Here is a 508,807-nt window from a genome sequence, read left to right as displayed (position 1 = left end):
TGCTTAGGGTCACAAGGAGCTGCAGTGGAAATTGAGCCCAGTTCCCCAACTTCTCAGCCCACTGCACTAACCATAAGGCTACTCCTCCACTCTAGGGTTAGTGTTAATAAGTTGAGGCTTTAGTCAACTGGGACTAGACTGTGCTCTGTATTTTTTTGCTATCCGGAGAGCGCCAGAGTGGTCCCTGAAGTTATGCTGATAGCAGTGATACTCAGTCAGATAACTGGGTAACGATCTGGATGAACTTAGGAAAGGAAAAATCTGTCCTAATTTTTTTAGTTTAGCTACCTGGAAAGCAGGCTGAATATCAATACTATCTGAATAAAGCCAGCCCTTACTGCCCTATTGGGATATTCAATGCCAGCCAGTATCTGGGTATCAACATCGAATATCTGGATTGATTTCAGCTGCATCAGCTGGCATTACACTAACATTCCTGGCTGAACATTTCCACAAATTGTGAACACACCTAAGGAAGATCAAACCCTTCCTTTCGTGCCTTAAACAGACTGCCAATGGATTTAATAACGTAGATCAGTAATGGTTTAGAACTTCACCGTGAATGATTGACAAGTGATTCAGTATCATATTAACATGCCACTGCATAATTTATAAGCCATTATAACATGTTTATCCCCCTGAGCCCCGGTATGACGACATCAGAGCATTGAAGCAATCTCCAGTGTTTTAATAACACCTCCTGTAAATCGTTTCAGATTTTCCTAGATGTTTATCAGCATTCTTATTCTGTATTAATTCTTTCATATTTTGCTTATGCCCGGTCAGTTTTGTGAGCTTGTTTGAAGGGTACAGTTGGAGTAAATAAGGATTAAAAAGTAGAGAAAGTCAGCTGCACATAGACTAAAAACAGGTTCCAATTTATTCTGGGATTTTCCTAAGCACAAAATAGAAGAAATGCAACAATTAATTATCTGCATGTAGGGCAGAACAGAGATTTTGTAAACTGAAAAACTCGAATTAGAAAACAGAGGGGGTCAATCAATATTGAGCTGGTGGTGGTGGCTGTTTTTATAAACACTGACCAACACTGCCTAATTTAGATCTGGATACCAGTGCCTGGCCACATCTGGGATCTGACACTAAATATCCAAGTCAATGACGATACCCAGAAGTTATCCTAGTGGGTAGAGCACTGGGTTGATAACCAGGGAATCCTGGTTCAAATCCTGCTGCTTCTCCTTGTGATCTTGGGTAAGTCGCTTAACCCTCCATTGCCTCAGGTGCAAAAATTAGACTATAAGCTCACCAACAAAAGGGAAATACCCAGTCTACCTGGATGTAACTCACATTGAACTACTATTGAAAAAAGTGTGAGCTGAATCCAAGTAAATAAAATTTCTGAAATTGAACTTGTCCTGTCATCTCCTCTCTCTTAAGTACATAAGTATTGCCACACTGGGGCAGACCAAAGGTCCGTCAAGCCCAGCATCCTGTTTCCAACAGTGGCCAATCCAGGTTACAAATACCTGGCAAGATCCTGAAAATGTTCATTACATTTTATGCTGCTTATCCCAGAAATAAGCAGTGGATTTTCCGCAAGTCAATTTAATAATGGTCTTTGGACTTTTCCTTTAGGAAGCCGTCCAGACCTTTTTTAAAACTCTACTAAGCTAACCACCTTTACCACATTCTCTGGCAACGAATGCCACTTAATCCGTACAGGTTTCACCTACTATCTTCTGGCAGGAGAAGGCATCAGACAACATCTATTTTAAGCCTACGCTGGGAACTGGCTGCATGAGGGTGAGGCAAACTCCTGGAGGGATGGAACTTTTATAGAATTCATGGGTAAACATGTTAAGTCTCCAAACCAATTTGAAGTCAAATCTCACTACAGAAGTAATTCATACTTAACTGGCACTGAAAATTAATTCAAAAGCAACCATCCATAAAAACGTGAAATACTAAAACGAGGGGATGTATCAAAGCTAACACCTCAAATGATCAACAAATAAAATGAAACAGGCCTATAAATTACAGCATCTCCTATAAAACCAAATAACCATCATGAAAAAAGAAGACAAACTAATTTTCATCTTAGCACAAAATTAAGAAATAACAGACCTAAAGGCAGTAAAATTCATCGATGAGCCAAGACTAGCTGCAATATTTATTTATTTTGTTACATTTGTACCCCGCGCTTTCCCACTCATGGCAGGCTCAATGCGGCTTACATGGGGCAATGGAAGGTTAAGTGACTTGCCCAGAGTCACAAGGAGCTGCCTGTGCCTGAAGTGGGAATCAAACTCAGTTCCTCAGTTCCCCAGGACCAAAGTCCACCACCCTAACCACTAAGCCACTCCTTAGAGAAGGCTCAGATCTTGAGTAATTTTCTATAATGTAAATATTTTCTTCTAATCATTGCACTAAAGGGGGTAATTCTATTACACACACGCCAACATTTGATGTGCTGATTACGCATGTAAATCATTACAATAATTCAATATATGCAAGTATTTGTGCACATATGCTTGAAAATTCCAAAATGTTGCTTAAGTGCCATTCTGTAACTGCACATATTCTATACAGGGTGCATTTTACAGGTAGATGTACCCATGGATGGGATTCACGTCTATGTACAGCCACTGTGATATTATGAAGAGTTTTGCAATTTCCTATCATTTCTATAAAAGATGACGTGATGTTGTATACTTCATCTCAAGACTGAGGATGAGACCACCAGGATACTGCCTGTTTCCAGACAGTGGTGTGATTGGTTTAAATAACATGAGTTAATTATCAACCTTAAAGAAACAGAGGCTTTGATAGTCTCACTGGTGCATCTCATGCATGAGGTAATGTCTGTTGTACCGAATGATATTATAAGCCCTTTAAGTTCTGAGGTGAAGTACCTAGGAGAGGTTTTAGATACCCACTTATCTTTGAAGTGTCATGTAAGGTCGTTCAAAAGACAGTTTATATAAACAGTCTCAGTGTCCTTAAAACCTGCATTTTATATCATGTGAGGACCTCTGAACAGTGTACCAGTCTTTCATATTCCCTTGTCTTGACTATGCAAATGTTTCTGTGGGGCTTTTGCTGGCCACATTAAAAATGCTACAGTTTGTACAAAGCTCTGCAGCCTGGATTTCATTAGGTACATCACATTTTTATCATGTAACACCTGGACTTGCATAGTAACATGGAGGGGCATAATCGAACGGGGCCGGCCATCTATAAGGGTGGCCATCTATAAGGCCAGCACTGTAAAGCGGCATACCCGACCGTATTATCGAAACAAGATGGCTGGCCATCTTTTGTTTCAATAAAACGGTCAGGGCCGGCCAAATTTCAACATTTGGGCCGGCCTTAGAGATCGCCGGCCTTAGAGATCGCCGGCGTTAGAGATCGCCGCCATTGGTTTTCGCTGATAATGGAAACTAATGGCGGCCATCTCAAACCCGGCCAAATCCAAGCCATTTGGTTGTGGGAGGAGCCAGCATTTGCAGTGCACTGGTCCCCCTCACATGCCAGGACACCAACCGGGCACCCTAGGGTGCACTGCAGTGGACTTCACAAATTGATCCCTGGTGCATAGCTCCCTTACCTTGGATGCTGAGCCCCCCAACCCTCACTCCCCACAACTGTACACCACTACCATAGCCCTTAGAGATGAAGGGGGGCACCTAGATGTGGGTACAGTGGGTTTCGAGTGGGTTTTGGAGGGCTCACATTTACCACCACAAGTGTAACAGGTAGGGGGGGATGGGACTGGGTCCGCCTGCCTGAAGTGCACTGCAGTACCCACTAAAACTGCTCCAGGGACCTGCATACTGCTGTCATGGAGCTGGGTATGACATTTGAGGCTGGCATAGAGGCTGGCAAAAAAATGTTTTTAATTTTTTTTTTGGGTGGGAGGGGGTTGGTGACCACTGGGGGAGTCAGGGGAGGTGATCCCCGATTCCTTCTGGTGGTCATCTGGTCAGTCCAGGCACCTTTTCAAGGCTTGGTCATGAACAAAAAAGGACCAAGTAAAATCGGCCAAATGCTCATCAGAGCGGGCCGTCTTTTTTCCATTATCGACCAAAGCCGGCCATCTCTTAACCACACCCCCATCCCACCTTCGGTACACTGCCGACACGCCCCCTTGAACTTTGGCTGGCCCTACGACGGAAAGCAGTTGAAGCTGGCCAAAATTGGCTTTCGATTATACCGATCTGGCCGGCCGTAGAAGGCCGGCCATCTCCCGATTTGTGTCGGAAGATGGCCGACCTTCTCCTTTGAAAATAAGCAGGATGGTAACATAGTAGATGACAGCAGATAAAAACCTGCATGGTCCATCCAGTCTGCCCAACAAGATAAACTCAGTGTATATGCTACTTTATATGTATACCAGACCTTGATTTGTCCTTGCCATTTTCATGGCATAGACTGTAGAAGTCTGCCTGGCGTTGACTTTGCTTCCCGATTACTGGTGTTGCCATCTAATCACCGCTAAGCTTGTTCGGTTCCACGCCTCCTATATAGGATTCCTTTGTGTTTATCCCATGCATTTTTGAATTCCATTACCGTTTTCATCCCCACTGCCTCCAGTGAGAGGGCACCTTTAGTGTTTATCATTCGCCAATCATTAGCGTGTGCTAAAAACGCTACCAAGCCTTTGTAAAAGACCCCCTGAATGAATGCTAATGAATATACATCCCTAATACTTTTACTGTACACAGGGCTAATGGCTCTTGGAAACTGCCCTCTGCATATTAGATACAGTATAAGTGTGAATGATTTATCACAATTAATTTAGATATTATAGGTCAGCAGTTTGGATGCTGCAATCTACATGTGTATTTTCCCCACATATATGTAGTTTACATATATGTAGTGAGCTTTTATAAAATACTCAGAAAATTGTATACATCTGGACTTGCATAGAAAATATACATCCAAAAATAGAGCTTAATAAAGTGCAATGATAAGTATGTTGTCTTTCAGGGATCCTTTTACTAAGGTGAGCCGAAAAATGGCCTGCGCTGGTGTAGATGTATTGGACACACGCAGGTCCATTTTTCAGTGCGCTTGCAAAAAAGGACTTTTTTTTTGCTGAAAATGGACGTGCAGCCAAATAAAAATTGGAGCACATCCATTTTGGGCCTGAGACCTCACTGCCACCCACTGACCTAGCAGTAAGCTCTTACACGTTAACCGGATGGTAATGGTCTACGTGTGTACAATGCCGATTACCGACCAGTTAGCGCCACACGCTGGAAATGTTCCGGCGCACTTAGTGGACACACATAAAAAATGAAATTACTGCAGTAGCTGGATGGTAGTTCGAAATCGACACTCATAGGATGCGCGTACTCGTCTACGCAGCTTAATAAGAGGGTAACAAGTTCAAGACTCATCTCTGCCACTGGCTACCTTTTGTATGGTCTTCGTCAAGCTAGATTTCTGTCCCTTGGCTGTTTAACAAGTTGCCTCTCCTAGTCAGTCTCCAATGCTATTTTATTTTTAATGGTGAATGTATGTGTTCTTCCTTCTCCCTGTCTTCAGCTCTGTGCCATAGTCCCAAGGGTTTCCAAATTGTGTTGTTAAGTGCGCGCGCGCTAATTCAAGTTGATGAATTATTCAATGGATTCCTTTCCATTAGGTCATATTCCCCATAATTTCAGTCATTACTCTATCTGACGTTAATAGTGCTTTTAATAGCAACTGGATATGGTTAAGAGAAATAAGCAGCTCATCTAGGAATCTAGCAGAGACGACACATTTTGTTTTAATGAATTATCTTGATTGGTAGATTAATATGCTGGTGCAAATCTCCTTTGTTTCAAGTCGGCTCTAGTTAGGCAGCTGTTTTCTTGGTAGTTTGTAAACCTTTCGTTTATAAAAGTATGCACAAGCACAAATATAATCCCCCTATTTCTTGTAGATTTAGTATAGAACTTTCTATGAAATTCTGGGAAATTCAAACTTACTAATTAAATATTCAGCTTCTCTAAGAAGTTTGAAAACAACAAAATCAGTTTGTGGGTGTTTGTAGGAGAATATCTTAATTAATCAAATGGGAACCTCAAATCTCCACATAGGGAAATACATATGTATTAAAGCACTAACCCTATGGTATATGGAGTCAATTACTATCATAGGTTCCAATCAGGAGAAAAAGGGAAAAAAAAACATTAACCGTAAAAACTCATCCTAGATGAGAAAACCGGATAAATGTGAAAAACCCTTTTTCCCCTGCACAATACCCCAATTGTAAACACCATACACCAAACTGAAAATCAAAAATTAATACTTAGAACTATGCCCTAACTCCCTCATCCACCAAAACTGATCAACCTCCATGTATAACCCCCCGGGGGTCCCTCAACACATAGAAAAGCCCACCGGGTACTTAGCTAGAAACTTGCATCTGTGGGGACTTAAAAAATCTTCCCAACGATTGTCGATCTGATGTTGTTGTTGTAGATTTAGTATGCTATATTTCGCGATTGAATAGAGGAAAAGACTTCAGATGCTCGGCTGTCACTAAGGGGCCCTTTTACTAAGGTGCACTGAAAAATGGCCTGCGGTAGCATAGGCGCGGGTTTTGGGCACGCGCAGAATCATTTTTCAGCCCACCTGCAAAAAAATGCCTTTTTTAAAATTTTTGCCGAAAATGGACGTGCTGCAAAATGAAAATTGCTGCGCGTCCATTTTGGGTCAGAGACCTTACCGCCAGTCATTGACCTAGTGGTAAGGTCTCACGTGGTAACCGGGTGGTAATGACCTACACGCATCGAATGACACTTGGCACACGTAGCTGACGTGCGCCAGAAAATAAACTTATCTTAACCTGCACTATCCTTCATGCAGGAATCTGAAATACAAGACGCTCTACGCTTCTTCCATCTTGTTCATCAGCCCACAAACCTGGAATGCTTTGCCGAGACTCTTGAAAGAGTCATCGGATCATCAAACATAAAAAAAAAACTGTTTAAAACGTATTTGTTTACTAAAGCCTACCCCGAAGTCAACAATGCTGTTTAACCCCCTTTATTTTCCCGTATTGGCAGTTTACCTGCTCTTTACCCTCTGTCAGCTTCTCCTTGGTTGCTCCTGTTTTCCCATCCGTATTCTCTTATTTTAGCTCCTCTGTACTTCTTTGCATCCTATTACTGGAACAATTTTCTCCTGTTGTATTGTGTAATTTTCTTGTAACTTTGTTAGCCACATTGAGCCCGCATAAGCTGGGAAAATGTGGGAAATACAAGTGGACCAAATAAATAATAAATAAAAATGAAACTACCACAAGAGCCACACGGTAGCAGGGCGGTAACTAAAAATTGACATGCGCTGGGCGCGCATAGGTGCCTACGAGCCTTAGTAAAAGGGCCCCTGAGTTTTTGATTTCAGTGTGAATGCCAGGCGACCTTCCTCATCAGTCTAAAAACCTCCCGTTGTACAATTGCTTAGGCTTTGACTTCTTTATATATTTTTTATTAGTTTTTTTTTCTTTTTTACTTAATGTAGTAGCACAAAGTAGTAGTATAGCGCTTATTTACTTATTTATTACCGCATTTATATCCCACAATTTCCCACCCATGGGTAGGCCCAATGTGGCTTACAACAGTCTACATAAACACACAGCAGGTCAGAGGTCAACAATTAATGTCCTAGAAGTATAATGGGGAAAGGGGAAAAGCGAGGTAGAGAAAAAGAGAAAGAGCAGCGGGGATTAATATGACACCGGAGTAAAGACAGTTCAGAAGGTAGAGATGCCTGGCGGGAGTGATGCATACGCTTTGCCAAATAGAGAGGTCTTGAGGCGCTTTTTGAAGGTAGGGTGATCTAAGTTTCACCAGTTTAGGCAGATCATTCCAGAGATGAGCGCTAGAGTAGGAGAAAGTTGATGCGTAGGTGCTTTTGTATTTAAGTCCATTATATACTGGGTAATGGAGGTTTAAGTACGATCGTGCGGATCTGTGAGAGTTCCTTGGTGGCAAGTTGATTAAGGTGTCCATGTATGCTGGGGCTTCACCATAGATGAGTGTAAATTTTAAAAGTGATACAGCATATCTTCTTGGGCGAGATATTGTGCAGCTCAGTAAAAGGGACCCCACAGGTACATGCTCAACCGTGAAGAATAAGGAACGCCAAAAAATTAATAAAAAATATATATAAAGAAGTCAAAGCCTAAGTGATAGTAGATCGGGAGGTTTTTAGACTGATGAGGAAGCTCGCCCGGCATTCACATTCAAATGAAAAGCTCAGTGACAGCCGAGCATCTGAAGTTGTTTCCTCCATTCAGTCGCGAAATATGGCATACTAAATCTACGATGAATAGGGGGATTATATTTCTGCTTGTGCATACTTTTATACTTGAAGAGATTCCATTTGCAAGATGTAACAATTTAGTTGAGTTAATTATACATTGAAACCTTTCATTTAGCAACTTTGTACTTAGATTAGAAGCAATCAAAGAAATTACGTGGTGTAGTTATGGGTGGAATTCTTTCACAAGATGACTGTGTGATCAATATAAAAGACACGATGCAGAGGAGGTGGGGGGGGGGGGCAATGGTGGATTGAACAGACCCATATGAGAGTGCTGTGAGAAAACTGGAGAATATTTTCTCTTGTAATGGCTATATTATGAGCCCGGTAGAGACAGAGAAAGTTTCTGCATTAAATAATGTATAAAATGTTTGTATGTTTGGGAAGCTTGCCAGGTGCCCTTGGCCTGGATTGGCTGCTCTCGTGGACAGGATGCTGGGCTCGATGGACCCTTGGTCTTTTCCTAGTGTGGCATTACTTATGTACTTATGGACTTTGGTTTAGAACATAAACATTGCCACACTTCAACAGACCAAAGGTCCATCAAGCCCAGTTTCCAACAGTGGCCAATCCAGGTCACAAATACCTGGCAAAATCCCAAAAGAATAAAATAAATTTTATGCTGCTTATCCCAGGTATAAGCAGTGGATTTTTCCAAGCCCATCTTAATTATGGTTTATGGACTTTTTCTTTTTTAGGAACTTGTGAAAACCTTTTTTAAATGCTACTATGCTAACTGCTTTTACCACATTCTCTGGCACCAAATTCCAGAGTTTAATCACACGTTGAGTGAAGAAATATTTTCTCTAATTCTGGGGTGGACTGACCATTCGGGCAACTGGGCAGTGCCCGAGGGCCCAGAGGCTCTAGGGGGCCCAGAGGCTCTGACCGGATGCCTGCCGCAGCACTACAGCCCTCCCCGGTCCTACCTTGAAAGGTGCAGTGCTGGTGATCTAGTGGCCTCTGCAAGGGGGGATCATGTTCTTTCCTGCCCGCTGTGCTGCCACTATTCCCCCTGCCCGGCACAGCCGTATTTTAAAAATGGCAGCCGAGACTCCCTGTGGAAGTCTCGCGAGACTGCCGAGACCCGCGAGACTACTGCAGGAAGTCTCGGCTGCCATTTTGAAAACACGATAGAATAGTGGCAGCACAGCAGGCAGAAAAGAACATGCTCCCCCCCCCTCCCGCAGAGCCCACTAGACCACCTGGGTCCTTCAGGTAGGGACCAGGGCAGCGGGGGTGGCAGCTGTGGCGGCAGGGAGGCTCTCAGTCGGCCCCTGTTCCAATTTGTTTTAAATTTACAACTTACAACTTAGTAGCTTCATTTTATGCCCCCTAGTCCTTGTCCGCCCGATATTTAAAATCATTTAAACAGCCAGGATCAGCTCCTGGCCGGTGAAAAGGCACTTAGCTGATTATCCGGCAATATTGCTGGTTAGCACCTAGTGGATAACAGGTTATATCGTGTGATATAACTGGTTATCCAGTGTATTGCTGGCTAAGTTCATCATGTACAATGTATTACTTCCTCCCGTTTCTTAGCCCTCACAGGAAGTAGGGAAGCATAGGAAAATAATAATAAGAAAGAGAACTTAGACTCCATTAGGCGCAGCCAATAATTACCTTTATTAGCATCTCACAGAGCCAAAACTACAAAATAGTTCTCTCCCTGGAGCAGGTTGCCAATCAGCAGTTCACATCCTGAAAGACAAGGTCTGCTCAGCTAATACTGCCCCGGACATCACATATATACTGTTACAAGTTACATTTTCCCAGAAATCATGTGATTTCAGTATAAACCAGAACCATTAGGTAGCCTTATACCATCTATGGATTGGTCATGTATTCTATCAGTCTCTCCTGATATGTTTGCACGTGAACAGTCGGTGGCCATTGATTAATTACTTATGAGTTCTGTGTTAGTTCTGCATGCACAGCCAGAACAATACCCTTGTGTCATCTCTCTGTCTATCTTCCTTAGCCCTCACACTGTGTCCTCAGCCTGTCAGCAACTGCCAAGGTTACATCCACCTTATATGAAAAACATACTCAGCTGCAAACTAAATGTTATGAAGTGTCAGTTCTCAGCTCCCGAGAAAGCAATGATTGTTACACAAGATGCTGAGTTAGTAGGCTAACATGTGAGAACCAAACTGAGCAAAGTACAGGCCTTAGGCCCAGCCCTTAGGAACAGTTCAAGCATAGAAAGGCATATACAGTACTTACCTGAACCTTCACTATCCAAGCTGCATTGGACTCAGATACAAATCAACCTATGCATCCAATTTTTCTTACTTAAGTATGCAAATGTGGAATGCATTACCAAAGAGTGTGAAAACGATGCTCGACCCTGAAAAATTCAGGCGATCTTTAAAGACCTATCTGTTTTGCAAGGCCTACCCTACTGATTCTACTTAAATGCCTCAACGCTACTATGCATCTATACATACATTGTAATGGACATTTTTATTTCTTATTTCCTTGTCCCTTATTGTACCTTACCTGACCATTTTTCTAATTGTATTTGTTTAATACCTACCATATTTGCGTTCACCATTACGGTATTTTGTAAGCCACATTGAGCCTGCTAATATGTGGGGAAATGCGGGATACAAATGTTACAAATAAATATATAAGTTTGGCGGCCAAAATACCCAGCAGCCTGGTGGTAGTTCCCACCCCAATGCCTGCCATTTCTAGTACTAGAAAAATCTTTGCTATTTTTGTAGCACTGGTGTTTACCTGGCGGTAATCGGGCAGTGCCACGTGCTGCTTGATGATTGTCGGGTTAGCACGGGAGCCCTTACCGCTACCTCAATGGGTGGCGGTGAGTGCTCTCCCCTGAAATGGCAAGCCTGTGGTAAAAGGGAGCCTCAGCGCACGTCAAAAACACATGCTGACGCTAGCACAGGCCTCCTGTTACTGCAGCTTAGTAAAAAGGGATCCCACAGGTAGATGCTCAGCCATGAAGAATAAGGAGCATCAAAGAACACAGTTTAAAAACAGCACAAGCTTTTAATCAGGGAGCTATTGAGGGGCATAATCGAACGACGCCGGCCATCTCCGTGGCCAGCCATCTCTAGGCCCAGCTCCATAAATGGGCGGAGCCAACCGTATTTTCGAAAAAGATGGCCGGCTATCTTTTCTTTCGATAATACGGTTGGGGCCGGCTAAATCTCAACATTTAGGTCAAGTGTTGAGCTCGCTGGGTTTAGAGATGGCCGGCTTTGGTTTTCGGCCATAATGGAAACTGGGCCCGGCCATCTCAAACCCGGTGAAATGCAAGGTATTTGGTTGTGGGAGGAGCCAGCATTTGTAGTGCACTGGTCCCCCTCACATGGCAGACCAACAACTGGGCACCCTAGAGGGCACTTCTAAAAATTAAAAAAATAAATATAAATTGCTCCCAGGTGCATAGTTCCCTTCTCTTGGGTGCTGAGCCCCCCAAATCCCCCCAAAACCCACTCTCCACAACAATAGACCACTACCATAGCCCTTATGGGTGAAGGGGGGCACCTACATGTGGGCACAGTGGGTTTTGGGGGGGGGGGGGTTGGAGGGCTTCCTTTTACCACCAAAAGTGTAACAGGTAGGGGGGGATGGGCCTGGGTCCACCTGCCTGAAGTGCAGTGCACCCACAAAAAACTGCTCCAAAGAAAGAATATTAGATTGTAAGCTCTTTGAGCAGGGACTCTATTAGATTATAAGCTCTTTGAGCAGGGACTGTCTTTCTTCTATGTTTGTGCAGCGCTGCGTATGCCTTGTAGCGCTATAGAAATGCTAAATAGTAGTAGTAGTAATATTGTCAAGAATTATCCCTACATTTTTTTTAGTTCTGATTCTAGTTTATTTGTGATTTCATCAACTATTATGTCTTTGAAAGAGAGGGTTAAAAGAACTAATCAATAGCAAAAATTTGTTTTTTTTCCTCTGCTCAATTTCAATTAAATGTTGTTGCCCAGGTTTCAATGACATTTAGCCCCTGTTTGATTTCCAGCAAGATACCTTCTAAATCTCCGTTAAAGGAGAGACAGATAATGACAAGATCAGCATGTATAATGGGATAAAAGTCCATAACTGACAATTTAATTCCTAGTAGTGCCATTAAAATATTACATAAAATAGGTGAAATTGGTGATCACTGTGGTACTCCACAATTGGGTGTCCAAGAGGGAGAGATAACTTCAATCATTTTTACGACCGACTAGTCCTTTTTAAAAAAAATTTTCTATTTATGAGTTTCATATATTCAGATTACATAAATGCATTGAAATATAGATATCATTGAATTAAGTGAAATAATGTTACCCCTTTAAACAAGGTGAGGAAATTAAACTCCTAAATTTGTCCACATTACTAAGACAAGATACAAGGAAATAATATTTAAGAAATTAAAGCAAAAAACAATCAGAGATGGGGGGGGGGGGGGGGGGGGGGGGGGGGGGGGGGGGGGGGGGGGGGGGGGGGCACATAGCAGCTACTAACGATTATCAGCATTGTTAACCTGTTGGAGCATTCACAGCAAGACCACCAACCACTTCTTTAGCTAATATAAATTCCTGCATTTTCTTCGGATCAAAAAATACATAGTTAATCGAAATTTAAGGATACTAAACATCTACAGGCAAATTTTAATAGGAAAGTTCCACCCAGGGCGAGAATTCTTGGTTTTAATCCCATGAATTCCCATCTTCTTTTTTGTGTATCTTTATTAAAATCAGGAAATATTTGTATCTTGGTTCCTAAATATTGTGCAGTCATATATCTGAAGTATAATCGGAATATATTATTTCTGCTCCTTTTACTAAGGTGTGCTGAAAAGTGGCCTGCGCTGGTGTAGACGCATGTATCGGATGTATGCTGGTTCATTTTTCAGCGCACCTGCAAAAAAGGTCCTCTTTTTTTTTTGTCCGAAAATGGACGTGTGGCACAATGAAAATTGGCACGTGTCCATTTGGGGCCTGAAACCTTAATGCCAGCCACTGACTTAGCGGTAAGGTCCCTCGCGTTAACCGGACGGTAATCATCAGCACGTGTACAATGCAGATTACTGCCTGGTTAATGCCCCATGTCAGAAAATAAAATATATTTTTCGGCATGCATAGTGGATGCACATAAAAAATGAAATTATTGCCCAGGCCACGCAGTAGCCGGGTGGTACTTCCAAATTGTCACACATTGGGAGCACGTAGGTGCCTAAGCGGCTTGGTGAAAGGACCCCCCCCCCCCCCCGGTTCTTAAATGACCTGGTGGCTGGAGTGGGCTTCTTTGATGGCAACTCCTGCTGGGCAGGCTTCTACAGTCTGTGTCCTGAACAAGGCAAAGATTGATCAGAATAAAGTATGTTGAGTCTTTTGAGCTACACAACAAATTTGGACTATTTATACATCATCTACAGACCATATTCTTGTGTCATCTTCGCTGTGTCCAATGTGATTTTGAGTGTATGAAGACTTGTGTCCTTCTATGCTTACCTCGATCTATTTTATATCACATTCATAGTAACATAGTAGATGACGGCAGAAAAAGACCTGCATGGTCCATCCAGTCCGCCCAACAAGATAAACTCATATATGCTACTTTTTGTGTATACCTTACCTTGATTTGTATCTGCCATTTTCAGGGCACAGACCGTATAAGTCTGCCCAGCACTATCCCCACCTCCCAACCACCAGCCCCGCCTCCCACCACCGGCTCAGGCACAGACCGTATAAGTCTGCCCAGCACTATCTCTGCCTCCCACTACCGGCTCTGCCACCCAATCTCGGCTAAGCTTCTGAGGATCCCTTCCTTCTGAACAGGATGCCTTTATGTTTATCCCACGCATGTTTGAATTCCGTTACGGTTTTCATCTCCACCACCTCCCGCGGGAGGGCATTCCAAGCATCCATCATTCTCTCCGTGAAAAAATACTTCCTGACATTTTTCTTGAGTCTGCCCCCCTTCAATCTCATTTCATGTCCTCTAGTTCTACCACCTTCCCATCTCCGGAAAAGGTTCGTTTGCGGATTAATACCTTTCAAATATTTGAACATCTGTATCATATCACCCCTGTTTCTCCTGTCCTCCAGGGTATACATGTTCAGGTCAGCAAATCTCTCCTCATACGTCTTGTAACGCAAATCCCATACCATTCTTGTAGCTTTTCTTTGCACCGCTTCAATTCTTTTTACATCCTTAGCAAGATACGGCCTCCAAAACTGAACACAATACTCCAGGTGGGGCCTCACCAACAACTTACACGGGCATTAAAACCTCTTTTCTTCTGCTGGTCACACCTCTCTCTATACAGCCTAGCAACCTTCTAGCTACAGCCACCGCCTTGTCACACTGTTTCGTCGCCTTCAGATCCTCATTCATATCATATACTATGATTGCGTGGGCTCCGTATCTTAATGGGGGAGGGGAAGACACATAAGGTTGAAAAGAATGAGTAAAATGTTTGTTAGCAATATTGATAGATTAATCATGTATTGATAATGTTTGTAACCATAGGCGGTCGGTGGCCCAACTGTTTGGGGAGGCTAAAGGGGGTGGGGTTATGGGGTGGAGCCAGGGGCGGAGCTTATATCCATAATTGTCTGACAACACACAGGAAAAAAATAAGTAAAAATAAAATAGTCACAATTAATACCTTTTATTAAATATAGATATTAGATATGTACCATATGTCAAAGAATAAAGTGGTTGATCAAAGCATATACAAACCACAATCGCTCAACTGCAAAACACTATGTACAAATTTGTGCAAAAACACACTCAGAACCTTACTGTACCATAACACTGGGCAGACCCTAATACACCAATTTACCACCCACACGGAAAATGCAGACCGTCAACAATATGAAACAAGGGATCATAATATCACAATTCTCATGTAGAGCCACAAAACACCCTTTTAGGGTGGAAAGTGTTCACAATGAGCTCCTTTTATGAACGACTATATGTAGATCCTTCAAGAGGTAGTGTGTCATGATTTAGGCTCTAAAACCCTTTCTGATGTTTTGGTGCCACCTCAGTAAGGCCAATACACAATCTCTCCACTGCAAAACACTATACACAAACAGTATCTCAATGTGCTCTTCAGGAATTTTTTCTCCAGCTTCTGAGAGCAGGGAGCTGGCAATACTTACAGTTCAAATACTCTGGGATCTCTGGGAGTCCTCTAATTCCTATATTGCAGCGCCTGGACCTATTTTCTAGGTCTTCAATTTTCAGGGACAGATCAGTATTTATAGTCATCAAGTCTTCAATGCGTTTATCCAGAGTACTGAGAGTCTCCGAATACTCCTCCAGGATGTGCTCTGACTCTTCAATTCTTTTACCTAGCTCACTAATGTCTCTCCGCAAGTCAGACCCCAGAGTCACCAAATCTTCATGTACCGCCTTGATATCAGCTTTAATCTCCAGCAGCCATTCTCTGCGCTCTCCTGCCAGTGAGGCCTCTCCCGGTATTGGCCTTCCCACATGTGCTGCTGTAATAGATTCATCCAAGCGGTGCGCATCCGCCATCTTACCCTGATCTTCCGTCGGGACTGCAGTTCTACCGAGTAGGAAAAGCGAGTGAAATTGATGCTTTTTGCTTTGGACGCCGTCGGGATAGAGGCTGCAAAAACTGAACGACCCTTCACCACACTAGAGTGGATTTTTCAGGCTAAATGGCCGTGTTTTTCCTCGAGTCGTGGGCGGCACCAGCATTGAAAGCAGCAGCAGGCTCATCTCGGTTCCAGCCTTCCCTCGCATGGTTCCGCCCTCGTGGAAACAGGAAATACATCAGAAGAGGGCGGAGCCATGCGAGGGAAGGCTGGAGCCGAGATGAGCCTGCTGCTGCTTTCAATGCCGGTGCGCGCCCGCAACTCGAGGAAAAATACAATATTTAAAGGTAGGGTGGGGGCAGGAACGAAACGAGGGCTATCGGGGAGCTAAGGGTAGACGGGAGAGATGATGGACGACCTGGCTTGGGAGCGGGGAAGCCTGCAGTTCACGGGGTGGAGGCAGCAGGGGAAAAACGTCACGGTTGGGCTGGGGAGGCTTAGCCTCCCCAAGCCTCTTATACGGGGCGCCTATGTTTGTAACTATGTTGCAGCTTTAGTAACAAGAGATTTTTTTGTTTTGTTTTGCTGGTATATTACTGTTCTATATATACTGTTGCACAAAAACTAATCAAACAAAAAGTGGAAATTTCCAAGGGAGGTATCCCAAGGAAACCGGCTGATGCAGAGAAACCCTTAAAAGCTTCCAAAAGTCAAGGCCTACAGCCGAAACGCAACCTGTGTTGGGTCACGTATTGTCAACGCATCCTGCATTTTATATTGGAGAATAAATCTTGACTTTTTGAAAGTTTTTTATGTTTTGAGAGTTTCTTTGCATCAGTTGGTCTCCTTGGGACCCCTCCTTTGGAGTCTTCCACATTTTGTTTGATTGGTTGTGTTTTGTGGGAGTGCCGTCCCCCCTTATTTTTTTTGGGGGGGGGGGGGCTTTACAGAAATCTAACCTATTTAGATACTCATGATAAGGGGACCTTGGCTATTTTTGCTTGCATGTTTGGAAGTTGTTCAATTCATCTACTATCGCTTTGTATGAAGGAGTATTTTCTGATCCAGCTCCTGAGCTTAACCCTTTGAAAACATCTACCATGATCTCTTGTTTTAGATTTGAATTGATTTGCATAGTGTTTTTTTTTCATTATTGCTTGGAAATGTTCAATTGTTTCAAGGCAACCAGCATAAGTGTATAAGTCTTGCCATACTGGGACAGACCAAAGGTCCATCAAGCCCAGCATCCTGTTTCCAACAGTGGCCAATCCAGGTCACAAGTACCTGGCAAGATCCTAAAAAAGTACAATACTTTTTATGCTGCTTATCCTAGAAATAAGCAATGGATTTTCCCCAAGTTCATTTTAATAATGGGCTATGGAATTTTTCCTTTAGGAAGCCATCCAAACCTTTTTTAAACCCCGCTAAGCTAATTGCTTTTATTACATTCTCTGGCAACGAATTCCAGAGTTTAATTACACATTGAGTGAAGGAAAATGTTCTCAGATTTCTTTTAAATTTACTGCTTTGTAGTTTCATTGCGTGCCTCCTAGTCCTAGCAATATATCAATACAAAATAAATAAATAAATGTTCTCAGGGCATCAGACTTTAGTGTTGCAAAAGTTTCTTCTAATGCCAACTTAGTAAAAAAATGGTTACTGCCACAGAGATATATTAAAATGCTTACTTCATCAGTCATTCTACTCACAAAAGCTCAGCCTAGAACTCATAGTGGTAATGAAAATAATTTAACATGCATCTATAATTAATTTGTTACACTTTCCTGCTTCTGGCAGTCAACGAGGCTGGAACAGTTCATAAAAATGATCTCAAGGCAGAGGAATGAAATGAAAATACTTTAAAAGTTAAATGCTTTTGGATATACCCAATCATGTAAACATTTAATGACCTTTTGGGGACTTATGTACTAATGCTAAGCATGTATGTTAAAGAAATTTAACCCACAAACAAAAATAGCCAATGTCTCATTATCATGAGTATTTTGTATGCATGTGTGTATGTGTGTGTGTGTTTGTTTGGGACAATTATACTTCTGTTATCACAAGTGTTGTTTCCATATCTGTGTTTAAGAGGATGGAGGGGCTGCTGGGTGACTTCAACTTGAATGGCGGGGGTGGGGAAGATAACATCTCTTAGGTTTGGGGCAGGGGTGTAGCCAGACTTTGGCGGGAGGGGGGTCCAGAGCCCGAGGTGAGGGAGCACATTTTAGCCTCCCCCCCGCGCCACCGACCCCCCCCCCCACCGCCACCACCACGAACAACTTTGACCCCCCCCTGCTGATGACTCTCTCGACTCCCCGTCCCGCCACCAACCCTCCCCCGCCATCGCCTATCTTTGCTGGCGGGGGACCCCAACCCCCACCAGCCGAGGTCCTCTTCTTCCGGCGCAAGGCTTCATTCTGTTTCTGTGAGTCTGACATGCAGGATGTCAGACTCACAGAAACAGAATGAAGCCTTGCGCCGGAAGAAGAGGACCTCAGCTGGCGGGGGTTGGGGTCCCCCGCCAGCAAAGGTAGCGGATGGCGACAGCAGTGGGGGAGGGTTGGTGGCGGGACGGGGGGGTCGAGAGGGTCATTGGCAGGGGGGTCCAGGGCCAAATCTACCAGGGCCCAGGCCCCCGGGGCCCCACATAGCTACGCCACTGGTATGGGAATACATTTTGAGGCACAATTTACGTTTATGATGTTGGGATTCTGAAATATCTGTTATCAGGAGTGTTGTTTCACTATGGGCCTCTTTTAATAAGCTGCATTATCGGTTCTTGTGCTGCAATGCCGACAGAGCCCTTTCAAAGTGAATGGGCTTTGTTGGCATTACTGCATCAGGAGCCGCTAGCACAGCTTTAAAAAAAAGATGTCCAATGTGTGTGTGTGTGTGGTGGGGGGGGGGGGGGGGGGGAAACTGGGTCTCCTGCTTGACTTCTACTTGGGCGCGGGGGTGGGGGGGGATACCCGCAGTGGGTAAAAAGCTGTGTTTGTTTCCCGAAAAGAAATGACTATGCGGTAAGTGAGCCACTTACCACATGACCATTTTGGGGAGGAGCATTTACTGCCACCCATTGAGTTGGCGGTAAGAGCTCCTGCGCAAACTCAGTGGTAACTGGGCAGTGCGTGGCACTACCTGATTACTGCTGGGTAAGCACCGGCGCTGGAAATGACACATGCTGGGGGGGGGGGGGGGGGGGTGAGAACTACCACTGGGCTCCTGCGGTAGCCCAGTGGCACTTCCAGATTGGCACGTAAAAGGGCCTTCAATTCTCTTATGCCAATTGGCTCGAAGTGAAGCGACTGCTTATCCAAAGGACTTTATTATCAATTCTGTGCATGCAAAACTCTTAGATGTAGCGTACAGGTGAATAGTGTGTGTGCGCTGTGGACATATATTTTGTAGGCACCAGTTAAAATTTCATTCTTTAACTGTTCAGCAACATTTTAGGTAGCTCATGCACCTCAAAGAATGTGGAAAACAAAAGTCCCTATCATAAGACAATTAAATTAACCATAGCTGCTCTAGAGAAATCATCAATGCTTACTATCATTCAGCCAAGAGCAACTGGCCAAATAGGAAGCCCTGCAACATCTAGGAGTGTCAAGGTGGAAAATACAGAGAACAGGGAAAGCTGCCTTCAAGAGCATTTGTAAGTCTCTGACTTTGTTGTTTTGTGCGGCCTTTAATGCTTTAGGGGGTCCTTTTACTAAGGTGCGCTGAAAAATGACCTGTGGTAGTGTAGATGCATGCTTTGGGCGAACGCAGAATCATTTTTCAGCGCACCTACAAAAAAAATGCCTTTTTAAAATTTTTGCCAAAAATAGATGCACGGCAAAATGAAAATTGCCGCGCGCCCATTTTGGCTCTGAGACCTTACTGCAAGCCATTGACCTAGTGGTAAGGTTTCACACAGTAACTGGGCGGTAATGGTCTACGCGCATCAAATGCCACTTCACGCGCAAAGCTGCCGCACATCAGAAAATAAAAAATATTTTTTGGATGCGCGCCAAAATTGAAATTACCACCAAGCTGTCTGACAAGCAGGGATTACTGCCAAACTGTCTGACAGTCAGATTCTGCATGCCCTCTACAAGGCATAAAACTGGGAAAAGATGGCACCTTTATAAGTTTAAAACAACAATAAAGTGGAAGAGATAAAGCATGGGACTACATCTTTACAAATAAATATGTGAATCCTACTTTTCTATGAATTAGAAACGTTTTCAAGTTTACCATCGATGGAGGACCAATCAGAATCACTGCTAATTTCAAACAACTGTCATATAGATGTTCCTAAGTTCGAAATGTGGCATTAGCAAAAAGAATAAATAAATGGGTAAACCAGCAAGAACAAAGGTGGTCCAAGGAAGGAGGAACAATCAGTGGTCACTAATACATTTATTGAAGAAAGACCCGACTTGGCAAGTTTCGGCACCTGCATGCATCAGGGGTCTAAAAATACATTTAAAAACAGACCTCACAGACTTACCAATAAGAAACAAAGTCAGATCATCAAGATCCTACCTAAACCTGCACTACCCAAATTGCAAAGGACCGAAATACAAAAGAACTTACGCAGCCGGCTTCTCCTACATAAGTGCACAACTGTGGAATGGGCTCCCAAAAGCTGTGACAACAATCCACGACCACTTGAACTTCAGGAAATCACTAAAACCCTACCTCTTCAAAAAGGCCTACCCCAACAACCCCACGTAACCCTCTTCACCTACCAACACAGCATGACTATGATCGAACAGGACATCATGCAATCTTCATCCATTCCGACCCTCCACTTATACTTCATACAATCACTATACAACTTTGTATTTGTTATCCACCGACTGGGCAAACGCCTCTGACAGTACTATGTAAGCCACATTGAGCCTGCAAATAGGTGGGAAAATGTGGGGTACAAATGCAACAAATAAATAAATAAATTTACAAACATAAATATAAAAAAATCCTAATAAACTGGATTAGCATAAAATTACAGAAAATTACCATCAGATTCTTCAATGCAGAATAAACAGCCATTGGGAGAATCGGGGGACGTGGTTTGCAGTTACACACATAATTATAGAATATTAGTAAAAAAGGCCTGTTTCTGACACAAATGAAACGGGCGCTAGCAAGGTTTTCCTCGGAGTGTGTATGTTTGAGAGAGTGTATGTGAGAGTGACTGTGTGTGAGAGAGAGAGTGAATGTTCGAGTGTGTCTGTGAGAGAGAGAGTGTGTGTGTGAGAATGAGAGTGTGTGCAAGTGCGTATGTGAGACAGTGTGAGAGAAAGAGTGTGTTTCACACAGATACAGTGTGTGCGAGAGAGTGTGTGTGAGACACAGACTCTCTGTGAGACTGAGTGTGTGAGAGAGAGAGTGTGTGTGTGTGACAGAGATACCTCCCCCCCTCTCTGGTGTCAGGCCCCCCCCCTCTCTCTCTGGTGTATGAGTGTTACTGTGCAGGACACTGAGCTCTGGCTGTGCTTTAAGGAACTGACCAATCCTATTTAATAGAATGCACCTCCAACATTCTGAAGCTGAGAAATGTTTTAATTTCCCCCTCTTGGACCTCTTTCTGACTCCAGATCACACGGGGGACTAAAGATACCTATTTTACCTAACAGGTTCTGTATGGTTTCTCCAACCTCCATTGTCACCCAATCACAAGGAGGTCTGCTCTGGGTTTGCATTAGGGGCTGTAATCGAATTCTAATTCCCATAACTACTGCTTTCTGTCTTCCTGGATCTAGGTATACTCTGGGCCATTTATGTTCCCAGATAATGCCTAATAAAAATCTGTCTAAGTTTCTCCAGAGACTGAGTGTATGTAATCTGCCTTGTAAACTAAATGTAAGGTAAAGAGAAGATAGAATAAAGACAGAGATAGATTTGAATAAATAGATACATTTTATTTCTTACCCAAAGACAAGTCTTCAAGTTGGTACAAGTACAGACATCAGACTTTAATCAGGTACATTCAGCAGAGAGATTCTGAGTACAACCGGACAGAGCTTCGCCCTCTGAGAAGACTCCCCTCTAAGGCACAATTTTCCCTCTTTTATACACAACCTCCCCATAGAAATCAATGGTGGGAAACCTAGCTCTCAATTTCTGAGATGATACGTTCCCACGCGGGCTTATCAGTATGTTTGGGAACAAGTTCTTTTTTCACATCTCATTTCTGAGACACCTGTTCCCTGTTGCAATAGTTTTCACATACTTTTCACACCATCTTAAGAACTCTGTAATAGGCTCCATTTTGTTCATCTTAAGAACTATGTAATAGGCTCCATTTTGTTCATCTGAGCCATCCCTTTTGTTTTTGTTTTCCCCAGTACAGGAGCTGAATTTGAATTAAAAATTGTACCAATTTGTGGCAGGACTCATTATTCAGAACCGCTTTTTACTGATTCTCAAATATTAAATCATGTACTTGTTATTTGGCCTAGTCAGTACTTCTTTAGTTATTTTAGCTGTTAAAGGTATGTAAATTGACCCATCACTATTCCAGTGGATGGATCCCAAGCGGGGACACATATTAACTTACAGGAAAAGCAAGTCCTTGCGCAGCCAGTCATAGATTTTTAAACCTGGCTGGTATTTTTACAGCCTGGGTCCTAAAATCTGGCCTTCCCACCCTTCCGGTGGGCATCCAGTGAGGGTCTCTTGCTGTACTATAATTATACATTCCCCACTTGTCACCCCCTCTGAGGAGGGGTGACACAAAGCTCGTCAAGCTTGTCATCATCCATTCCAGAAGGTGGCAAGCTTTCAAACGAGAGGGGGAGTTTTGCTCTTATGGATTGCTAGCAGATATTATGCCAGACAGAAAACTTCATTCTTAGGTGGTATATTTCTGGGCATATGGAATTCCCTTTATATTACCCAACCCCTTGGGCCTTAATCTTGATGTTACCCCTCTTGAGGCGTACTCAAACCTGTAGTGATAGAGGTTTTATGAATGGGACAAAACCATGAGTTCATCTACAAACTCTCATGAAGTATAGGTCATACTAATACTTTCAGGTCTTTCTATGACTTCTATTGTATCTGTTGCATAGTACATAGGGAGATAATCTAATGTATGTATCTCAGTGGTCTTGGGAAGGAATAGTGGTTTTGATTAAGCATTGTTATGGGCTCAAGAAATATATGGTTAGTACTCTGATTGCAGGCTGTTTTAGGTTGTAGGAATTCAGAATCCTTAAACAAGTATGAGGTTGTCTTATACAGCAAAAAGGGTCAATCCTAGGAAAATTTATATTAACAAAGGTCATGCATGGATTTTGACATATGCATAATGACCTTGAAGTATGGGAAGCAATTTATATACTCATTACCCCACTTGGAGCTTAGTCAAACCTACAAAAAGACATGCAACGTAAGTAAGCCTACACCAGAGTTAAACAATTGCATAACTGGTTGATACTCGTATCTGAGCAATATCAACTTCCATTCAAATTACATAAACAGAAATAACAGGGAAATTCTTAGAAAAACAATTAGAACAATAAAGAACAATAAAGAAAATAATAGAAAAATAAAAATAAAACCTTTTCAATATCTAGACAGGATTACTGCTAAAATAAAACAAAATATGAATCTATAATGTCCATAAACAGCAACAGTAGTTCTCAAATTAAGTATCAGTTCTAAAGTCTCTTTCATCGATCATGGTTGAGGCGGTGGAAGCGCTGAAGAATCTGGACGGAGATCTAACAGGGCTGGGTTTTCAGGCTGGCTTGCTGAAGGAAGTGGCTGGTCTTGAGATGGTTGGGAGATCTAACATCATTTGGGCCTGGATAGATCTTGAAGACGTACTTGTGGTGTACAAATTGGGATCTTTCCATGTCTTTATTCTAGGCATGCAGCATCATAAACAGTTCATCAAGAGTCAGAGGTTGTCAAAGGAATATGCAACATGACTGTATGCCTGAATGATACATTGCTATATCTTAGTGGGCACAGTCAGGGTGAATTGAATAGACATGAAAGTCAATGTAAACATTGGGGTTCAATAATGAAAAGCCAATTTACATAAATAGCAATAGTATATATGAAATTGTATCTACAAAAAAACAATTAGAATTTAGAGATGATGGTAAATGTTCAATTATTGATGTATGGAGGGCAATGCGTTGCAATTTATCGCCAATAGATATAGAATCTTCACCTACGATGACTACCATTCACCAAGGGTTGAGCCCTCAGCTGCAGGAGGCCAGTAGGACTTACGAGCTAGATGATTCAGAAGGAAAGGTAGAGGCCAAAGCTTCTTGCAACTCCAGTAAGTGGAGAGCCTGTCTCTTTCGCTCGTGGACCAATTGATGCATCTGTTGAAACTCACGCTCAACAATGTCTCGTATCTCACGCCGGGTAATGTTGGGGTCTGTGCATCTGTCTTTTAATTTAGCGATTCTTTGCTGCAACATAGCCTTCAGATCAGATACATTATTGGGTAGTTCTTCTTTGCTAGCAGTCGTCTCCTCGGTGAGGGACGTCAACGGAATTCCTGTATCCATCTGAGGAAAGGCAAAACTTAAACAGACCAGTAGTGCAATTTATGTGGTTAAGTTATTGAAAGAAGTCAGAATGCTAGGGGCCAGGAAAGAGGCTTGGTAAGAAACAAAGCATCGAAAATGAAAAATTATAAAAAATCCCCCCCAAAAAAAATAAAATATATAAAAATAAAAATAAAACAAAATATTATACATCTGAATTGCAGCAAGGCGTATTCAGACGGCAATGCAAGAAAAAGGTTCCTCGAAAAAGACAAATGGAAGAAAAACATTAAAAAGTGCAGCCACTTGATTGACCTTCACATAGAGTTTAAGTAACCCTTTTCAGTCAGTCAAAGAAGTAGAGAGAAGCATATCGCTTTAAGACAAAGCCACCATGTGGTAAGAGTTAGTTGAAGCAAGGTGTTAGTTAAATACACAAAGCATAAATTCCGGGACCGCTGCACACGAATAATGTACACCAGTTCTTCTCACAATCACTCACAGTGAAAGACAGAGAGATAAAAAGAGTAATAGTTGCCATATTGTGAGAACCTGTTTTGAATAGAAAGGAATCAGAAAGTGGAGTGTATAATTTTCCCAATTTATGTTTGAAAGCTTCACCAATTCTTAGTCCAAGAATAGTACAAAATCTATGATCAGCGCAAAATGCTTCCCCAAATGGCCAGTTCAGGGGAATATTTTTCGCATTCATTCCATATAACGGATAATGGTTATTAAATATTTCTTCTTTCTTAGACAAGGAAATAATGAAAAGCTTTCAGATGTCACACATATCATAGAGAAATTTCAAAAATGAAGGCTTTATATTCATGAAAAAACTAAAGAAGTGAATGTCACATTAATTTAAACAGCATAACAGTTAAAGCAGAAAACATTTTAAAAATGTGCAATACACATTTAAAAGGGATCCCGTATAGAGTAAAATGGCATAAATAAGTCAGTTAAGGTTTATATAAAAAAACATAAAATGAACATCCTCTGGGGATCGCTTATCCCTGCAGTTGATAAGAACTCCCCAGGGAAGGTATGCAAAAAAAAACAAATAAAGAACTTGCTGACTCAGTTAGGTCATTTGTATGGTACCATAAACATACACTTGCAATTAAACCTAAAAAAATATAAGATAAAGACATGTCACCTGTAATAGAAACAGAAACATACAGAGAAATGGTTTCTGGATACTAAATGAGGAGCTGAGTAGTATGAGTGACTGAGAGCAACAAAATCAAATCGGGTTTGGGGTAACGCCTAGTCATTATGGGGTGGGTAATATTGATCCCTAAATCTGTGGTCACTGCGGACGGTGTTGATCCGGGTTCCATAAAGGGAATGACTGCCGTTCAGGGGGATTTTGACGGACCTGCGATTTTCTAAATCTATATGGCTGTGTCTGAAGACATTCAGCAGCATAATGACCATATTGTTGGCAGCGATAACAGAGCACATCAGGATAGCGATCAGGGCTAGGCCGGGAACGGTAGTCTCGTTGTCGCCTAGTATCCTCAAGAGGGCCCCTTGGGGGACCTCGTTGGGGTAGAGAGCGACGACCCCGTTCTTCTGGGTAATCAATTCTACGGTCTGGGCGGTAGTAGGTGGGTCAAATCTGATAGGAGCGGGATGTACCGCAGGCAGCGAAGGTATCGCTGTCTGTGATCCTTGAGATGGGGGGGTCTGTGTCTGAGATCCCTGAGAAATCTGTAGCTGAGGTTTATCACAATATCCCGGGGGTATCGGGGTATATCCCACTGCACATGGTAGGAGCTTGGTAGTACCTGCAGCGGTAGCAGCATCATAGGGTGGAGGGGCCGTAGGTGTTATTGCCTCTTGGCAAGGGGTTTGATCGCAATCAGACCTTGCTAGGGCTCTGTCATGCTGGTTTTGTGCAATAAGTATGAATTTATTAATAGCAGCTAAATGCTTATCCCTAGATTTTCCTGTTTTGTTGGATTCATTGTAGCAGATCAAGGCTTGGAGTTTACCTTGATCAAATGAACCCTTTGTTGGCCATTCTAGTCCTGGGTCTTTAGCGGACCAAACGGTGTGCCAGGTCTGACATAAACGGGAGAGTTCCTTTTTTTCAGCAGGAAAAAAGTTGAGAACTCTTTCCAGGGGGCTGGTGGAGGGCTGAGTGGACATAATGGAATTTAGAAATAAGGGGAAAGCAGTCCACCTAGGTGGAGGTGTAAAATGGCAAATTAAATCTCAAATTGGATCCTAGTATAGTATAAAAACGTGCAAAGAAAAATCATTCAAAGGACAGCATGCGTCATGCGTATAGAAAACACCTTTATACTCACGCGTCTTCAAGAGCGTCCCAGTAACAAAATCTAGAATATAAATTACCAATTGGCGGAAAGCCCTATGCTTTTGCCATAGGTTAAGTAAACAGACAATTGAAAGTCACAAAGATGAAAAGTGTAAGAAAAATAGAGTAGAAGGTGATTAGTGTCAGCTATTATATATTTATACTACTCTATCCCAAATTAATGAAAACTACTCCCCAGAGTGTGCTTCTAAAAACAAGAGTAATCTCAAACTATCTTGTCTGCTAACAACTGTACTGGCTATCAGCCATGAGTATATACCCATGATAGAGCCCCCAAGAAGGGACATTGCAAACACTCCCAAAAAAAAAGAACTCAAAAGACCAGCGAACAAGGTCTCGTAAGTAGAAGAGCAGCGGTCCAACGGTGTTCCGCTGTTTAGGGAATCACACACGACTAACCACCCCAATGGACCTTTAAAGTTTTGGCGGTATCACACACAATAGCGGCATCCACTCAGCACCCAAGCATGTAAAAATTTCATGGCTAGGCAGCATCCACATAACCTAACTGTCCTAAAAATAATTTCGTTGCCCTAGTCAACCTGTATACAATCGCAACGGAAGTCGTTAGACGTCTCTTTATTAACTCCGCGGTCATCTATACAAGTAACTCATAAGTGGGCAATAATGCCAAATCCGCAGGCCACTCCGAAAATGGAATGGAAGTCTGCTCAAAATCTAATAACTGAGATACCGTCATCCATTGAAGGAGCACCTTCGATGGATGTGAGTCCCAGACATCGGTATCAAAATTAATTGCATAACACTAGTAGAGAAAAATAAATAAAGAAAAATTAAGAAATAAAGGGAAAAAGGAAAAGAAGAAATAGGAAATATAGCATGTTCCTAGAAAGGACCTCAGAAATCTAATCCAGAAGTAGAAAGCAAAAAAAATTATTTTTTCCTCTAAAAAAACATGTAAGCTCTTCTGGTAAGGCACCTAAACTTTACAGTGTATATTAAGGTTGCTACATAGCAAACTATATAAGGAAAGCTTGAAGGCGGTAGAGCGGAACAGCTGATAGAAAGCTGGGGCAGGCAGTACGGAATCAATCATGCAAGACGAACAAAGCTGAAAATGACTGAGAAATACTTGACCTTATGGAGCAGTTTTGTATACATAGCTTTAGAAGTATAAACATGAGCAGCGGACCAGCACTGCCATTATGAGAGTAAAAGTTATAAAGATTTGAGCAGAAATATTTTTACAAGAAAGAGTTTGTAAGTAGCACGCTCTGGAAATCACGCTATACCCGTGTGTTATAGAACACAAACACAATATGATAGCAGCACTTAAAAAGAGCAAAAACACTTGCTTCATAACAAAACATGCAACAACTTTTCTAAAAGACTATTAAGACATCTATCTACCGGGCAAAAGAAAGGTAATACCATTTAAAGTGCAAAGAGGGAAAAAAACATGGAATATAAATCATGGGGGGGGGGCCGGTACACGGGAATCAGCACTGTGTAAGGAAAAGACTGCTTCTGGAAAGTACAGCTTTAAATATGTAGAGAGTTTGAACCAGAACATTGTTATAAATCATGGATATATACGGGGTTACAGAAAATTGTTATAAGGATTAATGTTGATATAGGTGTTATAAGAAGGAAAGAAAAAAATAAAAACCAGAAGGGTAGACGGTTTACTGCTTACTGCAACCATCGGGCATAACGGCTATTGAAAATAGGACTATACAGCACACTGTAACTTTAATTTGCTCATATTAAAAGTTTATGCTGGTATAAATAATCAGGATAGGATTTTATCTAATCAAACATATTAAAGTTCTTAGAAACTATTATGTAAGAAACGGCAATCCCAAAATTCATTACTAACAGCATATCGCTTAATTCTGTTAAGTAAGGGTTAATTTTCTAGTTACTGGTCCAAGGCTTCCTAGAAGATTACAACTGAATTTATGTGCTAAGAAGTATTTTGGTTTGGCATTCTCGGGAGCCTCCCTCGGTTATAGAAGCAGAACAATGCAACATAGCCCAATGTAAAACCCATTTTTAGAAGGAAAATGCTTAAAAAAACAAACATAATAGCCATATATAAATCTGTACCTTATTCAAAGGGTTAGAAAGCAAAAGTGTATGGGTAAACGGAAACTGTGATATAATGCTAAAAATATAAGCGAGGAAGTCTAGGGAAGAAGAGGGAGAAAAAAAAAGGGATAATTTGAGACAGCGGCATTTCTCTTAAAAGAGGTCTGGCAACCATCAAAATCAAAAAAAAAAGGAATTCATTACCCGCATTTCAAAAAAAGGAGAGGTTACAGATATAGAAGAGTGAAAGATCCCAGCCATAAAAGCGGAGAACTGTAAAACAGCCGTAGAGAGGGAAGCTACATACGTAGTTAGAGAGCTGCACACCATAATCAGTGCCTGTAGCTAACAGTAAAAGCAAGTTATAAAAAGCCAAGCAGAGTGAGGAGATATGCAAAGAAATAAGTTGCTAGAAACACAATTAGAGAGCGTAGGAATGGGGGGGGGTTAAGTATCTCACGGAGAGTAAAACTAAGATGCAGTGCCTTAAGTTTGAAAGTGAAAGCAGACATACATCCCCGTACAGTCTTATATGCTCAGAAGTGCACGTACACGGACTTGGCAACATGAGGCATGAAAAGAGATAAGTAATTTTACAGCTCATAATTGGAAATAAAATAACGTGAAAAAATTAGACATTTATGAAATGTACACACGGCGTTGGTAGGATGAAGTGCATGGGAGAGCTTTTTTTTTTCTCTTCTTCCGCCGCTAGCAGGCAGGGAGTTAGTTCAACAAAAAAAATAGCTATATATCAAACATGACTGTTACTAGCAGCGTTCCGGAACAAAAAGAAAAACCCCACGCTATCTGGGGCTTAGAAAGGGAAAAGAATAACTTTATAGGCAATCAAAAATAAATAAGTGATAGCAATATTTTTCTAAGGTGATAAATTACCCCAATTGGTATCGCGCGGGACACATCTTTTATAAGTCTTACACGGACCACGGACATATGGTATAGGAGTCAGTCGGTAGAGCATCAGAGAAGAGGGCAGGGAAAAAAGGGGAGAAGAACCAAATTTTATGGAGAGATTCAGATAAAATAAAAAGAAAATGGCTGAGCAGCTGTGAAAAAGAGCAATCAGTTGAACTACGCAGCAAATAATAGAGAACAGGAAATGCACTGTAGAGTGGGAAAAAAAAACCAAGCCAGATTTAGACAACGGCATACAGAGATAAAGACTAAGAAAAGCAGAGACAGTATAGTACACTCAAAAATCTAATTTAGACGGAGTGCAGAGACACACACACACGGAGGCAAAAGGGAAAAAAACGGACACTTCTACTGACTACTACGCAGTTATTATTACAAGAAAGCAGTAAATCATCAGATAAGGAAGCATTATTCAGAGGACTGAAAGAACTGAATAAGGTCATTCTGGGAAGTGTAGTGGATACGGATGGCAAAGAACAGAAGGAATATATACAAATCTTGCACTTATTAAATCAAAGTCATGGGAGGCAGAGAAGTTTAGAGATAAGGGGAAAATAGCGGTTGGACGACGGCGAGCAGCTATTAAGCTGAGCGAAGTGATTGGGAAGTGAACAGGAGAAGGGATTGGGAAGGAAAACAAAGTCGACAGAAAAAGAAAGAACAGAATAAATGGTGAGAACAGGGGGACAGGGATTTGAAAAGGAGGGATTAAGACAGAACACAAGATGGGATGGGAAACAGAGAATGCCCAATCTCTAAGGATTGTTAAGCGAGAATGCTAGCATAAAGACCAATCCAAAGATTTTGAACATTGAAATAAAACTTACAGCAAACCCCAAATCGCAGTCGCCTGGATTCGGTGTTATGCCCCATTCACACAACAAGCACAGTCTTGCGTACATCACGCAAATCAAAGAGATGGACAGGAGAGGAGAAAGAAAAGAGGGCGAGAAAGAACAGAATATAGAAAAACAGAAATGAAAATTTGAACTCAAAGAATCAGCATAGAAAAGGGCAGAGAAGCAGGTGTGTTAGTTCAGCGCAGGGCATGAAGAAAATCAGGGAAGAAAGTAAAAAGACAGAAGAATAGAAGAGTATTTAAAGTAGGGGTGAGAACGGACAGAACATTGGTGCCCAATACCCCTGAAGTGGGCAGTGTCCGTGATAGGGGAAAAATGAAGGAATAACAGCAGGGAGATTGGGGAAGGAAAGAAGAGAAAAAATGAGAAAAAAGTGAGAGAAAGATAACATAGAACATTTGAACGCACAATACAAGTATCCCCTCTTGCGTTCATAAAAAAAAGAAGAGAAAGAAGGATAGAGTGAACGGTCAGCATACGGCTGGTCACCACTGTTTTAATTTCCCCCTCTTGGACCTCTTTCTGACTCCAGATCACACGGGGGACTAAAGATACCTATTTTACCTAACAGGTTCTGTATGGTTTCTCCAACCTCCATTGTCACCCAATCACAAGGAGGTCTGCTCTGGGTTTGCATTAGGGGCTGTAATCGAATTCTAATTCCCATAACTACTGCTTTCTGTCTTCCTGGATCTAGGTATACTCTGGGCCATTTATGTTCCCAGATAATGCCTAATAAAAATCTGTCTAAGTTTCTCCAGAGACTGAGTGTATGTAATCTGCCTTGTAAACTAAATGTAAGGTAAAGAGAAGATAGAATAAAGACAGAGATAGATTTGAATAAATAGATACATTTTATTTCTTACCCAAAGACAAGTCTTCAAGTTGGTACAAGTACAGACATCAGACTTTAATCAGGTACATTCAGCAGAGAGATTCTGAGTACAACCGGACAGAGCTTCGCCCTCTGAGAAGACTCCCCTCTAAGGCACAATTTTCCCTCTTTTATACACAACCTCCCCATAGAAATCAATGGTGGGAAACCTAGCTCTCAATTTCTGAGATGATACGTTCCCACGCGGGCTTATCAGTATGTTTTGGGAACAAGTTCTTTTTTCACATCTCATTTCTGAGACACCTGTTCCCTGTTGCAATAGTTTTCACATACTTTTCACACCATCTTAAGAACTCTGTAATAGGCTCCATTTTGTTCATCTTAAGAACTATGTAATAGGCTCCATTTTGTTCATCTGAGCCATCCCTTTTGTTTTTGTTTTCCCCAGTACAGGAGCTGAATTTGAATTAAAAATTGTACCAATTTGTGGCAGGACTCATTATTCAGAACCGCTTTTTACTGATTCTCAAATATTAAATCATGTACTTGTTATTTGGCCTAGTCAGTACTTCTTTAGTTATTTTAGCTGTTAAAGGTATGTAAATTGACCCATCACTATTCCAGTGGATGGATCCCAAGCGGGGACACATATTAACTTACAGGAAAAGCAAGTCCTTGCGCAGCCAGTCATAGATTTTTAAACCTGGCTGGTATTTTTACAGCCTGGGTCCTAAAATCTGGCCTTCCCACCCTTCCGGTGGGCATCCAGTGAGGGTCTCTTGCTGTACTATAATTATACAGAAACCTCGTGTGGTTGGTCACTTCTGCTTGTGACGAACCCGGAAGTACGTGATGTCAATTCAGGAGATGGATACAGAGAGCAGGAATGCCTCAGCCATGCAGTCAGCTTCAGAATGTTGGAGGTGCATTTTATTATATAGGATGGGTTCTCCATGTGTGAATTTAGGCATGGGAATTTGCACCATGTTTTCATTGGTGCAAATGGTGGTACCTAAATTTTATGCATGACTCCTCTGCACGTAATTTTCTACCTGTGACAATCTTCAAAGGGAAAGCATGTATGTACTTTCTCTTTAAAAATTAGGTACAAAGTCTATGAGTGGCTTTGCACTTATATGAACAGTGTGAAAATTAGCCCTTGAGAGTCAAGATTTCTGTCTGGTCTAATGGAATGAGTGGCACCTCTGTCAGTAAGGAGGGCTCAGGCTCAGTTTTGGGTCAGTTGCTGTTTAGAGCAAATTCAATTACTATTCAAATGTCACATTCATTGACCTGAAAATTCAAATGCTAACCAGGCTCACTTACAGCCATTAAGCTATGACACAGAAATAAATGTCGGATTCTAATTTACCAGATCAACTCTTCCATTGTAAAAGTTAAAACCTAGGCGGTATGATCAGACCTCTGTTTTCTGTATAAACCCCCAAAAGGACATCCAGATTCATTTTTTTTAGTAAGGAGCCTATTAATTAAAGTACCCTAAGCACTTAAAGGGGAATTCTACAATCTAGACGCTTGCATTTTCATGCCCCTTGGGTTTCAGGGTTCTTTTGTTTGATATACCGCTAAGGGTATAGGCCATCACAACAGTTTACAGCATCAATAACAGGAGAGCCATAGCAGGAAAGGAATATTAGCATTTATGTTTGTTTGCATGCACATACCCTTAAAAGTGCCAGCAGGGCACTTATTCAACAGGGGCACAGCCAGACCTCAACGTTTGGGGGGTTCGGAGCCCAAATTGGGGGAGAGGGGGCGCAGTTTAGCTTGCCTCCCTGCTGCAACCCCACGTACCTTGGCCGGTGGGGGTCCCCAACCCTCCTCTGCTGAAGCCTTTCTCCAGCGCTATTCTCTGCACATTGCCTGCCCTGCTTCCCCTCACGTCGCGTATATGGGTGGCGGTAAGGGCTCCCCACCAAATAGCCATGCAGAAAGAGTTCTCTTGCCGCATGGCCATGTGTGTCTGGGGTCTTTTTAGCTGCTGCGGTAAAAAGGGCCCTGCCGTGCGGGAAAAAAACAGCCCCCGCCTCTAGCGCAGGGCTCTTTTCCCTGCAGCTTGGAAAAAGGAGCCCTTAATATTTTCAGCCGGTGTTTAATTTGCTCGTTAATGAACTATTCTGAGATGTCGCTCAGGCAGTTCTCTTAGAGCAGTAGCCAAATCTTTGGTGTTTCTTTTAATTCTATCTTTGTTCTATTGTAATTACGCAGTTATGTATGTTGTATGTGTGTATATGCTCTTTCCTGCCATAATTTGTTCTTTTCCATTCTTATTTTATTTTGAATTATTAATGTTGTACACCGCTTTGATCTTTTATTAGCTAAAGCGGTATATCAAATCTTGAAATAAACATAAACAACATGCTTTCCCTGTTGTTTAAAAATGACAGCCTTTGCCTATAGAAATACTGACTAATTAATGACCCGGTTGACATGGGAAGTTTATTAATGCAAAAAGCCCTGTCCATAATAATAATCATGGTCAGATATTGGAGGTGTTTTGATTTGCACAAGCGCTTTCACATGACTTGTCACTTGAGAATAACCGAAGGTAATTTTGGAAAAGTCATAAAAATAAATTTTCCTCTGGTGCTGTATTCTTTTCTGTAGCATGTTCATGTGCTGGATCATAACACTTCATGCGAGCAAGTAATAACTTTTGACAGGGTGTTTGGTTTCTGGTTGCCTCACCTCGGATGCATAAATCAAATCATTTTAAGCACCTGAGCAGCCTGTCTGCAGCAGGACAGTATTTCTTGTGGGATCATTTCAATGTGGCACAAAGGCGTTTACATTGTCAAAAACAAACAATATCAATATGTTGAAAAATGATTTTCTTCAGTTTTGCAAATTTCAACAGTTAATGAGCACTGAGCAAAGCAGAGGCAATGATATCACAAAAATGTACTGAATTTATTTACATCAAGACATCTCGCTACTCCTTGGGAATCTGCCAGATATTTGCGACCTGGACGGGCCCCTGTTGGAAACAGGATTCTTTGGTCTGACCCAATATGGCAGTTCTTATGTTCTTATATACACATTGTGACAAAGCTAGCACTCGGGGCCCCACAGAGAAGCAGCTAATCCCTGAACTACGGTTCCCAGAAACCCTTGCAAGCAGGAGAGAGGAGGGTAGCCCCAAAAGGGTGGAATGGATTTCCAACCCCAGCAGGGGGAGCAGTGGCTCAGTGCTAGGGGAGCCAGTTACTCCCTTCCCCTCTAGAGGGAGAAGGTGAGGTGAAGCTCAGTCCCTTAGCTGCATCCCTGGTATATAATTCCCTCCAGCTGTGAGAGGGAGAGATTTCTGGGTGGCTCCCAGCCACCAGGAGGGAGAGGAAACAGAGTGAGAGAGAAGCTGCCATGGAGTAGGTGGATGACAGGAAGCGCCTGCCACTGGAGCTTCCCTGGGGGAGAAGAGTAAGCTGCTATGGAGTGTGAGAATGTAAATGTAGCCCTGTCCAGCACAGGAAGGCAGTGTGAGAGGCCACAGAGGTATGGTGCTGTGAGGTAGGAGGAAAGCTGCCAGCCCTGTTTGCTACAGGGTCCTCCTGGGTGCTGTGAAGAGGACTGGGGCATTAAGTAGTGGTTTCCTTTGAAGTGACTGTTTGTGAAAGGGTTGAATTATTGGGATGCATAGAACAGCAGGCTGAACTTTGACGGAGCCCTTCTGAGGGAGAGGGGAAGGTAGTGCAAAGGAAGTGGGCCTGAACTGTTAAGGAACTGAATGTTGGCTGGAGTTTGGAACCTGGCCTGTTTGTGAACTGCATTTCAATTTTGAGAGTGGAACTGAATTGAGAATAAAGCACTTTGGTCTTAAGTCCATATGGTTCTTTGCTGGAAACCTGTGAGCCTAACAGGGCTGCTGGCCCCAACCCAGTGTGGAGGAAGCGGGACCCCTTTACAACATGCAACAGTGGACCTCCATGTGCCTAGTCTGTCCATTTCTCAAGCTTTAAGGAAGTTTAATAATTTAGGGGTCCTTTTTCTAAGGTACGCTGAAAAATGGCCTGCGCTGATGTAGATGTATGTGTTGTATTTGCACACCTGCAAAAAAGGCCTTTTTTTTGCCAAAATTGGACGTGCGGCAAAATAAATATTGGGGCGTGTCCATTTTGGGCCTGAGATTTTACTGCCACCCATTGACTTAGCAGTAAAGTCTCGTGTGTTAACCGGGCGGTAATCATCAGCATACGTACACTGCCGATTACTGCCCGGTTAGCACCGCGCATCGGAAATTTTCTGGCACACGCAGTGGATGCGTGTAAAAAAATGAAATTACCGCGCCGGGCAGTAGTTCCAAATTAGCGTGTGTTGAGCACACGTAGGCACCTACACGGTTTAGTAAAAGGGCCCCTTAATTCTTGCTATTCAGTGATGTACACAATATTGCAGAGATACAATACAAGACAGAGGTATTTGAAGAGTGAGAAGCCACAGTTCTTATCTAGAAAACACACAGCGGGTGGAACTAATCTCACCATAGCCAATATTATTATTATTATTTGTTACATTTGTATCCCACATTTTCCCACACATTTGCAGGCTCAATGTGGCTTACATAGTACCGTGAAGGCATTCGCCAAGTCCGGTACGGATAAATACAAAATGTTGTAGTGGGATAGGGAAGATAAGATTCAATCAAGTTAGGTTTGAGGTAAAGGGGTTTGCCAATGTTCAATACGATCTTTGATACTGAAGTGTTGCAGGGCTGAGTTATTAAACTTACAGAGACAGTTAGTGCCACTGAAGATCCTACTACTACTACTACTACTTAACATTTCTAGAGCGCTACTAGGGTTACGCAGCACTGTACAAAATAAACAAAGAAGGACGGTCCCTGCTCAAAGGAGCTTACAATCTAAAGAACGAAATGTCAAGTTGGGCAGTCTAGATTTCCTGGGTAGAGGTGTAGAGGTTAGGTGCCGAAGGCAACATTGAAGAGGTGGGCTTTAAGCAGAGATTTGAAGATGGGCAGGGAGGGGGCCTGACGTATGGGCTCAGGGAGTTTGTTCCACGCGTGGGGTGAGGCGAGGCAGAAAGGGTGGAGCCTGGAGTTGGCAGTGGTGGAGAAGGGTACTGAAAGGAGGGATTTGTCTTGAGAGCGGAGGTTACGGGTAGAAACGTAAGGGGAGATGAGGGTTGAGAGGTAAGGAGGGGCTGCAGATCGAGTACATTTGTAGGTTAGTAGCAAAAGCTTGAATTGAATGTGGTACCTGATCGGAAGCCAGTGAAGTGACTTGAGGAGAAGGGTGATATGAGTGTATCGGTTCAGGCGGAAGATAAGACGTGCAGCAGAGTTCTGAATGGACTGAAGGGGGGATAGGTGGCTAAGTGGGAGACCAGTGAGGAGTAGGTTGCAGTAGTCAAGGCGAGAGGTAACGAGAGAGTGGATGAGAGTTCGGGTGGTGTGCTCGGAGAGGAAAGGGCGGATTTTGCTAATGTTATAGAGGAAGAAGCGACAGGTCTTGGCTATCTGCTGGATGTGCGCAGAGAAGGAGAGGGAGGAGTCGAAGATGACACTGAGGTTGCAGGTAGATGAGACGGGGATGATGAGGGTGTTATCAACTGAGATAGAGAGTGGAGGTAGAGGAGAAGTGGGTTTGGGTGGGAAGACAAGAAGTTTGGTCTTGGCCATGTTCAGTTTCAGGTGGCGGTTGGACATCCAGGCAGCAATGTCGGATAAGCAGGCTGATACTTTGGCCTGGGTTTCCGCAGTGATGTCAGGTGTGGAGAGATAAAGCTGGGTGTCGTCAGCATAAAGATGATACTGGAAGCCATGAGACGAGATCAGGGAGCCCAGGGAAGAGGTGTAGATAGAGAAAAGAAGGGGTCCAAGGACAGAACCCTGAGGGACTCCAACAGAGAGCGGGATAGGGGTGGAGGAAGAGCCATGAGAGTGTACTCTGAAGGTACGATGGGAGAGATAATAGGAGAACCAGGAGAGGACAGAGCCCTGGAAACCAAAAGAGGACAGTGTGTCAAGAAGTAAGTTGTGATTGACAGTGTCAAAAGCGGCGGATAGGTCGAGGAGAATGAGGATGGAGTAATGACCTTTGGATTTGGCGAGGAACAGGTCATTACAGACTTTGGATAATGCCGTTTCTGTCGAGTGAAGTGGGCGAAAGCCAGATTGAAGCGGATCGAGGATGGTATGAGAGGCGAGAAAATCAATGCAACGGCTGTGAACGGCGTGTTCAAGTATTTTGGAGAGGAAGGGTAGGAGGGAGATGGGGCGGTAGTTGGAGGGACAGGTAGGGTCAAGTGAAGGTTTTTTGAGGATCCCTGCAAACCGGCCATCCCTGGGCCGGCAGTGGGGCATGAGCAGAGCACGAATATTTTCAGCTGCTAGCTGACTAAGTAACTGCATAAAGGGGCCCTTTTACTAAGCTGTAGTAAAAAAAATGGCCTGCGCTAGTTTGGATGCATGAAATTGGTGCCTGCTGGACCATTTTTTACCGTGGCAGGTAAAAAGGCCGTTTTTAAAATGGGGCAGTAAATGGCCGTGCACTAATATTACAATGTAGTAAATTTAAAACGAATCGGAGAAAATATTTTTCTTCACTCAACGTGTAATTAAACTCTGGAATTCGTTGCCAGAGAATGTGGTAAAGGCGGTTAGCTTAGCGGAGTTTTAAAAAGGTTTGGACAGCTTCCTAAAGAAAAAGTCCATAGACCATTATTAAAATGGACTTGGGGAGAATCCACTATTTCTGGGATTAGCAGTATAGAATGTTTTTTCACTTTTTTGGGGATCTTGCCAGGTATTTGTGACCTGGTTTGGCTACTGTTGGAAACAGGATGCTGGGCTTGATGGACCTTTGGTCAGTCCCAGTGTGGCAACAATTATGTACTTATGTGCTTGGGATTCTGAATGGAATCTTGCTACTCTTTGGGGTTCCACATGGAATGTTGCTACACTTTGATATTCTGCATGGAATCTTGTTATTCTTTAGAATTCTAGAATCTTGCTACTCGTTGGGGTTCTACATGGAATGTTGCTACTATTGGGTACTTGTGACCTGAATTGGCCACTGCTGGAAACAGGATGCGGGGCTTGATGGACCTTTGGTCTTTTCCAGTATGGCAATACTTATGTACTTCTGTATAAAAGTAGAACACAGCTGTTTACTGCCTGAGCCCTTACCACCACCTATTTACTTCGCGGTAAGGGCTCACGTGCTACTTGTGTGGTAATCAGGCAGCATTTGGCAACTTGGCCGAGCTGCCGATTACCGCCGGGAATTCCCCCCCCCCCCCCCCCCCATGGTAGAAAATTATTTTCTACTGAGGGAAACAGTGCATGCAAACTTCGGAATTACCACTGGGTGCCTGTGCTACCCCATGCGGTAGCCCTACTGCAGCTAAGCAAAAGGGCCCCAAAGATAGGACAGCACAAAAGCTACCCTAACTTTATGCCATGAAATTAACAGGGCGCCAGTCTGATTATCAGCTGGTTCCCGGTTAACTTCTGGGTGACTGCTGAGACCAAGGTATACAATGTTGGGAGCTGCGCATGCCTCAGTGTTCAATATCTGCATTCAGATCGGCCCGTGGCTGTGAGTGGCTCAGATGTGTGTGTATAAGTTGCATAGTTGAAAAGGGGACATGGCCATGGGCGAGGTGTGGGCATTTCGAAAATATATGCACATTGTTATAGAATACACCCACTCTCTGCCGGATAATGTATAGCGTGCCTAGTGTTCCGTGCTGAAATCTAAGCGTATTCCGTGACAACGCACGTAACTTAATTGGCTTAACAAACTAATCAGCATTGACAACAGCACCTAACAAGCAATAATGAGCACTAATTGGCAATAATTAGAATTTATGCGCTCAATTCGCTAAGCATTTTCTGTGATGAACCCACCTAAAGTCTAATGCGCACTGTTCAAAAGGGATGTGGTTATGTGTGGGAAATGGGCGTTTTATGGGCATTACAAATTTATATACTTATACAACGGCACTATCACCTCCTTTTTCCTGCTGGTCATACCTCTCTTTATGCACCCAAGCATCCTTCTGGATGCATAAAAAGAGGCATGACCAACAGGAAAAAGGAGGTGATAGTGCAGTTGTATAAGTCTCTGGTGAGGCCTCATTTGGAGTACTGTGTGCAGTTCTGGAGACCGCACCTACGGAAAGATAAAAACAGGATGGAGTCGGTCCAGAGGGCGGCTACAAAATTAGTAAGCGGTCTTGAACGCAAAAATTATAGGGACAGGCTTATGAACCTCAACATGTATAAGCTGGAAGAGAGGAGGGAGAGAGGAGACATGATAGAAACGTTTAAATATCTCAAGGGCATTTATGTACAGGAAGAGAGCCTTTTTCAAATGAAGAAGGAGAGCTCTGGAATGAGGGGGCATATGACAAAGTTAAGAGGGAATAGGCTTAGGAATAACCTAAGGAAGTATTATTTCACAGAAAGGGTGGTGGAGGCGTGGAATGGCCTCCCGGTGGAGGTGGCGGAGTCGAGGACTGTTCCAGAATTTAAAAAGGCATGGGATAAGTATGTGGGATCGCTTAGGAACAGGAAGAATTAGGGGTTACAGAGGATGGGCAGACTGGATGGGTCATGTGGCCTTTATCTGCCGTCATGTTTCTATGTTTCTACTAATTGGCAATAATTAGAATTTATGCACACAATTCGCTAAGCATTTTCTGTGATGAACTGCACCTAAAGTCTAATGCGCACAGTTCAAAGGGGGTTTGGTTATGGGTGGGGAAATGAGTGTTTTATGGGCATTACAAATTTACATATCTAGTTACAGAATATGGCTCATTGCAGGGATTTACGCCATATTTTCATTGGTGTAAATGGAAGCGCGTAGTTTTAGGCGCTGGGATATCAACTAACTATATTCTATATACCATGCCTAAATCTAGGCGCCGCTTATAGAATACGCTTAGCTGGAAATGTTTACTGTGCAGATTTTTTAGGCATCTCATATGGAACCTGACCCTCGGCGCCTAATTTAGGCTTCGGGATTTACACCGAGTAAAACGTAGTATTATTATTATTTATTATTTACTGTATTTGTATCCCACATTTTCCCACCTATTTGCAGGCTCAATGTGGCTTACATAGTACCGTGAAGGCAATCGCCAGTTGCGGTATGACAAATACATAGTGATAATGTGGTAAAGATCATGTGTGACAGACACATTAGGGAATCGAAAGGAGGAAGAGTTAATTTATGTCCTGTTCGAGTATGAGGTTCGTTGTGTTGCAGGGTTCAGGTATTTAAGTTGGATCTTTAGGGTATGCCTTTCTGAACAAGTTGGTTTTTCATGACTTCCGGAAGTTAGATAGGTCTTGCGTTGTTTTCACGACGTTTGGTAGTGCGTTCCATAGTTGCGTGCTTATATAGGAGAAGCTGGATGCATGGCGTAAATGGCCACGACTAAATTCGGTTGTGTGGAGAGGCACTCAGTGTATTCTGTATACCACGCAGAAATTTAAGCCTATTCTATACAATTTAGGCATAATTTAGAGAATACGCCTAGGCATATTTTTTCCACGCAGAATTTTCAGGCGCTATCAAACATATAAACGGCGAGTGACCGTACTCACTGCAAATGCGCAGTAGAGACTTCCCTCTCTGTCCCGCCCCCGCGTCAATACATGATGACGGGGGGGGGGGGGAGGGGGGGCGGGACAGAGAGGGAAACTGCGCCGCCGACGTTGCTACCGCTCCCCCCCACTCGGAGTCGCCGCCGCCACCCCTCCACCCGGCCCGGGCCCTCTCTTCCCTTCTGAACTTACAGATCCATTCGCCGAACGCAGCAACGCACATCAGCTGAGCTGCAGTGAGCCCTTCCTTCTTTGCCTGTGGCCCCGCCCTCCTGTGACATAACGTCAGCGAGGGCGGGACACACACAGGCAGAGAAAGAAGGGGCAGCTCAGCTGATGTGCGTTGCTGCGTTCGGCGAATGGATCTGTAAGTTCAGAAGTGAAGAGAGGGCCCGGACCAGGTGGAGGGGTGGCGGCGACGACTTCGAGGGGGGGGAGTGGTGGCGACTTCGCGGGGGGGGGGGGGGGGGGGGAAGGGAGCGGTGGTGACCGCGGGGGGAGGAAAACCTCTATACCAGCCCGTTTTTACGGGCTCAACGGCTAGTATATATAGAATCTAGCCCCATAAAGGCATATATAACATTTCCAGTAGATACTTTCATCACAGATTATATTACCATCTTCCAATCTTATATTTTAGATGCTTAATTTAGGAAATGTGCAACATGTATAGTTATATGTCTGTTAAGCATGCCCAGGGCGATCCACTTTATTTTATGGGGCATTAACCAAAGGAAAGTCTCTAGCGAGTGTTTCCTCTTTTACTGTGTGATTGACTTTTTCACGTGGGAATAAGTAACTTGTACCAGGATTCAGATAGCAAATAACTACAAAACAGCTGAAAATGAGTTCTTTCAAGTACAACAGCGATTTAATGGTTGGTTGCAGTCAGTGGGGCTGTTTAAAAGTGAGAAAATAAGATGTTTTATTACATCCTCATGTAATGTTCCAGATTAACCACTAGAGATCAGTCTTGCTCTGCATTCGCAGCTGTACTAAACGGGGAAATGTTTCTCTACCATAGGGCCTGACCCTGGCATGCCAGTTTCTCTCATAATTAGTGGACTTGTAGCTAGCCTTTCTTCCAGGGCATTAATGTTGGCTTTCTTTAACTAATTGCATAGCAATAAATGTGGGAGGCTGAATCACTGCTCTTTCAGAATCAAAATTGTATTTGTGCACTTGAATTCAGCCTCTTTTATAAGTGATTGTTATTCATATTACTTGTCCAACAGTCATGTATGTACAAAAAACACAGTGCAAACAATGAATATGGAAATAGTTCTGTTCAACTGGCTATGGTAAATACAGTACTAGCAATTTAATGTAAATTGCATAGTTTTCAGAATTTTTTTTTTTTTTTTTTTTTTTTAAAGAAAGCAGTATGTTTGCCATGATAGTCCACTTAGAACTCTGCGGAATGTCAGACCTTCAGTCTTTGTGGACATCAGTCCATTTTGGGATTCAGGATATCCCTACGGGAATATGCATGAAGTGGATTTGCATACAGTTGAAGTAATGTGCTTGCACATCTGTCTCAAACATATTTGTTACTAAATTCACATAGTGAGATCAATACCTTTCACTCCAGGCACTTAAGTATATTAATATTAAATCCGTGACTGCATATGTTTACTGTAAACTTATTATGCAAACATATTTGTTAAGGATATGCTGGAAACGTGAACAGCCCTAGACATGAGTGAGAGTGTATTTCGTACGTGGGTCATTATTTTACCAACATATCCACATGTAAATAGCGTATGTGTATATTACAGGCTCGTGTAAATACCAGTTTAGAAAAAAATTGTTTTTTTACGTATGGAGATCCTACACCATGCAGAGATTTCAAGAGCCTTGGTTGGTCTGGAGTAAAATCTACAAATGCATTCCTCATTTTACAAAGGCAAAATTTCTACATTAGGTTATTTTGGTTCAACCAGTTTTGTAAACTCAGCCTATTGTATTGCTAGTGACTCTACCCTAGATCCATTTTTTAGGGATGCAATGCTGCATCACATGTTTCTTCTAATTTATTTATTTAGATTTTGCTCACACCTTTTTCAGTAGTAGCTCAAGGTGAGTTACATTCAGGTACACTGGATATTTCTCTGTCCCAGGCTAAGTTGTTATAATAGTTCAGTCTATCCTTTTTAAAATGCTAAGGGATAAAATTTACAGTAACTGGCAATTTAACTTCTTGGACTAAACCTCCCAACAAATCTCACATCTTACCTTCCCACATTTCTTTCCTGCCTACCCTCCAGCCAGCATATCACACCCCCCACCTAACCCTGACATCCCAACCTCAACCATGCTCAAAACTACCCTTTGTCCCCCACTGAATAAAACTGCACTTCTCTCTCCTTTAAGTCAGAGATGGACTCAGAGACAGCCCAGCTACACATACAGACTCAGAGACATGCATGGTGGGGTTGGGAAGAATTCCATGAGCCATGCTCTACATGCTTTCCCCATTTGTTGTAAGATTAAAGCTCTATCCACATTGATCAGTGAGTGAAATGTCTCTCGGTCAGCTTGTCACTTAACCTCCAGTAAAGTATTGATCTACTTTCATTAGGAAAGAAGCACTCTACCAGATGCTCAGATTTCTAAATGGCTCCAGACCACAATCCCTTTTACACGGTTATTCAGTCTTCACCTTATTTTAAATATTTTTTTTCATAACAAAGTCAAAATATTTAGCAAAATCACTTGTTTAAAGTCTGGTTTTATGGTCAATAATAAAGAAAGTTAATGTACTGATATCGGCTTATAAAAGTGGATGTTTCAATACATCAAAAGTCATTATCAGATTGATTGAAACCTATACTTGCCTCACCCGTAACTTGCATCTTGGCTTCGCTTACTAGACACTTTCAATTTAGTGACTTTGATTCTCAGGTTGTCAATTTTTGAGTAATGAAAGTTGAGGGTTATGGCTATACATTGTACTCAAAGGGCTAGATTCAATAAACAGAGCTCAAAGTGAGATGCTGAAATGATCCACATTAAAGGGCCTTTTAACTAAGTTGCGGTAAGCCCATTGTGGTCTCCCCGCATGGCAATCTGGAACTACTGCTGGCCCAATGTAGGCACTGGGGGTAGTTCCACCCCTAGCACATGGCATTTCCGACGCTAGCGGAATATTTGAAAAATATTTCTGCAGGGGGTTAACCAGTGCTGCCCGGTTACACTTACTTTGCGGTTGCTGTGTATGCAACAGAGACAAACTCACATCTCAGTTAGACACTGCTGACATCAGACGCCAAACCTCAAGCACTTTAAATGGCTGATGCTGAACTCGTTGCTAATTATTTAAAAAGCAGAAAAACATACTCAATTGACATACTAAATACACAGCAACCACAAAGTAAGTGTTTGTTTGATTTATGTAAGTACATAAGTATTGCCATACTGGGACATAGCAAAGGTCCATCAAGCCCAGCATCCTGTTTTCAACAGTGGCCAATCCAGGTCACAAATACCTGGCAAGATCCCAAAAAAGTACAAAACATTTTATATTGCTTATCCCAGAAATAGTGGAATTTCCCCAAGTCCATTTAATAATGGTCTATGGACTTTTCCTTTAGGAAGCCGTCCAAACCTTTTAAAAACTCTGCTAAGCTAACCGCCTTTACCACATTCTCTGGCAACGAATTCCAGAGTTTAATTACATGCTGAATGAAGAAAGGTTTTCTCCAATTAGTTTTAAATTTACTACATTGTAGCTTCATCGCATTCTCCCTAGTCCTAGTATTTTTGGAAAGTGTGAACAGATGCTTCACATCTACCCATTCCACTCCACTCATTATTTTATAGACCTCTATCATATCTCCCCTCAGCCGCCTTTTCTCCAAGCTGAAGAGCCCTAGCCGCTTTAGCTTTTCTGCATAGGGAAGTCGTCCCATCCCCTTTATCATTTTCATCGCCCTTCTCTGTACCTTTTCTAGTGAAAACATTTTTTTGTTTGATTTTTGGTTAAAGTAACATCAATATGTTTTACATTGTAGATTGGTTGTCTGTTTACTGGAAGACCCCGATAAAGCCATTTTTTGGCAAAATGGGTTCCGTTGGTTAGAACGGCAGTATTTATCATATCACTTTGAACTTTACAACCACAGGCGCTTTCAATGACAGATGCTGTATATTGAATTGAGGATAATTTCAGAGTCATCTTAAGAAGACATGTTTTTTAAAATAAATTCAGACATTTTCTTTGCAATTTTCTGAGAGATCTTTTTCTGTGTCCGTATTTGGGAGTAGTCTCTTATGTTCCTGTTTTCAGTGGTAAAGCTTTATAGAATTGTGCCTAGCGCTGATTTTCTTCGGCACTGAAATTTAAGCACCATTTACTGAATCCACCACTACGTGTGGGGCATTTTCCCAGTATTTCTGGAAGGGCACTTAACACAGAGAAAAATTGATACAAATGACACAGCACAAGTACAATGTGCAAAAGCACTCGTATAGATTGATCTAGGAAAAGCACTCAAATTAATTTTTCTATGTTTTATAAGAACATACGGATTGCCATACTGGAACAGACCGAAGGGCCATCAAGCCCAGTATCCTGATTCCAATAGTGGCTAATCCAGGTCACAAGTACCTGATAAAATCCCAGAACAGTAAAACAGATTTTCTTCTGCTTATCCTAGAAATAAGCAGTGGATTTTCCCAAATCTGTCTTAGTAATGGCTTATGGACTTTCCTTTTAGGAAAGTATCCAAACCCCTTTTAAACCCTGCTAAACTAACTGCTTTTACCACATTCTCCGGCAATGAATTCTATAGAATGTCTGGGGTAATTCTATAAGGAGCCACCTTGGTTTAGGTCCAAATTATCCTTCCCTAAATTTAAAGGCTCATTTCTTTTGAAGAAGCTTTTGGTCTTTTAAATGAATTGGGGTCCTTCTGATGTCAGTGGATCTGCATTACCTCAATAGTTAGGAATATGAGTTAGGAGGCTAGGGTTCTGGTATGGTTATTGTGTGATCATTTAATCTGCCCTAAATGAAAATGACATTCTTTTCCAAATTTGTTGAATGAGTTTAATGTACACCACCTTGGCCTGGTTTCAGATTTGGCGGGATATCAAATATGTAATAAACATAAACGTAAGTGTGGTATTCTAGCTACTTACTCATGTAAATGACCTCTAGAGCATACCAAGTAGTGAAAAACTATGTGCTTCTGTTTGATGGCAGAACGGATATTTGGTTTGTGTCTGTTATAATTATAATTATTTTTGAGATTATGCTTTTAGACTATTTGTAATGTATCCGTTTTAATCAATGTTTTGAGTTAATATAATTCATTGTATACCATTTTAGGGACTCCTGAGGCAGGCCTGAACGACCGAAACACGACTCGTGTCGTCCAGTTTTTAAGAATAAACTCTTGCTGTGAACTTTTTTCTGAGTCCAGTAGAAGTTTGTTTGGCGTCATCCATCTTGTCACCCTCGCTGTGTTCTTTCCTCTGTTTGATGGCATGCATATTGTCAGTGGGCATGTACAGGGATGGAGTGCCCCCTCTGACTCAACTTCCTGTTTGGTGGGAAGGAATCAGAGAGAGTGCTCCGAAGTAGGTAGCAATCAGCCTAGGAGGATTGCAGACGTGGAAGGGAAGGATGGATCGATGCTGGCCAGGATCGTACTGCCGACAGGATCTGGGAGGGGATGCTAAATTGTGAGTCTCATTTGTGGGAGACATTTGTTTCACCTTACCTATAAATTTCTTGAAATGTTGCCTATTTGTGCAAAAAATGTTAATCAAATGTCCCTGGTCTTCAGATTTGTTTTTATATCTTTTTTTTTTTTTTGCCATTATATCATTTATCATAACAAGACCACAATACTCCTTGAAATGATGTATTAGCTTTTCAGAAGCCATGGGACTTCAGTTGGCTTAGATTTGCTCATTTCTTCCAATTCAACCTCTTTTTTTTTTTGAACAGCAGAAAAGTAATTTCTGTAATGTATTCATAAGCTAAATGAAGGAACTGAACTTTGGATGTCGCTGAGCTCTGTGTTAAACTGGGAACACGTGTGCGAATCAGTTGTCATGTCCTTTGCGTAAGCACTAACACCTTCTCAACCTGGGGCCAGATCAGCTGGACAAGGGCGAACAGGGATTACATATGGAAATACAATCATTTACAGAAGCTTTTCGTTGGAGCACCTCGTTTCTTTTATTCCTGCTGCTTTTTCTGATTAGAACTCCTTGCCAAGAAATTGTTAATAAACTGGACAGAATCTTGACTTAGCACAATTTGCTATCAGAAGGTTGTGCACAAGGGAGGGAGGGGGGAATTCTATATTTGGCGCCTTAAAAATCGGCACTGTAAAACCACGCAGTTAGCGTGATTCTATAAATGAAAGTTAGATGTAGTTTATAGAATACGCTGACGTGGTGTTTCTAAAGCTAAAATTTAGGCGCACCCTTTTAGGCCACTTAAAACCAGGCCTAAATACCTGCGCCTAAGTTAGGTGCAGATCGGGCGTATTCTATAATAGTGCACATAGTTTTTTGAAACGCTCACAACCCACCCATTCCACACCCATGGCCACGCCACCTTTTTGACTATGCGCATTAGAGTTTACACGCACCTCGTTATAGAATACTTCTAGAAAGTTATGCGCATAAATTCTAATTAAAGCCAATTAGTGCTGCTAATTGGTTAAGTACCAATTATCGGCGCTGATTGGCCTGTTAATCAATTGTGTGCAGCCAAATTAGAACACACAACTTAAGGAGCCATATATAGAATTTGGGGGGGAAAGTACATTTCAAGAAGATATTTCAGGTGCCATATATCTGCCCAGTTCTCAGCAGCCAGCTCCACTTCCCAGTAAGACTTATGATATGGGTACAAAGAGGGATTAATAGGAAAAGTGGCACTCAGATAGAAGTAACTCAACAAGACATATGTAGCACTGACAGTGGTGGTAAATATCAGGGGCGTAGCCAGACCTTGCGGCGGGAGGGGGCCAGAGCCCGAGGTGGGGGCATATTTTGGTCTACTGCCCCCTTGCTGCCTCTCTCCCCCCTCCGCTGTTCCCAACCCCCACCAGCTGAAGCCTTCATCCAGAGCTGGTCTTGGTGTCACCGCACTGCCTGCCCTGCTTGCTCTTCCCCTCATGTCCTACACACTCCTTTTAGGGGTCCCAGAAGAAATTTTGGGGGACCCAGGCCCCCGTGGTCCCACGTAGCTACGCCACTGGTAAGTATTCAGGTACAAAGAGGATGGAATGACTCTCATATAAAGAAAGGCTTAAGAAGTTAGGGCTCTTGAGTTTGGAGAAGAGACAACTGAGGAGAGATATTATAGAGGCCTAAAAATCCTGGTTGAGTTGAACGGTAAATGTGAATCGATTGTTTACTCTTTCTAAAAGTACACAGACCAAAGAACATGACATGAATTACATGGTAATACTTTCAAAACAAATAGTAGAAAATATTTTTTCACTCAACAAATAGTTAAGCTCTGGAACTTGTTGCCAGAGGATATGGTAACAGTAGTTAGCTTAGCTGGGTTTAAAAAAAGGTTTGGACAAGTTCCTGGAGGTAAAGTGCATAATCTGCTATTAAGACAAACATGATAAAAAACATTACTTATCCCTGACGTTAATAGCATGGAATGTTGTTACTCTTTGGGATTCTGCCAGGTACTTTTGACCTGCATTGACCACTGTTGGAAGCAGGATACTGGGTTAGGTGGTCCGTCGGTCTGACCTAGTATGGCTATACTTACGTTCTTGCCCCAAAGAGCTTACAGACTAAAAACTGGTTACCTGACATAGTGGGAGATAGTGACTTGCTCAAGATTGCAAGGCAAGAAATGGGGATCACAATGGCAGAAAGGGGATCCGAACCCTGGTTTCCATGGTTTTATAAGCCCATTGCTCTAACCTACTGGTCCACTTCCTCTCCCTGATCGTTTTCTATAGCACTGCAGTTGTGATGACTTACTAACAGAATACTTGTCACCCTTCTTAGACTTAAACAGCGTCAGTAAGATCTTTATTATTACAGTGCATGGAAGAGGGTGCAAAATGAAGGAAAACTCGTTTACAACACCTATAGTATCAACATACCTGGGATCTTTCACTTACTAAGTCAGAAAATATGCTGAAGAGGTTATCAGGAATTTGCAGCTACAGAAATAAGAAATTGGAATTCTATATAATCTAAAACATGTTTTTTCTCAGTTGAATCATGTTTCCATTTTTTTCTTCTGTAACCACATTCGGAAAGACTTTCAAGTAGATATTTTCAGTTTTCAAGAACAAACCTTTACCTACCTTCTACTAAAGAGCCAATCAGATTTGGGTTACTAAGTTATTCTGAGCCTAATATTCAGACTGTGGCACTCAGCAGTTTGTAAGCCGATAACAGCGGCGAGCTGAATTAATCCTGGATATTCAATGCCAGTCCATGTCCAGGCATCGGCTAGTCTTAAACCCTGAAAAAACAACAGCAGGCTGGCTTACAGGCCAAGCAACTCCTCCAAAAACACCTCATATGCCTTTTGATGTCCCTGTTTTTCATGTTTCAAAAAAAAAAGGGGGGAAACCAAATATACCCTTTATTGTTCCTCAAAAATAATAACCTACCAAAAGAGAACAAAGCGTAAGAAAAGAAAAGAGGAAAAAGGAAACAGAGGCATTATATATAACAATGGCAAGGCTACACGTCTCCTATAGCGCTCAGCTATTTCAAACCCTTGAGCCTACTGCGTATCATCAATCACTTGCCTGTTTTTCCTGTTGACAAGTTAATTAATTTATTATTTATTGGGATTTATTAACCGCCTTTATGAAGAGATTCACCTAAGGCGGTGTACAGCAGGTACAGTTTAACATAAAACTTACAATTTTGCTAACAGCATAACAATAGTAAAATAACCAAGAATAAATATAAATACAATAAATGAGGTAAATTTGAAAACAGTAAATTGAAACCTAATAATAGAACTACCATGAAACAGTATCAAAAATATACACATTTATCAGCACTGGAATTCAAATACTGGAGATATCATACAATGTTAGCATAATACTAATGATACACATAATCATGCATTAAAACATTCAACTAACATAGATATGATTCTAAAGATTTTCTACAATACGGCTTACCATATAGCTGAGGGGCCAAGAGCAGATACATGATGGTAAAACAATGACGCTGGAGAATTCACGGAGCCATCGTGTGGATTGCCGTGTTATATGATTGCAGTCATATGAGTTACAACACATATGTATCCAGATCTCAACATAATTTGCCCCTGAGGCAGCCCACGTATGGGTAAAGCATGACCTGTGTTGGGCATTGTTTGTTGAGCAAATTCATCTTCATATAGGTTTCTTCATCTGTTCTGCTTTTTGTGTCGCCATCTTGGATCTTGCAGATAGGCTGCCCTGTTGTTTTCTTAAATGTACACCTGCTACATTTACCCCCCGGATTCTATATATGGCGCCTAGAGTTATGCTCGCAAATTGGCACGTGCAGCCAATTTGCTTGTGTAAATTAACTGAGTAACGAGTCAATCAGTGCCAATAATTGGATGTTAACAAGCAATTAGCAGCACTAATTGGCACTAATTAAAATTTGCGTGCACTACTTGCTAAGCGTACTCTATAAAGTAGTCCACGTAAATTCTACCATGTGGATCTCAAAAGGGGGTGTGGCTATGGGAGGAGCATAGGTGGGTCATGGGCGTTCCTAAAATTTACGCGCAGTGTTATAGAATAACCTGTTCCGCACCTAAAGTTAGGCGTGGACATGTACACCAGCTTTTCATTGGTGTAAATAGCTGCACCTAAATTTTAGCTGTGTGGACGGTGCTATTCATATTCTATATAAACTGCGCCTTTCTTTTAGGTGCGGTTTATAAAATATGCGTAGGCGCTTTTTCCATCGGTGCTGTTTTTTTGGGAACCAATTATAGGGGTCCTTTTACTAAGCTGCATTAGGGCCTTTGCATGCCCAACATGCGCCAATTGTGAGTTACCACCTGGATACTGCGTGTGCCGGGCGGTAATTTCAATTTTTGGCATGCATCCCCCACGCGCGTCAGAAAATAATTTTTATTTTCTGGTTCGCGGTGCTACTGGGCAGTAAAAGGCATTTGACACATGTAAACCCTTACTGCCCGGTTAGTGCGTGAGACCTTACCGCTAAGTCAATGGCTGGCGGTAAGGTCTCAGACCCAAAATGGACACGCGTCAATTTTTATTTTGCCACACGTCCATTTTCGTTCACAATTTTTTAAAAAAAGGCATTTTTACAGGTGCGCTGAAAAATGGATCTGTGTGCGTCCATAACATGCGCTCACACTACCGCAGCCCATTTTTCAGTGCACCTTAATAAAAGGACCCCATAGAATTTAGCCCTTAGCAACTAAATGGCAGAAAAGATGTCTCTCTTGACCTAGAGCGTTGGTTAGTGCATTGTGCTGCTGGTTGGCGTTTCATCCTCCAACTAGCTAGCTCTCTGATCTCATAAGTACATAAGTAATGCCACACTGGGAAAAGACCAAGGGTCCATCGAGCCCAGCATCCTGTCCACGACAGCAGCCAATCCAGGACAAAGGCACCTGGCAAGCTTCCCAAACGTACAAACATTCTATACATGTTATTCCTGGAATTGTGGATTTTTCCCAAGTCCATTTAGTAGTGGTTTATGGACTCGTCCTTTAGGAAACCGTCTAACCCCTTTTTAAACTCTGCCAAGCTAACCGCCTTCACCACGTTCTCCGGCAACGAATTCCAGAGTTTAATTATGCGTTGGGTGAAGAAAAAATTTCGCCGATTTGTTTTAAATTTACTACACTGTAGTTTCATCGCATGCCCCCTAGTCCTCTACAGCCCCATTAATACCTACCCTGCTCCAAATTGCCCCTTTCTACTAAACACCCTCTCAGCCCTCCACCCCATCTCTCTTTGCCACAGCCAGTGTGTATGTGTATTTGGGTGTGTCTAACTATCGTTGTTTGTCTGTATATCTGTATCTGGTTGTGTCTGCTTTAAGCCTTTGTGTATGTACAGTGCAGAACCGCAACTGGGTGCAGCTGATGGTGAGTACTGGACTCAATTGTAGGTGTGTACTGGTTGTTACTGGTGGTGAATGCAAGCTTGGGTAGAAGCAAGTTGTTGCTCCTTTGGGTACTGGCTCACAGGACAGATAGGCAACAGAGGAGAACGAGAGCCGCTATGCAGATAGAAGAGTTATGCTTGCAGAGGTTCAGTTTTGATAAGGAGACAATAGTATACTTGTGCAACCAGCTGGAGGAAGACCTGGGGACAAGCCCTGCCAGTGTACCTGAAGGTCACCATCAGAGGCATTGCCTCAAGCCCATCCATTTCCAGCAGCTGCAAACCCTTGGTGTAGTTGGAAGGGATCCCCAAGCCCTGCCAGCTGCAAACTGTACCTTTGAGCATATGTGTTCCCCAGACACCTACTCTCCCCTGCATCTTAAGGTACTGATGTTTCATCCCCTACTCCCTCTCCCCCTTCCAGGGCTATTCATTGCATGTTTGTCCTGCAAGTTTGTGTCCTTTTTCTCACTCCCACATTAACCCTATTTTTACCTGAATTGTGGGTTAAGAAGTTTTTGAAAATTACTCTATAATGCACTAGAATTTAAGAGTCTCCCACTATTGAATTTTATTGCTAAAGGATTTCCCAGAAATAGAAATTGTCTTTATCAGCACGTAAATCTTGCCAATCCTTAATTCCTCCACTGGTAGTGAGAGCCTGAATACACAGACTGTATGAAAACAGTGAGATCAGACAGAGCCATCAGAAGGGTCATTATTCAAACTGTTAAAAAACCATTACTTGTCTAGTCTTAATGTTTGCACTACAGCGTTCAGTTCTATATGTCAATTGGGTCAGATGGCATATATTCATCAAAGGGTTTCCTATGGCCTTGCTGAAAATGCAAAATCCGAACGCTGATTGATTCACTCTTCAATTGGCTCAGTGTCATCTGCATGAGCTGAACAGCTGACCAGCAGTGTTAATTCAAATGCTTGGCAAACCACTCTGCAATTTCCTTCACATCTGTTCTATCCATCCAGTTCCAGAGATTTCTTTTAAAACCTCACACAATTTAAAATCTCAACAAGCTGTTCTGTTGCTGGAGGTGAGGTCAGTTCAGGTTGCACCACTAGGGAACGCTAGTGAGAAGAAGTGTGTTTTTAGGGACGATTTGAACTTAGGGTAGGAAAGTTCACCACGTAAGGAAAGTGGCAAGGTGTGGCAAACGGTAGGGAAAGGTAAAAGAACGTGGCCTGTTAGGTGGAAGCAAATTGAGCACGGAAAACAGAGAGAATGGACAAATGATGTTCAGTAGCAGAGTGTAGCGTTCTAGGAGAAATAACCGAAGCTAAGTATGTTTGTATGTAGGGCCTTGTCTGTAGGGGTCAGTATTTTCTGTGTGATTCTAAAGGGGATTGGGAACCAATGATATTTTAGAAATGGGGGTATGATATGGTCAAATTGGGTTGCATGAGCTAGGAGTCTGAGCGATGTATTGTGGGTATTGCAAGTCATATCATATAACTGGACAATACTCCCTCCCAATCAATACAATAAAATTATTACATTAGTGCAATCGATTTAAAAATAGGCCACATAACAACAATATAGGTTCATAACAAATATCATAAAATAAAAACAATCAATAACAGCAATGAACATTTCTTTTTCAAGAACCAGAGTATGGGGCCCTTTTACTAAGCTGCGTAAGTGTCTACGCGTGCCCAGCGTATGCCAAAATGGAGTTACCGCATGGCTACTGCATGGCCCTTGTGGTAATTGCATTTTTGGCACGTGTCTGCTTTGCGCGCTTGAAAAATATTTTTTATTTTCTGGTGTGCGTCAGCTACGCACGCCAAGTGGCATTTGGCGAGCGTAGGTCATTACCGCCTGGTTACCACGTGAGACTTTATCGCTAGGTCAATGGCTGGCGGTAAGGTCTCAGACCCAAAATGGACACGTGGCAATTTTCATTTTGCTGCATGTCCATTTTCAGCAAAAATTTTTAAAAGGGCTTTTTACAGATGCACTGAAAAGTGGATTGGCGCATGCCCAAAACCCGTGCATACACTACCGCAAGCCATTTTTCAGCGCACCTTAGTAAAAGGACCCATACGATTTTTATTTTCACAATTTGACAGGACAAGTAAAAGTCCTTCTGTGCCTCTTGGACTTGATCGAGAAAAGTTCAGAAACAATTATTCTGAATAGAGCATTTTAGGAACATGTTACTACAATTGTATGCATTCAAGACTTGCCAACTTTGTTTTCAACATCAGTTCATGTAGCTATGCTGAAACTCATAGCATTCTTCACATTTTGACTCGGTGTAGGCGGGTGTTCCCTTTGATTCATTTTCATGTTATCATTTTATTTATTTTGATATACAAATTTAAGGAAGAAAAAGTCTATTAGGATCTGATGCAAACAGATAAAGCTTATGGCTTATTCAAGCATTATTTGGGTTCAGTCACCAAGGGCCCCTTTTACTAAGTGGTGGTAAAAGGGGCCCAGCGGTGGAATTGGCGTGTGGGTTTGCCATGCGCTGAGACCTCCTTCTGCTGCCACCATGGAAAAAGGAAATTTGCAACTGGGACAGGAAATGGCCGTGTGGTAAGTGAAACATTTGCCATGCGGCAATTTCCTGGTGGAGCCCTTATCACCGCCTATTTAAGAGGCAGTAGGGACTCTAGCGGTAGCCCAGTGGTAACCAGGCAACACCCCTGCCACTCACGCTAAAAAAATATTTGCGAGAAGGAAATGATGCATGGTGGGGGCCAGAAGCCTGGGAACCCGGTGGTAGAGCTGGATCGCCTTGGTAGCCCTACTGCAACATAGTAAAAGGGTCCCCAAATTAGATGCGCTAATGCCGACACAGCCCATTCACCTACTGGACGCACGTATAAAATGAAATTACAGCCCGGGCCACATGGTAGCCAGGCGGTAGTTTCAAACTGTCGCGTGTTGGGTGTGTGTAGGCGCCCACATGGCTTAGTAAAAGGGCCCCCCAATGTCCTTATTATAAAATTGTAAATGTCATACTATTAATGCTGTAAACCGCACAGAACTCTGAACAGGGGATATTAGCAGTATAGAAGTCCTAAATTGAATTGAATTGAATTTAGCGTGCGCTAAATGCGAAAGGCAACTACAGTGAAACCTCGTTTTTTGTCGATAATCCGTCCGAAAACAATTGGCAAAATCCAAAACCGACGAAAACTGAGGCAATTAACGAGGACGCCCAAAATCGGGAGAAGGACATCCATCTTCCGATACAAATTGGGAGATGGACGTCCTTCTTTTTCGACGAAATCTGAGACAAATTTCTAGTCGAAAAAAATCAACGAAATCCAAAACCGATGAAAACCGACGTCAACGAAAAACGAGGTTTCACTGTATATATCCCTATGGGTGTCTCTAGCGTTTAGCATGTGCTAATTTCAGTGCATGCTAAAAATGCTAGCATGCCTTAGTAAATAGGGTCCTTAGTGTGTCAGTGCATACAAATACATCTCATGCATATTAATTGCAGAGGTACTGATAACCCAACCAAATGCGATACATTTGGAAACCACTGGGCTAGATAATAATTATAAATGAATCTACAAAATGCTGAGATCTGAAAGAGAAACCTAGATGATCCTGGCATCTAAAACATCATCTTTAGATTTACTTATACAGCAGCACAATAAAGATATCATAAACTTGAATGTGTCCGGTTTTCTCCAGGACCAATATGACTCCTAGAACACTGAATTATTATACAACTATTCAGTCTAATCCTCCCCACTCTTTCAGCACTTTGAAAATATATTCTGAGTTTGGCAGCATGGATGGGTTATATCAGCTTCTAGCAATCAGCTTCCCATTTGCTGTTTTCATTTGTGAAATTAAGTTCTGCTGTGCTGGCATACATTCAGAGTTACATATTGTAAATAAAAAGAGCTGATGGTGCCCAGGCATAAACCTACTCACACCAGCCTAATTTATCGATTCAAATATTTCTACTCTGGTGCTTGTTGAAAATAAAACGCCTGCCAAAATGAATACATCTTGGGCAGTGTATCATTTGGCTCTACATAAAGCTAATTTACAGCTCTTCCCAGCCCAGGAGTCTCCCTGGTTTAATGTACCAAGAAATATCATGTTATGGAGTAAATTTATTTAAAAACATATTTCAGTATAAATATACTTTTGCAATACAATTTAGATTTATATATGGCCTTCCGTCAAAAGAGAACTCAGAACAGTGCACAACTGAATAATCAATATACAATAAAATAGTAACATACCAAAATATTATATAATAGTAACAAAACTTCATACTCTCTGACCCCAATATCATCTTTCACAAAGATCAGAGGCAGAGATAAACAACCACTATCAATTCCCACCCCAAACAATACAATAGAAATTACTCTCTACCACTCCAGATTATTGCTGAAGGAGTTCCCAAAGGGGATCACCCCTTTGGCATGCCCTTTGATGGCATCTCACTGGTGGCTGCTCACCACCTGCAGCAGGCATCTATTTTTTGACATGCTTCTGATTATGTCAACAGGAGAGGGAAGAGCTATAGAAGCTGGAGCAAGAACCATGAATGCTTTCCAGCAGCAGAGGGGAAAAGGCGGCAGCTAAGCACTGGAGACAGAACTGCAGCAGCTGGAATAAGAGTCAAGAAGACCCTCAAGAAGCAGAGAGGGCTGAGATAGACTCCCCCCTCCAGATGCTAGAGATGTACATGGGCAACAAATGTTTGGCTTGTTTTCAGAAAATTTGGTTTGGTTCCTCAATATTTGTTTATTTTGTTCAGTTCACTTCCACATTCGTGCAATGATCCTTACGCAGGGAAGGCCATGTAATGTTCCTAGGAGGTGATGAATCTTATGTTTGGTGTGGAGGGGTAAAGAGAGGAAGGAGACTGCTCAAGTTAAAGGGGGAGTAGGAGAGAGAGAGAGAGAGAGAGAGAGAGAGAGAGAGAGAGAGAGAGAGAGAGAGAGAACTGCTTCTGGGATCTGTGAGGAGGTGGAAGTGGGGTAGAAGGAAGGGGCAGTGCTTCTGAGGTATAGGAGAGAGCAGAAAGCTGAAGGTTCACACTGGCCATAAATCGATGCACACTCGGAGGTTTCTAGGTTTTGTGCTGGGCTGGAGGCAGGATCTGCGAGTGCAAACTTATTCAGCCTCATGTCTACTCAGAACCTTCCCCATGTACACTCAGAACCAGACCCTGCAGTTTTCCAGAGATATGATATGGGGGAGGCTAACTTGAGGAGATCTAGGGAAGGGAGTGTGCAAAAGGTGAATGAGGGCCCTCAAATACATGTTTGCTCAGAGTACAATATACTGTTAACTTGACCTTGTTCGTTTTGGAGGCTCATCTCAAGACGGTGAGTTTAACAGCTCAAAACTAGAAGTACATAAGAAGGATTTTGATAAGGCAAATTCTAAGAAGCTGCACAATGTCGTGAATGACATACGCTGGCCATCAAGACTGCTAGCCTTCATTGGCCAAACATCCCTAGCTTCTAAAAATATTATTGAGCATCAGTTAACAAGACTGAATTAATAGCATACATAATTATCTACATAAAATTTCCATGTCATGCAATTATGCATTCAAATTGCTTTCTGACTATTTACCTTTCACTACAAAGCAGCCTTTCCCCAAAGCAAGCCCAGCCCTTTCAAGTGCATCTAATTAATTAATTTCCAGACAATGATGATCGAGACAAGCAGAAAAGCTTTTGTTCATATCTCTGATATCTTGGAGCTTGATGGGCTGCTTAGAGAAGGGAAACCAATGGAAGAGCTGCATATGAAAAGTGCAATTTTGTACCACTCTCCCCACTAAAACAGGAAAGATTACTAACCAATAGTATATTCAACTCTAAATACAAGTGTGAGCTTGTATATGCAGGTTTCATAAATATTTTCATCGTATAAGGCAGTGAGCTAAGAATTTGCAAAACTAGTCTGGATACTGCCGCATGCCAGTGTGATCACAGGATCAAAGCCAAATCACAGCTCACTTGAGATATAACCAATACATAAAAAGCAATGCAGCACCAGACAATAATCTATGCAACAGTTCCTTGAATTCAGAAAAACTCTACAATGGAAAGGAAAGAGAGGATTACAGGTCTAAATGGTTTTAGATGCATTTGCTCAACGAATAGCCCAGAGTCCTTGCTGAAAAGCATTGGAAATGCACAGAAAGCAGGAAATTGTATAAACGTTGTTAAATGAGGGGTGGGGTTCAGTAAGGGGCACAAGAGCAGTTGGCTGCTTCTTATGCTCTGTGACACCTTCCCCATACCCTCTTTCTGGATGCCATTACATAGTAACATAGTAAATGACAGCAGATAAAGACCTATACGGTCTATCCAGTCTGCCCAACAAGATACTTTATATGTATACCCGAGTTTGATTTGTCCTTGCCTTTCTCAGGGCAAAGACTGTAGAAGTCTGCCCAGCACTGTTTTTGTACTAAGTTTTTATTTATTTATTTATTGCACTTATATCCCACATTTTCCCACCTATTTGCAGGCTCAATGTGGCTTACAGAGTTTTATGACATTGTCATTCCAGGATATCAGATACAATTAGTTCTGAAGCTAACGTTGAAGCCCCTTAAAATTTACACTCCAGCCCATCCCTATCTATTCAGTCACGATCAGGGCATAGACCTTAGAAGTCTGCCAAGCTCCTGTTTTGTTTCCCGATTACTGGCATCGCCACCCAATCTCTGCTAAGATTCCGTGGAACCATTCCTTCTAAACAGGATTCCTTTGTGTTTATCCCATGCATGTTTGAATTCCATTACCGTTTTCATCTCCACCACCTCCCGCGGGAGGGCATTCCATATATCCACCACCCCTTTCCGTGAAAAAATACTTCCTGACATTAGTCTTCCGGACATTTTGCTTAAAGATTTTTCAGTTATGTCTGAATTGTCAGCAGGACATGTCTATTTGGTACACCTGGCATATCTCCAAGAAGCTGCAGGAGTGTCTGATGCAACTAAGCTGAGAGTTAATGGCAGTAAGATCAATGGCAAGCAGCTTCTGTCTGACTTCCAGATCTTTAAGGTCATTGTGACTGAGCTGGACCTAAATTGGATGAGGTGAACCTGCATCTGGAAGAGCTGGGGGGGGGGGGGTGGCTGATTTGGAGGAGTTGGGAATCAGGTGCCTACTAATTCTCTTGTAGCTCTCAATAAGAAAGTTGCTCAGCTGCAAGAAAAACCCTTGATTTGGAGGATCACTCCCAGCGGAGTAATGTGTGGATGAACAGTGTGCTTGAGCAGGAGAAGAGAGCAGACGTGATTGCTTTCAGAAATCAGTTCCTCAGGGACTCCATGAGGATGTATGATAAAGTGTAAGATTTCAACCTGCAGCATGCACCTAGAATGTTCTGTGGTCCCGGAGCAGGTAAAAGTCACTTTTCAGTCCATTCCAGTGAAGCTTTTGCATATTCAAGTTAATGAGTTGGTGCTACGGAAGGCTTGTCAGTTGTGGCAGCTGAAATACAAAAAGCAGAGGATTTTTATCTACCCGGACTAGAGTTAGGAGACATCAAAGATGCTACTGCAGGAGAAAGACTTGTTTCCATTTGAACTATGTGGCCAGGCTGCAGGTATAGATTCAAGGAGCTTGGCAGGAGTTCTGGACCCCAGAGGATGTTAAGGAGTTTTTAATGTGTTGAAGAAGGAAGCGTGTGGATTGCCAACGAGGTCAAGGTGGAGGTGCTTGCAGGTGGGAAACCACGAAGATGCCTGCACAACCCTTTGATTTGTAGACACTCCCTTTTACTGGTTGTGACACCATCAGTTAAAGGGATTCAAATTTCTCTCCCAACGTATATCATTATTCTGGGTATGTACTTTGATTCTCTTTTCTCTCTTGACACTCAATTATCAGCAGTCTAAAACCCTAATATTTTGCTCTGAAGCAAATATGCTTCAATCCTAAGGCTCTATCCTCCTTGGTCTTTGCTCTTCTTTTGGTCAACTGGACTACTGTAATTCTAACTACTGTGAATCTAAACTATCATTTATAGTTAATCCAAAACACCACTGCAAAATTGCTCTTTGGAGCAAGCAACTATGAACATGTTATACCATTATTTGTTGCTCTTCATTAGCTCCCGATCATGTTCTGTATCCAGTATAAAATCTTTTGCTGGTCCATAGAGCACAGAGGAGAACAGAGAGGCCCTAGGAAAAGACAAGCTGCCCTGCAGTATAGGCCTCCCCTGCTTATGTGTAGGCTACCAGAACCTGGCTCAGGTAGGCTAAGGTTTGGCTGGAGCTAGACCTGTGTTGTGTAACCCTGTAAGTAGCTGTGGATACTGTGAACCTGAGACTTGTCAGCTACAGGCCTGTGTGATCTTTGCCTCTGAAACTAAAGCGAGCTTATTCTTTACTGTACCTGTGAGGTAACAGGGTTCAGTATTTGTTTAATAAAAGGAGTTTTGTTTTCATTTTTCCTTGTCTGGCGGTATTTTATGAAGGCATCCCGCTCAGCTGTGCTCTCGCTACCACAATGCCATTACTGTAATCATCTACGCACATAATTGGTGTGTAAATGTTAACACTCACTTCAAACAGTGTACTGAGGGCGGGGCAGTGGCGGGTGCATGCTGCAGGGGGTGCAGGCAGCAGCCGTGCGGCTGTTGGTTCTGCCAGTTCCCTGCTCCCTGTGATGTTACTTCCTATTCTGGAGCAGAGGGAGCTGGTGGAGCCAACAGCTTCAAAGTTGCTCCCAGCACCCCAGGAGGTAAGAGCAATGCACCGGGGGGGGGGGGGGGGGTGTTTTGAGGTGATGCGCTGGGGGGGGATATTGCACCTGGGGGGATGCCACACCCAGGGGGGACCAGGGCCGCCGAGAGGGGGGGCAGGGGGGACAAAATTCCCCCGGCCTGGGCCTCCAAGGGGGGCCCGGTGCCGCAGTCCCCTCCACCCTCCGTCCACCACCGGGCCGGGTCCCCCTGAATTCAAATCATAGCACCTCACCTCGACCTTGCTCCGTGTGAAAGAAGTGCAGCAGTGGCAGTCTGCAGATCACCTCCCTTCGGGCCTTCCCTCCCTGTGTCCCGCCCTCGTCTGACGTAACTTGTGCGAGGGCGGGACACAGGGAGGGAAGGGCCGAAGGGAGGTGATCTGCAGACTGCCGCTGCTGTGCTTCTTTCACACGGAGTGAGGTCGAGGTGAGGCGCTATGATTTGAATTCAGGGGGGCCTGGCCTGGCGGTGGACAGAGGGGGGCGGCAACAACGACGACCTTGGGGGGGAGAGGCCGGGCCCTGGTGGGGACGAAGACGCTGCACCTGGGGTGACGACAACGCTGCATTTTGAGGGGGGAGGTACATAGCAGAGATCTACCCCTGGTGGCAGCCGACCAGGGAACACCACTACCCACTTTTATACGTTTATGTATGCATATGGCACTTAAATATGAGCACCCAGTTATAGAACTGACCTTTAAATGTTTTGTTAGGTGACTGTCCTGTATTTGTTACTCTTACTGAGAAAAAGTGAAAGCATATTTAGGGATACTCACATTCCCTGGACAGATCACAAAGTTAGATCATTCTCCCCATTCGGGTGATTAATGAATTTAATTTACTTGACTTGTGTATGCAGAAATCTGCAGGGGCTCAGGCTGCTTAGATCCTTTTAATTAGACTAATAATGCCAAATTTGCATGTGTTAACTAGGGTACACCATTAATTAAGTTTAGTAGGCAGTTTTAGTAAATAGTGGCATTTTGACATTTTTCCCTTTTCCCAGGAGAGCCATTAAGTTGACAAACGGAGCATGACATTATATAAAACTGCAAACAAACATCCTTTAATCCATGTTATACAAAGAAATGGTGAGTAGCTTGACAGACAAATAATTTTGCAACTGTAAGCCAGTAGCCATTTCTGTGTGGGGGGGTTTGGGAGTGAGAGGGTGAGGGTGAGGGCAGTGTACACCTGCAGCATAAATCAGTCAGTTTTGAAAGCATATGACCCTTTAGCCAGTTACAACGGGGCCCTATTACTAAGACACGCCCACAACTGGCCTGCGCTGATGTAGGCGTGTGTTTTTGGACACGCGCTGGTCCATTTCCTGAGTGCGCTTGGAAAAAAGGGATTTTTTTTAATGTGCCAGAAAATGGACGTGTGGCAAAATGAAAACCAGTGTGTGTCCATTTTCAGCCCGAGACCTTAACGCCACCCATTGACTTAGCGGCAGCGGCGTACCAAGGGCGGGGCGTTGGGGGCAGTCCGCCCCGGGTGCACGCCACTGGACGGGTGCAGAAAGCAACTATTTACTACTACTATTTAGCATTTCTATAGCGCTACAAGGCATACGCAGCGCTGCACAAACATAGAAGAAAGACAGTCCCTGCTCAAAGAGCTTACAATCTAATAGAGCAGCCGCGCACCTGTTGGTTCCACTGGTTCCCTGCTCCCTCTGCCCCGGAACAGGTTACTTCCTGTTCCGGGGAAGAGGGAGCAGGGAGCCAGCGGAGCCGAGAGCCGCGTGGCTGCTCCCAGCAGCCAAGAATGCACCCGGAGGGGGGGGGGGGGCTTGATGCGCTGGGGGGTGTCATTGAGCCAGGAGGGGAGGTCGTGCTGCACCCGGGGGGGGGGGGGGGTGCGCATCAGCGATCCGCCCCGGGTGGCAGCCGACCTAGGATCGTCACTGTTTAGCGGTAAGGTCTTATGCGATAACCGTGCGCCGGGTAAGTGCCCTGCGATACAAAATATAAAATATTTTCTACTGCGTGTTTTGGGCGTGCACCAAAAATGGAATTGCCACCCGGGGCATGATGGAGCCAGGCGGTAGAGCCCATTTGATGTGCGTTGGATGCACGGAGGCACCTATGCGCCGTAATAAAAAGGCCCCAATTTGCTTTATAAACTTCCCTCTACCAAATGACTAAATTGGACTGCCTAATTCAGAAGATGTATAAGTTTAGCTGGTAAAAAAAAAATTGGGCAGCTCCAGAGTCGTTGATAGGGCTTATGACTTGGCCAGTTAATACTGAGATTTGGCTAAGCTTGGAAACTGATGCCCTGTCACACAAATAGCATCCCTAGGTTTCACTGGCTTGGTTTAGAAAGAAGGTTTTGGCTGAAAAACCTAGCTTCATCTGAAAACTTCCTGAAAGACAACCACTGAAAATGAATTGGTTAGCTTTCCCACTTAGTGGCTCTTTGAAAACTGAACAATCCAGATCTCATATGATACCACAAAGCAGGGCATAACATGTACAGTGGGGGAAATAAGTATTTGATCCCTTGCTGATTTTGTAAGTTTGCCCACTGACAAAGACATGAGCAGCCCATAATTGAAGGGTAGGTTATTGGTAACAGTGAGAGATAGCACATCACAAATTAAATCCGGAAAATCACATTGTGGAAAGTATATGAATTTATTTGCATTCTGCAGAGGGAAATAAGTATTTGATCCCCCACCAACCAGTAAGAGATCTGGCCCCTACAGACCAGGTAGATGCTCCAAATCAACTCGTTACCTGCATGACAGACAGCTGTCGGCAATGGTCACCTGTATGAAAGACACCTGTCCACAGACTCAGTGAATCAGTCAGACTCTAACCTCTACAAAATGGCCAAGAGCAAGGAGCTGTCTAAGGATGTCAGGGACAAGATCATACACCTGCACAAGGCTGGAATGGGCTACAAAACCATCAGTAAGACGCTGGGCGAGAAGGAGACAGCTGTTGGTGCCATAGTAAGAAAATGGAAGAAGTACAAAATGACTGTCAATCGACAAAGATCTGGGGCTCCACGCAAAATCTCACCTCGTGGGGTATCCTTGATCATGAGGAAGGTTAGAAATCAGCCTACAACTACAAGGGGGGAACTTGTCAATGATCTCAAGGCAGCTGGGACCACTGTCACCACGAAAACCATTGGTAACACATTACGACATAACGGATTGCAATCCTGCAGTGCCCGCAAGGTCCCCCTGCTCCGGAAGGCACATGTGACGGCCCGTCTGAAGTTTGCCAGTGAACACCTGGATGATGCCGAGAGTGATTGGGAGAAGGTGCTGTGGTCAGATGAGACAAAAATTGAGCTCTTTGGCATGAACTCAACTCGCCGTGTTTGGAGGAAGAGAAATGCTGCCTATGACCCAAAGAACACCGTCCCCACTGTCAAGCATGGAGGTGGAAATGTTATGTTTTGGGGGTGTTTCTCTGCTAAGGGCACAGGACTACTTCACCGCATCAATGGGAGAATGGATGGGGCCATGTACCGTACAATTCTGAGTGACAACCTCCTTCCCTCCGCCAGGGCCTTAAAAATGGGTCGTGGCTGGGTCTTCCAGCACGACAATGACCCAAAACATACAGCCAAGGCAACAAAGGAGTGGCTCAGGAAGAAGCACATTAGGGTCATGGAGTGGCCTAGCCAGTCACCAGACCTTAATCCCATTGAAAACTTATGGAGGGAGCTGAAGCTGCGAGTTGCCAAGCGACAGCCCAGAACTCTTAATGATTTAGAGATGATCTGCAAAGAGGAGTGGACCAAAATTCCTCCTGACATGTGTGCAAACCTCATCATCAACTACAGAAGACGCCTGACCGCTGTGCTTGCCTACAAGGGTTTTGCCACCAAGTATTAGGTCTTGTTTGCCAGAGGGATTAAATACTTATTTCCCTCTGCAGAATGCAAATAAATTCATATACTTTCCACAATGTGATTTTCTGGATTTAATTTGTGATGTGCTATCTCTCACTGTTACCAATAACCTACCCTTCAATTATGGGCTGCTCATGTCTTTGTCAGTGGGCAAACTTACAAAATCAGCAAGGGATCAAATACTTATTTCCACCACTGTAGGTTACACTCTCCCCAGTGGATTGTCTGCTCCTACAGAAATGCGTATCAGATGTGTAGAGCGCAGGAAGAATTGTGTATACTCACATTTGCTGAAAAGGTTTTTGTTCAAAATTGGTAAGGTCCCTGTCTATTAAACTTAAAAGCAGTTTAACCAGAGCACTGGTTTTTCATTGACATGATAAAAGGCGCATACCTCTTGAAAGCTAGTTGCAAAGAACTTGATTTTAAACGATCTTACCAGATACCATACTGGGTCAGACCAAAGGCCCAGCTAGCCCAGTATCCTGTTTCCAACAGTCTCCAGTCCAGGTCGCAAGTACCTGGCAGGATCCCAGAAAGTAGCAAGATTCCACGCTACCTACCCCAAGGGATAAGCAGTGACTTTCCCCAGATTTGCCTTAGTAACAGTTTATGGACTTTGCCTCCAAGAATTTGTCCAAATTGGTTTAAACACAAATACACTTGGGGAGTTTAATAGATTGTAGTTCAGAGATTATTTATATATTTATTTATTGCATTTGTATCCCACATTTTCCCACCGTATGGCAGGTTCAATGTGGCTTACATATTGCTAAAAAGGCGGTTACAAAATTTAGATTTGTAGAAGCCTAGTACATAATACAGAAGTACAATAAACGCTTAGGTTGATATATTAGCATATTGTGAGAGAGGTTAATATTATTGTTTTCCATTTCTGAACTTTTCGTATTTGAATCTTTATGTAATAAAAATTTATTGGGCAAAATACAGATGCACTTACAGCTTTTACCACATCCTCTGGCAAAAAGTTTCAAAATCTATAAAATGACGCTTAGTTCAAACGTCCAAAAGGTGCCAATATTGCTGTTCTCACCCCTCTTGACCTTCGCCTACATGGCTTCCCTTTCTCTATCGAGTTCTTTTTAAGGTTTATTTTTATTTTTTATTATTTTTTTATTTTTGTTACATTTGTACCCCGCGCTTTCCCACTCATGGCAGGCTCAATGCGGCTTACATGGGGCAATGGAGGGTTAAGTGACTTGCCCAGAGTCACAAGGAGCTGCCTGTGCCTGAAGTGGGAATTGAACTCAGATTCTTTGTCTGACTCATAAATCCTATCATATAGGTGTCCTACTTTACCTTGCTTCCCTGACTCTCCCTTATACCCCTACAAGGTAATTAAGATCCCTAGATTCACATTGTCTTGTTCTGCCCTGACCTAGACTGACTCGCTGCGAATCAACCTAACAATCCACTTACTTTTTCTTGGTCCCAGGGGTCTGGAATGACCTCCCATTGGAGTTTGTAGGGAACAATCATTCTCAGAGGGGCCCTTTTACTAAGCTGCATAAGCGTCTATGCGGTGCCCAACGCGCGCCAAAATGGAGTTACCGCCTGGCTACCACATGGCTATTCCGGTAATTTTATTTTTGGCGCGCGTCCGACATGCACGTCTGAAAACTAATTTTTATTTTCGGATGCACGTATCTGACGCGCACCAAGTGTCATTTGACGCGGGCAGGTCATTATCGTCTGGTTACTGTGTGAAACTTTACCGCTAGGTCAATGGCGCCAAATATAGAATCTAGTCCTACTCTAGCTGAGATAATATTTAACCATTTCTCTGACCTCATGTGCAACTTTCTTTAAATCAATCACCTTACTTTCTAACTCTTCCTACTTTCTTACCCTTCTATAGGTTACATCTTTGCTTGACCCTTCGCTATCTCCTATAATGCTCTATTACTTATTGTGTTGACATTGTAAGTAGTATACCATGCCATACTTTGTATTGTTTTTGAATATCTTTACTGCTATAATTGTCTATTGCTCATGCTTGATCTATTCTTACTGTACACCGCCTTGAGTGAATTCCTTCAAAAAGGCGGTAAATAAATCCTAATAATAATAAAAGGGCATAGGGATACAATTATTCTCCCTCGGAGATGGCCTTCTTGGAACAGATCTGGGGTGAATGTGCAGGGCAATTTGGGGAAATTTGCCCTGCCACTGTCCATGCTGTAACTTAACTTTCCATTGCTGTCAACAATTCATCTTTCAAGAACATTGAGAACAGGGTTAAAAGGGAAACAATTGTGGGGGAGGGGGGAACACTGTTTGCAGTAAGCTTGTTTAATTACATCAGAGAAACATGTTTTATATTGATTGCCACTGAAGTCAATTTTGTTTCAATTCCAGCAGTCCAGATAAAATCATATTTGTCTTCTGTTGCAATAATTGAAGCACGCTGAAGCACTGCTAAATGGGATATTTTAGTCCACAGAGATAATTTCTTGTAAAAATGATGATGTTTCTGTATGTCTTCGTAAAACAAAGCTATAATAAAGAATTTATTGTGTACAGTTCTAGAGACTGCACCTTCAAAAAGATATAAACAGGATGGCGTTAGTCCAGAGGGCAGCTATTAAAATGGTCAGTGGTCTTTGTCATAAAGCGTATGGGGCAGGGGCGTAGCTACGTGGGGCCATGGGGGCCTGGGCCCCCATAGATTTGGTCCTGGACCCCCCTGCCGACGACCCTCTCGACACCCCCTCCTGCCGCCAACCCTCCCCCACCGTCGCCTACCATTGCTGGCGGGGCACCCCAACCCCCGCCAGCCGAGGTCCTCTTCTTCCTTTGTTCTGTTTCTGAGTCTGATGTCAGACTCAGAAACAGAATGAAGGAAGAAGAGGAACTCGGCTGGCGGGGGTTGGGGTGCCCCGCCAGCAATGGTAGGTGATGGTGGGGGAGGGTTGGCGGCGGGAGGGGGTGTCGAGAGGGTCGTCGGCAGGGGGGGTCAAGGTGGTGGTGGTGGCGGCGGTGGGGGGGGGGGGGTCGACAGCACCGGGGGGGGGGGGGCTAAAATGTGCCCCTCACCTCGGGCTCTGGAACCCCCTCCCGCCGAAGTCTGGTATGGGGACAGACTTAAAGATCTCAATATGTATGCTTTGGAAGAAAGGCGGTAGAGGACAGATTTGATACAGACATTAAGGACGAGATTCTATATTTGGCACCTAAAAAAATCAGCACTGAAATCAGTGCTGACTAAGCATATTCTATAATCAGCACCTAGGTTTAGGCACAGATTATAGAATATTCTTAGTTGATATTTCAGCGCCGATATCTGTGCACATCCATTTACACCAACGAAAACCTAGTGTAAATCTCAGCGCGTAAGTTTAGGTGCACTGGGCCATATTCTATAACTAGGTGCCTAAATTTTGGAACACTCATGAAACGCCCATTTCCCTGCTCCTTTTTGCCTCCACACATTAGTTCAGTACACATTATTATAGAATACTCTTAGTGAGCTGTACACCTAAATTCTAATCAGTGCCAATTAGTGCTCATTATTGCTTGTTAAGTGCTGTTATCAGCGCTCATGAGCTTGTTAAGCCAATTCAGTTACATGCAGTGTTATGGGATCTGCGCCAATTTCAGTGCCAAAATCTAAGCGCACTATCAGGCTCATTTTCAAAAGAGAAGGGCGTCCATCTTTAGACATAAAACAAAAGATGGACGTCCTTCTCACAGAGACGTCCAAATCGGTATAATCGAAACCCGATTTTGGACGTCTCCAACTGCGGTCTGTCGCAAAGACTTCCAAATTTCAAGGGGGCATTTCAGAGGAGTAGCGAAGGCAGGACTTGGGTGTGCCTAATACTTGGACGTCTTTGACACATCATCAAAAAAAGCAAAGACGTCCCTGTCGAACACTTGGACGTTTTCACCCGGACGTGTTTTTCTTATGAATAAGGCACAAAAAGGTGCTCAAAATGACCAGATGACCACCGGAGGGAATCGGGGATGACCTCTCGTTACTTCCCTAGTGGTCACTAACCCCCTCCCGCCGTCAAAAAAATTTAAAAAAATATTTCGTGCCAGCCTCAGATGTCATACTCAGGTCCATGACAGCGCATGAAGGTTCTAGGAGCAGTTTTAGTGGATACTGCAGTGCACTTCAGACAGGCGGACCCAGGCCCATACCCCCCTACCTATTACATTTGTGGAGGGAATAGTGAGCTCTCCAAACTCCACCACAAACCCACTGTACCCATATATAGGTGCCCCCCTTCACCCCTAAGGGCTATGGTAGTGGTGTACAGTTGTGGGTAGTGGGTTTTGGGGGGCTCAACATACAAGGTAAGGGAGCTATGTTCCTGGGAGCAATTTAAGAAGTCCCCTGCTGTGCCCCCTAGGTTGCCCGGTTGGTGTCCTGGCATGTCAGGGGGACCAGTGCAGTACAAATGCTGGCTCTTCCCATGTCCAAATGGCTTGCATTTGGCCGTTTTGACATGGGTGTCTTTGGTTTCGAAAATCGCTGAAAGTCAGAAACATCCAGATCCAAGGACATCCAAATCTAGGGACGTCCAAATTTAAGGATTTGGAAGTCTCTGACAGTATTTTCGAAATGAAAGATGGATGTCCATCTTTTTTCGAAAATATGGGTTTCCCTGCCCCTGGATTTCGATGTTTTACAAAAACTTCCAAATCGCAACTTGGACGTTTCTTTCGAAAATGCCCCTCCACATAGAATCCGGGGGTAAGTACCTGCAAATGCACAGGAGGCGAGTCTCTTTCAATTGAAAGGAAGATCTGTAACAAGGGGTCATAGGATAAAGGTGAAAGGGGTGGGGATATACTCAGAAGTAATGTGAGGAAATACTTCTTCACAGAAAGGGTGGAATTTGTGGAACGGCCTCATGGTGGAAGTGGTGGAGACGAAAACAGTATCTGAATTCAAGAGAGCTTGGGACAAGTTCATAGGATCTCTAAGGGAATGAGAGGGAGAGTAGATGGCATGGATGGGCAGACTGGGTAGGACATATGGTTTTTATCTGCTACATTTTTCTCTGTTTCTATGTTTAAATCAGGGCATAGATCTTAATGAAATTGCACTCAGATTAATAACTCTTTAATAAGATTCAGTACTCAAGATGAAGAACAGAGATTCAAACGCCATGAAAAGTCAATAGCTATTTCTCATTTCTATTACAACAACAATTCCAGTCAGTCTGCTGCCGGTCCCCTATTTTTCTTTCCAACTGGTAGTTTCTAAACACTTTTGCCACTGGATCGTAACTTTGCCTCCTGATTTTGTGCTTATATATGTTAAGTGTCAGTGTTTTATTTTAGTTAGAGATTTTGATGGTGCTTAAAATAGGTGGTTTTCAATGTTGTACATTTACCAGTCAATATTCAGAGGGGTCCTTTTACAAAGCTGAGGTAAAAGTGAGTTGCGGTAGTGTAGGTGCGTCTTGTAGGCGCGCACTCTGGGCCATTTTTTACCACGGCTGGGAAAAAGGCTGTGTTTTAATGGGCCAGGAAATGGGCCTGCATTAATATTAAAACTATTTATTTATTTATTTGTTGCATTTGTATCCCACATTTTCCCACCTATTTGCAGGCTCAATGTGGCTTACAATGTACCGTCATGGCAATCGCCATTCCAGAGTAAAAAGATACAATTGGTATTACATAAAGAACATGGATGACATAATAGAATTAAGCAATCAGGTATAGAGAGATCACATTCGGAATATCAGGTAAGCGGCGATGCGTTACAGTTCCTATGATGGTTCATTGTGGTATGCCTTGTTGAAGAGGTAAGTCTTCAGTGATTTCCGCAAGTTGATTAGGTCGCACATTGTTTTCACGTCAAATGGCAAAGCATTCCACAGCTGCATGCTCGTGTAGGAAAAGCTGGACGCATGTGTTAATCTGTATTTTAGACCTTTACAACTGGGGAAGTGAAGATTCAGGAATGTGCGTGCTGATCTTTTAGCGTTCCTGGGTGGCAGGTCAATGAGGTCTGACATGTAGGCCTGGGCCTCTCCGTGAATGATTTTATTTACATCTTGAGCCCTTACCGCCACCCACTGACCTAGCAGTAAGGGCTCCCTGCTATTTTCTACCTCGTGGCACTAACCGAGCGGTTATCGCCAATGTACACACACTGATGATTACTGCCCGGTTAACATATGAGACCTTACCACTAAGTCAATGGATTGCGGTAGGGCCGAATCTCCATGCGCCAAGCCAGTGTTACCCCTACTGTCTTTTTGTAAAAGGGCCCCAAAATACAGTGCTGACTATGGTATCAAGTTGGATATCTTCTGGCAGCCGGCAAATGCTGGAAACTGGATTAGGCTGAGCGCTCAATCCAGGTATACATCGACCCGTGACAGCACTTTAAATACTGCTGACCACTGCTGAATAGTGACTGCTAAATTATCATCAGCAGCTTAAGACTCATTGCCAATTCCGAGTCCCAAAAATTGGAAACTGCAGGGATTCGGGTAGGGTAATCCCCTTATATCTTAAATTACACTGCAGATCCTTAGGCCTATTCTTGCATTTAGTAAGAGCTTGGGCACTGAATTTAGAAGGAACTCTTTTCTCTTTATTCACTTATTTATTTATTTGTTTGGGTTTTGGTCACACCTTTTTCAGTAGTAGCTCAAAGTGAGTTATATTCAGGTACACTGGGTATTTATGTATTTATTGGGATTTATTAACCGCCTTTATGAAGAGATTCACCCAAGGCGGTATACAGCAGGTGCAGTCTAACATAGTAAATTCTAAATAAACTTGAAATTTGATAAAGGACCATTAGCGGTGACTTGTTTCACATGGGCTATAATTACTCTTGGCCCATCACTGACCTTGATTCATCATTGATTAACTGTTAATGCAAGTTAAAACTCACAATGAATGATTTGTGCAACTTAGGGGTCTTTACCAAGCCACCAAGTTCTGGAACACCCTACTGACACCAATGTTCAACATCAACTGCTACGTTCAATTCCGTAAAGCCTTAAAATCTGTTCTATTCAAGAAATACGTCTTACCAAACTCCTTGTAAATCTGGTTCCCCAACATGACTTTTTCAATACGTATTAGACTGACTTATCTACCTGCTAACCCGCTCTGTAATCTGCTATGAAACTTGTCTTCCCAATGCAATCTTGTTGAATTTTTTTTACTCTGTAATCCATTCCGAACCTCTAGAGGTTTGAGCGGAATATAAGTGGTTTCCCCATGTCTGTCTCAATAGCAGACTATGGGCTTTTCCTCCAGGAACTTGTCCAAACCTTTTTTAAATCCAAATACACTAACCACTGTTACTACATCTTCCGGGAACAAATTCTAGAGATTAACTATTCGCTGAGTGAAAAAAAATATTTTCTCCTATTAGTTTTAACAGTATTTCCATGTAACTTCATTGAGGGTATCCTAGTCTTTGTATATTTTGAAAGAGTAAAAAATCAATTCACTTCCACTCATTCAACACCACTCAGGATTTTGGGGATTTCAATCATATCTCCCTTCAACCATCTCTTTTCCAAGCTGAAAAGGCCTAACCTGTTTAGTCTTTCCTCATATGAGAGTAGTTCCATCCCCTTCATCATTTTGGTCACTCTTCTTTGAAACTTTTCTAATTTCACTATATATTTTTTGTGTTTAAATTGCTAAAAATATAGTGTGTATAATTTATATATATGTTTGGTTGCGCACTATGAGGAACCCCTGAGGGTCAGGGAAGAAGGGATCCGAGAAAGGAGCAAGATGGGTAGGTTTTATACCCGGGATTCCAACTACAAGTCCCAGGATCCTATGGGCTGGGAAGCCACGCCCCCACAGAGGCATAAATTTCCCAAGAGCCGGAGAAGGGAGGAGGACTACAGTTCCCAAGAGCCCCTGCAAAGCCCTGGGGGTAAGCAAAGGGAGCAGCAAGGGAACTACAAGTCCCAGGATCCCGAGGGAGAGGAGGGGGATTGACTGAGAAGGAATAATCAGGAGGGAGAGGACCAGCTGGGGACCATAAAGGGAGAGGAGCCCATGGAATGGGAGGTGGATAAAGAGGTCGCAGAGGAGATCCAAGCCCAAGATGACTGGGGAAGTGAGCCCATGGAGATTGCTGCTCTAGCTCAGGTACAAGGGAAGAAGTTGAAAGGCTTCATAACAAACCTTCTTCAAGGCTGGGGAAAGCTTGGAGGAAAAGTTAAGCAGCTGTTCCACTCAAGGGGGAGAGGTGCTGTAAAGCAGTGAATGATTTCAGTTGTGGCCAGAAATCAGATCCAGCTGGAGAAACAGGTAGTGACTTGAACTGTGACCAGGAACCTGGCCATGTTGGGGAAGCAGTGAGTGATTTAAACTGTGTCCAGAAGTCATGCCATGTTGGAGAAGCAGTGAGTGATTTAAAATTGTGTCCAGGAATCAGGCCATGCTGGGGAAGCAGTGAATGATTTAAACTGTATCCAGAAACTGTGGCCGGTGGGGGGAAGGAACAAGGGGTGATATGTGCTGTAACCAAGGATTGTGTCTGGAAGAAGAAATGTCTTGGCCTTGCTGATGGAATAAAGCGGTTTTAAGCGTATTTTTGGAGTCTGCTTCTGGGAGTGCTGTGTTCAGGGAAGGTCCCTTCCAGGGTCAGCCGAGTTCATACCTGCAGGAAGGTCTGAAGGTGGTGGCCTGCTGACAGCACCCATGGTCTACCAAGACTCTGCCAATGTGCACTCCCATGTCTTCAAACTACGCGACATTGCATTTAAGCACCTGTTTATAGAATAGCGCATTGCCAGAATACTGGAAGTTACACACATAAACACGTAAATCACTCTGGTGTTTATTAACAAAAGGTGGTATAGCAAATGATATAATAAAAATAATAATAAGCAACATAAATAGGGGAATTCTAATTCCACACTCAAATTCAGTGCGGCAATATGTTCCAATGGATGCAAAGCACCGAAACGGGGCTGAAATGGCAGATCAGCATGGAAATACAATTAGGGATTTAAATTAATTATGAACATCCGTGAGAAATTGCTTGAACAGAGAGGCTTTAAGGTATTTCCGGAATATCAAATAATTAGATTCCCATTTGATGAATTTTGGGAGGGAATTCCACCATTTGGTACAAAGGTAAGGGAATCCTGACACGTAGATTGACTTGTAGATCATATTTTTGCAGCTAGGATAGTGGAGAGTTAGATGATCTCTTGAACTAGGAAGAGAGTTGCAAAGGGGGAGATCAATTAAAGGTTGCATATACTCAGGGTTTTAAGCCATACAGAGTTTTGAAAACAAATGTACATAGTTTGAATATATGTTAAAATCCACATTGAACACCCTAAAGACAATACAATATATACTACTACTACTACTTATCATTTCTATAGCGCTACAAGGCATACGCAGCGCTGTACACCATACACAAAAAGACAGTCCCTGCTCAAAGAGCTTACAATCTAGATAAGACAGGAAAACAGACAGAACAATAAGGGTAAGGGAATAAAGAGGTGAGGATAAAAGGACAGGGCAAGTGAGTAGTGTTTAGGGGTCAAAAGCAGTGGTAAAGAGGTGGGCTTTAAGTTTGGACTTGAAAACGGCCAAAGACGGGGCTAGACGTACAGGCTCGGGAAGTCTATTCCAGGCGTGAGGTGCAGCAAGATAAAAGGAACGGAGTCTGGAATTAGCAGTAGAGGAGAAGGGGACAGATAAGAGAGATTTATCAACAGAATGGAGTACCCGAGGGGGGGGGGGGGGCGTAGGGAGAGACGAGAGTGGAGAGGTACTGGGGAGCGGCAGAGTGAATACACTTATAGGTCAATAAGAGAAGGTTGAATTGAATGCGGAAACGGATAGGGAGCCAGTGAAGTGACTTAAGGAGAGGGCTAATGTGAGCATAGTGACTTTGGCGGAAGATGAGTCGCGTAGCAGAGTTTTGGACTGATTGAAGAGATGGCTAAGAGGGAGGAGGGTGAGAAGCAGGTTACAATAATCAAGACGAGAGGTGATAAGAGTGTGGATAAGGGTTCTGGTAGAGTGCTCAGAGAGGAAGGGACGGATTTTGCTGATGTTATATAGCAACACATCATGAAAATAAATACATTATTAACACACCAGAACCTATTAAGTATTAATGAGTGTTACTTTGAAACTGCTTGTGATGCTGTTATGCCATGGCCCCTCTAGATCAGCTCTCTGGGATAGAAACTCAACATTAATCTCTCTTTTCATATATTAGCAGGACACTGGTACACTATTTATTGTACTTGATTTGCTTACAAGTTTAAGGGACCCTTTTAGTAAGCCGCATAAGCGCCTATTCGCACACAACGCACCAATTCCGAGTTACCGCCTGGCTACCGTATGGCCCAGGCGATAATTTCATTTTTGACACACTTCCACCACATGCGCCAGGCATTTGACGCGTGTAGACCATTACCGCCTGGTTAACGCATGGGACCTTACCGCTAAGTTGATGGCCGGCAGTATGGTCTCAGGCTCAAAATGGACGCGCGTCTATTTTCATTTTGCTGCAGTCCATTTTCAGTCAAAATTTTAAAAAAAAAGGCATTTTTACAGGTGCGCTGAAAAATGGATTTGTGTGCGTCCGAAACACACGCTTACACTACCGCAGGCCATTTTTCAGCGCACCCTAGTAAAACGACCCCTAAGAGAGTTACTCACTCTAGGCATCCTGTTAACAACTTTTCACGGTTAACGTGTAGCCATTTGCACAATTTACTACTACTACTACTACTTATAATTTCTAAAGCACTACTAGACGTACATGAAGAGACAGTCCCTGCTCGACAGAGCTTACAATCTAATTAAGACAGACAAACAGAACAAATAAGGGATAAGGAGAAAGAGTAGCAAGATTCCGTGCAGAATCCTAAAGAGTAGCAAGGTTCCGGAATCCCATAGTAGCAAGATTCTGTGCAGAATCCCAAAGAGTAGCAAGATTCTGGAATCCCAAGACTACTACTACTACTTATCATTTCTATAGCGCTACTAGATGTACACTTGAACATGAAGAGACAGACCCTGCTCAACAGAGCTTACAATCTAATTAGGACAGACAAACAGGACAAACAAAAGATAAGGGAATATTAAAGTGAGGATGATAAAATAAGGGTTCTGAACAAGTGAATAAGGGCTAGGAGTTAAAAGCAGCATCAAAAAGGTGGGCTATTAGGTTAGATTTGAATACGGCCAGAGATGGAGCTTGACGTATTGGCTCAGAAAGTCTATTCCAGGCATATGGTACAGCAAGATAAAAGGAATGGAGTCTGGAGTTAGCAGTGGAGGAGAAGGGTGCAGATAAGAGAGATTTACCCAGTGAACGGAGCTCCCGGGGAGGAATGTAGGGAGAGATGAGAGTGGAGAGGTACTGAGGAGCTGCAGAGTGAATGCACTTATAGGCCAATAAGAGGAGTTTGAACTGAATGCGGAAACAGATAGGAAGCCAGTGAAGTGGCTTGAGGAGAGGGCTAATATGAGCATAACAACACTGGCGGAATATTAGTCGTGCAGCAGAATTTTGAACAGATTGAAGAGGAGAGAGATGGCTAAGTGGGAGACCTGTGAGAAGCAAGTTGCAATAGTCTAATACTGCACAATTTAATCCACTGTATACCTCTTAAACAGGCTATAAGTTTTCTCTATTTCATCCTGTCTGACTTTCACTGCAACATTACAAAATCAATCTTTAGCCTTAAAAAATATCAGTTCTATCTACAAAAGGATCTGTAAAGTTGTCCCAGTAGCTAAGGCCCTCTATGTTCTTGAGTCAGGAGTGATCTTTTAAAATCTTGTCTTGTTTCAGATACTTCTCTTTTTCTTCTCTGTTAAATCTAACCTTTCCTGAAAGTTCTAATGATCAATCAGTGAGTAACCAAGCAACAATCCATATTACGGAATGACATATTAGATAAGTTTCTCATAATATCATTTTCCCCTCTAGTACATTTAAATTAGTGGAGCTTCATTTGCTGGGCAGTTTGATCATCCGAGCTGTCAGTGCATGAACGAATATATATCTACATTGATGTTATTTTTATATCCACTGGGCATTAATACTTTATTTTTAATTAATCCAGATTGCAGGCTCATTTTGAGGCAACTAAGTTATTAATGAGAAATGCACTGCATGGTTTGGCAGGAAATTCTGATAGAAGGTGCCTTCTGGCATTTTCAAACCCCTCCTCCAACCCCCATCCTAAGAATAAGACAGAAAATTGGAAAACTCTGCCACCCACGTTAGGTCAATAACTCTGCAAAGTTCTATAAATTCTTGTTTAGATAAGGAAAACAATCAGAGAATGGAAGACATTTCTCTGACTTTATTCATGGCACTCAAGAGGTTAATTTACTTTTAATACAATCAAAATGGATGTTTTAGGGGCGCTTTTACTAATCCGCGTAGGTGTGTACGTGCGTCCTACGTGCATCAATTTTGAACTACAGGCTGGCTACCATGTGGCCCGGGCGGTAATTTCACTTTTTAAGTGCATCTGCTACATGTGCTGGAAACTGGCACGTGGTGCTAACCGGGAGATAATCGGCATTGTACACACACTGACGATTACCACCCGGTTAACACGTGAGACTTTACTGCTAAGTCAATGGATGGCAGTAAGGTCTAAGGCCCAAAATGGATGTGCGCCAATTTTCGGCCAAAAAAAAGAGGTCTTTTTTGCAAGCACGCTGAAAAATGGACCAGCGCACGTCCAATACACGCATCTACACCAGAGCAGGCCATTTTTCGGCGCACCTTAGTAAAAGGACCCCTTAGGTTTTAATTGTATCCTCGGTGGTTAAGGGATACCGACAGGCCGGACTTACAAACTTAAACAGCTTCAGCATATTTTGAATGTAATGTGATTGACTCTTTTTACATCACTTTATTGGGACAGATACTGAGCTGGTGCAGTGACTGGCTTAAATTACATTCTGGTCACATCACCTGATATTCATCCCACGGCAGTATGTGGCATCTGAGCCATTCACAGCCACAGGCTGAACTGACCCCAGATAGTCAATGCTGGGGCATGCATAGCTCTTGGAATTGAATATCCGGCAATAATGCCATCAGCAGTCAGCAAAATGCTGGTCGCAATCAGCAAAATGCTGGTCACCGCCGGCTGAACATCGGGCCTTGCATATATATTCTAAAAGTGTACCCAAAATACACTTATTTACTAGGTAACATTTAAGGAGCAGTTTTTCTAACAATTACTGCATATGTTTGTGTCCATTTACAAGTGTAAATTTACCTCTCCCCCCCCCCCTTAATTTTTAAACTTGGCAGTCTTAAAATGATGGCTGTGGCATTTAAACTTTTACCCAGAATGGTACTCGGATGCAGGCACTGAAATCTGGGGATAAGCTTCCGACAGTTATCTGGTGTAACAGGTAGGGGGGGGGATGGGCCTGGGTCCGCCTGTCTGAAGTGCACTGCAGTACCCACTAAAAACTGCTCCAGGGACCTGCATAGTGCTGTGATGGAGCTGGGTATGGCATTTGAGGCTGGCATAGAGGCTGGAAAAAATGTGTTTTAAATTTTTTTGGGGGTGGGAGGGGGTTGGTGACCACTGGGGGTGTAAGGGGAGGTCATCCCCGATTCCCTCCGGTGGTCATCTGGTCAGTTCAGGCACCTTTTCGAGGCTTGGTTGGGAACAAAAAGGGACCAAGTAAAGTTGGCCAAATACTTGTCAGGGCCGCCCTTCTTTTTTCCATTATCGGCCGAGGATGGCCATCTCTTAACCACGCCCCATCCCACCTTGGGTACACTGCCGACACGCCCCATTGAACTTTGGCCATCCCTGCAATGGAAAGCAGTTGAAGCCGGCCAAAATCGGCTTTCGATTATACCGATTTGGCCGGCCTTAGGAGAAGGCCGGCCATCTCCCAATTTGTGTCAGAAGATGGCCGCCCTTCTCCTTCGAAAATAAGATGGATAATTTCCATCCCCAACCCCTTCACATCAACTAATGCACCTGATAGGCTGAAGTTCAATTTTCAGATAACACTTATTAAAAATAAATGTATTTTTTAGCAGCCAGGGGTGTAAAAGTAATCTACTTAGCAAAACTGAAGGCAGTGCAAAATTTTAATTGGTTAACATATTTTAATTCCTGTTATGGGGGAAAAAAAACTTCCACAAGTACCGAAGCTTTTGAATGATGCCTTGAAAAAAGCTAAGATTGTCCCGCCTACCCAATTATTTCCTGTAGAAAAATAATCTTTTAAAATGTGCATCCTCATTAAATAGTCATGCAAATCTATCTATGTGATGTAATTAACTCTGAAACAGAAATAACATGAATTTAGCGTTTCAACAGTTCTCCAGAGCTGTCTGCTGATACCTTTTCAGCACCTTCTTTGGATGTTCTGGAAGCTCTAATTAGTTAGAAGTTTCAGAGTGGGTGCGATAGACAGAAAAGGTGACCTTTCACACCTCGTGAGTGGTTTTCCTGGGGTCATTTTTTTCCTCTTTAAACGTTTCCACTGAAAGTGAGGTGCATTGAATGGAGTCTTTGAAATATTTTAATGAAAAGATTATGCTATTAACCGTGCCCACGCGTTAAGCAGAGTATCTCATAATCACTCCAACCAAGCTTAAATCAAAGAAGCAGAGAATGATCTGTCCATTATATACTAGTGAGTTAATCTGATACTGTGAAAGAGTATAGCCTCTCCTTTATTGGGGGGGGGGGGGGGGGGGGGGGTCATTTTCTATGTGTGATGCATATTTTACACACAGAAAATGGCTCTTATTAAATTTCACATGGGAATACATGTGAGCAGCAGCTTATCTAAAATTAATACTTTCTCATGTGTCCCCGTTTATATGTATAAACATTATGGGTTGGTTGTACACTGTGTTTAAAAATATCTCTCTCTATATAAAAGGCAACCCCAACGTTCTAATGAAGCCTCCAAGGAAGTTGAGGCGCCCGAGATATCCGGTGTGCCCTGGAGTGTCTGCACCGCCCTCGTGTCAAAACGTCATGACGTCGAGGGCGGAGCAATGACACTCGGGGCAGAGCAATGACACTCGAGGGCCGAAACGGAAACGCCACAGACACGGCCACGGAGGCGCAGCAAAAAAAAACAAAACAAAAAAACCCTCCCCACACACAGCGAACCCCGAACAACGACCGACGGTCACACGGAGGCAGGCAAGTTGCTCGGACGGACGGAGGGAGGGGCCCCTTGCTAGCGCCCGTTTCATTGCGCTCAGAAATGGGCATTTTTCCCTAGTATATACAGTATATACAAAGCTTGTTTTTTGCACTCTGTCAAACTTGACCAATTTCAATAAAATTTGGGTTAAATCAGTGGCGTAGCCAAGGGTGGGCTGGGGTGGGCCCAGGCCCACCCACTTTAGGTTCAGGCCCACCTAGTAGCAGCACACCTATAATGTGGCTGGCAGGGACCCCAAGCCCCACTAGCCAAAAACTCCCAACAACTTTTTGATGCCGGTGAAAATCTGCTATTTAAAAGGTATACGGGGGAGAGGGGATGTTTGAAAGACCATATGGCATGCAGGCGAGAGAGGGAGAAACCAAATCACTTTTAGGACAAGGCGGAGTGCTGCCCACCCACCTTGGGTCCAGGCCCACCTAAACTTGGGTGTCTGGCTACGCCCCTGGGTTAAATCATCCTGAATAAATTTTTAATAAGCCTACACCTCACCTAAACGACATCACATCACTAGCTAGTAATTGAACCGTCATGATATTTTCTTCACTGTGAACCAGATCAGGCCCTGCCGTTTCCTGACTGGAGATCAGTTGAGCCCATTTCATACAATTTCTTCAAAACAGATTCTACACTTACCTTCTTCTTATCTAAGTTTTCTGGACACTCTTGCACCAGTCTATGAGAACCATAACTTTTCTCCAGATACAAATTTTTTAATAAGGATCAGATCCTTCTGACTGAAAACCATGGTAACTCTTTATGTTTAAGGCAAAATGGAGTCTGTGCATATCATGACGATAATCACTAGGTGGTGGCAACATCATTTAGGTGAGGTGCCCGGTGTGAGAGCAGGCTTATTGCAAATTTATTCAGGATGATAGATCTCAAATTTTGATTGAAATTGGCCATTCTGACAGAGTTAACGCAGAAATCAAGCTTTGCGTAGTTTTTTTGAAACACAGTGTAAAAACGTGCATCTCCATTTCAGTGCATCAGTGTCACATGGTGAAAGCCTAGCCTATAACAGCACCTGAGTGTCCCAATTCTGTTACAGAATATTAGCCTTAGCTGGTATCAGTACACCTTACATTTAGGCACCTTTAGTTAAACCAGCCATAGACCTGGTCTACATGCAGCAAAGGTACGCCTAAGTTACCGTATTCTAAACGTTTTGTGTATAAGTTTTAGCTACACCCATGCCTCCTCCCATGCTCCACCCCTGTGAAAGCTCCCTTGCAATTATGCAGTATCTCCTGAATTCTATAAAAGCCACTAAAAATTGTGCATGCAAATTTGGGCGCATGCCCTAGTTGCATGCACAATTTTAATTGAATAATAAGATCATGACTGCTGATAACTGGCTTCTTATCAAGCAACTATTGATACTAATTTGATACAATTAAAATATACGTATGTAAATTTAGGCGTGTAAATTTACATGTGCGTTCAAAAAGTGGGAGCAGAAATGAAAGGGTCGTTGGCAGAACAGGGACATTTTTAAAATGTATGCAGGTAATTATGGAATAATGGGGACAAGCACCTAATTTAGGGGCAAAGATATGTACCATGTTTCAGTTGGTGCAAATGGCCACGCCTAAAGTTAGGCGCGATTTCCGGGCATAAACACTATTTTATAAACAGCGCCTAACTTTAAGCAGGGATTTTAGAATAGCACTTTTTTTCAGCACTGATTTTTTTGGGCGTCATATATAGAATTCACCCCTATGCCACTTTTAAGCGCTCTTACAGATTAGTGCTTAGGTGCTTTGCAGTCGCTTACACATATGTGAACACTTACCTGCACAAGTGATAGTATTCTGTGCTAGGGATGGACAGTCAGAAATGTCATTTCACATCAATTCCCATGTCATTTCCAGGAATGTTCACTTTGATCCAGTGATGACAAAATGATCAAACAAAAATGAATAAAGTCAATGATTGTGCATTGTTTTCAAAGAGTGCACACTAGTTGCAAAGATGGCACACTATTTTGGAAAGAGTGTGCATGCTGTTCCCAATAGTGCATGCATGCGCTATTCACACAAGTGTAATTGTTCGTGCATGTGCAAATGGCTTGAATGGCTAAACTAATGTGAAAGGAGTGCACTCTCTCACAAGAGTGTGCACTATTAGGAAGAAAAAAAATACAAACCCCCTGATTCTGTAAAGGTGGTGAAAATTGCACATGCAAATTTAAGCACAATGCTGATTTGCATGTATCTTAATAAGATAATGAGCAAATTAGTGCCAATAATTGGCTTTTTAACAAGCAATTATTGGCACTAATTAGATTTAATTGGGTATGACACACAAAGTTAGGCGCATGAGCTGCATCTAAAATTTATGTGTGGCCTGAAAAGGGGGCATGGCAAGGGGACGGTCATGGGCATTTCAAGGCGGAACAGGGGCATGGTTTTGAGTTGTGTGTAATTACAGAATAAGGGTGCTCTTTGTGTAAATTTAGGGATGGGCATTAACACCATGTTTTTGTTGGTGTTAATGATGACGTCTAAATTATGCACAACCATAACGCTAAGCATTATTCTGCAAAGTTTGCTGAATTTTAGGCATGGCTTATAAAATAACGTTTAAGCATTTTTTTTCAGCACCAATGTTTTTGGCGCCATGTATAGAATCTTCTTCCAAATGTAGTTTTTTTTCTCTAATTTTTGTTCATTGCGAATAATAACAACAACCAAGTCTAGGAGTCATTTTAAGAATTTACCCTCAAAGTGGTGGGTGGATGGATGAATCATATCAAAGGGATTCTAAGTTCATAACACATTGTTTTCTATTCCACTACCAGATTTTATTTTATTCATGTATCTGCTACTACAGTTTTATACTGGGAGGGCTTCTTCAGTTAAATAACAGAAAACATCCTTTTTTTAAAATCAGCCTTCAAGAGCATTCTTCCCTCTTCAGGGATCTCCTTCACTTCCTCCTTGACTGACAGACAATTTTCTGTAAACTCTTATCTATGTTCCTGGTGCTGCAGATACATATCAGGGGAAATCAATGGCAGTCATGTCCAAGCAACTTTATTCATACGATGAAAATCCTGGTGAGGGTCTGTTACAAATATTAGAATCTAAATTTATCCAATGCAGTAGGCATATGATTTCATAATAGAAATGTTGTACATGACAGAAAGGATATATTAAATACATTTGAGCGGTATCGGAATTGAAGGAAGCATGGGACAAGCATCGAGGATCTCAGAGGAGGAGAAGAAAGGTTGTAAAGTCTGGGCTGTTGGGTTGCAAAGGCAGGGTAGAGAGGCTGTATGGCCTTGTTCTGTCTTCATTTTTCTGTTTCTAAATTTCTATGCTCTTCTGTTGGGTTGCAAAGGCAGGGTAGAGAGGCTGTATGGCCTTGTTCTGTCTTCATTTCTCTGTTTCTAAATTTCTATGCTCTTATGTTGGGCTGGAAAGGCAGGGTGGAGAGGCTGTATGGCCTTGTTCTGTCTTCATTTCTCTGTTTCTTTTATTTGAATTTCTATGCTCTTCTGTACTTTACTACAATTGTCTTCACTAATCGCCACATGGTAAAATCCCTCGTTATGCCATGCTAATTGCAAATCTTAATGCACTCTTGGTAAGGGGATCACTTAGAGCTAGATTCTATATGGTCCTAAAAAAATCTGTGCCAAAATAAATAACACTCTATTCTATAAACTGCGCTTAAGGTTTATAGAATTGTGCTTATGCCCAGGAATCATGCCTAACTTAGGTGCAGCTATTTGCAGCAACTGAAATGTAGTGCAAATCCTCACATCTAAATTAGACACAGATCCCCCTTATTCTATAACTATTACTACTACTACTAATTTCTATAGCGCTACTTGATGTACGCAGCGCTGTACACATTATAGGCAGGTGCTTTCTCTGGCCCTAGAGGGCTCACCCATAACCCTCCCATATCTGTTCCTCTTTCTGGACTTGCCTATAAATTTATATGCAGATCTGGCACCTAAATTGATTTGCGTAACTGCTAATTAAATCCAATTAGCGCTAATAATTGCTTTTTAGGATGCCAATTATCAGTGCTAATTGGCTTATTATTCAGTTAAGTTGCACAAGCAAATTGGGCATGTGCCCAAATTTGCATGCACAACTCAAAGTGCCATATATCGAATCTGGGGGTTAGTGTATAATACAGAAGTTTTCTGCGTGGTAACTGCATGGGATGTGCAGGCTTTATACCTTTTATGTTTGACGTTTCCAAGTATTTTGAGAGTCCACCTCCAGTGCTCAGCCATTGCACATACTCCCCTGGATTCTATATAGTGCGCTTAGATTTAGGTGCCGAAATCAGTGCGGATTCTATAACAGCGCTCTCAACTGAATTGGCTTAATAAGCAATAATGAGCACTAATTGGCACTGATGAGAATTGAGGCACACAACTCACTAAGCGTATTCTGTAACGATGAACGCCAACCTTCTAACATGCGAGGGGAAAAGGGGGCGTGGTTATGGGCAAGAAAATGGGCGTTTCATGGGCGTTCCAAAACTCAGGCACCTAGTTATAGAATATGGCCCAGAGCACCTAAATCTATGCCCTGAGATTTACACCAGGTTTTTGTTGGCATAAATGGATGTGCGCAGATATCGGTGCTGGAATATCAACTAATCATATTCTATAATCGGCATCTAAATCTAGGTGCCGATTATAGAATATGATTAGTTGGCACTGATTTCAGCACCGATTTTTTTTAGGTGCGATATATAGAATCACCTCCACTGCGCATTAATTTTGGCAGATTACTGTAAATGTAAACATTTATTGCACTTCAGTAAACAGACTCCTTAATCAACAATAGGATAATGATAATATCATGCTTGCTATGAAAACTGCAAATGACTTCCAGCACTGCCTAAGTATATATTTAAATCTAATTACAGCTATGACAAATCTGACGTGCATCATATCAGCAAGAGGATGCTTCAGTGGTTATTTTAAGCTCACATTTCTGAAGTATAATTGTGATGTGGAAGTGCCAAATCATCCTACTATCACCAATATCGCTTCATAACTAGAGCCGGTTTCCTTTTTCAAGCTGAGAATAAATTCTTTTAAAATTCTTTTACCGAGCAGCTAACTAATTTTGCATGTAGAAGGAACTATTTTCCTCAATTAGCTGTAATTTGAGACCTTAACTCTTTTAATATGTGTTATTGGGAGCTAATGAATTTGTTTCTAACAAACCCATAACTTGATGCAGTTTTTCAAAAGCATGTGGAAGATGTGAACCCATTCTTTGTGATATGAATATTGGATCAATTGTTTTTTTTCTGCATTTGATAAAAAATGAGAACCTTGTCTTTAATTAATATAGTTAATCCAGTGAAAAAAGTGGCTTATGCTCCATATCATTTTTTAAAAGCTTGTTTTATAACATAACATGGCTGAACCCAAGCCTGCACACTCTAGGGATAGTATTTTTTTTTGTACCCTGCGCTTTCCCACTCATGGCAGGCTCAATGTGGCTTAGGTATTTATTTGTACCTGGGGCAATGAAGGGTTAAGTGACTTGCCCAGAGTCACAAGGAGCTACCTGTGCCTGCAGTGGGAATTGAACCCGGTTCCCCAGGACCAAAGTCCACCACTCTAACAACTAGGCCACTCCTCCACTCCACTATTCAAGTGAAGGGGGGGAAGGAACATGTTTTTTAGGGTAGAAAGCAAGTGGAAGAAGTTACCTGAGAGTCAGGTGCAAGTGAAGGTGGTGGGTGGCTTTAGATTGTTAGAGTGAGGCCAGGGGCATAGCCAGACCTCGGCGGGAGGGGGGGCCAGAGCCCGAGGTGGGGAGCACTGTTTAGCCGCCTCCCCCTCCCCGCCGCCGCAACCACAAACTGCCCCCTCCGCCGCCACCACCCGCCCCTGCCCCGCCACCGCATCAGGTACCTTGTTTGCTGGCGGGGGTCCCCAATCCCCACCAGCCGAAGAGTCTTCTTCAGCGCTGGTCAACTCCAGCGCCTTCGTGGTGTGATCATCTGTTTCTGAATCCTTACGTCCTACACCGTGCACGTAGCCCCATGCAGGATGTAAGGCATCAGAAACAGATGATCACACAACGAAGGCGCCGGAGTCGACCGGAGCTGAAGAAGACTCTTTGGCTGGCAGGGATTGGGGACCCCCGCCAGCAAACAAGGTACCTGATGTGGCGGCGGCGAGGGCGGTGGCGGTGGGTCAATGTAGAAGGGGCCAGGGCGTAATCTGTGGGGCCCATGCCCTCGTGGCCCCACGTAGCTACGCCCCTGAGTGAGGCAAGGTGGATGAGTTGGAATGGCAGGAAGGGGGATATACCACAGGAAGTATTTTTTCAAGGAGAGAGTAGTGGATGCTTGGAATGCCCTCCCGCAGGAGGTGGTGGAAATGAAAATGGTAACAGAATTCAAGCACACGTGGGATAAACATAAAGGAATCCTGTTCAGAAGGAATGGATCCTAAGGAGCTTAGCCGAGATTGGGTGGCAGAGCCGGTGGTGGGAGGCGGGGATAGTGTTGGGCAGACTTATACGGTCTGTGCCAGAGCTGGTGGTGGGAGGCGGGACTGGTGGTTGGGAGGCGGGGATAGTGCTGGGCAGACTTATACGGTCTGTGCACTGAAAAGGACAGGTACAAATCAAGGTAAGGTATACACAAAAAGTAGCACATATGAGTTTATCTTGTTGGGCAGACTGGATGGACCGTGCAGGTCTTTTTCTGCCGTCATCTACTATGTTACTATGTTAAAGACTTCTTGATGTCCTTCTTGAATCTACCTCACTTTTTTTGTTTGCTACTCATGGCTACGTGAGGATTTTTTCCTCCTTTTTTTCTTTTGCTTGTTCCATATTTTATAACAACATGCGTAGATTTTGGAATGCCCATGAAATGTCCATTTCCATGCCCCCTAACCACACCCCTTTTTGCCTGCATGTGTTAGAATTTAGGCGCAGTACATTACGGAATATGCTAAGCAATGCACGTGTGTAAATTCTAATTTTTGTCAATTAACGCTCGTTATTGCTTGTTGTTAACAGCTTGTTAAAACAATTAATCTAAGCACGTAGTTATAGAATACACCTAGATTTACACGCAGAACCGCACGTAACTCTAGTTGCACTATATAGGATCCGGGGGTATATATTTTAAAAATGGGAGTAGTTTGGGGTGGAGCAAGGGTGGGTTAAAAAGTTATGCATTCAGCAAAGAAATTCCGCTGCTGAATGTGTAAAGGAGCATCTTGTATAGGTTGTTAGGAAGGAAAACAGGCATCTAAAGATGGGTGAATAGAGCGATTCATAAAATATATATACTGCTATCAAATAAGCACTTAAGGCCCGATATTCAAAGGATTTATGCTCCTAAACATAAACAGGGGCAATTCTATAAATGGCACTTAAAATTGCATGCGTAAATTTGAGCACATGCCTAATTTGCGCATGAAATTTAATTAAGTAACAAGCCTATGAGTGCCAATATTGGATGCTAACAATCCCTGGGATTGGTAGCATGGAATCTTGCTACTCTTTGGGAATCCAGAATCTTGCTATTCTTTGGGGTTCTGTAAGGAATCTTGCTACTATTTGGGATTCTGGAATGTTGTTTCTCATTGGGGTTCTGACAGGCACTTGTGACCTGAATTGGCCACTGTTGGAAGCAGGATACTGGGCTAGATGGACCATTGGTCTGACCCAGTATGGCTATTCTTATGTTCTTAATCAATTATTGGAGCTAATTGGCAACAATTTCGATTCACACATGCATCTTGCTAAGCACTATTCTATAAAGATGTGCACGTAAATCCTTTAGCGTGAAACTGAAAAGGGATGTGGCTATGGGAGGGGCATGGATGGGCCAGGGTCACACACTATTACAGAATTTGGGGGATCCATGCCTAATTTAGATGCGGGGATTTATGCCAAGATTCAGTTAGCGTACATCCTTGTCCCTAAAAGTTGGGTACGAACCCTGGCACTATGCTCAATGCTATAATCTTGGAGCAGTCCTCAGAAATTCAGACTTCTTGCAAAGGGAGGTGGCTTTGATTTGCAGAGGACAATTTCTCATGCAAACCCCAGGTCCAAAATGAGATTTAGCCAGGGGTTATGGTTTACCAAGCTATAAATGTAATGCCATTCTAAAATATGGAATATGTATATACCGTACAAGACCACCCACTCAAACTATGCCCAGCTTGCATGTCCTTTAAACCTCCATGTGTTGCTCCACTCATGTGTAAGTAGTCCCTTCTCTAAAATTTCTATGTATGTGCCGGGCCCACGACAAGCTCAATATGAACACATGCAAAGGATTTTCAGTCATTTTACTGCTGCAGTAAAAATGGCCTCAGCATGTGGGAAAGACCCCGCACACTGAGTCTACCTTTTGTTGCAGTTTGGTGAAAGGGTCCCATAGAATACTTTCAGTAGTATGCATTGCATGGTGCACTTACATGCACACATTATCGACCTATCATAAGCGGGCATGCTTAAATTTGGTCGCACCAATGCAGCTTTGCACTATAATGGCTTAGTTGTCCCTAGATATCAATACAGGATAATGCTAGTGAACACCATTTTGCCACCTACATCTTGGCACCAACATGCTTATTTTCGAAGGAGAAGGGCGGCCATCTTCTGACACAAATCGGGAGATGGTCGGCCTTCTCCTAAGGCCGGCCAAATCGGTATAATTGAAAGCCAATTTTGGCTGGCTTCAACTGCTTTCCATGGCAGGGCCGGCCAAAGTTCAAGGGGGCATGTCGGCAGTGTACCGAAGGTGGGACGGGGGCGTGGTTAAGAGATGGGCGCCCTCGGCTGATAATGGAAAAAAGAAGGGCGTCCCTGATGAGCATTTGGCCGACTTTACTTGGTCCCTTTTTGTTCACAATGAAGCCTTGAAAAGGTGCCCAAACTGACCAAATGACCACTGGAGGGAATCAGGGATCACCTCCCCTTACTCCCCCAGTGGTCACCAACCCCCTCCCACCCCACCCCCCCCAAAAAAATTAAAAAACATTTTTTGCCAGCCTCTATGCCAACCTCAAATGTCATACCCAGCTCCATCACAGCACTATGCAGATCCCTGGAGCAGTTTTTAGTGGGTACTGCAGTGCATTCAGGCAGGTGGACCCAGGCCCATGCCCCCTACCTGTTACACTTGTGGTGGTAAATGGGAGCCCTCCAAAACCCATCACAAACCCACTGTACCCACATCTAGGTGTCCCCCTTCATCCCTAAGGGCTATGGTAGTGTTGTACAGTTGTGAGTAGTGGGTTTGGGGGGGGGGGTTGGGGGGCTCAGCACCCAAGGTAAGGAAGCTATGCACCTGGGATCATTTTGTGAAGTCCACTGCAGTGCCCCCTAGGGTGCCCGGTTGGTGTCCTGGCTTGTGAGGGGGACCAGTGCACTACAAATGCTGGCTCCTCCCATGACCAAATGGCTTGGATTTGGCAGGGTTTGAGATGGTCGCCATTAGTTTCCATTATCGCTGAAAACCAATGGCAGCCATCTCTAACGCCGGCGATCTCTAAGGGCGGCCCAAATGTTGAGATTTGGGCGTCCCCCGACTGTATTATCGAAACGAAAGATGGCCGGTAATACAGTCGGGTACGCCGCTTAACGAGGCCGTCATTAGAGATGGCCGCCCTTATAGATGGCCGGCCCTGTTCGATTATGCCCCTCCAAGTTATAGAATTACCCCCTATCTATATTAGAAACTTTTTGACAAATCTGTAAGCACTCGAATTATATTTTAATTTAAATATAAGTGTGTATGTCTACATCCAGGAGGTATCGGTCAAGTGTATCTGCAGCAGTTTTAAGACAAAATTTTAAAAAGAGCTAGCAACAGTAGCAAGGCAAATATTTAATTGCTAGTATGCTCACCAGCGGGATTACATTATCAAGTGCAAATGTCGACAAAATAAAAAAAACGCAAAGGAACAAAGAATTGCCTGCTTGACCTGTAAACTTCCCCTTAATCACTTCTTTGATAAAGCTTTCCCCCAAGGTATTCTGCTGCATCCCGAAACATCTTCTTTGGCACGAAATCTCTCTCCTTGTGGAATAGAACAGAGTGATGTGTTACTCCAGCCTCCACAAATGTATGTTCTTTTAAATTATTGCTCCCCAGTTTTTGCCTGATCTGCCTTTTCTACTATCCTTTTCAGCTCCATAATTCTATTGTGTGCATTTTAGATGAGGATGTTAAATCTAGCAGGATCTGCGCCTGTTCAAGAGCTGTGTTCATATAAACAAAGCAGAGATGTAACATTTATCTTGCCCGGTACAAAATTCAGTATTAGGAAAAATGCGTTAGTTCAAGAAAAATGGGAAACATGCCATGGCAAGTTTAGCTTGTACCAACATCAAAGAAAGTTTGCAGGATATGTACTGACTGCATCCTGCCTGCTATCTGCATTTTATTGCCTTAACTCTATCAGCATGACTGTGATGTATCACTGATTCTATATATCTAACTTTGCCTGCTCATCTTAGCAGTTAAATGGTTAAAATACCAGGGAGTAAAATGGCAAATTTTGCAAATGTATAATACATTGACTCAGAATGATGTGGTCATCATTTTCTTCTGTGTTAAAAATATTCTGGTCAATATTTAAAATGACTTAACTGGGCAGGAGAGCCTCTTGCCCAGTTCAGCTGATTGTGCCTGCCTAACTGCTGATTCCAGTTATGCATCACTGTTCCCTCTAACCTGAGAAGTCCTCCACCTATAGTCCTGCCAGTGGAGGGTGCTGTTTCACTATCACATTTTCAATAGAGAGGGACAGGCAAGCTCTGCAGGACTCCACAGAACCTACCTGTGATTGAAAACACAATATTGAAGCACCACCCCCTACTGGCAGCAATCCAGTTGGAGGAATCCCTCTCAGCTTAGAGGGAACAGTGCACTGATACACATGACTAACCCTACACTGTCTGGCTAGTGTCAGGGTGGTCTGTAGGCAAAGCTTGAGCAAAGCCTGGGTGGAGCCAGTACTTAACTTGTTAACAGCGATATTCGTTCACTAACCAGTTATGTAAGTGGCTAAAGTTAAACAGAGATGAAGAGTGAGAAGTAGATCAGGCTGACCAGGAACAAACATGGAGACTTGTAAATATGATCAAATTTTTATTAGTGAAGACTCGACACAGACCTGTGTTTCAATGGTTAGCCTGTTTCAGGAGTCTAAATTAAAAACAATAAATGTACGTTGTAACACTATATATATATATATATATATATATATATATATATATATATATACACACACACACATATATATACTCAAAAATAAAGAATGAAATGAAATATAAAACATAAATATATAATCAAATAAAATGACTGTAAACATAATAGAAATCTTATATAATGCTTAAACGGAATAAAAAAGGATCATATACAAATAAAAAAAGACTGACCTTCATGTTATATGTATAAAACACCAACAGTGGTTGATAAAAGTAGATGAGAAAATCTGGTCTAGAAAAACAGATATATATATACACTCAGAAATATAAAAAACATTAAATATAAATCAACCATGTAAATATACATTTTTAATAAGGTGCTCTATAAAATAATGTAACACCGGTTTATGATATGGAATGTACGGAAATCAATTTGGATATATTATTGTGAATGAATGCAAGTGTAGCCGCTAAGTTTGTCTGCCGTCTGGCAAAGAAGAGTTCAAATCAGATTACACTGACAGATAAAATGATGCATAAAGTCTAGAAGTGAGACAAGATAATGCTAAGATAGACAAGGAGATGTGGAAAGCTGTTTGTTGGTAGCGAACAGCTAAAACATGAAGAAAAACAAGGAGAGCTTTAAGTAGCATATCTAAAGACAATGTAAATCAGGGAGTGTATGAAAAAAGGACACTTATGCCTATTAGAAACAATAATGGGCTCATTTTCAAAAGAGCGCCCATCTTTCGACACAAATCAGAAGATGGACGTCCTTCTCCAAGGGTCGTCCAAATTGGTATAATCGAAAGCCGATTTTGGACGTCCCCAACTGCACTCCGTCGCAGGGATGGCCAAAGTTCATGGGGGCGTGTCGGAGGTGTAGCGAAGGCAGGACTTGGGCATGCCTAACACTTGGACGTCCTTGACCAATAATAAAAAAAAACAAAACAAGAACGTCCCTGACGAGCACTTGGACGTTTTCACCTGGACCTGTTTTTCTTACAACTAAGGCACAAAAAGGTGCCTGAAATGACCAGATGACCACCAGAGAGAATCAGGGATGACCTCCCGTTACTCCTCCAGTGGTCACTAACCCCCTCCCACCCTCAAAAAACATCTTTCAAAATATGTCGTGCCAGCCTCTATGCCAGCCTCAGATGTCATACTCAAGTCCATGACAGCAGTATGCAGGTCCCAGGAGCAGGTTTAGTGGGTGCAGTGCACTTCAGACAGGCAGACCCAGCCCCATCCCCCCTCTACCTGTTACGTTTGTGGAGGAAACAGCGAGCCCTCCAAAACCCATCAGAAACCCACTTTATCCACATCTAGGTGCCCCCTTCACCCGTAAGGGCTATGGTAGTGGTGTACAGTTGTGGGTGGTGGGTTTTGGGGGAGGTTTGGGGGGCTCAGCACACAAGGTAAGGGAGCTATGTACCTGGGATCAATTTATGAAGTCCACTGCAGTGCCCCCTTGGGTTCCTGGTTGGTGTCCTGACATGTCAGGGGGACCAGTGCACTACAAATGCTGGCTCCTCCCACGACGAAATGGCTTGCATTTGGTCGTTTCTGAGATGGACGTCCTCGTTTTTGATTATCGCCGAAAATCAGAAATGTCCATGTCTAGGGATGACCAAATTTGGATGTCCCTGACAGTATTTTCAAAATCAAAGATGGACGTCCATCTTGTTTTGAAACACGGGTTTCCCTGCCCTTGAATCAGGATGTTTTGCGAGGATGTCCAAATCAAAACTTGGACGTCCCTTTCGAAAATGCCCCTCTAAGTGTATATACTGGCTCTAGTATGGTTATTAGTGGTGTAGTATGAGTTGACAGATCGGGTAAACATAATGAAATTATATGAGTAAGCTAAAATGAAAAAATGAAGGACAGAATGATAGGGTAAAGTGAAGCTTAGTACGATGCTGGACAGAATAGTGGCTAAAGTTAGGACAGCATAAAGGCCATTGAGCTAACCGGAGACCAGTCTGAATATTCACCACTGCCATATTCTGCTCTCCATCTCCACCGATGTATTTCCAATTGGGGGAGGGTTGAATTCAATTTCACGAACATGGCACCTACTTTTCGAGTAGCTCCAGAACAGGTAGGGTGGCAGCAGCAACATGGGAGGGGAAGGGAAAGGGCAGAAGATGCTGGCCACAGGACTGGAGGAAGGAACAGAAAAAAAGGACTCTCCTACCACGCCATCACCCACAAATTCTGCCTCCCTAGGCATATGCCTATTCTGCCTAGTGTCAGGGCTAGACCTGGCAGAAACCATTCAAAATTCTCTCCATTCTCAAAATGTTAGAGCTCTCAGTTTTCCTTGTATGTAACTGGCATCCTGGCTGGAGCTGATTAAGAGTTATGTTGTTCAATGCTTGTCTAGTCAGAGAAAATCGTCCCCTCATTGTGAAGATCTTTCTTTGACTAAACTTATGACTTACTAAAGCCCAGCCACATTCACTGATGCAAAAGCTTGAAAAGTCTTTGGAGAACGAGAAGTGTACTGGAACTCTGTTGATTCTATTTCCTTTAGAACATGATAAGGCGTGAATTATTAGAATTTGATTTAAGAATCTCTCTAAATCATGTAGAGGAAGTGTCTGGAATGACTTAAGCTAGGAGGAAGGTTTTCTTAGCATTTATGAAAGAAAATAGCCATGTTTGTTTTGAGATATCCTGCTAGGTCTCGTAGGAACCACGGCAGCTTGCTGATTTCATTTCTGAAAGGCTGTTTTCTGACCCAGTTGAAAAAGATTAGTTTTCTCTCAATAGATGAGACTCCCTCCCCCCCTCCCAATTTTACTTTAATACAATAATGCTATCATAGATAGTGAGTCCTTCATGGACAGGAAAATAGCTACTGTTCCTAAATGTAACTCACTTTGAGCTACAACTGAATCCAAAATCCCTTCTCTATTTATTTGTTATACTTTATGCTTTTACTGGATGATATTCAGCTGGTGGCAGACCGTTTTTTTTGTCCTCCACCAGCACTAAAACCGGAAATCCAGTCCTGGGTCATGTGTGGGTTTCAGCATTGAATTTCTGTTTTTTTGTTTAAAGCAGGCTAGTGCATGACCAGTTAAGCTAATATTCAGACTTAATCGGCCATGGGTTAGTGCATTAATGGGTCCTTTTACACCCCTGGCACATATCACATCTAGTGCTACAAAACTAATGTTTAATTTTGTAGTGCCGGTGTGTACCCAGTGGTAATTGGGCAGTGCTGCATGCTGCTCGGTTACCGTCGGGTTAGCTTGGGAGCCCTTACGCCACCTCAATGGGTGACGGTAAGTGCTCTCTATTGAATTGGCCACGTGGCAAGTGCTTCACTTGCCGTGTGGCCATTTCCTAATTAAAAACAAAGCCCTGCCTTTTACCCGCTGTGGTAAAAGGGGGCCTCGGTGCGTGGCAATAACACACGCCGACGCCAGGGCAACTCCCCTTTTACTGCAGCTTCGTAAAGGGAGCCCAAAGGTAGGATATCGGTTTATGCGGTCCTATTTATGTGCTAAACCTGGCTGGTTAGATCTGAATTTTGCGACCTAACTGTACTGCACTCCAGGAACGCCCCTGGAATCCCCCCGACATAGCCGGCTTTTAATTCAGCACTAACCGGCCATTTTCAACAATGAGGGTCAGTTAAGTGATAGAGGTATATAAAATATTGAGTGGAGTGGAACAGGTGGATGTGAAGCATCTGTTCACGCTTTCCAAAAATACTAGGACTAGAGGGCATGCGTTGAAACTACAGTGTAGTAAATTTAAAACAAGTAGGAGAAACTTTTTCTTCACCCAACGCATAATTAAACTCTGGAATTCGTTGCCGGAGAACGTAGTGAAGGCAGTTAGCTTGGCAGAGTTTAAAAAGGGGTTGGACGGTTTCCTAAAGGAGAAGTTCATAGACCGCTACTAAATGGACTTGGGAAAAATCCACAATTTCGGGAATAACTTGTATAAAGTGTTTGTACGTTTGGGTAGTTTGCCAGGTGCCCTTGACCTGGATTGGCCGTTGTACAGGATGCTGGGCTCGATGGACCTTTGGTCTTTTCCCAGTATGACATTACTTATGTACTTATGCACTTATGTAAGTGTCACTGAAAAATGACAGGATAGCCATCAGCCAGTTATTTCTCTGGAGTAGCCCCCACACTCTGGAATGCACTGCCTGAAAGGCTCCGCTTAACACAAGACAATCTCTATTTTAGGAAGCAGGTGAAAGCTTGGCTCTTCATTTCGGGCCTTTAATGGAAGAAGTAACTAACTTGTTAGTCTCAGTCGCACAGACAAGGAGTGACACGGGCTGCACATTCTGCAGCAGGACATGTTTGTCCACTCCTACCCTAGCTGAGATAATATTTAACAATCTCGCTGACCTCATATGCACCTTTCTTTAAATTAGTCACCTTACTTTCTAACTCCTCTCTTACCTATCTAGGGGGCCTTTTACTAAGCTGTGTAAGCGTCTATGCGCACCCAACATGCGCCAATTTAGAGTTACTGCCCAGCTACCGCATGGCTTTTGTGGTAATTTCATTTTTGACACGTGTCCGATACGCATGCCCAAAAAATAATTGTTATTTTCTGGCGCGCGTAGCAGATGCGCGTCAAGTGGCATTTGGCGCACATAGGTCATTACCACCCGGTTAACACATGAGACCTTACCACTAAGTCAATGGCTGGCGGTAAGGTCCCAGACCCAAAATGGACACACACCAATTTTTATTTTGCCGCATGTCCATTTTCAGCAAAAATTTTAAAAAGGCATTTTTTTGCAGGTGCGCTGGAAAAATGGATCTTCGCATGCCCAAAACCCGCGCCTACACTAGCGCAGCCCATTTTTCAGTGCACCTTAGTAAAAAGACCCCTATATGTTCCATCTTTGCTTATACCCTTCACTGTCAATTAAAACGTTCTATTACGTATTGTGTTGACACTGTAAGTATTATAATAAGCCATACTTTGTATTGTTATTTGAATATTTTTACTGCTGTAATTGTCTATTGCTCATGTTTGATTTATTCTTACTGTACACCACCTTGAGTGAATTTCTTCAAAAAGGCAGTAAATAAATAAATAATAAATAAATATACTTTAGTAAGTAATGTATGAAAAGTTAGTTCTGCCATTTATTCGGACACCATCTGCATAACTTTTCACCCTGTCCCTTACTACTTATACGGATACATTTTGGCCCTATACTCCCTATTTGGACAGTTTATCCATTTACCAATGGCAAATGTTAAAAGCAAATCACTTACGTAGTTAGTACCCAATGCCAAGTGAATAAGTGCTTTTAAGTATTGATCTGACTGAGTTTTAAAGGCAGAGGATGAAGAGGTGAAAGACTGGGATGACGAAGAGTGAGATTAAAGGTGGATGGTTTCAGATTGGGAGATGGGCGGAAGCTGGTGAAGTAAAACAGAGAAAATAGAGCCAGACAGTTGAGTAAAGGTAGAAAGAGGAGAGGAGGCAAAAATGTAAATGAAGGAATAGTTTGCAGTTTTGATAGCATAACATTAGTAAACAGGGGCGTAGCCAGACTTCAGCGGGAGGGGGGTTCAGAGCCTGAGGTGAGGGGGCACATTTTAGCCCCCCTTCCCGGTGCCACCAACCCCCCCCCCACCACCATTGCCAACACCCACCCCCCCCGCCATTGCTGACTTTGGCCCCCCCCTGCCGCCGACCCTCTCGACCCCCCCCTCCCGCCGCCAACCCGCCGTTGCCTACCTTTGCTGGCGGGGGACCCCAACCCCCGCCAGCCGAGGTCCTCTTCTTCTCGCAAAAGGCTTCCTTCTGTTTCTGACATCCTGCGGGGGGTCCAGGGCCAAATCTACAGGGGCCCAGGCCCCCCTGGCCCCACGTAGCTACGCCACTGTTAGTAAAATGACCAAATATGAGCACAAATACAATCAATGAGGTAAACTTGGAAATGGTAAACTGAATCCGTGTAATAGGACTCCGGATCCCCCCTGTTCTTTTCACATTTACTAATTCCCTACACCTCATCTAGGGACCTTAGTTCCACTCAGACTAATTTATTATTATTTTTATTAGCATTTGTATAGCGCTACCAGACGCACGCAGCGCTGAACACCTGACACAAAGACAGTCCCTGCTCAAAAGAGCTTACAATCTAAGTAATACAGACAAACAAGACAGTTACGGGTGAGGGAAGTAATGGGTGAGAAGGGAGGAAGGGACAAGGGGAGGGCAATTGTGGCTAGGAGCTAAATGCAGCAGTGAAAAGGTGGGTTTTCAGCATAGATTTGAAAACAGGTAGAGATGGAGCTAGACGTATAGGTCCAGGAAGTCTATTCCAGGCATAAGGTGCCGCGAGAGAAAAGGAGCGAAGCCTGGAGTTAGCAGTGAAGGAGAAGGAGGACGACAAGAGAGATTTGTCAAGAGAGCGGAGTTCACGGGGAGGAATGTAGGGGGAGATGAAAGTGGAGAGGTAATGGGGGTGGGGGCGCAGAGTGGATGCATTTAAAGGTCAATACAAGAAGTTTAAACTGAATGCGGAAGCGGACAGGGAGCCAGTGAAGTGACTTGAGGAGTGGGCTAGTATGGGTATAACGATTCTGGCGGAAAACAAGTCGTGCCGCAGAATTTTGGACAGATTGGAGAGGAGAGAGATGGCTGAGCAGAAGACCAGAGAGAAGTAAATTGCAATAGTCCAAGCGAGAGGTGACAAGGGTGTGGATAAGGGTTCTGGCAGCGTATTCAGAAAGGAAGGGGCGAACTTTGCTAATATTGTAGATAAAGAAGCGACAGGTTTTGGCAATCTGTTGAATATGGGCAGAGAAGCAGAGAGAGGAATCAAAGATGACTCCAAGGTTACGAGCCGAGGAGACAGGGAGGATGTGAGAGCTATTAACAGAGAGAGAGAATCAGAGCACAATATGTAGTGTCTGAAACCCATCATTATGGAACGGCCCTCCTTCCTTCATTTACAAGCCCTTTTACTAAAGGGTTGGCGCATGCCACATGCCAATCCGGAACTACCTCAGCAGCCCGGCAGTAATTCTGCCTCCAGTGTGCATCATTTCACAAAGAAAATCACTCCCATATGGAGAGGCTAGCAGTCTATAGCTGGATGTATTTGCATATTAAATTTGTTTTTAACACTATCTATATTGCAACCTTGAAGGCCTATGATTCCCCAGTGAATGCTTAACGAACTTGTGCTTAAGTACATAAGTACATAAGTATTGCCACACTGGGACAGACCAAAGGTCCATCAAGCCCAGCATCCTGTTTCTAACAGTGGCCAATCCTGGTCACGAATATCTGGCGAGATCCCGAAAAAGTTAAATACATTTTATGCTGCTTATCCCAGAAACAAGCAGTACATTAGTACATAAGTAATGCCACACTGGGAAAAGACCAAGGGTCCATTGAGCCCAGCATCCTGTCCACGACAGTGGCCAATCCAGGCCAAGGGCACCTGGCGAGCTTCCCAAACGTACAAACAGTCTAGATTTTCCCAAGTCATAGTGGTCTATGGACTTTTCCTTTAGGAAGCTGTCCAGACCTTTTTAAAACCCCGCTAAGCTAACTGTCTTTACCACATTTTCTGGCAATGAATTACACGTTGAGTGAAGAAAAGGTTTCTCCGATTCATTTTAAATTTATTACTTTGTAGCTTCATCGCATGCCCCCTAGCCCTAGTATTTTTGGAAAGCATATACAAACGATTCATGTCTACCCGTTCTACTCCACGCATTATTTTATAGACCTCTATCACATCTCCCCTCAGCTGTCTTTTCTCCAAACTGAAGAGCCCTAGCTGCTTCAGCGTTTCCTCATAGGGAAGTCGTCCCATCCCCTTTATCATTTTCGTCACCCTTCTCTGTACCTTTTCTAATTCCACTGTATCTTTTTTGAGATACGGCGACCAGATTTGAACACAATATTCAAGGTGCGGTCGTACCATGGACCGATACAAAGGCATTATAATGTCCTCACTTTTGTTTTCCATTCCTTGTGGATGCGCATTTTTGACTTTAGATAATTTTATTTACTGTGGGTATGGATTTTGCAATGCTAATCAAAGGCTGTGATTTGGCCATATATTAACACCCTCAGCAAAGGTGCACTTAATAATTAAGCCTTCCTAAAAGATGTGTTGTTATTGTCATTAGTCGTATTTGAATTATTGAATAAAAGATATGAATCTCCAACTACAGATAATTATTTGCTGGAACTACGCTTTTTACACATCTATATATATAAAACTCATCCTCAACGTTCTATTGTCTGCTGATGTCACTGAAGCCAAGGTTCGTATGTTCGAAGCTCTGAAGCCACGAAAATCACAGTCTCTAGGCCTCGCCCTCGCGTCAAACATTATGAAGTTGAGGGCAGAGCAGATTCTCACCTCCAAACTTCTACTCAGGCCACAAACTCCGGATTTCCACACTGTAGCTCTGCTCCGCCCTCGCGTCAAAACGCGATGACACGAAAACCGCCACCCACACAGAGCTACAACGGAAACAACAGCGGTGCACGCCACGAACCAGGTAAAACCGTGACCAGCCATGCAGCCATGAAACCCTTGCTAGCACCTGTTTCATTGCTCTCAGAAATGGGCCTTTGTTTACTAGTATACTAATAGTGGACTTAAACTAATGGCTACCTTGTGTCCTTTTTTCTGGACACGTAGCATGATAATGTCAGATTTCTGAACTCACATTTTTGGCTGTTCTATTGCTATCGAGCAGGTGGTGAGTGAAAAGTTATTCAAGGATGGTGTTATGTACCCTTCATGAATTATGCAGCTTAAACAAACTTACATGATCTGAAGCCACTCGAGTGGAAGCCTTTTAGCTAGAAGCAGGTCACTGGAGAACTCGGCTACAGATCTCCGGTGATGGTTTTAAAATAGCTCCGGGTAGAATGCCTGCTTCAAGCCTTTTGCTGATTCTCTGGCACATGTTTCACTCCATTTGCTTATTGTAGCTGCAATGGAGCCTTTAAATCCCAGTACGACCCCTGTATTACAGCTTCTTCAATAGTTAAGAAGTCCATGGCCCCCTCAGGTTAAGACTTCATTTCCTGGTGCAATAAAAAAATAATGACTCCAAGGTCATAGGCTGACCTCCAAAGGAATGACAATGGTTGCTCAGTGGTAGAAATCTAAATTGTATTTATTTATTTATGTGTATCCCACATTTTCCCACCTATTTGCAGGCTCAATGTAGCTTACATAGTACTGTAATGGCGATCGCCAATTCCGGTATGATAAATACAGAGTGGTATTGCGTTAAAGTTCATGAGTAACAGAGTAAATTAGGTAGTTAAGGAGAAAGAGTTAAGTTTTGTCCAGTTCTGGTATAAGTTTTGTTGTGTTGCAGGGTTCAGGTGTTTAGGTTGGATCATTTTGGTATGCCTTTTTGAACAAGTTGGTTTGTAATGATTTCCGGAAGTTTGTTAGGTCGTGCATTGTTTTCATGATATTTGGTAGTGCATTCCATATTTGCGTGCTTATGTAGGAGAAGCTGAATGCATATGTTGATTTATATTTTAGTCCTTTGCAGCTTGGGTAGTGGAGATTTAGTTATGTGCGTGCTGACCTTTTTATGCTTCTATGAGGTCTGCCATGTAGACCGGGGCCTCGCCGTGACTAATTTTATGAACCAGGGTGCAGATTTTGAATGCAATTCGTTCTTTGATTGGGAGCCAATGTAGTTTTTCTCGTAATATGAATAAATAGATTCCTCTTCCTGAAAAAGTTTCTTCTTGTTTTGGATAACTATTAAGAGAAAGCTTATGTGCTATAGCTGTAATTTTTTGAAGTTCATGGACTTCAATTGGATTGCAGTTGGTATGATTATGGGTCCTTGTATTGACGTGCATTTTACAGCAGAAATGAATGTGTGGTAATGGCAAACCTGTGTGGTAATCGCTGGGGGCAATGCCCAGTGTGGTCTCTGCACTAATCACACTGAAACCTTCTTTACCGTGTTAAGACTGCAATTAGGGGCCGTGTAAGCGTCTACGTGCACCCAACACGCGCCAAAAAGGAGTTACTGCCCGACTACCGCATGGCTCTTGCGGTAATTTCATTTTTGGCGTGCGTCCGGTACGCGCATCTGAAAATTATTTTTTATTTTTGGGCATGCGTAACGCAGACACGCGCCAAGTGGCATTTGGTGTGCATAGGTCATTACCGCCCAGTTACCGCATGAGTCTTTACCAGTAGGTCAATGGCTGGCGGTAAGGTCTCAGAGCCAAAATGGGCACGTGACAATTTTCATTTTGCTGCATGTCCATTTTTGGCACAAATAAAAAAAAAAGGACTTTTCTACAGGCGCATTAAAAAATGGATTGGCGCGCACCCAAAACCCACGCCTACCGCAAGCCATTTTTCAGCTCGCCATTGTAAAAGGACCCCTTAGTTAGGTCACACTTTACTCTTTCTCTTGAGAAGGCGGTAGTGCACCCATGCTAACTGTACAAGTGACAGGTCATGCATGTTAACTGCCGTGTGCGGTCCATGCCCACTCTCTGCCCATATCCTGCCCAGTTCCCATCCCTTATACAGCTTGCAGTTAATGCGTGAATTAGCCATGTGCTGGTCATGCCACTGCAGTAACCATTAGCATACATTAATTCACATATTAACTTCTTTTTTTAAAGATTATTCTATTTTTATTAGGAACTTAATCATATACAACAATACAGAACACAAAATTCCGAAACTGACGTCTTCAAACTAATGTCATACATATACACATTGTGATGAGGTGGGAGAATCCAGGCCCTGTAAGCTAAGTTGTGGGGCCAAACTACATGTCCCAGAAGGTATTAGGAAGGGGAGGCAGGAAGGTGTACTCAAAAACCTGCCAGGGACTACAAATTGGGGCGGAGGAAGGGAAGAGTGGAAGGAGCAGCCGCTATGGCGATCAACGTCCAGAAGGGGGAGCAGGGAGGAGAAGACTCAATATCTGTGGGTCAGAAATCAATACAAGATACCTTCCACCTGCAAGGGGGTGGGGTGCACTAACCAGCAGGCTGTGAGGGAGCCAGAGTTAATGGAGTTTTTGGAGGAAGGAGAGAGTACAGGATTGTCAGGTTTGGAGGAGCAGTTGGATATGGACTGTGATTGGTGGAGGGTTGCAGAGGTTTGAGGGCAGTGGGTGGTCACAGGAGTCATGTAGCTGTGTAGGGGGAAGTGTACTGCCATCCTGCAACCACTCAAAAGAAAAGACTGGGATTTATAGGGGGGTTGATTTTCTTTTTGAAACTGCCTAGGATATTGTTACTTTATTTATTTTTTGTCTATTAGATTGTAAGCTCTTTGAGCAGGGACTGTCTTTCTTCTATGTTTGTGCAGCGCTGCGTACGCCTTGTAGCGCTATAGAAACGTTAAATAGTAGTAGTGTTGCAGGAATTGAGATAGGAATTTGTGATACTTCAGGAGTCAGACAGCACACACCAGTATGAGAGAAAAATCTTCTTTATTTGCCAGCAAACAAAGCAAGACATCAGTTCTAGCTCTCTTCTCTTTCTCTCAGCTCTTTTTGTCTTTGTCTCAGCTGCTTCTCTTCTTATGCTGTCTTCTCCTTCTTCTGTCTGTTCCTTCTGTCCTTCTCTTTCTTCTGAGCTCCTTCTGACGTAAACTGCTTCTGCTCCTACTTAAATACTGTTCTAAGCCCCCTCCTAGCCTGGCCCCCCCCTTACTCTCCAATTGGTTAAGGAATAGATTGGTCACTTTGCCTCAACCAATCATTACTTTTGAAATATCAGTTACATAGGTTTGGTATTCCTCAAACTGACCTCTAACCTGGGGCCCCTCAAGCCAGACAATATGGCACTAGAACTCTTATATTCTCATCATGATTGATTTCTCATCTATAGCTTAAATTGCTTACTGGACTCTGGCATTCATTAAAGGGGTCAAAGGCTAATCTTACTTAATAGCATACGGCTATGGTCTGTTATTTCTTTCAGGAGGCCAGTCCTACACTTAGCTATAATTAATCAAGGAGAAGAGAGCTGACTAGCCCTGACCTCGTTCACCTATCAGCTTATACATTGAACCAGCCAGAACTATGGCTAAGTCAAACCACATGTTTGACCTCTTCACTGCAGTCCTTGCTTAGAAAATACAGCAGAGAGTAACATTAGATTTAAAAAGGTATTCTACATTTAACTACACAGAATCAGTATTTCTTATAAGACATATTCTAAATATCAAAAACTTGTAAATACTAATCTATTGCCTCTCTCTCTCTAAATAGTATTTTCTTCTAAGCATTTTAAACTACAATATATCTGGCTCATGCCAGAGCTTACAAAGGCTACTCAGCATGCCTAATAATATACAGCTGTTGAGCTAGCTTTCATCATTCACCAGGGTGAAAGAAATTCCTGTCTCTGACCTTTCTAACCTAGCCTGGCAAACGTAAATAACCTAAACCAGATGACATTCCTTCACTTTAGTTGCCAGGTAAAAAGCTAGAATTCAAACTTCAAGCTTTTAATATCATTTCTTATATATATAATTATGCCATGGCTGCCTCATTAGTAAATATTGTCTAAGTGAATGGAGCTGTGATAGGGAGGGCAGTGGCGTTCCTAGGGTGGCTGACACCCGGGGTAGATCGCCGATGCGCCCCCCCCCGGGTGCAGCGCGACCCCCCCCCCCACCCTGGCGAAAGGCCACCTCCCCCGGTGAAAAAACACCTCCCCCCTGGCGAAAGGACACCCCCCCAGATGCATTTTTACCTGCTGGGGGGGGGGGGGTGCCGCGCGCCTGTCTGCTTCGCTCATTCCATGCTCCCTCTGCCCCGGAACAGGAAGTAACCTGTTCTGGGGCAGAGGGAGCATGGAATGAGCGGAGCAGACAGGTGCACGGCACCCCCCCCCTCAGCAGCGTGCACCCGGGGCGGACCGCCCCCACCGCTCCCCCTTGGTACGCCACTGAGGGAGGGAGAAGAGAAGAATAAACAGACTTGAACTAAAAACTGTGTTGCCTGGTAAGACTGGATGCATGGACTACTGGAGGGAGGATTGGGATTGCTGAAAATCGTGGAGTTTTGGGAAACTCAAAAAGGACGATTACTGGCGAGCCGGCCACCACCCCAGAGGGATTACGACCAGGTTATTACAACATAACTAACAATACAACTCTTCTACCATATGGACGTAAGTTCACTTTTTAGCATGTATAAACTCCCCTCCCCCTGCCCTCCATCCCCTCCCCTCTAGCAGCATTCAGACATAACACAGTTTAGATAAAGGGTCCCCATATTTATTTCACTTACTGCTCATGTAGTACATACCACGAGGGACGGGAGCAAGGTTATGAACTGGATAGAATCATATGCCGAATTTCTTTTATGGATAGACACATTTCACTTTACCAACTTTCACTAAAGGATTTTCATTTGAACAGTCAACACATTGCTGGATTGAAGAAGTTACTACTACTACTACTTAACATTTCTAGAGCGCTACTAGGGTTACGCAGCGCTGTACAAGAAGTTACAGCTTAAAGGAGGCCCTGTTTACTAAGCAGGGCTAAGAGCGCATTAGCATTTTTAGCGTGCGCTAATGATTAGGACGCTCTAAATGCTAAGTCGCTCATACGACCATATGGGCGACTCTAGCGTTTAGCACATGCTGATTTTAACACAGTAAACAGAGCCCTTAGATTCAAATCACTGTGACAGATATGTACTATGCTTAAACACCTTTGAAGTGCCTTTGAAGACTGTGATTGGTTCATTGATACGAATGGGGCCCTTTTACTAAGCTGTGTAAGCATCTATGCGCACCCCAAAATGGAGTTACCGCATGGCTCCTGCAGTAATTTCATTTTTGGCGCAGGTCCGATATGCCCATCTGAAAAATGTTTTTTATTTTCGGATGTGCGTATTGGGCCAAGTGGCATTTGACGCGCGTAGGTGAATACTGCCCAGTTACCGCATGAGTCTTTACCGTTAGATCAATGGCTGGCAGTAAGGACTCAGGCCCAAAATAGATGTGTGGCAATTTTCATTTTACCGCATGTTCATTTTCGGCAAAAATAAAAAAAAAAGGCGTTTTTTTACAGGTGTGCTGAAAAATTATTCTGTGTGCGCTATTTTTCAGCACGCCTTAGTGAAAGGACCCCAATATTAACATTGAAAGTGCAGTGATGGAAACTGAAGATGCTTTGTTTATGAGTCATTGGTGCCCTTGCACAAAGCCATGGTAACACGTGTCCCGTACTAGTTTTCGTGTGTGTGAAATTGTCAAGCGCTGGGATATCCCATGGTGGGATAAAGGACTTTTCTTAAATGGGGCAGTAAATGGTTGTGTGTTAATCTTAAAACTAGCATGCAGCTATTTATTTATTTTGTTACATTTGTAGCCCACATTTCCCCACCTATTTGCAGGCTCAATGTGGCTTACATAATACCGGAGAGGCGTTTGCAGACTCTGATGTGAACAAATACAATGGGATGTTGTGGTTTGATAAAGTTCAAGTAGCATTGCCATATTAAGGAATTGTGCAACGGTAGAGTTGAGTTATGTTCATACGTTCTTTCGTTTTGTTGTGATGCAGAGATCAGCTGTTTAAGTTGGATCGGTAGGGTATGCTTTTTTAAACAGGTTGGTTTTCAGTGATTTCCAGTTTATGAGCCCTTTCTGCCACCTATTTAGAAGGTGGTAAGGGCTCATGTGTTACTTGTGCGGTAATCAAGCAGCGCATGTGGCAATGTGGCTGCGCTGCCAATTATTTATTTATTTATTTGCTACATTTGTACCTCACATTTTCCCACCTATTTGCAGGCTCAATGTGGCTTACATTATATTGCAAAAGATATAGTTATGAACAGAGTAAGAGGTTTGTTCTAAATTAACATATTACTATGTAAGAATTAAGGAAGATATGTCTGTGGAATAATTTACATAACACATAATGAAAGAAAAAATATGATAATATGGCTAATATAATCAGTTTAGAAGGCCCCCCCAGGATGCACGTATTGGGCGTGTGCCAAGTGGCATTTGACGGTCAGAGGTCATTACTGCCCGGTTACCACGTGAGACTTTATCTCTAGGTCAATGGCTGGCGGTAAGGTCCCAGACCCAAAATGGAAGTGCGGCAATTTTAATTTTGCCACATGTCACACTTACAGATAATAGACTAGTAATTCCATCTCCCTAAAAGGCCAGATGGGAGTCTACCAGAACTTCAGCTTTCTTTTTTCTAGCTCCTTCACTTTGGAACTGCCTTCCAAAAACTATTAGATTAGAAGAGTCCTATATTCACTTCCGTAAATTCCTGAAAACATATTTGTTTCAGAATATGTTCGACAATAATCTGGGATGAAAGGGAAAAACAGACAGAATGAATATGTATTAACTAGTAGTATGTATAATTGGACATATGTCCAAACAGCCTCATGAAATCTGCTCCCCAGAAATTCATAATAGACCTAACAAACCATATAAACTACATGCTACAAAATGGACTCTTCCCAAAAGAAAAAGGAAAAATCCTGCTCACCCCTATTCCTAAAGATACAAAGAAAAACACGAGCGAAATAACCAACTACAGGCCAATAGCATCTATACCACTAATAACCAAGATAACTGAAGGTATGGTAACTAAACAACTCACAAACTACCTAGATAAACACTCAATACTGCATGACGCCCAATCAGGATTCCGATCGAATCATAGCACAGAAACAGTATTAATCACCCTTATGACCAAATTCAAACAAATCATCGCAACTGGCAACAACATACTCCTCCTACAATTTGACATGTCAAGCGCCTTCGACATGGTAGACCATGGAATCCTGCTACACATACTTGAACATTTTGGCATAGGAGGAAATGTCCTGAACTGGTTCAAGGGGTTCCTAACCCTACGTTCGTATCAAGTCACATCTAATTCAACCACGTCCAAGGCATGGACATCTGTATGTGGAGTCCCACAAGGATCACCTCTTTCACCAACCATTTTCAACCTAATGATGATCCCTTTAGCAAAACTCTTATCAAAACATAACCTCAACCCGTATATATACGCCGATGATGTAACAATATACATCCCATTCAAACAAGACACCAAAGAAATCTCCAACGAAATCAATCAAAGTCTACACGTCATGAACACATGGGCAGACGCATTCCGCCTGAAATTAAACACAGAAAAAACCCGATGCCTGATAATCACCTCCCAATACAACACAAATGAATTCAGCGCTATAAACACACCAACCCTAAACCTCCCAGTCTCAGAAACGCTAAAAATCCTTGGAGTCACTATCGACTGACACCTAACACTCGAAACCCACGCAAACAATACAACCAAGAAGATGTTCTACGGCATGTGGAAATTGAAAAGGATAAGACCATTCTTTCCAAGATTCGTCTTCCGCAGCCTAGTGCAATCCCTCGTCCTCAGCCACCTGGATTACTGCAACTCACTATACGCGGGCTGCAAAGAGCAAATAATGAGGAAACTTCAAACAGCCCAGAACACAGCAGCCAGGCTCATCCTCGGAAAACCAAGATACGAAAAGGGCGAAACCACTACGAGAGAAATTACATTGGCTTCCACTTAAGGAACACGTTACTTTTAAAGTTTGCACACTAGTCCATAAGATCATCTACGGCGAAGCCCCAGCGTACATGTCTGATTTAATAGACCTACCACCCAGAAACGCTAAAAGGTCATCCCGAACATACCTCAACCTCCACTTCCCCACTTGCAAGGGCCTGAAATACAAGACGCTACACGCGTCAACCTTTTCCCACATGAGCACGCAGGCCTGGAATACACTACCGCGCAACCTAAGAATGATTAACGAACAAGCTTCCTTCCGAAAACTACTGAAGACTTACCTGTTTGAACAAACTTACGGAAAGAACCAAAACACATAGAGTCCATACTCACTGTTCATCAATGCAACATACATCCACTTCAGATCCCTCATCCCGTAATCAATTGTCCCACTGTCACCTCCCAATGTTTCTATGTTGATGTCCCATTGTTATATTCCTAATGATAATCGAATGTCTCGCACAACTCTGCACAATGTATTCCACATCCAAGTTGTTACAAATGTATTTCTACTATTCATATCTTATTGTAAACCACACTGAGCCCGCAAAGAGGTGGGAAAATGTGGGATACAAATGCAATAAATAAATAAATAAATAAATAATTATATTTTTGGAATGGATGGTTGTCTATTGTCTATATACCTTTTAATATGGATGTTTTTTGTTTTGCTGTGCTTTTCTATCAAAATAATGGATTTCCTGTATGTTTTTAATATAAATTTTCTTTTTTAAGATATAAACTGTTCTGTTTTGTGAATGCAATAAGAAATGGTATAGTAAATAAACAATAAAAAGGCATTTATTTTGCGGGTGTGCTGAAAAATGATTCTGCACGCGCCCAAAACCAGGGGCGTAGCTACGGGTGGGCCTCAGCTTAGGCCACCCAGTTTTCCCTGCTCCTCCAATCAGTGCACAGCCAGCCTTGGAGTTCTGCCATAGCCCCGCAGCCGACAGGAAAGAGCAGCTCTCCAAAATGCATTCTTCCAGCATTGTGGCACCAGGTATCGCCCCCCCCCCCCCCCCCCCCAGCCTTCCAATCCGCCGATAGAGTCAGCGAGAAAGCAATACACACGCTGCTTTTAGACCTGCCTTTCTTTCTCTTTCAACTTTCTGTTCCCGTGTAGGTGGGAAGTTGTAGGAGAGAGAAGGCCTCCAGGCAGGGACAGGTCTAAAGCAGAGTTTGTACTGCTTTCTCGATGAAGCTGCCGGCGACTCGAGGGATTGGAAGACTAGGGGGAGGCGATTATACTAGGCAGCACGGGACTGGAGGGAGAGAAAGAACTGGAAGACTCCAGTGCTGTGGCAGGGGCGGGTTGCTGGAAGGAGAGCGAGAGAGATGTGGGTGAGACCAGCCGGCAAAGGGTTAAAAAAATGAAACCACCGGGGGGGGGGGGGGGGGGGGGGAGAGTAAGAGAGAGATGGAAAAGGAGCAGAAGATGGTTGGGACTAGGGGGTGTGAGGGAAGAGAGAGGGAGCAGAAGATTAATGGAACTATGTGGAGGAGAGAGAGGTAGCTGAAGATGGATGAGACTAAAAGGTGTAGGTGGGGGGAGGGAGAAGAAGCAGAAGATGGATGTGGCTAGGGGTGTGGGGGAAAGGGGAACAGAGCAGAAAATGAGTGGGACTTGGTGATTGAATGGGAAAGGAAGACGACAAGAGGACAGAGAAGAAATGGAAAAGAATTTAGAAGACACATGGAAAGTGGAAGAAAGTGGGATCAGCCCAATCAGAAAAATAAAGTGCTCAGACAACAAAGGTAGAAAAGAAAAAAAAAATTGACTTAATATTTTTTTTAAAGATTGAGATGTGCCTGCTTTGTGAAATGTACATTTTGTAAAAAAAAATGTTTAGTTTTGCAGAGTACAGGAGAAAACAAATTTTCTATTATTGCCCTGCTTTTAGAGACTGGCTTTCTTGAGTGGAGAGAAGGGGGGGGGGGTGGGGGGGTCTCCATTTCAGTTTTTTTCTGAATGGTGTTTTTTTTTTGTTTGTTTTTTTGTGTGTGAGTGTAATGTTGGTGGTGGGCTCTTCACTGCCTAGAAGAAAAAAGGTATATTTCATCTTTTTTCCCTAGGCAGTGAAGAGCCCACCCCCACCAATAATGTTGGGTTTTGGAGTGGGGATGGTCTCTGCAGTGCCCAGGTTTAAAATAAAAAAAAACATATTTAATGTAGGCAGGTTCCCAGGTGGGGGTGGCCTCTGCAGAGCCCAGGACATTAAAAAAAAAAAAGGTTTTATATTTAATGCTGGTGTGCGGGGGGTGGGGGGAGATGCCAGACTATAGGGGGGGGGGCTGATGCATAGCTATGGGATGGATGATGGGGAAGGGAAGGGCTGATGCTGGGCTATGGGTGGGGTGGGGGGGGGGGGGTAGAGATGAGAAGGTCTGATGCCGGGCTACAGGGTTGGATGGAGGGGTAGGGAAGCAAAGTTTGAAAGATATCATTTCTGAAATTATACTGTAGGATCCTGTCATGTGTGTTGAGATGTTTGCCATTATAGTAGACTTGCGCCTGGTCAAGTTTAAGATGTGGGATAGTGTAAACTATATTTTAAAATATTGGTTTTTCCATATGTTGATGCTGGGCATACTACTTAGAAATCCATCATCAGGTGCATTCTAATCCATTATTTTGTAGCAAGAAACACTACTCATACCTATATACACAGTGCCCACCCATATTAGCTCTGGGCCCACCCAAAATGTTAGGTCTGACTACGCCACTGCCCAAAACACGTGTCTACACTACCGCAGGCCATTTTTCTGTGCACCTTAGTAAAAGGACCCTTCAGAGCTGGTATTTTTCCTTGCAGAGGGCCCAGGGCCCAGTGGATAATAGAAAATTATTTTCTACTGTGAGAAACTGCACTCGCCAACTTCAGAATTACCGCCGGGCGCCAGAGCTACCCCGGTGGTAGGGTCGATTTGGTGCATGCTACCCATGTGGTATCCCTACTGCAGCTTAGTGAAAAGGCCCCATTCTGAGCATATTAAAAAAAATTTTATGTTATTTTTTAAGTATTGAGATTTGATATATTTTCGATTAATGATTTTATTTTTGTTTTTTGAATTTTGATTTACAGTTTTTTTTCTTTTTTGATATAACCCTAATCAATGACATAAGTACATACTACGTGTGCCATTGGACTTCCTGATTGACAGTGTTCAGTGTGCTCTGTTCACATTCTAAAGTTTTTTTTTTTTCATTTTTTCGTATTTTTCTAACATTTTCTCTGATGCTTTTGTAATCTAATTTCATTATACTATGTTCTGTCATTTATTTCCTTTGCAGCTGAACTGTAGCCAGTGCATGAGCAGGTCTGAAGGCACCAGTTAGAAGGGAGTTTAAAAAATATAAATGATAAACAACTATGGCATGACTGAGAAGCCTCACAATAACAAAAAGAGAGAGAGAAAGAGAAGATAATGGAATTTAGGAATGCATAAAAAGTGATAATGACGTGTTTTATCAACTAGATTTAAGTGCAGAATAAATGTGAACTCAAGATCAGAGAATACACTTAGGTCGTGAATGCCAGGGGGAATGAAATAGCTGAATAATTGATTGGAATAGAAAATGATGGTGTAGAAGCAAAAAAAAAAAAAGGAAAGAAATGGGAAATGAAAGCATCAGTAAAAACTACTGAGATATCCAAGATCAAATGGACAAGAAATAATAAAAGATTTGATCAAGTATGGCTAGAAAATAAGTAGCAAAGGCTTAATCGTTCTGTGTAAAAGCCACTACATAAAATATCTATTATATATAGAAAATGGGAGGACCATTAGAAAAATGTTTTTGGCCATCACAGCTATAATGACATTATAAAATTAGTCCTTATCTTCAAACATTGTAGTTGTGGAGTCCAGCTGGCAACCCTGTAAACCCAACTTTGTGCTGGGTTTTGTCAAATCCCTGCATTAGAGGCCCAGGGAAAACGTCTCACAATGCTGGGGGTCCATTTACAAAGGCGCGCTGAAAAATGTACTGCGATAGTGTAGGCGCATGTTATGGACGCGCGCAGATTCATTTTTCAGTGCACCTTTAAAAAAAGGCCTTTTTTAAAATTTTTGCCGAAAATGGACATGCGGCAAAATAAAAATTGGCATGCGTCCATTTTGGGTCTGAGACTTTACCGTCAGCCATTGACTTAGTGGTAAGGTCTCTCATGTTAACCATGCGGTAATTGCCCACGCGCATCAAGTCGAAGTTACTGCTTGAGTTTTGCCACGCGCCAGAAACAAAAATATATTTTATGGCACGCATAGCAGACGCACATCAAAAATGAAATAACTGCACGGGCCACGCAGTAGCTGGGCGGTAACTCCAAATTGACGCGCATTGGGTGTGCATAGGTGCCTATGCAGCTTAATAAAAAGGCCCGAAGTGTTAAGCTACAATAGATTCTTCAAGAAACATGTTTTCCCAATGCTTCTGAGTAGCAGAGAGGTGAGAAGAATAAAGAAAGGAAGAAAAAGTCCCAGAAAACTCAGGAAAGGACCTCCATGTTGCCCCAGCATTGGGTTTTCCCAGTTGATATGGTGTTGATATGGTGTTGAGTGCAGTTCATAGTAACATAGTAAATGATGGCAGATAATAACCTGTACGGTCCATCCAGTCTGCCCAACAAGATAAACTCATTTACATGGTATGTGATACTTTATTTGTACACCCAAGTTTGATTTCTTTGCCTTTCTCAGGGCACAGTCTGTAGAAGTCTGCCCAGCACTGTTTTTGTACTAAGTTCTGAAGTTAACGTAGAAGCATTTCTGAGCTTAATTTTAGACTCGAGCACTTATGCCAGCTCAAAGGCGCATAAATGATAATATTCCATAAAACTGCAACTAATTCCTTGGCCCTTCCCTAACCCACTTTGAAGCGATTATTCTGAAGCAGATCAAGGGGAAACATGTATAGGGATTTTTTTTTTTTGTGAAAGCACTGTGCATAGCTTCCTGGGGACAGTTTTGTACCTGTCTTAGAGCTACCGGTGTTACATGAGCAGGAGACGCCATGTTTTAAGGTACCGTGATTTGCCATTCGTTACTTGGCCCCCTGAAGAAGCATATAATATAATATATAGCGAAACGGAGAGCCCCGTAGGGCAGAGCAAAAGCTAAGTAACATTAAGTTAAAACTGTTCTTTGGAAAATATCACGTTTGAAACAGTACAGTTAAGCAAGTTATTTTTATTACAATATATAAAAAAAGTGGAGTTTTTTAAGACCAAGGATTATAATGGAGTCCTAAGAAAGCAGACGATTATATGTATTGAATAAGAATAACGTCATGCAAGGACTGATGAAGTCTTTTTCTCCATTTTGAATAGAGTTCAGCTCATTTTTTGACAATTAGAGCAAAAAAGAACAGGAATACAAAGTACCCTTTTCCCTGCAGCTGCCTGAATTTGGAAAAAAGGTAGCATTCCCCATGGACTGCTTTGCTATTGTCTCATTAGGGTTAGTGCTGGCAGGAACTCTGCTGGACAGCCCATGATGCGGGTGCAAAATATACATGTTGAATCAGTGAGAAGCAGGCATGTGGATAGTGGATTTGAAAATGAAATCCCTGTGTATGATTTTCCAGGCCTTCCCTGGCCACGCCCCTTTTCCCAGTGGGAGAAAAAGACTCAGGGGCCCTTTTACTAAGCCACGTAAGCGTCTATGCGTGCCCAACATGCGCCAAAATGGAGTTACCACCCAGCTACTGCGTGGCTCTTGCGGTAATTTCATTTTTGGGATCCGAAAAATAATTTTTCTTTTCAGATGCGCGTATTGGGCATGTGCCAAGTGGCATTTGATGCACATAGCTCATTACTGCCCGGTTACCACGTGAGACTTTATGGCTAGGTCAATGGCTGCTGGTAAGGTCTCAGATCCAAAATGGAAGCCCGGCAATTTTAATTTTGCCACACGTCCATTTTCGGCAAAATTTTAAAAAAGGCATTTTTTGCATGTGTGCTGAAAAATGATTTTGCACGTGCCCGAAACATGTGTCTACACTACCGCAGGCCATTTTTCTGCGCACCTTAGTAAAAGGACCTCTCGGAGCAGGTATTTTTCCTTGCCCAGGGCAGATTTTGGAGGAACATTTTCCACAGGTAAATCCCTGTTTACAAGCAGAAATCACTTTAAAAAATTCTCTCTGTGGAGGGTAATTTCCTAACAAGGTACCTATGTGAAAGTTCCAAAAATAAGACTATTTTATACCTATTTTATAAAGGCAAAACTCCATTGATCAGAAACTCAAAAATGTCCAATCGATATTCCAAAACGTCTTTAAAAAAATGTTTGGACCATCATAGTAGAAACATAGAGTAGACTTAACAAGTTTCATCAGTCTATGATTTGCTAAAACTTATTTAAATATATTTCTCTGTTCAAAAATGCTTCAACAAGGAATATTTTACTACAAAACAATTCAAAACTTATTTAACTGCAGTTTTATACTCAAATGTACTCCAACAGACAGTATTTAGCTACAGAGAAGTTTCTTTCTGTTGTGAAGATGGTATAAATTCAAATAGCAGATTGCTGACGTAGTTGTGTTTCGAGCAATCGTTGTGCATCAGGGCCTCAAGCTCTGCAAAACTCAAGAATACATTGGGATCAATTCAAGAAAGGGTGGCAGCGATCCGGGGGGGGGGGGGGGGAGGGGATGGCGCCCCTGCCCCAGGCCCGGTTCAGTTGCCCCAGGCCCGGTTCAGTTTCTCTGCAGCCCTGGCAGAGAGTTCTGCCCTTAAAAATGGGCTTGTACGTTCTTGGGTACACAGTAGAAATATTTATTTGGAGGGTAGATGCATAGAGGCAGTGAGGTCCAGTGGGAGATGCAATGATACCTTTAGGACTAGGGTTTATATTTGCTATTATGATTATTGTGCTTGTAGGGAACATGAAAGGTAAACACTGCATTATATCTTTCATTGGGTTCATCTGAGGATTGGTGCACAAGAAATGTGCTGGACCTTTAAGATCTAGCTGAGGACTGAAAATGAAAAGTAAATTATACATCTCTAATTGCTAGTAGAATCCCCTTCAAGGACAGCTTGTTAATTAAAGCCAGCATCTCTTTGTCTTGGTAGATACTACAGCAACCTGGTTTTTCTGTGAGTCACATGTCACAGAGGAGCGTCTTGAAAAGGAGAACCGTGCATGAAAGGGACGCGGAATTCAAACTTTTATGAGCTCTGTATGGATCGCCGTCCTGAGTATAAAGGCAGTCTTGCTCTGGCACGCTGAGGAGCGAGGCTAATTAAGAATCAGCCCTTTTTTTTAAGCAGGCAGGCAGTTCTGTTTATGGAATTTGTCATACCCCTCAAGGCTGCTCTCTTTGAAATTATACAAATGTACAGTGCAATTTATGAAGAGCTCAGTAGCAGTTGCTTAGGTAAATTAATTACAGACTTTTGAGGTGACCTGGGAGCAATCAGTGGGTGTGCTCCACAACACTGGATACTCTAAAACGAACATATATAACTCAGGTAGGACCTGTGGGCCTGATTTTCAGAGGGCTAAGCACCTCATTAGAGCAATATCTAATCCCTGGGGCATCCCCAGTCAGTTAAGTTTTCAGGATATCTATAATGATATGCATGCGATAGATCTGTTTGCACTGCCTCCATGATATGCAAATCTATGCTATGCATATTCATTGCGGACATCCAGAAAACTTGACTGGCCGGGTGAGTTCTGCGTAGAAAACCACTGCATTTAGGTGCTTATATTTATACAGAAAGTGCACCTAAATGTTTTCCGAGGGATAAGCAATACCTTGGAAGGATCACTCAAATGTTTTTATAAGGTACTTGTTAAGGAGCATCATAGAAAAGAACTAGCAAAGCAGTGAATAAAATTGCTATTGGAATTGCTCAGACTCATGAGCACAGGCCCCGCATCTCACACAGAGCTCAGAAAAGAGAACAGGCCACCATGCAGCCCGTAAATGCAGACTGATTTAGTCCTTAAACTCACTCATAGCCTTGCCCAGGGCTGGCCCAAGGCTATCTGACACCCCAGGTAAACCTTCAGCCATGTACCCCTCCATCAGGGGGCGGCTCAAGGCCCTCCCATGCCTAGCATCTCCCTTTCTCTTCCTCCTTCCTCCCCCCCCCCCCCCCCATGGAGTCCATCTCATCCCTACCTCCCCTTCCCAAGGTGTCCAGTATCTCTCTTATTCCCTAACTGCATTCCCTAAGGTGACCAGCATCTCTCCCCTTTCCCTCCCCTGAGGTGTTCAAGGGGCTTCTCCCCTAGTACCCTTGAGGTGTTCAGCAGCTTCCCTCATTTTCTTACCCACTTCCGGGCAACACCTGCTGTGCGACCGCACCTGGAGTATTGTGTTCAGTACTGGTCTCCGTATCTCAAAAAAGATATAGTAGAATTGGAAAAGGTACAGCGAAGGGCGACGAAAATGATAGTGGGGATGGGACGACTTTCCTATGAAGAGAGGCTGAGAAGGCTAGGGCTTTTCAGCTTGGAGAAGAGACGGCTGAGGGGAGATATGATAGAAGTGTATAAAATAATGAGTGGAATGGATCGGGTGGATGTGAAGCGACTGTTCACGCTATCCAAAAATACTAGGACTAGAGGGCATGAGTTGAAGCTACAGTGTGGTAAATTTAAAACGAATCGGAGAAAATTTTTCTTCACCCAACGTGTAATTAGACTCTGGAATTCGTTGCCGGAGAACGTGGTACGGGCGGTTAGCTTGACGGAGTTTAAAAAGGGGTTAGATAGATTCCTAAAGGACAAGTCCATAGACCGCTATTAAATGGACTTGGAAAAATTCCGCATTTTTAGGTATAACTTGTCTGGAATGTTTTTACGTTTGGGGAGCGTGCCAGGTGCCCTTGACCTGGATTGGCCACTGTCGGTGACAGGATGCTGGGCTAGATGGACCTTTGGTCTTTCCCAGTATGGCACTACTTATGTACTTATGTACTTATGTACAGAAGATTCATTGTCACCAGCTCTAGGTTTTGAGCATCTGCACGTGCTTAAGGCTTGCAAAGTCCTGTCCCCTCTAAAACAGAAAGTTCAAAGGTGGCTGGACCTGGCAGGTCCCATACCAACTGCAATGAGTCTATAGTAGAAACCGTGACTGCTGAGTCAGTGTCCTCCCTGTCCCCCTCCAATTTTGCCATCTTCTCTAGACACCTAGTCTGTTTAGTGGCCCTGCAGTCTTGGCTGTGCTCAAGGTCACCCCCTGCAGTTTCCTTGAGCAGCTTTAGAGAGAAAAACTGATGATGAGGGTAGGGGGACTAATGATAGGGGGGAGTTGCCCCCTTACTTCCTCAGTGTTTTCATCCCCTCCAAATCCAAACTGGCAAGGGATACCAGTCGCTGTGATAGACTCAGCTTAATAATCAATTATGTTTCTAAGATTGGAATGACAACTGGTTATGTGTCGGCACAGAACAGATTAGGTGTTGGCTTTGAACCTGTTAGTATCATATATATTTATTTTTGCAAAAAGGATGTTTATTCTGTATGCACCAAGGCCATAAATGCAGAACAAATAGAGAGGGTAATACAGCATACATAGAAAGTATACAAACAAAAAAAGAAACACTGGGCCTTCAAGACTGGGACAACAGGAATTCTTTATTGACAGGTGACCCAACACGGGCCGTGTTTCGGCATTATACAACGCCTGCCTCAGGGGTCAAAGTTTGGTCCTGCAATATGCAAGTTGTATAGGTCCAATGCCTCAACAGATGGAAGGGTGTCTGTTGAAAATGATCGCCGCAATGCGAAGATTAGCTATTTTTGCAAACGAGAAGGCTTTCACAGGAGTCTAATTGTTGTTTAATACCAAAACACGGCCCATGTTGGGTCACCTGTCAATAAAGAATTCCTGTTGTCCCAGTCTTGAAGGCCCAGTGTTGCTTTTTTTGTTTGTTTCCAAGGCTATAAATGTCCATTTCTCCTGTAATTTAGAACATCAGCAGCTTCCGTTCTAAACTGCTGCTGAATCTTGAGACGCACTGGCCCGCATGTCTCAATTACTACCTTTATTGAGTCTACTGTGCAATATGTAATACCAAAATAAAGGGTCCAACCCTTTCCTGGCTGTTAAATCTTTTCTTTAAACACAGAGAAGAACTGTTTCATGGACCAAAAAAAAAGAATATTTCCAGATGTATCGCGTGAAACACAGAAGCGTAGGCGACAATTTATGTTATTGAAACCTGATGTGACCCAGTTAAGAGCTACTTTTTTCCCCTGAAATATCCTTGTAAATGCATTGTACGATATCAGGCTTCTAAATATATATTTTTTGATCCAGCCCACCTTACTGCTTTTCTTGCGTCTAAACATATTGTTGTATTTCCTTTAGCTGATAGAGAGGGGACATAAATTGACTAGTTTAATTATGTAGGTTTCTGATTGGTCTTTTTTTTCTTCCTGTTTTGTTTTAATGCCTCCTGAAAGTTAAATCTTGAATTCTAATATTAGTGGGCTTGAGTAATGATTTCCTATTTTTGTATATGTGTGTGTATATGTATTTATGTAGTGTAAGCCCACTGGGGTGCTCTCAGGTGTGCAGCAGCCCTCTAGTGGCTCCTGCCTGGCCTCACCAGCCTTTTGCTTCAGGGAACAACCTTGAAACAAGACTTCTCTAGGACTCTGGTGACTCGGGCCTCTCTGTTTGGGCCTCCCCTTTCCCTCAGGGTGACCTCTCCATTAACCTCCAGTCCTGGACCTACGTCCCCGCTGTATCTCCTGGTAACCGACCCCCTTACCAGTTCTTCTGGTGGGGCCCCCTGGTCACCCTTCTCTGGAAGATAGCACGGATTCCTCTGCTTTCAGAAATATGCAAATTAGCTGAGTAAATGTAAATTTAGTTTATTGGAACTATGCTTCAGTCTTGTGGGAACCTTGCTTTCCAACTATTATTCGTTCTCTGCAAATTCACTCCCTGAGCCCATTTACTGTGGGACACCTGGGTCTCAGGGTATAACAGCCACCACCCCTGGATAGGACCTTCTTTACTCTCATTAATCTTATGGTCCTATCCTCCACCCCACAGCTGTTTGTTCATTTTCAACACTTCACAGTTCCAACATTAGTACTGGGGACCCACAGTCCTGGACACACAGTCCTTCCCCTTGAACACCCAGTTCTTTCCCAGTATTGAGGACACACAGTCCAACCCTAATACTTCAGGGACTTCTTGCCTGTACTTGGGACACACACAGTCCTTCCCTTGAACACACAGTTCTTTACAAGTACTTGGGCCACACCGTCTACCCTTCTTTGAACACACAGTTCCCGCATTAATACTTTAGGGACTTCTTACCCCAGGATTTTCAGCCTGCTTATCTCCATCTAGGACATCTCCTAGGTTATCCTTCAGGTCTCCATCTCCTCTCCTTTGGGCAAAACCTCCCTCCTCTACTGAGAGGAAGCTATTTATGAGGAGTCCAATAAACCTCCCCACCTCTTGAGACCTCGCCCCTCTGGTTCCAGAAAGATCTGGGTCTAGAAGTCTCTTCTCACTCCCCCAGCTAGCTCTCTGGAGCTCCCTTTACTGGCCCATGCAAGTCAACACTCGGCTAGATCCCTGGAGCTCCCCCTAGGGACCAGAATGGGCATTTTCCTGGTTTTCCGTGGGAGAGCGCCCTCTGGCGGCCTCCTCAAGTAAGGGCAGACACTGTGTTTATCACAATATACATATATAATTTCTTTAAAAGATTTTTGGGAAACGTTTATGATTACTTTACTGTATAAGTGATCTGCTTGGTTAATGATGTAAAATCTAATAAGTAAAGAAAAAAAAAGAAAAAAAGGGGATCCAACCCTTGACTGTGTTATAAGCAATGTAATATTATTTCAAGCCACATGATATGGGGTCTACAATATATATATGTACATTTTAAATCATTGAGGGGGGGTCTGTTTTTCTTTTTCTTTTTATTTCAGAACATTTTAGAAAATACTTATCACATGAGTGGACTCGTATAAATATGTTAACCTTATACAGATCCTATATCTATTTTGCTGGCATTTTCTAATTTTGTTTTTAATTCTACACTTCTCCAGAGCCCTGAGGACAAGAACAGATGCTTTGAGACCTCAACAATAACTATTAATACACAAGAAACCATGCCAGAGACATATGACTGATGCGTTTGTGAGTCCCTGACAATGAGGATTAATAACACTGTCCATTGTAATGCTACTTTTGACAGTTCACAGCCAGAGTCACAAATATAATATGACTAGAATCCCTCAGCTTTTGTCAGTAATACAACGTAGCCCATTTCTTGAGACTATGCTATGCGAAATCAAATAGGGAAAAATAAAGTTATGTTTCTATAACTCTTCATTTACAGCCTTGTAACCTGCTTATGTCCAAACTCAATTTTTGTTTCAATTAATTACAGCATCTGTTTATACCCCAGAAAAGCCTTAAGCACTGAACCCAGCCTCAGTAATCATTTTCAAAAACTACTCATTAATAGCCCTTCTGCTTTCACTTTTCAGAGATGGGCTTTATTTCTTTCTTTGGATTAAGCTCACACCTTTTTTCAATAGTAGCTCAAACACTAGTTATTTCTCTGTCCCTGGAAGGCTTGCAATCAAAAAGGGCAATTCTATAAGGTGTGGCTAAAGTTAGATTCTAATAACCTGCATTTTATAGAGTACAGTACAAGTCCAAAAATATGGATTGCTCTGAGATCGGGTTAGTCCGGATTTTTGGATTTTCTGGAATCTCAAGCAGTACTTTTAAAATTCAAATGTAAAGAAGAATAAAGAGCTGAACAGGCAAAGTTTGTTGGTTTATTCCCCTTCCACCGTCTCTCTGTGTCTCCCCTCCCCATCTCTCTTCCTCTTCCAATGTCCCCCCTCCCCATGCAGTGTCACTTTTCCCCTTCCAGTATCTCTCCTCCCCATGTAGCAGCACCCTTCTAGCATCTCCAGTTTCCAAAGAAGGTCCTTCATGGCTATGCCTGCTCCCTTCCTTTCCTCACCCCCTCCCCTACCTCCCCACATGATCTGGAGTCTTTCTCCTCACACATGGCCCTGCCCATGGCTCTGTCTCACTTTCACCTACTCTGAAGTTTACTCACAGGCTGCCTCCGGCATGCACCGGCCTTTCCCCTCTGATCCGTCCCACCCCTTCTGATGCAACATCCTGTTGTTGGAAGGGCCTTCCACACTTCCTTCCGAAAGGTGCCCCTCTGCCCTTCACACATCCTTCTAGGGTTATGCCTTCTTCCCCAACACCCTTGCTGTCGCTGCTGCTTCCTCAAACCAAGAGCAGCGGTGGTGGCAAAACATCCAGCGTCTGCCCCCTCTGTCTTCCATCCAGCACCTGCACCTGCCCCTTCTCTCTTCCCACTTCCATTCAGCACCTGACCCCTATGCCCTCCTCACTGTTTCTCCTCTCCCTTCCAGCATTTGTCCTCCCCACTTCCTTCTAGCTTTGCCCCTCTGCCCTCTTCACTTCCTTCCAGCATGTGCCTCTCTGCCCTCCACACTTCCTTCCAGGGTCTGACTCCTTCCCCAACATCCCTGCTGCTGCCTCCTCAAGCCAGCAGCAGCTGTGGCAGCAAAACAAAGTAGAAACATCGCAGGGATGCAGTGAGCGCTAATTGGCAATAATTAGAATTTATGCATACAACTCCCTAAGTGTATCTGGTAATATACTGCGCCTAAATTTGAATGCACATACGCAAGAAGGGGCGTGGTTATGGGTGGGGAAATGGGCATTTTGTGGGCATTCCAAAATTTACACACATTGCTATAGAATATGGCCCTCTGTGTCTAAATCTACACGTCAGGATTTACGCCACATTTTCTGTGGTGTAAATGGAGGCACATAGTTGTAGGTGTTAGAATATCAACTAAGCGTATTCTCTTTATCCCACCTAAATATAGGCACCGCTTATAGAATACGCTTAGGCGGAAATGTTTTCCGTGCTGATTTTCTAAGCACCATATATAGAATTTCACCCAAAAGGTGTAATTTTTAACAGGAGGTGCGCCCCTGGGCCCCCTGCCCTCACATCCCTGGTACATTAAAATCACCTACTCTGCTCCACTCTTTGCCTGGGCAGTGGCAGCAGCACTCATAGGCTGCCTACGGCCTGCACCGGGGCTTCCTCTGTGAACTGTCCCACCCTTCACAAAACAGGAAGTTGCATCAGAAGGGGCAGGCCGGTTCACAGAGAAAGTCAGAGTGCAGGCTGCAGGCAGCCTATGAATGCCACTGCCCAGGCAAAAACTGGAGGAAGATGATTTTAAGGCATGGGGGGGAGGTGTGGTCTGAATTCGACTTGAATAAGTGTTGCCACTGGTGCCCACTTACAGAATTTCTTCAATAAAAGTGCATAATTAAAACAGGCTAATCTAAGCACATTAATCTATTCTAACATTGCTGAATTACTTTGAAAATTACTCTCACCATTAGCACAAGTTATACCAAACCCAAAGATAAAAGTCTTTAAAATGCAAATAACAGAGACCTGAATGAAATTAACCTGACAGATTTGGCCTGCAGTTCTATGCAAAGACAGGGAGTTCTCTTCACCTGTGCTGCAAATCTCAGTCTTGGGCTAGTTGGTGGTGAATTTGAAAAGGGCAGGGGCCGAGGATGTTAACTGAAATGAACAATCTGTTCTCTTCCACTTGGCATTTTTCCCACCATTAAAGTCTTTTGTGGCAAATAAAATATTCTATGACATTATTTTCCAATTTCTGCTCTCCCTCCTGTGAGGCTCTTGGGTAGTATATTTTCCAGAAGTACAGAAATATTTTTCTGCTTGCCATCTGCCTCAATGGCTGGACATATTTGACATCAACACTGGGCTTAAATATCTATGCCTCAAGGATGGCAAGCCGACACTGATTGGAGCACCAGTCTGAGCTGCAGCCTTTACTTAATTTTCTCTTTAATGTGATTAAAATTAGGTTTAGCTAAGTGCAAATGGGTACATTTTCAGTAGAACACCTAATTAGCAATCTACTTCAATACTTTTCAGCTCAGGCACCTTTGGAATGCCTCTTTTTTTTTTTTTTTTTTAATCTTACCCAAAGTATCCATGTTGTTAAAGCACACACATAGTTTCAGGTCAGGGACATAGCTATTGGTGAGACACAGGCCAATCCAGTCAAAGCCAAGCAGATGCTGTTTTTTTTTTTTTTTTTTAAAGATATCTTAGGTACCAAAGAAGGGGATGAGATTTGATCTACTGCTTTTCTGTGGTTACAATCAAAGTGGTTTACATACAGTGGTATACATATTATATACAGGTACTTATTTTGTACCTGGGGTAATGGAGGATTAAATGACTTGCCCAGAGTCAAGAGGAGCTGCACTGGGAATTGAACCTGGATCCCTTGGTCCTCAAGCCTGCGCCAACCATAAGGCTACTCCTCCACTCCAGGTGTAAACACAGCCAGCCAGGTCTGCTACTGCTTTCTCAGAGTTGAGGCCACCCCTTGTAAAGAGCTTGCAGTTTCTTCTCCACTTACCGCCATGTCATCATACACTACTACTACTACTATTTAGCATTTCTATAGCGCTACAAGGCATACGCAGCGCTGCACAAACATAGAAGAAAGACAGTCCCATATTGAAAGTGTGTGTGTGTGTGTGGGGGGGGGGGGGGGGTACAAAAGAAATATTTTTGATGCATTGCCCATTCCAGCATCTTTCCTTCTCCCCCACTCCAGGTCCGGCATCTCTACTTCTCCCATTCTCCTCCCCCCGCGGGGTCCAGCATCTCTCCTTCTCTCTTTCCCATACCAGGTTCAATATCTCCCCCTCAGTCCTCCAAACTTACATGTCTTTTGCCAGCAGCAATGAAGCCAGGCTGCCTCCAGCTAGCCTAGGAATCTTCCCTGTGCCACAACCCACCTCCTCTGATGCAAAAGAATTGTAAAATGATATGTTATAGAAACACCCAGGTGGACATACATAGTACATGTAGATATTAGCCACATGTCTAAGATTCCATGGTTACATAGGAACATAGTAACATAGAAGATGACAGCAGATAAGGACTTGTATGGTCCATCCAGTCTGGCCAACAAGATAAACTCGTATGTGCTACTTTATATGTATACCTGACCTTGATTTGTCCTTGCCATTTTCAATGAACAGACAGTAGAAGTCTGCCCAGCATTAGCTTTGCTTCACAATTACCTGTGTTGCTACCCAATCTCCGCTAAGCTTCTGTGGATCCATTCCTTCTGAACAGGATTCCTTTGTGTCTATTCCACACATTTTTTAATTCCGTTACCGTTTTCATTTCCACCACTTCCCGTGGAAGGGCATTCCAAGTACCTACCACTCTCTCCGTGAAAAAATACTTCCTGACATTTTTCCTGAGTCTGCCCCCTTCAACCTCAATTCATGTCCTCCAGTTCTACCGCCTTCCCATCTCCGGAAAAGGTTTGTTTGCAGATTAATACCTCTCAAATATTTGAACATCTGTATCATGTCACCCCTGTTTCTCCTTTTCTCAAGGGTATACATGTTCGGGTTAAAGATCACTTAGGGGACCTTTTACTAAGCCATGTAAGCATCTACGTTGCGCCCAATGTGCGCCAAAATGGAGTTACTACTTTGTTACCATGTGGCTCTTGAGGTAATTTAAGTTTTGGCGCTTGTCCGATATGCGCAGCTGAAAAATAAATTTTATTTTCGGATGCACGTGTTGGACACATGCCAAGTGGCAGTTGACATGTGTAGGTCATTACTGCCCAGTTACCACGTGAGACTTTACCACTAGGTCAATGGTTGGCGGTAAAAGTCACAGACCCAAAATGGGTGCGCGGCAATTTTGGTTTTGCTGCATGTCTTTTTTCGGCAAAATTTTTTTAAAAGGCCTTATTTACAGGCGTGCTAAAAAATGGATCAGCACGCGTCCAAAACCCACGCCTACACTACCGCAGGCCATTTTCAGCGCACCTTAGTAAAAGGACCCCTTAGTAAAGACTTTCTTAATAGATGTAGGCTAACCACTGACTAAATGCGTCACTAGATAATGACATGAAATTTTTCCTCTCTGTCTCTAATTAAGCGTCTGTTCACGCTTTCCAAAAATACTAGGACTAGGGGGTATGCGATGAAGCTACAATGTAGTAAATTTAAAACGAATCGGAGAAAATTTTTCTTCACTCAACATGTAATTAAACTCTGGAATTCGTTGCCAGAGAATGTGGTAAAAGCAGTTAGCTTAGAGGAGTTTGAAAAAGGTTTGGACGGCTTCCTAAAGGAAAAGTCCATAGACCGTTATTAAATGGACTTGGGGAAAATCCACTATTTCTGGGATAAGCAGTATAAAATGTTTTGTACATTTTTGGGATCTTGCCGGGTATTTGTGACCTGGATTGGCCACTGTTGGAAACAGGATGCTGGGCTCGATGGACCTTTGGTCTTTCCCAGTATGGCAATACTTATGTACTTATGTCTATTCATTCTTAAGAGAAGAAGATATCTGTTAAAATAATTGATTGTCACTGCTACTGTCATAACTGCAGTAACAGAAATGCACTAAGGGCATGTGTAATTTGCAGCATTGGAGCCGACTCTGTGGGTGCTGTGGGTGCTTGAGCACCCCCAATATTGAGAAAATTCCTTGTATGTGTCCAGGGAGGGGTTATTTACATTGGGCTTAGCACCCCCAATAATTTTGAAAAGTTGGCTCCTATGATTTGCAGTGTTCTGTAAGTTTCGTGTATACATGGGCAGCCAAGCTCATGCCCGTCCCATGCTCCGCCCATTTACATGCTAAGCCTTTTGCTTTGCTATCATTTATGGCCTCAAGTGATCCATAAATGTAGGTGCCTGTTTATAGAATTGACAGACCTTTCTCAAACACGAAAAGAGCATTTCATTTCCTTTTACTTTAAAAGCTTAACTGGAACCAAAGTAAGCACTGTATCCCCAAGCTCAGCTCCAGTTTCACGGGTACATTTCCAAAGGTCACTGATTGACTACATTATGCTACCATTTCTCGGTGCACTTGAGGAGATTCACGTTAATTGCCTCTGACTGTAAGTGACATTATGGTAGTGGGCCAGGTCAGTGCCTGCGACCAGAGACCCCTGAACAGCTGTCAAACATGTAACCTGGCAGACGGTCATAAAATGTCAAGAGGGATTTTTGACTAGAACTGATAGCGAATATAGACCTAATGCTGAAAAACCAATTTTTCCTTCCAAGGATACTCAAAGCTGTAAAACTGTTGCTGTGGAAAATTGCAGTACCTGCGTAAAGAGATTTAGACATTACAAAAAAAAAAAAAAGCATGATGTAAGTGGTTGAGGATTTCCACATTAAATTGACAGCAATGGTAACACTAGTAACGATAATGTAATTTATAAGTTATTATAAATGTTTGAAAATATAAATCCTGAACTGTCAAGAAGATCTGTGCAACGTCAGGTTATACTATTCCCCAGCAGGGGCGTAGCCAGACCTCGGCGGGAGGGGGGTCCAGAGCCTGAGATGGAGGGGCACAGTTTAGGCCACCTCCCCCAGCTGCTGACCCCCTCCTGCCGCCGACCCTCCCCTGCCACCACCACCGACCCTCCCCCGTTGCTGCCGCCACCGCCAGGTACCTTTGCTGGCGGGGATCCCCAACCCCTGCCAGCTGAAGTTCTCTTCAGCGCCGGTCGACTCTGGCACCTTCACTGTTGATCTGTTTCTGACTCCTGACATCCAGCGTGCATGTCCTGTATGTAGCCCCATGCAGGACATGCATGCAGGATGTCAGGAGTCAGAAACAGATCATCAGCGAAGGCGCCTGAGCTGACTGGCACTAAAGACTGGCTGGCGGGGGTTGGGGACCCCCACCAGCAAAGGTACCTGGTGGTGGCGACGAGGGAGGGGCAGTGGCGGCAGCGACAGGGGAGGGTCGGCAGCGGGAGGGGGTCCAAAGTAGAGGGGGCCAGGGCTTAATCTGTGGGGCCCCGTGGCCCCACCTAGCTACACCCTTGTTCCCCAGATTAGCTTCCTGCTTCAAAAACACCCTGTATAGGTCCTTGTACGAAGGTGTGAGAAAAAGGGCCTTGCGCTAGCGGTGGGAGCCGTTTTTCCTACAGGCCAGGGCCCTTTTTTCCGCAGCCGGTAAAAGCCCCACCCCCCAAAAAAAATAGCCACACGGTGAGATAACTCTAACCACGTGGCCGTGCAGTGGGGATCCCTTACTGCCACCCATTGAGATGGTGATAAGAGCTCTTGTGCTAACCCCCGGTGGTAACTGGGCTGCACACGGCGATGCTTGATTACCACCAGGTTTTCACCGCACAAGCCATTTCAGGGGTTTTTCTTTTTACCCCAGAAATGGCACATGCTCAGGGTGGGCCTACTGCCAGTGGCCGCCTTCAGCTGCTGGTAGTCCCAAAAGAGCGAGTTGTAAGACCGCGTTGGGCTTACCGCCATGATGTAAAAGGGCCCCCTCAACCGACAACCAGAGAAGCCCAGTTCAAGTTCCCCGGCAGCTCCTGGGTAAGTCACTTAACCCTCCATTGCCTCAGGTACAAACCGACCCTCCCCTTTTACAAAGTCATACGGCAAAGCCAATACAGCCCATTCGCTTTGAATGGGCTGTACGGCATTACCGCTCCGGCAGCCACTAGCACGGTTTTGTAAAAAAAAAAGGGGGGTTGAGATTGTGGGCCTTCCATGGACATAAAAATATCTGAGGACCGATACAAAACGCAACCATGGGGTTACCACGAGTTGAACACTGGTTGTACACGTTCAACGATGCAGAGTGGAAATGAGTACAGGTGTTAGCTCGTGCAAGAAGGCATAGCAGCGGTTGTATTAAAATGTATGCTAACAAGTTAATTAACATTTATTTCTGTCAATTGATCCTGATGCCTAATCTTCCCCCTCCCATTCTCCCCAATATGCTTAATTATTGAATTCTTTATATATTTACAATTCTTTCCTTATTGATATGTGTAGGTTGAAGTATTTTGTTTCATATTTTGTAATGACTTCTACCTAGTGGTTAGTGCAGTGGACTTTGATCCTGGGGAACTGAGTTCGATTCCCACTGCAGCTCCTTGTGACTCTGGGCAAGTCACTTAACCCTCCATTGCCCCTGGTACAAAATAAGTACCTGAATATATATAAACCACTTTGAATGTAGTTGCAAAAACCTCAGAAAGGTGGTATATCAAGTCCAAGTTCCCTTTCCCTATATGAGATTCTACATGGAACGTTGCTACTATTGGAGATTCTAGATGGAATGTTGCTACTATTTGAGATTCTACATGGAATGTTGCTATTCCACTAGCAACATTCCATGTAGAAGCATACCCTTGCAGATCAGCAACGCGGCCGCGCAGGCTTCTGTTTCTGTGAGTCTGACGTCCTGCCACATGTCCATTTTTGGCAAAAAGTTTTAAAAGGCTTTTACAGGCACGCTGAGAAATGGATCTGCATGTGCCCAAAACCAGCACCGGCAGGTTATTTTTCAGTGTACCTTAGTAAAAGGACTCCCTTACTGCATTCTGCGATATTAGGCTCATGGTAGAATCTACAAGCTCAGACGTCTGAGTGCAGCTCTAGTGTGCCTTTTTTTCATTGGCCCCCTAATGTATCTGCATTAACTCACCTTGAGCTACTACTGAAAAGGTGTGAACTAAACTGGAATAAACCAATACAAAGAAATGGGGAGGAGATCATAAGGGTATGCACCTAGTCCATTAGGGTGCCTAAAACTTTAAAGTGTACACAAAGCACTTGTATGCATGTAATATCTACTAATTAATGCATACATAATTGATTCACACTTCTAAAAATGTTCTAGCATGTGAAAGAACAAAATAGCTGATACAAATACCCCAAACCTGGGAAAAATTAATTTAAAATTAGCAGTAACTAAACATTGTTTTGACTGTGCAAACCCCTACTAAAACAAATAGAAAACAGGTGCAGAAAGCTTGCTAAAATTTCTCCCTAGAGAGGGTACTTTTTAAAACATGCTGCCTGCTAAAAGTGCTGTTTATGAAATGCTACCTCAAGTGGTCGAAAACCAAGGCTTTTTTTGAGGGGGTACTTGGGGGTACTGAGTACCGGCACCTTGTCCGTTGTCTGCTAAAATTGACCCATGGTCCCCAAGTTTTAATAAAAGAGCTCAGGCTCTACACATCAATTCTGCCTTGTCATAGATTCTGTGACTGGTTGCAGGGGGCCTGGCTATTGTGGGGTGGGTCCCTCAGTGATCACCCCACCCCTGAAGGGTGGCCAGGTATTTGAGTACCAGTAACGTTTTTGCTAGAAAAAAACACACTGTCGAAAACACAACTTAATCTAAGGCTTCAATCACTTTTACCAACCTTAGGGTTGGTGTAAATGCTCACACCAGATATTAGCAGGAATACATGTAAAATACATTCTGGCTTCTTCGAATCTACAAGGATACTTGAGCACTTTGCCCAAGCTCCACCCATGCACATGGCCAACTTGTGCATTTTCACACTGGTTGAAATAATACATCATTGCCAAACATATCGTCCCACATGTGTACATTAATGACTAACATAATCCCCAGTTAAGAATGCATTTTACGCCTAAAAATACCCGCTCCCTTATAAAATTACCTTCTGATTGCATAGGTTTGCTGTGAAATGACCCTGATACAATTATCTGCACACAATTACAACTGCTATTTGCTACAGGAAATTTAAGCACAAAAATGTATATGTATACTCTTTAATACATACAGTATGTACACAAATAAAAGAAAATATGCCCAGACTCTAGCCTTCAACTGTAAGATAATCAATGTAGCTGCATCATTAATAAACTGATTGATTAAAAGAAAGATTGTGAGTAGGCTTTGGTATGGGGGGATTAGGTTATAGTAGATAAAGATTTGGTAGCTGGCAAGAGTTAGTCATCTCAACCCCCCCCCCCCCCCACCTCCCACAAGCACATGAGGCTAAGTCACGCTAACAGGAATAAATATTGATAACTGTAAACAGATGGATCAGGTATCACGATATCCCTGACATGTCATGATACAAGTAGTCATATCATATACCTCTAGGCTTTTCAGATCACAGCAGTTTACTCATATCTTCAGGTCTTCATATCTTCAGCGGTTTATTCATATTTTCAGGTCACAGTGGTTTACTCATATGACTACTCTGACATGTCAGGGTAAAATGAGTTTAGCTTGTTGGGCAGACAGGATGGACCTTTCAGGTCTTTATTTGACGTCATTTACTATGTTACTATAAGTCAGGGGTATCATGATATGACTACTCATGTCATGACATGCCAGGGGTATCATGATATGACTACTTATTTCGTGACATGTCAGGAACGTGCAGGACATCAGGACTCACAGAAACAGAATCCAGATCAGCGAACGCGCCGTACTCGGAGACTGGCGCTGAAGGGGACTTGGGCCAGCAAAGGTACCTGGCAGTGGTGGGGGAGGGTTTGTGGCCACGGGAGGGGGGGTCGAAAGGGACGGGGGAGGGATGGTGGCGGGGGGAGGGGGGTCGAATGGGACAGGGGAGGGGTGGCGGTGGCACCGGGGGGGGGGTCAAAAGTGGCGGTGGCACCAGGGGGGGTCAAAAGTGGTGGTGGGGGGTCAGCAGTGCCGGGGGGGCTAAAATGTGCCCCTTTACCTCGGGCTCTGGACCCCCCTCCTGCCGAAGTCTGGCTATGCCCCTGGATGGCTTACCATCTAAGTTTGTGCCTGAGGTAATGGATGTTATAGAGACCCTTTTACTAAAAGGTTACAACTACCGCCAGCCCAACACGGGTGCCGGCAGTAGTTCCCCCCCCCCCCCCCCCGTGCCTGCCATCTCCTCAATGGGTGGCAGTAAGCGCTCTCCCCCGAAATGGCTACATGGCAAGTGCGGCTGTTTCATTTTTGCTTATGTTCACCCGCTGCGTTAAAAGGAGCTTTGGCGTGTAGCAAAAACAGCCACTGCCGCTAGTGCAGGGCCCTTTTTTCCGCAGCTTAGTTAAGGGGCCCCAAACTCACAAGGTGAAAAGAGGGAGAAATTGTTGTCTAACCAAAACTATGCAGGAATTGTGAAATGGTGGCACATTGCATTGCTTTTCATTTTCTTTACTATTTTTTGTTGTAGTGATTTACCTTTTATTTTGTTTCCACATTATAGCACACAGTAAAACCATTTAACTGCACTAAAATGCAGCAACAAAATGAAATTTTGTTTTTTATTTTTGTGGTCATCTTGCAAGGGAAACACCACTAATGAAAAAGAAATGCCGCTGTGATTTTTCTGCACATCCCTAATGGGATGATTTGGTTTTAGGTCTTAGAATACCACTAAAGTGATCACAAAGGTATGAATAAAGCAGTTCACATATACCCACCTCCTGCAGCTTCCCCACAAGTCCTGGTTTCAATGGCTAGTTTGAATTTCCTATAAAAGTATGTAGCAAAGAAGATATGATGGTCTTGTGAGATTTCCATACAGACCTGTGTCTCTGTTGTATTAATGGGTTATGTTATCTTCATCACAAAAGTAATTATATGTAGTGTGACATGTTTCTAACATCTAAGTGCACTCTAAGTCAAAATAAATCTTCTGCTGAAGACTCGTAGGGTAGACTCCTCGTCTCTGAGGAATAGTTTTGTGCAATACTGACATTTATAGAGAAGAGGTTTATAGAAATGCACTCAGCCTTCACATTCAACAGGGCTGAGAGGGGTCTGGAAACCATCCAGCTGAAGATGATTAATGTAAGCAATGTACAGTAATGTTCCTCCGCACATTTTCCCAGGAAGCCCATCTTGGATTTACTTCTGGACTTATATGTTGGATGGGACCTTGCCATCTCTTTGTAAGGAAAAAAAAGCACCTTGATAACGATATAAAGTTTGCGGGTTTTTTCACAGTATATATAGCTATGATTTCCTGTATGATGCCATAAATTGTAAGAACTTATTTATGTTTGCATGCAAGATGAATTAACGCACACTAGGACAAATAACAGTCAACATCAGTCAGCTCTGTACCTTTCACCCTATGGCATCTTGACTTACTACTACTACTACTTATCATTTCTAAAACGCTACTAGACATGCAGCGCTGTACACTTGAACATGAAGAGACAGTCCCTGCTTGACAGAGCTTACAATCTAGCGGTAGTACCATGAGACTACCTCTAGGGGTCACTGGTGCCATTTTAAAACCAGCACCAGCAGGGGGAGGAGTGACTAGAGATCGATCTTGCCCCAACCCAAACTGATACCAGAGATTTTGAAAGGTAGGACCAAAGGGGGCCTATGGGAGGTGGAGGGGGGTGGGTCTTGGGGAAAAGGAGATCTTTGGGCAAAGGGGATCATAGATTGGGGAGACAATGAGAGGGGAGGTTTAGACTGAGGAGTAATCAGGAAGGAGTTGAGATTGGGGGTATCTGAGGGGGCTGTGATTGGGAGGGTCATTGGAAGTTAGACTGGCCCCTTTAAGAAGTGGCTCAGCAGCATCAGGGCCATCAGAGCGTCTAAACTGTTGCACCTTAATAGCTACCTTCCTTAGGGGCCCTTATACTAAGCCACGTAAGCATCCACACACGCCCAACGTGTGCCAAAATGGAGTTGCTGCATGGCTACTGCGTGGCCCTTGCGGTAATTTCATTTTTGGCATGCGTCTGCTATGCGTGTCCAAAAAATATTTTTTATTTTCTGGCAGGCGTCAGCTACACGCACCAAGTGGCATTTGGTGCGCTTAGCTCATTATTGCCCCGTGTGCGTCTTTACCGCTAGGTCAATGGCTGGTGGTAAGGTCTCAGACCCAAAACGGATGCGCGGCAATTTTCATTTTGCCGCACGTCCATTTTCGCCAAACATTTTGAAAAAGGCATTTTTTGCAGGTGTGCTGATAAATGATTCTGCGTGCGCCCAAAGCACGTGTCTACACTACCGCAGGCCATTTTTCAGTGCACCTTAGTAAAAGGACCCCCTAATGTCCAGTTGGTACATAGACTCATAAATAATATAATCAGAGGTACCAGAACGAAACATTAAATATAAATTAATATTCACACTTGATTGTTTTCATTCTACTGTCTTTTGCCACTGCATAATCTCGTAAAATGTTTCCATAATTCCAGATATAAAGTATTGTGATACCATTGTACGGTTTCATCACAGGGAATCCTTAGTTGATTCAATTCTTTGGCCACAGTAATCAAGTCAGAAAACACAATTAGTTGGATTTATTGCTGAGCTCAATCCTTAGTAGATTGCTTATTGATGAATTTTTACAAGTAATCAGAAATTCTCTGCCTCGTAGTCATCAATAAACTCTTAAGACTATAAACCTTTGGCATATCCTAGATGTAGATAAAGGTATTATGGAACCAGAAAGACAGACACAAATATACACAGACAGCCTTACTCACTGAAGTTGCACTGGAACAGTTTATTCTGTCCAGTGACAGTGTTGAAAAGACATGTAATTATAAAGGCAGCTTTTCACCTTGAAAAGATGATCCATATTTATACAGCAGCCTCTGAAAATGCTCATGTGCAAAGCTTCAACTCCTTTTTCTAATCCTGTAATCTGTTTCCATTGGATTTCTGTTTGCACCATTCAATAAGGATATTCGGAAGGGTAGGAAAAGTTATAACATCATTGTTGAGGAAACTAAATAGAGGTGAGTGAATGAAAGTAAATCTGAAGATGGTCAGAGTGACTGTAAAGTATCTCATAGTATGTATATCTGTCTAGATAAATGAAGGACATTCAATATGGTTTGAAGTTGGTCCTGGAGTACTCCCTTGCCAGTTCAGTTTTCAGGATATCCACAATGAATATGCATGAAAGAGATTTGAATACAATGGAGGTAATCTATGCAAATCAATATCATGCATATTCATTGTGGAAATCTTGAAAACCTGATTGGCAAGAGGGGTATTCCAGGATTGACTTGAGGAACAATTTGATTCAGAATGCTGCACGAGATGCTATTGCGATCTACAGAGAAAGGTTTGGGCCAACCGTGCTGTTGGACCGACATTTAAATCCCATTTCACAAAGACCGGCACTTCTGCTGGAGGATGGTAATGAGCATTTTCATTTGTTGAAACAATAGATACCAGACAGACCTTTCTGTTTAACTTTGCGTGAAGACTCCTGATGCAGGCCTAAAGCGAATGCTACATACCTGTAGAGGGTATTCTCCGAGGACAGCAGGCTGATTGTTCTCACTGATGGGTGACGTCCACGGCAGCCCCTCCAATCGGAAACTTCTCTAGCAAAGTCCTTTGCTAGTCCTCGCGCGCCCGCGCGCACCGCGCATGCGCGGCTGTCTTCCCGCCCGAAACCGGCTCGAGCCGGCCAGTCCAGTATGTAGCAAGACAATACACTTCAAGGGAAGACACAACTCCAAAGGGGAGGCGGGCGGGTTTGTGAGAACAATCAGCCTGCTGTCCTCGGAGAATACCCTCTACAGGTATGTAGCATTCGCTTTCTCCGAGGACAAGCAGGCTGCTTGTTCTCACTGATGGGGTATCCCTAGCCCCCAGGCTCACTCAAAACAACAACCATGGTCAATTGGGCCTCGCAACGGCGAGGACATAACTGAGATTGACCTAAAAAATTTACCAACTAACTGAGAGTGCAGCCTGGAACAGAACAAACAGGGCCCTCGGGGGGTGGAGTTGGATCCTAAAGCCCAAACAGGTTCTGAAGAACTGACTGCCCAAACCGACTGTCGCGTCGGGTATCCTGCTGCAGGCAGTAATGAGATGTGAATGTGTGGACAGATGACCACGTCGCAGCTTTGCAAATTTCTTCAATAGAGGCTGACTTCAAGTGGGCTACCGACGCAGCCATGGCTCTAACATTATGAGCCGTGACATGACCCTCAAGAGCCAGCCCCGCCTGGGCGTAAGTGAAGGAAATGCAATCTGCTAGCCAATTGGATATGGTGCGTTTCCCTACAGCCACTCCCCTCCTATTGGGATCAAAAGAAACAAACAATTGGGCGGACTGTCTGTGGGGCTGTGTCCGCTCCAGATAGAAGGCCAATGCTCTCTTGCAGTCCAATGTGTGCAGCTGACGTTCAGCAGGGCAGGAATGAGGACGGGGAAAGAATGTTGGCAAGACAATTGACTGGTTCAGATGGAACTCCGACACGACCTTTGGCAAGAACTTAGGGTGAGTGCGGAGGACTACTCTGTTATGATGAAATTTGGTGTAAGGGGCCTGGGCTACCAGGGCCTGAAGCTCACTGACTCTACGAGCTGAAGTAACTGCCACCAAGAAAATGACCTTCCAGGTCAAGTACTTCAGATGGCAGGAGTTCAGTGGCTCAAAAGGAGGTTTCATCAGCTGGGTGAGAACGACATTGAGATCCCATGACACTGTAGGAGGCTTGACAGGGGGCTTTGACAAAAGCAAACCTCTCATGAAGCGAACAACTAAAGGCTGTCCCGAGATCGGCTTACCTTCCACATGGTAATGGTATGCACTGATTGCGCTAAGGTGAACTCTTACAGAGTTGGTCTTGAGACCAGACTCAGACAAGTGCAGAAGGTATTCAAGCAGGGTCTGTGTAGGACAAGAACGAGGAGCTAGGGCCTTGCTGTCACACCAGACGGCAAACCTCCTCCATAGAAAGAAGTAACTCCTCTTAGTGGAATCTTTCCTGGAAGCAAGCAAGACGCGGGAGACACCCTCTGACAGACCCAAAGAGGCAAAGTCTACGCTCTCAACATCCAGGCCGTGAGAGCCAGGGACCGGAGGCTGGGATGCAGAAGAGCCCCTTCGTCCTGCGTGATGAGGGTTGGAAAACACTCCAATCTCCACGGTTCTTCTGAGGATAACTCCAGAAGAAGAGGGAACCAGATCTGACGCGGCCAAAAAGAAGCAATCAGAATCATGGTGCCTCGGTCTTGCTTGAGTTTCAACAAAGTCTTCCCCACCAGAGGAATGGGAGGATAAGCATACAGCAGGCCCTCCCCCCAGTCCAGGAGGAAGGCATCCGATGCCAGTCTGCCGTGGGCCTGAAGCCTGGAACAGAACTGAGGGACTTTGTGGTTCGCTCGAGATGCGAAGAGATCCACCAAGGGGGTGCCCCACACTTGGAAGATCTGTCGCACCACTCGGGAATTGAGCGACCACTCGTGAGGTTGCATAATCCTGCTCAGTCTGTCAGCCAGACTGTTGTTTACGCCTGCCAGATATGTGGCTTGGAGCACCATGCCGAGACGGCGAGCCCAGAGCCACATGCTGACGGCTTCCTGACACAGGGGGCGAGATCCGGTGCCCCCCTGCTTGTTGACATAGTACATGGCAACCTGGTTGTCTGTCTGAATTTGGATAATTTGGTGGGACAGCCGATCTCTGAAAGCCTTCAGAGCGTTCCAGATCGCTCGCAACTCCAGGAGATTGATCTGTAGACCGCGTTCCTGGAGGGACCAGCTTCCTTGGGTGTGAAGCCCATCGACATGAGCTCCCCATCCCAGGAGAGACGCATCCGTGGTCAGCACTTTTTGTGGCTGAGGAATTTGGAAGGGACGTCCCAGAGTCAGATTGGACCAAATCGTCCACCAATACAGGGATTTGAGAAAACTCGTGGACAGGTGGATTACGTCTTCTAGATCCCCAGCAGCCTGAAACCACTGGGAAGCTAGGGTCCATTGAGCAGATCTCATGTGAAGGCGGGCCATGGGAGTCACATGAACTGTGGAGGCCATGTGGCCCAGCAATCTCAACATCTGCCGAGCTGTGATCTGCTGGGACGCTCGCACCCGCGAGACGAGGGACAACAAGTTGTTGGCTCTCGCTTCTGGGAGATAGGCGCGAGCCGTCCGAGAATCCAGCAGAGCTCCTATGAATTCGAGTCTCTGTGATGGGAGAAGATGGGACTTTGGGTAATTTATCACAAACCCCAGTAGCTCCAAGAGGCGAATAGTCATCTGCATGGACTGCAGGGCTCCTGCCTCGGACGTGTTCTTCACCAGCCAATCGTCGAGATATGGGAACACGTGTACCCCCAGCCTGCGAAGTGCCGCTGCTACTACAGCCAGGCACTTTGTGAACACCCTGGGCGCAGAGGCGAGCCCAAAGGGTAGCACACAGTACTGGAAGTGACGTGTGCCCAGCTGAAATCGCAGATACTGTCTGTGAGCTGGCAGTATCGGGATGTGTGTGTAGGCATCCTTCAAGTCCAGAGAGCATAGCCAATCGTTTTCCTGAATCATGGGAAGTAGGGTGCCCAGGGAAAGCATCCTGAACTTTTCTTTGACCAGATATTTGTTCAGGGCCCTTAGGTCTAGGATGGGACGCATCCCCCCTGTTTTCTTTTCCACAAGGAAGTACCTGGAATAGAATCCCAGCCCTTCTTGCCCGGATGGCACGGGCTCGACCGCATTGGCGCTGAGAAGGGCGGAGAGTTCCTCTGCAAGTACCTGCTTGTGCTGGAAGCTGTAAGATTGAGCTCCCGGTGGACAATTTGAAGGTTTTGAAGCCAAATTGAGGGTGTATCCTTGCCGGACTATTTGCAGAACCCACTGATCGGAGGTTATGAGAGGCCACCTTTGGTGAAAAGCTTTCAACCTCCCCCCGAACGGCAGGTCGCCCGGCACTGATACTTGGATGTCGGCTATGCTCTGCTGGAGCCAGTCAAAAGCTCGCCCCTTGCTTTTGCTGGGGAGCCGCGGGGCCTTGCTGAGGCGCACGCTGCTGACGAGAGCGAGCGCGCTGGGGCTTAGCCTGGGCCGCAGGCTGTCGAGAAGGGGGATTGTACCTACGCTTGCCAGAAGAGTAGGGAACAGTCCTCCTTCCCCCCAAAAATCTTCTACCTGTAGAGGTAGAGGCTGAAGGCTGCCGGCGGGAGAACTTGTCGAATGCGGTGTCCCGCTGGTGGAGATGCTCTACCACCTGCTCGACCTTCTCTCCAAAAATATTGTCCGCACGGCAAGGCGAGTCCGCAATCCGCTGCTGGAGTCTATTCTCCAGGTCGGAGGCACGCAGCCATGAGAGCCTGCGCATCACCACACCTTGAGCAGCGGCCCTGGACGCAACATCAAAGGTGTCATACACCCCTCTGGCCAGGAATTTTCTGCACGCCTTCAGCTGCCTGACCACCTCCTGAAAAGGCTTGGCTTGCTCAGGGGGAAGAGCATCAACCAAGCCCGCCAACTGCCGCACATTGTTCCGCATGTGTATGCTCGTGTAGAGCTGGTAAGACTGGATTTTGGCCACGAGCATAGAAGAATGGTAGGCCTTCCTCCCAAAGGAGTCTAAGGTTCTAGAGTCTTTGCCCGGGGGCGCCGAAGCATGCTCCCTAGAACTCTTAGCCTTCTTTAGGGCCAAATCCACAACTCCAGAGTCATGAGGCAACTGGGTGTGCATCAGCTCTGGGTCCCCATGGATCCGGTACTGGGACTCGATCTTCTTGGGAATGTGGGGATTACTTAGTGGCTTGGTCCAGTTCGCAAGCAATGTCTTTTTTAGGACATGGTGCAAGGGAACAGTGGACGCTTCCTTAGGTGGAGAAGGATAGTCCAGGAGCTCAAACATTTCAGCCCTGGGCTCGTCCTCCACAACCACCGGGAAGGGGATGGCCGTAGACATCTCCCGGACAAAGGAAGCAAAAGACTCTCAGGAGGAGAAAGCTGTCTTTCAGGAGAGGGAGTGGGATCAGAAGGAAGACCCTCAGACTCCTCGTCAGAGAAATATCTGGGGTCTTCCTCTTCCTCCCACGAGGCCTCACCCTCGGTGTCAGACACAAGTTCACGAACCTGTGTCTGCAACCTCGCCCGGCTCGACTCGGTGGAGCCACGTCCACGATGGGAGCGTCGAGAGGTAGACTCCCTCGCCCGCATCGGCGAAGCTCCCTCCGCCGACGTAGTCGGGGAGCCTTCCTGGGAGGTGGCCGCAGTCGGCACCGCATGCGGTACCGACGTCGGGGACCTCACCCCGGGCGATGGGCCAGCCGGCGCCACGCTCGACGGTACCGGAGGCGCAAGCACCGCCGGTACCGGAGGGGTAGGGCGCAACAGCTCTCCCAGAATCTCTGGGAGAACGGCCCGGAGGCTCTCGTTCAGAGCGGCTGCAGAGAAAGGCAAAGAGGTCGATGCAGGCGTCGACGTCAGAACCTGTTCCGGGCGAGGAGGCTGTTCCGGGCTGTCCAGAGTGGAGCGCATCGACACCTCCTGAACAGAGGGTGAGCGGTCCTCTCGGTGCCGATGCCTGCTGGGTGCCAACTCCCTCGGCGACCCAGAGCTCTCGGTGCCGACGAGGGGAGGCGACCGGTGTCGATGCTTCTTCGACTTCTTCCGAAGCATGTCACCGGAGCTCCCCGGCACCGACGAGGAGGACGTAGAATCCAGCCGTCGCTTCCTCGGGGCCGAGGCCGAAGGAGGTCGGTCTCGGGGGGGCTGTACCGCAGGAGCCCTCAGGGTAGGAGGAGACCCACCCGAAGGCTCACCGCCACCAGCAGGGGAATGGACAGCCCTCACCTGCACTCCTGACGATGCACCACCGTCCGACGACATCAGCAGACGAGGTCCCGGTACCACCGACGTCGATGCAGTCGCCCGATACCTTGGCGCCGATGCAGAGGCCCGATGCCTCGATGCACTCGATGCAGTGGCGGCCGAGGAAGATGGTCTGGACGCTGACGACGTCGATGCACTCGAAGATCCCGGTGCCGATGCCGACGAAGAGCCCGAGAACAACACGTTCCACTGGGCTAATCTCGCTACCTGAGTCCGCCTTTGAAGCAGGGAACACAGACTACAGTTCTGAGGGCGGTGCTCGGCCCCCAGACACTGAAGACACGACGAGTGTCGATCAGTGAGCGAGATTATCCGGGCGCACTGGGTGCACTTCTTGAAGCCGCTTGAAGGCTTCGATGTCATGGGCGGAAAAATCACGCCGGCGAAGTCAAAATCTGAAATGACGGAAAAAGAGCACCAAAAATTTTTAAGGGAGAAAATCTCGACCGAGGCCGAAAAGAGGCCTACCCCGACGACGAAAGAAAACTTATCGGGGCAAAAAGCTGGAAGTACGGGAAGGGGTTGACACGAAACCCGGGGGGGGGGGGGGGGTTCCGGAGCACTTCCCGACACTTTTAAGACTTTTCCGAAGAAAAAAAACACGTCAAAAATAAATTTGGACGCGCGAGGTTGACTTTCCGGGGCTCGACACGGCGAAACACGACCGTACCGAGTGCGGACAAAAGAAGACTGGCCGGCTCGAGCCGGTTTCGGGCGGGAAGACGGCCGCGCATGCGCGGTGCGCGGGCGCGCGAGGACTAGCAAAGGACTTTGCTAGAGAAGTTTCCGATTGGAGGGGCTGCCGTGGACGTCACCCATCAGTGAGAACAAGCAGCCTGCTTGTCCTCGGAGAATAGGCTGAATCACAGCCCGTGTCGAGTCTTGGATGTTAATAAAAGTTTGAATTTTTTACATCATCTGATTTGTTTGTCACCTTGCCTGTGTTTGTGTTTGCTTGATTTCCTGTGGGTTTTTTCTTGTTCTGTGCCTACGTTGGCAAGGGGGTACTCCAGAACTAACTTGGGAAACACTGTTATACACAGGGCCGTGCCTAGGGTCTCTGGTGCCCCCCTGCAGACTATCAGTTGGCGCCCCCCCCCCCCCGTGAAAATGATCACGCCCCCCCCCCCCCATGAAAATGATCGCTCACCACTTGCCACACTGAAAGGAATTGTCAGCAATATTCTTAGAAACAAATTGCTATACATTGCAAAATAAGATAGCAGATGTAAATTCTCAAAGTGGACATATTCCAAACGCTAAAATGAAAATAAAATGATTTTTTTCTACCTTTGTTGTCTGGTGACTTTCTTTTTCCGATCATGCTGGTCCAGTATCTGATTCTGCTGCTATCTGTCCTCTTAACTCCATTTCCAGGGCTTCGTTTCCATTTATTTCTTTACTTTTCTCCTTTCTTCTTCATTTCTTGCTCTATATCCATTTCCAGCAATTTCTCCTCTCTCCCTGGGTCCTGCCCTCCCATCCATGTCCATTCTTGTCCCTCTCTGCCCTTTCCTCCTCCATCCATAGCCAGCAATCCTCTCTCCCCTCCCCTTCCAGCAATTTGTCCTCTTCCTGGGCCTTGCCCTCCCATCGATGCCTCTCTGCCCTTCCCTCCGCGCCCTGGGGCCTTTAAATCTTTTACTTCCGGTCGCAGCAGCGTCAGTGAAAGCGGAGCACTGCCGACGTCTCCCTTCCCTTCGCGCTCTTGGTTCCCTCAGTGTCCGCCTTCTTCTGACATCAGAAGAAGGCAGGACACTGAGGGAACCAACGAGTGCAAGGGAAGGGAGACATCGGCAGCGCTTTCACTGACGCTGCTGCGACCGAGGTAAAAGATTTAAAGGCCTTGGCGGCACGGGGCGAGGGTAAGCACCACGGCGGCGCCCTCCAGAGGTGGGCACCCCCCTGCGGTGCTTACCCCGCTTACCGCATCGGCACGGCCCTGGTTATACATGTACAAAAGTGCTTGTTAATATTCTCGGGGCTTCATGGTTTATGTGCTCTTTACACAACAATCACAACAAGGGCGACGGAAAGAAGAGGGGACAGCAGAGTATCTAAAAACTTGCATTTTATTAAGCATTCAGGACTCAACACAAGCCCTGTTTCAGCCCACAAGAGGCCTTCTTCAGGAGTCACTTGAAATGGTTGTGTATTGATGATACTAGATAGATGCAGGTATATTCAACAGTTAATCCTTATATTCTGTCTGTGGAAACACCTCAAAAAACGCTTGGACTCTAATTCTAATTAGAGTCCAAGTGTTTTTTTGAGGTTTCCTTTTTAGCAGTTTGTACTCATTAGAGTCCAAGCATTTCTTGAGGTGCTTCCACAGACCGAATATAAGGATTAACCCTTGAATATACCTGCACCTATCTAGTATCATCAATATACTTCCATGTCAAGTGACTCCTGAAGAAGGCCTCTTGTGGGCCGAAACACGGCTCATGTCGAGTCCTGGATGCTTAATAAAGTGCAAGTTTTTAGATCACCTGCTGTCCCTTCTTCTTTCCGTCGCCCTTGTTGTGATTGTTGTGTCTGCACGGCTACAAAGGTTCCTGTTTTTCAGTTGTGCCTTATGTGCTCTTTACCCTTGCAAAACCAAAGCAGGTTGTATAGTCAACTTTACGAGGTTGAAGTTCTGGATTTAACAAAACTTATTTGCACAGAGTTTTCCTGGCAGCTCCTTTGCAAAAAGACCTTAGGAGCCTAGGGAGGCCATTTTAGAATAGTTGCGAACATCTATACGAGTAAATGTTGATTTTTACAATGCTATTGTGTACACATGTACACTGTATAATACATGACCGATCCAAGCCACATTGTCAAATGCAGCGAGTAAGGGTGCTGTGTAGGTCATGGGGAGGGGAAGACATCTTGACTGGTAAGTTGAATATTGCCAGCAATACATAAGGATGATATGCAGTTATAATCAAGACTCCTTCATGTTTGGCTGCCTATATGGTTGGCATGGTGGAGACTTGACAACCAATGTTTAAGCATGGGTGGCTGGGGTCTGGTGGGTGCAGCTCTGGCCACCTTGTTGAGAAGACTGGATGGACTGTGCGGGTCTTTATCTGGCATCATTTACTGTGTTATTGTGTTACATGTAGATGGTTTGTGACCCATAGATTCTAAGAGGAGGTGTTCTGGGCGTGATTTGGAAGGTCCAAAAATATATATATTAGGGATGAGCAAATGTTTGAAATGAATGCCTTTCATGATCAAGAGCATCCACTATATGCATTTAGGGCCTTATTCCATAAAATTTATGCTCCTAAATTATGAGCATAATCTATTTTGGAATTTTAGGAGTGTAAATTTAGGAGATGCAGTTAGAGTGGTTTGTCTGAGGATGGATGAACTGCAATGGATTAATTTCAAATTCTGAAATGCAGCCAATTTAGGATTGGCTAACCCCAGAAAAGTGATTTTAAGTGTTAGAGGTTTGCAAAAGCTCCTGAAATGTCATATTTATTGGTGTTTTTTAAACTAAAAAATCCCTATTTTGTATCTATAATACATCCCTGTCATGTGTCTCCTGTACAAATAGCCTAGTGGTTAGTGCAGTGGACTTTGATCCTGGGGAACTGAGTTCAGTTCCCACTGCAGCTCCTTGTGACTCTGGACAAGTCACTTAACCCTCCATTGCCCCTGGTACAAAATAAGTACCTGAATATATGTAAACCGCTTTGAATGTAGTTGCAAAAACCTCAGAAAGGCGGTATATCAAGTCCCATTTCCCTTCCCCAACTATAGAATACAGATATCAGTGCAGATGAACTTAAGGAATTAAGATTTATAATCATTTGCCTAACTGATAATTATTGTTGCATTACCTTTAACATTAAGGGGTCCTTTTACTAAGCCGTGTAAGCGCCTACATGTGCCCAACACTTGCCAGTTCTGAGTTACCACCTGGCTACTGCATGGTCCTTGTGGTAATTTCATTTTTGGAGCGTGTCCGGTACACGCGTCCGAAAAATCTTTTTTTTTAATTATTTGACGCGCATGGGTCATTACCTCCTGATTACCATGTGAGACTTTACTGCTAGGTCAATGGCTGATGGTAATGTCTCAGACCCAAAATGGACGCGTGGCAATTTTCATTTTGCCGCACATCCATTTTCGTCAAAAATTTTTAAAAGGCATTTTTTACAGATGCGCTAAAAATCATTCTGTGTGCGCCCAAAACACGCATCTACACTACTGCAGACTATTTTTAGCACACCTTAGTAAAAGGACCCTTAAGATTGAACTTTTGCCTTTCTAAAAGTTCCTTCTATAATTTATTTTTTATAGCAATATGCATTATATAAATTAAAAAATAAAAATACATATATTTTTCAGAGCTTTAATATTCCTCTGTTCTTTTGTAAGTTTTGCATTGAATATAACAGTTGCTAGAAAGTCTTCAAGTATGTTCTCATATGATTTAAGTAGTGTGGAGTTTTCAAATAGTTATTTTTTTTTTTATTTTTCTGCATTCTAACAATAAGATGGAATCTTCCAGGGCAACAACACTGGTAGAGAGACCTTCCTTAGCTTAGAGGAAGTGTGAGTTAAAATCCAAGCCAAAGGAGAAAGAATTAACAAATAAGATATAAAATTCTTAACATTACCCAATGACCAACATGTTAGAAATCAAAGTGATCACTCTCTTAACACCGTAAAATCCACAAATTCCTAGGATGTGTCCTGAGAATGTCACCCTGAGCTTCAGTCCCAAACTATCAATTTAAACATTGTCACCAAAGATACCACAAACTCAGCATTCTCTGTCTCCTGGATCACCTCGAGGACCTCTGTTGACACAGCAATTCTTCACTGCCAGTTGGTGTTGGTCTGAGTCACCTAGGGAGATAGCTCAGTCCTCACCGTTCAGGGTCAAACACTAGGAGATTTCTTTTTGATATTTGTGCAGTAGCATGGGTACAGGAGTAAAAACTCTGCCTGAAGGTTGTGCCCTGACCTGCCAAAAAGAGTGTAGCTCTTGAACATTATTCACAGATATATTAATCTAGTTCAATAAAAAGGTCTCAACTACAACTTGCTTTTACTCTTCTTATTATTATTAAAGTTTAATTTTCAACATCAACGTAACCATGACCCAAGAGATGAAGCAATCATACAAATAATACATGTAGAAAAATCTCAAACCCTGGAAATAAAGTTAAATGTTATTTTCTCCACTATTCACCGTCCTCCTTTGCGAAAAATGGCCATGTATCCCTACCCTCTGTTTTCTGACCAATGACCAATTCCTAATCCTAATAAACAGAACATTGCCTCCTATCCTATGATTCTTTAATTTTCTCAGGAGTCTGCCATGAGGAACTTTGTCAGAAGCTTTCTGAAAATCAAGATACATTGTATTTGCTTCTCAACCAGTCTTGGCGAACGCCACCGGTACTATGTAAGCCACATTGAGCCTGCAAATAGGTGGGAAAATGTGGGGTACAAATGCAACAAATAAATAAATAAAATAAATATTAAAGACTACCTACCCTTCAGAAAATAGCTGAAAACCCATCTATTCAAGGAAGCTTATCCCAATGCCACGACCTAACCCTAAGAAGCCACCTATTCATCACCTGTTCCTGTGACAACGGCAATGACTCAGACCATGCCTCCTCCAATCTTCTCTATGCTTATCCTTACCCTATCCCTGATTATTTATTTATTGCATTTGTATCCCATGTTTTCCCACCTCTTTGCAGGCTCAATGTGGCTTACAATACATCATGGATAGTGGAATGAGAAGAGAATAGATATTTAGTATTACAGAAGGATTTGGGGTAGAATGGTAATGGAATATATCATAGTGATAGAAGGCATTATTATCTCAATCTAGCCTAATACTAACACCTCCTCCTACCTCCTCCACCCCCTCTCCCTTATAATATTACCTATCCACACATCCCCATTACTCTGCTAAGCTTAGCCTGTTTTTCTCTGCATTATACTTAGTAATTCTACTACTATGTAAGCCGCATTGAACCTGCTATGAGTGGGGAAAGTGTGGGGTACAAATGTAACAAACAAACAAACAAACAAACAAGCAAATAAATAAATAAATAAAACTGGTGGTAACCCTTTGACAGAAATGTTTGTGAAGGAAGGAAGGAAGGAAGGAAGGAAGGGAGGGAGATGCAAGACTATAGGAGCCTCTGGAGTCCAGCCTGCTCCCCCTATGCCATCACTTGCAAGAGTGTAGAGCTGCTGGGTGGGCCTGAGCCCAAATTGAGTGAACCGCTGACATGAATCTTTATTTATTTATTACATTTGTATCCCACATTTTCCCGCATAGCAGTAGGCTCAATGTGGCTTACAGGTTCCGGAGAGGAGAGTACCAACTCCGGAAATATATACAGAGTGGAAAGGTGCAAGGAAGCTGATAAGGTTCCGGAAAAGAGAATACAACTCTGGGACGAATATATAGTAGGCTATAGAGAGAAGTAATCCCAATGAGGCTGATAAGTCTCCGGGGATAGGACTACAGCTTCTAGTGAGCAATACAGAGTAGGATAAGGGTAGAAATACACTTAATTACAACTGGAGTGGTAAAATTTGAACAGTTTGAAGTAATAGGATTATGTGGAAGGGGTACTGTTCATTTCTTAGATCGAAAGATGTGATGCATTGTTCATGAATTAGTTCGGGTCTGCTGGGTAGGCTTTCCGGAAGAGGTGAGTCTTGAGGTCTTTTCGAAATTTTAGATAGGTGTTCGCAGTTCTAATGTTTCTAGGTAAAGCGTTCCACAGCTGGGTGCAAATGTAGGAAAAGCTGGATGCATATGTTGATTTGTATTTATAGAACACTACGTAACAAGATGCATGTGGAAATCCAAATTGGTGCTAATTAATGTCAAAATTTTATCACCCAATTATTGGTACTAATTGGCTCGATAGCCAATTTATTTGTGTGCACATCTCAGGACTGGCCACAATTGTGCATGCCAAACTTTGTGAGCCATTTATGCGCAAATTTACAGATTAGTGCTTAGGTGGAATTTTGGTATGTGCACACATATGCCCATATATGCCATTATTCTAAACATCTGTATGCATAGAATTACTGCGAAACTGCAAAATAGTCAGAAGGTGTTTATCGCTATTGGAAATGGATCTATAATGCAAGGAGATATTTTCCTGTCTTGTGTTTTGACATAACTGATATTGAATAGATCCATGGTTAAAATTTTAGGTGCTCCAGTAACCAGATTGATGAACATTTAGCATGTGCACAATCCCTCTAATTCTATAAAAGTTGCCAAAAAATGCAGGCGCAAATTTGGGTGTGCACCCAATTTGCATACGCAATTTAATTAAATAAGCTAATTAACACTGATAATTGTTTTTTAACAAGCAATTATTGACATTAATTAGATTTAATTGGTATTTACACGTGTAAATTTATGTGCGGAAATGGGAGGGTCATGGGTGGAAAGGGGCATTCCTAATATTTACACACATTGTTATAGAATAAGAGGGGATATGCGGCAAATGTAGGTGTGTATATTTGCGCCATGTTTCAGTTGGCCAAATGGCCCTGCCTAAAGTTAGGTGTGATTCCTGGGTATAAACGCTATTCTATAAACCACGTCTAACTTTAAGAGTAGCTTATAGAATTGTACTTTTTTTGGCATTGATTTTTTTCGGTGCCATATAACTAATTCGCCCCAGTGAGTACATAAGTACATAAGTATTGCCATACTGGGAAAGACCAAAGGTCCATCGAGCCCTGCATCCTGTTTCCAACAGTGGCCAATCCAGGTCACAAATACCTGGCAAGGTCCCAAAAATGTACAAACCATTTTATACTGCTTATCCCAGAAATAGTGGATTTTCCCCAAGCCCATTTAATAACGGTCTATGGACTTTTCCTTTAGGAAGCCGTCCAAACCTTTTTAAAACTCTGCTAAGCTAACCGCCTTTACCACATTCTCTGGCAACGAATTCCAGAGTTTTGCATTTGCACCAGATCTAAAGATTCATGCAAAAAAAAAAAAAAGCAGTAGTATCCAACATCGTGCAGGGAATAAAACGGTGCTAAGAATGTATAAAAATTTTATAATGTCTTTAGTTAGCATAATTTTCAAACAGAGTTTTCATTCGATGTCTATTTTTTTATATAAGGCAGAAATTTGAAAAACGAATGTGCAGCTTAAAAAATGTACATCAGAACTGCTGAGTTTAGGCCAGTCCATCAGTCTAGCTCAGGGCAGGTGAGTTTAGCGCTGCAGTCTGGTACTATTCATCATCACATTTTAGATTTTTGTTTTATAATGCAAGAGGAAGAAGAAGTGAAAAAAGAAAAACTTGCCAAGACCCTTACTTGAATCACATCAAATAAAGACTGACAGATACCGTTAGCACAATATCAACTCTTTTAACATTCCTAAGCTAGGTGAAAATTTAACGATGCATAATTCATAAACAAGGTTAGAGTAGAGATTAGCATATGTGCCTCCCAATATTCAGAAAAAATGGCATTTTAACCTTTGACTGTTTAAATCTACATAGACATGTACACCACTGAATGGAATTTTTTTTTTAAGTCGTGGAAATCCAACTCTGTGAAATTGAAGGTCTTAATGGACAATCCATTAGCATTTCTATCCTCCAAATCTTTACTTAAAGTCCAGTAAGATGCAACATGACTGCCTCAACTGAGAATAAACTAGATTGAAAATAAAAGACATGAATAAATAATAAATTATTGAAAACAAATGAAAACCAAGTGTAAACAGTCCTTTAGAAGCTGGCTTTGATGTTTTAGCAGGCTTGAAAAAGGAGCAGATATGGATCTGAGCAAGCTGAGCTGTTGTTTACAATCTGAACGCTTCTGACATGAGGGCAGTACTTGGCATAGGCATGAGGAGCTTAGCAATAAGCACCAGTGAAATGTAAGTAAACAAACAAACAAACAAACAAACAAACAAACAAAAAAATCAGGTAGCAGTTTAAGATGATGCAGTAGAATAAGAATTGCTTTTCCTATATCTTGTAAATTATGACCATAACAATACCTGTCTGAGTGTGCTTGCTCCAGTGTTTCATGCCACAGTTAAAGTTTCATATTCACCAGGAAAGGAGGAAACTGTTTTTAGCTATGCGTACAGAAGTAACATCTTTAGGGGCCTCCTTCTACCTTAATTACCCATGTAAATGCGTTATTAAGTATATGAGCTTAAAATACATCTTTTACCAGCCTGAACAGCTGAAAGCATTTATAAATATGAAGAAAATTGGTCAACCGCCGATCTAGATGAGATATATGAATCATTAGGATAGGTAGCATGCTAAGCATATTACCACTTTATATATATTTTTTTTCTTCTTCCTTTTTATTAGTAGTCTTCCTAATTTTAGACTAGCCCCCTGTTATGGTGGTCTAAAGAAGAGTAAAAAAAAATTTCCTTGATTTTTTTCCCATATGGAGAGCCTATCTCTATATAAATGTTACATGTCTGTATTTCCTGTTCAAATCTAACAGATTGTTTAATTTGATTTAAAACGAATAAATAAATTTATAAAAAAAAAAGTTTCATATTCACAGCTGAGGTTTATGATGATAATGCTTTCAAATAACATTAGCAAAAAAATACCATAAAAGAAATGTAACCCCCTTCTCACATTCAACAAGGAAGTATATCTAGCAACTGCTAGGCGAGGGTGAAAGAAAAGCATTCATCCAGCACACATATTCTTTTGATATTGAAATAAGAAAACCATAATACCAGACTGTGAGTGGGCTGGTTTTCCAGGTTACCTAGCTTTGCAAATTAATCTGGATTATTCTTCTCATGTGCATCACTTTGCATTTGTTCACATTAAATTTCATCTGCCGTTTGGATACCCAGTCTTCCGATTGCCTAAGGTCTTCCTGCAATTTTTCACAGTCCGCTTGTGTTTTGACAACTTTGAATAGTTTTGTGTCATATGCAAATTTAGTTCACCTCACTTGCCATTCCGATTTCCAGATCATTTATAAATATGTTAAATAGCACCGGTCCCAGTACAGATCCCTGTGGCACTCCACTATTCACCTTCCTCCATTGAGAGAAATGGCCATTTAACCCTACCCTTTATGTCCAATAACCAATTCCTAATCCACAACAGAACATTGCCTCCTATCCTATGACTCTTTAATTTTCTCAGGAGTCTCTCATGAAGAACTTTGTCAAAAGCTTTCTGAAAGTCTAGATACACTACATCGACCGGCTCACCTTTATCCACATATGTTGATGTGTTGAGTGGTGTTTAGATGGCGACTCCAGCTGTGAGGACAGATTTCTATAGTCTGTGTCCTGTATAGGGCAAGACAGATTAGGATGGGCTGGAGAGGGCTCCGACAGCAACTCCAGTAGTTGGAACGTAAGGACAGTGCTGGGCAGACATTTACAATCTGTCCTGAAAATGGCAAAGGAAAACCAGGATCAAGTATTTTTAAACCACATTTACTGTTGGGTTCATAAATTGATAATGAGTATGACTGTTGGGTAGGCTGGATGGACCATTCATATCTTTATCTGCCATCATCTACTTTGTTACTCAAGTTACTATGGGTGCCTTTTACTAAGCCGTGTAGGAGCCTGCGTGCCAAATTGTAGTTACTGCTCGGTTACCATGTGGCCCTTGCGGCAATTTCAATTTTGTCGCCCGTCCACTACACGCATCTGAAAAATATTTTTTATTTTCTGGTGGGTGTAGCAGACGCACACCAAGTGGCATCTGACACATGTAGGTCATGACTGCCAAAATTCTTTACCACTAGCTCTATGGCTGGCAGTAAGGTCTCAGACCCAAAATGGACGCGCGGCAATTTTGATTTTGCCGCATGTCCATTTTTGGGAAAACAAAAGGAGGCCTTTTTTTACAGGTGCGCTGAAAAATGATTCTGCGCTGCACCCAAAACCGCGCCTACACTACCGCAAGCCATTTTTCAGCACTTTTTTTAAAAGAAGGACCCCCTATATTATATGGGAAATGTCCATTTACCATGCCGTTAATGAATGAAAAGAAGCAGAAAAACATATTTGTGTTCTTTTATTTGCTGATAATAGGGTGCAGTCTTTTGAGGAGGACGAGGAGGTGTTCAATAGGGGTCCAGGGAGATCCAGTGGTGGGAGAAGGAAATAATGCTTTTTGTTCAATCTGTCACGGGGCAGGAGGGGGCCATATCATTATTTTTTTTTCATTTTCTGCATTTTTGGGGTTCTTTTACTAAGTCTTGCTAAAATGTGGCTGGCGCTGCTATCAGTGTGTGGGTTTCCCGCGTGCTGCAGCCACTGTTAGCATGGCAACGCTGAGCACAGGCAAGACAGGAAAGAACCTGAGACTGTTTCCAAAGCAGCCCCGCTACCAAGACCCTGAAGCAGTGAGACGAAACGCTGGCCATCATCGGCTTGGGGTGAGGGAGAGAAGGAACGAACTTTAGTTGAAGAACTTCCTAGGGCTGGCAGCTAGCGGTTTGAAAGATAAGTGGTCTTTCAATACCATATTTATTATCATGTAGACCAGTTCAGCATTATTGCTAATTTATGAGTGATTTTGAATATAATGCATCACCCCCTTGTTTAATATGACTGCAATCGCGTGAGTGACAGTAAACATCATGTATCACTCCTGGAAGGTTTTTTTTGGCCAATGATGAACAGAGGATCTATTATAGACCCGTTTAAGGTCCAATAGATGGTTATAATCTAGGAGCTTTGTGAGGCCTTTTTCCTTCCTGCATCAATCATAGGAACGGTACTACATTTTTGAGATTTTAATCATTTTCATTTGGTGGAAATTAATACACGCTAATCTCCCCATTAGTGTGTGGCCACTACCACCAGGAGCCCTTCCTGCCACCTATTTAGGAGGTGGTAAGGGCTCCCATGCTACTCCTGCATTAATTGGGTAGTGCGTGATAATGTGCCCGTGCTATCCAATTACTGCGGGTATGCCTCCTATCCATCCCCAGACACACCTCCCATGGCAAAACAATAACAAAATATATTTTTTACCATGGGAGTAGCTCAAGCTGATGGCCAAAGTACCACGAGATGCCTCAGCGCGTCCCGTAGTAGTCCTCTTTTACTGCGCAGTAGGCCCATGATAAGCCTAACAAAAAGGACCCCTTTGTTTGTTGCATTTTGATTAAATGGTGCTGGTACTCAAGGGTGGGGGTGATCACTGAGGAACCCACCCACAATAGCCAGGCCTCCTGCAACCAGTCACAGAATCTATGACAAGGCTGAGGGAAAAGTCCATTGAACATTATTAAAATTTTTGGGTTTTTTTTGCCAGGTTCTTGAAGCCTGGATTGGCCACTGTCGGAGACAGGATGCTGGGCTTGATGGACCCTTGGTCTTTTCCCAGTATGGCGGTGCTTATGTACTTATGTACTACTATAAGGCAGAATTGTTGTGTAGAGCCTGAGCACTTTCATTAAAGCTTGAGGTCCATGGGTCAATTTTAGCAGACAATGGAAAAGGTGCCAGTACTCAGTACCCCCAAGTACCCCCTCAAAAAAAGCCCTGATTAAATGAAACAAATCAGGAAGAAAAGGGGGAAAATCCATGAAAACAAAAGACAATTGTCATTGCACACCCCTATTGAACCTGTGTCTTCTAGACCACAAAGTTTCTCTTCGGAAAGTACCAGTGTACTTGAACTGTGCAAGAGATCACGGGAACCCCCCCTCCCCTCTGATGAGAGAAGAGTCTTAGGGGTCCTTTTACTAAGGCGCGCTGAAAATGGCCTGCGCTAGTGTAGGCACGTATCTTGGACACACACAGGTCCATTTTCCAGTGCACCTGTAAAAAAAAAAAAGCCTTTTTTTTTGGGGGGGGGGGGGGGGGGGTTGAAAATGGACGTGCGTCAAAATAAAAATTGGCACGTGTCCATTTTGGGCCTGAGACCTTACCGCCACCCATTGACTTAGCAGTAAGGTCTCACATGCTAAACGGGCAGTAATCGTCAGTACACTGCTGATTGCTGCGCGGTAGATAATAAAAAATATTTTCCGACGCACGTGTCGGATGTGCGTAAAAAAATGGAATTACTGCCCGGGGCACGCAGTAGTCGGGTTGTAGTTCCAAACTGATGCACGTTGGATGCGCGTAGGTGCAGTGGCGTACCAAGGGGGGGCAGTGGGGGCGGTCTGCACTGGGTGCACGCCACTGGGGGGGTGCCGCGCGCCTGTCGGCTCCGCTTGTTCCGTGCTCCCTCTGCCCCGGAACAGGGGGTGTCCTTTTGCCAGGGGGAGGGTCGTGCTGCACACGGGGGGGGGGGGGGTGCATCGGCGATCCGCCCCGGGTGTCAGCCACCCTAGGAATGCCACTGCGTAGGTGCCTGCGTGCCTTTGTTATTCAGGGATTTTCTAATCTGAATGCAAAGAACTGTAGAAATCCCTTTATATACAGGGAATCTGTATATTGCATCACTCATCTTTCCAGTAAGTTCTGGTTTCTTTTTTCAGTTTGATTTATTTGGAACTGGCACAGTAATGGATTACTAACTGCCATTATGAACTATCAACCTTACACTTTGAGTAAAAGACTGCCTTGCATGACCTGGATTTGAAACAGAGACAGATTGCTTACCATTAGCTGTCAGAAGCAAAGTGTGAGAAACAGCACTGGCTACCCATCCTCCCAAAGAACGGACACATTAGTGAAACTATAATGGATAGATTTTGACATTTTCTCTTTCATTGTATTGCTATCCATACCAGAGAAAATCTGTGTGTAATGATGGAAGGGGAAGGCACCATCACCTCCAAACACAGCACAGTGTGGTTGGCCGGCGTTACGGAGTGGCAACAGGGCAATTGCCCTGGACTCCCATACCATAGGGGGCCCCAAACATGCCTCAAGCTAAAGGAGACAATAGGCTGAAGACCACCTTTTGGGACCCCTCTCCAGTTTCTGTCCTGGGCCCCTGAATGTCTAACACCAGCCCTGGGTTGGACCAGGGGTTCTCAATCCAGTCCTCAGACACACCCAGCCAATCAGGTTTTCAGGAAACCCACAATGAATATAACATAAGATAGATTTGCATACAATGGAAGTAGTGCATTCAAATTTATTCCATGCATATTTATTGTGGGTATCCTGAAAACCCAACCGGCTTGAGTGTCCCAAAGACTGCATTGAGAACCATGGGTTACACCCAGTTCTTCTTCCTGGCAAGGCAGAATTATCAGCTCCTGGACAAAGACCAGCCTTGATTCCAAAGGTCTTACCAGACCAGCTTCTCCACACCCTCCCTTACTTGCATCTGTTCTACACCAGATCTTTCCGGCAGTTGTGATTACAGCGTTTTGATGCGTTCGATTTATATTTATTCATTACATTTGTATCCCACAGTTTCCCACCTATTTGCAGGCTCAATGTGGCTTACATAGTACTGTAAAGGCATTCGCCAATCTGGTGTGAACAAATACAAAGTGATGTTGTGTTTAAATAAGGTTCCTGTGTGACAGACGCATTAGGGGATCATAGGGAGGAAGAGTTCATTTATGTCCACTACGATCTTCGGTTTCGAAGAGAGGAAGAGTTATTTTATGTCTATTACGAGCTTTGGTTTTGTTGTGTTGCATGGTTCAGGCATTTATGTTGGGTCGGTAGGGTATGCCTTTTTGAACAGGATTGTTTTTAGTGATTTCCGGAAGTTTAGGTGGTCGTACGTTGTATGTGTCCTCTTAGTGACTGTAAATCTTTCTGTTTATATTGTGTGCAAAAGACCTTATAGAGCCTTAGTAATAACAAGTGATACGTATGCAAATTAATGTCAACACATAATCTAACTACAGTATATGAAGGTAATCCAATTTCAATTATTTTTAATCATCTAAACAGTCAGCAGAAAGAATACAAGCCTTTGTTAATGTGAAACATGTAAACAAATATCCTGTGATTATAAATCATAATTTGCAAATAAGCAAGTTGTTTTGTAAAAATAGGAAGAAAGGCTAAAGATTCCAAAGAAATAATTGCATTCAAATATGTACCTTAATGTGTGTCAGAGAATGACACGGGGACCCACAGTAACCGCGGGGATGGGGACAAGAGCCTGCAGGGACAGATCCCACAGGGACGGGCTGGGGACGGGCACAGATCCTACTGGGACAGGGCGGGGATGGGGTCAGAGCCTATGAGGATGGGGACAAACTTTGTCCCCGTGTCAATGTCTACTTTGAAGCCTGTTAATGAGCTAGACTGTTATTTATTTGATTGACACAGACGACAATATTTTAATTTTTTGAAAAAACAAGCAAACATGCAGGCCACAGGTAGCAAAATTTGCAGGGGGGAGGCGGGGAGGGGGGTCATCAATGGCGGGGGGGGGGGGCTAAAATGTGCCCCCTCACCTCGGGCTCTGGACCCCCCTCCCACCGAAGTCTGGCTACGCCCCTGGCACTAACACTAGAGAAACCCATATATTCCTATGGGTATCTCTAGCATTAGCACGTGCTAATTTTTAGTGCACACTAAAAACATGAGCTTGCTTTTAGCGCAGCTTAGTAAACAGGGCCCTCAATAAATAAATAAAACATCTCATTGTATTCTATTGATTTTTGGAAAAAAAACCTGCAATTTTTTGAAATATTTCATGACATGTCATGTATTTCTAAGACAGGCCCTAATGCTCTTCCATGCTTTAGAAGTCCTAGACTGATGCAAACTGCAGTAATTACGCTCACGTGGCACAAATGTAGGACTGAAGGCAGTAGGAACTGACAGTACGTGTCAAGGGCTATGAATCTGGGTTGCTCACAAATTTCTACCGCTGTCAGCAAATTGTAGCTTGTTAGTTCTCGATCATTTTCATATTCTGCAGCCCTGAATATTTCACTCAGTTGATCCTTTTCATGCTTTTCTACAAAAAAAAAAAAAGGCCAGCACAATATTTTCAATGAGAAAAGAAAGAAGGAAGGAAGGAAGGGGCAAAGGTGGCGGTTGTGCCACTGACAGCAACAAAGTCTCCCCTCATCAACTATCTGAGGTCACTACAGCTCCTGCTAACTGGAGGACAGTGGAAGTGGGGAAAGAAGCATTAAAAAATTCATAGGCAGTAGGCGATGGCCTTATAACACTTTATTCCTAGTCTTTCTTGCTACAAATTAACCGGATATAGGGTGCTGGAGGGATCTCTTGGGAGCTGCTTGTTAAAATATTTTTAATAAAAAGAACAGTGTCTCAATTACATTAGGCCTGGTTGGTGAGAGTTCCTTGATAATGAAATGATAACACATCACTGGGTAGTACATGGGGGTGGGCGAGGAGAATCCTTTATGAGTAGGGGCTTTGGTTGGGGGGGGTGAACAGATGTGCTTGAGGTGTCAGGGGCTTGGATGGGGGGGAGGGCTCAGAATCTGCACTGTAGCCCCTTTCGACTCCGGTCCAGGATCATCAGACCACAGCTTTGACTCCCAATGCTCCTAGCTTTTGGCTGCGGTTTATACAGTGATTTTCTGCCAATTATGCAACTTGTGGTATATCATTGCAAGTTGTGTTATGATTTTTACATAGTAATGAGCTGGATAAAGGTCAGGTTGTTCCGGCAATATCTTTGGACCTGGCATCAGCATTTGATGTGCTGGATCATCGCTTATTGTTGGGAAGGTTAGCTACCTTGGGTATAGGAGGCCAAGTTTTGTGTTGGTTTACCTAATTTTTGACTGAGTGTACTTATTTTGTTCAAGATGCAAGTGAGGGTTCCTCTTTGTGGAGTTGCACAGAGATCATCCCTGTCCCATATATTATTTAATTTGCTTGTGGTACTTTTAATTTGAAAGATACAACTCTATCCAGTTAATGTATATGTGTACGCCAATGACATCTTGGTGGTAGGATATTTATTTATTTATTTAAAAGATTTCTAGACCACCTACAAACTAGGTGGTTTCCAATTAAAAACATACACATTTAAAAATAAAAATTAACATAAAAAAACTATTAAATTAACAAAGCTCTTCATAAGATCACATGACTACTACAACTACTTCAATATTTATTTATTTAAAAGATTTCTAGACCACCTATAAACTAGGTGATTTTCCTACAACTCTCCAGATCTTACTTCTATGAATGAGTGAGGGTCTGCTTATGATTGATGAATGGCTTAGAGAGAACAAATTGATTCTTAATATAGAGAAAAGTAGAGTCAGTTGGTTAAATGTCATTTGCCTAGTCCGACAGTTATGCTGCAGTTTTTGGAAGGTCAACTTGTTTTATGCGAATCATTTCCCTACTTGGGGGTGGTATTGGATGCTAGGTTACACTTTGAGCAGCAGGTCTCCTGGGTGGTTAGATCAGGGTTTGGGGTATTGAGGATGTTGTGTGCAGTAAAACCGTATTTTAATAAAGCTACATTACATGTCTTTTTACATTCTTTAGTTATTCCAAAACCAAGCAATGGAAATGTGGTCTATCTTGCGATGCCGCATTATTTGTGGAAGAGTAACATAGTAACATATAGTAACATAGTAGATGACGGCAGAAAAAGACCTGCACGGTCCATCCAGTCTGCCCAACAAGATAACTCATATTTGCTGCTTTTTGTGTATACCCTACTTTGATTTGTACCTGTGCTCTTCAGGGCACAGACCGTATAAGTCTGCCCCGCACTATCCCCGCCTCCCAACCACCAGCCCCACCTCCCAACCACCGGCTCTGGCACAGGCACAGACCGTATAAGTCTGCCCAGCACTATCCTCACCTCCTCAGCCCTGCCTCCCAACCCCGGCTCTGGCACAGACCGTACAAGTCTGTCCAGCACTATCCCCGCCTCCCAACCACCAGCCCCAAGAGGTTGGGACTTTACAGAATGCAGGAATAAGATTATTGGGGGATGTTGGAAGGAGAGAGCATTTTACCCCATCAGTTGCCAGTAGAATACAGGGCTCTTATAAGATTTTTGACTATAGTGCATAAGACATTGTATCCGAGGACTCGTTATTTGGTTTCTTTATTACGTCTGTCAAGAAACTTGAGTTTGGCTAATGCTTCTCTGTTGGCCCTCCCTGATAATGCCCAGGCTCGCCTGACTATCGCTAGGGAATCTGCATTTTTCTAGCAGGCTCCTGTTTTATGGAACCAACTCCCTTTGGAGATGTGGGTGGAGGTGTCTTACCAGTTTAAGGTTAAATTAAAAATGTTTTTAGAGGCATTGGGTCCTGGTGGTTGATATAAAAGTAGCATTGGGAAGTCTGCAGGAGTTAGTATGAAAGTATGCCTGGTCTCAGGGATGTTATATAAGTGGGTGGCCTTTGTGAATGTTCTTTCTATCACGAAAGGAGTTCTTTTCTTTTAATTTTAATTTGATTTGTTTTGTAAACCACTGTGAATAGTTTGAGAAGGGTGGTCCATCAAGTGTATTAAACTATTACTATTTAATCCACAGTGACTTAAATATCACTGCAGTAAAATACGTTAAGCTGCATTAGGGCCCTTTAAGTCACGTTAAGGGGCAAATGTGACTTTAAAGCCCTAATGCAGCAGGATTACTTCCCCTCTAAATATTAACCCCCCTCCCCCCCCGAACATTATGCAGCATTCAAAGCAAACAGAGGAGGGATAAACACAAATTGAAAGTTGGGACGCCAAATCAATCTGCTCATTTTACAATCGATGAATAGCTTATAAGCTTTTAAGCCATTTTATATCCTGACTTTTCTGTCATCTTTCTCTTATATTTCATGTTTCAGCCCAAAGGAATAAAGCAGTCAGTGTTACTGCTGATCATTCCTTCTTGACTGGTAAATTATCTAATTTTCCGGCTGCTCCAGTTCCTTTAATAAGCATTCCACCTTTAACAAAACTGAATTTAGATCTAGGATATCTCAGCATCTCTGGAGAAGGCAGGGATATATATTTCCCTGACAGTTTATTTTATCCAGTGGGAACAGCGCACACATTAATATTGCACTGAATATGTACTGACGTGCCTGGAGAGATGCCATATGGGTTTTTCAACCGAATATCTCTAGATACTTGAACTGGAATAATAAATATGGCTTTTTCTATGGAGGGAAACATTCCTAAGAAGTCTATGGCTAAGATCTAGTGTAGGCTAATGTCATACTGTAGTTCTGTTTATGATCCCACTTAAAGCCCCTTTTTAGAGAGAATGCAGAAATAGGAATTGAGATATCAGGTTAGAATGTCAATTTCTGCTGAATATTTTAGAAAAGGATCTGCCAATATAGAGCCTTTTGTAAAATGCATGCAGGATTGCATGTATATGCACTGGCTATGTGCAGCAGGACCATTTGTTTCATAAGAATCAATGTCTAAAATATCAGTGGTACCAACATGCAACCTACACATGTATGTTGGTATTTTAGAACATATAAATAAACCGGGTCTCCCTGGTTTGTTTATTTATTCTAGCAAGTTGTTGTTCCCACCTCCCTCTATTATTCATTTAGTGGGTATTTTAGAACATACCAGAAAAAAGGCCCATTTCTCAAAGAAATGAAACGGGTGCTAGCAAGGTTTTCCTCAGAGTGTGTATGTTTGAGAGAGTGTGTGTGAGAGTGACTCTGTGAGAGAGAGAGTGAATGTGTGAGTGTGTGTGACAGAGAGAGAGTGAGACTGGGCGCGAGTGCGTCTGTGAGAAGAGAGAGTGTGTGTGTGAGATTGAGAGTGTGTGCAAGGGGCCCCCCTCCCTCCGTGTTCCAGGGTCGCCGTCCCCCCTCCCTCCCTTCCTCCGAGTTTCAGGGTCCCCCTCCCTCCCTCCGAGTTCCAGGATCTCCCTCCCTCCCAGTTCCAGGGTCATCGTCCCTCCCTTCCTCCCTTCCAGTTCCAGGCCCCCTCCCTCCGATTTGTTAAAGTCATCTTCACTTACGAAGTCAGGGTTACGGTGGCGGCCAGCAGCGGTAAAACGCGTGCAGGCTCGGCCTCCCTCTTTCTCAGCTGTGGTCCCACCCTTGCTGAAACAGGAAATGAGGGCGGGACCACAGCTGAGAGTGAAGGGCCAAGCCTGCACGTGTTTTACCGCTGCTGGGCGCCGCCATAACCCTGACTTGGTAAGTGAATATGACTTTTAAGAATCGGAGGGAGGGGGTCTGGAACTGGAATGGAGTGAGGGATGACAACACCCTCATGTGTGTGATGTGCCCTTCCCTCTCACTGTTCCGCCCTCGACATCATCACATTTTGACGCGAGGGCGGGACAGTGAAAGCCAATGAAACGCTGAATGACAGATTTACGAACCCTACACTGTCACAGTGGCATGGAGTCAGCTTCAGAACGTTGGAGGTGCTTTTTATTATAGTAGATGTGTATGAGCTGGTATCACTGTTCCCTCTAACCTGAATGGGAATGAGGGTGGTGCTTCAATATTGTGTTTTCCATTATTAGGGACAGACAGGATTGGTCTCTGGAGTCCTGCAGAGCTTGTCTGTCCTTCACTATTGAAAATGTGATAATGAAACAGCACCACCTACTAGCAGTACGGTAGGTGGAGGACTGCCAGATGGAGGGAATGGCAGCCGGCATATACACATGTACGTCTGCAGTTTTATAAATCTATATGTCTGTTTCACCAAGCTGTTACAGAGTCTGATATCATTTGCCAATATCACTGTTAAGGGGGGACAAAAAATACAGGGGTAATAAGGGGCAACATCCCCTAGTCAGTTCAGTAGAGCGCTACCTAAAATGAGCAACTTTAGAAAACATTCCCAGGAGCTGCTGTAAATCCCAGTGTTGACCTCAGTGGTCATAGGTGTGTATTCCTCTTCTAAAATAGTGAATGCACATGTATATTTTAGCCCCGCCCCCAGTCCCACCCAAAACACACACCCTTGCTATATGCATGCATTTGCAATTTGGACATGTATATCCCGACTTTCTAAAATTGTATGTGAGATACATAGCTAAATGCCAGTGAATGCACATCCAAATCTCAAATAGAGCTTCTAAAATAGTCATCTTAATGTTAAAGAACAAATCTAGAACATTGTTTACAAACTATTATCTAGAAAGACATATAGAAGCGGGCTTAGTTTTCTTCGTCTTTAGAAGAGTTACATATTTTAGTTGTTCACATATGTATGTATTCAGCTCACAGCAATTTTCAAAAGCTGGTTACATTTTTCCTATCTGAGAGCATCAGGCCACTGGTTCTCCTGAGGGTAGCAATGTAAAGGGGCCACATCTTTAAAAATATATATATATACCCCCATTCTGAAAGTATCCCTACCCCACATCCCATCCCTAAAGTATCCCTCACCCCTGCACCTTTCATAAGTACCCCTCCACTCCTTGCACCCCTCCATACTCTACCAATGAGTGATATACCTACACTCTCTCTTTTTTCCAGCAGCTACTAGCCTCTTCAGCTTTCTAATCAGAGTCTTGCAGGAATGCAGAAATCACTTTTCAGAACTAACCCCCCTCGAGGAGAATTTTATAACAGATCATCCTGGTAGGGAAGGCACATATCTCACATCTGAGAAGTGCTTAATGGCTAGAGCAGCAGGCTAAGTACCAGGAAAACCGGTGTTCAGATCCCACCTTTCCCACTAATGCTCCATTTGATCTTGGACAAGTATTTCACCCAGGGGTGTGCTGGTAAATTTTTAACAACAGGCTCTTTCTCCGGACGTAGTCAGCTCTGCAGTTGGAAGGGCCAGTGGCTTGGGGGGGGGGGGGGGGGGGAGCAACACTTGCCTCTCTCTCCTCCCTCCCTTCGTACGGGCACGCTAGGCATACCTTTGCTGGCAGCCAATAAATGGACTGCCACCACTCCCAACATCTTGCTCTGAGCAGCACACTGGAACTTCTCTCACATGCTCGAGAAGTCCCAGCCTGCTGCCCAGAGCTGGAAACAAGGAGCGGGGAGCAGCAGTAGTCTATTTAGTTGGCTGGCAGGGCTCAGCATCCCCACCAGCAAAGTAAAAGAGAATTCAGCAGGGGGCCCAAGCCCACATTTTGGGAGCCAGTTGTTAAAGTAGCCATGGAGGGCCCTACTTTAACAACCGGCTCCCAAAATTCTTAAAAACTTAACAACCGGCTCTTGCGAGCCTGTGAGAGCCTGCTCCAGCACACCATTGATTTCACCCTCCATTGTCTTTAGGTAAAACTTAGGCTGTAAGACTCCTTCAGCAGGGAAATAGATTGTGTGTACTTGATTGCAAGTCACTTTAAACTCAGATTTGGAAAAGCCAAGTAGTTCAATTCCAAAAACTCCCACACAAAGTTACACCTGCTCTGAAGCAGGAATGAATTTGTGTGTGACGCGCTGTTAGCACTCAGCACATATGTATGCTTTCATAAAACAGGAAAAGTAGGGTAAAGGAATGGGGGCCCTTCCAAAAACACGAGGGAGTCAAACGGTTTGCTTAACACAATGTTGCTGCACACTGATTTGGATCGATTACCTACTGCACTTCAGTTCTTTTTAACATAGCGTTTTTCTTTGACATTGCTCCAAAACATGGTGCCATGTCAGGTCTATCTGTTGGTATAAACACTGTGTGTGATGAACCGTTTGACTCCCTCGTGTTTTGGGAAGGGCCCATTCCTTTACCCTACTTTTCCTGTGTGCTGATACGTCTGTAGGGTCCTGTGTTCCTCCACTTCTGATGGCAGACTCTCTTGCTTTTATAAAACAGACACATAAGGGCATAGGAGCTGACTCTGTGGGTGCTTGAGCACCCCAATATTGAGAAAATTCCTTGTATATGTCCAGGGAAGGGATATTTCCACTGGGTTTAGCATGTACATACTGCAAAAAAGCAAATGAAATGCAAAACAAAAGCACCAAGGGCCATTTAAACATGAGAAAGTCAAGAGTCCTTTATTTTAAGACCTCACACAGGCTGTGTTTTGGTGTTCAACACTTGTGTTGGGGGGGGGGGGGGCAATAGAAATCAATCTATTTAAAATAGTGAGCCGAAAGCTCATGTAACCAGCAAACGAAGAGCTGAATGGAGTCACACACTGCAAAACTGCATAGTTGCATTTCAGCATCATTCAAGACCAATTTCTATTGACCCCTGACTCAAGCATTGAAAACACGGCCCGTGTTAGGTCTTCAAATAAAGGAATTTTGACTTTCCCAAGCTTGCACAGCCCTTGGTGCTTTTTTTTTTTTTGCATTTGTATTGTTCTGCGTACTTTGCCCTCTCTTCTGTTGCCATACTGCAAAAAAAGGAAATGCTAGTTTTCCTGGTCCATATTTTTATGTGTTTAAAGGGCAGGGAAATTTTATAAGCACTGACTTGAGCATGTGCAACACAGTTCTACACACTGAACTTGCTTACAATTACCCCCCAAAACAGTCGTGAATAGGACTCAAACAATGATCAACTGAGCATCAATCTTATGACAAGAAATATACATTTAACTTCAAAAATACATTTTCCCCTTGAGGGGTTTCAATCAACTCAGAATCAATTATCTTAGATATGTTAGAAATTATCCAAGAACTGATGAGATAGTAAATCGTTAAGAAATCATTAAGAACTCGGAACCATAACCTGATCGTGTGAACTTCATATTGGCATTAAGATCTGCATTAGAAATGTAGGCCGAGCTGTGGTAACATTACCAAGACAACTGAAGTACCAGCAGCAAAAGGAGAAGGAGGTGATTTGTTAGTTGATGTTACATTGATTATGCCAATTGCACTGATACTCTTGCGAAAAACTGTTCTTTTCTTTGCCAACATCTGTTCAAGCATCTAGTCTTAAAATAGAAGAAAATCTCTGTAGTTTGACAACTCCTGTAATTTTTGGTTCGTTGCCTTTCTAAAGAGTCTCATGGTGCTCTGATGGAGGATCACCTTGGATTGCTCATCTGCAAAGATACTGTTAGAACTGGTCTTTCAGGGTACAAGCTACAGGTTCTAAACCAGGACCGATGGCACCTCCCACTCTCTAGCAGAGAGAAGGAAGTGATTTGCCCAAATACAAGATGGATCCAGACTGGGGACTTGGTAACAGATTATATGGGAAGGGAAGAGGGGCAGCTTTCAAAGCCACTTAACCAAGTAAAATGGTTCATGTAGAAATTGCCCTTTCATGCACGGCTAAAAATAATAAAGACGTGCTTTCGTCTGAAAGGATTTTGTCTCAATGAAATGCTCCATTTCATTTCATTTGTTTTGACAATTGAATAAAGTAAACATGAACAATTTTTTTTAATTTTCATTTTATTTCATTCCAAATTTCAGCCAGGTTTCCATGCCCCACCGCATCTCTCTATCAAACTAATAAAACCTTGCAACACCAAAATTATCATAGAAACTGTCACTGGGATTGTATAACCTCCCTCCCCTTTACTCCCTATGACCTTCCAGATCTTCCCTTCCACACTGCATTTTATCATCTTATGGGATCCAAAGGGGCAGAAGTTATCCTCAGTCATCCTTATTCCTCTGTTGCTGTATTTCAGAATGGAGTCAGCTAACCTGAGGTCAACACTATTTTGGATTATGGTTCTTACTTCGAAATAGTATTAGGGCCCTGTTTACTAAACCGCACTGTAGGTGCGCTAATGCTTTTAGTGCACGCTAAAAATTAGCACGTGCTAACACCAGACACACCCATAGGAATATATGGGTGTCTAGCACGCACTAAAAATGCTAGCATGCCTTAGTAAACAGGGACCTTAAGGGCCCTGTTTACAAAGCTGTGTAAGTGCCTACATGCGCCAAAATGGAGTTGCTGCCTGGCTACCGCGTGGCTCTTGTGGTAATTTCATTTTTGCCATGCATCCGATACGCGCAGCCAAAAAAATAATATTCAGATGTGCGTATTGGGCACGCGCCAAGTGGCATTTGGCACAAGTAGGTCATTACCGCTTGGTTACCGCGTAAGACTTTACCACTAGGTCAGTGGCTGGTGGTAAGATCGCAGACCCAAAATGGAGGTGTGGCAATTTTGATTTTACCTCATGTCCATTTTTAGCAAAAATTTTAAAAAGGCCTTTTTTTTTTACAGGCACACTGAAAAGGGACTGGGTACGCCCCAAACCCGCGCCTACACTACCACAAGCCATTTTTCAACGCACCTTAGTAAAAGGACCCCTTAATGTTTAATGCATTTGCTGAATTGCCTTTCACTAACCACACAGCAAAGTAATGTACCAACCAGTTAAAAATAATAAAATAATAAAATATATAAAATGATCATCTTTACACAGCTGTACAAATAAAATCATCATTCTATAGGCATCAGCCTATATAGGATACTTATAAAAAGATAAAAATACCTGTAAGAGTAGCGAAGGGTGACACAAATGATAGGGGGGATGGGACGACTTCCCTATGAAGAAAGACTAAGGAGGCTAGGGCTTTTCAGCTTGGAGAAGAGAAGGCTGAGGGGAGACATGATAGAGGTATATAAAATAATGAGTGGAGTGGAACAGATGGATGTGAAGCGTCTGTTCACGCTTTCCAAAAATACTAGGACTAGGGGGCATGCGATGAAACTACAGTGTAGTAAATTTAAAACAAATACGAGAAAATCTTTCTTCACCCAACGCATAATTAAACTCTGGAATTCGTTGCCGGAGAACGTGGTGAAGACAGTTAGCTTGTCAGAATTTAAAAAGGGGTTGGACGGTTTCCTGAAGGACAAGTCCATAGACTGCTACTAAATGGACTTGGGGAAAAATCCACAATTTCGGGAATAACTTGTATAAAATGTTTGTACGTTTGGGTAGCTTGCCAGGTGCTCTTGACCTGGATTGGCCGCTGTCGGGGACAGGATGCTGGGCTCGATGGACCCCTTGGTCTTTTCCCAGTGTGGCATTACTTATGTAAACAATAAATTACACACAAAACTTCAATTTACCACCAGACTAAGGGGACCTTTTACTAAGCTGCGGTAAGCACTCAGCGTACTTAACGCAGGTTAAAAACCACTACCTCGGGGCAGGTGCTTGGGGGTGCCCATCACTGCATGCTACTTGGTTAGTGCATAAGCCCTTACAGGCCTAGAAAATAATTACAATTAAGGTCTCAAGCGCTAATGGCCATGTACTAATGGGAAAATTAGCACGTGGTCATTATTGCAAAAATGGAACATGCAGCCATTTTACAGCCACGCTAAACGTGGCCTCAGTGTGTGGGAAGCCCGTAGGCTAGTCATAGCACAGGCCACATTTTAGTGCAGCTTAGTAAAAGAGCCCCTAAATACCAACCTGGTATGTATCTGAAAACTGGCCTGATCCAGGTACATTCACCAATTAATCCAGATTAAATGCCTGCGTTGAGACAAGTTTTTAGCCGGCTTTTGAACCTTTTATGAGAGCTCGCCATCCAAAGATCAAGTAGGAAAGCAATTCACAAGGATGATACCGGATGAACAAACAATGTGTGTCTAGTTATATCTAGCCTAACTCACACAGTGCTGGACTGAGGCTAACCACAGGGGAAGGATTGCTCTGTTGAAGATTCATGTATCCTCCAGTAGATTGCTGATGAAAACATTCTGCAGCAACATGTAATTTGTTCTCTTAAAGGTGCAGTGGATTGCAGAGTCCAGGTATCTTTGGCTGGCTAAGCCATAATACCATACATTCCAGGTATCTAGGGTTACCATATTTTGTCCCCCAAAAAGGAGGACACATGCCCCACCCCCACAACATACCCCACCCGCCCCTTTCACGCCCCGCCCCCTTTCACACCCTCACTCCACCCCGTCACATTTTCCCCTCCCCCCTGTCACACACCCTGTCACCCCCCTCCCCTTACCATACTACTGCCCTGGTGGTCTAGTGACCTCTTTGGGGCAGGAAGGAGCCCCCTCTTTCCTGCCCGGAGCGCTGCCCTGCATGCATCCTTCCTGTTCCTGATCTTGGCGCCGATTCAAAATGACTGCCGAGAGTTGAAGTCTCGCGAGGTCACTTCAACTCTCGGTGGCCATTTTGAATCGGCGCCGAGATCAGGAACAGGAAGGATGCATGCAGGGCAGCGCTCCGGGCAGGAAAGAGGGGGCTCTTTCCTGCCCCGAAGGCAGAAGAGGTCACTAGACCACCAGGGCAGTAGTAAGTAAGGGGAGGGGAGGCTATCAATCTGCCTGTTTGTCTGGATTTCTGAACAAACGGGCAGGCTGGCGGGTGGGCCGTCCTATAGGGTGGATTGGCAACCCTAGAGGTATCTTTAGCTGGCTAAGCCACTGTACCACAGGATCCAGGTATCTTTTGCTCACTAAGCCACAGTAGCACAGGCTCCTGGTATCTTTGGCTAGCTAAGCCACTGCATCAATAATACAAAAAGCATGAGTGTAAGCACTAGTATAGTGATAGGGATTGCTTAGGCTACTGTGTTTTACAGTGCCCACTTCTTAATTGACTAAGTCAACACCAGTACTATTTAAGTACAAACAGGAGTTGAGGCAAAAGGAAGCCTCTGAGGAAAGGAGAATCCCGGAAGTGAACGATTCAGAAGACAGCCTCAAGAGAAGAGACAAAGAGGGCAAGGGTTTACCAGAAAAGAGCACTGGCAGATACATCTGAGTCTCCTATCCACAAACCACTAGACATTTGAACGTAGTAGGATTCAGGAAGTCCCAGAGTTCAAGGAGGCAGAACCGGCAGCCTTCATCTGATAACAAGTTTGCAAGGGTAGAATCGGAGAGTACCGGAGTCTTCAGCTTAGGGGGATAGTACCAGTAAAAGGAGGAATATTCCTACACCCAAGGATAGATGGAGAAGAAAAGGGTGAACTGCACTTTTTCTATTTTTCTATTCTGTATGTTGATTCATAGACAATGCTTTTATTCATTTAAACCACACTGGGAGAATCTAGTGAACATATTGAACTAGTAATAAACAATGTCAAACCTGAAAGCTTGTACATTTTAAAGGAACTTCCAAAAAGGGGCCCATTTACGAAAGGGCGATTGGTACTGTTCCCTCTAAACTAAGCGGGAGTCCTCCACCTAGTCCTGCCAGTGGGTGGTGCTGTTTCACTATCACATGTTCAATAATGAGGGACAGGCAAGCTGTGCAGGACTCCAAGGAACCTGCCTGTCCCTAGTGATTGAAAACACAATATTGAAGCACTGCCCCCTACTGGCAGCAGGGCAGTTGGAGGACTCTCGCTCAGCTTAGAGGGGACAGTGGCGGTAGGGTCAGTGCTGGCTTGGCAAGCTGTGAATTGGCCCTACTGCAGGGCTCACTCAGGAACCCTGCGGCAGTTCCAGCTTTCTCGCACACCATTTCCAGCGCTAGAAAATACACGTGCCTGGCAGTAATCAGGTAGCACCACGCACTGCCCGATTTACCACCAGGCTACTGCTAGAGTCCTCACCGGAGGTGCTAAGGGCTGCAGCAGTAAATGGTCATTTCCTGCCTCCTGCGGAAAAAGCCACTTTTACCAGCGGCGGTAGAAGATGGCCTCGATCCATGACAATACCATACGCCGATGCCATCGCAGGCCACATTTTACCACAGTTTGGTAAAAGGGCCCCTTAGTATGGTGGTGGTGGTCAGATGTAAGTAACTAGAGATCTGAGACCCCGCAGAGAGCAACATTTCAATCCCTGAAGTCTCCATTTCAATAATTCAATATACCACTGTGTATTCTAAAGACAGCTTATGCAACACCGGTTTTGTACATTTAAAGAAATCTATGCATACAGTAATTGGAAATGTTGGGCAACAGCCTGCAAAGTTCCAACAATCACTACAATTTAGGTATAATTATGAGTCATTCATTAAGTAATAGTATACTCATGCTATTTAAATGATACACTAATTATAGTGGCAGGTATTGCAGATAATTCTAAGTAGATAATAACATATGAAACATGTAAAATGTCATTCTAAGTAATATTAATATTTACATATAATTATTTACAAATGCTTCATTATGTATAGCTGGGAGCTCCGGGCTGTTTATAATTCTCTTGCACCAGGCTTTTAAATCATTATATGCATGGCCTTTCTAGGGAAAATGAAGTTAGAATGAAAGAGCCTAAGCAACCAGTGAGAAAGGTGCCTTTCTACTATTCCTACAGGGACACCTAATTTATTTAAGAGAAGCTTTGTTTACCTTTCCATTGCTGTAATTTTTTTTTGCTTCGCCCTTTCATAACGACTAATAATTATCTAATATATAGTTTGTAAGCTGCAGTCCATTTTCAGAGCAGAGAGGGCACTTAGACACGGATTGATTCCAATTGGATTCACCATCCGCTCTATGGGGAAATGGCTATCATATGACTTTTAATCTTGTATGAAACAAAAAAAAATTAAACTGTCAATATGAGGCTGAGCCACCATGACGGGCTCTCTGATAGAAGTGGAGCTTGTGAACTGCGTCTAATGATATGCACGCCAAGAATAGATTTTTCCTTATAATGCATGAAATTAGAGTACAGGACAAAATGTTCTTTTCAAATTCATGACATGCACAACTAATAATAATAATAAAAAAGACAGGATGAGATTCCTAGCTACTTATGTGCATGAAAAAGCTTCAATATAGGATATACTTTACAGAAATTAGTTTTTAATCTAAGTGACCAGATAAGATTTTGACCCTGAACTGTTTTCACGTTGACCTATGAGAATTCATGCTGAAAGAAGACTTTGATGCCTCTATGCCAGACAAACCTCACTTTTTTCATTAATTTTTGAATGTCTTATGTCGTCAAGAGAAGCAGAAAATCATTCCTTTTGAAACCTTACCTTTTACGTGAATTTGGTTTTTATGAAAAGGAATAATAATGCATAGAAACCTTAGCAGGAATGCATTCTTTTTAAATTTAGGAATTCAAGAAGTTAGGTGCATTGATTCGGCAGCGATTACCCTCTTCTGACCTGTAGAAAAGAGGATTCTACCACTGTAGCATTTTGTGAATATATTATAAACGGGGAGCTTGCTGTCAAAACACAGGTCTATTACAGAGAGCAATCGTTCTTCAGTTTTAATAAAACACAAGTCAACAGGTCCTTAAAGAATATCAGCACAACTCCTCTTTATACCCAGTATTTTCCTCCACAAACCTTCTGGTCAGGGTGCTGCGGCAGCTAAGAAAGCAAATAGAAAGACATTATAACATCCTCATTTTTGTTTTCCGTTCCTAGTAATACCTAACATTCTATCGCTCCATGGTGCAACCGCACCTTGAATATTGTGTTCAATTCTGGTCGCCGCATCTCAAAAAAGATATAGTGGAATTAGAAAAGGTGCAGAGAAGGGCGACGAAAATGATAAAGGGGATGGGATGACTTCCCTATGAGGAAAGGCAAAAGTGGCTAGGGCTCTTCAGCTTGGAGAAAAGGCAGCTGAGGGGAGATATGATAGAGGTCTATAAAATAATGAGTGGAGTTGAACGGGTAGGTGTGAAGCGTCTGTTTACACTTTCCAAAAATACTAGGACTAGGGGGCATGCGATGAAGCTAAAATGTAGTAAATTTAAAACAAATAGGAGAAACTTTTTCTTCACCCAACGCATAATTAAACTCTGGAATTCGTTGCCGGAGAACGTGGTGAAGACGGTTAGCTTGGCAGAGTTTAAAAAGGGGTTGGACAGTCCTAAAGGACAAGTCCTTAGACCGCTACTAAATGGACTTGGGAAAAATCCACAATTTCGGGAATAACATATATAGAATGTTTGTACGTTTGGGAAGCTTGCCAGGTGCCCTTGACCTGGATTGGCCACTGTTGGCGACAGGATGCTGGGCTCGATGGACCTTTGGTCTTTCCCAGTATGGCATTACTTATGTACTTATGTAGGTTATAAGTTTCTGCATGTATTAGGACTGGATCACCCTGTTGGGCAAATCTGGAGCTAGTTTGCAACCCTACGGTGACGTCATTAATAGTAAGCTGGCACCCCATTTTCTTTATCAAATAATGGTAGTTTTACAGCGCAAACATTTCTGATTGCATGAAAGTTGCTTGGTGGTCACGCTAATAAGTCTATAACTTCACCATGTTTAAAGATCATCTCATTCCACTCAGCAGTTAAACATAGATAGTAACAACAAATAAAGCTGTAAAATTTCACGCTGAAATTCCACGCAGATACTGAGAAAACGGCAAAAGAAAACTCAAGGTTTACTTTTTTTTTGCCTCATCCTGGAGACCACAAAGAACCTGAACAACAAAACAAATGATATATCTATTATAATTTTGCAAGTTTTTATTTGGAGGTGGCGTTAGTCAGTATATTTTTACCGGCTCCACCCAAAATTACTTCCAACTCTGACTCCACAGCCCTGCTGCACAAACTGAAATGATTTTTCATTAAATGGTGAAGAATTCCATAAATATCTTTGTATAACTGACATATTCCCCCTAATTCTATACAAGTTGCCAAAAATTGTGTGCACACCCAATTTGCATGTGGAATTTCAGAACCCTGTTTACTAAGACACGCTAATGTTTTTAGTGCATGCCTAAAATTAGCACACGCTAATCACGCTACATTCATACATTCCTATGGGTATCTTTAGCGTTTAGCATGTGGTAAAAACACTAGCATGCCCCTTAGCACTGCTTAGTAAACAGGGCCCTAATTGATTAATGAGCCAATTAGTGCCAGTAATTGGCTTTTAAACAAGCAATTATTGGCACTAATTGAAATCAATCAATTTATACATGTGTAAGTCTATGCACAACCCCTGTGCTTAAGTGCTAGTCTATAAACCACACCTAAATTTAGGCACGGCTTCTAGAATAGCGCTTAAGCCGGATTTTTCTTTCCAAACTGATTTTTAAAGCGCTATTTACAGAATTCATCCCAATGTGCCGATACATATATTTGATCTACAGTAGCAATGTGGTTTATTATTCAAGGTGGTAATGATGTTATATATTACATTACTGTGCAAAATGCATTTGTGTCCTTGTCCCTTGACCATGCATAATAAACTTTTTCCCATTCTGGTAGTACCATACAAATATTTGACAATAAAATAGAACAGAAAATTATTCATAGACTCTCTTTCTCCCGCTGTTAATTACTATTCTTGGTATGGTTCATTTTCATTTTGTGAGTCTGCAAAAAGGTTGTCTCAGCACAGTATGCAAAGTGTGGTTGTTCTGTCTCTACAGTTCCTTATTTCCAGTCAGGTACATGTTTAGAGGGTGAACAGTAGGGGAACGAGGTGGAAGTTGCATGCTACAGCTCCATTCTCTCATTATGCCACAAGGTTGCTCACGTAGAAAAATCATCTGTGACAAGCCACTTTCCCGGGTGAGAAGCTCAAAAAGAGACCAGGAGGCTTGGGGCTTGATGAAAGGTATTTGATGTCAACAGCATTTGACATATGCAGGTTTGATATGTTCTCAGCTTCTAAGTGATGCCAAAATGCAGCTTATTAGAATAATATAAAGAAAATGGACAAAGAGAAACTCTTCTAGATAATTGTTCCCAGTTGTGCAAGGTCACCTTCATTCTCACACCAGTAGCTATTGGTTAGATTGCAAATCACAGATCATTCCCTTCTCATAGACCTATGCAAAGTGTTTCTGAAATACAGTTGGAACAGCATTTGCTGTGCAGGTTGGCTATGGGGCTCATTTTCAAAGCACTTAGACTTACAAAGTTCCATATGTTATATTATGTTACCTTTGTAAGTCCAAGTGCTTTGAAAAATATGCCTCTATATGGCAAGCTTGTTTGTGAATACATGCGAGTGTCCTCTGATTTTCTAACTATTATCTGTAATGCTTGGCAAAACCATTCAGTAGCTGCACCAGTGGCGTAGCTAGGTGGGGTCAAGGGGACCTGGGCCCCCCCAAATTTCCTCTTTGCCCCCTGGTTTTGTTGGCGGGGGTCCTCAACCCCTGCCAACTGAAGTGTTGTCCAGCGCCGGTTTCCGGCGCCGCCACGTTGCCTGCCCTGCTCTGTCATCCCCTCACGTCCAGCACGCTCCCTTAAGCATGCTCAATTTCACTAAAAGGAGCGTGCCGGACATGAGGGGAAGAAAGAGCAGGGCAGGCAACATGGCGGCGCCAGAGACCGGCGCTGGACAATGCTTCAGCTGGCGAGGGGCTGGGGACCCCTGCCAGCCAAGATATTTGCTGCAGCAGTGGGTGGCGGCAGACCAAAATTCCCCCCCCCCCCCCACCTCGTGCTCTGGCCTCCTCCCACCTTGAAGTCTGGCTATGCTCCTGACCTGCACATTAAATTAACCTAACAAGAATGGCTACTAGCATAGCTAATCATTTCACCTGAGCTGGGCCTGGTATTTTTCTCTGAAGGAAGCTTGAGATGAGAGCAGAAACAAGGATACTAGTACTGTCTTGTTAAGAAAGTACCCTAAATATGGATTATTGTTACAATATTTTCGGTGAAACAAGAAGTACTGCAGAATGTGGTGACTAATATATTTTCCCAATGGATATGACAGAGAACTGAATCCATTCTCTCTTATTGCTTCCCTTCTAGGATTTCATTTACTAGGATTAAATTAGAACAGTTTTGGATCATTAATGCCATTAATTACGGTTACAGGAGAACTGAGACAGCAATAGTAAACATGCATGTTATTCATGAATGTTACACCGATAGATTTTTTGCTAGTGAATATTTCATCTATAATTTCCAAAATGAGAAGTCTACCTCTTATGCTAAAGCAGCCTCTGGTAGCTTCTGTGGCAGCAGAGCTATTGAGATTTTCAGGCTCTATATAGGTGTTTACTTTCCACTATAGAATATGCTCCAATCAGCCCACCCTGGGCTCACTCCCTATTTCACTCAGGAGCGACAGATTAATCATAGGAATATACAAGAAAATATGGCATTTTAGCCAACGCACTTTAGTCTTTGGATTATCGAGTCTCCTCTCTGAAACTCAAGCAAAATGATCATGATCATTCTCCCAAGATCATTTCAGAAAGAATATTAGAATATCATAACCCCCCCCCCCCCCCAATTCTATAAAATTGGACATTCAATTTTACACTTACTGCTGGATTCTATATACTGCACACAGAGAGCTGCAACGAAATCCAGGCGTATTCTATAACAATGCGAGAAGCTTAATCGGCTTAACAAGCAAATCAGCATTTATTTATTTATTTGTGGCATTTATACCCCGCTCTTTCCCGCTCAATAGCAGGTTCAGTGCGGCTTACAAAGTGTGGTACGACGTATCACGGAGGTAATACAGGTTTGGGAACAATGTATCAACGAGATGACATAATTACATAAAGTAGGTTCAGTGCGACTTACAAAGTATGGTACAAAGTATCGCATAGAACAAAGTGTCGTAGAGATGACATAATTACATAGAGTAAGACAATAGTAAGTGATGTGGGGAAGGGATTGGAGTGTGGGTAATATTAGTGGTGTGGAATTATGTTTGAGAAATTAGGCCGGGTCATTTGGGTAGGCTTGTTTGAAGCGGTAAGTCTTCAGCAGTTTTCGGAAGGGTAGGTGTTCAGTGGTTTTTCGGATGTGTCAAGGTATGGCGTTCCAAAGTTGGCTGCCTATGACAGAGAAGTTGGATGCATAGTAGGTTTTGTATTTGAGGCCTTTGCAGTTGGGAAGATGAAGATTGAGATATGTTCTAGAAGTTCTGGTCCTGTTCCTGGCTGGAAGATCGATCAGGTTGGACATGTAGCTTGGAGATTCGCCATTGAGGATCTTGTGGATCATTGTGTGGGCTTTGAGCACTAATTGGCAATAATTAGAATTTACATGCATAACTCGCTTATTCTGTAATGAAGTACACCTAAATTCTAATGCGTGCAGCTCAAAAGGGGCATGGCAATTGGTGGGGAAATGTGCATTCCAAAATTTACATGTGTAGTTAAAGAACATGGCCCAGTGTGCGTAAATCTTTGCGCAGGGATTTACACCACATTTTCATTGGTGTAAATGTAGGCACATATTTTGAGGCACTAGGATATCAACTAAGCCTATTCTATATACCGCGCCTAAATCTAGGCACCACCTATAGAATGTGCTTAGGTAGACATGTTTACTGTGCAGATTTTTTAGGCGCCTTATATAGAATCTGGCCCTTAGCACACATTGGGCACCCAATTTATAGAATAAGGTCAGTTGATTTAATAATTGGCATTTAATTGGAGCAGGGGCGTAGCTAGGTGGGGTCACAGGGGCATGGGCTCCCACAGATTTAGCCCTGGCCCCCCTGTTTTCACCCCTCGCATCGCCGACCCTCCCCCTCAGGTACCTTTGCTGGCGGGGGTCCTCAACCTCCGCCAGCCGAAGTCCTCTTCAGCGTGTTGCTGATCTGGATTCTGTTTCTGTGAGTCCTGACGTCCTGCACGTAGGAATGTGCAGGACATCAGGACTCACAGAAACAGAATCCAGATCAGCGAACGTGCTGGACTCGGAGACCGGCGCTGATGGGGACCGGATGGCGGGGGTTGGGGATCCCCGCCAGCAAAGGTACCTGGCGGTGGTGGAGTTGGCGGCGGGGGGAGGGGGGGTCGAAAGGGACGGGGAGGGGTGGCGGCGCCGGGGGGTGTGTGGTGGTGGTGGGGGGGGGGGGTCGGCAGCGCCGAGGGGGGCTAAAATGTGCCCCCTCACCTCGGGCTCTGGACCCCCCTCCCGCCAAAGTCTGGCTACACCCCTGAATTGGAGTTGTCAATTATTGGCTTAAATTGGCATTAACTGGCACCAATTAGCAGTTATCTATGCAACTGATCTTAGTCGCTATTCTAGATGATGTACACAATTTATTTATTTAATTTACTACATTTATATCCCACCTTAATCCAAGGCGGGTAACAATATTCACATACATAGTCTTAAACACGTAACAATCGCTAAACGTATCAAGCTAAAACATGATCAATAAAATGGTCTTACCCAAAACAGAAAAGAGAAAAAAAAACCCTACTGAGCAGAGGATTTCAACTTATCATCAATGATGATACCTAAATCCATTGCCTTGTGAATATCTCTAGTAGGGGCTATTATTCATGTTGATACAGTTTAACATGGGATCCCAGATAAGGAGATGTATTTTCATAGAATGCCTTGTATACCGATATTAACAGATTAAATTTAATACGGTACAGAATGGGCAGCTAGTGGAATTGCAGGTACAATGGTGTTATTTGATCATTTTTGTGGGCTTTGCTCAACAAACAAATTGCGGCATTCCGTAATGTTTGCAGCCGTCTAGGGGAAGAGGCAGGAAAAGCAGCATAGATTACATTTCTGTAATCCAGGCAATATATTAATAATTATGAGATCTGATATCTAACCACTGCATGAATCATAAGACTGTTAGATTATATTTAAAAAAATGTGAATGTTGTTTCTGGCTCCATCCAAGAAAAACTTCAAATCAAAATCTAACAATAAAATGTTTACAAAATGTGCACTATTACCACTCATCTGCAATAGACTTAGTAAGATTATAGAGGACCTGGGGTAAGTCCACAAATAAGAATGACCAATGAATTTTGATTGACCAGTGCTTCAGCAGCTAAGTTTTCAAGGACAGAGTCATCACTACTGCAACTCCTTTTACCTTGAACCTAGGGCAGGAACAAACTGTAAATCTGAGGGGGCACAATTCTGTCAGTCACTGTATCACCAGCACTGAGCCATGATTTTGTAATACAAGAATCTTGTCTCATAATTAAGCCTTGACTTTTCACTCTAATTTACAAGCGGTTGATTTCTCCAGGACGCAACTGCTTCATGCTAACATGCGAGTTTGCAAAATTACAATGGCTCTATCTTGTCGGCTTTCAGAGTTAGTCTGGGTTTTCATGCTGTTTTGAGCTTTACCTAGAGAGATGCCAGAAAAAGCTGTGCAGTCTCCATCTATTCACTCAAACCATAAACTGTGAAATAGACCCTAGATAAAACCACAATAAAACTCCAAATAAAGCCAACAAAGAATGAAAAACATTTAATAGTGATTGATGAGAATGTCTGGTTTTCTCAAGGTGCTGCATTGTACAGCTTCATGGTTACATTCTTCCATCTTTCTCTCTCTGTTATGAGATGGAAGAAGAGGAGAAAAATCACCTGTAAGAATAATGATCTGCTTCAAATTTAATCTTCTCAAAACAGTAAACAGATTGAGGCACAAAGCTTACTTCTTAGTTTTCAGAGGCCATGATATAACTATTGTATAAGATACAAATAAGCCAACTAGCTTGATTAAAGCCATCACAATAAGACCTCAATGTATGCAACAGCTATTCCTGTTCTGAGCTCATTGAAACAGATGTTCCTTTGAGATGCCATTGAATGAAAGGCCTAGAAAAGGTAATTTTATAACAGGGTGTTTATGCAAAAAGTCCAAAACGGAGCTTATTTTGTAAAGACAACGTGGGTGCTTTAAGTGCTTTTTATAAACTTGACGCCTACAATGCCCCCCAACAGCACACAAAGGCTCTTGCACAAAGTTACATGTGCTTCAAAAGTGTAAATGTATGCATATATTCGTTTCTAGACCACCTCTGCAGTCAAACAGACTGTTTGAAGAGGTGTACAATCAATAAAACCGATTAAAATACATGTACCCATGTATTTCATAAAATATACATGTTTATTTCAGCTGCACCCCACTGTTTGTTTGTTCATCACTTGATTGCCTTATAAGGGAATGCATGAGGCACTTTATTAAAATTAGAGTGAGAGAAATGCTATATCTAAATAGGCCATGTTGCCAGCACTAAATCCAGCACTCAGGCTTGTCTTTCTAGCCTTACAACCAAGTTTACTAATAATCTACCAATGGATGTGGTGCAGACTGCTACTCTGGAATTCGTTGTCAGAGAATGTGGTAAAGGCGGTTAGCTTAGCAGGGTTTAAAAACGGCTTGGACGGCTTCCTAAAGGAAAAGTCCATAGACCATTATTAAAATGGACATGGGGAAAATCCACTGCTTATTTCTGGGATAAGCAGCATAAAATGTTTTGTACTTTTTGGGGATCTTGCCAGGTATTTGTGACCTGGATTGGCCACTGTTGGAAACAGGATGCTGGGCTTGATGGACCTTTGGTCTGTCCCAGTATGGCACTACTTATGTACATGTTTGGGGCAGATATGGTAGGAAAAGGACTGAATGGAGATGCCCCAGCCTACATGTCAGACCTGATAGACTTACCACCCAGGAATGCAAAAAAATCATCTTGCACATTCCTTAATCTTCACTTCCCCAGCTGCAAAGGTCTAAAATATAAATTAACGCGTCAACCTTTTCATACCTGAGCTCACAATTCTGGAACGTGCTGCCGCGCAACTTAAAAATGATTTATGAACTAACTTCCGCAAACTATTGAAGACCCAGCTCTTTAACAAGGTATACCACAAAGACCAACAAACGTGAACTCCTCCACATACATCCAGAACTGGCTTATAATATCCGATTGTTATACTACTATCATGTTTTATCACTATAACGTTACCCAAGATCTGTCTGTAATACTAAATGCCTATTTTCTTATATAATTCCACTATTCATGATATATTGTAAGCCACATTCATGCATATTTTCAAAGCACTTAGCCTTCCAAAGTTCCATAGAAACCTATGGAACCTTGGAAGGCTAAGCGCTTTGAAAATACGCCTGATTGAGCCTGCAAAGAGGTGGGAAAATGTGGGATACAAATGCAATAAATAAATAAAAGACACGAGGAAATAGGGAACTGGTGTGGGTGCTGTTTGGTGTGGCCAATGAAGAGCTGGGTGCTGGACACATTGCTTCTCGCAGGTATTAGCAATGAGCACCGCTGAGGTTCCCAAAAGTTAATTGAAATAATAAAAGTGGAAGAGCTAAGAATAACATGTGGTGAAATTCAAGTGTTGGATTTGGAGCTGTTTGGAAATAGTTGGACATTGATACGTAGGTTCATGAAAACATCATTTGTTTAGGATTTGGCCAAGGTGACAGGTAATTTACGTGTAATCCTGATAAAACTCGAACATGAAGCGCACATAGGCATCTGTTTCCTGTGGCCTAAATAAAAGTGTTTTAATTTTTTTTTTTTTAGCTTGGGCATTTTTTATTTAGATGCAGGAAACAGACACCAATGTGCACTAGCTGTAATTAAAGTATTGTTTAATTAGTGTCCTCACTACTGTGTATTTTGTTTTGGATGTATGAAAACTTCAAGTTCAATTGGGTTTCTCTCTCCGAAAATCTGAGTCTTGCTGCGACATTCACCCCCATATATGGATTTAATCTGATGATGCATCATAATCAAATAAGCTATTCAGTTTCATGCTATGAACAATTAGCAATGATCGAATGCCTCACTTTTCCTCTTCTGTTACTTGCATGATACAGGGCAGACCACCACTGGATCACTTTATGTCCTCCTTTCTGTGATTCAGTTACAGGCAATTTATCGCTATGTCATCAACTTGACAACTTTCTATTTTTATGCACAATAATTTTTTGGCGTTTTTGTTTTTTTATATTAAAAATTCCATTCGATCACATAAACTTGTTGTTTTTTTAAAATTAGCAGTCTGACCTATTTCTGTTCCTGACCATCACACTGCAGAGACGAGTTTATTATAAAACCAATCACCTCACTCTTCCATTCATCGAAACAGAAAAATGAAGACCCGATAGTCAAAGCACTTATGCTCCTAACTTTGAAGGGGAAGGGCAGCTGGAGAGGGATTTTAAGGCTGGGCAACTAATGTGGGGAGGCAGCAGAGATGGACACAAAGGAAAAGAGAGAGCAATGTTTCCCAGGTCCAGTCCTGGAGTGCCCCTTGCCAGTCAGGTTTTCGGGATGTCCACAATGAATGTGCATGAAAGAGATTTCCATTTAATGGGGACTGCATGCAAATCAAGTTCATCCATATTCATTGTGGATATCCTGGGGGCCTGGCTGGCGGTGGGGGTGCTCCGGGACTGGACTTGGGAAACACAGAGAGAGAATTATTTTTTGCTCCAAGAGGAAGATAAAAGGTTGAGATGCTATTGAGAGCCAAAGAAAGGTGAGATGGAAGACTTACCAGGAGCATTTCTGGGTGTATGGGGATGTAGCAATATTAAAGTATTATGGGATCTTCCCAGGTATTTGTGACCTGGATTGGTCACTGTTGGAAACAGGATACTGGGCTTGATGGACCTTTGGCCTGTCCCAGTGTGGCAGTACTTATGTACTTCTTAAATTGACCTCTTTGAAAATTTACTATGCATGAGCGTATGAACGTTTACTCAGAATTTCACTAAACTCTTAAATTTAGAAGCATAAAAAGTGGGTGGCAACAGGGGTCGATTTGGGGTGGGGAAAAGAATTTAGGAATTTTGCACTGATTTTCAGAACTAGCCTCATGAAATGGGCTCACTAATCTAGGCCTCAATTTATAAGCATAACGTTTAAGCTCCTAAATTATGATACAATTTCAGCTGAGAAGTTATGCTCCTAAGTTTGGCTGAAAATAGTGTACAAATTTAGGAGCATTAATCTAGGAGCTTAGCATTTTTGGAATATTGGGTCTTATATGGCCTATTCAATCTGCCCATCTATGTCATGTACTTTTCTTTCCTTCCCTAAGAGATCCTATGCATTTCTCCCAAGCTCTCTTGAATTCAGACACAAGTCTTCATCTCCACCATCTCCACTGGGAGGCTGTTCCGTGAATTAACCACCCTTTCCATGAAGAAGTATATCCTTAGGTTATTCCTGAGTCTGTTCCCTTTCACCTTCATCCTATGCTTCTTCATTCCAGAGCTTTCTTTCAACTGAAGGAAACTCACCTCCTGTGCATTTATGACACAGAGGCATTTGAACATGTCTTATCATATCTTCCCTCTCCTGCCTTTCTTCTTTCATACCCCTCATCAATAACTCCCTAAAACATAGAAAAAGGTTGACTGATGTCCTTTTTTTCTTTAAACACAATGTTCTAGAAAAGAAATATTTTGGAACACACTAGCACAGGTCCAGCAGTCAATAGTTCATACTAATTTAGGTATATTTATATCCAAGGGTCAGAAGACACTACATGAAAGCACTCTCCGCTTAAGCCAACTCATGTCCACAGCTACAAACATAGTAGATGACGGCAGAAAAAGACCTACACAGTCCATCCAGTCTGCCCAACAAGATAAACTCATATGTGCTACTTTTTGTGTATACCTTACCTTGATTTGTACCTGTCCTTTTCAGGGCACAGACCGTATAAGTCTGCCCAGCACTAGCCCCACCTCCCAACCACCAGCCCCGCCTCCCACCACCGGTTCTGGCACAGACCGTATACGTCTGCCCAGCACTATCCCCGCCTCCCACCACCGGCTCTGGCACAGACCGTATAAGTCTGCCCAGCACCATCCCTGCCTTTCTATACTTATTTGTGGTTCCTGCAAATGGTCCCACTATATTCAAAATAGGACAACCATCATCTTTCAGAACAGTGCATCAGTGACATTTAAGAAACGAGTCAAACATCTGAAAATAACAATTCTGGCACCTATAGAAATCCAGGAAAGAAAGAAAACATTGACTAGTTAGGACAGTGGTTGCCAAACCTGGTCCTGGAGGCACCCCAGCCAGTCTGTTTTTCAGGATACCCACAATTAATATTCATATGAGCGATTCGCATGCACTGACTTCTACTGCATGCAAATCGCTCATATGAATATTCATTGTGGGTATCCTGAAAACCTGACTGGCTGGGGTGCCTCCAGGACCAGGTTTAGGAACCACTGGGTTAGGCATTATAAGAAACAAAGGGCACCAAGGTTGGCTAAATATCACCTTTATTTTGAAAATCTGCATTATGATCGGAGGTAAGAACTGCACTATACAGTCATTGTTAGCTGGTCCATATACACTCATAAATGTTCCTTTCAAAGTCAATGATTAGCAGCAGTCTGTGATTTGTAAATACAGTATTGAGACTCTTACACAGGAGGTACAGTATCTGACCATCTCCAACTGATGAGTAGAAGGGAATTACACAGAGCAGTCTCCAAAATCAGAGTAAGGCATCCAAAAAAATTATGTCTTGCAATTAGCGGCACATCTTTCTTTCCCAACTGCCTGTGGAGGCAACACAACATAGGAATCGATTTTCATTCTGGAAATTACCTTTTGCATTCACAGTGTTTGTTTTAACACTTGGAAAAACTGAGTGACTGACTGTGATATAGAGATTTGTGACTAGATGGTTACTCTGAAGGAATTAGTACAGACACCCATGAACAAGTAAACTAAAGAAAAATAAAGTTATCATCCAATCCAAGATGGAGGCCAAATCTTGATGGAAGAAAAAAAAAAAAATTTCTTAAACGTACACCACCACACAATTAAAGGCAAAAATATTTGGGGAGGGAAGAACCCATGAGTTCATTGAGAATTTTATATTCTTATCTGAGACTTATAACCACATTATGGCAAAGTCTGGCTTTCAAATCAAGATCTAACAAAGTGCTGAACCTAAATTACATTAATTTGTCTTAAACAGTTTTGAAATGTGCATTGATTTACCTCATTTGGCTTGTACGATTTCAGTATAAATTAGTCCTTCAAAAGTGCATCAGCTGAGAGGGCCTCTCTGAACCACACCAAACTGTCCAGGTATTAGAAGTGAATGAAAAACTCTGAGATACCGAAAATATTTTCTCGCATCTATACAACCCAGCAACTGCTTATCCCACTAGATTTCAGGTCATCAGATTGCAGAAAAATGGCAACTTTGAGTTAGCACACGTTTCATAAAGAAGTAGTAACTATGTGACATCCATTATTCACCCACTGTGCAGCTTAAGGATCTAACCAGTTCTACATATCCTCGTGTATCAAAAAAAATTAATCCCGGTCCTACAATACATTTATAAAAAGTTTTTGCTTTGTCTGGGAGTTTCCTCAGGATCATCTTCCCTGCAGTGAATCATATTTCCAAGAGATTATTCTTCAGCACTTCCAAACTGTTGCTTATTTATTTGCCACACTGGCTACTGCTTTCTTTGCAGCGTCATCAAGGTCACTGGCAGCCATAATTGGAAGTCCACTCTCGTTCAAAATGCGCTTCGCCTCATGAACGTTAGTTCCTAAGGAAGGAAGAAAAAGCAGAATATATAGTGAAATCTGGAAGAAACAGTGTTCTGCAGAAACAAGTTCAAGATGCAACAGAGTTTCTTCATTCGAAAGAACATTATTTACAGACATTTGGTAGTGTGTGTGGGTTTCAGATTTTTGTTATTACCTCAGAATTTGGGGGGGAGGAGGGAGTAACTAACTATCTGGCACTTTCCCATCCCTCCTGCACTTCAAAACTTCTCCCGCCCCTGTCCTCCTCTTTTTATCTGAACTGCCATGAGCCCTACTCCATATGCTACCTGCCCTCTCCCCCCATGTCCTGTGTATGTTTCAGGCCACTGCATGTTGTGTCTCATTTCTTCTACGGTGGTTGCAACTGGCTTATTTACTTATGCTAATCTACTCTTGAGCATTTATAACCCACCTTCTTCCCAAAATATCCAAAGTGGAAAACAAAACACAAGAAACTGAGAACATCTATAACGAAAAGTTCAATACATAATATTACAATTTCTGAATATGATACTTGTGAAATAAATAGGTCTTTCATTGTATATGGAAAAAAAACCCAAAAAAGATATGAAGGTAACTGTCAAATTGCCCAAGGGAAGGCATTCCAAATTTTTGCAGATTGGGGGGGGGGGGGGGGGGGGGGGGAAAGGAACTCTCTAGAAACCGCTTAACACGCAAACTCTTAACAGAAGGGAAGCACAATAATCCATGAGCCACACAGCTGTAAGTTCGGCCTAGTGTTTCGCAAGCCCGGTCCTGGAGTAACCCTTGCCAGTCAGGTTTCAGATATCCACAATGAATATGCCTGAAAGAGAATGCATATAACGGAGGCAGTGTATGCAAATCAAGTTCATGCATATTCATTGTGGATATCCTGTTCCTAGCAACTGAAAACACAATATTGAAGTACCGCCCTCTACTGGTAGGATTGCAGTTGGAGGACTCCCACACAGCTTAGAGGGAACAATGGTCAGAAGAAGTGTCTATCAAAAGATACAGTGGTCGAAAATGATATTCTGAGCTGGATTGGGGGGGGGGGGGGTCTGAAGACCCCTTGTGCCCCAGATCCCATCGCCTTCATGTTCCGATTTAACTAATATCCTGCCACACTGCCTTTTGCAGGACAGACACCCTTAAGCATCCCTCTTTTCAGAGTTAGCCAGGGTGAACAAATGCCTTACACTCCCTTCACTAAATAAATACAAGGGATTTTATTAAAGCCTGCCCTTCCCATCACTTGCTTAGACTATAAATCTATTTAGTGAACGTGCTCCGTTTGTATATAAATACTTCAAATTTAGTAAACAGAATGATCCCGGTCCTAAAAGGGATTATAAATTAGGAGAGACATATCAGGGAAGTGTGCACTGCTTACTGCCATGCTCATATAAAAAGCAAATGCAGGCCAAATGAAAGTAGATTAATTAAATGAGATGTCTGATTGTCAGTCATATCCGCTAGCTCTTTGTTCATTAGGGCTGCTATATGACAGGTCTTCAGAAATGTTCTGGCACAGTGATCACTTGAATTTTATCTATCCCCAGAAGTTTTCTAGTAACTGGCTTGATCCAATATACTCAGTCCATTTCCTGTGCTCAATGCTGAAGGGATTGTAGCATGCCCTCAGTAAGAATAGCAGTACATTCTCCGATTCACGAGAAACAGGTTTGACATGGTGATACGGAATCTTTTCATACTGGGAAAACTGTCTACACTAGCTTTTCTAAGAAAGAAGTTTATACTGAAGATGATTTAACCAGACAGGAGATGCTTCTGCATGGTTAAGTCACATGTGGTTAGTCTTTGATCCTGGGGAACTGGGTTCAATTCCCACTGCAGCTCCTTGCAATTCTGGGCAAGTCACTTAACCTTCCATTGCCCCTGGTACAAAATAAGTACCTGAATATATGTAAACCGCTTTGAATGTAGTTGCAAAAACCTCAGAAAGGCGGTATATAAAGTCCCATTTCCCTTTCCCTATTTGACATTCTACATGGAACGTTGCTAGTGGAGGAGTAGCCTAGTGGTTAGTGCAGCGGACTTTGATCCTGGGGAACTGGGTTCGATTCCCACTGCAGCTCCTTGTGATCTTGGGCAAGTTACTTAACTCTCCATTGCCCCGGGGGTCCTTTTACTAAGGCGCACCGAAAAATGGCCTGTGCTAGTGTAGGCGAGTGTTTTGGACGCTCGCAGTTCCATTTTTTTATGACATCTGTAAAAAAGGCCTTTTTTTGGCCACAAATGGACACGCGGCAAAATAGAAATTGGCATGCATCCATTTTGGGCCCGAGACCTTACCGCCACTCACTGACTGTCAAGTTTTCAAAGCTGGAACTAAGTTTGTGAGCCCTTGGGCCACTGCCGAGGAGTGGCAGCGGCAGGCAAAACCACCCTCAAACCAGGGACAGGGCAGCACAGGACTGAAACCCTGGACTGGGGTTGCAGCAGAGGCAAACAAGCTGGAACAGGCAGAGCAGGAACCCTAGTCTTCACCTGCGCTTAGCCGCTTTTCCCCAAGAGTTGAGCCCCTGGGTGCAGGCGGCCGGCAGGGCTTTGCAGGACCGGGCAGGATACCAACAGGCAACACACAACAGAGTAGGACTAAAAGCTGCCAGCGCAGCCACTAAACAAGAAACACAAACAGATAAGAAATAGGACTGAAAGCTGCCAGGCAGCCACTAAACAAGACACACAGAGAACCAAGAACTAGACACAGAACAGTAGAATAAACCAAGGAACAAGCCAGGTCGGGGCAGGCAGCAGACAGAAGAGAAAACCAGGATACTAACCGGGTCAGGGCAGGCAGCAGGGAAAACCAGGAAACAAGCCGGGTCTGGGCAAACAGCAGAATCAGGCAAGAAACCAGACTAGGCAGAAGTGCACAACGCACCAATATACCAGGGACCTTAGACGATGCAAAGGCAAAGGCAGAGAGTTACCAAATGGCTAATAAGCCCAGCAGCAATTGAGGCTCAGCTGCAGCAATCAACAGGCAACTACGGGAGCTGTGCAGGTTCAGTGCAGGTTCAAACAAAAGGAGCAACTCTGGAAGATCCGGACCGGACTGGTCTGAAATCTGGAACGGGTGATAGTCCATAGCAGCCACCGGTTCTAGCCACCAGAGGGTGAGGTGAGCACAGACGTAACACTGACTTAGCAGTAAGGTCTCACGCGTTAACTGGGCGGTAATCATCAGCACGCGTGCGCTGCTGATTACCGCCTGGTTAGCGCCGTGTGATAAAAAATACTTTCTGATGGGCATATCGGATGCGTGTAAAAAATGGAATTACCGCCTGGGGCACGTGGTAGCCAGGCAGTAGTTCCAAACTGACATGCGTTGGACACACGTAAGCGCCTACGTGCCTTTGTAAAAGGGCCCCTTAGATTGTGAGCCCTCTAGGTACAGAGAAAGTACCTGCATATAAATGTACAGTGCTGCGTACATCTAGTAGCCATATAGAAATGATTAGTAGTAATATTGCCAGATGGAAAAAATTTTCCCCGCCCAAAACCAGCCCCAAACTGCACAGTCAAACCCCGCCTCCAGCGTCATTAACCCCGCCTCTGTCATTAACCCCGCCTCCAATGTCATTAACAGCCTGCAGCCCGCCTCCGCGGGGCTTCTATTGGTCCAAATTGGATGAATAAAAACCCGCCCAACCCACGAGGTCGCAAAAAAGCCGCCCAACTTCCCGCAGCCGTCGAAAATTGCCCGCAGCCGGTCACGGAAACCCGCCCATCTGGCAACACTGCAGGCCCACACAAATAGCAGTTCTAATGGCCGGCACCCACATCATTTCTGGTAGCTGGGCAAAACCTGGATATTTAGTTCCGGTGCATGGATTAGGCCAAGCACTGAATGTGTTATGTTATGTTACATCATGGGGCTCATTTTCAAAGCACTTAGCCTTACAAAGTTTCATAGTAACCTATGGAACTTTGTAAGGCTAAGTGCTTTTAAAATACGCCTCTGTGTCTTATATCCAGCCACTTCCTATTTAGTTTAAGGTGGATCACAAGAAAAAGAAGCCAGACCCAATACATCTGGGAATTATACCACCAATCCGAATAACTTAAAGGATCACTTAACATTCACTCAATGCAATGCGACACATAGTCCAGGTCTAAGGAACCTGAAACCCTCTCCTCTGTGAAGAGAAACGTTGTCAGATTTTCCCTAAACAAATTTCAGCAGTGTTGCAGAAATAGAGGTTAAAAAATTCCCAAAAGTAGCCATTTGATACTGAAATGATAAGAGAGAAATGTTTAACTGATTTTAGTATATTGGCAGTTGGAAATCGCAAAAGCAATTGGCTTCAAAGTGATAACTCTATGTAGCAACACCACTAGGTCTCTGTCATTTAAGAAGGGGCATCACCAGATAACATTTTAAACACAATTACACTTATCTTAAAATGAACATGGGCCATAATTGGCAACCAGTATAGTTTTAAAATAATAGCTCCTAGCTAAATCATATCTTGACAAACTGAAGATCAGTCTGACCAGCCATGTTTTATATGATTTGTAGACAGTCACTTACAGTTTTAGAGCATCCAATCAAAACAAGGTTACAATAATCAAATCTGCATAATATACGTGATTGGAAAAACACTCAAACTATCTATAGAAAAATATTTTTAATGGCCCTAAGTCTTCTAAGGGCAAGATAAGTTTTCTTCAGTACCAGATCAAATTCAGGCCACAGCAGTCAGTGCCTTAAAAATGTCTAACCATTTATCTCTCGCTGAATATGAATGATTAGCACCCAGGGGCGTAGCCAGACTTCGGCGGGTCCAGAGCCCGAGGTGAGGGGGCACATTTTAGCCCGACCCTCCCCCCCGCCACCACCAACAACTTTGACCCCCCCCTGCCGATGACCCTCTCGACCCCCCTCCCGTGGCCAACCCTCCCCCACCTATCTTTGCTGGCAGGGGGACCGCAATCCCCGCCAGCTGAGGTCCTCTTCTTCCTTTGTTCTGTTTCTCAGTCTGACGTCCTGCACGTTGTAAGTGCAGGACGTCAGACTCACAGAAACAGAATGAAGCCTTGCAGATCAGCCAGCGAGGTCCTCTTCTTCCGGCGCAAGGCTTCATTCTGTTTCTGAGAGTCTGACGTCCTACACGAAACAGAACGAAGCCTTGCAGGACATCAGACTCACATAAACAGAACAAAGCCTTGTGCCGGAAAAAGAGGACCTCGTTGGCTGATCTGCAAGGCTTCGTTCTGTTTCTGTGAGTCTGACGTCCTGCATGTACAACGTGCAGGACGTCAGACTCAGAAACAGAACGAAGGAAGAAGAGGACCTCGGCTGGCGGGGGTTGGGGTCCCCCGCCAGCAAAGGTAGGCGACGGCGGCGGGGGGAGGAGGGTCGAGAGGGTCATCGGCAGGGGGGTCCAGGGTCAAATCTATGAAAGCCAAGGCCCCCGTGGCCCCACGTAGCTATGCCACTGTTAGCACCTACCATTAAACCGGCTATATTGCACGACTTACCTAGTTAGGCACGGATATTCAGTGCCAGACTGGATAAGATTAGTGGTTAAATCAGACTGCACAAATTGCAGTCCTATTTTTAACTGCTACAACTTAAAGGTACAGCTGCTGAATATCAGCTTAACCATGTAAGTATTTAGCAGCCCAAAAAATACCGGATATTCAATGCCAGTCACCGCAAACGGCCTGACACTGAATGTCCAAGGTCTAACGCTGGCACTGCCAGCTGAATATCGAGCCCATGGTGTCTATCCTAAAATTCTGACTGGTAGGGGGTTCACCAAGACGGATTTGTCAAGCCCTGTTTAGAAAATATGTCCTAAAACTGAGCAAGTTTCACAACTACAAACCCAGATTATTATGCAAAAGATTTCTAGTAGGACAGCTAGGGATTTTGATATTTTCCCTTTCAGGTGTCTTACCACAGAGCTCTAAAACTGTCAATGGATAAACCCATCAATGGGAAAACATTTTCAGGTTTCGGATTTTGCTTGCACCACTTCAATGGTAGTTCAAGGCAAGTTACATTCAGATACAGCAGGTTATTTCCCTGTCTCCCAAAGAACTTACAATCCATGGGCTCTATCTAAAGAGATCTATTAATGCGTTAACATGCGTTAACTTGGGTTAAGTGCATAGTTATGAAATCAAACCCGATAATGAGTCTTGTGTTTACATGAGTTAACACAGATTAGTAAGCACAGCCTTAAAGTTTGTACCTACGATAATGGAAGGTTAAGTGATTCGCTCAAGATCACAAGGAGCATTAAATGGGATTTGAATCCTGGCGTCTCTGATTCTTAACCTGAGACTCCAATCACTAGGCTACTGCTTTACTCCAATATGAGGCAGAGTTTGACATCACGATTTTTCCGCTCTTCCCTAGTTATTGCATTTCCTAGTAATGGGTGTGAAATAATAGCTTGTTGCTGTTTTCTGAATCACAGTGCTAACCCTGTTGCGCACCTGCCCTACACTGTAGTATGGTTTCTTCTATTTCTGATTAATAACTTTGGTATCATCATCATCACACCCCTGTTGAAGTCTCCCTTTCAGCAGGACAGTCTGGTGTCCAATACTCCCCCTGTGCATCTTCAGTCATAGTGTGTTACACCAGTCAGACATCTGAGGGAGCATCTGGATGAGGTGTAGCAAACCAGTGACTGGAAAAAAAAAAGGGGAAAAAAAAAGGGGGGGGGGGGGTCCACTCCTTCCACAAAAACACAAGCACACCAAACAGGAGGTGGAAGAGAACCAAGTCCAAGTGACCAGCTAATAAAAACACTGGAGTAAGAGCTCCAAACAAGGTTTTATTAGGACCCTACACGGTCTGTGTTTCGGCACAAATGCCTTCCTCAGCATTTTGCTTTCTATAGTTTGACTGCATCCCTGCTCGTGGACTCAGCACCCTTACACTTGTGCTTTGCTAGTACTCAAGGTTTGGTCTGATATTCAGCAGAAGATTTATCGACCCCTGAGGAAGGCATTCATGCCGAAACATGGACTGTGTAGAGTCCTAATAAAACCTTGTTTGGAGCTCTTACTCCTGTGTTTTTATTGGCTGGTCACTTGGACTTGGTTCTCTTCCACCTCCTGTTTGGTGTGCAAACCAGTGACTGCCAGCACGACACACAGAGCTAATCTTTCTGAGAAAAGTAAGCCCTTCCTTCAGTCACTACTTAGCTGTCAAGTCAAGGTACTTGATTGTTTCATAATTTCCAGGCCTTCCAAAATGCAGCTTAATTATGTTTCCATTTCTGCCCAAATTATTATCTGAAATACAATTGAAGCACAAGGAGCACATCCTGTGAGCTTTCCTGCCTGTCAGAATCGTACTGCTGGAGGCCTTGAAAATGGCACATTCCTCCCGCAGATATGATAAGACTGGGGCAGCAGCTGAAGAGCAGAGGTTGGAGGAACAGTAGTGAACGCAAAAGATGAGAGAATCCAGTGATAAGTAACATCATATCGGACTGTCTTTAACCTTTGATCTGATCTTTAATAAACATTATGGAGAGAAAGGTAGGCAGGGGTGAGTAAGGTGAATCAATTCACTAACTAGTGAAGCCCAGCAAGCAAAATAAAAAAAAATTAATAACCTAGGGATGGTTTCCATTGAAGGGTTTATCCATTCACAGATTTAGATCTCTGTAGTAAGATACCTGGGCTTGTAAGCTGCTTCCTGTATTATCAGTGACTTGTGCTAATAATTCAAAAGGAAAAAGTAGGTGCCACAACAAAGAAAATGTTCCACTCAATGTGGAAACTCAAATGCGTGAAACAATTCTTCCAGAGGGAAACATTTTGCAACCTGATACAATCAATGGTACTAAGCCATTTAGACTACTGCAATGGAATTTATGCGGGATGCAAAGAACAAACATTAAAGAAACTTCAGACCGCTCAAAAGACGGCAGCTAGATTTATCTTTGGAAAAACGCGATTTGAAAGCGCAAAACCCCTCCGCGAAAAACTACACTGGCTCCCAATCAAAGAACACATTACTTTCAAAATCTGCACTCTGGTTCGCAAAATTATCTACAGTGAAGCCCCGGGATTCATGACAGACCTGATCGACCTACCAACTAGAAACACATCTGAATCAACACGAACATACCTAAATCTGCACTACCCAAGCTGCAAAGGACTCAAATACAAATCAACTTACGCATCCAGTTTCTCCTACATAAGCACACAACTGTGGAACGCATTACCAAAAGCCTTGAAAACTACGAATGACCACCTAAACTTCCGGAAAAAACTAAAAACTAACCTGTTTAAAAAGGCATATCCTACCAATCCAACATAAAATGCCTGATCTCTGCAACACAACAAAACTAAAGTATGTAATGGACATAACACAACTCTTCCTTTGTACGTTTCCCTAGTGTGGCTGTGCCACATGAACTTTATCTTACCACAATATCACTTTGTATTTGTTTACACCGAAGTCTGCAAACGCCTCTCCGATACTACGTAAGCCACATTGAGCCTACAAATAGGTGGGAAAATGTGGGATAGAAATGCAACAAATAAATAAATAAAACAAAATAAATGTATGGAATAGACTTAAAATAGGGGGCCTGCTTACTAAGTCGCATTATAGGCGCGTTAGTGTCTTTAACGCATGTTAACCGTGTACATGCCTACAATATTCCTATAGGCACCTACACGGTTGGCGTGTGCTAATTGTAGGTGCGTTAAAAACGCTAATGCACCTTCGTAAACAGGGTCCTAGATGCTTTAAACAGCACTTTCACCAGGTAGGACATTATAAAATGATCCTTTAACCCTCCGATTCTATAAATGGTATGCAAATTTGCAGGGTATCCTGAAATACGCATGCAACTAAATTGGCTAATGAGCCAATTAGCAGCAATAATTCGGTGCTAATAATTGGTGAACCTGGCAACAATTTAGATTTGTGTGTTCTTTTTGCTCAGCGCTATTCTATAATGATCCATGTGCAAATCAAAAGGAGCCATGGGAGGGGCATGGGCAGGCTAAGGGTGTTCACTAAGATGAACATGTTATTAGTGAATACCAAGGACTTGTGTCTGAATTATGCACCAGGATTTACACCAGGTTTCTATAAATGGTGCACAACTTGCAGTGCCGTTTATAGAATACCGCTCTGCACAGATTTTTTCATAATCATTTACTGAATCTTTTCCTAGAGGGTTACAAGAAGCCCATGTTTCCGTATTCATTACTATTATTATTAGAATTTATTAACTGCCTTTAAGAAGAGATTCAACCAAAGTGGTGTACAGCGGGTTCAACCTAGCATAAAACTTACAGTTTTGTCAATATGTTAATATCAATTGCCATTAACATTTGTGCATTAATGGGTATTAATCAACAGAACTAAAAAAATAAAATAAAGATAGTATGTAAAAGGAAATACTCTTTAGGATTGGATTAGGGAAGGATTAGGGCTTGAGAATAGGGTTAGGGTTAGGGTTAAGGATAGAGTTAGCTGAATGAATTGGGTTAAGATTACGGTTAGAGTTTTGGTTTAGGTTTTGGGGTACAAGGGAGCCAGAGCCATACCCACTTTCTGTGTGGGTTACACTCCTTCAGTAGACATTGCTTTCTTAACATACGACCCTCACAAACAAAGAAAGCTTTGCAAATATTTTACTACACCAGGTTAAACAGCAATGAAGCTAAACACATTATAATTGAGAATGTCTTGAATACACCTTTGGATATCCTTCAAATTATTTTATCATATATACATACTGCAAAAGAGCTCATATTAGACTAAGTTAAAAAAATGCCTTTGTTATGGTGTAATGAATTGATTAAAAAAAAAAATGTCTGCAGTGTTCAAGCATTAACCTCCTGCCACTGGGTGGTGTCAAAGAACTGTAAACAGAGTTCCCGGCCTGGCTTCACTAGCAACATAACACATTTTGTCGTGTCAATGAGTAGAAACTAAACACATAAGAAGACTAGCTGCATACTTTCATCACCCCACCTTCTTAAATACCCTTCGATCTCCCCAATCCACTTTCACTCATCACAACATAGCAATACTCAAGATGGTCTTTAGAAAGAGACAAATAGACAGCATACAGAATTACACGACCTCAGCATAAGAAAACTACATATGAAGGGCAGACCCAAGGGTATATAACTTTTTGTCTCCTTTCTACTGTAGGGAAACCCTGCAACAAGTTGATGCAAGGTGACTAACCAAAGGCATCTGTTTAACCAGCTTTAGTGCTATGTTCACCTTCTTGCTCGTGAATACTACTGTAGGTTTGTGGAAGACCAGGGTGGACGGAACTTTCCAGCACCCACTGTTTTATTAAAGGGCAGCCTATAAAAGACAGGCCTCTTCACGTCATTTCTATGTTCCCCATAACAGGTGCCCATACTCACATATCTCATTTCCCCCACCAATACACCCCCTCCCCCGATCCTGTAGCCTGAAGAAAACCCCAGGACCACGAAGTGGGGTGGGTGTAAAGCTCAGCCAGCTGAAAGAGGATGGTGGATGCACCTTGGTCAGTGGCTTAGCACTACTGCTCACTGGACACTAAGAAAGTTCCCTGCTACGATTGCTTTAGTTCTGCAGTGCCCGGCCCCTCTCCCCACACTGATGCAGGCATAAAAGGGCTTTGGCTGACTGGGGCTAGGGAAGCAGGGACATCTTGATCACAGGGAGTAAATGCCAGATACTGAAAACTTGTGGTGGCCTTAAGGCCTGCCAGACACTAGTCCCATGTCTTTAAACACTAATAAGTGTCAGCCCCTATTTTCTCTTTTGACTGAAGTTTGTTAAAAAAAAAAGATACCTATCTTTAGGACAGGAACTAAACCGCTCCTTAACTGTAGCTAATGACTGAGCTATAGGAATGGTGAACTCTGAACATTTCTGACCAGTGGCTCATATATTTGAACATTAGCAGGTATTTTTCTTTTTTTTTTCTCTCTCTCTCTCTCCTCCCCTGAAGGAAAGGGAATGGTCTAGTGAAAGGAAATCACACTAAAATGCAACGAAAGAAGGAAAATTTGTATATGGGACTGCAAGAGCTCATAAAACCAGAATCAAAATGCAAATCTTCCTTCAAAAGTGTGAATGTGACAACAAACGTCTTGCCTGGCAAAGGTGGCTGCTCTGGCAGCAGACTCTGAGAGCTCCAACTTGTCCTGTATCCACAAAATCACAGGTGCTGATATATATTTTATTGTAAGCCGCTTAGATCTGTGTAAGTTGAGTGGTATATCAAATCTTAACAAAACGTATCATAATGCTAGTACTGTAACATGTTTTTCAAGCTTACATACTTCATATACAGTGGTGGAAATAAGTATTTGATCCCTTGCTGATTTTGTAAGTTTGCCCACTGACAAAGACATGAGCAGCCCATAATTGAAGGGTAGGTTATTGGTAACAGTGAGAGATAGCACATCACAAATTAAATCCGGAAAATCACATTGTGGAAAGTATATGAATTTATTTGCATTCTGCAGAGGGAAATAAGTATTTGATCCCCCACCAACCAGTAAGAGATCTGGCCCCTACAGACCAGGTAGATGCTCCAAATCAACTCGTTACCTGCATGACAGACAGCTGTCGGCAATGCTCACCTGTATGAAAGACACCTGTCCACAGACTCAGTGAATCAGTCAGACTCTAACCTCTACAAAATGGCCAAGAGCAAGGAGCTGTCTAAGGATGTCAGGGACAAGATCATACACCTGCACAAGGCTGGAATGGGCTACAAAACCATCAGTAAGACGCTGGGCGAGAAGGAGACAACTGTTGGTGCCATAGTAAGAAAATGGAAGAAGTACAAAATGACTGTCAATCGACAAAGATCTGGGGCTCCACGCAAAATCTCACCTCGTGGGGTATCCTTGATCATGAGGAAGGTTAGAAATCAGCCTACAACTACAAGGGGGGAACTTGTCAATGATCTCAAGGCAGCTGGGACCACTGTCACCACGAAAACCATTGGTAACACATTACGACATAACGGATTGCAATCCTGCAGTGCCCGCAAGGTCCCCCTGCTCCGGAAGGCACAAGTGACGGCCCGTCTGAAGTTTGCCAGTGAACACCTGGATGATGCCGAGAGTGATTGGGAGAAGGTGCTGTGGTCAGATGAGACAAAAATTGAGCTCTTTGGCATGAACTCAACTCGCCGTGTTTGGAGGAAGAGAAATGCTGCCTATGACCCAAAGAACACCGTCCCCACTGTCAAGCATGGAGGTGGAAATGTTATGTTTTGGGGGTGTTTCTCTGCTAAGGGCACAGGACTACTTCACCGCATCAATGGGAGAATGGATGGGGCCATGTACCATACAATTCTGAGTGACAACCTCCTTCCCTCCGCCAGGGCCTTAAAAATGGGTCGTGGCTGGGTCTTCCAGCACGACAATGACCCAAAACATACAGCCAAGGCAACAAAGGAGTGGCTCAGGAAGAAGCACATTAGGGTCATGGAGTGGCCTAGCCAGTCACCAGACCTTAATCCCATTGAAAACTTATGGAGGGAGCTGAAGCTGCGAGTTGCCAAGCGACAGCCCAGAACTCTTAATGATTTAGAGATGATCTGCAAAGAGGAGTGGACCAAAATTCCTCCTGACATGTGTGCAAACCTCATCATCAACTACAGAAGACGTCTGACCGCTGTGCTTGCCAACAAGGGTTTTGCCACCAAGTATTAGGTCTTGTTTGCCAGAGGGATTAAATACTTATTTCCCTCTGCAGAATGCAAATAAATTCCTATACTTTCCACAATGTGATTTTCCGGATTTAATTTGTGATGTGCTATCTCTCACTGTTACCAATAACCTACCCTTCAATTATGGGCTGCTCATGTCTTTGTCAGTGGGCAAACTTACAAAATCAGCAAGGGATCAAATACTTATTTCCACCACTGTATGAATCATATACTGTATTTAAGTAGACATTTTTTGGGCTATTTGTTGAGAGAGATAACTGATTAGAAGGACTGCTGAACAAGTGATCCTCGGATCTTTAGTGTCACATAACCGTACAAGATGAAAATCCAAGATGCAGGCTGTGGTGCTAGGGTGGTCCAGGGGTGAAGTCAAAGCAGAGCTAGTGTTTATCCAGCTAGCACTCATATTCAGACCACTAAGCAGATATTTATTTGGATTTTGCTCACACCTTTTTCAGTAGTAGCTCAAAGTGAGTTACATTCAGGCACACTGGGTATAATTAGGACAGCAAGAAGTAGATGATGGCAAATAAAGACCTTAATGGTCCATCCAGTCTACCCAACAAGATGAACTAGTAGCATAAGGCAGTGGTTCCCAAACCTTGACCTCGAGGCACCTCAGCCACTCAGGTTTTCAGGATATCCACAATGAATATTCACGAGAGAGATTTGCATGCAGTGGAGGTAGTGATACTACATATGTATACTTGATCTTGATTTGTCCTTGCCATTTTCAGGGCACAGACAATAGAAGTCTGCCCGGCACTGGCCTTGTTCTCCAATTACTGAAGTTGTCATCAAAGTTCCAGTCCAACCCATCCAAATCTGTCCAGCCATGATCAGGGCACAGACCACAGAAGTCCATCCAGCACTGGCTTTTCTTATCAATTATAGGTGTTGCCATCTAATCACCACTGTTAGTTTGGTTCCATGCTTCCATACAGGATTCCTGTGTGTTTTCCTTGAATAAAGATCTATTGTCGTGTTTACAGCAGCTTTGAGCTTGGACCATTGCCCTTCTACTTCTCTTATGCCTACCTATGCCGGCAGCTCCTTCTTCCGGTATTCCCTTCTTTTACCAAACTCAGCATTTCTGAAATGCAGTAATTTGCATTTTGTGCACCTGCACTCCGCTTTTGCTTTTATATCAAACTATATTGGGTACTCACTAATGTCTAGGTGGGCACCCACCTGGACGTTGGAAACACTCCCTCCATTTGTGAGCACTAGATCCAGTACTGCCCCTTCCCTTGTGGGTTCCGTCACCATTTGTCTGAGCAAAGCACTTTTGACAAGTATCCACGATCTCTCTGCTTCTTTCCAATTTTGCCGATAGGACATTCCAATCCACATCTGGCAAGTTTGAAATCTCCCAGCAACGGCACCTCCCCTTTCATTCCAAGCTTATACATATCTTCGATCAGATATTTGTCCAGCGTCTCCATTTATGCCAGAGGTCTGTAGATAACACCCATTTAGATACAGGTTCCACCTTCCCTTTTTAGGATGATCCATATAGCTTCTTTCTTTCCCCAGGTTCTCTCATTTCAGTCACTCTAATATTGTTTTTCACATTCAGTGACACTCCCCCATCTCTTCAGCCCTTCCTATCCTTCCTAAAATGATTATAGCCCAGTATGTTCACATCCTATTCATGAGAATCATTGAAGGAGGGGAGGGCAGGGGAGAGGAGGGTTGTTGGACATGGGGGGAAGGCATGGGAGAGAGGAGGGTTGCTGGACATGGGTGGATGGAGGGGAGGGCAGGAGAGAGGAGGGTTGCTGGACATGGATGGATGGAGGGGAGGGCAATTGCTGGACGGATGGAGGGAAGGGAAGGGAAGACAGGAAGGAGATGCACATGGATGGAGGGGAAGGGAGTTATCAGCATGCATGCAACAGCAAAAATCACATTAATTATTCAAAAGCATGCAAAATGCTTTTAAAGTTCTGTTATTCAGGTTAAATTGCCCTGTTGGCACTTTGCGATAAATAATTAGATTTTGGGTTGCAGTTTGGGCACTCGGTCTCTGAAAGGTTCGCCATCACTGCTCTAGAAGAAGACCACCTGTGTCATGCCCAATGTGTCTTAAATTCTACAGTCTTGGAACATACAAACTTTTCTTCCAATAGATTACAAATAAAACTACTAATTTATGTCACGGTTGTGTTGTTTTGTTTAATGTGAGTAAAATACCTGCAGTTATAGTATAAATGTATCATGGCTAAAGAATAGTAATCCATTCCTTATCTACTAATAAAACACCTTATAATTACCATGTGGTTGGGGAATAGAGATTTGTCCACACAATCCCACAAAATCAAGATAGATTTGACTGATTAAATTTGATTTCATTAAACTGTTTGTAAGATACAAGGCTGTGGGTAAAGCTGGCTTAAGCTCCACTATATAAATCTGCTAAATTTGTAGAAACAAATGTAAACTGCATCCCTGATGAACCCAGTGAAAATGAAGTTCACATATTTAATCTCCTTAAAATGAAATATGCAAAATAAAACACGTCTTTATAATTAAGTTTTAAATATAAGACAACCTTTCTAAAATCAATAATAGAAAAACTGTGTTAAATGAGAACCATGCCCTCTGTAAACTATGCAATTATTAAAATGTTCATGCATATTAATATCACCCTTTTATCAATTAAGTTTGTGAGTATGGGTGTAGCAAGAGAGTCAATTATCTCTAACCTACTGGATCCAGCATGTTAGGGCCAAGACACACAGACTAAGGCAGTCCTATTTTTCTATCCAATGCATGCATAGAGATGTAGACCTGCTTTTCTTATGGACCTCAATAAGGAAATCAGACCTATGTCTCCCAGCATACAATGAGGAGAAACCAGGAACGGTCACCCTACAACTTGAACATATTGTCTATGAAGTCATAAGCAACATCACAAGCATTGTGAAAAGTAACCAGACTCCATGTATGGTAATTTGTGAAAATGTTGTGACATTCTCTCGATGCAGGCATTCGCCGAAATGTGGACACGTCTGGTCTTTATATATGAAATGTTCTATCAATAAAGCAGACTCCTACCGTGGACCTGCTATCCTTGATCTTGCTCATCCTCAGTGGTATTTGCCTCTCGATGGCACCTGCCAGGAGTTTAGGTACTTCTCAGGGGAGCAGCTTAAAGAATTCCAAAAAGCAATGACCCAGTATGCAATTGATATAGGGGTGAAAAACACTGCTTGCTACGTAAACTCTTGAAATATTTCACAGAACACAGGAAAGATGACTTTCATTTTCCTATAATGAACTGAATTCCTCTAATCAGTTAACCGGCTCACTGAAGTGTGAACACCACTGAGTCGGTCATTCCTTTAGGATCCAGCTATATGGATCAGTTTCACTATGCACCCTTATGTGAAACTGTGAACTCTCAAAACCTTGCTGTGGGGAATCAACAGGGAATTTAAAAGGACAATGTGAGAGATGGAAGGTTTCTCTAAAGGAATTTGAAGTTTATGTATCTCAGGGCTCTGTCTTGGGACCTTTTCTCCATCTATGCATCTTCCCTTTGTGCTCTGATCTCATCCCATGGCTTTCAGTATCACCTTTATGCTGAGGGCTCCCAGATCTATCTCTCCACACCAGAAATTTCAGCAGGAATCCAGGACCAAGTATCAGCCTGCCTGTCTGACATTGCTGCTTAGATGTCTCACCACCATCTGAAACTAAACATGACCAAGACTGAGCTTCTTATCTTTCCCCCTAAACTCACCTCTCCTATTCCCCTATTCTCTATCTCTGTGGTTAACACTCTCATCCTCCCTCTCACATCAGCTCATAACCTTGGGATTATCTTTGACTCCTCTCTCTCTTTCTCTCTACATACCCAACAGACTGCTAAAATCTGTTGTTTCTTTCTCTATATCATCACCAAAATTCGTCTTTTCCTTTCTGAGTACACTACCAAAACCCTTATCCACACTCTTATCACCTCTCGCTTAGCCTATTGCAATTTACTTCTCACTGGTCTCCTACTAAGCCATCTCTCTCCCCTTCAATCTGTTCAAAATTCTGCTGCACGACTTATATTCCACCAATGTCACTATGCTCATATTAGCCTCAAGTCACTTTACTGGCTCCCTATCCATTTCCGAATACAGTTCAAACTCCTCTTATTGACTTACAAGTGCATTCACTCTGCAGCTCCTTAGTACCTCTCTGCTCTTATCTTTCCCTAAACTCCTGTCTGAGGATTCCATTCATTGGGTAAATCTCTCTTATCTGTACCCTTCTCCTCCACTGCCAACTCTAGAGTCTGTTCCTTTTATCTTGCTGCACCATATGCCTGGAATAAACTTCCTGAGCCAGTACATCAAGCTCCATCTCTGGCTGTCTTCAAACCTAAGCTAAAAGCCCACCTTTTTGATGCTGCTTTTTTCTAACCCCTATTCACTTGTACAGTACTCATGTATGCTTTATCATTTCCACCGTAGTAATTCCTTTATTTGTCCTGTTTGTCTGTCCTGATTAGACTGTAAGCTCTTTCGAGCAGGGACTATCTCTTCATGTTCAAGTGTACTGTGCTTCGTACATCTAGTAGCGCTATAGAAATGATAAGTAGTAGTAGTAAAGTGCTGAACAACAGTGCATGGGCGGGATGGCTTCATTGGGGGAGTGAACAAACCACAGGAAGTGATGGGATGGTTTACTTGTAGAAGCAGAGTTCTGTTTTTCTCATGGGCATGGAGTAAGACAGCTTCTCTTCTGCTTTTCATCCAAAGTTACACAAACTGTCAAAAGGTCTAGCAGCCTACCTTTGGGCTCAATGTAATGAACTGTGTGAATCTCAGTGTAGCAATTACTTCTGGTTTCATAATGGTTTTAATGGCTCTATGATTACTTCTGACACAGGAAGGATCGTAGCACACAGAAAATCAGCACTAAACTAGCAGAAATCAGCTGTATAAGCATGGAAATGGATGCTAATGAGTTGCATATGGAATTACTTCCATTGCAGCAAACTGTGCATGTTTTAAGTACATAAGTACATAAGCATCGCCATACTGGGACAGACCAAGGGTCCATCGAGCCCAGCACCCTGTCACCGACAGCGGCCAAAAGAACAAGCAATTTGTCCCACCCATCCTAGAAATACTGTATTATTCTCTCGTCCATTCAATAACATTCTATGGCTTTTTCCTCCAGGAAGCCGTACAACCCTTTTTTGAAGTCCGCTAAGTTAACTGCCTTAACCACCTTTTCCAGCAGCGAATTCCAGAGTTTAACTACGCGTTGAGTGAAGAAAAATTTCCTCTGATTCGTTTTAAATTTACCACACTGCAGCTTCATCGCATGCCCCCTTGTCTTAGTATTTTTGGAAAGTGTAAACAGACGCTCCACATCGACCCATTCCATTCCACTCATTATCTTATAGTCCTCTATCATATCTCCCCTCAGCCGCCTTTTCTCCAAGCTGAAGAGCCCCAGCCTCTTCAGCCTGATAGGTAAGCCGTCCCATCCCCTGTATCATCTTTGTCGCCCTTCTCTGCACCTTTTTCCAATTCCACTATGTCTTTTTTGAGGTGTGGCGACCAGAATTGAACACAATATTCGAGGTGCGGTCGCACCATGGAGCGATACAATGGCAGAATAATATCCTTATTTTTGTTTTCCATCCCTTTCCTAATGATACCCAACATTCTATTTGCTTTCCTAGCCGCAGCAGCACATTGAGCAGAAGTTTTCAACGTATCATCAACGACGACACTTCTGAAGAGCACTGAAACTTTACTTCATTTCCAGAAGTGAGGTTTTCATTTGTTATTGACTATAATGGGAAGTAAAAAATTCAGCATGGGATCCCCAAGATGGGGATCCACAGCTCTCAGGGCACAGTCACTCCTGACCCAAGGACTCCATACTTTTAATCAGGGCCCCTGCAAGGGGAATCTTTTGACCAGAAAATCCAAAAAGCTCTGCCCCTCCCCCCGATGGGTCAATACAACTTTCCAACTCCTGGGGAAGTGTCAACCATGCTCCTCTTTGAGCTGCTGCCTTATATGAAAATGACAGCAGTTCAGTTCATGACTATGACATCAGAAATTCATAAGCCACCTAAATTTAGGTTCTTAAGAAGGGAGATGGTCAGGGGAGGTGTCAGAGTAAGGGAATGAAGTTAGATGTCCAGCACTAATTTTTAGTTCTTTGCACACAGTAGTCCCATAGTGGACTTTAACTTTAAGGGCCATCAGATTTAGGAATCTAGAAATAAAATTAGGGTACCTAAATTCAGCAGAAAATAGGCTCCTGCTCATTAGTCAAGGTCATCACTGTATTGAGTTCTTTTTCTTTGGTGGATTGAGAGCAATTTCTAAGGCTGTTTACCTGCTGTCCAAACACAGCCCTCACCAATATGGCTAAAAGCATGCATGCAGGTTCACAACATACTTTTTTAGCCACCACAAAAAAGTGTTGCTCCTGGAGGCATGCTTAGGTTCAGAAGGAAAAATACACACGTGGATTGAATTTTCATTTCTATGTTCACACTTGCCCAATAAAATCTTACATGCACAATAAACAAGTACAAATGTCCGTGGTTCTCTGTAATCACAGCAAGATTCAAGGTGAAACTCTTATGTGTACTTTTGCTTTGGAAATCTAGTCCAAAGATAGTGGATCACATGGACTTGTGGTCTTAAAATTGCCCCTGACGTGTTTACTTGGTCAACCTGTGTGTTGCCACGACACATTATCACTCTAGGACAGAAGTGAAACCCAGTGGACATAACTTTGAAAAGAATATTTGGGAGTCTTGGTTATAACCATATATCAGCCCCATCATGTTTGGCTGCCTATACCGTTGGCATGGTGGAGACTTGACAACAAGTATTTAAGCATGGGTGACTGGGGCCCGCACAGGCACATCTCCGGCCACATTGTTGGGCAGACTGAATGGACCGTACAGGTCTCTGTCGTCATTTACTGTGTGAACTAAGACAATCTCCATATGCTTTGGTATGCACAAAATAATAACACTTTGAGCGCATATTTACTGCATCACACCATGCTGTAAAAAAATAAAAAATAAAATAAGATGCATAGAATTAAATAACTTTTAGCTATATAATAGCTAAAGGGCTTCAGCATATTTACAAGAGGATTCATACCACAGAAACATTCTTTGGTGAGAAAATGCCCTTCTAACCTCTAAGTCTGCTATATTTACATCAATAGGTAAAGATTTAACTTGTAAATTCGTGAATTACTGAACTCATTAAAATTCTTCCAGGCACTCTATGCAGGCTCTTTGATCTATCAAGAAGAAGACATATGCATGGAGAAATTTATTACAATGCTTAAGGAAACCATTTTCACTTTAATGTTTTTTTTGTGAAGCTTTTCAAAAGCAATGCAAAGGTAAACAGATTCTTTCAAAAATATTTTTTTTTGTTCTGTCTGAATACTGATATAGTAAATATTTAAACAAACCTGGAAAAGCTTAAGAACTCGCTCTATTTTTTTTTTAACTGCACTGAAAAGTGAAATGATTTCAATTTAAATATTACCTTGCCATTATAGTGGCAGGCAAACAAAACTTTTTCACTGTGTTAATGCATGGAGAGTGTCTTCTCTGCTTTAGTAACAAATTAAGACAGCAGCTTAATGGTGGGAACACAAGTTCTGCGGTCATTATACTTAGATTTGTTCTAGATTAGAAATGCTCGTGGTAGAGTCCACTCTTCATATATCAACTTATCTATCGATAAGCTATTAAAAGACTATACTGAATATAAAGAAAGATTGCCAAAAACATCTTCAGCAAACCAGCCCAGAAAATGTCTCAATCAAATTCAATGGTAGAATATCTCAGAGCCTTATCATGTACTAATATACTAATCCATAGATTTCAAATTAACTGGTTAGTGTTATTTCATACTCACTGTGTGGTCCGATCTATGACATGTATCCTGAATGAGGCTTGAGCTAAATCTTTACAGGATCATTGTAAAATTTCATATGCAGCAAAGCCTAGACCAGGGGTGTCCAATCTCAGCCCTCGCTCAGTTGGTTTTTCAGGATTTCCACAATGAATATGCATGAGATCTATTTTCATACAATGGAGGCAGTGCATGCAAATAGATCTCATGCATATTTATTGGGGGAATTCTGAAAACCTAACTGGGTTGTGGCTATTGAGGAACAAGGTTGGACACCCCTGGTCTAGACCACCCAATACAGCAGTGATTTTCTGCCCAGTTAGGCCAGGCTGCTGACATGGAAACTATTTGAACTGTAAGATAGTTGCTTTTCATAAATTTGCTGAAGTTCAACCACCTGGAGAAAGAGGGAAGGTGCCATATGAGTAAGGCACTATAAGGCTGGCAGCCACAAAGTACCAGCTCATGAGTTTAAATAATTCTCATGAAGAGACAGACATATAGAAAAAATGTAGGCAAAGAGCATATGGCCTATCCAGACTGCCCATCCATGCCATCTACTCTCCTTATTACTCCTTCAGAGATCCTATGTACCTGTCCCAAGCTCTCTTGAATTCAGATACTGTTTTGTCTCTACCACTTCCACCGGAAGGCCATTCCACGAACTCACAACCCCTTCCATGAAGAAGTATTTCCTCAAGTTACTTCTGAGTCTATGCCCTTTCACCTTCATCCTATGCCCCCTCATTCTAGAGCTTCCTTTCAATTGAAAGACACTCACCTCCTGTGCATTTATGCAGTGTAGGTATTTAAATGTCTCCATCACATTTCCCCTCACCTGCCTTTCTTCCAAAGTATACATATTGAGATCTTTAAGCCTGTCCCCGTACGTTTTATGATGGACCACTGACCATTTTTGCAGCCACCCTCTGGACTGACTCCATCCTGTTTATATCTTTTTGAAGCTTTGGTCTCTAGAATTGCATACAATATTCTAAATGAGGTCTCACCATACAGGGGCACCATCATCTCCTTTTTTTCTACTGGCCATTCATCTCCCTAGGCACCCAAGCATCCTTCTAGATTTCACTGTCGCCTTTTGTACCCGATTAGCCACCTTACGATCATCACATATGATCACACCCAAGTCCCCGCTCCACTTTCATGCACAAAAGTCCTTCACCCCTAAACTGTACTGTTCACTCTGGTTTTTGTAGCCCAAATGCACAACACTGCATTTTTTTAGCATTAAATCCCAGACCAGCCCTCTAACTTCGCTAAGTCCTTCCTTAAGTCACCAACACCATTAGGGGTGTCTACCCTATTGCAGATTTTGGTAATCACCCGAAAAGGGGCAAACCTTACCAGACAGCCCTTCAACAATATCGCTTCCAAAATTGTTAAAAAGAACCAGCCCCCCCCTACTTTTTTCTTGAAATTTCCCTCCAAGTGTTTGATTACCTTAACTGATGTTAAATATATTTTCTTTAAGTCTGAGCAGCTAGAAAGACATAATAGATAGGGAAGTTATATAGAGTCATCTAGATAGGGTTAATGTTTGAAGGCTTTCCAGATTGTGTGACTATGTAATCTGATGTCAGTTTGTGAAACTATTTCTTACTTAAGTCTTCTCGACCTCCAATGATATGGACTAGATAGTTTTCTTTGGTGGGGCTATGTTGTACTCATTATTCTAAATTAAAAAAAAAAAAAAAACGGCCAAGAACCGAACCTTGCGGCATATCACTGGTAACATCCTTTTCCTCAGAATGAGCTCCATTTACCACTACCCTCTATCGTCTTCCTCTCAACCAGTTCCTAATCCAGTCGGTCACTTTTAGGGCCCACACCGAGGGGACTCAGTTTATTTATTGTTGTCTATGTGGAACCCATGCTCTGTCAAAAAGGAAAGGGGGTGGGTGGGGAGGGAGAAATTTGGTTTGGGCCAAGAGGCGGAGAGAAATAAGGTGCGGGCAGAGGTGGGGTTGGAAGACAGAAGATATTGTTTCAGCTGCTCATGTTCCCTTGCTCCTGGCCCAATAACAAATTTACCCAGGGATTCTACATATTGCACTGAGATTTCCGCTCAGAAATTGAAGCACATTCCATAACAATGCACATAACAATCAGTTAATAAGCTTATCAGCGCTGATAATTGGATGTTAACAAGAAATCAGCACTAATTGGCATATTCTGCAAAGTGGTACGTGTAAATTCCAATGCGCGCTGTTGAAAAGGGGATGTGGTTATGGGTGTGGAATGGGCGGGTCACAGATGTTTCAGAAAACTATACACAGGGTTACAGAACACACCTGCTCTGCACCTAACTTAGGCGCCAGTATTTACACCATGGCCAAGCCTAGAGTTAGGTGCTGTCATGGCCGCTCGGCATATTCTATATACCGCATCGAAATCAAAGTGTATTCCATAACAACGCGCATAACTAGTTAACAAGCTAATCAACACTAACCCTCTATACTTGAATACCAAGGTCCACTCACCACGAATGAACTTTAATGCAATACCACCCTATCTATTATTCCGAACATGAACTCCTTATACTTGATTGCTTAATCTACTATGTCATTCAAGTTCTTTAATGTAATAATACTTGTATCTTCACTCCGGAAATGGCGATCGCCATGACGGAACAATGTAAGCCACATTGAGCCTGCAAATAGGTGGGAAAATGCGGGATACAAATGCAATAAATAAATAAAATAATTGGATGTTAAGCAATTATCAGAAATAATTGGTATTAATTAGAATTTACTCGCACTATCCACTAAGTGTATTCTGCAAAGCGGTGTGCATAAATTCCAATGCGCACTGCTGGAATGTGGGCGTGGCTATGGGCAGCTCGTGGGCATTCCAGAAAATTACGTGCAGGGTTATAGAATTCACCTCTGGTATTTATACCAAATGGCCGCACCTACAGTTAGGCACTGTCATGGCCGCTCAGCATATTCTATATACCGTGTGAAAATTTAGGCTTATCCTATAAAATACACCTAAATTAAGGTGTACTGTATAGAATGCTCTTAGGCAAATTTCATTTAGGCGTGACATACAGAATCTAGTCCTTTGTTGTGTGTGTGTCAAATTTCACTGCTCACCTTCAAGTCTGACCACCAACGGTACCTTCAGTTCAAGTTCTCGACATGCTTTGGTAATGCCGTTTGCTATAATAGCGCAGTTCACAATTCCACCAAAAATGTTGACAAGGATTGCTTCAACCTAAAAGAAGAAATAAAAAATTTAACAAGATGCCTCAAGTCTATAAAACTCAGACAATTTTGGACAGTCTAGGAAAATTTGTTTAATGCTGTGTTTTTATATGTTTTAAATTTTTATGTATGTATATATTGGTAACCCGCCTAGTTAACAGGTGGGCTATAAATGAAATAAATAAAATGTTACAGTTAACGCATATATAATTTTTTGATGATTGCAATTACAATGTATAAGAATGTTTGAATATATATAAATAATTATGCATATCTATAGCTATATAATTTTTCATTTTGCTCCCCTTTATTCTATTTTGCATACAATGGACAGATGTACCACCTGACTGAAGTCTATTGGATGAGTACAGGAAAGGAAATTCTTTCAACAGCAGACCACATCAATATTTACAATCAGCCCTGCAGGAGAGGTCAGTCTTCCTCTTCCTACACCTAGAGAGAGTTGAACTTGAGGTACAGAATGTGCCACCTTCCTCACAATTCTCCCTTCACTCAAAACACATTATTTAACTTTTGACAATGATACAGAGGAAGAGGCTGAGCTGCAGACAAGAAACCTTGTTCAGATCCTGATAGATGCAACTACAACACACGCAGGATATATGGATACTCTGCCACTGAACTGAACTTCAGTTGTATGCAAATGTCTAGTCATACCTAATCAAACAAAATAAAAAAAAAAAAAAGTATGTTTCAATGAATCTCAAAGGGAATGGAAGCTGACAAAACCTCTACATGCTACAAGAGAATTCAAATGATGGCGGTTGAATATTTATGTGTATACAAAAAGTTACATAAATGTATCCCCCTCAAAATTTCCTTTTTACAAAGCTTAGTGTGAACTAACAGAATTAGTGAACGCTAAGGGGTGAATTCTATAAATCACGCCTAAAAATGTCAGTGCCGAAAAAAACGCTTAAGTGCTATTCTATAAGCTGCGCTTAAAGTTAGGCGTAGCTTATAGAATAGCGCTTAAGCGCAGAAGTCACACGTAAATTTAGGCGCATCCGTTTGCACCAACGAAAATGTGGTGCAAATGCATGTGCCTAAATTTACACTCGGAAGCCCCCTATCCTATACTTGCGAAAGTAATGCCCACGCTTCGCCCTGACACCTATGACACTCCCATTTCTGTGCCCTATTTTCCTGGACATGCATGAGATTTAGTCACAGATCACACACCTAAATTTACGCGTGTATATGTTAATTACTTTCAATTAGCGTCAATAGTTGCTTATTAAAAAGTCAATTGGTGCTAATTGGTTCATTATTCAATTAAATTGTGTGCGCAATTTGGGCACGTGCCTAAATTTGCGCACACAATTTTTAGCGCTCTTTAGTAAAAGGGCCCCTAAATTTTCTTATACGGTAAACATTAAAACATTTACTAGTACTACTTATCATTTCTATAGCGCTACTAGACGTACGCAGCGCTGAACTCGCAGTAAATCCCTCAGATCAACATCTGCTCATGGAACACAATTTAATCATTGGTCTGAAAACATCTTGTACCTTTTGACAAAAAACAATTTTCTAAACTTCATTTTATCATAAATTAATAGTCTCTTCTTTGCTGAGGGCCCTGTTTACTAAGGTGTGCTACCGTTTTTAGTGCGTGCACAAAATTAGCTGCCCATAGGAATATTGTGGGCGCCTACACAGCACACGCTAATGGGTAGCGGGAACTACAAGCACTAAGGCACCTCTAGCGCAGCTTAGTAAACGGGGGCCCTAAGTTATTACAAATATCGTATTCACATTAATAAACAAAGTTATCTGGCAGAAAAAGCCAAACTAGATCTCTAAACTCGCATCATAAACTGCCAGTCAAAATTCATCTTTCAGCTTGCTACGTAAATCTGTGATGCTGATGGCATTTTGTTTATGCTGCGTCAGGGACCATGCGATTCCATTAGAATTATACACTTGAAAAAAAATCTTCATTGGTGTCTGTGTCGTCTTGCAAAACTGACATTTAAAAATCCACAGATCCCTCTTTCTACCTCACCTCATTCAATTAAGAGCACTAGAAATGCAAAACAAGAAAACCTCATTTACTCATCATAGGACTTCTTATCCAATCACTGTGTAGCTTCACAAATTGAGCAAGTGGCACTTCAGCACTCTCCTTTCAGTCCAGACCATACACAGTATATATTCACACTTGACCAGTTATCCGATAAAGAGTGGAATTTATTGTGGCCACAGCAGTCTATAATTTGTATCTATGAATTATTCACAATATCAAGCAATTTCCAATCATGCATACATTTTACAGTAACAATCAAATATATGACTCGATTTCTATCGAGAGCATTTGAGGCAAGTGGCCTAGCCTTCTTGAGTCACACAGTTCTTTCTCTTTCTGCCATAATCACGCTGCAGGTTTTTGCTCCACCTGGGGCATATACCGCCGACATGCCCAGGCACTAACATCACAGCTTTGCTCAAGGGATTGCCGTAAAAGCATCTTCCCTCTCATACCCGTTGATTCTCTTTCTCGAAGCCTTCAGCCTCCCCATTCTGTCCAAGTCTGAGGTAGGCTCCGCTGATCATCTGCTAATCTGGCACTGCCCCCCCCCCCCCCGTACAAGAGGGGAACTGCCCTTGTTCTTAGACATCATCCACGCCACTGCTAGCATGGGACACCAACCACGTGACCTTTAACCTTGCTTTGGTCTGAAACATAGTTCTGTGTACTCTTTCAGGCTAGGACCCCACCACCTGTGGAATGCTGCAACAAGACCCAACCTCCTTGATATGGGGCGGGTGGGGTGGGAGCAGCAGGCTAAAATGGTGAGTGCACCTTGCAGATGCCGCCCTTCTTGCTCCCAGAGGTCACCTCTTTTCCCACCTCCCAGATTTCCTGTCTTGTTATCTGCCTCCTTATAGGTCCTCTATTCTTTAGTGCCTCCCCCTTACTTATCCCTTCCCTAAATTGCCAGCTCTTCTATACTTCCCCTCTCCCTGCCCCCTACCTCCTATTCCTACCATGCTGGGCCCCCGCCCGTTTGTGCTTGTGACTGCCTAATGCTGGGTCACTGTCCTTTTTGTGTCGCTCAAATATTGATCTCAAACCCCGATTCAGAAAGGTGGCAGACACTGAATCCAAAATGTTCTAAACTGTGTAAAAAGTAAATTATTCTCTTATTAATTCAAGAAATATCTTTCAATATTTATTCAATACAAATTTTAAAAAAACACACAAATGAGCCAGTCTCTAAGGGAGAGGAAGGGATAACAGATGTTTGTATGTTTAATAAAACTTACCATACCACCAGTTCCAAGATGGAATGGATGGTCAGCCCTTACAGTCTTCATTTGCCTTCATTTTCTATATAGGTTGTCTTGGTTTTCAAAATATAATTAACAGATTTGAAGAGAATTGCTTATTCTAAAAAAGAAATACAATTTCTTTTCTGACCAGTGATTAAACTATTCCCACGAGCAGAAGCAGATCTGCTGAAGGTTTCTAAGAAAGTTTGAGTGAGATAAAAAAGTTAAATACATCTTAATGAAATTTTTAGTGCAAAAGGTTGATTACGTTCTTGCATCTTCCATTAGTCAGGAGGGGGAAGAAGTCAATTAAATTTTCGGCTCTAGTCACAAATTTGAAAATAAAATACTCTTTATACTTGGCTGCTTCACCTACTGTCACTAATGAACTTTAACGCAATACCACTTTATTTCACACTCCAGAAATGAACTCTCTATACTTAACTGCTTAACTACTCTGTCACTTATGAACTTTAATGCAATACCACTTTGTATTTTTCACTCCGGAAATGGCGATCGCCATTACGGCATAATGTAAGCCACACTGAGCCTGCAAATAGGTGGGAAAATGTGGGATACAAATGCAACAAATAAATAAAATAAAATAGTGAAATCAATTGGGTATCCAAGATTTTGCATCTGCTATATTCATTTTTCCCCCACTATTTTCAATCTGATAGTTTCAGCAAATAGTGACGGTGCATTCAAATTTGAAGAAAGAGGATGTGTTTAACTTTGCACTGTGCATCGGTTGAGTCAGCTTCCGTTCACTTAGGGATTCAGTGAAACACATAATTTGACCAGGGATACATAAACCTTTTGCACACAACTATGTATGAATAAATGGGTTTACTAAATACTGTTGTGTCATATTTTATCTCTCCATACAAATTCTGTCAGCTTATTGTCTTGATAATAAGTGCTCTGTCCGCTTTTTTTTTTTAAATCTCCATTCTGCAAGTTAGTGCATATATCTGGCAACAATTTATTAATCTTAGTCAAATTGACCTAAACAGCGATAAACAGATATCTAAATATATCACACTATTTGCCATTCAGAATTGGTCTATTACATTCTGGTTTCAACAGTTCACTGAAGGCACTACATACGTGAATTGTAAATGCACTCTCTCAGCTATATAAATGGATCTGTCTGCTTTTGAAGGCATTCCAGAGCTTACCGAAGGCAAAAGAAAACGCACGAAGCGTTGCACAGCAAACTCTAGACTCGATGCGTAAACAAAAGCATACATTTATATTCAGCACAGACTTTTTGCTACTCCAGGGATGTTCTGCATTAATTTCAGTTCCTTTTTTCTTCTGCATTTTCAGACAACTTCCCACTCGATTCTTCAACTTCATTTTTCAGCTTTTGGCACTGTGCGAGTCAAAAGGTTTAAATTTACTTTTACAGGGGAGCTGGGGGGGTTGAGGGAGAAAAATAGCGCAATGGTTTTTGACAACAGAAGTGTAAAGCAGAAAGAGAAATTAAAAACTACACCAGGAACATGTATTAATAATGACACCACGGTAAAAGTTTTAAATTATGAAGCTGTGATGGTGGGTGCATGCCGTTAAGACCACCACATTCGCTTAAATTTTAGTATAAAATTCAGCAGCAACCGCCTAATCATTAGTTTACTACAGCAACTCATTAAATATGAAAGAGATGGGGGATAAATAAACAGAAGTAAATCCAAGGGATTATCTTTTTCTTTCTTAGAATGCTGAAACCAATCTCTGCATATTAAGATACAACCTTTCAACATAATTAATAGGCTGGCATAATTAAACGAACTACAAGAAATCATCTTTTAAAGCATTTTTACTCGGCAATGAATGAAACCCTAAATCCACTTGAGATGCAGTGATACGGTCACTAGAATTTCTCAACTGAATTATGTTATTTCAGTACAATATTGTTTAGCTAAGAGAAATCGTACTCCATGGGATACTGGCATATGGAAACTATGCAAGATTTATGTTCATGGGGAGGTATTTTCTTACACAGTGGCAGCATTTGCTATTCCTGGTGGTTCCAGGGCCGCTGAGAAACTGCGCTGGGCCCCAGAGCAGGGCCGCTACCAGTGCTACCCTCCCCCAAGGATAGCTGCCGCAACTCAAATACCTTGGGGCTGGCGGGGATCCTGAGGCCCCGCCAGCGGAAGAATCCAGCGCTGCTCTTCACTACATGGCTGCCCTACCCGTGCGGCTGATTTTTCTCTCGTTGCGCATGCTCGGTTTCAAAACTCAGCATGTGCCTGAGGGGAAAAACAGCTGCTCGGCACGGCGGTAGAAGCAGAGCGAAGAGCAGCGCTGGGGGGGGGGGGGGCGTTCCCGGAGTTCTCTCTCTCCTGCTCCTGTTGGGACGCGATCACCCAGGTCCTGTCAGAGGCAAGCGAGAGACTATGGCGCCGGCCCCCCCTTGGAGGCCGGGCGCAGAGAATTTTGCCCCCCTGCCCCCCCCCCCCTCTCGGCGGCCCTGGGAGGTTCTAGGGTACATCAACCAACCAATTGCTATGATCTGATTCCCACTGTGGATTATGAGAGTGCCATGAAAGTTGTCTTTCAGCTGCTCTTCTCCCAAAATTTGCCTGGTGACACTACCACACGGAACATTATTATTATTAGCATTTATACAGCGCTACCAGACGCAAGCAGCGCTGAACATCTGATACAAAGAGACAGTCCCTGCTCAAAAGAGCTTACAATCTAGTGAAGAGCTTAGTGAGGGCAACTGTCATATTACCCACATCGTTGCTTTAGATTCTAAAGAATTTACAGCTGGAGTTATTCAAGAGTATTAATGCTATTATTAACATGCAGATCTCACTTTATGCAATAAGACCTCGTTACTAATAATACACGCTGATGAGAAGAAAGCACTGAAGCCAATGAAGGTTTTGACATGATGGTACAGAAAAGGTTAGCTGGAATGCTTAACCGTAGCTGTCTGCACAGGAAGAAAAAAGCTTACGGGGTAACACCATAGGCATCAGTACAGTAGACCACATGACCCAAACGGTGTCTTGGTGACCCCAACCTACTGTCTTCCAGCTAGGGATAGCTCCCGGTCTTACATACTTATATCTTCTTGCTTTATTCTAGCTGTGGCCATCTCCCTTTATCCTTAACCTCGTGCACTGTGATAACAATATCTCCCGGCTGTCGGTCATATAAGTTTGATCACTCTTTTCTCCTTTATGTCCTTAGCTACGAAATGTAACCAACTTACAGCTCTCTGCCACTTCCCCTACCCTTCCCAATTCTAGCTGAGAACGTACAAAAAAAAATCTGTCATTATTTCAGGTTGCCGCCTCAGCTTGGAAGGCTGAAATAGTTATACCATCACTTCGATCAAGTTTGTATTCTCTCTCAATTTTTTTGTTTTTTTTGGTCTGAACTGCTACATGCAATTTATTTATTTACTAGCCGTTGAGCCCGTAAAAACGGGCTAGTAAAGGAAGGGGAGGGTTTGAAAGCCCCCCCTCCCCGGATAGGTCGCCACCGCCCCTCCCCCCCCGAAGTCCCCTCCGCCACCCCTCCACCCGGGTCGGCTACCTGGCTTCACTATTCAAACCGCCGGAATGCAGCACACAGCTCATCTGAGCTGCCGTCGGCCTTCCTTCTTCTCTGCGTGTGTTCCGCCCTCGTGTGACGTAACGTCGGCGAGGGCGGGACACAGGCAGGTAAGGAAGGCCAATGGCAGCTCAGATGAGCTGTGTGCTGCGTTCCGGAGGTTTGAATAGTGAAGCCAGGTACCCGGGCCGGGTGGAGGGTGGGTGGCAGCGGCGACTCCGGGTGGGTGGGGGGAGCAGTAGTGGCAACCCTGGGGGGGGGGGGGGGGGGGCGGTGGCGACGGCGGTTCCCTCACTCACAGGTGCGCAGGTTCCCTCTCTGTCACGCCCCCATCATCACGTATTGACGCGGGGGCGGGACAGAGAGGGTCTCTACTGCGCATTTGCGAGTGAGTACGCCTCTTGCCATTTATATGTTTGATTTGGATTTTTGATCACACTTTTTCAGTAGTAGCTCAAGGTAAGTTACATTCAGATACACTGAACATTTCTCTGTCCCAGGAGGGCTCAGAATCTAAGTTTTTGTACCTGGGGCAATGGAGGATTAAGTGAGTTGCCCAAGGTCACAAGGAGCAGAAGTGGGATTTGAACCAGCCACCTCTGGATTTCAAGACTGGTGCTCTAACCACTAGGCCACTCCTCCACTCCTGAGTAGTTAAGTCCTACAACCAGTCTAATACAAAGGACCCCTTTCCCCACTGTTTCTCTTAACTACTGTGCAAAATTAAGAAACACTGCAGTACAGTAGAAAATTCCTTTATGCTAGTGCTACCGAGGGGAATGGCCATCCCTGTCTGCCCCTAAAATACAACTTCCTGTGTACATTATCAGTAACAATAGCAAATTACCAGAAATACTTTGAAGGACAAAAGGAGCTCTGGCAGAAATGAAAGCAGGGCATGATTTAGGAAATGGTCAGAATGGAACAGAAAATCAAATTAAAGGAAACAAAGACTTCCCCATCCCCTTGTCTCTAGAAATCAGGTCCACATGGCATGTAAAACAGAGAAAAAAGAAATGAAATAAAGAGAACAGACAGGGCACGAGGTTTAGGAACTGTAATTATTTTTCCTAGTTTACTCAGCTCAAAGAGAAGGTGAATCTTGTTACTGATTGTGGCTTATAGCTTAGCTGCCGGTAAAGTGCTAATACTGAGAAGCATTTTCATTTGTGACAAGGTGCATGTCCTTTAGGGATAAGAGTGCCGGACATATGAAATGCCGGTGGGGCTGTTATTTGGAATTTGGGTGCAGAGAAGAGATACCCCTGCTCTTACTGTAACTAGCTGAGCTTGAGTTATGGTTAACATTTGTTCAACCACTGCTGGTAGAACACTTGGGATAAAGGCACAGCAGGAAAAGGGAAAGACAACCCCCTCCCCCACCATTTGCTAATTTATCGATTAAATTTGGTTATAATCATCAATATGAAGACCTAGCTCCTCCTGAATAGTTGGGTACCCCCTTAGATTGCTCATCTAGCAATCTAACACACAGATGACCAAAAGCCCCGTGCTGGTTTTTTTTTTGTTACATTTGTACCCCGCGCTTTCCCACTCATGGCAGGCTCAATGTGGCTTACATGGGGCAGTGGAGGGTTAAGTGACTTGCCCAGAGTCACAAGGAGCTGTCTGTGCCGGGAATCGAGCTCAGTTCCTCAGTTCCCCAGGACCAAAGTTCACCACCCTAACCACTAGGCCACTCCTCCACTCCAAACAGCGCTCTAAAATAGCGCTGGAACAGCGCAGGGCACTATTAGACCTATGATCAGAGATAATGCATGCAAATCTAAGCAGCGTAATTATTTCTGATCATGGGGTACAAGTGCGGGAGAATTGTGCCTGAGCGTGCGCTCAGCACAATCCTCCCGCACTTGTTTGACAGGTCTGGGCTGTCAAAAGCCCAAACCTGTCAAACACAGGGGCTGGCGGTCCATGAGACCACCAGGCCCTGACTACCCCTGCCCCGACCAACGGGGGCTGGAGGTCCGGCGGACTTCCAGTCCACCCGACGATCCCCACCCCCCAGGTTCAGGGAGGGCTGGAGATCCGGTGGGTCTCCAGCCCCCCCCAAACCACTAGAAAATGGTCCCTTGTGGTCTAGTGGCGTCGGCCAAGCCCCCCCCTCCCAGCAAGCGACGGGGGGGGGGGGGGGGGGTGGAGGTCCAGCGGACCTCTAGCCCACCCCAAATCCCCCCCCCCAGTGTTGTCTACGAATCCCTGGTGGTCCAACGTGAAAAAGAACCCCCTCACGGCCCCCCTACCTTTGCTGGAGGAGGAAGGTAGCCTGTGCAAAGTTGTTTCACTCGCTCGAGGGCTCTGATCATGGGGCGGTAGCAAACGCCGGCGTTAGTATGGCGCAAACAGCCTCTAGCGCCGGCGTTTCCTTTTGATCACCTGCCTGTAAGAGAGTGTTTGTTCCCTACAAGCCCCAGGGGATCTCTAACTTACAGTTCTATCCCCTTCCCACCCACCCTCCATCCCTCCCTTTTCCCAAGAGACCTGGCAACTCTCTCCATCCACCCATTTAAGTGAAAGTATTCTAAATCATACTACTGCTTCTGGGGGCAATGGGTGTATATAATCTCCTCATATATCCAAGAAAGCTTTTTTTGTGACACCGAATAATGCAAGGCCTGTAAAGGGGTCCTTTTCTAAGTTGTGGCAAAAGTGTTTTTGACGCACACAGAGGCCCCCTTTTACTGCAGTGGGTAAAAGACAGGTTTTTAAAAAAGAAATGGCCGTGCAGCAAGTGAAGCATTTGCTGCATGGCCATTTTTTTTTTTTGGGGGGGGGGGGGGGGGCGCTCTTACCGCCACCCACTGAGATGGCAGTAAGGCCTCCCACTCTAACCGGGCAATGATTACCACCGGTTTAGTGAGCGGTATGCTTGTATTGAGCTTACCGCCGTTTAGTAAAAGATTGCCCAAATATTTTAAGAACTCTAAGTCAGCCTATTCTTACTTACGGACACAGGTGTAGAACAGCAACCCTACTTCTATATAACAAACTAAGAAATGGGCTCCTGCCTAGAGCCCAGGCGGGTGAAACTTTGATGTGAGCTGGAATAATTGGGGTTCCAGTATTAAACACACAGGAGGTGTTAAGATGTAATATTGAGGTCACGACTGGGAGGAACTATCAGATGGATTATACGTTCACTAGTTAAACTTGATATTAATTACTCTTTAATTGTCTTTTTTTTTTAGAAGTGTGAAGTTTATGATTCACAATATACCTGATGTAATAGATTAGTAGCTTTGTTGTTCTTGCATTTTTTTTTAATTAACCAAGTAATTTACATTGATTGATACAGAATTTGACAGGTACTCAATTTAAATCATATATTAGGAAATAGTTAGTAAAGGTATATATAAAGCACAAAATCAGTATACCCTAATCAAACCCACACCATGCAATGGAAGTCAAGGAAACAAGATTAAGGAAATAATTGTTTTATTTGCACTTCCAATAAATTCTTGAAGGCAATAAGCTATAAAATTCAACTGTGCTACTCATAAGGTGGTTCTCTAATTCAGGGGTATGCTTACTAAGGTGCGGAATAGGCGCGTTAACGTTTTTAACGCGCTTTAATGGTTGACTTGCGTTAAAACGCTAATGCTTCCATAGAAATCTATAGGCGCATTAGCGTTTAATGCGCCTTAACTTTAAAGGTGCGTTAAAAACGCTAACGCAACTTAGTAAACATGCCCCTCGGTGTCCAGGTTGCTAACAAATACAAGATTAGTCCTAAGCAGCCTAGACCTGAGGTGAAACTTAAGGTGTAAGAAGACACCTGAATCTGCAGATCTCGCCTTCAGACAGACACATCAGCTGGCATATCAGCAGCGGACAATTTTATTATTATTTTTAATTCTTGCACCATTGTTTATTTGCTTTAATTCTTATTTTTGTTTTTAAAGGTTAATGACTCAAACATCTGATGACCTTTTTTTTTTAGGACACATGCAGGCTTATTTTCGAAAGAGAAGGGTGCCCATCTTTTGACACAAATCGGGAGATGGGCGTCCTTCTCCCAGGGTCGGCCAAATCGGCATAATCGAAAGCCGATTTTGGGCGTCCTCAACTGCTTTCCATTGTGGGGATGACCAAAGTTCACGGGGGCGTGTCGGAAGCATAGCGAAGGCGGGACTGGGGCGTGCTTAACACATGGGCGTCCTCAGCTGATAATGGAAAAAAGAAGGGCGTCCTTGATGAACACTTGGCCGACTTTACTTGGTCCTTTTTTTTTTTTTACGACCAAGCCACAGAAATGTGCCCTAAATAACCAGATGACCACTGGAGGGAATCGGGGATGACCTCCCCCTACTCCCCCAGTGGTCACTAACCCACTCCCACCCTAAAAAAAATGTTTTAAAATATTTTTTACAGCCTCTATGCCAAACTCAAATATCATACCCAGCTCCATGACAGCAGTATGCAGGTCACTGGAGCAGTTTTAGTGGGTACTGAAGTACACTTCAGGCAGGCGGACCCAGGCCCATCCCCCCCCACCTGTTAAACTTGTGGTGGTAAATGTGAGCCCTCCAAAACCCACCACAAACCAACTGTACCCACATCTAGGTGCCCCCCTTCATCCCTAAGGGCTATGGTAGTGGTGTACAGTTGTGAGGAGTGGGTTTTGGGGGGGCTCAGCACACAAGGTAAGGGAGCTATGCACCTGAGAGCTTTTTCTGAAGTCCACTGCAGTGCCCCCTAGGGTGCCCGGTTGGTGACCTGGCATGTCAAGGGGACCAGTGCACTATGAATGCTGGCTCCTCCCAGGACCAAATGACTTAGATTTGGTCATTTCTGAGATGGGCGTCCTCTGTTTCCATTATCGCCGAAAATCGGGGATGACCATCTCTAGGGACGACCATCTATAAGGTCGACCTAAATGTTGAGATTTGGGTGTCCCTGACCATGTTATCAAAACGAAACTTGGCCGCCCATCGTTTCGATAATACCGGTTTCCTCGCCCCTTCATGGGGACGTCCTGCAAGGACGCCCTCAGGAAAACTTGGGTGCCCCGTTCGATTATGCCCCTCCACATGACTATTGTATTGGGTTGCTCTGTTTCCGCCTGCTTTGAAAAATGAGTATATGCAAACCAGGGTTTACATTCTAGGCCCTGCCAAATTTCAATAACTTAACCAGAGCTCTCCTCAGATATTCACAGTACAGGGACTCAGTAAGTCTGAATTAAGAATCAAAAATGGGGCGGATGTTCTGGTTTCCACTTATGCAGAACTGAATGGAAGCGACTGGGAAGGACATCTGAACTCTGCAATAAGGAATTACAGAAAGGGAAACAGTAAATGCAGGACCAAAATTCACCACAAGAAAGGTCCCACTTTTACCTCATCTTAAATCCCCCATGTCCTGCCCCCCCCCCCCCCCCCCCCGACACTATAATTGCTCTCTTTTTACAGCTGGCCAAGACGGCTAAAGCAAGCACTTAAAGCCTAAACACTTCTATCTAGATTCCCATCTCCTATATCTGCTAATAAAATCATCATTAATAGATTTTGTACCAGCCATCCTTTTCAGGTGCTCCGTACTTCCATTTTCAGTGGTTTGCTGTTTCAGGGACAACCTCTCTGATCATTTTATTCTACTATTAAATCACACAGCCAATAAGAGAGTCTAACTTTGCAACAAACCGTGGTACACGTTTCAGCAGATGCTAGCAATCTTTATTTAATTTACAGACATACTGCAGCAGGCATGTGGCAAGTGAGCCGCTCATATAAAGAAAGAGACTTTATGTCCAACACAGTGATTTTAATCCCTAATGCTGCGTGTACTCATTAATGGAGTTTCTTCTCTTCCCCCCCCCAAGGCTCCAGCTGTATTCAAATCATGTCTCTAATCCAGTGGCAGACAAATTAAGAAAAAAAAAATGTTGTGAGGAAATTAGATGCAGCTTAGATAATTGATGTTTGTATGCTTGGCTTTAATAAAAAAAAAATACTCTTAAATTACAGAGGAGTCTAAAAGAACTCAATCAATAAGAAACTGAATCATGTGAAGAATTCAATCTCAGGTTTTATTGTAATCTTATAAATAAGCTAACAGATCAGTTCGAGCAGTGCTCTGAATCACTTACACACTTGGCTGAAATTTATGTTAACATTGTTTTTATTTGCTTTCCTGGCCCAATTCAATTTCTATCAATCATTTTTAGATTAGACTGTTTTTTTGGAAGAGTCTTCAAAACTGAAGTGAAATACCTAGACGCCTGTTTTTAGAATGAAGAGAAGCAAACTGCTTTCTATGGAGGCTGAAATGTGTCCAGCTTCAGAAACCTGAATAGTCCAGGGCTAAAACTTCAGGCTGAACTGCACTAGACCTGCTCAGAGGCCAGATGTGCTTCTGCTCAAAATTACCAGGCTTCCTGTGGATGGGAAGTCACTTAGCATTTTGAGGTACATGAGGCATATTTTCAAGGCACTTAGCCTTCCAAAGTTCCAATGGAACTTTGGAAGGCTAAGTGCTTTGAAAATATGCCTCATGGTGGTGTCACAAATTGCCACCTGTAGGAAAGCTAAATGCCACAAACCATGTAAGATGAAGGCAAGAGGATGACGTTTGCCTTACATGTGGGCTTTAACAGAATGCTAGGAAATATTAGGAAAGGGATGCAAAATAAGACCAAGAATATTATGCCTCTATCGCTCCATGGTGCGACCTCACCTTGAGTATTGTGTTCAATTCTGGTCACTGTATCTCAAAAAAAGATATAGTGGAATTTAGAAAAGGTTTAAAGGAGAGCGACCAAAATGATAAAGGGTTGGAACTCCTCTCATATGAGGAAAGGCTAAAGAGGTTAGGGCTCTTCAGCTTGGAAAAGAGAAGGCTGGGTGGGGACATGATCGAGGTCTATAAAATCCTGAGTGATGTAGAACAGGGAAAAGTGAATTGATTTTTCACTCTTTTAAAAAGTATAACGACCAGAAAACACTCAATGAAATTACATGGAAATACATTTAAAACAAATAGGAGGAAATATTTTTTCGCTCAAAGAATAGTTAAGCTCTGGAACTCGTTGCTGGAAGATGTGATAACAGCGATTTTTAAAAGGTTTGGACAAGTTGCTGGAGGAAAAGTCCGTAGTCTGTTATTGAAAACGACATGGGGGAAGCTACTGCTTGTCCTAGGATTGGTTGCATTGGAATGTTGCTATTACTTGGGTTTTTGCCAGGTACTTGTGACCTGAATTGACCACTGTTGGAAACAGGAAACCGGGCTAAATGGACCATTGGTCTGACCCAGTATGGCTATTCTTATGCTCTTATGATTTCTGTGGAGAATATGCAGGACATGGGCGTCTCCCACTGATACGCACGCCTTATAATATACTCTTAATCTGCACGCATTACATGGCACACTTAGGGACACCAACTTACGACAGCCATAGACCTGGCATAAGAGGCTACGCCTATAATATGTAGGTGCCTTGATGCTGACACACCAGTATTCGAGAATTTCTTTCCTATACATAATGGATTTCCCTTTCATTTTCTATTATTGTAGTATTTGGTAAACTGCTTTGACTTACTTTGATAGAAGAATGGGGTACAGCAAATTCTAAATAAACGAACATAATGGAATCTTGGCTGTTTTGGAATTGGTACTCAACAAGTTACACGGAGCCATCTAACTTAAGCTGTCAAGTTAATTCAGAATTCTTATTACCCAACTATGAAAAAGGCTTTCAGACTTACACCTTTTTTTTGTTAACTTGTCCACTATGAAAACTCTTGTGCTGTATTATACCATGCTCAGCATGGCTAGTTTTACTCTCCCTTCAATGTTCCCTTTCATGATCATTAAAGAGACACTCTGAACGTCATCTACTCAAGAAGCTGTCATGGTTGAAATACTAAGTGCACTACGCAACAGAGCTTGGAGCACACCAGAATTTGTCTTCTAACAGAATCAAGGCCCAAACTATAAAAAAAAAAATTAATATAACCTATTAATTTAAAAGTTGGCAGTTTTAATGCTGTACAACACAGAGCTGCATTTGAGCTTGATATACTACCCAAAAAACATTTCACCTCAACAACTTTTACAATAATGTTGAAGTGCTTAATGATCTCTCTGCCTATCAGGACATGCTTCAACATACTCATGTTGCTATCTCTTTGGAACACGGAACAAGGCCTTACTGTAGATTTTAAGTGACATGTATATCACAATTTACCTCAGTCTATTGCCCACATAATTGCAACATTTTTCCCTTCCCCCATCAAACCAATGTTGTTTACATCCTACTCTGTATTGCTTCCCTACTGATGACTGTTCTCCTAAAATTTATGCTTCTAATTTCTGAGAATAATTTATGCTCCTAAATTACAAGCATAATCTATTTTGCAGCATAGAGTATGCTCGTAATTTAGGAGCATAACCTTTACAGAATAAAGCACTATATGCTGACATTCAGCAGTACTTAAGCAGTTAGTACCACTGAATATCACCCACAGGCCACTAAACTCAAAGCCGGCTATTTTGTGGGCGGTCCTGGGGCAGAATCAGCACTTAACTTCCTAAGTTTAATGGTTAAATTGAACTGCAGAAAAGTCAGGCCTATCTATGGTTACCATATTTTGTCCCCCAAAAAAGAGGACACATGCCCCGCCCCCTTTCATGCCCTACCCCCTTTGACATCCTCGCTTCGCCCCGTCACATTTTCCCCTCCCCCCAGTCACACACCCCGTCACTCCCCCTCCCTGTCACCCCCTCCCCTTACCTTACTACTGCCCTGGTGGTCCAGTGACCTCTTCGGGGAACGAAAGAGCCCCCTCTTTCCTGCACGGAGCGCTGCCCTGCATGCATTCTTCCTGTTTGTGATCTTGGCGCCGATTCAAAATGTCCACTGAGAGTTGAAGTCTCGCGAGGTCACTTCAACTCTCGGCAGCCATTTTGAAACGGCGCCGAGATCACTAACAGGAAGGATGATTGCAGGACAGCACTCTAGGCAGGAAAGAGGGGGCTCTTTCCTGCCCCGAAGGCGGAAGAGGTCACTAGACCACCAGGGCAGTAGTAAGTAAGGGGAGGGGAGGCTAGCAATCTGCCCGTTTGTCCAGATTTCCGGACAAACAGGCAGATTGGCAAAACCTGCCCGGTTGCCCGGACATGTCCTCAAAAAGAGGACATGTCCGGGTAAATCCGAACATATGGTAACCCTAGGCCTATCTTTATGTGGTTGAGTTCTGAATATTGGTTTTAACCGCATAAGAGATAGCTGGCTGAGTAAACCTGGATATTTAATGCTGGTGTGTGGACATGGCTCCTCACTGAATATCTGGGAATAACTTTGGTGGTGGTTAAAAAATGCTCACCATCACTGGCTGAATATCAACCCTTATATCTTTAGGAAGAAAAAAGGACTTTTCTCTCACACATGTAAATAAATTAGAAGAAAAAAGAAATCCCACATATTACAAAGGAAGGTTCATGGTCCTAGAGCCCAACCTGGTTAGAACTGAGCTGGAGAGGACTTCTGGGAAAAAAAGAATAAACGAACCCATGAACCCAAAACAATCTGTGTAATAAGTCACAACACATTTGTACTTGTTGGTAGATATGAGCAGATGGACTGTCAGCAAAGAAACTTTTAACCTCATTGATATAAACTGGCTGGAAAGTGCCAATAATCATGTACTTGATATCAGGGATTCTCAACTTGACCAGCTGGGTTTTCAGCATATCCACAATGAATATGCATGAGATAAGTTTACATATAATAGAGGCAACGCTTTCAAATCTTCTCTCAGTAAATTAGAGCAACAGGATGTGAACAGGCACGGCGTCGGGTAATGCCCAGGCGCCATTTTCTCCTATAACCAGCGAAGGTTCCTCCAGGGCTTGGCAAAGAGATTAAGAATTTCCAATAGGGTTAAAGGTAAGATACCATTAATAAGAATTGAGAGATTGTAGAATGTTGCAATGGGTTTGTAAGATTTCTAAAGTCCTTACTCGATGGTTGTGTTGTAGTCATAACCCCTGAAGACGCGATACAGTGAAACACCAATTTGTGTAGGGTGACAGTCGTTTGGAAGTACACCTCCAGCGCGAGGACAGGACTGTGAATAGGACAGAGGAGACTTGAGGAGAATAATTTGAAGAACAGATAAGAGATATATGTAGTTGAAATCTGATGTGACTCAGTTTTACCACAAGCTTTGAACGCTGTTGCACAGACGTGATCAAGTGTAAGATGTGAAGAAAAAACTTTTGCCTTACAAGATTGAAGAAAGGAAAGAGGACACTCTACATTAATATAGATACATATGGACTGATGCTACAGAATAATGTGGTGGACATTCAGATAAGTCCAAGAATAATTGATAAAAATCATTGTACAAATTCCTTTGAGAATATTATTGTAAAACTGTGCCACGTACAGACACAGTCTGATAGGAGTGTATGATGGTGTGAATGAGAGTAAGGATTAGGGATAAATTTTAAAACACAGTTACTGTAGGCATTTAAATAAAAGTATATGAATAAAATAATTTTGTAGTTTAAAATAAGCGTGGTTACTTTGAGGAAGTAGTATATTTGTTGGGAATACACTGAAAACCTGACTAGCTACACAAGTATATCCTATCTTTGCTCTCACTTCACCCCTGGAGCCACCTCCTCCCCTCTGCAGGTAATAAAATACATAATTTTACCTAAGAACAGTCAAAATTCCAACGTTTGAGGATAAAATATCATTTTCTTCATAAAAAGGCTTTGATTGCTGCCTTTTTTATACCATACATTAATAGTTCACATCCACAGAGACATGCCAGTTATCATAAGAGATTAGTAAACAGTACTCTTATGATGATTGACATGCCTCTGTGGATGTGAATTATTAATTTTGACAATAACAAAACATTTCTATCCAGACTATACAGTCTGTCCAGAAGACACACAGTCAAGAACACATCTGAACTGCCCAGGGCCCGTCACAAAACAAAGACATCATTCCTTATCCGACACATTTTTTCCTGTTCCTCCATTGTATTCCACTCTCCTGGGTAACTGAACATGCAAGATCTTCTTTTGATCTCACATCTAGAATCCCTCTCTTCTATATAACAAGGTCCTAGGGATGTTCACCAGGTTTCTGTCTTCTTTACACTTTTGTCTCAACTTCTGGACATTTTTTCTATTCATTTCACACATTTGTTTTTAATGTGGGTTACAAGTTTTCAAAGTATATTAATTGACAACGTAGAATCATTTATAGATGTTACATCAAGTCGAATTAGTATGTACTAAATTTTTTAAGGCACATCTCTATAACTTCCTGTAATAATTTAGACAGCCACCAACACCAACATCCCAGCAGTCTTTCTAGATGGCGGTCTTGTAAGATCTAATCCACTGCACTGACCTAGTTAATATGATGAGCGCATAGAGGCGTATTTTCAAAGCACTTTGGGAGGCTAAGTTCCATAGGTTTCTATGGAACTTTGGGAGGCTAAGTGCTTTGAAAATGAGCCTGATAATCTGCCACACAGACCTGGCTATTGAAGAATTTGCATTTCCACTAGGATTTTTAGTTTTAGTATTTGAAGTTTGCCAAGTGCACTCAATTGTTAATTAATTAATTAATTACATTTGTATCCCGCGCTTTCCCGCTCATCACAGGCTCAATATAGTAACAAGAGAATACAATCTGTAGTATCAGAATCAACAAAGGAGGTATGTGGTAGGACAAATGAACAAGGGGCAAATGGGATAAAAGAGGTATGAGAGAAAGGATAGGGATAGGTAAGGACGTAGAGCGATAAAGAAGAAGTAGGGGAAGAGTATGGAGGGTAAGAAGATTGGTAGGAGGTAATTTCTAAGTCATTGTTGTTAATGATAAGATGAACCGGAAATGGATGGGTTAATAATTAATTACATCTATCATCACAGCTAGCTATTACTGTACCTGCAGTCTACAAAACAGACCCAGGTACTAGTTAATTTTAATGCTCTCTTTCTCACACACTTTTATGCAACTATTAATTTATTTATTTGGATTTATTTACCGCCTTTTTGAAGGAATTCACTCAAGGCGGTGTACAGTAAAAATAGATCAAACATGAGCAATAGGCAATTACAGCAGTAAAAATATTCAAGTAACAATACAAAATATGGCATGGTATACTACTTGCAATGACAACACAATACGTAATAGAACATTATAATTGGTAGTGAAGGATAAGGCAAAGTTGTAACATATAGATGAGTAAGAAAGTAGGAAGAATTTGAAAGTAAGGTGACTGATTAGAAGAAAGTTGCACATGAGGTCAGAGAGATGGTTAAATATTATCTCAGTTAGGCTAGGAGTGGACAAACATGTCCTGCTGCAGTATGTGCAGCCCGAGTCAATCCTTGTGTGTGTATGTGAGTGAGACTAACAAGTCTCACTCACACAAACAAGGATAAGGATCCTCTTTGGTGGTCTCATATCACGTAGTCCATTACCACTTTAGCCTCTACCAACAACTGTGGGAGGGCATTCCAGACATCCATCACCTTTTCTGTGAAAAAATAAAACTTTCCTGGAATTGTCGGACTCAACTCCTTGGAGTCTCAGACTCATGAACCTCCTTTTCCAATGGAAAAAGTTTGATTCTAGTGTCCTATTAATACAGTTCAAACACTAAGGAGGTAATTCTATAAACTGGCACCTAGATATACATTAAGCACCTGGAGATGCACGACTAGACATGGCCATGTTTCAGCAGAAACGTCTGCATTAGGAACCTAACAAGCTAGAATACTGTGTCCAACATATATATGGTTGTGGAATCTAGCAAATGAGTCCTTAATGCCAGGAAAGGGTAAGCTGCCTAATAGCAGGGTATACTTCAGTACAAATAATAGCAGTGTGCCCCAAAACACGGTCATGACGAGTCATGCTTCTCCAGGTGCTACTGTACATCCTAATGACAATTTTTATCTTCATCTGTTATTAAAAAAATAGAAGTGACCTCGCTCTGCTACTAGTACATTCGTGAGGTGTCTGCTCTCCCGGGTTTGCCTACCTAGACATACATGTCGCTTACATGAGTCATAGGTGTCAACAGTTGGTAGTTACTCACAAATATGAACTAGTGCTATTCTATAAGGTACCACACCTAAGTGCTGTAGTATGTAACTGCAGGGAGAAACATAGCAACATAGTAGATAATGGCAGAAAAAGACCTGCACGGTCCATCCAGTCTGCCCAACATGATAAACTCATATGTGCTACTTTTTGTGTATACCTGACCTTGATTTGTTTCTGTCATTTTCAGGGCACAGACCGTAGAAGTTTTCCCAGCACTAGCCCCGCCTCCCACCACCGGTTCTGCCACCCAATCTCCGCTAAGCTTCTGAGGATCCATTCCTTCTGTACAGGATTCCTTTATGTTTATCCCACACATTTTTGAATTCTGTTACCGTTTTCATCTCCACCACCTCCCGCGGGAGGGCATTCCAAGTATCCACCATTCTCTCCGTGAAAAAATACTTCCTGACATGTTTCTTGAGTCTGCCCCCCTTCAATCTCATTTCATGTCCTCTAGTTCTACCGCCTTCCCATCTACGGAAAAGGTTTGTTTGCAGATTAAAACCTTTCAAATATTTGAACGCCTGTATCATATCACCCGTTTCTCCTTTCCTCCACGGTATACATGTTCAGGTCAGCAAGTCTCTCCTCATACGTCTTGTAACGCAAATCCCATACCATTCTCATAGCTTTTCTTTGCACCACTTCAATTCTTTTTACATCCTTAGCAAGATAGGGCCTCCAAAACTGAGGGAGGGTGTATACATGGGCAAAGCATAAGCAGGCTATGGGTTTGTCTTCAGTTAAGTGATACTTGATATATGTAATCACACTCATTTATGCCTGCCATTGACATGGTGTAAATGGTCATGCCTAAAAACTTAGGTATGCCCATGTCAACTTATGCTGGTATTCTAAGCAGCTCCTGAATTGGCACCTTTATGAGCCTTAAAGGAGATGTCCAATTTATATAATTGCCTCTTGAATGTCTGTATATCACATGCCTTGGTCTCTCCTCTTCATATAGCCTCAACCGGGCTCCTTTCATCCACACTGCTGCTCATAGGTGAGTTCCTTGTTTTTAAGTTTTCTCCAACAATCATTTGTAGCCCTCGTTACTCATCTGCTTTTTAGGACCTATATATATTTTTTTCTTATTACTGTTCATTTATATATTTTTATTATTCTATACTGTTTTGTTGCCAGTGTTGAAAGAGAGCTTAGCAAATCTATAAATAACATAGTAAATTAAGCAACACACCCACTCCCCGTCATCCTCAAGTTTAAACATCTGTTAACTTATGATCTGAATTTTTCACCTTGGATTTCCTTTCCTCTGACAGAAAGATGCAAGTCATTAGTACAACAGACTTTTATTGTTTCACATATTGTCTCAGCTCTCAACATAAGAATATAAAACTGATACCTTTACTGTATCAATAAAAATAGAGCCATCAGACCCCAGCGAGCACTTCAGCTCTCTACTTCACGTGTATGCCGTTTATGACCTCAAAGCTTTCCTTTCCTCTCCAGTATGGAACAATTTCTGTCTGCTGCTTTTCTATTTTAACTCCCTTGAGTATGAGTCTGCTTTGGCTGGTTTTACTGCCTTAAGGAAGGGTTGAAGTCAGTTCGTGCCTTTTACAACCATCTCCATAAAAGGATATAACTAATCATGGGATAAAAAGAAGGAAATCTCAGAGCTTCTGTGGTTAAGATTTATTTCAATTACCATTATTAACATTAATGATAGAAACAGTAATACCATTAAAATCTAGGGAAGGAGAAAAAGCAGAAAGTAATTACCTTATTGTCGGCGCCTTTTACTAAAGTGTGTTAAGCAGCTAACGTGGGACAATTTTGATGAAACAGGGGCTATCATTCATGCACCCATCACATTCATAAATATTTAGAACACCGTTCACTGGGTAAATCTCTCTTATCTGCACCCTTCTCCTTCACCGCTAACTCCAGACTCCGTTCCTTTTATCTTGCTGCACCATATGCATAAACTTCCTGAGCCGGTACGTCAAGCGCCATCTCTGGCCGTCTTCAAATCTAAGCTAAAAGCCCACCTTTTTGATGCTGCTTTTAACTCCAAACCCTTATTCACTTGTTCAGAACCCTTATTTTATCATTTCACTTTAATATTCCCTTATCTCTTGTTTGTCCTAATTAGATTGTAAGCTCTGTCAAGCAGGGACTGTCTCTTCATGTTCAAGTGTACAGCGCTGCGTACGTCTAGTAGCGCTATAGAAATGATAAGTAGTAGTAGAACACATGACAATATTCTGCCTGTGCTATTGTGTAAATATGTGCATATCTCAGATCGTGCTATTTGCACAGTGGAAGAGCCTTGGGGGGGGGGGGGGGTCGGTGAAAGGAGTTTGTTACATTTGCTATGATTGTACAAACATTTGGGTAAAGTGTACAGCTTTAAACTCGAAAATTGCTGCGGTTCTGTGCCAATGTTTGGAGTTTACTGTTTGACCCCTGATGTAGACGCTTGCGTGCGTCGAAACACGGCCCATGTCGGGTCTTTTAGTTTTTCATCATCATTAAGACTGTTGGGATTCATATCTCCAGTGGTGATTCGTCTTTGATCAGCCTCTACTTTTCCCTGTTCTGTTTCGTCGTCGTAGAGGATTGTTCCTGTTCTGTATTTTGGATTCGGGATTCAAACTTATGCATATAGAGAATTAGCATGTAGGTGCTTGCAGTTACACCGGCTCTGTAGCTAATGTAAGTGATCGCACTTAAATACTGTGCATGTGTTTTACCTGTTATACTCGGATTCTTAAAAGAAAATAAGTACCTCCTTTCCTTTATGGAATAGGCTCCTACCAGGCAGCTGGTTATACATTGCCCCCTTGGTGTGCCCCAGTTCCTATGTTACCTGACGAATGTGGAATGGGAGACAGCTAGATTTCAGGAACTTAACATTACTGGTACAGGTTCATCATACAGCACAGAAACTGTGACATGACAGCTCGCTCTGACTGTAGCTTCTTCTATTTGAAAATTAAGGGGCCGATATTCAGGCCACGGCAGAAAGTGGCTTGTAAGCTGCTCAATGCCAGAGCATGTGCAGCTTCTGGCATGGAATACTTGGGTTAATATTGACCAGGCACTGCCCGATGTTCAGACCGGTGTCCAGTTAACTCTGTGCATAATGTTAGGGCAGCCTTTTTGCTGTCCTAACTTTATCCTCATACTTATAATAGATACAGTGAAACCTCGGTTTTCGTTGACTTCGGCTATCGTCGGTTTCGGTTTTCGTTGATTTTTTTCAGTGAAAAATTTGTCTATGATTTCGTTGGTGTGCTCATGTGACCTCGCTGCTAATTTTGCGAAAACAAAGGGCAACCCACGCGTTCTCCTGCTCATTGTGGCGTTGTTTCTCATTGTGTGAGCATCACCCCCGCGCGTCTAACGCAACGCACACAAGATCAAACCACATGTGCTCAAATCTCATTTTCCCTGTTAAGTGTTTCCCTTGCTAATAAGTTAACCATTTCCCTTTAGCTCCATCATGGGACTATATTTATTCTCTATAGGTATGTATTTTGGAGTGTCTAGAATGAATTAATTGGAATTACATTGATTCATATGGAAATAATTGCCTCGGTTTTCGTCTGTTTCGATTGTTTTAGGATAGATTATCAATGAAAACCGAGGTATCACTGTATTGGGTCAGACCAATGGTCCATCTAGCCCAGTATCCTGCTTCCAACAGTGGCCAATCCAAGTCGCAAGTACTTGACAGAATCCCAAATAGTAGCAAATTTCCATGCTATCAATCCCAGGGCAAGCAGTGGCTTCCCTATGTCTATTTCAATAGCAGACTATGGACTTCTCCTCCAGGAACTTGTCCAAACCTTTTTAAAACCCAGTTATATTTAACCACTGTTACCACATCCTCCAGCAACGACTCCAAAGCTTAACTATTCTTTGAGTGAAATAATATTTCCTCCTATTTGTTTTAATTTCATTGAGTTTCCTCTGGTCTTTGTACGTTTTGAAAGAGTGAACAATCAATTCACTTCTACTTGTTCTACACTAGTCAGAATTTTAAGCCGCTTTGAGGCTGCAAAACTGCGGTATAAGGCGGGGTATAAATGACCTAAATAAATAAATACAAATTTTGTAGATATCAATCATATTCTCCCTCAGCTGTCTCTTTTCCAAGCTGAAGAGCCCCAACCTCTTCAACTTTTCCTCATATGAGAGGAGTTCCAAACCTTTATCATTTCGGTCGCTCTCCTTTGAACCTTTTCTAATTCCGCTATATCTTTTTTGAGATACGGCGACCAGAACTGAACACAATACTCAAGGTGAGGCCACACCATAGACTGATACAGAGGCATTATAGTATTCTTGGTCTTATTTACCATTCCTTTCCTAATAATTTCTAGCATTCTTAGCCAGTTGGTGGACTGAATATGCTGCTAATGTTGCAACTCCACTTAAACTCCATGCCCCAATAGCCTCTAAACTAGCCGGTTAGTGAATGGCCGGTTTGCAGCACTATTCAGCATTACCCAGTTAAGTGCTGCTGAATATTGGCAACTGGCCAGCTGGAGCCTCTCCTGCCCGTTTCAACCCTTTTGAATATTGACTCCCATAATTACAACTTGACAAAGTGTAGAAGTGATTTTCAATGAGCAGTATATCAAGTATTAAATAAAACTGAAACCTGTCATTGTTAGTTTAAGAATTAAGAAGCTTAAAATAAAGAGCATCCGTAAAGTTCACTGCTATCCTAAGAGTCCATTTATAAATCTATAAATGGGGCGTCTAACAGTCTGAAGCTGTAAAACACTAACCTATTGGGTATCCTCTGATCCTACACAATGATGGAAAAGTTAAATATCATGGCTGAGATGTTTTTGTAAGCAGACAGATGACAGTTTAAGACTTTTCATTGTCAATTTTGTTGTGTAAGTTGTCTTAGTACATCCATGTATTGCTTCCCCCCATTGTCTAACATCTCACATGCAGTGCCTTGTAAGAAATAAAAGCAGGGCTTTTTTTTGAGGGGGTACTGAGTACCGGCACCTTTTCCATTGTCTGCTAAAATTGACCCATGGAACCCAAGTTTTAATGAAAGAGCTCAGGCTCTACAAACCAATTCTGCCTTGTCATAGGTTCTGTGACTGGTTGCAGGGGGCCTGGCTATTGTGGGGAGGGTCCCTCAGTGATTACCCCCACTCCTGAAGGGTGGCCTAGCATTTGAGTACCGGCACCTTTTTCACTAGTAAAAGTGCACTGAATAAAAGTCTCTATACCTTTAAATATTTTTCACATTCTGCTGTCTAAAAATACAGCTCAGAATGTATTTTCAGTTTGCTGCCGTATGAAACACAATCTCACACTGGAAGAGGGAGATATACAGCAGCATAATCGAAAGAGAAGGACGCCCATCTTCTGACACAAATCGGGAGATGGGCGTCCTTCTCTCAGGGTCGCCCAAATCGGCATAATCGAAAGCCGATTTTGGGCGTCCTCAACTGCTTTTCGTCGCGGGGACGACCAAAGTTCATGGGGGCATGTCGGCAGTGTACCGAAGGTGGTACGGGGGCGTGGTTAAGAGATGGGCATCCTCGACCGATAATGGAAAAAAGGGCGTCCCTGACGAGCATTTGGCCGACTTTACTTGGTCCAATTTTTTTCACGACCAAGCCTTGAAAAGGTGCCCGAACTGACCAGATGACCACCAGAGGGAATGGGGGATGACCTCCCCTTATTCCCCCAGTGGTCACCAACCCCCTCCTACCCAAAAAAACAATTAAAAAACATTTTTTCCAGTCTCTATGCCAGCCTCAAATGTCATACCCAGCTCCATCACAGCAGTATGCAGGTCCCTGGAGCAGTTTTTAGTGGGTGCAGTGCACGTCAGGCAGGCAGACCCAGGCCCATCCCCCCCTACCTGTTAAAGTTGTGGTGGTAAATGGGAGCCCTCCAAAACCCATCCGAAACCCACTGTACTCACATGTAGGTGCCCCCCTTCACCCCCTAGGGCTATGGTACTGGTTTACAGTTGTGGGGAGTGGGTTTGGGGGTGGGGGTGGGGGTGGGAGGCTCAGCACCCAAGGTAAGGGAGCTATGCACCTGAGAGCAATTTGTGAAGTCCACTGCAGTGCCCCCTAGGGTGCCCGGTTGGTGTCCTGGCATGTCAGGGGGACCAGTGCACTCCGAATGCTGGCTCCTCCCATGACCAAAGGGCTTGCATTTGGTCGTTTTTGAGATGGGCGTCCTTGGTTTCCATTATCGGCGAAAACCGAGGTCGTCCATCTTTAAGGTCGACCATCTCAACATTTAGGTTGACCATCTCTTAGGTCGACCTAAATGTTGAGATTTGGGCATCCCCAACCGTATTATCGAAACGAAAGATGGATGCCCATCTTGTTTCGATAATACGGGATGCCCCACCTGTTTGCGGGGACGTCCTCAGAGATGGGCGCCCTTAGAGATGGACGTCCCCATTGCCAATCAGACCACCTCTGCAGCAACCCCAGTCAACCAGTTCATATCTTTTGCTTATTAAGGGCAATTCTATAAACTGGATGCCAACATAAATGCACCCATTGTACGCATAAAAGTTTAGAACATAAGAGTAGCCATACTGGGTCAGACTAATGGTCCATCTAGCCCAGTATCCTGTTTTCCAAACAGTGGCCAAGCCAGGTCACAAGTACCTGGCAGAAACCCAAATCGTGGAAATCCCAGGGCAAGCAGTTGCTTCCCTATGCCTGTCTCAATAGCAGCCTATTGACCATGGAATGATACGGAGGCATTATTGTATCTTCGGTGTTACTGACCATCCCTTTCCTAATAATTCTTAGCATCCTACTTGCTTTTTTGGCCGCCACTGCACACTGAGCAGAAGATTTCAGCATAGTACCTACAATGACAACTAGATCTTTATCTTGAGTGCAGACCCCCATGGTGGACCCTAGCATCAGGTAACTATGATTTGGATTATTCTTTCCAATTTGTATCGCCTTGCATTTGCCCACATTAAATTTCATCTGCCATATGGATGCCCAGTCTTCCAATTTCCTAAGTTCTTCTTGCAATATTCCCAGTCCGCACGTGTTTTAACAGCCTTGAATAGTTTTTTGACATCTGCAAATTTAATCACCTTACTCGTCATTCCGATTTCCATATCGTTTATAAATATGTTTAACGGAACTGGGTAGTCAGGTTCTGTTACACAATCGGCTCCTAGTGCCCACACTCGGGGTTGTCTAAATGGAGGTGGCTCAGTTACAAAACTGTCCCCATAATAATCATCACTGACCAACAGAACCTGTGAATTATAATCATTGTTTCTCAGTATGAGGTACCTAAACTAGAAAGAAAATTCATAGTTTGCTTTTTTTCTCATGAGACAGTGATTAAAAATAGTAGATTGTTGTTATGTTTGGGAGCTAATGAACTATTGCCCTCTGTCTTAAAAGATGAGACTGAAATAAATGCAAAAGGGAAACATCAATCAAAACACCCGAGGTTAAAATGCAACTTGCAGTAAAAAAAAGAAGTGGAAGGTATACACTAGATAACAGCAATTTTAATTCACGTAAAAACCTAGTCTTCATGCCATTTTTATCCATATGAAAAGTGGAATACTAATATTAAAGGCAAATCTCAGGGGCATGTGGCAGCAACTTGTGACTCTGGGCAAGTCGCTCAACCCTCCATTGTCCCAAGTACGAAATAAGTACCTGTATATAATAATATGTAAACCGCTTTGATTGTAACCACAGAAAGGCGGGATATCAAGTCCCATCCCTCCTTTCCCTATAGTAGGGAGAGTTAGCGCAGATTCATGGTAAAAGTTACCCTGTGCTCAGAACTGGTAAAGTAAAACTTCCATGCTAGATGTTTAGTGAGTGTAGGGGTAGGTCATAGTAGGCAGTGACAGCTAGTGTGCGGGATGGTACCACACTCTACCTTGTCATGAGTGGTGTTAACTGCAGACAAGCAACCGGCAGTTCAGTAACACTGCTACAATACTGCAGCAGGACATGTTTATCCACTCCTACCATAGCTGAGATAATATTTAACCACTTCTCTGACCTCATGTGCAACTTTCTTTAAATCAATCACCTTACTTTGCAACTCTTCCTACTTTCTTATCTATGTGTTACATCTTTGCTTTACCCTTCACTATCAATATAATGATCTATTATGTACTGTGTTGACGTTGTAAGTAGTATACCATGCCATACTTTGCATTGTTTTTGAATATTTGTACTGCTGTAATTGTTTATTGCTCATGTTTGATCTATTCTTACTGTACACCGCCTTGAGTGAATTCCTTCAAAAAGACGATAAATAAATCCTAATAAATAAAATAAATAAATACAATCTATGTTTCCCCCCCCCCCCCAAAAAAAAGAACCCTCAATCCAATCCCTCCAATGACAGCATCCCAATGAAACCCTCTGATCCAATCCTCCCTTGTACCCCAAAGAGCAGATCTCCCCCCCCCCCAAAAAAGGAAACTTGTATGATTCCTGATCTTCCCCAGGGGTTTCTCTGGCAATCTAGTGGGCCAGGGCAAGAGTAATCTCTCTCAGCCCTACCCCCGGTGCTGCTCCAGCTTCAAAATGGCACCAATGACCCCTAGTGCTAGTTTCATGGTACAACAGCAAGGGGTCAATCTGCCATATAAGGAGTGATTGCCCTTATCTGCCAATGCAGGGTCCCCATGTGGTGTTTTGCCCTGTGCAGTAAATGCAAGGCAGATGCTGGGCACACTTACTGCCTTCATCACACAGGCTTTGCACTCACCAAACCTTAAAATTTTGTTCATTTAAATACTTCCGCTGGAGACAAAGTAACATGATCTAATCTTGCAACAGAAGAAACTAATCTGCTGGATTAATTCCCCATCTACCAGATGCCTTGGATGTCTTCATCACATGGACACAAAACTCCCTTTGGCTATGCAGAGTACTCGAAAATTACTGATGCTGCTGTGTGACCTTGCTGCTGTAATCCAGAGCTCTGAAGCTGGATCCCTTTATTTGGCTGAAGTCAGCTGCTCAGCAAATGCCACCAATCTAATGCATTTTTTTGAGGGGGTAAGCAAACATGTGGACAATGGGGAGCCGGTTGATATTGTATATCTGGATTTTCAGAAGGCGTTTGACAAAGTGCCGCACGAAAGACTCCTGAAGAAATTGCAGAGTCATGGAATCGGAGGTAGGGTATTATTATGGATTAAGAACTGGTTGAAAGATAGGAAGCAGAGAGTAGGATTGCGTGGCCAGTATTCTCAGTGGAGGAGGGTAGTTAGTGGGGTCCCGCAGGGGTCTGTGCTGGGTCCGTTGCTTTTTAATGTATTTATAAATGACCTAGAGATGGGAATAACTAGTGAGGTAATTAAATTCGCCGATGACACAAAATTATTCAGGGTCGTCAAGTCGCAGGAGGAATGTGAACGATTACAGGAGGACCTTGCGAGACTGGGAGAATGGGCGTGCAAGTGGCAGATGAAGTTCAATGTTGACAAGTGCAAAGTGATGCATGTGGGTAAGAGGAACCCGAATTATAGCTACGTCTTGCAAGGTTCCGCGTTAGGAGTTACGGATCAAGAAAGGGATCTGGGTGTCGTCGTCGATGATACGCTGAAACCTTCTGCTCAGTGTGCTGCTGCGGCTAGGAAAGCGAATAGAATGTTGGGTGTTATTAAGAAGGGTATGGAGTCCAGGTGTGCGGATGTTATAATGCCGTTGTATCGCTCCATGGTGCGACCGCACCTGGAGTATTGTGTTCAGTACTGGTCTCCGTATCTCAAAAAAGATATAGTAGAATTGGAAAAGGTACAGCGAAGGGCGACGAAAATGATAGTGGGGATGGGACGACTTTCCTATGAAGAGAGGCTGAGAAGGCTAGGGCTTTTCAGCTTGGAGAAGAGACGGCTGAGGGGAGATATGATAGACGTGTATAAAATAATGAGTGGAATGGATCGGGTGGATGTGAAGCGACTGTTCACGCTATCCAAAAATACTAGGACTAGAGGGCATGAGTTGAAGCTACAGTGTGGTAAATTTAAAACGAATTGGAGAAAATTTTTCTTCACCCAACGTGTAATTAGACTCTGGAATTCATTGCCGGAGAACGTGGTACGGGCGGTTAGCTTGACGGAGTTTAAAAAGGGGTTAGATAGATTCCTAAAGGACAAGTCCATAGACCGCTATTAAATGGACTGGAAAAATTCCTCATTTTTAGGTATAACTTGTCTGGAATGTTTTTACGTTTGGGGAGCGTGCCAGGTGCCCTTGACCTGGATTGGCCACTGTCGGTGACAGGATGCTGGGCTAGATGGACCTTTGGTCTTTCCCAGTATGGCACTACTTATGTACTTATGTACTTATGACACCACGTCTGCCGACAATTAAAAGCTACATTGACATACAGGTCCCCCCACAGCTTGTTTGGCTGAAACCTGACAAATGTCTTGCACCTTTAGGTGCCCAATGAACTGACTGACTGCTGTTTTTCTTTTACAAGAAATAGGCTGCATTTAACTCGTTGAGGAACTCAAGTCCTGTTCGAAGCAATGCAGCTGCTATACATAATTTCCCCCTCATCTGCAGTGCCTTTTTTATATTTTATTTATTTATTTTTGGTACATTTATACCCCACATTTTTCCACTAGAGCAAGCACAATGTGGCTTACAATGTTACAAAAGGAAAGGGTAATGACACAAAAGTCAGAAGGATGGGAAAGTTCATGAGGGCAGTACACGTTGACTAAACAGGTATAGGTAATATGGAGAAGGTGGAGACTGAGCGTTAATTGGGAGGATATGCCTTTCCTTATCTGGATTTCACTCACAGCAAGTTACAACCAGGAACAGTAGGGCAGTATTTCCCAAGTCCCATCCTGGAGTATCCCTTGCCAGTAAGTTTTTCAGGATATCCACAATGAATATGCATGAACTTGATTTGCATACACTGCCTCCATTATATGCAAATCTCTTTCAAATTGTAGTGTACAGAACACATTTTTTACAGATCCAGTATAAATAATTTCAATAGGAAACAGAAGCAATATATGTTGAAATCCTTATATCAGATTAACAAGTATTACACCAAATATGCATAATATAAAACCTGAACTAGTAAATGCTCTAAAATCTTTAATACCTCCCTTCATACACTGAACTACATGTTCAGATGGATAAAGTAGTGCACTTACTTGGTTACTTCATGTTAAAGGTTAATGCACAGAAATATGCAAAGCGAGAAAAAGATAAAGAAAAATAAAATACTTTTTTTTGAACTAGCTTAATCCTCAAAAGCTAATCAAAAAATGTATTAAGTTCGACCAACAAAATTGTTTTAGTTTTTTAAAATTTCTATTTATTAATAATGTTCAGATGGGTAATCTATGAACATGAGAACAATTTCATAAAATGTTCACTGGGGGGCAGTACAATTCAACATGGGATGACAACTAATTTGGACGGGAAAATGCAGGGGCGTTTGTGCTGCTCGATACAGGTTTCCTTCATTTTACTTGAAAATGAGAATGTTATTTGGTTTCTCAGGAGGCCACTTGTTAACTATAAGAGATGAAAATGGAATGTAGAATTATCTGTCTTTGGCTTTCTTTACCAAGAATAGTGTAAAATTATTACTGTTCTCAGTAACATAATGAGGGGGTCTTTTACTACGGAGCGCTAGCATTTTTAGCTGGCGCACCTTAGTAAAGACCCCTTTAATATCTAAACATCCCTACTTGCAGACAAAAAGGTAAACCCTAGAAAAACACAAACCAAACATTAAAAGAGTCTTCCCAGCACTCAGAAGTATAGTTTTGTTATTGCTGTTTTAAGCCATGTTGGTTACATGCCCCATTAACAACCTTGCTGGCAGAATAAATACTGTCACTGGGTCCCCCTGTGGGACATGTAAGCATATGCGATTACGATAACCTCGTCACCTTTGAGTATTCTAAAAGGTGACTGCCTATAACCCAGAGGAAAATAGCCTCTATGAACAAGAAATGGAAAATTATAACCAGATGTGCTGAGGAACATGAAAAAACATATACCACACTATATTTTAGTGCCGAAAGGAACACCAGCTATTTCTACAGTGATTTATTTATCCACTAACTCATGTGAGCCTAGATATATAGCATGTATTCTGTAAGCTACCTCCCTTCTATCAACACACAAGGAAATCTGATCTCTATTCACTCATGCATGTAGGTATCAATATCTACTGTACTTGCAAACCACCTTCCTTAAATTTAATTTAAACCCAAGGCACTTTACAAAATAATGAAACACACACTCAAAAAAAACTGCAGTAATTACAGCAGAAATATAAAAATATGTCAAATACAATTATCTTTTTTATTTGGAAATCCATCTTCGTTTTTACTACTTTCTGCCCTCTTCTGAAGGATCTGGGACCCACATGCTTTTGAGGGGATCAAGAGGAATTCCTGCACAGCATCAGCTTCTTTTTCAACCCCTTCCCAACAAAGAGACAATATTAGAATATCATGGCTGGCAATGCAGCACTTCATCTGAGCTTCCACACATGCATACACATACAGTATATAACTTTGGATATTAGCAACACTAATAATATATATATATCTGCAACCCAACTTATAATTTTCAGCTGCATCCAAATAGCTAAATTTGCAATTTAGAATCCTAAATTTAGCTGGACAAAATTTTTCTGTCTAAATTTAGGGAATCCTTTTACTACTACTAATCATTTCTATAGCACTGCTAGACATACACAGCACTGTACACATTGTATGCAGGTCCTTTCTCTGTCCCTAGAGGGCTCACAATCTAAGTTTTTGTACCTGGGGCAATGGAGGGTTAAGTGACTTGCCCAAGATCACAAGGAGATACAGTGGGAATTGAACCCAGGTCTCCAGGATTAAAGCCCACTACACTAACAGTTAGGCTACTCCTTCCACCAGTTACAATTCTGTGATCAAATTTACTAACAGTATCTGCTAGAGTCATCAGCATGTTATATTTACTACAGGGTCCCTTGCAGAAAATGGACTCTGTAATAAGTGGCACATATTAATGGCAGCTGTACACATGGGGGGGGGGGGGTCTTTTACAATACCAAATGCTAAATTAGGTCTACTGCTGGCCTAACGTGGCCGCCGGTGCCATTTCCGGGGGAAGAGAAAAAAAACTGGAAATGGCTTGTGCGACGGTAACCTGGCGGTAATCAGGCATCACCAAGCACTGCCTGGTTTCTGCCGGAGCCCTTATCGCCGCATGGACATGCAGTAAGCGTTCTCTTACTACATGGTCATGTTTGTCTGGGGGCTTTTTACCTGCTGCGGTAAAAAGGGTCCTGGCGCATGGGGAAAAAACGTACCCCGCTGCTAGCGCAGGGCCCTTTTCCCTGCAGCTTGTTAAAAGGACCCCATGGTTAGTAAATGACCCTTTTGCCCATTGGTGCTGAAATTGCCACTGACCAGCTAAATAAAAAATTAGTCTCCGGAACACCTCTGGTCCCAACTTGTTTTCTTGAATGGCTATATTTGTGTACAATGCAGTTTAGGCAGCGTACAATATAACATCAAATATCACTTACCCATCCAGCAAAATGAATAAAATATACACAACAGTCCTAAACATTATTAATCCATTAAGAACATAACTACATTCATCATCTAGATAACAAATTGATTGACTCATTTCTACAATCTAAATGATAACCAGAAAGCTTAGGCTCTGTTTTACGTTGAAGGTACATAAGTAATGCCACACTGGGAAAAGACCAAGGGTCCATTGATCCCAGCATCCTGTCCACGACAGCGGCCAATCCAGGCCAAGGGCACCTGGCAAGCTACCCAAATGTACAAACATTCTATACATGTTATTCCTGGAATTGTGGATTTTTCCCAAGTCCATTTAGTAGTGGTTTATGGACTTGTCCTTTAGGAAACCGTCAAACCCCTTTTTAAACTCTGCCAAGCTAACCGCCTTCACTACGTTCTCCGGCAACGAATTCCAGAGTTTAATTATGCTTTGGGTTAAAAAAAAATTTCTCCGATTTGTTTTAAATTTACTACACTGTAGTTTCATCGCATGCACCCTAGTCCTAGTATTTTTGGAAAGTGTCTTTCCCCAAATGGATGTGCTCAGAAAGGGACCCTTTTATCAAGCTGCTGTAAAAGGGGCCATGCGGTAGAATCGGTGAGTGGATTTGCCGCATGATGAGGCCCTTTTACCACAGCGGGTAAAAGGTGGATATGGCTGTGTAAGTACATTCTTGCCACACATCCTTTTCCGGGTGAACCCTTACAGTCACTTATGTAGGAGGTGGTAAGGGCTCCTGTGCTAACCCAAAAGTAACCGGAGCAATGTATGGAGCTGCCCGATTACTGCTGGGTAAGCCCCCGGTGTAAAAAACAATAAACTTCTGTGTTAATGGAAATGGCACCCAATGGGACCAGAACTATTGCCGACTCCAGCAGTGGGCCAGCGGTAGTGCTTGATTAATGCTGTGGTAGCTCTACTTAATATGATCTTCCATTTAATTTCCAGGGGTCTGAAAGGAGAATTGGGGAGATTCAAAGGCTGTTTCAAAATTGAGAATGGAGAGTACCTAATGGTTAGTGCAGTGTGCTGAGAACCGAGGGAACTGGGTTCAGGTTCCTACTGCAGCTCCTTGTGACCTTGGGCATATCACTTAACCCTTCATAGCCCCAGGTATATGAGCCCACCAAGAACATGTACCGTTCTATGTAATATGTAAACTACTTTGGTTGTATCCAGAAGTTTTTTTTTTTAAATATCAATTTTTTTTTCAAATTTGTCATTAGGGTACAGAAAATTCTGGAAGCCCAAAATACTTCTAAAAATGGGTTTTCTCATTAGAGATTTACAGTAACTGGTATATATTCACCATCTCTAATACTATGTTTTAGGTTTGAGGGCTCTGAAGTGCATCTCTGCTTTCAATTTCTTTCCCCACCCTGTGTACAGAGAGCGTCAGGGAGAGAGTTCGAGGTTTTCACCCACAAAGGTTTTTCAGGTACTGTTTCAAAGAGCTCTGGAAGCCCCCTGCTTTGCCACTCGAGAAACATAAGACATGAATTCCCAGAAGACAGGGAAACGCAGTAGAACAGAGGTTCAAATCTAGTTCAATGGGCCTTTGACCAATGGGGGGTGGAACATTTTAAACTACAAGAATTTTAAAGTAGAAAGGTATCTTTAAAAAGAATACAGAATTGAGTGATCATTGCCTAACACAGCAATTCATCCAAACATGTACGTTATAGTCTTCCTTTCACAATACAAAAAAAAAAGAAAATATATGACAGCTCAAAAAATGGGCTGGAAATTCTCCATAATCACACCTCAATGGATGGGAGCACATTTCTCTTTCTGACTACAGTTTACAAAACACTGCAAAGAGATCCAGCACCAACTCATGCATCACTGCTTTTAATTATGACAATGAATTTTTGATCACGGTTTTCAATGGAAAAGCTTACTATGTTGTCAGCAGGTTTAAAGACAAATCACTGCCATAAAACCACTTATTTATTTTTGCTGTAAACCACTATGGGTTGAACTTTGCTCAAGGAAGGTGGTCTAATAAATGTTATAAACTAACATCCTACCTTGTCTAGGATAACAGAAGTTTAAGCCTGTGCTTGCTTTCAGCTACAACCAAAACAAGATAGCCATGGAGAAATGATGGCTATTTGTGAACTCGTGATTAGCAATACACTCATCAAACAAGGGTGGACTCTTATGAATTGTTCTCATCTTGGAACAGGTTTCATATTTGTCATAAACAACAAAGAGAACCAGAAACACAGGGCACATAAAATTAGACGCCTGGAGTCCATGTGGTAGGAGCCTATTTCTATAAAGGAAAGGAGGTGCCTACTTTTCCTTATAGAATACTAGAATAACCAAGGTATATGCTACTTGAACTTTAATGTTACCACAACATCACATTGTATTTGTTCACACCGGAGTCTGCAAACGCATCTCCGGTACTATGTAAGCCACATTGAGCCTGCAAATAGGTGGGAAAATGTAGGATACAAATGTAACAAATAAAATAAATAAATAAATAAATACCCATGCATGCTCAGGCGTGAACACTTACACCAGCCACAGAGGTTGGCGTGTTAGCGACTAAGTCCTGCAGATACCTGTGGAAATAAGGGCTATGGAATCGGTACACCAAACCTTCAACTCGGACCAGTGGCGTAGCTATGTGGGGCCACGGGGGGGGGGGGCCTGGGCACCCCCCCAAATTTCCTATGGACCCCTGGTTTTGCTGGCGAGGGTGTCTTCACCTCACGTCCAGCACTCTCCTTTTAGTGAAACTGAGCGTGCTCAATTTCACTAAAAGGAGCATGCAGGATGTGAGGCAAAGACAGAGCAGGGCAAGCAACGCGGCGGCACTGGAGACTGGTGCTGGACAACACTTTAGTTGGTGGGGGTTGGGGACCCCGCCAGCAAAGGTATTTGCTACAGCATTGGGTGAGGAGCGGCGGAGTGGCAGGGGGGAGCGGCGGTGGCAGAACAAAGTGTGCCCCCCCCACCTTGGGCTCTGTCCCCCTCCCACTGCGAAGTCTGGTTATGCCCCTGACTCGGACTCCTCCATTTTTCTACTGACAGACTCTGGCTACTTGTTTTTGTTCTGGATCTACAGTACTGTTAAATATAACTTATTTATCAGTACTTTAGACCCAGGACAAAGAGATAAATGATAAATTTACCATATATTATAATGTTGTAAGTTTTTATTTTGAAGCTGGAGTTGGAGTCAGTATATTTTTACTGACTCTGACTCCACCCAAAATTGTTTCCAAATCCAACTTCAACTCTGACTCAACAGCCCTGGTAAAAATTGCAGTATTTTGTAAGTTATGCACATAAATTTGAGCTCTGTCCTATGCATACACCCCTTTGGTAAATATGCACTATATTAAGTTACATGGGTATTTACAGAATATTAAGCAGAATTTTGGCAGTTACGAATGAATGTAAACATATACACATGTAAATGTCATTATTCTAAACACTTATGTACATAAATGTTTGGAATGAACGGACTTCTTAGGGTATGTTGTGCAGGTCAATAACACTCTTTTCCAAATAAAGAGTTTTGAAGCTACAGTGGGGGAAATAAGTATTTGATCCCTTGCTGATTTTGTAAGTTTGCCCACTGACAAAGACATGAGCAGCCCATAATTGAAGGGTAGGTTATTGGTAACAGTGAGAGATAGCACATCACAAATTAAATCCGGAAAATCACATTGTGGAAAGTATATGAATTTATTTGCATTCTGCAGAGGGAAATAAGTATTTAATCCCTCTGGCAAACAAGACCTAATACTTGGTGGCAAAACCCTTGTTGGCAAGCACAGCGGTCAGACGTCTTCTGTAGTTGATGATGAGGTTTGCACACATGTCAGGAGGAATTTTGGTCCACTCCTCTTTGCAGATCATCTCTAAATCATTAAGAGTTCTGGGCTGTCGCTTGGCAACTCGCAGCTTCAGCTCCCTCCATAAGTTTTCAATGGGATTAAGGTCTGGTGACTGGCTAGGCCACTCCATGACCCTAATGTGCTTCTTCCTGAGCCACTCCTTTGTTGCCTTGGCTGTATGTTTTGGGTCATTGTCGTGCTGGAAGACCCAGCCACGACCCATTTTTAAGGCCCTGGCGGAGGGAAGGAGGTTGTCACTCAGAATTGTACGGTACATGGCCCCATCCATTCTCCCATTGATGCGGTGAAGTAGTCCTGTGCCCTTAGCAGAGAAACACCCCCAAAACATAACATTTCCACCTCCATGCTTGACAGTGGGGACGGTGTTCTTTGGGTCATAGGCAGCATTTCTCTTCCTCCAAACACGGCGAGTTGAGTTCATGCCAAAGAGCTCAATTTTTGTCTCATCTGACCACAGCACCTTCTCCCAATCACTCTCGGCATCATCCAGGTGTTCACTGGCAAACTTCAGACGGGCCGTCACATGTGCCTTCCGGAGCAGGGGGACCTTGCGGGCACTGCAGGATTGCAATCCGTTATGTCGTAATGTGTTACCAATGGTTTTCGTGGTGACAGTGGTCCCAGCTGCCTTGAGATCATTGACAAGTTCCCCCCTTGTAGTTGTAGGCTGATTTCTAACCTTCCTCATGATCAAGGATACCCCACGAGGTGAGATTTTGCGTGGAGCCCCAGATCTTTGTCGATTGACAGTCATTTTGTACTTCTTCCATTTTCTTACTATGGCACCAACAGTTGTCTCCTTCTCGCCCAGCGTCTTACTGATGGTTTTGTAGCCCATTCCAGCCTTGTGCAGGTGTATGATCTTGTCCCTGACATCCTTAGACAGCTCCTTGCTCTTGGCCATTTTGTAGAGGTTAGAGTCTGACTGATTCACTGAGTCTGTGGACAGGTGTCTTTCATACAGGTGACCATTGCCGACAGCTGTCTGTCATGCAGGTAACGAGTTGATTTGGAGCATCTACCTGGTCTGTAGGGGCCAGATCTCTTACTGGTTGGTGGGGGATCAAATACTTATTTCCCTCTGCAGAATGCAAATAAATTCATATACTTTCCACAATGTGATTTTCCGGATTTAATTTGTGATGTGCTATCTCTCACTGTTACCAATAACCTACCCTTCAATTATGGGCTGCTCATGTCTTTGTCAGTGGGCAAACTTACAAAATCAGCAAGGGATCAAATACTTATTTCCCCCACTGTAGATATGTGATGCAAGGTTCCACATTAGGAGTCACAGCCCAGGAAAAGGATCTAGGTATTATTGATGATACATTGAAACCTCCTGCTCAGTGTGCAGCAGCAACTACGAAAGCAAATAGAATATTAGAAGTCGTTAGGAAAGGAATGGAAAACAAAAATGAGAATGTTATAATGCTTTTGTATTGCTCCATGGTGTGACCATACCGTGAATGCCATGTGCAATTCTGGTCACCGCATCTAAAAAAAAAAAAAAAGATATAGCAGAATTAGAAAAGGTACAGAGAAGGGTGACAAAAATGATAAAGGGGATGGGACGACTTCCCTATGAGGAAAGGCTAAAGCGGCTAGGGCTCTTCAGCTTTGAGAAGAGACAGCTGAGGGGAGAAATGATAGAGGTCTATAAAATAATGAGTGGAGTCGAACAGGTATCCTTGGAGACAGGAGAGGTTCCGAGGGATTGGAGAATGGCGGAGGTGGTCCCTCTTCACAAAAGTGGGGATAGGGAAGAAGCTGGAAACTACAGGCCGGTAAGCCTCACTTCGGTTATTGGAAAAGTAATGGAAGCCATGCTGAAGGAAAGGATAGTGAATTTCCTGGAAGCCAATAAGTTGCAAGATCCGAGACAACATGGTTTCACCAAAGGGAAGTCGTGCCAAACGAATCTCATTGAATTCTTTGACTGGGTGACGGGAGAATTAAATCAAGGACGTGCTATGGACGTCATCTACTTAGATTTCAGCAAGGCTTTTGACACGGTTCCCCACAGGAGGCTCTTGAATAAACTAGAAGGGCTGAAGATAGGACCCGAAGTGGTGAACTGGATTAGGAACTGGTTGACGGGCAGACGCCAGAGGGTGGTAGTGAATGGAGTTCGCTCGGAGGAGGGAAAGGTGAGTAGTGGAGTGCCTCAGGGATCGGTGCTGGGGCCCATTCTGTTCAATATATTTGTGAGTGACATTGCCGAAGGGTTACAAGGTAAAGTTTGCCTTTTTGCGGATGACACCAAGATTTCCAACAGAGTGGACACCCCTGAGGGAGTGGAAAACATGAAAAAAGATCTGAAGAAGCTGGAAAAATGGTCTAACGTTTGGCAATTAAAATTCAATGCGAAGAAATGCAAAGTGATGCACTTAGGGAGTAGAAATCCAAGGGAGGCGTATGTGTTAGGTGGGGAGAGCCTGATAGTCACGGACGGGGAGAGGGATCTTGGGGTGATAGTATCTGAGGACCTAAAGGCTATGAAACAGTGCGACAAGGCGGTGGCCGTAGCGAGAAGGTTGCTAGGCTGTATAGAGAGAGGTGTGACCAGCAGAAAAAAGGAGGTTTTAATGCCCCTGTATAAGACGTTGGTGAGGCCCCACCTGGAGTATTGTGTTCAGTTTTGGAGGCCATACCTTGCGAAGGATGTTAAAAAAATGGAAGCGGTACAAAGAAAAGCTACGAGGATGGTATGGGAGTTGCGTTCCAAGACGTATGAAGAGAGACTTGCTGACCTGAACATGTATACTCTGGAGGAAAGGAGGAACAGGGGTGATATGATACAGACGTTCAAATATTTGAAAGGTATTAATCCGCAAACGAATCTTTTCCGGAGAGGGGAAGGCGGTAGAACGAGAGGACATGAAATGAGATTGAAGGGGGGCAGACTCAGGAAAGATGTCAGGAAGTATTTCTTCACGGAGAGGGTGGTGAACGCTTGGAATGCCCTCCCGCGGGAGGTGGTGGAGATAAAAACGGTAACGGAATTCAAGCATGCGTGGGACAGGCATAAAGGAATCCTGTGCAGAAGGAATGGATCCACAGAAGCTTAGCTGAAATTGGGTGGCGGGGGGAAGAGGGGTTGGTGGTTGAGAGGCTAGGATGGGGGAGGGCAGACTTATACGGGGTCTGTGCCGGAGCCGGTGATGGGAGGCGGGACTGGTGGTTGGGAGGCGGGAAATACTGCTGCACAGACTTATATGGTCTGTGCCCTGAAAAAGACAGGTACAAATCAAGGTAAGGTATACACATGAGTTTATCGTGGGCAGACTAGATGGACCGTGCAGGTCTTTTTCTGCCGTCATCTACTATGTATGTTACTATGTAGGTAGAAGTGAATCACTTGTTTACTCTTTCCAAAAATACTAGGCCTAGGGGGCATGCAATGAAGTTACTAAGAAGCAAAGCCATAGATTAGAAAAACAGTTTTGGGGGCTATTACTTAATTGTAATAACATGGTCTGCAACAGTGAGCTTTCTTTTTTTTTTTTTTTTTGAAAGTATCTTTATTAAGTCAAGGTAAAATTACATTAACCAACAAGGTATTCGTGGATATACAAACTGTCCATCCTAAGAAGCAAAAGCACGACAATGGTTACGAGAGCTTCATAACAGTGATGTTTCCCACCTTACAGCTCAACCTTGCCTCATTTTTCTTTATAAACAGTTATCTATAATACTCCCCTCCCTCCCCCCCCCCGTAACCCTCCCGTGCTATTGACCATAGTACATTGCTGCCTCCTGTAATAAACAACTGGCATATACCTTCAAGGATTTTCCCATTACTCACCAGCTGGCACACCGCTCCCCCGCTCCATAAGACCCGATTGCAGGGGATCGTTAGACAATACATTTTCTCCAATGAACCTTTCCCATAACGCTTTGTACTGCCTCAACCCCAAAGAGACCGTGTATGCAAGAAATGCATTTTGATGTCATGGGTGGATAAGTCTCCCCCACAGCTACAGACCTAGTTGGGACAGTGAGCTTTTTGACCACGCACTGTTAGTCCAATTCCCATTTTGTAACATAATAATGGCGTATTTTTATAGAACACATGGTTTTGTAGAATGTAACACATGCTGTAACAATGGAAAAGAAGCTGTTTGCAATGCCAGCTGCCAGACATTTATCATCTTCTGAACACCACACTATTTAATTACTCACTTTCCACAAACCTCTTTAAAAAAAAACCAAAACCCAGTGATTCACAGCTCATAGTTCTCCAAAATCCCCCCCGCCCAATCTTTGTCTCTGATCATTCAGTCTCCTCAGTTTTATGCCTTAGTAATCACCCGCCTGGATTACTGCAACGCTCTCTTTAATGGCCTTTGTGAAAAAGAACTTTGACTTTTGCAACTTATGCAAAACAGTGCTGTGAAACTCGTAACTGGATAAAAGAAATTTGACCATGTCACCCCCGCTACTGAAGATGGAGCACTGGTTGCTGATTGAATTTTGAATCATTTATAAAAGATTCTAACGCTAGTGCATAAAATTCACCACTCGGGCCATCGATACATAGCATTCCTTCATCTCCCAGCAAATGGGTGTCAGGACACTGCAGCTACCGGTACCTCGGATTGATGAACACAGCCTGCTCTTCTTTGCGCCTCTTCTCTATTGCCACACTGGGACAGACCAAAGGTCCATCAAGCCCAGCATCCTGTTTCCAACAGTGGCCAATCTAGGTCACAAATACCTGGCAAGATCCCAAAAAAGTACAAAACATTTTATACTGCTTATCCCAGAAATAGTGGATTTTCCCCAAGTCCATTTAATAATGGTCTATGTACTTTTTCTTTAAGAAGCCGGCCAAACCATTTTTAAACCCCGCTAAGCTAACTGCCTTTACCACATTCTCTGGCAACAAATTCCAGAGTTTAATTACACGTTAAGTGAAGAAACTTTTTCTCTCCAATTTGTTTCAAATTTACTACTTTGTAGCTTCATTGCATGCCCCCTAGTCCTAGTATTTTTGGAAAGCGTAAACAGATGCTTCACGTCTACCCGTTCCACTCAACTCACTATTTTATAGACCTCTATCATATCTCCCCTCAGCCGTCTTTTCTCCAAGATGAAGAGCCCTATCCGCTTTAGCCTTTCTTCATAGGGAAGTCGTCCCATCCCCTTTATCATTTTCATACCATAATATGCGCATATTTTCGCTCCAAAAATAAAGTCCATAGAGAAGTACGCAGACACTTTTCCACCTATCCGTACAGTTATACTATCCCTAAAGTTGGTAAAACCAAAAACGGAAGAGCAGCGATTACTGTGGCAGTAAGATCAAACCGATTCCTCTGATTCACAGCAGAAGCAAAAGAGAGAACCACTGCATTTTCTGAAGACATTTTACAGATGGCACATCTAACTGTTCTTGCTGTGCCAACCAGACTGTACAAACTGGCTTATGCACGTTCAAATGAAATGTCAGATAAGTAGGTGCTAGACCATGTAATGCTTTAAATAAAAATGTCAACCATAAAAATTTAATCCAGGCATTTACTGGGAGCCAGCGCGATGTGATTTGGCTCACTGCTATATGATCATATCTTTTACAACCTGCAATCATCCTTACTGCTGAATTTTGCACTAACTGCAATAATTTAATAAATAAAGCTGAAGGCCACAGTATGCAGAACTAGAGGAGCTCCCAGGCAATTTCCACATCACTGCAACCCCAGAACGTGGATGAACTGGTAGATATATGGCTATAATGGGGCTCTTTAGATGCTCCGGTTTGAGAACAGTTTCTTGATCTAATGCAGTAAAGCAGGGGCTTAGCCAGACCTCGTGGTGGGAGGGCACATTTTGGTCCGCCACCCTGCCACTCCCCCAATTGCTAACTGCAAGCTGCAGCAAATACCTTGGTTGGCGGGGGTTCCCAACCCCCACCAGCTGAAGCCTTGTTGCCTGCCCTGCTCTCTCTTCCTCCTCACGTCATGCACGCTCCTTTTAGTGAAACTGAGCATGCTCAAATTCACTAAAAGGAGAGTGCAGGATGTGAGGTGGAAGAGAGAGCAGGGCAGGCAACACGGCGGCTCCGGAGACCAGCAATGGAGAAAGCTTCAGATGGCGGGGGGTTGGGGACCCCTGCCAGCAAAACCAGGGTCCCAGAGCAAATTTGGAGGGGGGGCATGCCCCTGTGGCCCCACCTAGCTACGCCACTGAAGTAAAGGGAAAAGAAAAGTGGGCTAAGTAATATATAATTAGAGCACAAAATGATGGAACTCATAGTTATCAGGAGACAAAGAAACACACCGAGGGGCCCTTTTACTAAGCTGCGGCATAAAGTGGCCTTAGCATTCCCTTACACAAGTTTTTCCTGCAGGCTAAGGCCACTTTGCGGGAGCTGTAAAATAGCTGATTTTCCATTTTTTTTGTATTAATGATCATGCACGAATATTAAAAAGTACAAAGAAACAGAAGAACAAACCTTTGCACAAAATAAACAAAACCACAAACAGCAAAGGAAAATGGTGCAGTGCAAGAAAAGAGATGGATGAGGGGAGATATGATTTAAGGTCTACAAAATCCTGAATGGTATAGAATGAGTAGAAGTAAATCAATTTTTTGTACTCGTTCCAAAAGTACAAAGACTAGGGGACACTTGAGGAAGTTACATGGAAATACTTTTAAAACAAACAGGAGGAATTATTTTTTCACTCAACGAATAGTTAAGCTTTGGAACTCTTTGCCGGAGGATGTGGTAACAGCAGTTAGCGTATCTGGGTTTTAAAAAATGTTTGGAGAAATTCCTGGAGAAAAAGTCCATAGACTGCTATTGAAACAGACATGGGAAACAACTGCTTGCCCTGGGATTTGTAGTATGGAATGTTGCTACTCTGAGATTCTGCACGGAATCTTGTCACTCTTTAGGATTCCAGAATTTTGCTATTCTTTGGGGTTCTACATGGAATGTTGCCACGATTTGGGTTTCTGCCAGGTACTTGTGACCTGGCTTGACCACTGTTTGGAAAACAGGATACTGGGCTAGATGGACCATTGGTCTGACCCAGTATGTTCTTATGTTATCAAAGGCTCAACATGAGTTCTGATATGTCTTCACTAGTTGCCTGTTGAGCAACATATACAATACAAAGTGCTTATATTCCTGTTTAAATCATGTCGATTGTTTACATTCGCTTCTTCAGTCGCACATAATGAGTTGGCTGTTGTGTACGTGTTCCAAGTCTATGTACACTTTGGCTCCTTTGGTCAATGGTAGAGACTTACTGTAACCCATGCATGAGCCTATTCTTCTTGTGCGCCTCCCCTGTGGAGCATTCCACCAGTTGCAATATGTAACATAGTAACATAGTAGATGACGGCAGAAAAAGACCTGCACGGTCTACCCAGTCTGCCCAACAAGATAAAAACTCACATGTGCCATTTTTTGTGTATACCTTACCTTGATTTGTATCTGTCTTTTTCAGGGCACACAACCGTATAAGTCTGCCCAGCACTATCCCCGCCTCCCAACCACCCGCCCCGCCTCCCACCACCGGCTCTGGCACAGACCGTATAAGTCTGCCCAGCAGATGACGATGATTTTCGTAGGTTTTTAAATGCCAGTTTATTTAAAAGTTGTTTATTTTTGTTTGCCTTCTGATACTTTCTATCTGCTCTTCCTGCTTCATTATATTTTTGATTATTGTAAAATTTTGATTATACCCTGCCTTCATTCATGGTGATTTGGTAGGTTACAAACATTTTAAATAAAACAAAATGCTAATTAATGTTATGGCATTTCAGAATAGGAGCATACAAAAAAAATGCATGTTTTCTTGCTTTTTTTGAAACTGAAATTCTGGAACTAAGGCAAGGTGAAAAGTCCTGCTTGAAGTGTCTGGCAAGTGTTGTGAGCTTTCTTTCAGCTTGTCCTCAGCCTATACCAGCCTGAAGGGTTAGACTGGACTCCCTCCTGCTCGCAAGTGCTCTCCAGGGATCTTTACTGCTTTTGAGATGAACAGAAAGTGGAAGGTTGTGCAGCTGGCAGTAAGACAAATGGAGCTTTTGGGTGTTATGGGAAGAAATGAAAACGTGACTGTTGGTAGACTAAGGTCACCAGTCAAATCATTGTTGTGAAGATATTTTTGTAAATTACGAGATGACTGGACAAGACTTGACAAAAGCGGGTCTCATAAAAAATAAATAAAGGTAGTCATGAGAAAAAATAAAGAGAGAGTAAAGTCGCAGACGTAAGAGATGAAGAAAGGCCAGCAGCATGCTTCTGCTACATCTTGTTCTCTGAGGAAGCCTGGCATACTGAGGAAAGGGACCCGTTTTCTCCTGGTTTTGGACTTGACTGGAAGGGAACTCCCGTTAGCTGGGTGTCCCGCATCAGAAACTCTGGTGTTTAATTTCTGCTCTGTAGTATCCCACTATATTTCAGGCTGTCCTGTTTAAAAGGGGAGGCTTATATGGGCGTCTTCCTATTTAATGCAAAATTTAGGAAAATTACTTAATGAATTCAATTACACATAATTCTACAGTGACTATGCCGTTTTTTCCTACTGGTTGAATTCAGTAGATTACAAACGCTGTAATGGATTATCGTTCTGTAGCTCAGATCTGGTTCAGGTTGATACTGATCAAAAGCTGAAAGCTGTTTGATGGCCTAAGCCTTAAACCAATTCACAGTGGGATTTACATGAGCTTTTGAGGCCGCATAGTCTCAAGTCTTCCACTTTGCTCACAACTAAAAAAAAAAAAAAAAGTGGCCTATTTGCTCTTATTTATCAATTTCATTTCTTCAACGCACAAGGTAAGATACCTGTGTGACATAAATAACTGAAGAACCAAAGGTAGAAACAACATTATAATAATTCTTATGTTAGTCTGTACACTAAATATGGTTACTGGTACTCTGTACTTCTTGCTATAAAATTATTAATGTTTAAAGTGAGTTGAAGGAACTGATGCTTTAAGGGTCAGTAATCTGCCAATCGGATTGTCTGACACAGATTTAATTTGATATACTTCAGCATTGTTGATTTGCTTTTGCTGCTATGGAAAGTCCTTGCTTTAAGGGTGATTTATAATGGCAGGCTTTGCCAAATTGATCAAGTACAGGCCTTTAATTTTGGAAAAGTAGTTGACAATATGCTTGAAAAATACTGTTGTGCCTCCAGACAAATACTACCTGGTAGCATTAGAAAAACCTTTTATCTTGCCGATTACCTGGAAGCATTTGAAGAGCAAAGGCTTGAAATGACACCACCTAATTAAAATGTTTAAACAGCATTTAATTACAAATATGCCAAAGCCCCAACATATAAAAGAACTTTCCAGCACAACCGAGACTCTGTAATGAATTAAATTTATTTTTTAATCAAACCCTTGGCAAGCACCATAGGTTTCTTGTTTGTAAACAACCATACTAATGCTAAACAAGTTTATTCACAACTTGACAAGAAAAATAGCTCTGTAATTAATCATTTCCCTATTTAATTCAGATGAAATAAAAGTACAAAACCAGAACTTGTAGCCCCTTTCATTATAAAACAGCCTGTTACACATGCTTGAATAATTATCAAAATTATCAAGTATCTACACATGTGCAACTCTTTTCAGTACAAACAATACTATACCCTTGACGCATGTTGGCGATCTCTTATGCATTCGCTAAGTCTTTGTTTTAACTAACAAAATCTCCTTACACATTACATACACTGAATCATACCCTATTAGAACTATTGTCCCACGTTTATCTATTTAATTGCAGACTCCCCTATTTGCATTCAGTGGAAAAAATCATTAAATAGGGCAAACGGCCTGTTGAAAAAACATTGTTAAGTGCCATGGGTCAAGACTGGCTTCTTTGAAAAGGGGACACGATGTTCGGAAGAACTTCACTTCTTTTTAACCATTTTGGAAATCGTAGATAAAAAATAAAAAAAATTAAGAAGTCCAAGTGCACTTGATGTTTAGTACATGCTAATTCACACATTACAGGACAGATTCTATATAGGGCGCCTGCAAAATCTGTGCAGAAATTATTTCCGCTTAAGTGTATTCTATAAGCCAAACCTAGATTTAGGCGTGATATACAGAATGTGCTTAGTCAATATCCTAGCGCTTAAAACTACGTGTGACCATTCACATCAACGAAATGTGGTGTAAATCCCAGCGCATATATTTAGGCACACAGGGCCATATTTTATAATAATGCCCATAATAATGCCCCCTTTTGCCTGCTGTTAAGACGGGGCTTCTCCTCCCGCTCTCCAGCAGGCCTCACTGGCCTGTGGCTCCTGAGCAGAACTCCGGCCGGTCTCTTCCCAGCACCCTGAACACACCAACCTTCAGGATCCTAGGTCCCTTGTTCACTCAGGGTGACCTTGTTCCTTCTGCCCTCCAACTGCTGCCGGTCCTTCTGGGGTACACCCTCTGTTCCTGGGTCACTCCTCAGGCCTTCCTGTGCTGTCCTCTGCACTCCTCAGGAACTATAATCTGGTTTCTTTATCTTGTATTAATATGCAAATTAGATGTAGATTAGACAGTTCTCAACAACAGCATATTCATCAGGCAGCTCTTTATTCCAGGCCCCTGGGCCCACTTCTTCCAGCATAAACACCTTCACAGCGATCTCCCCCACTGAGCCCTCACACACAGACACCTGGGCTCAGTGCTAACAGCCCCTCTGGCCAACAGGATGTTCTTCCCTCACTCTGAGGGTACAGCTCTGTCCTCCAGCCCCTGGCTGCTAGTTCCTTGTTCTTAATAAATAGCTCTATCTACACACAGTTCACCAAAAGTCCACCGAGTTCAGCCAGTACCTTCAAGGGGATCTTCTTCCTCCAGCCGCCAGGTCTCCAGCTCCTCTCTCTTCTCTTTCACCACTCAGGCAGGTATAAGATGGTTAATTAGCTTCCCCACCCCTTTAGGCTCTTCCCTCTAATTTCAGGCAGGACCCAGCCCATAACCACCTACACCTGTTTCCAGCCCAGGACTCTCCTTGGTCCTAGCAACCTCCGCCTAGACATTCCCCTACTGGCTCCCTCTAGTGACTCATCCTGGGCATTTCCCCCCATTTCTATGGAAACTGCGCCCTCTAGTGGCCTACCCAGGACAGGACAGCCCCTTACTCTTCACACTGCGTGCATTAAAATTTAGGCGCAGTGTATTACAAAATACACTTAGGGGCCCTTTCACAGAATGGCGGTAAGCCCAACGCGGGCAAGGAATGGGTGGGGGACCTTGCAGTTAACGCGTGATAACTTACTGCACGTTAACTATTACTACAGCCAATAAAGCAAATCACTAAATTCCCTCCTAATATCTGGAGTGCCTTCACGTTAGCTCGAATGCAATTTACATACAGTAAGGGGGGAAAGTTATCAACCTGGGCTATTGTTAAGTTGGATCTCGTTGCACACCCTCAACAGCCATTTCACTGTGAGGTTCTTTTACTAAGCTGTGGCAAAAACTGGCCTTAGCGTGATCCTATGTGGGTTTTTCTCCACATGCTAAGGCCATTTTTACTGCAGACGGAAAAACGGTCAATTTTCTATTTTTTTCTATTAATGGTCACGCGCTAATGTTGAGCTAAGCGATCTTTATAGAATTGGTACTTAGCACAGATCTTAACGGTGCCTAACTTTGGGCTCCATTTACTGAATCTGGCCCTTAATTCACAATGGGAACAGGCCACTATGCAACCACGCTAAGGGGTTTTGTGGAAGTCTGCCCATTTGCATGTGCTAAACCGTACATTATGGATCCTCAGAAACTTAATGGAGATTGGGTGGCAGCACCGATGGTAGGAGGTGGGGCTAGTGCTGGGTAGACTTCTATGGTCTGTGCCCTGAAAATGGCAGATACAAATCAAGGTCAGGTATACCTATAAAGTAGCACATATGAGTTTATCTTGTTGGGCAGACTGGATGGATTGTACAAGTCTTTCTCTGCTGTCATCTACTATGTTACTTTTACTGCATTCTTCAGAATTTTTCTGTCGGGGGCGTAGCATGAGCAAAGAATTTATATGGAAAGTGTTACCCAGAAAGTGTGTCACACTCACTGCGAACTAACTGGCTAAGGCAGTTAACACAGGATCACTTACTGTCTCCTAAACAGGAGGTGCTAAGCGTTTCTGCTTTAACCAGAACCACATTCATCTGATTGTTAACGCATTACCTGAAATAAAAAATACAAGCAGAGTTGATTTTGGGCTTGCCACATGTTAACATTCTGTGTTATAGGTAATAGACCTTACTTGAGAAGTGGGAAGAGATTATCATTAGACTTCCCTTCCATGAAGAATATAAACCACATTAATTTGGGAGCGTTTTGCTTTTCAAAATGTCAAGATTTGGATTGGTACCCAGATCCAGCTTTGTCAAATTACTTCTTATTTTCTTTTTAGAAAAGCTCTTAAGACCTATTTGTTTTCGAATAAAAGATTGTAAATGGACTACTTAAATGGTTATTTGAGCTAAAGAATAATGATTTTAGATGACTGGAAGAGATGATAATGCTATTGTATCCAATTGTTTAAGCAGTTAATTTATTGTATTGGTTTTTATTGTAAATTCCTTCCAACGTGAAGCTACCTTTGTAATCTGCCTTGTAGCCTTTTGGTTAAAAACGGAATAGAAATTCATTAATACAATATAATACTAAGCTGAAACTTTAATGCCCTACAGTAGAAGGGTCCCTTGGAGAGTAACACCTATACCACATTCCAAAAGTCCAAAGCTGAGACCAACAAACCAGCATAGAAAGAGGAAATAAATAAAAATCCACAGAGCAAATGCCCAAATCTTGAGCTAAAAACAACAAAAAAAATCTTACAATATCCCAAGAACCATTAACCGACATATTCAAAGAGGCAAGTGTTGCACAATATCATGAGGATTCTGTCTTGCTATCAATAAATTATTTCAGTTGAGGTTATTCAAAAAAAGATAAGATCTACCCTTTACCCTTTAATAACACAGTTCCAAGCAAATTTAAAGACGAAAGTTACTCCCAGACGAAAAGCTTTGGATCAAAGCAACAAGCATTTAATTCATGCCTTTTACCTGATAAAATATCAGGAAAAATGTTAACCCTGCTGAGATAGATATGGGGGAAGACACTGCTTGCCCTGGGATCGGTAGCATGGAGTGTTGCTACTAACTGGGTTTCTGCCAGGTACTTGTGACCTGAATTGGCCACTGTTGAAAACAGGATACTGGGCTGGATGGACCATGGTCTGACCCAGTATGGCTATTCTTATATTCTATGCCCATGGAACAAAGATAATCAATAACTGAAAAACATTTTAAACATCATATCCCTATCTGATCTGGAATAAAAGAAACGACAAGGGTGGCTCTATGATTTGATTCTTCGAAATAAGTCTTCTACAAATCAGTCAAACTGAGTCTACTAGAGAAAAACTGACCCATCTGGCTTGGATCTGCTCCAACTCTCCTCACTGTGCTTGGAATATAATGTAATGATGCACTTGTGAACACTCGCTGCTTCTGGCTTATACTACCAGTATATCAGGATGAGACTGATATGGGGCATCTCTTGGCAATGTCTTTCTGAATGATACAGAATAACTTAAAGGTGTCATCCTCTTCTTTCTGCTTGAGTTGTAACACCTCTAGGGATATTTTATGACCTTGTTTCATTGGAAATAAATTGTTATATTGGCAAAAATGCTCAGACTTCATTGAGTGTAAGATATCAAATGAAAGTCAACACATTAAACACGGTATTTGCATTCTCACAGGAGGGTACTGGGAAGCCACTGAGTACCTGTCAGCATCTAGATCTGTTGACTTAGTTCTGTGATCATGTTCATGGTTTTGCATCCCTTCATCACAAGTATAGAGACATACAACCAGTAATCAGAAGCGTAGCCAGGTTGAAGCATCGGGGGAGCGGAGAGTGGACTGCTGATGGCATCGTCGGAAGTTCGTTTGGGGGGAGTGGTTGCTCCCCTGGCGACCCACCTAGCTATGTCTCTGCCAGTAATTTAAATTACACCATGAAGATCCCCTTTTCTATCTTCTCTGTTTCATGCCTGAAGAAATTTGTGTTTATGCTTTCACAAAGCTTCGCTTCACTATCACTCTCACTGGTAATAAGCGGGCACTCACTGCATATGCCATTCTCTTCCCTGATTGATCTCCACCACCACTTTCTCCTCTCCCTACAACATTATCCTGGGTAAGCAAATGCCAGGTTACTTTGTTTCCTTTTAGCTAAGATCAAGTGTAAGGTTTATGGTTTTTATGTTCCAACTGGAAGATGGATCACAACTTACTTCATACATAATCAAAAAATAAAACAAATAAAAAAATCTCATGACAAAATACAAATAAATGATTCCTCCTTACATCAATTAAAGAATATAGCCAAGAGGTAACAGGTTCTTCTTAGCTTTCTGGCTGAGAATGAAACCCTTTACAATACAGAGGGATAAATGGAGACACAACTGCATTATGACTGTGATTAGGAGAATAATATCTCCTTTTAAAAAATAAAATGTATACACTTAAAAAAAATAATGAAGGATATGGGAGCAAGTGGTAGAAAGAGGCAAACAATGTTAACTAAAAATCAAAAATTAAATTTGAACGAAGGCTACATTTTTAAAACAGAATGCCACATTAATCCTTAGCAAACATTATAACAAAAAAGGTCATCATGCCTCTAGCAGTATTCCTGTCCTGTGCAAGTAACATTGTTCCTATGAGCAGATGTTACTGGTGGGGAAGGTTACACATCATAGCTAGCTGTGCAATCTCTGACAGACACACCACAGCCACCTGAATTCAGACTTCCAGCCTGCTGTGCAAAACCAAATACTAGCTGCCAGGTTCTCCCCAAACTGGCCCACAGCTCGGTGCCTGAGGAGAGGACACAATGGGCTAGATTCTATATATGGTGCCTAAAAAAACTGGCGCCGAAGCATACCTGCGTAAACAGTATTCTATAAGCCGCACCTAAAGTTTGACATGCTATACAAAATACACGCTTACGCTGAGAGTTGCACGCAAATTTAGGCACAGCCATTTGCACCAACGAAAACGTGGCGCAAATGCCCGGGTCTAAATTTACACATGAAGTGCCATTATTCTGTAATTAAATGCGTAACTCGAAGCCATGCCCCCATTATTGCTGAGAAAAGAAAATATGCAGCAATACCAAATAGAAGTGTATTAAACCATAAATAAAAATCAGGAACAAGATCCATGGCCATGTTTCGATAAAAATCTGCCTAGGGGGCCAACAAATCATTGCTCCTTCATAATACCACCTATATGCCTCAATCACAGACTCATGTCTCCAAACGATTAATCTTTTATATTACTACTATTTATATATTGCATTTGTATCCCACATTTTCCCACATATTTGCAGGCTCAATGTGGCTTACAGAGATCTGATATGGCGTTGCCATTCCAGGATATCAGATACAATTGGTAGTGCAAGAGATAAGGATGGGAAAGAAGTTCTAAGAAAACAGATATAGAAAGTTGACTTTCAGATTAGGGTGGATTGGTGAGGTGGTATGGTTAAGCTATGGGTCCCTCTTTGTGTATTCCAAAATCCCCAAACACTTTACACAAACCCCAGCCTCATCCATCTCTGAAGGGTAGATGGGCAGAAGTCCACACAGTGGTACAATTCCCTTATGCCTGCAACAGCTTGCAATTGAGAAGCTGGCTGGAGATTACCAGACCCTGGCTATTATCATAAGCCCAGGCTGCTATGGATCTATGTCTCACATACCGACTGCAGATCCCTTGGTGCCTGTTTTATCAGAGGCTGGTGGAGAGGAGGTTCAGCTGGCCTGTAGAGTACCCCCATTATGCTGTTCCTTCTCCGGTCTCAGCAGCTCTATCCAATGCAAATTGTGAGGTTACTCTTCATCACAAGCTTACCTAGATATTGTTCTAATGCCTGTAAAGTGTACATCTCAAACAGCTGAAAAATGGAACATTTTCACAGAATGTGTATGGCAAAAATGAATATATGCAGCCAATCTGCATTTAACCCATTCTAATTTATCATTTATAAATTAAATTATCCAAATTCTTCTAATACAGGCTGAACTGAACTTGATCCTGGCAACCAATGAGCCATTTACAGGGCATTTGGTTTATACTTTTTCCTTTTTAACTGGATGAAATTTTACATTCCTCCCATTTCTGGCATTCAAGCCTTGGAAGGTTTAGCAAATGAAGGGGGGGGGGGGGGGGGGGGAACAAATATGCCTCTCTTCAGTCCAAAGGAAAAGAATATTCTCTGCAGAGATCGCAGCAGTGTATGTAAATTATGAACAAAGCAGTTTCATTATTTCACAGTCATTTACTTTGAAGAAAACAGCAGCTCAGGTTCTGTAGAAAATTTTGACAATACATTTAGCAAACGGCAGTACACAATATCCCCCTATCATTAAATCCACTTATACTGACACCTGACTAACACTGGTTGGAGAGAACAAGGGACAGCTCGTCAGATGACTAAATGCGCATTCTGACAAGCTATTACAGTGACAAATGGAAGCGCTCAATTATAAAATCTGCATTATCACTAAAACCATTGCTTTTAAGATGTTTTTATGCGGTACATATCAACCATAAGATGAAAGATGGACTAAAATGAACAAGAATTCAAAACCATTTTGAAATACTTGGCACATTCAAGTGAAACACCTGCATAAAACAATACAATATGCTACTGAAGTCCTATGTAAAAAAACATATATAATCTTCTAATTAAGAAACAGCAATCTACAGGCAGGTGGGGGAGTTGAGGTATGTGGAGGTGGGGGTGAGAGATAAAAAAGAAGAAGAAGAAGAAGAAGAAAATGGATAACAGAAGAGTGTGCATTTTGTAAGGCTACATCCTCAGCAGGAGTCCTGGGTAGATTGTGGATGATTAAAAGCCAAGCAATCTACAGCTTGGAAAAGAGATGGCTGGGGGGGTTGGTGGGGGGGGGGGGGGGGGGGGGGGGGGATATGATTGGGTCTGCAAAATCCTGAGTGGTGTAGAATGAGAAGAAGTGAATCGATTTTTTACTCTTTCAAAAAGTAAAATGACTAGGGGACACTCGATGAAGTTACATGGAAATACTTTTAAAACAAATAGGAGGAAATATTTTTTTCACTCAATGAAAAGTTAAGTTCTGGAATTCATTGCTGCAGGATGTGTCAACAGCGGCTAGAGTATCTGGGTTTAAAAAAAGGTTTGGACAGATTCCTGGAAGGCTAGTCTGCTATTGAGACAGACCTGGGGAAGCTACTGCTTGCCCCGGGACTGGTAGCATGGAATGTTGATACCATTTTGGTTTCTGCCAGGTACTTGCGACTCGATTGGTCACTGTTGGAAGCAGGATACTGAGCTAGGTGGATCTCTGGTCAGACCTAGAAGGGCAAACTCTTATGTTCCGCTTCTTGTTTGCACTTGCTATCAGGAGGACAGCAATTAATTATTAATTAGGAGGGAATGAGTGGTAAGAACTGTGCTTTAAACATCCTTCAAAAAGTGCAAGGTAAATCAGTCTTGCGCATAAAGGAGATTTTTTTTCATTCTCTTGAAAGTGTAATCCTAATAAGAAACATTTAAGCATCATTCAGAGCGAGGAAGGCAAACCAGAATACGCTTGCGAGACCAAAGCAGGTAGGTTCAATAATGTTCATGCTTCATTTAGGAACCTGAGCAGCATCAGTTACAGTCCACCTGTTTGAAGTTATTTTCTCTGCTTACACGCTATGTTTTCGCTTACTGAACATTTAACCTCTGGACTCGGTCAGCATGCATTTGGTTTAGGCACATTTCTTTGGGGAACACTAGAGTGGTTACTTCAAGTGACAGTTTTCTAATTATTCTGCCATCCATCAATCTGTACAATTCCAAGATTCTCAGTGTCCTGACTGACAAGGCAATCAGTGCTTCACTTAAAGCCTAAGGATCAACTTCTCAGTATCAGCCATGTCTAGATGACCGCCAAAATAAATAAAATACAACTTTAAGATGATTTGAGAAAACACTTATGTGCAAATGAAATACAATTATCATTAGATCTCACATGGTAGATCTCAAATGCTAGTGTATGTTTAGTGTATTTAAAGGCTGTAATTATGCTGGTGGGGACGGGGAATGAAAAACAGCAAGAAGGAGTTGGATCAGTGGATTAGATGGTGTTATGCACTTTAACATGGAAGGTTCCAAGTTTGATTCCTGGATCGGGATTTCTGCTCCCTAGACCGGCCCGAGCTGGGGATGATGTGACGGCAGCACATCGCATGGAGGACACGCCTAGGTGGTCAATTAGGAGCTTATGGCTGTCATGTCCTGAAAGAATCCAGACCACATGCTCTCCTGTCCAGGATTGTTGTTACAATGGCCAAATTAAAGTATGGATGGGGCAGGGATGGTTATTGTAACAAATCTTCAAACAGACGTGGACCATCTGGTTATGAATGGAGCAACGGGACCATCCTATTAAAGACTATATCAGAGGGAACCGTGGACTTTGATAAGTACTTGGATGTTGACCGTTTGCTTTGCTGATATTTTGAGATTTACTGTGTTGACACAGGCCTGCAGATCTCTGACAGTTTTATATGTATTTTTGAACACGATCGTGAGTTTGTTATAAATATTTTTGATACATACATTCATTCATGGTTTCTAATTGTTTGTAAGACTTTGGGTTGGATTTTTTTTGGGGAAAATTGTTTTTCTCCAGTAGATTGAGTTTTTTTTTTACATTGGTGCTCCCCCCCTCCCAATTATTATTAGTAGAAACCAATGATAATAGTTTTCTTTACTATCAGTTGAGTATCACTGTGTGATACAAATATTCAAGTTGAATTTCCTCACTGGGAGATTTTGAGGTTTCGTTTTTGATAATTTTTTCGACTTGTCTCTTTGGAAACCATGAAGATCTGTTTATATGTTCATTCAAACTGATGATTTTTGTAATATGGTAAAAAATTCCCATGTAGTGTGAATGAAGGTTCATGGCAACAGACCATAGCCTAGTTCCACCTGAAATGAGAGGCAACCAACTTTGTTATAGTAAAAGACGAAGTCCGAAACATAACTCTTTTAAACCTCATTACATCACTTTGGCATCATACATGTTGCAATATATTGCTCTCTTTGCTTGCTATTACTGTGGTTTTTTCTGGTAGATATGGGTATTGTGCGTTCATGATTTTACTGTTCAACAAAGGATGATCCTACGTAAGATGCGATGTTGTCTTGTAACCTTTTTTCTGCTTGCTGGAGGTTGCAATACTGTTGTGTTATCTCTGTGTTAACTGTAATATACAATCATGATTTTATTGTTCAACACAGGTTTTCCCTGTGGTATTGGACTTTGGAAGAAGTATATTTCTGTATAATTTTTATTTATTAATAAATTAAATTTTAAATAAATTTAAACTTAAATTTATTTATTTTCAACAAGAGGTTGGCAAACATATTATGTCTTTTACTCCCCTCTTACGTTATTTAAGCACATCTTGTCCAGCACTCCTCCTTGAGGTGTCACATATGCATTTTTATGTCATCTCAGTATATATTTTGTTCGGCAGTCTGTTATGAAGTGTCATATATTGTATAATCACATAAGAGCACTCATAGGTTTATTACATACGTGTGCATGCATGCTACCTTCTCCTCTATATGTGCACATACATGTATATATATATATTTTTTTAAAATATGTTTTTATTTACTTTTTGCCTGTGAAACCATTTTCATACATACTCTTTGCTTTTTTATTTCCTATTTGAATTTTGCTATATTACTATTTCATGATTTATATTGTGTATTCATATGTTTTATTATTTTTGAATCTGTACTGTATAGTCATGTGTCATTTGCAGACCCCTGAGGCAGACTTTCCCCAAGCCGAAACACAGTCCCATGTTGGGTCTTTCTGTTTACCAATAAAACCACATTGTTTAGAGTTTCTTATCGGCGTGATTGTGATGGATGCCTCATCCTTCTACCTTACTGAATACATCATGTTATTCAAATTACTATGATTCAATTTGCCTATCTTGAGGTTTACATCATCATTGTATTTATGCTTTTTGCTATACTGTTAACAAAATTGTAATTTTTATGTCAAGCTGTATATGTCCTGTACACAGTCATGGAAGAATGTCTTAACAAACGTAGTTAATAAATCCCAATAAATATTGTATCTATATAAACATATACAATACATGCACGCACACATATATTTTAGTAATAGAAGGGGTTTTTTTTGCTTTGTTTTTTTTTTTAAAGAATCCATCCAATACAGTAAAGAGAGTCAAGCAAAGAGTAACAAGGAAATGGAAAGGGATTTGATATACCGCCTTTCTGTGGTTACAATCAAAGTGGTTTACATATTATATACAGGTCCAATATAAACAATGCAATATGGTAAACAGCTTTGCTATAAGCTGCACATAAAGGGCCAGATTCTATACATGGTGCTTAAAAAATCTGTGCGGAAAACATTTTTCACATAAGCGTATTCTATAAGATGTAGGCGAGGTATATAGAATGCACTTAGTTCATATCCCAATGCCTAAAACTAAACGCCTCCATTTGTACCAACAAAAACGTGGTGTAAATCCCTGTGCGTAGATTTACGCGGAGTGGGCCATATTGTACAACAATATGTGTAAATTTGGGAATGCCCATTTCCCCACCCATAGCCACGCCCCCTTTAAATTTAGAATTTAGGCACTGTTCATTACAGAATACGCTTAGCGAGTTATGCATGTAAATTCTAATTATTACCAATTAGTGCTCATTATTGTTTGTTAAGTGCTGTTAAAAAATGGCTTAAGCCAATTAAGTTACGCGCATTGTTATAGAATTTCAGTGTGGAATGCTAGGCGTGATACATAAAATCTGGCTTGCTCCTGGCAGAGACTCAGTCTGACGAGGGTCCTTGTTTCGTATCCCGCCGCATTTAGGAGGGCTCATTTACATCTGTCATAGACCCGGAGTAAGTGGGCTTGACTACATTTAGGCACACTAAAGCGGTGTTACACTAGTATTTATAATGGAATTGGGGTGCCCAAATGCCTTTAGAGAATAGGTATAACCCACACTGCATCTGGATGCCTACATCTAAGTGTCCCTTTAAAGAATTTCCCCCCCTAAGGGGTGAATTCTAAATATAGCGCTGAAAAAAAGCGCTATTCTATAAGCCACGCTTAAAGTTAGGCATGGTTTATAGAATAGCGCTTATGCCTGGGATTCAAATCTATTAGACGCAGCCATTTCTACTAACTGAAAAATAGTGCAAATTTATGTGTCTAAATTGGGCACGTATCCCCCATATTCTATAACACCACGCATAAATGCTAGGAATGCCCCTATTCCGCCCATGATTTTCTCCGTTTCCACACACCCTCTTTTTTTTGTACTTGTGCCTAAATGTATGCACCAAAGTTCCAAATTACATCTAATTAGTGCCCGTAACTACTTGTTAAAAAGCCAATTATTGGCACTAATTAGCTTGTTATTGAATAATATTGCACAATTTTATAGAGTTAGGGGGTAAGCGTCTATCCCACGATCACAAGGAGTCATCTGAACCCTGACATTCCTGGTGCTCAGCCCACTGCTCTAACCATTAGGTTACTCTTCCATTTTTGCATAAATATGAAAATCCCATACGGCAAGGAGTTGGGTCTGCATGAAATCTATTTACCTGGCCTACCAGGGGTAACCCAAGAGTCATATCTTATTCCTGAGGAGCATCATAGCCCAAATTAACGAGATGGTAAGAGGCAGTCGAGCTGAAGAACACACAGCCTAATAGGAATGAGATGAGAAAAATTTTTTCCCATTGTTTTTCTCCTGGTTCATTTCATCTGAACTCAGTCAAAGTGTGTGTGGGTGGGGGAGAAGTTCCATGAAAACTGCACATGCCTCCAAGAAAGTTTTGATTAAAGGCAAATCCTTCACAACCCAGAGAACACATACTCAATCAGTATTTGAAGAGGAAAAGCTCCAGGGAGCGGCAGAACTAAACAATCCTGATAAGGTTTCTGTGACATTCCAGCAAACAGTAATTTGTTCTTTTATACTTCTTCAATGAAAAGTCATGCATTGTGGTCTCAAACCTCTAAATCAGATGATTGGCTGGGTATCAGACATTCAGGTTTCATCCCATTCTATAAAATATTGACTTTGTAGATTCATTCATTTTCTAGCTTAATAATTGATTTTTTTTCCACCAAAAGGCTGGCTGGCGAGTCTGATTTATTTTAGGGCATTCACACAGATAATTCAATTAGGATTTAGCATAGACAAAATGAATCTTTAAAGTCTGTTTGTATGTTTAAGTAAAACAGGAATGTTGTGGGGGGTTTTTTCAATGATGGTTTTCTTATTTTCATACTAGCATGATTTGCCAACTGCTATTCATTTATAAATGGTAGTATGTTAAACACAGTTAGGGGATAATTATATTTATTTTTAGATTTTGCTCACACCTTTTTCAGTAGTAGCTCAATGTGAGTTAAATTCAGGTACACTGGATATTTCTCTGTCCCAGGAGGGCTCACATTCTAAGTTTGTACCTGAGGCAATGGAGGGTTAAGTGACTTGCCCAAGATCACAAGGAGCAGCAGTGGGATTTGAACTGGCCACCTCTGGACTTCAAGACCAGTGCTCTAGCCACTAGGCCACTCCTCTAGCCCTCCTTTTTGTCACTCCAATGCAGCAAGATCGTTAAAAACCCACTTTTTTCATTGTGCTTTCGGCTTACCCCTCGAGTCCTGATGGCCTTAGACAGGAAAATCTCCTGTAATCTGGTCTGTAATTTTATTATGCTGGTCTCCTACTTTTTCTTATGTTTTCTTTTAATTATGATGTTCTTTTCCTTGTTTTATTTGTTAGCTTTTATTATTGTTTGTACATCGTTATGATCTTCTTTATCTATTTATTTGTAGCATTTGTATCCCACATTTTCCCACATATTTGTAGGCTCAATGTGGCTTACATAGTACCGGAGAGGCGTTACAGACTCTGGTGTAAACATATACAAAGTGATATTATGGTAAGATAAAGTTCATGTGGTACAGCCACATTAGGGAATCGTATAATGGAAGAGTTGTGTTATGTCCATTACTTTAATTTTGTTGTGTCGCAGAGATCAGGCATTTAGGTTGGATCGGCGGGTTATGCCTTTTTGAATAGGTTAGTTTTTAGTGATTTCCGGAAATTTAGGTAGTCGTGCGTTGCTTTCAAGGCTTTTGGTAGTGTGTTCCAGAGTTGTGTGCTTATGTAGGAAAAACTGGATGCGTAAGTTGATTTGCATTTGAGGCCTTTGCAGTTTGGCTAGTGAAGATTTAGATATGTTCATGTTGATTTCGATGTGTTTCTAGTTGGTAAGTCGATCAAATCTGTCATGTATCCAGGGGCTTCACAGTACATTATTTTGTGAACCATGGTGCAGATTTTGAAGGTAATGCGTTCATTGATTGGGAGCCAGTGTAGTTTTTCGCAGAGGGGTTTTGTACTTTCATATTGCGTTTTTCCAAATATAAGCCTAGCTGCCGTGTTCGGAGTGGTCTGCAGCTTCTTTAAGGTCTGTTCCTTGCATCCTGCGTAAATTCCATTGCAGTAATCTAAGTGGCTTAATACCATTGATTGTGGAAATTGTGGTATATCAAATATTTTTAATAAATATACACAAATACAGGGACCGCCAATTTTGACAACAGCATCAGAGCACCCTGATTCCATTATTGAATACTACCACACCCCCCCCCACTGGCACGCCAAAAAAAAAAATGCATAACCACTTATGCCAGTTATAACTGGGCATGCTTAGATGTGGCAATGTGCACAACTGCAGGCACGCATTCTCTAGAATTTTCCTTTTAATATTTAATATGTAGATTGCTACTGAACCTCCTGGCTGGCCCAATGTCGTGGGGATGGTCCCCAGTTCAGTCTGTGAACTGGGTCTTCCACTCCCAGGGGCAGCAGGTGCTGCAGAGGGGGAATGAGTTGCAGTCGTTAAGGGTGACACCTCATGGCTAGATTCAGGGCCCATGACTGTATAACCACGGGATAAGGACTATCCCTGCAACAACCAGACTATTATATTGATGAGAAATAAAACAAGGAACTAGGGGAAAACTGCCTAGGCAGTTGTAAATGAAGGCCTGTAGCGTCAAATCCCAGCCCTGGTTTTGATTGAGCTAAGTGAGAAAGAGAAGTAGGAAATGACAGGTCAAAAAACATAAATTGTTCTTTTCAGAAACTTACAGCATAAAAATATTATGAGCGGCCTGCGGTCCTTGACTGAAGACTGTTCTTCTGATAACTGACTAGTGGGAAAGTGGTTTAAAACCCTACGAAAAGCCCACACAGTTGCAAATAAAGTCTAGTTTTGATGTCCGAGCTGGAAGCTCCAGAGAAGCAGGATGACACCGCTGGGCCAAACGAATTCACTCATTTCTTACTGTTGAAAGCAGAAAGTCTTACGCATGCTTCTTGATGGAAAAGGAAGTTATTCGGAAACGTGAAAAAAAATGAGGTTGCGGAAACAGCAAGAATAATCATTTCTTAAACAAAGACCTGTTTAAAAAAAAAATACTCCGATGTTAGCTGCATAAAAAGGTCAGTTTAAGTGCCACTCTATGTCACTAGGTCATCATTTCTGAAGGAACCAGTGGGAGCTTTAAGATTAATACAACAGCATGTGCCAATGTCCTTGAACCAATATCACTTTTGAATCCACATCATTTGGATACATTTTTCCCCTTTGTAAAATAAAAGAAGGATTAAAAAAAAGCTTTTTAAAGTGTTGCAAATTTGCAATTGCCCACGCAGCCAACAAAGGTTGAACTTTGTGACAAGGAAGGAGAGCGAACTAAGTCAGAGTCGAACACTTGCACATAGAAAGAAAAAGCACTCTTAAACAGAGATTAAATGTACAGGGAACAATAAGAAGGAAACCTCCTGTGAAAACACAGGGTTGCTAGTCATTTTATAAGAGAAAAAAAATGGATTAGACAAACTAGCTGATTTACAGGCTACATTAGGAGTGCATAGTACACTCACAGAATAGAGAGAAATTCAATTCTAAATTACAGCATGTGCTATTGACTTTGCTTTATAAATTCAAAAGGAAAGTAAGACAGGGAAGGGAAATTAATGTCACAAAGAATAATTTTCAATTCCTTTAAGCTGAATGGCAATATTAAATCAAATGACATCCTTTATTACTTATGCTTCAAATCTTTGTTTTACATCTATAATAAACTTCACACTAAACACAACCAGAAGAGCCGCACAATCCGGTTGTACAAGATTTGGCTGTACCCCGTTATCGTCTTGCAAAAAAAAATACTAAGATGCCAAAAATGGTCAGAGAGACTTAGAGAAAAGAGCTGCAAGTGGTGAAAGATTAGCACAGAGAGCTTGATGTGGAACTGTGGATAAATAACGAGAGACAGGGATGGAAGAGAAGTATTTAGGAGCAAGTTCTTGGATATGGAATGGTAATTCTGAATTAGATCTTTGCAAAGTTGTATTCCCTTGAAGATAGGATTCACACAAATAAGATACAAATCTGTGTGGGTAACTGTCTCTATTACAATGCATCCTTTTTATAAGAACAGCCACCTTGGGTCAGACCAGTGGTCCACCTAGCTCAGTATCCTGCTTCCAACAGTGGCCAATCCAGGTCACAAGTACCTGGCAGAAACTGTGATACATCAAGTACTTTTAATAGTACTTTTACCTAATCCACCATATTTAAGGTTCTAAGGGGCCCTTTTACAAAGGCTCGCTAAAAAATGGCCTGCGGCAGTGTAAACGTGCGTTTTGGACGCGCACAGAATCATTTTTCAGTGCACCTGTAAAAAAAATGCCTTTTTAAAATTTTTGCCAAAAATGGACATTCAGCAAAATGAAAATTGCCACGCGGCCATTTTCGGTCTGAGACCTACCTTACTGCCAGCGGAAACAGGGCGGTAATGGTCTACACGCGTAAAATGCCAATTACTGCCCACACGCCAGAAAATAAAAATATTTTCTGGCGCGCGTAGCAGACATGCGGCAAAAACGAAATTACCTCAAGGGCCAACTGTAGCCAGGCGGTAACTCAAAACTGACACTCACTGGGCGCGAATAGGCGCCTACGCAGCTTAGTAAAAAGGCCCCTAAGTGACATTCAAAAGTAAGACCGGTATATACGCTAGGAGTTACAAGACTAAAACAATGTGGAATAATAAAATAAAATGTAATTATCATTAACATATTTTGCGAAACAGAAAGGTTTCATAGCCCAACACAAGTTCAGGTAAGAAAAAATTTGTCTCGAATATAAAGGAAATAAATTCCAAAGGTTAGTTGCTTGACAGTAGAAGGAAGAGTTAAAAAAAAACAACTCATTTAAATCAACACCTCTGCTAGACGGAAATTCGACAGATGAAGCATGCGTTCTCGTCAATCAGTTCAACATGTACCTAGGACCTTTGTATTTTACTTACATGGACACATGTCAGTGTATAGGGTAGAGAGACAAAAAGGCAACTAATTTAAACTCTCTCAAACTGTGAACAAAAACCATTGCCACCAATGGGCATCTCAGCAGGATCAGCTCTTATTCTTTAGGCAGCAAGCTATGCAAGAAGAAAGCCAGTTTCCACTGAATCTTTTAGTCCATCTCTGCAAGCCCTAGATAATTCCTCAGTAGCCGGTTTAAAATACGTCCCATAAGGAGAATCATCCATGCTATTTAGCAGAAATGCAGATTGATGTATTTGGTATTGCCTTTAAGTACTTTTTGGCCCCTGTATTAATAATTCTATAGTTAATGGATACATTTCAAGGTGTTAGGGGAGGGAAACATGTACTCTTGATAGTGCAATTAGAGCCTATACTCAGCTGTCAACATATGCTTCCAGGATGTAAAGACATACAGCAAGCCTAAAGATATTAGATTTTAAAATTACAGCTAGAGGCCAGTGTGAAGTCTCTGCTTGACTAATGTTCAATGTGAATTTCTACTTTCTGCATACTGAACTCCATGCTCAGAAAGCTGACCAGTTGTACCTCCAACTGTGTGGTTACTTCCTCTCCTCCCTTTGTCTTTAGGGATTAAACTGACACCCAGTACAATCTATTCCCTATCTACCTCCTCGTTCTTGAAAGTTGTTTTAAATGCTTAATACTTTTATTTTAACTTCATGCGATACAGGAAACCTCCGGGTTTCTCCCGTGCCTTTTTGAATTCCATTTTCTACTCCACCACTTCTCTTGGAGGAGCATCCAAGGCATTCACCACTCTCTCCGTAAAAAAAAATACTTCCTGAAGTTGCTTTAAATTTTCCCTCCTTGCAACTTCGTTTCATGCGCTCTTTTTCTATTGCTGCTCCAGTTTTGGAAAAGGTTGCTTTGCTCCTTTACTATCTAAAAGAATGTAAATATCTGTATCGCATCTCCCCTGTCCCTCCTCTTCTCCAGATTATACATGTTCAAGTCTTCATCCTGCTTCTCATAGGTCTTCCAGCGCAGAACCCATACCATTTTTCTCATCTTCCTCTGAACAAGAGTCCTTTTACATCCTTGGCAAGATACGGCCTCCAAAACTGAACACAGTACTTCAAATGTGGTTGTACCGATGACTTGTTTAGGGGCATTATCACTTTCTTCTTTCTGCTAGTTATGTCCCCTCTCAATACAGCCAAGCCTTAGCTACTACCTTGCCTCACTGTTGCACCACCTTGAGATCTTCAGACACTATTACCCTGAGGTTGCTTTCCTGGTCTATGAATATCAACCTCTTGCCTCCTATTGAATACACCTTCTTTGGATTTCTGCTTCCCAAATGCATCACCCTACATTTCTTTACATTAAAGCTTGACGGCATTAGCATTAGCCCAATCTTCTAATTTTTGTAGATCACTTCTCATACATTCCACTCATTCCAGTGTGTCCACTCTCGCCAATCTGTGTCATCCTCAAAAAAGCACTCATTTCCTTCTAAACCTCACAAATAGATTAAGCGGAATCAGCCTCGGATCCCTGAGACACTCCATTGCTCACCTTTCTTTCTTTTGAATGAATTCTATTTACCACCAACCTCTGCCACTTGTCAGCAAACTTAAAACCTCAGATCCCATCTTCAAGTCGCTCAGTTTATTTATGATACTCAAAGGCTTAAGCAGACCACATCCGGTGCATGTCCTTGATCCAATTCTTTTGCCACCAGTAAAAGAAGATTCATTTCACAGGATTTGCCTTTGGTAAAACCCATGTTACCTCTGATCTTGTAACTCATTGGATTGTAGAAATTTGACTACCTTCTCCTTCAGCATCATCTCCATTATCTTTGCCACCACCAAAGTAAGACTCTCCAATCTGTTGTTTCCCACCTCTTTTCTAGCATCCTATAGCTATAATTAGGGTTATTCTTCCCAATATGCCACATTTTGCGCTTCTCTGCTCTGTGACCACATTAGCCTTTCTCCAATCCTGTGGCAATTTGCTAAGTCTATTAAACATATCCTTTAGAGGGCCTGCCAAAACCTCTCTCTCAGTATCCCGGGATGTATTTCATCCAGTCCCATGGCTTTGTCCATGTTCAGTTTTCGAAGTTGCTCATAAATACTTTCTTCTGTAAACAGTGTGGTATTGAAGCCATCCCCATATGTATCTTTGTTAATCCTTTGCAGACCTTCACCGGGTTTCTCTGACAGAGGTAGAGATAATTAACAGCATGCTGTCTGTCTATGCCATACCAAAGCTATAAGAAACATTCTCGTCTGCGCATGTGTGAAACATTTTGGCGGTTTCGCTAGATATTTACTACTGAAGACGTGTCAGTCTGAGATACGTTTTTTTTATAGCACCTTAAGTTTTGTCTAACAGAGTTGATCTCCATTCGACCCCCGACGCAGGCGCATGAGTGCTGAAACACGACCCGTGTCGGGTGTTATTCCACTCCTGAAGGCCCCGTTTTGTTTTAATTCTTGTTGCGCTTGACTCTCTCTTTTTGCTACTTGAAGCATCCAATTAAAACAACACATAGTACACTAGTAAAGCACATTACTTCGAGCTACTTGGTAACTTTTGTTTTGACAGTGTGAGTAAACCTAATAATTAAAATCTGAACTATTATCATCTTCATGTCTCAACAGAAAAATGTTATGAAAAGAACTGTTCCCTAATTATATTTTTTCTTACCTAGGTGATTCTGTAAATTAATCAGTGTTTTACTGCTCCTCAGCATGTGTAAAATAGATTATCTGTAAAAGATTCATAATCCATTGAAAGCATACAGGGAGGAATTGCTCTTGGGATTCTAATTTTTAAAATCATAACAAGCATTAACTAAGGGGCCCTATTGCCAAGGGCCCTGCAGTGGCATCGGTGTGTGGATTTTCCACGTGCCAAGGCCCTCTTTTAGCACACTGGTAAAAGTCTTTTTTGAAAAGAAAAAAAAAATAAATAAAGGGAAATGGCCTTGCTGTAAGGTAAACACTTGTCATGCGGCTTTTCCTAGGAGAGCTTTTACTGCCACCTATTTAGGAGGCGGCAAGGGCTCCCATACTAACCTGGCAGTAAAAATATTAAAATATTTTTCAAGCTCCAGAAATGGCATGCGGTGGGGGCAGGAACTACTGCCGGGCTCCTGCGGTAGTGTCAAATTGGCGTGCAGCAAGCCCTTGGTAGGTTTACTCACCTTTGTAAAAGGGCCCCTTAGCACTGCATGATCTAGGGAATTTTTAGTTTAAAAATTACTTACCTTTTCAAATATTGGTATTATATTGGCCACTTTCCAATCTTCAGATAATGTGGCTAATTTTAATGATAGGTTAAAAAATTACTAATAGTTCTCTGAGGTGTACATTTGGTCAAGGTGATTTATTTCTCTTTAGCTTGTCCACTCGGCTTCTTACACCTTCTAGATTCACCTAGATTTGTTTCAGCTCCTCCATAGCAACACCTTAAAATACTATTTTTGGCATAGGTAGCTCCCTGTGGAAACGAACAACAGTGAGCCCATTAAACAAGTTCATTTATTTATCTACTACACTTGTTCCAGGCTGTTAAAAACATATGCCCAACAGGGCCACGTTTTTCCAAGGGCTGCTTTAGAGGCATACAAAATACCAACTGATTCTAAAATCCAACCTTGACCAACTGGTAAAATCAGCATCTTCACCCTGAGCTGGCATGGCGGACAAATAAATGAAGTTTTCTTTTGATTGGCTCCCTGTTGTTCTTTTCCACGTTGGATCTTGTTAGTTGGCTGCCTTGTTGGGTGGCCCTTACATCATCCCTAGTAAAAACCAAATCAAAGAATTCTCTGGTATGGCATTGTCTTCCCTAAGTGACCTTTTTACTTTTTGATGATCTAACGGTCCAACTGATTCCCTCACAGGCTTTCTGCCTCTAATGTATCTGAAAAAGTCTTTACTATGGAGTTTTAGCACTACAGCAAGTTTCTTTTCAAATTCTCTTTTTGTGTTCCTTATCAATGCTTTGTATCTAATTTGCCAGTGCTTATGCTGCTTCTTGTTTTCTTTATCATCTTATATATACTAGTTGTTCTTACTCAAGGCCTCTAAACCATATCTTCACCCATGGTGTACGGGTCTGGTTGTCAGAGTAATTAATGAAAAGGTGCAAATTAATCTGATTCCGAGACCCAATGTATGAAACATTATCATTGTGGATATCATGAAAAACAGACTGGTTGAGACAGGAAGCTGGCTGGACAAGATTGAGATCCACTACATTACACTACCAGAATTGATACATATAAGTATGTATCCATGAGCCAACATATGAATCTCTCTCAACTGTAGGTATACTGGCTACCAAAAACAGAATCAGAATCCATGAAGGTATAGGACAAGCACAGAGAATCACTAAAAGAAGAAAGGATTACAAAGCTGGGACATATGACCTTTATCTGCTGTCATGCTCTATATTTCTATGTCTTACTTTGTACGTGTGACATTCCAATAAAGAAAAATGAAAAGCCAAAAAAAATCCATCTCTCTCATTCAGGAGCAAGGCAACGAGGGTAATTAACTGTTCTTAGGAAAGTACAAGAAAGGTTATAAATCAATTTTTTTTGTCTGTTAAGCAGATTGTGGCGATTAATCCTCCACAGTAATTATTATTCATCTAAACAGAACTATAATGATGAACTAACATCTTAAGTTGACTAAGACAGAAAAGGAGCACAAGCATTCAGCAGACTTTGCCTGTAACTTTAAGGAAGCCTTTTAATAAAATATGTTGAGCAATTAACAGAAAGTAAGGCACGCTAACAGTTAATATGGTAGCGTGCAATATAACATGCAGTTTGGAACGGGTGGGGAATTAACGTAGACTGCAGTTTGCAAGTAACACACAGTTACCACAACACAACACATATAACTTAAATGTCACCTGGGGGCCAATACTCAAAACCTAATGCCAGCGTTAAAAGGCAATTAGTGCCAGACTAGCATGGATGCTGAATGCTCTAATGGTTTTGGCGTGGGCTGCATTTAAATGCAGTTATTAAGAACCTCATAAGAATTCTCCCCCTCCCCCCCCCCCAAAAAAAAAGGCTCTCAGGTGCGTTTAGCACTGGAAACCTAACGTCAGGTCCAGGGCAACGTTGGTTGTCAGGGTTGGTTGAGAGAAGAGGTATCTAATGACACCCCTTTTCTCTTACCAACATGACCGCTGTGTTTCAGATGGGCTTCCCCAATAATGCCACCCCCCTCCACAAGCATCGACCAGATCTCCCATACCCCCAACCCCAGCCTCCACTGGACCCCTTACCCCCTTGGTGCCCCCCCCTAAAATTAGAGAGAAGCCCTGGTGGTCCAGTGGGACCTCTGGCCAGGCCCGTACCCCACGCCCCCAAAGTCATCCCTGATGGCCTAGCAGTGGCCCGCCCCCTTCCATACCTCTGGTAGGAGGCAGGAGGGATGCCTATTCCCTCCTGCCTCTGGATGCCGTCATCTATGTCTGGGATGCACTGGGTGGGGTCTACCTACCGGGGTCCTTTTGCTAAGCTGTGGCTGGTGATGACGCGTGTTTTTACCGCAGCAGGTAAAAGGCAGTTTGTTTTTTTGTTATTTTTTAAAGAAATGGATGTGTGGCAGGTGAAGCACTTGCCATGCGACCATTTCGGGTTGAAGCACTTACCGTCACCCACTGAGGTGGTGGTAAGGGCTTCAGCGCTACCCCGGCGGTAACTGATTACCACTGGCTACACACCATCGCTACAAAAATAAAAATAATTTTGTAGCGCGGCGCAGGCTGGAGGTGTGAACTACCAACGGGCTGCTGCGATAACCCAGCGGTACTTCCCTTTTCGCAAGCGGTAAACCCGCACTGGGCTTACCGCCACTTTGTAAAAGGGCCCCTTAGTAAACAGCCCCCTCTTAATGCGCCAACACATGTTACTTGCTACAAGGCCCAACACTTGTGGCAAATAACTTGCCCTAATGGCAATAATGCATAATGCTAGTAAATGACCCCCCCTAAAGCACATCCTCCTCTGAACCCAGGGCAGTGGCTGAAATGCATTAAAAAAAATAAAAGAAAAGAACCAACGGTGCAGACCCCCTGCTTAGTGCATTCTTAACAGAAGTGCATCACTGATGCTCCTTTGCTTTTCGATATTCTTAGTGGGTTGAAAAGCTTTTGACTTGAGTGAGCAGTTTAAGCTTTAGTGACAGCAGTGGAAATGGTTTTCTCATACTCCTATAGCAATAATCTGTGTTTGGGCTAAGAGGTAGCCCAGCGTGAAAACAAATTAGGCTTCTTCTGTATTTGACATTATTTATTCCATTTAAATGTGTTAAAAAGACCTCCATGTACAGTACTTTGCTGTGCTGATGGAAAGTTTGCAGTCAACATCACTCTCTGCCCGTGACAAGTAAAACAGTCAATCTGAATAAAAAAAACTATTGCATGGTACAAGCAGTCATCTTCAACTTTTATTTCTGTCAGACAGTTTGAGGGGGAAAATAAAGGATCTTAAACAATGCAGAACAAATTAAGCACGTCCATAGAGAGATTACTTCACTCTGAAGGCAATTTACGTGATTCCTGATCTAAAGCCCACAGAAATATGCTTCCTATTGTGCTCCTGAGTTTATCTGCACTTCCGATAGCAACATGCTAGCACATGCAACTCTGTTGTACTTTAGACATGAGAGGAAGAGAGGGTTATGCAAAACGCAAGCTTTGCCACCTCTAACTCCTCTTCTTAATCAACCGCTGCAAAAAAAAAAAAAAAAAAAAAAAAAAAAAAGGCGCATTCTACTACACCACCGTTTCAAGATGCTTTTAAGGTATGTTCTTAAGATGTAGGATGTTCAAATAATATTCTACAGGTCTCTATCTCTCATCCAATAAGGTTTACGCAAGATGAGCAGAACAAGGGCAATTCTATAACTAGTTGTGTACAGCTATATGCATCTTGTGTACCTAAACGGAGCTTAATTGGCACTTACATCCACTGTGCACTAGATTCTTTTCTTTTCTGTGGTACAATCAAAGCAGTTTACATATTGCATTCAGGCACTTTCTCTCTCCCTAGTGGGCTCGCAATCTAATTTTTGTACTTGGGACCATGAAGGGTTAAAGCTACTTGCCCAGGGTCACAAGTAGGAACTGAACCCAGTTCTCCAGCTTCTCAGCCCACCCTGCTATAAAGTTACTCCCTGAACTCCATTTTTCTCATTAGCTCGTGAAATGAGTAGCACAAGGGAATTCATCTTTATAAAAAAGGGATTCGGTTTCCTGTACTATTGCGAAGGAGTGGAGGAGTGGCCTAGTGGTTAGGGTGGTGAACTTTGGTCCTGGGGAACTGAGGAACTGAGTTCGATTCCCGGCACAGGCAGCTCCTTGTGACTCTGGGCAACTCACCTAACCCTCCACTGCCCCATGTAAGCCGCATTGAGCCTGCCATGAGTGGGAAAGCGCGGGGTACAAATGTAACAAAAAAAAAAAAAAGTGCGGTTCCAGTAGCCACAATAGCACTATTGTATAAGGGATAACTGAAGTGGTACAGCGAGTAACCGCAAGGGTGGCGGATACACGCATGGATATGGGCATGTCTTTTACTTACATGCACACCTCATAGAATACTATAAGTTGCACACACTGCATGGAGGATTTAGGTGCGCCAACTTACAAAGCCAAAGGCCTGGAACAAGTGGGCGTATCTAGCTGCAGGAGTGGAATCTCGGTACCAGGATGCCGTTATAAAAATTGGTGCTCAGCACATGCCATTGAGGCACCAAGTTATAGAATTACCAGTCCAATAAAATGCAATGATATGAAATAAAAGGAGGAACAGCACGAGTGCAGATCACTTTTCAAACAGCAGCAGCAATCTTTTCTTTCACAACATCTACAAAGATTAAATTTGCACTTAAACTGCGAAACAACGGATTTCGTGCACAAGACATTCCAGACTATTTCAGTCAGGTTATAGTGCGTCCGATATTCAGCGCTATTTAACCGGCCAGGAACAGTTCCTGGCCGGTTAAATAGCACTTGGGGGTCCTTTTACTTAGGTGCGCTGAAACATGGCCTGTGGTAGTGTAGGTGCATTATTTGGCCGCGCACAGCATCATTTTTCAGCTCACTTGTAAAAAATGCCTTTTTAAAATTTTGGCCGAAAATGGGCGTGCGTCCATTTTGGATCTGAGGCCTTACCGCCAGCCACTGACTTTGCAGTAAGGTCTCGCTCGTTAATCGGGCGGTAATGGTCAACACGCATTCAAATGCTGATTACCACCCGTGCGCCAGAAAATAAAAATATTTTCCGCAGCGCATAGTGGACGTGCATAAAAAATGAAATTACTGCCCGGGCCATGTGGTAGCCAGGCGGTAACTCAGAATTGATGCACGTTGGGAGTGCGTAGGTGCTTACGCGGCTTAGTAAAAAGGCCCCTTAGCCAAGCACTAACACTGAGCGCAAGACAGCTGGTTATCTCTGCTGAATATTAGCTCTTAGTGGCTAACTGGCTATACTGTGTGATATAACCAGCTAGCTGTGAATATTCAGTGCTTTGCCGGCTAAGTTTAGTGGCCAAATAGGACCATCTAAATAGCAACCTTATCTTTGGCCATTATTAACTTGGCCAGTTAAGTTTAAGCCAGTTGATTTCCTCCCCCCCCCCCAAGGATATTCAATGGCGGTCACTGGAAACAGCCTGGCATAGAATAGGTCGAGGAAGAGGAGGCTGTGACAACCATTTGGATGAAACATCAATTAAGAAGCTAAGTCATTTGCTGAATAGGTTACTATGGAACTTTGGAAGGCTAAGTGCTTTGAAAATATGCCTCATTGTGTGGCCATTTAATCATTCCCCCTTTTTTTACAAAAAGCAGTGGGAGTTATTGAGTTTAGTATATGTTATTTAGTGGCTACTCCCACCACCACTATTTATTGTGTTTATAGAATATCCGGGCTCAGCAAAAATCACGGCACAACCTCTTGCGGGCTGAATATCGGCCGGAGTGTGTTCAGACTTTTTAACTCTCAGTGACATAACATTGTTTAGTGTATCAACTCCTGAATTCTTTAACATCTTAAGTCATTTTGAACTAAAATGATGTTGATGCTGCTAGTAATGTCAACAAGAAAAATCCCACATCGAGACGGCTGAAATCAGCTAGGTCATGCCTCATTTAAACTACAGATAACTCTTTGGAAAACAGAAATTGACACATTGTTAATGGTATTACACACAAAAACAGCATCAAACATGATGCTTGATTTGATAGGGGAAAAATGAGATATTGATCACAGCTGTGTGTGGTTTCAGTTAAAGAGACCAGTACATTATAACTAATACTTATTCTGAAATCACTGGCCTTGTAACATAGAAAGCGTACAAGTCAACCTGTGGCTGAAGATATTTCAGTCTCTGCCTCTCCTCTGAGTAGGGTGGAGTGACCTCTTCTAATGCTGGACTTCTCTCTCCAGGCAGTCAGTGGCATATCAATCACAAATGTGTCCAAGGAGACTGTCTCTCTCCCTCACCTACTGAGCAGCCTTGGTTTCTAAGACTTTTGTCTCTCTCATTTCCTTCATCATATCCTTACCAGTCTCTCTCTCTTTCATCCTCTCAAGGTTTCCCAGTCCTCCTTCTCTCTCAGTCCCCTCCCAGTTCCCCAGAGTCGCCTCCAGTCTAATCCTTACTTCCAGGAATCATCTTCTCTTACATCTCTCAACAAAAGCAGTTTATAAAACTACACCTACAATTTGATTTGTTTACTTACTTGATATACTCATTTACGTCAAAAGGCACCACAGCAGTTTACAATACTATATTTATTTATTTTATTTGCTGCATTTGTATCCCACATTTTCCCACCCACTGGCAGGCTCAATGTGGCTTACATTATGCCGTAATGGTGATCACCATTCCAGAATGAGAAATACAGAATATTATAACATTTAAAGTACAGAAAATATAAAATACATTATAAGTAAGTAAATAAACAATTCATTTCAGGCATTAGAGATCAAGGGGTAATGTATAACATTCAATAGTGATAATATGAAAGAAGTAACAAATAAAAGAGTTCAATGTTATCTTGTTCTGGTAAAATTTAGATATCAGGTCATTTGTGAAGGATCCTTTAGATAAGTCTTTTTGAACAGGTTAGTTTTTAGTGATTTACGGAAGTCTAACAAATCGTGCAGTGTTTTTATGGCTTTTGGTAGTGTATTCCACAGTTGAGTGCTGATGTAGGAGAAGCTAGATGCATATATTGATTTATATTTAAGTCCTTTGCAACTGGGGTAATGGAGGTTCAAGAAAGTGCGTGATGATCTTTTTGTATTCCTTGCTGGTAGGTCTATGAGGTCTGACATATATAACGGGGCCTTTCCATGAATAATTTTATGAACCAGGGTACAGGTTTTGAATACAATTCGATCTTTTAGTGGGAGCCAGTGTAACTTTTCCCTGAGGGGTTTGGCGCTTTCATATTTCATATCTGCAGTACAATGTACAAATAAATGATACTTAGGCGATTACAATACTACAATTATAGTATGATACACAAACCAAAAAAGCTTAAATACTAGTCAATTGGTACAACAAAAAAAAGACCCAGACTTAAGTAATACTGATTTATCAATACAATACAACCCCCCCCCCCCCCAATCATATAATTATTCAAAAGTACTGACAAAGTCAGGTTTTAACAGCCTTACAAATTGTACATAAGTACTCAAGCACCTGATATCTTCAGGTAGTTAATTCCACAGTAAAGGGCTGAAATGACAATAGGCCAGTCTCATAGCAGATGTCAATTAAACCTTAGATAATGAAGGAAGTTGTACAGCTCAACACCTTTATAACGCAATCTGTTACAACGCGAATCTGCTTATAACGTGATGCAAGTGTGGCTCCTGATTTGATTAACAGGAGATGCTGATAGGATCAAATCTGAAATCCAGCAAACAAGTGGGTAGAGAGGTATGTTGACTCACACTAGCCACTCATCTGGTACCAACCAGCAGGTACAGGCTACATTTGGCCACAACCAACATGGCTGAGGGCCTTGGAAGATGTGCAAACAGATGCTTCATATCTACTTATTTACGGCAATGGAGGGAAAAGAACTGTTATACATATGTCTGTTTAATGTATGCTTCCACCATATGAACATAACAGTGAGGATTCAGTCACTGCATTTTTAAAAGAAGCTAAACCTAAAAGAAATTTTTTATATTGCTGATGAAGCCTGGGATGCGATCACAGAAATCTGCATTTCCAAATGCTGGAGAAACCTAACTGGTGCAAGTATAGGGGTCCTTTTACTAAGGTACACCTAAAAGTGGCCTGCGCTGGTGTAGGCGCGTATTTTGGATGAGTACTGGTCCATTTCCTCAGCACGCCTGGAAAAAAAGCATTTTTTTTTTGTACTGGAAAAAGGACATGTGCAAAATTAAAACCAGCTTGTGTTCATTTTTGGCCTGAGATCTTACCACCAACCCACTGACTTAGCGGTAAGTTATCAGGCCGAAAAAGGTCAGCGGCAGCCGTGATTCCCATACGTTGCCCTACCGCTGGCACCAGCTTCTTCTCTGTACTGTGGCCCTGCCTCTGAGGAAACAGCAAGTTACAACAGAGGTGGGCTACAATACAGATAAGTCACCAGTGCTGGCAGCAGGGTAGTGTATGGGTATCACTGCTGCCACTGACTTTTGGAAAACCAAAAACGAAGGTACACTCGGGGAAGGGGGTTGAGGAAAGAAGGGGGGAGATGCCAGACTGTGGCCAGAGGTGGGGAGGAGAGTTGGGAGAGAGAGAGTATGTGTGAAGGGAGAGATGTTGAAGGGGGGGAGGGCAGGGGCACCATTTCATCCTTGCCAGGTGGCAGATTGCCTTGGGCCGTCCCTGTTAAGGGGGTATTACTTAGGGGTCCTTTTACTAAGCCATGTTAAGCATCTACGTGCGCCCAACGCGCACCAAAATGGAGTTACTGCCCGACTACCGCGTGGCTCTTGCGGTAATTTCATTTTTGGCACACGTCTGAAAAATATTTTTATTTTCGGGTGCGCGTAACGGACGCGCGCCAAGTGGCATTTGACATGTATAGGTCACTACTGCCAGAGTCTTTACTGCAAGGTCAATGGCTGGCGGTAAGGTCTCAGACCCAAAATGGACGCGTGGCAATTTTCATTTTGCTGCATGTCCATTTTTGGCAAAAATGTTAAAAAAAGCCTTTTTTACAGGCGTGCTAAAAAATAGATTGGTGCGCGCCCAAAACCCGTGCCTACACTACCGCAAGCCATTTTTCAGCTCGCCTTTGTAAAACGACCCCTTAGGTGATCTGTTGGCATATATGCTAAAATTCTAAACATTTACGCATGCATCACATACATGAATTTTAGTGCCTGTGTACAGAATTGCACCAATAATGTTACCCAGCACAAAATGTAAACGCCATGTTTCTTTAAAAAAGAAGTGTTGGCAAACAATATGAAAAGGAGAAACCTTTAAACAAACACGACTTAGCATTTCCCAATCACAGCAGAAAATCCTCTCTGTTCCCCGAAGAAACAGAATACATTACCCTAGGATCGGCAGAGAGCAGCTTGAATGCCTGATATACTTGTGATTCCTGAACTCCGCCCCCGAGGTCTAGGAAATTGGCAGGTTTTCCTCCGTGAAGGTCAATGATGTCACAAGTTGCCATAGCAAGGCCAGCACCGTTCACTGTTAAAGCAAAGACATCTTTAGTATTCTATAAAATGAGTAATCCAGATACACGAAAAGTGACCTATGGACCACACAGACTATAAAGGGTTCTGCTCAATTCTGCACTTCTCCACATTTACACTTCATTGATTTATAATCCAGACCATTAAGTGTGTACTTTTAAAGTAGTTACAAACAGAGCTTTAGCAACTAATACATACGGCTACTATCCTTATTCAGGGGAGCTAAGCATTTAAAGAACAATTCTGCCACAGGATGCTACCATTCAGGTGTCAAACTAATGTGGGTAGTCACAGCCTATTCTATAAGGACAGTAATGCATACAAGGGTCTTCAATATACTAGTGTAACCCAGCATCAGCATGCCTAAATGTGCACACTAGAGTAATTTCTATGCATAAACTTAGAGCTAATAGAGTATCCCACTGTTTTCAATAACTCATCGATGAATTAGATCTCTATTCATATAACATCTAATGTGGTGCCTTCATGTTAGATGGACACTCCTTTGTAGATTAGTTATTCAACCTAAGGGAGCTCCATCCAATCATCACCAGCTAAAAAACCTCCTTAATTGGGCCATGGAAGGAGACAAGAAGACTGAACAGCTGGAGAGATAAGTGATCCACACAACACTATTAAACAGTAGAATTACAGTGGGGGAAATAAGTATTTGATCCCTTGCTGATTTTGTAAGTTTGCCCACTGACAAAGACATGAGCAGCCCATAATTGAAGGGTAGGTTATTGGTAACAGTGAGAGATAGCACATCACAAATTAAATCCGGAAAATCACATTGTGGAAAGTATATGAATTTATTTGCATTCTGCAGAGGGAAATAAGTATTTGATCCCCCACCAACCAGTAAGAGATCTGGCCCCTACAGACCAGGTAGATGCTCCAAATCAACTCGTTACCTGCATGACAGACAGCTGTCGGCAATGGTCACCTGTATGAAAGACACCTGTCCACAGACTCAGTGAATCAGTCAGACTCTAACCTCTACAAAATGGCCAAGAGCAAGGAGCTGTCTAAGGATGTCAGGGACAAGATCATACACCTGCACAAGGCTGGAATGGGCTACAAAACCATCAGTAAGACGCTGGGCGAGAAGGAGACAACTGTTGGTGCCATAGTAAGAAAATGGAAGAAGTACAAAATGACTGTCAATCGACAAAGATCTGGGGCTCCACGCAAAATCTCACCTCGTGGGGTATCCTTGATCATGAGGAAGGTTAGAAATCAGCCTACAACTACAAGGGGGGAACTTGTCAATGATCTCAAGGCAGCTGGGACCACTGTCACCACGAAAACCATTGGTAACACATTACGACATAACGGATTGCAATCCTGCAGTGCCCGCAAGGTCCCCCTGCTCCGGAAGGCACATGTGACGGCCCGTCTGAAGTTTGCCAGTGAACACCTGGATGATGCCGAGAGTGATTGGGAGAAGGTGCTGTGGTCAGATGAGACAAAAATTGAGCTCTTTGGCATGAACTCAACTCGCCGTGTTTGGAGGAAGAGAAATGCTGCCTATGACCCAAAGAACACCGTCCCCACTGTCAAGCATGGAGGTGGAAATGTTATGTTTTGGGGGTGTTTCTCTGCTAAGGGCACAGGACTACTTCACCGCATCAATGGGAGAATGGATGGGGCCATGTACCGTACAATTCTGAGTGACAACCTCCTTCCCTCCGCCAGGGCCTTAAAAATGGGTCGTGGCTGGGTCTTCCAGCACGACAATGACCCAAAACATACAGCCAAGGCAACAAAGGAGTGGCTCAGGAAGAAGCACATTAGGGTCATGGAGTGGCCTAGCCAGTCACCAGACCTTAATCCCATTGAAAACTTATGGAGGGAGCTGAAGATGCGAGTTGCCAAGCGACAGCCCAGAACTCTTAATGATTTAGAGATGATCTGCAAAGAGGAGTGGACCAAAATTCCTCCTGACATGTGTGCAAACCTCATCATCAACTACAGAAGACGTCTGACCGCTGTGCTTGCCAACAAGGGTTTTGCCACCAAGTATTAGGTCTTGTTTGCCAGAGGGATTAAATACTTATTTCCCTCTGCAGAATGCAAATAAATTCATATACTTTCCACAATGTGATTTTCCGGATTTAATTTGTGATGTGCTATCTCTCACTGTTACCAATAACCTACCCTTCAATTATGGGCTGCTCATGTCTTTGTCAGTGGGCAAACTTACAAAATCAGCAAGGGATCAAATACTTATTTCCCCACTGTAAGTGTCCTCAGGATCACATACTTTGAATTAAGGAGGTTTTTTAGCCGGTGATGATTGGATGGAGCTCCTTTAGGTTGAATAACTAATCAACAAAGGAGTGTCTATCTGTATTTGAGGCTTTTCCTCCATCTAACATGAACACACCACATTAGATGTTATATGAATAGAGATCTAATTCATCGATCAGTAAATGTACACACTAACATTCACGGCAGGTCTTTGGCTCACGTAAATGTTGGTGCCTAGATGTGACATTTACACGTGCAACTTACAGTGTTCTATAAGCTGCCTGTGTAAATGTGCTCCTCCCCTATGAATGAAATTACATACTAAGGGGTGAATTCTATATATGGCGCTGAAAAAAAGCGCTATTCTAAAAGCCATGCTTAAAGTTAGACGCGGTTTATAAAATAGTGCTTATGCCTGGCCATTCGCACCAATTCTATAACATGTGTAAATGGTAGAACGCCTCCGTTGTGCCCATGAGCCTCCCATTTCCGTGCCCCTATTTTTTTTTTTTTTACTTGCACGTAAAATTTAGGCACGGATCCTGTGCCTAAATTTATGCATGTATATTCCAACTAAATCTAATTAGTGCCAATAATTGCTTGTTAAAAAGCCAATTATTGGTGCTAATTAGCTTGTTATTTAATTAAACTGAAGCACATCCAAGTTTGCGTGTGCAATTTTTGGCGACTTTTTTAGAATTAGTGGGCATATGGCAATCAAACTACTTTACAACACAAACTCCTGTAATCATGTTACACCACTCTTGAAGGGGTGAACGAACTTGTGGATAAAGGGGAACCGGTTGATATTGTGTATCTGGATTTGCAGGAGGTGTTTGACAAAGTACCTCATGAAAGACTCTAGAGGAAATTGGAGAGTCATGGGATACGAGTAGTGTTCTATTGTGGATTAAAAACTGGTTAAAAGATAGAAAACAGAGTGTAGGGTTAAATGGTCAGTATTCTCAATGGAGAAGGGTAGTTAGTGGGGTTCCCCAGGGCTCTGTGCTGGGGCCACTGCTTTTTAACATATTTATAAATGACCTAGAGATGGGAGTAACTAGTGAGGTAATTAAATTTGCTGATGACACAAAGTTATTCAAAGTTGTTAAATCGCAGGAGGATTGTAAAAATTACAAGAGGACCTTACGAGACTGGGAATCTAAATGGCAGATGACGTTTAATGTGAGCAAGTACAAAGTGATGCATGTGGGAAAGAGGAACCCGAATTATAGCTACGTCATGCAAGGTTCCACGTTAGGAGTCACAGACCAAGAAAGGGATCTCGGTGTCGTCGCTGATGATACGTTGAAACCTTCTGCTCAGTGTGCTGCTGTGGCTAAGAAAGCAAATAGAATGTTAGGTATTATTAGGAAAGAAATGAAAAACAAAAATGAGGAAGTTATAATGCCTTTGTATCACTCCATGGTGCGACCACACCTCAAATATTATGTTCAATTCTGGTCGCTGCTCAAAAAAGATAGTGGAATTAGAAAGGGTGCAGAGAAGGGCGACAAAAATGATAAAGGGGATGGGACGACTTTCCTATAAGGAAAGGCTAAAGTGGCTAGGGCTCTTCAGCTTAGAGAAAAGGCAGCTGAGAGGAGATATGATAGAGGTCTATAAAATAATGAGTGGAGTGGAACAGGTAGATGTGAAGCGTCTGTTTACGCTTTCCAAAACTACTAGGACTAGGGGGCATGCGATGAAGCTACAATGTGGTAAATTTAAAACGAATTGGAGAAAATATTTCTTCACTCAACGTGTGATTAATCTCTGGAACTTGTTGCCAGAGAATGTGGTAAAGGCGGTTAGCTTAGTGGAGTTTAAAAATTGGATGGAGAGAATCCACTATTTCTGGGATAAGCAGTATAAAATGTTTTGTACTTTTTTGGGATCTTGCCAGGTATTTATGACCTGGATTGGCCACTGTTGGAAACAGGATGCTGGGCTTCATGGACCTTTGGTCTGTCCCAGTATGGCAACACTTATGTACTTGGAATTCTGAATGTAATCTTGCTACTCTTTGAGATTCTGAATGGAATGTCACTACTCTTTGGGGTTCTATATGGAATGTCGCTACTCTCTGGGGTTCTACATGGAATGTCGCTACTCTCTGGGGTTCTACATGGAATGTTGCTACTATTTGGGTTTCTGCCAGGTACTTGGGACCTGGATTGGCCACTGTTGGAAACAGGATGCTGGGCTTGATGGACCTTTGGTCTTTTCCAGTATGGCAATACCTAGTAATACCTATGTACTTATTTTATTTATTAGGATTTATTTACCGCCTTTTTGAAGGAATTCACTCAAGGCGGTGTACAGCAAGAATAAGTCAAACATAAATTACAGCAGTGAAAATATTCAATGTCTCTTATGAGCAACATTGGCTGCCCATTTCTTTTAGATTAAAATTTTAATGTTGGCTCATAAAGCATTTTATACAGGCTGTCCACCTTGTCTTCATGTCCTTCTTCTTCCCTATCTGTCATTTAGAGTTTTACAGTTATTACACCAGAACTTGATGGTGGTTCCCCACTACACAAAACTCTGGTTGGATTCTTCCCGTCAAACAGCTGTTTTAGCTCTTACCTGGTGGAATTCTCTCCCGCCAGAACTGTGTTTAACTCTCTTAAAAAAATGGTGTTTTTCAAGCAAGCTTTTCAACTAAGTTAAACATTTGTTTTGTTTTTGTTACATTTGTACCCTGCGCTTTCCCACTCATGGCAGGTTTTACTTTTTTTTTTATCATAGTTTAAGGACCGTTCCCCACCTTTTTGTGTGCCGTTCATTCATTATCTATCGGAAGAAAATTGTTGTGCAAATATTTCATTTCCTATATGTACGCTTATACAGTTTATGCTTATAATGTGTTTCTGTTTTACTGTACTGTTTTTGTTCAGTTATAACCGAGTACTGTAAACCATTTTGATATGGTTATGAAAGGCGGTATATCAAACAAACTGAAATAAATAAACACATTTCAGTGTGTAATTACAGAATCTCGGTTAGGTGCACAGCTGCTATTTACATGCACAAATGCATCCACACCTGGTCAGAAGCCAGCATTCTATAAATTGAAATGCATAAAAGGTGCTTAAATTTAAGTGACCTGTTGTAGAATCAGGTCAATTGCAAATAGAGAAAATGCCGGTATAACCTTAAACTACAAACTTTTCCATTTAAAATTCACTTCCATTATTTCAGAGTCTTCAAGGATTCAGCCCTCTCCCTGCTTTCTTGCATTCCTCTACAAGGTGGTAGATGGAGCTTGATAAACTAAAGCTCTCTGTGTGACACTTAGCCAGGCCCTATGACTGCCTCACATCCTGCCCCAATTTAAAATGGATACGTAAGGCCATATGTCCTAAAGCCATGCAGATGAGTGCCAGTTATTTGTGAAATGGCCTTCTGGTGGAGGTGATGGAGACAAAGACTGTGTCTGAATTTGAGAAAGAGTAGGCCAGGCATATGGGATCTCTAAGGGAGAGGAGGACATACTGGATGCTGCAGACTGGATGGGCCATTTGGCCTTTATGTTTCTAAAAAGCCATTATGTGGTCAGTTTATGGTTACAGCAGCAGGTGAAGCGTCAAGGAAGCCAGGGTTCAAATCCCACTGCTACTCCTTTTAATCTCAGGCCAGTCACTTAAAGGGGTAATTCCCGTTGGGCAATTCACGTAGGGAGCAGCTCTGTGTGATTGCATATAGGTACCTAGAGGACATAATCTCTAAAGGAAAGGAAGCGTCTACTTTCCATCATAGAACACAAGCTTGCCCTGGGATTTGCAGTTTGGAGTGCTGCCACAATTTGGGTTTCTACCAGGTACTTGTAACCTGGCCTGGCCACAGTTTGACCCAGTAAAGGCTACTCTTATGTTCTTACATGTGTGGCTAGACACAAGCATTATGTACATAAGTACATAAGTACATAAGTAGTGCCATACTGGGAAAGACCAAAGGTCCATCTAGCCCAGCATCCTGTCACCGACAGTGGCCAATCCAGGTCAAGGGCACCTGGCACGCTCCCCAAACGTAAAAACATTCCAGACAAGTTATACCTAAAAATGCGGAATTTTTCCAAGTCCATTTAATAGCGGTCTATGGACTTGTCCTTTAGGAATCTATCTAACCCCTTTTTAAACTCCATCAAGCTAACCGCCCGTACCACGTTCTCCGGCAACGAATTCCAGAGTCTAATTACACGTTGGGTGAAGAAAAATTTTCTCCGATTCGTTTTAAATTTACCACACTGTAGCTTCAACTCATGCCCTCTAGTCCTAGTATTTTTGGATAGCGTGAACAGTCGCTTCACATCCACCCGATCCATTCCACTCATTATTTTATACACTTCTATCATATCTCCCCTCAGCCGTCTCTTCTCCAAGCTGAAAAGCCCTAGCCTTCTCAGCCTCTCTTCATAGGAAAGTCGTCCCATCCCCACTATCATTTTCGTCGCCCTTTGCTGTACCTTTTCCAATTCTACTATATCTTTTTTGAGATACGGAGACCAGTACTGAACACAATACTCCAGGTGCGGTCGCACCATGGAGCGATACAACGGCATTATAACATCCGCACACCTGGACTCCATACCCTTCCTAATAACACCCAACATTCTATTCGCTTTCCTAGCCGCAGCAGCACACTGAGCAGAAGGTTTCAGCGTATCATCGACGACGACACCCAGATCCCTTTCTTGATCCGTAACTCCTAACGCGGAACCTTGCAAGACGTAGCTATAATTCGGGTTCCTCTTACCCACATGCATCACTTTGCACTTGTCAACATTGAACTTCATCTGCCACTTGCACGCCCATTCTCCCAGTCTCGCAAGGTCCTCCTGTAATCGTTCACATTCCTCCTGCGACTTGACGACCCTGAATAATTTTGTGTCATCGGCGAATTTAATTACCTCACTAGTTATTCCCATCTCTAGGTCATTTATAAATACATTAAAAAGCAACGGACCCAGCACAGACCCCTGCGGGACCCCACTAACTACCCTCCTCCACTGAGAATACTGGCCACGCAATCCTACTCTCTGCTTCCTATCTTTCAACCAGTTCTTAATCCATAATAATACCCTACCTCCGATTCCATGACTCTGCAATTTCTTCAGGAGTCTTTCGTGCGGCACTTTGTCAAACGCCTTCTGAAAATCCAGATATACAATATCAACCGGCTCCCCATTGTCCACATGTTTGCTTACCCCCTCAAAAAAATGCATTAGATTGGTGAGGCAAGACTTCCCTTCACTAAATCCGTGCTGACTTTGTCTCATCAGTCCATGTTTTTGTATATGCTCTGCAATTTTATTCTTAATAATAGCCTCCACCATCTTGCCCGGCACCGACGTCAGACTCACCGGTCTATAATTTCCCGGATCTCCTCTGGAACCCTTCTTAAAAATCGGAGTAACATTGGCTACCCTCCAGTCTTCCGGTACTACACTCGATTTTAGGGACAGATTGCATATTTCTAACAGTAGCTCCGCAAGTTCATTTTTTAGTTCTATTAGGCCTTTGTTAACTGGGCAGCTATCTGAGTTAGAGCCTGACTGACCCCAGGCTCTTCGGTTTTTCCTGAAATCGAATCTGCAATCATGACTGGCTGCTCCATTTCAGTAGAAATGAAAACCGTAAATGAAACTGCGCCCCCCCCCCCCCCAATACATCTCCTCCAACCATAAAAGCTTCTTTACCAGTGGCAACCCCACCCCCCCTCCATATGACCCCGTGCCCCTCCCCCTTCCTGCCCAACCACCCGTACCTTATGGGCAGATGATCAAAAGCCCCGCGCTGTTCCAAACAGAGCTCTAAAAATAGCGCTGGAACAGCGTGGGGGCTTTACTGCACCTATGATCAGAGATAATTGTATGCAAATTTAAGCACACAATTCTCTCTGATCATGAGGTAGAAGTGTGGGAGGATTGTGCCTGAGCAAATCCTCCCGCACTTGTTTGGCAGGTCGGGGCTTTTGAATGTGTGTTCAGAAGTCTCTTTGATAATGAAAACTAATAGCGCGGATAAATTTGCGGGCTATTAGCGTTCGGAAGAGCGTGGGAGATTTGATCATCGGGGCCTTAGAGGTCCTTTTACGAAGGTGCACTAGCATCTTTAGCATGTGCTAAAAAATAAGTGTGTGTTAAACGCCAGAGACGCCCGTATATTCCTATGGGCATCTCTAGCATTTAACACGCGTTAATCATTAGCGTGGACTAAAAATGCTAATGTGCCTTTGTATAAAGGACCCCTAAGTGAAGCAGCAAGTAAGTCTAACCACCAAGGGTACTGGCTGAAGGAACCTTCATTCTCTAGTGTGTTTAGGTGCCTCTTTCTCGTCTAATTTACAGCAAGTCACACTTCTGCATATCAAACAATTAAGGAGAAAGTGGGATGACAGATAAGTGATGACAGCAAAGAGAAAGCAGATGCAGAACAATTATCGCCGACAAGGGCTGCTGCCTTGCGCTTAAAGGTTTCAAGCATTACCTTTCATACTTAAATTTAGTTTAAAGGTGCAAAACGTTGAGGAAGGTGGGATGGAAGACTTCTCAAATCCTACAATTACTTCCTTTGTGGAAAATATGCTGATTTATTGTAGCTGTCTGTCACGCTGAATTGGAAATTGTCAGAGTGAAAAATGTTACGATTCTGGATATAAAGGTTTAAAGAGCTACAAATCTTATTTTTATGGCAAATGCTACAAAACTGAAATCTCTGTACCAATAAATTAATTGATTATGAGAACCACAGACTCTTGAAATTAAATAAGTAAAATATCTTATTTCTCAATGGTGAATTTTTCACTGGAAAAAGTTACAAAATTCAAGAAATTGGCTGATAATGTTTCCTCTGTGGAAAAGCACGTTTTCAAAGTGGAACCTCACTTCTTTCCCTACAATCTACAACAGCCTCAGCAATTAAGGATATTGTATTTGTTCATCATAAACTTGAAGAGTTCGAAAATTCTTTAACATCTAGGAATTTTTGGTTGTAAAATTTTCCTGAGACTCCATCACCAGATGTTCTGTGAAGGTGGTTTTGGGTTTATCTAATCATGACAGTATTGGCTGACATTCAGTGAGAGCTAACTGGCCTTGGATGGCTCCTGACCGGTTAACTCACATATTGGAGGATAACCCGTCATGTTCATCAGCATTTAACCGGTTATTGCTGCTGAAAATACCAGGTTAGCGCTGAAAATAAAGCCAGTGATGTTGGGGGCATTTCAGGGGCATGATTAGTAAGTCCCGATATTTGGAACTTAACCAGCCAGGCTTAGTGGCCAAGGCCACATAAAAAGCAGGCCTATCTTTGCCCGCTAAGCCATTGCCGGTTAAGTCCGAATATCGGCTTAACTGGTCATGTGCTAGACAATGTTCAAAAACTCAAGATATTGAATGCTGGTCACAAGAAATGGCATGCCTGCCACTGCATGAATATTGAGCAGAATATATTTTTTTCTCATATTTCACAAAAAGAGCTAGTGAGCAGGGAACCAGCAGGCTGTATGCAAGACTGGTGCTGGGTCTCACAGTGTTGATTTAACGTTTCAAGAGAGTTCCACTGAAGAGATTACTCTCAGCACTCAAATCCACCCTGCTTGTCTTATTTGCCAAACAGTAGGAGTAAAACGTTATTCTGAGAGCATATTTTTGTACTTTAAGTCATAATTGGCAGCTTCACTTTCATTCATGGCAAATATCTCTTCTTGTGTAAACTCATGGTCGGCAAAGTTTATTTTTGTATCTAAGCAGACAACTGTGAAAAAAATGTAACATGATACGATGCCCAATGAAGAGGCCTAAATCTCCATTTCCCCCATGTCATGCTGTTGTATGAGTTTGCTTCCCCCCACCCCATCATATATTTCCCAGGTAGCAGTGGGTCCTCAGGTTCTGGCTCAGCACATCAACCCAGTGGCTTGAGTGACTGGCAGGGGCAGACTGACAGTTCTGGGCCCCCAGGCAGTAAAGGTTATTGCCCCCCCCCCCATACGCACACAGTTGTCCCACCCTTGCTCTTTCCTGTTTGCTGCTGCTCTGCCCGGTGTTGCCGCATTTTCAAAATGGCTGTCCAGACTTCCTGTGGTAGTCTCGCAGGTCTCAGCAGTTGGTGGGAAGTCTCAGCAGCCGTTTTGAAAATACAGTGGCGCCGGGCAGAGTAGCAGCAGTGGGTAGAAAAGAGTAGGATTCTTTCCTGCCCCTGAAGAGGCCGCTAGAGCACCAGGGCTTTTCATGCTGGGACTGGGGAGGGTTTACCGAGGCTCAGGGGGGCTGTGGTTTGTAAGGGGGGGGGGGGGGGGGAGCTTCTTGGTCCTCTGGACTGGTGACTGGACAAGGTGGCTTGTGAGAGAAACAGGTTGCATGAGAAGGAGAAACGCGTGGAAAATGCATTTTCCCAACTTATCCAATGTGAAACTAGAGAAAAAAGCTGCAGAGCTTTGTGTACTGTAGAGGAACTTGACTACAAACACATTCTCTGTGATTCTGCTGGGCTGTATCTATTTTACTTTACATAAATATTAATTTTTAATCATCAAAATGTATTTCTCTACCAAAGCAGGCAATATTTCCATCCATGCCGATGTACTTCAAGTCATAGTTGGCAGCTTTAGTTTCCATAGGATCATTCTCCGATGTATCATCCAAGGCAAATATCTCTTTTTGTCTAAACTCAGCATTGTCGTCAAAGTTTATTTTTGCATCAAAGCAGACAACTGTGAAAAAAAATGTAATATTTATTAAGCTGTAACATAACATTTTCTTGTTGTTCTAAAGAACTGACAGAACAAGATATTAAGGGAAAGGTCAAGGGCACATTAAAAGAACTCAATGGGAAAAAAATAATTTACAGCTTCTGAAATATGCAAGTACTTTACTATAACAATATCTTCACTGAAAGGGTCTAAAGAGCAACACTTTATAAAAGAGGATTCAGTTCTTCAGAGACCAGTACCCAGGAGGGATGACGAAGGTGGAAGAAAATCAAAAGTCTACCTCCTGCAGTTGCACAAGCCCTTTATAGATTTCACAATGCCATACATATACACAGGATATTTCAGAGTCATCTCCTTTAATATGAAATTTTAGAATTATAATTCTCTTCATTTCTGTGTACAAAAATCTATGTATTAACTGAAATTTCCAGTTGTATGCTTGTAACATAACTGAATGAATGCACGCATACGAAGAATAAGAGGTCAAAGTCCTCTCTTAACACACAAGCTGTGCATGCTCCTCATTTGCACAGCTCTACCAATGACCCCTGGCAAGCTCCAGAAGGGTCTTGACACTCCTCTGGATAGTTCCGCTATCTTGGAGACACTGGATAATGAATCTTTGACTAGCTCCACTTTAATTGCAAAGGTAGCATTATCTCCAGACAAGAGGTGGTTGTTGAATTTATTTTTTAGACAAAGAGATGAATTTTTTCATGGAATGAAAATTAGAGTATTTCCTGACATCTCTTGAGACACTCAGGGATGTAGGAGAAAACTGATTATGTTAAGACCAGGAGAACTTCAGTTTGGAGTTACATTGTTCTTAAGATATTCTCGCAGATATATCCATGCTGTGCGGGGAAGACATCTTGACTGGTAAGTTGAATAATGTCAGTAAAACATGGGGGATGATATGCGGTTATAACCAAGATTGCATCATGTTTGGCTGCCTATATGGTTGGCATGGTAGAGACTTGACAACCAGCATTTGAGCACATGTTGACTGGGATCTACATAGAATGATGACCGTGGTTCTGGTCACTTTGTTGGGCATACTGGATGGACTGTACAGGTCTTTATCTGCTGTCATTTATTGTGTTACTGTGTAAGCGTGAAGCTCGATTTCAATCCTGGATGTATGATTTCTTCAAACCTGCTCTGCTTACCGCTTTTTTGGCAACCAAACAGATCGGTATTTCATCTTATATATACAGGAAGGAAGTTATTGTTATCTAGTCTAGATTGCAGTTATGTCTTTGATAGTCAGGTCTCTCTTCCTATGATGATTATAATATTTTTTACATTATTAACCTCCAAATTTAAATCTTGGATCCTACAATTGAGCAATCCTTCTCAAGAATGTCTTTATATTCTATGCTAACAGTATTACTTTTCCGTACAAGCGTAATTAAGTTTGTTTGTAGATTTAACAATTTCATAAATAAAAAATTAAAACGGGCTTTTATGCCTAGAAATGAAAGGGCAGATGCTAAATAAGCTTTATACTCAGCATAAGCAAAGGCTGCATAGCTATGAAAAAAATAATCCACCAAAGTATTATTTATGGATTTTGTTACACTGCCAACAATTCTATACCAACTGTATTGCAATAAACCATCATCCACAGAAGGAAAACAAACCAGAGGTATTTAAAATCAGCACCAACAGAAAAAGTCCAACTTGTGTCCCCCTTAATCAAAAAGCTTTGACTGATGAAGACTCGACAGATTTTTCTGTAGTTGGCTCTATCATTAGATTGATCTCCTCCCCGATACTTCTGAACCCAACAATCTAAGCTTTCAGAAAAAGGTTAATGTCTTACCAAAGACCTTTGAGATACCCTATTAAGCTTCTGTTTCTGATTTATTTCTGTACTTAATGCTGTCATACCTGTTCATTCTCATTTTTCACCTTTGTTTTGATGTGCGTTAATTGCAAATGAAAGCTGTATAATTTGCTTGTAATCTGCCAAGGGAAGTGTTTAAAACTGGTATGAAATAAATCTATCAAATAAATAAATAAATAAATAAATAAATAAATAAATACATAAGTACCGGTACATACCAAGTTCTGAGTTATTCCTACCCCTAAAATTACCACAGGTTTGAAAATGGATCATGTTGCATTAATGGAATATTTTTCATTTCTTATGAAACACTCATCTTTAACAAAGGCCACGCAGTGCACCAAACAGCAGCAGAAACACCTATTAATATTTATAGAACAATTTTCATCATCAAAACCACACTGTTACATGCTTGAAAGATTACAGAAATGAATTTTTCTTCTAAGCACGGATCAAACACAGCCACTGTGAACCAGTTCATGGAGGGTTTCTCTCGCAATGGACAGCGCTAAAAATGTTCCTCATTTTGCTAACCAGACTGAGAATACAGGAGAGGCAAGAATGCAACAGGAGGCTACCAAATTGTCGAAGTGGGCTGAGAACCCGGGGAACTGGGTTCCATTCCCACTGTAGCTCCTTGTGACACTGGGCAAATCATTTAACCCTTCATTTCCCCAGGTACAAAAACACTGTAAGCTACAGAAGGGAAAATTATGTTCTTACCGTGATAATTTTCTTTCCTTTAGTCATAGCAGATGCAGCCATTACAGATGGGTTGTGTCCATCAACCAGCAGAGGGAGATAGAGAGCACACTTTTTTTCAGTGCCTCATACCAGCTTGCTCCACTGCCTCTCTTCAGTATTTGAAGCTTCCAAAGCAGTATGGCAAACCGCAATGGGAATAACATAAGCTTTCCTCACAGCGAACGATGGCCCTACAACAAAGGGCATTAACTCAGAATGGAGAGAATGAAACATCCTCCCAGAGGGCATAAACTCATCCTCCACTGAGACATAACTGGAGGGAATAAACTCATCCTCCCGGAGGGAATAAACTCATCCTCCAAAACATGAAACTGGAGGGAATTAAGTCATCCTCCTTTAATTGAACAAGAATCCTGAAGACTGTTTTCCGACTTTCTCCCAAGGACGGAATCTCCAGGAAACACGAACAGAATCTGAAATAGATTTACAGCAGATAGCATCAGACAGGGAGGGAACATTGCTGCATCTGCTATGACTAAAGGAAAGAAAATTATCACGGTAAGAACCTAATTTTCCTTTCCTAGTCATCAAGCAGATGCAGCCATTACAGATGGGATGTATCAAAGCAATCCCTAGATAGGCTGGGAACAAGCCACACCACGCGCCAGCACTTGCGCTCCAAAATGTGCGCCCCTCCTGGCAGCCACATCCAGCCTGTAATGTCGGGCAAAAGAGAGCTTAGAAGCCCATGTTGCTGCACTACAAATCTCTTGAAGAGAGAGTGCTCCAGTTTCAGCCCAAGAAGAGGAAATTCCTCTACTGGAATGCGCCTTAAAGGCATCAGGCGGAGGCCGGCCGGCAAGCAAATAAGCTAAAAAGATAGCTTCTTTAAGCCAGCGGGCAATAGTGGCTTTAGACGCGGAAGACCCTCTGCGAGGACCTGATAGCAAAACAAACAGATGATCAGAGGTCCTGAAAGAGTTAGTAACTCGCAGATACTGCAGCAGAGTCCTGCGCACATCCAAAAGGTGCAGCTGCCCAAAAGATTCTGGAAACTCTTCCTCTGAAAAAGAGGGCAAGAAAATAGGTTGGTTTAGGTGAAAGGCTGAAACCACCTTATGCATAAAGGAAGGCACGGTCCGAACCGTGACTCCGGACTCTGAAAATTGCAGAAATGGGTCTCTACAGGACAGCGCCTGGAGCTCTGACACCTGTCTCGCCGAAGTAATGGCCACTAACAAGACGGCCTTCAGTGTCAAATCTTTCTCTGAAGCACGCCGAAGCGGTTCAAAGGGAGCACCCTGAAGGGCCTTCAGCACTAGCCCCAGGTTCCAAGCTGGACAAGGTGCACGCACGGGAGGACGGAGCCGAAGCACCCCTCTAAGAAACCGTGCCACATCCAGATGAGCAGCTAAAGACACGCCTTCAACCTTGCCACACAGGGAGGCCAATGCTGCCACTTGCACCCCCAGGGAATTATAGGCCAAGCCTTTTTGTACACCATCCTGCAAAAAGTCCAGAATCGGCGAGACAGGAGCCTGCAGAGGTGTGATCTCTCTGGAAGCACACCAGACTTCAAACTGGCGCCAAATCCTGGCATAAGCCATGGAAGTGGAACGCTTGCGGGCTTGCAGGAGAGTGGTAATTACTTTATTGGAATAGCCTCTGCCTCTCAATTGCACCCTCTCAATCGCCAGGCCATAAGACCAAATCTGCCGGCGTCCTCCATGGTCACCGGACCCTGTGACAACAGGTTGGGAACCAGAGGTAACTGAAGGGGATCCTCTACGAGCATCTGTCGGAGGTCCGCATACCAAGGCCTCCTGGGCCAATCCGGGGCGACGAGAACCACTTCTCCTGGATGCAGCCGAATCCGCAGGAGCACTCGCCCTATCAAGGGCCACGGAGGGAACACATTCAGTAGGCCCGGAGGCCAGGGTTGAGCCAAGGCATCCAACCCCGCCGCGCGAGGATCTCTCCGTCTGCTGAAGAAGCACGGGACTTTGGCATTGGAGCTTGTCGCCATTAGATTCATCACGGGCTTGCCCCACTTGGCACATATCTGCAGGAACACTTCGTCTGCAAGTTCCCACTCCGCTGGATCAATCTGATGCCTGCTTAGATAATCGGCTTGCACGTTGCTCTGACCTGCAATGTGAGCTGCCGACAGAAACTGTAGATGCAGCTCAGCCCAGTGGCAAATTTGTTCGGCCTGCGCGGCTAGAGCTCTACACTGAGTGCCGCCTTGTCGATTTATGTAGGCCACTGCTGTCGTGTTGTCTGACATCACTCTGACAGCCAATCCTTCCAGGGTCACTTGAAAGGCCAGAATCGCCTGAAACACCGCTTTCAACTCTAGGCGGTTGATGGACCACTCCAACTCCTCGGGTGTCCATAGACCCTGGGCATGCTTCCCCTTGCAATGTGCGCCCCAGCCTTTCAGACTGGCATCTATCACCACTAGGCACCAATCGGGGAGCGCCAGCGGCATTCCTCGCAGCAGCATGCTGTCTGAGAGCCACCACTCCATGCTGAGTCGGGCCGCAGGGAGCCAAGAGAGTCTGCATTGGTAATCCTGAGATACTGGAGACCAACTTTGGAGTAGAGCATACTGTAGAGGTCTCAGGTGCGCTCTCGCCCAGGGCACCAGTTCCATGGTGGCCGTCATCGATCCAAGCAGCTGGACAATGTCCCAAGCTCGTGGGCGGGGCATCCTCAGGAGCAGACGGACCTGATTCTGAAGCTTGCACCGCCTTTGCTCGGGTAGGTACACATACCCCGAGGCTGTCTCGAACCTGGCCCCCAAATATTCTAGAGACTGCGAGGGGGTCAGGTGACTTTTGGCCAAATTGACGACCCAGCCCAGAGATTGAAGTACTGAAACCACTCTGGCTGTTACATGCCGACTCTCTGCAGCAGAGTTTGCTCGAATGAGCCAGTCGTCAAGGTACGGCTGAACCCGAATACCCTCTCGCCTTAGAAAGGCAGCTACTACCACCATAACCTTCGAAATGGTGCGGGGAGCTGTGGCGAGGCCAAAAGGCAAGGCCCGGAACTGGAAATGCTTTCCCATCATCGCAAACCTCAGAAACGTCTGGTGCGGGGGACAAATTGGAATGTGCAAGTAAACTTCTTTCAGGTCCAGAGTGGTGAGAAACTCTCCTGGCTGTACCGCCGCAATGACGGAGCGCAGGGTTTCCATGTGAAAATGCCGCACTCTCAGGGACTTGTTTAATTCTTTTAAGTCCAGAATAGGGCGAAAAGACCCTCCTTTTCGCGGCACCACAAAGTAGATGGAGTAGCGGCCGCAGCCGTGTTCAGCGGGAGGTACCGGGGACACGGCCCCTATCTGAATCAGACCTTGTAAAGTCTCCTCTACCACCGCCCATTTGGCGGTAGAACCGCATCGGGACTCCACAAACACGTCTCTTACAGGGGCATCGAATTCTATTCTGTAACCGTCTCTGATCAGGTCCAAGACCCACTGATCTGAGGAAATGTTGGCCCACTCCTCGGCAAAGAGGGAAAGACGTCCTTCGATGACAGGACTCGAGGAGAGGGCCGCCCCTGAACTCCAGGCCTTGAGCCAGTGGCTGTGGAATGTTTGTCCGAGCGAAAGGAGTTCCTCTGCTGAAAACGGGCACGAGAAGTGAACCCAGCAGAATGCCCCGGGCGGTACCTTCGAGCTTCACGGAAGCGAGGTCTGTAAGAGGAGTGGACCGCCGCACCCTTAGAGGAAGGCCGAGGCCTATCTTCGGGCAAGCGCTGGGGTTTAGCCTCACCCAGGCCCTTCACAATTTTCTCCAACTCCTCACCAAACAGGAGAAGCTTTGAAAGGGCAACTTCACCAACCTTTGCTTAGGGGCCATGTCCGCTGCCCAATGCCGTAGCCAAAGAAGACGGCGAGCCGCCACTGCTAATGCCATGTGTTTAGCCGAAGCTCTGACAATATCATAAAGGGCGTCAGCAAGAAAGGACAAGGCCGACTCCATCCGCGGAGCCACATCTGAAAAGGGCTCCGCTCCATCACCGGGCTGTTCCACTGCCTGTTGCAACCAAGCCAGGCAGGCTCTAGCAGCATAACAACTGCATGCAGATGCCCGAATAGTGAGACCTGCAATTTCAAATGACCGTTTAAGTGCTGATTCCAGTCTACGGTCTTGAATATCCTTCAGAGCAACACCTCCTTCAACAGGGAGGGTAGTTCTCTTTGTCACAGCTGTGACTAGGGCATCCACTTTAGGCATAGCAAAGCGAGCCATATGCTCCTCACTCAGAGAGTATAATTGCCCCATAGCCCTGGAAACTTTCAAAGGTCCCTCGGGGTCAGCCCATTGAGCCAAAATAAGCTCTTGGATGGAGTCATGCAAAGGAAAGGCTCGAGCAGGCTTTTTGGTACTAGCCATCCTAGGATTCACAGAGGAGGCTGTGCCACTGGCAGGGTCCTCAATAGAGAGAGCCTGCAGGGCATCAGAAATAAGTGCTGGCAGCTCATCACGGTGGAAAATCCTCACCGCGGAGGGATCGTCCAGATCCTGAGTCACTTCTGCACCAGACTCTGGCTCCTCAGACCATGAAGGCCTGCCAGAGTCCTCCGAATCCTCGCAGCCCGACCACCGGGGGGGGGGGGGGGCGGGGAAGGAGGTGCAGCACTCTCTGAAGGGGAATGAGCCCTTCTGCGCTTCATATTCTGCCAATTATCAGGGAATAACGCCTCAGAGGGCATACCCAGGCTAGAATCCACCGGGGGGGGGGGGGGGGGGGGCATTAGAAGAGGCCTGTGCCGGGCTTTGTGGGAGAGCTCTTTTAAGCATGTATGCTTTATGCATTAATAAGACAAAATCAGGGGAGAAAAACTCACCCTGGGCACCCGGATCTCTGCCGGGGCTAGTAGCTCCCATATCAGCCTCACTCCGAGGCCTCTCCCCGGGCTCAGGACTCTCCGTCTCAGCGGACGTCGCGCCATGTGGTAAATTCAAAATGGCGCCCGCTGCCAGCTCAGAGCACGAAGAATCGTCACTCGCCATGCTCGGGCTGGCTCTAACGTCTGTACAGCACGATTTACAGAGCCCCGCTGCTGATCTGCGCTTGCCACACTTGGAACAGCGCTTTACTGTCTCCGCAGCCATCGCCGAAAACGGCGGTAAAATTCAAAATGGCGGTTCCCGCCAAAATCACCCCAATTGCGGGCCCAACCCGGAGGAGTCAGAAAACACTCTTAACTCACTGGACCGAGTATCACAGCTCCGGTCCCACAGAAAAAGGCAAGGAAAAACCTCTGTTCCAGCGTCTAAGTGCCAAAGCGCGATGCAACTTTTTTTTTTTTTTTTTAAACGCTGTGAGGAAAGCAGAGGTAAATAGAACTCCGGAGGCTCAAGTGAGTGGGAAAGGCAGGGAAAGGGCGAACCTATCTGCCTGCATCCACTGTTGGTGGGGAAGGACAGGGAAAGCTAAGCAATGTGTCCACATCCACGGAGGTATGGGTAAGGCAGGGAAAGGGCGAACCTATGTGCCTTTAAAGTGAAGCTGCTATAGCCTCCAACACCCCTGCTAACAACTGGCAAAAGCACAGGAGCAACCTCCAGGCAGATTTTAGATGGAGCTCGAAGAAGCTGCAGCCACTCTGCTAGGGGAGATAGAGAATACTGAAGAGAGGCAGTGGAGCAAGCTGGTATGAGGCACTGAAAAAAGTGTGCTCTCTATCTCCCTCTGCTGGTTGATGGACACAATCCATCTGTAATGGCTGCATCTGCTTGATGACAAGGAAAGGAAGTATTTCAAAATCCATCAGAACACTACCAGAACCCTTATCCACACTCTTATCACCTTTCGCCTAGACTATTGCAACTTGCTTCTCACAGGTCTCCCACTTAGCCATCTCTCTCCTCTTCAATCAGTTCAAAATTTTGCTGCACGACTTATATACCGCCAGTGTCGTTATGCTCATATTACCCTCTCTCCTCAAGTCACTTCACTGGCTCCCTATCCATTTCCGCATACAGTTCAAACTCCTCTTATTGACTTACAAGTGCATTCACTCTGCAGCTCCTCAGTACCTCTCCATTCTCATCTCTCCCTACACTCCTACCCGGGAACTCCGTTCACTGGGTAAATCTCTGTCATCTGCACTCTTCTCCTCCACTGCTAACTCCAGACTCCGTTCCTTTTATCTTGCTGCACCATATGCCTGGGATAGACTCCTTGGTCCAATACGTTAAGCTCAATTTCTGGCCGTCTTCAAATCTAGGCTAAAAGCCCACCTTTTTGATGCTGCTTTTAGCTCCTAACCCTTACTCACTTGTTCAGTACCCATAATTTTCATTCCCACCTTAGTAATTCCCTATCTCTTATTTGTCCTGTTTGTCTGTCCTAATTAGATTGTAAGCTCTTTCGAGCAGGGACTGTCTCTTCATGTTCAAATGTATAGCTCTACGTACGTCTTATAGCGCTATAGAAATGATTAGTAGTAGTAGTAGCAGCAGTATTAGACCCTTTACAATCTCACAGGTTACAGTATGGCATGCTCGGAACAAAACTCTTCCAGAAGGGACAGAATGAAAAAAAACAAAAAAACAAAAGTGGCCCACCAAATGGATGTCCTGAAATACAACAATATACAGAGACCTTAAAGAGCCAGGTAAACTCTCTAAAACAGTGATTCCCAAACTGCGACCCTTGAACTCTCTCTTCAGGGGTTCCTTGAGAAACTAGATTACAGAATTTGTTTTGTATTTATATGTATATGTTTATATAAACTGAGGGTTCCTCGGTGTATGAAAAAATATTTTAGGGGTTCTGCTCTAGAACAATAAAAGGAAAGGGAAGCTAAGATAGACATTTAAATATCTAGCGGGCTTCACTAAACTAGCAGAAAATAGCAATTTCCATACAATGAAACATTCAAGGACAAAAGGGTTATCAAACGAAGCCATAGAGAGGCTCAAAATGAATGTGGGAAACTATAGAGCAGCGGGAAGCCCAACTTTTAGCCCTGGACTTTTTTGTTTTGATCCATTATGGCAGAAAAACATACAAGTGTTAGGAATGCACAAATCCCGCCCTTAACATGCCCCCCACCTTGTGATTTGGATGCACTGCAGATGAACTGCATAGAAAAATGTCTAAAAAACGAGTTTCAAAAATAGTGATTTGGACATTATTGCAAGAAAAAACGTCTGCCAGTTTTTGAACATTTTTCTCTTTTGAAAATGAGCCCCAAAGTAGAGCACACTTATTAAAATAAATCAACATGGACATGTTTCGCCTATTGCAGGCTGCTTCAGGGGCAGCGACTAAAGGGGACTCTGAAAGTACATGTTCCCTTAGTAAGAGCAAAGAATTCTGGCAAGTGATGACAGCCACGGCACTCCTCAACAATGAACAGCTATTTAGTTGTTGCCCCTGAAGCAGCCTGCAATAGGCGAAACATGGTCACGTTTTGCTATTTTAATAACAGTGTGCTCTACTTCGCTACCGTAATCTGTGGATCATACCTGCCTCTTTTAGTATCGATACTAACCAGAGAGTGGCACTCTCCAGTTAAGAGCGACTGAGTATCTGCTCCAAGCCCAGTCAGTGTGGTTTGACTAGTTAGAAGTCTCTCTTGCCTTAATATCAACCTCCCTAGTCTTCAAGGATTACTATGTTCAAGCTATGCACAATGTACACGTATGATATCTTTCCATGCAAAACTTATCTTGTGCATATTCAATATGAGTACTCTGAAAATCAGAGAGGCTAGGTGGGTGTCTGAGGTTTGGAATGAGAAACTTTGACCTAAAAAGAAAATAAAATGGTTTGCGTATAACCAGCCTCCTCACACACACAGAAATAATTAACCACCAAGCAGTACCTGCACTGTTTTGAGTTTCGCAACACTGCAACCAAAATCTATTAGCAAAACAGGAATTCTACCTTATTAAAAACGAGCACCTGAAGTATTAGAAATCAAGAGAAGCTACCCATGAGTGGTAGTAACATTATTGCGGATTTCTCATCACACAGTAGGTTTAACTGTTAAAAGAAAAAAAGGCTGAAATGTAGCTAAATTCAGCTTTAAAGAAACAATTTCTATATTTCAGATGTTCTTAGCAAAACACAATTAGCCCATTGTTCCAGGCAGATGGACAAACAATTCAGTCGATAGAAGTGATTTGTTTTACTGTAATTGCTTTGTATTAGAGGCGTAACACGATATAATTGCAGTTGATATACAGTTATTAGCAGTGCAGATAGTAATATATTTCTCATTTCATAACTCACTATACTTTTCCCTCACACTATATTTGCACACTGCATACTTTAAAAGGGTAATTTTATAACATGGTACTGAGGTTTATAGGTAAAAAAAAAAAATAGGTGCCTTCCTGTCTTATTTTATAGTAATATAGTAACACAGTAAGTGATAGCAGATAAAGACCTGAATGGTCCATCCAGTCTGCCCAACAGTCACATTCATTCTCAATTCAAGATTAAATCAACAATGCATGTGATATAATACACGTGGAGGGGCATAATCGAATGCCCCGCCCAAGTTTTCCTGAGGGCATCCTCTCAGGACGTCCCCGCGAAGGGGCGGGGAAACCTGTATTATCGAAACAAGATGGGCGGCCATCTTTCGTTTCGATAATACGGTCTGGGACGCCCAAATCTCAACATTTAGGTCGACCTTAGAGATGGGTCTTCCCCGGTTTTCGGCGATAATGGAAACCGAGGATGCCCATCTCAAAAACGACCAAATCCAACTCATTTGGTCGTGGGAGGAGCCAGTATTCATAGTGCACTGGCCCCCCTGACATGCCAGGACACCAACCAGACACCCTAGGGGGCACTGCAGTGGACTAACTGATGCATTAACTGAATGGAAAAAGTCCTTCCCTTACTGATCCCTTAGCAATTCAGAAAGGACCGGGCATGCTTGAAGGAAATCGCATGCAAATGAGCTACTCGCTGTTAGCTCATTTGCACACGATTTCCTTTCCTAAGGAGGGGAAGCCAATGCAGAACAGCCAAGCGTTATGCATGGCTGCTCTGTGCATGCCAAAGATGGCTTCATACACACAGACAAGCTGCATGTATAACAGCTGTCTACAACCTTAAAAAAACACAAGTCAAGGTGAAAACTTCCAAGTGCTCGTCAGGGACGCCTTTTTTTTTTTTTTTTTTTTTTTTTGAGTATGGGTGAAGGGCATCCAAGTGCGACGGGCAGTTGAGGACATCCAAAATGTGGATGTTTCTGTGAGAAGGACATCCATGCCTTTGCTATGCCTCCGACTCCCCCTTTATTTATTTATTTGGATTTTGGATCACAAGTAGCAGCAGTGGGATTTGAACCGGCCAACTCTGGATTGCAAGACCAGTGCTCTAACCACTAGGCCACTCCTCCACTCCACTCCCTTGAAATTTGGCCGTCCCTGTGGGGGGGGGGGGGGCAGTTCAGGATGTCCAAAATGTTTGAAAGATGGACGACCACGCCTTCGCTATGCCTCCGCTGACACACACACACCTCCCCCCCCCAAGGGACCTGCATACTGCTGCGATGAACCCGAGTATGATATTTGAGGCTGGCAAAAAAAGTTTTTAAAGTTATTTTTTTTTCAGGGTGGGAGGGGGTTAGTCACTCTGGGGAAATCAGGGGAGGTCAACCCCGATTCCCTCCAGTGGTCATCTGGTCAGTTCGGGCACCTTTTTGAGGCTTGGTCGTAAGAAAAAATGAACCAAGTAAAGTTGGCCATTATCGCTCGAGGACACCTCAGTCCTGCCTTCGCTACGCCTCCGACATGCCCCCGGGAACATTGGTCGTCCCTGTGACGGGAAGCAGTTGGGGATGCCCAAAATCGGCTTTCGATTATGCCGATTTGGGCAACCCTGAGAGGAGGATGCCCATCTCCTGATTTGTGTCGAAAGATGGGCGCACTTCTCTTTCGAAAATAAGACTGATAGGTGCCTGTGGGACTCATTTCAAAGTACTTAGATTTACAAAGTTCCATAGGTTACTAATGGGCTCATTTTCGAAAGAGAAGGACGTCCATCTTTCGACATAAAACGGAAGATGGACGTCCTTCTCCCAGGGGCATCCAAATCGGTATAATCGAAACCTAATTTAGGACGTCTCCAAATGCACTCCGTCGCAAAGATGGCCAAAGTTCAAGGGGGGTTGTCAGAGGCGTAGCGTAGGTAGGACTTGGGCATAATCGAAAAAACAAGGACGTCCCTGATGAACAATTGGACGTTTTCACCCGGACGTATTTTTATTACGAATAAGGCACAAAAAGGTGCCCAAAATGACCAGATGACCACAGGAGAGAATCGGGGATGACCTCCCCTTATTCTCCCAGTGGTCACTAACCCCACCCTCAAAACATATCTTTCAAAATATTGATTGCCAGCCTCTATGCCAGCCTCAGATCCATCACAGCAGTATGCAGGTCCCTGGAGCAGTTTTAGTGGGTACTGCACTGCACTTCAGGCAGGCGGACCCAGGCACATCCCCCCCACTTGTTACATTTGTGTAAGAAACAGCGAGCCCTCCAAAACCCACCACAAAGCAACTGTACCCACATCTAGGTGCCCCCCTTCACCCGTAAGGGCTATGGCAGTGGTGTACAGTTGGGGGTAGTGGGTTTTGGGGGGCTCAGCACATAAGGTAAAGGAGCTATGTTCCTGGGAGCAATTTTTGAAGTCCACTACAGTGCCCGGTTGGTGTCCTGGCATGTCAGGGGGACCAGTGCACTAGAAATGCTGGCTCCTCCTACGACCAAATGGCTTGCATTTGGTCGTTTCTGAGATGGATGTCCTTGGTTTCCATTATCACCAAAAATCAGAAACGACCAAGTGTAGGGATGACCAAGTCTAGGGATGACCAAATTTTAGGATTTGGACATTCCTGATGGTATTTTCGAAACGAAAGATGGACGTCCATCCCCTGTTTTGAAAATAACGGGTTTCCCCGCCCATCAAAACTTGGATGTCCCTTTCGAAAATGCCCCTCTATGTAACTTTGTAAGTCTAAGTGCTTTGAAAATACGCCCCATGTGTCTTACTGAAATAACAGCACAAATTCAACAGTATCTATACGCGCCAATTTGTAGTTACCACCTGTCATTTTTGACGCACATCTGCTACACGCATCCGAAAAATAATTTTTATTTTCTGACGCGTGTCAGCTACGCACATCAAGTGGCATTCTATGCGCGTAGCTCATTACCACCCAGTTAACGCGAGACTTTACCGCTAACTCAATGGTTGGCGGTAAGGTCTCAGACCCAAAATTGATGTGCAGCAAAATAAAAATTGTCGCGCTTCCATTTTCGGCAAAAACTTTTAAAAGGCATTTTTTGCAGGCACGCTGAAAAATGGATCTGCGCACGCCCAAAACCCGCACCTATACTACCACAGGCCATTTTTCAGCGAACCTCAAGAAAAGGACCCCTAAGTGACTTGCTCAGAGTCACAAGTAGAAATTGAACCCAGTTCTCCAGCTTCTCAGTCCACCTGTTATAAAGTTACTCCCTGAATTCCTTTTTTCTCATTAGCTCATGAAATGAATAGCACAGGGGAATTCACGTTTCTAAAAAAAAGATCCAGTTTCCTGTACTATTGTGTAGTGCAGTTCCAGTAGCCAACATAGAACTGGAGCAAACTGGAACCTCTGCAGGCTGTGAAAGAACGGTTAGTTGAATAACTAACATAAAAGACGTAATGCCCATGAGCTTTTCAGTTCACCTAGGTCTGAAGAAGGCACCAGTCTGGTATCGATAGCTCTAATTAACTTGTATTAGTCTACAGCAGAGCAGGAGGCTGTGCCAAATCTCTACACTCATTCTCCAGTGTCAGTGGAAATCTATTCGAACTGGACAATATGACAGATAAATTCATATCTATATGTGAAAGAACCAAAAGCCTTGATTGCTAGAAAAACTGAAGACTAAATTACTGTAAACTCAAAATAGTTTTAAGTAGGCAACTGCACAACTTAGTTCGCACTGCTTTATGTACTGGCTGAATACGCATGCATGTCGATTCAAGTAGACAGGGGAAAGGTAAGTGAGAAGGAAGGTAAATTTTAGAAAAAAACACACCTAAAAAGCACCTAAAATGCCTATATGCATTTATAAAATAAGTACTCAAACTGAGCCCCCAAAGGCACACAAATTCGCATGCAGAAATTTACAACTGCTCTGAGGGGCCCTTTTACAAAGATGCACTGCAAATCAGCCTGTGGTAGTGTAGATGCGTGTTTTGAGTGTGCGCCAAATCATTTTCAGCGCACCTGTAAAAAATGCCTTAAAAAATTTTTTTTTTCCAAAAATGGACGCGCGCGGCAAAATGAAAATTGCCGCGCATCCATTTTGGGTCTGAGACCTTACCGCAAGTCACTGACCTACCAGTAAAGTCTCACGTGGCAACCAGGTGGCAATAACCTGTGAATATCAAATGCCACTTGGCGCGCGTACAAAAATAATTTTTTGGACGGGCACCAAAAATGAAATTACCGCAAGAGCCACGCGGTAACTCCATTTTGGCTCACCTTGGGTGTGCATAGATGCTTATGCGGCTTAGTAAAAGGGCCCCTGAGGAAGGAGTTAAGTGTATGTGTACTTTATCATGTATGAGCGTATTTAACAAGACCATACACACATCGCAACCAGGGACGGATCCCCGCATAAGCCTACTGAGCCCAATGGTCTGGGGGGGGGGGGGGGGTGAGGAGGGGTCCTTCTCATTACCAAGGTGGCCTTTGCGTAGCAGCCTACCTGTAAAGACTGACAGTTGTGTTTTCAGGGACCTGACAAAATTCTGCTGAAACCCTGATGTTTACCATTTATTCACGCTCATGTCTATACAATATAACTGTAAAGGAAACGTGACATTATTCATGTACTTGTATACATTTAATCAGAAGGTAACTGAACAGAAGAGGCCCCACGGGACAAGCAACGGTACACAAAAAAAGTGGGAACAGAGGAAGGCTTGACAAACCCCAGGAACAAAACAATTAAAATTTATTACTTAAAATGTATATAAAAACAGTGCAAAATAAACATTCAAAAAAAAAAAGGAGATATGTGCACATTAGAATAGAAGTCCAATAATGTGCATTAGAGTAAATCTACTGAAAGTCCAATAGTTTACATTATAACTGATGTCAAAGCTCAAGACTCGACACAGTCCATGTTTCGGCATATGACGTGCCTGCTTCAGGACTCTTGTGGTAAAATGTCATAAAAAGACTGCTTTAAAAAAAGGAGGTCTTTAGAAAGATCTTGCATCTATAAATGGAATGCTGTCCTCCCACACTTTGTAAATTAAATGGACGTACTCTGGGTGTACTGACAGAAGCAGGCTATATTTACAAGTTCTTCATGCAAAGTAAATGATACCCTCTGTCTTTCCTTCACTTTTAACAATTTTCTATCTTCCTACTTCACCCCTGCCTGTAGCTTTCGCCCACTGCTGTGCCAGGTATTTTAGGACCTTCACCAGCCACACTCCGGTGTTTTGTTTGGCTCCAGTTGAGATCCAGTTCCCCTTTCTCGGCCATGGCCAAACAAAACACCAGAGTGTACAGCGAGACAACAACTGGAGGTCATCAGCCTCATTATGGATGACAGCATCAACATAGGCAGCAAAATTGGGGGGGGGGGGGGGGGGGGGGAATCACTGTTACCCAAGACTACTCAACCACCAAACCACCAATGCCGACCTTGGGAGTGGGTCAGATTGGGGCTAAAGCTCAAGAGGCGGGGACTGGGAGCACTGACTGTTTGGGGGAGTGAGGGGGAAGTACATAAGTGTTGCCATACTTATGTACACGACAGAGCAAAGGTCCATCAAGCCCAGCATCCTGTTTCCAGCAGTGGCCAATCCAGATCACCTGGCAAGATCCCAAAAAAGTACAAAACATTTAATGCTGCTTATCCCAGAAATAAGCAGTGGATTTTCCCTATGTCCAATTTAATAATGGTCTACGGACTTTTCCTTTAGGAAGCCGTCCAAACTTTTTTTAAACTCTGATAAGCTAACCGCCTTTACCACATTTTCTGGCTATGAATTCCAGAGTTGAACTACACGTTGAGTGAAGAAAAATATTTTCTCTGATTCATTTTAAATTTACTACTTTGTAGCTTCATCGCATGCCCCCTAGTCCTAGTATTTTTGGAAAAGGGAGATCTGAGTTCAGGGAGGGAATTGGAAGCGCCTGGGGGCTGCGCCTCTGCAACATTTCTCTTGCCAACAGCTGTGACTGCCAACAGCGTAACTGCATTAACCACCTCCTCTTGAGGTAGCCGTAAGTTCAGCTGTATTACTGGCAGTCATGACAGCTAATGCTCTGTACGAAACCATGTGCTAGCTGTCGCAGCCAAGCATTCCTCTGTTCACCCATCTCATGTCCATCTTCTGTCCACTCTCGTGTCAAGCAATTAACGTGAGATTTCTACCGCATTCTGCTAGTCAGAGAGTAGTGCAGGCCTCTGCTACTGTCTACCTGCAGTAAAGCCAACATTAACTGCTTAACACAGCTTACTAAAAGGGCCCCTATATTATACCTGAATGATATCTTCAGTATTGAGAAGATATAATTATTTGATTATTCAATATATTTTCTTTATTGCATTCCTGTACACACATTCAACATGGTTTATAAACAAACACTCCGTACCTCTCAGATACACCCCTGATGTTTTAGATATTAGAAAGGAGCTACCGTTTTCTTTTTGCAGTCCTTGGATTCTTTAATATTTGGGATCCTACTACTGAACCCCTGCCACTGGAAAAGTGTGAATATTTCCTTGATGAAATTACAGAAATTGAAGCTAATGAAATGCAGTTGCTACAGAATTAAATGGACTTTAGTATGTGGCTGAATTATCATTGATTTTTGGTTTTCCACTTCTTACCTTGCCCTTCAGGAGTTTCGCCGAAAGGGTTCACTTCAATCTGAGTAGCATCCACTTTCAGAAATAGGCTGTAGAGCTTCTTAATCTGATCAGCTGCCTAAATGTCATCAAATTAAAGGTAGTTACATTACTGGAGTGCCAAATAAGTAGCCAACACTAATGAATCCCTGCTGTTAAGATCGTCAGTAAATGATAAGATGTGCTAAAGACACAATAACAAAAAATATTTCAACAATATTTCTTAGTACAGTTCTTCAAAGACGCTTTTCCCCAGGTATAACATAAACAGAAAAATCCCCAGGTACAACACAGACAGGAAAATAACTTGAGTGGTCCTAGTGGGGGCAGGAGCAAAGCCCCCTCACTCCTGTCCCTTGTGGCTGACCTCTGTAAAAGGCTGCTACTAGGACAGGATCAAGGGGGGAACGCTCCTGTCCCCAACGTACCCACTGGATCACCAGGGAGGTCAGGTAGGTCCGAGGGGGGGGGGGGAGTATGAGGGGGGGCTATGCACATTGGGAGAACCTGGGAGGGGAGACTGGAGGAAAATTCTACTTTTCTATTTTTTATTTTAATGTAGGTCCCAACCGATATTCAGCCAGGGTCCACATAACTTTCTTATAAGGGTCCTGGCTGAATATCAGCACAGCCCCACCAGATTTAACCCCCAATATTCCAGTGACGGTGTTTAAAAAAAACAAAAACGATGACTACCATCGGCTGAATATCAACCAAAATGTGTGTGAATACATATGCGTGCGCACACACATACACACATATATATATATATGAAGATTTACATTCAATCATATACATGAGCTCTGTTAAAGGAATATATTTGGATTTGCTCTAGTATTTCTTCCCTCTGAATTAATCAATAAGTACTCTTGAAAGGATTTTACACATCCAAGAATTCTCAGGCCATTGATCCGTACACCAGTATCTTACCCCCTTAAAATGCAGAATCTGGAGCCATAGCCAAAGTTTTAAAATTTCATCCACAAATCTGGCCACCCGTATATTCAGTGTTACTGAGTTTTGATATGGTCTAGATCTGTAGTAACAAATGTACTTCTTGTATCTAATGCATCAGATTATTTTAAAGCATTCATTATTACCTGGTTAGAGATGATGGGTTTCTCTTGTTTTCAAGAATACAAAACATATATACATTTAACTTTCAAGGTCATATACCAACAGTTAGCACATGTAGGCCCTGCGGTAATTAACATGTTAATGGGGTCAATGCATGTAGGTAGTAAATTATACCCTTTGTAAAATCAGAACAGTATAGCAATAAGTTAATTCCCCATCCCTTGGGAAATGTGTAGTCTGGGAGTGATCAAATCTTCTAAACTTCTCATTGGACAGTCAATAAATGTAAAACGTTATCCCCTGGATTCTATATATGGTACTCAAATTTGGACGCTGAAACTTGTGCGCAGATCAAAGATAAGGGTGCAACTTAATTAAATAGCAAGCCATTAATTAGCAATCAATTGATGTTGATCAGCTAATCGGCATCAATTAGATTTTGAATGTGTATCTTCTAGCATGCCATTCTATAGCCCGGTGCACCTAAATCCCTTAGCTCGCTTCTCAAAAGGGGGCATGGGCCAGGGGCATTCCACAAATTTGTGTGTGGAGTTATGTAGAATACTGCCATTCTCACACCCGTATGCCAAGAGTTGGATGCTGGTTTTTATACCAGGTTCCAGCTGCCGTAAATACTGGCACTCAAATTTGGGCGCAGGAATGCTATTCTATAAATGCGCTAAACTTGGAGCGCTCTTTGTAGAGCAGCAGCACTCCATGCCGATTTTTTTTACGTGAATACTTTTATAACCTTCGCATTCATGAAAATTACATTAGAAAAAGGCACATGTTTGCCCTTCGCATAAAACCTATGTATAAGCTTATGCTGCAAAGAAACAGAAGAAACCAGTCTTCGCAAAAAAACAACGAGCAAAACAGCAAAAATGACCAAAAAAAGGAAGTAAAAAATAAAAATATAAAAAAAATAAACAATAAATACAACAAAAAAATGTTTTAAATATATAATAAAGACGACACTTCTGATTAAAAACTTCAAGATATTTTTTGGCAATTAAAAATGATACCAAAATAGGTAGAAAAGGACTCGACACAGCTGTGTTTCGGCCGTACAGGCCTGCGTCAGGAGTCTCCTCACCCTATAGAGTCTCGTTCTTTATTTATACATCGGATGATTTTTGTATTGGTATGTAGTAAATGTTATGAATGAACTGTTTTTAAACCGTCTGTGTGAACAACTCTCCAGTTGTATTTCCTAAGATCTTGTGCTGCTAAAATTAACTCGAATCAGTATAGACTGGAGTTGCTCTGATAAGCGTCTCGCATCTATGAAAAGCTTATGCCCACCAGTCCACACCGCAGTAGACCAGTGGGCTAATGCTAATGTGACTTCCACATGAGTACATGCTAAAGGGGTCCTTTTACTAAGGTACACTGAAAAATAGCCTGTGGTAGTGTAGACGCATGTTTTGGGTGAGCACAGAATCATTTTTCAATGCACCTGCAAAAAAAGGCCTTTATAAAAAATATTTGCCGAAAATGGACGTGCAGAAAAATGAAAATTGCCGCGCGCCCATTTTGGGTCTGAGACCTTACCGCCAGCCACTGATCTAGCGGTAAAGTCTCAAGCAGTAACTGGACAGTAATGACCTATGCACACCAAATGCCACTTGGAACGCGCGTAGCTGATGCGCGCCAGAAAATAAAAACTATTTTTCGGGCACATGTAGCAGATGTGCGCCAAAAATGAAATTACCGCAAGGGCCATGCGGTAACTCCATTTTGGTGCGCACTGGGCGCGCATAGACGCTTACGTAGCATAGTAAAAGGGCCCCTAAGTTAAAGTTGCAATGGTGGTCATAAATGTCAGGATTAACGACGTCTGTTATCTGCCTAAAATGGAAAATAAATATTATGTACAGCATGTATTTTTGTTTTAAGTGTCAACATTAAATGAAAATCAAAACTCAAATACATTGGGTTGTTACTGTGTGTTCGGAGTACAGAATCTGTCTGAATAGTAATAGCTTCAAAGCAGATGGGGAGACGAAGCAAAGAAACCACGACCCTGCCAAATTGCAGTCTAAGCACTCTGCAGCACATTCATGTACAAATGTTGCTAGTTTCAGCGGTAAAGCCAAAGACGGTGGCCAGGGCTGGTAATGACAAATCCAGAATGTGATGATATCACATAACGATAATCAATGCCCCATGATACCACCAGGAGAGGGAAATGCCAACATTGCTCTCTACGCCCTTCACTTTCCATAAAACCCTAGGCACAAAGTAATTTATGAGTTAGCAAGTGCGTACTGTTAAATTAAAGGAAATAATTTTCAACTAACTAGATTTCCTAGGCTTATACTAAAACTGATGGCACAGAAATGAATGCCACTAATACCAGGATTAAAGTGAGACACGACTAAGAAGATTTGGGCCATAACTATCTTGAAATAACCATGCCTTCAAAGCTTTACGAAATGCAGGGTTACTAAGAACACTATGAAATTCAGTGGAACCTGCATAGCAAAAAGCTCTACTTCTACTGGCTGTTTGCATGAATGCAAAGGAAGGAAGCTACAGTCACCAAGTTAGGCGGCATGTGCGCACGTGAATTCCATTATTCTACTCATTTACGTGTGCGAGTGAACAGATGTGCGCCAAGTGACAATAAGCTGGCTACGCGTTATTCTGTAAGCACGAACGTCTTTTCGATAGCTCGTACGTTGCACGTGGGCGTTCACACTGGTAGAGTGTGGGGAGGGCGTGCACTACATGAACGACTTACAAAACACTGCAAGTTACGCGTCTATCTCCTGAATTTAGGTGGGAGCATTTACACCAGCTCCATTGCTGGTAAAAGGGCTTGCGTCTAAAAATGTGCGCATGTATAATAACATAACTGGGTATATTCTACAAAGGAAAGAAGGCAGCCACTTTATTTCATAGAACAGACTCCAAGTAGGCGCTCTTCTCTAGGCACATAAATAAGGCATCCTTTTCAAATAAAGCTACCCTCATGGAGGGCAGCTTTATGGATTCCCTAGATCAGGAGGCCAAGAAAACAGCTATTTAAGCCTACTTTATAAAGGATATTTATTTTTTTAAATGCTTCCAATAAATATCATAAATACTTCCATATCATTAAAAAAGAAATTCTTTAATCAATGGAGAGAAGTCTCTTTCGAGTTCTGGGATAATCATATATGAGGCAAAAAGGCTACCTCCCAATAATTTTGGAAGGCAACAGAGGAAGTCTTTGTATATCGAGATGTTGCCTTTTCCCTCATGTACGAATACCCCAGAACTCGAAAAAGACTTTGATTAAAGAATTTTTTAAAAAATGACATGGAAATATTTGCAATATTTACTGGAAATGGTTTTTTAAGAATATTTATTTATTTTTAGTACACTTATACCCCGACATTTTATTGTTTACAGTATCGCTTTCTTTTGACGTTTGGTGTGCATTTTATAAAAGGCACATTGATGCCTATCTTTATTTATAAAATACCAGCACATGAGCAGTCGCAATCATGGCTAAATGTAACCATATACATTTACACCAGCTTGGCTAAGAGCTTGGGCGGAGTCATGAAATGTGTGTAGGTGAGTCTTTTGTAATCTGTGTATATACTTCATGTTTTTTTAGATTGTGAGCTTTAGAAATGTTAAGTAGTAGTAGTAGTCTATCGAGCAGGGACTGTCTCTCTCTGTGTCAGGTGTTCAGCGCTGCGTGCGTCTGGTAGCGCTATACAAATGTTAATAATAATAATGACTCCCCTCTCAAACTTACCCCCAAACCCGCCTACACCCAGATAGCATACAAATACCTACAGTGGTGGAAATAAGTATTTGATCCCTTGCTGATTTTGTAAGTTTGCCCACTGACAAAGACATGAGCAGCCCATAATTGAAGGGTAGGTTATTGGTAACAGTGAGAGATAGCACATCACAAATTAAATCCGGAAAATCACATTGTGGAAAGTATATGAATTTATTTGCATTCTGCAGAGGGAAATAAGTATTTGATCCCCCACCAACCAGTAAGAGATCTGGCCCCTACAGACCAGGTAGATGCTCCAAATCAACTCGTTACCTGCATGACAGACAGCTGTCGGCAATGGTCACCTGTATGAAAGACACCTGTCCACAGACTCAGTGAATCAGTCAGACTCTAACCTCTACAAAATGGCCAAGAGCAAGGAGCTGTCTAAGGATGTCAGGGACAAGATCATACACCTGCACAAGGCTGGAATGGGCTACAAAACCATCAGTAAGACGCTGGGCGAGAAGGAGACAACTGTTGGTGCCATAGTAAGAAAATGGAAGAAGTACAAAATGACTGTCAATCGACAAAGATCTGGGGCTCCACGCAAAATCTCACCTCGTGGGGTATCCTTGATCATGAGGAAGGTTAGAAATCAGCCTACAACTACAAGGGGGGAACTTGTCAATGATCTCAAGGCAGCTGGGACCACTGTCACCACGAAAACCATTGCAATCCTGCAGTGCCCACAAGGTCCCCCTGCTCCGGAAGGCACATGTGACGGCCCGTCTGAAGTTTGCCAGTGAACACCTGGATGATGCCGAGAGTGATTGGGAGAAGGTGCTGTGGTCAGATGAGACAAAAATTGAGCTCTTTGGCATGAACTCAACTCGCCGTGTTTGGAGGAAGAGAAATGCTGCCTATGACCCAAAGAACACCGTCCCCACTGTCAAGCATGGAGGTGGAAATGTTATGTTTTGGGGGTGTTTCTCTGCTAAGGGCACAGGACTACTTCACCGCATCAATGGGAGAATGGATGGGGCCATGTACCGTACAATTCTGAGTGACAACCTCCTTCCCTCCGCCAGGGCCTTAAAAATGGGTCGTGGCTGGGTCTTCCAGCACGACAATGACCCAAAACATACAGCCAAGGCAACAAAGGAGTGGCTCAGGAAGAAGCACATTAGGGTCATGGAGTGGCCTAGCCAGTCACCAGACCTTAATCCCATTGAAAACTTATGGAGGGAGCTGAAGCTGCGAGTTGCCAAGCGACAGCCCAGAACTCTTAATGATTTAGAGATGATCTGCAAAGAGGAGTGGACCAAAATTCCTCCTGACATGTGTGCAAACCTCATCATCAACTACAGAAGACGTCTGACCGCTGTGCTTGCCAACAAGGGTTTTGCCACCAAGTATTAGGTCTTGTTTGCCAGAGGGATTAAATACTTATTTCCCTCTGCAGAATGCAAATAAATTCATATACTTTCCACAATGTGATTTTCCGGATTTAATTTGTGATGTGCTATCTCTCACTGTTACCAATAACCTACCCTTCAATTATGGGCTGCTCATGTCTTTGTCAGTGGGCAAACTTACAAAATCAGCAAGGGATCAAATACTTATTTCCACCACTGTACCTGTCATAGGGGTCATTTTACTAAGCTGCTCTAACAGATTTAGCGTGCGCTAAATGATAAGACACCCATTATATTCCTATGGGCGTCTCATCATTTCGTGCAAGCTAATTGTTAGTGCTCTTTAGTAAAAAGACTCCACAGTGCGCACTTGTACAAAACACGGCAGCTAGGCTTATCTTCGGAAAAACGTGATTTGAAAGTGCAAAACCCCTCCGCAAAAAACTACACTGGCTCCCAATCAAAGAACGCATTGCTTTCAAAACCTGCACTCTGGTTCACAAAATCATCTACGGTGAAGCCCCGGGATACATGTCAGACTTGACTGACCTACCAACTAGAAACACATCGGAATCAACACGGGCGTACCTAAATCTGCACTACCCAAGCTGCAAAGAACTCAAATACAAATCAACCTACGCGTCCAGTTTTCCTACATTAGAACACAACTGTGGAACGGATTACCAAAAGCCTTGAAAACTACGTACGATTACCTAAACTTCCAGAAAACACTAAAAACTAACCTGTTTAAAAAGGCATACCCTACCGATCCAACATAAATGCCTGATCTTTGCAACACAACAAAACTAAAGTACGTAATGTACATAACATAACTCTTCCGTTGTACGATTCCCTAGTGTGGCTGTGCCACATGAACTTTATCTTACCACAACATCACTTTGTATTTGTTTACAATGGAGTCTGTAACGCCTCTCCGGTACTATGTAAGCCACATTGAGCCTACAAATAGATGGGAAAATGTGGGATACAAATGTAACAAATAAATAATATCAGATGAGGCATCAACAGCCATAGGAACACAAAAAAATCCTTTATAAGGATACCACCTAAATGGAAGTGCATTATGCTTTGATGTCCCCATGCATACTTCCTACCCACCCCCATCCTCCCACCCTGTCAGACTGTCATAGTAATGCTTGAATGTTATCACTTATATACACTGTCAGCTAGCACATTTGCTTATTTCCGATCTGACGAAGGGCAACCTTCGAAAGCTAATCAAGAAATGTATTAAGTTATGTCCAATAAAAAAGGTATCATCTTATTTTCTTTTCCATGTTTTATTTTGTTTGATTTCTATTGATAACCTTAAGAGTGGACTAACACGGCTACCACACTCCTCTACTTAAGATGGAAGATACCGCATACAGCCGCATGAAAAAGCAAATGAACAAACTTTTGGAAAAAGAAACAAAAGTAAACAGTCATCTTTACTTTCTGACAATCTGCAAGAAGAATGACATCATTCCCAAAGGACTGAGGATCAAAACTCCTTTGGCTACTACTTACAATTCTGACTATGCAGAGAAACTCTGCAAACGCACTAGTCAGAAATTAAGAAATGAACTTATACATCAACTCTACAAGAAAAAAAGAATAATACAAACCCAAAGGGATGTAACCATGAGGAACATGGAGGAATTACATCCACACCTTGTGAACCAACTTAAAGAGGACCTACATAACATCCAGGGAGAAAAACAATACATTGCTATCCGCAAAAAGGAAATAAAGCTATATTCTCTTCTTCAAAATCAAAGAGAGAGAAACTGCTTATCCTTGAATCAGTGGCGTAGCCAGACCTGAGATTTTGGGTAGGCCCAGAGCTAATATGGGTGGGCACGCACTGTCTATATAAGTATGAGTAGTGTCTCTTGGGATCCTACAAAATAATGCCTAAGAATTCACTTGATGATGGATTTCTAAGTAGTCTGCCCAACAGCTGCCCTGCATCAGTATAACCACATACATACTTAATGGAAAAATTGATATTTTTAAATATAATTACATTATCCCACAATCTCTCCACTGCAAAATGCTATACACAAACTTGTGCAAAAACACACTCATATCTTTAAAACCATAACAGCACTAATTCCAAGGACAGGATGAGCTACAACATTATGCTTGAAAAGGCAGAACTGTAATTACACTAGGCTCTAAAACACCAATACACTACCTCGTGAAAAAAAGCAAAACAAAGAGGGCTGCGAATACTACATGCTAGCAGAATACTGCACCTTGATCACACTTGAAAAACACATGACACAACAGACATGACACAAGGAACTAAAGATCAAAAACTATGAAGGCAAAATACTGAACTGGAAAGTTAACTCAAGAAGTCAGACTCAGCATGCAGCAATACCAGAAAAATTTAAACTTACATGCAAAATATCACAGATGCACATTTCCAAAGATGACATTCAAATTAATAAATTCTGAATAAAATACTTTTTTCTACCTTTGTTGTCTGATCTATTCGCTTTGGTCCCAGTGTCTTCTGTTTTACGCAGTGTCTTCTTTCCATTTGATATTTTTTCACTCACCATGTCCACCATACTCCTGTGTCCTTATGCGTCCTGTCTACCATCTGTAGCCCTGCCCCTATCCTTCCTCGAGTTTCAGTATCTGCCCTCAACGTGTTCCAACCCAGCCCTTAAACTCAGCAGTTTTCCCTCCATCCATATCCAGCATTTCTCCTCACTCCCCTCCATCCATGTGCATCTACTTCCACTGTCTTCCCTTCCCTCCATCCATGTCCAGCATTTCTCCTCTCTCCCTTCCCCTCCATCCATGTGCATCTCCTTCCTTTGTCTTTCCTTACCGCCATCCTTGTCCAACATTTCTCCTCTCTTCCCTGCCCTCCACTCCATCCATGTCCAGCATTTCTCTTCTCTTCCATCCCCTCTATCCATGTGCACCTCCTTCCTGACTTCTCTCCCCTCCCTCCATCCATTCATCCAGCAACTCTCCATTCTCCCCTGCCCTCTCCTCCAGCCATCCATCTCCAGCAAATTTCCTCTCTCCCCTTTCCGCTCCATCCATTCATGTCCAGCAATTTTCTTCTTTCCCCTGCCCTCTGCTCCATGTCCAGCAACTCTCCATTCTCCCCTGCCCTCTCCTCCAGCCATCCATCTCCAGCAAATTTCCTCTCTCCCCTTTCCGCTCCATCCATTCATGTCCAGCAATTTTCTTCTTTCCCCTGCCCCTCTGCTCCGTCCAGCAACTCTCCATTCTCCACTGCCCTCTCCTCCAGCCATCCATCTCCAGCAAATTTCCTCTCTCCCCTTTCCGCTCCATCCATTCATGTCCAGCAATTTTCTTCTTTCCCCTGCCCCTCTGCTCCATGTCCAGCAACTCTCCATTCTCCCCTGCCCTCTCCTCCAGCCATCCATCTCCAGCAAATTTCCTCTCTCCCCTTTCCGCTCCATCCATTCATGTCCAGCAATTTTCTTCTTTCCCCTGCCCTCCGCTCCATGTCCAGCAACTCTCCATTCTCCCCTGCCCTCTCCTCTAGCCATCCATCTCCAGCAAATTTCCTCTCTCCCCTTTCCGCTCCATCCATTCATGTCCAGCAATTTTCTTCTTTCCCCTGCCCTCCGCTCCATGTCCAGCAACTCTCCATTCTCCCCTGCCCTCTCCTCCAGCCATCCATCTCCAGCAAATTTCCTCTCTCCCCTTTCCGCTCCATCCAATCATGTCCAGCAATTTTCTTCTTTCCCCTGCCCTCCGCTCCATGTCCAGCAACTCTACATTCTCCCCTGCCCTCTCCTCCAGCCATCCAGCTCCAGCAAATTTCCACTCTCCCTTTCCGCTCCATCCATTCATGTCCAGCAATTTTCTATTTTCCCCTGCCCTCTGCTCCGTCCAGCAACTCTCCATTCTCCCCTGCCCTCTCCTCTAGCCATCCATCTCCAGCAAATTTCCTCTCCCCTTTCCCCTCCTTCCATCCCTGTTGTCCAGCAATTCACCTCTCTCCCCTGCCCATCCTGTTTCTGTCCATCCCCTTCCCCCTTCTATCCAGCGTGTCCCCCCTCCCCCTTCACAGCATCTCCAAGCCAACTTCCGTTCCAGTCTACTCCCGAAGTTGCAGCGACGAACGGGCATGCAGTGCTGCGGTAGTAAAAGCAACAAGGAGACTGGTTCGACTCTCCGTCCTTCACTTCCCTCCCTCTGCGTCCCGCCTTCCTCTGACGTCATTTCCTTTCGGGCGGGACGCAGAGGGAGGGACGTGAAGGACGAGAGTCGAACCAGTCTCCTTGTTGCTTTTACTACCGCAGCAGCGCTGCCTGCCCGTTCGTCGTTGCGACTTCAGGTAAAAGTCGCCGTTCCAGTCGTCGTCGCTTGGGCGGGCCTGAGCCAAGATTGGGTGGGCCTGGGCCCACCCAGGCCCACCCGTAGCTACGCCCCTGCCTTGAATAGCTACAGCTCTGCAGAACCAACAGCTCCAGACACTTTGGAGACACTTGGATACACATCTGAGGCATGTGAAAATCAGAGCCCAAACAAACCAGGGAATACTGATCACACCTTTACAGATGCAAACCAAATGGGGATAATAAACCTCTCGAACCATCAATTATCACAACATGAGATCTCTGTGCTTTCCAAAGGGCTCTCATTCTGCCCATAGAATAACCTAGATGAAATCCAGCTATATTCAGACCTAGAAGAATTCTTCAGAAAAATGTGTCTTAAAGCACATTTCCACAATAGAGAGACATCAAATGATCCGAAATACAGTCTTAAACAGAAGAACACTTATTTCACCCCACAGGAGGGACAAAACTACAAACTGGATAACTACATAGAGAGTTTCAGACATAGGGTTAAATCACAACTCTCCAACAAACAAAAAAGAATTCTGTACAATCTTACCCCACCAGAAAGAGCGGCCATAAGAACCCTACAAACTAACGAACGCATTATCATTAAACCCGCAGACAAAGGAGGCACAGTGGTAATTATGGACATACAAAAATACATTGAAGAGGGGCACAGACAGCTCTCAGACAATAAATACTACAGGAAACTAACTGAGGACCCCACACAGGATTACACAAAACAGCTGAAAGACCTTATCAAAACATTTCCTACACAAGCGCAACCTCACCTGAAGAAACTCATACCAAATCAACCTTCTGTGGGCACATTTTACATGCTACCCAAGATCCACAAACTGGGAAACCCTGGCAGACCAATCATATCAGGTATTGGCACACTCACGGAAGAAATATCTGGATTCATAGAGGGAATTCTGAAACCTCTCGTACACAAAACTAACAGCTTCATACAAGACACCACAGACTTTCTGAATAAATTGAAAAATATCAAGCAACTACCACCTAACACCCTTCTGGTCACGATGGATGTAGAATCACTATACAGCAACATTCCACATGCGGATGGCATAGCTGCATGTGGAAGACTCCTAAAAAAATCCACACTGGACCATCAATACTCACCAGAAACTATTACAAAATTAATCAAATTCATCTTAACTCACAACTACTTCCACTTTAACAATGATATCTATCTGCAAATAATGGGCACTGCGATGGGCACCAGGACAGCACCCCAATATGCCAACCTTTTTATGGCTGAGCTGGAAGAGACATTTCTGAATACACACCAGACCAAACCTCTAAAATACTACCGGTACATCGATGACATTTTTATGATTTGGACAAAGGGTGAAGAAACTCTGAAACAATTTTATTCTGCATTCAATACATACCATCCTACAATCAGATTCAAAATTGACTACTCCCCAGAAAAAGTCAATTTTTTGGACACCACGGTCTCAATCAGTGATGGCTGTATACAAACATCTGTATACAAGAAACCCACAGACAGATGTAGCTATCTCCACAACTCCAGCTTCCATCCTTCACATACAAAAAGATCCATCATTTACAGCCAAGCCACAAGATACCACCGTATCTGCTCTGACCCAGGGGACAGAGACAGACAGCTTAAAACCCTGACTGAATCCTTCAAACAGAAGGGCTACAACCCCAAAATAATCTCCAAGAATATTGCCTCCTCCCTCAAAACACCCAGGGAGAATCTGCTACAGTACAAAAAGAAAAAATCCACAGACAGAATCCCGCTTGTAGTGACATACAATCCAGAGCTGGAAAAACTGAGGAAAATCATAAGAGATCTACAACCTATACTCCAGGAGGATGAATTACTGAAAGAGATATTCCCATCCCCACCAGTACTGGCCTTCCGACAGCCACCCAATTTAAAACACAAGCTAATCAGAAGTAAACTTCCTTCACAGACTGAAAAGGAACAGAAGGGCACACTTCCCTGTAATTTATCCAGTTGCAAACTATGCCAAAATATTTCACAGGACCCCAAAGTCATCCACAAAGGAAAGATATTCAACATAAAGGGATCTTTCACTTGCTCATCTTCCAATGTGGTATATATCATTCAGTGTAAAAAATGTAATGAAGGATGCTATATTGGAGAAACAGGCCAGATGCTTAAGACAAGATTCAATTTACATAGACATCATATAAACAATACTGGTGCCAGCAGGGTTCCCACGCCTGTTGGGCAACATTTACAGGACCAGGACACTGCACCAGTAACTTCACAGTGAGAATCCTCAAAGGTAACTTTAAAACCATACAAGAACGTAAGACCTTTGAAGTCAGAATGATTGAATATTTTAACACCCAACAGAAAGGACTTAACAAGGATCTGGGGTTCCTAGCCCATTATAAACCATAAAGCTGTATGTCTCTGTTGATCACCCTCCCCTCACCTATCCACACCCTCCCTGTTAGAATATCAATGATATGCTTTGATGTCCCCATGCATACTTCCTACCCACCCCCATCCTCCCACCCTGTCAGACTGTCATAGTAATGCTTGAATGTTTTCACTTACATACACTGTCAGCTAGCACATTTGCTTATTTCCGATCTGACGAAGAAGGGCAACCTTCGAAAGCTAATCAAGAAATGTATTAAGTTATGTCCAATAAAAAAGGTATCATCTTATTTTCTTTTCCATGTTTTATTTGTTTGATTTCTATTGATAACCGTATGTAATATGTAAACCGCTTTAATTGTGTCACACAAAGGTAGTACATAAAGGGCCCTGTATACAAAAGCACGCTAGCGTTTTTAGTGCATGCTAAAAAATTAGCGTGTGCTAACCATGTAGATGCCCAAAGGAAAATTATGGGCATCTACACGTTTAGTGCGTGCTAAAACCGCTAGCACACATTTGTAAACAGGGCCCCAAGAATCTAACAAAGCAAAAGGCTTTTTTTAAAAATAGGTGCGCTTTTATAAAATTACCTTCAAAATAAACATCCTATGTGCATACCAAAATTCATAATAAAAGAACCGTATACCCTCTCTTCAAACCCCCATTCTAAAACCGTATTATTTTGAAGTACATAGTTAGAAATAAAAGCTACCCAATATATCCTAACAATGTAATGATTGTATATACTAATGATTACTTTTGCTCATAAAACACTAACAGATGTTTATCCGGGTGCACAAGATTAATTTTTAACGGCTTAACCATATGGTTCTGTCCTTCAGAAAGTCACACCTTGGAGATTTAAAACATATGGAATTTATTTACTATGCAGTATAATACCGAGAGCACTGCTGCTTGGAGAGAAACAATCTCAACATGTGGTGGTTCGTTGCTCTACGACTACAGCCCTGGACTGTGTAAGACAAAATCACAGCAATACATCTTTGACCATTTTATTGTACATATTAGGGGTAAGGATTTTTTAGTTCAAGAGTTCCGAACCCATGTGCAATAATCTATCACAACATAAGCCATCTTTGTAACAGTTTCTCTATTAAGCGCCCAGGTGGGAACAGCTAAAATTTTAAATATTAAAACAAGAGTTTATTTTTTACAAGATGTAGAGATTAGTTTTGAAAAATAGTTATGCAGTCAATCATATAAGTGCTTGTAAATAGATAAATTGACAGTACTGGAATCATATTTATTTATGACATTTATATCCCACATTTTCCCGTACAATTTCGAGTTCAATCTGCGAAAAGGCAGACTTTACGGATGATACCAAGATTTGTAAGAGAGTGGACACCCCAGAGGGAGTGGAAAACATGAAAAAGGATCTGCAGAAGCTAGAAGAATGGTCTAATGTGTTTCGCTCCAGCCCTCCAACCTCAAGGACGAATAAATATGTATTGCAGACGCTGAAGGCAAATAAAAGATGTCTGTGATTTTGTATATTACACACAGATACATCCTGTACATGCCCACTACACCTGAATGTAACTCACCTTGAGCTACAACATTGTAGGCACATCTGTGGGCAGAGTGAAGTGAATTTATGAATTGTCTATGTGGCTCCTCCTACCACTCGTGTGGTCAATCTTTTCTCGGGCTAAGGTGAACTTGATTTTTAATATCTTATTACTCTCCTCTTTTAAAACAATTCCTATTTAGTAAAAATTAACATTTCCTACTATTTCAGATTTCAAATGCCAAAATGAATTTGGGGAAAATTAAACTCATATTGATTATGGAGGTCGTCTTAGAGACAGACACAATCCCAGGACAAGAATTATTAACACTATTAACGTATGAAGCTCTATACAGATTAAACTGCAAGGGTACAAAGTCCCTGTTCTCAAGCAATCTAAATTTGAGTGCAAGGAGATTAAGTAGCTCACCCAATATCACATCGTGGTCATGCATTATTCTTTACACCATGAGGACAAAGCTGATCAGATTAGCCCAGAAATACCAGTATCTCCAGGTTTCAAAGCTCTTCACTGACTATTTATATTCTGCCAATGCTGCTACCCTCACATAACCCCTCTCTTAAAGTCACTTTATTGGCTATTTCTTTCCATATCCAGTTCAAGCTCCTCTTACTGACTTACACGTGCATTTATTCTGCAGCTTCTCGGTATCTCTCCTCTCTCTACACCTCTCCCCGGGAAGTCCTCCACTACCGTACATGATTTGTGTACAAAGCTGAGTACGTCTGGTAGTGCTATACAAATAATAATAAGTAGTACTAGTTGTAATAATTTAACTCAGTGATTCCCAAACCTGGTCCTGGAGGCACCCCAGCCAGTCAGGTTTCAGAATATCCACAATGAATATTCATGAGAGGGATTTGCATGCAGTTGGAGGCAATGCATGCAAATCACAGTCATGAATATTCAGTGTAGATGTCCTGAAAACTTGACTGGCTGGGGTGCCTCCAGGACCAGGTTTGGGAATCACTGGATTAACAAATACATCATACCTATCATCCTGCGCCATAAGACTTCCTGAGTGGATGTGTCATACTCAGTCTCTGACCCTATTCACATCCAGGCTAAACACCCACCTTTTTGCAGCTTCTTAACTCTTAATCCCTTATTAACCTGTTCAATACCCATGTTGTTTTAATCATTCCCATAATAAATGAAACCCCCTAATCCCTTATTTATCCTTTTTGTCTGTCTTGAATAAATTGTAAGCTCTGTAGAGCAGGGACTATTATGCATTCGTGTACAGCACAGCTCACAATCAGTAGTGCTTCAGAAGTGATAAGTAGTAGTAAAACAGTGGGTGAACTGGAAAAGTTATCTCCAGGTTTCAAAGCTTTTCACTTTAACTAATGCGCCACATTTTGAATACAATGGTATTCAGTTGCCCAACACTCATATTTACACATTCAATCACGTCTCCAATGCACCAGATCCATCTTCAGCTTTGTATTTAATTACCTGTTGCTGCAGAGGTCCTTTGAATCCTAAATTTTCTGCCATATGAAGAGCCTGGCTGTCCTTTATACCTTCAAAAATATCTATTTCCTCCTAATAATAATAAAAAAAAAGAAAGTTAAATGAACAAAATTAGAATATTCTATTTGAACAGAGAGTTATAACCTCCAAAGGAAAACTAGCAATATAAATTTGCAAATTAGTAATTAAAGTGTGGCGGTTTGCCAAAATTGTCATAGATCTAAACAGCAGCAATTGCCTATAGGGTATGTTATAATTACCACACTACCCCACAAAGGCCTTCAAAACCTAGATAATTCTTCTGGGTGGCAGACTGACAAGACAATCTGACACCATTTTTCACTTTTAATTACTATGCAGATGGCACTGACGATTATTTATTCCGTTAATTCTTTTGACATCCCCTGGAAAGATTCCAAAGAAATAATGCCCGGGCTAAGAACTTAAATGGTACTAGGTGGTCCATAAACCTGGATGCAAAATGTCTTATAATAATTCCTATGATTTGGCCATGAATGCTGGTGGATAAGAAATTCTATGTTCTATTTGTGATACATAAATCGTAAAAGGCAAAAGCAGTAGCATGCACTTTATTTTAGTTTGAATTCACACCCTAAAAGTTATATATATATATATATATATATATATATATACATACATACATACATCTACATACATTTGCAGCTTATTCTTTAACAAAATTAATATCAGAGACTCTTCTCAAGCTTCAAGCTTAAAAATACAAAGTATGTCATAACAGTACATTAACAAGAAGTTTATGAATATTTGATGAACAGCACAGTGACATTTTAATGGCGGCAAGAAATCTAGCTCTGTTGAAAAACAGCCAGTAAAATTAAAATGTTGCAATCTGAACTATCTACCTTGAAAATAAGTTCTGGGTTGGTTGCAGCCACTTCTTCAATGTCAACACCTCCCTGTGGACTGCCAACTAAAACGGGCCCATTGCAGGCTCTGTCCATCAAGATAGCAAGGTAGGTTTCCCTGGCAATATCCAGTGCTTCTGCAACCATCACCTGAAACAAGCAGCATTTAAGATTAACCTCTCAAAAGCTAATTTTAACCAGCACTTCTCCAGACCTGCAGTTAAAAACCAAAATGAATTATAATGCATGCATCTTGGCAGTAGTTCATCCATAAGGTGGAAGGGGGCAAGATATCACAGACATTTAAATATTTATATGGCATAAATGCCTTTTTTACTAGTAAGTAATAATATTCTGGGCATATTCAAAATGATTAAAGCAGGCAGGAGAGGCTCCTGCATTGAAATTGCTTGTCTGTTGGCTAACTGCAGATACTTAGCAGCACTTAACTGGTTACCACCACATAGCGCTCCTTGTACTAAGCGGCAGTACAGGAAGTACCATCAGGCTACCGCAGCAGCCTGGCAGTACTTCCCACCCCTAGCATGCCGATTACCGCCAGGTTAACGCAGGAGCCCTTACCGCCACCTCAATGGGTGGCAGTAAGGGCTCCCCCTGAAAAGCTTTACTTGCCACGTGGCCATTTTCTGTAGAAAAGTGAGACTTCCCTTTTACCAGCTGCGGTAAAAGGGGGCCTCAGCGCATGTGTAAAACATGCGCCAATGCCAGCGCTGGCCCCCTTTTGCCGCAGCTTGGTAAAAAGGGCCCTGAATATTCGCAATTAACTCTTGCACCAAAGCCGGCTAACTTGTAGGCATTCCGGGGGCAGAGTTGGCCATTAATGCAAAAAAAAAAAAGAAGGAAAATGGGCCATTTTACTGCTGTGGTAAAAATTGCCAACACGCACAGGAAAAACCTGTGTAAAGGCACACTAAGGCCACTTTATACTGCAACTTACTGACCCTCTCCCCCTTAAATTGATGATTAGAAACAGAAACAGTATTAGCCACTGAGGTTCATATTAATGATAAATCAGCAGAAATTAAAACATGTCATATAAACAGTGCATTTTTTCTAGCAAAAAAAGGTGCCGGTACTCAAATGCCTGGCCACCCTTCAGGGGTGGGGAGATCACTGAGGAACTCACCCCACAATAGCCAGGCTGCCTACAACCAGTCACAAAATGTATGACAAGGCAGAATTGGTGTGTAGAGCCTGAGTTCTTTCATTAAAACTTGGGAATCATGGGTCAATTTTAGCGGACAATGGAAAAGGTGCCAGTACTCAGTACCCCCAAGGACGCCCTCAAAAAAAGCCCTGCATATAAAAGCCTCAGGAAAGACTTCAGCTATATCCACTCCACTTTATGCCCAAACCAGGTATCTCTACTTATCAGGCAAAAAAAAAAAAAAAACATTCAGCTTCAGTCTGGTTAATTCATTGGGAGCTTTAAAGTACTTTACAATTGTAATATTAAAGCTGTGAGCAATTTTATAGTTTACCTGCAAATAAAGTAATTCATGACATGAACTCTGACAGTTAAGACATTTCTAGGACTGGGACTGTATTTCATCTAAGTATTCTCTGCAACAGGACAGCTGTCACAGCCTACAGCTATTTTTATTAAGAAACGGACACTATTCCCATGAGCATGAACCATGATATTGGATTGTTCAAGGACTTTCACTTAAGGATCGAGAATCAACAACTTCTCAGCCATCTGTGACCTATCAAGTGTTGGAGCTGCAACGGAAGGACAACCACAACGCAAATGTTTTCTCCCCAATATGAAATGCCAGTGCATTTCTTGTTACTGGGAACCTGGGGAAGAAGTTGTCTCTGCAACTACATGAGCACTACCCTCTTAGAAATTCAATAATCTATTCTAGGTGTCAGTGGCAAAGATTACTACTACTACTACTAATCATTTCTATAGCGCTATTAGAAATACACAGCACTGTACACATTATACGCAGATACTTTTTCTGACTCTAGTGGGCTCACAATCTAAGTTTTTGTACCTGGGACAATGGAGAGTTAAGTGACTTGCCCAGAGTCACAAGGAGCTGCAGTGGGAATTGAACCCAGTTCCCCAGGATCAAAGTCCACTGCACTAACCATTAGGCTACTCTTCCACTAGCAACATTCCATGTAGAACCTCAAATAGCAGCAACATTCCACATTCCACTGCTCTAACCACTAGGCTACTCCTCCATTAGCAACATTCCATGTTGAATCTCAAATAGTAGCAACAGAATCTCAAATAGTAGCAACATTCCACATAGAATCTCACATAGGGAAAGGGAAATGGGGATTGATATACCGCCTTTCTGTGGTTTTTGCAACTACATTCAAAGTGGTTTACATAGTATATACAGATACATATTTGTACCTGGGGCAATGGAGGATTAAGTGACTTGCCCAGGATCACAAGGAGTTACAGTGGGAATAGAACCCAGGTTGCCAGGAGCCTGCTGCACTAACCATTAGGCTACTCCTCCACTTGTCTTGTTACATCAGGGTACATGCAATTATGCTCCTTTGGGGAAGTGGGAATTGGTTGCAATGGGGATTTAGGGCACATGCTTCTGCTTTATTTAGGTAATAGCATCCTCTGCTCCACATCCTGCCTAGCAGATAATCAGTCTCCCATTTCAGCTGCTAAGGTGTGTTGGCAGAGCATGAAATTTCAAATACAATTAAGTGAGCAATAAAAACATTACACTAGACAGACTCAGATTAGAGCTTACACCTTTCAGTTATGCCCGGGTACAGTAGGTATTTACTTGTCCCCAGAGAACTACGATCTGATTTTGTACATGAAGCAATGGAGGGTTAAACAGCTTATAAGATACAAGCAGCATTAGTGGGATTTGAATCTTGACTTCACTGGTCCTGAATCCACTCCCCTAGTCAACAGGCTATGCCATACACCACCAGGTAAAAGAGGTTTGCTCCAGAGTGTCTTCGGCGAGATTGCCGACGCTTTTGTCTCAGATTACAGCACAGTTATGTATTCCATAGTGTGCTGCTATCATTTTCAGAATCGACATTCGGTATCTTAGACATAATTGGACTCCTGATGCAGGCATTTCAGCCGAAACACGGCCCTTGTTGAGTCCACTGTATATAGTTGTGAGCTATTTGGAATAAAGGACTTTTTTGTAGTGTCTCCAGTCGAACGCTGTCCATCATTTGTTCCTTTTGGTCATCTCTGCTGTTTGCATGCTTTGGTTCGAGGTGTAGACATTGGTTCTTCTCCTTTTTTCTCTTTGTTTGATAAATAACGTCTGAGCATCTCTACAGTGCAGGGGTGTCACGGAAGAAGAGGGCCTACTTCTAGCTGCTTCCATATCTTCTGAGACGGCCTCTTCTGCTCTGTGCCTTTCTGATATTTTGCTTAGGATCCCTTGGTCTGAACTTCAGCCACTGCCAAATGCATTATATTTTGTTTCTTCCCCTAGTGAAAAGTATGTGCCCTAGAAGCCCATGCATGGAAGGCTGCCAAGAACTGGAAGAATGTCTCATTAATTGCTTGGTCCTTGCAGCTACCTGATAAACTTTCAGTTTAACCTTCTAAAAAGCGGCAGGACAGAAGTGAACCAAAGTGATCTGTATGCATTTTTCATTTTTATAAAAGGCTTAATTAATGTCCCTCCATAGAAACAAAATAAAAGTGCTTTATATCCAGTGCAGTCACCTATACCTTACTGACTAAACTATATATTTTATTTTAGTACATTTATACCCAGTCAGGACGCTAATTCCATAAAATCTATGAATATGCAAATTACTAACATTTCTACACATTTTTCTTTTGTAGAGGGTTTCAAAATTCAATCTTTCATTTGCAGGACTGTAAATAAAGTACCTAAGCCGATCATTTGTGTGGCAGATGTGCCATTCAACAGGACCTTATTTACAACATATCTGACCAACTGAAAGTTCTTCTTGGACCAAATGAAGTATTTTGTGCCTGTGCTAAATCTGTTCTCATCACCATAGACACCAGACAGCTAATGAGGATCTTTTCACACATTTTAGAAAAGAGAATAGTAGGGCCAGCTCTCTCTTGCCCCTTATTTTGGACTAGAATAAAACATCCGGTATTTAGAAGGATGCTAAAAAATGCACTTGTGGAAACCTTTGGGTTGGAAGTACAAGAGGTCATGGCAGCCATTGTGCAGAGCCAGCTGCAAGGGGCAGAAGTGAGGGGGCTTTGCTACTGCCCCCAATGTCCCACGGGGGGGGGGGGGGTCTTCTCCATGGCGCAGGCTGGGGAGAGTGGAGGGAAGGAGGGGAGCTTGTGGGGTGGGGGAGAAAGGGGACCACAGGCAGTAAAAACAAACAAAAAAGTTATGTGGTTGCTGGCAATATTGAGCATTGGCACCTACATAGCTAAATGGACTGAATTAGGACAGCTTCAGCTGCCCTAAATTTGACTGCTATGCGGGTGCCAGAACCCACATAACTGTAGGCGTCACCCAATGCCACCCCCTGTACCGCCCCTGAGCTGCCCATTTTTTAAAAATAGGTTGTCAGAGTCGATATTCAGCTGCACTCCCCGGTTTATTGCGGCTGAATATTGAGGGTTAGGTGGCTCCAGGTAATTTAAGTGGGCAGGAGCTTCTCCTGCCAGCTTAAATCGCTTTAAATATCGGAGTTTGAAATTGTACAGAGAACGGTGACAAAAATGATTAAGGGGATGGAACGACTCATGTGAGGAAAGGCTAAAGCTCTTCAGCTTGAGAAAAGACAACTGAGGGGAGATATAATAGAGGTCTATAAATTCCTGAGTGGAATGGATAAATGCAAATCGATTGTTTACTCTTTCAAAATCTACAAAGACTGTGGAACATGCCATAAAGATTCATAGTAATATGTTTAAAGCAAATGGGTGAAAATAATTTTTACTCAACTGATAGCTAGATGATGTGGTAAAAGCTGTTAGTACAGCCGAGTTTAAAAAAGGTTTGAATATATTCCTGGAGGAAAAGTTCATAATCTGCTATTAAGCTAGATTTGAGAAAATCCACTGCTTATGACTGTGGGTAAGCATGGAAACTACTTTTTGGGATCCTGCCAGAGCCTTGTGACAGAATTGACCACTGTTGGAAACAAGATATTGGACTTGATGGCCAAGTATGGCAATTCTTATATTCTTACAGGATTGGTGAAATATAAAGATTATTACATAAATATAGTAATATAGAAAGTGATGGCAGATAAAGATATGAACAGTCCATCCAGTATGCCCAACAGTCACACTGATTCTCAATTCAAGATTAAAATCATCAATGAATGTGAGATTATATATTTGATCATGATCTTTCTTTGGTGTTTCTGGGACATAGACCCTAGACGTCCACCTGGCTCTGTGTTCCAGCTACTGGAGTTGAGGTCAAAGCCCTCTCCAGCCCATCCTAAACTGGATTGCTATATGTGGGACACAGACCGTACAAGCCAGCCCAGCACTGACCTTAGTTTTTATAACCAGAGTTGCCACCTAAGCACCACTTAACATATCATTAGACATAAGACATAAGCATCGCCACACTGGGATAGACCAAAGGTCCATCTAGCCCAGCACCCTGTCTCCGACAGTGGCCAATCCAGGTCACAATCACCCGACAAGATCCACAGAGCGAAGTATTTTGTACTGCTTGTCCCAGGAATAGTGGATTTTTCCCTACGTCCATTTAATAACATTCTATGGCCTTTTCCTTCAGGAAGCCGTCCAAAACTTTCTTAAACTCTGCTAAGCTAACCGCCCTAACCACATTCTCCGGCAATGAATTCATAAGACATAAGCATTCATTTTCTAATTAAATATCCTCTGTGTTCATCTCACGCCTTTTTGAATTCCGCCACATTTTGGGTGTTAACAGCCAGGCCTTTTTGGGAGTGTAGTACTCCATGGTCTTGAATACCGCATGTTTTCTATTGGCTGCTAAAATTGATCCATGGTCCCCAAGTATTAAAGAGCCCAGCCTCTACATATCTCAAATACACTTATAGAGTACCCCCTACCCCCATGGGAGCTGCAGTGTAAGTACATAAGTATTGTGTCTTCAGTCAATGTGAAGGTGCATGCTGCAGCCAGCAAATAAGAGCCCCTGAAAAATGTGGGAGAGACAGGCTACAAAGGCCGAACTGTCAAGACAATAAGGGTAGGAAAAAAATGTTAGCTTTGTAAACGTCCTTTTTATCATGTATCTGATCAGTACTGGCAACACATACAAAAACCAGAAGTTACATAATAATATGTTATTTCTTGCCCAATCATACAACACACATTTTAAAATACTTATTGCATATTCACAGCTATAGAATAAAGTACCGTTGCTTCATTCAAAGTTAATCACATCAGAGATATGTACGTTACATTAGCATTTTTCACATTCTAGTGTAAACAATATGTGCACATGCTTTATTTTTTTTTTAAACAAAGAAATGTAGCATAGAACGCTTAATTCAATGTTTCAAACCCAACATATCTGGGCTATCTTTAAAAAAAAAAAAACAGTGTACGCATTTTGATTTTCACTTAGTGTAATGCTTATCAATCTTTTTGTGGCTGTGACTTCATGACTTTGGCAAAATAAAATTGTGTGATCCTCTTCCTACCAGAAATTAGGCATAACGGTGCACCTATGAAAAGCCCACTCAGGTTGCAATCTCAAATATGGGTTTTGTGACCCCATTTGGGGTCCCGACCCACAGCTTGGGAAACTCTGACTTAGCAGTATCCTCAGGTCAGTTGGAACCAGAGATAGCAGAAAGCATTCATCTCCAAACAACTGAGGATTTTTTCCTCTTTTGCATCCTGCTCCAATGTTAATTTAATCTAATCATTTCATTTTCATTCATTATTTCATTTATTAGCTCTTATAGCCCATATTACCCAAACAACGTTCGGGTCAATGTGGCTTACGGTGAGCAGGTAAGTTTACATAAAACAAGAGCTAACAATATTGCCAGGGTATATAACAATGTAACTAGGGTAGACACATGGAGTGAATGGAATTACGTGAAACAACAGATAATCAATACAGCTAGAATTGATACATGGAGTATATGGAATGTATGGAGCAATGGGTTGTAGATCAAACCAGGCTAAGTGCATGAAACAGTAGGTTGCAGTGTAGCTCGTGTATCAACTTTGGCAGCTCAGCATTAACTCAACAAGGCAACAGTGTGACAGACTAATGGGAACATATTAATGGTAATCAATCTGGTGACAGTTCTCAGCCAGGGCACATGCACTATGGCTCCTTTCAGAACCTTGCAATCACATGACCTTAATCCAGCCACTAGGTATCACCACTGTGTGGGCCTGTGCAGCATCCGAGCCCTGCTGGATCCAGGGAGAAGACGATCTGAACCGGTACTTGAACTCATGTTCCTCCACATGGCAGTGCTCTGGGCCACAGGAATGGCCTGCATTTTTTAAAAATTTATTCTCATTTTACGTGAAAACGAAAAAACAAAACAAAAAGAAATTACCTTATTAACTTTTACTCCTTCCTTCACAGTCTGCTTTGTTACAAGATTATACCCGAGCATCTGTTCTGCAAGCTTCCCAACAACATTGTGACTATTAAAGAAAAAAAAGAAAAAGATGGATTTTTGTTTTCTTGTATTTACCACCATTACCAAAACAGTTGATTCTCTTCAGGCCGCATCACACAAGTCAGCTCAAGTTTGACTCACTTACCCCTGGACTCTACATAAAGTGCATAAAGATTGGACCCGAAATCGGAACGGATTCTATAACAATATGCGTAATTTAACAAGCTTAACAAGCTAATGAGAACTGATAACAGCACTTAACAAGCAATCATGAGCACTAATTGGAACCAGGGGCGTAGCCAGACTTCGGCGGGAGGGGGGTCCAGAGCCCGAGGTGAGGAGGCACATTTTAGCCCCCCCCCAACTTTGATCCCCCCCCCGCCGACGACCCTTTCGACCCCCGACGTCAGAAACAGAACGAAGCCTTGCAGGGGAAAAAGAGGACCTTGGCTGGCGGGGGTTGGGGTCCCCCGTCAGGAAAGGTAGCCCACGGCGACAGCGGGAGAGGGTTGGTGGCGGGAGGGGGGGGGTCGAGAGGGTCATTGGCAGGGGGGTCCAGGGCCAAATCTACAGGGGCCCAGGCCCCGTGGCCCCACGTAGCTATGCTACTGATTGGCACTGATTAGAATTTCCACGCACAAGTCGCTAAGCACATTCTGTAACGAAGTGTGCCAAATTTCTAACGCACGCATGGGAAATGGGCGTTTCGTGAGCATTCCCAAAATCTACGCGCCTAGTTATACAATACGGCCTAGTGCGCCTAAATCGACACACAGGGATTTATACCAAGTTTTCCTTGGTGTAAATGGATGCGCATAGATTTAGGCGCTGAAATATCGACTGAGCATATTCTATGATCGGGGCCTAAATCTAGGGATCGATTGTGGAATACGCTTAGTCGGCACTGATTTCAGTGCCAATCCTTTAGGTGCAGAACTCTCATGATATTTAAGAAGAATGAAGTCTATTTATTTATTTATTTGTAACACTTATACCCCGCACTTTCCCACTTATTAGCAGGTTCAATGCGGCTTACATAATATAAATCTCCACCCAAGCTGCAAAGGACTCAAATACAAATCAACCTATGCATCCAGCTTCTCTTATATAAGCACGCAACTATGGAACACACTACCAACAGCCGTGAAAACAACATACAACCACCTAAACTTCTGGAAACTCCTAAAGACTAACCTGTTCGAAAAGGCATACCCTAACGACCCAACCTAAATGCCTCAACCCAGCTACAGTACAAGATAAAAGTTCGTATTGGACATAACCTAACCCTTCTTCCCTACAACCCCCAATATGCCTATCACACTTGATCGTTACTCTGCCATAACCTCACTTTGTATTTGTTCATACCGGTATTGGTGATCGCCTCTACTGTACTATGTAAGTCACATTGAGCCTGCAAATAGGTGGGAAAATGTGGGATACAGATAAATAAATAACAGGTTTACAAGATAACACAGATTTGATAACAGCTGTAATATAGTGTATGAAGAGGTGGACAACAAAATGTGGATGAGTAAAATGGGTAAAGGAGGAAGAAGGTGGAGGTAGGGAGTGGGAAGAGGGTGTATATTAGGATAGTGTGTTGTTGATTAAGGCATAATGTATAATGAGGGTTGGAAGAGGGATGAATTCAGAAAGGATTAAGTAGGGAAGCATATTTCAGGTCCTGTCATATAGTCTGATCTATGAGATTTGAGACAAGGCCAGCTCAGGAGTTCATCCACTGCACAGTTCCTACTTAGCAGAACAGAGCAGACTGAACAGCAGCCACTGTTTGAAAGGCAGCAACAACCTTAATACTGGACAGTAAGGTGATGAAGGGTATATTTATCAGTAAGGATGGCTAGCTGAGGGAGGGGAGGGAGGAAGGAATGCTGAAATTCATGAATACATATTGAACAGCAAATCACTACTACTCACCATTAAGGACCTTCCAGTTGGTCTTCAGGAATACCTATCTTCTCTTACCATTCCTTACTCCCCCCATCCTGTTCTCTCCAGTCCCTCAATGAACACCGACCTAGTCCTTCCAGGACCAAAAACAGACACCACGTTTTTTTTTTATAGGGTCTGTGCCAGAGCTGGTGGTTGGGAGGCGGGGTTGGTGGTTGGGAGGCGGAGATAGCGCTGGCCAGACTTATACGGTCTGTGCACTGAAGAGGACAGTACAAATAAAAAAAGTAGCACATATGAATTTATCTTCTTGGGCAGACTGGATGGACCGTGCAGGTCTTTTCCTGCCGTCATCTACTATGTTTATTATGTTTTTGCTGCACCTTTCCTTTGGAATTCTATGTTCCTGACGCGCCGTGCTGATCAATCAATCAATAAAGTAGTTCAAAATCGACTTAAAGACAACAGCTTTTTACCCTGCTTGAGGGGTATTGTTACCAAGCTGCCGGGCTTTCCCTTTACCCTATCTCTGTTTCCATGATTCTCCTTAACCTCACTGAGGCCTCCCCATCACCTTGTGCTCCCTGTATGTATGGGTTTCATCTTTTCTATCAAATATTGTAGTTCTTTTTCTCTATTTGTTTTTTTTTTTTTGGTAATTTTAGACTGTAAACCACCTTGGTCTGCTAGTTAGCAAAGGCGGTATAGAAAGTGTAATAATTAAATGAAGTACGAGTAGGTTTCAGCTACAGAAACTTGAAAAAAGTGGGGAGGGGGAGGTTTGAGAAGTACACTCCTGAGGACAGTTCGGATGAGGAGGAATGTAGAAGGGTGAAGGATGAGAAACAGGAGATTGAGGCAGGGGGAAGTGAAGGGATGAAAGACAAAATAGACTGATAAAGGATGGGGTGACTATAAGAGTTGCTAAGTACGTAAGTAGTGCCATACTGGGACAGACCAAAGGTCCATCAAGCCCAGCATCCTGTTTCCAACAGTTGCCAATCCAGGTCACAAATACCCGGCAAGATCCCAAAAAAGTACAAAACATTTTATGCTGCTTATCCCAGAAAGAAGCAGTGGATTTTCCGCAAGTCCATTTTAATAATGGTCTATGGACTTTTCCTTTAGGAAGCCGTCCAAACCTTTTTTAAACCCCTTAAGCTAAACGCCTTTACTGCATTCTCTAGCAACGAATTCCAGGGTTTAATTACACGTTGAGTGAAGAAAAAGTTCTCCGATTCATTTTAAATTTACTACTTTGTAGCTTGATCACATGCCCTCTAGTGGAAAGTGTAAACAGACGCTTCACGTCTACTCGTTCCACTCCACTCATTATTTTATAGACCTCTAGGGCAGAGAAACAAAGAGAGATTGGGAGACTGGTGGAAAGCTAGACCATAGCTGATAAATTAACCAAAGAGGAACTGCTATAAGGGGAAGGGGAACAGCTGGCTTCTGCCAATGCTGTGCAATGGTGCATTATATGAGAGACTGATAAGCTTTTTGTTACCCATGGAAAAAGAATGGGAAAATAGTTTAATATATTGGCACCTGAAGAAGCTGTAGCCCCTCTCTCTCTCACACACACAGACCCTCAAAAGATGTGACAGCTTGAATATATTGTGCATATAAGACCAAATTCATGTATTATATAACTTCAAAAGACTTACTCTTTAGTTAAATGTACCCCTCCCTTTAATCCACTACTGAAGACACCCTTTCCTCTTCCTCCAGCTAGGATCTGAGCCTTCAGAACAATTTCCCGTGCGTCTGTAAATACAAAACACAGAAATATTCAGAGAATTAAAACAGATATGACTGCAAGGGACCTCAAGACATCATCTGATCCTTTCTTCTGAACTAGGTAGGAGATACTTTATCTGCATTATCCTAGACAAGCATTTACCTTAAAAACATTCCCTGCCACAGTTTCTAGCACCTGGTCCAAAGGCTATCTACTTTTAATTAAGGAAATTTGTTGGTCAACTGGTAAAGACTAGGGAAGAGACATTTTTCAGGACTACCTGCTCTCCCTTAATTTTAAGGAGAGGGATTTTTGTTGTTTATATATATCTTCTGTCTTTTTATTATGAGTATATGACTGTGTGCCCAATGCAAAGAGCTCCTAGCTCTGAGAACATGTCTGTTCTCTGAGAGCTAGGAAGTACTCCTGTAGCCAGGATCTGCCCGCCAGGGAATGTACTATCCTCTCGCACCGAGGATATGTCTCCAAGTGCTCTCCAGGAGGGAAGGGTTAGGACAGCTGTTATAGTTGGTAATTCGATCATTAGGCAAACAGCTGGGTGGCTGGTGGACGTGAAGATCGCCTGGTCACTTGCCTGCCTGGTGCGAAGGTGACGGACCTCACGCGTCACCTAGATAGGATTTTAGATAGTGCTGGGGAAGAGTTGACTGTCTTGGTACAAGTGGGTACCAATGACATAGGAAAATGTGAGAGAGAGGTTCTGGAAGCCAAATTTAGGCTCTTAGGTAGAAAGCTCAAATCCAGATCCTCTAGGGTAGCGTTTTATGAAATGCTACCCGTTCCACGCACAGGGCCCAAGAGACAGGCAGAGCTCCGGAGTCTCAATGCGTGGATGAGATGATGGAGGAGGGTTTTAGATTTGTTACGAACTGGGCAACATTCTGGGGAAGGGGGAGCCTATTCCGAAAGGATGGGCTCTGCCTTAACCAGGGTGGGACCAGGCTGCTGGCACCGGCATTTAAAAAGGAGATAGAACAGCTTTTAAACTAGAACCGGGGGGAAGGAAGGCCAACAGTCGCTCAAAAGTGCATGGTTCTGGATAAGGTATCTTTCAAAGATATCACCAAAACAGGGAAGATAGGGTATCCTGATAGTGAGGTTGCAAAAGAGACTGTAGTAGATCAGGTGTCCTTAAATAAAAATAAAAATCAGACAAAAGATTGCAAATTAATACTGTCAAATACTGAGCATGATGTAAACAGGAACAACAAACATAGTTTGAAATGTCTATATGAAAATGCCAGGAGCCTAAGAAATAAGATGGGAGAGTTTGAATATATTGCACTAAATGAAAAATTAGATATAATAGGCATCTCTGAGACCTGGTTGAAGGAGGATAACCAGTGGGACACTGTCATACTGGGGTACAAATTATATCGTAGAGATAGGGTGGATAGAATTGGTGGAAGGGTAGCATTGTATATTAACGAGAGCCTTGAATCAAATGGATTGAAAATTCTGCAGGAAACAAAACACTTCTTGGAATCACTATGAATTGAAATTCCATTTGTAAAGGGGAAAAAGATAGTGATAGGAGTTTACTACCGTCTGCCTGGCCAGGATGAACAGACGGATGCAGAAATGTTAAAGGAAATTAGGGACGCAAATAAACTGGGCAACGCAATAATAATGGGTGATTTCAATTACCCCGATATTGACTGGATAAACGTAACATTGGGGCACGCTAGGGAGGTAAAATTCCTTGATAAAATCAAGGACTGCTTTATGGAGCAGCTGGTACAGGAGCCGACGAGAGAAGGAAAAATTCTAGACCTAGTCCTTAGTGGAGCGAATGATCTGGTGCAGGAGGTAATGATGCTGGGGCCGCTTGATAACAGTGATCATAATATGATCGGATTTGATATTAGCTTTGAAGTAAGTATACATAGGAAATCAAATACGTTAGCATTTAACTTTAAAAAAGGAGACTATGATAAACTGAGAACGGCAAAATAAAAATTTAGAGGATCGGCTGCGAGGGTCAAAATTTTACATCAGGCGTGGATGCTGTTCAAAAACACCATCCTGGAAGCCCAGGCCAAATATATTCTGCATATTAAAAAGGGAGGATAGAAGACCGAACGACAGCCGGCATGGTTAAAAAGTGAGGTGAAGGAAGCTATTAGAGCTAAAAGAAAATCCTTCAGAAAATGGAAGAAGGAACCGACTGAAAATAATAAGAAACAGCATAAGGAATGTCAAGTCAAATGCAAAGCGCTAATAAGGAAGGCTAAGAGGGACTTCGAAAAAAAGATCGCGTTGGAGGCAAAAACACATAGTAAATTGTTTTTAGTTATATTAAAAGCAGGAAGCCGGCAAAAGAATCGGTTGGACCGCTAGATGACCGAGTAAAAGGAGCGATCAGGGAAGACAAAGCCATGGAGAAGAGATTAAATGAATTCTTTGCTTCGGTTTTCACCGAGGAAGATTTGGGTGGGATACCGGTGCCAGAAATGGTATTTGAAGCTGACGAGTCGGACAAACTTAATGAATTCTCTGTAAACCTGGAGGATGTAATGGGGCAGTTCTACAAACTGAAGAGTAGCAAATCTCCTGGACCGGATGGTATTCACCCCAGAGTACTGATAGAACAGAAAAATGAACTTGCGGAGTTATTGTTAGTAATATGTAATTTATCCATAAAATTGAGCGTGGTACCAGAAAATTGGAGGGTGGCCAATGTAACGCCGATTTTTAAAAAAGGTTCCAGAGGAGATTCCAAGAAATTATAGACCGGGGAGTCTGACGTCAGTGCCAGGCAAAACGGTAGAGATTATTATAAAGAACAAAATTACAGAGCATATTCAAAAGCATGGATTAATGAGACAAAGTCAACATGGATTTAGTGAAGGGAAATTTTGCCTCACCAATCTATTACATTTCTTTGAAGGGGTGGATAAAGATGAGCTGGTTGATATTGTGTATCTGGATTTTCAGAAGGCGTTTGACAAAAGTACTTCAGGAAAGATTCCAGAGGAAATTAGAGAGTCATGGAATAGGAGGTAGTGTTCTATTATGGATTAAAAACTGGTTAAAAGATAGAAAACAGAGAGTAGGGTTAAATGGTCAGTATTCTCAATGGAGAAGGGTAGATAGTGGGGTTCCTCAGGGGTCTGTGCTGGGACCGCTGCTTTTTAACATATTTATAAATGACCTAGAGATGGGAGTAACTAGTGAGGTAATTAAATTTGCTGATGACACAAAGTTATTCAAAGTCGTTAAATCGCGGGAGGATTGTGAAAAATTACAAGAGGACCTTACGAGACTGGGAGACTGGGCGTCTAAATGGTAGATGACGTTTAATGTGAGCAAGTGCAAAGTGATGCATGTGGGAAAGAGAAACCTGAATTATAGCTACACCACGCAAGGTTCCACGTTAGGGGTCACGGACCAAGAAAGGGATCTAGGTGTCGTCGTTGATGATACGTTGAAACCTTCTGCTCAGTGTGTTGCTGCGGCTAAGAAAGCAAATAGAATGTTAGGTATTATTAGGAAAGGAATGGAAAACAAAAATGAGGATGTTATAATGCCTTTCTATCGCAACATGGTGCGACCGCACCTCGAATATTGTTTCAATTCTGGTCGCCGTATCTCAAAAGAGATATAGTGGAATTAGAAAAGGTGCAGAGAAAGGCGACAAAAACGATAAAGGAGATGGGACGACTTCCCTATGAGGAAAGGCTAAAGCGGCTAGGACTATTCAGCCTGGAGAAAAGGCGGCTGAGGGGAGATTTGATAGAGGTCTATAAAATAATTTTATTTTATTTGTTACATTTGTACCCCACATTTTCCCACCTATTTGCAGGCTCAATGTGGCTTACATAGTACCGTAATGGCGTTCGCCAAGTCGGTAGATAACAAATACAAGCTTATATTGTGGTCTAATGAGGTAGATGTGTATTAGGTACCATGAGGGTCGAGGGGAATGAAGATTGTATATTGTCCAGCATGATCACTGGTTATGCTGTGTTGCTGGGTGTGGGGATTTACGGTGGATCGGTGGGGTAAGCCTTTTTGAAGAGGTTGGTTTTTAGTGATTTCCTGAAGTTTATATGGTCATGGATTGTTTTCACAGCTTTTGGGAGTTTATTCCATAGTTGTGCGCTTATGTAGGAGAAGTAGGATGCGTAAGTTGTTTTGTATTTACGTCCTTTGCAATTTGGGTAATGTAGGTTTAGGTATGATCGTGATGATCTGATTCTATTTCTGGTTGGTAGGTCTATGAGGTCTAACATGTATCCTGGGACTACGTCATAGATAATTTTGTGGACCAGAGTGCAGATTTTGAAGATGATCCTCTCTTTGATTGGGAGCCAGCACAGCTTTTCTCGGAGGGGTTTGGCATTTTCGAATCGTGTTTTACCAAATATCAGCCTGGCTGCTGTGTTTTGGGCGGTCTGGAGTTTTTTTGTGAGTTGTGCTTTGCATCCTGCGTAGATTCCATTGCAGTAATCTGCATGGCTTAGGACATTGATTGTATTAGGTTTTGGAAAATTTCTCTCGGGAAGAAAGGTTTTAATTGTTTAAGTTTCCACATTGAGTAGAACATTTTCTTTATTACGGAGTTTACTTGGCTCTCAAGGGTAAGGGTTACGATCGATTGTGACTCCGAGTATTTTTAGGCTGTCTGAGGTAGGGAGGGTGTGTCCTGGGGTATTGATGGCTGTGGGTTTGTACTTGTTATGTTGAGATGATAAGATGAGGCAGTGTGTTTTTTCAGTGTTCAGTTCAGTGTTCAATGACCTTCATTGGACCCTACCTATCCTTCCAACTATCGCCCTATCTCCCTCCTCCCTTTCCTATCCGTTCACGTGCCGTTCTTTCATCTCAAGCTATTCTTGATCCACTTCAATCTGGCTTTCGCGCCCTTCATTCAACTGAAACAGCGCTTGCTAAAGTCTCCAATGATCTGTTCCTAGCCAGATTCAAAGGTCTCTATTCTATCCTCATCCTTCTCGATCTATCTGCTGCTTTTGACATTGTTGATCACAGCCTACTCATTGATACGGTGTCCTCACTTGGATTTCAGGGCTCTGTTCTTTCCTAGTTTTCTTCTTATCTCTCCCAGCGTACCTTTAGTGTATACTTAGTGGATCCTCTTCTACTTCTATCCCACTGTCAGTTGGTGTACCTCAGGGATCTGTCCTGGGACCTCTTCTCTTCTCCATCTATAATTCTTCCCTTGGTACTCTGATCTCATCCCATAGTTTTCAGTATCATCTTTACGTTGATGACTCCCAGATCTACCTCTCCACACCAGAAATCCAGGCCAAAGCATCAGCCTGCCTGTCTGACATTGCTGCCTGGATGTCTCAGCGCCATCTGAAACCAAACACGACCAAGACTGAGCTTCTTATCTTTCCCCCTAAACCAACCTCTCCTCCTCCCTCATTCTCTATTTCTGTGGATAACACTCTCATCCGTCCTGTCTCATCAGCTCGTAATCTTGGGGTCATCTTCAACTCCTCCCTCTCCTTCTCTGCACATATTCAACAGACTGCTAAAACCTGTCGTTTCTTTCTCTAAATTATCAGCAAAATTCGCCCTTTCCTTTCTGAGCACACTACCAGAACCCTCATCCACGCTCTTATCACCTCTTGCTTAGACTATTGCAACTTGCTTCTCACAGGTCTCCCACTTAGCCATCTCTCTCCTCTTCAATCTGTTCAAAATTCTGCTGCATGACTAACATTCCGCCAGCCCTTTCCTCAAGTCACTTCACTGGCTTCCTATCCGTTTCCGCTTACAGTTCAAACTCCTCTTATTGACCTACAAGTGCATTCACTCTGCAGCTCCTCAGTACCTCTCCACTCTCATCTCTCCCTACATTCTTCCCCGGGAACTCTGTTCACTGGGTAAATCTCTCTTATCTGCACCCTTCTCCTACACTGCTAACTCCAGACTTCGTTCCTTTTATCTTGCTGCACCATATGCCTGGAATAGACTTCCTGAGCCGGTACGTCAAGCTCCATCTCTGACCGTCTTCAAATCTAAGCTAAAAGCCCACCTTTTTGATGCTGCTTTTAACTCCTAACCCTTGTTCACTTGTTCAGAACCCTTATTTTATAATCCTCACTTTAATATTCCCTTATCTCTTGTTTGTCCTGTTTGTCTGTCCTAATTAGATTGTAAGCGCTGTCGAGCAGGGACTGTCTCTTCATGTTCAAGTGTACAGCGCTGCGTACGTCTAGTAGCGCTATAGAAATGACAAGTAGTAGTAGTAGTAGTAGTAGTAATGAGTGGAGTGAATCGGGTAGATGTGAAGCGTCTGTTTACGCTTTCCTAAAATACTAGGACAAGGGGGCATGCGATGAAGCTACAATGTAGTAAATTTAAAACAAATCAGAGAAAAAGTTTCTTCACTCAACGTGTAATTAAACTCTGGAATTCATTGCCAGTGAATGTGGTAAAGGCGGTTAGCTTAGCGGAGTTTAAAAAAGGTTTGGACCGCTTTCTAAGAAAAAGTCCATAGACCATTATTAAATGGACTTGGGGAGAATCCACTATTTCTGGGATTAGCAGTATAGGACGTTTTGTACCTTTTTGGAATCTTGCCAGTTATTTGTGACCTGGTTTGGCCACTGTTGGAAACAGGATGCTGGGCATGATGGACCTTTGGTCTTTCCCAGTATGGCAATACTTATGTAACTAGTCAGAGGAGGGCTCATCTAGATCAGCAGTATACAAAAGTTTTCTTAAATAAATATCTCCTGTTTCTCTCCTCCCTTGAGCTTTAGCTATGCCCGATAAGCTATCCTAAAGGAATTGTCAAAAGTTCTGTCTAAAATACTTCACTGCTGGACACTTTCTGCACTCCTGCTAGCTAACTATTTTGCACAACCAACATGGGCAAATCTTCTGAAATTCCCATGCACTGGAGCCAAAGGAAGTTCCCTCCCGCCTGCCAACCAGCAAGGCCTTTAGAAGAGCATGTGGGAGTTACTCTACTCCAGTCTACCCTTTGCAGTCCATGCCAATCCCAGTAGGTGGGTTTGTTAATGTGCATTCCTTAAGGAAACTTCATGAATTGGGGTTGAAAGGGGGGCAAGACTCAGGAATCATGGCAGGAAGTATTTTTTCATGGAGAGAGTGATAGATACCTGGAATGCCCTCCTGTGGGATGTGGTGGAGTTAAAAACGATAACTGAATTCAAACAAGCATGGGATAAACACAAAGGAATCCTGTTTAGAAGGAATGGATCCAAAGAAGCTTAGCAGAGATTAGGAAGCAACACTGGTAATTGGTGAGCAAAGCCAGTGCTGGGCAGACTTCTACGCTTTGTGCCATGATCGTGGCTGAACAGATTTGGATAGGCTGGAATGGAGCTTTTCAGGGGCTTTGATGATAACATCAGAAATTTTAGAACAAGGGCATATGCCATGAAAATGGTAAGGGCAAATCAAGACCAGGTATACATATGAAGAATCACATATCATAATGTAATGAGTTTATCTTGTTGGGCAGACTGGATGGACCGTACTGGTCTTTATCTGCCATCATCTACTATGTTACTATGTTTTGATCCAGAATTTGACACACCAGCGTGATCTTACGATCATGTACTTATGAAAACCATGGCTAAAAGAAGCACACACAGAGGGGGCAATTCTATGATAGGGCACCTGGCAGAAGCCCATTCAATAAAGAAATGTAGGTACCTACTTTCATATATTCTGGTGCTAGTCCGTAAATTATTTTACATGTTAATGTGCAGATCTTGAAAGCGATTCGTTCTTTTACTGGTAGCCAGTGTAGATTGAGACGCAGAGGCTGCGCAGGAACCAAGCGCGATTTTCCCAAGATCAGTCTCGAAGCAGCGTTCTGGGCAGTCTGGAACTTTCTCAGTAAGTGCTCCTGACAGTCTGCATATATCCCACTACAGTAATCTAGGTGAGACAGGACTAGCTAGTGAACGAGAGTGCGGAAGAGCTCTCTGGTGAGACAGAACCTTATACGCCGCTGCCTCCATATTGCATAGAACATCCTCTTGGTGACCGCTCGCACATGCAGATCCAGTTGCAGATGAGGGTCCAGCTCAATACCTAGAAGTCTTAGGCTCTTCGAGACAGAAAGAGTCTGGTCTTTGATGACAAGGGTGCTTGTAATGAATTTGGTATGGAGGGATGAGAGGACAAGACACTGAGTTCAATCAAATCTTTTCTTGGGCCAAACCAACTCTACCATTATTCATGTTCTGGTCCAGTGGTTCCCAAACCTGATCCTGGAGGCATTCCAGCCAGTCAGGTTTTTGGGATATCCACAATGAATATTCATGAGTGATATCTGGATGCACTACCTCCACTGCATGCAAATCTTTCTCATGAATATTCATTGTGGATATCCCAAAAACCTGACTGGCTGGAGTGCCTCCAGGATCAGGTTTGGGAACCACTGTTCTTGTCATCAACTGACTAGAGCACTATACGTCCCTTTATGCTTATTTAGCACTTTCAAATGCCAAATGAATTAAACTAATTCAGATCACAGCTGTGAAACATACACGGTGCTAAGATAGACCACATTAACTACTCCAAAAGGAGGAGCACTGTTTACCTGTTATATCTAGGATCAAATTTAATATCCTCATGTTAACAGTCCCTTCTTATATTCAGGAGGGGAGGGGGAGCTTTCTTTTCAAAGGTTTAATGTGGTGCTGAAGGTTCATTCTTTTGAACTGGTGTTTGGTGGTTAGCTCTTCGGCTTTGATGGAAGAGCACTCTGCTGTCTAGTTGTGTCTCCTATTTATGTGATTGTTTTCTTTCCTATTTTACCTTTGGTGTTCTGTAATCCTCATATTTTAACGTGATTGTAAACCACTTTGACCTTTTGTCTAGTACAAGTGGTATATAAAGATGAAATAAGCATAAACAAACATCATGCATTTTATGCAGGTATTCCACACTTACTTCTCCTACCCTCTCACTTTCATCTGCCCAGACTAATCTCTGCATTCCCCACCCACCAAAATTAGATTTCAGTCTACAAGCTGTAGCACATTTTGTATTATGGAACTTGCTGTGCCACGAATTGAGAGCAGTGGATTCTTTTGTCAGATTTAAAGAAGGGGTGGTTATTGTTCCTGCCTTTTAGTGAGGGATAAGGAATTTGGCATCCGCAAGGTACTGTTTCTCCAGCCCCTACTTTCTCTGTGCTGAAATGGCTTGTAACCTCTTCCAAGTGTACAGTCTTAAGTTACTAGTTGCTTATGTGTGGAGGAGTAGCCTAGTGGCTAGTGCAGTGGACTTTGATCCTGGGGAACTGGGTTCGATTCCCACTGCAGCTCCTTGTGACTCTGGGCAAGTCACTTAACCCTCCATTGCCCCTAGTACAAAATAAGTACCTGAATATATGTAAACCGCTTTGAATGTAGTTGCAAAAACCTCAGAAAGGCGGTATATCAAGTCCCATTTCCCTTTCCCTTATGTTTATTATTAAAGCATGATATACTGCCTTATCTGTCTTATCTCTGAAATTATACATTTTCTTTACTGGAAAACTAGTCATTAAGAACATATATCTGTGCTACTGTGTGTGTAAGAAAAGCTATTTTTGCAAACATATGTTTGACAATAAATACATATTTGAACTGAGGTAATCTCCTGACTGTTGTTTCCTCCCCTTGGTCATCACTGCTGTTTTTCTTCACAGTTTATTCTATGCAGATACTTTCTCAGTCCCTAGAGGGCTCATGATCTAAGTTTTGTACCTGGGGCAATGGAGGGTGAAGTGAGTTACCCAGGGTCACAAAGAGCTGCCGTGGGAATCAAACCCAGTTCCTCAGGTTCTCAGCCCACTGCACTAAACATGAGGCTACACCACTTAACACGCCTGAGTGAATTCTGACAACATATTGGTATGCTATAGTGTAAGTTGATCAAAATGTTGCTTGGAAAATAAATGTGCAAGAAGAGGATGAGAAAAACTGCAAAGTTATATTTTTGCAACTGTCAAAAGAAAAAGCACAGGCAACAACAACAAAATTAAAAAAATATACACACAGCTATCAAACTTCAATAAGAGAACATTAAAAAAAAAAGAAAACATGTATATCTTGGAGGAAAGGAGAAACTGGGGTGACATGATACAGACGTTATATCTGAAAGGTATTAATCCGCATACGAACCTCTTCCGGAGACAGGAAGCTGGTAGAACTAGAGGACATGAATTGAGGTTGCAGGGGGGCAGACTCAGGAGTAATGTCAGGAAGTACGTTTTCACGGAATGGATGGTAGATACGTGGAATGCCCTCCCGCCGGAGATGGTGGAGATAAAAACAGTAATGGAATTAAATACGAGTGTGATAAACACAGAGAAATCCTGTTTAGAAGGAATGGATCTACGGAATCTTAGCGGAGATTGGGTGGTGACGCCAGTAATTAGGAAGCAAAACCGGTGATGGGCAGACTTCTACAGTCTACGCCCTGATCGTGACTGGATAGATATGGATGGGCTTCAGTGTAAATTTTAAGGGGCTTCAACATTAGTTTCAGAAATTTTAGTACAAGAACAGTGCTGGGCAGACTTCTACGGTCTGTCCCCTGAGATTGGCAAGGGCAAATCAAACTCGGGTATACATATAAAGTATCGCATACCATGTAAAATGAGTTTATGTTGTTGGGCAGACTGGATGGACTGTTCAGGTCTTTATCTGCCATCATTTACTATGTTACTTTGTAAAGGTTAGACATGCAATGGTGATCAATACAACAGCTCAACTGCTCATATACAGCAGGTTCTTTTTACATGAGCGGGATGGCGGGGTAGGGGTGGAGACAACATTGTATAATGCAGTCGAGCAGTTATTTGGTTAAACTTTGTATAATAAAGTAAACCTGCTGAATCTGATTTAAAGTAACCATTCTTGATCTTTCAGTATTTACCAAGTTGATTTACCATTTCATTTCATAGCTTCTAATTTAATTAAGCATCTAATTTCTAGAAAGGCTCACACAAATTACTTCTGTTTACCTTCCATCTTGCCCTGAATTCCCAAACTGTATTATGAAAGAATAGCCCATAAAGAAAAAAAATTATTTTTACTCAGAACATATAAAGCAATTTGGCTGCACTTTATGAGCATCTTGTAAAACACAGAACATGGTTTAACAGCCTTTTTATGGAAATACACCAAATCCATATGTAGCTAATAAGGTTATAGAGGATCTATTAGGTTAGACAATTGAATTGTTTTAACAGAAATTGCAAGCAACCGCAAGAAACTTGAAACATTAGCCTTGAACTGATAAAGAATGACAAGGCTGCACTTACAGAAGAATTTATCACTTCACTGAAAGAGGTCTAAGGAGACTATCCTGCTTATAATCTAACGAGAAAAACGCCCAAGTTCCGACCTAAATCGGGAGATGGACGTTTATCTCACAAAAACGAATAAAGCGGTATACTCGAAAGCCGATTTTTGGACGTTTTCAACTGCACTCCGTCGCGGATGCGGACAAAGTTGATGGGGGCGTGTCAGAGGTGTGGCGAAGGCGGAACTGGGGCGTGGTTATCTGCCGAACAAAGATGGGCGCATTTCACCGATAATGGGAAAAAAGTATGCGTTTTTAGCTAGAATTTAGGACACTTTTCCTGGACCCTGTTTTTTCACGAATAAGGCCCCAAAAAGTGCCCTAAATGACCAGATGACCACTGGAGGGAATCGGGGATGACCTCCCCTGACTCCCCCAGTGGTCACTAACCCCCTCCCACCACAAAAAATGAAGTTTCACAACTTTTTATTTTCACCCTCAAATGTCATACCCAGCTCCCTGACAGCAGTATGCAGGTCACTGGAGGAGTTGTTAGGGGGTGCAGTGGACTTCAGGCAGGTGGACCCAGGCCCATCCCCCCTACCTGTTACAATTGTGCTGCTTAATGCTTATTAGTCGTCCAACCCCCCCAAACCCACTGTACCCACATGTAGGTGCCCCCCTTCACCCCTTAGGGCTATAGTAATGGTGTAGACTTGTGGGCAGTGGGTTTTGAGGGGGATTTGGGGGGCTCAACACACAAGGGAAGGGTGCTATGCACCTGGGAGCTCTTTTACCTTTTTTTTTGTTTTTGGAAAAGTGCCCCCTAGGGTGCCCGGTTGATGTCCTGGCATGTGAGGGGGACCAGTGCACTACGAATCCTGGCCCCTCCCACGAACAAATGCCTTGGATTTATTCGTTTTTGAGCTGGGCGCTTTCATTTTCCATTATCGCTGAAAAACAAAAACGCCCAGCTCACACATTGTTGAATAAAACATGGACGTCTATTTTTTCCCAAAATACGGTTCGGTCCACCCCTTCACGGACCCGTTCTTGGAGATAAACGCCCATGGAGATAGGCGTTTTCGTTCAATTATGCCCCTCTATGTAACTGATGAAAAATAAGTATGCATATATTTATTTACTTAAACATCTAAACATGGAACACGATGGTAAAAAAAAAAAAAGATCATACAGTTTTATCTGCCCTCTGTGTTTGTCTAATGCTTTCTTACATTCTGATATTGTCTTCTACTACTTCACCAACTCCACAATGGAGCTGTTCCACTCATCCACCAGTTTTCCATAAAGAAATATTTGCTTAGATTACTCAGGTGTACTATTTCATCCAAGGTAGTCAGATGGGTAGATAAGGTTGACATCAAAAGTCATGATGCTTGAGTGCACAGGGAAAAGAAAGGCTAGTGGGAAAAAGGAAAGAGATATTGCCTCTGTCTTTGGTGCAACCTCAGAGTACTGTGTGCAGTTCTGGAGATGCCACCTTCAAAAGGATGTAGTTGCTCCAGAGGACATCTACTAAAATGTCATATGAAAAGTCTTAAGATCTAAATATGTATAGTTTGGAAGAAAGGCAAGAGAGAGAGGAGATATGATGGAGAAATTTAAATAACTCAATGGTATAAATTCCCAAGAGATGAGCCTTATTCAATTAAAAGAAATCTCTAGAATGAGGAGCATAGGATGAAGATAAAAGAGCATGCTTGAGTAATCTAAGGAAATATTTCTTTATGGAAAACTGTGTTCAGTTCTGGTCACTGTACCTCAAAAGATACAGCAAATTAGAAAAGGTTAAAAGAAGAGAGACCAAAATGATAAAGGGGATGGAACTCCTCTCATATGAAGAAAGGCTAAAGAGGTTAGGGCTCTTCAGCATGGAAAAAAGACGACTGAGGGGAAATATGATTGAGGTCTACGAAATCCTGAGTGGTGTAGAATGAATAGAAGTGAATTGATTTATTTACTCTTTCAAAAAGTACAAAGACTAGGGGACACTCAATGAAGTTACATGGAAATACTTTTAAAACAAATAGGAGGAAATATTTTTCACTCAACGAATAGTTAAGCTCTGGAACTTGATGCCAGAGGATGTGGTAATGGTGGTTAGTTTGCCTGGGTTTATAAGTACACAAGTATTGCCATACTGAGACAGAGCAAAGGTTCATCAAGCCCAACATCCTGTTTCTAACAGTGGCCAATCCAGGTCACAAGTACCTGGCAAGATCCCAAAAAAGGTTTGACAATCCAAAACCAAAAAAGTGAGGCAACACAAAGGGAGGATTCCAAGGATCTGGTTCAAAAACTAATAGTCTGCTATTGAAATAAGCATAGGGAAGCCACTGCTGGCCCTGGGATTGGTAGCATTGAATGTTGCTACTATTTGGGTTTCTGCCAAGTAATTGTGACCTGGATTGGCCACTGTTGAAAGCAGGATACTAGGCTAGATGGACCACTGGTCTGACCCAGTATTGTTATTCTTATGTTCTTATATGTAAACTGCTTTGCTGGTACCACAGAAAGGTGGTATAACAAATCCATGAGCCTTTATCTTTAATGCAGTTTAGTAAAAGTGCCCTAAACTTTCCAGAGAGCAGGAGAAATAGGAAATAAGAATCTTTCCACAGTTCACGTCGGCACAGACTAACATTATAGTCAGGTTTCCATTTATGCAATTAACTGAATTTTAAGAGCATACTTGTGGGACACACAGCTATCTGGTCTCAATGGCTCATCAGATGGAAACAGAGCTGTACCGAATAGCATATTTTACTATTCGGATGAATAAAAATAATGAAAAATATTATTTGGCAAAATACGAATAATGGGCATTAAGAGTTTTAACATAATAAAAGAAGCAATATGAAATCAGAGATCAAGTGTTCATTTCTGTAGGATTTAGCACAGTAGAGCCCAGGATTATTTATATTTGAATTTAAACCACTATTCGGCTAAATACAAATTAATATATTCAGGGCCGAATCAAAGTGAATAAAGATATTTGGTACAGCAGTAGATGGAAAACTCAAGTAAAATATCATATTCACAGTTTTTCAGTGTATTTAGATTTTTTTTTTTTTTTTTTTAGACAAGTGGAACATTTTGTTGAAGAACTATGGAATGATGATGATGAGCAAAGCGTGATAAGGGTTATATTTAGGGTTACCATATTTTGTCCCCCCAAAAGGAGGACACATGCCCCGCCCCCTTTCACACCCCACCCCCTTTCACACCCTCACTCTGCCCCCCCGTCACACCCTCGCTCCACCCTGTCACATACCCCGTCACCCCCCCTTCCCGTCACACCCCTCCCCTCACCTTACTACTGCCCTGGTGGTCTAGTGACCTCTTTGGGGCAGGAAAAAGCCCCCTCTTCCCTGCCCGGAGCGCTGCCCTGCATGCATCCTTCCTGTTGCTGATCCTCGGCGCCAATTCAAAATGGCCGCCGAGAGTTGAAGTCTTGTGAGGTCACTTCACCTCTCGGCGGCCATTTTGAATCAGTGCAGAGGATCAGCAACAGGAAGGATGCATGCAGGGCAGCGCTCCGGGCAGGAAAGAGGGGGCTCTTTCCTGCCCCGAAGGCGGAAGAGGTCACTAGATCACCAGGGCACTAGTAAGTAAGGGGAGGGGAGGCTAGCAATCTGCCCATTTGTCCCGATTTCTGGACAAACGGGCAGGCTGGTGGGTGGGCCATAGGACGGCCTGCCCACCAGCCTGCCCGATTGTCCAGAAATCCGGACAAACGGGCAGATTTGCAAAACCTGCCCGTTTGCCCGGACATGCCCTCAAAAAGAGGACATGTATGGGTAAATCTGGACATATGGTAACCCTAGTTATATTAAAAGCAGAAAGATCTTGCTACAGAGATGGAATGTGAGGTAATTATCACCTTGATACACTAAAGGCCCTGTTTACTAAGCAGTAGTAATGACGCTAAACGCTAAGTTGCCCACAGGAACATATGGGTGACTCTAGCATTTGAAGCGCGTGCTAATTTTAGCACATGCGCTAAAAACGCTAGTGTGGCTTAGTAAACAGGGCCCTTAGACTTTATCAAAATACAGGCTCCTTTAACAAAGCGGGTGCTACTGATTAGCGTGCGCTGAATGCGAAGACGCCCATGGGAACTGAATGGGCTTCTTCGCATTCAGTGCAATATTAATTGGTAGCACCGCTTTCTAAATGGAGCCCTAAGTGTGCCTTCGTAATTTTCTTTTTTGTTGTTGTTAATTTAAGGGTCTTTTTACAAAGGCAAACAGAAAAATGGCATGCGGTAGTGTAGACGCGGGTTTTGGGCACGCAGAATCATTTTTCACACCTACAAAAAAAAATGCATTTTTTCAAGTTTTGCATCTTTGTTCATACCATAAGCCACTGAAACAAAACTCTAATGCTTATGTTCTGCATTTTTTTCTTCACAATTTTCACGAGAAATTTCCAAATACCCGCAATACTCAAGAAAAATGTCATCATTTTCTAAGGCCTATGGCATGTTATTCTACCCAACCTGATACAGTATCGCATCTTCCATTGACTTCTCCTTTCTAAGTTCCATTTTTAAAAAAAACATATGAATTCTGAATAAATTTGAAAAAAATGATTTGGGGTGTGTGGAAAGAATTAAACAGACAGAAAATAATTGGACCAAAGAACAAGGAGCTGTCATTCATGTTTATGAAGAAATAGAGTTTTTTTTTAGATACTTATATTTAGCGAAACATGAGAACAATGCAGAGTAAAATAAAAGACAGAAGAGCTTGCTGAAAAAATGACAATGGTTTCCAATTAAAGAATGTGCATTTGTATTTGAAATACCTTAGGGTTCCATTTACTAAGCTGTGGTAAAAAGGGCCTTGTAGTAGTGTCATAAATACATAAGTATTGCCACACTGGGACAGACCAAAGGTCCATCAAGCCCAGCACCCTGTTTCCAACAGTGGCCAATCCAAGTCACAAGTATCTGGCAGAAACCCAAAGAGTAGCAACATTCCATGAAGACCTGCAAAGAATAGCAAGATTCTGGAATCCTAAAGAGTAGCAACATTCCATGTAGAACCCCAAAGAGTAGCAACATTCCATTCAGAATCTCAAGTACATAAGTGTTGCCATACTGGGACAGACCAAAGGTCCATCAAGCCCAGCATCCTGTTTCCAACAGTTGCCATTAGGGCTCTTTTTACCACAGCAGGTAAAAAGCCCCTAAAAAAAAAAAAAGACATGGCCATGCGGTAAGATTGTTACTACCAGGAGTAGCCATGCGGAGGGTGAGGTGGGGGGGGGGGGGGGGGGTGACACTTACTGTCACCCACTGAGATGGTGGTGGTAAGGGCTCCCCCGGTAACCTGCCCAATTACTGCCTTGTTAGCGCTGTGCTAGAAATTATGGAATTATTTTCCATTGCGCCGGAAATGGTGCGCACTCGAGGTGGAACTACTGCTGGCGGCCGCGTTGAGCCAGCTGTACTTCCGGGTTGCCACGCGGCAACCCTTTAGTAAAAGGGCCCCTTAATTGCCATCTGAAAACATTATATTAGAACAAGGAACAGCATGATATGATTTGATTGTTCTCTATTCTGGGAAATATTACCGCCACATTTCTGATTCTCAGCCTTAGCCTAGATGTCTTATAGAATCGTCCCTGAAAACATTTATCAACGGCGAAGTGTATGAAAATACATGATTATGAAATTAATAATCAGTGATGGGATCAAAAGACTAGTCAATTTATCATGAACAGCTTCAATGAGACCTACAATTCAGCTGTAAAAATGCAATACATTCAAGCAACACAATATTGCATACTTTGCAAAATCTAGCCAAAATCTAGTACCTGCTCCATGCTAATGTGGAAGCACTTAAGGGTCCTTTTTTAGTAAGCTGTGGTAAGTTGGCCACTGTCGTGGACAGGATGCTGGGCTCAATGGACCCTTGGTCTTTTCCCAGTGTGGCATTACTTATGTACTTATGTATTTAAGTGCTGGTGCATGCTTACAGTGGGATGCGCTCAGGCATCCAGTGGTAAGTCTTGGATCTGCACAAGCAAACCCTGTGCTAATTGTTTTATTTTTCTGGGAGGGGGCGTGTCTGGGGGGTGGAGAGTGGGTGCTTCTACGCTAATCAGTTTATGCATCTACCTTACAGTATTACTAACTAATGCAGAATTCACGCATAGGTTTTGGTAAATGCTCATTGCTCATGGTCTAATTTTTTTTAATGGCCATACGCTAATGGCCAAATTAGCGCACAGCCATTAATTCTCTGTTTAAATTTATTTTTATTAGTTTTCAATACAAAGATAAACAAGAGCTCACAACAAAACAACAGATAACGCTTTACAGCAAAAAGTAACCCTGGAGCTCATAGGTGAAAACAACTATTCATGTCTAGGTTAAGATAAAAGCAAGAAAAGAGAGAGGAAGAATAGGAAAGTCGGCCATTTTCGGGAACTGGCAAAAAATGGCCTTAGTGTGGGAAAAGCCTGTATAAGGGTGCATTAAGGCCACTTTTTACTGAACCCTTGGTGTCTCCCATTTAGGAGATGGTAAGGGGGCTTATTAAATCTGGGGTCCTTTTACTAAGCCGCATAAGCGTCTACATGCATCTAACACGCGCCAAAATGGAGTTACTGCCCGACTACCGCGTGGCTCTTGCGGTAATTTCATTTCTGGCGTACATCCGATACGCCCGCCTAAAAAATATTTTTTTATTTTCGGGCGTGCGTAACGGACACGCGCCAAGTGGCATTTGGCATGCATAGGTCATTATCGGCCAGTTACCGCATGAATCTTTACCACTAGGTCAATGGCTGGCGGTAAGGTCTCAGAACCAAAATGGACGAGCGGCAATTTTCATTTTGCCGCACGTCCATTTTTGGCAAAAATTTTAAAAAGGCCTTTTTTACAGGCTTGGTAAAAAAAATTGGATCAGCGCGCACCCAAAACCCACGCCTACCCTACCGCAAGCCATTTTTCAGACCGCCTTTGTAAAGGGACCCCTCTGTGTTAGGCAGTTACAGTGTGGTACATGTAACATGCTAGACGGTTAACGTTGCCATGCCCACTCTCCACCCATGGCAAACCCCAGACAGAAAAACTCACAAATGAGCAGTTTAATGTACGGAAAGTGGCAAATTAACACAAAATCCCTTAAAGCAGTAAGCCCTCTGTGGACAAGGAAAGTACCTCTGTACCTGAATTTAACTTGCTTTCAACTACCTCTGGAAAGGTTTGAGCTAAATACATAAAAATGCTCAAATTAAAAATAATGATGATTGCTGTTCCCAAGTGGTGACAGTTCATGATTTTCTTCCAGAGTTAGCCTGGCTACCGACCATAAACAGGTCTAGACTCACTGTATTAATCTTTTTTTCTTTCCAACACTTGTAGAACTAGCAAACAACAATAAAAAAAAATAAATCTTTGCAGACTGCAATAAAAGTTAAAGATTGTTCAAGTAGACTCAAGATCTCCTGGGAAAACGTTCTCTTTCTGGAATCTGTGAAGACTCTCAGATTTAGACAAAAAAAAATCCAAAACTTGAAGCCCTGTTTCATAAAAGCATTTTTAAAGATGTACATAGATGTTAAGCACATAGGACAGCAGAGAAAGGAATTTAAGGGGAGTAATCTCTGGCTGTGTTTCTGAAAAGCTAAGTATTTGGTGTGCATTTTTCTACAAACCATTTTTCTCTCTGGGAGTTTAATAAAAGATTTCTTTGAGTGCTATGGGCTTTGTCGGATTTAATATCAGTGCTTTGTAGAAAGTTTTTCCACGACTCTGCTGTTGCATGAGGTTAGACAATAGGCAAAGACATCTGAAATTAAAATGATCAGACATTTCAAAACAAACATAAAAGGACTTCACAGGGACATGGGTTTCTTCATTCATTATAAGACTTAATCCTATCCCCCTGTCAGTCTTCAGACTGCTCTGCTAATATATTACCTCCCCTCTCCCTTCACCACTGTAATGTGACAATCACTTGCACAGTAGGGCAATATCATCCTTTGACTTGATCTACTCTGTTTTTAACCAGAAGAAGGGAGTCTAAGTCTCAAAACCTAGTCAAGGTGTACTTAGTCCAATGAAAACGCAACTCACATTTTTCCCCCCCAGAAATTCAAGTGGACTAACTATACTACTTTATTCAAAATATCACATGGAAACTGGATGATTCAAACTGATAATTCTTCTGATTATAGTTTTGGGGGTACATCGGTCCATCCTGTATGCCCATTTTTTTTTCTTTTAGAAATTTTTACTGGTGGCATAGAGTGTAGAAAACAACAAACTGCAACCATAACATCCATCATGTAACAGTAATGTCTGTCAAAACATAACAAAGAGAAATACACAGGAAGAAATATTTCAAGCTTAACAAAGGTATCATATCCTCATAAAATGGCCCCTTTCACAGACCAACTATAAATTGTCAAAACTCGTAGAAAAACGTAGCCACTGAAAACATTTCTCAGCCAAAGTAACATAATTCTCAGCAAAGGAGAAATTAGACCTTACATACATAGTAACATAGTAGATGACGACAGAAAAAGACCTGCACGGTCCATCCAGTCTGCCCAACAAGATAAACTCATATGTGCTACTTTGCTTTCCTTTAGTCCCTCTGGACCGGCTCGGTCTCCACCTGCTTGAAGGAGTGCACAACCCACCAGTTCAATCCTAGGTCGGTCCAGAGGGACACTAAGGAATGTGTTGATACCTACCTCCATGGCCGTCTTTTCATAATATAACCAGACCCTCCCCCTCATCCTACACTCTACCCCTCCCCTTATCCAGGTCAGGTGAAAGCCTTGTTCAAAGAGTTGTGATTTCTGCTGAGAGCTCAAATTAGTATAAATATTTTCCAAACCATAAGAAATTTTTTTCTGGGCCTATTTTTACTTGCCAGCTGTGCTTTTCAATATATAGGTACGGCAGGGTTAGTAAATCCTGTAGCAATTTTCATATGCACAACCAGAACTATCTTAAGGAGTCTTTTACTAATGTGAACTAGCGTTTTTAGCTCATGCTAAAAATGAATGTGTGCTAAATGCTAAGACACCCATCTAATATAATAATTCGCACCTCCAACGTTCTGAAGCTGACTCCGTGGCAGCGTGGCAGTGAAGCCGTGTAGTGTTTGTAGGGATCGTAATCGCACTCACGAACACTGCCCCGCCCACCGGAAGTTCGTTCCCTCCCTCCGAGTTCCAGGGTCGTCGTCCGTCCCCCCTCCCTCCCAGTTCCAGTGTCCCCCCTCCCTCCCAATTCCAGGGTCATCGTCCCTCCCTCCCTCCCTCCGAATTTTAAAAGTCATCCTGACTTACCTCACGCGGTAAAAAGCGTGCAGGCTTGGCACTTATTTCAAAGGGAAAACTGAAGTCCGAGCCTGCACGCTTTTTACCGTTGCTGCCGGCCGCCGTAACCCCGACAAGGTACGTCAGGATGACTTTAAAATTCGGAGGAAGGGGGCCTGGAACTGGAAGGGAGGGAGGCCCTGGAACTGGGAAGGAGGAGGGACCCTGGAACTGGGAAGCAGAGGGGCCCTGGAACTGGGAAGGAGGGAGGGGGACCCTGGAATTGGGAGGGAGGGAGGGGGGAACGCTGGAACTTCCCTTAAAAAACATTAATGGCAGAAGGTGATTACCTTGCTAGCGCCCATTTCATTTCAATGAGAAACGGGCTTTTTTTTTACTAGTAGGAATATAATGGGTACCTTAGCGTTTAGAACATGCTGATTCTTAGCGCAAGCTAAAAATGGTAGCACACCTTAGTAAAAGACCCTCTTAGCATAATTTGGTAAAAAGAGCTCAAAGTGATTTGCTCAAGACCACAAGAGGTATCACTGGAAGAAGTGGAATTTGCATCCTTGTTTCCCTGGTTCCAAGCCCATTACTCTAATCATATGAGGAAAGGCTAAAGAGGTTAGGGCTCTTTCACCTTGGGAAAAGAGATGGCTGAGGTGAGATAAGATTGAAGACTGCAAAAACTTGAATCCTGTAGAACGAATGGAAATGAATATATTTTTTTACTCTTTCAAAAAGCGCAAAGCCTAGGGGACACTCAATGAAATTACATGGACAAGTTCATGGAAGAAAAGTCCACAGTCAGACAGACATGGGGAAGCCACCACTTGCCCTGGGATTGGTAGCATGGAATGTTGCTTCTAAACGGGTTTCTGCCAGGTACTTGTGACCTGGATTGGCCACTTTTGGAAGCAAGATACTGGGCTAGATGGACCATTGGTCTACCCCAGTATGGCTAGTCTTATGTTCCTATGTAGATCATACCTGCAATGGTGCCAGTGGCCTGTTTTTGCATTAACTCAAGTCTTTCATTGCCACACTGAAGAACTGATTTCTAAGAACTCATGCAGAATTCGTTTATAAAATAATCATCAGGCAAATCCTTCCTTCTTGAGAAAACTTAACAGTCTAGATAAGACGCTTCCAGGCAGTCCTCATGGCAGGAGGAGATTGGATATAACTGCAATTACCCAATCTTGCCGTAATGGAAACCATGACTCAGGACTGCACTTCCTTCTTCCAATCTAATGAAATGACAATGGAAGAGCTCAATATCAAACACTTAGGAAAAAAATATTTTCCTACTTTAGCTTTTCTTATTTCTCTGCCCTTGGCTTGTATAAATACTCTTTCACACACACGAGGGCCCTTTTACTAAGGCACGTATCTACGCGCGCCCAACGTGCACCAAAATGGAGTTACTGTCCGACTAACGCATGGCTCTTGTGGCAATTTCATTTTTGGCATGCGGCCGATATGCACGTCTGAAAAATATTTGTTATTTTCAGGCACGTGAAATGGATGGGCGCAGGTCATTACCGTCCGGATTCTTTACCGCTAGGGTCAATGGCTGGTGGTAAGATCTCGGACTCAAAATGGACGCTTGGCAATTTTGATTTTGCCGCACGTCCATTTTCGGCAAAAAAAGGGCCTCTTTTACGGGCACACAGAAAAATGGACCGGTGCGTACCCAAAACCCGCGCTTACACTACCGCAAGCCATTTTTCAGCATGCCTTAATAAAAGGACCCCTCAGTTCCTCTTGGTCTCATGTTTCTTTGAAACTTTAAATTAATAGCTTTACACTTCAGTTTTTAAACATAAGTATCATTTTTAATTGCTCCCCTTCCTCCCCTCCAAAAGAAAATTAACCTTTAAATATCCCTCGTTTATTTTTGTAAATACAAAAAAACAAAATCTCTAAACACCGTGCAGACATTTGTAATCAGTAGGTCAAATTTGGCATTTCCAGCTGTATGCAACAGCTCATCACAAATATATTTAAGGAACCATCAGGTCTCATTTAATCAATTGTCATCAGAACATAAAATCTTATTGGCACCACCCGAGAACATTAACGGGATGCCAAACTCCCAGGATTTATATAAAAAGCACAGTATAAGCTAATCAAGCTGTTAGTCTTTTTGTGAACATGGCAATTAGAATGACAAGCTAAAATCTAGAAAGTGAATACCTCCTTCCTGCTCTACAATATATTTCATTTTTGATACGCTCAGGGGATAATTTTCAAAGCCATTTACATGCATAGAACAGCGATAGATCCAAGGAAATAGCTTGGTATAGCATTTTCTGGACTTTATGCAGGCAAAAGCATGCCTGTAATTCTACTTCATACATGCTTCCTCCCGTCTCAAGTAGAGACATTTCTGGAACCAACATTGGGTGGTGTATGTACTCTTGTGCATACTTTTCATTTTTATTTATTTGGGGGTCCTTTTACTAAGGCATGCTAGTATTTTTGGTTCACACTAAAAATAAGCACGCCTTAAACTCTAGAAACACACATATATTCCTATGGGAGTCTCTAGCGTTTAGCACACGCTAAAAACGCTACCATGGCTTCGTAAAAGACCCCCCTTAATCTCGTATACACCTCTTGCAAGCCCGAAAGCTATCGAAGCATTGCATATTCAGGTACAATATGTATTTTTCTGTGCCTAGAAGGCTCACAATCTAAGTTGCGGGAGAACGAGTTCTAGAACTTAATTATTCTTTGAATGAAAACATATACGCGTCAAGTTTCTCTTACATATGCACACAGCTCTGGATTTCTCTACCAAAACGCCTAAAATCTTCGAATAAACATCTAGAATTCTGAAAAAACCTAAAAACTCACCTGTTCAAGAAGCCATACCCCACAGAATCTGACAAACACCGAATATTGAAATATGGCATTTTAATTAGGAAACACAGTTTTCAACCCTGACGCATGATCACACCCTAACATTTTGTCTGAATCACCCCAATCTATTTACCGATACTTCTTTACTGTACTTGTCACTGTAATAGTACCCCTATACTGTATTTGTTCACACCGGAGTCTGTAATCGCCTCTTCGGAACTATGTAAGCCACTTTGAGCCTACTAATAAGTGGGAAAAGGTGGGATACAAATGTAACAAATAAATAAATAAATAAATATTTCCTCCTATTTGTTTTAAAAGTATTTCCATCTAACTTCATTGAGTATCCCCTAGTCTTCGTACTTTTTGAAAGAGTAAAAAAAAAAAAATGATTCACTTCTACTTGTTCTATACCACTCAGGATTTTGTAGACCTCTATCATATCCCCCCCTCAGTCATCTCTTTTCCAAGCTGAGGATCTCTAACCTCTTTAACCTTTCCGTATATGACAGGAGTTCCATCCCCTTTATCATTTTGGTCGTTCCTCTCTGAGTCTCTGTTTAGGGGCAGAGTGAAGAGTGGGAGGCATTGACCCAGTATAAAGAGATAGTGAATATCTTCATAGACCACTTCCGTGATATTTAGATAGTGCTAAGGTGGTGCGTGTGTGCAGTGCATGGGTGATCCCCCCATATATCTGGCTAGCAGTGACATTCACACTGGAGTGAAAGACTGGCCTAGTGGTTAGAGCACCAGCCTTACATCCAGAGGTGGCCGGTTCAAATCCCACTGCTGCTCTTTGTGATCTTGGGCAAGTCACTTAACCCTCTATTGCCTCAGGTAAAAACTTAGACTTGTGTTTACAAAGGCGCAATATAGGCGCATTAGCATTTTTAACGCACGTTAAATTCTAACGCGCGTCAAACGCTAATGTGCCTAAAGGAATGTATTGGCGTGCTAGCGTTTAACGTGCCTTAACTGTGCAGAAGGAAGGGATCCTCAGGAGCTTAGCCTAGAATGGGTGGCAGAGCTGGTGGTTGGGAGGCGGGGCTAGTGCTGGGCAGACTTATACGGTTTGTGCTGGGGCTGGTGGTTGGGCGGTGGGGATAGTGCTGGGCAGACTTATACGGTCTGTGCCAGAGCTGGTGGTGGAAGGCGGGACTGGTAGTTGGGAGGCGGGGATAGTGCTGGGCAGACTTATAGGGTCTGTGCCAGAGCTGGTGGTTGGGAGGCAGGGTTGGTGGTTGGGAGGCGGGGATAGGGCTGGCCAGACTTATACGGTCTGTGCACTGAAGAGGACAGTACAAATAAAAAAGTAGCACATATGAATTTATCTTGGGCAGACTGGATGGACCGTGCAGGTCTTTTTCTGCCGTCATCTACTATGTTTACTATGTTAAAAATGCTAACGTGCCTTAATAAACATACCCTTTAGATTGTGAGCTCTCCAGGGACAGGGAAACACCCAGTGTACCTGAATGTAACTCATCTTGAGCTACTATTGAAAAGGGTATGAGCAAAATCCAAATAAATAAATAACGTAATTAATATCCAGATAAAGTTAAGATGGCTAACTTGCTGTCCTAACTTTATTCAGTAAGCTAGCCAGATAGTGTGCCTCTCGTCACAGAGTCCGGACATTCAGAATCAGCTGCTATTTGGAAATTGGGGCTGAATACCTGGATTTTGGCCACTGTTCCCAATGTTTAAAAAAAATGTTGAACGTGGCAGCTGAAAATTGGGCCAAATATTTAAACTTCATTACAAAATTATTACAGGATATCTCAAAGGCAGCTTTAAGACAACACAAGGGCATCTTCAACTCGTATTTCACATCTGCTACAACCACATACACAGTCACTCTGATGTTCATTTAGGCATCAGAGGTGTTGACTATAATATTATTCACCAGCCATTAAGTTTGCAGCCAGGGTATTTGCAAGCCAGAAATAAACATCGTTCGTCACATCTCATCATAGTGATGCTTAGTGCAGTCTTCGGAGACTCAGTGGCAGCAGCCCAAGACCAAGGACCTTCACCAACTGAAAATCCCAGCTGCTTTCCGAGATCAACGCCAAACGTTGTCGCAGAAAAACAGTGCACAAATCACATTAAAGTGAAAAGAAAATATCTTCCGTATAGGATGAAATGTAAGACATCAATCACACGTTTACTTCAAAAGTGTTTCAGAACTAACTGGTCTTGATATTCAAAGAGATTTAACTGTCCAGAAATGGCTCCTGGCCGGTTAAATCACTTGTGCGGGGCTTATGTATCAGCTGATATTCGGCGGCACTTGAAGGGTTAGATCTGCTGAATATCATCACAGACCGCTAAAGTGAAAGTTGGCTATTCTGTGGGTAGTCCAGGTACAGAGTCAGTACCTGGAATTTTTAGGATTTAGAAATTAAATCACACCTTTTTCAGTATCAGCTCAAGGTGAATTTACATTCAGGTACACTGGGGTAATTCTCACAATCTAATTTTGTACCTGAGGCAATGGAGGGTTAAGTGACTTGCCCAAGATCACAAAAGGAGCAGCGGCGGGATTTGAACCGGCCACCTATGGATTGTAAGACCGGTGCTCTAACCACTAGGCCACTCCTCCACTAGCAACATTCCATGTAGAATCTCAAATAGTAGCAACATTCCATGTTCCACTCCACTAACCACTAGGCTACTCCTCCACTAGCAATATTCCATGTAGAAGCCTGCCCTTGCAGATCAGCAATGCGGCCGTGCAGGCCGTGTTGCTGATCTGCAAGGGCAGGCTTCTACATGGAATGCTGCTAGTGGAATAGCAACATTCCATGTAGAATCTCAAATATTTATTTAGATTTTGCTCACACCTTTTTCAGTAGTAGCTCAAGGTGAGTTACAGTCAGGTAACTCTGGATATTTCTCTGTCCCAGGAGGGCTCAGAATCTAAGTTTGTACCTGAGGCAATGGAGGGTTAAGTGACTTGCCCAAGATCACAAGGAGCAGTGGCAGGATTTGAACTGGCCACCTCTGGATAATAAGACCGGTGCTCTAACCACTAGGCCACTCCTCCACTAGCAACATTCTGTGTAGAATCTCAAATAGTAGCAATAGAATCTCCAATAGTAGCAACATTCCATTTATTTTATTTAGATTTTGCTCACACCTTTTTCAGTAGTAGCTCAAGGTGAGTAGCAATCAGATACACTGGATATTTCTGGAGGGTTAAGTGACTTGCCCAAGATCACAAGGAGCAGCAGTGGGATTTGAACCTCTGGATGTCAAGACTGGTGCTCTAACTACTAGGCCACTCCTCCACTCCACTGAACTGCCTAAGTTAAACAGTCATTTATTTATTTATTTAAAAACATTCTATCTTTATCGCAGTACCGTTTAGATCAGAGGTTTGGTTGGGTGTGCCCCCCGAGGACTGGGTTGAAAACCTTTGGTTTAGATGTTTAAGTGCTGAAAATCGCACTTAGCCACATAAAAGATAGCTGGTCGCATAAACCAAGATATTATACACCAGTGCCCCGACATGGGTTGGCATTGAATATCTGGGAAAAACGTCAGTGGCGGATAAAAAGACGCTTACTGCCACTGGCTAAATACCTACCCCAACTCCCTGGTATCACTGACCATCCCTTATAAGCCAACCGGTTGCTTGTGCTCTATAAATGACCACAGGCTTGTCTTGCCTAGTCCCAGGAAAGCCTGCTACGAAACTACACACAAAAGCGCTTTTTATTTCATGGCCTCTTTTCTCCGGAATTGTCTTCCTTTTGTCATTAGATCACAGCCTCTTTTAAAAATACTCGAGACTCTTCTGAAAGCCTATTTTTAAAAATAAATTTAGGGCTCCTTCTATGAAGCAGTAGTAAGCCCAACACGGGCTTACCGCTTGCTATACAAGAAGTACCACTGGGCTACCGCAGCAGCCCGACGGTACTTCCCACCCCTAGTGCGCCGTCATTTCCGGTGCTACAAAACTTTTTCCCTTCATCAGTGCGCACAACTGGAATGCACTTCCCAGAGCCATAACCAGTCTGAACGACTACTTTCTCTTTCGCAAGGCACTAAAAACACATCTGTTTGCAAAGACATTTTCTACAGGACCTATGTAGGACTATAACCCCTGCAAGCATGCAAATGTGGATTCTGGTTGGACCCATTCTTTTGTAATGTTCTATGTAAAGTGTCTTTTCTTTCTTGCACTTTTGCTCTTCAATTCTAATTTGCATCTGATATCACCCAGAGATCTCTCTCTCTCTGGTTTTGTAAGCCACATTGAGCCTGCATGTTTGTGGGGATAATGTGGGGTATAAATAAATAAATAATCGGTAAGGGCCATGCAGCATGTGCTTTACTTGCTGCACAGCCATTTCCTGCAGGAAGGCGAGACTTCCCTTTTATCAGCGCCGGTCCCCTTTTGCCGTAGCTTGGTAAAAGGGGCCCTTATTTCCTAATGTGTCCCTGCAGAGGGAAGCGGTTGCACCAAGCAGGTATGCAGAAGAAGGAATTGTTCGTTTTGCCCGATTGTCTTTCTTGTATGAACGATTGTCTTTCTTGTATGAAAGGTTTCTTTCTTGTTTTTATTGGCGTTTCTAGCTTGCAGAGGAGTCAGCACTACAGTTCAGCTACAGGGCGCTGCAGCGGGTGCTGTATTCCACCAGGCAGCTGTTCTTTGTTCAATTGCAAATCCCTGTTTCTACAACTCAGGTTGCCGAGGGCTGGATTCATAGGGAAGGAGGTAGTAATCCCAACCACCAGAATAGTTGAAAAGGAAAAAAAAAAATCCCTAGACAGACACTAATACAGTGAATTGATGATACCTGACTACTTTAGAGAAAAAACAAATTATGGGAAGAGTAAAAAGATATTTTTGGAAAGGAAGTCTATGGTAAACAGAAGAATTTAAGTCAGAATAAAGAGACAAGAAGGAAGACACCTGAATGGCAGAAGTATTTTAGGGTTTTTTCTGTGCATTAATAAAGGCAGCACGTTTATTTTGCTTCATGTTCTCTTTAACATTTAAGGCCCTGTTAACTAAGCAGCGTTAATAGGCATGTTAACCATGTACATGCTACTACTACTACTACTGATAGCATTTATATAGCGCTACCAGACGCACGCAGCACTGAACATTTGACATAGAGAGACAGTCCCTGCTCAAAGCGCTTACAATCTAGGTAAAACAGACAGACAAGACATTACGGGCAGGGAATTACAAGGTAAAGAGGAATAGGGGAGGAGGAGGGCAAATGAGTAGCGGCTACATGCCTACAATATCCCCTACATGGTTTGTAGGCGCACTAAAAACACTAACACATCTTAATATACAGGGCCCTTAGAGGCTTATTTATTAAGATATTAATATGTCAGTATGTGCTAACTGTGAGTGTGTGCTAACTGCCGCTGTTAATATGAAAAAAAGAGCTTTTACAGCTAATACACAGGTAATTATCATACATTAAATGTTAATGTGGAAGATAACGCTGCGGTTAATTCTACCTGAATATATACTGCTACTTTATTTTTTATTTGTTGCATTTGTATCCCACATTTTCCCACCAGTTTGCAGGCTCAATGTGGCTTACATTATGCCGTAGTGGCGATCGCCATTTCCGGATAAAGAATTACAAGTGGTATTGCATTAAGGCGCATAAATGGTAAAATAGAATACAAAGTGGTATTGCATTGAAGTTCCTGAATGATAGAGTGAGTTATAAAATAAGTTAGATAATCAACTTGCTATCTACAATATAGGTAGGGCCAGATTCTATATATGGCACCTAAAAAATACACGCGGTAAAGATTTCTGGCTAAGTGTATTCTATAATTGGCACCTAGATTTAGGCACAAAATATACAACACGCTTAGGTGGAAATCCAACCACCTAAAACTGCGCGCATCCATTTAGGCCAACGAAAATGTGGACTAAAATCCCTGTGCATAAATTTATACACACTGGGCCATATTCTGTAACAGAATGTGTAAATTTTGTAACGCCCACTTCCCCACCCGAAGCCACTCTCCTTTTGAAATGCAAGCATTAAAATTTAGCCTCAGTTCATTACAGAGTAAGCTTAGCGTGTTCTGTGTGCAAATTCTAATTATTGCCAATTAGCGCTCATTATTGCTTGCTAAGTGCTGTTATCAATGCTGATTAGCTCAAGCCAATTAAGTTACGCGTGTTGCTATACAATACACCTAGATTTCAGCGCGGATCTCTCGACACGCTATATAGAATCTGGGGGTTAACCTCCGTTAATGACATTTCCTAGGTGTTAACTGAATGGGAAACTTCTGGGAATAATCTAAACCATTAACATAATAACATAGTAGATGACGGCAGAAAAAGACCTGCACGGTCCATCCAGTCTGCCCAACAAGATAAACTCATATGTGCTACTTTTTGTGTATACATTAGCTTGATTTGTATCAGCCATTTTCAGGACACAGACCGTAGAAGTTTTGCCCAGCACTAGCCCCGCCTCCCAACCTCCAGCCCCGCCTCCCACCACCAGCTCTGCCAACCAATCTCGGCTAAGCTTCTGAGGATTCATTCCTTCTGAACAGGATTCCTTTATGTTTATCCCACGCATGTTTGAATTCTGTTACCATTTTCATCTTCACCACCTCCCGCGGGAGGGCATTCCAAGTATCCACCACTCTCTCCGTGAAAAAATACATCCTGACATTTTTCCTGAGTCGGCCCCCCTAAGGAAGAGGTTTTGCTGTTACCATGTGCTAATTTTGATAATTAACACATAAAGCTCATTAGTAAGCAGGACCCTTTGAAGGTAATGTGCAAGCACTGCCACCCACAGTATTACAGTTCACTAAAAGGCATTTTTATATTCAACTGTTTTAGGTACGTGGTCAAGAGGGAAGTTAGGGTGGATTTTTATTTATTTATGTAAGAAGATCTGCGTTACACACCAAGGGCCCTGTTTACTAAGGTGCACTAACGTTGTTTTAGCGTGTGCTAAAAATTAGCACGCACCAACCGTGTAGACGCCCCATAGGAATATTATGAGAATCTACACTGTTAGCATGCACTAAAAACGCTAATGCGCCTCTAGCACAGCTTTAAGTAAACAAGGCCCCAAATTTGTCACGAATGGATCAACTTTGCGACAAAGAACCTTTAAGTCTGAAAAGCATGGCGGCGAGCAAACTCTTTTTGAAATCTGTCTTTAGGTAAAGTGAATTTAAAAAGAGCGTAGTTCTATCAATGCCCAAGACTCCCTTTGTCCAAAACTGCGTGTTTTTATTTTCTGCCTGACCTCTCCTCACTACTTGGGGTTTTTAGACTGACTTATAAATAAATAATTGCTATTATGCACAATTACATCATGCAGTGTATGAGGACACCCTGCAAGCTGTTAGCCTTATTAACTTAATAATAGATTTGAGGGTGTGATTTCAATTAATTTCATTTTCCATATACACATGAAGCTCCATGGGAAGCCAAAATTATAGACTAGCCATATGGTATCTCACAACTAACAATTAAAACTAATTTTCTATTCTTTGTGAATAAAAAAAAATGACATGGTATAAATGCCATGGGGGAAATTAAACTTCTACTGCATCTGTGTTATATCAAGTAATAACAAGCCTCCCCCTCCATTTCTTTTTTGCCACCCACAGCACTTGTGAAGTCCTGTACTGCTAATGACCCCCCAAGTCCTGTTAACAGATACTGACCTTCTATGAAAGATGCTTTATACAGCATCTGATTTCTATCAGATGGTTTCAGGATGGTCACACCCTGAAGATTTGTCTCTTCTATCAGTGGAGACAGGTCAAATTGTACAAATTGTTGGGAAAAATCACAGCACTCTTAACAAAACCACTGAAACATGAGCAAGGAAATAATAAGGGGCAAATGAAAGTGAAGAGTGGCATAAAAATCCATTACCACCGCTAAGATCTGGGCCAGCCATGACCCACTCTGCAAACCATGCAATTTCAAGTGATGGTGGTTCCAGGGAAGGTGACAGAGCATAATGGACCTCGCTAAGAACGTTTACAGCTGTGTAGAACTAGCTTATCCTCCCCGGATTCAGCAAAAGTAGTGGATAGCACAGAGCTTAGCTGATCCCTACGCTCACTCGTTCTGTCAGATGGACTGTCAGGCAATGCAATACTCAGGCGATTCTGCCCCTCCCCAAATCAGAAGTCGTGGGTGGTGCCGAGCACAGCTGATCCTCCTTCCGCAGACCGGCAGCAGCAATGGCGTAGAATGTTTCACCCACCAACACCTTCCTGTGTGTCCAGCCAAATTATAGATCCCGTAGATCTTGCGGTTCATATGGCTCATTACAAAAGTCTGGCCCCTCCCTTTGGAAACTGCAATGTGAAGCACCACCCACTCTGTTAGGTATGGAGGAATGTGGGGGCAAAGAATCAGAGAAAAGCAAGAAAAAGTGGTCTGGCACACAGCTTTCCATGCTGGAGGGATGAAAAGCGTGATTTTGGGGGTGAGAGGGAGTGAATGTGCAGAGAGGTATGAAGACATGTGGAGATGAGAGGAAAAATCAAGGGTGGCTGGGCCAGGGACTGACAGCTGAAGGCCAGACAAAAGGAGAAAGAGTACCCCGGGGGGGGGGGGGGGGGGGGGAAGATATAGGTAGAGAAGAAAAAGAGTTATGGGTGGGGATGGAGGGAGAAGGAACCTAGGGGTCCTTTTACTAAGGTGCACTGAAAATGGCCTGCAGTAGTGGAAGAGCGTGTTTCAGATGCGCGCAGAATCATTTTTCAGTGCTCCTGTAAAAAATGCCTTTTTTGGGGGGGGGGGGGGGCCGAAAATGAACATGTGGCTAAATGAAAATTGGCGCGCGTCCATTTTGGGTCAAAAAATGAAAATTGGTGCGCGTCCATTTTGGGTCTGACACCTTACCGCCAGCGGTAATGGTCAACGTGCCTTCAAATGCCAATTACCGCCTACGCGCCGGAAAATAAGAGTGGTAAAAAAAATGAAATTACCGCCCGGGCCACGTGGTAGCCAGGCGCGTTGGGCACGCATAGGCGCTTATGCGGCTTAGTAAATGGACCTCCTAGGATAGAGGAAAGAGGACGGGATGGTGACGTGAGAGAGGATCCTGGATTTGGGTGTTTGGCGGGTGGGGGGGGGGGGGAGGGAATCCAGGAAGTGAAGAAAAGCAATGAGGAATGGAGGAGAAAGTACAGGAGAAACAAGAACAGAAAGGCACAGAGAGAAGGAAAAGAAATTACTAAAAGCATACACTTGTTTCAAGAGAACGGAAAGAAAGCAGATTAGAGACAAGAAAGAACGAGATGCACTGATCAAGCCAGGCATGAAAATACAGACAATATTAACAACTCATCAGTGCAAAATATGCTGGGACTCAGTTCAAAGTCTCTGATCTGGAATTTATGTTGATAATAGCTTTGATTTTGTAAGCTGATCTGAATTTTTCTGGTGCATAATTAATTATGTTATGGGCAGGACACACCTGTCAGCCCCTGTGCTTTGGACTGGGTTTGAAAAATTTTATAGTAACAAAATGTAAAGAATATTATTCTGGGTACGTTTTGAAAGCAGACTGCTAAAATTATCAATAGGGTCAGTCAACACTGCAGGGACGAAAAAGGATGCTGTAGCGCATTACAATGCAGCGCTAATGGTGCCCCTTGATGATGGAAACAGAAAGGTTTGTGCATCCATCTACTACACAGGGCTATGAACTGTTTGTGAACACTGACTGTAAATCAGATTATGTGGTCTACTGTATTCGCTGTCCGTGTATTAAGCTCTATGTGGCGCAAACATCGTGTCAGTTTGGCACCCGCTTCAAGAGTGCTATAAAGATGTGCAAATCAACCTCACCATTAGCGCTGCAATGCAATGCGCTACAGCATCCTTTTTCGTCCCTGCAGTGTTGTGTATTGCAACAGATCAATGAACCTCTAGGGAGAAGAGGAGTGACCAATAGGAAACGTGTTCTACTCCAGAAGGAGCAACAATGGATCTTCAGACTAAACTCTATGGTTCCTGATGTTTTAAATGCAAGAGTGGAGTAATGCCACTTTTTCTAAAGGAATTATATTCGTCTGAGGGCTAATTTTGTGTCCCCATTAAGACGTAGCATTTCCACCATACACTGTCCCTTTAAGACCGTCGTTTGATTGGTTGCAGTGATCTAAGTGCGTCTGACGCTAACCCGTTTAAAGAGGGTCACCATTTTTCTTGTGCTGTCTCTCGTATGAAGAGACTGATAGGTTTCTCTCTATAGCTCCCGACCGTTGGACCCTGAAGCAGGCAACGAAACGTCTGGCCACTGTTGGTCGCGGTCTATCTGAAGGAGAGGAGCAGAGGAAGACACGCCTAAGCGAAGCTAAGTGCTTTTCAATTTAATATAGCAGGCTTAATGCCTTTTCCCACACAGTTTTTGGCAATACAGCACAATTTTCCGTGTATGTGGCGACCTATGATATTTTGGATGCTGTTGTATGTACTATAGGAGGTTTTTTTTCATGCCGATGATGAAGCAGCCCCGCTCTGTGTGTTTACAACACGTGTGAGCTTCTTGAGGCTTTTTCCTCCTGCACAATCAGTAGTTCCTGGAAATCAGACATAAGTATTGCCATTCTGGGAAAGATCAAAGGTCCATCAAGCCCACATCCTGTTTCCAACAGTGGCCAATCCAGATCACAAATACCTGGCAAGATCTCAAAAAAGTACAAAACATTTTATACTGCTTATCCCAGAAATAGTGGATTTTCCCCAAGTCCATTTAATAACGATCTATGGACTTTTCCTTTAGGAAGCCGTCCAAACCTTTTTAAAACTCTGCTAAGCTAACCGCCTTTACCACATTCTCTGGCAACGAATTCCAGAGTTGTATAATTATGGTACAGCCAGAGACCCCCCCACTGGAATGGTGGTGGGCCTAGTCACAGAGCTCAGGCCAGTACAGACCTTGGCTGAGTCAGAAATCTGATGGCTGACACAACTGGGAGTTTACTGGAAAAGTATGGCCTAGTTGGTAGCCCACATTGAGGCCTAAATAAGCTAAATTAGGAAAAGTTAATAGATATGGAAACAAAATGGAGGATTTCAACACAAAATGGAAGCCCGTATCTGTTACAAAGTGGAATTTTCTCTAATGTAAGTTAGAAAAACAAGTTGAGAAATAAGTGAGTCATAGCAGGTGCAAAGAAAATAGAGAACTAGCTGTTCCAGAGAGGAGGGAGACTTCCTGTGAGCAGGATTGTGGTCAGCTGGTCAGCTGGTGTGAGAAAGGAAAGGCGTAGCAAGATAGAAGCTACTCATTAGCATGAGCCAATCAGTGACAACCATGACATTAGCATAGATCCAATCAGGTATATCTACTGTCATATTATCCATATCCTGAAGGCACTTATAAAAATCAGGGTATTTCCTGGTTTGAGTTAGAGAGACAAGGGTTGGCACTCTCTCTCCAAGGGAAACCAATGTGTCCAACAAAATTGACAAATTTCCTAGTTGCTTTCCCTTGTAAAACCTCCAATTGGTAAAAGAAATTATAAAACATTAGCAAATAATTAACACCTGTTTGTAGCTTATTATATTCCTATAATTAATTGATTGTACATGCCTGTTGTCAATCACTGATTTGACTTATACCTTAGCAAATAAACTCCTCATTCCAAATGATGATTTGTGGGCTTCACTTAATGATCAAAGGCTGTAAGTATAAATGCATTGTATAACTTGTAATCTAAATCCAGTTTGTTATAAGGCTGGTATCTTTTCCTTAGACCTAACGTCTCCCTTAGAGGCAATAACTCCTTGATTACCCCAGTACTAGTGTTATTTAGAGATGGAGTCAGATTAAGGTCACTCTAGCCTTCTTGGGGGGGGGGCTCGGGACCCCCCAATTCTCAACATTGGTGACCCTCCGTTCGATTTGAACACGCCACCAGAATTTTTGTCAAAGTGGGGTTACTTATAGTTCTTGACTAAAATTCTGTTGTTTTATCTTCCAATTGATTGCTGTCCCTCATAAAGATCCAGAATTTCCTCCCCGGTGTTTCATACCCCTTATTACAGCATTCTGCTTTCTCTCTCTAAGCTTTCACTCCTTCCTGTGGTTAAGCCACTGTCAATTTCCCTTCCGTTATACTTTCCTATCGCAGTCAGTGAATTCTGTCCGTCCTTTCGTATACTCAGTTCTTTTCTCCCTGTTCTCCTGTCCCTCTTCCTCTTATGTTCATTCTCGTTATGTTCTTCTCCATCCCTGGCCGTTTTGATTGTGGTCCTACTCTGGTCTGTGATACTCAAGGTAGTTCTCTATAATCTTCTATCTCTCCCTTCCAATCATTCTGGTTTGTGTGGTATCTGTCTTATGCTTCAACACTGACAGGCTTGCCCCCACCTCTGTTCCTGCTCCCTCAGATGCTCACTCTCGCCTATTCTGTTTCTGGCCACTGTTGATTTCTCCCCATCCCTGTTAGAAACTGTCCTGATGTGTTGTTGTGCACGATTTATTGTTTAAATCTTCTTTCTAGTTGTGCGTTGGCTTCACATTTAAAACTGCGTAGTAAGTCTTGCTTCCTTATCTTTCTGTTACTGCCAGACTTTATGGGCACTCTTTCTCCGCCCCCCCCCCTTCCTTCCTGTCATACAGCTTTCATAGCATAATTTTTGGCTGAATTTATAAACTGCTGTTTTATTTTTGCTTTCTAAAACTGTTTCTGAGACTTTCAGAATTAAGATGCTTTATTTGGCAATCTAATCTGTTGCCCGGTTTCGTTAAAACTCAGAGACAGGGTTTTTTTTTTTGTTTGTTTTATGCTGCAAGAGACAGTTTGGTAGATCTTATCGTGTTCCACAATGTGGTTATGAAGTTTCAAAGGTTTGATTAATACAGGAGTTCACGATACTAAATCTTATCTCTATTTCTCCTGCGTAGTCCCTTTCCTTTTTTTACTGCGACATTTTTTTCACTTCCCCTTTTCTCGCTTGGGCGTAAACTTTTTTCCTGTTGTACTCCTGTACAGACTGTTTCTAAGATGCTCATTATTGCTTGGCAACAGTTTCCGGTGCTTATTTCCTGTTTCACTGAATCTATTGCCAGTCTGTCAGCCTGATTTCAATTTCTCCCTTACATTCTATTTTTCAAGTGGGTAGAGCCCCTGCTATTGCTGCACGTATTTTATGGTTTCTGCATTTATCCCTTAGCTGGTGATTGTTTTAGCAGTTTTTTCAGCAGGTGCCTAGCCGTCCTTCTCTTACTTACTCTCCTCCAGCACTGCCCCTCCCTTTCTTGATGGTTGCTCTGTCTCAGTCTCTAGTGGTTTTGCACTTTTTTTCCCCCTTGCTATCCTTTATATTAGCTTAAATAAGACTTGCTCACCATGCTGTTACAGGGCTTTCAAAATTTATTTTGTGTATATTTCATGGACTGCTTATTGATTGATATGTTAAATCCATTTCTCTGAGCTATCTGCCAGCGTTAAGTTTAGCTCAGCCTTATACAACTGCTTACTTATTGGTTCGCTACGGTTGTCTGTCAATATTTTTAATCCCACCCACTTCCCTTTTTAGGCATGATACTTTTCTTTCAGACTTTCGTGCTTGAATTGCAGTGCTCATTTTTGTATTTTGATTTGTGGCTGAAACTACACAACTTTTTACTTGTTTATTTCTAATTAAATTGTCTTCTTCACTCCTGACATAACTGAACGAATGAATTTGTACTGTTTGCTTTTGCATTATAGGCTTCTTCACTGTCAGCTGTTCCGTTCTAATGCTTTTGAGTTTCCTTCTCCTGGTTTGTTGAGTGGAAAATATATTGTCTAGTGAATGATGAACGTGGAATTTTTCACATTTTTTGTCCTGACTAAGGTGTTCCAACTAAAGGCTCTTTTTATGACTGTGCCTTCCCCGAAGAGCTTACATTTGTTTTGTTTTGCTTTGGAATATTTCGTTTTTTCTCTATTTTTCTACCACTTCTATAGTAATTTTCAGGGGCTTTTCCCCGGGACATACTATACTTTTATTGTTTTCTTATATACTAGTGTCACGCTATAATCATTGGGTTCGATACCGATGCCTGGGGCTTACATCCATCAAAGGTTACCCTTAAATGGATGACGGTATCTCAATTAGTAGAAGCAGACTTCCATTCCATTTTCGGAGTGGCCTGCGGTTTCGGCATTATTGCCCACCTATGAGTTACTTGTACAGATGACCGCGGGGTTAATAAAGAGACGTCTAACGACTTTCGTTGCGATTGTGTACAGGTTGACTCGGGCATTCAATATTTTTGAATGGTTAGTGGTAACAGAGAAAATTCCTAGTCTTTCAATGTTTTAGTTGGGTTAGTGGTAACAGAGAAAATTCCTCACCATAAATTTGTCAGTGTTTTGTTGTAAACGAGAAACATTCCAAACCACTGTAGGTCCATCGGAGGGGTTAGTTGTAAAAGAGAAGATTCCTAATCTGCGGAAATCCAGTGGACCGCTGCTCTTCGACTCAGAAGACCTTTTTCGCGGGTCCTATGGGTTCTTTTTGGGAGTGGTTGCAATGTCCCTTTTTGGGGGCTCTATCATGGGCTGGAGCTCATGGCCAATTGTAACCGGAATAATTCTTGGCAGGCAGTAGAAACCGAGATTTATTCCTGTCTTTAGAAGCACACTCTGGAGAGTAGTTTTCATTAATTAGGGGTAGAGTAGTATAAATATATAATAGCTGACACTACGTATTTATTTACTTTTGTACTGTCTCTCTAGGCATATTTCTGTTTACAGTTTTTGTCTTGCTTTCTCCTAATGTCACTTGTGGTCAAAGCGTGGAACTGTCCGCCAATTAGTAATTTTTATTTTAGGTCCCTATGTTGGAGTACATTAGCAGATGCATGAGTATGAATGTGTTATGTCTCTGCATGTTCTACTATCAGAATAATCATCGCATGTTTTTGTACACTGTTAGCACATTATCATTTCAAGATCTCCCTGTTATCTCTGAAGCTGCTCTTTGAACCACTGACCTTGTACCAGGTTCTAGGTCTGGTCAATATATATATTATTACAATAGTTCATTTTTTTCTATAGCATGTTACAGGTCTGAAGCTCATTTGTAGACCACTTGCTCACTAGGTCCCGTGGTTATACATATTGGGTGATGTTGTTCACTACCCATTATGTCATATCTTCCGCAACCAACACCAGATACTGGTGATCTGACATCTATTCAGATCTCTGGTAAGGACTTTCTGGAACAAACCTTTCTATTTTGCGGTTGACCTCCCTATGCCACCGAGAGTTCGGAAGGGCGTAGTGATCCCGCCAACTGTTCTCTTTCTCTATTGATTTTCTGCGCTGGAGAGTACATTGCATGAATCGTGAGTATATTTTCATTTATTGTATGTGTTACTATTAAGCTTACCGTTATATACTTTCATAGCCTATTGGATTAGCTCTAATTTAAATGTTTTATTTTACCAAATTTAGGATTAAGATTTTGTCCTCAATACACAGGGACGCCTCTGTATGTGGGACAATAACTGTGTCTGTGTATGACTGTGGTTTTCCTTTTCTGTTTGTGTGCTGTGACTTGTGATTGGCTACTGGAATATTTATTTTTATATTTTTTTTTCCTTTTGAAACCCTATACAATTCCTTAACTGTGCACAATTCCAATGATTGCTTTTGAACTACATTAAAAAATATCTTGCTTCCTCTTCTGAGCTTTAAGTTTTCTACATATCAGGATTAGGTTACAGTTTTAATTTCACGTCTATATGTTCCTGTGTGTCCTGTGATAGATGGCATATATTAAACCAGTTAATTATTAAGGAAACATTTCTTTAGTTTTAAATTTGTGCTTTAAGGTTACTCTGCGAGATTACCTATCAACTGCAGTGGTAGTAAATCTCAAAGGAGTGTTTCTTTTCCAGGATTGTATATTATTCCATTTAAGCAATGTAAAAGGTTCTATATTATATGCCATCTAAAACACTGTTTCTTTGTGACGTTGTTTAAAATAACTAGTGCTGATGTTCACTTACTGGCTCTTTCGTGGGGATGTGTTCCGTAATAATGTATTAAGTGTTTTAATTTTTCTTTTCACGTCTTATCTACTACTCTCAAACTTCCTTCCCTGCCTCTTAAAGATTTATAGTTTTAAGATATATTATTGTATAGAGTTTCAGCATTTTTGGTTCTCAAACCCCAAATGGCACAGTTAAATTTCGTTTCCGGATTCCATAATACTACGGTGCCTGCCTTATTATGTATGCAATAGGGTTCGGAGATTAACCCTTGCATAACATAATTAACTAGTAAATCTGAACTAAAGAAATTCAGGTTGCTATTATTTCAGAGCTATGTTCAGATAAGACTAGCTACAATTGCCAATTTCCTCTTCATTGAGAACCGTACCTCTGGTAGCAGATAAAGTAATAACCTTCTCCTCTTTTCCTCTCCTGAAGTATTAATTCTATGAAGACTAATTACACCAGCATGAAGTATTAATATAAAAACTTCAACTTACAGTTTTGGTCTGATGTATAGCCCTATTTTCAGTCACCATAATATCCAATGCTTGCAGTGAGCAGTAAACTCAAAATAAGCACAGGAAACACCGTTATTTCGTGATTTCCTTAGGACCGAATGACAGAGATTAACCCTTGTAGTTCTTATTTTCTCTTAAGTTCATTTTTACAAAAGCTTTGAACTCAGTATATGATACAGGAATTCATTACGTGTTTCAGATTTTTAATAACTAGATGGGTTTTTCTATGATTCTGTGTTATCCTTGCTACTCTTTGTTTAGAATTCAATTTACAATGTAGGCTTACAAGCTGTTCCATTTATCATATGAACATATCCTGCTGGTCTATTTGTGCATTTATTGCATTAATAAAAATTGTTATTATATCCTTGATTTTTGAATTTTACTAAAATGTTTAAAGAACTGCTTCTATTTGTTTCCTGCTTAGAAAGCTGCTTATCCTCTGTATTTAAAATATACTCTAAATTGTAAATTGATTCCAGGGAATATATAAGCTTATTTTTAGCTATCCCTCTGAATGTGAATCTTGATATGCTGTCATAATTTAGGGCCCAAATTGTGAAAGCATAGAAAGGATCAGTTTAAAATTTAATATAATTTTCATTTTCCAAATTGGCTGTGAACTATTACAGAGGACTATAGGTTATTGTCCTTCTCATTTGACCTATTTAAACCTTGTAAAGGTCACGTGAGGAGGCCTCATAGAAATATATAGTTTTTACATCTTTCTTTTCTGATATTGGCTTTTCTCTATCTCTCTAAATATCATATTAAGGGCTGTATTTTCCTGGAGCAGACTCTGACCACAATGTTTCCTCAGACTATGCTGACTTCCTGTGCCAGCAACATCTCATCTACAGAGAAAAATTGTTTTCTACTTGTAACTTATGATTTTATATATTGAAACTATGCTCCTATTGGTGCCCCAAGGAACTAACAATGCATTCCTTGATTTTTTCTTTCTATTGGTCCTGTGCTGAGATTTGACTGCTAAATATTGCTTCTTATATCAGCACTATTTATTAAGTCCTGTAGGATGAGTGAAGACTGCAAATCCAATTCCTGATCTACCGCCTCTATTCCAGTTTAGTACTTCTACTGCAACTGACCTCTGGCAAGAAAAAGGAGCACCAACTTCTCCAATGAGAATTTTCTTTTGTCCAAATGATGTCATTAATTTAGACCTTCTTGGTTATGCACTTAAATATTCTACTGTATTAAATATTTTTGCAGGCTCATCTTTTCCAAAACCTACATGACACTTTACATATGAGCTCTCTGTTACAACAGACAGCGACCGTGATTCCAGAAGATACTTCCAACCTGGACTAGTTATGAGTTTTAAATTTCTGCACATTAGTCTTCTGCTTTGATTATGACTATTTCCTAAGCTACCCTTCTTTCTGGATCATCTAACTCATAAGTCCTGCTGGCCTCCTGCAACTGAGGGCCCAACCCTTGGTGAATGTTAGTCATCGCAGGTGAAGATTCCATATCTATTGGCAATAGATTGCAACACATTGCCCTCCATACTTCAATAACTTGAACAATCAACATCATCTCTTAATTTTCAATTTTTATTGTTTTTTTGTACTCTTTACTTTTGTTCCATATACTTAACCATTGTTATTTGATCATCTCTTCGTAGTAATTACCAATCTGTCTTGCACATTATGCGAGCCAGAAGTGGGGATACATTCTGCAAATCCCAATTCCTAGTATTAAGACTGTCACTTCTACTGATTCCGTGCCCAAGTTGCTGTGAAAATCCAGCCCTGTTAGATCTTCCAGATCTCCGTCCAGATTCTTCAGTGCTTCCACCGCCTCAACCATGATCGATGAAAGAGGATTAAGAACTGATACTTCATTTGAGATTTACAGTTGCTGTTTATGGACATTATAGACTCATATTTTGTTTTATTTTCAGTTTAGCAGTAATCCTGTCTATATAATGAAAAGGTTTTATTTTTATTTTCCTAATATTTCCTGTATTGTTCTGATTGTTTTTCTAAGAGTTTAATTTAAATTGAAGTTGATATTGCTCAGATACAAGGGTAACATCAAACCCTAATACTGACTATGATATCATAATGTAGGTGTAAACCCTGTTAGTATCAACCAGTTATGCAATTGTTTAACTTTGGTGTAGGCTTACTTAAGCTGCATGTCTTTCTGTAGGTTTGACTAAGCTCCAAGTGGGGTAACGGATATATAAAATGCTTCCCATACTTCCAGGTCATTATGCATATGTCAAGATACATGCATGACCTTTGTTAATATAAATATTCCTAGGATTGACCATTTTTGCAGTATTAGGCAACCTCATACGTGCTATCCACTTTTTAGTGCTCATGATTGGATGCTAATGATGAGTACTAGTAAGGTCCAGGAATTCCGATCTGTTTAAGGATTCTGAATACCGACAACCTAAAACAGCCTGCAATCTGAGTACTAACCATATATTTGTTGAGCCACCATAACAATGCTTAATCAAAACCACTATTCCTTCCGAGGACCACTGAGATACATACATTAGATTATCTCCCCATGCACTATGCAACAGATATAATAGAAGCCATAGAAAGACCTGAAAATGTTTATTAGTATGATCCACCTGAAATTGCTATTACCCACATACCTTCTAGCAATTTCTAAGACCAAAACTCCCCCTCTCGTTTGATAGCTTGCTACCTTCTGGAATGGATGATTACAAGCTTGACGAGCTTTGTGTCACCCCTCCCCAGAGGGGGTGACAAGTGGGGAATGTATAATTATGGTACAGCCAGAGACCCCCCCACTGGAATGGTGGTGGGCCTAGTCACAGAGCTCAGGCCAGTACAGACCTTGGCTGAGTCAGAAATCTGATGGCTGACACAACTGGGAGTTTACTGGAAAAGTATGGCCTAGTTGGTAGCCCACATTGAGGCCTAAATAAGCTAAATTAGGAAAAGTTAATAGATATGGAAACAAAATGGAGGATTTCAACACAAAATGGAAGCCCGTATCTGTTACAAAGTGGAATTTTCTCTAATGTAAGTTAGAAAAACAAGTTGAGAAATAAGTGAGTCATAGCAGGTGCAAAGAAAATAGAGAACTAGCTGTTCCAGAGAGGAGGGAGACTTCCTGTGAGCAGGATTGTGGTCAGCTGGTCAGCTGGTGTGAGAAAGGAAAGGCGTAGCAAGATAGAAGCTACTCATTAGCATGAGCCAATCAGTGACAACCATGACATTAGCATAGATCCAATCAGGTATATCTACTGTCATATTATCCATATCCTGAAGGCACTTATAAAAATCAGGGTATTTCCTGGTTTGAGTTAGAGAGACAAGGGTTGGCACTCTCTCTCCAAGGGAAACCAATGTGTCCAACAAAATTGACAAATTTCCTAGTTGCTTTCCCTTGTAAAACCTCCAATTGGTAAAAGAAATTATAAAACATTAGCAAATAATTAACACCTGTTTGTAGCTTATTATATTCCTATAATTAATTGATTGTACATGCCTGTTGTCAATCACTGATTTGACTTATACCTTAGCAAATAAACTCCTCATTCCAAATGATGATTTGTGGGCTTCACTTAATGATCAAAGGCTGTAAGTATAAATGCATTGTATAACTTGTAATCTAAATCCAGTTTGTTATAAGTCTGGTATCTTTTCCTTAGACCTAACGTCTCCCTTAGAGGCAATAACTCCTTGATTACCCCAGTACTAGTGTTATTTAGAGATGGAGTCAGATTAAGGTCACTCTAGCCTTCTTGGGGGGGGGCTCGGGACCCCCCAATTCTCAACAGAGTTTAATTACACGTTGAGTGAAGAAAACTTTCTCCGATTCGTTTTAAATTTACTACATTGTAGCTTCATCACATGCCCCCTAGTCTTAGTATTTTTGGAAAGCGTGAACAGACAGTTGATGAACTCCCATTGAAGTCGTTTGTTTGGGGTTCTCACCCCGTATTTTCATTTAGTTTATAGTCTAAAGGCATGGCTATTTTCAGCCATTTTTATCCGCTGCGTTAAAAAGGGCTGCAGCGCATGGCAAAAACAGCCCCCACTGCTAGCACAGTGCCCTTTCTACTGCTGCTTAATAATCGGACCCCTTAGTGTGCAGTAATGCAGATGCACTGATAGAACAAAAATGCCCACTCTCCAACCCCCACCCCCAACACATGGTTTTCATGTGCAGATTCTAAAAACGTACCGCAGGATGTCTGATTGTGTCCCACGGTCAGCGTAACTAGCACTTACTACAGTTTATTAAAAGATCACCTTAGTATCTTAGAAAAATATTTTATTTATTTATTACATTTGTACCCCGCGCTTTCCCACACATAGCAGGCTCAATGCGGCTTACATAGTAACAGTAAAAAAGAATTACAAAGTCTTTAAGAGATTATACAAATTGTAGTAAACGTAATAATAATGGGGTTAACGGATAAGTAAATTGAACATAGGAGGGATTGAGTGTAGAAGGAAATGAACATTGGGAAGTAGGCGTAAGGAGGATGGAGAGGAAAAGATAGGGGGTAGCAATAAGGAGAATGGGAGACATGGTCAATGAATATTCATCTTTGTACTGTGGAAATAGACTCCTGCGTAATAAGTTTTTTGTAAGCCAATCACAGGCTGTGTCTTCTCCAAGTTCTACCAGAGTTTATCTTCTTGGGCAGACTGGATGGACCATACAAATCTTTATTTGCCGTCATTTACTATGTTACTATCTTACCTAAGCCATTATTCCTTTTTTTTTTTTTTATTCTACTTCAGTCCACTGTAGTGTGAAGCTTAGCACATCAAAGAACTGTTGGTTTACCCCAAGCAACAGACAATCATGGAATCGATGTGTTTCTCCTGAATTAACATTCGGCTGGTACAGTTATCTTTAAATGCATTCGGCTTGGAAAAGTGCCTGTAGAACTCACACAAAGGGACAGGAGCGAAGGCAGAAAGCCCTACACCTTGCCCTTTCTTTAGATTGTTAGTTTTAACTTTTGATCTTTCTTTCTGCTCGTGGAACCAGAAATTGATTTTCCCAGGTCAACTGAAGTAAAAAAAAAAAAAAGAAACAATGTTTTAGGAAAAAATTCTTCAGCCTCTAGTTTAACTCAACTTTTTGTTTTCTTTTAGACACAAATATATGTCTCTTATTCTCCTGCTTTTATACAAAATATTTTCAACAATGCTTGTAAAGACCCTTTTATTTTCTAGCACTGGGGGGGAGGGCGAAGTTCCCGGTGGTAATCGGACAGCAGTAAATGGCCGTACGGTGATTTTTTAATTACTGTGAAAAAGCCACTTTTACCGGTGGCAGTAAAAAGTGGCCTCGGTGTGTGGCAATCCCTCGTGCTGATGCCACCGTGGGTCTCCTTTTACCACTATTTGGTAAAAGGGCCCCCTAAATTGCTTATAAGGAGATCTTACGATGTTACAGACAAATAGAGGGGAAAAAAAAAAGCTTGTGTTAATTCTCAGCTGTATTACCAAACAAGCAATTGTACGCATATTTGAAGGCCAGAGAAGAAGTCCAATTCCATACTGTGAACTTCACTGCAGGATGTCTGTATGTAAAAGAAAGCACAGAACACAAGACAACACAGTGAGATTTCAGTATAAGTTTGATGTCCAGAACATCTCGGCATTCTCTTACCCCCCTAAAAGAGAACACTAAAATGTCAAACCAACCATCCTTGCTAAGCTCCCCAGTATCTGGGAAAGATGCAATTTGAAAGTGCAAAACCCCTTTGCGAAAAACTACACTGGCTCCCAATCAAAGAACACATTGCTTTCAAAATCTGCATTCTGGTTCACAAAATCATCTACGGTGAAGCCCCGGGATACATGACAGACTTGATCGACCTACCAACTAGAAACATATCCGAATCAACACGAACGTACCTCAATCTGCACTACCCAAGCTGCAAAGGACTCAAATACAAATCAACTTATGCGTCCAGTTTTTCCTACATAAGCACAGAACTGTGGAACGCATTACCAAAAGCCTTGAAAACTATGAACGACCACCTAAACTTCCGGAAAACACTAAAAACTAACCTGTTTAAAAAGGTATACCCTACCGATCTAACATAAATGCCTGATCTTTGCAACACAACAAAACTAAAGTACGTAATGTACATAACACAACTCTTCCGTTGTACGATTCCCTAGTGTGGCTGTGCCACATGAACTTGATCTTACCACAACATCACTTTGTATTTGTTTACACCGGAGTCTGTAACACCTCTCCAGTACATAGGTAAGCCACACTGACCCTACAAATAGGTGGGAAAATGTGGAATATAAATGTAACAAATAAATAAATACATTTGTTTCATTGTCAACATACTTAAGTATGGAATTCTCTATTCTAATTAGCACCTGCATGAACATCAAAACACTGAAGTGTGTATGTGTATGTGTGTGTGTGTGTGTGTGTGTATATATATATATTCAAATTATAATTTGAATTATTTTGCTGAAACTTTGTCATATTTAGTTTGAACATGTGTGTATATGTATACATACACAAAGACATACGTGTGTGTGTGTGTATGTATATATATATATATATACACACACACACACACACACGTATGTCTTTGTGTATGTATACATATACACACATGTTCAAACTAAATATGACAAAGTTTCAGCAAAATAATTCAAATTATAATATATGAAGCTGAAATCCTAATGTGAATGTGTTATCTTTCATGCCGTGATGTAATTATATTCATAAAAAACCCACACTGTGTCTTTAGAATGGAGAAAAAGACCTCATAAGTCTGAGCATGGAAGCAAATATCTCATTTCAATGCCAGCATAGGGCAGACTCTGGTAATACCATTGGTCTAAAAATCTCCGTAAGTTTTTAATCTGTGATTCAATTTTTTTTGTAATATTTATATATGACCTTTTCTTGTTTTTTTCTCTTATATTCTTAATTCTTAAGTTTAGTGATTAACAACAAAGTACTTGAGGCACTTAACTCAATATTTCATATTACACATACATACAATGTTCCTCTATACGAATACATGTACAGAGAAATCTCTACGTGCACATGCAAAGATTTGTAAGTTTATGCTGAACTAGTTATTGTTGTATTTGATGGACTTGGGGTGGCGAGCAGGCGCCACAAAGATAAAAGTAGTCATATCATCAGATAGGATAACAGACTGGGCCTTTGAATTATACAATAGACCACTGACTGGAGCATCCAGAAGAACAAATGGCAGGGCCCCGAATTACAGAGCAATCGATAAGGCCAGTGAGCTTCCACTGGGGTAACTGACAGCAGCCTCAGAGTCATAAAGCGAAATTTCACAGAATGTGGCCTGAGCCGCTTCCTTCAGGCTAGTCTAACATCTCTTATTCTCTTTACAGACACTGCTTCTTCTTACTGTTGACAACTATTTCTTCAACACACCAGCGGTTAGTATTAAATTGTTAAAGATAGTTGTTCTACTGAAAGACAAGAAAGGCAAAATGTCAATGTGTTGGACTAAGATCACATGATGTGATGCTTTTCTGTTTTACTATCTGCATTGTCAATTGCAGCCTTTCAGTCTTTTTTTACAGTCTTGCAATATAATAGATTCCTTGATATATATACACATAGAGGTGTGTGTGTGTATATATATATATTCTCTCTCTGTATATATATATATATATATATAGAGAGAGAGAGAGAACAAAACACAGCAGCCAGACTTATCTATGGAAAATTGCGTTTCAATAGCATGAAATCCCTATTACAAAGCCTACACTGGCTACCAATTAATGAACAAATAACTTTCAAGATATGCTCAATCGTACAGAGAATAATCTATGGCCTTGCACCGGAATACATGACCACACTAATTGATCTATCCATAAGAAACTTGATAAATACAGCAAGATCATACCTAACCCTCCACTACACCAGATGCAAAGGCCTGAAATAAAAATCATCGTATACCTCCAGCTTCTCCTTCATAGGCACCCAACTCTGGAACTCATTGCCAAAAGACCTGAAACTCATGAACAACTACATAAACTTCCAGAAAAACCTAAAAACACAGCTTTTCAGAAAGTCCCTTCCTTCTATGTCGTCATAACCTCTCAACCATGAAAAAAAAATCACATGAAATAACCTCATAAATGAAAACTACGATGCATTCCTCACTCCCGCAAATGCCACCTATTCTTCCTATCCATCATGTAAACGCATTCTATGCTACAACTGATCATTTAAGACTCAAATTTTGTAATTGTCTCTTTTGTACTATGTAAGCCACATTGAACCTACCTAAGGATGGGAAAATGTAGGATACAAATGCAATATATATATATATATATAAGCCACATTGAACCTACCTAAGGATGGGAAAATGTAGGATACAAATGCAATATATATATATATATATATATATATATATATATATATATATATAAGCCACATTGAACATACATAAGGATGGGAAAATGTAGGATACAAATACAATATATATATATATATATATATATATATATATATATATATATATATAAGCCACATTGAACCTACCTAAGGATGGGAAAATGTAGGATACAAATGCAATATATATATATATATATATAAGCCACATTGAACCTACCTAAGGATGGGAAAATGTAGGATACAAATGCAATATATATATATATATATATATATATATATATATATATATATATATATATATATATATATATATATATAAGCCACATTGAACCTACCTAAGGATGGGAAAATGTAGGATACAAATGCAATATATATATATATATATATATATATATATATATATAAGCCACATTGAACCTACCTAAGGATGGGAAAATGTAGGATACAAATGCAATATATATATATATATATATATAAGCCACATTGAACCTACCTAAGGATGGGAAAATGTAGGATACAAATGCAATATATATATATATATATATATATATATATATATATATACACACACACATCTATATATATCTCTATCTACGTATATTTCTATCTATATATCTTTGCCCTGCATCTAAAGTACTGGTAAATGTTATAAGTTATACTTACTAGTACTTTAGATTCAGCACAAAAATTTAAAGCCGAATATCAGTAGGAGTCGAACAGTAAATAAATAGAGGAGTCGGAGTCCAAGGTTTGGTGTATCAACGCCACAGCCCTGATTACCATCTCTATATATAAAAGGCACCACCAATGTTCTAAATGAAGCCTCCAGCCAGAAGTGTGAAGGGGGAGAGATATCCGGTTTCCCCATGAGTGTCTGCCCCGCCCTCGCTCTCTCTGTAACACAAACAGTGAAGGAAAACACAGCAAAGCACCAAATCAAATCGCTCTCTCTGTAACAGTGAAGGACTCAGAGGGGGGAGGGGAGAGAGGGCAGAAGCCCTCACTATCTCTGTAACACAAACACAGCAGGAAACTTAACACTGAAGGACTGGACTCCGAGGGGGGAAGGGACAGAGAGCACAGGGGAAGGGAGAGAGGGCAGAGGGCAGGGACACACACACTCCCACATGCACACAGAAGAAAACCTTGCTAGCCCCCGTTTCATTTGCATCAGAAACAGGGATTTTTTACTAGTGTGTTAATATTTACTGCTAAAGAATGGTAAATGCAAAAAGTTACTACGCTTTCGTTAAAGGGCCCTGAACACGCTCGACTAGTATTATTACCATTTCAAACTAACATTTTATTAATTGTTTGAAGCTTCCTATTAAATCTGAACAAAAAAAAAATGAAGCTCAGTTAAAGAACTGCTTAATAAGCAACGTGCAATTTTGTACTTGACTATTTAAAGACACGGTATTTTCAAATTCCACCAGCAAGAACTCTTCCCTCTGATGATTTAAAATAATATATCCTTTCACTCTAATGATTTTGTTTAACAGAAATTCTTTAGAAAACCTCTGCCGCATTAAATTTTACGAGTACATCATCTCAGTGTACTGTACCTTGTATGTATGGAGGCATAATTCAGGCCCTTATTTCTAACCATTTTTCTTGCTGTTATTTCTTCCTATAGCTATTTTGGTAATTTTATACGAAATATAACACATAAAACAATAAGTCAGCGCAACATTAGTGTCAAACATCTGAAATGAGATTTTGATTTGTTAGGCCCTTGTCCATTACTCACATTACTATAAATCTGTTGAATATGAGAGCATTTGGCAAGATTGGTTATAAAGTAACTTCAACACCACACACGTCCCTTGCATTTATGAGTCTTGCTGCATTGGTTGTGCCTCGCGCACAACACATATACTAGAAAATCATTTCTTGTCCAATTAAATGGGATTTGATATGATAACTATTAACACTGAAGGCAGTAAAACAATAAACTCAAATTCCTAAAGACCATTTTGCTGGGAGAAAAATAATAAAGACAATGCTGAGAAGCGTCTAAAAATTCTCAAAGCAATATGAGAAATAAAGACCTCAAAGTCTTCCTAAACCTATACTTTTACAAAGCTTATACTGAGGCGCGAGTATCATTGTAGGTCTATAAATCCTCAAAAATGCTGGAAAAAAACATAATAAAAATTAAAATATCACTCATATAAAGGGAGAAAAATGACTTAGCAAGGCAAGGAGCTCCTCAAACATTGCTTTTATATCTGAGTCTGCAAAAGACACAAAAAAGGAAAATAACCAAAAACTAACAAGAACATAACTATTGCCGTACTGGGATAGACTGAAGGTCGATCAAGCCCAACATCCTGTTTCCAACAGTGGCCAATCTAGGTTACATGTACCTGGCAAGATCCCGAAACAGTACAATACATTTTATGCTGCTTATCCTAGAAATAAGCAGTAGATTTTCCCTAACTCCATTTTAATAATGGCATATGGATTTTTCTTTTAGGAAGCGATCCAAACCTTTTTTAAACCCCACTAAGCTAACTGCTTTTACTACATTTTCTGGCAATGAATTCCAGAGTTTAACTACATGCTGAGTGAAGAAATATTTTCTCTGATTTGTTTTAAATTTACTACTTTGTAGCTTCATTGCATGCCTCTTAGTCCTAGTATTTTTGGAAAGAGTAAACAAGCGATTCAAGTCCACCTGTTCCACTCCACTCATTATTTTAAAGACCTCTATTATATCTCCCCATCAGCTGTTTTTTTTCTCCGAGCTGAAGAACCCTAGCCACTTTAGCTTTTCCTTATAGGGAAGTCATCCCATCCCCTTTATCATTTTCGTCACTCTTCTCGGTATATTTTCTAATTCTTTTTTGAGATGCGGTGACCAGAATTGCATACAATATTCGACGTGTGGTCGCACCATGGAGCAATACAAAGCACTATAACGTCCTCATTTTTGCTTTCCATTCCTTTCCTAATAATACCTAACATTCTATTTGCTTTCCTAGCCATCGCTGCCACACACTGAACAGAGGATTTCAAAGTATCGCCAACGATGACACCTAGATCCATTTCCTGGTCGGTGACCCTAATGTGGAGCCTTTCATCACATAGCTGTAAGTATGCATCGCTTTGCACTTGCTCACATTAAACGTCATCTGTCATTTGGATTCCCAATCTCATAAGGTCCTCTTGCAATTTTTCACAATCCTCTTACGATTTATAAACATGTTAAAAAGCAGCAGTCCCAGCACAGAGCCCTGGGGAACTCCACTAAATGGTAATGGAATTCAAACGTGTGGGATAAACACGAAGGAATCCTGTTTAGAAGGAATGGATCCATGGAATCTTAGCGGAGATTGGGTGGCAACACCGGTGATTGGGAAGCAAACCCAGTGCTGGGCAGACTTCTACGGTCTATGCCTGATCGTGACTGAATAGATATGGATGGGCTGGAGTGTAAATAAATTTCAGCGTTAGCTTCAGAACTTTTAGTACAAGAACAGTCCTGGGCAGACTTCTATGGTCTGTGCCCTGAGAATGGCAAGGACAAATCAAACTCTAGTATACATACAAAGTATCACATACCAAGTTTAACTTGTTGGGCAGACTGAATGGACTGTACAGGTCTTTATCTGCCGTCATTTACTATATTACCTACCCTTCTCCATTGAGAATACTGATCATTTAACCCTACTGTTTTCTATCTTTTAACCAGTTTTTAATCCACGACTCTCCAATTTCCTCTGGGGTCTTTAATGAGGTACTTCATCAAACGCCTTTTGAAAATCCAGATACACAATATTGACCGGCTCACCTTTATCCACGTTTGTTCACCCCTTCAAAGAAATGTAATAGATTGGTGAGGCAAGATTTCCCTTCACTAAATCCATATTGGCTTTGTCTCATTAATCCATGCTTTTGAATATGCTCTGTAATTTTTTCCTTTATAGTAGTCTCTACCATTTTGTCTGGCACCGACGTCAGATTCACCGATCTATAATTTCCCAGCATTTAATCCACAAAGTACCTTAATTTAGAGCCCTGTTTACTAAGGTGCACTAGTGTTTTTAGCATTTGCTAAACATTACTGCGAGTTAACCGTGTTGATACCCATAGGAATATTACAGGCATCTACCTGGTTAGGTCACGCTAATCCTTCACGCGTTAAAACGCTAGTGCGGCTTAGTAAACATGGCCCTTAGTCTTTGGGCCATGGATTTAGCCTTCGTTCTAAAAATGCTAATGCTCCACAGGTAGCATCACACTTACTGTATGTAAATGATTTGACGCTCTCCAGCTCAACTGATCAGCACAGCAGAACAAATTTAAATAGTAAAAAGACTTTACAGATTAACAGCAGGATGACTTCTGAGCTACACAAATCTGCTAAGGCAACCTTCTTAACATGGAGATATTGCACAACTGAAAACATCTCTGATGAATGTGACACAAAGGAACTTGAACAGAAAGGTGAATTATAAATATCTAGCAGTCAAGGAAGGAGCAATAATCCAGCATATATTACTGAGAGAAAAATTCAGCAAAGATTATTATAGAAAATTTCAGGGCCCTTTTACCAAGATGCGGGGAAAACAGGGCCCTGCGCTGGCAGCGGGGGCTGTTGTTCGAATTCGCTAGAGCCCTTTTTACCGCAGCGGGTAAAAGGACCTCAGGCACACATGGAATTTTGTGTCTATGTGCATTGAAAATGAGCCTCTGTAAGTGCAAAGAATATTAAATCAAGGTTTCATCAAATTAGTCTAAAAGGGGCTATTAAGGGACACACATAATTTTGCTCTGGAAAATAAAAATCTATGCAGAAAAAGACTATAAATAGCCACAAATGGCATTGTGTTTAAAAATATATACACATTCTCTAACCTTGGTGTATTTTATTTTCCTAAGTGGACATGTTCCACGAGTTTCATATCTTGAAGACAACCAAATAATAACAGGCAACTGACTCAAGTCAACTCTTTTCTAAACATACTCCATATCATTTCTCAGACTGGCCGCCACCATTCTAGTCAATCTGCCCATCCACTTCAACTGAAGGAAGAGTGGGCAAGGTGGGAAGAGATAAGAGAACTCTTACCGCATGGCCTTGCGATAGGGAGCTCTTACTGCCACCCATTGAGGTGGCGATAAGGACTCCCCCGCTAACCCGGTGGTAACTGGGCAGTGCATGGCAACACCCGATTACCGCAGGGTTACCACCGCCCAATTACTACCACGAAAGCCATTTCCGGAGGTTTTCTTTTCACCCTGGAAATGGCGTGCGCTCGGGCTACTGCCGGCAGCCACGTTGGGCTTACCGCCACTCTGTAAAAGGACACTTAAATTTGATATTGACAAATGCTTAAGATCCAAGCCAATCAGTACCATTAACGGCCTTTTGCCCTTCAGAAAAGCACTGAAGACCCATCTCTTCAAGATAGCCTACCCTAACAATCCAACTTAACCAAAACTTGTCCACATGATTCTTATTGATAATAGTTATACATTGACCATGTTTCCCATTATCCTTTTGCCATCCCATGTCCATTCCTTTCCATCTTTCTACGCCTATCTCCCAACGCTCATTTCCTTCCGAACCCAATTCCTCCTATGTTTACTTACTTATCCGTTACCCCATTAGTTTTGTGTTTACCACAAACTGTATATTCTTCTTACAACTCTATAATTCTTTATATTGTTACTATGTAAGACGCATTGAGCCTGCCATGTGTGGGAAAGCACGGGGTACAAATGTAATAAATAAATAAATAAATAAAGCATGTAATTCCTGGATGCTCATACAGAGCAGACTGAATTGACAAGTTGGCCCTCTTTTTTTCATTATGTTACTGTATCAGTGGCAAGGAGGGGGTCATTTTCAGAAGGTATTTTCCACAGGATAAAGGAGTGTTCACATGCAGAAATATTTATTCTGAAAATTCTTCCTACACCTCCTCAATGCGGAAGAAAAAATACACACACTGGAGTGAATTCCATATATGGTGCCAAAAAACCAGCGCTATTCTATAAGCTGCGCTTAAAGTTAGGTGCGGCTTTAAGCACTTGCTCCTAGGAATCACGCCTAACATTAGACAAGGCCATTTGCACCAACTGAAACATGGTGCAAATGTACGCACCTACCCATTATTCTATAACAATGCACGTTAATTTTAGGAACACCCCCCACTGTACCCATGACCCTCCCATTTCCGTGCCCTATTTTTCAGATCATGCCTAAATTTACATGTGTAAATATCAAATATAATTAGTGCCAATAATTGCTTGTTAAAAAACCAATCATTGGAACTAATTAGCTCATTATTCAATTAAATTGCGAATGCACAATTTTTGACGACTTTTATAGAATTAGGGAGATTGTCCACAGCGCACATACTTTTCCCCATGAGTGAAAAGGGGAGGCACCAGAACCTTCCTGGCAAAATACTTGAGATGTTAAGCCCCTGTGTGTAACTCCTGGCAGGGATGTATCTACAGTTCATGGCAGGCCAAAGATTTTATAAGGAAATCCATGGGGAATTTTCCTTTGAAATGTATCTTACAGGATCATGGGCCATCTGAAACCCATCTCATAAGTGAAGCTTTACTAGCAGGAAATTGATACCCCTACTAAGATTAAACTGGTGGTTCCTGATGAAGCCCTGAAGTGGGTGAAACGTTTTGGGCCCTGTTGACAAAATGCACAGTTGGAGTGGGGTCATCAAGCCATCTAAACTATAAGCTAAGTTAATCTATGCTGTAGCACTGGCTTTTTTGAAGTGTGTTTACTCAGAAATGCTTTTTTGAAATATAAAGCTCTAGTATGGGCATTTTGTGATTGTAAAAAGAGTGGAGAAAACCCTATGAAAGAGACTAGATCACGGACAAAAAATCTTATATAGATATCAATGTCCTGTTAGTCAGACCTTGGTAAATACCTTGGTTTCTGAGGGTTTTCTGCTTTTACATCTGTTATTCACTCATTTAGCACAACCCTTTAGGATTGTGATTGGCTGTTGATCAGTTTGTGCACCATCTGAAACCCAACTCATAAATTATATAAAGTCTCTTTCACTTGTACTACTGACAACTCAGAAAACAGAGACTCCGAGCTCAACCTACACTAGTATTTCACTGGAAAGTTATTTATTTACTCTTTGTTTCATTAAATAATACACTGCTATTATACTCTAGCAAACATCACAATGAGCTTTTGTTTCCTTTATCCTAGGGAATGTACAGAATTCTTAACATGAAACAATACTATTTAACATGAAATCATCTGGCATTTTGGCATCCACTAAATAGCACCCTGGGGTAATACAGTGGAGAATTGATTAATATGAATAAAGGGCAAATTCCTCTCTGAATATTCATTGTATTACAATGTGAATAAGGTGTCATTTCACTTTCTTGACAAGTGTGCTGCCAAAGCATAGCAAAAATAAAAAGTGTATGGCCTTATTTTTCCATTAAAAATGCTTCCATTATCAGTCAACTGTAAATCTGGCTATTTGGAAATGATTACAGAATTAAATACAAAAAATAAATGTTTGCTGCAATTTTTTGCCATTCCCTCCCTCCCCCTTCTTCCCCAGAAAATGTTACAATTCTTTTAAGTTGCTGATAGCTGCCCAGTGGATAAAGAAACCATCACTGGCATAAAGGAACAAGAGAATTTACAATGAAGCATTCAAGAAGTCAGAAGTAGAGCAAGGAAGATAAAGGCAGCTTCACAATTTAAGGTTGTCGGTTCTCTGTTCATTATGAGAGTAATCTTAATTCCAGAAGCTTTCTATAGACAAGGTTTTAGAATACAGTTCACAGCTTTGAAAGGATTTCATTTCAAAGAATATTAACAATCAGACTTATTAAAAAAAAATAATGGCAGGGAAAGTATGCAGACCCATGGCTCAGGGAATTCTTTCAATTCGTCTGCGTACATGTTTGTATCGTTGTTACCTCAAGGTTGTACATGTGAGTCTCTCTGAGTTAGCTCTCTGTGTGTCTCACTAACCTGGAGAAGAAGAAGGGGTGGGATGGTATGGATGGAGCAGATGCCCAACTTTCGCTGCAGGTGAGTCTGGGGTTGGAGAGTAGGTATGTTCTATACAAAGACGCACTAGAATTTTTAGTGTGCACTAAATGCTAGAGACACCCATTTATTCTTATGGGTGTCTCCAATGATTAGCGCGCACTAAAAGTGCTACCTTGCCTTTGGGTGCACCACTAAATTTGCAAACACAATTTTTTGGCGACTTTTATAGAATTAGGGGAAATGCTCCGAAAATATATGGTATACAGTAGTATTTCATGCTTTGGTGTGTGAGGCTGGTCTCACTGCAAAGTGGAGGGCACAGGTTTCACTCCCCAGTTGGGTCTCCCATTCCCAGAATAGACCAGGAGCAGCAACCACAGGCCACGCAGTTGGGAGAGAAGGAGCCCCAACCACAGAACAACAGCGATACCTAGTGGCCAGATTAGTACCCAAGACTTCAGAGTTCTAAAGGTTGCTGTTCTCTGACTGAATACTGTCATTACAGTGACTAGGCTAAGTGTGTGTGTGTGGGGGGGGGGGGGGGGGGGGCATAAAAAACGGGGGGGGGGGGGGGGGGGAAGATTTGCAAATGAAGATTCATAACACCATAGCTAAGAGAAGCCAGCTCAAGGCCCAGCAAAAAAAAAAATTAAGAAAAAGATTGAAAACAAAAACTGCCTAGTTTAGAACCCAATAACAACCAAGCTCATGGTAGTGACTACCATGTTTCCATAAAAATTCAAGATTTCATTGCAAAATGTGTAATACCCTGCTTCGTCATGACAAATGAAAGCCCTGCATACAGTCACTGGAAAGGATGTAATTACTCACTGATTAATGAAGGATACTAGTAATTTAAATAAGTTCTCATCCTCACTGCACTGCAAAATACAATTCTTTAACTGGTTCAGTTAATTCATCATGAAGCAAGTTAATCATACTGACTAATGAAAATATTTGCAATGTTAAGAGCAGTGACAGGAAAGCCTGGTTCAAAAAGGGTTCTGTACATACATCTCGAGTTTGAATGCAATTAATATACGCACGTCTAATTCATGATTTCGTATTTCCCTCACCGCACACATAAGACTTTAATCACATGTGTCAAAATGTCTTGTCATGCTTTATTAGTTAATAATGGTGTCTGGTCATCCAACTTTCCTTTCAGGATAATGACCCCAATCTGAAACAAGCACAGGTGAGGAACGTCAATGCTTTCACTCTCTAGTGCAAAATTCCAGTGATCACACTGGAGTGGAGGAGTGGCCTACTGGTTAGAGCACCGGTCTTGGAATCTAGAAGTGGCCGGTTCAAATCCCGCTGCTGCTCCTTGTGATCTTGGGCAAGTCACTTAACCCCAGCAAGGATGGTGAACATTACCTTTGATAATAATCTCTGCAGCTTTCCATCCTACGCTGTGAAGAAGAAACTTGAATGATCAGGAAAGCGCAGACTACTATGTGACAGGATCGTTTCAAATGCACAACTGTCAGTGCAAGAATTATAGACAACGAGCCTATCTAGTGATGATTCTTTATATCCCACCCAAAGAAAATATGCCCGTGTCATGGTTTTAATGTATGGATATTCTATCTGTTATAATAAAAGTGATGTTATTTATTAATTAAAACATTAGTTTGAATGTTTATATTTATGATTCATTTATTATTCATTATAGGGTCCTTTTATTAAACTGTGTACCCTTATGAGGGTCTTTCCCACGTACTAAGGCCGTTTCTAGCATGACCATCAAAAAGAGATTTTTTTCTTTCAATATTTAAAAAACAGTTTCAAAACTTTCTCCTATTGATTCCGGCACAAATGATGCTGCCAAGGCTGACGAAGAAGAGATACTAAGTGGATCTTTATCTTGGGATATATTTAAACTACCTTCAGATAATTCTGTTTGCAGAGATTGATCTTTAGGCACAACTTTCCCAGGAAGAGGGATATAAAAGACCTCTAACACAAGGAATCTGTAGACTTCAAGCATCACTAAAAAAAAAAAAAAACTAACCACTTCTACACTGATATTCTGTATCGGAAGGAGTGCCACCAAAATAAATTTTTATCCTATATAATAATTCTCACCTCCAACGTTCTAATCTTGCTGCCTGTGTCCATGGCTTCTTCGGAGTTGCTGAGCTAGGCTCTGTAGTCAGGCTGACGTCACCGTTGCAATTATGCTGTGAACTTCAGAACCCGCAAAAAAAGAAAAAAAAAAACATTCCATGCCTCACAGCTGATCCATGTCCAGCGATCCTCCTCTCTCCCCTGCCTCCCCCTGCAGCCACCCATGTCCAGCGACCCTCCTATCCCCTTCCCCCCTGCAGCCACCCATGTCCAGCAACCCTCCTCTCCCCCTGCCCCCCTCTGTAGCCACCCATATTCAACGACCCTGCTCTCTCACCTGCCCCCCCTGCAGCCACCCATGTCCAGCGACCCTCCTATCCTCTGCCCCCCTGCAGCCACCCATGTCCAGCAACCCTCCTCTCCCTCTGCCCCCCTCTGCAGCCACCCATGTCCAACGACCCTGCTCTCTCACCTGCCTCCCCTCCAGCCACCCAGGTTGTGTAGCGAATTCTTCAGGGCAGGCAGGAAAGATCCCCAGCCCTGCCTGCCTGCTGCTGGCACTGGCACTGACCCTCCCCCGCTGCCGGATCGCTGTTCAAAATGGCCGCCGACACTTACAAGGCAGCCTCCAAGACTACAGCACAAGTCTCACGAGTCTGCCATTGGAAGTCTCGGCGGCCATTTTGAACAGCGATCCAGCAGCGGGGGAGGGCCAGCGCCAGCAGCGGGCAGGCAGGACTGGGGATCTTTCCTGCCTGCCCTGAAGAATTCGCTACACAACCTGGGTGGCTGGAGGGGAGGCAGGCGAGAGAGTAGGGTCGTTGGACATGGGTGGCTGGAGGGGGGGCAGGGGGAGAGGAGGGTTGCTGGACATGGTTGGCTGCAGGGGGGGCCCTGAGACAAGAGAGATGGGGGTGGAAGGGGGCCCTCAGACCATAAAAGGGGGGGAGGGGGGTCCTGAGAGAGGGGGTGTGGGGGCACGCACTCACTCTCTGTCTCTCACATATACTCTCTCTGACAATCACACTCTATCTCTCTGTCAAACACACACAGTCTCACACACACACACACACACACTCTGTCTCTCTCTCTCTCATTCTCTCTCTGACACACACACTCCATCTCTCCCACACACTCTCTCTCTCTCTCAAACATACACTCCGAGGAAAACCTTGCTAGCGCCCGTTTCATTTCTGACAGAAACAGGCCTTTTTTACTAGTATATAAATAAAGTGGAGAAAAAAAGACTTCAGTGAGGAAAGGAGACGCGCCTACTTGTAAGGCAAAACCTTCATTATATAGATGGCTCTTAGTAATCATCAGTCATAAAAAAAACTCCACTTGTACTGCAATTTAAATATTCTTCTATATGGCAAAAAAACCTTTTGAAATACAGAATAACCTTAGAAATTATGCAAAAAATCAGTTGCCATCAATATTTATGCATAGTACTTATCTTGGAAACAAACAGTCTCTTCTCTGTCTTGATGCAATATAATCCAATAAAACTATTTAATTCCCAACAGGGGATCCCTGTTTCACCATTTCAGGCTGCTTCAGGGGAAAATTATATTTTGTGATACACAATTCAAGACCATCATTACTTGCAACTTGCTTTAGCGCATCCCACGTTTGGCCATTTTTGAAATGACTAACACAACTTAGTAAAAGGGCCCCATTATTATTATATTTATCACTACTACTGTTTGTTACTTACCCGCATCTTTGTGTTCACTGGTTCTTTCCCTGTGTTTATCATACTAGCCAATTGCCTCTCTCTGCTTACTGTTACAACTATAATCAGGTCTTGGACCAACCCCGGCTCCTACAGGCAAGGTCCGTATAGCAGGTGAGGTTGGAAGGCTGGGTGCTGTTCACTAGTTACACTAATCAAAAAAATATATTGTTAGTCCAATAAAACAGATATTAACTTATTTGCTATTAAAGCTTTGTTGTATTTCTCCTTATTACTAGTTAAGCCAAAAGCCTCAACTTGTAGGCATTTTATTGGAGTTTATTGGTTTTAACTGATAATCAAAAACTCTGGATTTATACCAGCTCCAGCCACAGAAACCTGACCACTTGTACATCTAAGTCAGTTTCTGCTGTTACTCTCTTTAGTACTCCACTATCCTGGCCAAATAGGAATATAATTTAATGCACTTAATCGAACAACCTGTCTGAATATTCACCTCATGTCTTACCACCTACAGAGATCATAATCTCAACAGCTACCCAAACTAGTGAGGCTGTTTACCGAACATCCAGCTACTCAGGTTCCCCACAGCCACTCAGAGAAACAGCAAGACCAGAAAAACAATTTTTTATTTACAGTAAGCACAGTGGAATGGGAAAATTAGGTTCTTACCTTGGTAATTTTCTTTCGTTTAGTCATAGCAGATGAATCCATTACGAGTGGGTTGTGTCCATCAACCAGCAGGAGGAGATACAGAGCACTGAAAAACCATTGTGCCTCATGGCCAGCTAGCTCCATCTGCCTCTTCAGTATTTGAAGCTTCCAAAGCAGTGTTACACCGCAAAGCATAATAACATGAACTTTCCTCACAGCGGATAAACGCCCCAAAACTGGAGCTATAAGTCACAGGAGGGAATGAACTCATCCTCCTGTAACGGAACAGAAATCCTGAAGACTGTTTTCCAACTTCTCCCAATGAGGGAACATATCTACAGGAAAAACTGAACATAAAATTAACATGAATCACATAATGAACCACTGAGAGAGGGCTCATGGATTCATCTGCTATGACTAAAGGAAAGAAAATTACCAAGGTAAGAACCTAATTTTACCTTCCTTGTCATCAAGCAGATGAATCCATTACGAGTGGGATGTATCAAAGCAATCCCTAGATAGGGTGGGAACAAGCCACACCACGCGCCAGCACTTGTGCTCCAAAATGCGCGTCTCTCCTGGCAGCCACATCCAGCCTGTAATGTCGGGCAAACGAGAGCTTAGAAGCCCAAGTAGCTGCACTACATATCTCTTGAAGAGAGAGTGCTCCAGTTTCAGCCCAAGAAGAGGAAAGGCTTCAGGCGGAGGCCGGCCGGATAGCAGATATGCTGAAAAGATAGCTTCTTTGAGCCAACGGGCTATAGTGGCCTTAGACGCTGGAGACCCTCTGCGCGGACCTGACAAAAGAACAAAAAGATGGTCAGAGGTCCTGAAGGCATTTGACATGCGCAGATATTGCAACAGAGCCCTTCGCACATCCAGAAGGTGCAACTGCCCATAGGCTTCTGGAAACTCCTCTTTAGAAAAGGAGGGCAAGAAAATAGGCTGGTTAGGTGAAACGCTGAAACCACCTTAGGCATGAAGGAAGACACCATACGTACCATTACTCCGGACTCTGAGAATTGCAGAAATGGGTCTCGACAGGACAGCGCCTGGAGCTCAGATACCCGTCTCACCGATGTCACGGCCACCAAAAAGACCATCTTTAAGGTCACATCCTTCTCCGAAGCTCGCCTAAGTGGCTCGAAGGGCGAACACTGAAGGGCCTTTAAAATTAACCCCAGGTTCCAGGCCGGACACGGAGCCCGCACGGGAGGACGGAGCCGAAGCACTCCTCTAAGAAACAGTGTCACATCCGGGCAAGCAGCCAGAGAGAGGCCAGAGACCTTCCCTCGAAAACATGCTAAGGCTACCACTTGAACACGCAGGGAATTATAGGTCAAGCCTTTTTGTAAACCATTCTGCAAAAAGTCAAGTATCGGCGAGACAGAAGCCCGCATGGGTGTGATCGCTTTAGAAGCACACCAAGCCTCAAATTGGCACCAAATCCTGGATTAAGCCACGGAAGGGGAACACTTGCGGGCCTGTAGAAGAGTGGAAATGACTTTATTGGAATATCCCTTGTCTCTCAATTGCGCCCTCTATTGAGAGCCATGCCGTAAGACCAAAGCAGCAGGCATCCTCCATGGTCACCGGGCCCTGTGACAACAGGTTTGGTACCAGAGGTAACGGCAGGGGATCCTCTACCAGCATCTGCCGGAGGTCCGCATACCACGGCCTCCTGGGCCAATGAGAACCACCTCTCCTTGGTGTAGCCGAATCCGCAGGAGTACTCGCCCTATCAAGGGCCACAGAGGGAACACATACAGGAGGCCCTGAGGCCAGGGTTGAGCCAAGGCATCCAACCCTGCCGAACGAGGATCTCTCTGTCTGCTGTAGAAGCACAGGACTTTGGCATTTGTGCTTGACGCCATAAGATCCATTACGGGCACATATCTGCAGGAATACTTCGTCTGCAAGTTCCCATTCCGCTGGGTCAATTTGATTCCTGCTCAGATAATCGGCTTGCACATTGCTCTGACCTGCAATATGAGCTGCTGACAGAAACTGCAGATAAAGCTAGGCCCAGTGGCAAATCTGTGCAGCCTGCGTGGATAGTGCTATGCACTGAGTGCCTCCTTGGTGATTTATGTAGGCCACTGCTGTCGTGTTGTCCGACAGAACTCTGACAGCCAATCCTTCCAGGGTCAATTGAAAGGCCAGAAGCGCCTGGAAAATCGCTTTCAACTCCAAACGATTGATGGACCACTCCGACTCCTCGGGTGTCCAAAGACCCTGGGCATGCCTTCCCCAGCAAAGTGCACCACAGCCCTTCAGGCTGGCATCTATTACCACCAGGCACCAATTGGGGAGCGCTAGCGGCATTCCTCACCGCAGCATGCTGTCTGAGAGCCACCACTCCATACTGAGCCGGGCCGCAGGGAGCCACGTGAGTCTGCATTGATAATCCTGAGATATTGGAGACCACCGTTGAAGCAGGGAGCACTGCAGAGTTCTCAGGTGCACTCTCGCCCAAGGCACCACTTCCAAAGTGGCCATCATCGACCCCAACAGCTGGACAATGTCCCAAGCTCGCGGGCGAGGCATCCTCAGGAGCAGACGGACCTGGTTCTGAAGCTTGCACTGTCTTTGCTCAGGTAGGAAGACCATTGCCGAGGCTGTGTCGAACCGGACCCCCAAATATTCTAGAGATTGAGAGGGGGTCAGGTGACTTTTGGCTGTATTGATGACCCAGCCCAGAGATTGCAGTACTGAGACCACTCTGGCTGTAACCTGATGAGTCTCTTCTGCAGATTCTGCTCTGATGAGCCAGTCGTCTAGGTACGGGTGAACCCGGATACCCTCTTGCCTGAGAAAAGCAGCTACTTCCACCATTACCTTGGAAAAGGTTCGGGGAGCTGTGGCAAGGCCAAAAGGAAAGGCCCGAAACTGGAAATGCTTTCCCATCACCGCAAAACGCAGAAACCTCTGGTGCAGGGGCCAAATCGGTATGTGCAAGTAAGTTTCTTTCAGGTCCAGAGACGTGAAAAACTCTCCTGGCTGTACCGCTGCTAAGACAGAGCGCAGGGTTTCCATGTGAAAATGCCGCACGTTCAGAGATTTGTTGACTTGTTTTAGGTCTAGGATAGGCCGGAAAGACCCTCCTTTTCGCGGCACCACGAAGTAAATGGAATAACAGCCAGAGCCGCATTCGGCGGGAGGCACGGGGGAAACCGCCCCAATGTGAATCAAGCCTTGCAAGGTCTCCTCTACTGCTGCCCGTTTGGCGGCAGAACCGCATCGGGACTCCACAAACATATCTCTTATCGGGAAATTGAATTCTATTTTGTAGCCTTCTCCAATCAGGTCCAAGACCCACTGATCTGAGGTAATCTTGGCCCACTCTTCGAGAAAGAGGGAAAGTCATCCTCCTATCACAGGAATCGAAGAGGGGGCCGGCGCACCATCATTGAGATTTGATTTGCTTACTTTATTTTTTGTCTATTAGATTGTAAGCTCATTGAGCAGGGACTGTCTTTCTTCTATATTTGTGCAGCGCTGCGTACGCCTTGTAGCGCTACAGAAATGCTAAATAGTAGTAGTAGTAGAGAGGGTCGCCCATGAACTCCAGGTCTTGCGCCTGCTGCTGCGGAACGTTTGTTCAAGTGAAAGGAGTTCCTCTACTGAAAACGGGCACGCGAAGTGAACCCAGCAGAACGCCCCAGGCGGTACCTTCTAGCTTCACGGAAGCGAGGTCTGTAAGAGGAGAGAACCACCTGACCCTTGGAAGAAGGCCGCGGCCTATCCTCGGGTAAGCGCTGGGGTTTGGCATCCCCCAGGCCTTTCACAATTTTTTCCAACTCCTCACCAAACAGGAGAAGGCCTTGAAAGAGCAACTTCACCAACCTTTGCTTAGAGGCCATGACAGCTACCCAATGCCGTAGCCACAGAAGACGACGAGCCACCACCGCTACAGCCCTCTGTTTAGCTGAAGCTCTGACCAGATCATAAAGGGCGTCAGCCAAAAATGACAAGGCCGACTCCATTCACGGTGCCACCTCCGTAAGGGACTCCGCTCCATCTACGGGCTGTTCCACTACCTGTTGTAACCAAGCCAGGCAGGCTCGGGCAGCGTAGCAGCTGTATGCAGACGCCCGTCTGTGAGGAAAGTTTGATGCAACAGTGAAAGAGGCAAATTTCCAACTCTGGAGGATCAGTAGAGTGGGAAAGGCAGAGAAAGGGCGAACCTATGTGCCTGCATCCACAGCGTGCGCAAAGACAGGGACAGGGCTTGCCTATTTGCCTACTTCCACATCGGGGGCTGGGTAAGGCAGGGAAAGGGCTAACCTATTTGCCTTTAAAATGGGCACCATCAGCCACAACACCCCTGCTACAACTGGCAAAAGCACAGAAGCCACCCCAGGCAGATTTTCTGAAAGAGCTTGAACAAGCTGCAACCACCCTGCTGGGGAGATAGAGAATACTGAAGAGGCAGATGGAGCTAGCTGGCCATGAGGCACTATGGTTTTTCAGTGCTCTGTATCTCCCCCTGCTGGTTGATGGACACAACCCACTCGTAATGGATTCATCTGCTTGATGACAAGGAAGTGTTTGCTGGTGGATCCCAGACATAGTAGAACATTTCCCGAGGTTCTCCTGTTTTCCTGGAAGCAGTTTTCAAACTGCCCATGTTGGGTTGAAGTCCACGGGTACTTTTAACCCAACAAATTGAAAAAGTGAAAGTAGTTGTATACTTTTGCTTTGAAATTCGGCAAAGATCCCCCAGCTATTTTCATGATCTTTTTCCAACAGCTCTATTTTCAAGAAAAATCGTGCTTTTGGACTGGAAAATATAATCTATTCCTGTTATTACCCTCTCTGAATGTAAACACACTCTCAGGACCACATCCTCTTATGCACACTATGGAACAATATGGGACCTTGAGAAGGAACACTTTTGGGCAGCGGAGTAAATGCAGGAAAACTGTTTTTAACCTTTGTAAATTACCCTCTGGAGCAATTTTCAAAACTATGCAGGCAGCTGCAAAGGCTGCAGGTACTTGTACCCTCAACCTTTCTATCTGGTAGTGCAATTTATCTAGAAAATACTGGAAAAGGCACCTGCAAAGATTTATACCAGCTCTTTTGGGGTTCTTTTTAAGCAGATGCAAAAAACTATCACAATAAACCCTTTTACTAAACAGCATCGAGTACTAATGTGCAATCTCCTTCCCTTTTACCTATCCTATCCTTGTCTACCTTCCCTATTCCAACTCATATATTCCTAGGCGCTGTTGCCACTGTTTTTTTTTCTCAGCTCTTAATAATCTTTTCACGTGTCCTTAATAATGCTTTTTCACTATGTAAGTAGCTTTGATCATCACAGTTTATAATACTCTTCCTACATTTTCTTGTTTTGCTTTATTTTCTACCATGTAAGATACTTTCTTTTACAATGTAAGCCGCACTGAGCCTGCTGTTTGTGGGAAAGCGCGGAGTACAAATGTAATAAATAAATAAATAAATAAAGGGATCCTTTTACTAAGCTGTGTTAGGTGCTAATACACATCTAACGCAGCTAAAGATGGAATACCGCGGGACGCACTCAGGGGCCCTTTTACTAAGCTGTGTAAGCATCTACACGCACCCAACGCATGCCAAAATGGAGTTACAGCTCAGCTACCGCGTGGATCTTGCGGTAATTTCATTTGTGGCGTGCATCCGAAAATGAAGTTTTATTTTCTGACGCACATAATGGGCGCGCGCCAAGTGGCATTTGACACGCATAGGTCATTACCACCCGGTTACTGCATGAGACTTTATCGCTAGGTCAATGGCTAGCGGTAAGGTCTCAGATCAAAAATGGATGCGCGGCAATTTTCATTTTGTCGCACGTTCATATTCGGCAAAAAACAATTTTTAAAGGCATTTTTTGCAGGTTTGCACTGAAAAATGATTCTGCTTGCACCCAAAACACGTGTCTATATACTACCACAGGCCATTTTTCAGTGCAACTTAGTAAAAGGACCCCTCAGTTATTCTGTGGTAACCTTGAAAACTGCAACCACCAAACAAAAGAGCAAGGCGAATACCAAGAGGATATCCAATATTCAAAGACCTTTCCTGTAGCAACACAAAGAAGAACTTGACACGGAAGTGTTTCGGTGTGTGAGCTACTGTCCTCTTTCCACACTGTTTCTCTGCTGCCAACCATATTTCTGTTTCTTAAAATCAGAGGGGCCTTTTACTAAGGAACGTAGGAGTCAATTTTGAAATAACGTCTGGCTACCGAATGCCCTGGGAAACAAAGGGGCAGACGAACTGCAAACTCCAAGATGGAAAATATACAAAGCAGATCGTTGATGGATAAAAATGATTTTAATAATAAATTAAAATATGCATACAATAGCCCGACATGGGCCGTGTTTCGCCCTACTGGGCTGCTTCAGGGGCTCTTCAATGAAACATTGAAGAGCCCCTGAGGCAGCCCAGTAGGGCGAAACACGGCCCATGTCGGGCTTTGTATATTTTCTACCGAATGCCCTGGGCAGTAATTCCATTTTTTAGGAGCGTCAGCTAGGCGCCTCGGAAAATATTTGTTATTTTATGGCATGTGGCGCTAACCGAGCGGTAATCGTCTGTGTACGCGCGCTGATGATTACTGCCCGGGTTAACACGCGAGACCATACCGCTAAGTCAATGGATGACAGTAAAGTCTCAGGACCAAAATGGACGCGCACCAATTTTTAATTTGCCACACGTCCATTTTTGCCCCCCCCCCCCCCCCCAAAAAAAGGCCTTTTTTACAGGAGTGCCAAAAAAAATGGTATTGCGCACGTCTCCACAGTTAACAGTCGTGGACAGACATCTGTCAGCTACGGGCAGCACTGCTTTCAACTTCTAGTTGGTGGTTTACTCCTGATGCAGCCATTTTGGCAAAATGTGGCCACATCTGGTCTTTTTTTAATAAAGAAGTCCTTGGACTTTTGGTCTGCTTTGTTTTTCACGTCCAGATTGGCCACTGCCAGATCAGGATGCTGGGTCTGATGGAACTTTGCTCTGACCCAGTATGGATTTTCTGATGTTCTTAAGAGAGAGAGAAAGAGAGAAAAAACAAAACAGAGAGACATTTGATACATATTTTTTTATTGGATTAACCTTAACCCATTTTTCACAACCTGCTTCCTCAGGTCAGGGAAGGAGGTTCTGCCTTGGAAAACTTGTAAAAAAAAATGTATTAAGTTACTCCAATAAAAAAAGTCATCATCTTATTTTCCTTTCTTTTGCTTTATTTCTATTACCTTTAAAGTGGAATAACAGGACAACTGTACTACATAAAGAAAGGAACAGGGACGCAGTACATCAGTACTGTGCTTACAAATTAAAATATATACAAACCTTACCGGCAAATCAATAAAAATATTATTATGAAGAGACCCTTAGCAACAAAGTGGTGTTTTATTAGATACATCACTTTTAAAGAAGTCTTTACACTCGTTCCACAGGGCATAACACATAATTGCTTCATAACAATGAAAAATATGAGTCATTTTTAAAAACAAAGTTCTAGGCACTCCCCACTGACAAAATAATACAATGCATCAGTGGAAATTACAGTTTGCAACTAGTTAAAACATATTTTCCCTCCTACATTGTATAAGTACAGTCTTACAAGCTAAAATAAATTAAGTTGTGCCCAAGGTAGATGAAAGCACTCATTGACAATGTCGTGTTCTAGGGCTGTCCTTGATTTTAGGTGACACGAAGGACGAGCAAAACAAATTAATGGGGTGATGGGAGGAGAGATCCTTCTCCAAAAATCTGAAAAAAAGGGTCAAAGGGTGTTTCCTAATATCTATATATATATAAAACTAACCCTCAACGTTCTACTTGCACTGACGTCACTGAAGCCAGGTTCATAAGTTCGAAGCTCTGAAGCCACACAAAATCACAGTCTGTGGACCCCGCCCTCGCGTCAAACGTTATGACGTTGAGGGCGGAGCACATTCTCAGCTTCAATGTTGTACTGCACTGTAGCTCTTCATGACGTCGAGGGCGGGGCGGAGCACACGTTACTCTATCGGTTCCTACTGCAGGGGCATTCACATGACCCTGAAATCTTCTGTTTCGGCAGGTCAGTGGGGTGGGGGGGGCCTTCGGAGAGGGGGAGCGCCGGCAGCGACGACATCGGTGGGGGTGGAAGGGGCTGCACTGGCAACACACACATCGGGGGGAACGGAACGGTCACGGACGCTGGGGGGCGTGCCAAAAGGGCCAGGGTCACAGCACATTCACACGGAGGCTGCAGGGGGGCCGGCAACACACGGAGACACAAAGGGACGGAGGGAAGTCTTGCTAGCGCCCGTTTCACTGCGATTTGAAACGGGCCTTTGTTACTAGTGTAATATATTTATGCTTCCTACTTTTGTGTAAACGCTCTTTGGAAAAAGAGTGAACACTGTGGGGTCCTTTCACCAAGCCGCGCAAAAAAGTAGCCGGCACTGGTGTCGGCATGTAGGTTTTCGACAACCTGCAGCCACTTTTTTTTTTTCAAAAGTCCATGTGAAAATAAGAGTCCCTCAACAATTTCAGGCTTCAGTTGTCATCTTTGCAGCCACTTTTAGAACAGCAGTAAAATGTTCGACATGCCATATTTTCCTGTAATGGCCACACGCTAATTTCTACTACTACTACTTATCATTTCTAAAGTGCTACTAGACGTACGCAGCACTGTACACTTGAACATGAAGAGGCAGTCCCTGCTCGACAGAGCTCACAATCTAATTAGGACAGACAAACAGGACAAGTAAGAGATAAGGACAAAGAGTAGCAACATTCCAGAATCCCGAAGAGTAGCAAGATTCTGTACAAAATCCCAAAGAGTAGCAAGATTCCAGAATCCCAAAGACTACTAGTACTTATCATTTCTATAGTGCTACTAGATGTACGCAGCGCTGTACACTTGAACATGAAGAGACGGTCCCTGCTCGACAGAGCTTACAATCTAATTAGGACGGACAGACAAACAGGACAAACAAGAGATAAGGGAATATTAAAGTGAGGATGATAAAATAAGGGTTCTGAAGAAGTGAATAAGGGTTTGAAGTTAAAAGCAACATCAAAAAGGTGGGCTTTTAGCTTAGATTTGAAGACGGCCAGAGATGGAGCTTGACGTACCGGCTCAGGAAGTCTATTCCAGGCATATGGTGCAGCAAGATAAAAGGAACAGAGTCTGGAGCTAGCAGTGGAGGAGAAGGGTGCAGATAAGAGAGATATACCCAGTGAACGGAGTTCCCGGGGAGGAATGTAGGGAGAGATGAGAGTGGAGAGGTACTGAGGAGCTGCAGAGTGAATGCACTTATAGTTCAATAAGAGGAGTTTGAACCGTATGCGGAAACGGATAGGAAGCCAGTGAAGTGACTTGAGGAGAGGGCTAATATGAGCTAATTTCCCCATTAGCGTGTGGCCATTAACGAGGGACCCCTTACTGTCACCTATTCAGGTGGTGGTAAGGGCTCTCGTGCTACTCCTGAGCTAATTGGGTAGTGTACGGTAACGTGCCCATGCTACTTGACTAGTGCAGGCACCTACTCTCCGCCCATGGGCACACCTCCCGCAGTGCCAAATAAAAAATATTTTCCAGTGTGGCATTAGAGTGCGCTGAGCAGGAAACTACTGCGGGATGCCTTGGCACGCCCCATGGTATTTCCCGTTTAGCATGCGGTAGGTCCGCATGAGGCCTACTGCACCTTAATAAAAGGGGCCCAAAGTGTAAAGAGGATGCATTTCTTGAGTGTGCACTCTCTCTCTCTCAACAGTGTGTGAACCATCATCTTAATGACAATCATTAGAGAACGGGGAAGAGAAAGGGGAAAAAAATTACACAAAAATGTTATTCCTGCCCATCCCCTATTATGTAATACAAAACTAAGAGCCCTGTTTACTAAGCAGCATTATAGGCTCGTTAACGTTTTTAACGCGCGTTAATCATGTACGTGCCTACAATACTTTATTTGTTACATTTGTATCCCACCTTATCCCACCTCTTTGCAGGCTCAAAGTGGCTTACAATACATCATGAGTAGTGGAGGAGTGTTAGTAATATAAAGATATAGTATTCCTATAGGCGCCTACATGATTAGAACGCGCTAAGGGTAGGCATGCTAAAAACACTAACGCGCCTTAGTAAACAGGGCCCTAAATCTGTTTTTTAAGTAATTTACCAATATAATTGAAAGTTAGTAAAAAAGAAAGTGGAGGTCACTCTGGACACATATACTGAACTGGATTGAGGAGCGAAGGGATGTGCATACAAAGTTCCAAAAGATATCCAGTGGAGGAAACATAAATAACTCAAAGACGTTTGAAGCATAGATTGTAAGCTCCTTTGAGCAGGGACCGTCCTTTTTGTTTATTTTGTACAGCGCTGCGTAACCCTAGTAGCGTTCTAGAAATGTTAAGTAGTAGTAGTAGTAGTATGACCTAGGATTGCGGATTAATGTGAGATCTTATGGACATATGGAGGGAGCACGTCTTTACGGAAGCAAAGCTTTGGTTAAAAGCATTATTGCATGTTGTTCAACACCTTCTATGGAAGAGTGGAAAATCAATGTTGAAAAATTGTTAAAGAGAGAATTTCAGTTGTTGAACTTTACACTCTATCAATTCAGGAAGGTTGTGTATCAGAGAATAATATTATTAGCACTAGTTAAGATTGAATGAGAATGAATGGAGAGTACGACTGATGGAGGAAAATTTGATATGAAACAAGTAATGGGAAATTGTTGAATATAAATAATATGTCATAAGTGGATAATAAAATCACAAGTATTTATAAATCACAATAGTGGTTACTATTAAGGGAAGAATTAAGTAATTTACCAGAGATATTCCCTTTTCAACCAGCTACTCCAATTGGTCGCTTTTCTTAAACCCCCTCACACAACCTTCATTCAATCTATTGCCTCAACATTCCCCCGCCTCTAGACTACTACTACTACTACTACTTATTTCTATAGCGCTACTAGAGGTACGTAGCGATGAAGAGACAGTCCCTGCACGACAAAGCTTACAATCTAATTAGGACAAACAGGACAAATAAGGGATAAGGGAATTACTAAGGTGGGAATGATAAAACATGGGTAGTGAACAAGCAAGAATCTCTTCTTTCAACTGCCCACCCTCACCTCGAGCCCACATATGATCATCCGTCTCAAAATCCTCATTTCCGCATTCAGATATTTAGAAAACAATAAGAAGCAAAACCCATCGAAACATAGAAAATGACAGCGACTGCCACCCAGAAGTTGAAGGGGCCTGGCAAGATAGAGTGCGCAGCAGTCATTTAAGATAGAGTGCGCAGCAGTCATTTTGTAAAAGGTGCTGCAACGAGTAGAAGAGAGAAGGCATTGCCTCCTGTCCTTTGGACCTCACTAGACCTCTACTAAGTAAGCCCAGGGAGGCTTATAGCGATGGGTTCGATCAGCCCCTTCTTTACATCGGAGGTGGGAAGGAGGGGGAACGGGGTCAATGGGGAGGGGCACCTGTAAAGCTGTTGCCAAAACGAGGAAGTTAACTGGGCACCCCTTCCATAGACTGCCCCCGCATTAACTGAACATCTAGGGGTCCTTTTACTAAGGTGCACCGAAAAATGGGCTGCGCTAGCAGATCCATTTTTCAGCGCACCTGTAAAAAATGTCTTTTTTATATTTTTGCTGAAAACGGATGTACAGCAAAATAAAAATTGGCGCGCGTCCATTTTGTGTCCGAGACCTTACTGCCATTGACTTAGCGGTAAGGTCTCACGCGTTAAATCTGCGGTAACCGTCTACGCGCGTATAATGACGATTACTGCCCGGTTTCTGTCACGCCCCAGAAAATAAAAATTATTTTCTGGCGCGTGTAGCGGACGCGTGTCAAAAATGAAATTACTGCAAAGGTCCTGCGGTAGCCAGGTGAACTCAAACTTGATGTGCATTGGGCGTGCGTAGGCGTCTATGCGGCTTAGTAAAAGGGCCCCCTAGAAACTTAACCAGCAGAAGCCTCTCCTGCATGGCTAAATTGCTTAGAATATCAAGCAGTATGTTTTTCTCTCCGACATTTGGCCAGGAACCTTTGATTAGATATTTGGCTAACTGTTCATCGTTACAAGAGGTTTACAGCAATTCTGCTATTTTGAGAAGTGCATCTGCTGTTCTTCTATTGTAGCTGTTTGTGGTTTTCTCAATAAAAATACTGAAGTTTGGAAACAATGGCAGAAAAAAAAGACCATCCAGCTATCCAGTCCGCCCATCCACACTATGAAGGTTTACCAGTACAGCAGCTTACTTTCCCTCAGAAGTCCTCTGTGCTTGTCTGAAGTTTGTTGTTTGCTTACATTTTTCTTTGCTGGATTTGAATTTGATGGGAGGGGCACGGGCATGGCAGGGGCGTTGCAACAATTCTTGTACGCGCTTTACAGAATAGTTACATTTACTCGCACAACTGCCGCATTTAGGCGTTACCATTTACGCCAGCCATAGACACGGTGTAAGTGCCCGCCCTTAAAGTCTGTCACGTAACTGCCGCCTTACGCTAGCATTCTATTACAGATCTGGCGCAACTCTGCCGTTCTACAATACTAGCTTAGCACCCAGTTTTTTGGCGCCTAACTTTAGAGACCTATATTGCATTTTCTTTTCGACTAAGTTTTTCTAAGTCCTGCAATTTTGTGCACTCTTTCGTTTGAAATCATGCCCTTCCAGCTAATCTTCACAATTCTCCAGTCATTTCAAATGGATGTATTTTCTTTATCATGTCTTTAGATTATGCATGTTCACTTCAAAAACCATGTCTGCTGGGATGCACAGTTTTTGTGAATATGGTCCTTAATATACACTATTATCAGACACGCCTATATTCATAAAAAATGAATATTTAAAGAATCGGGCATGAAGGCCTGTGAAACTGACAGTAAAAAAAAAAAAAAAAAAAAAAAAAAAATGTCAAACATGCACAACTAAAAATGGCAGCCTGTTAACTATTTTATCAAGGAAATTTGCTAAGTGCCTACAAACCATCTGATTCCAGCATTAAGTATTGATATTGACAAACACGCTTTTTATAGGAGGGAAAACCAGCTGTGCTGCAAGGCGAATCAAGCAGATTTCATTCAACTTACTTAATTTGTTAGAAGCCTTAAGAGCATCTTTTGCTGTCTCAGCCACAAAGAATCTCTGAACTGTCACCCCATGGTCTGCCATCAGCTTTTTGCTCTGGTATTCCTGCAGGTTCAGCCATCGCTTGTGTGTCACTTGAACACCCTATGTGAATGAGAGAAGACATAACCTTTCTTACAAGTAGCTCATGTCGAAATGCTGTCCGAACTTCAATCAAACAAACAAAACCCTAACAAAAAGTCTTTCAAGCCGCTAATACCTTGTAGTTCTAACAGGTTAACAGAACAAGAACAGACTCCTGAAATAGTCAAAATTAAATTCAAAACAATAAATAATGTAATATAAACATAAAAGAAAACAAAATTGCACTTTACCTATCAGGATTTGAAATTTAAAAACAAAGCAAAACCAAAAAAAAGACTAATTACTTCATAATACAAATTTTTGAAATAAGGTTTTTAAGATTTTTCCTAAAATCAAGATAAGAACATGAGATCTGAAAAATAAAAGGAAGACCTTTCCAAAATCTTGCCACTTGGAAACCTAGAAAGAGCTCAACCTGTTTTAAATGTTTTCGACCCCTTAACGAAGGAAAATGAAACAGACTAGGACTAGTGCACCTACAGTTTCCCCCCCAAATAGAAAAGTGGATGTGATCATAAAAATACCCAGGTACTAAACTTCATAACAGCTTAAAAATAAAACAAACCAGTTTGAACTGAATTCTTCTATTGGAAGCCAGTGAAAATGATTAAAATAAACTGAGATTCTGTCTGACTTTTTCAAGGAGAAGATCAGGTAACAAGCTGTGTTCAGACCAATTGCAATTTTTTCAGTTATTTATGAGACCATCCCAAATACATGATGTTACAGTAAACTCCATTTGGGACAAGATCATAGCCTGGACCAGAAGTCTAATTTACGAATTTGACAAAGTTTTATCATTATCAAAAAAGTCTTAGAAATAAGCTGATTTGTGGATCAAGAGAAAGGGTACAATCAATTAGAATGCCCCAAATTTTAACTACTGGAGAGAATTTATAATTTACTACGTTAATATTGATAGAATCATCTTGGATGGCAGAGAATAAATTAAAACTAAATATGGATAAAATGAATTTCTTACTTATTGATACAAAAAAGAATAGATTCTATTCCAGATTCTATCAGTTGAATACAACTATGAATTCTAGGTTTTTCGTCTTCTAGAACAGAACCCAGCAGGATAAGAACTGGAATGTTGTCTGCAAAGCTATATGGAAGAAAACTTCAAACTCCCAATCAGGTACCTAATGAGTGTAGAAATAGACTGACAAGTGTCAGGGAGTGGAAATCCTTGATGGATACCACTTGGATTTTGCCAGCTGCAAGATAGAACATAGTAACATAGTAGATGACGGCAGAAAAAGACCTGCACGGTCCATCCAGTCTGCCCAAGAAGATAAATTCATATGTGCTACTTTTTTTATTTGTACTGTCCTCTTCAACATCTCTTCATCCTGTTAGATCTAGTAGTTACAAATCCTTTGAACAAGCACAGGACTTTTCCAGCAAGTCCCACATTTTCCATGTCTTGGATCAAGATGTTATGGTCCACCAGGTCAAAGGCAGAGGACAGATCAAATTGAAGAACCAAAGCCCTCTTCCCTTCACTAAGAAATAATCTAATATGATCGAGTAACGAGCCTATAACTGTTTCAGTACTAAATAGTAACATAGTAGATGACGGCAGAAAAAGACCTGCACGGTCCATCCAGTCTGCCCAACAAGACAAACTCATATGTGCTAGTTTTTGTGTATATCTTACCTTGATTTGTAACTGTCATTTTCAGGGCACAGACCGTACAAGTCTGCCCAGCACTATCCCCGCCTCCCAACACCGGCTCTGGCACAGACCGTATAAGTCTGCCCAGCACTATCCCTGCCTCCCACCACCGGCTCAGGGAGCGGTGAAAATATGATGATTGTCCAAGCAAAGCAGGACAAATGTGTTTTCTACTCGATTTCATCAATACTTCAGATTTTTCACAGGTAGGGACTCTTTATTAGACCAATTTCAGAATCTTTCAAAGAGAATGCTGTATGTAAGCCACCTACAACCTAGGGGGTTTCCATATGAACGTACATAATAAAATGTATTTAAAACAAAATACAAATAAACAGAGAATCTAATTAAAACCACTCTTCAATATATAAGTATTCTAAACAACAAGACAATATTATGTCCTCATATAATTACAAAAAAAAAAAAAGTCACAAAAAGTTGTGTCTTCAAAAGTTTTTTTAAACTGTGAAGTATTAGCACAGAGTCTGGAGTTGGCCATAAAGTGCATTCCATAACAGAATCCCCACCACAACAAAGGTAGACACTCTTATATCAGCATGACATGCTTCTACCATGATATCCAGAGAAAGCCACAAAGCATTCTCAGACCTCAATGTCCTTGTTTAAAATAAAAGGAGCATTGGAATACAAAGTTTGATTACCAATCGTTAGTACCTTAAACTGAATTCTTTGAGCTACGAGTAACCAATGCAGTTGCTTAAGAGTTGGTGTTACATGAGAAACGTTCTGAATTATATTAAATACATATCATCCTCTTCAAAACTCACACAGTTTCATAAGGTTGTAAAAATGTCAATGTACCCAACTAACCACTACGGTAGGATTTCAGTTTTGATATGGTATATATTTCATACTATTTAGCAAATACATTTATCCAGATCTGTGGTTCTCAACCCAATCCTCGAGACCAGTGATTTGCTTGGTTGGGATATCCATAATGAATATGCATAAGATAGATTAGCCTAAAATGAAAGCAATGTAAATTTCTCTCATTCATATTCATTATGGACATTCTGAAAACCCAAACAGCGGGATGCGTCCCAAAGACTAGGTCGAAAACCCCTGCAGTACATCAATTCAAGCAGTTATGAACTTGGTACTTATACTGCATTTATAAAACACAGAACAAAACAGAACTCGTATCATCATAGAAAAGAAAACAAATCACAGAATTAAAAATATAAAACAAATATAACACCCCTAAAAAATAGTTGATGTGTAAGTTGTAAGGTACTGCATACAAGTAGGAACTGTTTTAATGATCTACACAACAGACTATATTTTAAATCTGACTAATTATAGAAACATTCAAAAGGTAATAAAGAATAAGAAATTATGGTGCAAATTGGTAGGTTGCTTGCCTATTCACCTACAACCTGATTTCAAATACTACACTGGGATATCTATCAAGTAGATGGCCTCTGGCTAACTCAGGGGCCCTTTTACTAAGCCACATAAGCGTCTACGTGCGCCCAACACAACCAAAATGGAGTTACTGCCCAGCTACCATGTGGCTCTTGCGGTAATTTCATTTTTGGCACACGTCTGATACACGTGTCAAATATATTTTTTAATTTTTGGACGCATGTATCGGACACACGCCAAGTGCCATTTGATGTGGTTTATCATTACCGCCCAGTTAGCATGTGAGTCTTTACCGCTAGGTCAATAGCTGGCGGTAAAGTCGCACACTCAAAATGGACATGTGGCAATTTTGATTTTACTGCACGTCCATTTTCAGCAAAAATTTTAAAAAGGCTTTTTTTTTACATACACGTGATCAAAACCCCCGCCTACACTACTGCAAGCCATTTTTCAGAACACTTTAGTAAAAGGACCCCTCAGCCAACTTATCCACTCCTGAGAAAATTAAAAAGCCATGGGATAGGATGCAATGTATTGTTCTGGATTGGAAACTGGATAAAAGATAGAAAACAGAGAGTCGGGTTAAAATAACCAAATCTATAAGTGCAGGAAGGTGAATAGTGGAGTTCCGCAAGGATCCGTACCAGGACTGGTGACTTCAACATTTATAAATGATCTGGAAATGGAAATGATGAGCGACGTGATCAACTCAGCAGATGACACAAAACTATTCAAAGTTGTTAAATCGCATGCAGACTGAGTGAAATTGCAGACCACCTCGGGAGGCTGGAGGATTGGGCATTCAAATGGCAGACGAAATTTAATGTGGGCAAGTGCAAAGGGATACACATTGGGAAGAATAAGCCCAATTACAGGTACAACTACTACTACTACTACTTAACATTGCTAGATTCCACATTAGGAGTCACCAAAGAGGAAAAGGATCCAGTTGTCATTGTGGACAATACACTGAAAACTTCTGCTCAGCCTGAGCGGCCAGAAAAGCAAACAGAATGTTAGGAATTCTTAGGGAAGAAATAGAGAATAAAATGAAGAGTGTCATAAAGCTTCCGTATTGCTCTGTGGTGAGACTGCACCTTGAGTATTGTGTGCAATTCTGGTCACCGCATTTCAAAAGATGTAGTGGAACAGGAAAAGGTATAAAGATGATTAAGGGGATAGAACAACTCATATGAGGAAAGGCTAAAGAAGTTAGAGCTCCAGCTTGGATAAGAAATAGCTGAAGGGAGAGCTATAAAATCCTGCATGGAATGGTACAGGTAAACATGAATCAACTGTTAACTCTTTCCAAAAGTACAAAGACTAGGGGACACTCAATGAAGTTAAATAGTAGCACATTTAAATAGTATAAAATATATTTTTTATTTATTTATGGCATTTCTACCCCACATTATCCCAGCAACCTAAGTTCAATGTGGCTAACAATAATAGCTAAAGTACATATCTAACAAAAGGAGGCATTTTACAAAGATGCTAGCGTTTTTAGCGTGCAATAAACATTACGATGTCCACAGGAATATAATGGGCGTCTTTGCATTTAGCATGCACTAAGAGAGGCCCAAAGCAAAAACAACTAGATCAGACAAGGAGACAGAAAGGTAAGAGCGATCACATCAGCCTAAACAGAAAGATAAGGGACCGCTTCCTGAAATCTGCTAAAAAAGGAAGGTCTTCAACATTTTTTTGAAATGTCATGTAATCACATTGACCACGGATAGATTTAGGTAAGGAGTTTCATACAACTTAGAGTAGAACCCAATGCCAGAGCAAGAGGTAAAAGCAGTTAATGTAGCTGGGTTTAAAAAAAGGTTTGGACAAATTCCTGGAGGAAAAGTCCATAAACCATTAAGATCCATCAGGGGGAAGCCACTGCTTATCCCTTGAGGTTACGCAGCCTGGAATGTTGCTACTTTTTGGGACTCTGCCAGGTACTTGTGACCTGGATTGGCCACTGTTGAATAACAGGAGACTGGGCTAGGTGTGCCCTTGGTTTGACCCAGAAGGTTCTTATGTTGCATTCACGGCATAAGTTAAACATCTGCCATCTGATTCACTATTTGAAGGTGTGTTTAAAATTAGCACCATTCTCACCATTGACACACAAGTGCATAAGTACATAAGTCCATAAGTAATGCCACACTGGGAAAAGACCAAAGGTCCATCGAGCCCAGCATCCTGTCCACGACAGTGGCCAATCCAGGCCAAGGGCACCTGGCGAGCTTCCCAAACATACAAATATTCTATACATGTTATTCCTGGAAATGTGGATTTTTCCCAAGTCCATTTAGTAGCGGTTTATGGACTTGTCCTTTAGGAAACTGTCTAACCCCTTTTTAAACTCTGCTAAGCTAACCGCCTTCACCACGCTCTCCGGCAACGAATTCCAGAGTTTAATTACGCGTTGGGTGAAGAAAGATTTTCTCTGATTTGTTTTAAATTTACTACACTGTAGTTTCATCGCATGCCCCCTAGTCCTAGTATTTTTGGAAAGCATGAACAGATGCTTCACATCCACCTGTTCCACTCCACTCAATATTTTATATACCTCTATCATGTCTCCCCTCAGCCATCTGTTCTCCAAGCTGAAAAGCCCTAGTCTCCTTAGTCTTTCTTCATAGGGAAGTCGTCCCATCCCCACTATCATTTTAGTCGCCCTTCGCTGCACCTTTTCCAATTCTACTATATCTTTCTTGAGATGCGGCAACCAGAATTGAACACAGTACTCAAGGTGCGGTCGCACCATGGAGCGATACAACAGCATTATAACATCCTCACACCTGTTTTCCATACCTTTCCTAATAATACACAACATTCTATTTGCTTTCCTAGCCGCAGCAGCACACTGAGCAAAAGGTTTCAGTGTATTATCGATGACGACACCCAGATCCCTTTCTTGGTCCGTAACTCCTAACGTGGAACCTTGCATGACGTAGCTATAATTCGGGTTCTTTTTTCCCACATGCATCACCTTGCACTTGCTCACATTAAACGTCATCTGCCATTTAGCCGTCCAGTCTCCCAGTCTCATAAGGTCCTTCTGTAATTTTTCACAATCCTGTCGCGAGTTAACGACTTTGAATAACTTTGTGTCATCAGCAAATGTAATTACCTCACTAGTTACTCCCATCTCTAAATCATTTATAAATATATTAAAAAGCAGCGGTCCTAGCACAGACCCCTGAGGAACCCCACTAACTACCCTTCTCCATTGTGAATATTGCCCATTTAACCCCACTCTCTGTTTCCTATCCTTCAACCAGTTTTTAATCCACAATAGGACATTTCCTCCTATCCCATGACCCTCCAATTTCCTATGTAGCCTTTCATGAGGTACCTTGTCAAAAGCCTTTTGAAAATCCAGATACACAATATCAACCGGCTCCCCTTTGTCCACATGTTTGTTTACTCCTTCAAAGAATTGAAGTAAATTGGTCAGACAAGATTTCCCCACACAAAGGCTGTGCTGACTTGGTCTCAGTAATCCATGTCCTTGGATGTGCTCTGTAATTTTGTTTTTGATAATAGCCTGTACCATTTTCCCCGGCACCGATGTCAGATTCACCTGTCTATAATTTCCCGAATCTCCCCTGGAACCTTTTTTAAAAATCAGCGTTACATTAGCCACCCTCCAATCTTCCGGTACCACGCTCGATTTTAAGGATAAATTACATATCACTAACAGTAGCTCCGCAAGCTCATTTTTCAGTTCTGTCAGTACTCTAGGATGAATACCATCCGGTCCAGGAGATTTGCTACTCTTCCGTTTGCTGAACTGCCCCATTACGTCCTCCAGGTTTACCGTGAAGTCAGTAAGTTTCTCCGACTCGTCCACTTGAAATACCATTTCCGACACTGGTATCCCACCCAAATCTTCCTCGGTGAAGACCAAAACAAAGAATTCATTCAATCTCTCTGCTACATCTTTATCTTCCTTGATCGCCCCTTTTAGCCCTCGGTCATCCAGCAGCCCAACCGATTCTTTTGCCGGCACAAGTATTTCATATGATCAATGTCATGAGGGGTAAAAATTCAAACTTACACACAATTTCATCAGACCTGGATCACTGTACATTAAAAAGATGAAAGATCAGCTTAATCTAATGAATTACAAAAATAACAGTTGATCATCAGGAACCTTAAACTGCCAACTGCCCTCAATTTACAAGTAATTTGCTTCATTCATTCTAGCAACATAAATACATACTAATTTTCAGACTTTTCAATAAAAGTGAGTAAATCTTGTTTGATTTTGACAACCTACAGGGCTACAGAAATGCTATGTGTGAAGCCTACTTAATTCACGCTTCTTTGATATTTTGACATGGCCACTTTAATCCTGAGAGCTCTAAATGAGTTTTATTCCCTACGCACTTTGATGCCTGTTGTCTGATATTCAGTCAACACTATGTGAAACAATCAGATGCCCTCTTGCCTATGGCAAGTAAGATTAAACCAAAAAGGTAACCTCACAGCTAATTAGACCTACGGTAGAACACAATTTAAAACAAAAAAAGAAAAGAAATATTCTGATAAAGTCTTAGAAATAATCAGCAACATCATATTTACATATTACTGTATCTTTTTTATCCACGAGTCAACAGTATGTCTCATTAGGGAAGCAGTAAACTTAAGTACTTTTCAGCTGTTCTCTATCAATTCAATTCTCAGTGGGATATGAGGAAATGGGTAATTCAAAGCTTATATCTTTATGATTAAAGTGTTACTACCACTTAATGTTCTGAGAATTAGATTTAAACTAATTTATTTCTATGCAAGGGGTCAAGACACCACACTGACTTAGCTTATTTTCCAATCAGGGACCCTAGGGATCGCTAGCTAACTTGGCAAGGGAACTTGTTCAACCTTGACCTAGCTCCTCGTATCCCTTTCTTCATCACATTCTGTGTCCACATATTTTTCAGCGCACTTCATCTTTCTCTCGAAAGCCATACTAGGAGAGAAAAAAAAGCCATACTATGAGCTGGTTTTCTACATACAAAACGAGACGCCCAAGTCTGGACATTCATAATTTGCACAAACTTTTGGAAAAGGCTCACTGTAAGTGGAGCTTTCTGTAATGTACCTGAAAGGCAATGGGAAATAAATACGTACTTTGCAGCACATCCAGCAGGAGAAGCCATTTTACAAATGAACACGTTCAAAGAAAGAGCCATAAAATTAGCAGAAGTAGCGAACTGAAATGGCATTGGATACAGCGCAGTAGATTCTGTACTGGGGTAGATTTATAAATATAGTGAACGCTGATCTACACTGACTGGCTGACCCTCATGACCTTTTGCCTGAATGTACTCTGTTAATAACAATATATAAATAATTTGTTAGCGATAACTTAATAAAGGAAACTGAATAACATTAACAGCAGCCACTAGTACTTTTTTTTGGTTTTTCAAAAAAGATCTGCATTGCACAAGTTACTGAACATTAAAAAGTCAATACTTACGCATGTAAGCAGAAAAATTTTAACACTGGTCTTGGGTTTTTAAGGCTGGTGAGATCAGCACCAGAGCTCCTCCCCCTTTATTTATCCCATCTCACTATTCCTTACTTCCCAGTTAGACTACTTTCTTCTAGTAATGATCACCACTTATCCGTTGTCCTAGGTTTGCCCAACTAGAATCCACTCGACACCTTCTTTGCTGCTCCCTCTCTCTGGAATTCTTTACCTCTGTATATCCAGGCCTTCAAGAAATTCAACTCTGCCTTGAAGACCTGGCTGTTTCACCAAGCTTTTGACGCCGCTTAAGAGTTTTTCTCCACTTCTGTCACCGTTGCTCCTGCTACCCAGCTTTAAGTATTTGAACAAGTCTAACTGATTGTATTGCTCCTCTTTCCTATCAGGAATTGCAGTTCTTTTCATTTTCATTTTTATTTTTATGTGTTTGGTTTTTTAGATTATGAACCGCTGTGATCAGTGAGTTAGCTAATGCCGGTATAGCAAGTTTTAATATATAAACAATCATGCTGCTCGGATTCACATAGCCATATGCCACTGGCAACAAGAAAGTCACTTCACTGGCTCCCTATCTGTTTCCGCATACAGTTCAAACTCCTCTTATTGACTTATAAGTGCATTCACTCTGCAGCTCCTCAGTATCTCTCCACTCTCATCTCTCCCTACACTCCTCCCCGGGAACTCTGTTTACTGGGTAAATCTCTCTCTCTTATCTACACCCTTCCATTTCCACTGCAGCGCCTTATGACTCTGGGCAAGTCACTTAACCCTCCATTGCCCCTGGTACAAAATAAGTACCTGAATATATGTAAACCGCTTTGAATGTAGTTGCAAAAACCTCAGAAAGGCGGTATATCAAATCCCATTTCCCTTCTCCTCCACCGCTAAATCCAGACTCCGTTCCTTTTATCTTGCTGCACCATATGCCTGGAATAGACTTCCTGAGCCGGTATGTCAAGCTCCATCTCAAGCCGTCTTCAAATCTAGGCTACAAGCCCACCTTTTTGATGCCGCTTTTAACTCCTAACCCTTACTTACTTGTTCAGTACGCTTATTTTATCATCCCCACCTTAGTAATTCCCTTATCTCTTATTTGTCCTGTTTGTCTATCCTAATTAGATTGTAAGCTCTGTCGAGCAGGGACTGTCTTCTTCATGTTCAAGTGTACAGAGCTGCGTACATCTAGTAGCGCTAAAGAAATGATAAGTAGTAGTAGTTCTGGTGTCTGAAAAACACCCTTTTTGTTTTTAAAAGGGCTGTAAAAATCGCAGGTGCTAGAAGCAAATTGCTAGTCGCCATTGCAACCTGGAATTAGTCCAGCCTTGCTCTAAAGGACCTGTGGTACTCATCCACCCCAATCTTCAACTTTGGTGGAGACAATATTGAGGGAGACAGGGAGCCTCAGTTGCTGAAATCAAAGGAAATTTGTCAAGGCCTGATTTACTAAAAAGATGGAAGAAAGTGATTAGAGAGGTGGTAGAAACCAGTACTCTGACAAGACTCTAGCATGCTTGGTAGAGACTGAACATAGGGCTGTGACATGCAAAAAAAATATACACTGCCCCAAAGAAAAAAGTAGGGCCCCTATTATCAAGCTGCGGCAAAGGGGGGCCTGCGCTGGCGTCAGCACATGTTTTTCACGCATGCCAAGACCCCTTTACCACAGCTGGTAAAAGGGAAGTCTTGCTTTCCTACAGGAAATGGCTGCGAGGCAAGTGCTTTACTTGCCGCGCAGCCATTTCAGGAGGAGCCCTTGCTGCCAAGGTGGCGGTAGGGTCTCCCGTGCTGACCCGGCACTGCCCGATTACCAGTGGGTACACTCCGGTGCTACAAAACTAAATTCATTTTTGTAGCGCCGGAAATGACGGCGCGCTAGGGGTGGGAAGTACCACCGGGCTGCTGCGGTAGCCCGGCGGTACTTCCTGTATAGTGAGCGGTAAAGCCCGCGTTGGGCTTACTACTGCTTAATAAAAGCAGCCCATAGATTATAAACCCAGAAATGAAAAGAGAACTCTTGTACATGATAAGGGAAACAAAACAAAAAATGAAAATGTTTGGCTTGTACGCTCATAATAGCAAGGGCACGGAATGAACAGGATCAGAAGGCTGCAGTATTGCAAATGATGCGCTGTTCGCACCCTAAAGAGCAGGAGGCAAGGGAGGAATTGTAATAGAGAAAGCCAAAGTATGATCTAGAGATATGGCAGGCCACAGGGGTAGCTGAGTTGGAACATGTATTTATTTTATTTGTTACATTTGTATCCCACATTTTCCCACCTTTTTGCAGGCTCAATGTGGCTTACATTGTACCGTTAACGGCGTTAGCCGATTCCGATCTGAACAAACACAAGGTATGAATGAATACAGGTGAGATTGTAGTAGAATGAGGTATATGTATGTTAGGTACATTTGGGGGAAAATAGAGAGGGAGAGGGAGAGGAAGAGTTAGGAAGAGTTAGGATGTGTCATTACGATCTTTGGTTACGTTGTATCGCAGGTATCCAGATATGTTTTATGTTGGGTCTGTTTTTAGTACTTTCCAGAACTTTAGGTGGTCGAGCGTATATTTTACTGCCTTTGGCAGTGCGTTCCATAGTTGTGCGCTCGAGTAAGAAAAGCTGGATGCACCAGTGGATTTGTATTTGAGTTCTTTACTGCTTGGGTACTGGAGGTTTAGGTATGATCGTGCTGATTTTGTGGTGTTTCTGGTTGGCAGGTCGATGAGATCTGTCATGTATCCCGGTGCCTCACCGTAAATAATTTTAAGAACAGTCGTGCAGATTTTGAAACTGATACGTTCTTTGATTGGTAGCCGATGCAGTTTTTCTCAGAGTGGTTTGGCGCTGTCAAAACGTGTTTTTCCAAATATGAGCCTAGCTGCTGTGTTTTGGGTGGTCTGGTTACAACTCCCTAGAAATCACCCAGATGAATCCAGGAAAGTGGTAACCAGATATTGACCTGCAAGGTGAGAAGGAGAAAACAAGCACAATGTAGTGATGACTGTCGCCAACTTCTGGCCCCCTTCTCAAACTCTCTTGGGCTCAAATATCAATGCCCAACCTACTGATGGCATTATGCCTTTGATCAAGTGAAATGTTGGCACAGTTCCCAGTGCTCATCATTGCCAAGGGGGTTCACACCTTTAAGCAGGTCCCTTTGAGAAGTTCTAATATAATTGAGCTGACTCAGGAAATCAAATTGCCTATTAGCAACTTTTTTATTATTATTATTTTAATACGGTTCAGATAGTTCTGCATCTTCCGCTGCTTTCAGTGTTATAGGTTGATTTTTAATTTTTTTGTGTGTGAGCGTATTAGTTGTTGAAGGTTGGGGGCGAATGGGCCTCCTTTAGCCCATCCCCTTCTGTGTGAAGAGGGTTGATAAAGGCACGAGTTCTTGCATTCTTTTGTAATCATACAAAATGACTGGAATACTACACATTTATCCTGTATGAAATTGTGATATTATTGCATTGTTGCAAGCTGCTTCAAGTCACAGAAGAAGGATGGAATATCAACTGAAATGGAAATGCTGAACTCTCCTAATTAGAGAAACGGGCAAGGTTCGGACATGCTGTTGCCACATGACGGCTTACAACTTCATAGAGAGAGGGGCGACAGCTGCTGCTAGGAACTCTCAGGGGATCTTTCTTCCAGGCACTGAGGAGGGGCGCACGAAGCAGAGAACGCTACAGAACAAAAACAGGGACAAGCTAAGGGGCCCTTTTAATAAGCGCTAGTACACAATTACTGCAGTTTAAAATAGCTTACTGCGGGACAAGCTCGGGCGTCCTGCTGTATGTTTCAAATCTGCAAGCGCTAACCAGGTGCAAAAGAAAATTTTAAAAAACACAATTTTTATTTTTTTGTTGGAGGGGACGTGTCTGGAGGTGGAGTAAGCATTCTTGTGCTAATCAATTAACACATCGGCATTACCACATGCTAACTTGTTAGTGCAGGATTATCGCATGCGCCCCTGCCAACAAAATGGATGGCGGTTAAGTGCTCAACTGGTCATTCCTTTTAATGGCCTCGTGCTAACGGCAACATTAACACATAACCATTAACACAAAACTTGGAAAATCGGCCTTAGCGTGCGGGAAAAACCAGTGTAAGGGCACACTAAGGCCATTTTTGTTAACTGGAGCTTAGTAAAAGGAGCTTTAAGTGCCTTTAAAAAAAACCCCACAAGAATAAACCAACGGCTTTCAATACCTGTAAATTCACTCCTACAGAATAAGTAAAATGTAGCAGCTACTTATCTGTAGCTTAACAATAGTGATTATATCCATTCAGCATATGAAAACTGCAATACCATATTTAACTGAAACAAAGTCAGGTTTTATTTTTCTTCCAGATTAAAGGTAAACAACTCACAAGTCAAAGATTACCATTAAAGAACAAGCTGTATCATCTGACCTCAGAGACAAGCCCTGCATGGTAACTTTCTTACAATAAAATCTCACGGTGTAGACCCATAATTTGCATTAGCGCTCAGCATGATATACAGCGAGGCATTCACTCTGGTAGCACGCTCGGAGCACTGAAGATCTCCAGGTAGCTATTTTGAAATGAATGTTCCCGGAAAGAGCTTTTCCCCCACAATACAGAGGAAAAAGGTGTATTAAGATTTGGTTTCTTTATTTGCTAGCAGCTGTATTTGTTCAGATAAGATGGGATGGCGTTCACCTTTTGAAATCTTGGAAATTATATTTCTCTGTGTGTACAAAGCTTCCAAAAATTAAGAAAAACCTTGTCAGTGTTTAGCCCCCCCCCCCACAAAAAAAAAAAATGCATTCAGAGTAATATACACAATATATTTTAACTCCAGAAAACTGCTTTACAGTTAAGATCTAACTATTTTGATGTGCAGTCTGTTTTCAATCATCTCAAAACAGGAAAATCAAAATTATACAGTACTTATGTAAATTATGAAACCAGGATACACTGCACTGTAGACTTTCACACTGCAGCACTGAGATCAATATTCAAAAGGTTTATGTACTTACAATTGATTTTTATATACATTGGACAAAATTCTATATATGGTACAGAAAATAATGAGTGTTTGCCCCCAAATTCTATATGTTGCGCCTTAATTTCTATGCGGAAATCGAAACACATTCTATAACAATGTATGAAACTTAACTGGTTAACTAGCTAATTGGAGCAGTCAATTGGATGTTAACAAGAAAGCACTAACTGGCATTAATTATGATTTACTAGTAAAAGAGGCCCGTTTCCAACAGAAAGGAAATGGGTGCTAGCAAGGTTCCAGGGCCCCCTCCTCCATCCCCCCCCCCCCCCACCTCCTCTTCCCCCACTTAGGAAGGGATGGGAAAACACACATATCCTCCTTCCACTCGGAGGCCAGAGAGACAGAGGGAGGGAGGCGCTGGGCGGCGGAAATGGGAGGAGAGGGGGTCGTGGAAACCGGAGGAGAGGAGGGGCATGGAAACTGGAGGAGAGGAGGGGCATGGAATTCGACCGGGAGTGGGGCCGTCGCAGCCTGTGCAACTGAGACGGATGGAAGTGGAAGGAGGGAGGGAGGTAGGTAGGGGGTCATGGAACTCGGGGGGGGGGGGAGGGGGCATTTGTTTACTCACCTCCGGTGGCTGCTGCTGGGTTCCCTTCCCTCTCACTTCCCATTGGTCCGCCCTGTGACATCATCCCCAGGGCGGACCAATAGTAACTGTGATATGAACCCAGGCAGCCAGACGAAGGTGCAAATTATTATTTAGGACATGCACAACTTGCTAAGCGTACTTTGTAACGTGGTGCGCGTAAATTCTAAGTCGCTCAGTTGAAAAGGGGGAGTGGTTATGGGCGTAGAATGGGCGTTTCTAAAATCTATGCGAATTATTATAGAATGCAACTGCTCTGTGCTTAATATAGGCATCAGGATTACCTCACGTAAAACATCCTGAACGGATGCGATCAAATTTGACGTATTCTATATACAGCGCGGCAATATAAGCTTATTCTATAAAATTTAGGCATACTTTAGAGAATATGCCAAGGTGTAATTTTTTACCGCGTGGATTTTTCAGGCACCTTATATACAATCTCGACCTAAGGGCTATTCTATAAACGTGTTACATCTGTGCTCACCTCGCCCTCTGGTGGCCAGAACCGGCGATGGCTATGGACTATCACCCGTTCCAGACTTTAGCCCAGTCCAGTCCGGATCTTCCAGGCTGCCGGATTTGTCTGTCTTGTTTGACCCTGCACAGCTCCCTTGGCGGCCTAGTGATTGCTGCAGCTGAGCCTCAGTTGCTGCTGGGCTTATTAGCCATTTGGAAACTCTCTGCCTTTGCATCGTCTAAGGTCCCTAGTATGTTGCTGCGCTGTGCACTTCTGCCTAGTCTGGTTTCTTGTTTTAGTTTCTTGCCCGATTCTGCTGTTTGCCCAGACCCGGCTTGTTTCCTGGTTTTCTCTGCTGCCTGCCCCGACCTGGCTTGTTCCTTATTCTACTGTTCTGTGTCTAGTTCTTGGTTATCTGTGTGTCTTGTTTAGTGGCTGCCTGGCAGCTTTTAGTCCTATTTCTTATCTGTTTGTGTTTCTTGTTTAGTGGCTGCACTGGCAGCTTTTAGTCCTACTCTGTTGTGTGTTGCCTGTTGGTATCCTGCCCCTGCCCTGTCCTGCAAAGCCCTGCCGGCTGACTGCACCCTGGGGCTCTACTCCTGGGGAAAAGCAGCTAAGCGCAGGTGAAGACTAGGGTTCCTGCTCTGCCTGTTCCAGCCTGTTTGCCTCTGCTGCAACCCCAGTCCGGGGTTCCAGTCCTGTGCTGCCCGGACCCTGGTTTGAGGGTGGTTTTGCCTGCCGCTGCCGCTCCTCGGCAGTGGCCCAAGGGCTCACGAACCCAGTTTCCAGCTTTGGAAAACGTGACAAAACAGCACTGCTTATAGAACAGAGCCTGAAACCTGGTGCTAATCCCTGCACCTAAATAAGACACAGATCAGGTGTATTCTGTAACAGTGCACGTAAATTCTTACAGCACCCATGACCTGCCCCTCCCATGGCCATGCTACCTTTTCAGATATGCAAACTGGAATTTATGTGCGCATCTTTATGGAATGTGCCTAACAAGATGAGTGCGTAAATTCTAACTGTTGCCAATTAGCAAAGATAATTATTAGTGCCCAATTATCAGCACTAATTGGTTCGTTATTCCGTTAAATTATGTGCGCACCCAAATTTCCACGCACAAGTTTGAGCACCATACATAGAATCTGGGGGATTAAGTCTGCCCCTTTAAAAGCATTTCCCCTTTGTCCAGGTAACTTTGCCCACACAAAGTTACTCGGATGAAAAAAACATCAGGGCTGTGGTGTGGTACACGAACTACAGCCAAAATGAATACTAAAAAAACTATTCATAATAATTTACTTCCTCCTCCTAATCTACCACGCATGTACCACTCCCAACTTAAACAACAACCTACCCACAATACATAAACCCTATAGACAACCCATCTACAACTCACCAGACCAAAAGAATAACAACCAACTGAAAGGAAAAACAAATACATATGGATATAACCAACAAAAAGGGAAGAAAGGAAACAACAAAACCAAATACTAAGAAAACAGGCAACTAATAAAAATTAACACATCCACGGCCGGGATCGAACCGTGCCATCCAATCCAACTGGGATACGCAAACGCCAGATCAGCAGTAAACAAAACAGAGATAATAACAGACTGGATCACCACAGACAATCTTGACCTCCTATTCATTACTGAAACCTGGATCCATGACCTTAAGGATCCCATAATCCTAGATTTATGCCCACCAGGATACAAAATGACCCACTGGACAAGGAACGGGAAAAGAGGAGGTGGTATAACCATAATATACAAATCCGAGTTCACTATCACAACCACAGCTGAATCCATCTTACCTCAACTTGAAATTACATCAGTAAGAATCAATCACCCAAACCTGCAGGATAACCTCAACGTAATCCTACTCTACAGGCCACCAGGCAACTGGCAAGACCCTCAAACACACCTCATGGACTTCATCTCGAACACATGTATCTCTACTTCAAACCTTATCATAATAGGAGACATTAACCTGCACCTGGAAGACCTTACCTCAACAAACACCCAAGAATGCAAAGAATTCCTACAATTATGGGATCTCCACGTACCAAATGCACAACCAACACTACTACTACTACTACTTAACATTTCTAGAGCGCTACTAGGGTTACGCAGCGCTGTACAATTTAACAAAGAGAGACAGTCCCTGCTCAAAGAGCTTACAATCTAATAGACAAGTGAACAGTCGGTCCGATAGGGGCAGTCAAATTGGGGCAGTCTGGATTCACACTGAACGGTAAGGGTTAGGTGCCGAACGCAGCATTGAAGAGGTGGGCTTTAAGCAAAGACTTGAAGACGGGCAGGGAGGGGGCTTGGCGTAATGGTTCAGGAAGATTGTTCCAAGCATAGGGTGAGGCGAGGCAGAATGAGCGGAGCCTAGAGTTGGCGGTGGTGGAGAAGGGTACTGAGAGGAGGGATTTATCCTGTGAACGGAGGTTACGGGCGGGAACGTAAGGGGAGATGAGGGTAGAAAGATAGTGAGGGGCAGCAGACTGAGTGCATTTGTTGGTAAGAAGGAGAAGCTTGAATTGAATGCGGTATCTGATCGGAAGCCAGTGAAGTGACTTAAGGAGAGGGGTGATATGAGTATATCGGTTCTGGCGGAATATGAGACGTGCAGCAGAGTTCTGAACAGATTGAAGGGGGGATAGATGGCTAAGTGGGAGGCCGGTGAGGAGTAAGTTGCAGTAGTCCAGGCGAGAGGTAATGAGAGCATGGACGAGAGTTCGGGTGGTGTGTTCAGAGAGGAATGGGCGAATTTTGCTGATGTTAAAGAGGAAGAAGCGACAGGTCTTGACTATCTGCTGGATATGCGGAGAGAAGGAGAGAGAGGAGTCAAAGATGACTCCGAGGTTGCAGGCAGATGAGACGGGGAGGATGAGGGTGTTATCAACTGAGATAGAAAGTGGAGGAAGAGGAGAAGTGGGTTTTGGTGGAAAGACGATAAGCTCGGTCTTGGACATGTTCAGTTTCAGGTGGCGGTTGGACATCCAGGCAGCAATGTCGGATAAGCAGGCCGATACCTTTGCCTGGGTCTCCGTGGTGATGTCTGGTGTGGAGAGATACAGTTGGGTGTCATCAGCATAGAGATGATACTGGAAACCATGAGATGAGATCAGGGAGCCCAGGGAAGAGGTGTAGATTGAGAAGAGAAGGGGTCCAAGGACCGATCCCTGGGGAACACCAACAGATAAGGGGATGGGGGTGGAGGAAGATCCATGAGAGTGAACTTTGAAGGTGTGGTGGGAGAGATAGGAGGAGAACCAGGAGAGGACAGAGCCCTGGAACCCAAATGAGGACAGTGTGGCAAGAAGTAAGTCATGATTGACCGTGTCAAAAGCGGCGGATAGATCCAGGAGGATGAGGATGGAGTAGTGGCCTCTGGATTTGGCAAGGAACAGGTCATTACAGACTTTAGAGAGTGCTGTTTCTGTCGAGTGAAGAGGGCGAAAACCGGATTGAAGCGGATCAAGAATGGCATGAGAGGAGAGAAAATCAAGGCAGTGGCTGTGGACTGCGCGCTCAAGTATCTTGGAGAGGAAGGGTAGGAGGGAGATGGGGCGGTAGTTGGAGGGACAGGTAGGGTCTAGTGATGGTTTTTTGAGGAGTGGCGTGACTACGGCATGCTTGAAGGTGTCGGGGACAGTTGCAGTGGAGAGAGAGAGGTTGAGGATATGACAGATGGAGGGGGTGATAGTAGGAGAGATGGTGTTAAGTAAGTTGGTGGGGATGGGATCAGAGGAACAAGTGGTGCATTTTGAGGAGGAAAGAAGGCGGGTGGTTTCCTCCTCGGCGATATCAGGAAAGGGGGAGAAGGAGGTCTGGGTTGGTTGGTTGAGGGAGAGGGTTGAAGGGTGAAGAGGAGGAGGTGGCTTGGTAGTGAACTCAAGGTTGATCTTTTGCACCTTGTCGCGGAAGTAGTCAGCCAGTGATTGAGGAGAGAGCGAGGGGGGGTGGGAGCGGAGGGCACTTTGAGGAGGGAGTTAAGGGTGGCGAAGAGACGACGAGGGTTAGAGCTGAGAGAATTAGTCAGTTGGGTGTAATAGTCCTGTTTGGCAAGGAATAGTGAGGACTGGAAGGAGGATAGCATGAATTTGTAGTGAAGGAAATCTGAATGGGTGCGAGATTTCCTCCAGAGGCGTTCAGCAGATCGGGCGCAGGAGCGAAGGTAACGGATGCAAGGGGTCAGCCAGGGCTGGGGATTAGTACGCCTTGTGGGACGGGAGGTGGATGGTGCAAGGGTGTCCAGAGCAGAGGAGAGAGTGGCATTGTAAGCGGAGACAGCCTCGTCGACAGACTCGGAGGACATGATGGAGGGGAGGAGATTAGAAATACTAGATGATAAGGTGGGAGGGTCAATAGCCTGGAGATTCCTGGAAGTAGTGGTTAATGTTGGGCGGGGCTGAGGGGGAGGGTGAAAAAGTGTGAAGGTGATCAGGTGATGATCAGAGACAGGAAGAGCTGAGGTGTGGAAATTGGAGGGTGAGCCGGAAGAGGAGAGGAATAGGTCAAGGCAATGGCCATCACGGTGAGTAGGGGTGGTGGAACATAGCTGGAGGTTGAAGGAGGATGTTAGAGTGAGGAACTGAGAAGCGTGAGAGTTGGACGGGTCATCAACGTGTATGTTAAAGTCTCCGAGAATGAGGGATGGAGATGAGGGTTCAAGAAAAACAGAAAGCCAGGCATCGAAGTCGGTGAGGAAGGAAGAGAGGGATTTATCGGGGGGGCGGTAAATGACTGCCACTCTGAGTGGCAACGGGTAGAATAGACGGATGGAGTGGACTTCAAAGGATGAGAAGCAGTGAGACATACACTAGACATTATCGTATATAAATTCGATCCAGACTTAAACCTTATACTAGCAGATACAAAATGGATACCCACACCATGGTCAGACCACTACAAAGCACACATCTCCCTCCAATGGCGAACGAAAAAAACAATCAAAAAACAAGAATGAAAAATCTACACCACGAGAGGAAAAATAGCCCCATTAGTATTCTGGCAACAGATCTACTTTAACAGATGGACAACAAAGGCAGACACAACCAAATTCCTCCTAGACTGGGACGATAGATGCAGAACAATATTAGACATCATCGCCCCAACCCAAACTAGAACCTCACCCAGAAAGAACTCAATACCGTGGTTCAGTGAAGAATTGAAAAAACTCAAAACACAAGTTAGGAAATTAGAATGTGCATGGAATAAAAAGAAAGACGATCCCACACTTAATGCTTGGAAACAACTCCGAAGAAAATATAAATACACCATAAGACAAACCAAAAGACTATACTACAAAACTGAAATTGGACCAAATTACAAGGACACACACAAACTCTTCCAACTCGTGAATAAACTACTAGACACCACACCAGTCACGAACAACAGCAAAGACACACCAGGAGCTGAAAACCTCACGAAGTACTTCAAAGAGAAAATAGTACAACTGCGACTTAAAATACCCGTCAGCCCCATCGAATACGCTGCACTCCTAGACTTTCTAGACCCACACCCTGGAATATACCCAGCAGATAGGACTTGGACTGAATTCGAGATATTATCAGAAGATCTCATCTCCCACACGCTTAAAAGATTCGCCAAATCTCACTGCAAATTAGATATATGCCCAAATAACCTTATGAAATCGGCCCCCCAACATTTTATAACAGAGTGGCCAAGTGGTTAGGGTGGTGGGCTTTGGTCCTGGGGAACTGAGGAACTGAGTTCGATTCCCACTTCAGGCACAGGCAGCTCCTTGTGACTCTGGGCAAGTCACTTAACCCTCCATTGCCCCATGTAAGCCGCATTGAGCCTGCCATGAGTGGGAAAGCGCGGGGTACAAATGTAACAAAAAAAAAAAAAAATCTAACGAAACACGTGAATTTTATGCTACAAAATGGACTCTTCCCAAAGGAGAAAGGAAACATTCTACTCACTCCCATACCCAAAGATGCAAAGAAAAATGTAAGTGAATTAACCCATTATAGACCAGTAGCATCCATTCCCTTAATAACCAAAATAACAGAAGGGATGGTAACCAAACAACTCACAGACTATCTAAACAAGTTCTCAATACTACACGACTCCCAGTCAGGATTTTGTTCCAATCACAGTACTGAAACAGTACTAGTTACGCTCATGATGAAATTCAAACAAACGATAGCAACCGGAAAGAATATATTACTTCTACAATTCGACATGTCAAGCGCCTTCGACATGGTTGATCATGGAATCCTACTACACATCCTTGAAAACTTAAGTGGTTTAAAGGATTCCTAACCACACGCTCATACCAAGTGACGTCAAATTCGATTACATCAGCCGCATGGACACCTGAATGTGGAGTTCCACAGGGATCTCCCCTCTCACCGACTATATTCAACCTAATGATGACACCCTTGGCAAAACTAATATGAAACCAAAACCTCAACCCATACATTTACGCTGATGATGTAATGATCTACATCCCATTCAAACAAGACCTAAAAGAAATTTCCAACGACATCAGCCACATATCATGCACTCCTGGGCATATGCCTTTCATTTAAAACTCAACGCAGAAAAAACCCAATGCCTAATACTCACCTCTCAACACAACACGAGCATATTTACCACCATCAACACACCAAAACTAAATCTACCAATTTCGGAAACCCTGAAAATTCTTGGAGTTACCATTGATCGGCACCTAACACTTGAGAATCACGCGAAAAACACAACCAAAAAGATGTTCTACTCAATGTGGAAATTAAGTAAAACCATTCTTCCCAAGGACCATCTTCCGTAATCTAGTACAATCATTAGTACTCAGTCATCTAGATTACTGCAATTCACTCTACGCTGGCTGCAAAGAGCAAATACTCAAAAAACTCCAAACAGCCCAGAACACGGCAGCCCGACTCATATTTGGAAAATCAAAATACGGAAGTGCAAAACCCCTACGAGAGAAGCTACACTGGCTCCCACTCAAAGAAGGCATCACGTTCAAAGTATGTACCCTAGTACATAAAATCATCCATGGCGATGCCCCAGCCTACATGTCAGACATGATAGATCTACCATCCAGGAATGCTAAAAAATCATCTCGCACATTCCTTAATCTTCATTTCCCCAACTGTAAAGGTCTAAAATACAAATTAATACATGCATCAAACTTTTCCTATATGAGCACGCAATTCTGGAACGCACTGCCACGTAACCTAAAAGCGACCTATGAACTGACCAACTTCCGTAAACTACTAAAGACCCATCTCTTCGACAAGATATACTACAAAGACCAAAACATGTGAAACTCCCACATATATCCAGAAATGTCAATAATGCCTTTTATTATATTACTATCATGTATTCCATTACCATGCAACCCAAAATCCTGCTATAACACCAAATGTCTATTCTCTTCTCATTTCCACTATTCATGATGTATTGTAAGCCACATTGAGCCTGCAAAGAGGTGGGAAAATGTGGGATACAAATGCAATAAATAAATAAATAAAAATATGAACTCAGATAAACAAAACGGGTGGCAGTAAGAGCTCACACACTAAATTTTGTTACTGGCTGTGTGCTAATCATAGGGGAATGTCCTTGATACAGCTTGCACTAGAGTGAAACATGCAAGTCAGACAACAGAGCCCCTGGGTCTGATATGAAAAGATAAGTAAACATAAATAGTAAAATATATAAAAAATTTAATAATCGGGTGAGCCAATGAAGAAGTTGGTGCTAATTACATTGCTATGGGTACATCTTGAGCACCGCTGAGGTCACCAAAATTAGGTAAACGTGAAACTGAAAGTATTCCACTAAAGATTTCACTGTTTGAAAAAAGGAACAAAAAAAAAGTTACTTACTGAATATTTACTGGATTCCACAGAAAAAAAACAATTCTAGTTTGTGTACTTTTGGGATTCATGTTGAACTTTATTGAATGAAAAATTAGCCATTGATTGGGTGTGTGCTAATGGAAACATTAGCGCATGGCCATTAATTGGAAAAGAGTAGAAAATCAGCCATTTCCACCTGCAAAAAAATGGCCTTAGCGTGCAGGAAAGACTCGCGTAAGGGGTGTGCTAAATGCAGCTTGGTAAAAGCACCCCAAAGCGCGGTAGGTGAGTTAACGCACAAGTGGTTTACGGTTACGGCTGTGGTTTATTTAGCTTAATATACTGCTCTTTACATTCTAAACTGTGCAGTAACTGTTGCCAGATTAGTATTTATTTATTTTTTGTTACATTAGTACCCCGCGCTTTCCCACTCATGGCAGGCTCAATTCGGCTTACATGGGGCAATGGAGGGTTAAGTGACCTGCCCAGAGTCACAAGGAGCTGCCTGTGCCTGAAGTGGGAATCAAACTCAGTTCCTCAGTTCCCCAGGACCAAAGTCCACCACCCTAACCACTAGGCCACTCCTCCACGTGCTAATTCTCACATTAACTGAATGTTGTTAGGGGGCGGGGACTCCATACTGCAGTTAGCGCTAAGTGCATCTGTGCTAACTTAAAACAGATTTTAACATGTGCTAAAGAACATTTCAGTGCAGAAACTACAGAGGACACGCTGAGCATACCCCACTCCCAACAACTACCATACAACCTTTGCACTTACACGTATTAGTGTTTGCCATTAAACGCCACACTTACTGTATAAACTCAAATATAGAGCAAAATTTTTGGCTTAGGTTTATATTTGAATCCCCACTCCACCCAATAACTGGCACTACTGTCCCCTCACTTCTGACAGGTGTCCTGCTGCAGCAGGCTGTGCCCCCAACATTCCCCTCAACTGGAAACACTCAGTCCCTCCTTATAACAAGAGCACCCCCCCCCTCCTGGACCCACCGTAGGCCTCCTCCCCGGGCCTACCTTACAGCCCTGGTGGTCCAGTGGTAATCTGGGGCAGAAAATATTCTCTTATGCTCCTGCCTGTGCAGTCTCCGTAGTTAAAAAGGTTGCTTTGAGTTTCAGCAGCATTCTCGTGAAATCACTCCTACCCCAGCTCACCACTAGACTACCAGGGCTGAAAGGCAGGCCCGGGAAAGTGGGGGGTTTTCTCGTTACAAGGAGTGACTGAGCATTTCCATTTGGGGGGGGGGGGCGATAGGGGCAGAGCCGGCCTTGGCAGGATAGCATGGTCCCTTTCTGCATTAGGCATTTGTGTATGTTGACACTGCCAAAGGCGAAGCATGGCCCATGTCGGCAGTGGGTCCATTACAAAATTAAGTAGCACTGAGCTTATATAAGAAATGAATTTAAAAAAAAAAAAAAAAAAAAGAGGATTTGATATTGATAATGAAGGGATTATAATGTTGATGAATAATTAGTGACTATCGAGGAGGAAGCAAACCGCGGATTGAGTGGTCCGTGTGAAAAAACTTGCCACCGAGGTCTGGAAAACTAGTATATAATATGGCGGTTTGATAATTTTGGATTCATGTTGGGTGTTATAGGGCACATGTATGAATGACCCCCACCACTGAATTTAAGTTGGACTGGTGTATTTAATTTACACACACCTCTAAGAATTGGTAAAACCTGTTTTTCTTGCACCCCCAGTAATCATTCATCATATAAAAAAAATTATTTATTGCAACTGGTTTTCAGCTCTATTAAAATACAGCATGAAGAAAACTAAACTGACCAGAAAATGCTTCAACAAGAAGACTGTATGGTACATAAGAGAAGAGCCTGATCAGAATGACTGCAACCAGTGAAACAAGGGGAAGATTGGTACTTACTGCAACAAGCTGCATATTCTTGTCTGGGATAAACCCACAGTGGAACTATTGATAGTAATGGAGTGGAGGAGTAGCCCAATGGTTAGCACACTGGGCTGAGATCCTAGGGAACTGGGTCTGATTCCCACTATGGCTTCCCGTGATCCTGGGCAATTCACTTAACCCTCCATTGCCCCAGGTACAAAAAAAATGCTCTATAAAAGTGCCGCGTTAACTCTAAGCTTTGCGTATGGGAAAGCCCCGCTAGAATGCGCTAAGCCCAGATTTCAGGGCACTTCAGTAAAAGGTCCGAGTGTCTCACGTCAGCACTGTAGGAATGTCAAGCAGCTGCCTGTCGCTTTAGCAATGGACTAACGACATGTAGGCCTTCATAACTTTGAACAAATGTGCTGAATGTTTTTTTTCCAAGAAATCTGATGTGTCGATGGATTTTTCCCTATAGGAAGAGAGCAGGAAAAATCTGTTGATATATCAGGACCAATGTCTCAACGCTGATGGCCATTTTGTCGCTTGCATGGCTCACAGAAGGAATAGTTTATTGCATTTTTAATATTTTAATATTTAATAATGTTCTGCAAATTAAGTACTTAGTGTGAGCAAAAGCTGCTCGATTTCAGAGATCCATGCCTCACTTAACGTTATTTTTAATAAAAAGTTTTATTGTGATGCATGTGTATATACATTCTTTTCAGTTAGTTGCAAAGTATATTTACCGCAGTTATGCTATTATCACTTCTGGGGAAATGTTAATAAAAACTATCTATTAAAAGCCTCTGTAGATACAATTCTACTACATATGTTATGTGGGCCTGAAAAGAACAGCAGGCATTAAACTTCAGCCTGCAATTTCTCTCTGGCCGCATTCATCTATATTAAATCAGAGCCCTGAATAAGAGAATAAGGCAAATGGCTTTTTAAAATACGCAGACAAGCACTAGAAGTGGCATCGCCTGCACTGGTCACCCAGTGAAACCTGTATCTTCTCTTCACAAGATATTTCAAGGCATGAGAAACAAGGACTCCACTCTGGTTAAGTTGATAAGCAGATTGAAATAAAGGGACCCTTTCACTGGAACACATGAACCCCTAAATCTATAAAAGACACCAAAATTGTGCATGCAAATTTGGGCGTGTACGCAATTTAATTAACAAGCTAAATAGCAGCAATAATTGCCTTTTTAAATAATTCTTCACACTAAATAGATTTAATTGGAGTTTACGCACCTAATTTTTATGTTCCAATAATTTTTATTGATGACACAGACCGGTGAACAATTACCAATCGTTGTACACCCATAACAATATCCACAGTCATCAACTTTTTAACAATGGTCTCCTCCTCCCCTTACCCACTAGACTAGTCCTTAATTACTTTCATTAGGTCATGATAGTTGAACAATAGTTACCAGACTCATCTCTTATATTCTTTGGGAAGAAAGAGGGAAAACCAAAATTCAACCCCCTTCCCCCCTTCTAGGAACTCAGTATTAGCCCCCCCCCCCCCAAAAAAAAAATGGGAGCTAACAATGAGAACACCCCCTATCAAGAACCAAACTGTGACCTCGGAATGCCTAAATTTTATATGCAAGTAGACAAAGGGGGTGTGGAAATGAGAAGGTCATGGATGGAATGGGGGTGTTCCTAGCACTTACGTATGTTTTTTATCGGATAACGGGGGATATGCGTCTTATTTAGGCATGCGCATTTGTAGCACGTTTCAGATGATGCAAACAGCCGTGCTTAAAGTTAGGGGAGGTGGTGGAGATGAAAACGGTAATGAAAATCAAACATGCGTGGGATAAACACAAAGGAATCCTGTTTAGAATGAACGGATCTACGGAATCTTGGTGGAGACTGGGAGGCAACGCCGGTAATTGAGAAGCAAAACCAGTGCTGGGCAGACTTCTACGGTCTATGCCCTGATTGTGACTGAATAGATATGGATGGGCTAGAGTGTAAATTTTAAGGGGTTTCGACGTTAGCTTCAGAACTTTTAGTACAAGAAGAGTGCTGGGCAGACTTCTACGGTCTGTGCCCTAAGAATAGCAAGGACAAATCAAACTCGGGTATACATAAAGTATCACATACCTTGAAAATGAGTTTATCTTGTTGAGCAGACTGGATGGACCATACAGGTCTTTATCTGCTGTCATTTACTATGTTACTATGTTAGTCTTTGGGGTTCTACATAGAATGTTGCTACTAATTCGGATTCTGGAATCTTGTAACTCTTTAGGATTCCAGAATCTTCAGAACTTAGTACAAGAAGAGTCATGGGCAGACTTTTACAATCTGTGCCCTGATCGTGACTGAATAGATATGGATGGGCTGGAGTGTAAATTTTAAGGGGTTTCGACGTTAGCTTCAGAACTTTTAGTACAAGAAGAGGGCAGACTTCTACAGTCTGTGCCCTGAGAATGGCAAGGACAAATCAGTATACATAAAATATCACATACCTTGAAAATGAGTTTATCTTGTTGGGCAGACTGGATGGACCATACAGGTCTTTATCTGCTGTCATTTACTATGTTACTATTATGTAAATTTTCAAAGCACTTAGCCTTCCAAAGTTCCATAGAAACCTATGGAACTTTGGAAGGCTAAGTGCTTTGAAAATATGCCTCTATGTTACTCTTTGGGGTTCTACATAGAATGTTGCTACTAATTGGGATTCCGGAATCTTGTAACTCTTTAGGATTCCAGAATCTTCAGAACTTAGTACAAGAAGAGTGCTGGGCAGACTTCAATGGTCTGTGCCCTGAGAATGGCAAGGACAAATCAAACTCGGGTGTAAAGTATCACATACCATGTAAAATGAGTTTATCTTGTTGGGCAGGCTGGATGGACCGCATCAGGTGCATGGAAGCGTTAATCAGCTAGCGCATTCATATTAGCACATGATAACTGTTTAACACGGAGTTAAATGCTCCCATGTTAATTTTTTTTTTGAAAGTCCAACGCACTAATGGAAAAAAATAGCAGGGTAACTGCAAAAAGACAAAAAGTCCTATTTTAGGGACACGCTAGAAATGGGCTTAACGTGCAGGCAAGTCCTTCGTTAACATGCACTAAGCCAACTCTTAAGCCACCTTAGTAAAAGGACCCCCAAATAAGTAAATGCCATGCTGGGTCAGAAAGCTCACCATCCTGCTTATGACAGTGGCCAGGTCCCTTGGAAATCAAGTCACATCCCACACCTCCCATTGTAGCATGATATGAGTTTGGTTGTCAGAATTATTGAAATATGTAGCATGATGTGAGTTAGTTGTCAGAATTACTGATTTTGCTAGGTCAGATAAGCTGCAGCAGATCAACTGGTCTGGCTTTCATTCCCCCCCCCCCCCCCCCCCTTTGGTAACTACTGATAACAAAAGCTTGGCTGGGTGGTTAACTAAAGCCATTAACACATCTACTACCCTTAACAAAAGACTATTCTCAAACAAACTCTGACAAAGACAAAAGGTATTGCTTCAAAGAGATAAACCTCCTCCCCCCCCCCCCCCCCCCCCCTTGAAAGGACTGGTCAAAAGCATGCCTTAGTGTAAAAGATCAACACAAAAAAGTTCAAAGACAACAGCAGACAGAGAGACTGGGTTTGTGAAACTCCACCTATTAAAGACAAAGGCTGAAGCCATAAAGCATAAACTACTACTACTACTTAACATTTCTAAAGCACTACTAGGGTTACGCAGCGCTGTACAATTTAACATAAAAGGACAGGTCCTGCTCAAAGAGCTTACAATCTAAACGACAAGTGAGTAGACAATACGATAGGGGCAGTCAAATTGGGGCAGTCCGGATATCCTGAAGGTAAGAGTTAGGTGCCGAAGGCAGCATTGAAGAGGTGGGCTTTAAGCAGAGACTTGAAGATGGGCAGGGAGGGGGCTTGACGTAAGGGCTCAGGAAGGTTGTTCCAGGCATAGGGTGAGGCGAGGCAGAATGGGCGGAGCCTGGAGTTGGCAGTGGTGGAGAAGGGTACTGAGAGGAGGGATTTGTCCTGTGAACGGAGGTTTCGGGTGGGAACATAAGGGGAGATGAGGGTAGAGAGGTAGTGAGGGGCAGCAGATTGAGTACATTTGTAGGTAAGAAGGAGAAGCTTGAACTGAATGCGGTATCGGATTGGAAGCATAAACAAGACCATTTGCCAGTAGAAATCCAGACCTAGGGTTGGCTACAATAAACCATCAACCCCCAGACAACTGGACGCCAGCCCATGTGTCGAGAGAAGGCTTTTTAGCATATGATGTAATCATGTTCCTCTATGAACTACATTACCCAACACTCAGTGTAAGACTATGATCCTTTGCAATTTACCCAGGAGTCAGTGCATCTAGACCACAATCCTTTGCAATACCCAGGATTCAATGCACCCACCATGCTTTGCTGCAAACAACAATACCTTGGAGACATTATAAAGGTAAACAGCACGGACTGCTACAGAGCACACACAGACTCTCCTCCTCTGCTGACCTCCTCTCCTGACTGCTGTGAGGATCTCTCCTCCGGTCACCATGTGCTCATCGCTGAGCTGAATGGCAGGCACCTCCCTGCAGATTCTCTCTCTGCTCCAACGACAAAGACTTTTGTAAGTTAACTTTTGATTTAAACCTGTCATCTTGTGTTAAAGCACAAATTCTCCTGTACCAAGATCCTTAAGACTACCTCTTATTTGTAACTATTACATTACCTGTACTGTAAATAAACCCTTTTCTACAGCTAAATATATGGTCTTTTTGTGTTCTGAGTACATGCTTTAAAATCTTGCAGTACAGGCTAATGCAATTCAACAGATAAAGCATTTAATTCCTCTTTATTCTTGCAATTGTAAATCTTATTACCTTATAGGTAATTGGTGGAGAATTAATCAAAATATATATATCTTAAAACTTATAAATACAGCGCATGCTCTTAAAAACTAGAAATATTACTACATGCTCTAATTCCCCCTGTTCTTAAATATCATATTAGAACTGTAACATTTTTGATAACATTTTAATGGATATTAAGAACTGTGAATATTTCGTGTAACATATTTAATGGTGGAGAAACATGGGCAGGAGATATTGTGCGCAAGATAGCGGTGTTCTTGAAATTGTATTTTTGTATTTTGCTGCTTTATAGAGAACTGAGTATCAGGGGTTTCATTAATTAAATTTCCAATTGATAAATTGATAAGGTTTTCAGGGTATTTAGAATGCTATGCTGGATGGATGTTTGATCTTTGCCAGTGTGGCAATACCTAGGTACTTATGGCACTTATGTACTGTATAACCAAATCTTTAGCCATGCTTTGGAGTAAAGTAAAAACCTATTTTGGAGCTTATGTCGAGGATGCCACAGATAAACACACTATTCTAGGTGTAGATAACCCCACTTTGCTTAAGCAATGCATAGTATCCTCTGGCCCCAATCCGTGGACTCCTAGCGTAGCAGAGGACATTAGTGGCCCCTCTGATATTGAAAGCAAATTTGAAAAATATTGTGCCTTGTATTCAGTTAAGTCAGAGCGTCAGAGAATTTCTGCCTGTATTTGGGTGATATGGCCAACGTACAAGAAAGTTTTAAAAGAACAGGCAGAATTGAACGATAGATTACTAGCCAAAGAGAAAGAATGTATGCAGATAGATACAGAAAAGGATTTTTTAATCACAATGGCTAGTTGCCTAAATTATCAATTAGATTCTCTTTAACAGCAGGTGCAACACCAGACAGCTCAGGAAACTCAAATGCAGACACAAATTTCAGCTTTAGAGACACAAGCCAGCCAGGTTCCAGGCCTAAAACATTTAGTCAGAGAGTTAACACTGCAGGCTCCCACTCTAGGTGAAGATACTGATCATGCACAGTGTCACAGGGAGATACAGACCTTAAAGCAAAAGCTGCAGGATGCTCACAAGCAGGTTTCAGCCATTACGGGTCTCCCATGTGCCCCTCCAGACCCAAATACAGCTACAGCCATGCCTGTTTCAGCTGTGATAAAGGTATCACAGTCTACACCTCTAGCAGGAGGTTCAACTCAGACTATTAGCTCTCAGCCCCTCTCACAGACAGATATGGAGGTGATAACTAAGCAGATAGGCAAGATAGACCCCGATAAGTTTCCCCATGCTTGTGTGGTGCTATGGAAATTAGAGCAGGAAGAGAGGCTTGATACAGATGAATTAATTAAAGTGATCCGTCTCTGTATTAAATCTGAATTTGCAGAGCAAATGGAGAGAGCTATTGGGATAGCAAGACAAGTAGGTTTTTCCTTGCTAACTTTGGCAACAGCTGTTTGTGTCTCTTTTGGCATGAGGAGGTTCAAAGCTCAAAGTGTACATCTCCAACAGGATAGAAATGAGAGTACAGAAGATTATGAGGTAGATGCACTAAACGTTTTTCATCGTTAAATGAGCCCTCAGGGAAGAATTTCCTATCCTTTCCATGCACTTAAGCCTATTTTCCGACGACAGTAGCAGCTAACGAAAACGGAATGGAGATGAGCAATTAGTGTGAAAACCCATTGAAACGACATGCACTAACCTTTTCCGATTGCCTTTACGCAGGAAAAAAGGCAGGAAAACTAACGAGAGGTCTGGACCTCTCGTTAGGAACAGCTCCGTGGCAGGAAAAAGTGTTAAGTGAAAAAAATAAACAACTTTGAGCCAATCCCAGCGCATTAGCAGAGCTAAAAGCGCTGTGATTGGTCCAAAGGACCTCAGAAAACACATAAAAAAATAAAATAAAAAAAGGATCGGGAGGGGGCAAGGGCGCTCATCAGGAGCGTCCTGTACGGACGGCCTTGCCCCCCCCCCCCCGCTGCTCCCCACTTTCCGCCGCTCCCCCCACCCCGAAAAAAGCAAACTTCTAGAAGCCCCTGCCCCCCTCCCTTCCTCACTACTCTCTCACCTCAGCTCCGCCTCCCGACATCCTCCATCCGTGCCCCGCCCCCTTTTGGGGTCGTCGCCGCCATTCCCCTCCTCCATCGGGCCCCCCTTCCTCTTACCGGGCCCGTGCAGCCGCCTCTCTCCTCTGTCCGAAGGCGCTGCACGGGCAAGAAGAAAGCTGAATCAGCTGATGCCTGCCTTCGCCTAGCTTCGATAGAGCGTCTTTCTCCTCCTGGGCCCGCCCCTGTCTGACGTCAGTAACCTACGTAGGTTACTGACGTCAGACAGGGGCGGGCGCAGCAGAAGAAAGACGCGCCATCGCGAAGGCAGGCATCAGCTGATTCAGCTTTCTTCTTGCCCGTGCAGCGCCTTCGGACAGAGGAGAGAGGCGCTGCACGGGCCCGGTAAGAGGAAGGGGGGCCTGATGGAGGAGGGGAATGGCGGCGACGACCCCAAAAGGGGGCGGGGCACGGATGGAGGATGTCGGGAGGCGGAGCTGAGGTGAGAGAGTAGTGAGGAAGGGAGGGGGGCAGGGCTTCTAGAAGTTTGCTTTTTCGGGGTGGGGGGAGCGGCGGAAAGTGGGGAGGGGGCAGGGGCTGCTAGAATTTTGCTTTTTCGGGGTGGGGGGAGCAGCGGGGGGGGGGGGCAAGGCCGTCTGTACAGGACGCTCCTGATGAGCGCCCTTGCCCCCTCCCGACGCTTTTTTTTTATTTTTGTTTTTATTTGGAAGCCATGTGCTTGCGATTTGACTGTGTTTTGACTGTTTGTGGCATGCGCAGAGCAGCTAACATAACGCTTGGCTGCTCTGCGCATGATTTGGGGGCCGATTAACGATGTGTATTGTGATTCTTTGATACATTGTACGTTTCACTACCGATCTCAGCATGTGTGACTTTTTTTTTGGTGCATTTTTTCGTTATTTTAAAATCGTTAGGGACTTTAACGATTTAGATTTTTTTACGTTTGGTTGCTGCATCTGCCTCTATGTTAGGAAAGCAATTCTATTGCTGGTGATGACAGGGCTAGCTGATGGGAGAGATTCACGAGGGCGGCCCCCAAGAGATCTTTTAGATGTGCATATAATACTGAAAATCTAAGGGAAATTTGTCAGGGCATGCATCCTGCAATTGCAAGAGCTCTCTGCTTGTGGGCCCCAGGTGAGCCTGCCTCTGCTAGAGATTTGTGTGTGAAGGCAAGGAATGTCGAAAAGTATCAGCCTTATGCCTCACACCCAGTGGCAGCAGCTGGACCCGCTTTATATCCTGATTTAGCTCCATACCAAGAGCAGACCCCCCAGGCCCCCACACAGCATCCAAAACCCCAGTGCATAGGAACACAACCTGTTTTGCATTCTAATTTAAGTACTCATAAAAGTAAGCCATCAGTTAAATATTCAGCTCCTCAACACACAGATGCACCACCTGGACTGCATTCTGACCGAAGCTCCCATAAAGGTAAACCTTTAAGTACTACTACTACTATTCAGCATTTCTATAGCGCTACAAGGCGTACGCAGCGCTGCACAAACATAGAAGAAAGACAGTCCCTGCTCAAAGAGCTTACAATCTAATAGACAAAAAATAAAGAGCTTACAATCTAATAGACAAAAAAATAATGTGAACGTGAAGGAGAGGAGGGTAGGTGGAGGCGAGTGGTTACAAGTGGTTACGAGTCAAAAGCAATGTTAAAGAGGTGGGCTTTCAGTCTAGATTTAAAGGTGGCCAAGGATGGGGCAAGACGCAGGGGCTCAGGAAGTTTATTCCAGGTGTAGGGTACAGCGAGACAGAAGGCGCGAGTCTGGAGTTGGCAGTAGTGGAGAAGGGAACAGATAAGAAGGATTTATCCATGGAGCGGAGTGCACGGGAAGGGGTGTAGGGAAGGACGAGTGTGGAGAGATACTGGGGAGCAGCAGAGTGAGTACATTTATAGGTTAGTAGAAGAAGTTTGAACAGGATGCGAAAACGGATAGGGAGCCAGTGAAGGGTCTTGAGGAGAGGGGTAGTATGAGTAAAGCAACCCTGGCGGAAGACGAGACGGGCAGTAGAGTTTTGAACCGACTGGAGAGGGGAGAGGTGACTAAGTGGGAGGCCAGCAAGAAGCAGATTGCAGTAGTCTAAACGAGAGGTGACAAGGGTGTGGATGAGGGTTTTGGTAGAGTGCTCGGAAAGAAAGGGGCGGATTTTACAGATGTTGTAAAGAAAGAAACGACAGGTCTTAGCAATCTGCTGGATATGAGCAGAGAAGGAGAGAGAAGAGTCAAAGATGACCCCAAGGTTTCGAGCTGAGGAGACAGGGAGAATGAGAGAGCCATCAACAGAAATAGAAAACGGGGGGAGCAGGGAGGTGGGTTTGGGGGGGGAAAATGAGAAGCTCGGTTTTGGTCATATTTAATTTCAGGTGGCGTTGAGACATCCAGACAGCAATGTCAGACAAGCACGCTGAAACTTTGGTTTGGATGCAAGGTGAGATATCAGGGGTAGAAAGGTAGATTTGGGAGTCATCAGCATAGAGATGGTAGGAAAAACCATGGGATGAGATTAATGAACCAAGGGAAGAAGTGTAGATAGAAAAGAGGAGGGGACCAAGAACAGAACCCTGAGGTACGCCGACAGGCAGAGGGATAGAAGTAGAAGAGGATCCACCAGAGTGAACACTAAAGGTGCGGAGGGAGAGGTAGGAAGAGAACCAGGAAAGGACAGAGCCCTGGAATCCAAGTGAGGACAGGGTATCGAGAAGTATGCTGTGATCGACAGTGTCAAAAGCAGCGGAAAGATCAAGAATGAGGATGGAATATTGACCTCTGGATTTAGCCAGTAATAGGTCATTGGAGACTTTAGTAAGCGCAGTTTCGGTTGAGTGGAGAGGGTGAAAACCAGATTGTAGTGGGTCAAGAATACCATGTGAGGAGAGAAAATCAAGGCAGCGGCGGTGAACAGCACGCTCAAGTAATTTGGAGAGAAAAGGAAGGAGGGAGATGGGTCGGTAATTAGAGGGACAAGTAGGGTCGAGTGAAGGCTTCTTAAGGAGAGGTGTGACCACAGCATGTTTAAAGGCAGCAGGGACAGTCGCAATGGAAAGTGAGAGGTTGAGAATGTGACAGATAAAAGGAATAAGAGCAGGAGAGATAGCATTAAGAAGGTGGGTGGGAATGGGATCAGAGGAACAGATGGTACATTTTGAGGAAGAAAGGAGAAGTGTAGTTTCCTCAATAGTAACTTCAGGAAAGGAGGAAAGGGAATGAGGGGAAGGAGAGAGAGGGGAACGGACTAGTGGAGGGAGAGGTGGTGAGGTAGAGAAAGCAAGGTTTATCTTTTGAACCTTGTTGTGAAAGAATTCAGCAAGGGTCTGAGGAGATAATGAAGGGGGAGTTGGGGGAGGGGGCACCTTGAGGAGAGAGTTCAATGTGGTGAAGAGAAGTCGAGGATTAGAGCCAAGAGAGTTGGTCAGTTGGATATAATAATCCTGTTTGGCACGTAAAAGAGCAGATTGGAAGGAGGTCAGCATGAACTTAAAGTGTAAGAAATCAGCAAGGGCCCGAGATTTCCGCCAGAGGCGTTCGGCGGAGCGGGTACAGGAACTTAGGTAGCGGATATTAGAAGTCAGCCAAGGTTGGGGTTTTGTACGCCTTACAGGGCGGGTCATCAAAGGTGCAAGAGTGTCTAAGGCAGAGGATAGAGTATTGTTGTAAGAAGAAACAGCCTCGTTGACAGACGTGGATGGTGCCACAGTAGAGAGGAGGTTTGAAACATGGGAGGATAGAGATGAAGGGTCAATATCGTGAAGATTCCTAGATAAATTAGATAAGATAGGACGGGACTGGGAGGGAGGAGATTTAAGTGTGAAAGTTAAGTAAAAATTCAGCTCCTCAATATGTAGACACTGAGACCCACAAGCAAGCGGTTAACATTTTAAAAATGCATGGTGAAAAGATGACATACTGGGACCAAAAACCCACTAACGTTCTCGCCGCACGGGCTCTGCAGGTCCTCTCAGTAAAGAACTGCGACAGGGAAGAGCCCCCCCCCCCCTTGAAAGGGAAGAAGCTTTCATTAACACACACAGTAGTCCCATCAGCCCCTACACTAGAAGCCTAGGATAAGGGGTCCGGCCTAGTGCTCAGTGGACTCCACTCTGCAAACTGCAGTGGGACCCAGGGGGCAGACCTCTGATGTGGGTTGGACAAGGACACAGAAAAGTTTTGGCATTAGTACACACTGGTGCCGCTGTAACACTCACTAGCTTTGTACCTGCAGGGGCACATCCCATAGGGCCAATAAATCTGTCTACCTTTGCAGGAGACACCAAAAGGGGATACCAGTATGGAGATGTACAGTTTAAAATAGGAGATGATACATTTCATACCACAGTAGTGCAGTGCCCTGACACATCCACTGAAGTGATAATAGGCTCTGATTTTCTACACAAAAATAATATGGTAGTGGATCTATGTAATCAGATACTATGGAAGTGTCCTCACTATGAGTGGCAGAAACAAATTGATCCATATTACAAACCAAATGGCAGAAAATAGCAGGGATAATGCCAAAAGCAGAGCAAAGCAGATGGAAAGAACTCTTCCCAGATCTTTGGACTACAAGTGCCACTGACTGTGGGAAAATAGAGTCATCTGTAAAAGTTAAGGGAGAATCTGTGCTGCCCCAGAAACAATATCCCTATCCTAGGGAAGCCATCCCTGCACTTCAGGGTGTTATCTCAGATCTTATGAAGCAGGGAGTAATTAGAGAAACCCAATCTCCTTTTAACTCAGCTCTTTGGCCTGTAAAAAAGGCTGATGGCATAAACTGGCGCCTCACAGTGGACTACCGAAGAATTAACAAAAGTACACAAACTATAGCCCCTATTGTTGCCTCTGCAGTAGATATCTTAAGCTCCATCACTCCAGAGAGTAAGTGGTTTTCTGTAATAGACTTAGCAAACTGCTTCTTTGCCATCACTCCTTGTGACCTTGGAGAAGTCACTTTGTCCTGCTGCCTCAGATACCCATTGAGATGATAAATTCTTTAAGAAAGAGGAAGTGGCATAACTATCTTAGTTGCCACCAGGGATGGAGCACCCTCTTCTTCCGAGCAAGGGGATTGGTTTTCGCAAGCGAAGAGCTGTTGGTTCTGCCAGCCCCTGCCCCCTCTAACCTCAATTTCTTGTTCCGGGGCAGGGCACCGACAGAACAGACAGCCACGCACCGGCTCAGCGCACTCCCTTGCAACCTGCACCTGGGGAGGACCGCCCCGCCCTTGGTACACTAGAGGAAATAGGGTTATTGCATCTGAATCACTAATAATGCCATGAGCCACCTTTGGAAGGGAGCCTAAAAATCTAAATTACTGTTACTATTATAAGCATGGCTTCTCTGGTAACTTACTACACTGCAGTCTAATGCACATACAATTTTAAAATGTGCCTTTTATTTGAAATATCTTGAGGGGAAGACGATTTTAATATCGTTTGTCTCATGAAAATTTTAGCACCCTAATTTTCTTACAATATTAAAATTATAAATTAATGCTAAATACAGAAGGGGGGTGTTCTGCATATTTCATATGGCCATTACAAAATGTGACTCAAGAACTACTTTAGCACCTAAGAAAGGATTGAACATCTGTAGGCTTCAATCCAGTTCATTACTTATAAAGGGATTAAGGGTTTGGACAGTTTGACTATTGAATTGGTTGCAGGGGCTTCTGAAACCATACCCAGGTCAAAGCACATTCTTTCCGCTACGTGCAAAATTTTATGCAATAGAAACATGCATTTTCTAGAAGTATGAGCACACTTTAGCCACAGGGCTAGTAATTTTCTAACAGCTGATTAATATGGGCATGACACCTGGTACTCAGTGGAACTTAAAAACATAAGCACTGCCATAGTGGGATAGACCGAAGGTCTATCAAGCCCAGTATCCTGTTTTCAAGTAACCAATTCAGGTCACAAATACCTGGCAAGATCTCAGAATAACAAAACAGATTTTATGCTATTTATCCTAGAAAATGTAGTATATTTTCCCAAGTCCATCTTAATAACGGTTTATCAACTTTTCATTCATTTGTTGGTCTGACGCAGTGAGCCTAAGGGAAAAAGACAAAAAAAAAAAAAGATGCATTTTTAGGGCTTATTTTTTTAAGCAGAGATTGTTGGTTCATTAGGTCATTCCAAAGTTTGGACCAAGATCCCAAAATGAAGAGTCATGGGAACTATCAAGACGGAGCAAAGAGGGTGGAGGGAGAGCCACAAGATTATCATCGACAGACCAGAGGCAGCGGAGGGGAGTGTAAAGAATTAAGAGTTTGTTCTGATAAGAGGGTGCAGGGGGGAAACGAGACTTGTAGTCAAGAAGAATTTTATGTGAGCAGCGACAGGGAGCCAGTGTTCAGTGAGAAGAAGGGGAGTGACGTGGTCAAATCGGTGAGCATTGTGTAAGAGTTTCACAGCAGTTGATTGAACAAGTTGCATGCACTTGAGGAAATACAAATTATTGGCTTTAATTTGTGTTAATTAACAGTTGTGCATGCAACTGTAAGCTCTTTGAGCAGGGTCTGTCTTTCTTCTATGTTTGTGCAGCGCTGCGTACGCCTTGTAGCGCTATAGAAATGCTAAATAGTAGTAGTAGTACTGTGTGTGTGCAAATTCTATCGTACACCTGGGAGGGGCATGGGTGGGTCAGAGGTTTACCTAGGAGTTAGCGAACAGTCTATAGAATACGAGGCATTAACTGACAATAATTAGGTGTGAGCACTTACACCAGCCTTTGACATGGCACTAGTGATTGCACAAGTGCAGACTTACACTAGTATTTTATAATGGCAGTTCTATGTGGAACTACCATTACAGAATTCATACTTAGGACTAGATTCGATAAATGAGAAAAATAATACTTAGAACTATTCTATAAACCACACTTACAATTAGGCACAGTTTAAAGACTAACGCTCAGCACCGGGAACCATGACTTATGTATAGGCACAACCATTTTCACCAATGAAATCCTGGTGTAAATTCCCATAAGTAAATTAGGCATGGACCCTGCTAATTCCAGACCACCGCACATAAATTTTAGGAATGCCTCCAACCTGCTCATGCCCCTCCTGTGGCCATGCCCCCTTTTCAAATCCACGCACTAGAATTTACAAACACCTCGTTATAGAATTTGCGTAAATAGATGCACATGTAAATTCTAATTATTGCCAATTAGTGTCAACAGTTGTTTGCTATTGCCCAACTATCAGCGCTGATTGGCTTGTTAATCAATTAAGTTGCCCGTGCAAATTGGACACGTGTCCAAATTTGTGCAGGCAACTCAAAGTACCATATACAGAATCCGGGGGTAAGTGTGCCTAAATTTTGGCACTCTTCCTTGAATCCACAACAACAGATATTATATTTTAATATTATAGCATGTTTCATTGCTTAACTTCTGGATAACATTTTAAAAGAAAGAGCATAATTGTGTGTGGGAGGGGGGGTATAATTTGTGAGCTCCTCCATCCCTTGGCCTTGAGTTTATTTATTTCAGCCCACCAAGGACCCTTTTCTCCCTAAGATATAATTTTGACTTTGGTTGACGGCGAGCACCAAACCTCGTCATTTCATTTTCTAATGCTTTTGGACTGCAAACAGGAGCTGCCATCCCCAGACAAGACTGTTGCCAAGCATATTGATCCTTCCACAGAGGCCTTGGGAAGATTTGAGCGCAGTGGCTTAGGGTTAATACAAAACATACTGCTAGTCTAGAAATCCAAACTCAATATTACAGTGACAAGCTTCCAAGAGTGCATCAAACAACATGAAAATCAGCTTGGCATTTTACAAGCAAGTACACAAGAGCAAAACACAGGAAAGGCTGCTATAATGCAACACAATCTTGAAGATATCGCTAATAGGAACCACTGGAATAATTTAAGACTTTTAGGATTATCTGAGGGCCCAGATATGATTAACTTCTCGGAAAAGCTCTTACCCAAATTGTTGCATGTGGACTTTGCCAAAGTTTTTGAAATAGGACAAACTCATTGGGTATCTTTCTGTATCATAATACAGCAAAAATATACTCATCCTATAAGTCACCCTTTCATATATGCAGATGATGTCATAATATACATTCCGTACAAATCCAAACTGACTGAAATCACCAACGAAATCAAACTCAGCTTAAACATCATGGACAAATGCATTTCAGCTAAAACTCAATAAATAAAAAACATTGCCTTATCCTCTCATCCCAACATAGCGTGGACAAACCCTCAACTATCAACACCCCAAACTACACCCTTCCTATCTCAGACAGCCTGAAAATCCTCGGCGTTACAATAGACCGTAACTTAACGCTAGAAAGCCAACAAAGAAAATGTTCCACTCAATGTGGAACTCAAACGCTTGAAACAATTCTTCCCATGGGAAACATTTCACAACCTGGTACAATCAATGGTACTAAGCCACTTATTAGACTACTGCAATGGAATTTATGCGGGATGCAAGGAACAGACCTTAAAGAAGCTTCAGACCGCTCAGAACACAGGAGCTAGGCTTATATTTGGAAAAACGCAATATGAAAGTGCAAAACCCCTCCGTGAAAAACTACACTGGCTCCCAATCAAAGAGTGCATTGCCTTCAAAATCTGCACCCTGGTTCACAAAATTTTGTAACATGCAAAACGTTCTCCCTGCAAACCCTCAGCATTTCACTATAATCAGCACTTAGTTCCTGAGGAAGCCTGTTACCGGGGTGAAACGGTGGCCCCCGTCGAACGGTTAAAAGACAGTGCTGTAAAAAATTCAAGACCAGTGAAATCGGCTACAAGCTAAGTGTTACTTTTCATTCCTAAAAAACTGTGCTGCTGAGAGGATTATTTTGACAATTTTGACAAAGAAGTAAGTATTAAAACTATAAAAGATATAACACAGCAGTAATTACCTTTGGAGCTTTTTTTACCCAATGATAGAAATCGAGCACTCTTTACGCTTAAAAGTCTTTACAATGTAATAGTGCTTAAAACCACTGGCACGTTTGCTGATGGTTTCTGAGGGTTTTTTTCTACAGAGGAATACTTTATCACACTTGTGAACAACTGACTTGCTAGAACCGTTTTTTTTTTTTTTTTTTGAGAAGAGGCTTGCCTGGGACCGGACGTCAGCCCGAACTGCTCCAAAGTTGTCTGCTTATGAAGGTGGGTCCCGGTGGGAGTCAAGGGGTTCTTCCGCACCTTCTCTCTCTTTCCCCATTATTGATGGATGTCTGGAGCCGTTCACAGCAGTGCTTGAGGAGAGTATCTAAGCGCATCTGGTGCAGTAAAACACTACGACGCCATCTTGGATCCAACCTCCATTCCAAGGCTTTTAATGTAGATGTATTTATTATAATTATACAATTCCACTACCATTCCCTCTATTAAAGTTGATTTATTTATAATTACTAGAGCTGTTGTGCTATATACCCTTTACTGCCATACAGAAAACACACTACAAAACTACAGCAATATGTTTAAGTCTGCATCCATGTTGTTAGTGTAGACGAGAAACTTGAAACTGCAAGACTTAACAGAACTAAATATTAGCTACACATCCGTAAACCTCTTTGACACTGACATCACAATGTAAATACTCCAGCTTCAGAGGAACACAAGTGACTACTGAATGGAAAACTGTAACCCCGTTGTCTGTGCAGCATCTACGTTTGCAATAAATAAATGACAAAAACAAATAGGGGACTTAAATACTTCATCATGACACTTTCTAACTGGATAAAGGCGCACTTCAAACTAACTGCATTCATCATTGGAAGATCGGAGCAAATCAGAGCAATGATACTGACATTGTTCTTCCATTCCCGGAAGGGGGAATCAGCGTGTGACACTACTAAGGACACCAATGCCAGACACGCTACAAAAGTGAAAGTATACAACGCAGAGGTCAAGCAGCTGAGATCTCACGGTCTCTTTTCTAAGCTCAAGGTGACAGATTGCCAGCAGACTTGGCTTAGCGTTTAAAAGCTCAATAAAAAGCCACAATGGACCCTCAGAAAGGAACAAAATGTTCCCCACCCCGTGGACTGATACAACCAAACTAGGCAAAAACGAAGCATGCATGGTACAGAAATACCAGTGAGCAGCTCGGGGGCAGGGGAGGAAGACGGTACGAGTAATAGTGAGGGTTCTTTCAGCAGCGGGGGAGCAGGATACCAAGGATCAATAGGCCCTTGTTCTTCGGTAGAGCGCCAAAAACCTGTACCGGAGGCAGAGGATCCTACTGCCACCCGCCTCTTACCTGACTACTAGCGAAGAGGGGGGACCTAGCCACCAAACCCCGCAGAGCTCCGCCAGCTCGCACACTCATGGAAGCAGCCATCTTGAACCGGAAGTACCAGAGCTCCACGTGGCCGAGCACAGGGGGGCGGGCCGGAAGGGAGGATCCCACTAGCACATATCACCTTGCAGGAAGGCAAGGAACTCATTGCAACTGTTCTGTTGTGCGCTTTTCCTTTACACTTGCTGCCCTGGTGTTATCTGCCTAGCTTGGTTTATGTTGTTGTTGTTGTTATTATTTATGAAAATTGAAAAATTGGAACCAAGCAAATCAATACATGTACAGAAAAGTGATATAAAGAAAACATCAAATGAAGCTTTTATAATAACAACATCGAAAAAAGGGGAAATTATCACTCAAGTCCATATTTTTTTGATCCAAGATTTACAAGGGGGAGAAAATATAAGAAGAATTAAACTAGACAAAAAAACTATTGTATCAAACTGGGAAACAGTGCTAACACCAATAGGGAGCATGCCATGTTCCCCAGATTATACGTTTAGTGGCCAAAAATGTCAGGTGTAGCTACATATTTAACTGATTGGTATCTGATAATATATTTACAGAGAAATCTTAGAAGTATCCTTAATCCTAAGGACAGCTCGTTTCATTAACAAAAATTTGTTTTGAGTTTCCCTTGGAAACAATTGTATCTTAAAGGCCAAGAAAATGTTTCCCCTGTTCTTAAAAACAACCAATCTTTATCTGGAGTTAATGCCACCTTAGCCAACAAAGTAGCTGCAATGGCTGTCTCAGAATCCAAAGATTCTAATACGGCAGGCAGAAACATCCAGATTGGACACAACATGAGCAATATCCTAACACACCTCTGAAGATTTAGATGGCAAATAATAAACGTATGAGAAAGGTGGTAATTTTTCCTCAGGAACATTCAAAATTTCCAGCAAATAACATTTCAGCATATTCCTGGGTGTTACTGAGAACACGCTGGGAAAGTTCAGGAAACAAAGATTGTTCCTTCGTGCGTAATTGTCAAAGGCTTCACATTTACCTCTTATATTCAATAAATCTTTTATAAAAGTTTTCTGAGTCAATTTAGTCTTTTCTAAATCTTTTTTTAATTGCTGTGTTGGACAATTAGAAAAAGATTAATGTTATTTGTAGCCTTGTGGAAAGAATATTTCTCTCTCCATTTGCTTTACTGCCTTAAGGCACTACTTAAGGTCTCGCTGGCAGTGAGTCTAATAGGTTTTGACATTTTCTTAGGGAAAAGGTTTTTGCAGGTGGTTTATGGATCAGGAGAGGTAGTAAGGCTTATGGACCCTTTTACTAAACTGGGATAACAGAACACGCTTAGAAAGTTGTGCACCTAAATTCTAATCAGTGCCAGTTAGATCTCATTATTGCTTGTTAAGTGCTGATATCAGTGCTCAATAGCTTAAGCTTGTTAAATTACGTATATTGTTATAGAATCAGTGCTGATTTTGGTGCCAATCTCTAGGCACATATAGAATCAGGGGGTTAATGATTCCTTGTTAACTGGGAGCAGGTACCAATGCATTAACCTTAATGTTAACCCAATATCTGAATTAAAAATAGTGGGCATGTCCCCACTAGGAGAAACATTAAATCTGTAGGTACTGCGCAGTAACTAGAAATCTAACGATGTGTGCCAAACTTCTAATGCACGCAGGCAAAAAGGCATGGTTGTGGGTGGGGAAGTGGGCATTCTGGAATTTATGCATCTAGTTATAGAATATGGCCCATAAGTACATAAGTATTGACATACTGGGAAAGACCAAAGGTCCATCAAGCCCAGCATCCTGTTTCCAACAGTGGCCAATCCAGGTCACAAATATCTGGCAAGATCCCAAAAAAGTACAAAATATTCTATACTGCTTATCCCAGAAATAGGGGATTTTCCCCAAGTCCATTTAATAATGGTCTATGGACTTTTTCTTTAGGAAGCCATCCAAACCTTTTTAAAAACTCCGCTAAGCTAACCGCCTTTACTACCCAGTGCACCTAAATCTACGTGCTGGGATTTACACCACATTTTCACTGGTGTAAATGGATGCATGTAAATTTAGGCGCTGAAATATCAACTAAGCATATACTATAATCAGTGCCTAAATCTAGACACCAATTACAGAATACACTTAGCATTGATTTCAGGGCCGATATTTTTAGGCGCCATATATATGGAATCTCCCCCTAAGTGCCTCCTATTTAGAAGGTGGCAAGAGGCCAAGCATTAGCTTTGTGTTTGGTACTAATTTCTGTCCATGTACACTCTCTACCCATGTACACCAATCACACGGAGTGGAACAAAAAGACCTTCAGGGGCAGGACAATGGGAAATTCTTCACTAGAGAGACCAGACATGGGCCGTGTTTCAGCAAGTGTTCACCTGCGTCAGGGGTCACTTAAGTTTACAGAGTTCTGTAAACTCCGATATTAGAAGTGGGACTATGTTGCTTTGCCTCTTTTAGTGGCACATCTGCAACTGCTTTACACAGAACTCTGTAAACTTTGATGACCCCTGATGCAGGTGAACAGTTGCCGAAACACGGCCCATGTCAGGTCTCTCTAATAAAGAATTTCCCATTGTCCTGCTCCTGAAGGCCTTTTTGTGCTTTTTGTTCTGCTCAGGTTTATTTGATATACCTCTAGTTAATCATATTATCTAAGCTGTTTAGAATTGAATTACAGAATAACAGAAATTTACAATAATACAATATTATACATCAATGCTAAATGTAAAATATACAAGATATATCAAAGTTGTGCTGATCTCACACTGTGCCAGAGTTCGCTGCAGCCAATTTGAAAGCAGAGTCAGCTTGAGCAAGAGTGAATAGGAATCGCTCCTGCCCTGACCTCACCGCTGGTCCACCCAGGCTTCTAAGGTAAAGACGGGGAATCCAGGAGCAGGGAGGTGGTTGCTGTCTGTAAGGGTGGGGAGGCTGCGTGGAGTGTGGGTGATGAGCAAAAGGGGGAGAATAGGATGCAGTATGAGTCTCTGTAGTATCCGACTGTTCGGTTATCCAACAACTTGTCGGTCCCAGTTATCTCAGATAATCAAGACTACTGTGTGAAGAAATTCAGGCATTTGGGTTCACTAGAGGTCTCTTATTTCCTAAAGTTTAGCAAGGTAAAATAATAATCAAATGTACTGTGTTTGTACACATGCACAAACAGAAGAGGATGATCGAAGGTGAAATAAGTCCCAAAGAGAAAACAGTAGTATCCAGAAATTGGTAAGTTTCAAAGTACAGCTGCTGCACAATAAGTTTCTTTCCTTTTTTTTTTGGTTTGAAGTACACATTGTTCCTTTCACCAGCTGTGAATTCAGGTTTGTTCTCAAATGAAATGAATTATACATAAGTTGATTTGTGAAGAAAAGTCTGAGCAACCTCTGCTTAACACAATTTAAGTCGGAAGTCCTGGGCTTCAAAGCTTGTAACTATTTTTGCAGCTAAAAAAAATGTGGCCGCAACAGATGTCACATGCTCAAGACTTTCTATCTTAAGAAATGGAATATAACAGAAACATGTTGCTTTCTGAAAGGTGGATGATTCTGCTCCATGTTCTAATTACAATCCGGTCTTAGAATGAAGTGATGAGAATTAAAAGTATCTGTATTTTTATTATCGGTTCAGCTAAGCGTAGAGCTTTGTTTGAATCTCCTGGCAGTATTATACATTGGGGTTTTCTCAGTGTTAACTGCTAGAGCAGAGCTGTGATAAGGTGCTTTGTGGGATTTTCACAGTTAACATGCGGTAAACTAGGCGGCAAGTGCTTTTTGTGTCAGGGGGCATTGGAAGGGCAGAGAGTGGCTGTGGAAGGGGTTGGTAGATCATTATCAAACCGTGTTAGCGGCTCCCAGTGCGGTAATGCTGACAAAGCCCATTCACTTTGAATGTGCTCCATCGGCATTGCTGCACCGAAACCGCTAGCGTGGCTTGATTAAAGAGGTCCTCAAGGGCCTTTTTACAACACCGCGGTAGAGGTACCATGGCATTGTCGTGTGCTAAATCGGGACTACTGCCAGGCTATCGCAGGAGCCCAGTGGTAGTTCTCTGCGTGCGCCATTTCTGGGGCAATAAAACTATTTTTTTATTCTTGTAACACCGAGGCTTATCCAGCGGTAATCATTGCCCCATTACCGCCATGCTAGTGAGGGAGCCCTTACCGTCACCTAAATAGGTGGGCCGCCGAGAGGGGGGCAGGGGGGCAAAATTCCCCAGGCCCAGGACTCCAAGGAGGGCCCAGCGCCAGGGTCTCTCACTCTTTCCTGCTCCCAGGCAGCCGGCACCACAGTCTCCAGTCTCCACCTACCTTCCCTCAGCTCCCTTCTGTCTGCCATTCGATCCTCTTCATTAAAAAAAAAAAAATCTCAATATCGGAAGCGCAACGCCTCCTGTGTGAAAGCAGCAGATCACCTCGGACGGGCCTTCCCTCACTTTGTCCTGCCCTCCTCTGAGGCAACTTCCTATTTCCGCAAGGGCGGGACACAGTGAGGGAAGGCCCACCTGAGGCGATCTGCCGCTTTCACACAGAAGGCAATGTGCTTCCGATTTCAAGATTTTTTAAAATTTAATGCAGGGGGCCGGGTGGCAGGCAGAAGGGAGCTGAGGGAAGGTAGGTGGAGACTGGGCACTGCGGCGCTGGCAGCCTGGGAGCAGGAGAGGGAGGCGACAGCAGTAGCAATTGGGGAGAGGTGGAGGCGGGCTGGTGGCGATCCTTGGGGGGGGGGGGGGGCTGGGGGCGGCCTTGCCCTGGGCCCGGCTCAATCTCTCTGGTAAGGGCTTCCCCCGGTCCTGGTAAGGGCTTCCCCCGGAAATGGCTGAGTACTGATCTCTGTGATTAGTGCAGGGCTATTTCTTTTTTTTTTGTCCAAAAACAACCTTTTACCTGCTGTGGTAAAAGAGGGCCTTGGCAAGTGGCAAATCCATGTGCCGATGCCACCACAGGTCCCTTTTTATTACAGCTTAGTAAAAGGGGCCCTTTATTGCCTAACAATTAATGCAGGACCACTTACTCTCTGTATAAGAGGCGCTATGTGCTTCTGCCTTAATCAGGACCAGGTGCTGTGCATTAATCTGAACGTTAACAGGTGGCCTGCAATAAAAAATAGTGGGAATACCCCCAAGTAAGTGCCAGGTTAAATTTGCAGCTACCCCATGGTAAAATACCAAATTTTACCATGATTTAGTAAAAGGGTCCCGTAGGATTTGAGGTTTACAATGAGTCATTTAAAAAATGCAAACTTCTTGTCATCACAAGGTTTCTTTCCCATTTTGGAATGCTTTGATATGGCAGGTGATTGGAGAGAGGGCTCGAAGTTGGTGCCTGTGGTCAGTTCAGTCCTTCTGGATGATCATACTGTTTGACAGCCAGGATTTAATCTTTCTCATCACTAATGGTCCATCCTCAACCGCTTCTGCACAAGTCAAGGTCACTGCAAAGCCTGCCTCAAGAGATGGGGAAAGGTGAATAGTGGCCTATGCAATTGCAGAGAAATACAGACAGTGTTTCAGGTCATTGATTCTTGTCCATCATTGTACTGCTATGAATTTACAGCCTGTCTAACTGACACAGACTACTCAATAATTACCGTGGATTCTTTTGAATTCGTATTAGATAAATGAAACCTTTATTAGAGGAGCTAAATTCTACATTGATTAAGATATATATATATATATATATATATATATATATATATATATATATATATATATATATATATATATATAAATATAATGGTTACGACATATACAATGATTAGCTAAATACACATAATGATTAGCTAAACAATCATTACATCACTGATCTCTACATCTAAGCAATGCTAAGAGTTCTTAGACCAGGAAAAGAAGCAATAATACATACATACAACATCACTGGTCCTTACATCATCCAGGCTCTTAACATCAGCTGGGGGGGGGGGGGGCTCATTACAGTGAAAGCCAGGAGTCTTTTAGACCAGGAACAGAACCTCTGCGCAGTACGTACATTACTTACAGATGAGCTCCCGATTTTACTGAAAGAAACTCCCCTTTTTATTAGGCTCACAACTCATGTTCAGAGCTGAGGAAAATTACAGAATGCTTCTCTGTCTAGGTAAACAAGCCATACTGTGGGAATGTGGTCACATGCTCTCCAACGCCAGGTGGCCAGGCTGGAGCCAGAAAGCAAATGCCATACACCTCTTCACATACCAAATTAATTAGAGCTGTGTCTTATCTTCCACATTCCAACTTGTTTTCACACAATCAAAGTTAAACAATCATTTTAAAACAGAATTACTTCTAATCAACAATACAGACCCCGAGTGCACTGGTCAGTCAAGACAGAGCTGAAAAACAGTCTTTAAAATTCACTTCCATTACAATCATAGAGCAATGAGACTGCTATTGCCTGGCTGACTACACATGGCAGTGTTCGCACACAATAAGAATTCTCCCTATTGACAGTGATATAGGGAAGGCAAGTTTAAAAGCCACTTCTACACTTAAAAGAGTGCTTTATGTATGACAATAATTTATAAAATTTCACATACAATATGTGAATAAAAGTTATGAGCACACAGTTTGCTCGTGCATGACTGTACCTGCAGTGAGCACAGGCGTTCCTTGGGGCAAGGTTGGAGAGGGATTTGTATTTATTTGCATAAATGAACCCAGAAATGTTCTGTGTGGTGAAGATGGCAGTCCTGGTTCCAATTCAGCTGGATACCCAAAGTAGCTGCAGGAAGAAAAGGTCAGACCCAGTGATAATGGAAGAATTAAAATTCTCTGGAGACTTAACCATTTACACAAATTAATAAGAACCGAGGCTAGGGTGGATCACATTTAACCAAGTCAATGATAGGGATACAGAAGACAGAGAGGAGAAAATATGTCAAAGGAATAGGAGTTGAGAAGGCAAACAAAGCCATTGGTGTGAAATGATAGGTCAGAAAATTCTTCATTAACAATCTAGAAAAACTGCAGAACACAAACAGAAGTAATAACGAAGAAATAATAAATAGCCTGCTACCTGCAACTACTCTAAATCAGTTTGCTTCAAAGATTGCTTTAGGATGGTGATCTATAAAACATATACAAATGGAGAACCACACTTTGTCACTGGGAAAGTATCACTGTTGGATGGGGGTGATGATGAGATGTCAAAAATACACAAGAGGCTTTTTTGGCTAAAAGAAATAGATTTACAGTTGGTGGAAATGGGATCAAGGGAACCTGTATGTGTAAGAATTATTGCTGATGTGGATAGAGTGGAAGAAGTAATAATCCTTCACACCTCTGAGATGTAACAGCATATCATGGTTTTGAACAAGCAAATACTAGGAATGAACAGACTGAAGGCAGAGTTGCAGGGGCATATTGACCCAAGAGAAAGCTGAAGGTACAATGTGAGATCAAAAGTGACTTGAGAGGCTGCTGCATCCACTTTCCATGCACAGAATAGAATGGCTATGGGACTTAATTCTGCAAAATCTGAGCTAAGAAAACAATGTCAAAAATGTCAGGAAAGTATGAGCATGCAGTCCTTTTTGCACTAAATTTTAAATACAAGTTTGTACAGATCAGAAGGCACTATCCCAAGATGTTACAGTCCAGCTGTGGAATACAAGAGGTGCTACAGACTCCTTATAAATGCCCATAAATCTGTACACCCCAATCCCCCCCCCCCAAAAAAAATATATTCAACAAAGCTCCCAGGAGCCCTAGGAATGAATACGTTTACTGCTGTCTCTTGTCACATGTCCAGGCATTTAAAATAATAAAAAAAAATCTGTAGTTGCCTGTTACCTCATGCAAAATGTGTGCGTGTGTGTGTGCTGCAACTATCCATCACTATTTGTATAAAGCTCTATTAAAAGTGAAGACTTTTCTTACCTAAGTACACAGTTATGGAACGCTTTGCCGCGCAACATAAAAACTACTTATGAACCAACAAACTTTTGCAAATCCCTGAAGACCTACCTCTTCAACAAGGCATACCAACCTGATCAGCAACTATAAATGTATTATCTCACCACCTTATCTACTATCTGTATTGTTATTGCTTATATCTGCTTATTTAACTTTCACTTACGCTATTCTTTATGGCATCCCCAACTACCTATTATAAGCACTGTTTTCTACTTATACCTATCTGTTCAATTTTCTGTTCAATATTGACTACGCTACACTGTATGCAACACTAACTATTTTTTCCTAATCCATTTTCTACCAATAACGACACATTGTAAGCCACATTGAGCCTGCAAAGAGGTGGGAAAATGTGGAATACAAATACAATAAATAAATAAATAAATAAACAAATACAATTTTTAGAGTAGATAATTAGAATTTGAGTGATAATTAGAATTTCAGGAGGGAATGAGGGTAAGCTGAGGGGGGGGGGGGGGTGACACCCCCCCCCCCTGACTGTACTCACTGTCAAAAAGAGAGAAGGGAAGGGGTGAAGACGTAGCCCGACGGCTAGAGCAGGGTTCAAACCTCACTGCAGCTGCTTGTGATCTGGGGCAACTCACCTAACCCTCTACTGCTTCAGGTACCCAGAACACAAGCTGTCAGGGGACAGGAAAATACTCACTGATCTGAATGTACTTAATCTTGAGTTGCAACTAGAAGAAAAGAAAAGGCATCAGCTGAATGCAAACCCCCTTTCCTACCTCTTGTCTCAAGACATTATGGAAGTAAGTCTGTAACTGTGAACCTAGGGGATCTTTTACTAAGCAGCTAGCACAGAATTTTACCACACATGAAATGTTAGCACAAACCCACATTATTTATTTATTTAATACATTTGTACCCCGCACTTTCCCACACAGGGCAGGTTCAATGCGGCTTACATAGTAAATGGCAAACACTCATTAAACAACATAGTAAAACCCTGCATTACACCAGGTTTTCATTGGTGCAAATGGTTGTGCCTAAATGTAGTCACGGTCCCCGGCGTTAAGCGTTAGTCTTTAAACTGTGCCTGGTTTTCATTGGTGCAAATAGTCACACCTGCCATGACTGGACTTGATTTAACATCACTTCAAGAAGTGACATTAAATGCAACAACACTATCAGCACTTCAGTAACACAATTGCATAGAAAAACTGCTCCAACATTCTTCAGCTGTATGATCTCCCCCCCCCCCCCCCCCCCCACACACACACACATCTTCTAGTCTTCCCACTCCCTATCGACAAATCCCACCTTCTAAAAACAAGTCCCACAACCTTCAGGACCTACTTAGGGGTGACAATGGTGGTTCAGTGGCCCATGGCAGGAGCAGTCCCCTTCCATTCCCATGCGGGACTGCATCGGCGGAATCCAAAATGACACCAATGCCCTCTAGCAGTAGTTTCACAGTACTACCACTAGGGGGCATTCTTATGTATAAAGGACCAATTGTTAAGCATATGTCTGCATGCATCATTTGCAAGTGTAGGTCAAGCCCAGTGTGCACAAGTGAATCTTAGGCTGTATGTATGCATGAGGGACTGAAGAGGAACTATAAATTGCCTAGGACCTGAAGAAGAAAGAGAAGGAATTTAGAGGCTATGGTTTGAAGAAAATACTAGAAAAGAGAACCTAGGGCCTTGTTTACTAAGCTACACTAGCAACGCTAGCACACCTTAGTAAACAGGGCCCTTAAAAATAATTTCAACTTTACAAGAACATGACTTTTGTTGATGTGCCAGTGCATTTCACTGGTGTCCCATTCTTCTGAAACTCATGAAATGAGAACCACTTGTTATGGCATGGTTTCTTAAAACTTTCAGTACCATGAAAATGCCAATGGAGCGATTCTCCAATCGGCAATGTTCCCTAGCACTCATACTGCCATAAGGGCATACTCTGGACATGGTACATTCTGCATTTGCCCTAGGCAACCACAAAAGAAAGCTGTTCAGTCTTTTTACAACTAAAAGTTATGATTTGAAAGGCAATAACTGTCAAGATGTTTTCAGCATTTTAATATTTTAAATATATAAGCAAGAGACATCTCACCTTATGTCTATGTTTTTCTCAAAAGAGTAGCAAGCTTGTATGCTGAAAGCCTAACAGAAAATACTACAGTATTTAGGGGTCCTATTACTAAGGTGCCCTGAAAAATGGCCTGTGGTAGTGTAGATGTGTGTTTTGGGCACGCGCATAATTATTTGTTAGCGCACCTACAAAAAATGCCTTTTAAACATTTTGGCTGAAAATGGACGTGCGTCAAAATGAAAATTGCTGTGCATCCATTTTGGGTCTGAGACCTTACCGCAAGCCTTTGACCTAGCGGTAAGGTGTCACGCAGTAACCGGGCGGTAATAGTCGACACGTATCAAATTCCACTTGATGCGTGTAGCTGCTGCACATTGGAAAATAAAAATATATTTTCCAGACGCGCGTAACGGATGCGCACCAAAATTGAAATTACCGCAAGGGCCACGCGGTATCTGGGTGGTAACTCAAATTTGGCGCATGTTGGGTGCACGTAGGTGCTTATGCGGCTTAGTAAAAGGGCCCCTTAGAGTCTAAACATGTTTTAATTGTAATTATTTACCTGTATTCAGCATGGAAGATGCATAATTTATTAGATGTATTGTTTTTAGCATTCTAAATGAAGATGTATAGATCAATGTAACATGTTTTTCCATTCTGATACATGGAGCCTGTGGATGTTTCCTAAATATATCTTGCACAATCACAATGCATCTTTTATCTATTAATCTGTATCAAAAAAAAGATGGTAGCAAATGTTGTCACTACTTTATCTGCTCCTATGTATGAAGTTTTAGTACAAAATTCAGAAATGCTAACAAAATCATATGTGGATGTTTATTTGGAAGAATTTTGGGGTCTCCACTTCCATATTTTTCATCTTGGGAATGTCAGGAAATGTTCCCACATCTCCTTGTTTGTTTATAAAATACTGAGTGAAGTGGATTGGGTAGACAAGAATCACTTATTTACTCTTTCAAAAGATAGAAGGACTAAGGGACATGCAGTGAAGCTACTAAGTAATACATTTAAAACAAATCAGAGAAAATATGTCTTCACTCAACATGTAATTAAATTCTGGAATTCGTTGCCAGAGAATGTGGTAAATGTACTTAGCCCAGCAGGGTTAAAAAAAGGTTTGGATAATTTTCTAAGGGCATCTTTTACTAAGGCATGCTCACATTTTTAGCACACACTAAAAACATGAGCATGCCTTAGTAAAAGACACCTTAAAAGAATAAAGTCCACAAACCATTTTTAAGATGGATTTGGGAAAATCCACTGCTTATTTGTAGGATAAGCAGCATAAAATCTGTTTTACACATTTGGGATTTTGCCAGGTACTTCTTTTCCTGGATTGACTACTGTTGGAGACAGGATATTGGGCTTGATGGACCTTTGGTCTGTCCTAGTAAGGCAATACTTATGTTCTTCAGTTGCTTGTATAGTTTTGAGAGACAGATTAACATACATTTATTGGAGATGAAACTATGATCTTCAGGTACAGGTTGTGATTCTGAGATTTCAGTTTTATGGAAAGACAGATGTCAGCCTGAACATTTTCCCTTGGAAGACAGAGAGTCTGAATCAGCTGGTTTAACAGGACAAGAATTGCAGCTTTTTAATTTGACATCTCAACGAATAATATAATATAGCTGGAGGCCAGCATGAACTCCAGAAATTTTGCACTAGGCTTACCAGGCTTTACTCCTATTGCATTCTCTGTCTTCTTTTATACCAAACGACTGGATATAGGGAAGACAATTTTCAAAGTGATATCCATGGGTATAAAATGTTTTGCCAGCATGAATACACAGTTGAAAGTTACCCTCTCTGTATGTGGCTAAAAGTCTGAAAGAATGAAAAATCGATTCACTTTTACCTGTTCTACACCGCTCAGGATTTTATAGGCCTCAACCATATCCCCTCCTCAGCTGTCTCTTTTCCAAGCTGAAGAGCCCTAACCTCTTTAGCCTTTCCTCATATGGGAGGAGTTCCATCCCCTTTATCATTTTGATCGCTCTTCTTTGAACCTTTTCTAATTCCACTATATCTTTTTTGAGATACGGTGACCAGAATTGAACGCAATACTCAAAATGAGATTGCACCACAGAGCGATACAAAGGCATTATAATATTCTTGGTCTTATTTTGCATCCCTTTCCTTATAATTCCTAGCATTCTTGGTTTTTTGTGCCACCGCCACCGCAAACTAGGCAGCACATTTCAGCATATTGTCCACAATAACACCAAGATCTTTTTCTTGAGTGCTGACTCCTAAGGCGGACCCCATGATCAAGTAACTATGATTTGGATGATTCCAAATGTGCATCACTTTGCATTTGTCCACATTAAATTTCATCGGCCATTTGGATGCCCAATCTTCCAGTTTCCTAAAGTCTTCCTGCAATTTTTCACAATCTGCATGCATTTTTACAACTTTGAATAGTTTTGTGTCCTCTGTGAATTTAATTGCCTCATTCATGGTTCTGTTTTCCAGATCATTTATAAATACCTTAAATAGCACTAGTACAAATCCCTGTGGCACACCACTGTTCACCCTCCTCCATTGAGAAAAATGGCCATTTATCCCTGCCCTCTTTTTTCTGTGCAATAACCAATTCTAAATCCATAGAAGGACATTGCCTCCTGTACCATGACTTTTTAATTTTCTCAGGAGCCTCTCATGAGGAACTTTGTCAAAAACGCTCTGAAAATCTAGATACACTACTTCAACTGGCTCACTTTTATCCGCATGTTTATTTACGCCCAGTGGCGTACCAAGGGGGGGGCGGTCCGCCCCGGGTGTATGCCGCGGGGGGGGGGGGGGGGGTGCCGCGCGCCTGTCGGCTCTTTGTTTTCATGCTCCCTTTGCCCCGGAAGAGGTTACTTCCTGTTCCGGGGCAGAGGGAGCATGAAAACGAAGAGCCGGCAGGCGCGCGGCACCCTCCCCCCAGCGGCGTGCACCCGGGGGGTTCTTTCGCCAGGGGATTGGGGGTTCTTTTGCCGGGGGGGCATCGCGCTGTTCTGGGGGGGGCGCTGCACCCGGTGGGTGGGGCGCATCGGCAATCCGCCCCCGGTGTCAGCCCCCCTAGGAACGCCACTGTTTACGCCTTCAAAGAAATGAAGCAAATTGGTGAGACAAGACTTCCCTTGCCTGAACCCAAGCTGACTCTGTCCCATTAAACCATGTTTGTCTATATATTCTGTCATTTTATTCTTTATAATAGCTTGCACTATTTTCCCTGGCACTGAAGTCAGGCTTACCAATCAGTAATTTCCAGGCTCACCCCTGGAACCCTTTTTAAAAATCAGCATTATATTGGCCAACCTCCAGTCTTCAAGTACTATGCACAGCCATTTCCTGAAAAAAAGAAAGACCTGCCTTTTACCTGCTGTGGTAAAAGGAGGCCTCGGAGCGTGTGAAAAACATGCGCCTTAGTAAAAGGGGCCCTTTGTTACTATGTTTTGCACAATCAGAATAGTTTGCATATGTGCAATGGGTGTGCCCTGTGTGTAAATAGTGTGCAAAGAATGCACAGTAGTATCAGCAAATGATAAAACATTAATTTTCATGTTTTTTTCAGCTTGACATGGGATATATTTATTTATTTATTTTACAGCATTTATATCCCACAATATTCCCACCCTTGGGCAGGCTCAATGTGGCACACAACAGTCTACAAAAACATACAGCAATTCAGCAAACAAACAATCAGTGTCATAGGAGCGTAAGAGAGATAGAATAGTAGCTAAGGAGGGAAAAGGGGAAGGAATAGCGCTGATCAGTATGTCGCTACAACAGTTTTACTTCAGAAGCAAGAGATGCCAGGCGGGTTTGGAGCGTAAGCTTTTCCAAAAAGAAAGGTCTTGAGGCGCTTCTTGAAGGTTGGATGATCAGGAGTAAGCTTGACCAATCGAGGCAGTCCATTCCACAACTGAGCACTAATATAGGAGAAGGTAGTCGCGTAGGTGGTCTTATACTTGAGGCCACAAAGCACTGGGTAATGGAGATTTAAGTACGAATGAGCTGATTTGTTAGAGTTCCTAGGCGGCAGGCTGATTAGGGTGTCCATATAAGCAGGGGCTTCACCGTAGATGATTTTGTGTACAAAAGTGCATATTTTAAAAGTGATTCGGTCCTTCACAGGAAGCCAGTGCAGCTTCTCACGCAGTGACCTTGAGCTGTCGAATCTTGATTTTCCAAAAATGAGCCTAGCCGCCATATTCTGGGCAGTTTGTAGTTTTTTAAGAGCGTATCTATCATTGACATTTTCCATATCATTGCAAACGAATGCCCATCCCTAATGTGAACATGTTTAAAATTGCTCCTTGAACATACAAATACACACACACAGACACACACATATACACACTGGGCCGGATTCTATATAAGGCGCAGTGAGTAGTGCGTGTTAAATTGTGCATGCAGCCAATTTACATGTATTACTCAATTGAGTAACGAGACGATCAGTGATGATAATTGGCCGATAGCAACCAATTATCATCACTAATTGGCAATAATTGGAATTTACACGCACTTCTTTTTAGGGGAATTCCATAAAGAGGCACGCGTAACTTCCAATGTGCATAACTGAAAAGGGGGTGCAACCATGGGAGGAGTGTGGGCATTTCAGGGGTATTATTCAAATTTACGCGCATTGTTATAGAATTTGGGGGAACACGCCTATATTTAGGTGCAGGTATTTATCCCAGGTTTTCAGTGGCATAAATGGCCACACGTTCCCCGGTCCTATGCGCTATTCTATACACTGCACCTAACTTTAGGCATGTTATATAGAATAGCCCTAGGCACGTTAATTGGATGCGTCTAGATTTTAGTCGCCATTTACAGAATCTGGCCCACTATGTTTAAAAAAAAAAACTACACAAAGCTTGTTTTCTGCATAATTCTGTCAAAACCTGACCAATTTCAATATCATCCTGAATAAATGTGCAATAAGCCGATAACCTGCATAAATGACACCACTTCACTACCTGGTTTTTCAACCACCGGCATGTTTTCTTCAGTGTGAACTGATCAGGCAATTAAGCTTCTGGTCTGGTCTTCTAATGAAATCCCTTTAAACACAGCCTCTTCTCCAGATTTTTCAGATGTAGTTCTTCTTTTCCCTTTCTAATTAACTATTTGGTGTGAATGCAGTATTTTGTCCGCAAGCTTCGTGCCTCTGAGAGGCTCTGCAGGCTCCATTTTAATCTTGCTTCATCCTCTCTCTCTGATCCTTCTTCTGTAATTCTGTTTATCCAGGGGACCATAAGAACCTCTTTCGTGACTCCAGACACTGCTTCTTTTATGTCAGTTCTTCTGACTTTGTGTACATAGGGATTATTTCTGTCTTTTTATATCATCCAGTAACAAGTATTCCCTGAACTAATATTACTATGTTCAATGGATATTTTGTGCTAAATTTCTTTCTGATCAATAATGATGCTTTCTACTGTATTCTAAATTAGATTACTAGCTCAAATGCTAATATTGTACAGAATTATTGTAAAATATAAATTCAAGCACAAAACAAACATTCCAAAGCAAAAAAGCACCAAGAGCCTTCAAAAATGGAACTGGTCGGAAACGGATTGCTGGATGTTTGACTTTTTAATAGGTCAATAATCATTATTGATAACCCGATGGTGGGCTGGTTCGTTTTATAACCATTGTGTTGTACAACTCCTGATGCAGGCGTTGAGAGTCGAAACATGACCCATGTCGGGCCATTGATATACAACATTGATTCACCCTATTAATGAAAGACTCTGTTCCATTTTTGAAGGCTCTTGGTGCTTTTTTTTTTTGTTGCTTTGGGCAGTGTAAATTCAATGTATAAGTAAACTAAAGGGCCTAAGTGCTAAAGTGGCAATTCTATAAAGTAGCACCTAGGTGCCACAAGGGGGCACTCTTAGTGCCACCAGGTTGCACGTAAGCCCTTAAAGAATAGTAGAGTAAATCCACTTTGGTGTGTCTAATGGTAGATGCAATCATTTATGCCTTGTGAGCGGCAGGTGTGAATGCGCCTTACAATGCACATAAGCACCGATATACTGGGAAAAGACCAAGAGTCCAACAAGCCCAGCATCCTGTCTCTGACAGCGGCCAATCCAGGCTTCAAGAACCTAGCAACCCCCCCCCCCCCCAAAAAAAAAAAAAAAATTAATAATGTTCAATGGACTTTTCCTACAGGAATCTGTCCAAACCCCCCCTTAAACTCCGTAAGGACAGCCACTGCCACCACATTCTCCATGCATATGTTGCATGCATGCATGCATCACAAGACGACATGCTTGTCACTTTTCATGCTCCTCCCACATTAAAGTCCCCCCCCCCCCCCCAATTGCATTTGTGCACTGTGGGAGGTATACTATAGCTAGCGCTCAAAAATGGGCACTGAAAAAAAATGCAATACTTAGCAGATGAAGCTATTTAGTGCATCACTCATTAAGGGACCCTTTTACTAAGGTGTAAGAAGCCCTAATACGGGCTTAATGCACCTAAAAATGCTTACTACAGGGTGTCCTGTGGTAATTTACCTGTTTGCATGAGATAATCATGCGGCAAAAAGGAGGGGGTGTGGTATGAGCAGGGAATGGGCAATGTGGGCATAACAGTGGTAATCAGTTAGCATGTTCTCATTACTGTGTGCTAACTGGTTAATGTGGTGGGATTAACAGGGGAGCCCTTAGCACCTCCTAAATAAGAGGCAGAAAGTGTTCCTGTGTTAATATTTTTAGATGGAGTAGAGGAGTAGCCTAATACAGTGGTTCCCAAGCCTGGTCCTGGAGGCAGTGCATGCAAATGTCTCATGAATATTAGTTATCCTGAAAACCTGACTGGCTGGGGTGCTTCCAGGACCAGGTTAGGGAACCACTAGACTAATGGTAAAAGGCAGGGTATTTTTTTTAAAGAAATGGATGTGCAGCAAGTGAAGCAGTTGCCGAATACCCAATTCGGGTGGGAGCACTTACCGCCACCCACTGAGGAAGCGGTAAGGGCTCCTGTGCTGCCCCGGCAGCAACTGGGCAGTGCGCAGCACTGCCTGATTACCACTGGGTACACACCAGTGCTAAAAAAAGAAAAATATTTTTGTAGTGCCGGAAATGGCACGGTCTGGGGGTGGGACTTACCTTTTAGTGAGCAGGAAGTCCACATTGGGCTTACTGTCACTTTGTAAAAGGGCCCCTTAACCCTCCATTGTCCCAGGTACAAACAGGGCTGCCAAGGGGGGGACAGGAGAGTAAATTTCTCTGGGCATGGCACCAGCAAGCTTTTCTTGCTGCCTGCTTCCGGGTTTGCATTAGCATGATGTCGCATTAATGCAATCATCCGGGTACTGACTCCTGGCACAGACAGGAGCAGGAAAGGACAGACCATGGGAGCAGGCACACAGGAAGCAGCTTGCCGGTACAGGGCCTGCCCTCCCCCCCCCCCATTGGAGACAAAGACATCAAGGTAAGGGGGTGAGCGGGTGGGCAGTGCAAGTGTGGGGGAAGGGGCGCTTGTGGTGGTCTAGTTCTGCCCCGGGCCGGCTGTGTCTCTCTACAGCCCTAGGTACAAAAACTTAGATTGTGAGCCCTCTAGGGACAGAAGAAGTACCTGCATATAATGTATACAGTGCTGTGTATATCTAGTAGCATTAGAGAAATGATTAGTAGTAGATGACATGCCCTAATGCTATCATTATCATTTTTATACTTAACTGCTTAATCTACTATCCAGCTCATAATCGAAAGTGATCGCCGGCCATTTCCCGACACAAATCGGGAGATGACCGGCGATCTCGAAAAAAGCGGCGAAATCGGTATAATCGAAAGCTGCTTTTTTTTACAGCATTGCCGCTTTCCCGTCGCCTCGCCGGTGAAAGTTCAAAGGGGCGTGTCGGTGGTGAAGCGAAGGTGGGACATGGGCGGGTATGGGCGTGGCTACCAGAGATAGCAGGCTTTCACCGATAATGTAAAAAAAAATACGGCATTAAGCAGTATTTCGCTGGGTTTACTTGGTCCTTTTATTTTCACGACCAAGCCTCAAAAAGGTGCCCAAACTGACCACATGACCACCGGAAGGAAGCGGAAATGACCTCCCCGTACTCCCCCAGTGGTCACTAACCCCCTCCCACCCAAAAAACCCCACTTTAAACACTTTTTTTCCAGCCTGTATGCCAGCCTCAAATGCCGTACCCACCTCCATGACAGCAGAATGTGTTCTGTCCTCCGACAGCCTTTTCCTGCTTCTGATGTGGCTCTGGGGTGAGTGTGACACCTTTTCTGTTATTTGCACTGCAGAGTCACATCAGCAATACATTGTGGTGGGTGTAGGTATTGGTAGTTGGTAGGCTCTACTCCCCTGGTGCTTTCCCCCTGCTTACTGGGTCAGAGTGTGCCCTGTTTTGTTTCCTGTTGTAGTCCATGCGGTAGTGGCCATTTTTGTAAGCCAGTTTTAGTTCCCTTTCCTGTGTTACCCACATAACAGAATGTAGTTCTTACCTTGAATGGTGCTGAAAGAGGGCATTGTACACCATTGTGCCAGCTCTGACCTACTGCTTATCTTAGTACCAGGGGACTCTTTGCCAGTGGGGCACAACCTCTGATCTGCAGTTAACTGTGAGTAAACGTGCTTATTCAAATAAAGGACTTTTTCAAAGAGATTAGTCTTCAGGTGTCAACTGGTGTGCCAAAGTTATACAGCAGCAATAAGTCCTAGAGGCTGTATGCAGGTCCCTGGAGCAGTTTGAGTGGGTGCAGTACATTTGTGGGTAGTGGGTTTTGGGGGGGGGGGGTTGGGGGGCTCAGCTCCCAAAGAAAGGGAGCTATGCACGTGGGAGCTTTTCTGAAGTCCACCGCAGTGACCCCTAGGGAGCCCGGTTGGTGTCCTGCCATGTCAGGGGGGCCAGTGCACTAAAAATGCTGGCTCCTCCCATGGCCAAATGCCTTGGATTTGGCCAGGGTTTGAGATGTCCGACATAACTTTCCATTATCGCTAAAAAAACGACGCCGGCCATCTCAAACCCCAGCCAAATCCAAGGCATTTGGCTGGCCGGAACCGTATTATCGAAACAAAAGATGGCTGGCCATCTTTTTTGAAAATACGAGTCTGGCCAGCTGTTTGCGGCACCGCCAAAATACATCGCCGGCCATGTATTTCGCCGGCGCCGTTCGATTATTCCCCTCCACGTCAATCATGATCTTTAATGTAATACCACTTGTATCTCTCACTTCAGAATATCGTAAGCCACATTGAGCCTGCAAATAGGTGGGAAAATGTGGGATACAAATGCAGCAAATAAATACATTAGTGCAAGTCAAGTTGCAACAAATAGAGAAGGCCCTTTTTGACAGCCAAGCTAGAAATGGACTTACCCCCCAATTTTATATATGACGCCTTAAGTTGTGCATGCTCCTAATCGCAATCCAGATGTGGGAGCTAGTCCTGGTGAAGATCTCCTTTGGCGTTTTATACTGGTGGTTTGTCTGCACCTTTTGCTTCAGTATTCATTCTTACTGCCGTTAACAGTATGTGTTACCTCTGAGGTAGGCTCTCCACTGAGTGGATGAACACTAAATCCCACGAGGTATAGATGCACAAAAACAAGTGGGAAGTGGACCAATGCTTCAGGACGTAGAGACTATGATGGTGTATAAAAGAGTAAACTTTATTGAAGACTCGACACAGTACTGTGTTTTGGCCATAGGCCTGCCTCAGGAGTCTAAAAAATGATTTAGAACAAAAAATATAAATATAAAAATAAATAAAATTTGAGATTTCAAATATAAATTTCTAAAAAGATTTTTGTTGTTTTTATCAAACACCTAAAACAATGAAATGTATATATAAACATGAAAAATAGGTCAATACATCAATGATTCTAAAAATTGATAATATATAGGTGACACATATAAAAACATTGATTAAATATAGATGACACATATAAAAAACACGGTCACTTGTCAGGTCCTTTTAAGTGAGGTGCTTTGACAATAAAATTTTATATACCTACATTTGGCTACTGGTGGTTTGTGGCCTACCCGTACTGTTTTGTGTGTTGCCTTTGGTCATTAAGCAGGGTTATTCCCCCCCCCCCCCCCCTCCATTTTTTTCCTTTTTGTCCCTTTGGTATAGAACAAAGCTCGTACAGTGTGCCTTCCAGGTGCCAAATTGGAGGCATCCAATTACAGAATTACCCTCATGTGGATATCTATTATCACGCCCAAAGAAAATTATGGACTGATCGATGCTTACAATTTGGATGTAATATAAGAGAAATATGCAAAGGTCTCTGGGTTTTTAATTACTAATGCTTAGCTTGTTTTATCTGCAGCTGGGCCCATTTTATTCCTATGAGCAATGCTGCAGATAACTGAAGCAAAGCTTTAGTAAAAGACCCTCTCTATTAACAAAAGATTCCTGATTCAGATTCCCGAGTCAATTGGTGTGTGCTCATGCAAAGAGAGATACTTTGCTCCTAGAAAACTGGGGCGGAATATGAGCTGGAGAGCATTGATTTTAATTCAAACATTTAAATTTCTTTTCTACTTTAGTTTCTGTATTGCAAAATTGATTTTAGCAAGGCAGAAATAACAACAAAAGGCTGGTTTCATCGAATTTACATTGACCAGAATAAAAATTATAGCAGTTCTGTGAAAAATAAACATATTTCCTATTTCAATACAAATTATTGTATTCACAGATTTATTGGTTCATTACAATGCTTGATCAAAAGTGACAACAAACATAAAAGACATGTTACCTGCACCTTAGAACAACATTATTTGACAACTGAAAAATATTTCATTTGCTGACTTTTCTGCATCCTGTATGCCCATAAGACAGGCCACTGATAAATATAAAAGTGATTACAACTGTATTGTATCCCAGGTGACAAGAAAAAATATCTGCAAACCTGCAGTTTGCATCCATATTACTCACATGAAATCAAGTTAACAGGAATGTAAATACACAGCAAGTAATCTGGGTCGAAGTCTGTAAGTTGGCATTTTAATTGTTTACACTTAGGGGCTGTTTTACTAACCTCTGATAAGAACGAATGTGTGCTTACTGCAGGTTTAAAACACCTAAAGGGCCGATATTCAGATCATGGGAGTTAGAGTGGCTAACTTCCATGGCTGGCGCTAAGCTCAATATTCAATGCCGGGTCGTTTCCAGTGACTAGAACTGAATATCCGGTTTATTTTTGGGCAGTTTAAAGATAACTGGCTAAGTCAGACTTAGCCGGTTATCTTTAAACCGGCCAAAGGTATACCAGGTTTTCACATGGCTAAATATGCCCACGAAACTCGGTTTATAAATCGCCAGTGGTAATAGGTGAAAGTGACAGGAACGTACCAGGGCTCTATGACAGCTGCAGATATAATGTCAAATATACTCCACAATGGATAATTTGTTCCACTAAACTCTAGTCTTCACTCAATATGATGATGCCCCTGTATAAGTCGTTGGTGAGGCCCCACCTGGAGTATTGTGTTCAGTTTTGGAGGCCGTATCTTGCTAAGGATGTAAAAAGAATTGAAGCGGTGCAAAGAAAAGCTATGAGAATGGTAAGGGATTTGTGTTACAAGACGTATAAGGAGAGACTTGCTAACTTGAAGATGTATACCCTGGAGAAAAGGAGAAACAGGGGTGATAGGGGAAAGGGAAATGGGACTTGATATACTGTTTTTCTGAGGTTTTTGCAACTACATTCAAAGTGGTTTATATATATATTCAGGTACTTATTTTGTACCAGGGGCAATGGAGGGTTACGTGACTTGCCCAGAGTCACAAGGAGCTGTAGTGGGAATTTAACTCAGTTCCCCAGGATCAAAGTCCACTGCACTAACCACTAGGCTACTCCTCCACTGATATAATACAGACGTTCAAATATTTGAAAGGAATTAATCCGCAAACAAACCTTTTCAGTAGATGGGAAGGCGATAGAACTAGAGGATATGAAATGAAATTGAAGGGGGGCAGACTCAAGAAAAATGTCAGGAAGTATTTTTTCACGGAGAGAATGGTGGATACTTGGAATGCCCTCCCGCGGGAGGTGGTGGAGATGAAAACGGTAACGGAATTCAAAAATGCGTGGGATAAACATAAAGGAATGCTGTTCGGAAGGAATGGATCCTCAGAAGCTTAGCGGAGATTGGGTGGCAGAGCAGGTGGGGGGGGCGGGGCTGGTGGTTGGGAGGTGGGGCTAGGGCTGAGCAGAATTCTACAGTTTGTGCCGTGAAACTGGCAGATACAAATCAAGGTCAGGTATACACAAAAAGTAGCACATATGAGTTTATCTTGTTGGGCAGACTGGATGGGCCATGCAGGTCTTTCTCTGCCGTCATCTACTATGTTACTAATATACAAAAATAGTGGAATGACTGATAATTTTCAATATATTTCTATTCAGTACCACAAATTTATATTATTTGGAGGAAAAAAGCCTCAGTTCCCACGGGAAAAATTTCTTGGTGGGTTAGAGAGTTTATTCAATATCTCTAACCACATCCATGAAATATATTGATTCCTCAGTGAAAATTATCAGTCATTCCACTATTTTTGTACAGACAGGATGCCCATTCCTGTTAGAGCATCAAGCAGGTCCCTGGAGTAGCCTAGGGGTTGGAGCAATGGATTGTAGAGAAGTGGAACCGAATCCATGTTCTACTCAAACTGGTTCACTTGGGGTGGAAAGTGCAAGCGCCCTCAAAACCACAAAATACCTACTGAACCCATATATAGGTGACACTTGCAGGCATAAAGGCTGTTGTAGTGGTGTACAGATGTGTACAGTACATTTTTTGCTATTCCTGGAGGGCTCATCATACAATATAAGGGGGTAAGGGTGAGATGTGTACCTGGGACCTTTTATGTGAAGTTCACTGCAGTGCCCCCAAGGCTGCTCCAATGCTCTGCTGGCATGTCTGTGTGACTAGTGTAGTAAAGGGTTTGGCCCCCAAACATTCCTATGGCTTGTTCTGTGTGTTTTTCCATTGGATGTTTTTCATTTGAAAATGGCCCTTAAAGAAAGATGCACTGAGCACAAAAATGTCTAAAACAGGGTGATGAGTGAGGCAAAAAGAGAGATGCTTTTTTGGTTTGAATTATTAACCATTTTTAAGAAGAGCATCGCCCAAGGTGGTATACACCAGGTAATGACTGACATTAAACTCACAATTTTGTTCAGTAAAAAATACAGATAGCAGCTTTAATTAAAATTAGAGACATACAGTTCATGCAAGGAAGATGTTCTTCATAGACATTTCCTGAACTATTACCATTGTTTCAGAAGGTTAATTTGGAAAAAGAAGGAGAACTGTGTACGGAAAAAGCAACATGGGCTATCCCTGACCCGAAAAACTGAAAAGACAGTCGATCATTGTTTTTCATTCTCAAATAAAATCCATTTATGAAGATGTCACATATGATTCCCTATTGTATGTCAAAACCCTTATATTGCATAAGAGAATATCAAAGATACAAGAACCAGGGCTTAATTGGGGGGGGGGGGGGGGGGGGAGGGGTAATGCTACTTCTTTCCAGACACCTGGTGTGTTCTAGTCCAGCCCTTCCTGGTAGCCTGAATCCAGTCCCTCTTGTCATAGTAACAGAGTAACATAGTAAATGACGGCAGATAAAGACCTGTACAGTCCATCCAGTCTGCCCAACAAGATAAGCTCATTTTACATGATATGTGGTACTTTATACCCAAGATTGATTTGTGCTTGCCATTCTTAGGGCACAGACCATAGAAGTCTACCCAGCACTTTTCTTGTACTAAGTTCTGAAGCTAACGTCGAAACCCCTTAAAATTTACACTCTAGCCCATCCCCATCTATTCAGTCACGATCAGGGCATAGACCGTAGAAGTCTGCCTAGCACAGGTTTTGCTTGACGTCGCCTCCAGCCTATGACTCCCCCCCCCCCCCCCCCCCATCCAGTTCCACTTTTTTTTTAAATCTAAAATAAATCACTAGAAAGAACTCTGCAATTCCTATAGCTCCATCCCCTAGAAATGTGCCTAGATTGTGGGCTGGTCTGTGGATTGTGATGTGACAAGAAATTTCTCTGACCCTCAGGGCTTTTTTATGCTCTTCCCATTTTCTTTGCTTATTCAGTTCACTGTAGCAGTAAATTACCCTTTGGAGTATTCACGGCATGAAGATGCCGGGAACGCAGGCAAGGGCTCTCTCAGGATAGTGTCTGCCAAGAAGAGCCTTCTCGGTCAGGCACTGCTGCTGAAGTAGTTATATTTATGAACAGGGAAAGACTGACTTCTCTGCAAGCGTTCTCTTTACAGGCTGCATTTTACACAAATATAATAGTAGTAAGAAAAAAAAAGAGGGAAATATGCCCAACTGGCTAAAACATCCTATGGCAAACTCTGTTAGAGCTGTCAGGTTTATACACTGGGTGCCTGACAAACATAGTACACATCTATTTCAAAGCTGACCTTATCCTACACCTGGATCTGTGTACGGCACAATACTTTGTATCCTAAACTGAATGTTAACCTAGGGGCAGTCCATTCCATTCAATGACATCCTACAGCAGTAATCTCGAGATTGCCGTGGCTATGAGCCAGAATAAAACATCTTTAAGAAACTGGCGCCTTCCAAAGCGAGACTAATGGAAGCTGATGCCTGAAAATATTTATAAAAGGAGACATCTTTTATGAATATTCAAACATCAGTTGTACGTTGTCCACCGTACTAAGGGGCTACAATTAGCACGCGCTGAATGCTAGAGACACCCATATATTCCTACGGGTGTCTCTAGTGTTACCTCATGCTAATTTTTTGCGCACGCTAAAAACGCAAGTGCACCTATAACGAGGCTTTGTAAACAGGGCCCTAAATCTATAACTGCTTTAATAAATTTTCTGTCCGATATTCAAAGCAATTAGTTAAGTCGCTTAACACGTAACTGACCAGTGCCACTAAATATCACCTCTAACCACCCCTGCACTGTTTGGTTAGTCCTGGGGCCATCTGTGGTGGAGCTTGGGTGAAGTGTGGGAGGAGCCAGCACTAAATCAGTTAGTGACAACGTTCCCATCGCTATCAGGTTAAGTAAGCAGATAAAGTTAGAAGACTCACCAAACAAACACAATGAAAAGACATATGGTCTGCAGCAAACAAAGGGTTCCTTTTACTAAGGTACGATGAAAAATGGCCTGCGCTGGTGTAGACACTTGTACTGGATGCATGCAGGTCTATTTTTCAGCGCTCCTGCAAAAAAGGCCTTTTTGTTTGGGTCAAAAATGGATGTGCGGAAAAATAAAAATTGGTGCGTGCCCATTTTGGGCCTGAGACCTTACCGCTACCCACTGACCTAGCGGTAACTACTACAATTTATCATTTCTATAGCGCTACTAGACGTACGCAGCTCTGTCTCACGAGTTAACCGGGCAGTAATGGTCAACTCTCGTACAATGCCGATTACCGCTCGGTTAGCAGCGGTAATGCACAAAAATGAAATTACCACCCGGGCCACGTGGTAGTTCAAAACTGATGTGCGTACGCACCTACGTGGCTTAGTAAAAGCACCCCAGAATATACATGCACAAAGCCACATTTCACCTAAAAAGGCCTCATATCTAGGCGTAGGTAGCCGGCCAACACAATATTCTGCACTTAGGCGCCCTTTTACTAAGGCACACAGAAAATTGGCCTGTGCTGGTGTAGGCTTCGTGTTTTGGATGCGTGCAGATCCATTTTTCAGCATGCCTGGACGTGCGGCACAATAAAAACCAGCACATGTCCATTTTCGGCCTGAGACCTTACCATCACCCATTGACTTAGTGGTAAGGTCTCACGCATTAACTGGGCGGTAATTTTCAGCGCGTGGACACAGCTGATTACTGCTGGGTAAGCGCCACATGGTAGAAAATAGAAAATATTTTCTACCTCATCTTTTGGACGCACGTCAAAAATGGAATTACCGCACGGGGCATGTGGTAGCCGGGCGGTAGTTCCAATTTGACACTTGTTGGATGCGCAGAGGCGCCTTCGTGACTTAGTAAAAGGACCCCTTAACCGCATAAAGATAGGACTGTGTTTTATGTCATCCTATTTATGCGGTTACCCTTATGCGGTTAAGCACTGAATATTGACACTTAATCACATAAGTGCTGACCCCATCCCTGGGCTGCCCACAAATTAGCCGGTTTCAGCTTAGTCCTCGCCTGGCCATTTAAATCACTTTGAATATCGACCTCTGTATGTCTAGTACAGCACTGCATACATCTAGTAGCGCTATAGAAATGATAAGTAGTAGTAGTAGTAGTCTTGGGATTCCGGAATCTTGCTACTCTTTGGGATTCTGCACAGAATCTTGCTACTTTGGGATTCCGGAATCTTGCTACTCTTTGTCCTTATCCCTTATTTGTTCAGTTTGTCTGTCCTAATTAGATTGTAAGCTCTGTCGAGCAGGGACTGTCTCTTCATGTTCAAGTGTACAGCGCTGCGTACGTCTAGTAGCGCTATAGAAATTATAAGTAGTAGTAGTAGTCTTGGGATTCCGGAATCTTGCTATTCTTTAGGATTCTGCATGGAATCTTGCTACTCTTTGTCCTTATCCCTTATTTGTTCTGTTTGTCCTAATTAGATTGTAAGCTCTGTCGAGCAGGGTCTGTCTCTTCATGTTCAAGTGCACAGCGCTGCATACGTCTAGTAGCGCTATAGAAATGATAGGTAGTAGTAGTAGTAGATTTTTAAAGCAAGGCTCTTCTTCCCTCCAAATTCCTGAAGTTTCTCTTCCTTTTACAGTGGACGCAGCTTGCTGAGGTATTCTTTCCAATCTGGACATGACAGGTTTTTCTGAAAGGGTTTAAACTCATTTTCAAACAATATGCTGGGAATCTGCCGAAATAACTGACATTCATCTCCTCTGGCTAAACATCCACCGAGTCTGTGTGTGCAAACCAGATAACCTCCAAGTGAACTTCGCCTATGGATATTTATCCTCACCCTTGAAATAATATGGATTTATTTTAGTAATATACAGTTTTGTAGATAAGGCTGAAGGCAGGCACTCTGTTTCTGAGTTCTTCTAGATTACATGTTGCTCATTATTAATGGAGTTCCACCCCCAGTATTCAGCTGGAGTTTCACTGGCTATAATGGGCTCTGCAGCGATTCCAGATATTGACTTTTAATTATCTGCTGTTTAACAAATCAAAATGAGGCCACCATGCTCATCAAGGCATGTGGTTTTATTTTGACTTTTCCCTTTCTAGATAACCTTATTCTATCAATGGAGACTGTGATAATGGCAAAATGCAAATGTTTAAAAGAAAATCCAGGGGGGCTTTTTTTCAGGAGGGTGTATAAAGGCAATTAAGGGTAAGGGCCATGAATTTGATATATCACTGTTCTGTGGAACAACCAAAGAGCCCTGTTTACTAAGCTGCGCTATAGGCACATTAGCGTTTTTAATGCACATTAACCATGCACGTGCCTACAATATCCCTATAGGCACCTATAGGTGGAGGAGTGGTTAGAGCACCAGTCTTGCAATCCAGAGGTGGCCAGTTCAAATCCCACTGCTACTCCTTGTGATGTTGGGCAAGTCACTTAGCCCTCCATTGCCTCAGGTACAAACTTAGATTGTGAGCCCTCCTGGGACAGAGAAATATCCAGAGTACCTGAATGTAACTCACCTTGAGCTACTACTGAAAAAGGTGTGAGCAAAATCTAAATAAATATTTGAGATTCTACATGGAATGTTGTTACTATTTGAGATTCTATTGCTACTATTTGAGATTCTACACAGTATGTTGCTGAGGGGAGGAGTAGCCTAGTGTTTACAGCACCAGTCTTGCAATCCAGAGGTGGCCAGTTCAAATCCCACTGCTGCTCCTTATGATCTTGGGCAAGTCACTTAACCCTTCATTGCCTCAGGTACAAACTTATATTGTGAGCCCTCCTGGGACAGAGAAATATCCAGAGTACCTGAATGTAACTCACCTTGAGTTTCTACCAAAAAAGGTGTGAGCAAAAATCTAAATAAATAAAATATATGGTTAGTAAACAGGACTCAGAGTAGTGGGTTCACAATCTAAAATTTTGTATCTGGGTAATTCTATAACCAGGCCTGCGTGTATAAGTGCACAGGAAAGCATCACTTACATGCATATGTGCACTATAGCATTACATTACATTAAACTTCAAGACCGCTTGTATTTCTAGAGTTCTCAGTTTCACGTAAGGGAGCATCAGCGTGCACAGGAGGAGCAAGAAGAAAGAAGAGCAGGGCAGCAAACGCGGCTACGCCAGAGACTGGCACTGAAGAAGGCTTCAGCTGGCGGGGGTTGGGGACCCCCGCCAGCCAAATCAGGGGCCCGGATGAAATTTGCAGGGGTCCTGGTCCCCGTGGCTCCCCATAGCTATACCCCTGGTGTGTGGGAAAGTCCAGTGTGACTTTGTAAAAGGGCCCTGAAATTAGCACGGTGGAGGAAAACTCGGGGTTAACAACTCCAGCCCAGCATGACGGACTAGTTAGGATGCCTCTACTTGAGCCCACTAGGAAAAAAGGAGCCCTTTTACTAAGCCGTGTAAGCGCCTACACGCGCCCAACGTGTGCCAATTCCGAGTTACCACCCGGCTACCACGTGGTCCTTGCAGTAATTTCATTTTTGGCATGTGTCCGCTACGCGCATCTGAAAAAATATTTTTTATTTTCTGGCGTGCATCAGCCACGCGCGTCAAGTGGCATGTGACCTTTATATAATATGTGAACCACTTTTGTTGTTCCACAGTAAGGCAGTACATCAAATGCATGACCCTTTACTTTTTACTTTCTGGGCCCATCCATCCTCTTCTTAACCTTTTGTACTTGGTAGTTAAATGCTGGAAAAGTAATCAGGAGAATAAAAATCTTGCTCTGCTTGCTCGAATAGAAATGCATTTTGAATAAATAATAATATAGTGCAAAACTGTTTTAAACAAATGATTTGTCCTCTAAATCTAGTTTTGATTATAAGCTAAATAGAATGCACCGCTGACTTTTTTTTTCCCAAAAACTGGCTGGAATGCAGGGCATTAATTCATTTGAAAAGCTGTTTTATTAATGAAGCGCCATAAAACCAACTGTAAAGCTTGTAAACTGAAGATAATAAACACATTTCAGCTCATAATAACAATAATCCCCTCTGGTGTAAGGCACATGCTGCCATTTACTGTTCTAGTTGAATTAATGATTTTGCTTTATTTGGGGAAAACTGAATAAATACCCTCTTCACAGGTGGTAAGACCAGATCCACATTATCTACAGGTAGGCCAAGGACAGGAGATATTACTAGAGGCTGACACTGGTGTGCTGTCTTTAGTAGGGTGGAGAGTGCATAGTTTTCCAGCTGTGGCAGTATCCAAGGGAAATACGCATAAAAAGAAGCCATTGGGACATATGGGGGGAGGGGAGGCAACATTTTTAGTAGACTGGCCACAAGGACATTCCAGCAAAGCAGTGGGGCACCCTAGAGAGCACTGCAGTGGACTTCACATAAAAGGTACCACATAGACTTCTTATCATTAACCCCTTATATTGTATGGTGAGCCCTCCAAACCCACCAAAAACCTGTATCCAATTGTACACCACTACAATAGCCCTTATGGCTGCAGATGTTATATCTATATGTGTGGATACAGTAGATCTTTGGTTGGTTTTGGAGGGCTCAAACTTTCCACCACAAGTGTATCAGTTAGAGTGGGATATGGGCCAGTGGTGTAGCCAAGGGTGGACCCAGGCCCACCCAGTAGCAGACACCTATGGTGTGGCTGGCAGGGATTCCCAAGCCCCAACAGCTGAAAACTCCCAACAACTGTCCCTCCTGCATACCTTGTAAATAGCAGATGGCATGCAGGTGAGACAAGGAGAGACCAAATCACCTGTGGGACAGGGAGGGGTTCTTCTGCCCACCCATCTTGGGTCCAGGCCCACTCAAAGTTGGGTGTCTGGCTACTCCCCTGATATGGGCCACAAGGCTATTCCAGAGACTGCTTGCTTGCTGCTCTAATAGGACTGGCCATAACATCTGACGCTGTCACAGAGGCTGGTATGTACTGTTTCTTTCACATATTTGGGGGTGGGGTGGGGGGGAGTCAGTGACCACTAGGAGAGTAAGAGATGGTCATGCCTTAATCCTTCCAGTGGTCATCTGGTCATTTAGGGCACCTTTTTCTGACTTAAACAGGTCTAAAGTGACTAACTTTTCGCCCAGGACGTTTTTGCTTTGTTCCATTATGGCAGAAAAACACCCAGGTTTTGGGAATACCCAAATCCCGCCTCCAACACCCCACAACATGCCCCCTTGTGATCTGGATACACTGCAGACAAACTGCATAGAAAATCGTCTTTAAAATGTGGTTTTGGAAATTGCGATTTGAATGTTTTGGACAAAAAAAGTCCATCTGCTGCTGTGTCCTGCTTTTTGGACATTTTTCTGTTTTGAAAATGAGCCTCTAAACATACTATACACAAATGCATAATACACAAAAACAGAGATTTTTTAAAGGCAGGCCAAGGAACTGAAGGCATGATAATAAATACATACCCCTCCTATGTAGTATGCAAGGAACTAGAGACATTATGCAACCTTTAACTCTTGAGATAACCTGTCCTGCCTCCTGCCTGTCTTGGTATTCAATTCAGATCAATGCAAATTGATGAGGGTTAGTCAGATAGTTTAATGCATCCTTAGCAATCATTTAATTGCGCATTCCCTATGGAAACAACATCTGCATAGTCCAATCAGTGCATTGCTACCCTCCAGTAATGACTACCATAATGATAAACCATATCCAGTCCACTCGATTCCATTAAAAAAACCCAGTACCCAAATAGCAATACTTTATCATTTTCTTTATAAATTTCAAATAATCTTTGAGAAAGTCAAATTAGAGGCTATTAAACCACCTGAGTTCACCTTGATAGATTTCATATCCATTTCTACAATGAAGCCAATGGAGTAATATTATTCAGAAAAAAGCATAACCGCATAAATAATAGGGGCTTCACAATCACGGCTGTGCTAAACTGTGGTTTGGACATATATTTTTATTGTGAAAAATGATCTAGTAGCACTTGCTGACCATTTGCACAATTGTAATATAAGTCAGATAAATTGGTACCCAAGAGTCTGACATTTCAAAAGGCTGAAACTATACTGCATTTTTCTGATAGGCCCATTTTGATAATTCTACCAGCTATTTTCCTTTGGCAAGAAGCAATTCTCCTGTGCCCAGGCAGTTCAATTAGAGCATTGTAAAAATTGTCAGAATAATTCAAACGTAAATGCCCCTGAGCAATGGTTGCAGTTTTGGATGGCATTATATTTCCCTCTTCTCAGGACAAAGTATTAGGTATTTATGGCCATTTGTAATCTTACTAACTAGGATTTAAAAATATATATATATTTGCATGCAGCAATGTATATCTTGCAATTTCTAACTCAGACTTCTTATCCAGTGGTTCAAGTACATTTTTTGGAGGGGGGTGCCTTTAAGTTTTCCCATAGTGGTAATATGTTGGCATATATGAGTGTACACACTGGGCAGAATTCTACAGTCTGGATACTGTAAATACCCAAGACAGATTAGGATCAAGACTGGAGTCGACTTCAACAGCATCCCCAATAGTTGGGAAATAAAACTAGTATCAGGCAGACTTCTATGGTCTGTGCCCTAAAAATGGCAAAGAAAAATCAGCATTAATTATTTTATGTCACATGCATAGCATATGCCATGCTTGCAGGTGCTGCGAATCTCTACAGGGAAACCATATGCCTGGAATAGACTTCCTGAGCTGGTACGTCAAGCTCCATCTCTGGTCGTCTTCAAATCTAGGCTAAAAGCCCACCTTTTTGATGCTGCTTTTAACTTCTAACCTTTACTCACTTGTTCAGTACCTGTATTTTGTCATTCCCACCTTAGTAATTCCATTATCCCTTATTTGTCCTGTTTCTCTGTCCTGATTAGATTGTAAACTCTGTCAAGCAGGTACTGTCTCTTACATGTTCAGTGTACAGCGCTGTGTACGTCTAGTAGCGCTATAGAAATGATAAGTAGTAGTTGTCTTTGGGATTCCGGAATCTTGCTACTCTTTGGGATTCCAGAATCTTGCTCTCTTTCTCCTTATCCCTTGTTTGTCCTGTTTATCTGTCTTGATCAGATTGTAAGCTCTGCTAAGTAGGGACTGTCTCTTCACGTTCAGTGTACAGCGCTGCGTACGTCTAGTAGCACTATAGAAATGATAAGTAGTAGTAGTAGTCTTGGGATTCCGGAATCTTGCTACTCTTTGGGATTCTGCACAGAATCTTGCTACTCTTTCTCCTTATCCCTTATTTGTTCTGTTTGTCTGTCCTAATTAGATTGTAAGCTCTGTCTCTTCATGTTCAAGTGTACAGCGCTGCGTACGTCTAGTAGCGCTATAGAAATGATAAGTAGTAGTAGTAGGGAAAGGAAACCACTATTGGGCGTATCCAACGTACACCAAATTAGAACTACCACCTGGCTACCACATGCCCTGGGTAGTAATTCCATTTTGTACGCATGTCCAAAAGACCCGGTAGAAAATATTTTCTATTTCTATTTTCTACCGCATGGCGCTTACCCAGCAGTAATCAGCAGTTTATGCACGCTGGCCGTTTACTGTCTGGTTAGCGCATGAGACCTTATTGCTAACTCAATGGATGGCAGTAAGGTCTCAGGCAGAAAAATGGACATGTGCTGGTTTTAATTTTGCCGCATGTCCATTTTTGGCCACAAAAAGCCTTTTTTCCAGGCATGTTGAAAAACTGATACAAATCATGCGCCTAAACCAGTGCAGGCCACTTTTCAGTGTGCTTTAGTAAAGAGCCCCTATATTAGCAAATAAATGGTGCTAGTTAGCAGTGGGGGAGTTGAAGACATCTTAAGGTTGAAATTAATAATTTTGTGATATTGTGGTATTATATTCCAACATTGCATGATATAACTACCTAAACAGGATTGGTAAGATGGTGAGCTGCCGATTGCCCTGTTTATGAAGACATTGTTTAATCATGAAGATGTGTAACCTGCATAGAGTGCTAGTTACGACTCTGGCTGCCTTGTCGGGCAGATTAGATGGGCTGTATAGGCCATTTTACTATATTACTATATAAATGGAGAGAGAATAGAGCCTCAGGAACACCTGCATGGCAATTGTATAATGAAGAAAAGGACTTGTTCCAAAACACACAAAATGTGCTGTTAGGTGAGAAGTAAATCAGTGGAAAATGCAACCACTCAACCCAATGTTGTCCAACCTGTTCAGGAATGAAGAGCTGGTCAACTAGATCAAAGGCCGCTGAAAGGTCTAACGAAATAAGAAGTACTACCTTAAAGGCATCCAAGTTGATCTGGGTGAAGTTAACAAGGCCGAGTAATGTTTGTGTGCTACAAAATGGACAGAAACTTGTCTGTCTCAGGTGGAGAGTGTTGGTTTTATCGAAGAAGGCAGTAAGTTGTTATGCAAGCACCTTTTCAAGAACCTGAGCCATGAAGAGTAAATTAGGAGAATAACTGGTAGCGTCATTAGCATCTGAGTTTGGGGATTTTAAATGGGGATTAATGCTAACCTGTTTCAAACTATCAGGGACTAGCCCATAAGCAAGACTGATAGTAACCATAGAAGTTAAGAATGAGAGAAAGATATCTAACATGTAGTTCGGTGAAAGACCTAATGTATGTAGGGTGACCATGTAGCTCCATGTCAAAGAAATAATGCTCAGGTATCCTTGGTTTTACTGCATTATTTATTTATTTATTTATTTGTTACCTTTGTATCCTACATTTTCCCACCTATTTGTAGGCTCAATGTGGCTTACATAGTACGAGAGAGGCGTTTGCAGACTCTGGTGTGAACAAATACAAAGTGATGTTGTGGTAAGATAAAGTTCATGTGGCACAGCCACATTAGGGAATCGGAGAACGGAAGAGTTGTGTTATGCCCATTACGTACTTTAGTTTTGTTGTGTTGCAGAGATTAGGCATTTATGTTGGATCGGTAGGGTATGCCTTTTTAAACAGGTTAGTTTTTAGTGTTTTCCGGAAGTTTAGGTGATCGTACGTAGTTTTCAAGGCTTTTGGTAATGCGTTCCACAGTTGTGTGCTTATGTAGGAAAAACTGGATGCGTAGGTTGATTTATATTTGAGTCCTTTGCAGCTTGGGTAGTGCAGATTTAGGTACGTTCGTGTTGATTCAGATGTGTTTCTAGTTGGTAGGTCAATCAAGTCTGTCATGTATCCTGGGGCTTCACTGTAGATGATTTTGTGAACCAGAGTGGAGATTTGAGCCTGCCATGAGTGGGAAAGCGCAGGGTACAAATGTAGCAAAAAAAAATTTTTGAAAGTAATGCATTCTTTGATTGGGAGCCAGTGTAGTTTTTCGCGGAGGGGTTTTCCGCTTTCAAATTGCGTTTTTCCGAAGATAAGCCTAGCTGCCCTGTTTTGAGTGGTCTGAAGTTTCTTTAAGGTTTGTTCTTTACATCCCGCATAAATTCCATTGCATTAGTCTACATGGCTTAGTACCATTGATTGTATCAGGTTGCGAAATGTTTCCCTCGGGAAGAATTGCTTCACGTTTGAGCTTCCACATTGAGTGGAACATTTTCTTTATTGTGGATGTCACTTGGCTCTCTAGTGTTAAGTTGCGGTCCATTGTAACGCCGAGGATTTTCATTACATGCATGAAGGTCTAGTTTTCTTATTTTTTAGAGAAATCAATTCAGAATTACATTTCCATGAGCAGTATCTTGCTCCTGGATGCTTTTCATAGTTCAATATATGGCCTGTGTCCAGATTTAATTTGGGCAAAAGCAGTGCAAAAATGAAATAGTGCATTTTTAGATACAAACTTAATATTTCATAGTAAAAAGACATCTCTGTTTATATTATTACTCTGTGAGGGTTCTGATCTTTTGCAATTTTTATAATAATAAGATTAGTTTGTAAAGAACACTATTAGGAAAGAAATGGGATTGAAAATACATTTTTGAAAGTAAACAGAATGTTAATAAGTGCTGAAACAATTTTGTTTTTGTCTATTAGACTTTGCGGAATTGCAACAAAGCACCTGGGCTCTTAAAATTCCAGCTGTGAGCTTCTCCGTGGAAACCCTTAATCTCTTTTTTTAACAGGCAGATTATCTGATTTTTCTCACACACAATCATCCCACTGACATGAACATCTTAATCTACACCTAAAACTGAAGCAATGCTGAGCTGAGAATTCTTTTTCTTTATACCAAGTTCCATTTGCACCTGCTCAAATAATAATAATAATAATAAAATCAGCATCCATCTCAGTTGTTCTCGTATCTATACTTGGGTGTTGAGGGGTCTCTGATGACAAATGGACAACAGCTAATGGATTGCTAATAATATATTTGACACAGGGACCTGTTTACTAAACTGCTAGCCTATGTTTCCCCATGCGCTAAGGTCACTTTTACTGCAGACATAAAAATGGCCATTTTCCATTTTTTGTATTAATGGCCTTGTGCTAATGTTCAATTAGAACAGTGGAATAATAAATATTTTTCATTAAGAGGAGTCCATATACTTCATTCACAACTGAATTTCTACGTTGTTGGAGGTAAAAGCCTCAGTTACATAAGTACTTAAGTATTGTCATACTGGGAAAGACCAAAGGTCCATCAAACCCAGCATCCTGTTTCCAACAGTGGCCAATCCAGGTCACAAATACCTGGCAAGGTCCCAAAAAAGTACAAAACATTCTATACTGCTAATCCTAGAAATAGTGGATTCTCCCCAAGTCCATTTAATAATGGTCTATGGAATTTTTCTTTAGGAAGCTGTCCAAATCTTTTTTAAACTCTGCTAAGCTAACCACCTTTACCACATTCTCTGACAACGAATTCCAGAGTTTAATTACACGTTGAGTGAAGAAATATTTTCTTTGATTCATTTTAAATTTATTACATTGTAGCTTCATCGCATGCCCCCTAGTACTAGTATTTTTGGAAAGCGTAAACAGATGCTTCACATTTACCCATTCCACTCCACTCATTATTTTATAGACCTCTATCATATCTCCCCTCAGCTGCCTTTTCTCCAAGCTGAAGAACCCTAGCCACTTTAGTCTTTCCTCATAGGGAAGGCATCCCATCCCCTTTATAACTTTCGTCGCCCTTCTCTGCACCTTTTCTAATTCCACTATATCTTTTTTGAGACGCGGTGATCAGAATTGAACACAATATTCTAGGTGCGGTTGCACCATGGTGTGATACAAAGGCATTATAACATCCTCATTTTTGTTTTCCATTCCTTTCCTAATAATACCTAACATTATATTTGCTTTCTTAGCCGCAGCAGCACACTGAGCATAAGGTTTCAACATATCATCAACAACGACACCTACCGTAGATCCCTTTCTTGGTCCGTACTCCTAACGTGGAACCTTGCATGACATAGCTATATTTTAGGTTCCTCTTTCCCACATGCATCACTTTGCACTTGCTCACATTAAACGTCATCTGCCATTTAGACGCCCAGTGTCTCAGTCTCGTAAGGTACTCTTGTAATTTTTCACAATCCTCCCGCGATTTAATGACTTTGAATAACTTTGGGTCATCAGCAAATTTAATTACCTCACTAGTTACTCCAATCTCTAGGTCATTTATAATAATGTTGAAAAGCAGCGGTCTCAGAACAGACCACTGGGGACCCCCACTAACTACCCTTCTCCATTGAGAATACTGATCATTTAACCCTACTCTCTGTTTTCTATCTTTTAACCAGTTTTAAATCCACAATAGAACACTGCCTCCTATCCCATGACTCTCCTAATTTCTTCTGGAGTCTTTCATGAGGTACTTTGTCAAACGCTTTCTGAATATCCAGATACACAATATCAACCGGCTCACCTTTATCCACATGTTTGGTCACCCCTTCAAAGAAATGTAGTAGATTGGTGAGGCAAGATTTCCCTTCACTAAATCCATGTTGACTTTCAGGCTTATTTTCGAAAGTGATCGCCGACTATTTCCCAACATAAATCGGGAGATGGCGTGCGATCTCTCAAAAGCGGCGAAATTAGTATAATCAAAAGCGGCTTTTTTGACAGCATCGCTGCTTTCCCGTCACCTCGCCGGCGAAAGTTCAAGGGGGCGTGTCGGCAGCGTAGCGAAGGCGGGACATGGGCGGGCATGGGCGTGGCTACCAGATGGCCGGCTTTCGCGGATAATGGAAAAAAAAAGCGGCATTAAGCAGTATTTCGCCGGGTTTACTTGGTCCTTTTATTTTCACGATCCAACTGACCAGATAACCACCGGATGGAATGGGGGATGACCTCCCCATACTCCCCCAGTAGTCACCAACCCCCTCCCACACTAAAAAAAATACAAATCAAAACCTTTTTTTACCAGCCTGTACGCCAGCCTCAAATGTCACACCCAGCTCCCTGACAGCAATATGCAGGTCCCTGGAGCAGTTTTTAATGGGTGCAGTGCACTTCAGGTAGGCAGACCAAGGTCCATCCCCCCCCCCCCCCACCTGTTACACTTGTGGTGGTAAATGTTAAGCCCTCCAAACCCCCCAAAACCCACTCTACCTACATGTAGGTGCCCCCCTTCACCCATAAGGGCTATGGTCATGGTGTAGAGTTGTGGGGAGTGGGTTTTGGGGGGATTTGGGGGACTCAGCACCCAAGGTAAGGAAGCTATGCACCTGGGAGCTTTTTTGGTATTTTTTAAATATTTTTAGAAATGCCCCCTAGGGTGCCAGTTGGTGTCCTGGCATGTGAGGGGGACCAGTGCACTACAAATGCTGGCTCCGCCCATGGCCAAATGCCTTGGATTTTGCCGGGTTTGAGATGGCCGGCATTTTTTCCCATTATCGCTGAAAAACAAAACCGGCGATCTCAAACCCGGCAAACTCTGGCATTTGGCCGGGCTAAAACGTATTATCGAAAAAAAAGATGGCCGGCCATCTTTTTCGATAATACGGTTCCAGCCAGCTGTTGCGCCGCCGCCAAAAAACATCGCCGTCGATCTATTTCGCCGGCGACGTTCGATTATGCCCCTCTTTGTGTCATTAATCCATGCTTTTGAATATGCTCTGTAATTTTGTTCTTTATAATAGTCTCTACCATTTTGCCTGTCACTGACATCAGACTCGCTGGTCTATAATTTCCCGGATCTCCTCTGGAACCTTTTTAAAAAATCGGCGTTACATTGCCCACCCTCCAATCTTCCGGTACCACTCTTGATTTTAAGGATAAATTACATATTACTTACAATAACTCCGCAAGTTCATTTTTCAGTTCTGTCAGTACTCTGGGATGAATACCATCCGGTCCAGGAGATTTGCTACTCTTCAGTTTGTAGAATTGCCCCATTACATCCTCCAGATTTACAGAGAATTCATTAAGTTTCTCCGACTTGTCAGTTTCAGTTATTGCTGGAGACTCTCATTGATGATACAGGGAATTAAACAATGTCTCAACTACTTCCAGCTCTTGCCAATCATTGGCTCAAAAATCTTCCAACTAGAGTCCAATATCAGTAACTGAAAATTTTCTTTATTAAACTTGAATATGTGTTTTCTATTTTCTTTTAAACTTTCTTTTAAATGCTTAAAGTATAAAGATTCCTCTGTATATCTAAAAATTAATGTGGGAAAAGAAGCACATCTCAATATGGACAGAGACCTGTTTCACTCTTGCTTCATCAGGGGATGTCCAAACATGCTTTTCTTTCCATTATGGTCCAGTTTCTATATATGGCGCCTAAAAAATCTGCACGGAACTCAGTTTCACCTAAGCGTATTCTATAAGATTTATGTGCAGTATTTAGAATACGCTTAGTCAATATCATTGTGCCTAAATCTTCACACGCCCATTTACACCAGCGAAAACCTGGTGTAAATCCTGGCACATAGATTTAGGCAGACTGAACCATATTCTATAACTATAGGTGTAAATTTTGGAACACCCACAAAATGCCCATAAACATGCCCCTTTTGAACCGCATGCAATTATTTTGAACTGCGCGCTTCAACATTTAGGCGCAGTTTATTATAGAATGAGCTTACAGAGTTGTGAGCCTAACTTGCAATTATTGTCAATTAGTGCCCATTATTGCTTGTTAAGTGCTGTTAAAAACACTGATTTGCTTGTGGAGCCAATTAAGTTATGCATGTAGTTTTAGAATGCACCGGGATTTTACTTTTTTTTTACATTTTTCTTATTGCTGTGGAATTTCTATTGTGTCTAAATTATACTGTTTGTGCTCAATTTGCATATTTCTCCATGTGGCTTGTCTTCTAGAGATATGCTGCAATGCACATCACTGCACCAAACGCCCTGCCTACCTCCCTCGCAATATTATAATTTTATGCATTCACATTTCTCGAATTGTGAATTATGTTGTTTGTTATTGTTTGCTAAGCATGTTCACTTATCTCAGGGCAGGTGTTCTATCTCTTGAATTGTGGTGCAGATCTCACATCGGAGTTGCAAACACTTTAAATTAAGTGTCCGTGACTACTGCTCATGCGTTCCTAAAATCTAGGCGCCATATATAGAATCTGGCCCTCTGCATCTTAGGTGAGACCCTATCCCTTTCTCTTTCTCCGTTTGTGCTAATGTTGCCATTAGTGGGTGGCCATTGAAAGTAATTAAAGCCACCCACTTTGCAGGTGATAAAGGCCCATGCGCTGTTCTTGCATTAATCAGTTAGGGGTCCTTTTACAAAGGCATGCTAACGTTCTTAGCACATGCTAAAAATAGGCAGGCACTAAACACTAGAGACACCCATTTATTCCTATGAGAAATTTCTAGCGTTTAGCGCACGCTAATCAGTGCATGCTAAAAACACTGATGCACCTTTGTAAAAGGACCCCTTACCATGTAGTAATGTAGCTGCACTAACAGATTAGCACAGAAATGCCCACTCTCCATTTCCCAGACGTGTCCCCTCCAAGAAAATTAAAAAATATTTATTACTGCAAACACATTTGGGGCCAGATTCTGTAAATGGCATCTAAATTGTAGACGTGTGTGGAAAAAAGTGCTTAGCGCTGTTCTATAAAACCTACCTAAAGTTAGGTGCAGTGTATAGAATAGTGGCGTAGCTATGTGGGGCCAGGGGGGCCTGGGCCCCAGTAGATTTGGCCCTGGACCTCCCTGCCAACAACCCTCTCGACCCCCCTCCCGCCATCAACCCTCCCCTGCCGTCACTGTGGGCTACCTTTGCTGGCGAGGGACCCCAATGCCCGCCAGCCGAGGAGGTCCTCTTCTTCCCGCGAAGGCTTTGTTCTGTGAGTCTGATGTTCTGCATGTTGTACGTGCATGACGTCAGAAACAGAACAAAGCCTTCGCGGGAAGAAGAGGACCTCGGCTGGTGAGGATTGGGGTCCCCAGCCAGCAAAGGTAGGTGACGGTGGGGGAGGGTTGGCGGCGGGAGGGGGGTTGAGAGGGTCGTCAGCAGGGGTCATCAGAGTTGGCGGCAGCGGGGGGGGTCGACAATGGCGGGGGGTGGGGGGTCGGTAATGGCGGGGGGGGGTCGGCTAAAATGTGCCCCCTCACCTCGGGCTCTGGACTCCCCTCCTGTCGGTCTGGCTACGCCCCTGGTATAGAATAGCACATAAAGGGGCTTCTTTTACAAAGCCATGCTAGCTATTCCTGCATAACAAATGAGAGGAAGCCCATAGGAATTGAATGAGCTTCCTCTCATTTGCCGCATCGCAAGTCGGTAGCGCTGCTTTGTAAAAACAACCAGGGAACACGCCTACATTTAGGTATGGCCACTTCCGCCACTGAAATTCTGGTGTAAACAGCCACACTTAAATGTAGGTATGTTCCCTTGAATTCTATAACAATGTACGTAAATTCAAGTAATGCCCCTGACACACCCACATGCCTCCCATGGCCTTGCCCCTTTTTCAGCTATGTGCATTAGAGTTTACTTGCGCCTCTTTTTAGAATACACCGAAAAAGAAGTGGACATAAATTCCAATTATTGCCAATTAGTGATAATTGGTTGTGATCGGCCAATTGTCATCCAACCACTAGGCTACTCCTCCTTCTGAGACACTCACAGAAGAATTACATGTAGAACATGCCAGAGCATGCTAATTAATTCAGGTGTTAATATACAAAAGTATTTACCTCAAGGTAAATCTGTTTTTCTTATTAATGCATCTGAATTAACATCTTTGTTATTTAGGGTCCCTTTTACTAAGGCGCACTGAAAAATGGCCTGCGCTGGTGTAAGCAAGTGTATTGGACGCACGCAGGCCCATTTTTCGGTGCGCCTGTAAAAAAGGCCCTTTTTTGCCGAAAATGGACGTGCGGCAAAATAAAAATCAGCGCACGTCCATTGTGGGCCTGAGAACTTACCACCACCCATTGACATAGCGGTAAGGTCTCACTCGTTAACCGGGCGCTAATCGTCAGCGCACGAACACTGCCAATTACCACCCAGTTAGCGCCACACAGTAGAAAATAGAAATTATTTTCTGATGCACGTTCCTATCGCGTGTCAAAATTAGAATTACCGCCCGGGGCACGCGATAGCTGGGCAGTAGTTCTAATTTGACACGTGTTGTACGCACATAGGCGCCTACACATCAGAGTAAAAAGGGCCCCTTAAAGTGGGCTTGGATTACCAGTGGCAATATATAATGAGGTAATTTGCAAGGTTTTGTATCTCATTTACTTCGTATGATTTCATTTCAATGGTAATGCCAATCTAAACTGCATTAACATTTGCATTCACTATGATGTATGTTTACTTATAGTTCCCTTACAGTAAAAAAATACTTTCACAGCAGTGTTCCTTACCTGAGTCTTCAGAGCTAGGCAATTGCTCAGAGCACTTCTATTATTCTACTTCCTGTGTCTACCATGGGTTGGGTACCAAAGGCGCCACTTTACCTTGCTACAAGAATAAGAAAATGATTGAGCTGCAGAACTTGTAGACTTTGATATCAGATGATGTCTAGCCAGCTAATGTCGCCTTCTTCTTAAAGACAACAGCCAAGTGCTCCGCATTCATAATTTGATCCACTGCTGTTTTCAAGATGTTGAACATTGATGTCACCTCCCACAGTCCCAGGTGTGAGTCTCTTTGCATTCATTTTCTCCGGTACTACTTTCACAGCACACGCAGTTCCTGTTTTAACTTAATAATAACCAAGGAGAAGAGATTTGTTTCAAGTCCCTTTACCAAGAGGAAAACTAAAAATATAATGCTACAAAAATAAATACAAACAAAATTGAATGCAGATAGGTATTCCTGGAAATGTATTTTGTGTTTGTAAGCCTTAAATTGTGTGGATTGATATCATTTTGTTCATCATTTTGTTCTCACTTCATCCAAATTCATGTTGTCCTCTGGAGTCCGAATAGCAGGAAATATTTTAGTGTTCTAAAAGGAGATAGTCACAAGAAATTCATCACCACAAACACATTCTCATCCACACACAAAACATCACGGAATGAAAAATGGTATTTCCACCAATTGACCACCAATTTGTTTCTTAGATTAATCCAATCCTAAGGGGACATTCAATGAAGTTACATGGAAATATTTTTAAAACAAATAGAAGGAAATATATTTTTCACTCAATGAATAGTTAAGCTCTGGAACTCTTTGCAGGAGGATGTGGTAACAGCGGTTAGCTTATCTGGGTTTAAAAAAGGTTTGGACAAGTTCCTAGTCTGTGATTGAGATGGACATGGGGGAAGCCACTGCTTGCAATGGGATTGGTAGCATGGAATGTTGCTACTCTTTGGGATTCCAGAATCTTGATATGCTTTGGGGTTCTGTATGGAATTTTGCTACTATATGGGATTCTGGAATGGTACTACTATTTGGGTTTCTGCCAGTTACTTGTGACCTGGTTTGACCACTGCTGGAAGCAGGATACTGGGCTAGATGGACCATTGGTCTGACCCAGTATGGCTGTTCTTATGTTCTTATGGTTTCAACCCCACAGCATTTCTGAACCTATAGCTTTGGCTTTAACTCTGTGGGATAATTTACCCCAGATATCATATTAGAATCCTCCTTCAAGAAATTCAAGTCTTCCCTTAAACCCTTTTATTTCTTCCAGGCATTCCCCAATGCTGATTAGGCAACTCCTCTCTGTATAACACTTTGATATTGAATGCTTAATACTGAATACTACTTCTTCCTTTCTGTTTGCCGGTACAGCATTGGCTTCCCTCTTTTCCCCTGCTCTTCTTGCCTAATGCATTGAGGGTCAGCTTCTGTAAATGGCGTTTAAAATCTAGACATGTCTGATTACTATACCTAGCGCTATTATATATAACGTGCCTACAGTTAGGTGCAGTGTATAGAATAGCACATGAGACCAGGGATCATGTGTACATTTAGGTGTGGTTATTTATACCATGTTTTCAGCGGCATATGTGGCTGTGCCTAAATGTAGGCACGGGTCACTTACGCCACTGAAATCCTGGTATAAATACCCACACCTAAATGTAGGCGTGTTCCCCTGAATTCTATAACAATGCACGTAAATTCAAGTAATGCCCCTGACATGCCCACACTCCCATGGCAACGCCCCTTTTCAGCTACAGTGAAGAGCTTGAAAGTTAGTTACAATCCCCCGATATTGAGTGAATTCCTTCAAAAAGGAGGTAAATAAATCCTAATAAATAAATAAATAAAATATTGAACCAGCCAGAAATGGCTATCCAAGAATATTCAATGATTCGCCGACTAAGTCTGGCAGCCAGATTGGGCCACTGAAATAGCAGGCCTACCTTTGGCTGATTTAAACTTAACCTGAGTGAGAATACATCTTGGTTCAAAGTCATCTGGATTGTTCTCACCTGTTGGACCTTTTTTATGAAATGGAATGCTACGCTGGAATATTTATGGAGGGTTGAACAATCCAATGATTAGTTTGTCCTTTGATTGGTACAGATATAATACATTTTGATATCATTGGACATTATTGCATATGGATATCATTGACAATTGAAAGAAAAGCTTTTTTAACAGTAAAATTTGTATTACCAGTTTTTAATTTATTTTAAATCATTTATTTATAATTTTTCATTTTACAAGGGTCACTTGCAAACAGTAATATAGAGATGACTGCACATTAATACAAGATAAGAAGAAAACAATCCCAACTAGATACATGGATTATATAAAATCTTTCTCTTTCTTAGACCACAAAGTGAAGAAAAATAGGGAGAGTGAGATAAGACAAGGAGATCAATTAAACAGTAAACAGAAAAAAGAAAACATGGTAGTAACCTGATTATCCCAGGATATTACTCATCTAATTCATTATTCCACATTGATCATCTGGTTGGCTTCTTCAAGACCAAATACGGTGTATAGTCAATTTATTTCATTAAGAACATACTTATTGTCCAGATTTTAGATAGAAATAATACATCTGATTACATTCTCTCTCTTTTAAAAACCAGAAATTATTTAACAATACATATACTTAAGTCTCTAATTCAAATCCCACTGATTAAAGCAATCCCAGTTTTTACAGGCTTCACTCCTTTCGAAGTAATAATTAAGGAAATATTTTGCCAGTTTTTAATTTAATTTTTGTTTTTTTGTAGCGTAATACTTTTTGTAATGTAATGTTATAGTTTATATTGATGACCATATTGCAAGAATATATTGATTCTTAAGAGTATTTCTTTGAAAAATTGTTTGGTAATTATTTTTGAATAAAGAATTTTGCAGATCTGACAGTTGCTTATTATATATATATTTGTAACTATATTGAAATTACTGTTACCCAGTAGTATTTTACAATGAATATGCACGTGATCTATTCACATACAGTGAAGGTAGTGTATTCAAATAGATCGCGTGCATATTCATTGGGGAAATCCTGAAAACCTGACTGGGCTGCTCACCCCTGAACTAGGCAATTTTATTAAAGGCTATTTGTGCATATAAAACCATGTTATATTCACGGAAATTCCTTTTAAAATTACCCCCTAAGCCCACTCCTGTGTCTCTTTCAGAGGAGACACATTCTATAGCGTACTTGATTTTCTGCTTTCTATTCTGATAGTCGGTGTGGAAGTAATGCAGGGGACATTGTGCTGTAAATCCATGTTTTACTGAAAGCCTCACATTGGGTATTGAGGGCCTCGGCGTGAAAATGATCTCCTGAGCAAAATCTATATGAGATATATGAAAGTCACTAGAAGGGATATTGGATTGTTGCAGTCCACAGCTCTGAAACCATCTTTCTTGAATGGCAATAGAAAACTTCAATATACTTGCATGAATTATAAATGATGCCTGATACTCTTGCTAAAATAGAAACGGTTTTCTGACAAAGGACCTTCAGCTGTTGGAAGGCTACAATATGTATCCAAATGAAAAGGGTTAGAGTTTAGCAATAATGCTTGTATTACACATTCTTTTCAGTACTTTTGGGAGCTGAGGGTAATGCGAGTCATTTTTTCTCAGAGGTTGCAGGTATTTGTTTAACCTGGAAAATGAAGTCACGGCTTTTAAACAACCAGTTAAAAAGTGTGATTGATCTGAAAGGCTTGAAGTCTGTGAAAAGTTGGTGGATAAGACCTAAATTGCTTCCATTTCAGATATTTTGGTGGTTTCATCACTGCCGCTTGAGAAGCATAACACAAGAAAGCACCTTTTGTGCAGAGATTTATTATCCAGACACTCCTGTTATCTGGAAAATTGATCTGCAGCTGGGCTCTTTTCTTATTTCTGCCTCCTGCTGCTGTTTCACTCCTTTGCTCATGGTTCACACCTCAGCTCAGCTGCCTGAACCTCAAGATGCCCCGTGGTTCAAACACCTGATCTAAGGTGTGATCCAGGAGGAAGAGTTGAAAGGGGCAGGTGGGTGGTTATTGAAGAGGATCTATTTTCTGGACCTGACCATTCTGTGTAAAAGCTGCTGCACTGCAACACAAAGTGAGACAGATCAAAGACTAAAAAGCAAAAATCACCCTAAATTCCATTCTTTTGTTCACATCCGTTCTTGTCGTCAGACTGCAAACAATGTCCACCTTTTTCAAGGGCTTTTTTTTTAATGCAGATACATTAAACATCAAAGTAATTTTGCCAACGGGGCTTTTGCAACAACACCAAAAAAAAAAAAAAAAAAAAAAAATTGCAAATGCTTAAAAACTTGTAATGCTTAAAAAATTGTAATGCTTAAAAACGCAAAAATGTTGGCGTTTTGCTTTTTTTATGTAAAGGCTTGTTTTGCCAAATAACTTCTCCAATTTCCCGTTGCGAATGCTAAACTTTCTGGGGCCCTTTTACAAAGGAGTGTAGGCATCTACGCACACCCAATGCATGTCAAATTGGCACTACTGCCCAGCTACTGCATGCCCTGGGCAGTAATTCATTTTTGGCACGTGCCCAAAACATGCAGTAGAAAATGTTTTCTATTTTCTACCGCGTGGCGCTTACTCAGCGGTAATTGGCAGTTAATGTGTGCTGGACACTTACCACCTGGTTAACTTGTGAGAACTTACCGCTAAGTCAATGGGTGGCAGTAAGGTCTCAGGCCAGAAATGGATGCGAGCTGATTTTCGTGTTTCCGTACGTCCATTTTCCGGCACATTAAAAAAATGCCTTTTTTCCAGGCACGTTGAGGAAACGGGCCAGCATGTGTCCAAAACACACACCTATACCAGCACAGGCCACGTTTGGGCACACCTTAGGAAAAGGACCCCTAATATCTAGTCCACTGAGTCTGAAAGTTTGCTACATTTCTACATTAATGAGCTCTGTGATGAAATAACCACAAAAACGGGTGTGAGAAAATATGCAGGTCAGCTGTCACAAAAGAGAAGTATTTTATTTATTTATTTTAAAAACCTAGGTGGTTTCCAATAAAATATACATAATAGCAAATAAAATGGCACCTAACTTACAGACAATAAGTTCTATGTATAAATTCTAAATTCAAGCCTAATTAAACCAGACATTGCATTGTCAAAGTCTCAATAAAATGCTACTACAAACAACTTGGTTTTGAGAAACTTCTTAAGTCGAATCATGTTGCCACATAGGCACAGGCAGTGCCAGGCTACCCTTCAGGGGTGGGGTGATCACTGAAGGACCCACCCCACCATAGCCAGGCCCCCTGCAACCAGTCACAGAATCTAGGACAAGGCAGAATTGTTGTGCAGAGCCTGAGCTCTTTCATTAAAACTTGGGGACCAAGGGTCAATTTTAACAGATAATGGAAAAGGTGCCGGTACTCAGTACCCCCAAGTACCCCCTCAAAAAAAGCACTGGGCACAGGGGTCCTTTAAGGGCATTCCATAACTTCATGCCAGCAACAGTAAAGGATGAGATTCTAGTCTCTGCGTAATGGGGGAGATTCTAAATCTGGCACCTAAAAAATCAGAGCAGAAATCAGTTCCGACTAAGTGTATTCTATAAGTGGTGCCTAGATTTAGCCACGGTATATAGAATATGCTTAGTTGATATCTCAGGGGCCCTTAGGCACGAAGGCGCTTACATGCGTCCAACGAGCGTTAAATTAGAACTACCACCCAGCTACCACATGCCCCGGGTAGTAATTTTATTTTTGACAAGCGTCCAAATGCACAGCAGAAAAATAATTTCTATTTTCTACCGCATGGCGCTAACTGGGTGGTAATCGCTAATACTCAAGCCAGGCTGGTATCTTCTGAAAAGGCCCCGGATGTTTGGTAATATATTTGGATTGCTTGAATATCTTCATCTGTCTAGATTTTGAAGGATCATTCTGACCCCTGAGGCAGGCGTTTGTGGCCCGAAATACAGCCCGTGTCGGGTCATTTACACATAAAAGGATGAAATTTATTTCTATCCTGAAGGCCCAGTGTTGCTTTTTTGTTTCTGTTGTATGCTCGTATGCTGTTTTACCCTCTCTTTTGTGCCTCTGCAATTAAAAAATTGCCATGTAGCCATTTACTGCTGGAACCCTTAATGTTTCCTATTTAGGAGGCGGCGAGTGCTCTGGTGGTAACCTAGAATTGTGCAGTGCACGGCACTGTCCGATTACCGCCGGGCCCACTCCCCAGTGCTAAAAAATAAAAAGGTATTTTCTAGTGCCAGAAATGGAATGCAGGAGATCCAGAAATACGACTAGTAAGCCAAGCGGTAGGGCTGATTTGCCATGTGCCAAACCAGTGGTAGCCCTACCACCCTTTAGTAAAAGGACCCCCTAATAAATGAATAAATAGAATAAATCTGTATCCTTTGCAAAACTGTACAACAGAGATGATGCCATCCAAAAGGCAATCCTGTGGGTTAGTACATCAGTATCTCTATATTCATTTTTTTAAATTATTTATAAACATTTCAATATTTCACCAGCATCTCTGTATTCCTGACATGAACATCATCTAATACTCTGTGGCTTTTAGTTTTATAATAAAATGTTGATTACTATTAATTATTATTAATCAAAGCAACATGAAATCAATGATGAGTGGATAGCTAGATTCACTGTAGCTGACAGCCAAACCAAGAAGTTATACATTTCGAATAAAATGGATATTTAAAAACCAGAAGAGGTTTTTCTTCAACTCTAAGGGGTCCTTTTTCCAAACTGCGGGAAAAAGGGCCCTGCTCTGGCGGCAGGGGCCGTTTTTCCCATGCGCCGGGGTCCTTTTTACCATAGTGGGTAAAAAGACCCCAGGCACACATGGCCATGCGGTAAGAGAATTCTTACCGCATGGCCATGCAATGGAGAGCCCTTACCGTCACCCATTGAGGTGGTGATAAGGGCTCCCGTGCTAACCCCGCAGTAACCGGGCAGTGCATGGCGATGCCTGATTACCGCCTGGTTATCGCCATGCAAGCCATTTCTGGGTGCTTTCTTTTTTCCATGGGAAGCCAGCGGTAGTCCCAAAAGAACAAGCCCGCTTTGGGCTTACCGCCGCTCTGTAAAAGAGCCCCTCAGGGCCTCTTTTACTAAACCGCACTAGCGATTCTCGCACGGCAAATGCGATGAAATTTTGCGTACCACAGACCGTCTATAGGGTGCTGTGCAACCACAGACTTCTGAGGCCTTTTCCTCTTCTTTGGTGTCTTTAATTATGAATTATCAATGGACAACCTTTTGTCACGAACAACATTGCATCCCTACTGAGCATATGTGTACTTTTAGATGTGACCTAATTTTATAAGATCTCACTTACAGTTTATAAAATTGCTTTCTCTATTTTGTGAATCATATCACTGTATATCACTGTCTTGAAATACAAAAAAAAAAAAAAAGATGAGAAAAGGCCCTCTGATATCAAGCCTCGTATTAAAACATTTAAAGTCTCATTGTATTCTTTTTCAGCGGTACAAAAAACTCCTTTATTATATGAACAGCATTTTACAGCTATTTTATAGCTATATTTTCCTGTTTCTAATACTCAAAACAATTATTGTCAAGCAGCATCAAAATCACTTAATACACCCAACGGAGAGGCCTTCGTTTCACAACGGCTGCTGCATCAAGCTTTTTACATGTTTTTTCTGTTGTGTTTTTAAACTCATTTCAAATTGATCTTCTTTAAAAAAAAAATATTGTGTTCACATTCTCTCTGCCCTGACATATTCATTTCTTATAACATCTAGAATTTAAGCGGTCGGAAAAAGTGACTGATTCTCCAAAGGTATTTCAAAGGGTGACCGTTTTCTTCTGTTGCATCTAATGCCAACTTGTTTGTTACCGTTACGTTTATAATCCTCTTGGCGTTACTCATGCATGAAATTGGGCAAATAAATGTGGCATAAATAACCTTTTCACTATAATAATTCAAGAAATGATGCAAAGTAATTACACTACCAGGAGAGGAATGAGTTAAAAAAAGGTGAATATTAAACCTGTTTATTTGTCTCACCCTCTCAACAGCAGTCAGGATGCTTCTGAAAAAACATACAATACTTCAAGCACTGTACTATTTATCTCCCCTGTTTAAACACCCCCTCTCCCCGCCTCAGCCCCAAGGGAATACCTGGTATGAATAAAGGGATGGGACTTGATATACTGCCTTTCTGTGGTTATATTCAAAGCAGTTTACATATTATATACAGGTACTTATGTTGTATGCTTTGGGTGGGATTAGGGAAGGGAAGGGAAATGGGACTTGATATACCACCTTTCTGAGGTTTTTGCAACTACATTCAAAGCGGTTTACATATATTCAGGTACTTATTTTGTACCAGGGCAATGGAGGGTTAAGTGAGATTGCCTCCCTTTGGGCCTTCCCTCTCTGTGTCCCGCCCTCGCGGAAACAGGAAGTTACATCAGATGAGGGCGGGACACAGGGAGGGAAGGCCCGAAGGGAGGCGATCTGCCACTGCACTTTCAAATGGAGGTGAGGCGTTGTGATTTGAATGCAGGGGGCCTGGTGGCGGATGGAGGGGGCTGTCGATGGAGCCAAGGTCGGGTGGGTGAGACCGGGGACTGTGGCGCCGGGTCCCCCCTTGGAGGCCCAGGCCCGGGGAATTTTGTCCCCCCTGCCCCCTCCTTGGCGGCCCTGCTGAGTAGGTTTAGCTTGCATATTAATACCTTTTAAATGTTTGTATCATATCTCCCCTACCCCTCCTCAGGTATTTCAAGTCTCTTCTCATATGTCTTTTGGCACAAGTCCCATATCAATTTTGTCACCTTCCTCTGAACCATCTCAGGTCTTTTGATGTCCTTAACTGTGATATAAGAGACACATGAGCTACTACAGTCTAGATGTGCCACAGAGAGATTCAGGGTAGTGCTGGTAGTTACAAGCATTGTAGGGATCATAGTTGTAGCTGCAAAGTAATATATTTTGTTAAATCCTTTCTAATGTCTAATGCCAAGAGAACACAATTCACCCCAACTTATTTTGGCTTCTGTAGGGCAAATCGCAGGAAAAACCCTGAATGGCAAGCTTTGTAGACATGGACATTTGTAAAGTATTGGGCAAGAAACTAAAAAAAAAAAAACAACAACCCACATTCAGCATGGTATGAAAAAAATAATATTTGTAGGATGAAGAAGGAGGAGACATCATAGATGGTACATTTATAATTTCAATGCCGCCTACAGGCATGCCCACGGACACCTGTTCACTCAGCTACTGTATGCATATGCTTTGTATTTGTCTCAGAACTTTCTGAGCTGAGAATATCTACTTTAGCTTCAGATTGGCATAATCTGGCAGGCAGGTGGTTGCACCTCCACAGTCCCCTGTATGATATAAAGGCGTTTTTTAAAACATGTACAACTAGTACAAAGCCCTTCAATTCAATTGCTTCATAATACACATTACCATGATCGTATCACACCTTTGGCTTCCCATAAGTTATTCAGCTACATTCAAAATATTACTCTTAGCTTACGAGATCATGCAAGTAGGCCTTCCTGCTACCTTGTGTAACATTGTTAATCCTCCGACTTCTTTGCGTTCTCTGCATTCAGGGGCCCTTTTACTAAGCAGTGGTATGGCTAACGCGCGGGTAGGGCGCACCAAATTGACACAACTGCCAGGGTAGCGTGGGCACCAGGCAGTAATTTCAAAGTTGGCATGTGCTCTTTCCTGCGATAGAAAATATTTTTCTATTTTCTCCCATGGGGGGCGTTCCTGGCTGTATTCGGCAGCTCAACCACATTGGCGTGCACTCATTGATTACCGCATGAGCAGTGGCGATCCTAGGTCGGCTGCCACCCGGGGCGGATTGCCGCTGCACAGCCCCCACTCGGGGGCAGCGGTGTCTGTCCCCCCAAGGTGCAGCACACCCCCCCCCCCCCCCCGGTGCAATGACACCCCCCTCCCCAGCGCATCAAGCCCCTCCGGTGCATTCTTGGCTGCTGGAGGGTGCAGAGAGCAACCGCGCGCCTGTCGGCTCCACTGGCTCCCTGCTCCCTCTGCCCCGGAACAGGAAGTAACCTGTTCCGGGGCAGAGGGAGCAAGGAACCAGCGGAGCTGACAGGCACGCGGCTGCTCTCTGCACCCTCCAGCAGCGTGCACCCGGGGCGGACCGCCCCCACTGCCCCGCCTTTGCTACGCCACTGCGCATGAGTAGCAAGTGAGCCCTTACTGCTAGGTCAATGGGTTGCACTAACAGCTCAGGGCTCCTTTGACTAAGCAGCAGTAAGCCCAATGTGGGCTTACCGCTCGCTATAACAGAAATACTGCCAGGCTACTGCTACTTCCCACCTCTACCATGCCATCATTTCCAGCGCTATAAAAATGTATTTATTTTTGTAGCACTGTACTGTACCTGGCGGTAATTAGGCAGTGCTGCACGCTTCCCGGTTACCGCTGGGTTAGCGCGGGAGCACTTACCGCCACCTCAATGGGTGGGGATAAGGGCTCCCCCCCCCAAAAAAAATGGCTGTGCGGCAATTGCTTTACTTGCTGCACGGCCATTTCCTGCAGGAAAGCGAGACCTTCCCTCTTACTAGCTAAGGTAAAAGGGGGCCTCGATGCCAGCGCTGGTCCCCTTTTGCCGCAGCTTGGTAAAAGGGTCCCTCAGGCAGTAAATAGCCACGTGCTTTTAATTTATTTACTGCCCTATAAAAATGCCCTTTTTTCCCAGCCACAGGAAAAAAAAATGGCCCAGCGCGCGTCAATTTCACGCATCCAGACTACCGCAGGCCACTTTTTACCACAGCTTAGTAAAAGGGCCCCTCAGTGAATGATAAGCTTTTGAACATTCCTCCCCCTTCTCAAGCAAACTTGGGTTTCACACAATAATCCGCTTTTTATATTTTAGAACCTCTCCTCTGGAATTTGCTCCCTGAATATCCCACACTACCTCAGTTTAAGGCTGCTCTAAGACTTACATTTTTGTCAAGCCTTCGGTGGGAGGTATATTTCAGCATCATAGAAAGAAGTCAGCTTTAGATAGACTACATATGTTTCTTTTCAATTTCTAAAAATCTTTATTTACTGCACACTCTTTGTTTTATGGTATTTTACTGTAAACCACTGTGATAATTACTCAATGGTGACATACAGTATAAAGTGTCATAATAGACATCCTCTGATAAATAATCTTGAGCTAAGTGACTTTTGTTCTGATATTATTCAGTAAAATATTGATACTGACAATATGTATGTTGAAGTAAAGGGGTCCTTTTACTAAGGTACGCTGAAAAATGGCCTGCAGTAGTATAGACGCATGTTTTGGGCATGCGCAGAATTATTTTTTAGCGCACCTACAAAAAAATGCCTTTTTTTGCCGAAAATGGACATGTGGCAAAATGCGCAAGCCATTGACCTAGCGGTAAGGTCTCACGCGGTAACTGGGTAGTAATGGTCTACATGCGTCAAGTTCCACTTGACACGTGTAGCTGCCACGCGTCAGAAAATAAAAAGTATTTTTCAGATGTGCACCAAAATTGAAATTACCGCAAGGGCCACACGGTAACCGGACAGTAACTCCAATTTTGCATGTATTGGGCATGCGTGGAGGGGCATAATCGAACGGGGCTGGCCATCTATAAGGGCGGCCATCTCTAACGGCAGCACCGTCAAGTGGCATACCCGACTGTATTATTGAAACAAGATGGCCGGCCATCTTTCATTTCGATAATACGGTTGGGACCGGCCAAATCTCAACATTTGGGCCACCTTAGAGATCGCCGGCGTTAGAGATGGCCGCCATTGGTTTTCGCCGATAATGGAAACTAATGGGGGCCATCTCAAACCCGGCCAAATCCAAGCCATTTGGTCGGGGAAGGAGCCAGCATTTGTAGTGCACTGGTCCCCCTCACATGCCAGGACACCAACCGGGCACCCTAGGGGGCAGTGCAGTGGAGTTCACAAAATGATCCCAGATGCATAGCTCCCTTACCTTGGGTGCTGAGCCCCCCAAAACCTACTACCCATAACTGTACCATTGGAGCCGACTCTGTGGGTGCAGTGGGTGCTTGAGCACCCCCAATATTGAGAAAGTTCCTTGTATGTGTCCAGGGAGGGGTTATTTTCATTGGGATTAGCACCCCCAATAATTTTGAAAAATTGGCTCCTATGAACTGTACAACACTACCATAGCCCTAAGGGGTGAAGGGGGGTAAATACATGTGGGTACAATGGGTTTGGGGGGGGTGGAGGGCTCACATTTACCAGCATAAGTGTAACAGGTAGGGGGGGATGGGCCTGGGTCTGCCTGCCTGAAGTGCAGTGCACCCACTAAAAACTGCTCCAGGGACCTGCATACTGCT

The 508,807-nt window shown here is 42.6% G+C and overlaps 1 protein-coding gene across 1 annotated transcript; it reads right to left on the bottom strand.

The window, feature by feature from the left end:
* Positions 1–180,697: 180,697 nt before the first annotated feature.
* Positions 180,698–454,719, bottom strand: SUCLG2 (succinate-CoA ligase GDP-forming beta subunit). The gene is made up of 11 exons (XM_030206066.1): positions 454,628–454,719; positions 412,940–413,081; positions 338,972–339,071; positions 335,325–335,415; positions 327,816–327,968; positions 326,914–327,003; positions 310,910–311,006; positions 293,294–293,455; positions 282,331–282,473; positions 205,733–205,853; positions 180,698–182,007 (listed from the first exon to the last, which is right to left on the bottom strand). Exons 1-11 carry the CDS (start codon positions 454,706–454,708, stop codon positions 181,892–181,894), a joined length of 1,296 nt encoding a protein of 431 aa, XP_030061926.1. The 5' UTR covers positions 454,709–454,719; the 3' UTR covers positions 180,698–181,891.
* Positions 454,720–508,807: the final 54,088 nt, after the last annotated feature.

This window comes from Microcaecilia unicolor, chromosome 6 (genome assembly GCF_901765095.1).
Source record: "Microcaecilia unicolor chromosome 6, aMicUni1.1, whole genome shotgun sequence".
Taxonomy (NCBI): domain Eukaryota; kingdom Metazoa; phylum Chordata; class Amphibia; order Gymnophiona; family Siphonopidae; genus Microcaecilia; species Microcaecilia unicolor.
The sequence above is the reverse complement of the archived record's forward strand: the minus strand, read 5'-3'. Positions and strand labels throughout refer to the sequence as shown.

Excerpts from the sequence above, each read along its gene's own strand:
- SUCLG2 (XM_030206066.1), bottom strand. The coding sequence starts at position 454,708 with ATGGCTGCTTCCATGAGTGTGCGAGCTGGCGGAGCTCTGCGGGGTTTG. Across the intron at positions 413,082-454,627 it reads CCCTCTTCGCTAGTAGTCAG|GGTGTTCAAGTGACACACAA; the intron begins GTAAGAGGCGGG and ends TCATTCACATAG. Across the intron at positions 282,474-293,293 it reads TGGAAATATTGCCTGCTTTG|TGAACGGTGCTGGCCTTGCT; the intron begins GTAGAGAAATAC and ends TTGCTTTAACAG.